The sequence below is a fragment of the Harpia harpyja genome, chromosome 16, assembly GCF_026419915.1.
Source record: "Harpia harpyja isolate bHarHar1 chromosome 16, bHarHar1 primary haplotype, whole genome shotgun sequence".
Taxonomy (NCBI): Eukaryota; Metazoa; Chordata; class Aves; order Accipitriformes; family Accipitridae; genus Harpia; species Harpia harpyja.
In genome coordinates this window covers 20,488,287-20,991,730 of record NC_068955.1, presented here as the reverse complement: position 1 = coordinate 20,991,730, position 503,444 = coordinate 20,488,287, and the positions used below count along the sequence as shown (strand labels likewise).

The following is a 503,444-nucleotide window of genomic DNA, read 5'->3' as shown; positions in this document are numbered from 1 at the left end:
TAGTATTTCTATTTAGTAAGCCAGAGAGTTCAAGTTAGTCCTGTTTAGAATAATTTTAGCCTTTATAATCATATCCTGTTTCCATTTAAATTGATTAAATTGCAATGAGTACAGTAGAAAAGGACTAAGATTTTATGATATTAAAAATTCACTCAGAATAAATTCTCAGCACTTAGGAAAAGCTTTTCATTTGCAAGGAACTACATACACGCATTAAGAATTCTAGTAATCTAGTAACATAGTATTCCGTTTATTAACTCATTCCAGTCTGTACAATTCTAGGCAATTTGCTCCATAACACATCTGTGTTTAGGAAGCGTGCCAGTGTGGCTCGTCAGCGGCAGATGTTGATTGCATATGAAGCATTTCTAGAGTCCTGGCAGCCAGGGAGGCTGTGAGTCAGCCAGGGGTGGTCAAGGCCGTGGTGAGGAGCCTCCGGTGTGCTCAGGGCTGCCCACACCCTTGGCCATCATTCCTAATGCTACTGTGAGATGATACCACAAGCCAGTACATTGGGAAGCTCCGTTTCCTTCAAGCACCTTAAATTGCCAGTAGGTATTTAGACTATGCAGTTCTCCACAGTTGGTGAGCAGCATGGATGTCATCAGTAGCAGTGAGGATGTATATGAGAGAGGGTAGAAGAAGAATAATATGGAGGCTGCAAAAGGAGAAGAGAGACGGCAAGAATATCAGAGGTGGAAAAGGAAGTGATATAGGAAAAGAAGGTGTAAGAAAAGAGGTAGAAATAAAAGGGATGAAGTTGAAGAAGTCTGACTATTATGCAATATGAATGACATCAAATGGCTGTGGTAACATTCATCCAAGGATGAGAGATCAGTAAATAAGATTGACCTCTAGTGATGACCACAGTCTTAATTGCACATTTTTGATTTATTACATATTTATTATAAAAAAGAAAACATACTGTGTTTCTGCTGGCACGGTACAATATTTTTCTTACTTTTCCAACTTTTCAGATCTACCTTTCCCTTGTCCTTTCTAAACTTGAGCAGTTATGTATTCTACCAATTCAATACAATGAATAATAGTTTATCTTCAAATAAAAGACTAAACTGAACCTTTTAAAACTTTCCTGTTAATTTCATAAATGGCAAGTTCAAGATGACAGTTGTCCAATGCCAAACAGATACCCTTAAAATCCATTCTATGCCAAAATTATAAGATTAAAATTTAGGCCAGGTAATTAGGTATATTCTCTCTACTCCCTTCCGCATTTTATATGTAAACATTTTTTCTTTTAGCAAAGTAAAGTATCTGTATGGAGAGTACAGTTACCAGATTTCTGCATAATACAAGGGAAGCAGGTAGATAGATAGAAAAGAAGCATTTTATGCAGGAAAAATGTAAAACCAGTTCGGTTCCTTTATGGAATATATAGCTGAAATAATCAGAACTGTGTTAAAAGCAGAGGCCCCACGCAGGGCAGGTGAAGAATCAGAGCAACACAGCCAAGTGCGTTTCCTTGGGTCTGACTGCAAATAAAGGGGACTGACTGTTGCTTGGTGAATTCTCTGTCTGGTTGAGAGGAAGCATAATAAAGGCATCAAAGAAATACCCAGAGGCAGGCAGGGAAGTGCTTATAGCTGACTGGGAGAAAAACTAACATTAGATACAGAGTTTGTGAGCAGCAGATAAGCTGGAAAGTTTACTTATAAGTACTAAAAGAAACATATAACCCCTTTCTGTTTGATTCCTGCTACACTAAGTGAAGCACAACTTTTGATACTATTTTTTAAATAAATAGGATTTCATAAAAGTACCTTACTGCTTCACCAAATTACTTTTCTATTAGAAATAGCTCTATAGATCATAAGCCTTAGATAGCTGCTTATGTTGAAAGAGTCAACAATCACAAAATTAGGGTTGAAAATTGTGGAGATGTGTATTTCCTACATAGAACAAAGATAAATATTAGAATTTGAGTGAATTAAAATTACATTTTTTTGTTATAAGACTAAATTATTTTAATTTCCTTCTTTTACTTGCATTTTAGATGTTATCTGATTAGCACTCTTACTAGGTGACTCATAGTGTTTGTTCTCTGCAAGTCTTTACAATTCAGTATTGCTGTACAAAATGGGATGAATATGTTTTCTGTTGGGTTATATTGTTTTAAATACTAGTATTTTCTTATTTAACAAAAACAGTTATGATGCTGAGGAAGCGTAAACGTAGGACCCATTCTGACCTGTATGTAAATTGCTAAAGAAATACAGCTATTAAAACAAGTGATGAAATTGGTATTATTCAACTTTATACTCTACCTGTGGGCACATGTATGTGTTTCTTGATGACTGTTGGTGCACCACTGTTTATGTGGAATAATAGGTGGGTGAACTGGGGTGTGTATGTGCTGCAGCTGGGTGTCTGCCTGTGGCATACAAACACATAGGACACATAGCTTTGTCTTAGCTTCTGCATGAGCAGCAGCCCAGATGTATTAGCGTTATCTTTGACTGAGGCTAGCTGTTAGTACAGAGCTGGCCCAGAAATTCATACTCCTGTGGCTTCCAGGCTCTTGGTAGCCAACAGCTAGATTAAAATTAGCTCAGTTAGCCTGACCTGTGGGACAAACACACCTCATGATTGCTGCATGCTAATTTCAGTAGCTGCAACAGCAAGGCAGGGACTGTGTGTGGAAACACGAGAACCATACTGCCAATGCCCCGTCTTTGGCTGAACAAGACTCAGTGTCTTTTCCATGTGTTTTGTGAAGTAACAAAGTGGAAAACGCTTGCCCCTCATTTCACCTTTTGAAGGCACGTGAATGATGCATGCAGGGCGACATCATGTTCTCAGGATAACAAAGAGCTGTGTCAGCTGCACCTCCCTGGGCGCTCCTCATACACCTTGGTTCCTGCTTGCCAGCATTCTGTAGTTCTACTCCTGGCATTCCCTGAGCAGGATTCCTTGCTTCAGAATGTGAAATGAATTTTCATTCATGTTCCTGCTGGGTTGACAAGTGTCCTAGTTTTGGCTGGGATAGAGTTAATTTTTCTTTCTAGTAGCTGGTATAGTGTTATGTTTTGGATTTAGTATGAGAATAATGTTGATAACACACTGATGTTTTCAGTTGTTGCTAAGTAGTGTTTATACTAAGCTAGGGATTTTTCAGCGTCTCATGCCCAGCCAGCAAGAAGGCTGGAGGGGCACAAGAAGTTGGGAGGGGACACAGCCAGGGCAGCTGACCCAAACTGGCCAAAGGGATATTCCATACCATGTGATGTCATGCCCAGTATATAAACTGGGGGGAGTTGGCCTGGGGGGTGCAGATGGCTGCTCGGGAAGCAACTGAGCATCAGTCAGTGAGTGGTGAGCAATTGCATTGTGCATCGCTTGTTTTGTATATTCCAATCCTTTTATTATTATTGTCATTTTAATATTGTTATAATTATTATTTTCTTCCTTTCTGTCCTATTAAACTGTTCTTATCTCAACCCACAACATTTATTTACTTTTTTTTTCTTTCTCAATTCTCTCCCCCATCCCACTGGGTGGGGGGAAGTGAGTGAGTGGCTGCGTGGTGCTTAGTTGCTGGCTGGGTTTAAACCACAACAACAAGATAAAATAATGAATTGCTACAGCTAAATCAAGCTGAAAGTTTATTAAAGTATTTGCATGAAATTGTATCACCAGTACAGCAAGTAATTCCACATAAAAAAGCAAACGTGCTGGTTCAGCTACAATAATGATTTCTACAGAATAATGGCATACCAGCTTTTTCTGGTTCTTATAAAACCACTTACCAGTCTTCCTGTGGTTTCTCTTCCTCTGTACTAGCCTTATTCAGAAATTATTACATCATATTAATTGATAATGTCTTACACAAGCATCTGACACTTCTTTTCTGCAGTCATTGGCTTTAGCCTATTTTGTTGCGGGAAGCAGGCCAAAAACCTGATCCTGTAGTCTGTCCACAGGCAAAAAGGAACTAGTGCTGTGTGCAGTAGAAAATGTGTGTGAATTTCCTTATCACAGATATTTGTAGATCTGGATTTCTGCATTCAGCCAAGCAATTCGACTGGAAACTTGTCTAGGACTGGGTGCATAATGTTCAAGGTGGAAATGAAGAGGTTTCCTTCACAGAACTGCCTTAGGTGAAAACAGGCTATACTTATCAGACCATCCCCATTTAATTTCTAATCCTGATTAACAACTGGCTCTGTGATGCTCATTTATTATGATAGTAAGTGCTATCAGTCATATTATAGCTTTTTCAATTAATTTAATAATTTCCCATAGGAATACACTTACAGCAGCAATTCATTTCTCAAAATGTTGGCAGCTTTTCTAAAATGTTTCAGTTAAACACATTCTGACCCTTTTGATGTTGCCCTGAATTTTAATTATTTTCCATTGCAGAATACTGGTTTAATGATGACCTGAATATATTTCTTAAAAACTAACTATGTGTGTGGTTGCATATAGCAAGGGTGAAAGGTTTGTTCCTTGTGGATTGGTTATTGGCCCACTCATCATGAATGGTTATTTTCTGGAAAAACTTAAACCTTAGAGGCCAGATCAGGAGAAATACTGGGCACTCTCACTGCAGACATTTTGTATCTCACAGAAAAAGCGAACCAGAAGAAAATATGGCATGACATTTGCACATATTCTGATTAGACCATGCATTCTTAAATTGTGAATTGTGAAACACCTTGTAACAGGAAAAAAAATTATCCTATTAACTTTTCCCCTCCGAATCTCAAATGCAATTAATGCAATTTATCTGAAGGTTGCAAGGACTCCTTATGATATGGGAAATATTTAGAAGTTCTAAACTTTTTCACCAGAAGTTTTGCTTTTTTTGGAAAAAGTTATACTGGGTTTTCCTATTTTTCCTTTTTTCTTATCCTTCTTTCTTCTGCAATCTGTTTTACACTCCCATATTACCTGAACACACTTGTCCATCTTCCTTTTCCCATCAGAACTGTTGTTCCACATTTTCTTCCTGAATCATGTGTCTAACCACTATGTCATTTTTTTCCAAATCTTTGTCTGTCTGGTCTGCAGTTCGAAAGATTCCCAAGTTTTCCTCTCTTCCTCCTCTAAGGTAGAAGAAATTTTCAATCAAAGTAGAAACTCTGACCTCTCTCTTCAGATCTTCTGAGACCCTTGAGCAACACCTGGAAATAAAGCAAGGGATCAAACAACCTGCAGTCTTCTGCCTGCCGGCCACCAGCCAGCCGTTCATTGATGACTGTAAATAACTGCTGGTAAGGCTATTTAAATCTGAAAATCATTAATTCTGAAAAGTAAGGTGCATTTAATTTTTAAAATCTTCATTCAGGTTTCCAGTGCAAATTGGGAAAAACTGCAGAAATAAACCTTCAGCTACCTGACCATACCGTTCTCCTGCAGTATTTCTGTACAGCAGGTGCTTTCTGACAGACTCTGAGATCATCCACTTTCTCTCCTGAGCAGGGGCGCTGCCTCTAGCTTCAGCGATTTTTGGTCACTCTATGTTGTGCATCAGTGCTGTGAGAAATGGCCTGTTGTGAGCAGGAGAAAGAGCCTCTACATTTGTATGACTGTGTGATGAGCTACATATTCTTCCCTTCTTATCCCATCACACATGTGTACGCTTACTTTCCAGGTTAATGTCTCTGCAATGATCCTCTTCAGCAATGAAAACAACTACCTCTCAGAGCACAAGCAGGGAATGGCTTTGATCATCCAAGCTGCTACGATTTGTGGGTACATTGGTGATGAGAGCAGATTCAGAAGCAACACTAAAAGCAGCAGAACTTCAAGCTGATGATTTCAAAAGGGTTGGAAGAAGGATGAGTAGACTAGTGCCCCTGTCACTCATAGCACTACCCAGTATGGTGTGTAAGGCCTTGCGTCATATAAAACAGGCTGCTTCTGCCATCAGACCAGAACCATGTTCCCCCCGTGTGACATAACATTGTTTATCAAATTATGTAGGTAAGAGAGAAATGTATTCCCGGAACATAAAACCCTAGGAACACAAAACCCTAGGAACACAGTGTCGTGTGACATAGTGCTACATTGGGACATTCTGAGCCTGAATTTCAGAGAAGCTGAGGTCAGAAGTCAGTCAGCATTTCAGAAAAGCTCTGTCTTTGTAATTCCTCCTTTGCAACGCATGGTTGCCATAACCTGGGTCACATTGCTTAAGGTCATTCTGTTATTTAGGTAATTAATGAGAAGACATGCAAATCCTTCCTATCACTGAAGCAAGTGTTACTTTTAAGCTTTACTGGTCTGTTTTTCAGAACTATGTGCCTGTACTGCTGATTTGCTCCTCCTTTTCCAAGCCAAATGCATTTACCACTTAACACCAAAGGATGATTAAAACTGCACTCAGAGTGCGACAGGGAAGATAATCGCTGCTAATTTAACCATTTGACTCTGCAATACCATTAGGCAATTGGCTGTTGACATACCCTTTCTGCTGGTAACCCAGTTCAGGTAACCAAGTTGTGTGTTGTGTAAAGACCACATTCCAAGAGAGCTGTAGAATGAATGAGGAAGCTGAACTGGTTTCTGTTCAGATCTCAACAAGTTCTCATTTTTTATCTTTCACAGCGTTTACTCTCTGTTTTGTATCTTATTAATTTCCATTATTTTTTATAAACATATTTTCTTCTCTAGCTTCTTTCTTAGCATTAGGGGACAGAGCTAGGACTTCAATTCAGGGCAAATAAGAATAAAAGGAACGTTTCTTTATGATAGTGTAACCTGCTTAGCCTACTTAGAGTAAGAAAGCAAAATGCAGAAAGGAAATGTCAATAGACAGTTAGAATGATCTGACCCCTTGTCTACTTTTTAAGAACCTGGCAGTGAAGGATGACGGAGGTCTTGGTGAGTTCCAGTGGGTGGTTCTACTTGGGCCTTTGTGAGGATAGTGGAAAAAGCAGCTTAAAAACACCTGGTTGCACTCTGCAGCATTAATTTCTGTCATTACTCCCAGCAGATTAGACACTGTCAAAGCTACACACCCCAGTATGCGTTCAATACTGGGAGGTGACCTGAAGCTGGCTGTCCAGACCAATGATCTTTGTGAGTTACCTTCACATGAACCCCAAGCTTTCCACATAAGGCATGTTACAGGCCCATACGGCTGGATACTGCAATGTGGTTACAGCAGGAACAGGGACATGATCCACAAAAAAGGTGACAGAAATGATGGGGTTGAGACTGGATAGAACAAGCCTCAGACACAGGCTGTTTAAATGGGCACTGGAAATCTTGACTTCTCTTTTTTTCTGCCAGTATACCATTCCTAGTGTTACTTTTGAACAACTCTTGTGGCCATACAGTGAGGCAGTTCAGGAACTAGTCCAACAAAGAATAAACCAGCAAAAAGAAACACAAAAAGAGTATTATTCAGTGAGATCAAAGGTTCCTGCTCAGGTTCACTATTCACCCCCTCCCTCTTGAATTTGTGTGCCCAAGAACAACAATCAAAAGACAGAAACTTCTGCCAATACCCCAATATATATCCTAAGCCTCAGTTTAACTGAGCTGAAACTCCAATTCCACATTTGTAGAGGCAGGATCCGTAAAAACGGTCTGAAAAGTATGCAATCGCATCTAAAAAGAAATTAAAATGGGTCTTAAAGATAATGTTTTTATCAGCATAGAATAACTTAGATTTGGGAACTTTTGCCCTCCAGACAGGTATGTCCAGCTACCTCATTGCTATAAATTAGAAGGAATCCCTGAAGGAACATATTCCTGCTTAGAAGGAATATTTGAGTTTTCAGCTGTGTTAGTATAAATTCAGCTGCAAACAGGGTATAAATTTGATCATTACATGTAATCCTAACCTAGTATTAAATATGAATCACGACTAACGGGTGTATCCCAGAATAAAGGCATATACATTCTCTGCATGGAGATTTACAAATGTGATAGTTATCACAAGTAATAAACGCCAGATTATAAATACCTCAACTGCGGATAAGCACTGCATGACTGAAGTCTTGCGCAGCTGTTTTTGAGTCAAGCAAGGACTCTCCTTGCACGTCCGCATACTCACTCTCCTCTTGCGCTGCCTCCCTTTTATCTGTCCGTGATTTGGACTGCTGCTCATGTTGGCCTCCTCCTACAGCGCTGTGCTCCACTATGTGTGGGTTGTGCTGTGCTTCACAGGTGCCCACAGGGAGCTTTGAAGAAATAGACACTGAGCAAGAATAAGGTGCCAGGAAGATTCTCCTGCTTTGGAAATATTTTTACTTCCCTTGCTACCTATCTTAAAGAGCTGACATTGGCTGAACTCTTCAACATATTTTCTGCCTGAGCCTGTTCCCAGAACTCAGACGCTGCAGGGTAGACTAAGAGGTGGGATGAGGTAATCAACAGTGAGGTGGAGTTGTTCAGCCCTCTTCCTGTTACAAACAGTAAGTTACTTATTTCTGCCAGGAGGACACTTGAAATTCCCTGTACTGTGATGAGAACTTCCTCTTTTCCAGTTTTTTTTTAATAAGAGCTTTGTCTTTTTAGGGAAAGTCTTTCTGAGTCTGGGGAAAAAAACCGCAGTAGAATTAGAAGTAAGGCCTCTGAAGGTTGATATGACATCTAAAGAACCTGACGGAGCTTTCATGACCCTTTGTGGGATGGCATAAACTCATTACAGGGTATGTTTCACTCTTAATTTGCAGCAAGACAAAATAACCTTTAATTCCTGTCTTCTTGCATTCAGATAGAGGATATGAGCAGACTAACCAGAAAAGTCTCTTTCCCCACTTCAGGCACACCATTGGCACCTGCGATATAGAAAAAAAAATGTAGCTGGCTATTTAAGGTGATCTATGAACTATTAATCAGGAACAAGAGCTGCATCAGAAGTGAGAATCTGGCTTTTATTTTTACCTTTTGGGATAGAAACATCATAGCTATCCACCTTACTGTGTTTCTAATTAATTAAGCAGTAATAAAAACAGGTACATACTATTAAAAATGTGCATTTTGTACATTTGCACATAAATCTGTACAGTGTGTACCTACAGTACAGTAGGTACATATGTACAGTATGTACACAAAATGTATAACTGTACATAAAATGGACAATAGGAGTTAAAAAACATACCTTCTATAAAAAAATACCAGGAGAGAAACAAATCTGAACATTTATGATTCTGGAGTTCAGATTCAACTCATTTTAATGCTTACAAGTTTTGTTCTCACTTTCTGTTTAATATATTTTTCAGCTTCTGTCCTTGAGCACTGACTTTTATAAATAAAAGCTTTCATTGCCTCTTCTTCTGGCACCAAGATACTTCTAATCCTTCATTCACACAAACAGAGCTATCCAGCTACAAATATGTGGTTATTTTTATTTATCTCACTTGTTGGTGACATTTTTCTGTTCATTTTAATCAGTGCATTCCATCTTAACTTGTCTTCTGTGCAGATGCTTATTCGTGTTACATTCTCAAACTTTATCATAACTAACGAAAATATGAAGTATGAGCTCATCAAAACACACAAACCCCATTCCTTGCAAAGGACATAGTTTTTTTTGGTTTAAATTAGAATTTGGATAGAATGACAATCAAATAAATGTTAGAGGTTTAATGTCTGACAGGTATTGCTTGGTTTACACAGTACTCAAGCATTTTTAATTGTACTCCAGCAAAATCATACTTGCGAGAACTGAGAAGTGGACTCTCTCAAAAATTCTTAACTGTTAAAGCTTGTTTATATATGAACATTGCATCTATACAGCTAAATTAATTTAGATGTGCTTTAATTACATTAATGCCAACTTTTTGGAACAATGTCCATATGCCATACTAATAGTATCTTTAAACAAATTCATTGAAGTTAGTAAACAAACAAAATCGCTAAGTGTACTTCAGATTAGTTTACTAGTTACATTAGTGTAGTTGTATATTTGATTTTGTTGTCTTGATTTTCTTCCCAAGTGATATAAATGAAGCTGGGGAAAGATCTTTAATATAACAATTACACCTGCACAGCTTGGAGAATTACAAGGGTATAACTCCATTGGTTAACACTTACACCCCAGATACAGGTTTCACAGGACTGTAAATCTTTTTTTAAGGCAAAGGTGGAATAAAAAAATGCATCTGCCACAGAAAACAAATTCCTTTGTTGATTAAAAATGGATCTGCTAGCATGATTTTGTTCAAAACTTTTGATAAGGCAATTATAACTCCAGCAGACTCCTAGGTATTGCATGTATGTATTGCTATACTACAGACCTCTTGTAGTTGCCTCAGAATGACTGTATCAGACTCTTCTTTGCCAGCTTCTTTCCACATCGGTGCTCCAAGAGGAAGGCCTCTGGCTACCCTCCTTTCTGAACTGGTTCAAGCAATGTACTTTCTCTTTCTTTGGGATTACTGTTGTGTTTGGGAAGTCACTGTCACCTCAGCATGCAACACCCAGCATCCATGCTGAGAGACAACTTGGCACCATCACTGAGCCATGACAGACTCAAAACCAACCAGAGACAATATGCTGAGCGCTCATAAACTTCAGGCTTTGTCCACCCCAATCCTAACCAGGCCAGGGAGGAAGTACAGGAAGAAAGCACCTATGCAAAGTCCTTTTCAAGAAACGTAAGGAATGATGAGACCAATCATGCTGTCTCTGCACATGTTTCTGCTGGAACAGTGTTCAGGCTCTGCAATGGCTTACGAGCGGGCATGGGGAATAGCAGGCACTCTGAACCTGGAAGGTTGTCCAGCTAAATGTTACAGCTGGGCACTCCATCGCTGTCCTGGGAATGGTCTCAGGCAGGGAGGTGAGTTCTGGTGTCATTGCCTTTTGGGTTGTTACTGTTTCTTTTCGCAAGCTACTGCCTCTCTGAGATGCCAGCAAAGTAGCTCCCTGCTCTGTGTAAAGCAAAATCAGCTGCTTTATTCTAAAGTTTAAACTGTTAGTTGCAACAGAGTAATTTCTTGCCATATTTATACATCATGAAAACGTTAAAACAATGCAGTTTTCTTTGTGGTGGTCAGAAAGAAGATCATAATAAGGGAAAGCAGGAGAAAAGGGTTCTAAATCTGCACTTCTCCTCCTTAAGAAATTAAACCTATGATTTACTTATTGATTAATGCTCCCGTCTTTGATAATTGTCAGCTAGAAGCTCTCTGGAGTAGGATCACTCTCAGTCTCTCTTTCTCCTTCCTCTTGCTGACAATTAGCATGACTCACTCTACAAAGCATTGGCAGTGTCAATGACTCAGCCATGTGACACATGCTCCATCAGTCCATCTAGGCGTGATTTAAAAAAGAAGCAAATACAAGTTTTTTGTGCTGTGGGAAGACATCTTTTTCAATTTGATAAAAATAAAGCGTTCCATCCAACCACCCACAGAAGGAAGTGACTTCACAGAGCTGACCACTTAGCTGCCACCCTAGTAGTTGGCAATATATTTTGTTTCTTTCCAGCAGGTCAAAAAAGGCATTTTTCTTTTTGGTTCACATAGAATTTGAAAGAACTAATATTCTGAGTTTAAGATATATCTATTTTCCAAAAACCAATTCATATAAAGCTTGTGGGTACTTTCCTTATTCGGTCCACAGCCTCCAAGTACAGAGAGTGTTGCTCTCACTGGTAAAGCCACTGAGCAAACTCCAGCTGGAGACCAGAGCACTTCTATCATTCTTTCTCTGCTGAACACAGTATTGTGCAGCATATGTTCTGTGTCACGAGGGGCTGGGAAAGAAGCTCCAAAGACAGAGGAGATTTTATGTTGTTTATGAAGTTATACATTATGTATTGAGGATACTTTATATGTGAAGAGAGTAAATCTATTTTCAGTCCACAGCTATCGTTCTCAGTACACTATGGAGTGAAGCTGTTTCCAGCAGTGCTTATCTCAACCATGTGTCAGAAGTTTCCTTGATCACACACTGAGTTCCAGTTACCAAAACTCTTTCTCTTCTGAACACGTAAGGGATGTGGCTTATGGTGATATTTTTCATTCTTTGCTTTCTTTCCAGTAAATGAATCTAATTTAATGTTTTAAATAGAGGTTCTGAGTTATTTTATTTACAGAGTGAGTCCTAAGGAACATTCCCCAGACATGTCCCTTTTTTTTCCTGAGTGAATGCAAAGGTTCTGCTGATATTTGTCAGGTGTGGACATCTTAGAGGTGACTATTTAAATTGTCAGCAGATACTAAATACCACTGACAGTTTCAATGTTTAGTAAAATAGCCAACACATTCACAACAGCAGTATCCCTCCTAAGGGGAACCAAGAACAGCATAAAACAGACAGTCTGAGAGTCTTCTGATAATCTAGTCTAACAAATATCACTTATGCAGTATATTTCAACTTCAAAGTGATCTAGTTATGAATCCCTAAATTTCACTCTGGCAGCAATTCAGAAAGCTGGAGCTCCGTAACGCTGAGTTGATTAGAGTTATCATCTCTATTTTTAATGAGATATATACTAACACTGGGAGATTACTGAAGAATCAGCATCCTGGGAACCATCTGCAGGCCATGCACTTGTACTAAGTAGAAGGGGAAACATGGAGCAAATTTGTATTGCTGTAATTGTTTGTTGTGTGTCTTACAGTGGTGTCTTGGACAGTGGGAACTGTAGAGAATTTAGCAAGAGTCAGATGTTAGCCCTATCATCTGTGCTGTCAGGTTACCTGCATTTGGGTAACGCAGAGGGGCTACACAGTACAAAGCAGGTTAATTAGAAGTTAGACATCCACTGAGGCAGGCTCTGCCAGACTCCCTGGCTCTGAGTGATTACAGAACAACAAACATGCCAAACTGGGATTCATGCCCCACTGTGCAAACCACTACACCAAAATAAGAGAAAGCCCTTGCAGCATTTAGAATCTACTCTACAGCTTTTAAATTGCGGTATGTATTTTATTTACATCTTTCAGTATGTGCTTTTTCTCCTTGGTTTCAAGATGACTTGGTAAACAATTTTCTGCATAATAATCTGATTTACAATTTTACTTCCAACATTCTTCAGTTTAGTATCTATTTGATGTTTTGTCAGAAGTTATCCAGACAAGAAAGAAGTCTCAGTGTTTGAATCATTTTACCTGGAGTACCAGAAGCAATGGGATAATCAAAGAGAGATGACAAACATGATGTGCATTTACAATAGGGGAAAAAATGCTATCTGCTACGGTGTCAGCAATTCCCATCCTGCTAGTATGTACAATTTTCTAGTGAAAGGGTTTGAAAAAACAAAGGATTCTATCATCTGGCACCAATGCCCAGAGCAACAAGTTCATAGACCTGACTGGCTCCTCAGGGCACTAGCATTACTGAAATACCAATTAAAAACATTAAAATAGTGAATTACATGATTTAATGAAATAATTTTACATAATTTGATTCTAAATGTAAGAAATTCTGAGTAAATTAAGGCTTCATGTGGAATCTGCTCTTGAGTTGAAGCTTTATTTGGAATCTGATCACAATTTATAGTTTGGATTATTTCCTCCCACTGGATTTGGCAGGGGCTGTACTTGTGTAGTAGCATATTAGACTATTTAGATCTTAAATGAATCATAGACCTGCTGTAGACACACTGTAACATGAGTGGTTTTTTGTACAGTGTGGCAATAAAGCAACACTTTTAAGAGGCCTGCTGTGTGCTGAACTGCATCTTCCTCACTGCTTTATAAAGATCTATGATCTCAGGAAATACAATCTGTAAAATTCTACTGCTATATAATTACTTATCTGTTGTATCCTGTACAAGCCATTTTAAAAGACATGTTTACTCATGGTATAAAGTTAGTTGCAGCCAGAGTATTCAGATAAATGAGCCTGAAGTTAAGTCTTAGAACGGTGTCCAGCTCTCTTGTAAGAGCTTCCTTTCTAGAAGACCCTGAAGAAGGACTAGAGATTTATAAGTAGATACAGTTGGAAGAGGGGAGATCGTGTGTCCCCCTACCTCCCTCAGCCAACAAGTCTGCCCAGAAGCTTATGCAATGTGTGTTGTCTGCACAGTTTCAGAGCGTTCTCTGGAGAACGCTTACTGTAACACTTCTCGCTGGTGGGGAGAGTTGAAAGGTTAACAGATGTCCTGCTGCCAAGAGTGCATGAAGAAATAGGTGCTTCGACGTCAGATTCGGCTTGAATGCCAAGGAATCTGTGAACATCGGGACATGACGCTCTAGCTTTGCTGAGGGATTTCAAACCTTCTTACTGACAGAAAGAGACATGAAGAAAATCCCGAGACAGCTAGTGGAGTTTTCTTCCCTCCCGGGAAAGACCAGTCCGGCTCGTTTGAAACAGCGCACTCAAGCTTTCTTCTCGAAAGAGAGGAACAAGCCGGCTCGAAAACCTAAACACCTAACTGTAAAAATCCAATGAGGTTTCCCCTTCCCTCACAGCCCACCGCTGCTCCGGAGACCCAACCGCCCGCAGCGCCCGCCGAGAGGCTCTCGCCGCCCTCTCTCTGAGGGAAGCTCCCGCCCCCGCTCACAGAAGTAAAGCCGCTCTCACGCCGTTACCGAGACAAACCAGGCCCGCAGGCGGGTTTATCCTGCTGCCCGCAGGCACGATCGGCCTTTATGTCCAGCCGAGGCCGAGGAGACCGGGCTGGGGCGCCACCACCCCGCCGCGCTGAGGGGCACCCCGCACCGTATTCACCCCTATTGAGCGCACTCCCAATTACCGTATATACCCATACGGACGGTCCCAGAGAGGAGGCGTTACCGTATTTACCGTCACTAACCCACCGCCGCATTTCACGACGTGAAGCCCGCCACGTGCTCCCGTATATCACGGCGCAGAAGCGCAAGCCCGTAATGCCTCTCGGAAAAGCGGCACGCCGCAGCAGCGCATGCGTTGTGCGGCGGCGGGGGCGGGAGCGCGACCGCGACCCGGTGGGGTGAGGAGGAGCGGCCGGTCCCGCCCCGCCTCCTTCCCGCCGTTCTCGGTGCCGGCGAGGCCTGCCTTGACCTCGATTCGCCGGCCGGCGGGCCCCGGGGTAACGCGGAGTCATGGCGCAGCGGAGGGCGGCGGAGCGCGGGCCTTGCCAAGCGGCGGCGGAGAGCGCCAGGCACCAGCGGCAGCTTCTAGAAGGTGCCGGGGGTTGGGGCGGCGGGAGCGCGAGACCTCTTCCTCAAAACGGTCCACCGGCCGGCGCGGTCGGTTGGGCGGGAGAGCGGCAGCACGGCCGCCTCAGCGGGGCCGGGGCGGGGGGGCGGTGAGGCAGGCTCCCGTCTCGCGGGGCCTGTCAGCCGCTACCCGCGGCAGGGCCGGGGGTCGAAATGGAGCAGCAGCCCGTCCCACACACACGGTAATGAGGAAACGCGCGTGGGTTTCGTGTGTGTGTGTGTTGTTCCACCGGCGGTGCGGCTGTAGTGCAAAAAGGGGCAGTGGCAGAAAGTGCACTTCGCTGTATTTTCCTTTTTCGTCCTCTGAGTTTTTTTTTTTCCGTTGTTGTTTTTGTTTCTTTTTTTTTTTAATTTTCTTTTCCTTTCTGAAGAATATGTTATTAAAATAACCACGGGTGAGTTATTCGTGCTTGTGAGTGCTACGGGGATGCTGCCTTCGGCCTTAGCAGAGCCAGTGCACACCTGTGGGATCACGCTGACCTCAGAGTGAAAAACATTAAAGCGAGTAAAATTGCCAGCTCGTCCAGTCGGCTCTGTTTCATCCGTGGGTTTCATCATCCTTTCGCTGTGTTTCACAACAGTGAGGTGGCAGTGCGACCCGCTTGAATATTGTGCGTTGGCATTGTAGTCATGCCACCAGCACCTACGAATGAAAATACAGCCGTGGCATTTTTTGTGTTCTTCAGGTGACCGAGACTGACGCTCGCCACAAAGTTGTGCTAGCCTAGCAGTGTCTGAGGAGAGAGAGTGTTTTGATATGTGCACGCATACACACTCTAGTGTGGATGCAGAGACTTCTTACTGTTTATTTTTCTGTTTAAAATTCTTTGTGTGTATAGCTGTACTTGTGCTAATCAGTCTATTGCATATATAGTCATATTGGTAAAAATCTAAAGTATAGAAGAGACCTAAAATGTAAGTGTGTCACTTATTATATTCCCATTACATCCTTTACACAAGAATTTAAAGGCTAATAAAAACTTACATGGACGTATACAAGAGAAGTCTTTTTATATGAGTGTAAAATATGTGTAATCCCAAGTCTGAGAACTGTAATCTTCATATCTCAGGCTTGTGTGTGTGTGTTTACATATGTTTTCTCCTGATGAGTGTGTCTCACCTAACTGGCTGGTGGCTGTGCCTGGTGGTCTTTCTTAGGAGAAAAAAGAAAAAAAATCTGTTAATGAGCACGTTTCAAAGTTGCATTGTACATACTGAAGTTTTAACTTTGAGTTGAAACTCTAGTTAACTAGACTGGCGGAAGATTTCTGTCAGAAAGGAAAAAATATGTATGACTTGCTTTGTTTTGCTCTTTTTTCTCTTTACAAATTTATTTATTAATTCAGGCTTAAAATATTACAGATCATAGAAGTTGACTTCTATAGGATGTTTGCCAGCGTAAGAACCTCATATTTGTTTGATAGCTTTCAGGGAATGTGAGCAATGTGTTGTATATGTTATTGAAAGCATTGGTGGGAAGATTATGTTCACAGAGAAATGTTCACTTAACGTTTCCTTAAAGTACAAGTTTGAAATCTGTTATAAGATGTGAGGGTTTTCTTTTTGTTGTTGTTTTGGTTTGGTTATTTAACTTTGTTTTTGTTTAATTTCAGGGAAAGCTCAGGCAGAAGGTGGATCAGCTCGGACGTCACTTCTTATTTTAGTGTCCATCTTCTTATCAGCTGCTTTCCTTATGTTCCTAGTATATAAAAATTTCCCACAACTTAGTGAGTAAGTATGTCAGGAAAGATTAATTTGTTTGCTTTTCATTCAGTATCAAATTGTAGAGGAGCCTATGTGGGGTTAAGTGATTTTTAAACTGACATGAGTTAATTATAGACATAACCTTATTTTTTTAAAAGGGAATTTGAGTTTATAACCTAGAATGTCAGGACACAAAGCTTAATATTGAAATACTAACTGGTAGGATCTGTGTAAACAGAGTTGTACTTGACCTAGGGTTTCTGTTGCACAGTTGAGATACTATGTTTTGAAAAGTTATCCCCTGTCACATTAGCAAGGATAACTCACTGTGTTCTTAACCTTCTTCAGTTGAGTGCCAAAACATGCTTGGTTAGGGCTAGGTTTATTTTAAAATGCCTTGTGCACTGGTATAACTGGAGGCTGTTATCAAAAGGGGCATCCTTCTTCCTTCATATCTAAGCTTCACGTTCCCTTTTCCTCCTTTTTGTTGTATCTAGTACTTGTGTTGGGAAGGTAGATAGTTTGACAAGATGGAAGCCTGCTTGTCTGACAATTTTCTTTTTTTCTTTTAGTAGTTAATTTTCTGTCTGATTAACTTGCTCAACAAGTTCAGTTTGCAACAGTCCAATCACTAAGTCTGATACAGAGGAAGAGAGGACACTCAACTATGCTGCCCAGGGTTGCACCAGATTAAGGTGTGACATGAGATTTTGCTCTTAAAGCTTTGTTTGTTTGTGAGGTAAAGCTCTGCTGCTCTTGTTGCACTTCAAATGTTATGACCCTAGCGTTGAGGCAGTTACAGTTGGTTTTGGCTGAAATGTTGACCGCTGTTCAGTTGCCAAGGTTTGGTTTGAGTAATTATTTCTTTCTGATCGGTACTTGGTAAGAAGAAAAAATAATCCTAGAAATGAAGCAGGTTATTGTAATGAATAAAAAAATATGGTTTGCAAGTACCTAAAATTGAGGATTTTCTAATACAAAACACACTGTAAATATTAAGTGTTCATCTGAGAACATTATCACAACAATAATCATAGTTTGTTTGCTGAGGTTGTAGTCTAGTGGTGTGGTGTATCTAATTATCTATATAGTCAGTAAATAATTTTACTATGCTGTTTGATTATATTTACCACCATTCTGGCTTGCTTTTTTTTTTTTTTTTTCCCCAGAGAAGAAAGAGAATGTATAAAGGTTCCTAGAGATATGGATGATGCAAAGGCCTTGGGAAAAGTCCTGTCCAAATATAAGGACACATTTTATGTTCAAGTATTAGTGGCTTATTTTGCCACATATGTTTTGTATCCTTTTTATGATATAAAAGGCAGTTTAGATGTAGTCATATTTCTCTGAAAAAGAAATGAAAAATACAAACTTACAAATTCTCGATCATGGGTGAAGGAGGCTAACATAACCTAGGTATGTTTATAAATAGACACAAATATTCCAAAATCTTTGAACCTAAAAAAATTTCTTCTGTGTTTCAGTATGCTTTTTCGACTGTAAGAAAGGATTGAGTAGAAGGAAATTGATGTGTGCATGTATAGTAGTAAGTGCTGTTGGGGATTTGCATGCAGCTTCACCTTGACTGTGTCTGTTATGGACCGGATTTTTAGCTTTGGTATTAGACTTGGTCTCATTTTAGTGTTACACTAACTTTTTAAATTGCAAACTGAATTGCCAGTTAGAAATTGCTGTTGATTCTAAAGGAAGACTGAGACTACTGCACTGTTCTTCCTTGAAACATTCAAAAGTGCCATATAAGAGTAATTTACAGGATATTTTACAGCATTTCACAAGGAAAGCATTTTGAGCCTTCTTTCATCTCTGCAGTGCCTACATTCAAAAAACAAATCTCTATTTTCTTTGAGAGCACTAAATTTCTGAAGTACTTTCTGTCTAGGGAGACGCAAAGGCTACCTGTGTTCTGTGTTAACTTTTTTCCTGAGTGCTGAATGTATTAATTAATCATTAAACACACTCTTAACTGGAACACTTAACTAAAGGTTAATAACTTTAAAAAGCTGTATAAGAGGTCTGTTTCATAGTTTAATGCAGGAGGCTTTCATAACTTGGAGAAAAATCAGTGCTGAATGTGCCATTAGTAATTATCCTCTAGCTCATTCTTTTTAAGTGTAGTTCACAAAGAATAGATTTATGAAGACAATTAAAATGTTAGAGTTTATATATTAATAAGTAGTAGAACAGAATTGGCTGTTGATTGAACTACTATATCAGCTGATGTGACGACATTTACTGTGTCAGCAATAGACTGTGATCAGTTGACAAGTATGTTACAGTTAACTCAGAACCTTGACACTTGCTTAGAAAAAAAGCTGTACTGGTTGTAATGGACTTAATATAAAGGAAGATTAGTTGGCTTTTTGATACTTCAGTCAATTCAACTCAGATAAAATAGTGTGCATATTTTTTTTTTGCTTTATAAGATTTCTATCCAAAGTGGGCAATACATCATAGTCTTAAGGATGCCTAGCAAGCCTTAAGCTCAGCAGCATGTTTGCTTACACTGCAGAAACTTAATTTTTGCCCTTTTGAAAAATTCTGACTGAAATTAGTGATTGTGTATCCTGGTTATCTAGTGATTGCACATGCCTATTTGTGAGGAAGTCGTAATTGCCTTCATACCTGTCAGTCTTCCATGAAACTCATAGTAGGTATGGGCTCGGAGAGTTCTGTGAGCTTTTCAGAAAGAATAACTGAAATCTGCATATCTGCAGTCAACAATGTAAAATCAGAAGTATGCATTTCCTGTAATGTCACAATAAATCCCCAGTGTCAATTGTAGCACAGATAACGAGAAAACTGTAGTACAGCTTTTATTTAGTGACTTATTTTTCTATGTGTAATGATGAATCTACCCCTTGTTTCTTTGTGCTTGGGCTTCTTGTGCTACTTTGCAAATGTATTTTGAAGTAAGGATCTTTAGAGAATATGCCTATTTATATTTATGCTTTTACAAATTGTAGTATTTATCCTGACTGCTTATAAAATTCAGAATTGGGTAGCTTTTTAAAAATGTTTCTTTTTCTTAACCGAGATGCATCCAGCTTGCAAACGTTTGCTATTCCTGGGTCTATATTTCTCAGCATCCTGTCAGGGTTTCTTTACCCCTTCCCGCTGGCTTTGTTTCTTGTTTGTCTGGTAAGTATGGAAAATAGGTAGAAATATATGCCCTCACAAACTGTTTGGAATACAGTGAAGCATCTGAACAGCTTCTGGTTTGAAATGATCAGAGTCTGAGTGAAGTAGGGGTATACTTTAGTTTCTGAGGAATGAATGAGTTTTCATTCAGCTCTGTTGTGAGAATGGTATTACCCACAAAATTCACTGTAGCATTTGGTGATGATTCAAAAGACTAAACCGTTTCTCCAAGTTTTCTTAATAAGAGGCACCTGAGTGTGAATCAGCCAGAGTTTCCTTTACTTTAAATTTGGCTAGCATCCACCAGAACCTGATTGTAATTTCAGAACATGATTACTGCATTTTTATTATTGCACTGCAAAACACATCTGTTTTTAAATGCCTTAAATACCCAAGAAGCTTAATTTAAGATATTAAATGTATGTTATTGACAAGCTTCAAAAAATGTCGTGTATAGAAGATGCAGTCATAATGAGCCTTACTACGTAAGAATGAGATAATTGAGTAGGTATGGAGGAGCAAGTCGATGAAATTCAAGTTTGAATGTCTTCAATGCCATTGTGCTCCTTATTTGCAAAGCTTTCACTGTTCAAAATCTTAAAACTGCAGAAGCACTCGATATTAACTGATAAATAATCAACATTGTCTACTTTGAATGTTAAGATTGATCTAAATGCCTTGGAAATAAAGGAACTGTCTTGGGTCAAAAACGTTTTTAGGGAGTGTGTACATACTGCTGAAGGAGAGCCCTTCAGCCTCAGTGGAGGGCCACACAGAAGCAGGCTCTTTCTAGCCAGAGTAGTTAATAGGGATATAAGGCTAAGATGAAGTAGAGTTTCTGCTCATTTGTTTGGGGTTTTTTTTTTTGGTCTTTTTGTTTTTTTTTTCAGTGCTCAGGACTTGGAGCTTCATTCTGCTATATGCTTTCATACCTAGTGGGACGTCCTGTTGTGTACAGATATTTAACAGAAAAAGCAGTAAAATGGTCAGAACAGGTAAGGTTTCTAGAGATGCTGAAATTTATGATAGAAAATGTATAGTGGAATAGCATGGAAAACTAGGGGGTCTTGTGCTCATGTATCTAATTACAAACAAAGGATTCTGACTCCTTTTTGATAATGTGCAATTACTTTCTCTGAGTGTTTTTAAACGGGGGGGGGGGTATTCCTGGTTTTATAGTATTTTTGGGGAGGAAGCTGTTTTTACCTAGGAAGAGTTTGCAACTGATAACCCCCCCTGGTTTAGCCAATGTCAATGGGAAACCTCTCCAGTTTCAATTTAAAGTAATAGCTCTCTACGCATCAAAACTAATGAAGGCTGGGTTTGTGTTTTTTATAGGGGAGGAAAACCCATAGCAGTATGTCTGATTGCAAAACCTTAATCTGAAGATGTTATTGTAGTTGGAGCATTTAGAAACTTTCTCTTACAGTGTCTGGTAACATTAGTTTCAGCAAGTGTTAATTCTCAGATGAAGTTCAAGATTTTTGCAATACAAAATCATAGTGTGATTACTCTTTGACCTCATGTCTCTTGCTTTGATACCCTGAAACATGTTCAAACAGATTTCTTTTTCTGGCAATTATGAAGCACAACTAACTATGTGTTCTGTTCAAGATTTTTGAATCGCAAAAATACTTTAAATTTGTTCCTCATTAGGTAAGATGTGGAGCTGTCCTGCACAATTGACCTTATTAAATAACATAGTAGTATTTTGACTCTTGACCCAAGTAAATCTTAACATTGCAGTATAATCTTGAGGCTATTCTGAGTGGCAAATGGTTACTATTTCCATTAGCAGAACTGGATATGTGGTTTAAAATTATGTAATTACATGTGCAGCTCATATCTCACTGTTTCCAGGTTAATTGGACTGTATCATGCTTGCATTTTGAGGGCTAAGACATTTTATATACAGGATTAATCAATGTTTAAATATTTGTCCTTCGTTAAGATTAAAAAAAACCCACAATGGTATTACTGAACGATAGCAGGACTACTGACTTTAGTGTTGCAGTTGAAGCTAAAGTTGGGGGAAAAAACAGGATCGTGACTGGGGTGAGTTGCTACGTGAGATTTCAGATGGAATTGCAGTCAGACCAGGTTTGGTTTCAACTGGGGCCAGATGACCATGTTTAGGCTTAGGCTTAGTGAAGGTCTGCCAGGATAGGCCAGAAATGGTGGGTGCTTTGCTATGCTTACAGCTTGGTTTGGGGTTACAGTTCTTGTTTGAAAGGGCCGATGTGCTAAAGCCAGGCTGGAAGGAGAAGAGACTTTGCAGTACTAGTGTAAGGAGCTGGGCTAGACTTGAGAATATAATTAGGACTGTAAATAAAGTTGGGGCTATTGTGGTTGCTCCTGGGTAAATGTTGATGCTAGGTGTTCTAATGTATGGGTCGATAGGTTTTGCAACGGTGCTGGCAGCAGCCACCTGATGAGCTTCAGAGCCATGACCTGGGTAAGTTTCCAAGTGAAGAATACAGCTGTGTTTCAAGTTTGATCATGAATTAGGACAGAACGGGTTGAGGAACAAACTTCATTGCTAGTTCCTGCAAAAGCTTTAGGGTGAGGATGATAAGCTGGCAGTGTTGATTGGGCTACAGTTAGACAGGCAGAGGTTGCTGTGCTAAAGTTAGTTAGGCCTGCTGCTGTGCTGAATTGCTTGTTTGCTGTTTAAGTTGGCTGATTCAGACACATCATCACCATGCTCCTACCACAGACTGGTATTTCCAGACTACCTTCAGTACTATTTGACAGGTGATTCACTGATGACTCTTCCTGGAGTCACTCATTGTTTAACTGATTTTTATGTTTGCAACTTGTAAATTTCTGCAAAAGATACACCCTCCACCCCCCCCCAACAAACCTCTAGTAGTAAAATAATTGTGTATTTTCAAGGCAGGGATTTTTTTACTGAATTTTTTTGGTTTTGTTTTGGCAGGTTGAACGACACAGAGAACACCTCATTAACTACATAATATTTTTGAGAATAACACCTTTTCTTCCCAATTGGTTTATCAATATAACATCTCCTGTAATTAATGTGCCATTGAAAGTTTTTTTCATTGGCACTTTTCTAGGTAAGAATTCTGGTTAGTGAACTGCAGTTTGGGGGTAGCCAGAAGGGTTATTATTAGTGTCTCTCTGTATGCGTTGTTCAGCGGAGATCACCACCTACTGGACAGTTGAAAGATTACACAAGAATATTGTATTTTCGATGTGTGGAGCTTATAGCATCAAAAGATTTTAGTAGTCAGGACTATCTGATGTACTGGATGAGCAATAATGAGCCCAGGCTAATTACTTGCTTAAGGAAACGTACATTATATGAACACTTTCTTAGTAACTTTTTGTTCCGCTCCATGACTATAATACTTCTGTGAACTTATATAAGCTCGTATTTTCAGCTCAGCATAATTGTGTGAGGATGTATGTGACTTTGAGCTGAAGGATTGTTTCTCCCCTTCCCACTCCATTTTGTTCATCGTAATATATCTTCCTAGGAGTGAATTCATAATTTAACTAATGTAGTGCTAAACACTTTAGTTTTGTAATGGGCATATTTTTCCAAATACTTTCTAATCTGCTTAGGAAACAACCCATATCTTTCCTTTATAAACTTAAATCTGTTTGTAGAGAGACAACTTGAAATCTGCAGAGCTAAAGAGTAGAGATTAATTTCTTAGTCTTCTGTGTTTGAGTTGGTGTTAAAAATATTTAAAATGGCATATAAACAGTTCTTTTGATAATTTTTTTTGTCTTTGAATTTTATATTTACACCCCTCTTTTAAAAAAAAAAAGTACAAGGCAACAAAGTCTGAAATTTTTGGTGTTAAAAGTTGGATGACTAATCTATGATTTTTTTTTTCCTTTTTTTTCACCCTAACAACCTGGTTTTTCTTCCTTTGCCCTCCTACCCTTCTAATTCTCCACTTCAGGTGTGGCACCACCGTCCTTTGTAGCCATTAAGGCAGGAACAACGCTGTACCAACTTACAACAGCAGGGGAAGCTGTTTCCTGGAACTCTGTTTTTGTTCTCATGATTCTAGCCATCCTCTCCATCCTACCAGCTGTCTTCCAGAAGAAACTGAAACAGAAGTTTGAATAAGCATCAAACCGGACCAGAATTTCCCATACTTCATCTCAGGATCAGCACTTCTGATATTTGTATATTTGCTTTTCTATTGGATCTTAAGCAATTAAAGGGGAGGCTTGTGATTGATAAGAATGTCTTTAAATGAACATGTGGCCTAAAATAGAAGGAACTGTGTTCCGAAATGTACTGCATATAGTTTTGTAACCAAACCATCTCTTTTACTTTGGTAGGTGGGGGGTAGGGGTGGGGGTGGCCCTCAGGATGAGGGAAGTGGAAACACAGATGTAACATTTTGCTCTGATTACATGCAGAGCAAAATAGTAATGTAGACATAAACTACAGATAATGCTTTCAAAAACTTGCAGGAAGAAGCCCTTAATTATTCAGTCCAGTTTTGTAACATTCTCTGTAGGCTTGCATGTGATTCGGTCTGAGTACATTTCTCATCAACAAAATTTCTCTTCTTTTTTTGCCTTTGGGAGTTCCAAAATAATAGCATAATATAATAACGGTGCTCACTCAAACAAAGGTTTTTTGCAGTACTTTAACTACAATGATATTCTTATCCTGATTGTTTACTTCTATTTATTAGTGCTGTGTGGATTTAAATACTTGAACCTACATCTGCTTTACTAACTGGATTAACAAAGGTGAAGTGTCACATCATTCCCTCTTGTCCTCAGTAAAGTTTTATTCTGGGAGAGGATATAAGAAGGGAGAGAGCAGGTTAGAATTTTTATCGTGGCTGGCTGATGATTTCGAAGTTCTAATTTTAATTTTTTAATGTCGATTATTTTGCCAATATTTTGCTTGCATAGATTTATCCTGCCAATTTAAGAAAAAATTTAAGAAAATGATCATATGATTATATAAAACTTTCAGTTCTCAAGTGATTTAGAAATTTTTAACTTTAAGCAATGTAATATTACCATTTCTCAAGCAATATATAAAGAATATAAAATTTTCCATTGCAGCTTGATTAGCTAGAAGAAATGTCAGGTACACAAATTGGTGCAGTTCTTTATTAAAGACCTGATTCCAAGTAATGTTCAAAGCATCACGTAACAGAAGGCTCTTGTGTCAGTGTATATAAAATCGAAAGGATGATTCCATTGTCTGTTAAGTCAGTAACTGGCAATGGGCAATCAGCTATGATTCACCTTTAAGTAGAAATATATATATTCACTCAATAAGGTATATGATACCTCCCCGTGTATGCTTATAACTGTTGTAGTTTGTTGTGTTGTCAGTGGAATCCCATAAAATGAGGCCCTGATCAGCAAGGAACTGGGGTGTGCATTTAATTTTTATCCTACTGAAACCAGTGCTGCTTATATGTTTTAAGTTGGTTCCCCTGAAGTATCTTGCTGAAATGGGAGTTGACACATTTGCGTATGTTCCAATTCAAGGGTTTATTTCTCTGTATCCTCATGTTAACTCATCATATGATAGATCATTGAGATGTAAGAGAACAGTTCCATAAATGTGATAATGTGAAAGGTACTGGTACCTTTAAAGGGTTTTGTTCATTTTGTAACATAATGTTAATTGACTCCTTCATTTCATCACAGTATTACATGTAAATATATAGTAAATATTATTGATCCACTACTTGTCTTTTATTTAAATCCAGGCTGCACAGTAAGTGGTATTTTTTGCTAGGTAGATAAAGGAGTTCATATCACTTCTGTTTGCAAGTTTATTGTAAGATCATTTAACTTCAGCAATTTTGTTGTTTAGAATTTACTATAAAAGTGTACTTTATTGGCATTTAAAACTGAACAGTGATTATTTTTATTGCTGCAGTTCTAATCTCAGAGGCCATCTACCCAGGGGATTTATTCCATAGGAAATTTGAGTGTGAATTTAGCTGTTGTGAGCAAGTGTCCCCTGGACTATTGAGTGTGAAGTTGCTCTAGATTTACAGCCTACTTTTCTGCATAGTTAATTTTTCATGCAGGTGAACTCTCAGAATAAATTACCTACTACTTTTTGTCCAGTGACTTTTCTCAAAATTTGTCTTAATTTCTGGTCAATAACAGATGCTGTTGTAAAATCCCTTCTATGCTGTATAAAGCCAATGTTTTGGTGGAACCTTGACACTAAAGAAGGAACTGAAGTGTGTTTCAATTTAATGTGAATCATGTTATCGATCGACATTTTCACTGAGTTACATTTCACTGTGTAGATGGGATCAGGCTATGTTACTGAAAAACCTGTTGTGTTTCAGCCATAGGCTGGGTTCCCATCACAGTGGCTAAAAGCCTTAAGACCTTAGAAATGTTGAAAATAAGGTTCTTTCCTTTTGCAAAACGCTAGCGGTTTTTTTAACCTGTCCCTTCTGTGTTTATCTTCAGCTGCCAATGGCCTCAGGCGGTTTCCTACCCCATGAGGACTACTTCTGAGGGTTGTGAAGAGCAAGGAAGGCCTTGTGAAAAAGGCAAAAAAGCACTGTGCTGTGGAGTACTGTACTAGCCTATTCTTTCCTTTAGGGAATCCAGCAAGTGATCCAAGAGATAGCCATAACACTTTGACCGGAAAACAGTGGCTGCCATGAAACAAACCAGGAAATCAGGAAGATGTAGCTTTGTTTTTTAATTGCAAGGGATTTTAAGCTGTTAGGTGACCTGTTCAGCTTTTGGAATTTGTGATACCTGCATGATGTCATTACTAAATGTCTCTTGCCATTTGATAATAAAGCTATTATATAAAACATGAAACATTGTATTTTTGAGTACAATGAAGCATGCTGAACTTCCTGCTAAGCTTAATTTTTTTTATTAACCTGTTTAAAAGGGATTAAAAAGTAAACTGAGCTGATTACAGCTGTAGATGAGATTCATTCTGTTTCTACCTTTATTTCAGAATATGTAGGTAAACTTCCTTTTCTGTCTGAAATTAATTTCTCACATACAACAGTAATTTTGAAAAGTTTTTATTTTTTGCAGTGAAAGGCAATTGGGTCTAACTTGTTTTATCTTCTCAAATAGAACCATTTGCATAATTTGCCTTTTTTTTTTTTTTTTGCATGAATTCCTGATGGAAGGCTCATGTGCTAAAGTTGTTATAGCTTCATTCACCTTCCCTTAATATTCTGTTATGTCCAGTTTATGGAATTCTTTTTTTGCCTTGTATAGAAAACTGTTGCTGAAAGGTTAAGACGGAAGAAGTTAAAGTTAAAAAATTAGAAGTCTTTCTTTAAAATGTTAGTGAACTATGCTATTATGCAAAGTCAGAACATGTTTTTTGCTGTTGGGTAACTTTGAAGATTTTTGTGTGTTGCTCCAGAGAATGTTTGTCAGGTATAATTTCTGTCATAACCTAGTTTTTAGGATAGTAACTAAAATGCAGTGTGGATTGCTCTGCTTTGTGTTAGAACTGAAGTATGCTGCCTGCCTCATACCATGCATTTTACTCTGGATTAAGCTGAACAAGCAGCAGAATCGACTCAGCCAGGTAGCTGATCAAGGACTGAAAACACCCAGCAGCTACTGCAGGTACACTTTTACAAATAAAAGAACTAACTGAAATAGAAGCCTTTGTGAGAGCTGTTGCTACAGGAATGAAATTCTTACCTCTAGTGTTTTGCACTAGAAATAAAAAGGAACAAAACAGAAAATGCGTTTTTTTCTGTTTCTTAGTCACATTTTTTCTTTCATTCTTTTAAGCAGTAACAGTGGAGTAATAACTCTGGGAATTGTGGGAGGTAAAGCACTAAGCATCATACCTTCTAGTCAAATTCCTCCATTAAAAATTAAGTTTGGCATAGTGAACAAATCCTGTCCCAGGAGTGCCTCTTGAGTGCCTGTCCATTTGTTAGCACTCACTATAGAGCCAGTGCCAGAATGGGGAAGTCAAACTATCCCTCAAATATATAATGAACTATTTTTCATAATGTGGGACAGTCTCTTTTTCAAGATTACAAAATGGGGGGATTATTTTTTTCCCAGAAGGCTGAAAAGAATACAGGTCAAATTATAGAAAACTTTCCTTCTGTCATAGTGTGAGGTTTAAGAGGGAAATGAAAGTCAAGTTTTGACAGGTGAGCAGGATCCAGAGTGAGCTTTTCAATTTTCCCTTAAAGAGAAGTCAGTTACTCTGATTATTTTTATGACTAATTGATGTCTTGCAATGACACACACTTCTATCTTAACTCTCAGCTGGTGGCTTTGTAGCTCCAGGTCACCCAAACTGAAAGAAGTTACAGCCTTTTAATAATGGCAGTTAATACCAATAAGAGCATAATATGTTTACTAGCATACCATAAGTCCCCTTCCTGTTCTTAAAAATTTTCTACCTAGTGTAATAATTAATGTTTCATTGTTTTATAGTACACAAGGAGGAATCTGGGTCTGGATTATGAGAGCTAAGATCAATGACTGGCATATAACCATGGGAGAGGCCTCAAAAGTGCCTTTCTGTAGATAACCTTCAAAACACAGACAATTCTGATTCTGCACTTGTCTAGGACTTCAGTGATATCTTCATAGCCTTAAAAGGTTAGTAGACAAGAAGGTTAGTAGGCTCTGGAGCGAACTGGGAGTGCAGCAGCAGAAGTAGCTTTTAAAATTCTGCATCAGAATTAAGATCTAATGTTATGGTCATAACTACTGATTTTTCTTTTACAACATAGCCGTTGGGCAGTTGTATCCAATAATCTGGAATTTGCAATGTTTACTGTATTTGGAAGAATTCCATGCCATGAAAAAGTGTTTTGAGCAGATCACTAAATCATTCTTATGTTTGACTACTTGTTCTGTGTTAAAATGATTTCTCACAGGGAATATCCCCAGGGCAGGGGTTGGAAGGGCAGAGCACAGCTTGTCTGTCCCACTGCCTCCAGTGAGGGAGGAGGGCAGGCCAGGTGCAGCCTCAGGCAAGAGTCTCTGTCAGCAAGCAAGTCTGTAGTGATGAGACAGGTCTGAGGTCAAGCCAGAAAAGCAAATCAGCAACACAAGGTCAGGATGTGGCCCAATAAGGGTAACCAGGTTCTGATGCAGCCCAGCAGCCTGACTTAAATGGACCTGTGGTTGGTGGGGTTAAGACCCCAGCTGAGGCTGGTCAGGGCCACTAAGGCCTATTAGTGCCCCCAGGACCTTCTTACAGGGAGCTTCTGTCTTGGTATGCTGACTTTGATGGGACTTATCCTGAGCTGTATCTTCTAATAGCCTCTGATTTTCCTCCAGTCTTAAGGGAGATCCTAAATGCTCAGTCTGAATACTGCAAAATTTGTTAAGCAGATACAGTAAATTGGACATTTTGATACCCAAGCCCCTTTGTGGATCAAGTGTCTCAACTAGGACGCTAGGCCAGCCAGCCATAAGTCTTCAGACTAGACTTCAGACTTAACCAATGTGTGACCTTGCCTATGGCAATATTGTGCAATTTCCTGAAAGCCTGTAGGTCCTTTGTTTGCCTTGGTCTTGCCATCAATGATGAAAATCAGGGTGTTATCTTTTCTCCTCTTCATGCTTGATTCTATGATCAAAGGGAACCTCATGAAAGGATATAAAGCTCAACCTTGTTCTGCTGTGGGGTGCTCTTGCAGGGGTTCCTGGGCTGCCCTTGCAGCCACTGGGTTGAGTCTTGGGCCTCCCACAAGTGGGAAATGTGCAGACCTTCTTGAAACTATGGATGTTTTCAAGAGCCTTCTTGGCTCTCAGTGCCTTGGCCTTTGCCTCCACCTTGGAAGACTCGGTCTGCTTAGGCTGGGGCAGTATCCTCAACAAGTGGAAGTGAAAGGAGCGGAAACAAACCAGGCTCTCACATCCTCACCCTCTGGCCTCATCTTGGATATTGACAAACTCGGACCTCACTGAAAAGCAGCCTGGTGCCACTGCTTATCTGAGGCTCTGGGAGCCTTTGTGGTAGATACACCTGCACAACGCATCTATGACCTGCTCACAAGCTGCACCACCAGGTGTGGGCTCCTGGAGCTGGGAGAAGAGGGACAACGCTGCATGGGAGCTTAAGTAATGTTCAGCACCTTGATGTGACAGTTCTCTGATCTGTGCCCTGATGTGGGAGGATGTGTGTTAGGTGATCTGGTGTGCAGGCTTGTCCTGGTTTCAGCTGGGATAGAGTTAACTGTCTTCCTAGTAGCTGGTACAGTGCTATGTTTTGAGTTCAGAGCGAAGAATGTTGATAACACTGATGTTTTCAGTTGTTGCTTAGTAGTGTTTAGACTAATGTCAAGGATTTTTCAGCTTCTCATGCTCAGCCAGTGAGAAAGCTGGAGGGGCACAAGAAGTTGGCACAGGACACAGCCAGGGCACCTGACCCAAACTGGCCAACGGGGTATTCCATACCATGGGACGTCCCATCCAGTATAGGAATGGGGAAGTGGGGGGCAGGGAATCGCCGCTGGGGACTGGCTGGGTGTCGGTCGGCGGGTGGTGAGCAATTGCACTGCGCATCATTTGTACATTCCAATCCTTTCATTATTGCTGTTGTCATTTTATGAGTGTTATCATTATCATTATTAGTTTCTTCTTTTCTGTTCTATTAAACCGTTCTTATCTCAACCCACGGGTTTTGCTTCTTTTCCCGATTTTCTCCCCCATCCCACTGGGTGGGGGGGAGTGAGTGAGCGGCTGCGTGGTGTTTAGTTGCTGGCTGGGGTTAAACCACGACAAGGCTATATTCCGGAAGTCTGTTGTGTGGATATTGCTTACACCAAACGCATTGTCATTAAGTAATTGCAGCCAGTTTCAAGTATCTAGTTTTGCAGACTGGAGAGGATTGCTTTAATGTTAAGTGCTACTGTTTTTTGGTTTGGTTTTTTTTTAAGAATCCAGAGTAAATATCTTTTATATGGTGTCTTCTAACATCTTCAGTTACCATCAGCACCCTGACAACTGTAGTGATCTGTTTATGATTTGAGCTCTGTTACCTTTCTTAGCTTAGCACCTCTTGGGAAACAGCTGCACAGAAAAAAAGGCAGATACCCTATTTCAGACTTTTTCAGTTCTCTGAGAAGTGTTGAATGAAACTAATTTGCTCTTGGGGTTTCTTACTGCTTATTAAATAAACTCTTCCAATAGTCGTGATTGTGATTGTTGGCAAAATAAGTCTGAATTAACTAGTATGAGGAATAATCAAGATATGTTCACATTAAGTTCTGTCTTCACTATTTTTAAAAGACTTGATTCCCTTTGACTTAAGGCTTGAGCTTGAAAATCCCAGTCTTTGCCATTGAAAACCACAGCTGAATCAACAGTGATAGTCTTGCCAAAGACAATGAATCTTTTAAATCACTTCCTATTTACTAATATATCTTTATGATTCTCTGGCTAAAGAGTCATAGTTTCCACAGATTTCACAATTCCAGAGATTTTCTCAACATCATCAACATCATAAAGAATACTTTCAAGAATTCATAATGTAGTTTAGGGTGTCATTGCCTTACTCAAGGACATCTAAGCAATTTGCAAAGTTTACTGACAAAATTGCCATATTTTGGGTGTTTCCTGTGATGGGAAGATTGCTCAAGAACACTGACAGATTAAAGCTACTGGCCTTTGAATTAGACATCACAGATGTTGCTTGTGGTCACTAGGCAAGAGTATTTCAGAAATGAAATAATGGGGGGGGGAGATACAATGGAAAAGAGAGTCATTGACAAAATGGATCTAGCTGTTTGGGTAATCTACTGGATGCCTAGATTTAAGACAGACTAGGCTGTAAACTGGCTGGGAAAGCAGAGAATTTATCTGACAAAGTATGAATAAGCTTTTTCACAGCAAAAATTGTGGTGACTATTACCTTTCTTGATTAATTAACCTTTTGTTGATTCTGGCTCATGCAGTTCCTCCCTTTTTGTTCCTTTCTTGTAGCACTTCAAAGCAAATCTGAATTTTTTAGTCTGAGACTCTCCTTTTAAAAAAATAGTTCTTGTCCCTTAACCTGTTGCATAGCAAGGCGTGTGTGCATTTAAATATTGCTGCTCAACAGTATTTCTGGCAATCCTCTGCTTACTTACTGGCCCATCTAACTTTATTTGCTAAATCTTCTAAATACATGGTTATTGCTGGAACAGTTAAACTGCAAGTAAGAACAATTTTTTATTTCCCTATTTTACTCTTTATTTGATACACCCCCCCCACCCCACCCCCACCAATATCTGTGCTGTTTCCCTAGATTTTTCTTGCAAGTCCTTCTGAGACCCTCAGGCTATGGTTTTTGTTTATAAGGGTTAAACTACAGTTCAGGCTTACTCAGAAGTTAACCACATACTGAATACATTGTCCTTTGCCACATCGAAAGCAGACTGAGAAGCAAAATGTGCAAAAAATGGCTAGAGAACATAGCAGAATAAGAGCAACTAAATTTAGCTAGTTCTGTTCTCTGTTGCTGTCTTCTGCAAACCACCAGGCAGGCTCAACATAGTCTAAATGTGCTTACTAAATGAGTTAACTTGAGACTCACTCTAATATTTCTCCTAACTATCCTGCTATCTTTATTGAAATCTCTCCCGCAACTTCACTAGTGGTTTAAAATTGAACTGTCAAACTGAAGGAATACTTTCATTCATTGACAATCTGTTCTGTGGCCCATACAGCCATAATCAAGTGAATACTAATAGCACCAGTACAAAATGGCACAGGGCAAAGTGGCATAAGAGCTTAGTTACTGTACTGCAAAGGCTGTAACCATTGACAGTGCAGTCACGCTTGTACTGCTGTCTGTAGTGCCTGCAAAGAACTCAATATATCTTGGCAATGTAAACCCAAATACATGAAGTTTCACGTGCTTGATAGCATGTTAAGTTAGGTTGGTGTCTGATGAATTCACATTATGGCTGCAACCTTAACTACTTGAGCAGTCCTACATAATACTCCTGAAAGACTGAAAAGTTTTAATTTCTCCTCTTACAAGCAGTACAAGATAGGGAAGAATTCTGATGTGAAAGCTGCAAATAGAGAGCTGAGTGAGGAGAGGAAGGGGAGCTGCTTGCAGACCTAATTTTAGTCTAGTGAGGCAATCCCAGGTCCCTCTATGGTTAGGGGAAAGTTGTGCTCTCAACTCAGGGCATGGGTACGTGTTACTAGTCCCTCAGCAGCTTGGTTTGAGTCATTCTCGTTCTTCTTCCCCTCTTCCCCAGTGGTTGTTTTCCTTTCCATGCTGGGCTGTGGGGGGGAGGAGTTCACTCAGCTGCGCAAGCCCAACTGTTAACAGAGTTGTCTGTGATGTTAATTCAAATAGAAAAAAAAACCACCTGGAACCGAGCAATCCCCAAAGCACTTCCCCTGCACCCACCCTCCCTCCCCCATGACCTGGGCTGGTGTCAGGGTGTGGCTGCTCCACAAAGCTGTGGAGTCACACAACCGGCGGGCAGCAGCCTTCGGGGTGCGGGGATGAGCAGCTGTAGGTGACAGGGGATGACCCGAGTCCAGACCAACACTAAACCGTGCTCTGAGCGAGTGGCCCCTGGCAGAGCCTTCTTGTCCTCTCTAACTGCAGAGGGGGGCACAGCCTCTCCCCGGCTGAGGAGAGCTTGGGAGGGGAACCCCTCAGCCAGCGGCCCCCCGAAGCTTAGGCCGGTGCTGTAACCGCGGGCCCCTCGCCGGGAGGCACGGAGCGGAGCTACTGCCCTGCGGTGTTCTGACCGCATCCCCTGATGGCTGCCCGCCCGCCCGCCTCACCGTCGCGCCTCACCGTCCCCTCAGGCAGCGGGCGCGAGGCAGGCGGCCACGGCCTCGCGGCCACCCCAACCCCCACCAACGGCCTCTGCGCGCGCACCGCCCCCCAGCTGGACCAGCAGCATCACGTCATCCCGCGAGCCCAGAGCGCAGGCGCAGCATTGCGGTTCCCCTGCCCGGGCCGCCCCCCTGCAGGAACAGCTGGGGGCTGTACCCACAATGCCGTGCGGCGCTGCCCGCTCCGGTCCATCATGGAGGCGGCCGGCGCAGCTGGCGCAGCTGGCGCAGCCCCGCCGCCCGCCGCCGCCCGGCCCCGCACCCCCTGAGCCCCGCGCACCCCTCGGGCTCCAGCATGAGCGGCGGCGGCGGCTCCTCGGCACCCGGCCGCTTCGCCGACTACTTCGTCATCTGCGGGCTGGACACCGAGACCGGGCTGGAGCCGGACGAGCTCTCCGGTGAGTGGCCGCGGGGTCGGGGGGCGGCGGCCGTTAATGGTGGGCTCTGTGGCGGCGGCGGCGGGACGGCAGCTCTGGAGGCGGGGTCCGGCCTCGCCTCCTCCCCTCCCCTCCCCGCTCCGCCGACCCGTCTCGGGCGGCCCCGGGGCACTGCGGAGGGAGCCGCCGGCGTCCTCCGCCGCCCCCCGCTCCGGGCAGCGGCGCTTGTGCCCCGCGCCGCCGGCACCGGCGCCTCGGGGTCTGTGCAGCTGCCCGGAGAGCTTGGCGTGCAGAAATGCCCGGCTGTGCGCAGACGTGTGGTTCTAAAAGTGTGCCCAACTTCTTGAAAAACCCAAGAAAGTTCCTCTTTTAAACGGCCTTTCCAAAGTGAGGGTTGCGTGGGGGCGGTGGCATTGTTTTAGATCATCTCTGTCTTAACAGCCATCTGCCGCGCTCTTGTTGAAGCTGGGTTACGTTTACCAACTTTTAGTCAGGCTCTTGGGCGTTGGAAACACGCAGGTAATCTTAATGAATCAGATTCTGGAGAGAAAGCGAAGACTTTTTGCTTGTTCTCTATTGAGTTTTGTTGTTGCATAGGATAAGGGTTCTCTTCCAGCAGCAGCTGGAAACAAATCGGGTCAGGAAGTAATTACTCTGTTCGATGAGAATGTTCACACCAAATACACAGCTAAAACCTATCAGTCTGTCCCACAACACTGTGTCAAACCTGTCTTTTTAAGGTTAAAAAAAATCTGTTCTTTGTTTTAGCAGCACCTTGTTTCAGCTTTAGTTTCACTGTACTGGCTTCAGTTAAATTAGATTGTTGCTTAGCATATTTAACTGTCCAGGAAGATATAGGAATGCGGTGGTGAAAACCTGACCTAACATCAGTACTTATTTCGTGTGTTTGAGCTCAGAACTTGACCAATGATATGTTCTCCCCCCCCCCCCCCCCCGCTTTTTTTAAATTAGCTTGCTTTTATAAGATGTCATGAGTGGTTTTTTACATCATTGTGTTTAACCCCTCCCCCCCAAATAAACACTTGTTTCGTGTAGAGTGAAGTTTTTGTTATTAGAACTGAATTCTTACACTGAACTCCCCAGAACTTTGGCTATGATGAAAATTTTCTTTTTTTTTTCTTTTTCTTTTAGTGACTTGAAACAAAATTTCTCTTGGGTTCCTCATGCTGAGCAGTACCTTACCCTAAAAGAATTCATGTTTGATTAACGTTAAAATAACTGTAGACTGCAACTTGAGTCTTGAAGAGTGAATACAGCGTAACAGTCTGCTCTATAATGGCACTTTAAATTACAGCATCAATTTAATTTAAGAAATCAAAGAGAACAAAATGCAATACAATTTCATTGAAGGATATGTGAGGTTCCACAGATTTTTCCTGATTAAATCACAAGTGAACAACGCTTCAAGATTGAAAACAGTTTCTGATGTTAATTTTATTATTCATTTACTATATATCTATTTGTGTAACATAGTGCAAGGCACACTTAGTAATGCTCCCTGATCTCGATAGGAATATGAATAACTCTCCTCACATAATTAAATTTAAAACCAGCAGTGTATTACTTTGAGCTAGCTATCTAATAGTAAACTGGAAGACATCAGTGCCTTTTAAAAAATATTCTGTCTGAGTGCGCAGGTCTGAAAGCTGGAGCGTGGTGTTCTTTCTGTATTTGCTTTCCTGGTCAAGGACTACATCTGTAGTATGTAAAACTGTGGTGTGCAATGTATCTCGGACTCTGCTATTCCACCATCATACTGTAATGGCGTTGCTTGTGACAAGGTGTGGGTTTGGGGGGAGAATAGGTTTTGGAATTCGTGGGGGAGACTGATTTTTGCGTGATTTGAGGAAAGGTTTTGAAAAAAGAGGGGGGGAACAAAGGGGAGGAGGATAAATTTATGATAACGTCACAGTATATGAGCTAGCTGGAATTCCGGTGCATTTTCTTGAGTTTGTTGTGTTATTAATAATGCACGATAGTGTGACTGATAATGCTTTCCAATTCTGTCTTAGGTTATAGCCTTCTCCAGTGCCCGCTGATATAAATGGAAAGGGCCTCTGTTGATTTCAGTGGGTTTTGGATAAAGCTTTGAAACACTTTGTACTTCCTGGAAGGCTTTCTTGTTTGAATGAAAGGGTTATTGTGCACTGTTTCCCCCCCGCCCCCCTTCTTATTTCTGTGCTGAAAATTAGGTTCTGAATCCTTGTACTGTTGAAACAATTTGCTTCCTAAGTGTCCGTTGTTGGAAGGGAGGCGCTGGCACTTCAGCTGGAGGGTGCAGGGCTGGGGGAGCGGGGTGCTTCCCCAGCACCGCGGGTCTCTCCAGGGCTTTCCTGCGTCGGTGCTGCCGGAGCTCAGCCTGGCATGATGTCATCGCTACCCCACCGCCGCAGGGAACTGGCGGTCGCTGCCAGGGCCTCCGGGGATGCTGCTGGCAGACTTTGTTCTCACCAAGCTAATGAAACTGTGTATTTCAGGTATTCAACCTTAATATTGATGATACCCCGTTTTCTGCAGACTTGTAAATGAAGCGTAAGATCATGAATTGATGCTCAGTCTAGTTACTTTGCTTGGAGAAACACCTCTGATAGCATTTTTCCTTTGTTGCAAGCTTACTAAACAGCACAGCTGTAACACTTTTTTCCTGAAAAAGTTGGCTGACTGATGGAATATGCACAGTATATGTATATATGTTTATTTTCTTTTAACATAGCGAGAAATACTGTACTTAGGACCTTGTAGTTAGCATGGGTTAAAGATAGCATGTTCTCTATCGCTAGGGCTTTTTTATCCCCAAATTGAAGTGATCTGGTTATCTGGGCATCCTTTCTTGTTTTGATAATTGTGTTCCCACTGGGTGACCTGTTAAAGCAGATAGAAAATATTTACAAAGTCATAGTAAAACAAAACAAACAAAAAACCCAACACTGGGTGAAGTCTTCATCCAGTGTCAGTTGCCGAGCTGGACAAGAGAGGAGCTGAGGCGCATTTCCACATTTCCAGATGGTATTGATGTGCCAGAAGTGATGACAGAAATCTCTTAAGTATGCTGCAGAGGTCTGTTACGGATGCATTTCCTTCGCAGAGGAAATCACAGAATGGTTGAGGTTGGAAGTGACCTCTGGAGGTTGTCGGTTCCAGCCCCCCTGCTGAAGCAGGGCCACCCAGAGCCAGTTGCCCAGGACTGTGTCCAGATGGCTCTTGAGTATCTCCAAGGATGGAGACTCCACAACCTCTCTGGGCAACCTGTGCCAGTGCTTGGTCACCCTCACGGTGAAAAAGTGAGTCCTGATGTTCAGATGGAACCTCCTGCGTTTTAGTTTGTGCCCATTGCCTCTGGTCCTGTCATGGGGCACCACTGAAAAGAGCCTGGCTCCGTCCTCTTTGCACCCTCTTCAGGTATTTATATACATTGATAGATTCCCCCCTGAGCCTTCTCTTCTGCAGGCTGAACAGTCGCAGTTCTCTCAGCCTTTCCTCATATGGGAGATGCTCCAGTCCCTTAATCAGCTTTGTGGCCATTTGCTGGATGGCCATGCAACTCTCTCCACTATGTCCGTGTCTGTCTTGTACTAAGGAGCACAGGACTGGGCACAGTACTCCAGGTGTGGCCTCACCAGTGCTGGGTAGAGGGAAAGGATCACCTTCCTCAACCTGCAGGCAGTGCTTTGACTAATGCACCCCAGGATAGCATTTGCCTTCTTTGGAGCAAGGACACGTTGCTGGCTCATGGTCAACTTGGTGTCCACCAGGAAATAATGAAATACATCAACTACCAAAAATCTTCTGTGTGTAATATAATCTATCATAATGCTGCAACATTATGATGGGATTTCTTAATTTAGGTTGTATGACTGTGCCCCAGAAAGGTAATGAGAATGAAGTCGTGCCTCATCTCATTTTTCAGCTGGATTCTCTTATCCGTTGAGTTAGTTAGATGTGATCTGAATGATGGTGGCAATACTTGCACTGTGTGGAACTGTTGGAGTTTTTGTTCTGTGTTCTTTTTCACTAAAGATTTTGTTTTCTTTTCCTCCTCTGTGGTGTGTTAGTTTTTAACAATCACTTGTCAATGGAGTTTGTTTATTATGGAGTGGTAAAACAAAGGATCAACTTGCCATTGTGTTACATGTATGTGTAATTGTAGTCTGGGAGTTGCTATTACAAAATATGAAACCAAGACCCAAATATCTGGACAACATATTCTAATCTAAGATTTTCCATTGCACATGCCTTAGTAGTCTTCAATGTCATATCATAAAGATGATAACAGTTATTTCAGAAATAACAGTGTTACAAAGGAGAAATAGTTCAAAAAAAAAAAGAAAATGCTTATAATCTGTGAAGAAAATACCGATGATTTAATAATAGAATTGTTTTTAAAAAAATCTTATTCTGGAAGACTAAGGTCAGTCACCTGTATTTCTTTCTGCCCTTCCTCCCAGTCTGAGCTTGTCTTTTAAGGTTTGGTCCAAAAATTAATCTATTCAGTAGATGGACTTATGTTCCTTTTGCCAAGGTCCTCATCATGGTGCTTTGAGTTGTCCATCTGATCATGAGCTCCATCCTTAAAGGAGGATGAAAATGAGTGTTAGGTGAAGTCAATGTGTCCAGGAAATATCCTTCCCGTAGACACCCTTCATGTGCCTTTTCAGAATCCCTATTAGATCTCCTTTCAGTCTAGTATGTGGTGATGTAATACCATTTTAATTATTCTTCATCTCTTATACCATTTTTGTATTTTGTTTTTAATGATGTTGAGTCAAGATCTCTGTGTGTAGATTATGTAGCATAACAGGACTGGTTATGAGTAAGGCATCTATATGCTGGCACAGTAGCCACTTTATTAGTGCTGGTGTGTGAAATTCTGAAGGAAGATGATACATGGTGTATAGTATTCACCTAGCTCCACTCAGAATGAATCTGACAAACTGATACTAGAGCAAGTGTTTCTCCTGACCAGTGAGGTAGAAATGTTGTCTTGCCTCATCTCTCTGTCTGTAATTGAAGTGTCGTTATTTTTCTGTTTTGTTGGCTTCAGATTTAAAATGACAGCTTATCTTCATACATTTCCTGTTGGTAGGGTTTATTTTAACAGCATTCTGTATCAATATAAACTCTTAAATATGGGTGTGATGAAATGGTTGAAGGCATTTGTCACATCTATAAACCAATAAATTGCTTAGTATTTCAGAATTGGGGTAGTAGTTTCCTTTGTGGTAGTCCATGTAGCAATGCTGTTATCAGCACCTGTGTTAGTTTCCAAGTTCAACAGATTTAAATAGTTGCAGGCTTTTCTTTTGCCTCAGAGATATTTGTAAGGGGTAGCTAAAGGGAAGGAGGAGAAAGAAGAGCAGCTTAGTTTAAATTAGCAGATATAGTTTTCTGACTGATGTTTGACCTGTTTTGTGTTTTCCTCTTTTGGGCATTTTTATCTTGGAATTAAGGCATGGCATTTGGGGTTGGAGCCAGCTGGGATTCTTGCAGTGAAGCTGTTCTGCAGTACTGTTTATTCCTTGGGTAAATAGTGTGTGAGTGAACTCCTTTATCTTTGCTATGGTAGTAGTACCAACAGTTGCTACAGAAGTGAATTGCATTGGTGGGAGCCATTGCTTGATTTTTCCAAAGGCTGAAGTGTTCCGTGATTTGGGGGTTTAGTTTTGGGTGGTTTTTTCCCCTCTTCCTCTCTTTGTCCATAATATGGATGGTATCAGTGCAAGCTTCCCACAGTTCCCTAATGGTGTGCCTCTTCCCTTGGGGATTCATTCTGAGACTGAAAGGGAGGTTTTTCAGTTTCTTTCCTTCTCTGAGGTTGCTAGCCAAGGTGTTAACTCTGTGGGGGGCCTCTCCAGTAGCACCAAAGGCTGAGACCACACACTGTTCTCACATAGGCCACTGTGGACAGGCGGTAGATAGCAACAACTTTTGGCTGGATTTACACTGGCGCATGTGAAACATTTTAATCCAGATAATAGTTTATTCCACTCCTCCCTACCCCCTCTATCTTTTCCCAAGAAGCTCGAGCTGTTTGCTATGTTTGAGTGCCAAAAAGATCTTTTGTCTCTTTGGGAACTGAGGCAGACGTGCTAGGGTAGCTGATATGTAGAATAAAGAATGGGAGAGCTGATGTAAGGGGGAAGCAGCTGTACTTTGCTGAACTACGTTTGAAGCCACAGTTTATTAGGTGATGTTTCTATAATGCCAATCTTGTGATTATCATATTTGTATTTTAGGTTAAACTGAGCTGTGTGCTTTACAGAATCATCCCCTCAAAACCTCCAAAACTCTTCATTCTTCCACCCTTCAGTATTCAGTTACAAATTCAGCTTACTTGGAAGACTCTTAAGTAAGGTGTCGGGGAGGACAAAGGTTACAGGTTCTTGATTTGAGAATAGACTGCAGATGCTAAAACAGTGTCTAAAGAATTAAAGTTTACAAGTTTGACTTTTGAAGCCTTTTAAAAAAGCCATAGGAATTTCACCTTATTAAAGGCAGGCATACAAAGATGGGTTGATTGGCTTTTTGTTCCTTTGTGGTTAGTTTTTTGTGTTGTTTTGTTTTCTTTTGCAAGAGAGAAACTACACAAAGAGAACATCTTAAATGGATTGTATGGGAAATACTGCCATTTGCAAATAATAATAAAATGCCCCCCCCCCCCCTTCAAAATATTGATCCTGTAGTTACAAAACACTACAACTGTTTTTATCTGCTTTTTGGCTTAGTAATGTCCTACTTGAGTGTTCTTGGTAATGACTTCTCATACTTATCTTCTGAATTCCCTCTAACCTGCAGGGCTCATGTAGCAGAAATAATGCACATGAAGTGACAATGTCAGAAGCAATTACTTACTGATGTATGTTGTGCAGTAATTACTCTCTCTGAATTTCTTGACAACCCTTTCAGATTTGTGGTTTGTAGTCAAGTTTGCAGTGAACTGGAATGTTAATCCTGGGAGGCTTGAAATATTATTGCACAGAGAAATTATGAAGCATTCCAGCACAAACTGATGAATGATAAAGAATTTACTTGGAATGCTTCTGCTCAAGGCATGTTTCTTAGTCTTTCCAGGAAAATGCTACTTTGCTTATCGTTTAATGGGCAAGAGACCTTTAGTTTCACACTCTCCTGTAGAAGTGTAGAGTATTGCCATTTTTATTTAGTTTTTTGGGTTTTTACTGGTTGTGTGATCAGCCACAGTCAGGTACAAGGTGTACCTTTGTATTGAGTCATTTACATATTGATACTGAAGCATCTTGAAGAAGAAACTTTACTGTATTTCATGGATAAGTGATCTGCAGACAGATAACATGCCAGTCATAAGCAACCTTTTCATTTTCAGATAGAGCAACATTTCAGTGTTTGAGTGAGGAAAAAAGGTTGGCTTTACAGAAACAGATACTCTTTCAGCAAGACTTCAGGTGAGTTTGGGAAAGTTTTTTTTGCAATTGTAGTTGCTGCTGCTTGTGTCTACAATTGCACTCTGTGTTACAGAAATATGTGGTCAGAGATCTTGAGGTTGCTGCACTTCTGTGCATTGCTTCTGTTCCCTACAAGCATAATTTTTTTATGAGCTATTCTACTATTTGCATATATTACTTATTCCTCCTTAACTCGCTACCTTCAGCAAGCTCCCTTACCAACTGTTGTTTGTGGTTTTGCTCCCCAAGCCCAGCACTGTCCTACTGAGCTGTCATCAGAATTGCAATGGCGAAGAGGTAAGTCCCTTAAGTTAACAAGGTCAGTGCCAGCTCTAAACAGCTTAAGACTGTCATGTCCCTTTCTGGCTCTTTTACATGTGTGGTCTGGGAGCTTGAGGTGTGAAATAACTCATTCAAAAGTTTTGCTGAAGGCTCGTAAAATTTCTATTTATCAGTATCTCAGTCATTTCTGAGAATGAATCTGGCAGAGATTTTGTGGCAGCCCAGGCCAGTCTAACTGTAGGTTGTCATGGTCTCCCTTTCCCCGTCCTTACTGCGGTCATGTGCTCCTGCCTCCCTGCCTTGCATGAGGACTAGCTAGTCCCATTGGCCATGGTTCAGTGTAGCAGGTTCCAGGGGAGCACCTGGCCTTGGTGTGAGGAAGGATGTTGGCAATGCACAGCCGTTGATTCAGTTGGCGTAGGCACCCTGAAGTAGAGCTCCTTTGGGGGCCATATTAAAAAAGTTCTTTAGACTGAAATCCATGTGAATGATCTGCAGAACACTGACCTGACCTCTAAGGGGTTTGTGATCCAGAGTGTGCAAGTTACTTAAGCTTTGTGAAGTTGCTTTAATGCTGCAAGGTCATTGCAGGCAGTGAGCATTGGATAGATGTCCCAGTGTTCATGTCTCCCCTGGGAGTGTGCTTAGGATCCATGAACTAACCTTCCCTACAGAGGTCTGCCCTTGCATGTTTTAGTAGCCTTGAGAATGGCTGCCATTTCACAGGTGAGGCCTTATAAACAGGGCCTAATCTCCACTTGGAAAATGAAGGAATCTGGACATATCCAGTGAATGAGATGAATTGACTGTTCTTTTCATAATTCATTCCACAAATAGTCCTGTGTCTATTATGTGTGGGTGGCAAAGTGTGCTCAGGGAAGTATTCGTGTGGTGTGTGTGGGGTATTTGGGTTCTTTTTTGTGTGTCTTTTTTTTTTTTTTTTCCCTTTCATATAAAGTCTTCCACAGTTAAAACTATATACAACATAATGTTTTGTTTTGCTCAAGCTCGCCCAGGGAAGGGATTTAACTCATAATCTTGGTTCTGTGGAACCATGGGCCATCATCTTTGTTTATGACTTTGAACAAAGGGGTGATATGCAGTTATAAGTGGTTAACTTGGACCTGTGACTTGTGTTTTCAGGACTGAATAACAGTACTGGACTTTGTTCTTCCTGTTCTAATCAGATTTGCATACTGAAAACTTTTTTTATCAAACATGAATCATGCTTTGTGAAGAAGAAAGGTAAGCTTGATATGGTACATGTAAAAGGAAGAAAGCTCAAGAGAAATGGTTGGTGAGATGACAAGGAAGGATATAGTCAGAGCTAAGATAAACTTCAGAGTTTGTCATATCCGTTGACCAAACTGTCAGCACATCTGATTAATTTGCTGGTATTAGAAGTCACTTCTATTTTAAAAATAGAAAAAAACCCCATCAAGCAACTTGATGACTTTCTTACAGGGCATTTTGCGGAGGGGAGGGGTAGTCCTTATTAAGGCAGGTTACTGCAAAACTCTGTTTTCAAACGTTAGATAACAAAGTGAAACACACTGGACAGGATTTGTATACTGAGATGGCTGCATAGCTGAACTTTTTGTATTTTGCTGACCTCTGTATGTCATTGGAACCTGCTTGAAAGGCTTCATGTGTATTTTAAAATATGGCTTTCCTCTTCAATGCAAGACCTCAGTAGTATCCCAGAAGAATAGAAATACTTGGTTAACGGACTGGACAGATGCTTCAATAACATTTGGTCCTTGTGCTTTTACACAGACATGTCTCCATCAGTCCTCAGAGCTGGAGTTGGAGGGCAATTGGGATGCAAAAAGTAGGGACATTTAACTGGATGGGACAAGTCACTGTAAAAGGAGGTCCACAGTGGTTCAGGAGGGTTCCGTGAGATGGTCTGTGCTTCTGTTTGCTCAGGCTTTCCTGAAGTAGCCTCACTGGGTCTGCCAATCTTAGGTGGGCATGAGGAGAACAGCTGATTTCTATATTAATATACTTAAAATATGCTTGTCTCCACTTCTATTTTGTATTTTTGGTACATGTAAAGGAATTGTGTTCTATTCTGAAGATAAGCCACCCTTTCCTTTCTTAGTGTCTTCTGTTGCACATATTTCGGATCTATTGTGTAATGGAAATGGCATGCCCCGTCAACCCCTGTGGCTGAGAACACGCCTGTCATTGTAATTTTGAGTGCTGCTTCTGTTGTTTAGTTGGAAACAGACCTAAATATCTTTCTGTAAGTCTTTTTGCTGTGGCTAAAGCAGAAAAGTGGTTTAGTAAAACAATTCTGTTTTTAAGAACATTTCCTTGAAAATTTCTGCAGGGCAGTCTTGATTAAAATACATTTTGTCCAACTGCCTTCCTATGTTACATGCAAAGTAGTAAAAAAAAAAAAAAAGGTTTAGGATGCTTTTAAAGATGCAAGCTGAGGACGTTTGGGGGGATTTTCTTGCTTGTTTCTTTAAAAAGCTGCCTTAGATTCTTGATGGTTTCTTCTGCCACTTGCCTGTCCCACCTCTTCCTGATTTCCTTGAAACGGTACCAGAAAAATAAAAACAAAAGCTTTTGGTTTCCTGACCTTACAATCACAGAATACAGATGTCCTCAGCTGGTTTTTTGTTGTGCTTTAAATTCATTGTTAGTAGCATTTTAAACTATTCCAGAGTGTGTGTGGCAGTATGTTTTGTTATCAGCCAGATGAATGCTGAAACTTACATGATGAATGAATGTCTGTTAACTCCTAAATTTTCATTTGCCATAGAGGGCTTGGAAGAATTTATGCTATCAAAGCAATGGAGGATCAAGAGATTATTTGTATCCAGTGGAGTTTACACTAAATATCCAGTTAGTGAAATGAACTCTTGTTTTTTACTTCAGTTCACAGTGATGTTCTTCGTATTACAATTCTTGAAACATTACAATTCTTGAAACATTACAATTCTTGAAACATTACAATTCTTGAAACATTACAATTCTTGAATTCTGGAAAGCAGAAGAAAATGGGAAAACAACAGGATCTTTTACAGTTGACAGATGAGGGTTAACTTGTCTCTGTCCTCCCTTTTTTAGTGACTGCAGCAGGAAGAATTGTATTGTCCATTGAACAAATCTATGTTGTATGCTGAAAGGAATGTGTTCTCATGGGGTTGGGATAAGGGATTGTGTTACAAGCAAGTTTGGGTTCCCTAGATGACAAACGGGTAAAAAAAAAAAAAATTAGGGCCTTTCATCACTCTGGCTATTTCCATTCTCTTCTCTCTACTTCCTCTAAAGAAAGTCCTTCAACTTTAACAGATGAAGGATGGCACTCCACCCAATGTACATTTCAGTTGCACTTAAGGTAGATACCTAAGTAGAGGGCAATGTGTCCATAATGCATATTTGCACTGTTCTTTTAGAAAGGGAGACAGCAGACTTCCTTTGCCTTTGAGCTCTTTTGTCAGGGAAACTGGAACAGTAACTTACATAAAGAAGTTTTTAGAGGAGGTCCCAGATGTGAAAATCATAGGTTCTAGATCTGTTACAAATCCACTGGAATGACAGCTGCTAGAGACAGTGATTGAAACCCCTGATTCATTAGAGGCAGTGAATGAAACCCCTCATTCCACTTGCTTAGACAGCAGTGCTGCAGTAAAATGGAAGTGATCCTGAAGATTTTCTCATATGAAAACTGTTAAAGTCCCAATTCCGGTAATGAATTAACTGGTCTAATCACCACTTCAGCTTGCACTATGCCAGGTGGCCTTGCCAACAGGGGGAAGGGGGGATAGAAGTGCAGGACAGAGGGTTTATATGTTTCAGGATAAAAGGGAAGAATTCTTTTTTGTGTATGTCTGAGGAAGAGGTTTGCTGGGGAAGGGAGTCCTCTCTAATGAGAAATACGTGCAGCTCTGCTTAAGGAGGAGGAACTGAAAGGAAGGAAACAAGTCATAAGCTGAAGGCATTTGTCCATTGATGGAGTGACTGTTTGCTTACAGATTTGGCAGCTGCAGCTTTTCTTGAATCATGGTTTTTATTCCAAGAATTCTTATTTAATGAATTTCTTACCTTAGTCTGCCAAACTTTGGATGTTTATTTCCTACATTGTAGAGGGGGTTTTTTGCAGTTATATATGGTTTTATATTTGTTAAAGAAGGAATTGGAGAAACTTGCTGTTTTGTTTTTAAAATAAACTTTGGCTAATTATTAGTATATTAATAGCTCTCCAGGTATGTATTGAAAGGAATTTAATATTAAAATATGGGGTTCTGAAAAATCAGAGTGGTATTGCTCTCCAGAGGGCTAGGTCTGGGGTTTTTGCTTTCATTTGCTCCATACTTTCATCCTTTCTACAGTATGGATTCCAGAAGTATGCACACTGTTTTGCCAGCCAGCTATTTTTATTTAGACTTGGGCCATGAATTTTAGAGCTGGAGTAATTTTATGTTCGGTAAGCATAATTATTTACCTTAATACCTATAGCCTTATTGTGTGTACTGAGAGTGGTTGCTGGCTGAACTGGGAATCCTACGGCTGTTTATGAAAGCTTTGTGCTTTATTATATTTTTTAATTGAAAGGATAGAATTAGGCTGTTCTCTGGATAGAGTTTATAATTCATACACTGTTCAAATCCCCTTGTTGGCTGACTTCTGACTTGCAACCCACACTTCAGAAAACCTCTACTCTTTGGCTGTCATGGTCAGCTCAGTCTCGAGCCTCCACCCTGCACAAGTTGGGATGATTTCCATGATTGCAAGATTCTTTGAACTGTGGTGTAGAAAGTGTGGAGGTAAAGGGTGTGGTTATAGGGTTCTATAGGGTCTTCTGAATCCTAAGTTCAGTTTCTCCAGCATGCTGCATAGTACAGGAAAGCTGCCCTAAGTGTATGGCTCATAGTTTCTGTTGCTGGTACAGACTTTCATTGTTCTTATTCATTTGTTTAATTACAGCAATATGACTGTTTCATGTTGAAGCTGTTTTGTATTTACTTCATTAAGACATTCATTTTAGTGGCAGCAGGAATTGTGTATACAGCCTCTGTATGCTAAAAGATTCCTGTATGAATGTCCTTATGTGGAAAATATAAAGTTAATGTTTTGATTGCATGCTCTAATATTTTTTATTTGAAGATGTCATGTATACAATAAATGTACATCAAGACCAAATGAATTGAATTAAAAACAGGTTGTATCACAGGAATTTAAAGAAAAGCTGCTGGCAGGGTGAAAGCAACAAACCACTTAATCAGAATCAGTACAGCTTTCTGGATGTCTTGGTTTTGTAGTTATTTTGAGCAGATCAGCGGACGCGATGAACAAATGAAGGTGGCAGTATTAATGATTCTTTAAAATCAGTGTTGCATGACCATTTAATTATTTTATTAGGCACTTTTTCTGGTAACTACGGTAGCTTCTTCTGACTTGCTCTTTATTGTCATAGAGGGGAAAATTGAGCTAGACTCTACCTCTGAAATAGCTGCTCAAAGACCTTTTTCTAGCTAGTATGCAGGGAGAAGTCCCTGTACAGTTCTTAGTCTTGCATAATCTTAGAGTTGCAGCACTGCAGTCACTTTCTAAAAACTAAAACCAAATAGTGAATTGACAGCATATACAAAAGGCTGTGATGCAATTTTAAAAAGTTTTGTTTGCAAAGTGTATCCCTGGCATTTTTGTGGATCAAGTTGCCTTTTCTAATTAAGGACAACTTAAGCCACATGGTACTGTTCAGTACAAGGTAGAACTTTATTACATGAATGGAAACTTTTCATGGCAGGGTGTGGGAAGAATGATTGATTGATGTATTGAAGAGAAAAAAAAAATCTAGTGTTAGAAGCATACTTACAAAGAAACAAACTACTCGGCAGGGAAAATTACATTGTTACAATGATGTAAAAGGTTTTTTGGAATTTGCATTAGAAATTTGCAAGCAATCCATCTGGATATGTGTTGCTTCTGTTGCTACAAGCTACCTGAGAGGACGTATATGATTGGCAGGCATAGCTTGAATTTACAGTGTATGTGTTAAGAGGTTTCAGTACAGGTCTAGCTTCTTTCATGACTACACATGAAGCTTTGACAAGGAAATATGTTACTACTTAGCATGGTTACATGTAGCTGATGATAGCAGCTCCCCCATGGTTCAGGTTGTGAACAGAACTTTGCAAATGGCATAGTCAAAAAAGGGAAGGGAATGGAGTGAGAGGTGTGTGTCTGTGGTGGTAGGGTTTTAAGTCTGAATTTCCAACCCTTTAAAAAGGTCTTGTCTTCCTCTTTTGTTGAGAATTCAAAATTTCATCTTTTTCACTTACAGTAAATCCACTTTTCAGTTGAAACTTGTAATTGTTTATATATTAGGGGGGAGGCCATAAGTAATTGAAACTGCAAGTTGTACAACCTAGCCATTTTTTTTTATTACTGTGTTGGGAAGACCCCCCCGCCCCCCCCCCCCTTCCTGAAAAGGAATACGGAAGGCAGTGAATCGTATTTTTCTCTGGGTAAATCAGGAAAGAGCTAAAATTAGACCTTCAGAATTCACTCTTATTCCCCCTCAAAGCTGAGGAAAGCTTGCTAGATAGTGTTTTGCAGGTTACTGAATTGAAGAATGCTTTAGTTCATTCTAGTTTCTGTAACTTTTTTTTCTCTATATAATCTTGTAGAAAAGTGGTATCCATTGATATGGACAGTTTCATGCAGATAACTTCCAAAGCAATGCTGTCCTGCACAGGTTGGAAACTCCATGTAGTATCTCTGAGTTTGTAAGTACTAACTCTCATCAGACCAAGACACAGACACAGCTGTCTTCTGCTCACAGGTTGAGCAGCAAGAAAAGCAATACAGGTAAGAGCAGGGAGGAGCATAAAAAAGAGAGCCAGAAAGGTTGCCACTGTACACTACAAATCTACATTGTGACATGGCTTACGTTCAGTATTAGGTGACTCAGTAAGATATCGCTCAATAAAATGAGATGTAGTTGTTCGTTCAAACGTAGGATACTTGGAGTGTATGCATTAGCTGTTCTAATGTCCTTGTCATTAGGAAGTCCAAATTACAGATGTGTAGCCCAGCATCATTTAAGGTGGTTATCCTGGTTTCAGCTGGGATAGAGTTAACTTTCTTTCTAGTAGCTGGTATAGTGTTATGTTTTGGGTTTAGTATGGGAATAATGCTGATAACACACTGATGTTTTCAGTTATTGCTAAGTAGTGCTTAGACTAAAGTCAAGGATTTTTCAGCGTCTCATGCCCAGCCAGCAAGAAGGCTGGAGGGGCACAAGAAGTTGGGAGGGGACACAGCCAGGGCAGCTCACCCAAACTGGCCAACGGGATATTCCATACCGTGTGGCGTCATGCCCAGTATATAAACTGGGGGGAGTTGGCCTGTGGGGTGCAGATCGCTGCTCAGGAAGTAACTCGGCATCGGTCAGTGAGTGGTGAGCAATTGCATTGTGCATCACTTGTTTTGTATATCCCAATCCTTTTATTATCATTATTGTCATTTTATCATAATAATTATTATCATTATTATTTTCTTCCTTTCTGTCCTATTAAACAGTCTTTATCTCAGCCCATGACTTTTTGTTTTTTTCCGATTCTCTCCCCCGTCCCACTGGGTGGGGGGGGTGTGGAAGTAAGCGAGCAGCTGCATGGTGCCTAGTTGCTGGCTGGGGTTAAACCACGGCAGTGGCATAAATAACGTTAGAACTAGAAGTCCGTCAGGCCTTATGGTTCCATACACTGCAAATTGTATTAGATGGCTGTTAGAGGAGTGGCGTGAGCTTCAACGCAGCTGTGGAAAGGGGCTGGTTTTAACATGTTCCAACTAAATGTGATGTGGTTCAACTCTTTGGTCACCTTGAGCAGGTTTGTAGTTTCCATTATGCATGCAATACAGTCCATCAAGTTCAGTTTACTAAAGAGATGTGGGAGAGGGGGGGTTGGAGAATTACCTGCCTTTTATGTGAGATTTAATCTGGTCAGTACCGAGTGTACCTTGTGAGCTGAGCTCTGCCTGCCGCAGGAAGAGCTGGGCCAAGCCGGCAGTCTTGGTAGCAGCAGCATTTGATGTCCTGCACATCCCTCAGCCAAGGAGACTGCCTCAGAGGTTATGCCTAGCTGGTGACTTCCCTTTTGATAAGCAAGCTTACTTGAAGAACTTAAGTCTTTTATGCATGTCTCTTTAAATTACATGGTAACAAATAAGGAGAGAGCAATATAGGACTGTAATGAGGCTGACTGCCTACATAGTGTAACAGTGGGAATAGCTTGGTTTTGCCACAGTTCAGACGGATGAAATCTTTTCAAGTCACTGATTGCTGTAGCATCTTCACTCCTTTTTCACCTCGTGGTGTTGTCTTAGGGGCTTGGTGAAGTGTGATAGAAGGGAGAGCAAGGAAAGGGCATTACCAAAGGCAGATGGTGGTTGCTGGTGTTGAGAAGACTGTATTACCCGGCCTGGCAGGAGCCGGGAGTTGGGCAAGCTGGCTGCAGGAACAGGAGCGGCTTCAGAAGTTACTCAGTTTCCCATGTAGGTTATTAAATAAAACTCTGCTATAGTCCCATGTTTTCTTCAGTGCAGCAGTTTAAGAACCTCTGTGTCTGGTTTACTCTTCGCTTCCCTCCTGTTTTGGAGGATCCCTATGAGCTAATTAAGCTGTGGACATGGGCTAAACTGGATTAGTGAAACATTAATCTTTGTTAACCCTTCTTCATTCTCTATTTTTAATCCAAATAATTTCACTGATCCTATTTTGAGTGGGGTGCCACAGATAGTGTTTTTTCCAATGGCAAAGAAATTCTGAGATTCTCTGCTTCACTGTTGTTCTTCTGCTAGTTGCAGCATCAGGTCTTATTCTAAACTGGTGTTTGTGGATTTGTACAGTGCCTAGTGAAATGATGTTTCTCTATGTTTTTATGTTATTACTTACATTAAAAAATACAGTAGGATTCTTATTGTTTTGAAGGTTTGATGTTGAGAAGCATGTTGGCCTGAAACTTCCTGAAGTATTCGTGGTTTTTTTTCTGGCATTTTGTATGTTTATGGATTTCATATGTTGTTTGACAGTCCCTGACAAAAAATCTTAGAGTTGTAGCTATTTGGTTACTGTTTCTGCTTTAAATCCAAATTATTTGTAATTTTGTAGTCTGTGGGGTGGTTTGTATCTTCATTTTTGTAGGGCTTTTCCTATGCTGTGACAAACAGCTGAGTGATAATGTGTATGTGGGGATCATCAAATGTGTTTGAAAGGCCTCCTTACTCTTCAGCAGGCAATACTGTGTTCCATTTAAAAAAAAAAAAAAAAAAAAGCCTTTGACATGGAACTTGCACAAAAGAGAGAAATTATTTACAGAGAAATCACGTTTGAAGACCTCTTTATTGTAGCTCAGATCAATAAGGAAAGTACTTTCTAGCTATCACTTCTGCTAGAGGAGAGGCACCTTACGAAAAGCATGATCTGATGGTAGCAGTCCTTTGATAGTTAAGTGTGGGAACTTCTACTTACTCTGAAACTTGTGGGATACATCATAAGTTTATCAGTTTATCTTCTCTTATTTCTTCATTTTCTCAGTTCTAGAATAAAACTTTGTCCATTTGTGCTGATGCGTTTGTCTCCTGTGTTTGTTAAACCTACTCTTGTCTTCAGTGTTTTTATTAAAACTATTTCAGTTAGTACTGAATTGATCAGATGTCTAATTCACAGAGACACAGATCTTGAAACCATGACTTATTTTTGCCTGCTGGAGATGTGCTGCAATTGGTATTTTGCTGGAGCAGGGTGTTTGTGTTTGAGACTTCTAACTGATCATAAAAGTAGAAATTTAGGGTTAATTGCTTTTTGACTCTTGACATGAGCAAATATTGTTTGTGGATTATTTTTTTTTCCCTGTCTGTTGAAGGATATCTAGTGACAAGTACTAGCTACTTAGTGAGAAAAGTGCAGGGGGAGCCTAAGCGATGGACTTGCTGGTGCTCAGGTTCTCTTTAGTTGTAATGGCAAGAAAATAGGGTGGCCGGTGTCCTGGAGTTGCACAGATCACCTTTCTGTTCCTGGGTTGAACTTTCCAGATGTTGTTGGTGAGCTGTCACTTGAGATTCCCTGCCCTATCAGTATCTTTGGAAGTCAGTGTTGCCCAATCTGAAGGTCCAGTGGTTTGCTGTATTATAAGCTTGAAGGTTCTTACAAAAAGAGGTAGCTAAAGATGGAAGACTGTGCTGCTGTGAAAGAGAGAATGAGCACCACACTCGCGCAGAACTCAATGCGACAAATATGACATTGAAGGTGGGTGGCCCTAGAAAAGAAGTGTAATATGGAGGCACTCTGGCAAGAGCAGTGTCTGTGCAACAGCTGAATTGTTTGATGAATTACAGGAAGGCATGTAAGCATTGCCTTATGTTTCTGTCTGGATCAGAACTCGGTGGGTTTCCAGAAATCAATTTCAGTACTTTCATTAAATTATAGACAGACTTAAGGTCTAAAAAAATTTACATGTGTGTTGGACAGAATGCCTCAGATGGAGATGGACAAGGCTTCTTAAAATATAGAAGCATCCATTTGGTGTTGCTCTTTTATCAGAAGGGGAGAGCAGCATCATGTATTTTGCAATATTAATCATCTTAATGAAAAGGTCTTTGAGTCACAGATTTTATTTCAAAAATATGCATGACCTTGCACATAGGTGAACCCAGTGATTGTGGTGTGTGGTTTCCAAGTTCAGGAGAAAATTCGGTCTTCAGATATTTTCTCCCTTATATGTATGTGGAAGAAAAAAAAAACCCAGGAACAAAACAGCTTAGTAAATGTCTCAGGTTTTTCTTTGGTTGTCTAAACGTTACATCATCTGCACGGATGTAAATATAGAAAATAGTAGGTGTGTTAAATCTCCTGACTTATTTTTAAAACCTCTTTTACAGAGGACTCTCTTTACTTGAGTGTATGTTTGTGTCAGTAAATAGACATGTGGCATTATGTCCATTTTTTCTTTTTCTGGGAGATGGGAAGTTTCTTTAAATGCTAATTTTCGTATTTTAAGATTGTTTTTAGCTCTTGCGGAAGTGCTGTTATGTTTTCTGTCATTGACTCTGCTCTTTCCCAAGATGGTTGTATTTCAGTGAATTTGTGTTTCTGTTTTTTCCTAACTATCCCTCTCTATACGTTTCAGATTTTCCCAAATAGGCATTTTTTTTCTCTCTGAACAATGGTATTATTGAACAAAGTAATAAATAATGTAGCTGTGTGGTTTTGTATGAAAATCAGCTGAGCTGTTGATTTTTCAGACAAACAGGAAAAACAATCCCTCCTTTAATTTTAGTGCTAAAACCCAGAGGATTAGCAAAATAGATGGGAATATTTTGGCTATTGTAAGACCTGTCCTAGGTCCTGATTCAGGATAAGTTCCCCGTTTGAGGTAGTATTTAAGACTTAGTTTAAACAAAATCCAGAGTTACATGACTTCTCAGCTGTCAAAGGACTTCTTAAACATTCCATGGAAATGAAGTTTTGTTTGGTGTAATGTGTTTGTTAAGTTCTTTATTGTATATAGGCACTGTTTTAACAATCTCTGCATATGGCTACTTTGTGGAATTAAATGTTGTATGAAATAAAGATTCTAAGTTGGCTTAGAAATTGAACTTTAAATATTACTGTAAAAGTACAGAACAAACCCAACCAATTCTGAAATCAATTTGTATTGCCATGTAATTGCTGCATGTAAGAAAACAAGTGAGGAGTTGAAGTGTGTTTTCTCTTTTGCAGGTGTTGCTGAAATAGTTTGATTTATTTAAAGCATATGATTTCATGCAATTGTGCTTGATTGTTAGTGCAGCTGTCAACAGCTGCACTCTCATTTAGCTAATTGCATTCTAGTAGGATAGCTAAGCTTATTTTAAGATACGCAGTTGTGCGCTTTTTTTTTTTTAAAGCAACTACACATATTCAGAAGATTTACTGCAGAAAGTTCTGTGTTATCACAATGAACAATCATTGCTCTAGAGGAAATTTGAGAGCTTATAAACAAGACTCTTATCAGCCAGTCTAGTGTGTGGATAGCGTCTGTGAAAAGTTGGACCATGCCACCTAGATGCATGTAGTTCTAAAGGCCTTGAAATGGTCTTGTCCTTGGGGTTAATTTCATCATCTGCTCTTTGGAATTATTTTATGGTTTAACATGTAAAACTTTCATTTAACAAGCAACTAATTTGTATTGCTGCATCAGTGTTCTGGTTGTGTATACAGGAACTATGCGCTTCTGTTACATACTGATCATCTCCTTCAAGAAATATGTACCTGAAATGAGAAATTTGTATGAAGTTGCATATGTATAAAAAGCATATTAGGAGAGTAGACTATCTATTATGCATGCTAATTCTGTGTAGAATACTTGCATGTTTTTTTGCTGGTATGTGTTAGCTACATAATTACAGTCAACAGTATGAAATTTATAATGCAGTGTTGTTTTTATTTGTTATATAGCTTTATGCCAGTATATACAGGCCTCTAAAACCCGAGATGGTGCCAGCCGTTTCATTTCAAGTGCAACAGAAGGTAAAGGAAAAAGTGTGGGGAAAAAAGCGCACAATTTTTTTGTTCATCTGATACCCTATCTTCACGGGCATTTATGTGGTTCTTGATCTTTTAACCTTCTAGACTCTCTCTTCACAGCTAACTTCTTGTAATACATGGTTGATACCCTTTTTTCCTAAGTCTTGAAGAAGAAATTAAGTGATGCCGCTTGTATGTCTATCTTAAACTTGCATCATCTTTGCATCTTGTCTATTTGTGCTTTTCAGTAACAAAATTCCACTGAAACTGAAGCTTTAGATGTGATTTAACAAGAATCTGAAATATCTGAAGAGTAGCTTAGAGAATTGCTGTCATGACCACAATCTCAGGATAGTCGCGCTTAAGGAAAAACACAGATACTTAACGACGTAGAAATGTTACAATGCTAATCCTTGCTAATATCTGTGGTCTGATTATTTGCTAACTAACTGTCTTGCATTTTCTGTTTCTCTTAAAAGGAGTGTGCTTAATTCACTTATCCTCGCATCTACCTGCTGATGTCCTGCTTTTTGGCCTTGTTTGAGCTTAAAAAGAGAATGAAATATTTACTTCTGTATTTTTCCTTCACCTGCAGGGGAAAACTTTGAACAGACTCCGTTAAGACGCACATTTAAATCCAAAGTTCTTGCTCGCTATCCTGAGAATGTTGAATGGAACCCTTTTGACCAGGATGCAGTGGGAATGGTCAGTATTGCTTTATGGCTTTTGTTTTTAAGACAAAAACCTACCTACCTTAAAAATTGAAGGCATTCGTCTGTGTTTTATTTGACAAAAAAAGTGTCAAGTCTATTGTAGATTAGAAGTAATCGTTAATTTCTCTAAATTGTGCAGGCTCAAAAGGCCTTTTCGTTTAATTGGGATATTTTTTTAAAGGAAATTAAGTTAAAACATGTAAGTGGTAAGTCCCTAGGAGAGTTTTTTGTCCTTTTACAACTTTTTTGTTACATTCTGGAGAATTGGTAGAAAAATAAATTAGTCTGCAATAGATGAATCTTCTTTGTGCATGATTTTTCTATTTAATGGAATATGGTGTGGTTTCTTAACTTGGATAAAATATAGTACTCTTCTCTGTCAGGTTTCTGGTCTTAGTGACCAAAATACTTTCCTTTATCTGAGTTTGAATTCTGTTATTTTATTCCTGTTGAGGTTGGTAACGAAATGGTTATGAGTTTCAATAGAAACTGCATAAAGGCCTTTAATATGTTCGTTTAGTTTCTCTGATTTAGATGCATATTACTGTATTGTACAGAGATGTAACACTTAATAGAATTTAAAGTGAAATGCGATGGCAGTCTGTGGATTCTAAATCCTATTTTCACCAATGCTTCTGGAGGCAGGGGGAGAGAAAAGTGTGTTTTAATGGATATTATCTCCCCTCCCCCTTTTTTATAGCTGTGTATGCCTAAAGGGCTTGCTTTCAAGACACAAGCAGATTCCAGAGAACCTCAGTTCCACTCTTTTATTATTACTCGTGAAGATGGCTCACGGACATTTGGATTTTCTCTCACGTTTTTTGAGGAAGTTACTAGCAAACAGATCTGCAGTGCGATGCAGACATTGTATCATATGCACAATGCTGAATATGACATTCTTCATACTCCACCCACAAATGACAAAGATAGCTGCAGCAGCACTGGAGACTGCAATGGCACTTCTGTTTCAAAGCTACAGCGTTTTAACTCCTATGACATCAGCAGAGACACACTCTATGTCTCAAAGTGCATTTGTCTGATTACTCCAATGTCTTTCATGAAAGCTTGTAAGAAAGTACTAGAACAACTTCACCAAGCAGTGACTTCACCTCAGCCGCCACCTCTACCTTTAGAAAGCTACATCTACAATATTCTCTATGAGGTTCCTCTTCCCCCAGCAGGAAGGTCATTAAAATTTTCAGGTGTTTATGGACCAATTATCTGCCAGAGGCCAAGCACCAGTGAACTACCATTATTTGATTTTCCAGTTAAAGAAGTTTTTGAATTGCTTGGAGTAGAAAATGTGGTTCAACTGTTTACCTGTGCCCTCTTGGAATTTCAGATACTGCTTTATTCACAGCGTGAGTACTTTGGTTTTTGTTTTCTTATCTTGTTGTACTGGCACAAGGTCTTTTCGTTTCTTGAATTTAAAAAAAAACCCCACACAAACAACAGAATAGCTGCATTAAAGTGGCATTAGCATGCTAATGCAGTCAGGCTGATCTGTGTGCAGGTTTTAATGTAAAGAAAAGAACTGGAGTTGCAAAGAGAGCGTTGCATTGGCTCCTGTTTTTAGACACCTAAACTTAAAACTTTGGGTTTTCATATAATCTCTTGTATTCATGGACTGACTGTCCCCTTTATTGTTGTCTCTGGAAACATTGTGCTGTTGGATAGAGTAGTATGCCTTCTCCCATGTTCCTCTACAGGTGCTTAGTTGAATTCCCCCCTATCTCTGCCAAACTATCCATGCATCTTGAGGAGATACTTTGTTAATTGTATATGGTTCTGAAGAAGAATTAATGATAGAAATATTGTTTTCTCGTTGAGTACCCAAAGTCACATTTCAGTTGTTACTTTGAAATAAAATTACCTGAAAAAAAAATTTATTTGACTGAATTTAAATCCCAGATCTCTCTTAAGGCCTTGAAACAGTTATTGCTGAAGTCACATAAATAAAGCTTGCTTTGAAAAGGATAAGCAGCAGCTCAGCTGAAATAGCATCTGTTTATCAATTAATAAGTAATGTGGTAGTGGTATCCATTTTCTGTGTTGAAATTTGTGAATACTGGGCTTCTTACTCTGCATCCTGTTACTCTAACACAGAGTATGTGGAGTTATGCCAAAAGATAATTTTTCTACTTTTTTTTTTTTTTTTTTTTGGCCCAAGCTGGCTGATATTAGTCCAGACCCACCCATCCATAATGGTGTGCTTTAAAGTAGACAGACTGCATTTTGAACACTGTTTTATAGTAATGGAAAAGAAGCCTAGAAGACCACAAGAAAAATCCAGGGATAGTCCATGGTGTTACCAAAATCTGTTTTTGGTATTTTCTTTCATTGAGCTGTCACTGAAATATGTAGAATACAAATGGTAACTATTTATAAAAATATAACCTGCAGTTAATAGCAACATTCTTTCATTAGCATGAAATACAGATGTTTTGTGTGTTGGGATGTGTGCATAGACTCAGGCCAAAGATGGATTTTGTGTGTATTGTCAAGGTGATTAAAAGTGTGTAATGGCAGCAGGGCATTACATTGCAGCTGTTGCATTGTATAGACACTGCTAACTACCAGAGAAAAACTATACAGTAATTCAAACACAGTCAAAAAACCTTACTGTACTCAATAGTGGTTACTCTCTTGGATTTAAAAAACAAATTGCTTTTCTTTTTATTCATGGAAAATCTAGAAATACTTGCCTAGCAGACAAACTTCTTTTGTGGTTTCTCCAGAAATGGATTAGGCATTTATATGTTTGAGATGTAGGGAGAGTTTGTTTATGTGGGTTTCTGTGTCCCACCAGTGGAAGATTGAAACACCAACTCTTCCATCTGACGAAGAACGCAGTTCAGTTGGCCTGTAGTTGTGCTTGAGAACTCCTGTGGCAGAAGAGCATGTGCCTGGCCAGTTGGAAGCACTGCAAGAAAAGCAATGCGTGCGTTGCCGTATTGAAACAGTGTTCCCTGATCTCTTCTGAGGCCATCGTGTTTTAAGTACTCTCTTCTCCTGGGCTGGAACTCGGCTCGCTTCTGGACTAGTCTTCTGTATTCTGGGTTCTCTTTCCAACTCATATTAATAGGTTCAACTTTTTTTCTTGGACACTTCCCAACTTCCCAAGTGTCTGATCAGTGGCTAATTGAAGAAGCTTAAAATAGCTCTGGAACACTCGAGTTTCTTGTCTGCACACACAGACACAGGGAATTCAGAGGGATCCATGCAGCTGAAGGCCTGTGGGCCTGGCTCTTTATGACAGTTTCTGTCCACTATTTCCCTGCCTTGCCCCAGGCTGTGGCTGAGTTGGGCTGTGTTGCACCTTGTGGACGTGCCTTGTCTCTCTCTATCAAGTTCTCACCTATAGTTTCTGGCTGAAAAGTCATCTTCTATTGGAAGAAGAATTTTAGTTACTTGGTTGCTGACTTTTGGCCCTCAGTTTTGGCAATCTAGCTGTGACAGTGCCTCCTCAGTAACAGTGGCCATAGTTTTTTGAAATGTAGCTTCTCTTAAGTACTTTCTGAGGGGTCTAATCACTGATTATTTTTTTTTTTTTAACCTGCTGTTTTTTCTTAAAAAAAAAACTTTGGTGCAGTTTGCTAACACTCAGAATACTTTTGAAGCTCCTAGTGAGTTAATAACAGAAGTTACTGCATACTGTTGGTGTTGCCAACAGCCAAGTTGAAGACTTTTCTAAAATGCTATTGAAACACATGTACTTTATTTTCATATTACTTGAAATGGAAGCGTGAAGTATTTTGAAATTCTAGAAAGTCAGCTTTTTCTTCCTGTAATTTCTGTTTTTGTCTTTTCTAATGATGGTATTCTGTTTTCTTCTACATGGCAGTGAATTAGAAAACTGTTTTAGTAAATCAATTGCTTGCTTCGCTTAAAAGGATGGTATCAGTAGGAAACTGGAACTTCTGACTGAGCTTCTGATTGTCTATACCTTTACTTAATGGTTCTTTCTTAATTCTGCTCTTTCTTCAGTATGGTTGACTAACATCTGTTTTTTGCTGTTTATAAAGCAGGGAATGTTGAGTGGAGATAGAGATGATGGTGCACTCAGTTCTAAGTGGAATCAGAAATTGCTTGAACTTTTGTAAGGCCTTGCTCATGTTCTTGCATGTGGAGTAGTATGAGGTCTAGGTTGTCCTTCAGAATATAAATCTTAATTTTTTTTAAATGTCCTTTGGTTTTGTTAAATCTCTTGGTGCTCAAACCTGTGACAGTTGAGGTGGTTGGGATCATTTCTCATTCTTCTAGGTCAGATGAGATTACAATACTCATTGGGTGGATTTAGATTTAGAACAGTACATGTCAGAACCAGAGGGTTTGCTTGTAAGATCTACTTTTCTTAAAAAAAAAAACCAAACCAAAAACCAAACCCCAAAACCAAACCCCAAAACTCTTGGAGGACTTTGCTGCCAGATGCAATCCTTTTTGAAACAAATTATTTAGCATCTTAAGTTGCAGTCAGTCCTTGGAATAGGAGTAACTTCACTTGGCAGTGAACGTGTTTTGCTTTAAGATTCCTTTGGCATGTTTCTGACTTTATGCCTCTGGAAATTCTTCTTTTGTCCCACTATATTGGCACAGCCTATATGTTTTGGATCAGTGTAAGCCAAAGGTAGGGGAATGAATACCTTGATTTGATTGTCCTCTTGAGAGGGTTGTCTCCCATTTGGAAAAGTGTCAGAGGAATGCAGGTGCCTATAGACAGTGAAGAATCTGAAGCTGCTCCTAGTGCTGAGCCAGTGCCGAGGAATGCTGGCAAAGAGGCAGTGGTGCTGGAGGCTGTCAGTAGTGCCCTCACCAAATTACTCTGTGGGAGCTGGTTTGCATTCCTGCAATTTGTGTTGCTCTTGTACCTGTGAAATGGACTTATTCCTTATCTCTGTAGAGCACCTAGAGCTCTTCTGAAAAGTGTGCACTGAGTTAAGACAGCTGTGAAATCTGCTTGGAGGCGATTTTCTGAACAGCTAAAAACAATAAAAGGAGAAATGTAATGCACCATTGCCACAGACTACGATCTTGAACAGGTTTTATTTTCTGCGTGTTTGCTGTCCGCTGTGATTTTTAAGTACAAATAAAGGGTTTTTTTTCTACTTTGCTTTGCTTTTGAATTACTCCTCCCCATCTTTGTTTCACTTGCTTAAAATTATGTTCACTCTGGAGACGTAAAGTATTAGTTTTATTTCTTTGCAGTATTAGTCTCGTGTTGCCCAACTCTAATCTCTTACCTAAGACATTTTCTTCTTATGCCTCCAATGATTTAGGAAACCTAGTGCTTGGTGCAGGCATCTTTAATCAGCCTGCCAGACACAAAAGTGAACACAAATAGGAAGTACTTTGACCCACTGCTTCTACTAACCACCATTCTTTCTTACTGCAGTTACAGGTTTTTTGAAGTAAAAGGCCCAATTAAAGAAACGTATGTTTTCTGTAAGGAGTCTGACATACTGAATACCTGTGCTCAGAAAAATTTGTTGACGAATGTTTCTTTTACACCATGCTTTCTACTATGAACAGACATGCCTAAAGCAAGCTCTCCAGGCAAGGCTTTATTCTGGTGGCTCAACTGCATTGCATGCTACCTGTCCATAGGGACTGTGTATATAATTTTTTCCCCTTCTGTTCCCCTTCAGGTTAAAGAGAAGCTTAATCTTGGCAAGTAACCCATCTTTCTGGTTTATCCATATACTGTCTGAATTTATGCAAACTTGTCTGTGGTAATGGTCACCACTGTAGGGGCAACGCTGTGCCTTAAAGCAGCAATATGGGAGTTGCATGTGGAATGGAAATTACTTGACAAATACAACAGTATTTCATTGTGATTCATGAAGTAGGAAGATTAGAAGGAAAACATATTCCAGAATGTGATCATGTAATGGTTTTAAATTTGGCCAAGTCAGAGAATTTCTGTAGGCACTTGAAAGACCTCTCTGGTAGAATGTGAGGATGGAGGGGTGGAATCATGGTTATTACAGCTGCCACCTTTTTCCCATCCTGCTCCTCTCTTTCCAGACCCAAGACCCCTCAATTCTGCTTTTCCCTGGATTTACTTGCTTTTTACAGATAAATACAAATGTCTAGGTATACTAGATATAGATAAATACTAGTGTAAATAACTTCTCATACACGCTTTAATGTATTTTACCTACAGTAATTGGTTAGAAGAACAAATCAGCCTTTTTCTGTGTTCTTAAGTGGCCATGTTAAAAAGTAGTGGATTTTCTTTTCCTTGCACAGTGATCATTTAAGTACTTTCCAAACTAATAGTGCACTAGTGCTATGTCATTTTTTCCCTACCAGTGCTGTTGTACAATGCAAGGCCAAAAGACTCTGTCATTTGCACCAGAATAAGCATATTCTGGTTTCAAAAACAATAGCAAGACCACTACTGAAACACTTCTTCCCTCTTTTAAATTTTTTGTTGTTGTTATTTTTAAATCTTACATAATGCTTAGGTACTAGAAGTGTGCTGCTTGCTTCTGTTTTAAAACCAAAAAATCTCCATACCCTCTCAGGATACGTCTAACTTAAGAAAACATTCAAGTTATTTTGGTTTATGTTTGCAGGCTTCTTGCCTTTGTCCTTGCCTTTTGCTAACGCTCCTGATGAGCATAAAGTCTGCAGAATGTAGTCATTGTTACTTGCAGGCTGTGACCGTGCAGGCCAAATAGTTGGGAACGGCTTAAGCCATGTGGATATCCAGGGTCAAGACAGCTGCGTTTGCAGATAACTACATTGCAGGATGTAGCTGCTGAGTGGATAGAAATTCTGGATTATTGGTGTTACTTTGTAATTAAATTGAAAGGCTAATACTAAAGTTAGCTTAATGACAGAGGGCGAAGTTGTATTTAAATTAGCCAGCAAGATAAGACGGGGGGTTTGTGTAGTAGGAAAACACTGTTTCTATTCTGAGACTTGTTCTTTCAAATAAACAAGCTGAATATGAACCAGCTGGAATGTTTGTATATCTATGGCTACATTTAAAGTTTCTTTTAAAGCTGAAGAAAATAGGGTATGGAATGGATTCTTCTTCCTCCCAAAGCTTATCATTAATTCATCACTTCTTTGCAGTCAGGCTGTGATTAAAGCTGCAAACTAGTAAGTAATTGTGTAGGCAGAAACTGGTGTCCAGGCAGAATAGGGGAGTGCTGCTGGTGATGTTCAGTGATTGTTCTTTAGCGTGTTTCAGTCCAAGTAAGCTTTTGGCAAAAACTTTAAACTGTTTAAGCTATTCTTGCTTGTTTTGATTGAAGGCTCCTTCAGTCACAGTCATCTACCGTGAGGCAGTGACAAGTAGCTCTGCGCAGTAACCTTTTCTCCCAGCAGAGCTTGATCTGAAAAGAAAAATCAAAAGCCTAGATTGCAGAATTATGACTGATATTAGCAAAACCTGTGCAGAATTCCTCTTGGGTTGTGGACTCTTTGCAGACCCCAAACTCTGCAACTTTGTCTTCAAACAAAATTGATCATGAATGCCAGGAACTGAATTTCTTCTGTTATCTGAAGTCTGAGTGGAGGATGGCTAATGGATAGAATTAAAGCCATAACCTTAGAAAGCGCCCAGTGAAGCTTAATTTTTCTCTAGAGCATTTGTTTAGAACAAATGTTATTATTGCAGTTTTCATCTGCACTCTGCAACAGCATGCAACAGCTTCAGAAACCTCAACACCTGAACCTGTGCATTCAAGTGTCTTTTCCAATTTCATAGTATCTGTACTTTTATGAACATGTTAGAAGACATGCATACCCCACACCCCAACACACATACAAAGGATAATGTTTTGGGTTTTTTTTTCCCTTCCTCTTATTCCCCCCCTTTCCTGGCTGGAATTGGATATTGTTGCAGTAACATGAAAAAGGCATCCTATGTTTCCAGTTTATACTATATTTATAGTTTGACTGAAGGTAGGAATTGTCTTAGTCTTGTGAGCTTGCTTTTTCCAGTCTGGCAGCTCAAAAGCAATCTGAATGTTTTAGCAGTTGTATTAGACCAAACACTCTGAGTTCATTTGGTGTTGCCTTCTCCTTTACAGTGCATAGATACCAAAAACCATTAAAGATGATTCTGTAGTATAAAAGAGGAGGGCGAGGTGTTGGCCCAGCATACTGCAATGTTAAGTGCTCTAGCCACCAGCTGCTGAACAAAAAGATCTTTTGGTATGCATGTTGCACAGGTGCATTGAGCACTGCTGTTAAATTCTAGGCGAGATAAGTTGTTTTTACATTGAACTGAGACTTTGGTCATACATGGGAAAGGATAAACGAAGCTGATCCTTTTTATTTTCTACACAGTTATTTCAGTCACACTGTTGGGTTGGCTACTATACAGCATGCTTTATGGACATTTAAACACTTTTTAAAAAATGTTTATCTGAGAGATACCAGATGCCTTGGGTTTCATCCAAGGCTTCCATAGAAAGCCATAAGCACAGAGAAGAGAAATTATTTCCGATGTGTTTTTTAGCCGTTACAATACTGCTTCCATACTCAAACTGGTGTTCCTGGTAACCCTGGTATAGATAGCAGAAGGTGACTTAATGGATGCTAGGACTCAGTTTGCTCATTTCCATATGACTTGTAGAATGACCTACTTTGCATTGAGCTCTCTTTGTTGTTTCAGCAAAATGTGCTTGGGCGTACAAGTCTGGGCTTTCATTAAGATGCCGCTCAGCTAGTACTAGGGTTTGTGGTTTCTGTTTTAGAGCAAGCTCTCATTTCTTTAACTTAATTTCATTTACTTAAGAATGTTTTTGAAAGAATTTTTTTTTTCCTTGATCTTTTTCAGATTATCAGAGACTGATGACTGTGGCAGAGACCATCACAGCACTAATGTTTCCATTTCAGTGGCAGCATGTGTATGTTCCTATCCTTCCAGCATCCCTCCTTCATTTTCTAGATGCTCCTGTCCCTTACCTCATGGGCTTGCACTCTAATGGGCTGGATGACAGGTCTAAGCTGGAACTTCCTCAAGAGGTGAGAGGGGGTCGTCTCGATTCATTAAATATTGTACGTGACTATGAGGGAACTGAGAAATGAGCCAAAACACTAGTGCTAACTGTAACAGCCGTTGTGAAGTTCTTTCTGGCTCTGGTTTGGGATAGCTCTTATTTTATTTTTTGGAGATGCTGGAGAAAACCTGGTGAAATAGATAAATAAGCCCCTGTTTTGGAAATTGTATGCTCTGAAAAAATTAAACTGTAATTTTACAGGTATTGTTGCAGCGGGTTTACAGAAAGAACATTTTTGTGCTGCAAAACTTAGCCCTGTAGTGCTAGGAAATGCAAGAAAGTGCAGTGTGAATTCACCAGCTGTAGCCAAAAGGCCATACAGCTGCTTCTGTGTGGTGCTGAGTGAGCAAAGCGTGGCTGGCTTCAGTGCTGTGCTGGTTCCTGGCTGCACAGGATTAGGCTGGGTTTCCTTGCACTGCGGTTCTGGGTTGGGGTTGGCTAACATGGACCCAGCCTGTCAGGTGTCTGCACCAAAACTATTTCAAGTTTTCTTCTAGCATGCATACTTCAGTCTGCAGCAGAATGTCAGCATATACTTGAGCAAACTGGTGCTAATTGGGATAGTGCTCAGGAAGTCCTCCCTTGTAGTGAGGCTCTATTAACACCAGCCACTGTATAAAGGAGGAGCAAGCGGTCTGTAAAGGTTCTGCAGCTCATACAAGGGGCTGGGACTATGTTCAAACTGCTTAGAGGTTGTTTTTATTTATTTTATCCCACTGTTCACTTCACAAATATTCTTTTTAGGGACACGCCAAGAGAGAGTTTAAGAGCTGGTTGTGAGGGTCAAGGGACCAAGAGTGGTTGAGCACTACCTGAGGTAGCAAAGGAAACGTCGGCAGGAGCCAGTAACCACCCGTGGGAAGTATGTCAGGTGGCTGGCGTCTGGCTGGCTCGTGAGGCAGTTCCCTCCTTGAGCACCATTGAATGGTTTATTTGCTCTTCTATATAGAAAATGCTGAGTGTTACAGTATGGTCTGGCTGGCTGTTGTCAAGAAGCTGGACACCTCTGTCAGGTAGCCCTGTGGGAAGCAAGTGCTTGCAGAGTTATTAGCTGCAGAACACAGCTCTGGCCCCTGCTAGCCTGCTTTCTTGTAGGTGTAACTTTGCGGGGGAGGGACTGGGTAAACCATGGGAAACACCCTACTTACAGGCACTGGTAGCATTCTCTCTCTCTGCCTTTTTCTCCAGTTGTCTGTTTTCTTCTATTATCATTTACATTACTGGGAAAGCAGAAGTGTGGCAGGCAGTGGGTTTTGTGGTGGTGTTTTTTATTTTCATTATCAGGCAGTGCTGCAACATAGCTTGATGCAGAAAAACTTCTTTAAAAAGCTGCGTGAAATTAAAGACAAGATATTTTTGCGAACCTCCAGTCTGGTCACCATGCCAACATTGCTCTTTTTCTCAAATCCATATGTTGATAGTTTTCATTTGTTTCTCCTGGCAAGTTCAAAGGAAAATTTCTCTTCAAACTATGTTATTTTTTCTATGAAAATTAAAGTATTTAATCTCTTGATTTCTTTCTTTTCTCCTTCTCCTCTCTTTTTTTTTTTTTTTTTTCCCCACTGGCATAATTAATAACAGAGTAGTCTATGTTCTTGCCATGAAAACAGTCTATTGCTTTGGTTTACTACATTTTTACAAAATTTTGGATGTACTGGCAGGCCTAATTAATATGGTTAGTATACTTTTTAGAAAGAATAGCTGGTGAAGTAAAATGCCTGTGTGGGTATGCACATTAACATGCATCATGGATGTTTTCACTAATATAACAAGCTTCTAAAAGACTGTCCTCCTTTTGTTAAAAAAAAAAAAAATCCTCATTTTAAAATCACTGTAATACTTCCAACTAAATAAACATATTTTAATTTCAAATAGGTATTTCAATTATTTAAAAGGTAAATGGTTTTGAAGAGCTTTATCAGCTTACTTTGGAGGTTTAAAGTAAGGTAGTTGACCTATTTTTAGATGTTAAAAATGAAATTGAAGTAGTATTAAAAAAAATAATCTGGCACCTCAATTTACATTTTGTTTATGAAGGTGGAGGAGTAGATTTTTGATAGTATTTTACAGAGATCAGAATTGTCTGGGAGGGCAGGGAGGGGAAGACACACAGGACTGAGATATCAGGAGCAATGTGCCCATGTGATGGAATTTGCTGCAGGACTTAAACTTGCCCTTTTGAAGCTTCAGCTTTTCTCTTTCTTATTTGACAAGTGAGCTCTTAAAGCTTTGTACACGATGAGTATGAGTTAGTCTGAGAAATCCCCTTGGTAGTCACTGCTGAGTAAGGTTTCTTGTGAACTGTTCAGTCCTTAGCACTGCAGGCTGAGAACGTAGCTATGGCATAGAAATGGACTTGAACATGTGCTGGAGACTTCAAAGATGACTAAGAAGTTATCATATACCAATAGATTTCCTTATCTGAGAGGCAAAGTAGACTGGGAAGAACAGGAGCTCACTATTGTCGAGACTTTCATTGTAGAGAGTTTAGTTTCAAAAAAAAAAAAAAAAGAACAAAACCCCCCCCCCCAACCCCTCAAACCCTGCTGTTGCAACAAGAAGTAAGTGGACCATTTTAAAATGTAAAGCAGAATTCAAAGTGCATGCTGGTCTCACTAAGTGAAACTATTGGTCAGTGTCAGTATTTCTGATATTAATAATTTAATCAGTCAGCTTTAATATATTTAGAAGTGCAGATTACAGGTTCATCTCAAAATTACTTTGCTTTATGATTAGGCTTTCAGATACCCTTCACTTAAAGAGTGAAAGAAGCTCTACGCTAATTCCTGACATAGAAACTGACAAGGAACATGCATAAAATGTGGTGTTGTAGAATAGAAGAAGGGAGCATATGGATTCTATTATTTGTACTTCAGTAAAGACAAATTTATCATCAGTAACAAAAGGGATATTAATATTTAACATTCCTTATCTCTCAAGTTTGGACTGTGTATGATCCTTTATGAAATTATCGGGGTTATATGAGGAACTTAATTTCCAAATCCTGCCTTCAGGCTCCTGATTCATAGATGTGATAAGTATCAGAGTTTTCCTCACTTATTGCAAAGGGAATATAGAGAGCCGTTCTATGTTCTAATTTATTCTGAGTTCTGAGAAAAAAAAAAAAAAATTTTTTTTTTTTTGGCCTTTGTCTGGAAACTGCATAAACTACATCTCTGTTGCTAATCTATTTACCTGGATGCATGGGACAGCTGCTGTTGAAGAAAGAAGTATCTAATTTAGACAAGGGCTGAAGAAGTGAGCTTTGACAGAAGATCTAGTTAGTGCTTCTCAGTTGAAGGGCATTGTGGAAGAATATAATATTCCTATCTAGCATAGCATGGATGCCTCGGTGTCACTGTAGACTTCTTGATTGTGGTTTTATAATGAAGTTTTAAAAAGACTTAATTTGTCTTGCTCAAAGTGTTTTAGGCTAATATATGTGAAAGTACTATCTGTCCTAACTCGGTCAGGTTTGGTTTAAGTCTTGTACACATATGCCATAACTCTCGTTTTGGTTTGCTTGTGGTGGCAGTCTCCCATATTTTGGTCACATCTGGTGCTTTAAGGGAATGCTTTACCATGGGAGCATGGAAACTCAGCTGTACTCTAGAATTTGGTGCTTTGTCAGATGATGATTAGGATTTTCAGCAAAATAACTGCATTAGTACAAAATTCAAGTTTAGACTATCCCTTGGGTACATCAGAAAACAGTGCCTGATGGAGAACTCAAATGAGTTCACCAATGACTTGAAGACCTGACTGTGGCCCAGTAAAATTATAGAAAAGACTTGAGGCTTACTGTAGGATTGAGTTTCTTGTACATGTCAGTGATAGCGCACTTAAAGTTAAGCTTGTTCTTATATGTATTGCCACTTTGCTGAGGGCTCTTTCTGTATGCATGAGCATCCTTGTGGTTTCACTGATAGCTGCATCAGAGGCTTGTAAGGAACGCAGAAGAGAAACGGGGGGGGGCATGGGAGAAGTGCTAGAACAAGGTGCTGCAGAAATCAAAGGGGAAGGAAAGAACACGTAGCTGTTTCAGATGCTGCTGGCAAAAGTGTGGTTTGTTTATCGGTAGAATTGATCAAAAAAGCGGGTAAACTAGCTTTCTTGCAGACCGTAAACCTAGCAAGTACTAAAGTAAGATTGTTTTTTGATGTGTCTTTGAATTTCCTTTTAAAGAAACTTTTGCAGTGCTATAGCAATGTATTTTTAACAAGCAAGTTAATCTGGGCCGTTTCGTGCTACTGGATTTGCATGTGCATCTCACCACTCTGTAATGCATGAGAATGGTGGAAGTTGAAATTATTTTGAGTGAAAATAAGCAACACTGAGTCTTCCAGCACTGGATAAATCAAACAAAAGCAGTATCTCATTAAAAAAGCTTGGGTTTTAATGAAGTGATCCCAAGGGTCTTGGGCAATAGCTTTTTTCTTTTAGAAAAGTTGAAAGATTTTAAGATAAAATCCAGTTCTCTGCTAATATAAGACAGACATGTATTCTCAGTATTTTTATTTAAACCATTAAAAAGATGTTATTCAATGTTAAATCCTAACAAATTCTGTGGGTTTTTATTTTTGTATGTTGTTTTAGAAGGTAAGAAAGATCTCTTGAAAAGCCTTTTTTCCTCTTGATGCCAACACATTTAGATCAAACTGTCCAAGATAATTGTTTTGAAAGATAATCACTGCTTTGTATGCATTCTCAGGCTATCTGCTGGTGTGATAGATCCTTGATAATACTGCAAATTTATTGACAGACTTCAGTTTCATGTTTTCCTGTACTTCAGTGTTAAGCAGCCACTTGAGGAGTTAAATTCATGTTTCTGAAAGCTGCAGCTGTAAGTTGTTCTCGGTCACAAATTCTGGGTTGGCATGAAGAACAGTAGTGCTGAGAATAAATGCAAAAGGTCACCGTTTGCTTACAGGAATGGCATAAGAACATCCTTTAGAATTTAGGACCACTGTAAACACACTTTCCACAAGCCAGCTGTGTGTGTATAAATTTGCATATCCATGTTTTCTGTGTGTTAAGTGGGTGGTTATTTGCATGGTTGGGACCTAATGCATAAAGGTGATACATGCTGTAGATGAATGGGGTTTAGTTTTTCAATGCTGTATTCAAGCAGAAGCCTTAACTCAGAACTATGTTTCAATCTGACTATCTAGGAGGGGGTGTGAAAACCTGTATGTGACCTATACTTTGAGCACCTGGGCTGCATAGGGAATTACTTAGTGGTGATTGTGCTATCGGAACTGACTGTTCTAAGTTGCTGTAGGCATCTATTTGCATACCATGTAATTATATATTAATGCTTAAAGTAAAGAATATTTTCTCTTTAGGATGTCGGTGGGGTGGGGAGCTTACTCATTATTAGTGAATGTTGGTTCCTCCTTAGACATCCTTTTGGCAGAACCTAAATCATTTCCTTCTATATTTTTGAACAGAGCTGAAAGGAAGGATATGGGCTCGATGCAGGCCTTGCTAGATCTGTGTGGGGGTTTGGCCCTTATTGTATTTGAGGTCAAACTAAAGAATTGCAATTGTCCTCTGGCTTTGGAATTGATGGGTGTAGTCCAGACCCCACTGAGCCAATGGAAGGTTGCGCTGTTGACCTCGGGGGACCAGGCTTTGGCATCAGATACATGGACATTGACTTACTTGCATCCACATTTCTAAGGTTTGTAAGACTTTCAGCTGGACACCCCACTATTTGTGATGAGGAAGGTTTATGGGAAAGACAAGTTTTTAAATTAGGATGTGACACCCTTGATCCTTAGTGTAGTGTCTCAGGAAAACATTTTATTTTGTGATGATGTTATGTGTCCTCTCTTGTAACAATCTGCTATTAAAGTGGTGTGTAACTATTTGAGGTTTTCTTTTGGTCAGAAAACCGGTACCTCAGCAACAGATAAAAGAATATTTGACTGTTCTAGAGACCTGAAATATCGAGCAACTAACTTAAGGATGCTCTTTCAATTATGTCTCTACTTACACATGTTGCTAAGTATCTCGTCTTTATATCATTTTAATTTTGTATGTGTAAAATGATGATCAATATATCCATAGAGGCTTACATACAGAGTTGTCAACTATTCACAGCTCACTCAACTGTCTGCCTCCAGAAACAAAAAACCTAAAACTTTGTGATCAAAGAACTCCTTTATTTTTCTACTTTGTGTACTTGCCCAGTTCCTAGCATGCAAAAAGCTTTGGATGGCCATGATTCCATAAATAAGTAAGTGCCATTTCATTTGTCTTGCTTTTTAAGGGAGGGGACCCCTCTATCCTTACTGGTATTCCGTTGTGTTGGATCTGTAGTGTAGCAGCATTGTGAGACTTACTGTTTTGGTGTCTGTTACTGGTGGTTTATTTACTTGGGATTTCATTTTTACAGAAAAATGTTGTTTTGATACCTCTTGAAGGGCTTGTGAAGTTAGGTGTCTTTGCCATTTCTGTTCCCTGGGGAACATGGCCTTTTCAGAAGCGCTTATGCAGTTCTTGAGGATGACCTTAGTCTCCCTAAGTTAAAAGAGGCTAAAGCCATCTACTGAATCTCCTTTGCTTATGCTGCTGTAGGTAGTCCCCTATCTTACGGGTTATTATTAACCAGGCACTGAATAAGTGTAGAGTGTCCCCAAAAGTATTCTTTACACTCTTTAGAGTGTTGCTGCACACTAACATATTTCTTTTTTTTTAATGCTTCTATAGAGGGCAAATTCTGGGAAATGTAATAGTAAGTTGTGTGATAAACAATCATCATTAGGGGCTTAGAGTGTTTAAACTATGTGTAATGCTCTTAAAGAGAAACTCTGCAAAAGGGATATTTAACTGTTAGAAGAATTAGCCAGGTGAGCCCAGATACTTATAAGTGATTTTAGCAAGCATTAAATTTGGCTTCATTGGCAAGGATTTTATTTTCAGTGTGAAGACTGGAATCTCTAGATTGGTAAGGTTAATGTCTGGTTACTTTTTGACCAAGCACTTTTTAGGTACAACCAAGCTTAACCAAGAGTGATGTTTTCTGCAGAATCTGTGCTAAGGTAAAATAATCCAAAAAAGTAAAGTTGAATGGCATGCATTAAAGAGAGTTTTAAAAGGAAGTAATACAATTAAACTGTTTGAAGAGTTTCTTAATGAGTCTGTCTTGCCATTTTGCAGACTGTTTGTAACAAATTAAATGTTTTTTCTTTTTCCGTCAGCACCGATTGGTAGGCATTGTGCCTAGTTTCAAGGCTTTATTTCTCTCGTGCCTTGAAGTGCTTACAGTGTTCCTGATAAATATTAGCTGACTTCACTTCTAATCATCACAGAACCATGTGTATAGTGGGGGTCTTGAAGTTCCTAAATTCAGGTGTTTACTTGAAACGTGAGAGTTCTTATGTACATACTGTCCCTTTGTGCCGAATGTTTCTTTGAACGGGAAGCAGATGCACTCTGCGTGCATCCTAGCCTACCACTGGAGAAGCCTTGCTAGGAAGCCACGTGCACCCCCTGCTCTGTTTGAGCAATGTTGGTACTGGGGAAATCTGAATAATGACACCTGCCCTATTTAAAAAATAAAACCTTTTTCTAGGGTGCACCAGAAGCTGTTTCAGAATCAAGGTCTTAGTTCTATTTATTGACCTTGGATTGTTTTGCAACACCTAACTCAGTTTGTGATGCAATTTACAGTAAAGGATCTACAAGAGCTACTAAACTGTTTTATATGCATTGCTTTAAGCATAAGAAATCAATTCCAGTATTAAACTGCTAAAACATCAGGAAGTGGAGAACTGGAATTCTTCTACTTACCTTTTTAACTATGGGTAATATTGTAGCAGTATTGGACTTTTTCATGCAAAGTTCCATGCAAATCTAGTGTAAAGTGTCTGGTGGAGTTCTGCTTCAAGAATTACAATGTTTTTTTTTAAATTTTAGTGTTGAAGTTCAAGGAATCAAACACAACAGATATTTGTGTTTTAAGGAGGATTGACATCCTAATTCTGTTCTGTACAAATGCCAAGAGAGCCAAATCTGGCACAAGTATTAAATGTATGTTTTCACAACAGTTTACTTAAATGGAGGGGTCTTGTCAGGCACAGCTTATCTTAGTCTACCTATGATAAGTCCCACAGCAAAATCCTACCGGAACTACTTTGTCCTTACTGATGCTTCAGTGCTTATGTACATTGCTCTGATTTCTGGGATCATCCATCATTCATACAGTGTGAGGTTAATCTTTTCCAATTCTTTCTTTCCTATTAAACTGTGAGAGTGCTTCCATTCTTCTGTACTTACTGAATCATAAAAAATAGCTGGAGGTCTGTTGGCTCTCATGACTTGATATGTATTTTTGCTGCAAAGCTATAGTGAGACCTGAGTTCAGGTGTGCCTCCTAGAACAATGCAATTAAACTAGGTTGAAAGTACCCCATAGTCTGGGTGAAGGGATTTTGTATAGGGTAGGCTAAACAGAAAAGTGACAGCCCATGTTAATTCTGCAGTGAAGAAAAACTGAAATGCTTTTGCAGAAAAGCAAAGTTATTTTTCTGTATGCTTAACTTTCCAAGCAGATTTCGCACATGAATGGGGTTCTTGCTGTGATGTATGTAATTATGTAATGTCATGAAACCATTTGATTCAGATTTTGCAGTGCAGGAGCCAAAAGGGGAAATCCCCCCCCTCACCAAATATAGGGTGAGGTAAATCCTTGAAAGATGCATAAACTGCTTTTGATGTTGCTGTGGAAGCCACACAGGTGTGAGGTTTTGTTTTGTTTTGTTTTGTTTTTTTTCCTTGGTCTTTTTTGGTGGTAAATGAGATAGAGATTGGAACAGGAAAACAGAATTTAAACTAGTTCAATTAATTTTTCCCCTTGGAAACAAACTTCTGAACTCGTTCAAGAGTTGCCTTAGTTCTCAAGTTGCTTACAAAAAAAAGAGAAGATAACTTTATTGCAGCTTCTGCAATATCAGTACACCTTTTAGAATGGAATTTGCCAAATCTCTTAGAGGAGTGGACTGATAATCTGAAAAACAGGCAGTCACCTGCTTACGAATACATGTGTATAAAATAGTATTGCAAATATCCTGTAGTTAAAATCTAGCTGTATGTGTATGAAAAACTTCACACATCTGTACCTAACATATGCTACAATCTCTTTTCTACCTACTAAACAACTTTAAAATGAGTTGTCTTTCTTGTTACCTCCTTGAAAGACCTGGAAATGTAGGCCTTGTGCTGCTTTCTTCAGAGCCAACCAACCAGTTCAGTTATGGTTGGGGCAAGTCTGTTTTACAAAATAACCGAACAAACGCAAATGTATTTGAATATTTCAATAAGCAGAAAACCCAAAGATGAATAAAACATGACCCTTGTGCTCAGTGATGTTGTAACAGTATCCTATGCTAAATTAAATCCCAGGCTAACCTGTGCTTTGTGGATGTAGACAACCATTTCATTGAGCTGCCAGAAGACTTACCCCAGTTCCCAAATAAACTTGAGTTCATTCAGGAAATTTCGGAGATACTAATGGCTTTTGGAATTCCACCTGAGGGAAACCTTCACTGCAGTGAAAGTGCCTCCAAGATCAAGAGCCTCAGAGCATGTGACCTGGTTTCTGATAAAAGAAATGGGAACATAGCAGGATCACCTTTGAATTCCTATGAGCTGCTAAAGGAAAATGAGACTATTGCAAGACTCCAAGCACTTGTAAAAAGAACGGGTGTGAGTCTAGAAAAGGTAAGCTATGAAATTACCTGCACTCTCTCAGGACCTGCAGTAGCAGGTGGTCTGAAGTCAAAGTCCAACGACTCTGTCTTCACTAGAAAGAACTTTATGTTAATGTGTTCACAAACCTTGTTAACATCTGTAGAGACAAGGGCAAACTTGGGGGAGAGAGGGTATGGGGTTTAACCCCACAGCATCTAGGGAAACCTTTGGCTATCCTCCAAGTGTTTCTTTGCCAAGATAATGTGTTTAAAAATACACCTTGCCTTGTTTATTCTTGGTTTTAAGATTTATTCTAAATTTACAACATTTTCTTATGATTTACATGGCTAAAACTGACATCCAGATAATCCTGAAGTTAGAATCTAATCATGGTTTCTGTAAGTGTCTGTCTTTCTCATTGTGTGTAGAATATGTATAATTTTGCTTGTATATAATACGCTTCCCATAGGGATACTGTGATGCTTTTTTCTGGTTGATGTTGTAAAGTGCCTTAGTGTCCGATTCCCAGCAAGTGAATGTGCACAGTTTGTGGTGACTCTGGTTGGATTTTTTTTTTTTTTTTGACAGTCAGAATTGGGAAAAGAAGTTGTGGCCCTTTTTGCATAAAAGTTATTATGTGAAAGACCACTGTGGGCTTTTTGAGCCTTTGTGGAATGGAGTGAAGATTTTCTCAGCAAAGGTTTTATTTCTTGCATGTTTAAATTATCTTGACCAGTTCTTCATGGCTGAGTCTGATTCCTACCCATGTGACTGTAACTTGGGCTACAGGTGGTGCCAAACAGAGGCAGAAATTTTGTGACCTCCAATAGGTTGGGGAGGAGAACTGCTTTGTGGGGAGGAAGCTGCAGGGGGGTTAAAAGAAGCAGCAGCTGGTTAGTAGACAGGATTAGATGCTCAAATCAGCTGTGTTCCTCTCTCAGGTTTTTCTTTTGTGTTGTGTTCTTCTTGTTCAGGGGAAAATTGGTAAGAAGCTTTTGTTCTTTTGCTTGAATGGATTGGGAAGTGATGGGAAGAGTACAGGTCTTTTTAATTTCTTGTAAGTTTTTGCACATTCAGGCCTTACCTACTCTGTACTCTCTTCCATAGTAGTTAAAGTCCCATTTTACTAGCCTTTTTGTGATGATAGGAGTGTATAGGTTATAACTGTCAAAATTTTCTCAAATATGTAAATAAAAACCTGCTTAGTGCGAAATACCCAATTAATGAGGAATGTATAGATGCCAAGTGCTACTTATGAATGCAGTTAGAAGAAGTGGCTGAATAGCAGAGCTCTCTAGCAGAGAGCATGGCTGTAGGATGCTATTTATGTCTGGCCTTGGACTGCTATAACCAAGGTGCTTTAAGAAGCATGGGACAGCTGCAGCAACTGCATCGTTGTGCAGATGTAAGCTCTAGATATTATGTCTAATTATGTGTGGTGGTGCCTCTTACAATAATTAACAAAGGCAGGGGTAGCAAATGTACAAACTAGTGCATGAATGCTTGTGGCTTTGATTTTTTTTCTAGATACTCAATTCCTATCAAAACTAATATGAATTTAATATCTGAATCTCATATTGCTGTCTTCATAAATCTTAGCCCACATGTTAACTGAAAATACATTTTATTTCATTAAAGATTACTCTGGGCTGTGCAGTGATGAATTGTGCAATACGCTGCTAAGGACTTAGGTTACAGGAAACTGGCTACTAGACATGCACAGCTTCTTTTTACTGTGCATTTCTGTATTCATTTGAAAGCTGGTATGTGTTAAACTGTAACAGTACTAAGCTTGGGCTTGTATTACACCAGAGAGAAATATGTATTTGCCTAATATGCAGGGATAGTAAAAGCCCCTAAAAAGCCTATGCAGGTGATTAAAGGGTAAAAGAAAGTAAATTAAGTATATGGCATATATGGGCATGTATATGGTTGTTATCTATCCTTTTTTAATCTAAAGCATATCCAGTGCAACCAGTACTAAAGGAGGTTATAGTTTATTATTGAAATTAGAACTTTTATAGGCAAAGATTTCTTTCTAGATTTTTCTGATGTTGCTGTTTTATTACAGTGCTTGAAACTATAAGTAATTTTTTTTTATTGGAATGTTGACTTGAGAAGTAGCAGCTGAATGGCAGGTTAAGATCTTGTATACCTAGAATACCTGACAAAGCAACAATACAATTTTTTTGTGTGTTCCCTTACTTTTAGTTGGAGGTGCGAGAGGAAACCAGTAGCAAAAAGGATCTTAAAATTCAGTGTGATGAAGAAGAATTCAAGATTTACCAGCTGAACATTCAAATCCGTGAAGTTTTTGCCAATCGCTTTACACAAATGTTTGCAGATTATGAAGTATTTGTCATTCAACCCAGTCAGGACAAGGAATCTTGGTTTACAAACAGGGAACAGATGCAAAACTTTGATAAAGTAAGTTGTGGTAGGAAGATATGTCAATGTAAAAAGTAAAACGGTATTCAAACCTAAGACTTTGTTTATTGGGCCATAAAATGGAAAACAGTACTGTCAAATTTGTAACTTCTTCCTTAAATTTCAGTGTTCCCCAAAAGAGTCACATCTTGTATATTATGTGCAAAAATGTATACATATCCACACTTGGAGAGATGAAGATATTCTTTTAAGGATACTGTAGAAAAATACAGCTTGCTGGAGAAAAATAGCTTAGAAAGCCTCACTTTATGGCTAACATCTACATTAAGGTTAAATATTACTAGTGAAAATGATTTTTTTTTTTTTTTTAAACCAGAGGAATTGCTGAATATGTTAATGAATAAAGCCACGACCCCACATAACACTTGTGTACATGTGTACCAAATGTATTCCTAGCTCTTTTCTAAGGAAACACAAGACCCAGTTCTTAAAATTTTACTACTGTCTTCTTTATTGGAGACCGGATATTTGTCAGCAGGATAGTTCACGTGGGTGAAGATTATGTTGCAGCACTGCCTGCTAAAACGCTAATCTGATTCCCATCAAATCGTATGCAAAGGTTCTCATCAACTTCATAAGCTTTGAGCCCAGCCAGAAGTCCATAATATCGACACCTGTGGTACTGTCGTTGTGGTTTCCTGGGATTCTGTTGAAATTTTTAGAAAATTAAGGAAATGGTAAAATCACAGTTTGATAATTATTGTGCTTTATAGTAGGTGATTGTCATGGAGCTGAAGATTTCATATAGACTGCCTGTTTTGGAGATAGAATTGGTGTGTGTAATAAAACTAGGCTTTAAGTGGCACCAAAGCACTCTCATACATCCTTGATTAGAAAAATTCGTGGGTTTGGTGAATGTATCTCTCTCTGCAGACTCCCAAATGGTCTTATCTCTTCTTGTCTGTTAGGCATCTTTCTTGTCGGACCAGCCTGAACCTTACTTGCCTTTCCTCTCGAGATTCCTGGAGACCCAAATGTTTGCATCTTTTATTGACAATAAGATTATGTGCCATGATGAAGATGATAAAGACCCCGTTTTGAGAGTATTTGATTCTAGAGTGGATAAAATTAGGCTGCTAAATGTTAGGACGCCGACTCTGCGCACATCTATGTATCAAAAGTGTACAACCATTGATGAGGCTGGTAAGAGTAATAAGCCACTTTATTGACACTTAAGAAAATACAGCTAGTCAGTCCTGTTTGTTAGATACATTAGGTTAAAGTAAAGTAATGATTCATGCTTTGAAACCTCAAAAAATACAGATCAAAAAAGCTGAGGTGTAAAGCTTAAGTTGGGAACTAAATGTTATATAGGAAACTGAGATGTGAGATGAAATTCATGTAAAGTTTAATTGCGCTCAACTGTTTTCCTGCATGCTTTGTGTGAAAAATGTTTGAGCTTAAGAAGATAAACATTTTTCTCCTTTTGGTGGCAGTTTTTTGATGTTTAACACACTCTTGTACTAGTGTACCCGTTCGGGTCAATAAGAAACTTCCAACTCCTCTCCTAAATTTGAGATCTGCTTTTAGTTGAGGATGTGTGATTATAGATACATGTATGATTAAGACACCTTTAAAAAAAAAATTAACTTTCTTACTATTTCAGAGAAATCTATTGAATTAAGGCTAGCAAAAATAGATCACACTGCAGTCCACCCACACTTGCTGGACATGAAAATTGGACAAGGGAAATACGAGCTTGGATTTTTTCCCAAGCTTCAGTCTGATGTTTTATCCACTGGACCAGTAAGCAACAAGTGAGTAAGCTAGGACAACAGGTGCTGGATCTTGGCAAGATCTATAGAATGGTACTAAAGCACAGATACTAGAAAGCAAATTCAGTATTTCTTTTTTTTTTTTTTTTTTTTTTTAAGTTAGAACAAATCAGATTATGTGGGTGGGTTGTGTGTGGTGGGTTTTTTTTAACGTCTCTTTCTTTGTTGTTGTTTTTTTTTTTTTTTATTTAAGTCCAGACTTCCAGAAGCAAATTTACTTAAAGCCCTATTATGTTTGAGGTTATAGTTGATGTACTTTGAGTTACATAATTATTGTTGATATAAAAGCAGATGTCCTTATTGGATCTCAGTTAAGAGCTAGCAAATATTTTAGGATATCTTCTTATAAAAACTTTGAAGGAGCAGGAAAAAGGTGTAAATTGTAACTGGGTATCAGAATAGAAAAATACGAAGCAGGTGTATATGATCTAGTTTTCTGAAATCCTTTGGTTGCCCAATGTTGGATTCCTCTGCAGAAATTCTTTGTGTTTATTTGCAGCTGGACTTTGTCTGATGCAATTGATGTCAACATGTTCAATATACAATAAAATAGAAACTTACTTCCCCCCTTGCCACTGCCCTTCACCTAACTCTTGACATTTGCTTAATAATATTCCTCCATCTAGGTGGACAAAGAGAAATGCTCCTGCACAGTGGAGACGGAAGGACAGACAGAAGCAACACACAGAACACCTGCGTCTTGACAATGATCAGAGAGAGGTGAAAATTGTTGAACTATAGAGATCTGGGTTTTTTTTTTTTTCTTATTGTCTGACTAATGCTCTGTAACCTTTTTTGAAATGTCCAGACAGTTACTTGCAGTCCATCTCTGCTCTCCCTTATGTGTATTTAACACAAATGAAGTTCCTGGTCCTTAGCAGACCAAAAATACTTAGTTTGCTTATTCTAAAATTTACGCCATTTTTACGCCCTCTCAGGACAAAATTATTTCATCCCATGTATAGGAGAGTTCCCTGAAAACATCAGCACATGCTTTAAAGGAAAAAAAAAAAGTGGGGGGCTAGGGGGAAGGGGGGAATTAACAGGTTTTAGCCATCTATCTCCTGTCTCTAAATAACTTGGTCACCCTGTGCTTCTTTTGTATATTTGATGGAGGAAAGATAACCACCTCCAGAGAGTGATTAATTTCATCCTAAAATCAGAAGCATTGCCTTCTGGAGTTGCCTGTTTTTCTTCTGTAGACCATAAAAGAAGTCTTAAGGTGGCAAATTGACACACAATCTCATTCTAAGGTGGGAATGTGAACCCCACCCATGCTCTCAGGTATGTGTCTGTCTGTTTTTACACAGCACAGTCTGATGCTGATTTACCCACCTTCTGAACTGATAACTTCTCTCACGAGTGCTTCTACAGCTGACACAGTTATTCTTTGTGGTGAAGGGATTTTGAAAGATCTGGGTGATGTGAACTAATTACAGTGCAGTTTCTGATTCATATGATACAGACTGCAAACTGCTACACCGGGTATTGATTTATGGGTAATTCCAATAATAATCTGGTTTAAAATGTCAGAATTCATTTTTTTTGTTTAGTAACCCCAAAGCTTTACTTTTGTTTATATGTGTGTTGTTCATTGAAGACAATGTTCTCTTGGCTTGTTAAATATCTTCAGAAAAACTTCATTTGGAATTTTAAAGTAGTCTCGTGTCTGTTAGGATAGTGTTGTCAAAATCCACTATCTTTGTCTGTCCAGTTCATTCTTTTATGGTAGTGATGAGTTTAATTGCCTTTCCAGTGTACTCATTTCCAGAATTTTCTCATTGGTTTGTTAAAATTTTGTTGAAGTGTAATGTCATCTGTAGTCATGTAATAGAAGAATGTCTGCATATAAAAAAAAGGAGGAGTAGCTTCTGGCTTTGACATGTCCCATATGCTCAGATAACTCTAAAGTACTTTTTACTTAGAAGTAACAGAAGTGAAGAATAGTTGATTTGTAATCTCATTATTGCTTTTAACAATTATGATGTTTAGCACATGTAAACTTCTGGTAATTACAAAGGCAAAAATCTACCTCTAGTCTCTGGGGTTTTTTGTTTGTTTTGTTTTTTAACTGACTCTTCACAAGTTGATGTGAACTCCTATAGGAGTCATTCTGTCACACGAGGCAAATAATTTCTAAGGAATAAAAATTACAAATACATGCTCAGGTGAGGGTACCAACTGCTAGGTTAATCTCTGCTGGTGTTCCAGGGTTTTATGCTGTACCTTTTTGATTACATACTACTGATTGAACATTCACCCCCTCTCCCAGGTGAACCAGAGACTTTCCTATTAAGTGTGAAAGAATGGGGAGGGAGCCCTTCTGACATGAACACTGGGGATCAGGCTGAGCAGGAGGCAATGGTTTCAGTGCCATGTAGTGAGTTTTGGACATTGAAGCTTTGGGGCAGCCAACAAAAATCTGTGGAATTGAGACTTAGTGGCTTTTAACTTGCAAACATTTGTGCCCAGTGGAGGGCAGAGTTTACACCAATCCAGTGATTGAACACCATCTTTTCTTTTTTTCCTTTCAGATTCATTACTTATAAATTTATTTTTATGTTGAATGCTTGGGAGTTCTGCACTGTATTATGTCTTCACTATTCTCCTTTTCTGTTTTGCATGCTTGCTTTTATTACTTCATATGCGCTTACCACTTTCACTTTACATGGTCTGCTTGGCTTTTTGCTACCAACTTGTCCTGCCAGCACCTGGACTTTTCCATGTCAGAGCTTCAGTTGCAGTTATGTTTAGACTGGGACCAGCATGATTGGCCCTTCATACCTTCTATAAAATCTGTGTCAGACCGTTATCTGGTATGTCCAATGCACAATATGACTGTAATCATAGTTCTGGATAAAGATGCATAATTAAATGTATATATCATGGCTCTTTAGTGCAAGGCTGATGGAGAAGATGTGGTTTTATCTCTGTGCGTATCGTATTTGACATATTTGTCTAATCACTGACTTTTCAGTTGGTCATTATTTCAGTGTAAGCTAGAGAAGTTACCTATTAATCTTGAAATATGTACTAATCCTGAGTATCCTGTCAGTGCCTGTACAGGACTTTATCACTTATTCACAGTTAGCCATGCCCCAAATGATCTGTGATCACCTGGCTTTCAAAACATTTGTCATGTTATTCTTGTCTCTGAGGTGAAAACAATGGCAACTCCTTGATGGCAGAAAAGCTCTTTCAAGTATAGTGAGTTCAGGAAGCGATTTTGCTCAAAAATGCAGATGGTTCACAGCTGAGAGCTGTTAGTAGCATTTTGCAGCTGCTTCCTGAAAGACTGGGAGGGTGAATAAGAAACAGAAGATTTGCAGGAATGCGGGGCATAGCACAGATCTCGGATCCTGTCAAGTTCCAGGCAAAGTTTTCTTGCAGTACCTATGTAGACTAGTCTGCCATTTGAATAGTCTTGGTCTGGGTAATTATTACAAACTTTCATTTTATATGAAAGAATAACAAGGCAGTTCTTAGTGGTGGAGAGAGTAGTTGATTCTCTATGCATCTAAATACCCTTTTGTTTGGCAGTTTGTAATATGTTTTTGTTATTCAGCAGTGTGTGTTCTAATACTAGGTAGACAGCGTAAATGGGGATTTGACCTCCAGTGAAATAGTACCTTAAGTGTCTCAGCCCAATATAATAATGGACATAAAAAGGGGCCTTTTCTGAAAGAGGATGTGATCCCTTCCTCTTCATTGCACAGGGGTGGGTTATAAAGGTGAGATTACCCTTTTCTCTTGGCAAAGTAGTCTCACTTGCACTTTTATCTGTATTTGTCGATTTTCTACCCCAATACAGAAGTATATCCAAGAAGCCAGGAATCTGGGTAGCACTATTCGGCAGCCCAAACTGTCTAACCTCTCTCCATCGGTAATTGCACAAACAAACTGGAAGTTTGTAGAAGGCTTGTTGAAGGAATGCCGAAATAAGGTAATACAGAGAATAATTCTGTTCTCTTGCACCTCATATCCATCCTTTATGGACCATTTTGTGGCCAATATGTTTGAACCCCACTCTTCCGCCATCTGTTTCTGCTTTATCCCTATAAAGATTTTTGCATGGTAGTGAGAAATTCATAAAGAGATAACGTATTTAGAAATTCTGTAAGGAGTGGAAACGTTATCAAGCAGATTTATGATAAAGAATGCAAAATGAAAGAAAGAGGTTGAATATTCTGATGGGTCTTTATCATCCCACAGCCCATGTCTATAATAGCATATTTCAGTTATTGCTAATGAGACTATACTATTTCAACAAGAGTGAATATTCCAAAAGAGGAGGTTGTGGTGAAAATGCAGGAGCTTTTCTCATAACTAAAGGAAGCGGGTTAACAAATTTCTAAAACGTTAAGTTTTCAAGCGCTTAACAAAGAAATTTGGCATTAGTTTGTACACATGCTTCACCGGTATATATTTGACAGTATATTAATCTGAATTAAATGTTAATGTTTACACTAACACAGTAAAGAGAATAATTATCAAATAGACACATTTCTTGCCTTAAGTCAGTGGAGGTAATATAGGAATTGTATACAACTTTTCATAAAACCGTGTTTAATATGTGCATATACTTCTGATTTCACTTTAGTTTTCTGTATATATGAAACTGTCCAAATAATCCCCTTCACTTAATAGAGGCATATGACGGTGAAAATCCTTGAAGATAAACTTGGCTCTTTCTCTGTGGGAATGCAACTCCAGTGAATGTAGTGAGCCTGCTGTTAGCAGAGAGAGAAATTACCAGGGGAGGTGAGGAGGAGAAGAAGCTAGAGACTAACTCGGAGTTCTTCATCTCAGCTAAGACTGTTCATAGGTGCCTAAGGGAGTATTACTCATTTGAGAGCTACTCTAGAATAGCAACAAAGATGAAAAATGTGTAAGAGATGAGCAGAAGTGATTCCCTAGTCATTTTTCCCTCCAGGCAGCTATATGACGAATACATTGTGACTGGGAGACTGTACTTTAAGAGTTGGTGAGAGCTTTGTTGACCATTATGAAACTGTGCACGATTTAGGAGAATGTGGCTCATCAGGAAGCTCAAGAGATGCACTCCAGAATGGGTTCGATTTAAACGAAGATACCCTTCTGACAGAACGGAGTCTCACAGGAATGACGTATTCCCTGCTCCTTGGAAGTGCTTGTGCACGTTCACCTCCTCTGGGAGGAGGTGGACATGGCATGCTGCTCCCAGCCCAGCACTCGCTGGGCTTCAAAAACACCCAAGACCTATGTTGCAGGGCCTTGCTGCTAGGCCTCTAGCTTGTCAGCGTGGGGCCTGCTGTTCCCTTTGTTGGGGTTATTCTGTGGAAGCGTATGTGCCCCTTTGCAAGCCCCTTGTTAGAAAGACGGAAGAGGCTGTAAAGTGATCAACACTGGTGCTACCATGGCTTGAAAAACAGGGATAAAAAAACCGCAGTCCTGCACTAGCTTACAGGGATAAAAGAAACGCAGTCCTGCACTAGCTTCAGAAATACTACATACGCCCGGTTATTCTGCCAAATCTTTGCTATTATGTGCTTCCTTGTTGGTTGTTTAAAAAGTGTAAGGGATCTTGGAAGTTCCTGTGGAAGGAATTAACTCTCTTTTGCCTTGTCCTTTTTGAGACCAAGAGGATGTTGGTTGAAAAAATGGGTCGCGAAGCTGTGGAGCTAGGTCATGGTGAAGTGAATATCACTGGTGTAGAAGAGAATACCCTGATAGCCAGTCTGTGTGACCTCTTAGAAAGGATATGGAGCCATGGTCTGCAAGTCAAACAGGTGAGGAACAAACATTCCTGTATGTTGCAGAGTGCACTTTCCTAAAGTCATGTTGTGCTCTTCCTCTCTCCACTTCCAGAGGATACCTTTTGTGTATATATAGATGTGTTAAAATACTTGTGTGTGTCCCCAGCCTTTTTTATGTCAGTTACTGCCCCCTTGTCTGTCTCCACTCTTTGCTCTGGGGTATGTGCAAGTGCACACGTAGATGTGTTCCACAGATGACTTCTTGGAAGACTTTCTTTCCATTTAACCTGGGGCTTTTTTGTTTGTTTGTTTCATTTGTGGGTTTTGGTGTTTTTTTTAATAGGATGGTAAATAAAAATGTTTCTGTATTCTTAATACTTTCATTAATGAAATTGCATAGGCTATAAGGCAGCATATGTTAAAGGTGCTGTCAATGGGATATGGTATGGGGAATTTGTTTTCATGAAGGATAATTTAGTTTTTAAGAGTAAAACCCTTGCTATTTTGGTTCTTCCTGAATGTTGTAGGGATAGTTAAGTGACATTTACAAGATCACTAGTTAGAGGTGTTGTTTTTTGTATGAAATTAATAATTTTTTTGTCATGCTCTTCTGTTTGGAGTCACTTGGGGGACTAGATGGAGTTTGGAAGGCCTTTGTCCTTTCCTCCTCCTTTGTACAAAGGAATAGCAAGGACAGTAAGGATTATAACTTTTTTTTAAAAGACTGTGCAGAATAAATGTACATAATCCAGACAGCTGTAATTCAGTATCTCTGTTCCCAGCACCCAAGCGCAGGTGTTTAAATCTGCTCTCCTTCAAAATATATAGCAGTTCTCTATGTGAAGATTTATCATGTGATTCTCTCCCTTCCCTCTTGTATATCACTTAGGATAGAAGCTGTACTGCTTTCGTCTTAGAAGACAGAGCATCAGTATACTCTGCTTCAACTCAGATTTGGGCCTTTCAGACCACCAGACGGCCAACCCTACATAAGGTTAATGCTTTGGATTGATTGCAGATGTTGGCAAACAGTGCTGAATGGTGGAATAAATAGAGTGGTGGAATATAATAGAGGCCTGATGGAGAAAGTGCAGTGCATCTTGTATTATACTCCACAGTTTTAAAAAAAAAAAAAAAAAAAAAAAAGCACCACCAATTCTCTGATGTGCTCTGGCCTTTATTAAATATGCAAAAGCCTGCTGTTTCATACAACAATTTTATTTTATTTTTCAATAATAAGCCAAGGAAGACTCTTCTTTCTCAATTGACCATAGTAATGAGGATGGCTTTCCTTCCACCAATTCCTGCTTTTACCTTTTCCCCTGCTGATAAACGCTGATAGTCCTACATTAGCTACCTACAGATTCTTCCACACCTGGTGAATCCACACCTTCCTTTGCCCAGAGCAATGCAGGAGAGTTGTCGGATGTAGGGTCTGATGACTCAAGTAGTCTGAACTTTCAGGTGGCCTTGGTTATTCCCTTGCCTGTTCTCTGTCCCACTACTTTCCTTAGGCTGTCTTCCTTTCCCTTATAGATACAGCTTGCATCATCATTGCTATTTGGTGAAGTTAAAGGAGAGTACCATGATGGTAAAGGAAGTGGGCAGATACATACTGCATGAGTTCTTACATTCATCATGATTGTTGACATCTATTTGCTGCAGGATCCTTTGTTTGCCGCTTTATGTGATCTGTTGCAGTTCTCCTTGCCATGGCAGCTAGTTGCTGAACACTAGACTGTGTGTGCATGTGTGTGTTTATTGAGGGAAATGCCATTTTGGATCTAACTGTTCCCTGGTTGATATTTTTCATGCTTTCTTTTTATGTTTTTGAGACTTGCAATTTTGGCTTTCCATGATGGATCTGTCAGGTACACACATAAGGCATTGAGCTTCTCTGGACTTTTTTTATCTTCACCACTGAGTGCGTATTTTTAATAGATTTCTCTCAACAGATTTTACAGATGCTCTAGGCTTTATCTTCTGGAGGCATGCCACTTCTGCAATAATCCCTCATGGTCGTTAGTTCTTTATGTCAGCTGTAGTGAGCTATAGGATTGAAGTGTTTAGAGATTTTTAAAGATAGTTTTTAAAAAACATATTTCAGAGTTGAACCATAATTACTGTCCCTCTAGGAAGGCACTTGCATGATTTTAGATGACATTGATAGTGCTGAATTGACAACTGTTGCTTTACGGTTATGGTTTCTTTCTGCACAAAGTTGTAAATAAAAATATGGCTTTGTAATATGACTGCTTTTCTGAAATGCAGAATTGCTAAATCTTTACTGGGATTTCAAGTTAATTTAATAATTTAGGAAGATGATAAGTAATACTAATTAATTTCCTCTGTAAGTAATTCCAATTAATGTGCTGGAGAGCCCCTGTTCAATTACTGCTGCCTTTCTGTGGCTTTGCAAGCTTTTGGTTTGTCATGCAGAATATTTTAGGATGAAGCCAAGAATCTTTTTAGTTTGCCAGTGAAAGATTTCTTCACGCTCTGCTTAAGCCACCAGAAGTTTAAGAAAGCAACACAATGAGCAAGGTGCATCTTTTAACATCATTTGATGGATTTATCTTGGCCTAAATACTACATCCCAAATTTTAACTTTTAAGTTGGTTTTATAATGTGTAGAGCTGGAGTATTCTTGCTGATAAGCTTTCATTGTCCTGGTTGTGTTTTGGGTTGTCTTACTGTGTTTGTGATTATCCAAGTCCTCTGCCTGATGAAATTGAGGGGGATCTTTTGCAGTTCTGAAAATTGGCAGCATGTATCTGTAGCCCCGTACCCTGAAGGAAGCAGATGCAGAAGACTTGGTCTGGGTATAAGATGGTTTACTCAGGCTGGCTCTCCATCTCTTGTCATTTCACTGCTGGAGAGGCAAGGAAAGACAGACACATACTACAGGTTACGGCCTCAGAACTCCACTCCCACATAGAGTTTTACAAGCTTCTAAATGTTTTCTTTTCATGTTAATGAACTATGAGGAATGAAGTTCAATTGACTTTTTCCTGTTACCAGAATCATTAGATCCCAGTAGTTTGATCCTTGCTTTTCTTTCTCAACCTCTTTACAGCTCCCAAGCACCTCCAACTTGTGTCTTTTTTTTGTTTTTAACAATGACTTTATAGGGAGAAACATATTAAAGCAAGTTTTTGTTACGGCTGATACTTTCGGTGATGTTTTAAACTTTTTTTTTTTTTATTATTATTCAGCTGATAGTGATTTCTTTAACTAATTTTTTTTTTTTTTTATTTTAGGGAAAATCTGCTTTGTGGTCTCATCTGTTACACTACCTAGAAAACAGACAGAGAAAAACTACATCAGGCAGCTTCAGTACCTCAGGTAAGATTGGCTTCCACTGGAAGATGATGATTAAAAAACTATGAGTAAGAGCTGCCTGCAGATTTGCACCATGCAGAGTTTGTTTCCTTGGAAATATCCTTCACCCAGTATAACTGAATCAAGTATTTTAGCTGCTATAGAATTAATATGGACCTGGTTTATTGTCTCAATATATTTTGTGAAAAATAAACTTGTTTGAATTAAGCCTATTTGTTTGGGTTTGGTATCTGACTACTGCAATAGTCAGATACCAGAAATATCTAATATTTCAAAGATAGGCTTTAAAATGGATTGTTCCAATATACTGTCCTCCATGTGACACATAGTCACTGCATGACTGGCAAAGCATATTATGTTATTAATGGGGGTGGAAAACAAGTACAAGCATATAAAATTGTGCTGTACATCCTGAAGTTTTACATTCTCTCTTGAAAAACAACTGAACAGTAGGCTTATTGTTTAAAAGAAGATGACATTTAAAAAAGATACAAAAACCACTGAAGAAACATATTTTAATTTTTGTTATATCAAGTGTTGCAGTAAAAGTAATATTGCATATAAGATCCACTGATAATCTGTTTCTAAGGTTATTAATGTAATTTGTAAACACTACTTCTGGTGTCAGATGGGGGCATAGGACATAACTTTGGAGAGAGCAATGGGTTTGGGGGAGGTGGGGGTGCCTTTTTTTTTTTTTTTTTTTTTTTTTTTTTTAAGTTGCTGTAGGCAAAGAGCTGAGCATTACTAACATGCACAAGGTCCTGTAAGCAATCAAAAACAAAGGTTTGGAAAGTATTAAGGTCTCCTGAATGTCACTTGCTCCATAGTATTTTTGCATGTCAGACTGAAGTTACAGTCATTTTTATGCTTTCTAATTTGGGATTGAGGGCAGGGACTGTATGTAATATACAACTTGATTCTAGAGTGGAATTTGAAAGATAAGAGAAATAATACTGCTTAAAAAACCCAAAGTGTACTATTTTAAAAAGTAGTGGTGTTACAGGAGTGTGCACTGAGTAAAACATGTCCAACACTGTTTTCTGGTGTCAACAGTGCCAGTCAGTTTTACTACGTAGAAAGAAAATAGTGTAGTCTTTAGAAAATAATACTTGAGTAGTACATGTCTTAAGCCATTTGATGTCATACCAATTTCAGCTGAATCTAAGCTCATTAATGTGTTAATGCTCAGTATGTGCTGATCTGCATAACCATCTGTGTAGCATATTAGATTTTCATGTCATTTGAAGTGGAAATATGCCACAATGTCTTCACAAAGCAGCGATTCACCAATAATACAAGAGTGCAAGTTGGTGTTCATTCGCCTTCTTTTTTAATATTGATTTAAAAATCTTTAGGTGGATTTCTACTAATGAGAAATTCTATTCTGAATCTAGGAATACTTCTTGATTCAGAAAGGAGAAAGTCTGATACCAGTCCAGCCATGTCACCTCTTAGAATCTCTCTCATCCAGGATATGAGGTGAGTTTAAACTATTGCAACTAACACAGAAAACCTGAGATCTGCATACTTGTTTCTGTGTATAATGTGTACTGTACAGAAAAGACTGTGTTTCATATAGCAGGAGGGGGATGCGGAGAAGGAACCTGCTGAACTGTTTTAAAGTACATAGTGCAACTTTTTCATTGACCTTTACAAAAACATGTTTCATACTGAGGAGATTTTACATTGTCACAGCTACTAGCTTATAGAAATACCCTGACACACTTTTCATCTTTTTGAAGTATTCTGTATTGTTTTATTTCCACAGAGATGTGGCTGTAGCGTGTGTGTTTTCCCTGTCATTGCCAAGTTGGTTGCGTAGCTCTGAGCTCATTCTTGCTTCTCAGTGAAGAAAGCAGTTTAAAGAACTTGTTTAATCTAAAGAATGGGTTTATTTAACATTGAGTACTGTAGTGTGAATAAAACTATAACTTCTGCTCAATGCCTTCTTTTCAGTACATCAAAAAACAATATACAGAACTTCTAAGTTAATTTTGAAAGGATTTTTCTTTCCTTTTTCCTTACCAACATCTAATTTTTTCAGTAGGGAGGAGTGAATTGAGGATTTTCAAGGGACATGCTTGTCCTTTTAAAATATACCATTTGTGTCTTGTATGCAAGAAAAGCTACTACTGAGCGTGCAAAGACAGTATTTAATTTTCCAAAGCACTCAGCCATAATTATTGCAGTGATAAGGTCCAGAATGTTTCTTAAATCATGTGAGGCAATGGGCCTGGTTTAGAATTTTGTAAATAGGGCACTGCATTGCAGATATTTCCTTTTCAGGCTCTTATTCTTTTTGAGCTAGATATGCAAGGTATTTAGATAGTGCTGAATATTAAGGTGAACATGTCTCTTTTTCCAGTAATTTGTCTGATATTTTGCATTCTTGGCAAAATTTCTTCTTCAGCCTAGCTTGGTTCAAAAGAACTGTCACACTTTGAAAATACTGGGCAGTGTCTTTTTTATTTTTTTTTTTTTCCCAGGCATATCCAGAACATTAGTGAGATCAAAACAGATGTTGGCAAGGCCAGAGCTTGGGTTCGTCTCTCCATGGAAAAGAAGTTGCTCTCTAGGCATCTAAAACAGCTGCTTTCAGATCATGAACTCACAAAGTAAGATGGCTTATCTTGGGCAAAGCTTTTACAAAATTAAAGCTGTATAGTTGTTTGACTTCAAAAACCCAGAAGTGCCTATTCTTCCATCTGCTTAGCAGTGTGCAAAAGGAGTAGAAAAAACTAGCCTTCCAAATGTGTCTCTGTACCTGTGTGTGAGCCATTTGGGAATTATGATTCAATGCTGGGGTTCTTCAGGTACAGAATCAGTTCTGTGAGTGTAGCCTGTCTGCAACTTTGAGGTGAAATCTTCAAAAATTGTTAGGGATTAAATGAAACAGGGCGCAGGTCCAAACACCACTACTTTGCTGACTCAAGCTTTTTATCCTGCCCCCCTTTCTGTAACTGTGGGATATTTTGTTTTCCTTGGATTGTTTATGTGTTTTTGGAATGCATGGCAAAGTGCAGCTTAGGTCCTGGTTGCAGTTCTGGCACGATATGAAGAGTGTAAAGGCACATCCAGATGTGCTTCTGTGGTTCTGGTTAGTGTGACTCAAAGTGACTGTTCCTTAGCTTCTCACTTCTGTCTCCAAACCTGAGACATTCTTGTAACTCCTTTTAGTGCCATGTAAAATAATGTAGATAAACCACACTAGAAGTTGATTTTAAGAGAGCAGATGAATGGTGTACATGCAGTACCTTGAAGGTGACTAGAAAGGCTGTGATGATCAGTTCTTGCATCTCATTTTGGGGCAATAATCTCAAGATGAGAGCTGGTAATCTTTCGAAATCTTCCATCTAAATCTTTCAGGGCATGATTGTCCACATCTCTAGATCAAACTGAGTGTCTCAGCTTGGTTTGTCCTCTCCTACACCGTAAAGGTTTTGCATTTACAGCCTGCTTAAGAATGTAAGGTGAATTGCTTTCCTAGTAGTCAAATATCTGCTATTATGATCCATTTTTTGTCTTTATTACTTCTCCTAAACATTTCAATATACATGACTTTAAATTCCTTGTATATGAAGTCATAAAAAAATTACGAAAAGACCCACCATTGAGACCCAAAACACTATTTAAAGAGTAATTGTACTATAGGAAGAAAATGGGAGAAGTGTATAAAGTATGAGGGGGATGTGAGTGAAAACTGAAGACTTGAACCTGTAGAGAGTTCCAAATACTGCTCACTTAAACTCTGTCAAAAGTACTCTGTGCTAGTGCTTCTTGTAAGTACGCATCTTGAAGGGCAAAAGGAGAAAGGCTCAGCAGCAGGACTTACTTGGTGATGTCCAGAGCACATGCACGTTATATTATCTTCATAAACATAAATAATTCTTTTGTAAATAGTTGCACAAATCAGAGTACAGGCCATATTTAATATTAATTGTTTTAGGAGTAACAATTTAAGGTTTATTTAGTATAATCTGTGCAGAAAAAAAATGTATTGCTGATAAGATTGGATATAGTGTTTACTGTGTGGAAATTAAAGGTTCTGCTGTATGAGCCCTAGTAATTGTCGTTAGCTTTAGTTGAAGACTTTCTTTCTGGAGACAGCTTAACCTATGCTGGCTACTCTTCCTTTCCTCTCCTCCCACTCACACCACCTTCCAAGAAATGTCTGCCCTCCCCCAAGCCCCCTGAGCCCCAACTGCTAATTATTTGAGATTTGCCTTGTATTGAATTATGTTGGACTTCAATGAAGCTGTGGCCTTCCAACAGCGAGCAAGGAAAAGCTGAAGGACAGAGTGAGGATAGCTAATAAATCTACCTGTATCTCTAAATTAAGGTTAAGCCACTCCAGTGAAGTCAACAGTCCAGCTCAGGTTAAATTTAGCAGTGCTTGTCCTGTGCAGAACACGTGCTTTGAGGACTTTCCACACACCACCACACTCTGCGTGCCCCACCCACTTCACTCCCAAAAAGAAAAAAACCCATCTCTCTTAACATTGGCCAATGCACTGCTCATCTATCAGACAGATTCTGGTTCTCTAAAGCAGAGTGAGTCAGCAGCAAAAATATGTTTAAAATGAAGCAGAGGAGCAACTTGCATAGGAATGACATCAACTCTTTGTAATCCTGTGTGCTTTGTGCTGCGTATTTAGGTATCCTACTTAAAGAAGGGTGTTCTAGGCAGCATGGATTTAAAGTGTGCTCCATTTTGTTTTTAGAGGAAGCAGTGCCAAGATCAGTGAGGTACTAAAAGTAATTGTGCAACTTCCACCATTTTACAGTTAACATGATTGTGTGTTGTTTTTTTTTGAAGCAACTGTTAGATATTTTAATTAACCCATTCTCTTCATTTCGCATTTGCTAAAAAAAAATATATAAGAAAACTGAAACAAGTTTGGCTTCTTTCTAGTCTGCAAAGTGAGTAGAGTTAGGGAACAGAAGGAAATCACATAGCTTCGCTCCACTGAGACCTTTACGTGCACAAGTAAACTGAGAAATCTTACACTTTGAAAAGGCAGGACAGCACATACCTTTGTGGACAGGGTGTCTCAACACGTGGTTCAGATTGTTCAAATGAAACACGGACACAGTCACCCCTGAGACCTTTGTGGGTTTGCTACTCTTGTGGCTACAGGCAGGTTATGTTGATTTGAGGCTCAGAATCTTTATTTCCATTGAGCATTTCCCATCAGTCTCTAGTGTGATGTTTGTTATGTAAGTGACAATATGTGTGTGTGTTAATCATCATTGATCTGTTTTGCAAATTTCTGGCTTGTGAGTTATTGCTGACTTTTTTGTAACTGATATCTGAAATTGAGGGGAGTTGTCAGGATGCCCTCCTGGCAGGAACAACCTATCCATGGCTGTGTCAGCATTTCTAACACCTAATTCATGCATTCATGATATTTTGAATGTTCCTCTAGTGTCAGTTGGATTTTGGTGCATCTCGGCATGCTCTTCTTTTACGGTTATTCACCAACGCTGGTATTACTTATTGGTTGCATAATTAACAAAAATAGCGGTGATTGCTACGTACAAGTGAGTAACTTTAAGAGTATTTTCCAGCCAAAATTTGCACTTGGAAAGGTTGAGGTTATAAATTCTCTTCAAGGTTTCTCAGTCGCAGGTCTTGCGGTGTTAAATTCTCTAATGTGTTTGAGTAATTTAAATAATTATATAAGATTGTTTCCATTTACAGTGCATTATTCTGCATAGGCGTTAGTGTCTCCAGTGGTGAGAGAAGGCTACTGAGCTACATCTTTTGATATTTTCACTTAAAAGAAGTTGCAGTTCTGTGCAGTGTTGCAGTCCTAGTAAAGAGTTTGCAACCCAGTAAAAGGGAACAGTAGGACTTTAGGCCACCTTTGCATGCTTATGGTTTTGGTTATGTCAGGAGCTGTGCACTGTCAACAGTGAAGCTATTCCCTAGCTTAATGTGCGGGTTGTTGTAGGCCCTGGGTTATCCCCTATAACCCAATACAAGCAGACAGCCCCAGTGTTTGCCCTAGTGTCCTTTGAAAACAGTCTTCTAACTGTCTTATGTCATGTGCTGGAGGACTCTCCCACGGCACCATCTGCTCAGAAGTAACTTACGAGGACTCTCTTCAGTTCTGTCATTTTACATGGCCAAAAGAAGTCAGAATTTTTTTCCAAGAAAGTACAAAATTCCTTTTTCCATCTTTTGAGGTGTTCTTGGGTGGGGGAGGACCCTTAGACCACCCCAAACCTTGCTTTCGAGGGGTGGCAAATAGTGTGAAGTATTGGTCTGATGCACGTGGGAGACTTAAGACTTGCAGAGTGTCGATATATGTTGGCACATTAAATACTGTTGGCTCTACCAGTATCACTTGTCATTTGTAATCGCTTGCTCATTCTTCATAGTTTACCTAATAAATATGCACAATAGAAAACATTTCACTGAAAGCATTTTGTTACTATGACAGATTATTTGTTTTGCTTTGTCAGAAAACTCTACAAGCGTTATGCATTCCTCCGCTGTGATGATGAGAAAGAACAATTCTTATATCATCTCCTGTCATTCAATGCTGTTGATTACTTTTGCTTTACCAATGTTTTCACAACAATCTGTAAGTATTTGCTTTCCCTGGAACTCTGACTTCCAGATTTGGTTAAGTCCTTATTCAAAATTCTAAACAGCTCTGAGCAGCATGCCGTAATGTAATTGTTCTGCTTTCTTCCTGGTATCCATCTGTGTATGCTCTATCGCTATTTCTATGATCTTTTCTGGTGTCTCTCTCTGTGTCACTAAAGGTTTTTGTTTCTAACTTGGTAAAATACTCAGCTTTAATCCTTTTAGTTGGGGGAGAGTTCTCAACAGAAAATTTTGTAGTGAGCTTGTTTGCATCATACTAAACAAGAACAGTATGGATTGTTCATTATCAAGGTAAGAATATTAACACACGCTAGGAGTTAAAAAGAAAACAAAAAAACTTTCCTCTTTTCATGCTCAGCCTACTTTGCCGCATGCCTGTCTCTGAGTTTGGGAAAACAATGAAATGCCGTCGAGGGCTGCATCAGAACTCTGCAACACATTGAAGTACTTTTTTTTTTTTTTTTTTTTTTTTTTTTTTAAAGATGTCCTAGAGAAACTTTTAACCTGTTGTTGCTGATGCTTAAATGTGTTACAGAGTTCTCATGTGTTTGTGTGCCTGCTGCCACAGGACCTCACTAGTAAGGTGGAATAAGGAAAGACTTCAGCAAGGCTTATAAAATTGTGTGTGTGTGAAAGGACCCTTTTGGCCCCATAGTAGGAACTACACTTGATGGTGTGTTATGATCCATATTTGTGTGTATGAAAGACAGCGCAAGCGGACACCTGAGCAAAATGGTTTTTGGTCTTGTGGGCAAGTTCTGGACGATGCTAAAATCTGGTCTGCTGGATGCAGTTAAATTATCACTTACTTTAAGACTATCAGCACAGAAAACAAAAAGGGAAACATTTTAATTAATTCTTAAATGCTACAAGGATCAAGCTTTTAAGAAAATCCAACCACCAAATGCTTTCTTGAGGGCACTGACAACTGAGGAGGCATTGAAGGAGAAATGTATTAAATGCCTCAGCTGAAAAGCCCTAACTGTAATCCATTTATGCACTATAAAAGAAGGGCAGATTGCCAAGAAACACAGTGACCATTCAGATAATTGGATTTTGTTATAAAAGTTTGGTTAATAGGGGGCTGTGCATGAGATGCTAGGCAATTGAAGAGCGCGTGCATTTCCTCAGGAGCCTCCTGAGGCAGAGAAGGGGCTGTAACTCAGGTGATGCTATGTTGAATTAGTCACTGGTAAACCAGGGGACCAGAAAGTGTTTGAGCATGTGCGTGGTGCCAGTGAAAGGGGAAAAAAGTTGTTTGTTCTTTTTAAAATCAAGAAGTCCTACAGTTAGCATAACTAAGAGCAACATGATACAGAGAAACTTGCAGCATTAGAATGTATTTTCACCGAATTTGTTCAGCCACAGTAGTGAATGCTGCTGCAAGCAAGCCCTGCAAACAAAGACTTTGGTTAGTAATTGAATGGGAATTGGTGTTAGTTTTGTAGTGTGCACACATGCGCACACACACACACAAAAGCAGGCAGTTAGGAGTTGAGCATTGAGTTGCATGCTGAACTACAATGTAGTCCTGGATACATGAATATTCTGTCTTTACTTCTTTGTCTCTAAGCTGGGGACAAGTAACCATTTTCATGACTTGTTTTGAGGCTGGTAAATGAAAAAGTATTATACCCATATGAAGGCATTATTCCATCCATATTTCTTTTTTCACTTGACAGTGTTTTGCTATCAGCTCTGCTTCTTAATGACTGCTATGTGTACACTTCCTGATTGTCAGTCAGTGCTTAGTGTGCGAGTGTTAGCATGATTAAATAGCGGCTCTGATGTTGTTTTAACATTTCATGGTACTGCAGTATTTTATGACTTATCATTTCCCCCTCTCTTCATTAAAGAGGTTACATCATTATCCTTCTTCATTTTTGAAGCATTATTTCTTCTTGTGTTTGCAGTGATACCATACCATATATTGATTGTTCCTAGCAAGAAACTTGGTGGCTCCATGTTTACAGCAAATCCTTGGATCTGTATCTCGGGAGAACTGGGTGAAACAGGAGTCCTGCAGATTCCCAGGAACATATTAGAAATGACTTTTGAGGTTTGTATTGCTTGTTACAAGAAATGCTTTGGGTGTTCTGTTTGTTCAGTTCTAAATTTTTCCCTTGCTGTACCATCTTGCCATACATTTCATATCTTTAGCCTGTGTGGTTAGTTGCAAATACTTCCTGTGCTTGTACATAGCAAATTTAATCTATATTTAATAACATGCAGAGCAAAATGACCGACAAATCCTTAGTGCAAGGATGGACAAGACTGTCTTTATATTACAACTTTGTGCTGTAATGGTGGGAGGTGTCATATCCGCTTCGATTGGAAAAAAAGAAGTGATTCTGCTCTGATTTTTGTGTGTGCACACATTGGCTAAAATTTACTTGAAAAATCTAGTTCAACTGATGTTCTTTCTGCTGATCAAAATAGTATTTAACAAAGCAAACAAACAAATAAAGCAACCTACGCCTAAAAAGCGCAGAATCAATCATTCAGTCAGGAGAACCACATTTCTGATTGTCTGAGCGTGTTCTCTAATAGTTTACTCTTCCAACATGATGCTCTCTTTCAGTTTACTCTGACAAACTCTTTGTTTAATTTGCAGTGCCAGAACCTGGGAAAACTGACCACAGTGCAAATAGGACATGATAATTCAGGGCTGTATGCCAAATGGCTAGTGGAATATGTTATGGTCAGAAATGAAATAACAGGGCATACTTACAAGTAAGTATCATCCTGATGTTTCATGTTAGGTAAGTAGAATTTCTGCAGGGAGCTGGCACAGTAGGTCTTGTTTGATTAGAAAGGTCTAATCTTCTGGGACTTTGTGTCTACAGTTCCTGCTACCTGAAGGCATAGAAAAAGATCATTTGGCTTCTGGTGTTAAACAAATAGTGATTCTTAAAATTTAAATGGACATTTCAGTTTACAGATGCTCATGTCTAGCCTCAAAACACTGCTGGAGGAGATGAGTTGACTGTTGCACATCTTAAAAATAATCTGCCTTGAGCCCAAGGAAGAAATAGCAAGTTAGAGCTTGCTGCTTACCAAATATGGGTGGTATTTTATGTTAAGGCTGAGTGCTCTAGGTGTTATACAGAGACCTTAGGACACAAGCTGGAACACAAGGGCTTATGAGTGTTAGAAACCTGTGTTTGCATAATGAAAGTAAAGTAATAAGGTTTACAGTAAGAATTAAATTTATTTGTGTTGGTTACAGTGTAGTTTTATGCCCTGTCCTTTGTTTAGAGAAACTGTCAGGCTCATGTTGGTGACAAATTGGTGGATAAGTCCATTCAGTTCTCTGTGCCAGTTTGTTTGTAATTAAATTAAGAGGCAAGATTCTATTTTTGGATGCTGTTCAGTTTTCTGATTAAGCTGATTAAACTGACATTAATGCTGGTTCATAGAAAGTGATAATGAGCAAGTGAGCACATGTGCTTTCTAGTGACTGATTTAATATCCCAATTTAAATAGGTGCTTTGGTGTTTTGGCATTTAAGTATATGTTTGGGGGTTAGGTTTTTTTGTGGCTGGCCTACTATGTAACGTATTCAGTGAAAGCATAGGTGTATTTCACCGCACACCTATAGTGTGTGGTGGGTCTTCCCCTTCTACATCTTTTTCCTCTGCAGCCCTCAAATCATATGCTACATGTAGGATGCAAGACAAAATCTGCCACTGTTTGCAGATCATCTAGTGTGACATTTAGCACAAACTTGGAACTGAAAAGCTGTTTTACTTTTGCTCCCTCTGCTGGCAAAAGCCAAACCCAAGAATTTGTTCCTAGAGTGAAGTATTTCTAATAACTATACTACCAGAATTTGGGTTTTATGAAACTGCTTAAAGTCTCTGGCATGGAACTGAATCTAGGTTGAAGGGCATGAATCACATATCTGCTTTATGTTCTTAGGTTTCCCTGTGGAAGGTGGCTTGGAAAGGGAATGGATGATGGCAGCTTAGAGAGGATCCTGGTGGGAGAGTTGCTGACTTCCCACACTGAGGTTGATGAGCGGCAGTGCCGAACCCCTCCTTTGCAGCAGTCACCAAGCATGATCAGAAGATTTGTCACTATATCGCCAAACAATAAACCAAGTGAGTGGTAGGGGATGTCTTGTACTGTTCATCATTGTCTGACAAGAGCTGCTTGCAAACAGAACTGCAAGTTTTCGTGTATTTTAGAACTGTAGCTTGGAGAGGACCTGTGAAACTCACTTAGCCCAAACCTCTGCTCAAAGTCCAACTAACTTCTGAATTACAATCCTGAGCAACCTGTTCTAACTACTCAAGTTATGAAAGTCTCCAAGGATGGAAGGAAGATGTCTCTAGACTCCTGGTCCAGTGCTTAGCTCCCCTAGTGGTGTTTTCTGTATTGTTGTCCTTCATCTATGGAATGAATGCTATGGAGGAAGGTAGAAATTTGCTGTCCTGTCTCTATCCATTCTTCGTGGATGAAAAAGCTTGCTAGTGGTTTCTATTCATGGACTTTAGTTTTCAATTGAGATCACTGTTCTAGGGTTGTCTTATTCCTGATAAATCATGTGGTTATTTTGCTCCCAAACATGCTTGTGTTTACAGCGAAACTACCACAGGAAGTATTTCCAGGATGTCCAGATTTGGTGGTCCTAATCAAAGCACAGCTCCTTTTCTTAGCTTTGAGCCCTGGTCTGAAAATACACATAATATGTAAAAACCCTTTCTACTTGTTGCTGTGTTGAAACACCACAGTGTAAACCTCGATATAAAACCAAGCCATCTCTGTTTCTATATCCTCCACAGTAAATAAAAGTAGAACTGGATTTCTATTACCCACAGTCCAGCACCTTTTCACTAACAGCGTAAGTTATACTGGTTCATGCTCCTCTTCTTTTTTTGTGGTATGCCTTATCCCTCATGCACAGGTACAATTTCTCAAGTTGTTACAGAGTGACTGGGTATATTTTTGTGTTTTGCAGAGTTAAATACTGGTCAGATACAAGAAGCTATTGGTGAAGCTGTCAATGGTATTGTCAAGCATTTCCACAAGCCAGAGAAGGAGGTGAGGAGTAGTTGTCTGTGTAGTGGCGCTCCTGTCTTAAAACTCTTATTAGTAAGCATTGGAGAATATATAACAGAAATAACTAAACTGAATGAACAGCAATCTGTTTGAAAATTTCTTAAGTGGAGGAAAAATGAGATGCTGAGACTACACTGTTGGAATAGTACATTCTCAAGTACCTCAGTTTTGCTGCTAACTGGAGCATTCTGTTAATTTAAATGTTAACATTCTGGTATTGGAAATTGTGTTGTCAAATTCTGCCAAGGATTCTACCTGTACCACTGTCAAGAGCATTGCCTCCCGTTTAGTTTGTTCTGGATTAACTGACATTTTACGTCTACTTTGAGGACTGAGTAGGTTTTTTTTATGCTTGATTTGCATTATCTTTGCTACTTAAAATGTGAAAACCCATGGGCCGCTTTTAAAAAAAAAAAAAAACAAAAAACAAAAGAAACAAAAAAGACCCACACTCAAAACACCTGCCCCTACCCCCTCCGCAACTGAAGCAGAAGTGCTCTCAAAGACTCTGGGACACTTCTGTGTTATACATGTAATCATCTTAACTGACACAGCAGTTATTTCCTGGAACAAACTTAAGAAGCATTCCTCTGTCAAACCATAACAATCTAGCCCTTGTGAGCCAGAGTGGTGTAGAGCACTGTTTGGGTATCTCTTGAAAGTCATTAATTTTTTACAAATAGGTTCTCCCATTCCTCCTGCACCTATCTTTTCTAAGTTCAGTATAGCATGGCAAATTCATATACAGTATAATTCTGGCTGATGATCACATTTACACAATAATCTCAAGCGGCTGTGCGCTGGTTTTGCAAAATAGAATTTACCATCATGTTCTAAAGAAGAATATGTTTTTTTCTGAAGTTTAAAAATTGCATTAAATATGTTGGGTTTGTTGATAAGCAAACAGTCTAAGGCACCTGCTACAATGGACCTGTGATCTTTATTACTTAGTAAAAGAGGAAAGTATTTTCTTAATTTTCTTTACAGTGGTCATCATTATAGGTAAAACCTGCTCATGATCTTTATCTTGGCCTTTTTGTGGCTTCATTTGATGACAACGAGGCCCTGAGACTGCTTTCTTCAGCCTCGTTCTTAGAGAGGTCAACACATTTTTGAATGCTCAGGACTTGTGAGAACTGGGCCATCCTGTCTGGGGCCACTATTTGACAGTAGACTGTAACTTTGGGCATCTATTTATTTAAAAGCTGGTTTCAGTAATAGATGCATGAGACACTTCTGTGTCCCAGACTTCCAAAGTGAGACAATAAGTGTGTGCGCTTTCTGTGTGTGCTTGGCAGAGAGGCAGTCTGACGCTCTTGCTGTGTGGAGAAAGTGGACTTGTTTCAGCTCTTGAGCAAGTGTTTCAGCATGGGTTTAAATCACCGAGACTCTTCAAAAACGTCTTTATTTGGGATTTTTTAGGTAAGTGGGAGGAGGACGTAGGAGAGCCTGTTTGTGTCTTTGAAATGTATCCATCCGTGTTCTGTACCGTTGCCACTGTGTCCCAGCTGGTGTGAACAGCATACTTCTTGGAGGCATCTTGGCAGCTGAATTGCCCTAAGAGCTCTTACCTCCTCATACTGTTGAGAGAAAGAGCATCTGTCTTCTGCCAAAGTTGACACTGTACTTAGTACAGTAACTGGACTTCTAGCAGTAGTAGTGTAAAACAAACTTTCGTAGTGAGGAAGAATTATTTAAATAAGGTGGTGAGTTGGCATATGGTAACCTTGTTCTTAATTGAGCATAGTGAAAGCAATAAATCACACTTTTAAGAGGTTGAGTTGCCTTATAAAGTACAACAGATGGATCTAGTGCTATTGGTACTTACTGGACATTGTAATAAAGGGGTTATAAGCGTACATTCTTCACACAGTGGTCTAGATCCTTTGACATAGAGTTGAATAAATCAACTGAGTACACAAATACCTTTTAGAAAAGGCATTCTTTTTAACAGTGTTTCTGTGTTTTGAGTAGGTACTTTGACATCACTCTTCTCCTTATATCATCATTTTACTGTAGCATCTCAACATTCAGTAGATATGAGAACCTCTTTAGCACTCTTCAGAGGGAAGGAAGTGGAATCCCAGTTTTACACATGGGGAATACAGGACTGAATCAAACATCAAAAAACAAGGCCTAAATGTACCCTTTCAGGAAATTCATGGATGAGCTTTGAATCTAGGCCTTTCAACTTCCAACTGTCCCCTCCATGACACAGACACTCATGCTGATTTGCCAACAGTCCAATATGAGCATCAGATAGCCTTATGGATTTGTAAGCTTGCTTACAGGGAAAGTGTTATACTGTGGTGGTATTAAATTTAATCATCTAAATTTGACGGTCATAGTGCCTAATTATTTTATTCCAAGCACAGGAGAATGATATTTCAGATATTTTAGAAATGCTATATGCACTGATTAAACTTCATTATCTCCCACCATTCTTTTAAGAAAAAGCACAAACTTACTATGAGACCCTTGAGCAGAATGAGATGGTCCCAGAAGAGAACTGGCAGACAAGGGCCAGGAATTTCTGTCGCTTTATCACTGCTATCAACAACACCCCTAGAAACATTGGGAAGGATGGCAAGTTTCAGATGCTGGTGTGTCTTGGAGCCAGGTATAAACAAACTTCTTTGTTATTACTATTGATATTTTAATAAAATGAAAAGGATGTTGCGTATTAGTAAGATAAAGCCACACAACTGCTGGGTTGTGCAGTTTGACTATTACTTACACAGTTCTCTGATGTAACTGAAGAAGGATTAAGCGAACCATGCCCTGACTGAGTTCTTAGGCACATGAAGCGTGGGAAATCTGACATACAAAACTGAATATCCCAAAGAGCTGAGCCACTGAATCAAGAGAGAAAGGTAGTAGGCTGGTGTGAATAGCCTCCCTCTCGTGTACAGCTACCAAGGTCAGAAGATAGGAACAGAAAACCATCCATTGGTGAGGCCTCTCCAGTTAATGGCTGAGTGAATTCCCCACCCTTCACCAACTCACTGTAGGAGATGGGTAGGAGGGAAGCTGGGACCATCTAGAAGTCTCTTGACACAAAGGCGATGAGGAGGCTAGTGACTTTGGGCCTGCCTGGGACTTCCAGGCCTCCTGGGAACCGTATCTTCTGATGCGAGGGGTGGAAAAGTGTCTCTCATGAATGCTCCCTACTTAAACAAGTTCCACAGACAGTGAGTCCCCCTCCCCTGTCTTATAAAAATATGCAGAGAAGATGGTAGGTCTGTTTAGAAGGCAAAGAATAAAAATCATGTCGGTGAAAATGAGAAATTAACTTGGCTTTATTTTTATTTCCAAATTGCAAATTGCCACTTTGTCAGAGACCACCTTTTGCATCACTGGATCGCCCTGCTTGCAGACTGCCCAATTACAGCACAGATGTACGAAGACATAGCACTGATTAAGGATCATACTCTTGTGAATTCTTTGATTCGAGTGCTGCAGACCTTGCAGGAGTTCAACATTACGCTGGAGGCATCTCTTGTCAAAGGAATCGATATTTGACCTCTTGTCCCACAGGAGAAACTGTCTTAAAAAAAAGGAAAAAAGCAACAAGGAGTGAAGCTTGTTAGTATGCAAAAGTTCTGTCTGCCAGTACATTGTATCGTGAACTTGTTCATGGCCCTAAAATGCAACTTTGACTTTTCTTGAAGGAAACTCCAAAAATAGTACAGGCAAATGGATAGAAGCTGTAAACTCAATGTAAAAAAGAGGATTTTGGTATAAATCTATTTTAGAGTTTATTTGCCGATTTGCTTTTTACACACTTTCATGTGAAAGAGATAGAGATGAGTATTGTGCAGCTTATTTTAAAGCTGCAGTATTTCCTTGCCATAGAAAATGTGCAGTGAGCCTTTCAGCATTCTGTAAACTTGCCTTCAGATATGCTGTATGTCATAGACCCCAATGTATACACTCCATTTCTGCTGAGAAGGTCATTCTATAGTTTTTAAACTAATATTTTATATATTAACATTATTACTGATGTTTGATTTTTAACGTATTGGGTCATGTTTTGCTGCAAGGGAACTACAAATCTGATGTGTGCTTTTTTTTTTTTTAATATCTCCAAAGCACTGATTTGTCAACAAATCATTTTTTCCTTTATTTTTATTGTCAGTATTATTTTTAGTGAAATCCAGGAGACTGAACCATGAAATGTGCAGAGATCAAAGTAATATTTTTCATATTGGTACGTAATTGCACAGAAGAAATTAAGTGTGTTTTTTAACTGATGTTTTTTATTTATTTAACCTATTGTTATGTTTTGTAAGTTTGTCTTTAAAAAAAAACTTCTAATCTTCTATGATACAACTGGCTATATTATGTTGCAATTCAGAATTTACAGTGCAGCCCACTTAAATGAAAAACCTGGAATAATTGTTCACGACACAAAAATGTTTCCACTTGAACCAGCCTTTTGAAGTTTGGTATATGGTTGCTGCTGGTAATTCTCTTAACTGCTAATGAAGAGGGGCATGAGTTCCCCAAATGCCAGATGACTAAATAAAGATGTTTATGCCCTCACAAAATAACAATGGTATACCTTACTAACAAATATAAGGACTTCTTAATTTTTCTGAAAAGGCAGTGAGTGCTAAGGTTTCTTTTTTTCCTTTTGAATGAATATGTCTTGGGTCCGGTTGTCACAAGTCTGCTTCATTTGGGATACTTTTGTTTTTAGCAGAGAAAGCTTTAGTCCACTTCTATAATAAAACACAAACATTTTGAAAGCTTAATTTATGGGACATCTGGAACTTGGCAAATGCCTAAAAGCATCTCCGTTCATTTGAATCCTCTGATTAAAAATATCTTTGAAATGAATATGTGACTTAAGAACAGGCTGATTTATCGGCATCACAAATTACTGTACAGAAGTTCAGGGCTATGTATTTAAGAGGTCTCCACTGTATAAACTTATCTCAGTATTGTCTCTCTTGAGAAGCAGAGTCCAAGTTTTTTGGTTCATACAATGTTGTAGCACCTTTTCTTTACCTACAGCATAGTCACATCCTGTGATAGTTTTATTTCCATAATTTATAAGTATAGCACATGTATTAAATTTTTGACTATTCTTACTTTTGTCCTATTTATTTCATTATTAAACTGAGAAGTTCCTTTGTCACTACTTATCAGAGCAAGATTCTTTTTTGATTGCACAGTAGCATTAGGAAGATGTAAGGGCAATGTCCAAGCCATTCCTCATGCTGGGTGGGTGTGAATTCTTTCACAGCCTGGAGCTTACAGGAGCAGTTCACAGAAGTATTTTGTGTGTGCAAGTTTGCTTTTGTTTTTTTTTTTCCAGCTTTGGAAGGGCAAAAATAAAACAGATGTACTTTATTCTAAGAATTTCATGTATTCAACTTAATATGCTGGGATAATCTGTATATGCTTGTCCCAAATTGCTTGTTTATATATTAATAATAGCAAAAAAAAAAAAATTTTTACAGTGCTTTCAGCTATATTTAAGACAACTTTACTAGGCCTGTGTATTTCACAGGGAATATGTCTATGTAAGAAAGGAGGGTTGCATTAATTATTTTGACCTTAACAGATTAGTTGATCCTGTTGAAACTGTATCTCTCATAGTATTAAGTATGGATTAATTTTATCTTGCATGAGGTAATTAACCCCGAATTAAGGTTGGTTTTTTTCTTTTTTTCTTTTTTTCTTCTTTACACAAGTTCACCTAGTGTGGCATGATTGGTTTAATGGCTTGCTCTGGTGTGGATCTTTTTGGCCTCATTATGACAGTTAGCAATACCTGAACACAGGCTGGGGTTTGCTGGTTCCCAAGAGGTGGGTTCTTTGGCTGGTACATGAGGGTGATGCTGTCCGTCAGAGGCAGCACCCTGTGTGCTAGCTGTCCAGATGCAAAAGGAAGATGCAGAGGTCATCTTCCCAGCTCCTCAGTTACTTTATTTTCAAAGGAAAGACCGCTTTCTGATAGCCCCTTCCTCCTTCTCTCATAGGGGGTCTATGCTTAATCCTATGAGGATTCAAAGCACTTTTTGTTATGGACTTCCAAGTCTGGAAAGATTTGCTCCACTGAAGGACCAGTAGAAGATTCTGAAATGCAGCTGAAAAAATGTTGGTTTTGTTGGATCCAGAGGCCACCAAGGAAGACTGAGATATTAAATATAGCTATGTGGTAGTCTGGGCTAGGGTTTTGGGAGGAGATCTGGCTGGCATATCTAAGAACAGTTCAGGCTGTAGTAGCAGCCATAATCCCTAGCACTCTTCAGTTTTTACCACAAACCGACCTCCTTCTTTCATTGATGTAGCTAGCATCAGTCCCACAGAGTGTAATGTTAGGATCCAGCATTTGCTCCTTCCATGCCATTCTGCTGAACTGGATGACTCTGTATAAGAATAAATGGTGTAGTCAGCATCTCTTACTCTTTAACTAGAGCTCTGTAAAATCCATCTCCCTTTTTAAAACTAGCATTGCAATTTTTGTTCAGAAATGAGCTCTAGAATACTGCAATTGTAACCTTTTTTTTTTTTTTCCTCTGTTACTTTTCTAAAATAAGGGAGCAGGTTTAGTAGGTGCAGGTTAATGTGGCTATGCTATTTTCTCGTTTGGGGTGTTTTTGGTAACAGTTAATGGGAAAAGATAATGGTTTTTTTAACAGCACACGTGCATTCTGTAGAGAGAAATATAATGATAAAAAATAAGTAGTTCATAATGCAGTAAATATATAGTGCTAAATTGGCCAAACACATTTACAGGCTGATACCTGATTTGGGGGGAAAAAAAAACAGGCTATCACCTATCAGTTATTTATGCTTCCTTGATTAATGCTGTCAGAGTTGATACAATGATACTTTATACAAAAAGAAAATGCACATTAATAAAGACTTGATTTAAATGTAGTGAAATACTATGACGATAAGTTTATAAAAAAAAAAAAAGGCTTTACCTGCCGTAAACTTAACCATCTGACATCGTGTAGCTGAAAACATATTCATGAACTGAAGACTATTCCACAACTTTTTCCATTACAAAGAGTGTTTTTCAAATTGTTCAAATGGGATCTACTAGCTGGATGATCCATCTTTTTGATGTGTTTTGAATTCATGAATATGTTAAGATTTCTGCAGTGAAACTATTCGGAGTTAACTTTTTCTGTATATTGTCAAATGATTTTTGTCCGTAGTTCAAGATACTATAGGATACTTGAAAATACGTGAAGATATTGTACACGTACTTCACATCTTTGTAGTTCATTATTTTATACCTAGAGATTGGCTGTTAAACTAAGATAAAGCATCAATACGTTATAAACTATATATTTTACTATGTGGGGAAATCACTGGCTTGGTTTTTTTTAAGGGCGGGCATTGAAGTTTACATTATAATGACAAAACCAGGTACTGTTTTCCTGTTTTATTTTTCCTGTGACATTTCAATCCCTTGGACATTAAATGTGAATTGGATATACAAAAGTTTTACAGGTGTAGCTCATTTGCTGAATTGCAATAAAATTTGTCTTCTAACATGAAAAATAGCATTAATGTGCTATTTTCAAAAGCTACTTATTATAATTTGGCTAATCATCTTCTTTTTGCCTGACTTGCAGGTATGTATGACATTCTAGTGTCTGATTTCAGGAGAGATTTTTGTACAGTTTTCTATCAGATCTGTTCAACTAAATGCCTCCCTCCCTCCCACCGCCAGTGTAGCCTTCTCGCAAGCAATTCTTGTCGGTCAGACTGCCATCAGTGGAAGAGATGCCTACTTGGTAATCGGGGAATGGGGAGAACAGGAAGGCAAAGGGACTAAGCAGATCTTGGAAAGTGTCTGAGTACACACGCACACGTACGTGCTGCCATTTATATTAGCTTTTTTCCTACCTTAGAACAATTTTTGATCCTAATGACCAAATTTGGTGGAGGTCTTCAAATTTTATGTTCTGAAAAATACAGTTAGTCACCTCTATGTACCATGTACTCAACCTTTCTCTTTATGTGAGAGGATCCATATGGAGAAGCAGGAATTGTTGGAAATGTAACTATCTGATCCTTCAAATATAAGGTTAAGTGAGAAAATAGCACTGTCCTCCATCTCTGAGATTCTGACATCTGTGGCACACATGCATGCCCAAGCATTATTGCCTATATTGCCTGTTTCCTACTTTTTTTACTCTATCTTTGCCCAGGGTAAGATCTAACTTGGCAGATAGTCCCAGAGAAGGAATTACTGGGTGGAGTGATTGTACGGGCACAGAGGCAAAAGTATGGTTCCTTCCCTCTCCATTCATTCACTTTTTGAATGATCTGAAGTACATACTGATATAGTGAAGCCCCGTATAATCTTGGTTCATTAGATACTGCTCTGCTTATCTCACCTTGAAACTGGTTCTGCCTGCCTTACTGCATATTAAATGTAGTTTTTTAGATTTGAGTGGAGTAGTAAACAAATGTGAGCGCAACTCATTTGTAGTTATGCTTTTGTAACTTTTCTGCTGCCTATGTCCTGGAATTTTTATATGTCAGTTGTGCGAGAAGCAGGGAGACCAAGTCAGTTTTACTCACTTTCATCTCCTGCTTCATCCAAAATGCACTCCGTGGGACATCCCTGCTTGAGCAGTAGGGTTGGACAAGATGACCTCCAAAGGTCCCTTCCAACCTCAGTCACTCAGTTCCTCCCCATGTACAATGACAGGAACAGGTAAGAAGGCTGAATGCTGCTTTCCCCATGTTGTATGGTTTCTGCCATTCCTTAGTAGCCCAGTGTCTGCAAAAAAGAGTTCATCCTTCAGCTGCACTATTTTTCCTGTGGTTTTAGGGAGCTGCCCTCTCTTTTGTCAGCTATAGCCAGAGAGACTTGCTTATTCTTCTGACCTGCGTGTTAGCAAACTTCTGCTTTGACAAATTTCTGTGTTGAAGCTGACAAATACAGAAGGTAACTTTCTCAGCCTGGGAACAGTGGTTCAAGTTAGGGCTGTTCTGGGGTTGGTGGGGTTCACTCTGTGTCAAACTGTATGAGATCATCATTGGATGTTTTATACCATCAGGAAAAATGCAGAAGGGAAGGAGTTTGATCATTATTTGGAGGTATCTCTGCTTGCCTCACCTCTTTGTTTCTCCCCCCCCACTCCCTGGTCTGTGGTGGAGAGTTTTTTAAGCAAAGCAAATTAAAAAGTGTTAAGATCTCTCTTGCGGGAACCACATCAGTCTTCCTGAGCTGGTGGTGATTCTGCGCTAGTAACAACGGATGGTGTCATCCTGTGGGCTCACTGGGGGAGATGCTGAGAGGGTGAACGCAGCCTGCCCCACGCTCTGATGAGGTGGTGCTTGTGGCCTGAGCCTTGGACAGGTTTGGGGGGGTGCAGTCATGAACTCGGTACCTGCTGCCAGGCATTCCGCTCTTCTGTGAGATGCCAAACCTGCCTCTCTCTCGGAAACTGAGGCTATCTCAATTCCCTAGGCTTATTAGACCGGCCGCTTCTAATTCCTCTGCAGGGCACTGGGGGAATGGCTGTGGGGCAGGCCTGGATGGAGCTGTGAGGTAAGTGCAGCTTCAGAAACACATTCACTTCATCACAGGTGGCTCCAAATCTTTCAGACTAACTGCAAGGGGAAGGAACAAAAAGAACGGGGGCCTTGGTGAGCAAAGTGTGTTGTGCAACTGCTGGGTTCACAGCACTTTTCCAAATGTCAGGTCTGAGGTGGTTTTATAGAAGGTGATGCTTATTAACGTCTGTTGGAGAGGAGAGTTTGAGTGCTAGGCAGTGATTGTTGACTAACTGCTCTAAACACAAGGGTCTAGAAATTTTATGATTTGTTGTAGTGATGACTTGGAAAGTTCTCACAAAGAAATACAAATGTCAAAGAGCTGCACTAAGCAGGTCTTTGCCTAAAAGTTATTTCACATAGCAAAAAGTCTCATTTTTTTCCCCTATGAACTCAAAGATGCATATTCATTAATAGAACATAGCGTATTCAGTCCTGCAATAAACAGGAACTGTTCTTCATTTCAGTGACAGTGGCAATTTAAGATGCAGATTCTGCAACATTTAAAATACCACTGGTGGATCTGATGTTTGTTTCAAGGAGGTTTTTCTATCAGTGGCATAAAAAGACTTAGACAAGGAGTATAAATTACGTGAGAGAGTTAGACTCCTTGTGACCAGAGGAACCCCAGATTTCCTCTCTGTTTGAGATAAGCCACGTGCAGGTTCTGCTTCCAAGGAAAGATGCTGTTAAATTGCAAAAACCGAATGGTGATTACTGAATATGTGTTATTTTATGTAGCACTTGACAACCTGTTTGGTAGCCTGGAAAGCCCTTGGATACTAGGATGGAAAGTGTAAGTGCAAAAGTGTGAGTGATTCATTTCAAAGGAAAACAATTGTTCAAAACCCAGTATACATACGGAGATGAGTAAGACTTGAAACTGCAGCTCTGAGAAATTGTGTGTGTGAAAGGCTTTAGAATAATTAAATATTTGAAAGTATATCCTCACTTGTTTTTCTACCCCTTTCCCTTTTTTGTTCCGGCATCCCCCCCCGCCCCCCGCCCTGTGTTGTTTTCAGCTTCTGGCACAAGCACTCATTATGCCCACTCAGTCATGTTAAATTTTGGCTCAGTATGATGCACTGCTGCTCAGCCCAGCAGACCCGCTGCTTCTCACTACATCGAAGTACAAATGAAATGGCAATCAGGATGTCTTCAGATAAAGTTTGCTTATCATTAAATAACAAAATTTGATGAGGATTATAAGGCATAAAGCAGTTTTTATCCCAAATTTTCAGACAGAAGTATTCAACTCAGGAGATCAGGTGCAGAATTTCTGGAGCAGTTTTTACATCCAGCTGCTCTGGCAGCTTAGCCTCAATCTCTCAATGTGAGGCAACTTCAAGTGATACTTGAAGTGGAGGGCAGAGGGGAATTGGGGGATCTTATCTGTATGGAAGAGTTCCTTTGGAGCAGCAGACAGTGTTCGTAGCAGTGTTGTGCTTCTGGCAGTCCAAAGAGATCCAACAGCATTAGCAGGAAGAAGTTCTAGGTGCTGCAAGATTATAAGGTAGCGCGCGCATTGGTACGATCGGAAAAAGCAGACAAGTTTTCTCATGTGCAGCCTTTCTCCAAACATAAAGCACCTAAACCTCTCTCTCCCCAAAGCGTTTGTGAAACGTAACTGAATGGGACTCTGGTCCATGCAACACTGAGAAAATTTAGTTCAAGACTAAAATGCTGTATAGTAGCTAGATGAGGAAAAACTTTGCTCTTAGTTTTAGGATCAGTATGCGTAATGTATGAAAATGTCCTGTTTGCATACACTTTTTGCAGATACTTACCAGTAGCTATTTTCCTCCCTAAAATTTTTGTGATTTTATTTTATTTTTAATTGCTGAAAAAAAAGCCTAACAGTGGGCTATTTGAGGTCTATTCCTGTTGAACTGCCCCTGGTACGTTTGTTTTTCTTTCATCATACTTAACTTCTTGCTGAAGTTGAGTCTTAAGAATTTTTCTAACTTCTCTCTCCTAGGAAAGATCTTCATACCCAGCATGGTCAGCTGTCACTGTGACTCTGTAGTTGAATAGAAATAGTTAAAAAGGCTACAGAAAGACATCTGAGTTGAGGTCTGAGCTTCTGTCTCTGTTGTGCCTTTCTTTAAAGAGATATTTTAATGGCAATTCTTCATCATAAACAAGTATTATATGTGAAATAATAGCGAGGATCCTTCACAAAGCACTTTGAGATTTATGTATAAGAAATGGTTTCATTAACCAAGACAGATTTAATATTCTTGCTGTTTGTTTTCCAAGCTGCGTTGAGATCTTTTGATCCAACTCAGGCACGCCAGATGTTTATGTGTCACTTTATGTTTTAGTTTACAGAAGTAAATAGGATGCTTTGCTTTTACTGTGTCTCAGAAAGCTTTAGGTGTTTGGGTGTATGGAAGCTTTAGTTGTTTGGGTATATGGCTCTTCAATGTCTCTTACTGTTTTTTCTGCTGCGCTCTTCATATGTAGATTTCATGTCTTTTGTCAAATCTCGTGATGAATTTTAATTAAATTAATATTGGTCAAGTTCCTTGAGGAGCCTTGACTGGAAAGCGCCTGAAATACGTTACAGCTTTTCTGTGAGGTAGCTGTTAGTCACGTGCATTTGGGAGAATTGTTTGTAGAGACACCTTGACTGATATCCCCAGATGAGAGGTGTGTGGATGTGTGAATTCCCATCGTAAGAGTGTTTATTCATGAGATCATGGAAACTGTCAGGAAAGTCTTCATTCATTTATTACTTTCTGTTGGTAAGGGGAGGCTTGGGGTATGGTGCGGGGCTGGAGAATCCTTGGAGTGTTTAATGAGCAGCTTTATGCATTTATAGAAGAGTTTGACTAAGACTGAAGCCGTCCAGGAGACACAATGGGTTGTTTCTCATTGGATTTTGAAAGAGAATAACTTTGATCATTTCAAAAGCAATGAAGCCTGATGCTCCAGCGCGAAAGGAAAGTGGTGATTTATAGCTACCATTAAGGAAACAAAGACGAAGACTGAGGGAAAGTTTCACTCCGAAGATTTACTAATGTGTATAAACCACCCTTACAACTAGAAGTAGCTTGGTATTTCTCGCAGAACAAAACAGAAGAGAAAAGGCAGCGAAATGGCGATGGGAGGGAGGGGTGGAAAAGAATACAGCCCGCTTTCACTTGCACCCTGAAAGGTCAAACAGCATTTAGGAGATTATAATTCCAGCGAATAATGGCTAGGCCGCTTTTACCTGCCAAAGGAAGGACAGCTGTGAGAAATCCCTGGCAGGGAAAGGAGGTGGGATGGGGCTGGTGCTGGTGGTGTGTGATGTGTGCGGGTTCTGGTACGGCCTTCGGACGGGGACTTCACGCGCCGCGGTGGGGTGCAATTACTCGGTGAAATCGGTAGTGCTGTATTTTTGAAGGGACGCAAGCAAGGCTGGCGCGGGTTTGTCTGTACCTGGGCTGTGACGGGATGCAGGCGTAGAGGGTCTTTGCTCGGGCTTGTCTCTGCTGGAAAGAGGCCGTTTCGTGGGCCGCTCCAGAAAGGGGAGCACCGGTTCAAATACACTTGCCGCTGGCAGCCGCCCTCTGCGTGTGAGGTATTTTCTGTACCTTCAGGAAGCACCGGCTCTGCGGGACACCTGTGTTTGGGGTGCCGTGCAGGTGCTGGACCGCCAGTGCCGCGGGTGGGTGCGCTGGTGCGGCCCCTGCAGGGTTTTCACGTGGGATGGGGCGGTTCGCGGGCGGGGGGTTGGGGGGGGGGGTGCGTGTGTGTGTGTGTGTGTGTGTGCGCGCTCGCCGCCTGCGGGTGCCGCCGGGCGGCCCGCGGGGGGCAGCGGGGAGGGCAGGGGAGGCCCGCCCAGCCCCCGCCGCCCCGCGCCCGCCGTCGGTGCGAGGCGGGCCGGCCGCCCGCAGACGCCTCCCTCCTCCGCCGCCGCCGCCTCCTCCCGCCCGGCGGCGGCAGCAGCAGCAGCAGCAGCGCAGCCGCCGCCGCCGCCGCAGCGCCATCGATGGGGTCCGGCGGCCGCCGCGGCGCGGCGGGGGCGCGGGCGCTGCCGCTGCTGCTCCTGCTGCTGCCCGCGCCGGGCGCCCCCGCCGCCCTGCCCCTGCCCCTGGCCCTGCCCGGTGAGTGCCGTGCCGCGCCGCGCCGCCGGCTCGCCTTCAGCCCTGGACAGCGGCTCGTCCCGCGGGGCGCCCGGCCGTGCCGGTGGGGGCGGCTGGTCCCCCCGGGGCCGCCGGGCCGGCACCCGGCGGGGTCGGGGGGTGGCGGAGGGAAGGGGAGCCGCGGGCGAGGCGCAGGGCGTTTGCTGGGGCGAGCGCGGGACCGGAGCGGGGCGGCGGAGGCGGCGCCGGTGACTTCCACGGGCCGGTTTCCAGGCGGTCTCGCCCGGGAGCGGGGCAGGGCGCCCGGCTAACGACTCGCCTTTGCCGAAGGAGCGGGGAAGTAAACTCTGCGTCTGTCGCGGCTTAATCTGCCGTTGGTCGCCGAGGAGTAAACCCGGTGACTCTTCTGCAGCCTCCTTCGCGCCCGCCTTGCTGCCAAGTTTAAGGCTGCGATGTTTGCTCGCAGCCTCCCTCCTCCGGGGTCTCTCTTCAGCTCAGGCTACTGTCGCCACACGAGGAAATCCTGCTCCCTGTGCCTAGTGATTTTTTTTCTAGCCCTCTTTTCCGCGCTTCTGTACGCGTTAATGCTGGGGGTTTTGCTGCCGTTCCGCCCTGCGTGCCGCGGGCCACAGAGGATTGGCGTAAAAATAAAACAGCAGAACGGCCGTTTTGCCGCTGGCACGGGATCTAGTTGACGTCTCTGCGCGCCATAGCCTTGAAAGAAGCCCCCTCCTCGGTGCGCGTCTTCTGGGACCCACCTTGCCGGGGCAGGCGTCCCCCCGCCGCCTCCCTGGCCCGGGCGGGCACGGTCAGAGCTCACCGTGCGGGGGGCGCGCAGCCGGCGCACCCGGCCCACGCTTCTGCCCGCCCGCCGTCTTTGCGTCCCTACCCGTCGCTTCCTCCTGCCCCATCTGCCTGAATCCCACTCGTGGAGGCCCCTCAGCAGTTCCCTGCGCCCCACCTCGCGTGACTTGCTCCCTCAGTTCGCTGCTTCCGCTGTTTTTTAATGGCTTGACTTTTCTGCTTTGAGAGGAAGCAGATTCTGCCGCGCTCCCCGGCCGTTTTCCACCTTCCCCTTGCTTTCTGGAGGTAGTAACTGAGCAGCCCATCGCTGTTACCAGTTCTGGGTGTACCTGAGAGCCGGGAGAGCGCTGCTGCTGTAGCACTGGCTCTTTGCCTTGTTTCCCCACTGCCAGACACCATTAGGAGTTAAAACTACATGAATACTTTCTGAAGCTGGTAACTGCTGCAGTACCTCCAGGCATATTTTGTGATTGGGGGGAAAAAAAAAAAAAGGGAAAAGGAGATGAATGCTATAATTGTAAATGGGAGTGGTGCTGGCTGAAATTCCCCGTTAGGCAGTGATCCCCACTATGAAAAGTGGCTGACTATTTAAGTAGTCACCTTCTGCTGATAGTCCTGCAATTCATCCTGTTATTTTAAGAGTCGCTTCTTGTACCTACGTGGGGTGCTGCTTCTGCAACTCTTCCTTTTAGCCAGTTGCTGGAAATCTTCCCGTTTCTGTGTTTGAATTTTCTTCTGCTGTATGAAAAACTTCTGCTGATGTCTTCTGCTGCCCATAACTTTTCTTCCTCTTCTTCTGTCTACGCTTCGTCTCCAGGACTTCCTCCTGTTGGTGTTTCCCTTTCTCCTCATTTCCTCTGATCTGAAGTTTCCACCTGGATATTTTGCTTCAGTATGCTGTGCTTTGTGATGGCTGGCCAGGTGATTTGGCAATGCTGCTCACCAGATACTATTCTTGTGTTAAAAAAATTGGCATTATTTATAAATTATACATCCGTTCAATGGTAAGTGTGTCTTTGAATGCGTTGGTGGTGACTTTGGAAGTACATTTCTGTAAACTGCCCTTGTTAGTTTAAAAATCATTTGGCCTCCTGAGGGTGATGTCATGAATGTCATCAAGAACTCTTTCAAAAGTTGTTTTTTGTTCAGCAGAAAGATTAACAGCCTCTAATGAACGTCTGTAAAACTGTCAGCTAAATCTCACGGAGCATCTAGCCCATAATGGATTATTTTGGATGTATTTATAAGTGGGTACAGAAGCTTAACACAAGCGTGTCTGAGTTGCATACAAATACATCTATATGCAGGTAGAGCATTATACAAATTTAAGTTCAGATGTGGTCTCTGCATGTTTCTGTCCTGACTCTCAAATACATGTAACATGCACACATGCACCACAAACAGGCATTCAGCCTTACATCATCTCATCAGTGATGTGTACAGAAGACATGCCCTGTTCTCCACCTGCTGACATCCCTTCTGAATCTTGTCTTTTCACAGATGTGGATGAATGCGCCCTGGGGCTCGATGACTGCCACCCAGATGCTATTTGTCAAAACACCCCAAAGCTGTACAAGTGCACGTGCAAAGTGGGTTACACTGGCGAAGGGAAGAAATGTGAAGGTAAAGTGATGGAAGCACTATGCTCTGCCCGTGTCAGCATGAAGTATTTCTAAGAAGACAGTGCCATTAAAAATAATTACTTAAAATATGGAGGATGATTTTAAATCAAAATAGTCATTGTTTCTTCACCTGATTTACTCTTCGTTTACAAAATCAAAGGCAAACAGATTGCATGGCTTTTCACCTACTAATATCACTTGGTTTAATAATTAGTTTGTTGTTTATCCAGCAGCCTTAAAAACTATAAGGTAAAGCTACATGGGAATTTCGGGGCATTTTGTCACCCTTTAGAAACATTCAACAAATAATGTGTTAAGTAGTCAATTTGCAAGACAATGATGATTTCGGACAGCAGTTGCTGGTCACATTTACACAGTCGCATCTCTAACTGTCTATAACACCCAAGCAAGCATCCGTCATATTGACTTTTGCTTTATTCCTTAGACATTGATGAATGTGATAATGACTTCAATGGAGGCTGCGTCCACGAGTGTTTCAACATTCCAGGAAATTACCGCTGCACTTGCTACGACGGCTTTATGTTGGCTCATGATGGCCACAACTGCCTGGGTAAGAAGAGTGTTCATGAACATTGTGAGTGGTGATGCTAACATAACCCTTTAACTGCATCCAGGGGAAATGCATGGCGATCTATTGGGCTGAATCAGCTCAGCTAGAGAAGAATGTTACCTATGGGACTAAGGATTACCAGGTACTGATGCACCATCCCAGTGTGGCTCTTTCCTCCTCTGTAAAGGCGGAGGATGATTGTGCTACATTTCTAAGTTAAGTGCTTTGGGTTCAAATGGGTGAAGTGCCATCTGTTGTTACGCTGAATGAGTTTATGTAAAAGAACGCGTGCTATCCTAGTCTTTTCTGTTCCCAAGTTAGTTTAGGATCAGTTCTCAGGTGTGTTTCCAGGCTTAGAAATCTTTCCTCTCATACATCTATAACGTGTGGGATTCTCACTCTTACTGTGTCTGAGTACTTCCTGACCTGCAAGCTGTTCGGAAAGGACAACTAAGAGTGTGCAGTAGCTGTATATGATAAGAGGCCATTGAAGCACAGAGGGACTAAGCCAAATGCTTGGCGTTTCCCTGGGTGGTTCGTGTGAAGCAAAGTATGCAGCTCTGGAAATGTGTTCAATCCTGGCAACGGTCCCCTGAGCCTGCATCCACACATTCTCTCTCGCCCTCTTTTTCTTTATTTAAGACCTTGGTAGTTTCCTGCTTTTTGTGCGCCAGCAGGTGAAAACCTTTAAAAATGGGTAACGAGACCCTGTGGTTTTACTGGGATAGTATTCTTCAGCACACGGTGCAGCAGTGTACAGAAGTGCATGAGTTGCCAGCCTGTCGGCAGTGTGGTATGCTGCCAGTGTTATTTCCCTGGGACAGAGCGTCACGGTGATGAAGCTGTCCTGCTTCCAGGACCCACGCTGGGTACCCTGGATGGCTCTGCCCTGTGCTGTGGTACCTGTCCCATTTACTTTTTCAGAGATGGCTCAGTTTTTCTCTTCTGCTGCACTGAGTGTGGATGTGCCCGGGCAGGCTTCCATGCCCATGTCAGTTAGAGGGAAACTTGCTCTCACAGCATAATTTTAAGATTGTAGTTAGCTTGGCCAGGGGTATTTCCCACTGGCGTATGGCATATCAGGTGGGGGATCAGACCACCCCTAGTCTGTATCTTCTGCTGGGACAAATCAGAAAAGCTCTGGAGTCTCCCGTGGAATTGTGTTGGGTTTTACTTGGTGGGAGCCTGGTGCCTGCCCACAGATTAACTTTACTACACTGTAAGTGGACGAGAAGATGACGTCGCTAAGTTCCAAGTATTTCACTCAAGAAAGTAGAGAGGGAAGCAAAATATCTGCTGATACTTTAAAATAATAGGAAGGCCATCTTATTTTTCTCTAGTACATTTGTGTAAACACAGCGGAGTTCAGTTGAGGTTACCATGAAGGGCTGAATGTGAACGAACGCATTGCCTCTTACAATGCCACCAAAGGGTGTATTCTCTTTGTATCCAGTAGCCCCTCTAGAGCATACTTCAGCTGACTTGTTTGTGATCGGTAAGACCTAGACATAACTTAGACCAAAATTTACCACTTGCTGTGTTACTGGGAAGCTGCTCAGTATTGCATGACAGACTTTTTAAAATAAAATAAAATGTCATTGACATACAATGAAGTTTTTACCCCGACCTGCCAATTTTGAGATGTGATGTAAATGTTAAATAAATATTTTGGCATGCAGCAAATTGGATCACATCTTCTCTTAATCTGCTTGTTTACTTTGTTCACGCCAGGGTTGCCCTCCTCTCACCCTTGTTTTTGAAGATTTCAGCTGTGTGCCTGGGTTTAAGCCAAATAGACAATTACTTGTTGGAAAGAGATGATTTTTTTGAAAGCTTTCCAAGGTCTGTAAGACAGAAACATCTGCTGGAGTTCAAATCTGTAGTACTAAAGACTCATGGTGGCTGTTTATTCATGATTGTTTGCACATTCACATCACTGTAGAACTCTAAAATACTCAGCTTCTCTGTGATGGAGATATGTCAGCCGCTCTTTTTGCTACAGCAGGTCACATTCTTTTGCATCCAATTGGCTTACTCATTGCCTTCAGTAGAAATTAAATCTGTTGTAATACTGTGTTATGCTTCTTACTAAAAGCCTTTCTCTTTTTCCTTTTTTAGAAGACAGCTGTTTTATGCCAGAAATGCTACAATGTTAAATTAAAAACACTGTACTATTAGCACAGGAACAATGAACAGAACGGGGAGCAAACGTGATGTTCCATATGAATTTGCAAATGAGACCAGTGCTTTGCCTCAGAAACATTTTGTCCTGCTTTTTAAGGGACTGAGCATTTTTACTTCCTGTTCAAATTGGCATTTCTGAAAATTAGGGGAGGAAAATTCTTTGCTGGTAGTGGTTACAAAAACCTGCGCTTATTAAGGGGTAAAATTGCAGAGAATTGGAGGTCAGGATGAGCATCCTGTTGTTCAGAGGCTTAGCTGAAGTTTTTCTACTCTTTGTTTCTCTTGGTTATCTTGCAAGCAGAGCCTTTCTATATTCTCTGGTATTGTTAAAGCTCCGAATATTGCAAAATCAACACTAAAAGTATTTCCAGAAATTCTGCTCTTGTCCTTCACTGCAGTCAGGTGACACAGCAGCAGCCTTGATGGTAAGTGGTGATGACCAGATCAAATGTAATGTGTGAATTCTAGCTAGAGTGAAAGTAAGGAGCAGGGGATAGGTTTTAAGCTACATTTATTTTGAGGTTTGTATTTTTCTTGTTCCACCTTTGCTTCAGAATGGGGAGCTTTCTGGAAAAACACCATTTGTAGCTTGGATGGGTTTGGAGCCAAAGTTGCGTCCCACTGAGCAAGAGAGAGCCATGTATGGATGCTCAACCTAAATGTAAATGTGCTAGGCTGCTGAGTGGTAGTACTCTCCAGCTGCACTGCGAGGCAGAGTACGTTCACGTAGGTGGAGTGTGGAGCCCTGCTTCTGGCTCCACCGAGGCTACTCTGCCTTAGCTGTAGCCAGTAACTCTAGTTAGTTGGCCAGCATTTCTTGGGAGCCCTGTGACTGATTGGGCAAACTGCGAACAGGGTAAGAGCAGCGGCAAAAATACACTTTCCCAAGGGTGACGGCACAATAACAACAACAACAACAGGCTAGCCTGGTGTGTCTAAGCTGCCTGGATGGTTACATGCTGAGTAGATGGATGTCTGTACTGCATATTGAGCGGCTGCTGCCAATATGAGTGTATTGGTGTTAGTACAAAGCTGATATCTCTCTTTCCTCCTCTCTCTCTCTCTCTCTTTCAGATACAGATGAATGCATGTTCAACAATGGTGGTTGCCAGCATGTTTGTGTCAACACTGTGGGGAGCTATGAATGTCGCTGTAAGGAAGGGTTCTTTCTAAGTGATAACCAGCATACGTGCATCCACCGCTCAGAAGGTACTGGCTGCTTCCCTCCAGGCACCAAGCAGGAGTTTTTGACAGAAGCTAACTGCAAAATCTCTAAAGCAGCTTCAAAAGTATTTTTACGTTGAGTTTTTCAAAGCTGTGAAGGGTCTTGAAGTCCTCACTTGTTTTAAAAGGGGCCGTGTGTCAGAATCTTCTAAGTGACTTTGAAGACTCTTTACATCCCTTCTGCCCCTTTGATCCCACCAGTATCTCTGCAGTGTTGTGCTTGTTAAAGGCTGTACTGCTGTACTCCCGGGGTACTTGATGCTCTGTTGTGCAGCTAAGCTGTGTCCTGATCCAGGGAACGGCAACAAATTGAAGGACAGCGAGTTCCGGCTGTTTCCATTGGCTTTAGTTACAAGGCAATACCTGCATTACCTTCAGGTACCTTTTAGATTCCCTGTACAGTGTTTAGGTTTCAGCTAAGAGATTTATTGTTTGTCAGCCCCAAAGGTATTCAAATCACATTCTTTGTTTTGAGTGAAACCTTTATGAAGCGACCTTTGAGAGATCAGAGAGCCTTGGGTGTCCAATTAGACATCGGATTGAACAAAATTATTTTGGGTGCCCTTAGGGAATACTTTAAAGTGGTTGCTCAGATCAGGGAGTTGTCCATTGAACTGTACAATGAATATCTTACTAAGTAGTATTTAAAGCTGCAAAGCTTTCTTTAATCTATGGCTTATCGTTGGCATGACTATAAGAGGAATCTGAGCATGAATAAACAAATCTCACTTTAAAAATCCCCATAGTGAAGAGATCAACATTTATAGACATATGGCCATCCACAGATCAGTGCGCTGAGGTGGCTGTCATCTGATGTAGCTGAATTGATCTTTTGTTTGAATTAAGAATTTGTATTCTCAGCTTCTGTGGTACTGGGCTTGGTCTCATGGGGGTCTGCTGATGCATGGTGATTTCTCAGGCCGTTGCTCAGCTTGCCACTGCAGGAGCTGAGCCGGGTGTGGGGACAAGCGGGAAGGCTGCAGCAGTGGGGCAAGGCATTTCCCTTCATGTTGCCTTGCAGGCAGTGATGTGCGTTTGTGTGTGTGTGTGTGGATGATGAATCTAAGGATGAAAATCAGTTGCTGGAACTCCTTGTCTTGGCCAATGCCAAGAGAGGAAGAACTTCCAAATCTTTTTATTTTTCCTTGCTGCTACTTGAGTACCTTCTACTCTCCTGAACTAACAGCAGCAGCATTTCCTGTCATTAATATTTGTTCCCAAAATTGTACCTTTGGAATTCTACCTCTGTTCTCTTATTTTTTTAAGACACAGTTAGTTTCTTTTAACCTTTTGGCAAAAAAGGCCTTTTTTCCATAATACCAAATTTCCACTTAACGTAGTCTTCTTTTTTTCATTGAAAAAGAAAAGCAAGAGGAAAAAAAGATGCATTCTTTCCTAAAAACTACTAAATAAAAAAGTATTTTTATGGAAACCGGTCTTAAGAAAAAAAACCCCTTACTGGTTTTGCCTGAAATGCTTTTTTTCTTCATACTAAAATACAGAAGTGTTTGTTTTCTTTTCTTTAAAAGACATTTTTTCAGGTTATCATGCTGTGACTCTTTCCCTCCTGCCTCCCCCCATTACTGTGAAGAAGTGCTCCACGGGATTCCCCACTTCTTTTTTTTTTTTTTTTTTTTTTCCCTTGGGTGGGCAGGTCTGTTGTAAGCCAAATCTCATTGCTTTATCTTTCCCCTCACTTTGTTCTCAGCTTTTCTGTTCATCACTAGGTCTTCTATTTTCTGCCTTGTGTATGCATCTCTCAGTGTATACTTTATTAGCTCTCTTTTGAGACCTCGCAGCATTGATTGAAACAGCATTTGGCACCTACTGCCTAGACCATCTATTTGGTTTTGCTGCTTATCTGTAATACAAGGGAGTATTTCTTTCCCTGACTCCCAGCCCAGTTAAGAGAGTGCATACATTAATGCTTGAGAGACCTTCCTAGTGGCCTGCAATACTGGCCTTTACATACACAGAAAAAGAGTGAACTGAAGTTGAGAAAGGAGAAATAGAGAGGCTTGGGGCTGTTGTATTCCTCCTGATGACCAGTGTAACAGGGGAGCCGAAGAGTCATCTGCCCTTCCAAGTTTACTTGCAATTATCCTCTGGGTTCCCTGTCACCTACTGTGACATGGGACTCAAGGTCAGGTAGCTATTAGGGGAGAGTTTGATAATTGAAGTTGATTTTTCATCTGATGTGACTGTGTTGGTCTGAAGCACAGGGGTGCTCCGAGTGGCTTGATGGTTCTGCCTAGCCCCTGCTTAAACTACAGGAACTCAGAGTGTCTTGGGAAGTTGTGCACAATCCAATTCTTTTCCCTGGCTGTCTGCTCTGAATGAGCTCTTCTTCATCTATATGTGGGAGAATGGATTTACTTTGGAAGGCTGTTACAGTAGCTGGCAGGGCAGCTATGCACATGTAGCTTATTTCTGTGTTTAACTTGTTTCATATTAGAGAATACAAAAATTTGAAGGAAAACAGAGTTTTTCATGAGTAAATATGTAGTACGTCTTGCGGTTGCTATTGCTATGGATGACAAATCTTGCTACTCTCCCTTGTGGTGTTTCACAGTCACAGCTATCTACTGGTTGGGCTGAATCAATGGGAGTGAATTGGACCTGCAAGATGAAAGCCACATTTGAAATCACTGTGTGGACTGAGAGCTCGTACACAGGGGACCATCTCAGCTGTTGCTCTTAGAGTCCTTCTGGCTGTGGAGAACAGTGATAACTAGAAAGCTTTTTGGAAAAAGTTGCCTTAACACAAGGATGTAGGAAGCGTGTAAAAAGACTAAAGCGTTCCTGGGACGTCCTGTCCTGTTCTGCTGGTTGTGCTGATGCTCCTCACCATTTGGCTATTAGAGGGTGCCTCTGAGAATCTCTGGTAGTTCTTTGTACAACTGCATCCTCTGCCTCTGTCCTACTGAGCACCCATTTGAATGTGCCTTAAATGGAGCCTTAATGTTCTTAGCAGGATGGTGTTGATGTCCCTCATCTTCTGTGTAAAAAAGACAAAGATTTAAACACAGATCATACATGCAAGAGATTAATTTAACGTGACCTGGTAGGGAAATAGCATGCTGGCTTTTTGCCTGGCATCTTGCCAGTGACAAGAGTGCTCAGATCTCACTGAAGTTTGCTGGGTAACTTCAGGAAGGTCCAGTCATCAGAAAGGACTCATCTGGCTTGGCGTCCACTAGGCCAGGCAGGCACTGGATTCAGCTCTCTTGGCTGTGAGTGTGGCCATCAAGAGACTCATCCATCCCAAGACACTTGCGTGCCAGTAAGGCAGGGTCTCCTGCAAGAGAAATTGCACATCTGGGAAGCATGTGGTGGGATTTGACCAATATTTGTTTGGGCTTTGGTTCTTGACCACAATCTGCCATTGCAACAGCTCTGGAACAACGTGACTTGGGAGACTTTGTGTCCATGAAGGAGTTTGCAGTCACACAGCATTTATGGTTTTACAGACATGTCTTTAATACAACCTTATAAAATGGGGCTGAGTAGAAATCTTCTACCACCTTTGGAAACAAGCAGCAGCCTCACAGTAAATGCTAGAATGTGTGGATGTATATATCTTCTCTGAAATGCTGGCTCTTGGGTCAGCTAGATTTTGGTGGGTTTGGTCATGTACCTTGTTACACAATGGGTACTTTGTTATTAAAATGTGCCCTGGTTTGGGAAGTGCAGTTTTAGCTTACTGTGGAGACCTGATTGAATTCTGCTCTCTTAGAACGGAGCAATCCCAAACTGAGCATTTAAACCATTTGTCTGATGTCAGTGAACTTTACCAAAGTACTTTCTTGAACAGTTTCCCCTTTGGTAGCTCAATAGAGACAAAAGAATAACTTTGTTAAGAAACTAAGCTGCTAATTCTCTTAATGCCTTCTAACACCTCTGAGCTAACAGACCAAATCATATTGCATGCTTAAGAACAGAAAAGTCACAAAACCACAAGAGTTAATGAGGCTAATTTGTGGCCTCATAGGTTGTCTCCTTCCTTGACTGACAGCACAATAATGGATGACAGCTTTCATGGGGGCTCCTTGGGCTGTGTCTGTGTGCTGCTGGATTTGAAGTGTCATTGTCTTGTTAGACTTCTACAGAGTCCTCACTGTGGGAAAGGAATCAAAAAGCCAGTAGAGCAGAATAATCTAGGCTCTGTAATATCCATTCTTTTGTTGCTTAAAGCTCTCTTGATAGAGAAAGGGTACTGTAGCTTGTGCTTCAGATGGCGAGAACAGTCGTGTGCAGAGCAAGGACCTAACTGAAGTATAGTGGAATAATGGTGACGAGCTGACCTCTGCTTGCCAATACAATGTTTTTGTTTCAGTTAGTAATAAGGCTGCAAAAAGGGCTGTGTAAGTTTAAAAAATATATAAGGTGTGGAATTGTTCACACAATCCCTTTCTAGCAGCATGGTCACCCTTTTCATTCTCTGATTGTGCATCTGCTCAACTCAGTAGAAGTTCACTTCAGGTAATGTGGGATAAGACCTTGCAGCCAAAGTATGCTCCACTTGCTCTTCTCAAATGAAGTGTTCTCACCAAGAAGAAAGAGCATTTTGGTGTAACATATCTTAGAAAAGCCAAATGCACCAAGGCAGAGAATTTGATGGCAAAGGTGTGTTCTCTGTATACCTGAGGAGAGCATTCATTTGTCTTCTCTTCCCATTTTGTAGCTCTGTATAAGACTTCAGCAAAAATCTGTGGTGTAATGTTAGAAGAAAGACTATTCTTTTAATTTGGTCTAATCATCCCATTTGATAACTCAGCCAGCTGCTGTGTAGTTTTAAGCCGTGTGTGTACAAATTGCGTCACTGTCTTGCCAATAGCAAAGGCATTGATTTAGCTGAACCGTGGGGCAAGGTGAAAGAAGTTTTTACAATAATTCTAGGAACAATTCCTCCCTGTTTAATTGACTTGAACTTTTTGCAAAGGCCAGACAAGACACTCTGGCAGTCATTGAGTGCTACTGCATGAACATCTTGTAACTGTCAGAGACAAAAATGACAGGATGTTTCTAGGAGGGGCACCAAAAGGAAGAAAGTCACTAGTGTCACATTGCTTTTTCATTTGGTTAAAGCAGGTGTCCTGGTTTCAGCTGGGATAGAGTTAACTGTCTTCCTAGTAACTGGTACAGTGCTATGTTTTGAGTTCAGTATGTGAAGAATGTTGATAACACTGATGTTTGCAGTTGTTGCTCAGTAGTGTTTAGACTAATGTCAAGGATTTTTCAGCTTCTCATGCCCAGCCAGTGAGAAAGCTGGAGGGGCACAAGAAGTTGGCACAGGACACAGCCAGGGCACCTGACCCAAACTGGCCAACGGTGTATTCCATACCATGTGACGTCCCATCCAGTTTAGGAACGGGGAAGTGGGGGGGGGCAGGGAATCGCCGCTCGGGGACTGGCTGGGTGTCGGTCGGCGGGTGGTGAGCAATTGCACTGTGCATCATTTGTACATTCCAATCCTTTCATTATTGCTGTTGTCATTTTATTAGTGTTATCATTATCATTATTAGTTTCTTCTTTTCTGTTCTATTAAACCGTTCTTATCTCAACCCACGGGTTTTGCTTCTTTTCCCGATTTTCTCCCCCATCCCACTGAGTGGGGGGGAGTGAGTGAGCGGCTGCGTGGTGTTTAGTTGCTGGCTGGGGTTAAACCACGACAGCAGGCACTGGCACTAAATTCTGTCCAGCTGGGAAGGTGTGTAGAAATACAGAACTCTGTGATAATCCCCAGTGGGGTTGTTTTGGCAGGTATTTCCTGAAATCAGAAAAAAAAAGAAAACAAAATGGTTAACAAAAAAAGAGAATTGGCATACAGCATACATACAATCTGCATGTCTGCCTGGTCACTACTTGGTCACTGCTGAGGTAGGTTATGACTTTGGGAATAGGCTTTGTAGGCCAGTAATTGAAATAGGAATGACTTTTGTGACTGTCAGCCTAGGCATTCCTGTGTCTGGTGGCTGCTCTTTTAAGCAGAGAAATAAGAACTTAATTTTAGGCTTTGATCTTGCCAGGTATCAGCCACCTTGCAATTTTTGTAAAAGAAATGAGGAGGTTTTATAAACACTGGTATAAAGTGAGAGCACTGGATGAGAATGCACATGCTGTCCAAATCTAGGGACACTGCTTTTTGACCTTGCAGTCAAAGAACATGAGCACAGAAAAGATCATAGATGGAGAAACCTTGGGGCCATTGACTTTGCAGGATTGGACTTTCTGCCTTTCCTGTCTGTAAGCTTATACTTCTTGTCCTAATCCTGTAGAGTCTTCCCAGAAGTAGCAGGCTGTTGTCTCTGCGTGTATTGAACTGACCTTATTTGACTGTTGCCTGCACACAGAGACGCTGAGGATGCTGATGCTCTTGCACTTGTCCTGTTTTGCAGAAGGCATGAGCTGCATGAATAAAGATCATGGCTGTGCCCACATCTGCAGAGAAACGCCCAAAGGAGGAGTTGCCTGTGAATGCCGACCAGGATTTGAACTGTCCAAGAACCAGAGGAGCTGCATTTGTATGCAACATTCTGCATATGCTTATGGTTTCCCAAAGTGAACAAATAGTGTTCTGTTTGCAGTGATATGGGATTTGGTATGTTATAGCTAAACTGGGATGACACGCCTAACTTGTGTGCATTTGAATTAAACTGGAATCAGTGGCTTTGCTGGACACTATCACACCAGTCTGTTGGTTGCTGCAGTATCTGTAGTCTGGGAGTCGTGCCATCATTCATAACGGAAAGTTCAGCTCCACAAGAGAGCTCTGCAGGTTTCAGTCTCACAAAGTTCTTCAGGAAGGGGGTGTGTTAGGAAGGTTGTACTGGATGGTCAAATGGAGTCAAAATTGCACACTGTCTTTCAAAGAGGCTGGAAGTACTTGTGAGATGTAACCAATATTTTCTTCCTAGTAACATGTAATCATGGAAATGGTGGCTGTCAACATACATGTGATGATGCTGATAATGGGCCTATTTGTGGATGTCACCCCAAGTACATCATGCATGTGGATGGGAAAACCTGCCTGGGTCAGTATACAGCGGAGGGAAGTAGTTTTCTGTTGATGACTAGCTCCAGAATGGTGTGGCATTGCTGTGTGTGCATGATTAATGCTCCTCATAATAGTATGGCTAGAAAATGTCAAGGAATGCAAAACTAAGAAACCTGCTAGTGCATGAGTGAGTGGGTTGGGTTCAGGCAACTTAACGCTTCCCTATATAAGTAGCTACCTAATGCTACTGCAGCCTGTAGTTATCACTGGTCCCTCTGAAGCACAAGGCCCGTCACTAACCAAAGAAGATTCCCTGCCCTCTAGGATATTTTAGGTTCAGTTTCTTGTATAGCATGAGCCAGAGTGTAACGTAAAGCAGTATGTCTGTTAAAAACAGACGTAAAGCAGTATGTCTGTTAAAACCAGAACTCTGAATTCAATTAAAGTACAATTTTTGCAAGGCACTTATCCAGTAAAGAAAGCACTTAAGATTTACAAACTCTTCCAGTCTCTGGAAGAGTTTGTTGTCTGTTGATTGAAATCAAATGCTTAGGCATAACTGGCTGGTCCTTGTATTAGTCCATGGTAGATGATAACAGTGTGCTTTTAACAGAACAATTCATGACAGTTCACTTAGTTCTTTTATCTTGTTTCTGATCACTACATCCATAGCACATCTTCTGTTTTGTTAAGAAAACTGAAGCAAACAAAGGAAGCAACAAAAGCAAAGTATTCTCATGGTTTTGACTGAAGGGTCTTCATGATTTTCATTATTACTTTCTTTTAAAAAAAAATTATTTCTGCCTAGTCAGTTCCAACTGTCTCTGATAATTCAGCATGCAATCCAGCTGTTTGCATGTGCGTACATACTGGTGTCCTGGTTTCAGCTGGGATAGAGTTAACTGTCTTCCTAGTAGCTGGTGCAGTGCTATGTTTTGAGTTCGCTATGAGAAGAATGTTGATAACACTGATGTTTTCAGTTGTTGCTCAGTAGTGTTTAGACTAATGTCAAGGATTTTTCAGCTTCTCATGCCCAGCCAGTGAGAAAGCTGGAGGGGCACAAGAAGTTGGCACAGGACACAGCCAGGGCAGCTGACCCAAACTGGCCAACGGGGTATTCCATACCATGTGATGTCCCATCTAGTATAGGAACTGGGGGGAGTGGGGGCAGGGGGGAATCGCCGCTCGGGGACTGGCTGGGTGTCGGTCGGCGGGTGGTGAGCAATTGCACTGCGCATCATTTGTACATTCCAATCCTTTTTATTATTGCTGTTGTCATTTTATTAGTGTTATTATTATCATTATGAGTTGCTTCTTTTCTGTGCTATTAAACCATTCGTATCTCAACCCACAAGTTTTACTTCTTTTCCCATTTTCTCCCCCATCCCACTGTGGGGAGGGGGGGAGTGAGTGAGTGGCTGTGTGGTGCTTAGTTGCTGGCTGGGGTTAAATCATGACAATTGTGTATCAGATGAGGCTTCTGGTCAGGACACCTTTACTCATTTGCTTTTTTCATGTTCCTTACAGAGAGGGAAGAGGCTGCTGTTGAAATTTCTGAGGGAAACACTACAGCAGGAGCTGATGTGGACAAGAGGGTGAAGCGACGGTTGCTTATGGGTAAAAGTGCTTATCCAAAATAATTTTGATGTTTGCTGAAACCTTTTAAATTGAAGAATTTTTTTTCTGTTTTTATTGTAACCATTATAGCTCTGGGCTGAATTCTGCCCGAGATGCTTCACTCCCTTTTAAGAAAATAATATTATTTCATAATGTATAAGAAACTATGTACATTGTTTATGACGGTCAGTAGGAGGTGTCAGGAACTTGCCCTTGAAGTAGCATATGTTTCCATGGTTCGAATTCATCATGGGAATGCAGTACAATCCCTTCTTCGCCAAACGATTGTGGAGGAAGCAGTGTTTTACCTGCTTCTCTTCAATTGAAAGTATACTTCTGCATGGAAGAGAATTGGGCCCAGTGGTGGATTGCATCTAGAAAGACATGTTAGGCTACAAGGCCATCTTACTCTTCCTAGTGGTGTTTGCATCTTGCCCAGAATACCAGCCTCTGGGGGTCTGTTGCTACTGGGAAGGCACTGGCATGAGAAACCGTCACTGTGGTCTCAGGGCAGCTGGGTCAGTGGATGTCCACTTCCCAAAAGCCCTTACTCCAGGTATCACGGTGATTTACTGTGCTTATTAGCATTTGCCACAGAAGTGGCATGGAGCATGGAGGCTGGAAAAGGAACTAGCAAAAGTATAGAGCTAGCTCTGAGCTCCTGAATCCATTTAGACATCTACATGAATAGCCTCATTTTCAAAAAAATGACATTTCTGTAGAAAGAGGAGGAAAGAAGAGGCACTCTGTCTTCATGTGGAGGTTGGACACAGCCTCCCAATATTCAGTGTGAGATGAAAGACTGGGAGGGAATAAACCAGTAAAGGTCTCAAAACTTGAGAAAAAGTAGCATATGCTTGATGCTGCAGAAAACTAGGAGACAGAGCTAGAAAGAGAGGATTTCAAAAAGCAGACAGAAGATGATCTTAGCAGCTCTCTGAATCAATATGTGCTGGATAAAATTGCATTTGTCCAGCCAGTGAAAAGGTTGTTAGGCTGACTGAGGTGGTTAGACTGACTAAAAGACGAATGCCAAAGAGTTATTTCTGTTTAGTTGAATGTGAAGAGCTGTATTTTAGGGGTATTCGCTAGAAAGGTTTGGTGAGATTTAGGCATAATTTGCATAGGAGGGAAGTTAGGGGAACATGAGGTTGAGGTGGCACCTGGGTTACAAGCCTGAAGGAACCCTCAGTGTGGGTGTAATTCACCATGACTGGGAGCACAGTTAGCATGTGAAAGTGTGTTGGGGAGGGATTTAAGAAAACAGGTTTAGAAGTGCTGAGTGTTGTAACCAGGTGTCTGAGCATTCGTGGGAAGTGTCAGAGGATCAGCCAGGATTGAGTGTGGGCATAAGGAAACAGACTGGCAGGAACAGATTCATCATCAAGGAGTGGGGCTTTGTGTTTAAGGACAAGAATATCCAGAGACAATATTTTAGTTTGTAGTCTCCGCAAAAAACCTCCACATAGCTGAGGCAGGGATTTTGCCAACACATGTATTTAATAGTTGAGTAGTTGCTTGTGTATACTAGACTAAATTCAACTATGGTTGAATTAGCAGTGTGCTTGGAACCGTGCCTTGTATCACATGGTGTTTCTTGTTACCATTATAATACCCCTGAGCAAACTTCAGCTTTATCTTGTTGGCTAGAAACGTGTGCGGTTAATAATGGCGGCTGTGATCGTACATGTAAAGATACGTCGACTGGAGTTCACTGCAGCTGTCCTGTTGGATTCACACTCCAGTTTGATGGGAAGACATGTAAAGGTAAATTTTATACTTGTGGACATGTTCATACCAACACCTTACTGTAAGGTATTCATCTCCAAATGAAGGTAATTCAGTGTCCAGAGGAAAGCCAGTATGTGTAATCTGACCTAAGAAAGGACTGCAGCCAGGGGTAGACACAGTTTCCATCGCATCAGGTGCATCACGTGCAGAGAATCTCTGCTTCTCTGCCCTCCCCCTCACCACTTCCACCCCTCCTGCCAAGATGGCTTCATTTTTCACAGATGAGCTTTGGTAGGAGGTAACACAGGTCTGTGGTAGAGCTCAGTACTGCAAGAGGTAGGCATGTAGATTCTTACAGGCATACAGTCCAATAGTCTGCTATTTTACCTGCAGTCAGCTGGGTATTAGAGCAGTTTGTAAGTAAATACCAGTGTGTAAACAGGGATGTGTGAGTAGAATTACTTATACAGGTCCAAGCAGCTCTAATGAGAGTACTGGAAAGGAGCAAAGGGACACTTAGGTTGTATATTAGAATATATTTTCCAGTAATTAGATGCTAAGACTGTTCTACTAGGCAAAAATGATGGAATACCCATGCCTGAGTCAATATTAGATAAAGAACTCATTCTAGTATTGGCATGAAAAGGACAGGGTAGCTCAGGAAGTCTCCTCTGTCTGAGCTTTCTGTAGGGCTTAGGAAGAGGAAATGGAGAGAATGTTTAAAAAGCTAAAACCTTAAGAGAGCGTTTAGTCAAAGTGTTTCCAAACAGAACTTGGAGAAATGGTCTTTTTTGAATACATGTACCCAAATGTAACTGACAGCAATATGTTAAATAACACTGTCATGGGGCTGAATGGGCCAGATCATTCTTAAGAGCTGGATCTGATCTTCCTTAAAATTTCTAGTATTCTTGCTCAATTTTGTTTCTGGGCTTCTCTAACCAATTGGATGTGACTATTTTCTGGATCTGGCAGTGGAAGTATGTTGAATGTACTGTATTTATTTGCTGAAGCACTTTTTTTGTTACAGATATTGATGAATGCCAGTCCAATAACGGAGGCTGTGATCATTTCTGTAAAAACACTGTTGGCAGTTTTGATTGCAGCTGCAGAAAAGGATTTAAATTATTAACAGATGAGAAGTCTTGTCAAGGTATGTGCACTGGAGAGGCAGAGAAGTAGAACAAATCAGCATGGCTTGGACATCTACTACAATGATGAAGTGATAATGGACTCCAGAATAATTTCCATGCCTCAATTTTGTTTTCCTTTCTGAAACAGCTGTTGACTTAATATAGTTGGCTTGATACTATTGGATACTATGTTTAACAGCACAGTGAACTATCATCTGGAAGTGACAGAGATAGCATCATATTGAAAAGCTCTTTGTGAGCATAATGTGTCCCCCCCTTCTGTTAATGATCTTAAAATATTTTACGGGGAAAAATAGACAATATCTCTCTGTCCGTTTTACTGACTAGTTCACCATTGCAGTGAAATTATTTTTTCTTAATGGGACATTTAGGTGCCATGACTTCATTATTTAAAGAAAAAAAGATATAACGTGATCTATGAAATTATAAGCCTGTTGACAGACTGGAATCACTATTCCCTAAAACATCGTAGAGCATTTGATTTTTAGGATGACATGGATTTCTCCTGTGAGACTTACAAAAATTATTTGCTTTTCTCTAATGGTTTGTACATATAGAGTTAGCAATCCTGTTTAAGCTGTTTAAATACATTAAAATGTAAAGATCAAAATGGTCTGTGGTTTTGGAAAAGCTACAGTATGAAACAATGTAAAGCCAATCAGCCAACTGGGGAGGTGAGTAATTCCATTTCCTAGACAACCAGCTGACATTAATAGTGAATTTCAGAAAGCTGAACTGACCAACAGAAAATAATTTTCACTTGGGTTTTTGGTGCATTCTTACCCTTTTTAAGTCAGACAAAGAAGGACAACTATTTATATGGAACAAACTTACTATAAAAACATAACATAAGATTTTCAAGATAGTTTGTGGGTTTTTTAATGGAATCTGTTTATGAATGTATTTTAAAGACTTGTGTCTCCCTTTTGTCCCTGTCACTTCTGTTACTTTACCTAGATTGTTTCAGAAGTTGTATTTTGAAGCATGCCAAAGCCAAAGAAAAAAGAATGATGTAGTGTGTCAGTGATGTTGATGTGAACTTTTTTGTATCTTGCAACATTCTTACATGGCATGCATAATGTACTAGCACAGAAGTTTTAGGTGCTTTTGATGGTATAATAAACATTCAGGGCCTCAGAAAGTGATGGGAATTTTACCGTTTTACCATTCAATTCACTGAGATCATGATTAGGCTATTATACTAACTATGCTTTACAAAGAAGATGTGTGCAAAGTGATTGTAATGCCAAAGACAACTTTCACTGGAGAAAACAGATATCTCAGCAGCCTTTAGAGACAGACATTGAAGTCTAAATATACAGTATCATGGATCCGTGGAAGAATTCACCACATTATTCCAGTCATCTGTCTTCAGGTGTATCTTGAAACATGGTGATTTTCAGCAGACTTAAATCAGGCACTGTATATTCATACAGAGTTAAAAATGTGGCCTTCACTTTCATATAAATGAAAGGGGGGAAAAAACAAAGGCCATATGTTCTTTTGTAAATCTATTTTTGCAGACCGTATGTAGACTTTTCTTAATGAAATAAGAGTTTTGTCAGCTTTTTTTTTCTCCCGTAGAAGAGAAATACTTTATTTTAAACATAAGTTTTAAAAATGTAGCAGCAGTTTTCATGTTTGCCAAGAAAAAGCTTGTTTGGCAAACTAATTGTTCTTTTGAAAGTTGTCATTTCATTATGTTACATTATTTGCTTAAAAGAATTTGCTTAGTTTACATACATCTGCACATCTCTGTGTCCAACTTTGTTAGCTCATCAGTGCTCCCTTGTCAGGCTGAGAGATACTGATGTATCCCTTTAAAACTTGCAGACGTTGATGAATGCTCTTTTGAACGGACATGCGACCACACGTGCATCAATCATCCAGGCACCTTCGAGTGTACTTGTAACAAAGGATATGCTCTCTATGGCTTCACACATTGTGGAGGTGAGTTGTAAAAAGATGCTACAGGCCATGCTCAGAGAGTGCTGTTGCCACAGGTCTAATTAGTGTCTGTGCAAGACACAAGCCTATGTATATGCAGTAGGCACATAGAATAAATTTTACTCTTTGGCGTGATAAGGAGACACAGCAAAAGTAGAAACTTATCCTGCTCATTTCTGTCTTTGCTTAAATGATTTTCCCTTCCCCCCATGCATCCAGAAAGAACCTGTGACTATTAGAACAAACGGATGCATTTTGCACCTGGATATGAAAGCCATAATTTGATAGAGTTTTCACATGCAGAAGTCTCATTTGACTTCAATGAAAAGTCAGTGGAATATGACTTAAAGAAGAGGAAGCTCTGGATGACCTAGAAATACAGTTTTGCAGGTTGCCCTTGTGCATATGCCAGATCCTCATGTGATGTAGATTGTAATTTAGCTGATGTAGTACCACTGATTTACGTTAGCCGAGATTAATGCTCTTAAATCTTTTATGTCTTTTCTATAAGAAAAGTTCAAGGAAGGAGAGAAAGATGTTCACAGAACCTCAATGTGTGTCAAGTGTGAATATTTCTATGACAAATTCCCCAAATTAACATGAGGAAACATGAATAACTGGACACTGATGGAATTAAACCTGGTTTATATAAGCTGTAGGCAAGACCTTACTGACTCCATATGCTTACTTAGTTCTGAGTAAGACCTATTTATTTCTGAGGCAGGATGAGCACACTTCAACTTGGAGATAACAATTCAGAGATCTCTGTGTGCCTGATCTGTTCTAACCTCTGCCTCTAGAAAGTCTGCAAAGATTACAGGGCTACAACATCACTGTGTTTTATCCTGGTGAACAGGGAAACCTGTCTGAATGGGGAGTAACACTGCTCTACTTGCTAAAAGAAGTCTGTTCTCATTAATTCCTCTGCATTAGTTCTATTTCCCTTGGCCACTAATGATGGAAAGGAACTGTAATTTTACTGTTGGCTGCTAATTGGCCTCTTCATATCATACCCCTGTGCAGAAGATGTTAATCCTTGTACCATAGTAAATCCTTCATTTACTGGCAATCACAGACTGTGTCAAAGCTGGTAGGGATACTGAGTATACACCTTCTGACCTATATGGAAGAAGTCAATAAGTGCTGGAGATAATAGGTTGCCATTGCAGCATCCTAACAAAAGGTCAATGAAAACAAAAGATTTGGGCTGATTTTGTGGTATCTTAGGCAGCAGTACCAATTTAAGGTGTTGCCTTCTTTCTCCGTTGTTCCTCTGCTGCTCATGCCTACACCTGCTGTCTCAGTTCTGTTAGTAGCATGTTTTTCCCCTGAAATCAGCTGGGTTTTGTAATCTGTTTCACAGTGTTTTTTACCAAATTGCTACCTGTCTAGAGGAGGAAACAAATGTTTGGGGAGAGTGGTGACACGAACTTGTTATTACCATTGAGAAAAGTACGTAGAAGTGGCTACCCTCAGTTGCACAAACCTTCTGGGACTTGCAAGAGATTTCTTGATGACAGCTTTCTAGGTTTATGTGTAATTGCCATAAAGCTACTGGACACAAGTGAAGCAGTCATTGAGGTGGATCTGAGAAGCAGAGACATAGAACTTTGCATTTCTCTATGTTGAAATTCATGAGATTCCTGTCGGCCCATTTCTCCAGCCAGTCAAGGTCCTTCTGACCTCAGTGGCACAACCATCTGGTGCATCAGCTAATCCTCCCAGTTTTGTATCTTCTGCGAACTTGCTGAGGGTGAACTCTTGTCCCATCATCCAGGTTTAATGAAGAGGATAAGTAGTACTGGCCCCAGTATTGACCCCTGGGATACACCACTGGTGAATGGTATATTCTGCATCCGCATGCAAGTTTGCACCAAAGGCAGTATGTTGTGTTGTCTGTAGTTTCTCCTCCTATTGGCATTTATTGGGTAGGGCAAGGCCCTGCAATTGGATAATTGGCCAAAAGGGACATTGGTGATACAATGGTGTTATTTGCCCACATAGAGTCAAATAGTGTTCCACAGCAGTTTTATCTGTCTGAGCACTTGGAGGATTGATCAGTATGAATCCTGTTCATGTTGTCTGTCTTTATTCCAAATTAGAAATATTAATTAACCAGACACAGTGCAATGCAGACTTGATTTGGTCTCCTTTTCTTTGAGTTAATTCATTATCATATTGCCGAGGCTGGATATTTTTTCAATTATGTGGTTTAAGGACATACCTAACATCTCCCCTCTGACAACATTTGATCAATTTTGACATTTATCAAAGGATTTCCATGAAGACAAAACTATTTCAAGGTGGGTTTCCAGAGAGCATTCCTAAAATCTTTTCCAAACCCTACTAAGCAGTATTTGTTTACATATTTACCTAGTGGAGTTAGAGTACAGAACTTTGGCAAGAGTAACTTTTTAAAAGTATTTTTACCTTTCCCCTGTAGATATTAATGAATGTAGCGTCAACAATGGTGGTTGCCAACAACTGTGTGTGAACACACTGGGAGACTATGAATGCCTGTGTCACTCTAGCTACAAATTACACTGGAATAAAAAGGATTGTGTTGGTAAGGTGCCCAGTAAATACATTTCTACTCCTGATGTGTCTGATGGCCTTGTGATTATAGTCAAATCTGAAAATCTTGATCTGTCCAGTAAAGTGGTATGAGTCATCGTTCCAGGTATTCCGCTTTACTTTTTATTGAGGCATGATGGTACTGATGTTGAAACTGGTAAAAACAAGCAAAAAAAACAACCCCCAAAACAGGAGATACTTTGAGGGATTTTGATGCTTTCTTTCCTGTGCTTTTGTCTAGCTCATTCTTCTGTTTCCTTTTGTTTCTCTGCATGAGAAGTTTTGCTGATGATAGCTTTACCTGAAAGGAAATTACTTAAGTGGTGTGATCTTCCAGTGATTTTATTTTGCTTTGATTTTCTGTCTAAACAGCACATTAATTCCATGGGTGCTCTCAGGTACCAGCTTACAAAAGCAGCTGCATGCTGATTTATTAGTAGGGTGTATGTAGATCTTTTACTTCTGTGAGTATTTGTTTTATCCTATTTAGAGACAAAGGGTCCCTTGCCTGATAATATGTCACCCAAGGTATTGCTGCACTGCAGTAAGAGTGGTGGGAGTGATAGATGCTTCTTAAGCTGCTCTCCAGATGTCCAGGTATTTTTTGGTAAGTCAAAACCAACAAAAACAAGCATGTGATTCTGCGGAGAGTGTAAGAGTAGTAAACCTTCTAACTCTCATGGAAGCCCCAAGAAGTAGACAATCAACAGGAACTTTTCCTTTTTCACTATAGAAAATAAAGGGCTATATCCCTGCCAGTGTCCCAAGAAAGCCCCCCTTTCCTTGTCTTTTATAACCACTCTACCCTCAGATTCCCTTCTCATGACAACTGTCTTTTTGAAGCTGGGGAGGACAGGGCAGAATTCTCTGTGCTCCCTGGGCCATTCCTTAATTGGCCCTGAGAGCCGCTGCTGAATGGGGTGAAGGCATTCCAGCCCTGCGTGGGGTCTGAGATTTTGCCCACACAGCCCCTCCACCCCACAGGACACAGCATGCAGACTCGGCTGGTGCTTACGGGACAGATGCTGCTTTTCTTCCTAAACCCTTTAAATTGCTTAGGAAGAGACAAGCTCTAATGTGGAGTATTTTATGCACAACATTGTTGAAAAAGGTGAAGATGATGATGGCGATCAACAAATTAAAAATGTCTTTTATACTACAGGAGTCTTCAGTCTGTGCACAGTGCCTGTGTCTTTACTGTCTGTCTGTATGGTCTGTCTGTTAGGAACACAAGATGCCTACACCCTCACCTGTGGCAGGTCATCTCAGCTTAAGAAAAAGCAGCAAAATACAAATGCATCCAGCTGGCTGGGTAATCACTAGATTTACTGTTGCATGATTTGACTGACTGATTTCTTTTAATAGATAACTGTGAAATAAGGGTGTTTCTGTTGACTTTCTATTTTCCCTCTCCATTTTACTCCCTCTGTTTTTTCTTCCTCTTCCTCGTGATTGCAGTTTGTGATTACAACAGGAAATTCCCCTTGTACTGCTTCATCAGCATTGGTCAAACTAAGACTTAAAAATAAGGAAAGAGAAAAAGATCAGTAGTGAAATAAACAGCTATGCCAGGAGTGTCATGCCTCTTTTTAGACGTTAAAACTGGACATTGGTGGCAACATACAGTATGTTTAGGTTGAGCTGTTGGACAGTAAAGTTTAGAAATCATTTAAAGCTAAACAGATAAGAGGTGCTATTTTATATAGACATAAACTACTTTCTGAACTGGTTTGCAGTATCTCCTTTGATTTCAGCTGACCTTTGTGTCATTTACCCAATAGCAGATCTAGACTTGATCATCATAATCATCATCATTTTTTTTTTTTTTTTTAAATAAAGTCTATCACACTTTGTTCCAATTCCAGTTGTGAACCAGCTTCACAGCAGGAGGAAGCTGGCATCCCTTTAGGTTGTCTGTGATGACTGCTTTTTCACTTTATATCAGCATATTTTTTGATGTCATCGTTATGCTGTGTCATTAGGGTTATCTAAATTTTCTGTTCCTTTTTTAAAATAACATGTCATTGTTTCTTCCTGAAGATACTTCAGCCATCAAGATAAGCGTAACCTTTAAATTAAATGAAAGAAAATGTAGTTTGAAAAAGACTGAGATGTTTCAAGAAAGTCTGGAACAGATGATGCCAGGTATGAATATAAAAATGCAGGTAAGCAGGTTAGAGCCATAGCTCAGGGGTTAAGTGCTTCCCAGATATGAAGTACATCATAAGCAAAGCATAGAGGACTGCAAACTTTCTGCTCCTCATTGATGTCATGAATCATACTCCTTCCCAGCCATGATTCTTGCCATAGTTATTTCAGATCACAGGACTTCCCTGTGGCAACCTTACAGTCTTGCTAGGAAAGCCCTTCTCCTTTTTTGTTTGTACCACTGCCAATAAATTCTCAGGGAAATCAACCATTCTTTTCATTCTTTTGATTTCTTCCTTTCCCTTCTCTCTATCCCTTCTTTCTGTTCTTTCCTTTCTCACCTGCTCCTTACTGTCTGATGCCTCAGTGAAGAATCTCCTGGCCTTTTATGCTGACTCTGTTGCGAAAGGGTTATTTCTCTTTTCTCTTGTCTTCCTTTTATACTTCAGCAGCCCCAGATGGACACAGTAAGGTTAGCTCTTCCATCTGTTCCAAGGCAGAAAATGAGGAGGAGTACATTTAAAAAAAAAACAAAACAAGCAACCAAAAAAAACCCAAAACAGGAGCTGGGGGAAGAAGTCACTGTGATGAATCAGCATGTCAGTTTGTCCTTAGAAGAGTAACAGTGAGAAGCTACACTAGATGCTCAGTGAAGAGTTATATGCTCCAGAACCAAAGCTTATTCTGGGTGTTTTCTTTAAGTAAATCTTATTTCCTCATTGAAACCTTGAAAATGGTCTCCAAATGTCCTGTGTATGCAGCCACTACTTAATTTAAACATCATTATAAGCTAACATGTTTTTCACATGCTTCATATGAGTGCAAAATTTTTTCCCTGGAGTGGCCCGCCTGATGCAGGCAGTGTCGTGGTTTTAAGATGCTTTGCCTAGTGCAAAGGCAGTTCGTTAGAACCTGCTAGCAAAACCCAGGGAAGTGGGCTGAGCACTGCAGCCAAGCTCTCATCCTCCCAGTGAATCATGCCTCAGACCTGCTGCAGTGCTGGAGTCTCAGCCCAACAGTACATCTGTAGGTGCACTGGAGTCGTGATTCTATGTGAGGGTGTACCAGTTGAGAAATTGGCCGAACTGTTTGTTTACTGGCATGTGGAGTTGATTGTTTGCTCCCTTTTAACTCTTCATGACAACATTAAGTGTTGAGCACTAGTGAATGTTCAATAACATAGCTGGCCAAGCTTTTGCTTCCTTTAATTTTGTTCATACAGAGAGACATAATTCAGTAAAGGAGAGCTTCCACTATGTAAACCTAACATGCAGCTCTGGCAAGAAAGTTCATGGAGCCCTCAGTAGACTGACTGCGGCTAGAGAAATTTTTATCACTGCGGACTTTGAGCTTGAAACAAGCCGAAAGGAGGTGACAGGTTGGTTGGAAAATAATCCAAGGTGCAGTTTGAAGCTTCTTGCCGTTTGCTCCTTAATTTCTGTATTTTTCACTTCTATCTGTATGCAAAATATTAATAAAAAGTATCTCCTGTTTTGAAAATGAATTTTACTGCTTCAAAAAGAGTGAGGGATGGGGATAGTTTCAAAGATCAAAGAACTGCCCATAGATTAAAGTCTTGTGGTCTGATAAATTTTCTTCTAGCCTGGTGCTGTTGTCCCTAAGGATTTCAGACTTGTACACAGAAGTTGCTTTCTCACTGATTTGCATTGGTTGGTCTTTTGAATTGGGTGGATTTTTGTGCATGGTCACTTATAGCAGCTTTCACCCTTGATACTTTTCAGACACATGTGATGTGCGCTGTGCTCGGAAAAAGACTGAAAAGAGGTTCCGTAAAACCATTCGAACCTTACGGAAGACCGTCAGCAGGGACCAGTTCCGCGTTCGTGTCTCTGGCATGGACCATGAAGTGGCCAGAAAGTCTCTCAAGCTATCAGAGCCACAGCAGGCTTGTGGTGTAGGACAGATGTATGTGGGTAACAGATGTGGTAAGTAAATGTAAATTAGGAACAAACCATCACGTGTGTTTTACTGTTTTGCTGAGGCCTGGTGAGCTTGGAGGGATCGTGGGATGCTTGTCCAGGAGAGAGGAGGGCTGCACGTGAAGAAGTAGGGGTTACTGTTTGTGCTACTGAGATGTGATCCTTTATGTATTTATTGTCTGCAATTGCTGTGTTATAGAGTAGAATAAGGGCTCAGTGCGTTGCACGTTGTTATAGTTGATGCACAGCCTGCAGTAAGCTCAAAGGTAGAAAATGTGGGAGTAACATCAGGCACCAATGGCCTTGACATCACCAGTGTTATTTTTGAGACTACATTTAATATCCAGTATAACACTGTGTTTCTGAACTTGTGAACATTTCATCTCTTCCTTTTTCCAAAGAAAAGGCTGAGCAGAATTTGATAGAGTTGTGTTCTCTTTGCTGATTAAGCTCTGAGTCCCAGAGAATCTTCATGACAGAGTTATAAATTCATGGAGAATAGGGGTTTTATAGGCCAGTACTGCAAAAAATCTTAATTATCATGGCACCGGAGGGCACCACCATAATGCAGCCCATAATAAATGCTTCCGAAGCACAAAAGTTAAGGAGAGGGGTCAGATGTTATCTTAACAGGGTCCTAACAACCATGACAGCTAATTCAGGCTGCATAGGGTAGGCAGCATGTAGGTGGTTTTGTGAATCAGCAAGCCTTTAAAATGCTTGTCAGATTGAATTAGTACAGTATTCCAGCAGCAACCCATTTGGCCTCTGTCATGGTTTAACCCCAGCTAGCAACTAAGCACCACACAGCTGCTCAGTCACTCCTCCCCCCTCCCAGTGGGATGGGGAGGAGAATAAAAAAACCCAAACTAGTAAGACTTGTGGGTTGAGATAAAACAGTTTAGTAATTAAAGTAAAATAAAATAATTAATAACAATTTAAAAAGAATAGTAATGAAAAGGAATATGACAAAAAAAGAGAGAGAAATCAAAACCAAGAAAAGACACGTGATGCACAATGCAATTGCTCACCACCTGCTGACCGATGCCCGAGCAGCGATCCGCCCCTCCCGGCCAACTCCCCCAGTTTACATACTGAGCGTGACGTTCTATGGTATGGGATATCCCTTTGGCTAGTTCGGGTCAGCTGTCCCAGCTATGCTCCCTCCCAGCTTCTTGTACACCTGCTTGCTGGCAGAGCATGGGAAACTGAAAAATCCTTAACTTGTGATAAGCGCTACTTAGCAATAGCTAAAACATCAGTGTGTTATCAACGTTATTCTCACACTAAATCCAAAACACACCGTACCAGTTACTAGGAGGAAAATTAACTCTATCCCAGCCGAAACCAGGACACCCTCAGAATAGGTTTTCCAATCTAGTTTTGCTAACTCTGGAAAAACTTGGATTCATAGAATAGAAAAATGAATTGGTGTTGTTTAAAACATCTGTGTAAGCAAGCAGACTAGGGAATTACTCAGGTATTCTGTCGGAAAAGCTGTAAGTTTTCTTTTCTCTCTCTCTCTTTTTTTTTTTTTTTTTTTTTTTTGTAACATTGTAATGGGTCTGAAAAAACTTTGGAAAATTCACCAAGATGAGTTTACATGGATGTTTTCAAGCTGTTGTGTTGGATGCTGGAGGAAGGATTAGAAAAACTCTGTCTCGGTCCATTGTACAGAGCACAGTATGGCTTTCAAGCCATTTGTGATTTCATCTGGAAAAAATAGAGTAAGCTAAAGAGCAGGTAGAGAAGGCAATGTGAGTTACAATTAGGAATTGGAACAACAAAGAAACAAAATTTTTTTTAGGTAGCTGCAGAACCAGTTTAATTCCTCATTACAAATGAGAAGCTTACATGGCACTTCTGTGCTAGTTCAGAGAGAAAGGGGGCTTTTGGAGAATGCCTGGAAAACTCTTTGGTATGGTGAGCACAAATAGCCTGTCCATGGTTAAAACGGAGACACTGAGCATATGAAGACAAGTGTTCTGAAGAACAACTTGTAAAAGTCAAGCCTCTTCTGTGGCTGAATTGGTGCTGCAGTTTGCTCTGGACATCTTAACAAGTACTGCTGTGAGCAGTGGAACTAGTAAGAGATGATTCCCTGTGGGTCTTGCACCTTACAGTTCGATTTGCTCATGCCTAAAAAGGTACAATCACTGAATGACTCTTCCTTTCTTCCGCTGAAGTATTCAGATTGTATCCTTGTGTAGATTTGCTGTGATCGAACAGGAGATGGAACTTGCACCACAGCCTTTTACTTGCCTGGATGCTAAGAAGGTCTCTCTCCTCCACTTGCATGTTCCCCGCTTACTTACATTGAATGCACAGAAACTTCGTATCTTTGAAACCTCGCCGCATCCTTTGTCAGATCACTGGGAGTTGGACAGAAAGTTCACTAGTTGCTGAGGGGACATAAAAGTACACACAGAGGCAGTGTTACGTACGCCTCATTTCCTCAGAACAAGCTGACTGTCCCAGTGTGTATGGTGAAGGCGGCACTGGGCGGTGGCTGCTGCTGTGACTGCCAGTCAGAAGGAGCTAAGAAACAGACTGGGGAGAAGAGAATGGAGTGGGAACAGTGTGGAAGAAGAGGAAGAAACCAGCTCAGGGATGTGCGTGGGAGAGTTGGGGTTTTGTTTGGTTTTGGTCTGAGTGTTTTGCAAGCTGCTGAGAACTTCTGAACAGGATTGGGGCCCTGCTTATCTAGACATGCTCATGATTCTGGGGAGAAAGTGACTCCATAGCAAGAGATACCAGGACAGCAGATGGATTCAGTGCAGGTGGTGGATCTGGTCTGTGGACAGGCAAAGAACTTTACCAAAGGGATTTTGCTCAGTCTGACCAGAGGAGCAGGAAGCAGTGCGGCAACAGAGTCAGCCTAGGGACTTACAAGTCTCCTGTCTTGCAAATAGTGAGTGAAGTGCAGGTTCAGTTCATTGTTTTCAAATACATTTTTTAAAACAAAATACTTGGAGTATGGCTAGGTTAGATACAGTTTTATTGATTCAGACAGTCTTGTACTGGTCCTCTTTCTGTGGTAGGCTTCTGGCACAACAGTGTCTGAAACACAAGCTGTATCTGAGCAGTGTAAAAGGGAAAGTCCAGCTCCTGCTCTGACAGCTTTTGTCTTGCGTAACTTGCCTGCAATTGCAGGAGTAAGCTAAACTTCATTTAGTTTCACGCTTTTGGTGAGATAGTACTTTTTCTGATTTTCCTGTCTTAATTCCTGCTGTCTGCAGCGGGCCACAGCACAGAATAAAAGCTCCAGAAAGGCACCAGGAACAGATTCAATGTGAGAATTCACTGCTGATTCTGAGGGGTAGTGTATTTTATTTCAATTTTGCTGTTTAACATGCAGTTCTGTTTGGGATTTTCTGATGCTTTAGAGGTTCAAGTGTTGCATTTGTCTACCTTGTTATGTGCAAGCTCTGTATCAATAAGTAAGCGTATTTAGCATTGGCTCACATTGATTAATTCCATGAAGTCCTGTGAATGGCTTCCAAGGAGCAACCAGCAGTAGATCTCTACTAATGTATATCACAGGAAACGCATATAGCAAAATGGAACCTTCATCAACCTTCCCAGAGAACTGGATTCTCACAGCAGGAGTGTGATCTTTCCACACTGAAGTAAATCTTACGGTAAAAAACATGCATATTTGAATGACAGTGCTTCAAGACTGGATGAACCATCTGAGGATGCTGGAAGTGCTACATGCTGCTTTGAGAGGAGAAGATTTGTCTTGGGGAGAATGCAGTTTCATTTACTAACCTGGCTACAAGTATTTATTCTCCAGTATGAACTAGACTTTAGGCAGGTTTAACAGCCGAAGACCAACTCTAAATACTAGCAATTTCTTATCAGAAACTGATTTACCAGCAACCTCCGCACTGAAAGAGAAGTAGTTGATATCTGTTGGGACCCTTTTGCCCTCAGGCACTTTCCACTGAGGGAGAAACAACAAACATTTTAGCTGCTTTTCCATTGCTTAAAACTCTGTCATACCTTGATCACATCCCATGGAGTTGAAAGTACACCTTGCCTGTTCCATTTGGTATTTTTTGTGTTGGATGAATGAATACTTTAAGAGGTGGAAGGAGGCAATGAAAAGTACCATTCCCTGAAATTGCTGTGTAAAAGGACATGTGAGTGTGCCCTTGCTGCATGGTAGTTGCAAGTGGATTCATCCAAAGAGCTGTCACTTCAGAGAACAACAAGCATGAGCAGCACTGGTATAGGCACTGCTCTGATGTAAATGCTGAGCAGCTTTATCTTGTGTGGGAAGTGTTGATGCATTTCATTGCTCAGCATTCAGCAGTTTTGTCCCCTTAGTTTAGAGGATGCAAATAAAATATTAACATTTCATACAAACTTATGAACCACATCGCAAAGTTCAGACGTGGTGTGATACTGGCATTATAGAAGTACAAGGGAGCTATTTAAAGAGAAAAGCAAAGTGCTGCCTGCCTTTGCAGTTTTTACAATTAATAGTTGTGTTACACAACAGAGAACTGTATGTTGCTTTTTTTTTTTTTTACAATTTTATAAAAATCTGACAAGAAGAAATTAATTATCAAACGGGAGAAAGGGTGCTATTTTTATGCTAACCTGCTTGCTCTGACAATCGTAGATTTAAGACATAAATCCTTGAGGTGCGTAACCATCTCATGTGACCTAAATGCGTGAACCACTAAACCACAATAACTTAAAGGATGCCGCTTCAGAATCAATTTGCATCCGTTGTTGGTGATTTTCCTTATAAAGTCAAGGCATCATTCTTAAGAAAATGGTGAATTGGTGGATCATGACCTCCTTTATGAGGTTCACCTTCTCAGCTACTGAGATACTACAGCATTTGTCTATAGGAGCAATGCTCAAAGGCTAACGTGTTGAAAAGAGGTGAAGAGCCTTTAAAAGTCTTTGTAACTGTTAATCCCGGTTCCCTGTGGGCCCCTCTCTTCCTCCCCCCCCCCCTTTTCTTCTTGTTTTTGCATCAGAAAAGCTTTCACATATTTTTTTTTTTCTTTAAAACAGCTGCATGAGACTCAAGACCAGGTTTTTAATGGGTATTGAAGACAAACAAAGACAGTGACTGCAGAAATGAAGTCTACTAAAGGCAATTGGTTCTTTTGTTCATTTGGAGAAAAACAATCAGGTTTCTAAAAAAAGAGCAAAGCCAGCCAGTGGAATTCTGATTTAATGTCATTATTTGCAAATCTTCAGATCTTGTTTCAACTGGGTATTTTCCATGTGTCAGGTGGGACCATGCAGTTTCTAGCTTTGTGAAATGAAGCTCATAAACTTTTTTGGTTTCATTTAAACAAATGACAGGAAAAGTTTGAACTCTTAGAGGTGTTTCTTGGGTTTTTTGTTGGTTTTGTTTGGGTTTTTTTGGTTTGTGTTTTGGGTTTTTTTGGGGAGAGTTCAATTGTGTCATCCTAATTTCATACACCATCCTATGGATTTCCATAGGATGATTTCTGTGTTGACATAATGTCCCTATAATTAATGTTACCATAATTGAACCTAACACCAAGTCTGTTTGTTACGCTAAATTTGGCCCTGGTGAGTGCTGTGAGCTTCTAAACAGGCTTTCCTCATTACCCCTGCTCTGTGCTCTAGCGGGGTTAGATGAGTGGTCTGTGTTTGGAACATTTCAGGTGGAAGATGGGGAGGAACTGGGAGCAGTTTACAGGGAATATGTTTGTGGATCAAATTGTCTGGACACTTGTACCACTTTGAAAAGCTTGGTTTGATGCAGTCGTGAAGAAGCTGATATATGTAAGAGCTTGAGGCCTTAAAGCTTGGGCATCACTTGGAGTAATTTTAATATTTGCATTGAATGAATATTTGTTAGACTGTAAATAGCTAAATCTGTATCTGGATGTATTAACCTCTTTTCTCATATGCACATAGGATCTGTTAAGACTTGAAGTGTTTGGTGTGTCTCAGAAATCATAGTGGGGGAAAGATAGGGTTATGCGTTTTTCTAGGCAGTGCAATATTTAAAACTTAATTTTCCCAGTCTCTGTATTTTACATACTTTATAAACTTAATCCAGAGTTGCTTGCTTTTTTCAACTCTCATTGTTTTCAGATTGAGCATGGGTGCTTAACACCCTTGAGAATAAGGCCCATTATTGCACGTAGTAACATCAGGTATGACTACATGTGGAGTACCCTCGTAGGCCTATCCATCTAAGCATAGTCTCTCCAGTTCTAGGAAGCATGCCACGTATGCTGCTTCATAAACCAGGGACGTCTGTTGTAAAAGCAGCTAGTGTTCCCCTCGCCCGCTCTGTCTTGGAAGGCCACTGCACAGGCGGGGGCTCTGGTAGCGATGTGAAGTGATTTCTGAGCAGAGTGGCCAGCTAGGGTGGTGGTGTCCTGTGAACCCAAACCCCATGGGCACACAGAACAAGCCCATTGCTCGTCCAGTTGGACTCCTCTGTCAGCCTGGTTTGTCTCCAGCAAGATGCTGTTGCCCAAACAGATACTTTTAAGCAGTAAAAAAATCTCTCTCCAAGCTAGTTCACAACTGTAACCACCACACTGTACACAGGATTTTTCAGCTGGTTTTGCACACCCTATTACAGTGGTGGTAGCTAGTTGGACTTTTTTTTACAGTTTTCCTTCTCTTGTTGCCACCTTTTAGGAAAATCAAAATGAAATACTTGAACTGACTGGTTCAGATCAAATGGAAAAGTTTTGTTTTGGCCCAGGTTGATTTTACACAGTTCCTGCCTTTCACTGTCTCAGCCCTGTGTTTCTCCTGTGGGCACCGTCACAGGCAGAGCCGACCATCTTGCTGACCTGGCACAGCGCATCCCTGGGGCGGCCAGTGCAAGTGGAAGGAAGACAGGGGGGACCAGGGGCCTGAAGCAGTTGGAGCGTAGCTCCAGTGCAGCTTGGTGGACCTCAGATTAACACTGAGCAAAGCTGAAACAAAATGTCAGCCTTCTTTCAGTACACAGAAACTGCCAGATTGCAGAAGTCCTGACAGTTGATCAGCTCTAATACTTGTGTAAATGTAGTCTTTGTATCACCTTGCACTTTATCTAGTAGTCTAGCTGCTGACCACTTAATTAGGCTTTGAACGCACAGACACAACATGTTAGTGACTTAGTATTTTTTTTCTTGTTGTTAGTTAGCTGAAGTGTGGGAATGTACTACGATGGGGAGTGAGAAAGTTGTGGTTTATGCCCTAATAAAACTTAACAGGATGAGGAAGGACAAATAACTTGTGACTCTTGTCCCCGTCCTCAGAATCCTGGAAACCAAAAATTAGCTGGCGCTCACAGGGTGTCTCAATGTGGAGGCAAGGCACAGAAACAGACCATCTGATGCTTCTGCCCCGTCTTTCTCTTGCTCTCAGAATTAAGTCGTGCAGTGTGTCTAAGAATGCCCCATGTTGAGGATCTCAGTGATGTCTGAGGAGGTCTGTTTAAGTTTACCTCCTCAATGCAAATTTTCAAAAATTAAGCACTTTGCTAAACTTTGCTGGAAGATTTAGATTAACTCAGTTTTATTCCACAGGGAGCTCTACAATTTTACAACATGTGGTTTTAAGGCAGGTAAGGTGCAGATGATAAAGTTGTCAAGAGAGATCTGATGGGATAAGGTCTCAAATGTAACATTTCCACGTAAGTGGTGGGTTTGATTCCTGCCTGGGACAGGTTTCCTTTGAGCTCTGTTAGCTGACCTACTGTTATGCTGGACTCTGAGCAAGTTCAGGAAACCTGAAGTACAGATTTAAGGTTGAATTTGTATGGTTTTACATATGTCAATGTAAAGTAGCATTCTGTTCAAAAAAAACCAAAAACAAAACAAAGACACATACCCCCCCCCCCCCCCAATGCAAAAAAACCCACAAACCACCCCAAACTTGGCATGTGATTAAAATGAAGGGAGCAAGACAGGTTAAGGGGAGATAGCAGAGAGCAGATAGTCTCTAGTGAGGCCACTCGGAGCATTCATTTCTCATAGAGCCATAGAGTTTTTTGAGGGAAGGAGATTTGCACTGGTCTTTCCATTACTTCTGGGTTTCTGAAGTCAGTACCCACTTCTCAAAATCACCTTTACTAACCTTGATTGTCTTTCCTTGTCACGGAATTGTAAATAGTGCGCTTTCCTTACCTTATTAGGAGTGCTGCAATGAAAGCTGTAATTCGTTCATGTTTGTCGAGTTGCACAAAGAGTACAGAGATGAGTGTTCTGTAGGAATGTTTATAAAATGAAGAAAGGCTTGAAAAGCGTGGGAGCAAATGAACGTGTGTCCTTATGAGCGCAGAAGTGATGTGTGGTGGAAAAAGCTAGAACCAAGAGCTAAGACTGCCTCACTAGCTTTCATTGATAAGCTACAGAGCATTGCTTAACCTGCTGTATTTTATTTTTAAGCTAAGGAGGAACACTCACTATTCCACTCAGTGTATCAGCCATAAACAAAACTCTTCATCATTGATCATGACCGGTAGTTAATGCCCTGCTTGTTGTTAGTCATATATCCTGAAATGAAGCCAAGGCCAATTTAACTTCCTAACAAAACAGCTATTCACTGAGTGATTTATTGGAGCTATAAACTAAAACTAACAGTTTATTATCGTAACAGGTCTTTAAAAGGACAGAATTTTTCAGCGCAGCTGAACAACTGCAACAGTGTTTTGTGCCTTTCCAGAGCAGGATAATTATTAAATACTGGCACTGAAGCCAGTTCTTTTGTGAAAAGACAGAAAAGCAGAATTTTTCAAAGATACCCAGAAATATTGCTGGGCTTGTTAGATAATATTGAGGTGTGTGTTTAAGTAAGATCAGTCGGATTGAGTTAGTGCTATCTGTGCACCATACAGAACACAGTGATCCAGTGCACAGATAATGATTATCCAAGATCCAGCATCAGAGGAATGGCAAGAATATTTCTGCTTTAAAAGTGTGAGGCACACATAATGTTTAGTTTAGTGAATTTGCACAATTACTTGTTGCACTTGAGGTTTTCACACAATTCAGTAACACCACTGGTTATGAAGTATGAATATTCAATAATATTAAGATTAAAATACTTACAGAAATCTGGAAGTACATTTTTGGCAGCTTAGGTTCAGTACTAAATTATTTCATTTGGGAGGAATCCGAGAGTTCTTTAGCTAGAAAGAGGAGATAATCACTACGTAATCGCACTGTGCAGATTAACAGAGAGTATTGGACAGGCCTAGTGTCCAGTGTAGCCTTGCAACAAAGTGTGAAATCCATTCCAGGTCACAGCAGAGCTCCCTAGCACCAGAGGTTATCAGTGTCTGTTCCAGTTTTACAGGGTACATTGCATGTATTAAGTACTATCTGTTGCTAGCATTCAGTTCTGAAACCCTGGCTCCCACTTGCCAAATAAAGAGGAGAGCAGTTTCACCATTGGGGTGTCAAGTCCCGTGCAGGCTCGCTAACATACCTTTACCTGTAATGTACAGGTTGAAGCAAGTGTGTTCTTCCTCTTCTAGATCAGTGCTCGCCAGGTGAATATTCTCCTGACGGCTTCAAACCCTGTCTGCCATGTCCCCTTGGAACATACCAGCCTGAAGCTGGGAGAGTATCCTGCTTTCCCTGCGGAGGAGGTCTAACCACGAGACATAGCAGTGCATCCTTGTTTCAGGACTGTGAGACCAAAGGTAAAGTCAAGATTTATTTGATGAACTGCATTGCTTCGAGGCAAAAGTAACTGCTGCTGCTACAAGTGGGGCATTCAAAGAAGGGTCATTCTGCTTTCAAGGATCTCTCCTTCCAGGGTTCTCATAGTTGGCTGGCCTGGCCTGGCTGCAAGGAAACTCAATAAAGCCTCAATTCTTTTTATAACTGATTTCCCACAAGACTTGAGAAGGGGTTGGGAGATACATGAAAGTTGGTCAGTGAAGTTGTTGATCTGTGAAGAGTCGTATAAAGGAACAGGAGGGAGAAAAAGAGCCTCGGGAAAAAAATCAAGACCAGTATGCCTTATTGACATTTTGGGTTTTAGCACAGCAGCAACATGAAAATGTGAAGGAGGGAATTGCAGTCCTGGAGGGGATAAGTAAGAAAATGGTTTCTTCATGCTCGTAATGAGAAACCGGCTTGGGTGCCTTGGGATATACCTAAAAAGCTAGCATTCAGCTTAACCCTGCAGTACCTCAGACAGCCCTCTAAATTTGATCACAGTGGAGCTGACATGCAATCAGCTCCCAAGGTTTTTCTCACAGGAGTGAAAATCGGGTGGGGATCATATCTTTAACAATGAAGGAATTTCTTTAGCATCTTAGTTATCTAAAATGTAAAAAGCTGAAAGACAGCTATGAAGTTGTCTTTGAAAATGCTGATAAAAATGTGACCATGGAGAGAGATGAAATGCTAATCAGTATAATGGTTTGCTCAATGTCTTAAAGCATGGGTAAAAGAACATCACTTATATCCAAATCGCCTGAAGAAAAATTGTTAATAGAAAATCTACTGCCATAGAGTAGAAATAAGGGTTAGAAATAAGGTCCTGATGCAAACATTTGGTAGTGGTTTGGATTAAGAGATCTTTCTAGTGTCAGTTAAGATATGTTTACTATTGAGAATTGCAACATAATAGAAGAATTTTGCAGTATGGTTGAAGAATTAATATTACTGGTAATACTGTGATAGCTAATAGATTTCTTCAGTGAAGAATCACTGAATCCACAAATGCTGTTGTTTCATACTTAATTTCGCAAAGTTAAAGCACTAAAAACCCACGTTAAAAACCTTGGATCAAGATAAGAGGAACTGATTTCTGTTTTATTTAACATAAACAAAAACAGGTCTATAAACGAGGTTCGGTTTTCAAATTAGAGTAGAGATTAAAGGAATTTTTTGTGTTGACTGGAATGAAGAGCTCAGGGATTTGCGTGTGGAAGAGGCCACACGAGACATGGAATCACAGATGCAAGAACTATTTGGAACTTGTATCTGAAGCATTTGGATTGGGGGGTGGAGCATGTAGGGAAGGACTCCAGGCTGAGCTAACTTACAAAGTTCAACAAGACTGAAGTTATTTGGGAGTAAGCAGAACTTAAAAGGTATAGAAAAAAGGGACGGTGCAGCACAGAAAACTGCATTTGAAAGGCAAGGAAGTAAATTATTTTGATGTTGAGCTGAGAGAGGTAAACTTGCCAAATGAGGTGTAAGGAATAGAAAAAGATTTTACTTTAATTTTTTTTTAGTTCCACAAAGAAAAAGGGCAAGTTAAAAAAAGCAAGGTGGTGATGCGTTAAGAGCAAAGATAATATATGGCTGATGCTCTAGACTGCTTTCTGTCAGGTTTCAGTACAGATGCTGATGGGTATAGATGCAGAATAGCTAAGCAAAATCAAATTAAAAGAAGCATGTTAGAGATGTAAGCAAAGGTGTTTGGGGTCCTGTATTCTCAGATTGCAATGAGAGAAGAAAATCTTCGTGTCTGCATGCAGGGAACTAGAAAAAACTTGCAAGTCTGCTAGAAAGGATTTTTCCCCTATGTCTGGCTATCTTATGTCTAAAACTTCCATAAAATCTGTTATGTTTATGAAAGAGTTTGTATGTCAGAATGGGGTCTTGCTTTGGTGATGCATGGAGGTAATCTCAGCGAGCCCTGTGAGGGCTATAGCTTATGTGTCTAGCTAACATGATGATTTGCATGATGTGATGAAATAAAGTAGCAGCGGATCTGGTGGAGGTGGCTGTACCCTGAGTCATTGCCTGTTGTTGCAGAGCAATGTGTGATCATGAGAGAAGGCAGTATACCAGTTTAGTCACTAATATTGATGCAATGTGCCACCTGTGGAGGGCCAAAGTCTTTCCCTTCTGCTTGTGGTGAGCTGATCACAGAGGTATACCTAGGATGCAGCAGCAGTGCTCATGCTGCTTGGCATGAGCTGGCAAGAAAGGAAGGTTTAGTTAGTATTTCCACATACAGTTAATCTTCTAAGTCAAATCTCAGTGGCTAGACCATCTGTAACACACTGTTCTACTTGGTATCCTGCTTACAAAATTGTGGTGCTTATACTCATTCCCTCCTATCTTTTATTACTGCTTCCACACAGAACTGCTCTATAGTGTTGCGTTTGGGACTTTTGAACTTGCACAAAGTGACCTGATAAACTAAAATCTGTTCAATTACCTCTGCTTTATTATCCTCATAGTTTATGAATATGGCATTTCAGTTATTGAAACTATACTAGGTCTTATAAAAATGCATAAATGCATAAAATCACATTCTAATGTGCTACTGCCACTTTTTTAACAATACTGCTTATTTAATTACTCTCTAGTTCAGTGTTCACCTGGCCATTTTTATAATACCACAACTCATCGGTGTATTCGCTGCACAGTTGGGACATACCAGCCTGAGTTTGGACAAAATTACTGCATTTCATGCCCTGGAAACACCACTACTGATTTTGATGGGTCAACAAATATAACACAGTGCAAAAGTAAGTATAGCAGGATAGTTTTGATGATATCTTACAAATAAAAAGACGGGGTCATTAATATTCAGAGTGGCCCTAAGGGCAAAATTTAGCTTTGCTCCAGGAAGCCTGGGGATAAGGCAGTGGTGTTGCTTCTCTTTTGCTGCCTGCGTGCGTCTCATCCCATATGGCTTACTGAGGTGCATGAGAGACCATTTCTGCAGACTGGTTCCCTCATTCTTGTTAAGGTAAGTGATGATTGTGTCTTGCCAGTTGGTGCTGGGTCACTCTGGGTCTTGCTATTAAATCTTTTCTCCCATGATATAGCAGACAGAGTTTGTGTTCTCGGCACTCTGATTTCTTTCCCTTCTATTAAAAGGAACGGAAGTTGGCTCACAAAACTGAATAGCTCTAGTAACCATTTCTTCTTAATAACAACCTTTTAAAGAGGCAATAACAAAAGGAGCCACTGTTCTAGATTATGGTAGCTGTAGTGTGGGAGGCTGAGGGTAAATTAAAGAGGGAAAACAGAGGGCAGAGAGGCGACTCCTCAGAAGAACTTCTGGAGACACTTCTGTACACACAGACATACATACACATACATACATAGAAATATGTTTCTGGGAACTTGTGGCCCCACAGAGTTGGGGAGCATTGGCAAAGCATCCTTCACTGGGGTTTGCCCTCTCTTACTGCCAGCAGTGCTAATCTGTGCAGAGAAAGGGCCTGCTATACTCCCTATTTTGTGCTGCTGCAGGCACAGTGCCTGAGCAGAGCACCTCAGACTCCAGTTAGACTTCAGCTGATACTTCTATAAAAATGTTCTGTCTGGTACAAGCAAGTGGAGCATCCTTGCTTTACCATTTCTATATCCTCTTACAACTGCCTTGCTGCTTGGCTGTGGCTTGGTCAATAGCACCTGCTGTGTTAACAGGGACTAGTCTGTATTTTTATGTCTCAACATTGATTAAAACACAAAGGCAGAAACAGGCAGCAGTGTGAAGTGAAGCTGGCAAAGAGAGCTTGTAGCTACATCAGATGCAAACAGAAACGTTTGTGTGTCTGTCACCCATGTACTATTTCTGACAGTGACTGTAGAGAGAGCTGTAGGATGACCTCACTAGTCTTGCACACTCTATTGCTTTTTCAGATAGGCAGTGTGGAGGTGAACTGGGAGATTACACTGGATATATTGAATCACCAAACTATCCTGGGGACTATCCTGCAAATACTGAGTGCACTTGGAATATTAACCCACCGCCAAAGCGCCGTATTCTCATTGTGGTTCCAGAAATATTTCTACCAATAGAAGATGAGTGTGGAGACTACCTGGTGATGCGAAAAAGCTGTAAGTTTTTAAGTATCTACTGAGGCATATGGTATCTATCTCAGTGTGCAACACAGGCTTCTCATATGCATTGCTGTTTACATAAACTACATGTAGCCTGGCTGGCCTCTACTTAAGAGTAGAAATTTCTTTAAATGACAAATTGAGAAATCCTATTTGGTAACGCTGCTCCATAGGTTCAGGTGAAACAAGTGTGCAAGGCTATGATGTGTCAGTGAACTCTGAGAGAAATATTGTTAAGAAGGGCTGGATGGTTCAAACTAACTAGTCATGAATTATGCTAAGCAATTCTAGCCTGTGTTAGGAAAGAGGAGATGGTTGCTAGTCCCTACAGGTGCCTGACGTGTGAATAAACAGCTTCAGTTTCTAGTATAGGTACATCCTTCAGAGGAGACTGTTTTTTAGGAAAAGCAAAAAAATTCCTTGAACAAGAAGTCACTCAATGATGGCCTGCCATCCACTGATGGCCTGCCACATTTTGAGGAGTTTTCTTAACACCAGCAAGCATTTCTTGTCATGGTAGTTTAGCCTATTTTCTAATTGTTCATTAGTATAAAGCATTGTCAGATAACTGCCTACTGTGTGTTTCTTTGAAAGCTTCTTCCAACTCAGTGACCACCTATGAAACCTGTCAAACCTACGAACGCCCTATAGCTTTCACTTCTAGGTCTAAGAAGTTGTGGATCCAGTTCAAGACAAATGAAGGGAACAGTGCCAAAGGATTCCAAGTTCCTTATGTAACGTATGATGGTAAGCGGATGTGAGCCGCTGAGCCTATGTGGACTAGTGCAGCTGCAGCAGTGCCGAACTCCTTGTGGGCTCCTTGACCCTGCTCAGCAGCTGGGTAACCCAGCGCTCTCAGCAGTATCATTATGAGACTACTTCCAGTAGCTGTTTTCATTTAAAGCTAGTTTAAGGAATTCTGCATTGCACTGCATTCTTAAGTGCCACCGTATTTCCAGTCTTCCACAAACCTAAACAAAGAGCTGGAATTCTGGGCTCTGACCTGCAAAATGCAGACCTAAGAGCCAGAATCTGGGTTTTATTCATTTTTATGCCTTCCCAGTTCTGGGTTGCTTCAGGTGGCAGCAGAGTGCCCCCTGTTAGGAACTGGGCAGAGCCTAAGTGCCTCTGATTTATCATGTTGCTGCTACCATCTGTAATCTAGTACCAGATAGCAAAAAAATCTATATTGAAAAGTAGCTTGAGGAGCAAGAGTTTCACCTTCTCCTTGTCAGTCACCAGGAGTGAAACTGGACCTGAGGCTTTGCTCTTCAGCATAAGTGATGTGAAAATAACGTGGCACGTTTCTGTTCATTGTGAAGGAGTCATCCTCACTGTGGTCTGCAGAGTTTCATCAGCAGTGGATAATTAATTTTTCAGGGGAGACTCTCCTTATGACACATTTCAAGTTTTGATTGACTGGGGGTTTGCCTTTTAAGAAGGCTTCCTCTTACCTCTTTTTTGTCCTCCTTACTGTAGAAAGAAGTCAGTAACATGTTGTGGGTATTTACAGATAAATTTCTGCAGTGCAGTTGGTTTGGAGCAGGCTACTTGGTTACAGTATGCACTATGATCCTAGATGCATTATCATTTCTTTTGCTTTTGACAAATTGATGCTGAGCAGCTCAGCAGAGTACACTGTTTTCATAATAAACAGTATTCGTGGTTTCTTTACAGAAGAGAATTTGGAATATTTTCTGACTGCTAATATGAGGGCCAGGTACCACTGGTTCTTTTGGGGGTAGGGTGTACATGTGTAACCAAGGGAGGTATTGAGTATGTAAGGGAAGTGAACCTGCAAATTACTCTCTTGTGCATTCCCCATAGAGGATTACCAAGAACTAATAGAAGACATTGTTCGGGATGGTAGACTTTATGCATCTGAAAATCATCAAGAAATACTTAAGGTATATTCTTTCCACTGAACGTGTTGGGTTTGATTGAAAATGACACTATTTTGTGCCAGTGAGGTTGCTTCCTGCTTTGCATCAGATCTGTTCCTTGGTGTACTAGACACATGCTACTTCAGGGAAGTGGGATGAATCAGCACATCCTGATTGTGCGGAGCAATGGATATGAGACCCTTTGCCCAGGGGATTAAAGGTGGATCAGACCTACTAGGGAAATCTATGGTGAAGATAGCTCCTCAAGCCTCATGTAGGCTGTGCTGGAAGGAATCAGTGGAGCAAACTGAGGGACATGGGATTTAATTTACTTGTAGCCTGTAGATTAGCAAGGCCTTTTCCTCCTTAGGCAAAAAAAAATCTCTTTGTGGATTTCACTTCTCTGACCTTGGTTAGGGGACAATTGCATGGGCAAGTTAAGTGGATGTCATCCCAAGTAAACCTTTCTTTTGCTGGATATCAGATCCAGTGTTTGTTTTTTTTGTGTTTTGTTTTGGTGGGTTTTTTCATTTGCTGTTCTTGGAAGTATGAGGAGGGGAGAAATCATGGTGCCGCTAATGATAAATGTGAAAGTCCAGTGACTTCCCTGGGGCCTGAATGTCAGCCTTGCTCCACCAGTTTCTGAGCCCCTGAAACATTAGTACTTGAAAAGTAAAATGCCCATAATTTTTTATGAGTTAATCAGTCATTAAGCTTTGGTAATACTGACCCTAACTCCTCTTTGGAATTACTGTAGAATCTGCTTTCCTTTTTCTAGGACAAGAAACTGATAAAAGCATTGTTCGACGTGTTGGCGCATCCACAGAACTACTTCAAGTACACAGCCCAAGAGTCAAGAGAGATGTTCCCAAGGTCCTTCATTCGGCTGCTGCGCTCTAAAGTTTCCAGATTTTTGAGGCCTTACAAATAGTTGGCACTATACTTAAAAAACTAACCAGCCCTGGGCATGCACAGAGGGGTTGTGGTAGGTGGGGCTGCTTTCTGTGTTTTACACACTGGCAGAGAAACTCCAGGGAAGCTCGCCAGCTCTGTTCTTGGCAGAGTTTGGCTTTCTCAGCTAATATAAATATTTTGGTGAACAGAATTGTGATTCCTTTCCAGATAATACCTTTTGGGTACCAAGGATGCTTCATAGGTCTCTGAATTAGAGACTGCCCATAATTTCTGTAACTGAATGGTGCCGAGCAGAAGTTTGTAGAGCTCTGCCCTGTTGCTTCATCAGTAACTCTGAAAACTAATGAGGACAGACAGGCTAAGTAGCGTGGTTTGGGATGAACTCTGGGCTGCCATTAATGCATGTTACCTCAACAAAGCTGGGTTCATGTTTGGTCTCGCTGAAAATGAGAACAAGATTGATGTCTCTCTTAACTTTTGCTATGCAGGAGGTTCAGAGCTAAGATTTAAATAGTTTTAGTCCAAACCAGTGAGTCCAAGAATTGCACAAGGTCTAATTTTTCTCTGAACTGTATGTTGTGTGAGGCATATGGAGGAATAAGCAAAGGGTTGAATATTAGCTTGAATGCTCTGGGTCTGGATCACACTGTGTTCATGCTGATGACCTATTGGTTTAAATGGAGTGATACCAGGGCACCACAGTAATGGAAAACAGACTCTGACCCACTGGACACTTCTGTTTTGGGCTGGCTGCAAATGTTACAACAGGACAGATTCTTTGCTAAATCCCAGTGTGCTCTCTGTGCATAGGCCTGGGACAGCATGAGGCATTGGCTTCTCCAAGCAGTGTAAAATTCTGTCCTCTGAGCACCTGCACTTGAACACACAAGTCCTGTTTTAAATGCAGGCTTTGCATAGATTATGCTCTTGTACATCACTGTTTAAACCTGTATAAGGTTCTTATATGAGCCTGAATCCTTATATTCCTTATCTTGTCTGAGCACCTTGCAGTGCCCTTGTTGAGCAGAGAAGGGCTGCTTTCCCTGTCTTGCTGGAGAGAAGTAGATGTACAAAGATATTTCTCAACCAGACTGTGCCTGCAAAAGTCGTCTATGGCAAAATGCTGTTCAAGATGCTGAAACTCTGTGTCCTTTTCCTCTGGTTGTGTTTCTTATGTGAGAGGGGGCTATTCTGAAAGGGCCTGTAGGGAGAACTACATTGATCAAGATGTTGTCTCAGTGCTTTTCTGTCCACACTTACATTACATCACTGTCCTCTGGCCACGCAAACCGTTTCCTCAGCGTAATGTACTTTCTGGGCCTTCTGTCTTGGAAGGGAGATGGCCGCAGTCCCGCTCCTTTGGAGATGGACTTAGGACCTCTATCTTTCGGTCACTGGCAGTGCCGAGCGGTGCAGTGGGTGCCAAACTTCCTCTGTATCCCCCCTTAGGAAAGGTACTGAAATTTCGCAGTGTAGCCAGGACAGATGCTCCCTTTCCTAGGGCGTGGAGTCAGATCTCCCCGGGTTTCATTGCACTGGTATGTGGTATTTACCTGTTGTATGTGAATAATACCATGTCCACAGTGTGACAGAGGAAACCCTCCTCATCAAGAGCCAGGGTCTGAATCTCTTCCCTACACTGTTAGGAGCAAATAAACACTACCAAACGCAGCCTTGCTGAAGTGTCGTGCCACGGCAGCCCCGCTCTGCGGCATGGGAGGCAGTGCAGCCTGTCGTGTGGTAAGGACGCGTCTTGGTCATGGTGTGACGGAAGGGCTGGTGGCCTTCGGCCGCAGCTGGGGAGCAGAGCCTCTCAGGATGGGGCGATGTGACGCTGTGTTCCTCTCGCTACTGCCCTGAAAGAATTGCCGCGGTCTGGGCAGAGGAGGGAAATGGCTTGTGTTGCTGCCAAGAGGGAGAACTGTGTCCTAGCTGGCTGCACTGGGGCTCCTGCTCCAGCTCCAGAGCTGCTCCTGGGTTTCTGTGGCAGGGTGGTGAGCACCCATTCCCGGAACGGGGCTGCCGGGCCTGCGGCAAAGGGGAGCACACAGGCATGGGGGAGAGGGGGGGAGGCAGGGGGTGAATTAGCAGAGCAGAGGGGCAGGAACCCAGGAGATTGTGCATTCCTGGCTGGTGTGCTTCATCCCGAACAGGGTCCCTGCTGCCTTTGTGGGGAGGGAGGACAGGGGTTATCTGGAAGAAGGTATGAGGCAGTGTGATCGGTGAGAGGAATGGCTAAGGGATGCCCAAGCAAGAGGAAGGGTGGTGAGAAAGGCTTGCTACGTCTGTGGTGAAGTGCACTGTTGTGGTGAGATCCCAGGAAGGTATTTCAAGATAGTTTCCCTCCGGCTGCACGTCCCAAGCCTCTCTACTGTTCATGGCTTCCCATGCCAGATGCAGTGTGTCAGTGAGTCGCAATGACCCACCAACCATCTGTGTGGGGCAGTGGAGCACTTTGAAATGGGGGAGATGCTGCAGTTCTGCTCCGAGTGCAGGGGTGAGTGAGAGGCCAGCTGGTGGGGCACTGGGAGAGGAGAGGACCGTGCTGTGCCAGCTTCTGGGCTAAGCCCGGCAGAGTGGCTTTGCTGTGGTCTGTGTGCTCTCTGCCAAGGGAAGCAAGCCAGTTCTTGCTGTACTCCCTCCCAAGAAGGCTACGGATCTGAACGTTTCTGTTTCACATTGCTGAGTGACACACAAATCAGAGTGATTGGTTTCAACAAGGGTTCAAGAAGACAAAAGTTGTGAAACATCCAAATATTTTTAACTGGTGAAATGGGGCTTTCTTGCTCTGTGCATGAGTTACTGACTTGAGCTCTGGGTTCGTCGCTCTGCACCTCATGTTGTAGGCATGCTGTTCTAGCTCTGCACGGCTGCTCTGGGACCAGCATCTCGCCTTCGGTCCGTACAGTGGATCTCAACTTTGCTTCCCCCACGTGCACAGGCCCTTTTCATTGTTGTCTCTGGAAGGAGAGGAGTGTTATCAGTGTGGTGTATGGTCCGAGGCTGAAGAGAAAAATCTGCCCTTCCTTGAAGAAGAATCCTTTTTGCTCCACAGCCCTGTTTGTTTTCTACATAAAAAGTAAATGACTCTGAAGCACTTCTGTTACCCTTGATCTAACATTATGAATCAAAATTTCCTCTTTTACTGTAGATCCTGTGTGTGCAGTAAAAAGTGAAGAGGGGATTTTTGCCATCTTAAATACTGGGAGAAGTGATAACTGTTGCAGAATGTTGTACACTTGGCATTGTATCTTCATAGTGATGGTAGTGGCTCTGTAGAAATTTTAATTTCTACTTTCTATGTGGTTGTAGACTGATGTTATTTTTTGGCAACAAATGATTCAAAGAATGTTTAACCTTATAAAGCAGGATTTAACTTTTGAAATAATGATTAGCGTTAACTGGATGACTTAATGTCACCTACATGAGATAAGCATAAGGATCTTTTTCATGATTGTAAATTAATGTAAAATGTTTCAGACTGTTACTCTTAATAAGAGAAATAAACCAATGAACTTTTAGTTGCATGAAAATCTTGGGTAATGTTTTTAGTTGTCTTTGCTGTGCTAAATAATAGTTTTTTGACAAAATTAATGGTTGTGTAGCGAATTATCGCACATCAGATAGACTTTATCCTGGGAACATCTGCTTACCATAGCATTCTGTTTCATGTAATAAATTATTGGCCTGCATCTATACCCATAAAGGTATACCCACAATTCTTCATATATTTAGTGGTGCACATATTTCTGGCTAGTATAATACCAGAATTATCCTGGTATCAATTCTAATAATTATACTAAAAATGTCTCCTATATGACCAGCTGGAGTCAATTGGCCTGTTGTAACCAGCTGTATGAAGACAGAATAAACTATTTTAAGTACTTTAACTCCATCGTATTTTATTGCTTTGTAGATTAATCTTAATTTTTTCTAAAAAAAATTTTAAAAGCCCCAAATCCCCTTGTTTAAACTTAAAAATAGTAATAAAAAAACCCCAAACAAAACAAGGTGAAAAGCTGTGTTAAGACACAAGTCCCCAGAATATTTTTAAAATTACACCGGTTTCATCAGAGCTTTTCATCCACTGACTTAATTTCTTAGAAATAAAAAACAGATTTGTATTAAACTGAATGTAGCCATCCAGGTTCGTTTGGTGCAGTTTTAGAAGATACAACTGTTTAAGTCAGCTGTTAGCTGTAGAAAGCTGACATTGGTTTATATGGAAAAGACAGCAAAGTAAATGACATACAGGAATATAGAGGTCATGGAAAAGTATGATGACTACAGGCTAATCACAACAGAAAACTGTTATTCAGATATTCTTCCTGATATTGTGAATGCTGCCACCTGCTAGATTGCAGTGATGGACGCAGGAGCGCTCAGATACCCTCCAGGACAGGGAATGTCAATATGAACTATCTTGTGAAATCCCAGAACAGTGGGAGCTGAAATTCTGCCTGAGACCTTTGGGTGTTTATGTAACAGAAATAAGTAATAGCAGAATATAGAGTGCAAGACTTGAAGCTTATTTAAATCCAAGGAATCAGAAGAGGTCTGATGTGGGTAAGCAGGAAGGAACGGTATTACGATAATCCTTGGAAACAGAATGCAAGGATAGCGGTCCACAAATATTTCTGAATTAAAAAACTTAAATGCAAATGCTTATTCTGTTATGTGTATAGATGACATCCTGTAAATGCAATAGATGCTGAATGTAAAACCTGTCCCAACTAAAATGTACACATACTCCCTGTCTTCCTTTTAATGCTGCTCCTTTCAAACTGTGTTTGTGCAAGGCTGCTGCTGGAGGAGACAAACAAGTAATTCTTAAAGAACTTGAGCCACATGCAGGGCTGGTACAAGTAGGTTTGTTTCTAGGCATCCCTGGAACCAACCTGTCCTACAAGACATCTTGCTACTGCCCGTTTAGTTTGAACAATTCTTTTGCTCATAGGCTGATTTTCACTCTCTGTTGTGGAGCTCTGCTTTCCACACTGTGTATTCTGCTGTCACTGTAGAACACACGTGAGCAGTGATGCAAATATAGCACCTGTGGGGAAAACATAAGGAGTTAGAGTATTCAAGGGACAGATTCCACTCTCGGAAGGTAAGTTCATCTAGTTTCGCTCCAAGTCAGTGCAAATTATGTATGACTTTCTGTACGTTGCTCTTTTAAACTACCTTATTAAACCACTTTAAGTGTTAAAAAAAGAAAAAAAAGAATCTTTCTCTGTTTAAATATATGCTATTGCTCTGATTAAACAAATTTTGAAGAGTAATAAAGTTTTTCAAAGTCCATGAAGTAAAGCCTGTTTAGTACACAATGAAAAAAATGTCAGAAAAGATGACCTTGAAATTTTTTTCCTTATTGAACATGTCTATAAATATAGAATTCATTAAGGAAACTCCCTCATGCTTGCTAGCTGCTAGCTTGCTAAACTTGATCTAAGGCAACTGAAGCCTGATTTTTTTCACTGGAAAGTTTATTCAATAGGCAGCGTAGACTTACAAACCTGAATATTAATCATGTGCCATGAAATTTCCTGTGATGATTCTAGGGATCAGGAAATAAGGGGTTCATAGTTTTAAGGAGAGAAAAAGTTGCATTGGAAGCTGAAATATTCTGAAGTGGTCACTTGAGACGCAGTTTGTTGTTTAGTAGTTCTTAGTTCAAGTGTTTCATGTTATACCAAGAACACTACAAACATCCGTGAAAACACTTAACGTACAGAGCAAGTTTATGCTCGACTAGGTTTAGAGGAAGCTTCATCTTCTGTGCCTGAATCTAATATAGCAGTGGTAGCCCAAATGTGTTTTTTGTGCATTCTTTCCCGCTTGCTGTGCTAGAAGAAATGGAACAAAACACTAAGCATGGACAGGAGCCTTGATGTGAGTTGGATGGAGAACCTCTATCTGGAAATAAGTTCAGGAGATGGAGGGGGTGGGCGCAGGAGGCTCTACATGCGGGTGCCTGCTGGGGCGCAGCACTTGCTGGAGGCACTGCCTCTGGTTCCTTCTGGGCCTGCCCAGGCCTCCCCTCACCCTTTTCGGGGGCAGCCACCTGCAGCACAACGGCGAGGGGCTTTGCTTCCTGCAGCCCTCCTGGGCCTCCGATGCTCTGCCCTGGCAGCGGGCTGCTGCCTCGGGGTGACCCGGGGGCCCTGCATGAGCATGGGCAGGGCTGGCTGGCCTGGAGGGGCTCCGCAGGGGCCCTGAGCTCGGTGCAGGGTATGTATGCCAGCTGCGGGCATAGCCAAATGTGTGCCTGGGCAAAGATGAGAAAAGGAAGTCTCCGAAGCTGCAAGCCTTAGAGGCGTGTAAAAGGGTGGGTAGGGCAGGGAACAGACAGCATAGGGCTAGGACAACATGGGGCACTTGATGCTGGCCAGCATTACAGGTCAGAAAAGATGCTGGCTCGTTGTTGGTGTGCTGGCAGCCCTCAGGGGCTGCTGTAGGACCTGCAAGGCTGGGCGTATGTGATTGCAGTTTTCTGTGTTCATCTACGTGCCCCCAAAACAGTAGGAAAGAGTTGGGGTTAAGGAAAAGAGCAAATGAGGCTTCAAACACACTTCACGTTTGCATTTGGAGGTACCAAAAGTCCTTTAGTTGTGCACTGTTTGCTGTCCGCATGGTGCAGCAGGGAGCCACAGAGTTTGCTCTGGATTTAGAGGCAGAGGTTAGGAGTTGCTTGTCACTGCATTAGCACTAGCATCTGCCTCAGACCCTCTTTGTGACCAGGCTCTGTAGCTACACAGGTCCTGCTATCAGTTGGAAGACTTGTTGCAAAATGCCAGTTCAGCTGGCTTGTGGAGGTGCTGCCTGGAGTAAAACCCAGCCATGGACAGCAGCTTAGGGTAAGAGAGATCATGATTATTCTGGGGTTTAATGTGAAATTTAAGAAAGCACTCCAGAAAACTGGGAATTCAGCATCTCTGTGTCCAGCAGACAAGCCTGTCTGTGACACAACCCTGCTCATGAATTTGGGTGGCCCCCAGTTTGCTGTAAGTGATGTAGTGCTGGTGTGAGGGGCTGTGTGGAGAAGCTGAGAGGTACCAGTTATTAAAAGCAGGACAGGCAGAAAAGTGCTCAGGGGGCCTGTCTGGCTTACATAGCATAACTATTGCTCCCAGGCTCCTGTAGGTGCTAATTCTCTCAGCAAACTTACAAAAATAAAACCCTGAAAAGGCTCATCCATGCTGAGAACAGCAACTTCATTCAGTGGAAGAAGGAAGCTTAGCTCTAGGAACTGAACGCTTAACACTGCAGGCATTGCTGTCTTCCTCGGCTAGTCCAGAAAGCCCCTCAGCCAGTGCCTGTGGCGTGAGATGGATGCAGCAGTGCTGAAATAAGCACATTACAAATACCTGTCCCAGCTCTGAACAGGACACACGTCCAACTTGACGTTTGCTCTTGGAGTGGATAACAAAGGCCCATAGCTCTCTGTCCCAGCAGGATGTGTTTCCACATGCAGTAATGGAGAAGTAAAATGGGATGCAGAAGCTGGTCTGGCTTAGGGATGCTGTGGACATGTGCCCTGGCACACCTTCATATATGAGATGCTAGAGACTCAACCCTTCCTCAGACCCTTCTCAGGGACCATTCTTGCCTGGCATACTGGGGAGGGGCTCAAGGAGATTTTTGAGGATTTGGGGAGCTGTGATAATAAGGCATAGGTTGTGGTGGCCTGCACGAAGCTGCTGGTCCTGGGGGTGTTGGCAGACCGCAGCTGCCCGTGTTACCTGCCCTGTTTGCGCTGGCTGTGCCACGGGGCTCAGGGCTGTGCCAAGGCAGCAGGGTACCAGCCGGAGGGCTCCCCACGAGAGGGCAGCATGTGGCCCTAAGAAAGGAAAAAAAGCTGTTAAAACCCATGCTGACAAAGAGCGATAGGTTTTGCGTTAGGTCTTCTGTAGCAGGCGGCCTAAAACAGTCTGCTGAAACTTGGAGGCTTTGTTAACATGACAGCTCACGGTGTGCTTCTGTCTTCCTGCACAGATGTGCGAATGTACCGAGAAAAATCATCTTGCTGTCTTGGGCTGGCTTCAGCAGCTTTGGTGGATTGTGAAGGAGTATTTCCCGGTCCACTGACAACTCTCTGCAGGACACGTGCACCAAAGAGTGAAATGTTCTTCTGGGTAGCTCCAACAGGAGCTCCAGGCAGGTTTTCTGAGGGCATTGGCACAGTTGGCCAAAATACACAGTTTGGATTTTCATTGTTTAGCAGCTCTTGGTCCCAACCACTGCCTCCGATCAATCTTTTTGAAGAAGAGGGAGTGATTTTGTAAATCCCCTTATATTTTTGCATTACTCTGCATTTACAAAATGCAAATATGGGGCCTAGAAAGACCCATGCTGCTGGGCAAGATATTCGTACCTCTTCAGTGTGATGGGATGAGACCCTCTTCTGAACCGAACTCTGACCATTGGTCAAGCCATTCCCCCTTCTTTTCCAAATTCCTAGCGAGGAAATTTGTGGGTTGCAAGTTGTGGATTTCCAGGCAGAGTAAACCTCAAAGGAAGCTGGAGGAAATGGGCCGTGAATGCGTAACTTCAGTTGCTGTTATTTACTTCTGAGAACAGTGAGTGATTCTAGCACTCTGCCTGACCCCATCCCTCTTGTGACTAAGTTCTTACAGATGTCAGTAATGGACTTTGAACATTTGTCTTTGGAAATAAAATTGTGTGTATAATCAGCTACTGATTTCCTCCATCATTTCAGGGGAGGTTGCTCAGCTCAGTCACAGCTTGACTCCTATCAGTGGTTGGAGAGATGATCTTGAGGTAAATTATGCCCAAGGTAGGGCAGAAACTCCTCAAAGCACAGGTAATCAATAGCACCTTGTGTCTCATCATTCATAGCCACAGTGCACATGTTCCCACTCTCCTGGGGCAGCTGGCTTCCTTTTCAGACATAGTGCGAGCTAAAGTATCTTTCAGTTGACTAGACTTGAAGGTGGAGATATTTAACCAAACCACAACATGGCAAACACAACCTCTGTGTTAGGAGAGTTACATTGAAGTACTGTTGACGATTCTGTGCATTAGCAAATATTAGCACTGAGTATCCAGTAACGTATCCCACTAAATCTTAGCCGTTATGAGTTGCTGCAGTTTTGCATGTGGCGTGTGGAGGGGGATACAATGGTAGCTCACTTATACTTGCAGCACTTGAGAGTGTTGGAGTCTTGGCTTCGTAAAATAAACATAAGAGCTCCACAGAGGTGAGAGATCCTGTATTTGACTAACACTGTGGTGACCTCTTCTCTAATGTTGATGTAAATCATATTTTTATCTTAAATGGATACTGTAAAATATCTTGGGTTCAGATTTTGGTTTATCTTATATTTAGATACATTCCATGAACTCTGAACTCAGGATTTGAATGCTTTAAGTTCCATGTTTTGTTTTGTTTTTTTTTTTAACTTCAAGCATTCAAATCCTGAGTTCATTGAATATTGGTCTGTTGGGAAACCAGAGCAATTCCAGACTTGATAAAGAACCTATACAAAACAACCTACCCCCTCTTCCTCTCCTCTGAAGGAGGGGTGTAAAGCCGTCTTAGATCCGAGCTCCATAAGAAGGTGGAAATGTTTGTCGAATGAAATCCCTCTATGAATACTCCTTTAACTGGTAGAGGCAGAAGAGGTTCACAGTCAGTCTTTTAAAAAGTATAGTAAGAATGTTGTTCCTTGGTGAATCCCACATTGGCACGAGTTGAAGTAAGCACCTGTTCTCAGGGCTTTTGCAGAAGAGCTGGGAAATTCCAATTCTGTTCAACTCACTTGCGTACTTCATCACTAGAGATACTCTGTCATTTTTGTCACCATCACCTGGTAAACTGGGTATGCTATACAGAAACTTCTCAAAGGCAATAGTGTTTCAGAGTTGACCTGTACTAGTCCTGCTCCAGAAACAAAGTGATCTTTTTTTTTTTGCTTGGCCTTAAATTATATTCTGAGATTTATGTTCTCTGGGAGGTAAATTTCACAGAGCTTGCCTGCGGAGTTCCCCCTCCCTCACCCTAAGTACTGCTATTCAGGAATCATACCACTCCAAAGCATCTGGAATGAGAAATGCCTTTGCAGTGGATTATACTTGGGCAGAGGCAAGTTCTCTACCTAGAAAGTGAGAAAAAGCAGAAAGCTTTTAAAAGGTTTGCATAACTCCTTGTAGGACTAAGAGTTCCCCCGTGTGGCAGGGAGCTTTCAAATACCTGTGCTTCACTGTGCCTGGACACTTCAGTGCCAGCTCTAACCTTGTCACCCAGAGACAAGAGATTTAAAAGATCCCTTCTGCTGTATCAGCTGCCATACTTTTCTTACCTTGTTCCTGCTTAGGCCTTCTTTGTTTACTGTCATCCCCAGTTTAAGTTTCAGCAATGACTTCAGTCCTGTCATTGTGTGGTGACGGCAGAGTACTGAGGCTGTGGCCTCATACACTTCCATAGTGCAACATCTTTTATCCTGGAGCCAGTGTGCATTTCACACTGATGAAGACACAGGGTTATGGGGAAGATAACCCTGGACATAACCACCTGGGCTAACAGGAAGCAAGGCACTTTTTAGATCCCAGTGGAAAATGAATGTGATGTGGTCTTCTGACCCATTGTGGGCACCTACCCATTGTGCCAGTTGTTTCTGAGAATAATTTATTAGTTTGCAAAGAATGTAGGAGGGAGAAAATGACAACCTATTGTTCCCTGTTTGCAGCAATTGATGGGTAAATATTTAAAATTTCTTGCTGCCAAGTTAGGATCAGGTTAGTACACCACTTCCCTGACTGTAGCTAGGCATGGATGTCATTCTGGGTGTCATGTATCCCCACTGCATCTCCACTAATGTTCAAGGTGTTGACTCAAGGTAGAGTTTTGCCAGCTGCCTTATGATTAATTAGCCACACAGATCTAAAAGCAAACACAGATCTCCTAAGTTTCCCAGGGTAATATATACATTAAGCACTGAAAAAGCTTCCCTTCAGTACTGTTGCTCTAACAAATATCCCATGCAATTTTGTGTGCATACTGATATTTTGTGTCCTAAAGAGTGACTTTTCACCATGCTGGGAAGGAGGAATTTTGTCCAGAGAGCCATCTGCTTGTATTCCCCATTCAGCAAAGCATTTAAGCAGGTACTGAAGTTCGTTGGTGGATAGAAATGGATTGCTGTTTTGGAGTATTTAGACGAAGAATGGACTCCTTTGTGTCCACAAAACACTGAAAGATTGCTAGCTGCTATCATAAGTGAGGCTTTGTAATGGGTGCTGTGCAGAGCCTTTGTCCCTTAGGCTGAAGAAAGTGAGAAAATTGCTGAGGGGGCAAGGAAAATATGTGGGGGGTGAAAACAATGGCGTATCTCTGTTGGAGCAAATTCGGTGCTGTTCTTGCTCTTGCAATGGCTGTTTATCGATGTCTTAGATACTCTGCTTTTTAGGTGTCATTAGTCCAATGGCTAATGACAGTGAAAGCATCTCGCATCTCCCTTGATGTGGGGAGTCCCCATAACTCCTTTGTTAGGGATGGCTGTGAACTCTTTCAAGAAGTCAACAGGAGCAGACTCAGCAAAATTACACAGCAGCCTTGTGGGGAGGTTGCTGTTCAGCCCAGCATGCCCCTTATGTACCATCTGAAGCTCTGTTTTTTACAGTTTGTTGTCAAGCTCTGCTTTGTCCAGGTGCTCTGAGCTTGGTCTGTGAAGAGACTCTGAATCTAGCTATTGCACAACATCTTCTATTGACTCTGGGATGAGCCAGGGCACCCCAACCACACTGCCTGATTGTAAACGTGAGCTTTTTCGTTGCAGAACCCAGCTGCGAGCCTTTGTCTCCTGGGTCTCCCTGCCGTCTTCTACCCCTCAGAGCCAGCCCCATGCCTTTCAGGGAGCAACAACAGGCTCCCTGTTATTTCTTAGCAGTTCCTGCTGGACTGACATAGGACCCGATGTGAAGAAGAGCAGCGCCCTCTTCCTCCTGCCTTTCAGAGCTCAGAAATCTTGAGCAGCAGCAGCATTCCTGCTGCTCCTTGGTCTCTGGGTGTCAGGCTTCTGGAAAGTTAGAAAAGGAGTGAGAAAATTGTGTTTGTGTAGTGTGAAGTGATTCGTGCTGGTTTAGCCTTAACAAGATCCCTCCTATATCTTTAATGACCTGAATCTAAAATTTACGGCGTGGAATGCCCCAGCAGCAGAGGAAGCCTTCAGCACACAAGCTGCCTTTTGCAGGACAGCAAGGGAGGTGTGATCCCTCGAGGTTTGGGAAGTCTGAATGATGTAGTTATGGTTGGCACTTTGAATATATGTGTAGCTTACCTCAAAATCAATATTTGCAGTTCTACCCTAGCATACATGTGGGAGGGTGAGAACTAGCATGTATTAATGTTTCTTAAAATTAATAATTTTGAAAATTTTATTCTGGAATAATCTCATTATTGCACAAAATAAACAGAGGTTAGTGTGGATACATACCGTGGAGAAACATCACCTGCCCTCTATGTACACCATTTCCTACCCACCTGCCCAGTTGAGTTCCTGAAGAAAGCCATGCAAAGGACATTTCGGGAGAGAAAGGGATATGAATTTGTCTTTTTGCTTGAGAGGAAAGTTCCCTGGTGTCTTCAGCTCCATGGAAAGCTCTGAAAGACCCAGTGGCCATGTCTGCGCTTGTGTGTGCAGCTGGTTTCATAGCAGCAACACCTTCTGAGTTGCACTCAGATCTTGTCTTGGAGGAAATCAGCTAGTGATGCCAGGGGCATGATCAGCCCCTTTTTCCCCCACCTGTGAGCAGGAGTGGTGCACAGCAGCCACCGTTACCTCCGTTAAGGGCTGTGGTTGTTCCTGCTGCTTCTATGATGTTGGAGGTCAGGGGAGGCCAGGCTTTCTGTCCCCCACACCAGCCCCCATGCGTATTGTCCTTTTATTCCCTTCCCAGTGCTTGGCAAGTCACCTGCCAGCTTCTCCCCTTCCCCTTGGCACCCTGTCCCAAATCCCCCTCCTGCCCCTTTGCCGGCACATGGAACCTGCAGCTTCTTCCCTAGCTCATGTGGGAACTGGAAGGGGCTCAGCCCGTTTTCCCAGTGCAGCACAGTTACCAGCACGGCTTTGCAAGCTCCAGAGGCAGGACCTGTTCTTATGCTCCATCAGCCACAAATAGCTCCCAGCCAGGAGCTGGCTGTCACTGAGGTACGTGGTAGAAGACGCTAGGAAGTGTACCATTTGTTTCCCTGACCTGTGCTTTTATTTTTTTTAGAAGTGTGTTTCAGCCTCTTTCAAACAGGAAAAATAAAGGTAAGGGAACTCTTGCAAGACTTGCCATTTTAATCTCTTGGTTTGAAACGTACAGTTTTTGTGTCCTGAAACTATGGCCCACCTGTTGTCTCTGTATATGAAGAGAACTAGACAGATAAATTCAGTTCAGTCTCCTATGAGAAGCTGCACAATGTCCGATTCCTCTCCTAGCGTCACCAGTGCCCCTGCTCCGTGCCTGCTGCCACCAGCTCATGCACCGGACAGAACACGCACAGGGGAAAGGAGGTTGGAGTTGCACCCAGGTTAAAAAGGGAGAGCTGCCCTGGGAATAGTTGTCTCTGTGAAGTGCTCGTGCTTGCGATGGGGCCTGTATCCCAGCCCGGTCCTTTCTCTTGGTCAGCACTGGAAACATTGACAGTGAGTGTGGAGTTACTGTACGAAATGGGCCACGTCTCTCTGGAATCTCAATCTGATTCTACCTTTGTATGTTATAGGATTTCTCCAGCGCTATCTGTAGTCTTTGTCTTGCTACAAATGATGATTAAGAAGCTCGCTAAATCCTTCTGGATTTTTGTATCCAACCTTTTTAGAAAAAGACTGTTTTCTAGTCTCCAAATTATTCCAGTTATTTGCCCGAGTATGCTAGAGCTGAACCTTATATCCTACGCTGATGGACAGAATAACTTATTTTTCTACATCAATGATTGTGGTTTTGTTTTCTTGAGATCTTAACAGTCTTCCCTCTGGAAATTCTTTCTCTAAAGTTTTCTCTTTGCGCTGGGGTAAATTATTCTTTGTGGGACTCTTGCCTGCTGCTGCTTCTCTTTCTGTCAAATTATACCACTCTGTCCTTTCTTCTGAGTTTTCTGGGGCGTCTCTGAATCTCTTCAGGATATGGCAACCACTAACAAATCACTTCTTTTTAAGGAAAGATGAGAAATCAAAGAAAAGAAAAAAATAAAAAGGACCGACCCACTTCCTGCTTTGCCTGCCGCTGCTTTCCTTTTCATCGAGAGAAGGTGAAATCGGGGTGTGAACAAAACTCCGCAGCTCTTCTTTCCTTACACTGATTAAGCTGCAAGTGTGACTGGGTAATAAGCCAGTACAAATCAGCTGTAAATGGGGGTATAAAATGGCTGGGATTCAGCTCAGTTTACACCACGTGTAAAGCAAATTGTGTTTGCAGGCAGGACCTGTGTTGCTTCGTCTTCCATGTAGTGTGGCTAACGAGCTTCTGAGCGCTGCGTGTCCTCTTCCCTCCCTCCAAGGGCGTCTGTGATGCTGTTCGGCGCTGCCTTCCCCTGGCCCCAGCTGTGATGGCAAAGGGCACGTTGGCAAGGCCGGGGAGAGCACCGTTTCCCTCTGTTTTCTCTTTGCAGTGGCTTTGGAAACTGAGGAGAAAAGCACCCCTGTCCTCGGCTTTGCTGGACCAACAGATGCCCTGGGCGCAGGGCAGAGCCCACGTCAAACGCGCGCGGTGGCTTTGCTTGTAGCCGCCAGGGCCATCTGCCTCCGGTCTCCAGCACGTGCTGTCTGCCGTCTGTCCGTGCTGCCAGCAACGGGCATCTCAGCTTTCTAGCAGAGCCAGCCTGTCCTGGAGGGCAGGGCCAGTTCTCCCAGGCCGGAGGGGTTTTCTCGACCGCAAGCCTTGTGAAGCCTCTTTTCGACATCGGCCTTGATGTTATACTGTGCAGAGAAACACGTGTGCCGCTCTGGAGTCAGGAAGGAGCAAGAAAGGTGGTTTTGTCACTCAGGGCTTTTCTCGAGTGAGGGGCAATGGTCATGCACAGACCTGTCCCCAGTGAGCGGATGGGAATTTTTCTGAAATGTGCCCCTATTTAGACACACCACAGGGGGCAGGGGAGCAATACCCCTGGCTAATCTGTTGCAAACAAATGACCAACTCAGAAGTTAACCACTGGGTTCAAAGTATCCAAACTGAGCCCCTATTTCAGTGTGGATCCTGAGTAATTTGAGCAGATGATTTACTGCTCCTCCCACTTTCCTCTTTCCCAGGATTAAAAAATCAAGAGGGGAATTAGGACCTTTTTCTCATTTGTAATTCTTGAGCACTGGGCAGATTTTCTTCCGATCTGTTGGCACAAGGAGCACTTATAACTTAGAGCAGAAGTGAAATTGTAGGGCTCAGACAAAATGCTTGTTTGCTGAATTAAAACACAGGCTGCAGTCTTGGAGCTGTAGCGTGAGGGGGGCTTTTCATGCTCCACCTGCTCTTGCAGCTTTGCTCTTCTTGCTGTAAGCCAGAGCTGACCAGGCATTTACTAGTATGCCAGGCAGAGTGCCGCTCCTCCACAGAGCTTTTATATTAAAGATTGTCTCCTGGTTTCAGTGGCAGTCCTTCTGCTTTCTTCTGTGCCTCCTTGCCTTTGGGAGAATGTGGACGTAGTCGTATGTCTTTATTTAATCAGCTGGGTAAGTGCCAAATAGCTCCCAAGGTGAAAAATAAGGTGCTTTTATCCTCTTGGGCATGTTTGCCTGTAGCGGAACAATGGTCCTGTCGTGTAATGAGCCGAGTCAGTGTGGGGAGAAAAAATTATATGCCCCTTCAGACTGTCAGCCCTGTTATCCTTCTGCACACCAACACGTTCACCGAGTTTGGGCTCGCTCACGTGTAATGGCCTTTATGTGAGGCTGTGAAATAATGGGTTTGGGTTTTATTGTATTTTGCACTCTCATCTGATTTTTTGTTTTTTTCCCCTCTCTCCCAGGTCAGATGGGGAGGGTCTGAACATATACAGTCTGGCCGTGGCTGCAGAGCTCAGATGTATAAGTTTACCCACAGAGCGTTGCCGCTTTGGCATCACCGCAGCAGCTGGCATCAGCCCTGCTCAGCGTCAGCACCACTCCCCATGCGAGGAGCCGGGTCTGCGGGGTGCTGGTGGTGCGGGCACTGCTGTCAGCGACCCTCCTGAAAAGGGGCTGCTGTCAGCCTTCAGAGCCCTCATGTCAGCGAAGCTTTACGTTTAAAAAGTGCCAAGATAAAGAAATAGATGGTTGGTTCTGCGCTGTTGGGGCTGGCCTCATTGTGTGGGTCAAGGTGAGAGGACAGGGCTGGCTGCAGCTCACAGCTGCTGGGGGACGGATCCTGCCTGGCCTCTTCCCTGCTCAGGGCTTCGCAGCAGCCCGCAGGAGAGGGAGGAAGGAGAAACTGTGGTGCTGTGGTTTAAAGCGACTCTGCCTGCTTGGCGCTTTCATTTATTTTTTCACTGTATCTCAGTTGCTGCAAGAGGAATGTCTTTCCTTGACTGCTTTCAGGGGAACCCCTCTTTTTCCTCTCTCTCCTCCACATTACTTTGGGTCTCTTTCCGAAGTATTTTTCCCTTGCCTTCCCCGTCCCTTTCCTGTCAGAGACAGCAGTATTTCCCTGAAAGTGGCCAAAGGCTGATGGTGTCTTGGTGGGTGGAAAATGTGAGTCCAGGTTGCGTTAGTGGGGAAGAACAAAGTGGGGTCAGGACCCCAGCTCCTCCCGAAGGTTAGGAGTGCCCTGGAAGTCAGGCTTGGCGTAAATCCTGGGCTAAGCTCTGCTTTTCTTGTGCTTTATCTAGCGCATCAAAGGTCTCTGTTAGTTTAACAAGAACCAAACCCATGTAGGGTGTTTCCAGAGTCGTACTGTCTCTCTAAGGCAGAATTGTTTTCTCCTGTGCCTATTCCTTGCAACAAATTTCTTGGAAAGCGGAAGGTTCAGGCGAGTGCCTGCTGCCCCGGCTGTGCTGCTGGAAGTGTGTGGGTCCCTCTGGGGGGGGGGGGGGGGGGAAGTGTTTCTTTCTGGTGAGAGATGATATATCACTTAAAAACTCACTGTTGTAATGAAAGGAACGCACATGCGCTGTGAGTCCTGTTAAGAAAATCCCTTTCCCTATTATTTCAATCAGTCTTTATAGTATGGAAGTGTGTTAAGTTTGTTAATATGTATTAGTTCACATTATACACTGTAATGAGAAAGTGGAATTCTACGGGATGCTTTGGTATTGTTCATGCTTAAGTAAAACAAGCTAAAGTACAGCCCAGCCCCAGAAATAAGGACTTTGCTTCTTGGAAGCCTAGAGCTGCCCATGGAGTATAAAGGATACCCCTGGGCAACCAAGATAATGTCAGCATCCTCACCCTCTAACATGTCTTTGAAACCCTCCCAGCATCATCGGGCATCAGAGATAAGTAACTGTAGCAAGACTATCTCCAGTGATGTCTGGATCAATGGACAAGGAGCAAGAATGCTGCAAAACTATAGCTGCTTTGCAAAGTTTTACTCCACTTAGTAATCAGTTGTGTAGATGCTAGTGATTAGTCAAATTGTGCTGTACCTGAACGTTTGACCCTGTGTAAAACCACATTTAGGGTGCCCCAATTTGGCTGGGACAATTTTTGTGACAGTCCTTACCCTTCCTGGGGACTTCAGTAGGCAGCGATGATGCAGATCGGTGCCTGCAATGCTTCAGTGAGGCCAGAGGTATCCAGAGCCTGCCCTAACCCTGCTGGCCCCAGGCATAATGTGGCAAACCTCAAGGCGGCCAGCTGCATGGTCCCTGCAGGGCTGCATCACCCCAGCCCTGTGGGGCAGTGGCATCCAGGACCACAGGGGTGCTGAGCAGCCGTCACCTGCCGTGACACTTCGGACTCCCTATCCAGGCCAAAAAAGCTGTGCCTGCAGAGGTTGGCTGGGAGGTACGCTGGCTCCTGGGGCTGTTCGCAGCTCTCGAAGCCCCCCAGCAGCCTCACGGGCAGAAAAGAGAGCGCCGGAGCACCATGCTCCAGCGCTCTCTTTTCTGCCGGTGAGGCTGCTGGGGGGCTTTGAGAGCTGTCGGATGCCTGCAGCTAATCTCGCTTTCAGGAGAGGCAGCGAGGAGGAACGGTGCCGATTTTAATCCCTTAGACCGAGCCCGAGCTCACTCGCTGTTGTTTGTGCAACGTATTGCAATGTGCCCAACCCCTCCTTTACTCGTCGGTGCTGGCTGGAGTACCTGCTGGTCTCCAAACGTCACCAGGCTCCGGTTATAAAGCGCAGGCGATAGAGCATTTCTCTGGCTCCATCCCTCTGAGAGGCACATCTTTGAGAAGCGAGCCGTACGTGGTTGGAAAGATGTTTTATTCAGGTATCCTGACAGAGCCGAGTCGAAAAGAAGTGGAGATAAGGGAAGCTGCATCTCTCCACCAGCAGAGGAGGATGAAGCAGGCGGTTCAGTTTATTCACAAGGATTCTGCAGATCTCCTCCCTCTGGACGGGCTGAAGAAGCTGGGGACTTCAAAAGATACTGTAAGGCTTTATTGTGTTTACTGGAAGGAGACTTAAGAAGCTGGTAGGGCACTGTCTATTGTTTTTCTTCGTGACGTTTTTCTGTTAGGAGAAGTTGGTTGCTTGTGGAAATTGATTTAAAAAATGAGGCTTTTGTATGTAAAAGGAAGGGAGTAGAAATATGATGCTAGTTATCACCAGGGTTGCTTTCTGCTAGTAGGTGCTTTCAGATGCCTGGCACTCAGATCTAAAAGCTTTTAATTTTTTTTTACATTTGCATGAAAAGGGGATATTGTTTTCAGTACAAAAATCCTCTCTGAATCAGAATAAATCAAAATGGCTTCATATAATACAGACATATATACACACATATGTTTGTCTGTGATGCATACATGCGCACTAGATATAATCATAAAAGATTCGGTAAAGTGCAGTCACTAGTACTTCAAAATATAAAACTGCCAAGATTACAGTTTGATAAAGGCTTATGCATTTTTTTTTTTTTAAAATGAAGATATATAATTCTAGGTCTTAAATATTTACATATGCAATGATCCATGTGATCCTGTAGCTGACATACACTTATTCTTCATCATTTCCAGGGGCTGGAGGGCATTTCTAAATACTAATGTGCACAAATGTTTGAGCTTTCTCTAATGGGAAATGATACTTAAATGTAATACCAAAAGTTCTGATGTAAGGAGCAAAATCTAGAAAATATATCCTACTGAGGAAATCTCCTTTACTTTTTTTTTGCCCAATTGTTGCAAAATTCATGCACCTTGTAACACAATATTTGCTTTTTTCAGTCTTTGATATAGGTACATTGAAAAGTGAATCTTTTTATTTTTAGTGGGGTAGTTTTGTTTTGTTACAGCCTTCCTGCTCAGCTGGGTTAGGCTTGGCTCTGCCTGGCTGAGATAAGTGGAATGAGTTGGCTGTTCTCTGCAGTGCACATGGAGGTGATTTTTTTTGTCATCCCAAATGTTTTGCGATTGTAGGGAGTAAAGCTCCTGCCCAGGGAAAGGCTCGGAAGGAGCTTTCCTGGTGACCATTGAATGGCAGCTCTCCATCAGGGAGCTACAACGTGCCTTTCAGAGCGTGATGGTGGTGTTATTGCTATTATCTGCAGAGTCTAAATAACATGTCATGGCTCAGCGACCCACAGTTTGTGGGACTGAGACCCTGATGACAGGGGTTTCTGCTCTGCCCAGATGAGAGAGGCAACAGGTAGCAGGAGCCGGGGGCACTGAGCACTGAAGTCCTCGTCGCCGCAGCAGCGAGGACCAGGTTTGGCCCCAGCGCCAGGAGCAGAGCATGGGGCTTCTTGCCACAGCCCTTGTCACAGAAACATCACCCGAGGTTTTCTCCCTGCTCCTGTGCCTGCGCCGGCTGAGCCGTGGCTGCAGCATCACCCCTGCTGCACCCACAGCCCCTGAGAGGAGGGTCTGCGTGCGGGGGCTCTCCCCAGGGAAGTGCCGAAGCCCTGGGGAGGGCCACAGCTCCTGATCCTCTCCAAGCACAAAAAGGAGGTGCGGCACGGCAGAGGCGCGCTGCCCGCCCCAGCTACCCTGGCTGTGGTGGGTCTCTGGCCGGGGACGGGGTGAGAACCGAGCTGGTATGGGTCACCCCACTGCAAAGCCACCTTGTGCCCACACCACAGCGAGGGGTGATGGGACAGTGGGCATATGTGGCCAGGGCTCACCTTGGCCACAGCCTCCTGCCCCATGGGACGTATGGGGAGTCCCCAAAGCGACAGCACTGGCACATGCCCAGGCTCGTTCCCACAGCCTCAACGAAGACGCTGTGAATTTCAGAGTTGTTGCGGTGGGTCGTGTTGCAGCGAAGCAATGCTGTCAGCACAGCCACACTCACACCGCACACGGCCGGGACTGCAGTGAGCATCGCTTCAAGAGGACCCACCGTGTCTCCCCGGTGCTGTGGCTGCCTGGATGTCACGGGAATTGTCCCCAGGAGGAGCGGGGGATCATGCGTCTCTGAGTCTAGAGAAGCACCAAGAGGCTCCAAAATGTGGGACTCCACTTTGTCATGGCCCCAAACTGAAAGGTCCAGGTCCAGAGGGGTTGAGCTGCACGGTCAGGAGGCCCAGGGCATCAGGGGTCTTTGCCCAGGGCATTTGCATGCCTTTCTTGTGAATAACTGCACACCTCCTAACAATGCAGCACATTTTTGTGCCTAAAGCTGCGCAACAGCTGTGGTGACGTGGGTGGAAGGGCTTTTGACGTGACTGGCATTATTAATGCAGGGTTTCCCACGGGGGTTTTCCAGCGGCCTTGGCAGGAGAAGAGAGGAGGTAACAGCTCCCCAGAGATGGGGACAGGTGGTGAGGAGAGACCCTGTCTGTCAGGGTGACAGCTGGTAGCGACCACTCCAATTCTGGGGAGAAATCCCCTTCCTTTTGGCCGCAGTGCAGGGGGTGGTACGCACAGCGAGGCAGCAGCAGGTCACCGGGGCGGGTGTGCTGGCATCCCCCAGCTTGTGTGCCATCACTCGGCTCCTGAAGCATCTCTCCTGGTGATGCCCCTTATAGGCAGGTTTGATAACTACTTGTTGTAATTACCTATGTTAAGCCTCCAGTATTTTTCGGTGTATTATTCTGGGTTGGACCGAACTCTTCCAGCTCCTCGCTCCCTTTACGTAATCCACTTTGTTTGCCTAGTGTAAGACCAAACTATAGCATAGCATACATTTGATTTGGCAAACGTAGGACTGGATATACAGAGCAGAAATGGTTTTGGTTTGATGCCTCACTATTAGCCTCCTCTCCGTAGCCCAGAAAATTGGCACGAGATGGTCGTTAGCTGGGATTTGGTCACACCGTAACAGTGACCCCCTGCCTGACTTGGGCAGGGTGTGCTGGCTGTTGGCAGCTCCTCCTCATGCTCTGACACCTTGCCCTCGCCCCAAGAGCCAACAGACCAGTTTGGAGGGACTTTGCCTGAAACAGTCCCACATCACTTTATAAGGTGGGAAACAAAGTTATAAAGAGTAACAAACAACAACAACAAAAAAGCATTTCCCTCTCCCAAAATGCCCTCAGAGCCTCCGCTGGGTGCCTGGGTCCTCAGCGCAGCTCTGGGTGCCCCCATGGCCCTGTCCCCTGCTACCGTAGCTGGTACAACATTGCAGTTAATTTCAGTGCTTTCAGTTTCCCCTGCTTTCCCACTGCGCACTCCCTAGAGTTTGTCGTCTTGGTTAAAATGCAAAAAACTTTGATGTTACGTGTACTGTCTTGGTCAGAGACCTGGCCGCTGCCTGGGCACCCAGGGGGCACAGGAGAGCAGGGGGCATCTCTTGTCCCACCTCATCCCCCTGCGAGAGGGGCTGACAGCACGTGAGCACAGGCTGCTGGTAGAAGAGGTGGATTTGGATGAAAAATGGGAAGAAGAGAGAGAAATTGGTTATTTCTTGGGACAAGCTCCATTGGTGTGTTAAAACTCCTCTCTTCTACTGTCTGGGTACAGAAGAGAGGGCAAACCTCCTGAGGTTTGGGGGAGGAGCTGGCGTCTTCCCTGACTTTCATCTCCACTTGAGTGAAACTGTTGTTGGTGGGTCTTGTTATCCCTAGATCTAGAAGGCAAAACTGTGGGAAACCTGCCAGAGAGATGGATACTGCAAGCTGCAGCGATGCACTTGCTTATAAATTAGAGAGGAGCAAAACTGGACAGAATTATTTGTGGGTTTGACAGACAGTGGTAAATAGGTTCAGCAATAGCTGGCGTCTCCACTCACTTCTTTTAGGTTTCTACTGTGGATTTTTTAGGGGATTATAGGTTTTTGCAAAGTCTCAGGGATAGAAAGGGAGATATCTTATGAAAAAAATCCTGGTTTGTGTTTATATTGTGCTGAATGATACTAGGAAGTAACTTATTTTTTTTGCACTTACACAGCGGTATGTAACATTTTATTTTTTTATAAAACTTTCAACAGTTTTGTGTGATGCATAGAAAGACAGTACCAAATAATCTGAGTTACTTCAAACACCGGTCCTGGCTGTGTGGCCAGGCTGTGCTGGAGGGAGAACGGGGCTGCCTTCCCCATCACTGTCACGGGGAGGTTTTCCTCCTCTCCCTCCCAGACACGGTCTCCTTGCAGTTTTCCAGCAAAATGTGCATTTGCAAATGTCCCCTGGCACATTAGCTGTTTACCAAGTACGTATCCATCACTTGAGTCGTCTCCATGACTAACATCCCTCACTCTGTTGCACACGAGAGTCAAGGGCCATACAAGTTAAAGCAAACTAATTAATACCCTGGGACAGGATGGTGCTGCAGGGAACATTTTCAGCCCCCTCTTGCTAGATTATTTCTGTATGGGAGCACAACATAAGCAATATTTGTCCCCTCGAAGGCAGGATTCGCTGCAGCTTTCAGAAGAGCAAGCGTCAACAGGACAGTCCTGTTTGTGGTGGTAACTCATGTTGGCTGAGTGCTGGATTTTTTTCCTTCTGGTGATGGAACCCATATAGGATTCATAAAACCAGGGCCTGAGAAAACCCATATATGTAACTGGTTAACGATCCACAGGAGAACTAGTAGTTAAAAGAAATTTAGGTTTAAATCAAAGGTAGACGACAGTTAAAATAGCAGTGTTGAGTGTGCTGGTGACTTGTTCTTCTCCAGCCTATTCTTTCAAAAGTATTTGGCAACATGATTGAGGCTGGGCAGATCAGAAGAGCACCCAGACTGTCCTGGATGACGCCATTCAGAAATTTCTCTCGGTCCTAGCTGAGCGGGGCTGGGCATGAGGAGGTGACCACTGTGTGACAGGCTGTATTCTGGCCAGCTGGGAACTTCACCCATCCTCTTCTCCAGCCCCCTATCCCCTCGTTTGGTTTTTTTTGTGATGTGAAGAATTAGTTCTCCAGATGAGTTGCAGGCAAACATAAAGGGTAAGAAGGACGTGCCATCCACTGTCAGCAAACCCTGGCTTGCATTTTTGCTCAGATGAGGAGCCTCAGAGGTGATCACGGTGCTGACTGTGCACCTATGGCTTCTGCCTCATGTAAGGCAGCCCTCGCTTCCAAACTGATTTGCTCGTGTCTCAGCACAGGGTCCATTACTAGTGGAGCCAGTCTGCCCGCCTTTAATCTAGGTAAGTAATACTGGTTTCTGCTGTTCAGTCTCACTGGGAAGACAGTGGTCACCACAGCAGTGCTGGACCTTTGTTATGTTTTGTGTGTGAAGGAGACAGCACAATGTCAGATCTGATTTCTCCCGGTCACTGGAAGCGTGGCTACGTTATCGCCTTTACACAGGACATGCTCTCTAGCGTGCTGGTCAGACATAGCACCTGCAACCAAAAATGGTCATGGAATTTTATCTCCTTTCAAGTCGCAGGTTGTATGTAGAAGTAAGAACAGTAAAGAGTGGGGAAAAAGGAGATTACATGTCCCGATGACCACCTGATCTCATCAGTCAGGTCCAGTTTAACTGCCTGCGCTATGCCTACAGCAGGATCTGAAGCACTAACATGGTTGCAGTTATTTTAGGATGATGCCAAGTTGCATTAGCCTTTTGCAAGTGCTGTTATTTAACATGCCACACAGATTATTTTAAAGACGAGGAGCTGCGCACGAGGGTGCGCACTGGCCAACTCAGGGAACCACGGCCTGAGGTTTTCGAAGTTATACTGATCCCATTGAAATTCCCTCGGGATGAGGAGATTTACTGGTTTATATGGCTCTGCAGACACACAAGCATATTTAATATGAATGCAAAAATTCAGGAATAAGCCAGTAAGAAGGTCTCACTGTGGACAAATTAAAATCAGAAGGAAAGGGCAGTAATGGGGGGGAGATTAGCTGGGCAGAGAAATGAGCAGATAATCAAGCAGAGTCATTTCACCTCCAGCAGAGTATGTGCATCCATCCATGACGAACATTAAACATAAAAAGGCTTTGGGGAAAGCAGTTGGAGATTTTGAGAGGCAACATGCTTCTCTCCAAATGGAAATGACAGAGAAAGAGAGAAGCCGCCATACGAAGCATTGGGTGTTCCTGGGAGAATACCCACCTACCTCAGATGATCTTACCTCTTCCCCTCCTCTCCTTTCCCTTCCACAGCATGGCACCCAGGATTGGTCCCATTTACTCACCCTTAGCAGCTAAATACAAATGTGGAGGGAAGAGAGATGCAGGGCAATTTTAGAACAAATTCTGGTCTAAAGGCCAGCCCAGGTCTGACAATAGACACCATTTATAGCTCTCTTCTTGCAGTTGTGCCTTGTTCACTCACACCTGTAAAAGCCAATGCACAGACACCCAAATCAGCTGCTTAAATTCTGGGTTGATTCACACAAAGAGCATCACCACAGGTGGAGGGTGGACATGGGTATTTCCTATGCAGCAATGCCAGTGCTCAATGAAAGCATCTGTGTTCATTCGGTAAGCCCATACACCTTTTTCTTACTTAGGTGGTGTGTGTAATTGAAAAGGTAATTTGTTACCTCTTAACTTTTCACATCACTGCAGCATTCCTGATATCCTTATCAATAGATGAAGGCAATGATGGCTGAAACACCAACTTGGAAAAGGCCGACTTGTTTTGATTCCTATATGAGATCAAATCTTGAACTTGAGTTTGGAAAAAGAAAGGTATCCCCTCCAAATTCTGGTTAGTATTTTGAAAAGATTTTTCTCTTGCCAATACAAAGTAGTGCTCTTTAGTCAAAGCCAGGTAAGGCAGAGCTGGCAGAAGAGCAAATAGATGTAGGCTAGGAAGAGTGCATGTAGTCTGGGAATCAGGGAGAGCGAGACTTTAGGGCATCACTCCCATGAGAGAAGTGCTGGCCCACGGGCACCACAAGCAGGCTGGCATTGCAGGTCACTTCGTGGCTTTCCTCTGACTTCACCCTGCTCTTCTGTGTGTGTTTTTTCTTAAAGCAACCACATAATATCCTGCAGAAGCGCCTGATGGAGACAAATTTATCAAAACTACGAAGCAGCCGAGGCAGCTGGACTCTGAAGAGTGATATCTCAGCGCAGACCAACAAGCTGACTCAAACAAAACTGGGCAGCTCAGGGAAAACAGAGGACGAGGAGCTCATAGTGGTGAGCTGCCAGGTAATAGTCCCTCCCCAGCCTTCTGAGGTTTTTTCCCCCAAATTTTACTTCTGACAGCCTCAAGCTGTGGTCTTGTTCTCCACGTTTCCCGATAAGGATTGCACTCCACCAGGGCTGTCACAGCTGTGGGGATGCTCTCCCTCTGCAGCTCAGGGCTGCTGTGGCATGGACCCCTACCTGGGTATCACAGAGAAAACTGGTCTGGTGGATGTCTTCTCTTGGACATCAGGGCAGAGGGAGCAGCCAGGCTGGGGCAGCATGCTGAAACACTGGGGAGTAATTATCCATGGTGAATCCCTGTGCTCACAGCCCTTCCCCAAATGCCGGAATGTGTCCAGAGAAGGGCAGCCAAGTTGGTGAGGGGCCTGGAGCACAAGTCTTATGAGAAGCGGCTGAGGGAGCTGGGGCTGTTTAGTCTGGAGAAGAGGAGGCTGAGGGGAGACCTTATCGCTCTCTGTAACTGCCTGAAGGGGGTTGTAGTGAGGTGGGTGCTGGTCTCTTCTGTCGGGTGGCTGGAGATAGGACTAGAGGAAATGGCCTCAAGTTGCAGCAAGGGAGATTTAGGTTAGATATGAGGAAAAATTTCTTTACTGAGAGGGTTGTCAGACATTGGAATAGGCTGCCCAGGGAAGTGGTGGAGTCACCATCCCTGGAGGTATTCAAAAAGCGAGTAGATGGGGTACTCCAGAACATGGTTTAGTGGGCATGGATGATGGTTGGACTCGATGATCTTGAAGGTCTTTTCCAACCTAAATGATTCTGTGATTCTAAATGCCATCCCTCTTTTCTTTCCCCAAGAGTAATTTCACATTTCTCCTCCTTACCCCCACACTTTTTTATATTTCCAGCTCTCCGTAATATCCTGGCTGCCTGGGGCTGCCCCTTCGGCTTTCTGCATGGGCAAATGCTGCTGGGAAGGGCTCAGGACCCAACATCATGTTGTTTAGTAGCACCACCTTATTCAAACAGCAGCTCAAGAGCCAACTCTTGGGTGCCTGGGGTGGATGAGGTGATACCCTGCGGGCACTGACTGTATGGTGGAGTGGGGATGGGCTGGCACGAGGAGGTGTTGGTATTTTGGCAGGGACCGGTGTGTGCAGAGCAGAGACCCTGGACACCCTGTGCTCGTTCTGCATCCCACACATCGTCTCCTGTCTCTGCTTGCTCTTGCAGTGTGCGGGGAAGGAGCTGAAGGCCGTGGTGGACACTGGCTCGCAGCACAACCTCATGTCGTCTGCCTGCTTGGACAGGCTAGGGTAAATATCCAGCCAGATTTCTGTTTTGTGGGAACTTGTGGCACCTGGCAGCACAGGCAGTGTTCCTGGGGCTGGGGCTTCACTGGTGCCAGAGATGGCCGTTCTGGAAGGGAGTGCTCTGGGCTGTGCCTGGGCAAGCCCCTGACCCTCCTGTTACAACCAAATCCTGGCTTATTCTTAAATGTCCTTGCAGGGAGCTGAAATAGAAAGCCACTTATACCAACCTACTCACCTCTGAGTAAATCCCTTCGGAGGGTTGGATACATTTGTATTTTTTCAGTGCTTGCCTGTTGTCATTCAGTGCCTCGTGAAACAGCTGAAGCCCCTCCCTGGCCTTCTGCATCCCCGGGGCAGGCGTGGGGCTGGGTCAGCCCAGCCCAGCCCAGCCCTGCAGGTCCCCGCTGTGGGGCAGGGACCTGCCTGCGGGGCATGATCCCGCTGGCGGCTGCAGCACTGCTGGCCCCAGCACCGGGTGTAAAGCAGCTGTGCGGTTGTGTACATGCATGTGCTCGAAATTTGGTGTCTGATGCTACTTCCAATAACAAATTTCTCCCAGTTGAAGGGAAAGGAAATGTATTTATGTAGCGTTAGAGAGCTGACTGCCAGCCATTTGCAGCAAAACTCCCGCTGATCTCCGAGGAGCAAGATCAGGCATCAGCTCACAGCGTACCAAGGAGATTTTGGCACTTTATTCCCACGGAGGCATTGCTTTTTAACACCAACTTGCAGTGATTGCGCAAAAACCAATTGCAGTTGCTCCCTGAGTGTTACTGCGTGGCCCTGAATGAATGGTGCCTGTTTTCTGACCAGAGAGTAATGACTTCTTTGCGCAACAGTGTTTAGTGCCTGGAAGGTGGCTGCGCTTACTACAAACTTGTCACCAACTGTGGAGCTGCTCAGCCTAGCTTACGGATGATAACAGTGCGTTTGGAGGGGTCTCATCTTGCAAGACGCTGTATTGGCCGCTCAACACATCTGAGTTGCACAGCGATGCTCTGTGACAGTTCACCTGCTCCCTGTGTTACTCATGCGTGTCCCGTGCAGTTTTTGCAGAACCAGTCTGCTTCAGGACTCCCGCCCTTCAAAGCGCGCTTAAGAAATAGGTTAGAGCCAGTTTCTGCTCTCAGGTTATGGGGATTCCCTCCTGATTTGAGCAAGACCACTTTTGTAGCCATCAGCCGGACAGCTGCAGTTACAAGGCCCATGTCCTTCCCCGGCGTTATGCATCAGCAATGAGCGAGCTTTGGTTCCTGCGAGGTGGGAGCCCACGGGCACCGGGGTGCGCAAGAGCCACATTGCGTGCGCAGGCAGACAGCGTGGCCGGAGTGACAGCCCGTCCCGCACGTGCTGCCAGCTGAGGTCTGCAGCAGGCAGGACTGCCTTGCAGGCAGCTTCCTGCAGCTCCTTTGCTGTTTGTGTTTGCGGGGACAGAAGCTAAAGCCAGATTAACAAAGCGGGTTAAAACCAGGGCTTTGATGTCTGGCTCGCTCTGCCGTCGCTGTGGTAGGTCCTTTGTGACAAGAGGCACCGCTCCAGGATGTTTTACTTCAAAGCAGTCCCGCACGCGTGCCAACGAAAAAACACGAGTTTTGTTTAAATCCAGCTCTGGAAAGCAGCAGGGAAGAGGCGTGCTAGGCGATTTTGCTCTTGTTCCTGCCAGGGCAGGAGGGGCCGTGCAGTGTGCTTTGCCGGGTGCTGCTGCCTGCAGTTGAGGCTCAGCGGCTCTGGGGACGGGCCCTGCTGCTGAGGTCTCAGCGCCTAAAAGCAGCGTGTGTGTGCCTGAGGCACAGGCTCAATTCCTCCCTTCTTTTTTAAAAATCTTTTTGCATCTTGTCATGGTGCCGTTCGAGCTCTTCCCCTCACCTCTGAGCAAAGCGGTAGGGTTAGCTCGCAGGTTGCCACAGCATAAGAAATCCCCTGCGGAGGGGTAGGTGCAGCTGTCACGTGAGCAGCTCTGGTCACTGCACGCTGCTGGGGACTTTCCACTTTCAAACCCAGCTCCAAGACGTGTCACTGCATCGTGCATCAGTGGTTCTCGCCACGCTGCAGTTTCCTGGCCGGCTCTCAGCCCACGGGCTATCTGTCCATCCTTGGGTCAGTCTCAGCTGTGACGAAGCTCTTCCTTGAAGGTGGCTTGGCTCTGTCCCTCCCCCGCAGTCTCTCTGCAGCCCTGGTCACACCTGGGAAAACCATCTGGGTCAGCAGATGCTGGAGCGAGGAGCCATCTCCAGCTGTATCTCGGCTCTGTTCAGGTCCTGGCTCCAGCGCCGCAGCCTGTGCCCTGCGTTGGGATCAAATGGGGGGAAACAAAGACCACAGGTCTTCCCTTGAGTGGATAGAGAAGCCATTGGAGCTAACTGCACCCAAAAAAGCCACTCCAACCTGTCTTGGACCAGAGTAAAGCCAGCTCCAGGGCAAGGAGGGCATAAACTTCTTCTTGATATGTTCCCACTGCTTTTTAAGGCTGGTCCCTAAGGGAATAGGCAGAGGGGATCCAGCTCCTTCTCTCTGCTACCTCTCCTGGTCATTGTACCTGTGCTAAATGGCATGGGCAATCCCCACCTCAGTCCCAGGGCCTCTGCCTTTGAGGGGGGCTGCTCCCCCCCGGATGGATGGACAGACACACACACGCACTGCTGCAATGCAGCTCAGCAGAAAGGTACCTCAAATAGCCTAAAAGTAATACAGCTTTTATCCGAGGGAGGGATCACCACCTCAAACTGCCTTGCCATTAGGTTCTTGTTCAGTTTAAAAGAGAAACTGAAGCTAAATAATTAATCAGTGTTGTCAGACTTGTTCATGGGGCATAGATAGAAGAAACAACTGTACCTGAGATATCCCTGACATCCTTTTTTCCTTTTCTCGGGCTGAATGTGATTGATCTGTCCCCATTTCCTCTGAATAAACCCAGCAGCAGCACCTGCTAACAACCATGGGTCGGGCGCGCTGTCCCAGCTGTGAGGCATGGGCACGCAGTGTCGGTGGCTCTGCTAGTGGAAGCTGGAGTAGAGTATCCCTTCCTTACACCCACACTGCATTAGAAGCAATTTTAGATCAGCAGCTTCCCCAAGTCTTGAAGAAATGTAGGAACGAAGATTCCTCAGCTAAAAAGCAAAATCCAGTAAGGAGCTCTGCTTGGGGCAAGGGCTGACGTGGCCCCAGGACTGTGTCGTGGGTCATGCTATGGTCTGACATGGTTGTAGGCTGCTGGCTGTATGCAGAGCATCACAGAAAACCTGCCGAGAAAGTAGCTTTCCAATAACGGTGTGGTAATATGAGCAAGCGAAGAGCACTTCAGGTGTAAGTACCCTCTGAACGCCATTTGCTCCTTGCCAGAGCAGCTGAACCGTGGCTGTTTCATGTCAGAAGTGTTTTCAATGTGCAGGTTAAAGGAGCATCTCAAAGCACTCCCTGTCGAAGAGGAGATGGTTTCATTGCCATACAAGGTGAAGGCAATCGGCCAGGTTGAGTGCCTCACCCTCACAGTGGGAGCAGTCCCCGTGGAGTGTGCTGCCCTCGTCGTGGGTGAGTGTGTGTGTGTGTGAGTGTGTGTGTGTGTGTGTGTGTGTAAAAATGAAGCCTCAGAAACATGTTAAAATTAAAATAGAAATACTGCTTTTCTGCAGCAAAAGTCTCTTTTTGGCCCTTTGGAGGGAGGGAGGGAGGAGGATGTGTTCAGCAGGGCTGCGCTGGCGGCCCCAGGCTCATGCTCTACCGTGCGATGGAGCAACCACCGTGTCTCCCTGCAGGCGCGTCCGCCTGCCCTCGTCTGATCATGTTTCCCTCCGGAGTAACTCAGTCCCTTTGTAAACAGGGTTTTATTTAGCAGAGCAGCCATGAAGGAAGGATGGTGTTACTGACAAAAAGCACGGGAGAGCATTTCGAATGTATAAATCTGAACGTTCCTATTTTTCAGAAGACAATGAGAAACCCTTCTCCTTTGGGCTGCAGACGCTGAAATCTCTGAAGGTAGGGAGGGTTTCCAACAGGGCTTTTACCTCTGCTGGGGGAGCTGGGACCACTATGAATTGCAGTTTTCCCTCTTACCTAAAGGCATTTATTCTCTACAGTGTGTCATAAACATGGAGAAGCACCATCTCGTTCTGGGGAAGACGGAGAGGGAAGAAATCCCGTTTGTGGGCAGTGGCAGCGCTGCGGTGGGCGAGCAGTAAGCTGGCTGGGGAGGTGAGCTGCATGTGCACCGCTGAGCCTGATGGCAGTGCCCCCCGGCACGGTCACGGTCACGTAGGAGCCCCCAGACTCTCGCTGCAGGTGAACGAGAGCTCACCAGCACTGGTAGAAATTGTTTTCATTAGCCCATTGAGTTTTGAAACAGAGTCCCTGGCTTTTTCAGCAGCATTTTTCAGCTTTTGCTGCTTTTTTTCCAGTAAGCGTTGTACGGCAAAGGGGGTGTCTGAAAAGACACGCACAGGGAAACACCTCAGGAAATGTACTTTCTGGAGGTCACTAGGAAGACTCCTTGAGTGCTGCTTTGAGAGTGTTCCCAAACAAATCTTTTTCTGGAAAATATTTACGAAGCAAGGCAAATAAACCCACATGAATGTTTTGCAAAGCGCACGAGAGAGAGATCCTGCCTGGAGATAAGTCTTGCCACTTCTCCCTGCATTGCCCCAGCTGCCCTCCTGCCAGCTGCTCCTGATGTCCCAGACTTTTTCAGCCTTATCGTCCTATAGAAAGAGAAATCTGTGCTGTCTGCTCTGGTACCTCCTAAACGTGTGTGGCTTGTGATGGCTGGCTCTGCAGGCAGGCAGGCAGCAGGCAGGGCAATCCCCCTCCTTCCAGACACTGCATGGGGCTCTTCCTCGCTGAGCACTGCGAAAAAGAGTTGTATCACTGGCTCCTGCCTCTGGCTTATGAAACCGGCAGGCACCAGGTGCCTGAGAGAGGGATTTGCACTTATGTGCCTCTCCGGCTTCGCAGGCAGCGCTTGTGGTTGCTCAGCGATGAGCGCTGTGGACGCAGCCATCTAAAAAATGTTTGGTCACTGCGTAAGAAAGCGTCTTTGGCGAATGATGTAGGGCAGCACCTTCTTTAGCTGTCTGTCATGACGAGCCACAGTCATTTTGGACGTCCTGCAGCCCCTGTGCAGCTTGAGCAGGCTGTGCTGGGTACCACTGAGCTCGAGGAGCCTGGGCGGCAGCGGAGAAGGAACAGACCTTCCTCAGCTAGTTGTATTCATGCTCCTTGGGGAGTACATGAGGGATGTACGCGCTAGTGCGGCGAATCAGGACGAGAGTGTGTGTGCACCCGCCGTATGCCGGACAGCAGCCGGCCATGGGTGCTGCCCATGTGCGAGCCCAGGGACCACCTGGTACAGCCCCACGGGGAGAGCATGCTGCAGCGCAAGGCACAGGGTGGTTTTCCCTGTCTCCTTTGAAATAGGGATGCGAGAGGCATAACATAGTTCTGTTGCCCCTGCAGTGATGAATTATTTCTTGGTACTGCATTCAAGGCCAAATTTTGCTGCTTGCTTTTTTTTTTCATGAGAGACGCCCATTTTATTGAATGTCTTTTCCTTCCTGTTTCAGCAGTTTGGCGGCATAAAGAGAAATTGAAACACCGTCCCCACACAAGAGCTTGACATCAAAGAAATCCTGTGCAGCTGTTCCAGATGAAACAGCAGCTCGCTGCTTTGAAAACATTTATACTAGGCTACAGCTTGAGTAGAGCTAAATGAAATCCTGTTCAGTAGCCAGTAATTTAGAGATATTGTCATGTTTATCTATGGGTTTTGAGAAACAAACGTGTGCTTATTTTCTGGACTTTTCTATATAGTGTCCTCTTTATTACAAACAGTTGGGAAAACCTTATGAACTTCTTCTGATGAGAAAAATACTTTTTATAGTGGCCTCGTATGAGTAATTGTATTTAGCTGTGACTAGAGGCTATCAGAACGAAAATTTTATTAATGATTTTTCCAGGGGCTAAGCATTTATATTCACTTAACTGATATTGCCGCATACAAATGGCCATTACCAGGAAGTTACTCCAAGTAAAATAACAATGGTAATACCACCTAGGAATTATAGCTCATCCTGTTAGCATAGTATTGTTGCCATGTAATTAGGGATACAACTGCTGGCTTGATGAGAAAAAGCAATTACAGAATTATTAATGGGTTATAGGCTTCTCTGCAGTGGTGTGGCAGAGGCACAGAAATAGGGTTTGGGAGGGCTTCTGGGGTGATCTCCTGCAGCTCCCAGCTCGCCGTGGGGTTGGTGCCAGCACAGGGGCAGCCCATTGCGGCGCTGCCTTGCTGGGGCACGAAACCCCCCGAGGAGGGATCCTCCGGGCAGGTCTCAGCTGCCTTCCTGGTGGGAGTAGTCAGGAAAATTAATCATTGTATTGAGCCAAAAAGCAACAAACAAGCACAAAAGGATGTTGTTCGGAAAGCAGCAGATACAGACCCTCATTGGTATATCAGGAACCACACGGCCCCACCGTGCCCTTGGTTCTCCCCTGCTGCCAGGACTGGTGCCTCCGCCTGCCCGCCCAGCACCCAGCCCGAAGCACCAGCAGCAACTGGGCTACGTGCTGGTGCGAGTTACCGACTTCAGTTGGACTTTAGTATTGCTGCCAGAAATGCCATATTTTTTATATCTATTTACAAATTGCTTGGGATCTTAAGTATGACACTAACCTTGATCGCACTCAGGGCAGGTGGGAGTTTTTGCCAGGACAGACATTTCATTCAGCGTTACTGTCCCATAGCAGCAGGGTTGCTACTTCACGTGCTGTTTGCTTGCAGACGCGAACAAATGTACGGTATTGCTTGGGGGAGCCTGGCCTCATACAAAAGCAGCTTTCTAGATTTTTAAAAGCTAATGGGAATTAATTCCTGTCATCTGCTGAAGAGGCATCTTTAAAATTCAGAATAATATCTTTGTGATGTTGTGCATCTGCCGATGGCCAGTCCTGCTGCAGCCGGATCCGCGAGGGCTAGCTGTGTGCCGCAGGAGCGGGAGCGCTGCTCCGGCAGCTCTTCCTTAGCAAAAGCCCTTTGGCCGCAGGCAGGCGCAGGCTGCAGTGTGGCTCAGCTGGGCTGCGGGGTCTCCTACGGGATCCAAGCAGCCGCTCATGCACTTAAGCCTCCCCGCAGACATTAATGCACCGCTCGCCCAGGCATCCCGTGGTGTGTAGCATCAGCCGCAAGCACCGACATCGTCGCTGGCATTTCCACTTAGGAAATGTGTTGATAGTCCTGGGCGAGGACCAGTAACTCTTGTTATCTCGTGGCCATCGGCTCAGGTCTGGACCCTGTCCCGTGAGCCAGGCTCCTGCCAGCTTTGGCCAGTCTGTGCACAGTAACGCTATCTCATGCCGTGGCATCTAAGCTGGAGCTTTATCTCCTGCAGTGGGTTTGAACCACTTTTCAATATTGGGTATGACTAGCAAATCTGAACTATCCGTATTTTGAGCTGTTTTCTATTTTGGTGATAAGTTTCAGTGTTTTCTCTACATACAGTATTTTATATAACACAGCTCGCTCTCTATATATATTTACAGGGTTAGACTGCCCAGGGCAGTCCCACTGCTATGTTGTAGAAATATTTCACTAAATGTGAAATATATTTGATTATTTTATATGCTATGAGTTTGGTATTTTGGTACTTCTTTCTTTCTGTGCTTATTACTGTGCTAAATGTCAAATTAAATCTAAATAAAGTTACATTGTTATTGCTGTTTATTTGCTTGTATTCTGGATGTGCTGTTTATTTGTTTTCAGTGCAATTCTCTGTTGAGAATAGGAGTTCATTTCACTCTTTACCCTGGTGGGGCTCCACAGTGCTTTTGTGCTTCGGTTGGGAATTGCTATCGGACTGTACAGAGAGTGGCAGTGGAGACGCGCTAACCGGGCAGGCTAAATGGCACGCAGCACTTGTGGTAAAATGTGAGCATTTGAAATGCCAGCCTTTTGTTGCCATGTATCTCTCTCCCAAAGGAGGTGTGAGATCCTTCTTGTGCTGCTTCGAGTTTTACCCTTTGGAAAGCTGCGTTTGTTTCTGCTGTGTTTGGCTAGCTCGCTGGGGCAATGCCAGCCAGTGTAAGGGAATATGAAGGCGATTTTGTAAACTTTATGAAGCTAGGAAAAGAAAGTGGTCAGAGCGAAAGACAGGTAAGGCATGCATGCAATAGCTATGTGACCGCAAACAGAAGAGCAGAAGCCTGAGATCAGGGCCTTCCCCAAAGCTTTGAATGTGGATTTAGGGGCTTGCTGTCTCTGCCCAGGTAGGCTTTAGGCCTAAAGCATCTCTATCTTACCGATGAGAAATTATCCTTTACCCACTCAAAGTCCCACAGCAAAAACCTTTGGTGGAGCAGCAATATTCCAAGCCCAGTAAAAGTGGCTCTCCTCAGCGCCTGGCTGCCTTTCTCTGAGTGTCGAAAGAAACCAGACTCCAGCAGTAAAGTGGAGAAAAAAATGAGGAGGATAAACGTACAGGCAAAAATAACGTCTTGTGCTTCCTGGAGCTGCTACGAGTTTCTAGACTTACTCAGACTATTCCTGACGCTAGAGAGCAGAGTCCTAGCACATGCAAATGAAAAATCAATGGGGAAAATTTCATCCCTTCTGCACAGAGCGGGTCTAGCCCTGGTGCTGGTGGCCCTTCAGAGGTGGCTCCTGTGAGCAAGATGCTCTATAAAACAGGACAGCTGCTATAGGAGACAGGTGCTCGCCTCAGTCCAGAGGGATTATAGACTATGGGAAGTAACGTCAGATCTCTGTATCTACACAAGCACTTGCATGGCCACAGAAGTAAATAGTAAAGCAGCCGAGTATTGCAGACCAGCTCAGCAAGTCCTGGGTGCCTGCTCCTGCTTACCTCCAGCACAGTCGTGTGCCTATGCACCTTTGGCAACCTCTCCCTGACATGGGTTTGCAGGAAGCCCGGGCATGGCCCTGCAAGCAGGGGACCTGCTGCCTCTTGGCAGGTGGCTGGGGGCAGAGGGCAATGCCTGAAATGATCTGGGACAAGAGGGACTTGGGAGATAAAAAGGCAGCTGCGAGCGAATGTTATGAGAAGCCCCTGGGGTGGCAGAGGGTTTTGTTGAATGATTTATGCCCCAGCTGGTGAATGCTGTCGTGCTGCAAACAAGCATCTCACAGGTGAGGACAAGCACAACCCCCCCAAGCAGCCTAAGGGAAAGTGAGCCAGCTGGTCCTTGGCCAAAGGGCTCCCCAGCACTACCGCTTGTGCTCATGTAGTCAGCAAAGCGTGGTGGGACAAAACACCTTCACCCCCTCCAATGTCTCATCTTCGTTTTGGTCACGCTAAAAGCTAAGACGAAGCACGCAAAGAAGATGTTAACAGGAGCCTTAGCTGGTCCATTGCAGTACTTCAAAAGGTGGTGGAATGTGCAGGATCTTGATGCCTGGGCTCCTGCAATTAAGATGGCCCATGTGATTAAGACATTGACGCTTGCTGAAAACTTTAGAGATCTGGACAGCTGGTGGAGAGTGGCTATCAGGCTCCCAATTCATGTCTATATTTCATTGTAAGTGATGCACCCGAGGCCACGCAGGCAGGCAGTAGCAGAGGAGGAGCACCCCAGGCCTATGGCGTGGGGCTCTCCTCGTGACCCCACCACCTTCCTCTCCACATCAGTCCAAGTAGCTATGGAGCCGTCCGTCCAGTTTAACTCTTTCTGGGCTGGCCACTCTGCAGCAGCACTTGCTGCTGATCTGAGTGGAAAGTCAGAGGACATTGCCAGGAGTAGCCCTACAGCAGCATTATTCACACACATTTTGTATCCTGCTGAGAGCCACCAACGTTTTTTTCATCGCCTCTGCCAGCAGAGCAGCTGATTAGACAAGACCTGCTGGGGCATCCCTCCACAGCTTTCTGCAGGGTAATCTGTTATCTAATAGTTCTCTAGGGAGGTCCTTTTTATGGGCTTTTCTATTGCTGTTTTGCTGATGATAACGTGATGCTCAACATGTTGTGAAAACAAATCTGATTTGTATGTCTCAGAAGCAAATAACTAGATGACTTATTTCGATATAAACATATGTTTTAGGGCTGTACATTGCTTGGTTTGTTTTATGGGGCAAACATCAGTTGAGGTCTGTATTGCTTTATCACCTGCTCGCTTACTAGATGGAGGTGAGGTATTGGGTTTCCATCAATTGAAAGTCTGCTCCTTTTCATAAGCTGAGTTTTCTCTTTTTTCTCTTTTTCATGGGCTGTGCACTGCTGGGGCTAGCTCAGCCATGTGCTGGTCATCTCCTCCTCCTCCTCTGTTAACAACCACATCACTGACGAAAGGCTACAGACTCTGGAGATGACGCTGTAGGTATTGGTGACATTTCACTGAAGCTGGCATTGCTGAAAAGGCAATTGATTTAATGATTTCGATACTACACTTCCCCATGATGCGACTTCATCACTCTCAAAGTGGGTGTGAAGACAGTCAACAACCTAAAAATACTGGGAGTTCAGGAATAACAGGAAGCCATGGCAGCGGGAGAACTAGCTGGGGGGACGCTGCAGGGACTTTCTCTCTTTCATTTTTTGAATGCAGCAGGATCGATGCCTGGAGCTGATGAGAGAGCGATCGGCACAGTGGCTGCCCCCACTGTGAGATGTGGTTGGACTCTCCAGAAAAGCATCTCAGCTCGCACAAGGGGAAGAGGTGCAAAGCTACGTGCTTATTAAATGTAAAACCGCCCAGTATCCTAGAAACAGGTGGTGTATCTGCAGAAGGTGGGGAGCTCTTAATGCCACTTCAGCCCTGCGTGTCTCGCCTCTGCTGTCCACGTGTCCCCCCCCGGGCAGCGGCAGGGCCAGCACCGATTTACTGCTCACCTCCTTTCACCTCTTTCTCCAAGACCAGGAAAAACAACCTCCTCCCTGCAGCGGACATGCAGATACTGCTACTGCAGGTGAGGAAACCGCTCCCACCCCGAGGTGCCTTGCAGGGGTTCACTGCCGGGTGTCCGGCAGCGCTGCACTGCTGTTTGTGCCTGGCTTGGCTGGGCTGGCCCGTGCTGCAGCCGCAAGGACCGCGCTGGGGCACAGCGGGCTGCAGCTGCAGTGTCCCCATGCTCTTGCTGGGCAGCAGCCCCACGGGTGACGTGGGGGGTGCGGAAACCCGGTGCCCTAGCTTGGTGGCGGAAGAAAGGCAGCGGGTGCTCCTCCCAAGGGATGAAGCACTAAGAGAGGGCTGCCAGCAAGACTGGGGCAAGAGACCTGGAGCCAGCCAGCTAAAAACTCTCTCTGCTGTAAGGAAATGGCAGGTAGGTCTAAGTACTGCTGTTACCTGCAATCCTGTGGTGCACAGCTGGCCACCGCGTTTTCCAGATGTTGCCAGCTGGGGAGAATCTCAATGTCAGTGCAGGCAAAGGCAGCGTTGAAAAATACTGCTTAAGGGAAAGAGCAATATTGAGCCCTATGTTCTCAATGAGAAAAGCAATATATTTTAAAGTGTTGCTATAAATCCCAGTCCTCTGTTCCTCCACAAACAGATCAGATGAACCAAGGTGAGTGATCAGGCACTCGATAGCTGCAAAACACACTGAGTCATGGAGAACAAGGGCAAACAGGCTCCATCTGAGAAACTGCAACACCAGACAGTGCTGGCTATTAATTTGGAAAGAAAAATGTAATTGGGGGTTAATCATTGGTCTTCCCTGGAGTACAAATCCAAAAAACACTTTGAAATCCCTGAGTAGAGGACAAAGCCCAGCATGAGTGCATTGCATCCCAGTGACTTGGTTTTATCCAGGCCAGTAGAGACCAGGACACACGAAAAATGATCAAGATTTTGCCACTAGCCTTTTTGGGTGCTGGCAGAGAAGGAGAAAACCCATAATTGGGCAAAACGTGACTTGGAGCTGGCGTAACAGGGGAACTGGGTCTCAACAGTGCAGATGTCTGAGAACCCAGTGAAGTGGGTTTGCTGTGAGTGGTGCCCTGGGAAGGGCTGCTTGGCTTTCTGGCTTGGCAGGTTTAGGGAGGACATCTATGGATTTTAAGCTCCTTCTACTTACAGAGAGCTCCTCTACTGAAAGCATGATGATGCTTCTTGGTTTAGGTTTCAATGACATTTTTCAGCTTGACTTTTCAGGCTAACAGAAGGGGAAAATGGGCTTTTGTTCCTCCAGAAGGAGACGACAGTGTATTTTTAAAAACAAATTATGTATGAGGGCTAATTAACTTGGCATTTACAGCTTAGCATTCTCCTAGATAAATTTGCTCCAACTGAGACCACATTTTATTGTAAGAAAGCTTCTGCCTAGCATCTCTTTCCTCCTGCTGCTTCGTATGCTGTGATATTAAGGTCACGAGCTATCTTCCAATGTCCTGTTCAGTGCCTTCCAATTAAGTAATGAGTAAAGTGAAGATCCCAGGTATGGTTTAGCTGTGAAGGCTGACACATCTCTCCGTGGGACTCCTTATGGTCCTGGTCAATGTTTTAACAGCTAGAAAGAGCATAGTGGGACAGGATCCTAGAGAAGCTTACTACAGAGCAATGATTTAACCAGTGGAGACACTTGTTTTTGCTCACCATAGAGATGAGCTCTGAAAAGGTCATACTAATGAGGGGAAGGAGACTATGTAGGTGAGGAATTTATCTCCTCATCCGGTGCTAAGGCCTTGCCAAATAATTTGCTCTCTAAGCATGCTGTGGTTATGGTTAGCAGGCTGGTGGGACGGACAGCCCAGATGCATGGGCAGGATGGGGCAGGCAAAAAACCTCTTGTCCTTGCTGCTGCAGGCCCCGCCAGGCCCCTGCCATGGTGTGCAGGACATCCTCATCAGCAACCTGTCCCACCACAGGAGCTCCACAATCCTGTTTGCTTGTGTTGTGCGTGTCCTTCAGGGCTACATGGCACATCAGGGCAGCGCTCGCTCCACTCAGTAGGGAGGTGCAGCTGAAGAGAGAAAGCTCAAGCTTGTTTCGACAAGGGGTGGTGACTTTATGTTGACATTATTTGGGTGTTTTTTAACTCTCAGCAAAGTCCTCCCTCTCCTGCCAAGACTATTTTCCATCCCAGGGAGCATACCCTGCCCTCAGGAGAGCATCCAACAGTGCGTTACTGGGAATTCATGCATTACCTAAGTAGTTACCGTAAAGAAAGGAAAACGAGTTCACCTGTACCTATCCAGAGAGCAACTGAGCACAGTGGCAGCTGAAAAAAAACTACCTGGAGAAACTGCTAACGTAATGAATCACCACAGTCTGTATGCAGGGGGAGTTAATAGGACGTTCTCATTCAAAAATTGTATTAGAAGATGCTGATGGCAATGAGCCCACATCAGTTGCTCTCCCTGCACTTCCACTCTCTGCCATCCCAAATTGAGTTAAGATCATCCAGATGCACCTCTTATTGCTTTAGGAGAAAAATATGGCATATTTTTTCCTGAGGGTCACGGGTAACTAACAGGCCAGGCACAGCAAAGGTAAAGGCCCATCCTCAGCGATGCGAACTGCCATGGTTGCAGTGAGATCAGTGGGCTATCCCCAGGGCCCAGCTTTGGGACAGAAAGTCTCAGGACTGCTTGACAGGATGAAGGGATAAAATGCACCAGCCATAAGACCAGTTTGTGGGAGGGCTGCAGGTCTGCACAACTACATGCTCATGTGCAAACGGAAACCGTGAACTTCTTTCACTCTTAGATTTTCTTCTCTTAATTTTTAAGCCTGAATTGACACATCTTCAAATAACAAGGTCAGTTATTCACTTTCCCCACTATTCCCACAATACCAAACTATAAACATAAGTGGTGGTGGTTGGTAAGCAAACAAATGAACCCAAAGACACATACACAAAACCCGAACAAAACATTCAGTTGTTGTAAAGCCCAGAAGCTCTAATCAGGGCTCCAGTATATTAAACACGATACAAACAGAATGGACTCAGCATCCAGCTTTTGAGGCTGGTGAGTTAAAATTAGGGCAACTTGGCTAGTGAAGAAGACAGGCAGGATAGCAAAAGGAAGGACATGAGGTTTTATTAGGAATAATTGTGTGCTAAAATAATCCATAAGAGACTGGTGTTAATAACCAACTGTCCCCACAGCCTTCCCGCATGGAATGTGCTGCCTACCTGAAAACTTACCACAGTTGCATTTAGGTGGATATAGAAGAAGCATCCCAGGGAGCACTGCTCAGAGTGGACTGCCTCCAGGTAAGTCCCACTCTACAGGAAGAAAAATAAGGCTATGTATTTAGTAGAATCACCTGCATGTGTTTATTGACCTCCCCAGAGAGCATGGCTGCTTGGCACCACTAAACCACAGGCTGTCTTTCAAAAAAAGCCACCCTCCTCTGTTTGAAAAAGGCTCCAAGTTTTGATCTTTTTCTTAATGCAGCGAAGCTCCTTTCTGCCCTTGGGCTGAGAGAAGCAGGTGCTTTCATCAGGCAGAGGACAACCAGAAGCACATGAGGTACTGGGCTCTCTGGAGACTGCTAATGATGTTTGATTAATTTTCATTATCAGTGTGAGCAATCTTTGGGCTCTCTCTGCATTTGTCTTATTTAGAGTTGTCTTTTCTTTCTTCTTAGTTAAATGGCAGCTTCTACAGACAGTGATCTAATTGTTTCTCAGCACCTGCTTGAAGCCCTCCAAGTTAAGGATGGACATTGTGTAATTTGCAGTACACGTGATTTGGTCTTTAAGGCTCAGATCAAATCAAATGGAATAGCAGATTAGCCAGTAATTGAAGGAAGTGGAAGGTAATATGCAAGCTGATGCTGGGGTCACAGAAATGCTTGGGCTGGACAACACTGAATAATAGACCAAATGAAAATATGCATGTTGAGGTCACCACACGGCAGGACGAACAGCCTTTCAGCAGATACCCTGAGCTCATAATGTACAAATCACTTTCTGTCTACCAGGGCAATGAGCTTTTGCAGTGGATTTTATACCGAGTCTTTGCAGTGCTATAAAACTCAGATGCAGCAGCCAGGTCACAATGGGTTCAGTTGCTGCTGGTGGGGCAAATGCCCGGGATGGGTTATGTGCTGTCACCTATGGCCCTGCCACCATCCTCTCATGTGGTGCGGGGAGCACCTCGTGCTGAGCCCTGTGAGGGTGGACCCGGCTCCTGAGTCAGGGTCATGCAAGCCTTTCGAGTCACACACAGAGGCGGGAGGCGAGGGATGCTCAGAGGACTGCGGTCGAAGGAAGGGTGCATAGGGTCTGGCTCACTGACGCAGCCACGATGCCCTCTTACAGGCACTCGCCGCTCCAGGACATCAGAGGTGGTAAGTCAGCCCGTTGCTCACGCCTCAGAAAACCTGTCTTTGGTGTGGCCGTGGCCGTGCCAGGACAAAGCACTTGCCAGCCCCCAGGGTTGTTCACATGCCGGGAAGGCGATAACCTTGTCAGCATTCAGCTGCAAGTTCCTCTCAGTCGGGCAGGCTTGGAGAAGCCCCTTTGTGGGCTCCAGCCCTTCAGTGGGTCCCAGTAAAGATCCCAGCCCTTTCTTGGTTATCAAGCCTAATTTTGATTCCCTCCTATCCGGATGACAACATGCACTCGTTGAGGCAAATACTGACCACCTGGAGTGGTACAGCCAAAGCCACAGACTGAGCTCTTGGTCTATACATAAAAAGCAAAACAAACTTAGAATCTGTACTGGAAAAATGTTTCAAAATATTTTTAACTTAAAAAAAAAAGAATACCATCCTCCAACTCACTATAGCACTGCACTGGACTGGCAGGCAGGAAAACTTAGCTCACTTTCCTCCACCGCCACCCAGCTTCAATGCCCTGAACTCATCTTTATGCTCCACATTTCTCATTTATACAGCCAAAAGCATCAGCTCCAAAGACTTCTGCCTGGGGAGCTGCTGGCTTCAGCAATCTGTATTTGGCCCTCATGAAGGCCTCGCTCTTGGGGCACTCCCAGGAGGCACACAGCTTTTGGAGGATAGGCAGGACGAGGCTCGCCCCCATCAAGAGCAGATCTTCTTCTTCACAATAATTAGTCTGAGCAACTCCTTGCCTTCTACTACATGAAATCAGGAGTTACTTGAAGTGCTGTTGTATTTTAATGCACTTCAGCACACATGGAGAATCAGGCGCACTGTACCCAGCACCAATGCAAATGAATACAGTCCCTGGAGCAAAACCACAAGTCATTCCTGATTACATTACCAAGCAGCAGTGAGCAGTGTAAAATGGCAAACCAAACTCAGCCATCCTCCCAGTGTTTGGGTGGTGGAGAGCTTAATAGTCTCTGCTCTGACAATCAAAACATCGCTATTTCAAATAGACCTTTTTTTCCTTGTAAAACACTTTTTGTTAATTGAAGGAAGAGGCGTTGTCTGGGGTTGAAAGTTGCAGCCTGGGCACGGCTGCCAGATATGATGAGGCAGTCAGAGGGAAGCTCGCAGGGAGCTGCTTTGCAGGGTGTTGTCATGGGAACAGAGCAAGTAGGGCATCCACCGACTCGCGTCTTCCACACAAACTCTGGCAATGCGGTGGCATAAAATCAATGCCATTCAGCAGCACTAGGAGAGCCAGCTATTAGGTTGTCTCTAGTAGAAATTTAATCTAAATGAAAAGCAAAGGCCAGAACCTCCCTTTGTGTGAAAGTGATGTCACTCCTGATCTGAATGGAGCAAGACTTTACGCCAGCCGAGTTAGCATCTAGGCACAGATGTCAGAGCAAAAGGACTGACATTAAAAATATCTGGTGGAACCACAATTTCTTCTAAGAACCCTCCGAAACAAGGTGATGTTAGAAAGCAGTTACTGAGAGCCTTGTTTACTTAGGTGACTTTTTGCTTGATTTTCACTGTTTGTGCACATTTTAACAGCCTATGAATTTGGCATCCATAATGATTAATGGCAGAAGACAAAGGGTTGAGCCCAGTGTGTATGTCACCATGGGGTACAAGCTAAGAATACAAAATACTGCCATAGTGTCAATACTTGTGGTCATCTGAAGTATCTGACTCCCTTTGCACATTGCTGTCTTTGAATGCAACTTACCTCCTCTGTGCAAATCTACGGATGTGGAATTATTAGAATTTTCTTTATGTTTGTAAGAAATACCTTGTGTGATATTGTGTTTGCTAAGAATAAGCAATGGATAAGAATGGTTTCCTGGATAAAGAATACAGAGATTCCTGCTCTTGCAGTTATAAGGGATGATGTATCTAAAAAAAAAAAAGAATATTGTTAATGTTACACCGCAGAGACCAGTGAAAGTAGAATCAAATGCAATAGGTGAGCCAAGATCTGAGAAAGGTTGAAAATGCTAACTGAAAAAAAGGCTAAAAGAACAAAACTCAATTCATTGCCTCCAAGCTTTCATTTTGTCTTGCCCAGGTCTGCTGACAAAGTAAAGAGCTCCTAATTAAAACAGGCATCTGCAGTGTAACCACATTGCTGCCGCTGACCCAGGCCAGCAAGATGCTGAGTGTATGCTCCTCATTTCCTATTGACGCTGAAGTGTGAATGAGGGGCCCACATCCATCCAGGGCTCGCTTGATGTATGCTTTGGAAAGCGACCAAAATAGCAGACAGGGGAAGAAAACGGAGCCAACACATGGAGGGGTTCCCGGTTTGCTTGTTGAGGTTATTGATTAAAGCCCCTCTGCTTAGCAACAAGTTTGAGAAAAGTAATGACAAAAAGGCCCGTAGTTGTATCGTAATCATAGTCTTGCCTTGCCTTTAACATAGCTCTCACTGGCTGTGATGTTTCTATGCAGGTTGCAGCAAAGATTGGAATGAAATGGCTGGCACTGGGTAGAGCATGTTCTGGATTCATAGTCACTTTACACTTAGTGCTGATCCCTTTGAATATAGAAGAGGGAGCACAGATTTACTAGAGTAATCCCAGTGGATTACCCTGTATGGGGAAGAAACTGTGGTTCCTTTTTGGGCATGGTTGCCTCCATGCAAACATGCCTCTAGGAAAAGCTCTCCTGGGGAGAAGAAGAGGGGGTACAAGACAAAGCATGTGGAGCAGCACCAACCTTGTCTCTCCCATGGGCAATGCACGCAGGATGCCCAAGGTCCTGCTGGCTCAGGCCTGGTGGAGCCTATTAATAAATTTTGGATTAAATAAACAAATGCAGAAGCTGTTCTTCATGCTGCAAGGGCTGAAGTCAGAGTTGTGGACTTACAGATCATGGTTAACCGGCTGAAGTCCCCTTCTTATCTACAAGCTGCTGTTCCTTGTATTTTCAGCCTGTCTCCTTTGCTGAAGGAAGGGACAGGCACCAGGAATTACATTGATAAGCGTATGACGTATGTCACTAATTGAAACCATACGCAGAACACGGCATGTTCCCCATGTATGTGATATGGGGAGTCAGCTGGTACTAACAAAATGCTCCAGCGTGCGAGAGTACCGACTGACCTTGCATTAGCAGAGAGGGACCTTGAACTCTTATGCCAGCAGAAAAGTCGAGAGTGGATTCACTGAGACAGAAAGATAAAATAAATGCAGAGCTTTTTCAGCACTTCCCTCCATTTGCTTCATATCATAAATATCAATACAAATATAGAAATACAGAGGTAAACAGTTTGTCTAGCTTGTCCTTTCCATATGCATATATTTCTGTTGTGGAACGCTTTACGTAACTTCTAACAGCAGATTGCAAAATAATGCCTCGGTTATGGAAGGAAGCCACCAGCCACTACATTGCATTACTGTAATGTAATGGGTCTCTGAGATTAACTATATTTAGAAAGCTTGCTTTTATTGTAAACTTTATACCCCATCCACTCCGCTGGCATCGATTTCTCTTTGTATTCTCCAAAGACCACGAGGCCAGAATACCAGCTAGACCTGAACAGAGCTACTGGGATTTTGGCCCAAAATAGAAACTCATGAGACAAAACTGCACTGTTTATTTTAAGGGATACAGCACCAGTGACAGAACGTATTCAAACAGATGCTGATGACCAATCTGCTGAAAGGTGAATTTCTCATTAGCCTAGAGAAATTGACATTGTAATTAATTGCTTCCCACACTTCTTTGCTAAGTAAATGTTGCTATAATAACAAGTGCTGCCATCATTTTAATTTTTTACCTGAACATAGGGAATAGACAAAAGAGAATCTGTATTTACTTTGTTTTTCTTTTTGTGCAAATGTCACATTGCTTTCATGATGGCAATGACTGCAGAAGTGCTGATTCAATCACTTATTTACATAATCCCTTCAGATTTTTCTTTTATATCGTTGATAATGAAAAGATTTTTCTCAGCTGAGAAAGGAAGGGAAGCAGGCAAGTTCTGAATGTGAATAGACTGAACTGACATAAAAAGATGGTAATTTGCATTAGTAAGAAATAACCATAACGCAGATGATTAAAATTATGGTAAATACTGTCTGCCCTACCTGCCCTGAGGCACTTCCACCCCGTGACAGTGAATGCCCATCCAGCTGCAGAGTGCAAAGCAACCCTACAGAAATTGTTTGACACAGCACAGTAGAGTCCAATGTTATTACCACTTAGTGCATAAAGTTATTTTGCAGGGAAAAGGCTTTAAAATACTCTTATTTGCATGTGAATCAGTACAGCACAGTAAGGAGGAGCAGAGACATGGCTTAGTGCACTGTTGCCTACAGAGATGATGCGACTTTGGGAAGGCTCCTGCAACAAGACAGGAGAAGCAGAAGCCCACTCTGCACGTACAGTGCCTGGAAATATGAAGCTCTTTATAAGCTATTTTTATAAGATGACTGAGCAGAAAAGATACACCCCTGGAGTGGCTCCCCCCCCCCCCCCGCAACACCTAGGGATGCACCACTTGTGCTGTGCCTTCATTGCACAGTCTTGCCTTTTGCTCCCAAAAGCTCTGCTCAGGCTGTGCTGCAATGGCCCAGGGGGATTTGCTGTGCCCCACGGCTCACCCCGTCTGTGCCCAGCGTGGGACCAGGATTTGACCCTCCCCAGAACCTCAGAAACAGAGCCTTTGAATGATCAAAGGGACTGCCAGCAGCCCTCGGGGGGACTAGCTGTGTGAGTATTGATGATGGAGACAAATATGACAGCAGCTACAGAATTGTAAAAAGCTCACTTCTAATTCAACACTGTGCACGGAGAGCAAAGTGCAAGGTTTAGGTTAGAGAGGCCAACGCACAGCTGCAACTTTTGAAGCAAATCTTGATATTAAAGCACATTCTATGTTATTTTAAAAAAGCAAAATAGATGTGAGAGCTTAGCTCCATTAACCTGAAGAGGGTTGGTCCAGTAAGGACTGAGTTAGCAGTGCAGGGAGCAGCCTGCATGCCACTAAAGCTCAGACTCCACAGATAAACCTTCGAGAGCTCTCTTGAAGATGAAACTCACCTTCAGCCCTTCTGGAAGATTAGATAGCTGAAGAGCAGTTTTGGTCAGGGCAATCGTTTAATCAACTTTTTTCTTAAAATCACCTTTTCTTTACATTTTTAAACTTTTTTTTTTTAAACTGTAGTTTAACAGTATTGCTTCTGATACTCGTGTGCTGACGAACAAATTTAAAAAAACCCTGAAAAAATCTAAATGTTAAGATAAAAACTTCCAGTACTTTTTTCTTAATAATTCATCCAGCAGTTTTGCTTACTAAATAGCTGCTTAACTGTTTTCTAGGGGAAGAACGGACTCATCTTCTAGAGGAAGTAATCTTTACCACTTGCAGCACGAAAAGCCTGTGGCTTACAGGCTCCCGTTTCCTTTTTTTGGTGTCCCCGGATTTGAAGAAGCTCCAACACGGGGCTTGAAGGTCCCGAAGACCGTTCCAGTCATCTAAAAAAAAAAGTGCACTTACTACCTGTGTATTAGAACTCTTTGAGTGTGTTAGAAAAATTAGTCTCTCAGATTATCTATTAGCAATCTTTTCCTACACTGAGGTGTTCCAAATGCAGTGATGCCTCTGAAACTGCACATTATTTACTTCAGCTCAAAACTCAATCCATGTTTTTCTAACGATTCAGCATGTTTTTCAACTCAGCAGTTGATTCGCCCATTGCAGACTATGAGCGTGGGTGGTGAGGAAGACACAGAGCCACCTTCACGCTTCAAACCACTTTCATTGCAGATACAGTCATTAAACAGACAAATTGTTTGGCTAAGGCTGAAACCCGATGTACGCTCATTATACTCCGCTGGCGATTTTCCCTGAATTTTAAATAAAGGTGTTTTGTGTTTCCATAGTAACTCAAGCTCCTTTACGGAGGTGCCTAGTGCACCGTTAGTATTGCACAACTCACTGTATTAAAACAAAGGGTAAGAGCACGACCGAAAAGTATACTATATCTAAAGGATTATTTTAGTTCCTATTGAATTACAGCTACTTACTGGGGGCTGGGGAAGGAGAGAGGGAACAGAGCAGAGCTTTTGACAACGCACAGTGTCGCTACTTAGCAGTTCGGGCTAGAAAAGGGATACAAGGAAGCCACAAGGTATAAAAAAGAGGAGTGGGAATAAACGGGCTGGGTCCCGCAGCCCGCTGTTCCTCCGTGAAGCGTGTCAGAGAAGCTGAAACGAGCCCGAGCGGTTTCCCCGGCTGGGGTCGAGCCCTTGCTCGGCACCGGCTGCCGGGCCAGGGCCAGGCTGGACCCAGCCCTGGCAGCACCAGCGGGGCCTGGGGGCTCCTACCGGACCCGGCGGAGCTTGGGAACCGCTCCCTCTGCCAGGCCGGCAGGGACCGCGGCTGGACACGCTGCCTCCCACCAGCCCGGATCGCCCTCCGAAGGGAGGCGAACGCTGCGCTTGGGTGGGCGGCGTTAACCACCCCGCTACGCGCAGGGAACGGTGCTGCATTTCAGCGGCGTTCTCTCAGGGACACCCCGTCCGTCCCTCTAGCTGTCTGTGAGATGTACCAAGAGTTACCTAACTTGCCGCCGTAGGCTCAGTTATGGAAAAACTGGACTGCCTGCAACGCGGCCGTCTCATTTCGAGCGCTGCTTGCCGCCACTTTTACTCCATTTCAGTACTTCCGCGTTTTTCCGCGGAAAACCCGCCCCCAGTGAGCGAGCGCTCGCTGGAGGAAAAGGCTCCGCTATTCGGCGGCCTACGCAGGCCGCCTCCTCCGCTTTCTCCCGAGCGCTCCCCGTCACGTTACGGCTCAGGGGGCCGCCGGCACCCGCCGGAGGAGCCGTTCGAGCCGTGGGGGCAGGCGGGTAACGCGCCCACCGGGCCCGCCCGCGCCCCGCCCCGCCCCGCGGGGGTCGGGCCCAAGTGCCGGTGCGGCGGCAGCGCAGGCCTGCCGCCGGCCGCCCGCCGCGGCCCTGCCCGCCGAGCCTGGCGGCGGAGCGGATCCCGCGGGGGCGCCGATCCCGCAGAGGGCGCCGGCCCCGGCCCGCCCGCACGGCCACGCCCTCTCGGCCCGGAACCGCTCGGCGGCGCCGCGGTTCCCGCGGGGGACACCGTCGCGGCCGGACGGGCGCCTCACGTGAGGCCGGCGGAAGGCGGAAGTGATGGCGGCGGGCGCTGGGGGGCCGGCGGCGCGGCGGCGATAGGCGGTCGGGGCCCGACATGGCGGCCCGCCGCGGGGGCTGGGCGCGCCTCTGCTCGCTGCTGGCGCTGGCCGCTTTGGCGGGGCTGGGCGCCGAGGCCAAGGTGAGCGGGGCGGGCGGGAACGGGTCACGGCGGCGCTCCCCCGCCCCTTCCCGGCAGCGGGGCCCTCGCCTCCTCCGCCCCGCCGGCCGCTCGGTGCCCCTCGCCGCCCCGGCCTGCTTTAGGGGGAGGCCGCGGCCGGTGGTTTCGGCCGGGTACTGCCCCGGGGTCTCCGGGAGCGGGCGGCGGCTCCCGTGGGGCAGCCGGCAAGAGCGGGGGGGGCACTTGGGCCCGGCGTCGCCGGAGTCTGCGGCGGCCCCCCCGTTCGGAGCAGTTTACGTGGTTTCGACGTGGTGCCCGGGGACGCTGTCAGGCGAGAGTGGACGCGACAGTCCCGTGTTCGCTGCGAAGGCCTTGCTGGAGGGAAGCCGCCGTTGTGGTGGGTGGGTGGGTGCGCTGGGGTCGGGGTCTTCGGCGCGGTGCTCCGCTTTCTGAGCAAGCTCTTCTCGGTGGTCCTGCGGGGCTCTGCCGGCTCCCGCTGCCGGCCTGACCGGGGCCGAGTGCTCGCAGGCACTCTGCTGTCGCTCCGTCCCGGTTAATGTTTGGGACTGTAACCTTAGCGTCTCTGTGACTGGCTGAGAACATCGTGTCTCCTGGTAGTAAAAGTCTTTTCTGTTGTCAAAGTGTCTGATTCGTCTCCTTTTTAATGATAATCAGCTATTTGACTTTTCTAGGGCGAGACCAGAAGTGACTTGGTATATTGTGCAGTCAAGATTTTCCAGCTGACCTATAGCCACTTAGCATTACTCTGACCTGATTGCTCAGTGTAGAAGTTCATTACCAATACTTCTTAAGATGTTCTTTTGTAATTTTACAATTTAGAAATAGCCTCTAACTTTAGATAAGCCATGTTTATCCTCTTGTCTCTTATTATTTGCTCAAATAAGTTACTCTGATTTGGGTTTGAGAATGCTTCCACCTGTAACCTTGCTGACCATCTCTGTTCTCTCCATAGGCTTTTCAGTTTTTGTGCAACTTGGGAAAGGAAGGAATTACCCTATTTTAATATACTACACAAAGTGATCTTTTTCTGAAAATCCATTTTCCCCAGTAGTGGTCTAAGTGTTAATTTTTGGTGCTGCTTCTTTCTCACTGTCCATAACAGTTCGTTTTCCTCACTTCTATCTGCAGTGCCTCTTGTTGGTTATGCAAATTTTAACTTGTTTCTCTAAAACTGGCTTTTACAAGTTTCCGTCATTTTTCACATTTACTTTGCCTTTGTTTGGAATTCCAGTTTTGTACTTTTTTTGGTACCTTTTTTCTCTACCTTACAATACCCTGCTGCTGTTTAAGAGAAGAGGATCGTAGGTTGTACTAGTCCCTGTAATAGTTTTCCTTACAGAATCATTTCTGTTGTGGTCAGGGAGGACAGAATTACCCACAGAGGTTTCTTTGCCAGCTTCCATTTGGGGTTAATAATTTTTCATCATTTTAAGCTCACCACTATGTGTTATACAGTTGTCCTCAAATTGAATAGTTGAGTATACCAACATCAATAACTTCTGAATGTGTGTTATTTCTTAAAAAGAAAAGTGAGCTTAAACTCCAGATTTTTTTCGTGAAGAATGTGCTTGCTATCTAAAATAATAGTGTTATTTGACAAATTGCTCTGCTTGCTTATTAATTTTGAAAGGTTGTTCTTAAACTTGAAGGAAGTGCTGAGTAAGACTATTCAAAGATACTTGGAAGTAGTTTGTGTTAAATATTTCATGTATTACGTGAAGAGTGTTTTCTGTATCCGGCTATGGTTACTGAGGATAATTTGTCCTAAGCATGTTGTTTACTTTACAGAATTCTGAGGATGTCCGATGTAAATGCATCTGCCCTCCTTACAAAGACCATTCGGGCCATATTTACAACAAAAATGTTTCACAGAAAGACTGGTGAGTGTGTGGCGTAACAAATTATAATGAGTCTTACTAGTTAAAGACTCGTTCCACAGTGATTATATGTGAGTCTCCTATGGTGATGCCAGGAGAAATTACATCTCTTGCATAACTTACTGGAACTTTTCTTTTAAAAGTACTCCAGAATTCAGCTCTAGCAAGGGACAAGGCTTGAAATTCATAGTTTTTGCTCTGTCTTCTGTTTTGGTTTGCTTGCTTGCATGTTTATTTATTTATTTAGACTTGGAAGTAGTAGAAGGGAAGAGGGTGTTGTAATTTGAATTCAGTGATTTGAAATGACGTAAAGGCAAGGGAGCACAGCCATGGAACTAGGACTCGGGACTATTGTCTCCTCTTTCTCTACTCTTGAAACCCATAATATCATTTAGAGACTATTGTTTCTGGAGATATCTGTTCCTCAGAACTGCAGCCAGAGAGGGAGGAAAAAAATGGATTTTTTTTTTTTTTTTTTTTCAGTGGGTACTGCTTAGCCTGTGCCTTACTAGCAGACAAGACCCTGTTTCCCTTTAAATCAATATTGGTACTGATTGAAGGAAAAATTATCTTTAAAAGCTTGACTAATTTTATGGTGACAGATACTGATGCATACAGAATCTCAAAAATCTATTTTCCTATCTTGAATCTCATTTTGTTGAGAACGTTTCTTAAGTGACCATCTGGGAACATTTTATGACTCTGATCTTCTGTTTGAGGTGTCTTCTTGCAACTTCTAAAAGACTTGATTGCTGGTTTATGTACAATAAAATAGACAAGTTTAGTGCCATACTTTGGCTTCTGCATCAGTGCAAGTGGCTTGTTATTGAATAGAACTGAGTGATGTACACCATCCTTTAGGTATTTAGATCAGTTACTCATGAGACAAGAGCCAGATCAATTTTTAGTGTCTTTATGAATTATGTACAGTATAATGACCACTTACTGCAGGCTTGTCCAGACATAAAATGAAAATTTAATTTTTAATGTTGAACCTGTACGGTGTGTCATGATACTCTTATTTAGATGTTTCAGTTCTTTGTCCTGGGTTTGGCTGGGATGGAGTTAATTTTCACAAGAAGCTGGGAGGGTGCACAGCCAGGACAGTTGACCTGAACTAGCCAAGGAGATAATCGATACCATATGACCTCATGCTCAGTGTATAACTGGGGGAGTTGGCCAGTGGGGAGGAGGGATCACAGCTTGGGAATGGGCTGAGCATTGGGTTCCAGATGGTGAGCAATTACATTGTGCATCACCCGCTTTATACATTCTTTTATTAGTACTATTGTTATTATGACGACTTCTCTCCTTGTGTTGTCCTGTTAAACTGTCCTTATCTCAGCCCACGAGGTTTCACCTTTTTCTTCCGATTCTCCTTGCCATCCCACCTGGGGGGGGAGGAGTGAGCAAGTGGCTTTGTGGTGCTTAGTTGCCAGCTGGGCTTAAACCGTGGCATCTTTCACTTGTAGTGGTCTGTTCTCCGGCTTCAGACTGGCAAACGGCACGCTATGCTAACGTGAATATGGGCTGGGGTGCTTTGACACCAATTAAAGCATTCACCCTTCTGGACTCAGGTCAGGAACTATTGCAGGCAATCCCATCCTGATGGACAATGCGCTAGGCAAGCATAGTGATGCCTGAGCCGAAGCACCTACAGGGTTAAATAACCCACTTGGAAAGTGTTGGTATTTTGTACTTTGAAAGTATTGGTGTACAGAGGCCGACTGCAGTGGTAGTCATGGATGTGGAGGGAGGGAGGGAGGGAGGGAGGGAGGGAGGGAGGACACCCTGTCTGCAAGCTGAATGAACTGGAAATCTGTGCAGAAGCTGCCCTTCTGACTAGCCTAGCTTGCCTTGGAAGAACTGCTTCCTTGGTGCTGTTGCTGTGGGCACAAGGGAGAAGGTGGTAATGTAGAGGCAGTTGAGTGGGAAAATTGTTTAGAAAAGGATCAGCCTTTTCTACGTTTTCCTCTAAAGTTCCGCAGTCCAAGGAGACAAATCATCAGAATTCTAAGGTTCTGATAGATTTTACACTTCCTAGCAACTTGAAACACTGAACTGGAGAGAAAAAAAGAGTGCTGATATTAATATTTGATATATTCATAGTAACAGACTAACTACTGTACTTAAGCTACATACAAGCTTTCTACTATACTTGTCCAGCATATTGATGCAAGCTTTCAATCATATGAACAGAAATTGTGTAGATTATAACTTGCATGTATTTTTTATTTTATAGCTTGAATGCTGCACTCCTCTACAGAGGAGAATGTAATTCTACTTTCAAATAAATGAAACAAATAAGCCTTCCACTCCCTTCCAGAGGATGTGACTTGACACTCAATAGTTTTAGTTACGAAGAAGAAATACAAAGAAAACAGAAGAGATGAGTTGGTGTCTGGCCATGTGTTTGCAGTGTTGTAGTCTAGCCCAGTAGAGTGTTGAATCCTAGGCTGCTGCTGTCACTTCAGGCGTTTTGTTTCATTACCTGCTTCTGACTGTGCTAACATTGAGTTAACCTGGATAAAGGCAAAACATGATTTTTGTTGTGTCTGTGCTCTGTAGGGACCCTGGGGTATGAATTCTGAACATCCCACCTGAGTCAGCAAAAAGACCAAAATTACATAAGTTATTGGTGGAAGCAGTTGTCTCATGGTAGCTGGATTTTAGTGCTGTGGTATAGAGTGCCCCTAAGATTGTCAACCACGCTTTTTGGCATGGGACTGACTTATATTTTGTGATCCTTTTAAGTCAAATTATGCTTTTGCATCTGAGTCCAGTGCTGCAAACTGAATGCTGTTTGTTCGCTATCTTGTTGCCTAGAGAAACAACCCATCTGACTTCTGTTTTTTTCTTTAATGCCTGTAACTTGTGATGGCAAGAAAAAAGAACTTCTGTTCATGAACACCAAAGAGAGGTTAATCTCCTGTCAGATAGTGGAAGGATAGAAAAAGGCTCTTTTGAGTACGACGAAAAAAGAAGTGTATAGCTAGAGTTTACTTTTGTCCATAATGTCAGTGTCAGATGATGCATTTGTGTTGGGATTCAAGTCCTTGGACTTGTTATGCTAACAGCTTTAAAACTTTCACTGAAAAATTAAAACATTCTATTGAGTTAGAAAGGTCTTAAGATTTGTTTAGCAGCTTGTCAATAGCTGAATTTCTTGTTTAAGGAAAATAATTGTGGAGTATTGATTTATGTTGTTATTACTTATTTTTTTTTAAATCTTGGATACCAATAATTTAGAACAGCTGAACTTAAGCAAAGGTGGTTTCTCAGCTCATGCAGCTGGGGTCTGCATGCATAGTGGAACATGTAAGCTAAAACCAGCTCAGAACTGACTGAGCAGTTTCTGTTTTTCTTCAGTGATTGTCTTCATGTGGTTGAGCCTATGCCTGTCCCTGGACCTGATGTAGAAGCATACTGTTTACGTTGTGAATGCAAATATGAAGAGAGAAGCTCTGTCACAATTAAGGTATACAATGTAATTCTGTTGGCATATATTAAATACTTCAACTGATTAGTAAGTATGTCTGTTTTCTTTTAGGGCAATACTCTTTTTAAAGGGAAAATTTTTCTAAAGCAGCCTAAGATTTAACTTTTTTCATGATAGGTGTTCACAGTTTATCTTGAGTAGTAACAATAAGATCAACCAATAGCTGAAGAAGAGGGCTTGAGATCCTTTATTGAAGATCTCCACTTTTGACATTAAGCTGTACACCTTGTTGAAATTCTGAGCGTTCTAGGGCATTTTGTCAAGCTTCGGACTTTACGTTTTTGTTATTATTTTAGAGGGCCTCTCATTATTCAGCTGTCTTACTTGCTTACTAAAAATTTTCTTTGCATGTTGGCAAGCTAAAAAGAGCAAAATTGTCCATGTTTGCTCTAAAAGATGATTTCTGTATTCTTCACATTCTTACCCTGTTGGAGCCATTGAGCCCTAGGCTGGGATGAATAGATTGTGCAATGCATCTTTTCTTCTTTTATAACACAGACTCCTTTTTTTGGTCTTCTGGAAGTTTGGTATTTCTTTTTGCCGTCCCATTTTTCTTAGTGACTGTTTGAATACAAATCTCTGCTAGAGAATGGAGACCATGCAGGAACCCCCAAATTTTGTCATTCCAGTTTAACGGCCAAACTGAACAGTTGTCTTGGTTGAGTGAGATTTGTAACACCAAGTTGTTTTAAGAGGGATAGCATAAGATTTTTAGCAAAGCCTCACTAAGAGAAACTGTTTCAAGCTAACATCTGTCTGGCCCAAACCCTTTTAATACTAGGTTGTGGTTTGATGTTTTTAATCTGTTTGTGGGTTTTAAGTCAGCTGGTGACTCTACCAAAGATTGACAGGCTCATCACAAACTTTGCATGTACTCTTCTTCTGGTCCTTGCTGCCTGCCAAGAGATTGTGGGTAGTAATGTCACAATTCTGGCATAAACTCTGCTTGCATTGTGTAGGTTACAATCATCATATACCTGTCTATTTTGGGCCTACTTCTTCTGTACATGGTGTACCTTACACTGGTGGAACCTATACTGAAGAGACGTCTCTTTGGACATTCACAGCTCATACAAAGTGATGAAGACATTGGGGTGAGTTCACCAGAGTGCTTGTGTACTTCAGTTAACCTAAAGATTGGGATGGTTGGTTGTTCAATAACTATTTGGGATGAGCAGCTTTTTTTGCCAGGCAGTGTGAATGCTTTTCTTGAAGGGAGAGGAAAGTAAAGCTGTGAATGACTTCTGCGAAGCCACTCTTTCATTTTTTGCTGGGCTACAAAGTAGTAGGATGAGGACTCTCCTAGTTATCTCCATCCAGTTATTCCAGCTCTAGACACAGTTTATTTTCTCAGAGAAGAAACAAAGTAGGAATGGAGGTACACATATATAGGAGGTACAGCTTCTTAAGTGTTAATGGTCCATACAGTCTTACTAGTGACCACATTTATGCAGATTGTTTACTGCTTAGATTTCTGTCTGCAAAAAGGAAGTAGAGGGGTTGCATCTTCTGTTGCTGCTAAAAGTTCAAGAAGAAATTATAATTAAGTAAAATAGTGATTGATGCTGAAATAATTTCTGAGTATTACAGCTAGAAACCAGAATGTGATAGTATATTCCAACGGATCAGAACCGCCTTTTTTGGGAGGAAAAGGGGAGTAGTCCATTAGTGACTTGGTTTCCTGTCATTACTGGCTTCCCAATCTCCAACAGTGTTTTTGACTTCTAATAAAAAGTGTCTTCAGTACCATTACAGGAAGGGAATGTAAGACCTTATAAAACCTTGTATTGGAAAGAGTGAGACACTTTAGTACCTGATGAGTGTGGATAAGGAGTACTGGTTGGTGGGAGTAAGTCATCTGTGTATTGAAGGAGGACTTAGAATAGTATAAAAATACGGACTATGGCTCTGCATCTGATGAATCTGTGTGCATCTGAACTGATGAATCTGCATGCCTGGGAGAAGCATCACCACAAAGTAATGTGAGGAAAGTTTGCTAAAGTAGCAGCTGGATTAGTGGTAAAGTGTCAGTGTTGAACCACACAAACTGATAAAACAATTCTGAAGTCTCAGCATCAATGTGCTTTCTATATTGAGCCCTCAAGCAGTGCTGCTTTTACCGATAAAGTATGCTTCAGGTGTGGCATAACCTTAGAAAGAATTTCTGAAACCAAACCCAGAGTATGAAACAGGAGGATTGCCATCTGCTTAACCTAAGCATTTCAGCAGACATGAGCACTTTATTACTGTTGAAGTAAATGAGAGCTAGTCAAAAAGATTTACAACATGAATGTCTTACAATAGAATCGTTAAGAATATATTCACCATTCCTTCAAATAAATAGGAGGTTAATAGGAAGAAATAAAGAAGTTTGTTCTTGGTGAAACAAAATTATGATGGCAACACTTAAAATCTGTTTAAAAGCCCTGTAGTTCTGACTGCCTGTTGCTTCCGTGGCTTCATAGATCTGAAGGTATCAAAAGTGGTAAATGCTATGCTCTGTTATGCTCTGTGTCTGCAGATTTTAATGTGACTTATACTCAGTTTCTCCAGGTTTTTTTTGGTGTGACAACTGTCATTGCTAGTAAACTGAGGAAAAGCATATTCTTTAGTTCTACTGGTTTTTTTCATCAATAGTGGCCACATCAGCCACCTTGACTTAAAAAGGTGTTTCTGTTCTGCAGGGGGGTATATTAAGTATTCAAAATCAAGCATTTTCTTAGATAATACTTTTTGAGTTGTGCATTCTTTATTTACCTTGACTTCACAACAAAAATATGTGATCATTACCCAAGCTTGAGTTAACATTGTCTGGAATGAAGGTTCTTCAGACAGAGGTATACTATTGCTATTGTGTCCCACTGTTTCTGCACTTCCTTGTGTATTACACTGAGTCATATTCCAGATGTCTTTGTATTGACATCTTAAGACTTTGCCAGTCAGTTCCAGGAGGCTATTGGTGAGTGGTTTTTTTGTTTTGTTTTGTTTTTGAAAGGAGGGATTTGAATGACCCTTGTTCTGTCTACATGCTTATAGCAAATGGGGCAGTTTCCTACTTGAATTAAATGAACTTGTGCTGTATGCTATACCTCGGACAAATTATATTTATTTTATACCTTATATAAATTATGTAAACTCAAATCTGGGTTAGAATCTTCTGATTGTAGGTGGAAGAAGTGAAATAAGTCCCATGGCAGAGCTCAAGTTAACTGTGGAATGAATTTACCTTAAATTCTGGATCCATCTTAACCAATTTCATGTTTTGCTGTAACTGTTACTGTGACCCTTACTTGTGCTTGTGGAGTCACTAGTGCTTGTATCTGCAGTAGTGCTTGGAACAAAATGCATTTTAGGTCATTGCTTAGTTCATGTTGCTCCTTTCCCATTTATGTTCCTTCTGTGACAGTGAACATGAGATTATTTAAGGTCTCTCATGGCTTATCCCCATCCTTGCCTTCCCTCTTGCAAGTTCTTGAGGTATTGATCCTTGTTGCAGTTTGGAAATACCGTATGCATTGATTTTGTTGCTGAATTTCAAGCCAGTATGTTTGTTCTTTCTCGTTGCCCATTGGTGGCAGTGACAAGTCATGAATGTAAGCTGCTTCTATAGACCCCTTTCCTCTTAAATTCTTTTTTCCCATGTTGTCTGCATAGAAATTGGCAGTAGCTGACCTTTGAGCTGAGATTGTTGTTTATCAGGAAAGCCAGTACCATCTAGCTTGTCCTGCGCTGTCCCTTCCAGCATATATTTTATGGTAGAAATGTGTTGCTGGTGTGATTTTGTTTCCCTCTGAATTAAGTGATTTGTCACCTGTTAACTTTCCATTCTAGGTATATCCAACTGCATAATTCTTTTATAGTGAGATTATAGCTGTTTGGGTCAGAGATTGTCTCTTGTTCGCTATTAGCATATTTCTTAGCCCAATGAGGCTCACGTGTGGCTTTGGGACTTGTAGGCATCCCTACACTGGGTATCATTAATGATAATCTCTGTACTACTAAGAATTATGGTTGAGCTACTCTACACAGTCATGTCACAAATAAGGTATCCATTAATATAAATGTCTTCAAAAGTGTTCTGGGGGCAACAGAAAGGGAACATGAAGTGTAGACATGCAAAAATATAGTTATTTAATACAGGACATAATTATGGTTTTTTTCATTATGCATTGTACACATGATGCTTTCTGCCATAGCTCTAGCAACATGACTTTGTCCAAAACAGTTTGATAGCCAAATAGGGAGTTCAGTTCCAACTCTTACTGTTTATAATTTGGTTATATTTACTAGACAAAAATAAAGCTTTGCAGGTACTGTTAGAAAACAGAGTGAATATTAAACAAGCACTCAGTTATTGTTAAGCTCTGTCACTTAAACAGCTGTATTGACACTTTGCTTTTAGACAGCTCAGTACAATAGGTTTAGTTTGGTAAACATCAGAGTATGTTGGTTTTGTATAGAAGCTGGGTGTGAACATCCTGAACTGCCTGATGGTAAATGGCCATGAGCTGGCAGACAACTGGCTCTTTAATTCAGTTTTAAAGTGAAGTGCATTCATGACAATAACAGGAGGCTCCCAGTGCCTGGTTCTGTTCTAGGCTTCTGTCCCATCAGCTGCTAATGGATGCTAGACTGTGGTTCTGATCTTACAGCTCACCATGATGTCTCTGGGCAGCAGATAATTGTTTGATGGTACAATGAAGTTTGGTCTATTTGGGAAAGCTGTGGAAGTTACTTTGAATGAGAAACTGAAGTACAGTTCTAACTATTCAAAAACTTGCTTGGTCATAATTCTGACCAGCTTGTCGAAACAGCTTGTTTACCTTAAAAACCAACCTGCCCCCTCCCCCCCCCCCAAACCCCCACATCCTTTGGAATGTAACAACAAAAAAGACTACTGTAATTGCTTGGTGGAGTTGAGATCTAACTAATGATTTTTGGTGTTCCAGGATCACCAGCCTTTTGCAAATGCACACGATGTGCTGGCTCGTTCTCGGAGCCGCGCCAATGTATTGAACAAAGTGGAGTATGCGCAGCAGCGTTGGAAGTTACAGGTCCAAGAGCAACGCAAATCTGTCTTTGACCGTCATGTTGTGCTGAGTTAATTGTGTCTCAGTAAAATAACTCCAGGGAAGTAAAGTGGACTAATTGAAAGAGCTGACTTGCGTCTTCCTGACCCTGCCAATTCAGAAGGGTTTTCTTGAATGGTTTGTTATTGATTTAAAAAAAATAAAGAAAAAATTATTTGAACTTTGAAGGAATGTACTGGAGTGGAAGCAACTTAAAAAGATTAGTTAACCAAAAGCTAAAATCTTTACATTTTCAAATGGCTTTTACTAACAAAACTGAAAAGAAAACAAACTCTAAGATATCTTGGGTTGCCACTGTGGTACCTTATTTACAGTTGTGACTTTATGGTGGTTTTTAACTATATATTTCTCTCTACTCTTTGTGGTTAAAAAGTACCTGGGAACACAGTAATTACAACTCACTAATCACTTTATGTAAAGACCTTTTGTAAATATACTTGGATTTTCTGCTGACTAATGCTAGGTACTGGAAATCTAAATCATGCAGTGTAGTTTCATGTTGGGGAATGAAATCCTGATTGACTGTATTCATCATTTGGTTTCTTGCACTCGTACTTCCAAGATGCTTGTATGTCAAGTGATGTTTGCAGATTTAAGGCAAAGCTTAAATGGACACTGACTCTTTGAGCTGCATACTTAAAGTACTGTGATGTAGATAACTCAAATGCAGTGCATATCAAGACGGTGTTGGCATTTTGTTCTATTTTGCTTTAATAGCTTAATATATTGTATGTGTATGATATCTCTTAAAAAAAAAATCTTTTTCCCTTTCTCTTCATGGGTAAAGTCTCAGGAGTTAGTATATGATGAAATATTTATTATAAAAATCTTTCTGCATTTGTCTGGATTGATGGTGTAAGGCACATACTTTCTCTAGCACCTGTCATCTTGGGAGTTAGGTGTATTTTTTTATCTGTGATTCTGTACTCATCTCTCTTAAGAGATATACAGTTGCTAGATGACTAACTTTCATATATTGCCTTTGGAATGTAACAATTAAAGATAAAACTGATTTTTGAAATGTGGATTTGCATTATCTGTATATCATCATTTTTCTCCCTCATTACCCTGCATTGTGAATTCCATCTATAAAAGCACTTCTCTGAAAATGCTTCAGAGTAGAAATATGCACTTGTTCAGTGCTTAGAGAAAGGAAAGAAAGGCTAACCAAATTGCTAATTGAAAAAAGTTTTTAATCCCTGACTCAAATTTAGCTATGCATATGTAGTTACATTATTGTCTTACACAGTTTTCATTTCCAACATGGAAGGAAATGGTACATGGAACAGTGCTGTATGTCGCTGGGTGCAGTTTTGGTTTGCTTAGTCCACAGCCTGGAGGACAGAGTAGTGTGGGAAATAAACTGTGCCTGGATGCATAGCTCTGCCACATCAGGAGTGTAAACATAGTTGCCCCATAACATTTGCACTGACTGCAGCTCTTCTGCAGATACGGAGCAGTCAGTCCTGTAGTCTTCCAAAAACTGAGTTAATCTGGAGGGAACTATAATGGGTGGCTAATTGGTGGAGGCACAGGATTCTTTCTTTAAATTAACAAACAAACAAAAAAAATCAGACTTGGCTTCAGTTATGGTGTTCAACATCCCACCCTGATGAGTCAATAACTGGTTATGACAGTGATGTACCTAGGGTCCCCTAAAGAAAAATACTGTAACTTTTTTGTTGAATACATGCTTGTCTACCAGTTCTAGTAGATCTTCTACCTCTTGACTGCCTTTCTGATGAGGCCTGAAGCTTGCATGGGAAGGAGGATGCAGAAAACAGCATCGTTGTGGCCCCACGCAAGGGCAGCAGAAGCAGAATGCTTTCTTTGATGGCTGACAGTCCCAGGAAGACAAGACCGGGTGTACGTAGCTCTCTTGGTAGTAGATCAAGTGTTTGTAATCTTACAGTATCTTCAGAAAGTTTTAAGCTGAACTGGTTTGGTTTTGGATTTTTTTGTGTGGTTTTACTTTGATCAATAGAAAGGCCAAATAGTGAGATAATCTAAGGTGTCAATGTAATGGTAGAATGTGGGAGTTTTGAAGTTAGGTGTCGTATTTCCTTGCACCTGTACAATTGGACAGCTATATATTGATATATGTAGCATCTATATACCTATATATATTTGATTATTCAGACTGATTGCGCCATACTGTTGTTTCTAAGTTTAAGCAAAACTGCAAAACATTTGTCTTGCTACTGATTGCTCACTGTTTTGAAATCTTGTCTACCTCCATAAATGCTTTATTAGAAACCTTTTATATGGTGTTATACTTCTTAACACTAAGGGAATTTCCCCAAATTGCAAGTATAATGAAGATTATATTTGAGGGTATTAAGCTAACTAATGTGTGTCCTCGCCTCTAATCTGGAGACAAATCCATCACAAGTTTCTTCTAAATAAATGCTGAATTTCTGTGTTTAAAATGAAGCTATGAAAATTAGTTTGCTTCTGCCTTGATGGTAAATATTTAACTAAATTCTAGCTAATTGTTATATTTAGACATTAAAGTATGAAATGCCAATAAATGAAAATACTGCTTTAGTAAACTGTAACAGAATACATACAGGAAGTAAACCAAGTACATTCCTGATTACTTTTTCAGGCAATCTGGTTGTGTTCAATACAGTTTTAAAATTTCTAGCCCTTAATGCCAAGTTTTGTTGCCATCATAGCTGTGGTGTGGGTGGAAAAGCCAAACCAGAAATGAGCAGATCTAACTGTAAGCTACTTTGCATGTTGTCAGTTAACTATAAATTGCAGCAGTCATTGACTCAGCGGAACAAGCTACATAATTCAGGTAAGAGACTTGCATATTGCTGTATCTAGCAACAGATCTTCACTGAATATTAGTGGTTTTGTAAATCCCTTCTACCAGCTATTCATTAACAGTGCTTCTGGAGCTTTTTAATGAATTGTATTTAATATGATCTCTTACGAAAAAAGGTTTAAGAAAAATGGAACATTAACTTCTTTTTTCAATATCATTCAGATATTTTCAGGTATTATTCATCAGTCTTAAAATAGCACGTCTTGTTTCCTTGGATTTTACTTTCATCTGAAGATTGGTGAGTCTAGTCTAAAAGGAAAACTATCCTAACACTTCCATTTTGAACTTCGTGCAGGTAGTAACACAGCAGATAACTGTTTTATGTAATGCTGTTATGCAGCAGAAGTGTCAGTACTAAGCAACAAATATGGCAAGTATTTCTTTTTGAGGGGTTGTGTTGGTTTTGGTTTCTTGCTCTATAGTGATGTTTCGCTATAAAGTTTCTTTGCTATATAACAGACTTTGTTCCTCAGACAATGTTTTAAAGTTGTTAGTAGTAGAAAGTTTTTAGACAATAACCTAACCCGTTTAAGTAGAAAAGGGAAAGATGACTGTCTACTAGTTTAATTTTATGAGTGTATATATTCACCTCTGATTTTTCTGCGTGTATGTTAATGTAAAATGGATGTGTGTTCATGCTTTCAGCCTACCTACAGAAGTACCTGTTCAAGATGCATGTGACTTTCTCTGTTGTCTAACAGTGTGCTCTAAAAGAATTCTTAACTTGTAGGATTTCTGTTGTGAGATCTATGTGCATTAGAAAAAGAGACGATGCTGAATACAGAGGCATTTTGATAGAATATGTTGTGAGGATAGGTCCATACTGAGTAAATATTCTTTCCGTATTAAACGTGGCAGGTATGAATTCATTAGAAAACATCAAAATATCCCCATATCCTTGTGAAGGATTAATGGGATCCCCTTTATGTTATGGAACCGTGGTCAGAACATTGGAAGCTTTGCGAGGTTTTCGCAAGTATGGAATCTAGATGTTTATAGTAACCTAGTTTAATGTTCAGGTGTGTTTTCCTTTTTAGAGGGTGCAATAACCTAAGTGTTTTAGACAGCAATATATAGATGTGGAAGTGGATGGTGAGTAAGAACGTTTTTTGATAGATTCTGTGTAGGCAAATATTGCTTGCAATCTGTGAGGGTGGATCACAGTAGTTCTTTAGAAATTAACTAGTTATTTAAAATTTATTTTTGAGTAGCTATTAGATAACAATCATTACAGTTATGCTGATATTTAGCTGTTTGAATAATGATACTGGGAAGGTGCTATAATGTGGCTTCCTATAAAACACTGCAAGATTATCTTTCTAGTAAATATGTAGAGGTGATTTGAGTAGTTATGCCTGCTGTAATGCTGCCCTGAAGAGAGGGTATGTGGTTTTAGTAGGCCAGTCTGAGTTACAGGTTTCTAGCAGTGCCCCAAAGGCTGTGTGCAGTCCCTTCTTAGTAAAATACGTTAAATATTATTAGGACATGCATTTTTTCCTTTACTAAATTGATTATTTCATAATCCTCTATCGGTAGGTCGGTATTTAGTATTTCATATCTGTGTTTAATCTGCAGGTGAGTGCAGAAGGAGCATGAGGACCCAAGGAGATGTTAGGTTTAGCAGAAATTCATCCTTTAAATTTCTTGTAAACCTTTTTATGTAGAATGGATGTAATACCTGACAGACTGAGATCCATTCCCTGCACAGGTTTTGAGATCCATTCCCTGCACAGGTTTTGAGATCCATTCCCTGCACAGGTTTTGAGATCCATTCCCTGCACAGGTTTTCCATCTAATTAAGATACTATAGCAGATGAGACATCAAATGAATAGAGAAAAAATAATTCATCTTGGAAGGCTTTTTGGTATGGATAGGGAATCTGCTACAGGAATTGTAGTTTTTGGGTTTTTTTTTTTTCCCCAGGGAGGGGAAGGGGTGGAGAGAATGCCGCAGATGTTGGCCTGCCTTGTTTATTCTCTGTAGAGATGTAAGTTTTGGTGGATTTGGAGCAAGCTAGACCTATGTGGAGTACATAAAGGTAGATTATCTTCATTTCTAAAGCTGAGGTGAAAGGAAACTGCTGTTTCCTTTAGGAAGCTTTAGTGGCTTTATTTTCTTAAAATCTGTTGTGAATTATTTTAATCAGTGTTGCTGACTTGCACTTTCTTGTATTTTCAAATGGGACATTGTCTGCTCTATGCAATGATCTTCTAACACCATTTTGAAATGTCACAAATGCATTAAATATCTCTTTTGGAAAATGCTAGTAGTGCCAAGCGTTGGTAAGTCTGGGTGAGTTTTTTTTTTTCTACTGTTCAGTACAAGTTTAAACTGTTATGTAATTATGCATTTCCAGGTTAAATGCAGAACCTGATGGATAGCAAAAGCTACTGTAACCTCATGGACAAGTTATCCATCTGTACTGAGACTCAGCGCATACAGCTGGCTAAGCCTTTCTGTGCTGACCCAGTGGTCATGTTTCATGTGTACCCAGAAACACCAAACCAGATCACTTGCTCTGAAGATTTGTCATCCCTTCCTTTCATGTCTGAGCAACTCATTGCAGAGAACTTCTACAGTGAGCCCTGCACGTTTCCCTACCAAATGCCCCATTCCAATTACTGCAGAAGCGAGTACTCCTATGGACCAGCTTTCATCAGAAAGAGGAATGAGAGGGAAAGACAGAGGGTTAAATGTGTCAATGAAGGCTATGCTAAACTGAGGCATCACCTACCTAAGGAATACTTGGAGAAACGCCTCAGCAAAGTAGAGACACTCCGTGCTGCAATAAAATACATTAGCTACCTACAGTCTGTTCTGTACAATGATTCTGTGGTGGCAGAAAAAAATGTCATGGAGCTAGGCCAAACACCTAAAGCAATTAACAAACAAAACCAGTTTTTGAAGACGATCTAAACTGTTTCAAACCAAGCAAAAAGTATCCCATCTGGGAACCTAGTAGCCACTATATTATTAATGATGTGCATGTTCCTGGCACATCTTAGGAGCAGATCATAGCACGCGTCACTATCAGCCCACAGAAAAGAATTCTAATTTTGCAGATAGTAACTACACTTAGATATGAAAAAGACAACTGGGGAAATATCATCTAAGTGGCTTTAGTTAATTCATGGAAATCAGAAAACAAAAAAATGTAATACCTATACATGTAAAGTAATTGTATGTATCATCACAACCTGCATGCTTTAAAATAAATTCTTTCCACTGATGGGACTGAGATTCCTCTCATTTTCTGTAATGTTACTGGTTTACTCTCACATGCACTTTCTTAAAAGATTTTTGGTCTAATTGCCAGTATTTCTCTTAAAAGGCCTTTTAAAAGTTTCCCAGGAATGTTGTTAGATGCCAACAGAAAGGATAACTTGGTTTAAAAGGGGGAAAATAAAAAGAGGAGGCTAGCAGCTCTCTGAAGCATGGTTGCTGAACATAGGAAAAGCATATGTCTTGCAAGTGCTGTTCCATCCTTTTCTGATTAATGAATATTTTAATCCCTTTAAAAACTGTTGACTTAGCCTAATTTCTGTTGAAAATTGGATTCATCTTCAGCTGTTGGTGCCCTTAAAAATTACTAGGACTGCTCACACAACACACAGTATAAAGAGAGTTGGCAAGGTCATAGTCTTGGGGAAAAAAAAAGGAATCCTGCGACAGATATTTTTCAGGACTTTCACTGGTAATGGTTGAGGTGTGGTGTGGTCTTCCCTGACCTCCCAGTCTGTTCCTCTGTACTGTTGATGGTTTCAGCGAAGTGGTATAGAATAGATTTATGTGAAGGTGGTGAAGAGAGCTTAGCTCATAACTGGCAGGGTGTTCTTGACATTTGCTGTATGTAAGGGAATTGTATTTTTTATATGAAACAACAGTTCTGCTGACAGCATGAGAGTGGTAGTCTGTGGGTGCAGCAGAATGGACAGAAAATGGTTACAGACTTCCAAAGTGCTGTATCTTTGTCCCTACTTGCAATCATCCCCTCTTGTTACCTTGTTTTTATAGCAGTGAATTGAAAAATGCCTACAAAATGCAGTTAAGTATTCCTGCCCCCCCCCCCCCCCCAAAAAAAAAAGAGAGTTAACATTTGTTAAGGAGAAAATGAAGATTAGGAATCACAGCAGAGATTACCAGGCAGATTTCTGCATTGTATTCTGGCATGTTTTTGATATGCACTTTGCAAGAAGAGGATACAATTCATTATTTTTCTCTTTTACTGTGAAAAGGGAAAGTTTGTAAAGTGATTCGATCTCAGTTTGTCTCGGCTTCAGCATTTCTCTCCGCATTTCAAACTGATCTATGTGTCACACCCTGTAGTGGTGGGCTTTTTTTTCTAAATGTGAACTGTAGCTTTGTATGATGCTATTTTTTGTCCTGCAATAGTAGGCAGAAAGCCTAGAGGACACTGTGCCCTCTTATAATTCCTTCTCTGCCCCTGCAGTCCTTCAGTGCAATATCTAGATCAATGGGGAGTTAAAAATTGAGTGGATGCGTGGCAGACAAATGCTCCTCTCTAGTCACATTCCACTGGTTTTTAACCGGTAAGGTCAGGATGTCCTATCCTGGTGGTAACAACTGTGGCAACCTCCGTAGCAACTAGGAAACACTGGCAGCAAATGGCTTCCCATGTCAAACAGCCAAAAGGGCAAGATTTCTGCATTGGGACTAAATCCAAATCGACCAGAGGTACTGTTATCAATAGCTGGTAAGTTTGAAACCCTGCTGTGTCAAAGTACTTGGGAGTTATCCAGGAAAAAAACCCCTATCTGTGTTGCACAATTGCCTTTGTCAGTGCCCCATTTTATACCAAAATAGGGGACCTGGCTCTCAGCAGTAACAGCGCTGAATGGGATTAAAATGTGCTTTAATGTAGAATTGATGCATTTCTTTGCAAAGTACTACTGATTCTGTCTGGGTTTGGTTTATAATAGGGGAGTTTATGTAGTTGTGAAACAAGTGAATACGTTGTGTTGGTTTGCTGACTTAAAGATGCGTTTTGCAGCAGTTAATCCACTCTTCTTACTGGGTTTGGTGTGCTAGTTTTCTGAAATTATGTATGTCTGGGAGTCCTCGTAAAAAGTACTCCCAGATCGTATCTCTCAGATAAGAGACAAAATAACATTTAAACATAATATGAGCACTTGAACTGTATTTTGTAAAGTAAATTAGGCACTGAAAATTTATATGTTGTTGAATTCCCATGCAAATTTTACCCTAAGCATGCTAAACACTTCTAACCAATATTTTAAAAAAGGGGGCATGGAAGCTTGTCTACTACATCTTGTTGGACTACCAGAGATAGTATCACATCATCGATCTTACGTGACAGCCTCTGAATAGTTATCACTTGTCAAATCTGAGCATTTCATTCCTTCTCATGGCAAGCCATAATCCTGCTGTTATAAAACATGACAGGACAGCTGAAAGATCAAAATATGTCTTCTTAATACATCACTATAAATAAAACAAGTAACAGGCAACTGTAGTCTAACATCACGTTCAAAAACTGTCACGTTTACTCAGCTTGTCAACTTCAGCTGTAGTTTCTGTCTCAGCTTGTAGAATAGAGATGGTTTGGCTGGGACTGTGCACAAGAAAGATTTAAAAGAGAGTGTAGGTATAAGAAAAGGGGGCTGGATGTTACCGAGGGAAACAAAAGTTGGAGGGAGATGAAAGCTATTGCTTTCCTGGGGATTTTCACAGCATTTCTAGTTTCCTTGGGTGTTTCTGTCCCTCTACCAGGTTGGGCTTTGGGTGACTGAAGATCACATAAGTCAGTGATGTGGGTTCATCTGACCAAATGCCAGTCTGGATATTTTGAGTTCATTCTTTTTAAATAAAAATAAACAACTAATAAAAGCTACTGAGTTCTTGATGTACACTGGAAAGCAGTTGCTTGTGTTGGAAAATACCAGTACATTGTCTCTTTTCTACCAGCAGATCACGACTGAGTCCCGCAGTTAGCTCCTTTTGCAAGAATGGCTTGTTTGGGAGGGTTCCTGCCTACAGGTCACAGGTATTGCAGTGCGATGCCAGCTCTGGACAAGTTCTCGTGCTGCAGTGTCGTACCTACTGTCAACCCCTGCTGCAGGAGCTCTTTTGTAGTGCATCCCACCCACATTGCTGAGCCCCTCACCCCCCAGAGGTAAAATCAAGTTCTTGTTTGTGTCTGTGATTTGTTCTTTTTCATGATGCCTAATAGGATAAAACAGGCTGGTGTGTCAGATTAATAAATTAGCAGCTTGAACATCATTTGAGCTTTCTTCTCCCCTGCACTGGCAGTTTTTTAGATTGTATTAACTAAAGTGATTTGCTACCCTGGAGATTATGAAAAGCAAAGCCTGAGTAAACCTCCCATCAAAGAAACATTCCTCTAATATTATTTGGATAAATAAAAGCATCTTGCGTTAGCAGCCATCTTCTGTGAAATGTTTCTAATGCGTTGTGACAGGGCATTATTTTTCCTGTTTTGAACTTGAACCTGTCATCAACCAGCAGCTTTGTTGTTTACTTTTCTACTTTTCTTTTCCCTGAATGCCCCAGTGTAAACCGTCAGCTACAGTGCTCTTGAGCGCACTTGCGCTGTGCTCTGTGCTGGAGGTGGATCCGTTCTCCTGATCTGAAGGTTGTGGTGGTTTGCCATGTAAACACCAATGGGGCTAGTGTGGCTAGTGCTGGCCCAGGATTCCAGCGTACTCCTGCCTTACTTCCTCTAAACCCCAAACCAAGAAATCTGGGTAAAAGCAGGCACTGATGTGTTTGGGGTTTTTTTTTTGTTTTTTGTATTTTTGGGTTTTTTTCCCCAAGAGCAAGGAATTGTCCCTGCACAGGCAAGTTTTCTGTTTCTTCCCACATGCTTTGGCCTGTGGGAGTGCTACAAAATGAGGTGGAGTGATCCAGTTCTTAAATCTTACAGGATTTTTTTTTTCCATGACCTACAGAAGCTGTTTCTCCCAGTGCTGACCCATTTTCTTTTTTTCAAGGTGCCAATGGATTAGCTACTGCCTCCCCTCCCCTGTCCCAGCATGGAAGAAGCTGAGCACATTGGGGAGATCAGTGAGCTTAGACAGCAATGTCCCTGTGCTGGTGAGAGGGGAAAAAGATGGATTTTATTACCGTGGTACAGTAAAAGAGGAGATAGAGGTGAGTGACAGTTGCTGTGTGGTAGTCATGGGTATGGGTAATAGGATGGGTGTCCAGTCCACCAGCAGTCCTCATGCACCATCTGAGTTTAGTGTAGCAGTTTTGATTTCAGCTGGTGCATGAATTGGAGATCACCAGGACAGCTGACGCTCGTGGTTATGTCGATTCATAAAGCTCCCGATGTGCCTGATTCCAGGCTGTCCTCACCTCCTGCTGCCTGGCATACTGGGTGAGCCTCTTGCATGCAGCACAGCCTCAGGCACCAATAAACTAATAACGATCAGATCCTTGCTCTGCTCAGCCTCCTTTACTGAGTCCATTTTTAGGAGTGAGCACATGTGTTTCGGGGATCCTCATCTTGTGCAGAAGATGGGTGCCCCCCAAACTCCCAGTTCCTGGCGAGAGCAGTGGTGTTGTGCACCTTGCAACAGCAGGCCCTCTGCTTCTGCTGGCGCTGGGCATTGAGCCAGGCTCAGGCAGCGTGAGTGCTGCTGTGAGCAGTGTACCGGCTACTGTTGTGTGTAGACACATAAGCATCAATAGCACAGGAAAAGCATTAGTGTTTTATGTACACACTTCCAGCTTGAGTCAGCTACAGACCAGTGGCTCGGTGTCTTTCCAGAAATGTTAGTGAAAGCTTTAATTCATTAGTTTGTTAGCACTTCAAACTTAGCAGAAAAAAGAGCCTATTCTTTCTCAAGAACAGGGAAGTACCTTATTTCGTTGTTGATGAAAAGCCTCTTGACAGGCCTTAATTTAAAAGAAAACAAAAATTCCTAACAACCCCCCCAAGAAGCAGTGTTAGTGTGGTATGTAATGAGGAAGGACTTGGGCATGACTGAAGAACAGGTCTGAATGGCTTCAGTGTTGTGACGGAAAAGGACTTAACTGCAAGGTTCAAGCAAACGACTTATCTGAACTTCACTTACAGAATTAACTGCAAGGTTCCAGCAAACAACTTATTTGAACTTCACTTACAGACTTAACACGCCACTATTGCAGGTTTTACAGATACAATGGAGGAATGCACTATTGCAATTTTTTAAGGCAAGAGTAGTACATTATTACAACCACAAGCGATTCACAGACAACCACAAACGCATTTACAAACTTAAAGCATAAACAATATTCACTTACCCCTCCAGGTAAGGGCTCTCAATCCCAGGGAAGTTACCTCAACCGGCGTCCCAATCAAGGGGGGGGTGTGTGTGTGTGTTTCCTTCGCAAGACAACTGTATAGTTGGAGAATTGACTCCCCCCTTTCCAACATGAATCTTAGAGTTTTTATCCCCTGACTTGTGGAATGGTGTGTATGACTCTGAGTGGATTATGATATATGCCTAAATAGATTATGTATATCTGAGTGGAATTTCCCCTTATCTTTCCTTTGTTGGTCTGTGGTTGTTTGAATACACAAGGTTGTCATTTGAAACCGAAGCTGAAGCCCTCTGGTTTGGGTTTTTTTTTTTTACCTTGCTTCCTCAGCAACTGGATAGTGGTTGGATTGAGACTCAGGGCATACTATTTGTTAAGGGATTTCAAGGCTCAGTTCGGGTTTTGGTTCTTTGAATGGTGCAGCCACTGCCCTGTTTACTTTAGGGTTTATCAGACAACCCAGGGGCTAAGCTGTCTACACAGCTCCCCGTGAGTCGTCTCTGCAGAGAGACAGGGCCTCGAGGCAGCCCAAGGCTGGGTCACTTTTGTAACACCCCATGAGTCGCCTGTGTGCACTAGACATGGTGAAACTCGTTTGTGAACTATGAGCCGGACAATCCACACAGTGTCCCTTGTTATCTGGTGCACATGGCATGGTTTGTGAAATCCCGTTGCAGTCTATCTATAGCTTTTTCTCTTGGGGAAGAAAATACAGGTCCTAGCAGCAGTGAATCTGTACATATGGTTCACTCAGCCTGCTTTCTGGTGAGCCTCATGGAGGTTTTGCTGGCTGTCTCAATGCCAGACTGACACCACACACTATTTAGTTACTGTTCAGGCTTGCGTGGAGTTTTGACCTAGCCACATAGCCACAGAATGGCCTCCTGGTGAAGGTTATATGACCCGACACATTATGGACTGCTTTTCAGAGGAACTATTATTTTGTTCCTGGTAACAGAGTGAAAGAGGCACGTTCCTGGTAGAGTTTGCCAGACCACATGTGTCACGTGGAAGGCATCCAGTGTGTGTGCAAAGAACAGCAAAGGATGACATCCTGGAATACGTGAACAGAATGAAGCACTCCTTACTCCCTGGAGACAAAGTGCTGGCACCCTGGGAGCCAGATATGGCCAGATATGGCCCAGGAACTGTCCTCACGGGCATTGAGATGAGAGACCCCTTAAGAGGTAAGAAAGATGCTGCCGCCTTCTTCCTCACCTTGCTCTGGAACATGAATGAGACTGTCAGGATAAACGCTTGTTGCGGTGCTACTGCCAGAGAAACACCAGTGCACAGACTATAGTTTAGCATTGCTTAAATCTTGCAGGAGCTGATGGGACTTGCTGATTGTCGTGGTTTAACCCCAGCCAGCAGCTACACACCACGCAGCCGCTTGCTCGCTCACTCCCCCACTCCCAGTGGGATGGGGGAGAGAATTGGGAAAAAAGTAAAACTTGTGGGTTGAGATAAGAACGGTTTAATAGAACAGAAAGGAAGAAAATAATAGTGATAACAATAATAAAAATAATAAAAGAATTGGAATATACAAAACAAGTGATGCACAATGCAGTTGCTTACCACACGCTGACCGATGCCCAGTTAGTCCCTGAGCAGTGATCCACCCCCCTAGCCAACTCCCCCCAGTTTATATACTGGGCATGACGTCACATGATATGGAATATCCCTTTGGCCAGTTTGGGTCAGCTGTCCTGGCTGTGTCGCCTCCCAGCTTCTTGTGCCCTTCCAGCCTTCTTGCTGGCTGGGCATGAGAAGCTGAAAATTCCTTGACTTAGTCTAAACGCTACTTAGCAACAACTGCAAACATCAGTGTGTTATCAACGTTATTCTCATACTAAATCCAAACTATAACATTATAGCAGCTACTAGAAAGAAAATTAACTTTATCCCAGCCGAAACCAGGACACTGATGGATATCTGCGTGTAACCTCACCAGTCTGACCCGAAGGAAGTTGTGACCCATAAAAATGTCATGTTCAGTGTCTGTGGCTATGCTATTTCCTGTCTGCTCGGACAAGGCTGTGTCTGCCACGTGAAAGATGTATCCTTCATGAAAAGGCCACCAAGTGAGGCAGCTCTCAGGAAGCACCCATCTGTGCTTGAATGCTCACATTTGTACCGAATGGTACATCTGGGGGTGATTTTATCACCCAAACATAGGAGATTTCAACAGCTCATTCATTTTTCCCATGTCTGACAGTCAAGCTCCACTGACTTATCAAAATACTATTCTGAGACCATACTGCTAACTTTGGCAGTAACAACAAAAGTTACTCAGTCAACGTTTTCTTGTTCATCTGATGACAAATTGGGAGGAAAGATGCTTCCAGGCCTGTTGTCACACTGATGGTGCCCTAGCTGCCCACTCCACGCTCCATGACATGAAGGTGAGGTGTTACAGAGAGGGCTGATTGTTGATCCTACCGCTTGACAGGAGTAGAAAGTCCATAAAGCTGCAAAGTGTGATCTGTGTATGTGCACTGCCCAGGCAGGCCAGCTGCTTATGGCTGCTTACCTTTTCTCTCAACAGCCTCAGAAGATGAAGAAATTATGGTCCATTTCTGGAATGACAAGAAAGTGAAACTCCCGCGAGGTGTGGCTCTGTGGATCCCTCCTAGCCTGTGGGAGAGGATTGTAGAGATGATCCACATGCCCTTCACCACCAGGGTGAAGCCCAAACAAAGTCCGGATGCTAACTCTTGTATTTTTTCCTGCAGTCCCAAAACAGCCCTGGTTCCTGTTTGTGCTGTATGTAGCCTTGCCAAGCACTGTTTGCTCTGCTCACCCTCCTGGCCACATTTCCACTATCACTGTGATGGTATATGCTGTTCTTCAGCATATGTAAGGTGCATCTGCTGCTGCCATCCCCATGTTGATGCCTGGTGGCCTCTTCCATCCAGGTCTCTGGTCTTTCAGAATGAAACTGAAAAGGCAGAGTCCAGCAGCGAGACCTTTCCATGCCTTCTAGCACTGAAAGGCCCCAAACAAGAAGCAGCAGCTGTGGCAGTGTCTTCCCCCTGTTCTGATGCAGAGTGGGACCTGGAGGCGTTCCCCACTGAGAGTACTGTGGTGGACGGTGCTGTTAACACAGACTCCAGCTGTCTTAAGAAGCCCAGGCTAAAGGACTGTACAAGACCTGAGTGGAAATACTGGAAAAGAAGCCACCACAAGTCCCATCCCAGTAATTCAGGTACCTTTTAACACCCTCAAAGGGAAGCAGCAGCCAGAGGGAAAAAAATATGTTCTGGGCCCCCCTTCATCTGGGCAGTCACCTCTCCTGTAGTTTATTGATATAAATACTATAAATTTGCATATCAGTCTCTGATACAATACTTCCCCCTCCCCAACGTTTCTGCTGCTTCATCTTTCAAGCTAGCTCTTCTTTTGGCAGCTCCATCCAATGCAAAACTACCAGAACAAGGAATTTCATTTGGAAACGTAGATATCCCTCTCTGAGATTGTTCCCCATCATTTTCCTACGCTTTTTATGATGCTAGCATCTTCATTAACCTTCGTAGCTACTCCATGCAGAACAACCTGAAAGAATTCCTTTCAGGCTTAAAGTGCATTTTCCTCTCTTCTGAAATGAATATTTTTCCATTTCAGTTCTGGTTTCACTCTTAGATACAATTTTACTTCTTCCCAGGACTCGGCAGTGACAGCAGCACATGTACGAAGGGCAAGATGGAATCCAAAGCCATCTCCGTTGGGAACATGTCCCATGTTGCCCCAACTAATCAGAGTGCAATGTTTGAAACCATCAACCAGTCTCCCAGAGGGCAACTCACAATGAAAGAAATCTTAAGAGACCAATATTTCAAGCTGTCGTTTGGGGTAAGGTAATCTGTATAAATACTGTATTTATGTAAGCATGGGGTTTGTTTGAATGGAAGAAATATTCTTGTTAATGGTCTGGAAGTTGGCTAGAAAAATACATCGTTTCTAACTTAAGTGCTTGCTAAGGCCATCCACCAGTTTTGTGATAGGCAGGAAACTTCTCCACTAATTCAAACAAAACAAAAATCCCAAAATCCTAAGGAAGGGCTGAAGCTACTTAGTAAAGTGGAAAAGATTATTCCAGTAACTGTGTGAGCATTCAGTAATGCAGATTTCAATTCAGAAACTCGACAAATGCCCATTGACATCAACGCAATGAAGTCCTGTGGAGGTAGGGACCTACATGAGTGGCCCTGGAAGTGGACAGATGTGACTGTCAGCAGCAATGAAACACAAGAAAAGATTCAATCTGGAAAGGTGCTGGGCTCTGCCAGTCAAACTCTGATAGTCATAATCTCTATCTCTGAAAGATACAAGCAGATTTTTTAGTAAACAGTCTTTACTGAGTATCTTCTCTTACTCCCTCACAAGAAGCAAGCAGTTTAAACAGCAGATCCCTACCCTTAAGCTAGGGGATACAGAGTAAGCAAACTGTGTCACAGCTAGGAACAAAGACAACACCCTGATTTTTAGGCCTGGTTTCTGTCGGCCATGGTCTCCTCCTGCTTTAGAAAAACTTGGGGGGGGGGGGGGGGGGGGGGGGAGGAAAAATCCAAACATGAATGCCAAAAAAAGCAAGCACAGTATATTGGGTTTGCGTGGCAAGGTTTTGGTAGTAGGGGGACTACAGGGGTGGCTTCTGTGAGAAGCTGCTAGAAGCTTCCCCTGTGTCCGACAAAGCCAATGCCAGCTGGCTCCAAGATGGACCTGCTGCTGGCCAAGGCCAAGCCCATCAGCGACGGTGGTAGTGCCTCTGGGAGAATGTATTTAAGAAAGGGGGGGAAGAACTGCAGCTGGAGAGAGGAGTGAGAACATGTAAGAGAAACAACCCTGCAGACCCCCAGGTCAGTGAAGAAGGAGGGGAGGAGGTGCTTCAGGTGCTGGAGCAGAGATTCCCCTGCGGCCCGTGGGGGAAGACCACGGTGAGGCAGGCTGTCCCCCTGCAGCCCAGGGAGGTCCATGGTGGAGCAGATATCCACCTGCAGCCTGGGGAGGACCCCATGCCGGAGCAGGGGGATGCCCGAAGGAGGCTGTGACCCCGTGGGAAGCCCGCGCTGGAGCAGGCTCTTGGCAGGACCCATGGAGAGAGGAGTCCAGGCTGGAGCAGGTTTTCTGGCAGGACTTGTGACCCCACGGGGGACCCACACTGGAGCAGGCTGTGCCTGAAGGACTGCAGCCTGTGGAAGGGACCCACGCTGGAGCAGTTTGTGAACAACTGCAGCCCGTGGGAAGGACCCACGTTGGAGAAGTTTGTGGAGGACTGTCTCCTGTGGGAGGGACCCCACGCTGGAGCAGGGGAAGAGTGTGAGGAGTCCTGCCCCTCAGGGGAAAGGAGTGGCAGAGACAACGTGTGATGAACTGACCCCAACCCCCATTCCCCATCCCCCGGTGCCACTGAGGGGAAGGGGGTAGAGAATTTGGGGGTAAAGTTAAGCCTGGGAAGAAGGGAGGAGTCCAGGGAAAGCATTTTAAAATTTGGTTTTACTTCTCATTGTCCTACTCTGATTTGACTGGTAATAAATTAATTTCCCCAAGTCAAGTCTGTTTTGCCCGTGACGGTAATTGGTTGAGTGATCTCTCCCTGTCCTTATCTTGACCCACGAGCTTTTAATTGTATTTTCTCTCTGCTGTCCAGCTGAGGAGGGGAATGATAGAGCGGCTTTGGTGGGCACCTGGTGTTCAGCCAGGGTCAACTCACCACACACAGAAAAGAGGAAGAAAAAAGCCTGCAGGAAGAAGGGGAACATGAAAGAGAATGGCAGGATGAACAGAAACACTGCTCTGCACAAGAGTGTCAGGGGTACAATAAATAAATTATATATTGGAAATCAAATATTAGCTCCTTTGTACCTTCATGCTCTTGCTACTGTGAGCTTACTGCAGGGTAAACCTTTGAATGTGCTAAACTTGCATGATTTTCTTTAGAAGATGAATCTGTTAATGACGTCTTGGTGAACAGAGAATATACTGGAATGTATCTTGTACTCTCACAATTATATGCATTAATTTTAAGCAGATGCCTAGTGACTTATTAACTATATGGTTCCTACTTTATTATTTAAATAATCATAACTACACACCTTTGTAATTGCCTTCCTAGGAATTTTTAGGCCAGTATGGAGCTCCAAGCAGACGTGCGCTATGTTAGCAAGTGTCACAGCTATGCACTGAAGTGACATGCTTTGCCTTTTGGTAAAACTAAAAAAAAACCCAAAAACCCAGAGTGGTTTCATTCTAGCCCTAAACTGGCATCATGAATCACAGTAGTGGATGCAATGTGTTTGTTACTCTTATTCCTGTGAAATGGCCCTTGGTGTTTTTAAACCCAGAATATACATTGCCACGCCTTGAGACTGCAGAGAAGCAGTTTTATCATGTAATGCAGACTGCATCAGAAATAACTTGAAACAAACAAGTGAAGCTGGAGAGCAGGCTTCCCAGAGGTACTCTCTGTGGAGCTAATGTTCTCCCACTGTAGTCACCAAAAATTCTCCTAGCTTCTAAAAAAGCCAAGTTTTTGGTCAAAGCCTAACAGCTTCTGAAAATCCTTTGGTCTTGTACACTTCTGTGTTTCAGCAGTAAAGTTTGTACTAGCACAGAAATGATACCATTATTAAAGCTACGTGAGGCAGAGGTACCTATCTTACAGCCAGGAAAGCAGCAGTTACAAAGACACTGATGCTTTTTTTAGGCTAGACTTCCAAGGGATTTGTTTTCTGTCCTCCAGGAAGAAGGTTTTGCAGCATCAGAAAAACAAAGATATAAAACAGCAAGGAAGAAGACAGAGTCAGATGATAACTGTAAAGTGACTTGCACAGAAGGCAACAAACTTGACGATACAGACCATGTCAGAAGAGGCCAGACAAAAAAAACAATGAAGAGCTCACTTGCAACAAAGGAGAGAGAGAGAGAGACACGATCAACACAGAATTCAATAAATGGACAACTCATGAAGTTCAGGAGCTGAAATTTCAGGTAAACTGCTTAGACTGTATCAGTGTTACATTTATTAAGCAAATCAAATTCTGATTTAGGTACTGTCTCTGTAGAATATCTTTATGGATAACTGTATGATTTTAATAACTGAGAAACACTACTTCTACCCACATTGAATTTCAGCATCCTCATTCTTTACTCCAAGGTGTTGTATCAAATTCCTAATTATTTGGACTTGACTTTACAATTCTGGAGAGATCGGGTAATCTAGTATGAGCACTAAAAGCCTGAACAGATGCACAGCAAGGCTCTACAAACCTCCGGTTTGTCTACAGTTCTCTAGAGTCAGCCAGAGGAATTTAGCATAGCAATTTCTTTTTGTAGAAAGCCAGAAGGAATGGAGAGACAATACAAGCTGACAGCTGAAAATATTGTTTTTCAGGATTAAAGCAGAAGAGAAAGTAGCCAGAGGGTAAGGGACCTGCTCCTGTAGATACAAACAACAAAATGCTTAGAGATCCAGCATTCAACTCACTGAATTTTGTATTCCCATGGAAATTAACTGAAACCTTAATCCCATCAGCTACAAAAAGATTATAGATATATAGGTCATGTCACTAATTCTAACTGTGGATGGAATCTGATCCTTTGGGAGAGTTAAGCATCCAGGGAGTCTCCTTAATAGGACTGCTCATGTTTGGAGTGTATGAACTTGGCCAAAAGCTGCAGTGTGCAGTTGCTCAGCAGTACTCTTCCCCTGCAGGAAATAGCAAACAATTCAGGGTACCCTACTGCCTATGGAAGAAGGCAGCTAACTGGTGTTTAGCCTAGGTAAGAGCCCGCAAAGAGACAGTACTTGAAGTATCAATAGTTTATGTGCCTATACTGAACATCTGACACATACTCAAGCACCTTCCTGAGTTGGGGTCCTAGATAGATAGTGAATTTCATTTGCATTTTATTTCTTTATCAGAATAACAGAAGTACAGATGGGAGAGATGCATTGTGAGCCAAATGCTTTAAAATCAGTGCCAGCCCACAGAAGCTAACGTACATCCATATTCATACCACATGGATCATGCTGTCTGTGCTCAAGAATGTAACCTGGACACTCTGTCTGAGGATAATAAAAAACAAGCTGTCATCACAAAGACTAAATTATGTATTTTATTCCACTGATTGTATCTTAATTGTTTAAAGCATAAGAACCTGGAATTGGAGTCACATAATTGGATTTAAGGCACACAATGTACAAATATTTATAAAATCAGTGTACAAAGTGGGCTGCATATAACTGCATTAAGTAGAAAACAAATATACAGGCCATAAAAATGGAGTCCCAAAGAGGATACTATTAAAGTGCTAACAAGAAAAAGATATACATAGTTCATGACATGCATTAAAACAGCCTTGTATTTTATTCCTGTGATTGCCAAGAAATAACAAACATCATAGAACAAAAGTTAAATCATAACTTTGTCCTGCGTTGACATCCACCACATGGGTTTGTTGCACCATGTCCTCTGAGGTTGCTGTGACAGAATAGGTGCCAGGAGAAACTTCAATGTAGATGTCTTCGGAAGCTTGTCTGGTCTTTAGGGGGGGGAGTTTCATTACTGTTTAGTCATCTTAGATTTCCCACAAAAATAAAAACTTTGAATTTGGGTAAAAACCCCTACACTTCAGCTACTATATAAACATACTAAGATTTTTCAAAATATACAGGCAGCATGGACAAAACTGTAAAATGTTTCTGTCAGTACAAAAATTAGCAAGTGCCGTACTCGAAGTATTTCATCTAATGTTTCAATCAATGGAAATAATCAACATGCTGTAATTTCTGCTTCACAAAACTGAAAGTTACCAACCTAAATGGTTTTGAACTTAGACCTGGAAAACATCCATACAACAAGGGTGCTCCCACTGACTTGTACTGTGGTATAGATTCCATGTTTCTCATCTTTTGTGGCTTAGAAGTTCCCGAAATTGATTTGGTGAGGTGCTAGGCTTTGAAAAATAAAGTTTCCTTCTCCTTGAGGAACAGAAGTCTTCAGAGAGACTGTATGAGGGCCAAACATAACTGGCTAAGCAACTGCTGAGTGCCTTGCTGCCTGCCTTTCCTCAGCACGGGGAATGCGTCAGGAGCACAAATGAGGTGAGACTGGAGAAGTGCTGCATTATTGTTGCTGATGCAATTCACAAGAGCCTAAAGATTAATCACAGTGTTTGACATTCTGTATCAGTCCAAAATATAAAGTAGACTCTTAACTGGTTATATGCCAGAATGCCACAATCTGGTTTGCAATTAATTGTGCAAGTCGCTGTATGCTCATTCTACTGCCTACCTATATGTACATTAGGACTGTGAATGCACCATTGGTTAATCTTCTGTGCCATCATGAAGTCCACATCTGATCACCAATTTTAACCAGCTTGATGATAAAGAAATGCTATACCTCGATCTAAAAACAAAGTATTCTATAAACTTACATGTTGCTGGCAAGTTTGAGCTTGACTGAGTGCTACAGAGGCTTCCGTCCTCTGGAAAGAAAAAGATATGTTTTGTAATGATACAACACAAAAGGCAAATTCAGCCCCTGAGAGAGGGGATGCTTTATGTCCATGAAATTTTCCCCTGCACAAAAGGACTGATGTGACACTGATTGGTGCCACCAGGAGCTATTCTGCCTCCTCCCCTGCCGCCCAACAGAAGGCTCAGATCAGTCCAGGTGTTCATATGCCCATGATGTTAAACCACATACATTACTGTAAGCGTCACAGACACTAGATAGATAACAAGTGTCCCGTGGCAAGGGAAGGAATAACCTTTAATCAAAACCAAAACCACCTACTTACCTCTTCTTGGGAGGACTCTAGCTCTCTTTGCCCTGCTTGCCTGCCATGGTATCTGCAGATGTGTTTGATTTCATGCTCTTTGCATCTACAGGCTGCCATGAAGCTATAGTACTTCTGGACAACAATAGAAACAGAGAATATTATGTGGAGAAGCATCGAAGCCATGGTCACAACTACTGCAGATTTACAATTAAAAGTGAAACTTAATTGGCTGGTGTGTTCTCATGTGAGGATGAAAACAATGCCTGGATGTCCACAGGACATCTGCCTTCTGGTATAAAACTGTTAGCCCTGATTGTAGATGCCTGTCTCCCGACACAATACATAGAGACTCCCTGACACCTCAGAACTGAATTAATGAAAATATCAGAAGGAACACTCTGGAAATATCTACCTGATCAGGCTCTTCGAGAAAAGCTCTGGTAGAAAAAGGCATAGTTTATGGGTCCTGAACAGGATGTATATGCAAGCCAGGTGCTTTGCAACCTAGCCAGTGAAGACTGGTTCTGCAGGGCACGTGCAGGAGCAATGCTCTAAAAGCAGAACACGTTAATACTGAAAAATGAGTTGGTGAAGAAGCTAAAGTGTCTTCAAGGCTGGTATGAATAGCATAGTGGTTTCGGGAATTGTATTTAAGTCTGCAGCAGCCCTTTTCTGGCTCCACAGTAAAGGTACCTGAATCTTCCCCACTGCAAATTAAATATTTGAGTATAGCTCTGCTGCCATCTGTTGTCACCTCCCAGGGTTACCTTTTTGATCACAGGGACCAAAAAGTTCCAAAATACGTATTTTATTTCACTTCCATTTTCCTTGTCTCTGACTGTCAAGACTAAACTTAACAAAAATAAGGCCAGTAGCAATTCTTATTTCCAAATCTACTGCTGTGTTTTATTCCTTGAGGTTATGCACACATCAACAGATTTGGTTGCTTGTATTGTGGTTTACTGTGGAGCTACGTCCCCAAATACATCAAATACTCTGACTTTATTGCATAACGCTTCACAAGAGCATTTCTGTATCACAGGAGGTGAACTGGATTCTTTTACGTGATGTCACAGAGCAAAGAAATGAAAACAAACTTTTGGGGTAAGAAATGTGGGTAAACTTTGGTCCCTTAGTAACTCTAAACAACTCATCCTAAATCACAGTTTTAATCGTTTGCACTCAAGTGCCTAAATGGTTATGTTGGGCTGTGGATTTTTATTTGCACTTTGTAAACTTTATTCATGAACTTGTGGGTCTGAGAATTCCCCCCACCCCACCCTTTTATGACTCTTCTTGTCTACAGAAGATGACTGAAGCAGTACTGTCTTGGCTGATGCATAAATATGGAAGTCATCCACTGCTTGCTCCAACTCTTGATACTCCTAATAGGGAATAGGATGAGTCTCTATACACTGTTATATTTTTGTTTCATCTTGTGTAAAACTATTCTGAGTTGTTTTAGGATTAACTGGTTACTGTGTATGTAGTGCTTTGAAATGATAAAGGAGTTGCTTAAGAACTAATCATCTGGTCTGTGTTGAACTACTGTTTTCTCTAATTTAATTGGAGACTTAGCCTCTGTTATTAACTCTGCGGACAATAAGCTCCCTGCTGCATTATGCTAACAGATCCCGAAGGGCATAGACGATGTAAAATCTGATGGAGTTTTCAAAGACTTTAATGCAGTAGTTGGGCTGCAGGGCTGCATTCACAAGGATGAGCTGGCAGAGACAGGCTCCTGGTCTGTCTACCCAGAAAAGTAATGACACGCAGCAGTCAGAGCCAACATGAAAGCAGTGGAGCTGTGCATCTGTATGCCATACCTCTCAATTTCTGCTTATCACAAATAAAGATACAGTGCTGCTCAGAACTGAGCCCACACTCCTTATCCAGTAGCAACATCCCAAATCAAGTTTGCTTAAATGATACTGGGGAGCTTAACTCTACATTCAGAGCGAACGTGTGACACAAAGCAATCTCTTTGCTCAAGATTCAAACTTTCCCTTACTTCCGCCACCCAGAACACACTGACTCCATCAGCTAGCATGAGTGGTTCGTGCTGGCATGATGAAAACAAAGGGTTACTCTGTTGAAAAGCCACTCCGAAGAAGTGCAGAAGTAACCTGGCAGCACCGGAAACAATTCTGTACGTTGTGACGCGCCACAAGCCTGCGCAGCAGCTGACACAATGTAATTTGTGATGTGGTCCGACATTTCTATCTCTCTGACCACACTGCCCTTCTACCAAGAAGCAGAGAAACCCTCTGCTAAAATGTGTAGCGGTCTAGTAGTACTGTCTAGGAAAAATGCTGATGGATAGTGGTGTTTATCAACTAAGGTGGTACCAGCTGGTCAGGAAAACACTGGTGAAACCTACCCTGTAACCTACCACATGATGGCAAATGCCCCAAATTTCTTAATCTAGGCCAGCACCACAGGCTCGCTGGCTAAGCTCTTGCCATGCAGTGAGCAAAACTGAAGTCTAATTTTTGCAGTTTTAGCAAAAGTAGTGCAAACAGGCCTCTGCCAGGCACATCATAAACGTTCCCCTTTGCACGGGTCTGGGGGTGAAACCTCACCTCGCATTCCTTCGTGGCTTGATTCATCAGGTTCACAATTGAAGCGAATGCTGCACTGAGACGTTCTGAATCTTCTTCCTGCAATTAACGACATTTTTTGTAAGTCATAATGTGGTGCTCGATGCTTAGGGGTAGAAAGTGTCAGGTGATTGAATAGCAAAACACTCGCTAGTACTGGAGGCCGTCTCTGGGGTCAAACAGTCGTGTGTGGCCCGCCGCCGTGGTGCTTAAGTTTTAACGCAGCGTGCACGCCGGCCTTCCAACGCCCCGAACGCGCACCGGGCAGCACCGAGGCACTCGCTTCCCCCAAGGGGTCACCGGATGGAGCGACTGCCTCCCTCCGCCGTCCTGCAAAGCACCGGCCATTTCTTTGTAGGGGCCCTCGACCCTTTCCCACTGGCTTTGACTAGGCAAAAGGCAGGGGGAAGCCACCAAGTGTGAAACGGTTCCACGGCTTTTAAAACGCCTCTAGCTCATCAAAGCACGCCTAAGGCGCACTCCCACGCACACACACACACTAGGCCCCTGCAGGACGCGAGCTGTCCTGCCACCGTTTACGGACGCAGCTCCTCGGCGCTTCTTATTTATCTCGCCGCCTTCCCGCCGGCGCGGCCGCCCCCGCCCCGCCGCCGCCGCCGCCGCCGCCGCCGCCCGCAGCACTGACCGGGGCCGAGGCCGGGAGCCGTCCCGCCGGCCGCCGCCTCCGTCGCCGCGCCCGCTCCAGCACGTCGCGCGCCAGCCCCGCCGTCCGCCCCGCGCGCGCCCCCTCCATCCCGCCACTGCCACCGCCTCCGCCGCGCGCCGTCACAGTGCGCACGCACCCCCGCCCCGCCCACTCCCCCCTCACCCTCCCGCTGCCGTCAGGGGGCGCCACCGCCCCGCCGGTGCTGCGCTGCCCCGCCCCGCCCCGCCCCGCCCCGCCCCGCCGCGGGTGAGTCCCGCCCCTGCCCCGCCCCCTCCCGGTGGCGGCGGGGCAGATCTCGCCGGGCGCCCGGTGCCGCCGGCAGGTCGGGGATCTCTGTTTTCCCCTCAGGCCACCAGCCCTGCCGGGCCCGCGCCATGCCCTGCCCTGCCCTGCCCTGCCCTGAGGTAAAGGCGCCGCCCCGGGCGGGGGAGGGGCGTCCGGACAGGCTTCCCGGGAGCTTCCCTCCGCGCCGCCGCTCCTGGTGGCGGCGAGTCTGTGAGGCGACCGGGTGGTGCCCCGCGGCTGTCCCCGCCGGGCCACAGCGGACAAGAGCCGAGAGAGGCTGGAGGGTGCCGAGCCGCGGCTCGGCGGGCCGGTGCTGGCGCGCCCGGGGGGCTTCACCTCATGGTCTCTCTGGTGGAAAGTGGTACTCCCTGGTTTGTTTGGGTTTTTTAAACTTGTGAGGTACAAAATAATAATTACAGTAGGTACTGATGGTTGGCTGAGTGAAACAGGTATTGGTAAGAGCGCAGAGTGCCTGCAAACTGCCGCTGCATCTGCTCTCCAAAAGAAAGCCCTTTCACTTTGGTTGGTAAAAAGAAAGCACAAAGTGGTTTGGCCCACTGTGAGGAAGATTTGCCGAACGAGCAAATCTGCTCCCTGGAAGCTGCTTCTGGCCCAGGAGGGTTTTCCAGCAGGGCAGCGCATACGCATGAGGCCTTTGTCAGCCCCGCAGCGTGTGAGGAGGCCTTTGTCAGCCCCGCAGCGTGTGAGGCTGCAGTCGCCACTCGGAGCTACCAAACGGGCTTGGAAAGAGACTGTGGCTACATGTAAATTAGAGCCACTCTGTGGCTTTGCTAACCTCGCTTGCACTGAGGTGACAGTAGGAAGGGCAAAATAAGCACAGAAACTTTCTTTAAGTGCAGTATGGCCAAGGTTAACAAGTAGGCCCTGATTTTTCAAGTCCTTCATTCTTGTTTGTGGAGCTTTGCTAGCTGTAATCTGTTTGGCAAACAAGAAAAATAGTCCTCTCCTAGTTTACATTTTATTATCATCTTCCAGTTGCTTAACCAGAGCGGCAGCCAACTCCTGTAATAAACAAGCCCTTCACAGGCTGCTTGTTCATTAAAACACATTGAAGGCCCCAATTTACTGTTCAAATATAACTTAACTTTAGGTTGGATCTCTTGTACTCAAAGGAAAATTTAGGCAGTTGCTGGCGTGCTTGAGGTCTGGGGGACTGAATGCAACCTAAGTGGGGGAGAGAAATAGTGTTTGATAAAAAAGCAGTGTTAGCATGTTTCAGATGTTTGTTTGATGTCCTGGAGAAGCAGCCAGAATAGACTGCTTCCTGCTTAACTTGAGCATCTATCTTTGAGCATCATTCCTTCTTATCATTGGTCTCCTGGAGAGGTGGATGTGTTTGCTATCTTGCTGCACTTGTGAAATATACTTGAAAAGGCCCTCCTATGTCATTTTCATAACAGGAAAAGAAAATTGTATTCATTTGATATTTCTGCCAGGTACTTGTAGCAGTAGCTTGTTGTTCAGGAGGTAAAGTATTCCTTGTGTGTTGAAATTTAAACTGCCACCATTTTTTGATGTTCGGTGACACAGCGCTCCTTTTGCAGCTGAGTAAATACATCTGTCCCAAGAAGGCTGACAGCTGAAATAGCTTTTGCTTTGAAACGCACATTCATATCAGAATCCAGATGAGAGTTACCCTTATTTCCTGTACATTCACTCTTTTCAAATATAATGGAGGTTTGTGAGATGGCTGGACATTTACACCAGATTTCCTTGTCATGTGGGATAATGGATCAGGGTGTCTCAAGACAATATATCTTATTTTGTTGATGAGGTGGTGAAAGCCAAGAATAGTTTATCCTGAGTACTCGGCTCTGGGTTCAGAGAAGTATCCTTGTGTAGGAAAGCTCATAAGCAGTTGCCTAAAGCTGAGCACCATTTCGGTTCCATTTCAGTCAATGAAAAGAAAGTAAGCACGTGCTTAAAGTTCAAGAAATGCGTAGTGCTGGAATTCGTATTTCCATTTGCAGAATACACGTGTCGCTCTTCTCGCTATTTTTCTTCTGTTTCTATTATCATTTGGTTAATATATTGTGAAGTGACTTGTTTTATAAATGCTTACATAATACTTCAAGATTTAGGTGCAGTCTTTGTATTTTGCAGTACTCATGGTTCTGCTAAGAGCTAGTATCCTGCCTCTTTTGTATGGTTTTTATATCAAACGACTTGTGTGGGTTCCTCATCGGTTACGCCGGCAGAAGCACGGGGACAGGCGCGCCGGGGATCTGGCCCCTGCGATGCTGTTCGTGGCCTGCGTGGAGTATGCCTGCTTTGTCGCTTGCGCCACGCAGAGACCTTCCTCGCCCTCTGGTACCCGCGTCGCCCTGCGCCCTGGCGTGCGGAGGGACCCTGGCCGCGGCGTGCCTCCGAGCGGGGCACCGGGGGCTCCACTCCCCCGGGAGCAGAGCGTGACAAAATTGCTGTCGGTAGCTGGTCCCAGTAGGCTGGATTTGAACCGAGGGAGCCGGAATGAAGTTCGGAGGCATGCCGCTGCCTCCCTCTCCCCCACTCTTTCGCCACAGGTACTGTTACTTTCCGAAGCTACCCCGGGGAGCTTGGAAAGCGCGGCCGCCCCGCGTCCCGCCGCCCCGGGCGCTCGCCCATCCCCGGCGCTCTGATTGAAACCATCTGCTCGGCGCCCGAGCGCAGGAAGCGCGCCGCTCGCTCTCCTCCTTCCTTCCTTTCTTCCCCGCAAGCGGCTCCGCGCGGAGAGGAGCCCAGCCCTCGTAGTTTTTTTTAAATAAAAAAAATCAGCGGTGTCGCTCCTCCGAGGTAGAGGGAGGAGGAAGATTGTCAGACGGGGGGCTCAGTTCTCCCCTCCTCCTCCTCTGCCCATCGCATCTCCCCGCGGACCGGCCGGTCCTGCCCGGCCCCAGCAGGCTGCTTCCCTCTCTTCCTCCCTCCTTCCCTCCCGCCTGGCCAGGACCCGGGTCTGGGGCCGTTTGGGGGGGCGGCGCCCACCCCTCCGCGGGGCCGGGGCCGAGCGCTGCCGGCGGGAGCGGTGGCTCGGCCGCCCGGGGCTGCCCGGCCGCGGCGGGGCTGCAGCCCGGGCCGGGCTGCGCTGGGGGAGCAGGTTTCTTTGTTGGCTGCCGGGTGACTGGTTCCCATTAATCTCCCGCACTGGCCGTGGCCGTCTCCACTTCCTGCCTTTGCATACTTCTCTCTCCCTCGATCTCAGTCCCTTCCCTCCCCCTTCCCTCCCCCCTTTCTTTCTCTCCCTCTTCCCAGCTTCTCCAAAAAAGCTACAACCGCCCGGGCTGCGGGACGGGGGCTGCAGGCGTCCGGCGGAGGGAGCGCATCCCTGCGCGGCTCGGTAAGGGCCGGGGAGCCGAGCTGCCGGGTCGGTGGTCGCCTCTGGGGACCCGGGCAGGGGAGCGGGGGGGAGAAACGATCGATCGTGCCCCGGCTCGCCACCCCTGCGAGCCGGCCGCCTCCCGGGAGTGGGGCGGGCCGGGGATGCGGGGGCTCCCCGGGCCCTGAGGCTCCCCGGACCGCGGAGCCCCCGCGGCAACGGAGCCGGCGGTGGCCGTGCCGGTGCGGGCCGGCCCCGCGATCCTTGCGGGGGTCCCTGCCCTGCCCGGGGGGAGCGCGGATGGGCGCGGGGTCCTTGCGCACGGGCGGAGCGGGGAGTCGGTGCTCCCGCGCTGGTGCGCCCCGTGCCACCGCCGTGCCTCGCGGGACGTTTCTTCTCGCGTGGGTGGCGAGGGCAGAGGCACCCCGGAGGGACAGAGCCCAGGAGACCACCTCGGTTAACTATAACCGGGCTGCAGAGCCATCCCGCCGTGTGTGGGGCTCTGATCTGGAGAGGGATGGGGAGCTGTGGCACTTCTTTTCCCTTCCACTGCCCACTCGCGTCGTCTATCCAGCCAGCTGTAATGTTTGCATGCGTGTTGAAAAGAGTAGAGGAGCCACCTGGACTCCGGCGGAAGACTTTAGGATCCCAAGACGCATTTAGCTGAAGAGCTAAGGGAGCTGCTTCAGCAGTTCACTTGGTGGGAAAATCAGATGTACTGCTCTTGGCTTGGTACCAAGCGTTTGCTTTACTAAGGAGCAGCGGGTCACCACAATCAAAGAGTAGCGGCTACATATGAGAGAGCCTTCTTATGTTTACTTCAGTTTTATCACTGAAATGTACTTTGAATTTTAATAGTCAAGCTAAATGAAGCCGGATGCATAGTATTACTGCATGGAGTATGTCAATAGTAGTGTTTTCTACACCCTTGCTTTACTGTTGCACTGGCTTTGGGGAATAGGTTTTCTTTAATTTTTTGTTCTGAGTAGTAAGTCTTTAACTTCAGCCAGATATTGAATAATCCAGTAAAAACCACCTGTAGTGATCAAAACTTGTGGAAGATAAAGGATGAAACTGTTCATTGTAGTCTGATTTCTGGTGATGCAGGGTAGGATGAATTGAAGTGAGGATGACTTGCCTTTAAGACTTGATAATGTTTTGTTTATACATGATTAATAGATAATCAGTAGATGAAAATATTCCATATAGTGGAAGGGTAAGTTAACAGAGCAAAGGTAGGAGTAGCTTGAATTTAAGGTGAGATTTGAGAAAATCACACATGTTTTAGGAACCTCAAAATTTAACTTTCATTTTGATGATCAGGTTATGCAGGTGGAATAGTGGAAATCTGTTACCATGTTGATGGGTGAGTAAGATTTATGGCTTTGACCATTCGTTTCCCTCTTGCTTCAACATTAGTTATTTAAAGGAAAACTGCAACACATTTAAGCAATTATGATTACTTTATCAAGTTACCTAAGAATATAGCCGAGCACCTTTTAAAGCTAGCTACAGTCTATACATTGTTAAGAGCAACTAGACTGACAGGGAACTGCCATCTTGCTTCCGGGGTGGAACCACTTTCCTCTGAGAGTATGGAGGGGTGAGGAGTGGGGCTCCTTGGGAAGGGGTGATAGGGTGGGTGGTGCTGGGCCTCACTGGGGCACGGAGAGCATCCTGCTCCTAAAAGTATATAGCATGTGTTCTTTCGTGTGCAGAAATAAGAGAGTCCTGGCTGGCCTGGCTTTCTTTTGCTCCCTTCAGGGTGCTAAACTCCACCAGTCAGCTTGCTCAGTGTAGTCACTGCCCTTCCTGGTGCTGGGGAGGAGAGGCACCTTCTGTCCTCTCCTACCCTTACAGTGCATTCATGCTGTGGCTGCCAGAATTTGCTCCAAGGAGCTCAGGACCAAGCATTGCCGTTTCCCTTTAAGCAAGTGACTTTTAACATATACTGTAGCTCTTTAAGGAGTGTGTGACCCCTTATTATTGGTGACCCTGTAAACCATTGTGTAATCTGTTGACTGTAATGTACCGTGCCAATTTATTCTTGGTTGGGAAGTCTTGCCAAGGACTTGATGGAATAGCATGATTTTATCCACTTTATTGTTTTCATTGTGTTTCATAAACATCTAAGACCCTCTGGGAAGAATCACTGGGGTGGCTGGGCCTCCTTTTTTTAATTGCTGGTTAAATAAATGTTGCCAGCTTAAAAAAAATAAAGTGGTATGCAAGATCTCAGAATGCCTGGAACTGCTAGGCACTCATGTTTAGGAAGCAGGACTATTTTTAGTGTAGGGGCATTTAAAGAAATTATACTAGCCCCTTGTGAAGAGGTCACTGTGAAGTGCGCTGAAGAGCCTGCTTTTAACTGGAGAGCAAACCCAAGTTTCCCACAGTTGAGTAAAGCTAAAGAACCAGATTTGTACTTTTCCCACTTAACTAAATACGGAGAGGATGGACTTTTTGTTAGTTTATAGTAGTGGGAGTGAGGAGGCCCAAATTCTTATCATACAAAAAAAAAAAAAAAAATCCTGGTCTTGGTGAGATGCTTGCCTTTCTGATTCCCTCCAGTGAGTGTCTACAATGGAGACGTAGGACTGAAAGGCATGTAACACTTTCTGAGAAGAGCTGGGAACTGGCAGCTGAGAATACAGTGTATCCCTTGGCATCTGTGTGCGGGGGAGGTCACAGCTCTCTTGAATGGATCCCTGACTGCCATCCTTACCTATAGCTAAAAAAACTGGCATAAAACTTAAAAAAACCCCAAAGCCATGGGTGTTGAGAACTCAAGGTGATTTGGGATCCTAAATCAATTCTGAATATGGGACTGAGGTTGCTAAATAAATTACTTTGCATCCAGAGAAGACTTTTTTCAACTCATCTGCCCGGAAGATAGAAGTACTTGCTTTTAATGGCTTAAGAGAATGTGGTTTAGGTCAAAGTTACCACTGGTGCTAGATCCATCATGTTGTCTATGGGGTCTTGAGTAATCTAGATATGGTTAATGTAACCTAGACTCTTGGAGGGCAGAGGACCAACATTTGGACTGATCACACTTTCAAAATATACCAAACGATAGCTGAGTCAAGTTGAGTTTTGGTGTAAACTTCACTGATGTCTTGTTTAACATAAATTCAGTTTAGATTACAAATTACTCCCCCCCCCCCCCCCAAGCTGAGTGCCATGTGTGTTAGTTTTGTCTCTATGCTGTAAAGTGTGTGCAACTGTTGCTTTTCAGACTTTTTGGTCTGCAGTGGGGATTTAGTTGGCAGTACAGATAGAGGCAAGTTTGGGGAACCAAATCCAAATATTTACATTCTCAATTTGGCCTACTCCTTGTGCTTGTAAACACTCATAGTCATATTGAACTTTGGTGAGGTTATATGTGGCTTTGCCAACCCTTGGAGAGTCACACCCTACAAGATCTGAAATTCCCCTTTTTGGTAATAGTTTTGGATATGTTTCTCAGGTGTATGTTCACCAGCTGAGAGTTAGTACTGGTCACTCTTACCCCTAATCCAACTGCAAAATCTTTTCCTGTATCTTGCTTCTTTTTCATGTAGAAATGCCTTATGCTGGTGAGATGTGTCAAGTTAAATGTCACGGAAGAGAAGTCCTGCCCACCTATGAGGTGCTGCACAGACTCTGGAAATCCTGGTCTCCTGTGCTGCTCTAGAGCTCTGCCTTGGTAGAAAGCGGCCATGGTGAAGATCCTCCTCCCTTTGTAGCTACCATTTTCCTGGTCCTTGCTGTTTGGGTGTGCAGAAATAAAGTTTGAGGACTGATTTGAACAATGGGGATGCTTGCTCATGGAGTTTCAGATTTAAGTCCTCTTTTCATTCATACAGGCTTTGAACAGCTGTCAGATTTTGTTAAAAACTTTTTATTCACTCGGGACTGAGCCTGAAAGATTTATTCTGCATTAGCAGTTGAACTTTCTGAAGTCTACCTTACTACAAACTGTAGCAATAGGGACCAGCTAGTACATTAACAATTTATGGCCAAACCACCCTTCTGTTTGGGTATGCCTTTCTATTTGGGTCTGTTGCTGTTAACCAGAGTTTGAAATTAGATATGATAGTTTAGTTGCAGAGAACTGGAGACGATAGATAGAGGTGATTGAGTTAAAATGAGTTACAATAAGAGTTCCTACTCATTAGTTGAGGTCTGTAACTTTGTATTCTTAGCCAACCTAGTCTGGAAGAAGACTGCATTAGCTTAATCCACAGTGAACATGTTTAGAGTAACCTAATTTGTTCTCTATCTGGAGCGTATACCCAGATAGAACTGTTTAGGTAAACAAATGCTACAATTCATATAGCCAGTGCTTTTGATATGTTCTGCTGTAAGCTTCTGAACTTGGAGATGTGTTTGTTAGGTTGAGAAACATATGACAAGAGTAGGTGTTCATTTTTAATGCCACCTTTCACCATTCTTTGAAGATAAGTTTGTTTGTGCTGTATCTGTATGATGAAAACCTGTCAGCTGCTGCAGTGTAGCTGAGACTTCAGTGAATTTGTGCAAATGGAGAAGTCCTTAAGGACACACTGAAAGCACAGTAAGTTTCTGTCGGAAATGCAGCCTGTGTGTGTTCACACACAGAGGAATGGGATGTTATAACAGTTTAAGTGTATATGTCTCCTAATTTCTCTTTAAAATGAAGATGTAAAAATGATTTATGAACATTTAGTGTTAGCGCTGGTGCCAACGCAGGAAACCAGGTCTTTGAGTTGAAACATTTAACATTGTTCCCTAACTCCCACGTTATTAAAAACAGTAGTTGTGTGAAGTTTTAGTACTATTATTCATTTCATCATTTTGACAGGGTTGTCACACTGAATTACTGGTTTGCATTTTTTCCCCTTAAGAAAAAGATTAGTTGTCTTCATGGGACATCCAGTCACAATCACAGGGGACAGATGCTAACTGGCTAGCATTGTGCAAAGCACCCTGCTCAGCCTGCTATTCCAAGTACTAGGGCAGAGATCAAAGTACTTTAGGAGAGCTGCCCCGGAAGATCTTGCAACCCTTCTTCAGGGAGGAGCAGATGTTCCAGACACGGACTCTGTTCATTGTTCTGAGAAGTCCTTCAAGTCAGGAGATGGATCTGTCTCTTGACATTTTTGCTTTCAACGTTGTTAACTTCTTTGAGGGAGTGCAAATAGTTTTTGCAAGACAGGGTGGAATGAATGAGGAGCTCTAATGATTTTGATCATTTGTCCTGGTGGAAACTCTTATCACTCAAGGTCACTGGAAAGGGCCTGAAGTCATGTTTCTTTCTGCATGGGCACAGTGTGCTAAAGAAAAATGGGGCATATTGACTTGCTGTGTGTGAAAGTGCTTCTCATTTTTGCTACAGGATTATAATGATTAGAGTTTCCAGTTTGCCTCATCTCTTAATCCCAGCTCTAGGCTGACAAGATTCTATTAGCCAGTGTTGTTCAAATGAGGTTTATTAACCAGGAATATTGTTTTGAAGATATGGCAGATCAGCAAAGTGCAAAAGCTTACCAAATCTCCTGTGTGATGGCAGACTCTTATTATTTCCACTGTTAAGTTGCAAATTGGGCAGCAGTTCCACACCACAGCTTGTGTTTTACTGCCTGCTATATCCCTGCTATATTGTTAACTTCAGTCTTTTAGCAGAACATCCCCCATGCCACTCAAACTGTGTAAGAAATGGCTGACTTGAAAGAGAGGTGGGATCGGAGTAGGAAAGAACAGAAAGGGATCAGAAAGAAAAGGCCTAAAATCATCTGAACCTCCCTATAGGCCTTTTGTAAATTTACTTAACAATCTCCAAAATTGTTAAAATAGCATTCAGTACTTGTCAGTACAATTCATGCACCTTTAGGTTTGTATGCATATTTCTCTGTTGGTGTTTTATGGATGTATCCATCACCATTTCTTCTGTGGAAACAAGTAAATATCCTGAATTATTCAATTGTAATGCAAGGAAAACCAAGGGCAAGCACTAGGAGCTCATGCTGTCTCCTTCTTGGCACCTGTCTTATCTGAAAGCCCATGTGACACTCGTGGGTGTTCCTGACCTTTAATGGCACAACCTTGATTGTCTGTTTTTGGTATTAACAAACCTCAGGATATCTTCTAAGCCTCCTTCCCTGCTTTCACAGGAGTTGTGCTTCAGCTCTGCCCTCACCAGTGCCAGGGGTTGGTACTGAGGGTTTTCCTGCTGATTGGCTCAGTGCTTTATTATCTTCTGAACCAACATCTTGAACAGGACTCTCGGAGGCTTTTGCTGTTGTAGTTGCAGAGCAGCCAGCAGAGGAATGGGTCTTTCTCTCCAGAGATGTCCTTGGGCCTGGGAAGGAAAGGGGGATAGTGCCAGGTGGCAGAGCTATCTTCTCATCCTTCCAAGGTGAGTTGGGGATAATATTCATTGGCCTGCCCTGCTTTTCCTGTGGCTACGTAACTTGGACAACACAGGTAACTCCCTAGAAAAATTAAATTCAAAAGAATCAAGGGCCCTCAGACTCTTGCCATTTTACATGCAAGTAAAGCTTCAACTAAACCCCTGTGCTTTGGGGAAACTCGCCTGTTAGCTCCCAGGAGAACATTTGTCATTCTTTTCTCTTTGGCTTTTCTTAGTGTGTTTCTTTTCTTTCTCCTTTTAGCCCTTGAGCCTCCCTCAAAGCACTCTGAGCCCAGCAGCTGGGCTTTAATGAACTGTATGTGTCATACCCTATAGTTGTGCTGCCACTGCGTCCAGGCTGTATATGGATGTGAGACTGTCGTGGTTTGACCCCAGCTGGCAACTAAGCACCACACAGCTGCTCGCTCACTCCCTGCTGGTGGGATGGGGTAGAGAATCGGAAGGGTAAAAGTCAGAAAACTCGTGGGTTGAGATAAAGACAGTTTAATAGGTAAAGCAAAAGCTGTGCACGCAAGCAAAGCAAGGAATTCATTCACTACTTCCCATCGGCAGGCAGGTGTTCAGCCACCTCCAGGAAAGCAGGGCTCCATCATGAATAACGGTTACCTGGGAAGACAAAATGCCTTCACTCCGAATGCCCACCTGCCCTCTTCCTCCTTCTTCCCCCAGCTTTATATGCTGAGCATGATGTTATATGGTCTAGGATATCCCCTTGGTCAGTTGGGGTCAGCTGTCCTGGCTGTGTCCCCTCCCAACTTCTTGTGCACCCCCAGCCTACTTGCTGGTGGGGTGAGAAGCAGAAAAGGCCTCGGCTCTGTGTAAGCACTGCTCAGCAGTAAGGAAAACATCTCTGTTATCAACACTGTTTTCAGCACAAATCCAAAACATAACCCCATACCAGCTACTATGAAGAAAATTAACTCTATCCCAGCCAAAACCAGAACAGAGACCTAGATTTTGTGTGTACCACTTAGCTGTGGCTTGGGGTTCATTAGGCCCTAGAAAGGGGATAAATGGTGATGGAGAGATCTTCATTTGCCTGTGAGTATCGAGGCTTCTTATCTGTCTTTGACAGTCCATGATAGCAGCTATCATCTGAGCTGCAAGAAGTCAGCTGGTGACATATTCCTCTGCTTTGCCATTTCTTCTGATGTTCAGATTTGTATTTAGTGGAACACCAAGAGAGGTGTCAGATTGTGCTTTGCACTCTAAAACCAGTATCATATAAGATTTGTTTGAGATTTAGCTTTAATTCTGGCTTTGTTTGCCCTTGAGTTCCCTCCCTGCAAGACAGTTATCTCTCAGTTGGAGAAACTAATGGAGAAGTTGATGAATGTGCAGCTAAGATGATGTCTCCCAAATGAAACAGTGAGAGAGCCATCAAGTTTTCAGTGGCAAACACATGTTTCAGAGAGAGAGTAACAGTGGAGGGTAAAAAGTTATGAGAAATATACACTGTTTGTTTATCCATCTACCTCCATGAGATTGTACCTGGAGGGGATGCTCCAGGATACACGGCTGAAGGGAAATGATTGTCTTATCTTTTCAGTTGAGTGGATTGTTGTATATTGTGATATTTCTGGCAACTGAAAAACTGAAGAGGTTAATACCTAGCATAAAAGCACAGCCTTTAAGAAAGATGAGAGAATTTACTTTCTGCGCTGGGTGAAGCCAACTTCTCTTTTGAAGATTAATGGTTCAATCCGTTATAATTATTTTTAGTGGAGAGCATAGTTATGCACAGAGAGTATAAGATGAACCAACTGTAATTTTTGACATAGTAGTATCAATCCAGAGCTACTGTGGATAGACTGATGTGATAAAGGAAAGAATCTGGCCTATTCTTAAGTTTGGAGAGATAATAGAACTTTTTGCCCTGTAGAAGTGTATCTGAGCTACCAGGCTGGAGGTATGCTCTGGAAACAGAATAATTAAGTTCACTGGCATATTCATGTAAGAAATTAAAATATGTAATGAATTTTGAGGGACATGCATATTCGTGAGCCCATGGATAACGGATAAAGCAGCAGGAATCCAGTCCTGGATAGCTTAGTACTTTGTCTTGGACTGAAACTTCCTTTTCCCTTTCCCCTATGCTTTGCAGCAGAACAGATTGGCAACCGCATCTGCTTGTCCAGCCCAGGCAAACATGTAGTCAGAAGGTTAGCTGGGGTGGAGACCACACAAAACAGCATCATTTGGACCAGGTGAACTATCCCAGCATATAGGCAATGTCTACTCAGCTCTTCCTCACCTGGCACTTTTTTTCTGGCTGTGACTTTTCAAATTGTTTCTGAATCCAGCTCTTTGCCCCTGCCCCCCTGCCCCAGTTAGGCAAAGAGTAAAAGGCAAGTACATGTCAGCTGTTTTGAAAGAAAGTTTTTTGTGGAGGCTTAGCATGGCCCTGAATGTTGGATACTCAGAGAGAGAGTCAGACAGTCAGAGTCAGAGAGACTTTTTGATTCAAGACTCATTGACATAAATTAGATATATGGGTTTTTTTTTTGTTGTTTGTTTGTTTGTGTTCCTTCAGTATACAACAAAAGGACTTACCTCCATAACTTCTAAAAACTGGATGCAGGAATCCTATACCTGGGGCTAATGGAGATAATGTTATTTTAATCTCTAGGCTTTATCATGTGGATTTAAAAAATCAGAATGATGAGAGCTTCTGAATCAAATTAGGATTAGTGGTTTCTGGAGTAGGGCAAATGACAATAAAAACCAGGAGCTGAATTCAGACAATGGCAGAAAGATGATGAGATGTTGCAACAGTGTAGCATCTTTCATTTGTAAGTCTAAAAACACTTAACAAAATGTGAATGAATGAAACACTGCATATAACTTTGGTAGACGAAGGAAGCATCAATACTGATGAGAAGGTTCAAGAAGGTAATCCTGGGAACAGATAAAACCTTTTCTCTCCATTTTCAGTTTAAGTCTTAGGAAAATCAGAAATATAATTTTGAGGCAAAATGTTTTCTTTCATCTTGAACTGTAAATAAATACCCAGAGTAGTGCATTTGAGATGACAATACTGCTGCTGCCCTTCAGTGTTTCAAAAGGCTTTTTTTCAACTAGAAGGTGATTTCAAGTGAAGTTACTTAATTTCAAAATTTGTGTGATTAGGTGGTGAGACTAGCAGGATAGTTTAGGCTTTTAATACCATGTTTCTTAACTACTTAATCTCAAATATTTATTAATGGACTAATGTATATAGAGAGATACGATGTTAATCCGGTTTTTTTTTCCTTGAAAAGCATGAGTTCTTCTGTATCTACTGTTTGATTTTTGAGACTTAGCCATAACCATTATTTCTGGTTACAAGGTGGCAGTTATTTTGTATCTACTACCCCCCTCCCCCCAATTATAAATCTATGCCAAGAGGCGAAGATACACTCTTGTACATCAATGTGCAGCCCAGTTTTACATCTTATGTAGAGTATATTTAAATTACCATCTTTTGAATAGTGATGATATCCATACCATTTCACAAATAATTCCAAGCAGCATTTTCTGTATGCTGATTAAATTGGCTGTAACACCCTTTTTATTGATGTAAACAGAGGTTAGCTTTGATACACAAGTTAGCACAGCAGATGTTTCAGTTATCCCTAAACATTTTGACCAGGGAGTGGAGGAGACAAAGACCCTTTCTGCCTTCACAATTTCCTATCTTTATTTATGGGTTCTCAGCTCTCTACAAAGCCTTAACCAGGCTAGATTCAAATAGAATAAAAAATGCTCTGGCCTTTTGTACAACTATGCTGAATGTCACTTATGAGAGTTAGATGCTCATTTTCCATTAAAATCAGTTTGAACCAGATACAAAAATCCTCAGTGTGGCTTTGGCCTAATTGTTTAACAATAAAACATCCACATGTTCTTCTTAGAAGGAACTCGGGAACTTCACAGTAGGAATGTGATTAAGTATTGCAAGCAAAAGTCAGCAACTTACTGTTTCAGTGTTTTCCTTGTATTAAAGATACTTATACATGTCTGTATATATCTCTACTGAAACAGAAAAGTACCTCTTAAAACAATTTTACCCCCAAATATCTGCTTTACTTTTGTTTTCAAACTCAGAAGAAAACAGCTTTGCTCTGTAACATCAGTGGTTTTGTACTCTTATCCCTTTGATTTTTATCCACTCTGGGAATAATTGCCCATAAAGAAAAGCAGGGTGTTCTTTATCCAAAAGAGAATAATTTCTTTTTCAGAAGCAACTACTGCTAAGTACAATGTCTATAGAAAGATGTAAACACAGGTAAAGAGATACTAGCTTGCAAATCTCTTGTCCTGTTCCCTGCTTTGTTGTTCACTCCCTCAGAGGTCCTCTAAGTCATTCCGTTACCTGCAACCTCACTTTCTCTGTGCCTCTGTAAAGGGGTAACTAGTATCTCTCCATGTATTCCTGAGATCTGCACGTTAAAGAAGCAAAAGTTATTACTAGATGTTTGTATTAAGCTATTTGTTACGACATGTACCTTTGCAGTTTGTTGCATTTCTTTCCTAACCTGGAAAAGATGTGATGGGCTGAACTTGCACTCTGAAGAGTGATGCCAGTTTTACTGTAAAGTTTCAGTGAGCAGAAGACTGAGCCTGAGAATTGTATGTGACTTGGGGAGCTCTGAACTTAGGAAGGCAGTACCTTGTGTTTGTTCTGCACTGGCACCTCTAGCCAAGCAAAGAAAAGGTGTTGACATTGGAAGGAGCTGCAGCTATGCTCCTTTGCCAAATATGAGGTGAAGCCCTGAAGGGAAGTAATAGCAATGATGAATGACCCAGTAAACAGTATTCAAGACTACTCCCTTGAAGTAGCTGGACCCTCCAAGGCACCTGAAAATTCACCAGCTCTCAGCTGGGCACTCTTGTTAGAGGCTCAGAGCATATAGGTTTTATAGGCCTGTTAAAGCAGGACTGTGCAAGGGCACTGTTATGTTATTTTTTGTGATGCAGCAGCAGTTCTGACTTTCCTTTTTCTCATTACATTTCCCATTGTCCAGTAATTGTAGCATCTATCAGGTTACACTTTCATTTAAGCAGAATAGTACAAATATATTTACAGTTAAACATGCTACATAAATACCTTATTTTTCTGCTTTATTAACTGTGTAACAAATCTGTTTGGCCACCTAATAGGAAACGGTGTATAGGTCTCTCTTGCACATTTACTGGGCTCTAAAGTTTTCAGGTTCAGGTTAAATTGGGTTTTAGATAACACTTTCTCTGAAAAACTTGTCAAATAACCTTATTTCTTTCTCAGTCCCTTGGATTCTGTAGGAACTCTGTTAGTTTTTTATACCTGTTGCCTGTTTGAATTGCTAGAGCAACCTGAGTGCCCTGAAGTAAACCTTGCTGCAACTTTTCCAAAATACTTTTTTGTACAGGGTAAATGGATTGCACTTGGGTCTTTTTTTTTTTTTTTTTTTTTTTTAAGCTATGTGGACAAAATACAGAAGGGGGAGAATAAGCAGGTAACAGAAGCCTTATTTACATCCTCAACTGTACTTTGGTTTCCGCAGTGTTTTTTTACTTATGCTTGGTACCACAGCTGCAAGTTTTTCTCCTGTTCCCTCTGTTGTGGAGGGAATGGAGGCTGGCTAAGTGAGCTGCTCTCTTTTCCTCCCCTGGTAATTCTTCTGGTCCTTTTCTACATTCATGTAGATGTTTCCACAGAGCTTGGATGATGAGCTGAGTTGGATGATCTTTCATGACAGCACTTTATTGTATTTACCAAAAGTTTCAGTACCATAATAGATTTGTTGCTACTCTGGAAACTCTATCCTTTCCTTGTAAGCTGGTTGTGGGAGATGGAAGGAGATACCAGGCTGGGTGGCAATTTCTGCCTCGGGGGACAAAGGAACACTAAGGGACAGAAAGTGGTTTCAACTCACGTATGGTGAGACCGAATAGCGGTGATTTTAGTATACTTGCCACTTGTTTTCCTCAGAGCTGCTCTCTGGCCTGAGGGAATCACTCCTGTAAAGTCTCCTTGGTTTAGGCAGTTTGTGACCTGCCCCCTGGCCCCACAGCTGCTCCGTCCTCAGGCAGTTTGGGCATGTATTTACACCGGGCCAAATGCCAATTGCATATTTGGGACTGAAACGCCATCTGTTTTTTTTGAGCCAGAAAAAAAATTCCTGAAAATGTGTCTGTCTCTTTTGTAAAGGATGTTGTTGAAAGTAGGGGAAATAGAAGTTTAAACCTTGGACCATATAAATACTTGAGTTATCTCAGCAAAATGCAAGTGTATTAAAGTGCATGCAAACAGCATGATACTGTGTTTCTTAGAAGAGGATAGTGAAGTAATGGAAAAAAACTCCCAACAAGGTGAAAATAAAGTTAGATCTTCCCAGTGGTTTTGTTTCCCATTTGGAAACCTGATCCATTGATTGTTTTCTGTACTGCGCTTAGTAGCAACAGCAAGTGAATTGAAAAGCAGGGACAAACATACATTCTTCCATGGCTGATCCTTAGCAAGATGAGGGTTATATATCCTTCTCTAAGGCTGAGTGATGCCCAGTTGTTGTCCACCTGGGAGTGCAGTTGTAAGAAAACCAACGCCTTTAATACATTGGTTTTCTGCTCCATTTGTCTAGAAAGCAGCTCCTGGGGGATCACTCCACTGAGGAGCATGCTCCTGGTTGGAATTTGCAACGACCACCTACAATGTTCTTCCTTACTGTCAGGCTGAATCTCAGTCTTTTTTGCAATGACGTTTGAAAGACTGATTAAGAAAAGTAGCCTGCATCTCACTCCCCTGCTTTTCAGAGTATTTCTTACTCCACTTAATGCAAAAGGGTGAAAAGAATCCCAGTATGATAATGTTTTACCCTTGCTTAAAGAAGAATGTAAATTTTTCAGCAGGATTGGAAGCAGCGTGGAATCTGCCTTTGAATTAGGACTAGTGGGTTTGGCAAAGCAAGGCGTGTGATGCGAAACTAGTTTTTGCAAGGTCCTCTAAGACTTTCCGACTAAACAGTTTCTCATGAGCTAAACAGTACTGGGAAAGGCTCAGTATGCGGGTAGGAGACCTCCCAAGAGCATGTTTGCTTCTGTGATTCAGTGTATGGCATCTGTCCCCTGAGCAGAGAAGACATGTATCAGTGGTCCAGCAAGGAGCTGACGGCACATGTTTTCAAATGAGATGTGGATCAGGTGCTGGACTTAAAGTGACTTAACACTTGTGCTTGTCTGCCTGAGGAGTTATTACATCTCTTAGATTTAAACCATTGTTCTACGAACTCTGAGCTCACAAGAATGTAATAGTGATTGCCCTGCAACATTAAAGTGTCATCTAAAGATAACAAAAGGTCAGCCCACCAACACTATTAAACAATCATAAACAGTACAGATTAAGTTAGCCAGTAAATCAAACCAGGAAAAAACCTCCCTTCTACCCTTACCAACCCCTACAGAGACTTGTTTTTGACTCCTCCTTGAAAAATTACCAATTTTAGAAATATGGGATATTTCTGACCAATTTGGCATCAAGCACAGGGTGCTATTTAAATTCTGGTTTGGTTAACTGCACTTTTGCCTTCACAAACTTCCCCTCTTGCTCTAAATGGATACAATAATATTTTTTCCTTTGTGCCTTCTATACTTCTGTGGCTTTGTACTGTTAAATGAACAGCTGTATTTCAGCAGTAGATGAAGCAATTTGTGTGAGTGCCCACTTTTCACTATTTATTTTTCAAAGGTGTTGGAAGGTTGTTAAATGCTTTGAAATTCTTCCTTGAGGAATATCATATGACTTGGAGCAGTGTCTGAGTCGATGGAGGCATAAAAATGTTTCTTGTATGTAGTTTGAAGTTTTCAGGTCATATTTGTGCAAGTGATAATACCTAGCTCCAATGCAGTGCTTTTCATTGCAATTCTCCAAATTGCTTTGCAAAGCTAATTAGAGCCATTACTAAAGCTAATTGAAAGTTTTTGATTAAATGAAGCATGATTAAAATACATTATTTTGATGGTGCTGAACACTTTGTGGAATTAAGCTGATGCTAGGAGAGCTTCCTAAGGAGCCAGAGTGGGCTAGAGGCCTAACTGAAGTGGAAACAAACCCAGCAACTGCTTTTTATGGGAAAATGGAAGTATTGGCACAACTAGCTTATTGTGCAACACAAGGTTTTTTTGGTTTCATTCAAACAGTAGATAAAAGCAAAGAATGAAACTGTGAATATTGTAATGTCCTTGAATGACTTTATCCAGTATCTCAATTTTGTAGATTAAGAAATCAAAGCAGAGGGAACTAAAATTACTTGCGTGACTGGAGTTGCCTAATAAGCCAAAGATGGAACTGGGATTTTGAGTCCTCTGGCCACAGAGTTGCATCTCTGATACTTCACCATAGTTTAACAAGGTACTTGCTTTACCACTTTTGCATAAGAACTATTATTTTCTTCCAGAAATTAAACTTACAGTTCCAAGCAAAGTGAAGTGTGTAGATAAATAATAACAGTGAATTTCTCCTGTTCAAAGAAAAAGGAAGATAGGTCCACCTTTAGCTTTAAATGCTTACACTGTAAATGAGAACAAAACATTAACTGTTTCACTGCTGATATATTGCGACACTTCTGACTTTCTTGGATTATAATAGGAGTTTAGGAGCAGAGGTGGAACCGGAATTAATTTCCTCAGATTATAAAAAAATAAAATGGATACCTGCTATTTCTCAGTATCTCTAAAAATGTACCTGTTATGACACTACAGAATAGATATCAGGAAAATACTAAAATATACCTGTGGCAGGATGGATTTCATGTTGAAGTTTTTGAAAGTAACTGATCCAGTCAAGATCTCTATCTTCTTTTAGGTCATTCTAAAAGACAACTCTTACTCTGCATCGCTTTGCTGTTTATGAAGTGAAAACAAGGTACTGCTTTCAAGTCAGAAAAGGCCTTCCTCTAACAAATGGCAGAAATTCAATGCCCCATTTATTGTCTTGATGTTTTGTTTTATTGTTCCAGTTTGCAGAGCGGTGTCTGGAGGTTTCTAAAGTATTCATGAATAAGAGAGAGAAATGCACTCCTATTTTCTTCTGGGAGCATTGGGGATGTTAGCATGGAGACAGGCCTGGCTGTCTATCTAAACCCATGTGTCTCATTCCTATTGGCATTGGCAGGAATCCAGGTTGTATAGTACTCTCCTACCTCATCGTCTACCATCATCTTTTCCTTGCAGTACCCTTCTACCATCATCTTTTCCTTGCAGTTTGTCTCTATACCTATGTTCATCATCCATGCCACGCTGTTTGCTAACAAGTTTGGTCTCCTCACATGGATTTTCCATTGGCTGACTTATTACCTTTATTCATATTCCAGTGTTGTCTACAAGCACCAGTTAGTGATTGAAGTCAGTTTTCTTGGTCTTTCTACATGCATAAACTGTGTGTAAGCAATAACAAAAGTCCCTTTTTGATTGGAAAAAGGCAGATATATGAAGTGGACAGGAAGAGGAGAAATACATGTTAACCTTCGTCCATTTATTGGTAGTGTACTAAAAAGTGGTAAAATATGTCACCCTCTAAAATTTCTCAAAGGTTGTGGGCTGACTGGGCTCTAAGCAGGTTTATGCAGTGTTGGTCTTGAAAAATTATGTATGGGAATCTTCATTGCCTATGGGAGAGAAGTTATGTTTATATCCCAGAATATAAATGAGATGCTAACTTGAATAGCTTTGTAGCATGGAATGTCTCTCTTTCCTTCATAGCTTTACATAGTTCAGTGCTTCCCTTTCTTCATGTCCTCATGCCCGAAGAATGCAGACAAATAGCTGAAAAAGGTTTGTCTCTAGTGCTGTTAGGTCATTAAGGTTCTTGGCCAAAAAATATCCCTGACCTCCCTGGTCAGAGGAAACTGCATCAACAGCAATAGATTTAATGAGATTATAGCTAGCATGTCTCAAATGTTGTGTATGAGGCCTAAGGGTGCCTAAGGGGATAGAGCAACCCACTGTAACTCTTGTTCTCATCCTTAAGCATGTGTCTAGTGAAAACCTTCATGCTTCATTTCACGCAAGGATAATGCCTGCAGAAGATAGACAGAGGCATTCTTCCTGTGTCCGCGTTTTTGTAAAACTTCAGGACATTGCCCATCAAAATCCTGAGAACAGAGGGTTCGTTGGCCTCTCCAGCTGAAGAAGTTCAGCTCTTTGAAGGAGCTAGGTATCAGTTATGGAAGTGTGTAATTGACACTGAATTGATTGTACCACAAGTTTTTGCCTTTCAAATTTCAGGGCAAACTACTTCCAACGAATCCATCACGTGGACATGAAGCATTTTCATTTTTCTGTCCGGGAGCAATCAGCACAGCTTTCTGCTGTACAGCTAATGCCTCCAGCAAATTTTCTCTGAACTGGAGCCGCCCTGTGGCCTTGCAGCACGAATGAATCTTTGACAGGTGTGATCTGAGAGAGACTGTTTACTGCAGACACTGGAAATGTTGTCAGGCTGTCATCAGGGGAGCACCTGAAAAGCTAATACTTGATCAAGGAGAAGCATCAAGAGCCAAATCCCAGGATCTTGAGTTCCAGCCAGCAAATCGGAATTCTGCAGGAAGCAATAGAAAAATTTTGTGGAATATTCTGTATTCTGCCTGAATTACAGCAGGCTGTTTCTATATTTCTGAATATAATCAAATACCCTAAATCACGTAAGTTTTTTGCGAAGAGGTTGATAAGAAAACAGTGGTGGCATATGCCTTATCTCTCAGTCTTCCTTGTAGTGGATGCTCCTGGTCCTTCACAATTCTCACTGATCTTTTGGAGTTGTCTCTGCAATTATAACTCACTGTGGTCTGTGCCCAGTCATGTTTTAACCTTGGGACCCAAAGCTTCTGACATTGGATTTGATAGCAAGAGAGCTCTGGGGGAACAACTTTTGGGTTCTTAAAAATTCTTCTGTTTCTGTTTTCTTGTTTGTAACACTCCCCTTTGTATACAGACCTCTTCCAAACTGCTCCAGTTTGATTATTATTTTAATTTTTTTCTCCCTTGTGTTTTCTGTCATCTTTCTTTTTGCCTTTGGCTTCACACTCCTCTGAAAAATATTTTTATTCTGTCTCCACATCCTCCCATTTCAATTGCCTCATGCACCTCCACTAGCTTTTCTTGTGTTATTTGTGCTGTGAGTTGTTGGATTTATTTTTTAAAAAAATTGTATCAAGAAAGTACTTGAATCTTACTGCTTCATTAGAAAAGCTCACAGTAAAACACTTGATCCTGTTTCCATATGGAAGGTGGAATACACTGACAGTGTGTAAACTGAGCCCTCATTAGAGAGAATCCTCTTCCACTGTCCCTCTGAGGAACCTGAGAAGAGTAACTGAAGAACAAGTATGTTAAATCTAAATCAATGTGCAACTTCCATTTGTTATTTGAGAGTATAGTGCTTCAACCTTTTCTGATAAAGAACCCCATATATGGGGAGCTGACATAATCTTCCTCAAATGGTTAATGATTAGTTTCAAGTAAAGTTTATTTTCTTACAGTTGTTGTTGTTCCTAGTCCCAACCTTTTCTGTGTTGTGAACCTTGTGGAAAGGTTTGCTGGTGTGATAGGGCCATGCTAATTTCACCACATCTGAAAACCTAGTGATTTAAACTTCTGAATTCAGTTCCAAATGGCCTAAGTTCCCATAAGGCTTATGTTCATTGCTGAACATTGTTTTACTTATTTTCTTTATTACGTTAAAGACCTTTTGAATGTGCTCACCATTATGTACAAGTATCTGCAGAACTGACTATCCTTTGGCAAAACCGAGTTTCGGTTCTTTGAGCAAGTGTGTAGTGTTGAAATGGAGCAATGCAGACTGATGTTAGAGCCCTAAAGGTGTCCTCATTGAGAGAACATACAGGATCCCCTCCTGGAAACCTGGACTACCTGTGAGATTCCAAGGGCACCCATGCTAGCCCACTTTCGCCCTTTATTATTGTCTCTTATATTGTCTTCACACAGAACGTGAGCGTGTCTTTTGTAGGCATGTGGACCAGAATGGCCACCAAAGGCTCGAGAGGCCAGTGTTGGTGAGCAAAGCCCCCTCTATATCTTCTGGGGAGAAAAAAAAACCACTACAATCTCCCCTTTCCAAAAAAAACCCCAAAACTGCCCCCCAAAACAGGATATGTAGGCAGTGACACTGCAAGAGCTTTTGCATGGCTATTTACAGAGACAACACTTCTCTGAAAGAAAAAAAAAAAAAAATCCATGGTATACTTTTAGCAAGAGAATATAAATTGTCCAGATTTACCAAGGAACAGTAAGACTCCCTGGTTTCTCATGAAACCATTGTATGTAATGACATGTAATACCTAAACACAGCATTTGAGCTGAAGTCTGTTGAAATAAGGGACTGTCATTGTAATGGTTTGAGTAAGTAGACTTTGGGTAAAGCTCTTGGGAAACAGCAATGTTGCCTGAGACTTGGAGTATAGTTTGTTTTCTTTTAATGAACAAGGCTTTCTCCATGGCTTTTCTTTTTGAAAAGCAGTGTTTGCTATGCAGGATATGAATCACTGCAGATGGACTGGTTCATTGATTTTAAAGGTGTTGCCTCTTTACTTGACTAAAAGTAAAACTTTGCTAGTAGCCAGGTGATGGCTGAGATTGTCACAGGCCTAACATATTTAATGACATAAATCTATGTTTTTTAGTGGAGGGATATTCTAATTAAAAGGTAGAGTTTAGATTCTGCACGTGCACACTACTGCCAAGCATAGGAAAAGTAGTGAGGTTAGCAGTCATGTGCTTTGCTAAGAGGTATGGACTTCACTGACTTTTGTGGACATCCCTATCTGAACTGGAAAAGAGGAAGGAAGATTCACTTTGAGATAAGTTTTGTTGTTTGTTTTTTGTTTTTTTTTTTTTTTTTAATTTCTTCTTGAAATACAACCTGAATCAAATGAAAAGTATTTTTAAAAATTTTGAAATTAAACTCCAGCTAAACTTCAAAGTACAATTTTTGTTTTGAAATGAAATCTCAATACACTTCATTTTAGAAAATGTTGCAGAAAAAACATGTCCTTAATTATTTACAGGCAAAATATTTCAGCATGGATTTTGTACCACCAAATCTTACTTTTTTGATAAGCAAAATGTTTAAAGCAATTCAATTTGCTTGAATATTCTTGTCCATTTTAGCAGTCATGGAGACATCCAGATCATTTACTCCCAATCTCTTCTAGATCCTGGTGGCATAGTGATTTTTAAGGCAATCTCTGCTTTCTGAAAATTGAAACAAAAAAACAGTGCAGGTAGCTTATTTAGAAAGCAGAGAGCTGTATATAAAATGGTACTTCCCCCCCCCCCCCCCCCAAATTATCTATATCCAGAAACTGTATCTTGGTTTTCTGGTGGCATATAGTATAGGAAACCACTATAAAGGTGCCTATGCAGTTTATACCATTTAAAAAAAAACAGATTTGAAACTCGCATGTGTAATTTCTCTGTTGACCATATGCCCCATTTCTGGCTCGTATTAGTTTTGCACAACACTGTGCCACTCTGCAGAACCTGCAATAACTTCTGAAAGTTCATACAGTGCACCTGATTATTGGTGTCTTTCTTTAGCAGAAATCAGCTCTCTGGATTTCTCTGTCTTTACCTATGAACAGGAAAGAAATAAAAAGATTTTTTTGTTTTGTTTGAAAGGATGGCGTGTAAAGAGGATTGAATCTCCAAAACCAAAATTAAAATGGCTCCAGAACCGGACTCCACTTTTCTGCCAGTGCCTCCAGCCTGTGCTCCCAACAGGCAAAGTAATGCAAGGCCAGAGCGTTCACAAGGATTGCTGTGTATCCTGAGGAAAGCTCTCTGTAGTAGTTCTAGCTGTGCTGTGGGTCTTCAAAGAAGCTCCCTGCCACACTGCATTTGGTGAAAATGGCAGAAGTTTTTGGTAATTTGCTCCCCTGGGGACAGCAAACTTAAAATAAGTTTTTGTTTTTACCCTCAGGTTAGCTAGGAAAGTCTGCATAGCTGAGAACCTTGCTAAATGTGAATAATTGAATTTACCCATCAGCCCTTTATGTGAGCAGGAAATTGTATGTTTCTGTGATGCAGTATTTCTGTTCGAAGGAAAGATGCTAGCTTGCAGAAGTGCCTTTCCTGTTCACTAGATCTGATTGTGTAAGCAGGGATGTTTTGAACTCTGGCTGAATCAGATAGGTATCTTACCCTGGAATTAACCACCAGGAAAACTAGTGACCCAGCTCCCCAAAGCTGCTCTGATACAGCATAGCTGCTGCTTTTTAGCTCCTCCATGGGTCAAAAGCAAGGTGCTGAATGCCTCCTGAAAAGATGTTCTGATACCTCTCCTTCCTCTAAAATTCACCTTTAATGCTAGCCCCCCTGGCTATCCTGTGATGCTTGTCCTAATCATGCTTCAGGGTCTATTAAGTCAGGGAAGATGACCAGCAAATGGAAACAGAGCGTGGTGTGTATGGTACTGTCAGAGAGCAGAGAGCAAGAGCTGTCCCATGAGGAAGGATGAGCCAGAAGCTGAGGGTGACCACAGCACAGGCAGGACAGTGCTCTCACCGACCATGGCACAGTCTCGCAGCACCTGAGTGGCACCAGGTTGGTGACAGTGACAGGTTTCACTGGCAGCCCAGTGATCACTGGGCAGATGCAAAGGGAAGAGCCAGGACCAAGTTCAATCCAGGCAGCAAGTCAGGCCCAGCAAGGACAGGGCTGGGGGTGGGCGAATCTGCAGCATGGCTTAGCCCAAGCTTGAACCAGGCTTCTTGTCCCTTGGGCAGTGGCTGTGTGGGTGCAGGTCCCACGTCAGGCTGGTCAGGGCATTTAAGGGCTGTGGGTGCACTCTGAGCCCTGACAGCTGCTCTGATGTGGCCCAGATGCTGATGTGCTGACGGCATGTGTTATTTACTATGTAAGGAGTCCTTCTGGGCTCTGTGAGACAGCACAGTGAATAAAGTGCTACTGAGTATGAGTAAGGAACAGTAGGGCTTCCTTTCTGGAGGCCAAATTGTGAGTTATGAGTGTACCCCAAACCAAAGCAAGGGAGAGTTCAACGTTTCACTTGCGGGGGGGCAGACTGAAAAATCAGTTGAGTCTTGATGGGCTGGAGCTGCTGTCTCCTGACTGTTGCTGTCCTCTGCAGTCCCAGGGTAAAGTTCTCTGCAGCTGGGGTGGGTGATCCACTCCCTTCCTCCCTCCTACGGTGTTCCAGGACTGCCAGCGCTCTCCACTGTCTCTTCTCATTTGAGTGGGAAAAGATATGCTGAGTTAGCAGAAGCCAGTGTCTCCTCTGTGCATCTTGTACAGGCACAGGGGGCAGGGAAGGGCATTGTGCATCTTTACCTGAGCAGCTGTTCCAGCTAGTCCTTGTGATAACGCTTCACACGTGCTTAAGGTTGAACTGTAAACTCCTCTGCCGGCATATTGTTGCCTGCTGAGGAATGGGGACCGCTCCTCTCTGGAGATGCTTACCTAGTGCAGGATAGGCGTATTCTGCCCTGCAACATCTTTCATTTAAAGCTCTCCAGCCATTGCTTTTGTCTGGCAAGATAAAAGAAAGCTTTCCATTAAGGCAGCCTCCCTCTGTCCTGCCTTCTGTCCTGCCCTGTTTTGGAGTATGTGTGGGATGATTCTCAAAGGTCCCACAAGACTGTCCTTGGGTGATGGCACTGGTGAACTTTATTTGTTGAACCAAATACAGTGAAGTGAAAAGCACAGTGTTGTATTTGTATTTTTATGGTATCCTGCTCTCTTACCCTTTGTGCGCTAATAACATTTATGTATGCCAAAGAGAAGGACATTTTTGTGTTAATGAAGGGTTTGGGTGAATATAAATTTTGGAAAAGGGGAGAAAAAGAGTGTTTTCCCTGAATCTGTTTCTTTAGGACCAGTTGACATTCTGCCTACACACTAAAGGAGCATAAAAATAAATGGGGTTCAGTGTATGGTTTGGTTTTGAATTTTTAATAGAGCTGCTGAAAAGCCCAGGTGCAGAATCCATGTGGATGAGAAAGCTGGGGAGGGAGAAGTGTAATCTACTGAGCCAAGCATCACCCCTTAGGCGGCCTTTCCACTCTCCGATACCAGCTTCAACCCTGGCTTCGTTGGCATGTGGCGAATTCCCAGGGACTGGTATTTCCAAGCAACACGAGCTCAGAAAACAGTACCTCTCCTCCAGTTTTCTCTTGTTGGGTGTTGGATATGCAGTGCTCGTGAGCTGTCCTGGCTTAGGGTGTGGTGAAATCAGGTTTCTGCTGTGGGGAAGTTACCTGCCTGCCCCACAGCAGTGCAGTGGTGCCTCAGGTGTCAACAGCCCTAGAAAGGTCCTCTTGAGCAGTCAGAGCCAATGCCTTGCTATTGGGAGGTGGGCATATCCCTTTTAAGTGATGCAGCAAGTACCATTTTGACCCTGTAGTTCTGATCGTTGGAAAGCTATTTCAGTACTTTGCTAGTCCAGTGGTTAGAAACGTTTTTCTAATTTCCAGCATAGAATTATTTCTGGCCAGTTTCTGTCTAATTTGTCCTCAAGTAAATGAGAAGAAAATGAACGCTGAGTGCAGTGAATGAGGTCTGCCTTGAGAGCTTGTGGAAAAAGCTGGCTGAGCAGGTCACTCTCCTGGTCTTGCAACAGTAGCCTGGTGACTCTACACTTGCCTGAAAATATTCAGTGCAGTTCTGATGTCCTTTAAAATGAAGGAATGAGGCTCTGGTCCCAGGCTTGGAGAAGCCTGTGGAAAGGCCTGCGTTGACTTCAGTGGTCTTGAGAATTAAGCCTCACAAGGTTTGCATAGAGCCAGTGCCAGATGCATCTCCCACCCACAGTTCAGGCAATGAACATGTGTGCACAAGGCTGGTGCAATTATGAGAGAGTTCAAAGGGAGCTATGCATCCAACGAGAAATATCTATAGGCTGATCTGTGCCTCAGCAATATACTTCCACACAGCTGCCATCTGTAGCGTGGGGCCTCTCCAGAGAAGGGAACATCAGATGCACTCTGGTCCCCCAGGATTATGAGTTGTACACACATGTTCCCTGGTGACTGGGATGAAGTTACTGCATGTGGGGTTCCTGGTGTTTATTTTGTGAAAGTCCTGATCAGGTTGTTTAGGCCAGGAGTATACAGCACCTTGCCTGCCTGCAGTTTGATCTGGAAGAAAAGGTCTTTGGTAGCATGTGTTTTTGCAGTCAACATGGATATTTTTGGGAGTGAAGCTGAAGTGTAGGCAGCACATTATGATTCGTGTGGAAACAGTAATTGCAGGAATGGCTACAAAGAGGGTTACAGGCAGAGCTAGTGAATGGGAAGATGATGTTCTCAAACACCATAACCTGTTGAGAAAAGCCTGATGTGCAGATGAATATGCTGATACTTGCTCCAACAAGATACCAGAAAGTTTTGATGATGTGAAACCTTGTGCCCTGGGTTGGTGGATCCCATCTAAGTTGTTCTTGTTTTTCATCTCCAGAAGTGCCATTTTGGGGATATGAATTCCTCTGATTTCTCAAACACAGCAGGTGTGGGGCAGGGAAGAGTTGACCTTCTATAGGTAGGACGTGGTGTCAGAACATGGGTTTGTCACACCCTGAATCTCTGTCTCCCCAGGGAGACTACAGCTGTGTCACCCCCCACCCCCCCCCCCCCCAGTGTAGTAGCAGCATCCTGTAAGAAGTAGTTGTCAGCTTTCACACAGGGAGGGAAAGCTATCATTGAAACTACAAATCGTCATCAAATGTGTCTCATTTGTGTCATTAAATGTAGCATTGCAGACATTTGGGTCAGGGTGTGCTGGTCTGGCCTTCCAGTATTCAAATTCTAGTCTGGTTGATTTCTTTCCGCTCTTTATGCATCCTGTAAGGGCTGCCATGGTGTGGTCCACATGCTGCTGTGTTTTGCTGGCAAGTGAAGCAGTTCTTGTTTGCTCTGTATACAATCACAGTGACTAAGGACATTTAAAGTGAGAGCTAGAAGTGTTTTGTCACAGTGTGATTATGTGGGAGATGGTGGGTCATAAATGCAAAGAAAAAACCAACAAACTTTTCTTTCTTACTCTTGTCAACTCTACCAATTTTAATGTGGTTTTTTTTTTTTTAATATTAGTTTGGTTTTTTCTTCTTTTAAGGCCCAGGTTCCTGGAGTTCAGTGATTATAAGAAATCTTGACCCTCACTGGCTTTTATAAGTACATGGGGAAAGCTTGGAAACATGAGTCCCAAAGGCTTGAAATCTGTAAAGCTAATAGGAGTTCAACGTTTATTTATACCTAAAACTTTGTGATTTGTTTAGGTCATCCCACAGCATCTCAGGGACTTGTTTCAAGGCATTGAAGTACTTAAACCCAGTAGTATGGGTTTCTTTTTATTCTCACTGTCCACTTGCTGGTACAGTGTCAGAGGGAGAGCAGGAGATGAAACTGTGACTCAGCCTCTCTCCCAGCAAGCTGATAGGCATGACAGGAGAAAATTGCATCTACCTGGAGTGGTGAAGCAATTGCATTCACTGAATGGAAAGGAACTGGCACCTTGTCTTGGGGCAGGGGTGAAGTGTTATCTTTCATTATCCTTAACATGGATGAGTATCTACAAGGGATGGTCAAACCCACACCTTTGTGTAACTGTTATTATTTACAGCACAGTTACTTTCCTACTGATGTCACTGGAAATGTATTTAATATTGCTACCACCTCTTAGCATGGCCAAAGATCTTGCCAGAAGAGAACCTGGTAGTCCAGAATTCCAGCCCTGTGTAAATAAACAAATATTTCAGTAAATCCCTGAGAATGGAAGCTGGGAGCCTTAGCATGACAAGCAAACCCATCAAACATGGATTTTTTTTTTGTTTGTTTTGCATTTGATTTTAATAACAGTCAAAAATTTCTAAGCAGGAGGATTTCACATACGGTATGCAATTTGTTTAAAGAATACTTTCTCTAGAAGGAGAGGAAAAAAAAAACCCAGGAGAAAAGGAATAACTTTTCAGAGAGAATCTCCTACTGCTTTTGTCTGCCATTTAAAATGAGGTGCTAACTCATAAGCTGGAAGCTTTCTCCTGCATCAGGACAATACAGCTTTATGACCATGCTCTCCACTTTGCTCCTGTTCCAGTGACTGCACTGAGGTCTGCAATGAAGGTGAGCAGGGGTGTTTGACCAGGGCTGTTTGCTACCCAGGCACTCCCCTGCTCTAATGCCTGCTTTTCAGAGCAGAGCTTTGCAGGAAATCAGATGTGATTGTACATTGAGTCTTTTTTTCCTGCCCACCACCCAGATGAGGCTAGTCTAATTTGCTTCCAAGGTTTTTAATTGGGAACAAAGTGTTTTGAGGTTTCATCTTAAGACCCTTGAAGGTTTGATTGGTCCTTGGCACCTTTCAATGCCTATCCAGTTTTATTTGGTAGAATGCAAACAGGTTGAAAGCATTGAACTGTTTAAAAAAAAAAAAAAGGTTAAAAAAATAATCCCCCCCCACCCCCTGCCCCAAAAAACCCTTCCAGGATTTGAAGTTTCATAGAAACTTGCCTGTTGATTCAGACAGTAAAGTGTGCAGGAAGAAGGTCTTTGCATCAATGATAACCAAGTGAGTGGGGTGTAGCTAGTCACTCTGCTGTGTGGTTTTCGGGCAGCCTGTTACTTCACTGCATTGTTACAGCTTTAAAACTGGGCAGATTACCAGGGTGCTGTCTATTATTTAAATGGCTGTATGCTCTGGGTCAGCTTTGGAGCCCAGCGGCTGGTATGGTGTTTGCGTTTTTGTGGACACATTAATGACAGGAACAATCTTTTGCCTCTAAGTGTCTGTGGATAGAGTTTCTTATCAGTCATTTCAGCACCTGATTAGCAGGTGCAAACGGGTACTTGGGTATCTAAAAACTTGGCTAATTGTAGGCATGAACTGTGACTTCAAAACTAGATACTATGTACTTAACGAAGCAACCTCTATTTGGTAGGTGCTGTACCTTTGTAGAGAGCTAGCATGGTTTACCTTGCATTACCTTAAGGTTACAAGGTTAACCTTGTATTGCCTAATATGTGTTTGTTTTATTTAAAAAAACTTTTACAGGGCATTAGTTGTTTCATCAATGGTCACAGTCTGCAGGTAGTAGTCACAGCTTTATGGGCAACAGAAGAGCATTAGTCAACTACAAACTGTAACAATCTGGTTTATTAATAACTACACCTTTATGATAACCCATGAATTAGGCAAGCAAGTGTTGTAATCCTGCACTGAGGCACTGAGATTTTGATGTAACTTTGGGTAGGTCGGTGGTATCATGTTAAAATTGAAACTTAGGGTTTGGAAGGTCTTATTCTGCCCACGCTCTCACCAGCAGGCAATAATAGACTGCACCTGTACTGATGTGATGTGCAGTTGTGGGTAGGCAGTGCAAGTTGGGTGAGAATGGGGATGGCAATGCCTGGCTCCCAGCTCTGAGCTTGCCTCCAGGTGACCTTTCTTTCTAACTGAGGATTGCAGAATCTTTTTCTTCTGATATCTACCACTCAATGATTTTGAGGAAAAGGGGCAGCAGATCAGAGCAGTTAAAATAAGATAAATATAACATTGCTGGGAATCAGAATGGCTTTACTTTGCCAGAGAAGAGTCATGCTTCACATGTGAATGATCTTCCTTTGACCTAAAGTTAAACCATGAGTTCAGGGAACAACCATTTATAGAATTGGTTAGGTCTGTAATTCGCTGTCTGAATAACAGGATGGTCTGAAAGAGAAAACAAAGATCCTTACTTCTCAGCAAAGATGCAGAATAAAGACTATCAAATTCTCTTGGGTTTTCTTGTTGTTACTGGTGTTTTTTGGTTTTGGTTTTTTTTTTCTTTCTTTCTTTTTGATTTTTTTCTTGTGGAGCAGAATTTGTGGGGTTTCAGAAATACTTTTAGTCAGTGTAAACCATTTCCTATTGTGGCTGGCAGCTGTTCTCTCAGTGTTTGCAGATGAGGGGCACAGCAACACTCCTTAAGAAACAATTGCTTGTGAAGAACAGATGAGTCTGAGGTTCTGGTTAAGAGAGAATGCACCCCCATAAATTACTGCATTATTATATATCAAGAATACTTTTGTAGTCTGTCATTGGAGCAACCATTGAGTGGGATTCTGCATCCCACACTTGAAAATGGTCCCAGCTCAGCCAAATACTTGAGCATGTGCTAGAAAGCCAAGCATTGACTTCAGCAGCTTGCCTAAGGGCTGACTCAGGTTTCATGCTGGTCTGGAAGGCTGCTGTAGTTCTCACAACTGTTCACATACAGTGTTTCCTCCAGTGAGAGTGGACAGTGATATTTGCATGCTTCCTGTGCTTGTGAAATACAGTGATCATTCCTCCTCCCTAGCAGTGCTAAACTCTCTCTTTTGCAATGCGAAGAAAAAACTTATTACATGGCTGGGTCACTGGGGAGGTGTGTGTGTGGGTGGGTGACATCCACTGATGCGGCGGTGTTGATCTGGAATGAGTTGGCCCAGATTCACGTTTGCTCTAAGTTCACCAATTGTGAGTTACAGTGTTGTTGTGTGCATGGTGCAGGGGTAAAGTTGACATGGAGCAAGAAAGTTATGCTCACTAGCGTAGCTGCCTCCCGTTAAGCAAGGAGAGCCAAATCAAAAGATAGAAGATGATTATTCAGGATTGAATAACGGTCTTGATTTTCCATGCCACCATCTGAGGCTTGTAACATGTGACTAGTCCAAAGCCTGCTAGGCAGTCTGCTGCAGGGCTGATATGCCTTAGTCACGATGTCTCACCCTGAATGGGCTGGGATGTGGTGTTACTGTGCTGGGTATGGATATTGCCATAATCCACCCCACCCCACCCCGCCATATTGTTTTATAGTCTTTTTTTAAGAGGAAAAGCACTAAATCAGCCTCAACATGTCTGACCAATTGACATCCCAGAAAGTTAGTTGCTGTGAAGGGTAGGAAGCTGGTAATGGTTGGGGTCCATGCAGCTGTAGGGTAGGAGACTGACTGCAACCTATTGAGCATAGCTATGCTGACTCAGGTTTTCGTACAGATTGCTGGGAGATCAGAATCACCACGCGTGTTTGTTCCTTCTGTATTGATTCAGCGTGCTGAAGTGGAGACAGTTCAATACAGAGGTAAGAAAGAGAAAAAACAAGGGCTGACAAACATTTTGTCACTTTTGGCAAAAATAAATATACAGTATAAACAAGTTCGCAGGGCTGTACAGTCCTGCCTTTGTGTTTTGCAAGTGCACATGATTTACTGCAGAAATCAGTTTGGCGTAGCATAGCTGTGCAGATTCAGCAGGACCTACCATTATCTTGTCATGTTTTTTACCAAATTAACTTTTACAAGGCAGCAATTCAAAAACATGAAAGAGAAATGTGCTGAACAACCCACCCTTTCTTGTGCCCCCCCATCCAGTGTGTGCTGGCAAATCTGCCACAGCTGCACCCACGGACGTGGTGGTGCTCGGCTCCCTCACTTGTAGGCTTTGGGCATTCTGCGTGTGTGAGCTGGTGTGGGTCTTGATTTTATTATTGTGCTCTCAAACTCTCAAATTGCTGACTTTTCAGCTAAGTATGGCAGTTCAGACGTGGCTTTCTGTCATGTTTCACTTTACAGACTTAATAGGATTTCATTGGTAGAGCAAGAGTAACAAATGCACTGTTAGCAAAATTTTGCAAATCTTACTCCTTTTTAGCTTTGCTCACCCACAGCCTGCAGTCTCAGACAGACAAAGAAAAATGGCCAGAAAGCAGCTAGGTTCCTGGGCTTGCCCTGACTAGCATTGCCCTTCACTGCCTCTGAAGGCAGAGTATTGAGCTACAGGCACTGCTGGTCTGACCCAGAAGGGCCTTTTCTGTGTTTTTAAAGTATGTCTCTATTCCAGTGTCAGCACTGAAGTAGCCATGGATACAGTATTTCTGCATTCTCAGATGTTTGGCAAATGTGCCTGGATTTTTGTTTATTTTTAAGGGGTTAATTTAAAATGTGTAAAACTTTCCTACCTTCTGGGAATTCAGGACATTCAGCCCATGTATGCCTCAGCAAATGGCTTCTATTTAATAACATCTTTGTACATTACCATTGAGAGATGGCTATCTCGGAGAGCTAAGCTGTGGATGTGCCCAAGGGTGAAAAAAGAACAAAAAAGTAAGACTGAGGGGAGATGGGAGAAGGAAAATTCTTTCTTCGTGCAGGTTTTTTTCAGTGGATAATGTGTGTGAAAGGTAGGGGAGGAGATGCTCTGAGGAGTATTCTAAGATTACAAAATAACTTGCTTAGCTAAACAGGGTGGATTGAAATGACAGCCCTACCCATCCTTCTCTCTCCCTCTTCAGCGAACTAACCAGCGCTCAAGCAGCAGTGTTCATGTGTGGAGCAGAGCTGTGCACAGCTCCTTTTCCTCTTCCTTTGGGTTTTGAGATGAAACTGCAGGGCTACTGGCGTTTTCCCTCCAGCTCCTGAGATTAGCAATTTTTGTGCAAAGGAAGTTAATTGGCCAATACCACTGCCCACTGCTTGCAGTTTGACAGGTTCTCTGTCACCAGCGTGTGCCTGTGTGTCACCACACTCCATGAACCTGCTCCGCAAACCCTGTCTCAAGCCACCACAGTCATTTTCTTGAAGATGTGACTATTTCCTCAACAGAACTTTCCTCTGTAGAAAGTACTTGTTTCCTTCCCTTTCCCTTTCCCTTTCCCCTGCAGAAACTATCTGACACTCAAAAGACCCATCTGTTTTTGAAGATTAGCCAGGGAGACCAGAGATGGCAGTGGGGGAGACCCATCCTGATGCAGCAGGTTTCAGATCCCCCTGCAGCCTGTCCCTTGTGTACAATTTACTTCCTGTCACAAGTAATGTCTCAAAATCTTTTGAATGGCTCACCCAGTAGAAAAACTCTACTCTGTATTAATGGTTAATGGGTCTTTCTAGCAGATGTAAAAATCCAGTGAAACTTATACAGTTTCTTTGGTTTTAACAGGAACAGATGATTTAATAAGCAGCTATAAATCTCTTGGGAATGTACAGACATAGTCAAACACCACACTTCTGCCAGATTTTTCACTGACTAGACTTATAGCCTATGAGTCATAGTGGTCTGCTCCACTCTCCACCTCAAATGCTTGTTGTTGTTTTGGCTTTTAGAGGTGCTCCGTGCTGCATATGGGGGTTTTTATCACCTTCTCCTGTTAATGGGCTTGCTCTTTTATCCAGGATACAGCGTTCAAGCAGTTGACTCTCATTCTCTGTGTGTGCATGACAGTGCATGGCATTTCCTTGCCATTCCCTAGCCCAGCTTGTGATTTTAAAATTATATAGTGAAAATGTTTCTGAGGATTATATTAATACAGCCTCCTAAATGGGCTTAGTAGTGGGAATCTGCTTAAATTAAAAGGGGTATAGTCAGCCACTTTCTTAATACAGTAATGCGTTCCTTCCAGCAGTCTGTGGCTAACTTATGAAGTTTAATAAATTTATTCTAACAGTATTTCTTATAGATTCAGTTATTATCAGCTCTTTAGAGATAAGGAAACCAAGGCAGAAAGCTGTTCCAATTACCTTGGCTCATGCTGAATTGCAGGGGAGGGTTGTATTTCCTAAAGTATCGAAGTGCCATTCCAAATGGATGTAAAATGGCACTGTGTTTTCCAAATGTCTTCTTTTATATTGTGCTGGTCTGCTGGCTTTCCATAAGTGTCTTAGGTGTCGAGGAGCTGGGGTTGCAAGCTCCTGATTTATTTTACAGTTGTTTCGCAAGCCACGTGAATTACACTTGGGAGCCGTTCTAGAGAAGGTGAGGTATTAAAATTGCTAAGATTTGCTCCAGGTCACACCCTGGTAAACCAGAGATGAATCTAGTGATAAAACACGAGACTTTGTATGGAATTTTTAACCATTGTGGAGGTTCTTGCAAGACAGGTGCAGTGCAGTTTATTTTGAAAGCAGCTGGATGGAGGGGATTTAAAAAATGGCCCACAACATAGTTGTGTCTGGTTTTTTTGTTTTTTTTTAATCTTGCAGTGCAAGTGTCTAATATTTTAGAGTGTGACAAGATACAAAATGTCTAAGAAAAATTGTGCGAAGTTCTGACATTGTCATACACAGGCAAGAAAAATCAGGCTGTAATCTTTCACTGCCTCAGGACTGCATTTGTGTTTGTTGTACTCTGGGCCTGTGTGAATTGTGAGGAAGTTTCTTATTCCAGTGGTAGGAATGACGAAGAAACCCTGTTCATGTTTGGCTTTTTTTTTCAGGCTGGAGGGAGTATAAAAAATGCATAGATGCAAAGCAGGTTAAGAAACTGGAAACAGCCTTGGAGGTTGATTAATGTACAGAATTGTATAACGTGATCAAAGATACATATTATTTGAAGTTTATGGTGAGATTGCAATTTACTGCATCATTCCAATAGTTTGCTTCTGATTTCTCAGAGCTTCAGAAAGCCAAACAGGTATTGTGTTACTAGGTGAAGAAAGGTCATATAACTGGATGGTGTCAAAATCAAGAACAACATTTTATTCTTCTGACTCCTTGTTAGGTCCCTCCACACTGTGCAGGAAGCAGAGTAGAGGGTTTCAATCTTAGACATATGCATAAAAAAAAAAAGAAGCCCTTTCAGCTTTTTCTGGCAAACTGAGTGTTGCTTTATGCTTTCAGTAAGCACGGAGCTCTCAAGTTTACTGATGGGACTTTCACACGTCAGGAAATCAGAAAACTGGAGTCGTAATCAGCATGTCTGTTCTTGAATGGGGAATTTTCCCCAAAGCAAGTTGTGATGCATGCTCCTAATGATTTGAATCTTATGGTTCAGACTTTCCATAAGTTGCTTCCAGCATTGTAGGCGCTAACTTGTGTTTGCACTGAACATACACACACCCAACTGCAAGGGTAGCAGCCGTAAGTTACATGTCTAAATCTTGGTGTAACTCTGTGTGATTAACTGGGAATGGCCAGTGCCTTTAGAAGTCTGGTCCTACTGTGGCATTTAGATGGAGATGTTGGTGCAGCATTCAGTGCTCATGCTGTTGCAGGCCAGGTTAGGGGTTAGTGAGAAATCAAGACTTTTAGCAGAGCTTTTGCTAGCACTTTTTCACTGGCAGCAAGGTCTTTTGCAAACATTCTAGTGTGTGGTCTTTGTGCACTAAATGGCTAACAATCAGCCTGTGTTGTGGGATTTCACCATTTTCATAGTATGAACAGCAAGCAGCAGCAGCAGTTCCAGAGAGAGAGTTGTCCATCCCCTTAAAGCAATGTACATAGCAATGGGGAACATCATGTGACTACATGGACCTTATCCAGTGTTTTAAAGAAAAAATATCTATAACAGTGTCCTGGCCTATATAAGCTGTATAGTTTTCCCAGACTTGGAAGAAGAGCACTGGTACTTTCCCAAGTTCCACCCTTTTCAGTTTGATGTAAAAAAAAATGTCGATTCTTGCTTTTCTTTTGTCTCTAAAATGGGAAATACTTTAATTAAAAGAAGAAATAATGCTTTTTCATGGCAAGAGGCAAAATCTTATCTCTGAGCCATCTGTTTTGATGAGAGTAAAGCAGAATGTGTACTTTTTTTTTTTCTTCTTAAATAATAGCCTCTACTGTTAGCAGTGAAGAGGAGACAGGTAGGTGTGTGATTCCCCAGCAGCCTAAAAGGGGGCGTTCGGAGAGTCCTTCCTTGGATGTGGGGCTGTTTTCAGAGGCTTCCCCAAGCTCTGTTTGGAAGAGCGCACAGAATCGAAGGAGGAGGAATGACCTTGCTTTTAAGGCATTCATCTGGAGCTCAGGCGCTGGGAGCTGAATTCTCAGCGCTGAGACTGGCTTCCTCTGTGGTCTGCAGTATGTTGCTCAGGGGATGTCTGTGCAGCACAATGGAGCTTCGCACAGATTGCCCTGGAGCTGACTCCAGGAGGTCTGCATGGCCCTACAGAGCAGTGGGGCACTGTGTGGAGGCATGACCCCCTTCCCCCCCAAAATACAGCTGCACTAGTTCGAGCACTGGCTTTGTCCTGTTGGGGCTGTGCGACTTCCAGTTCTGGAGTTATGATGGTTGCGGCTGATTTGGGCATCTTTGTACCACACTCCACTGCTAAACCCAGGAAGCACTGAGGTACTGAAAAACTAACACAAATTTCACGAAGTGTTTTTGAACTGTCTGCATGGTCTGGTTTTGAATTTCTTTTGTTTTGCACAAGCTTGTCCTAGTCAGTCCACTGTCACTGACTTTCATTTCCTCCACGGCACCAGAAGGAAAGCTTAATTTCAGCTGTTTCCCATACCCAGATTGTTTTCCAGGAAGAAAAAAAGTTCTGTTATCCCTTGGAGTTCAGCTGACCCCAACAGCCTTCCAGGTCCTAACTATGATCTCAGGGGAGGCAGCAGAGCCTGGTGCTCAGAACCTGGTCAGTCACACAGTGTTTCTGAGGGGCCACTGTGCAGCCTCATGCACAAAGCCACTTAACTCCTCTTTTCCAAGCAGCCACACAGAAGTGATATTTACTCAGCTTTGTAAAGCACACTGAGGACCATGAATGAAAGAATGAAAGGAGGTGTGCATATTCAAAACAATACTTTGTTTATCTGCTCTATCCAAAATAGAGAAGAAAATGGCTTTATTGTCTGTGGCTTGAAAAATCTGCCTGCTGTGATGATTATGACAATATGAAAGACAAACTTGTTATATGCCTAAGAAAACACATGCTGTTGCTGGCTTTGATTTCAATGGGGTGTAGGTGATGGGACTAGTGCTGGGCTGGTGCTTGCAGTACCCTTCCTCCCCAGAGATGCTAAGCAGGGCTCACAGGCATCCCCCCAGCGTGTTAGCAGGAGTTCATAGGGTCTCCAGGCCAACTTGGAGGTTCAAGTCATGACTAAAATAAAGGAAGCCAACTGCAGAAGTCAGCACACAGATAAGTCATTGCTTTTTGTCCAAAGGAACATCAGGCTGACACTTCCTTCTTAGAGTCTCTTGGCTAATAGTCTTTGGAAGATAAGATCTATCCAGTCGGAGGGGGTTGCATAAACTTCCTGTGAACTTTCATAGTTGAGGATCAAAAGGAATCACAAAACATGTTGTCATTATTAATCTATTTATTTATTTATTTAGAAGTTCAAAGAGTGCACAGTGCTATTGGTTGTGATTTTTCTCATGTAAACAAGGTGATATTGTACTGGATGCTCAGCCTTAGGCTCCATCCATACTCTGCTTCAGAAACCAGCACTGCATTATTGAATATATCTGTCCTCGTGTCCATTGCTTTGCTGAGACCCTCTTCCCTTTATTGGCTCTGTAGAGCCAATGTAACAATAGAGATGGTTCCCAACAGCATCTTCTTTGTCCCTCTACCTGAATGCGAGTACAGGAAGGGCTACCTTAACAACAATATGAAAAGTGCCTCTTCAGGTGGGGATTTGGCTTAAAGTATCTGTATTCCCATCATTTATGTGCTCTGAGAAGTGTTCTGCCCCTCTGTTCCCATTAAGTCGAAGCTTTGCAGCACTTGCTCAGATGCACACAAGATTTAGTCCTCTCAGAGTTATATTCTTGTGAGTCCTGCTTGCATTGCAGTTGCAGGTGTGAGGGGATCTGTTTTTTAAATTGCCTTCTAGTCCCATGTGTAGCATCTTGTGTCGCAGGATGTGTACTGTGAATGAGGGCAACAGAAACTTGTCCTTTGGCTTTTACTTAAAAAACCCCAGTAGTGAACTAAGACAAATTGAGATATCTCACATTCATGTAGGGTCAAATCAGAATTCCTGTGGAATTTCAAACAACTCATTGACATCTCTCCTGATATGGCTAGTTCCCAGAGGAAGCCTGCTTGTCTCGCCCCACTGCTTGGGACATAAATCCACTCTTGATGGGGATATATGCAGTAAAAAAAGGTATAGGAAGAGACTAACACCCATAAAGGGCAAAATTTTCTTGTTTTGTCCAGACAGGACAAATAGTCCCCCCTCGGGGGCTTCCCCCCTCCATCAATTTTGGTCCTACAACTTCCTCTCTTTGCTTTTCAGGCATGCCTGGGATACAGCACAGCCACCCACAGGAAGGGTGTTGGCTGGGGTGCAGATGGGTTGCAGACAGGGCTGGCTCCGGAGAGTTAAGGAGCAGAAGGACTTATTTACATGAGGTTCCCACCTTTTGGTTATCCCTATGGCTTGGCTTGTGCCTTGGCCTGGTGCCATCTGACACAGTTTGCAGCACTGGGATGTTGAGGGCTGGCTGAATTGGCTGCCTGGGCCCAGAGCCAGTTTGTATGGCTTGTGTGGCTTTGCACCGCTTTCCTAGCAGCCTGAGCTGTAATATGTGTCTCCTGTCATGAATCAGACTATAGGTATGGATAATTTTCAAAGTAGGCATTTACATGAGTTAATTCCACACTGTTCAGGTTTAAAGTTGTTTTATTAAGGAATTATTCAGCTTATTGCTCAGCAGATTTTCAACCTCAGTAGTAGGTTTAGCATGGGGAGCATGTCCTGGTTATATCACCAAACAGTGTCTTAAAGCTTTAATTGCCAAATAAAACCTCTGTCTGTCTCTCTTTTCTGAAATATACAACATTACTAAAGCACCACTTTGGTAAAATATTGTAGCACATTTGGCATATTTTAAAGTTCTTTTGAAGTCAATGTTTAAGTGCTTTGCTGAATCAGGGCCTAAACCAATAATAGCCACAAAGTTAAGCCACTTTATTTCTAAATGAGTGTTTGCACAGTATTTGAATGTGTGTCAGCTTCTTGTCATGACTGCCCAGGTACAGATACCCTCTTCATTTCTCTGAATCACTTAGCAGCTTTTGCAAATTGCTGTCTTGCACCCAGTTGAGACACCAGGGTCAGACCCAAGTATGGCAGGCTTTCATTTGCAGAATGAGATCAAACTGAAATGGGATATAGAGCTGTAAAGGGATTGGCAACATCTCAAAGAGTGCACAGCTATGATTAGTCATTTCCTATACACATACAGTATGTGTGTGTGTGTATATATATATATATATACACACACATACTTTTTTTTTTCTGGGTTAGTTAAATCAGTACAGTGCTTCAAACATGATCCTTGTTGGGCCATTAAAGAGGTCATGGAAATTTTTAATTCTCCTAGAAAAGAGAGTTGTGGAAATACTGTGGGTAATGGAGCTGATGCTGAAATGGGGGAGGAAAACAAGATCATAGCTTACTGATCTTAGACCTACATCTGTGCAGTCCCATTGCAACCGAGGGTCTCATATGTTGGGTCAACTACTTTGCTATTGTTTGCAGGGCTACGGTATACTTTTGCACTACTTACTATGATACAACAATCCTAGCAAAACATGATGCAGTGGGGCAAAAGTGAAATTAATGTGCCACTGAAGTCAGTGAAGGTTTTATTCACTTCAGTAGAATGATGCTTTTGCGGTCAGAGGTGTTATCTTGTGGCACTTGCTTTATTGCTGTGCTCTTATGCCGTTGTGTTGGAGTGTTAACAATAAAGGCCAGTGGTGTGGACTATTAATTCAAAGAACTCAATGGTGTCGTGGGACTGCTTCAAAGAGTATGGTGGCTGCTGTCCTGGATGTCATCGTCTTGTCCCACCTGGTAGTCACAGAATTCCCTATGCAAAAGTATTGAGTGCTGGGCCTCTAAATAAAGTGCAAAGAGCACAGTTTTTGTAGTGCATGCACGCTTTATATTATGAGCTGGTTGGGACCTTTTCCCTTATTTCCATACCTCTGCAAGTCACTGCCTGGTGATGAGGAAGTACTGCTGCCTAGCTCTCTGCCTCTCCCAGTGAGGTCAGCAGGAGCTGCAGGCACTTGCCTTCCTGTGGTACTGGGTTAAAAACATACTGGGACAGGGTACTCAGGCTTCACTTTTTGCTGTTGAGTCTTAATTTTATCGAAGTTCAAACAGGTACATATCCATTGACATCACTGGAAAGATGGTCAGTAACTGTGCTGTAGAGATGACATGAGAGGAAGAGAAATAAGGTGGTCATCTTCTATGGGAAAGGGGCAGAAGCCCTTCTGCAGGGCAGAAAGTTATTTGAGGAGGGGGAAAAATCATAAATCATTTTACAAGACTATTTTTATGTGGAACTTCATTTTATTTAAAAAATGCAAAGGAAAATGTCACTGAAGTTGGTGCAGTAATTAATCTCTGTTTACACCTACCAGAGATTTGTGCTGTTGTTGTGGGCAGCTTCGTCTGTAGCTCATCTCTTGTTTTGTCTTTTTAAATCTCAAAGTTGATGTTGTGTTTTCACCTACTGAAAATGATAAAATTTCATGAGTCATTTAGGAGCTGATCTGATTTTTGTTTCCTCTGCTGTTGCTGAGGATGGCCGCTTAACTTGGAAAGCATTCAGTAAAGAATCTCAGACCGCGCAGCTTGTGGAGAGAGTGGCTCAGATTTCCCTTTCCAGTCTCAAGGGCAGAGATGCCAGGTATGCCCCAGTGACGACTCTCACACTGCACGCTCATCTTTTTCAGTGCATGTCCGCTCCTGCGTGCGTCACGTGGCTTCTGCCTCCTGCGCTTGTGACAGCAGGGCATAGGAAGGAGTGTGTTCAATCAGTCAGAAATGGGAAGTGTATCAGAAATAAGAAACTAAACATCAGCCATGTGTGAGTAATGGATTGTCTGTCTCCTGCAGGGGATGAGGATACATATTTTAATGCTTTTTGATTGCAGTGTAGCCATGACACTGTAATTAATGTAATGTCAGCTGTTCATCATGTCTTCTGTTTATGATCCCAAACTCTGTCCTGATCCTAAATTTTGTTCTGAGGTGTTGATGTGCTCATAGAAAAGCCAAGTGAGAAAACAGTAAAAGGTGGGAATGGTTCTTGTTTCACTGGGGCCTATTGGAGCAAAATATTCACTTTTTGGCAAGGAATTGATTAGGACTGTATTCATGAGGCTTAGAATAGAATGTGCTTGTCTTGGGTCTTCTGTGGTAGTCACCTGCCCAAGACGAAAGCGTGGGCTGTAGTTTTACTACTGTGCTTTGTACTTACATATTTGGGCATGCATAATATATTTTAATGACTTAGTATGTTTTGTTTGGAACTTTAAACTGTAACTGAGTGTATATGTAATGCAATGAGCATTTTCAATTGTTTATAAATGCTAGCTTGCATGTTCCCCTGACATCCTTGCCATATATGCAGATGTGGTCACCTAATGAAGTGCTACAGAGCCTTGTGATAAACTCGAGTGGGATGTGGTGCAGACGGTTGGTATATACTCCCATGCTACAGTAATGGGGTCTATAGAAAATTTGAGACTGATCAGCCATTTCACCTCTCCACTGGTCAATTCCTAGGTTGTTGGGGGTTGGTTTGTTTGTTTGTTTGTTTGTTTGTTTGTTTTTTATTACTTCCATGTCTTTTGAGCATTCCCTTTGCAGTGATGTGGGTAAAACATTCCTTTCTTGGGAGGAGGTACCCGTCTCCCTCTTTCGCCAGTTACACTGCTGAAATTGTGCCCACTTGCAGCATGCGATCAGTTTTACTCAGTCATATGCCAAAAGGAAATTTTCAAGACAAAAACATGTCATAATTTTTTGTATTTAGCTCCTATGGTTCTGCTGGGCCTCACTGGTGCATTTTTAGGGGAACTTAGTGTGAACTTGCAAGCTTAGCATGTGGTGCTTTAATGTCTAGAAAAACTATTTCATGTGATGTCATTTCAGCATCTTCTGGATTCTTAAGAGCTGAAGTACCTGTCTTTATATTCATGTACCTGTGTATAGTCTGCATGTAGTTTTTGGTAACTGTAAAATATGCCTCATGTATATGCCTTTGGGTAGTGTTTTTGATAGAAAGAGAGGTTGTTTAAGTGTACAATCTGCTGGGAGCTCTGTCACTCACAAAATATAGAGTTTTCAGACATAAAGTCAATAATATGCTGCAGTGTAATTTATATTTTGTAATAGCTATATGGAGGGACAGGTGTTCCCATAAGACATCTCCCTGTCTAGGTTTTTTTTAATCCCACCTTCGCTATCATGTTACAAACACAACCAGAAGAGCAATACGTTGGAACTCTTTTATATCTCCTCGTGTATAAACCTAGCTGTGTTGATTATGTAATGTCCATACACATTTTCTTGTGTTCAGCTCCCTAAATAACATATAAAGATGCAGATGTTAATTTTATTTTTTTAATGCAGGGGTGGAATATCATAACAGCATAATGAAGTGGTTGATAAAGAAACAAGAAATTGATTTCTTACTTAGTATGGCATAGTCAGCTTTGCAATTTTACGCCCACTAGAGGGACTGTTGCTTATAGTACTCATTGCAGAAAGCAGAGTCATGCAGTCCCTTTAGTATCTTTTACGAAGTTTTAAAACTTTGAATGACTGACTACGTTAAATCCTCTAAAGAGTAAGTCTCAAGCTATTTCTCAAAGTGTAAAAACTTTGGGCACAGTGCGGTTCTTCTGAGTCCAAATACTTTTTACTGAATTTCCTTCCTAAATGTTCTTTTTCTTTCTTTTTTTAAAAGTATTTTCTGTTCTCTTGATTTATCAGTCCAGGCTTTCCTATATGACATTGCTGGGGATTAATTTAGAATTTTTTTGTCAAGGAAAAGATGTTGTGTGTCTTTATTTATGTTTGGGATAAGTTTGTTTTGCAACCATGGTGCCAGCGAAGATGGTAAATTAATCAGTTCTTGTATTTGCAGACGTCATTGAAATGGGTTTCTCCTTTAACTGGGAGATAGTGAGTTCTGGGCAAGAGGCACATAAACTTATAGTCAGTATGAGAAAATTTCCAAATGTATGTTTTTTCTTGTTTAGCTGGGGGATTTTTTCTGTTTGTTTGAGTTGCATGTTCCTGACCTGCACATTTTTCTTCTTAATTACAGAAACATGAAAGAATACAGGAAGTCCTGCATGACCACAATGAATATCTGTGCTAATTAAGTCACTGGCTGGGTACTGGGAGAACAGCAAGGTAAGCAGTCAGGCCATGCCAGCAGCATTTCTTGTAATCTGCATGATTGTATTTCAACAAAGCCTTAGTGCTTTCAGATATCAAATTCATAACAAGTCAGGTGAAGACTAATAGCCCGCAGGTTTGAATGCAATAGATTTACTTGTAGTTCAAAGCTTTGGCAAGCAAACACCTCTGTTTTCCTTCCTGGGGGAAAAAACAATGCAAGATCTGTGGTGATTTTCTTTTTTTAAAAGGCAGTATCTCTAATTTCAACAATCGATTCATGACCAAAGCTCAGCTTCCTGGGCTGACTCTAGGGAGGGCTTGGAGGAGGGGTGGAATGCTTCGAAAACTTAGCTGATGAAAAGGCATGCTGTTTTGTGGATGCCTCCCAGAATTGTTTAAATCTGTGTGTGTGTGTATGCGCGCGCGTGCGTATGAAAAGAGAGAGAGAGAAATCTCCATGACAACTGGCCTGGCCAGTCTGTGTTCTCTGCAATCATTTTAGCTGGAATCAGTGCTGCGAAAGGTCATATGAAGGAGTTGTGGGAAGCACAGCAGGTATTAGACGCTAAACGACTGGTTTTCTGATTGCCTCAGATAATAAGACAGAGTTTTGTCTGAGAAATACAAATCTGAGAATGGAGTGGAAAGGGAGATGCTCCAAATTTCAGGTAACAAAAATCGCCTTTTTAATGTTATTTCCTCCCATTTTAAAGTTTGGTGGGTTTTTTTTCCCCGTGGTGTTTACTCCCAGCCGAGCGTCTGAGCGAGCTTGGATTCCCTAGCTCTGGGGAATGATGTCATGCGGCAACAGTTGGATTCTATTAGCCAGGGAAAGAGGAAACATCTTTTGAAAAAAAAAGATACTTTGGCTTTTTGTTGAATCTTGTGCAAAGGCTGCAAGAAGTGTTTAAAAAAAAAGTTTCTAACAAATTAATTCCCAGAAAATGTCATTTAGGACCTAGACAGCACCAAACTTTAAAACCACTGCAACAATTAGTCCTATATGCAAGAAAATAATTATGTAAGTGTTACAGAATTCAGAAGACATTTCTTTCTTCTTGGATGCTCCTATATTCATCTTTAATGAGAAAATTAATTGCACCATAATTAAGCAGAGGATTTGGAACCTCCACGCACTTGGGATCCTTTAGCAATTGTTTAGAGAATGTGCTGCTAAAGAGTTTCTTCTGGTTTGGGCTCTGTCTCAAACTGCTGCTTATGAATAGATGATACTGGCAGCATTGTTCTTAATAAGGTTTTCAGTCCTGGACTGTGTTTTTCATAGCTTTAAACGAGCCTTTTTGGGAGAGGGTAGCGAGGGAAGAAAGGAGAAAACAAGTAATTTCAGCAATCTGAAAGGGTCTTCTTTTCCCCCTTTCCTCAGAGACATTTGCTAATTGCTGTATTCAACACTCAACATTAGGGTAGCATGCATAGCATTTTAAGCAGAAAAATACCTAATGATTAATGTACAACTGCTGTGTCCTAATGAAAATTCTTAGAAAATGGATATAATCCTACTTCCTCGAACATCACAAAAATACACTGTACTGATAACCATGATGAAAAGATTAGGTCACCCCTACGCTGTTTAAACGCCCTCTAGCAGATGCTTGTTTCTACTTTTATGCTCCTTTGCTCCCTTCTGTGCGTTTCAGGCATGATCCAAAGCTTGCTGGAGTCCATGGGAGGTTTCCCGTCAACTTCAAAGGGCTTCGGATCAGCCTCTGCCTGAGAACTTCTCAGTCTCTGTTTCAGTCTTTTGACTGCAGGATCAGGCCACAGGCTCTCACTTTCTTTCTTGAACTTTCCAAACAGAAGGTCTTTTATGTTCCTCCAAACAATGCCAGGCGCTGCTGACTGGCTTCAGCATGGCTGCTAACACACACTGGAGATAATGGTAATGCTTATTTCTGCTTTCTCCTAAAATCGTCCTAGAGGGGGAAAGTGCAGTGAATGGAAATCGGATCCTTCTATCCCACCTCCCCGCCTCACAAATGGCTGTTGTTTATGAGTGTGTGTGTGTGTGCGCAAATTGTTCCTTGATTAAAGGGCAGTATTGGCTGTGATTCAGGGAGGAGTTCCAGGAGGAGTTTAGGGGGAAAACACTGTTATCACTGTGATCCACCAGCAGAACGCTCATGAGGGAGAAGCAGGCTGTCCTGCAGCAGGCAATCTTTCTACAACATGCATACAGAACTGACAGCTGTCATCTGTGAACTGAGGGCTGATCAGCACAGTCTAACACTTTGTGTCCCCCTCTTGCCTACCAACTTTGACCAGCTTGATTCTATAAATAAATTACTGCTGTTACTGAATATCAATTAATAACCTGGTTAAGAAATCTTTGTGCCATTCTTGACTAGAAATGAAATATCTGTGGAGCTGGCATGCTCATTTGAACCATCCCCCTCCTTAAGAAGGAACATTGTGATGATTACCCAAGTTTAAGGCTCATTTGCGGGAAAATGCTATTAGTCCCTGAAATTTCTGAGACAAAGATAATGATTTTCAAAATCAGAACCACTGCTTTTAAGTGCTTACATTTTACAGCTAGTCAGCTTGAGACTCCTGAGAGATCTCTGCAAGGTGTTGCAAATTGGGCATTCCAAAGGCAACAGTTGCTTTTTGGCATTTATCTGTGGTGCCCTGTGATGCAGTGGGAAGCCTGGTGAGTTCTCTCTCGGTGTTTCTGAGTGGCATTTCCCTTAATGGTCTGTGTTGTAGTATTTACATGTTACTTTGAAAAGTGATACAAGGCATCATTCCCATAGTCCTTTAATATAACTTCCATATGTCCTAGCATTCTGAATGGTTCCAAATGAAGTTTGCATATGTTATATACTACATATACCTTACCAGTAGGAAATAAATAATAATAATTAAAAATCAATAAATCATAATATATTTATAACTACACTCAAAATACCTTATAGCTGACCTACTATGGTTGGGCATAAATGTAAGCAGCAGCACATAGGCATTGGCACATTGTTTTTTTCATCCATTAAGGGAGTAAGCAATTCAAGAAGGCTGCTGCTATACCCAGTAATGCATGTGAAGTTCTTGCAGCAGCCTGTGCAGGAGTAGCGGCCCTGTGCTCAACACAGCTCCAGTGGACAGGTCTGTAGCCCAGCATTTGCAGCCTGCTGTAGTTGTCGCTTTATAAGTGGATTCATTTCTGTATCTTGAAGGCAGTTGCTTTATGTTGTTGTCCTGATAAATCTCCTCATTGGTCCCATGCATCCACCATGTTTCTGCCAGTGGCTGTATGTCCACGTTCTGTCTGTGGATAGTCAGTTAGTCTGAGTTTTCCAGAGAGATTAATGTGGTTTTTTTGATAGGATTAGTTGTGTCCTTTTTCATTGCACTTAGAAGGAAAGTGAAAGGACATGGTAGAAATATTTTTTTTTTGTTCTCTCTCCTTGACTATCTAATAAGTAATTTTTATATTCTGAGTTACGATGTTTTAATTGCTTGTTTTATCTTGCATGAGATCATCTTTTGTGTAACTGCTCATACTCCCTCTATCCATAGGTTGACAGTGTTTGTTTCCCTGTTGTCTGTTGCAGTGAGTTCCAGGTTAATTGCTATGTTGACATATTTGTCTTTATTACTTGGAAATACACCACTTTGTGGATGAGCTGAGGCTATCTAGAAGCCTAGGACTGACTTTGTCTGTATCATTCAATACTTGTTTCTGTTCTTACTCCCTTCTCTAAATAACTCCAGTCCCTTTGATTTTTCTTCTTAGGGAAAGTCTGTGAGACACTGGAAAAACAGTGTAGTTGTCTCAGTTTCTGCTGTTTTCTTTGAAGATCAGGTGATCTTCAAGAGCACCTGGTGTTACAGTTGTGGACAGATGGACCATTAAATTCTTGAACACGAGATCAGTATTCTCCATCTGTAACTTTACGCTCAAAATAGATGGAATTAATTGATTGGAAACAACAGTGCTGCATATTTAGAAGAGCTGCTCATGGGGATGCTCAAATCTTTCCTCATTTTCTCTAAGTTAATTTCAATTCCAGCAGTATGAACAACTAGTTCTCACAGTCATTTCCTCTCATGTGCTGTTTTCTGGTCATGGTGACTGAGTGACTTTCTAAGGTGTAAAATGTGACATGCAAAAGGATTTGTTCTGAGCAATTCACACTGGATATGAGTGTGGCTACCTTTAATTACAGCAAGAACCTTGAAATGATTGCACTGTCATTCTGCTCTGCAGTGCAGGCTATCATTAGTGCTAATCAGTTATCTCTGTTCTGCCTTTGCATCTTTGACCTACTTATTTTGCTGAACTTAACACAGTTGCTAGTGTGACACAAAGCAGACTCTTGGCACAGCCCTGATCACAGAGCAGGGAGAGATCTGGCAACTTTCACACAAATCCGTTATAATTAAGGCTTCCGGTCTGGGATTTAAACTTCTTCTTTCGTCTTAAAAGCCTGAGAGGCTTTTAAAAATATTTTTCAGGCTGAAAATGAACCTACTGCTGGTAGAGGCAAAGTCCCCTGATGGTACTAGCTGCAGGCAGACCTGGAAGAGGCGGGTGCTGCTCTTGTTCCTTCATCAGGATTTGCAAATGTGCTTCCACTCTGAGTGCTTTTTGAACAGAGCCTCCCAGTTGTTCCTCAGTTTCATGTGACAACAACAGAGTCCCCCAGGCATTTAGAGGAGTGTTGCACAGTTGGCTTTCCTCCAGTGCCAGCTCTTAGTCTGAGTTCAAGCCCCATGTATTAATCCTCTCTGTCCACTTGGAGCCAAGCTGTTGTATGCAAGGGGCTGTTCAAAGGAGTCCCATTTCCCCATCCTGTCAGAGGCAGTGCTCCCCCCTTCAACCTTTTTTTTCCCAACCTATTGCAGTTTGATGACAAGGAGATGAATCGGAAGCTAAAACTTCTGTCAATGGCAAGAACGCAATTTGGCATCCCTTGTGCAGCTGGCATCCAAAGGATACAAGCCATCAAATTATCTGTTCTCCTGATCCAGCTGAGCCTGTTTGTTTATGACCAGAACATCCCTCCCCTCTTTAAAGCATGCTTGAAAGTTAAAAGGCATCACTAAGCATTTACCACATTATGGACATGGTGAGGACAGTTGGACAACTTTGACAAAGACCTGCTTCCTGCAATGCTATTTCATGCCTTCTTGGTAAAGAGCAAAAAGCAATTTGATTGCTGCAGCAGTATGGAAACATTTGTAGCTGCACAATTCACGTTCCCATGTTTCAGTCTCTCACAGGCCCATGCAGACCTTCTAGTATTAGTTTTAAAAGGAGAATAGCTGACAAATGATTAATTTGAACGTCGTATTCCAGAGAGTGCTGTTTTATGACTGAGTTGTCAAAAGTGGCAAGCCAAGAAAGTATTGACTAAAGTTACAAAGAAAAATCTCTGATGCAGAGCACAATCCTGTTTATCCAAAAGATTTGTAGGGGACAAAACTGTCTTCATACCACTCTACTGTCAACATGTTCAAACCCGTGCTGGGGGAGGTGAGAAGCTGAACAGCTCAGCCTGTTGCGTTCATCCCCTAGCAGTTCTTGGGAGAGTTCCCTGGGGGTTTCCTGGCACATTGTCGCAGGGAAGGGGACATACCGCAACTCAGTCTTCAGAAACCTGCCTAAAAAATAATTTCAAGTGACTCATTCTGGTGTTGGTTTTTGGAGAAGAGTCAAGCTGGTTTCAGAGAGAAGAGTGAAAAAAACCCACTTTTGAACAATGGATGTGCTTTGTGTCATCAGCTGATGCTCTGGATTAGAGCTGCTCCGCTGTGCATCAGACTGGGTTTCACTGTTGTACTGACCCTGCTACACTCCTGCTCAGGGCAGCAGATTGGCTTTAGGGAATGTATGAACACCTAAGAGCAAACATTGGTTTTTCAGTGCTCTGTTATTAGCAGCAACACATGACAGTAGTTTGCAGGTTGAGTGGTATCACCCTGGGACACGCACAGGCAGCTGTCTGGCCACCCCTTTTGTTTCCTGTGGAAAGCGGTGCCCTTGTGTGCCACCTGTAAGCAAGACCCTGCTCCCAGCCTGAGCAGCTGAAGCACAACACTCTTTTCCTGATCTGAGGCTTTAGTGGAGGAGACCCAGTCCTGTCCCTGGAGCTGCGTAAGATGGTCCATTTAGGTCTTCTGTCTCCTACAGCAATGAGCCTCTGCCATGATGCTGTAATGACACCTGCTTTCATGGGATTGTTCCCTCTGCCCCGGCTTGGGATGCTCTGGGGGGTGGGAGTCCCAAAAGGTGAGAGCAAAGAGTGGCATGAGGCAAGAAGGCTAAACTGCCCCCCAGTCACTGTGGGCAGGATTGACTGCGTGTTTTTCAGCGCAGAGAGCTTGTGTCCTTGAGGGTGATTGGGTGGTCAGCTGGGCAGGTACACTGTTCCCTTGAGCTAGGCCAGAGCTGCTGTCAAGGCATGGAGGAGGTGGTCCCAAAACACATGCAGAGCTGAAGTCCTTACAGACCCTGCCTGTTGCCATGTGCTGCCTCCACCCTCCTCCTCCTCCTCACTTTAGGGCCCATGGAGACAGGGGAAAGGGTAGCAATGAGAGTGAGGTTTTTTCACTTTCTATCCAGCAGTTGAAGCCAGGTTATGTTTTCAACAGAAGTCTCCCTGGAAATGAGTTTTGTTCAATGTAAAGGTCGGGTGAAGGCAGAAGTTGAACCTTATTGCATTTAGAAATGCTCATATCCACATGTTTGGAGCTCTTTGTGAGTGGTGAGGGGGCCACTATACAAGCTGGTTGTACAGGGGACCCTATCAGCAGGTTATAATCTCTTTTGTGCCAAACTCAGTGGATAGTATAATATACTATCAAATCTGGCATTTGCATCAAGATCTGCTTTCCTCTCCTATGGAGACATTATCCAGTTTTCTGCTGAGACACATCAAGAGCTAAGGTCCCTGCTGTGTTTTATTTACTATTGGCTGACATGCATGGACAGTAGAAAACAAATGTAAATATGGCTCAGTGCTGTGTACTACAATAGCATAGAATGCTTCCTGGGGATTTATGACCATCTGGAAGAACAGGACATCCAAAAGGCAGCCTGAGGTCATCAGCTGCAGCACCTTGTCAGCAGATCCCAGAGCAGTTCCAGTGCCTGTGGCACTGACGGGTCTGATATCATGGGTGTACCTAGCTGTTCTAAATGGCCAGATCCTCAGGAAGAGGAAGATGAAGCTAGTGGAATTATGCTAAAAGTTTCTATGATTTCTCTGGAAAATCTATGCTGTTCGTGTTCTGGATAGGGCAGACTGATTGCAAAGTGGCCATTTATCTGGAGATTTCAGGTATTGGTCAATGGCTGCTCTGGTCAGGCTGTGTGATGTCCTGAAATTCGGAACAAATCACCACATTCCTCTTTCTCCACCTCAATAAAATTTCCATGTGCAAAATCAGGCTGCATTAGGTGAAGCTCTCTTGTGCCTCAGCCTCTTGCAGAGTTGTATCAGGTGTGCAATGTCATTTTGGCAGTTGCATTGTTGGTGAGATGTATGACCTTGCCTACAGTAGCAATGCACGTGGGCTTATTGTATTCTGAGATCTGGCATCACATGTGCCCCTCTCAGTGACAGGAGGGACGCCAAAGTGAACTGCCACTGGTTCTGAGAAGGATGAGCTCCTGCTGTATGTATTGGTGCCAAATGGTATGCTGGCTTATGGAAGTATTAAAATGTTTACTATTAAAAAATAATTTGTCATGAGAAAAGGAGAAACCTGTTGCTTGCAGTGAGGTAACAGTTGGCTACTCCTGAGTCTGAGTAGAAAAGGGAGATGCCAGGAATAGGTTGGAGGAAGAGTGCAGAAAAAAGCCAGCTGATTATCTGTGAAAGAGGAAAGAAAACCTTGTTAAAAGGTAATTATTCTTCTGGATGAGTCGTTGGCTTCCCGCAAGGTGGGCAGAAGAGGAGCAAAGTCAAAACCCAGACTTCTGGCTCAGCATAACACTTATCATTTCAACATTTGCTTACAATCTGATTTAAAAGCAAACCAACCAACCAACCCATCATTGTAGACTGGGAATTGTGTAAAATATTTTTTTGGTAACATGGACACATGGTGTTCCCAAACCAAAACAGTCCAGGACACTTGCGGCAGCAGGGGTGATGTTGAGAGCCTGCTAGGCTGTTTCACTGCTGCCCACTACTGAACAGGAGCAGCGAATCTGTTGGCTTGGACAGATTGCCCTTGTGACAGTAGCTCATTAATGGTTGTCACATCAGTTATGTTTCCATGACAGCCTCAGGTCTGACAAATGTGACAAAGCTGTGTTTTATCAGCAAATCCCCTGCTGGCCCTAGTCAGGAAAGCATATGGATAAGAAGAGAAAATTATTCTTCCTGCTCTTTGTTACTGACCAATTCTGCTCTTTGGATTTGAACCAGCCAGCTAAGACTAGTTGCATTCCTCTGTAATTTGCAGTACCTCCTGTATGGGGCTGAACCAGTGATGAATTAATACCTTTTTCCATTCGTTAAGTTTTATTCATTGTCTCAGCAACCAAGGAAACTCTGAAAGTCAGACTGAAGTTTTGGGGAACGGAGCAGAGGCACTGGTGTTCTGACTAGTAAAGGGCAGGCTTAAGCACCCTTGAATCAAACTGGCTTTTCTGCAGAAGAGTTACGGAGATTCAGATAGGTGTGTTGGCCAGGGTTGAACCTGTGGGATAAGCAGTCAGACTTGTTCTGTTGCAGCTGTTTAAACCCCCCCCCCCCCCCCCCAACAAAACCAAAAAATGAGCAGGAGCATTTTATTTATGTTCAACTAATATCTCCCTTTGAAATTCCTCATTGAACACTACAAGGTGAAGCAATCTGCAACAGTTTGTTATCTGTAGGTTATCTACTAATATGTTGTATGCCAAATCATAATCATACATAAAATGAGGAAAAAAAGGATAAAATTATAGATGTGCAGAGGTCTCTTTCTATCATGAATGTATCAATCTTGAAATCTAGCAGGATCTGTAATGTAAGTATTTGCCCCTCTTATGCAGGGAATGTAAAAGAAGGGAAATGCTAGTTGGATAAATTAGATAATATGACATAAATAAGAAAATGAGGAGGGCTCCAGAGCTTTGTGAAGTATAACATGATTGCCCTTTCCTGAATAGGATCAGATCTGCTTACAAGCATTCAGTCCACCTCTGCAGGGAATTGCAAACAGGATGCAGCTTTGCTAATATTGGCAGGAATGGGAGGGTTTTTTTTAACTGAAGTGGTAGACCCTGGATCTCTGTATCAGAAGGTCATGAGGTTGAATGCTGGTGCCACACACTGCTCTTGTGCAGTTTAGCTGATAGCTCTGTGTGTACGTGTATAACGTATGTATGTATGAATTACTGCTCGCCTCAGCTATCTCTATTAGCAGACTCCAAGTAGTAAAACTCTCACCAGGAACATTTTATCTCCAAACCAGGTAAAAGCTTTTGTTTGGGAGACCCTAACTTTGCCCAAGAGAGGTTTCCAAGAGGGTAAAGGCAAACCTGCTTAGTTCAAGACTATGTTCTGGGACTTACCATCTCATTTGACTGCACCAAGCCTGTGCACAGGCAATACTGAGTAACTCCCTGGCTTGGGATTTCCAGTATTATCTCTGAGATAGAGAATGGTGATGCTTCAGCTGCTCATTAGTGCACTGTTGTTTATAGTGCCACAGTTGTGTCATTCCAAACTTGAAGGTGATGACTTTGACTGAAGCACACATAGGTGAATATATTTATTTTAAAACAATGAGTAATAAATCTAATTATTATTTATGCAGTTACTGCTATAAATTAAGTCAATGCTTTTTCAAGCATTGTTGGATATTCTAGACAAAGCCGCCAAGTGAAACGTTAATCCTATTTTATAGCTGGTGTCTGCTAGGCGCAGAGGGGGAAGCTGAATAAAAAGAAATCAGGATATACCTCAGAAAGACAAAATTTGTTATGTACTAATGGCAAATATCTAATCTCCTGATCTCCTTGGGATCAATGGCAGAGAGAGGGAACAGATCATCTTTATGACTGCTCAAGCATAGTCAGCAGGAGAATGAAAGACAAGGGATGGAAATGTGTTTGTTCTCAAAGAATGCCATGTACCTCAGCATTGGTGGGTATTTTGTGAGGGAATACCTTTTGGTTTACATTTTTAAGCAAAAGTAAATCTCTATTTTGAGAAAGAGGGAAAAGACTTACAAAGAAGGGGAAGGCGATGCTTAATGAATGAAGTACTTCTCTGCAAGATTTTCGATTCTATTGTGTCTGTAGCACTGAAAGTGGAAGAGGCATCATTTGAGGACAGCTGATCAAAAGGAGGTGACAGCCATTTTGTACTGTGTGAATTTTGCTGGTAGCCTGACTGAAACATGACTGTTCCCATAACTTTAGTCAGACTTCAGGGGGGAGCCAGTCACCAGAGCAAGGACAGACCCAGCTATAGTGAGCCTTTCAAGGGGAAACTTTGCTGTGAGCTGAAGGGCAGCTGGTGGCAGGGTGCAGCATTACCAATGGTATTGTGTATCCTTTTTCAAAACTACAGCAAAATGAAATGTTACTTGACTCATGAAGTTTACTGCAAAGTTTTCTTCCTCTCCTAGTAAAAACTGGTCCCAGCAAGTTACCTCTTCCATTGCACCTTTCTGAGATGCAGTGATGGTGTAAGAAACTGTGTGAAAACATCATAGCAAACTCAGGTTGCCATAATGTTTGAGAAGAAACTACTTAAGTGAGACCAAAATTTTGGTTTTTGTTTGTATAGTGTTCAGTATGCTAAGTCCTAATCTGTGGCTAAGTTTCTCAGGTAATGGGTGTAATAATAACAACTGGGTTAATAAAAATCAGGCCTGATAAGCATCACTGTTGAATTGAGTAGAATACTGCCTTTTTCTAGCTGTAGCTCTCCAGAAGATACACATATTTTGATTTTGAAGAGCCATTAATTATCTTTTGGTTAAAAGGAAGGGAGAATGAGTCAATGCATATCCATTTGCTCATTACTTTCTCCCAATCTCATCACAAATCTATGGCTAAGAATGCAGTACTTCTTACAAAATCTCTCCATCCTGTATCTCAATGGGAAGTCTGCATTTCTGTAGTGTTTCTGTAGCCAGCACATTCCTGCAGGCAGTGCAGATGGGAAAGTGGAAAACCAGCTTCTTAAAACTGTGAAAAAGTGCTTTGACTCTTAGCTATCTGCATCCTAGTTTGGAATTTTTATTCTGCCTTTAAAATCTTCCCCCAGAAAAATGAGTTCGAAGCCCAGGCAGTATTCCCATATAAATGACTGAGTCATCTTCCTTGGGAATTGAAGGATCACTGTCGCCTGGAGTTATGGTCTTAAAGACTGAGATGAACAGATACTTAGGAATTTGTTGTAAATTTATATTATACCGTTCATTATTGTTTCTTTTGAGTGTAGTCATACAGGGAGAAAACAGATATCATTATTCTGAGACAGGTTTTCTTTGTATTCATGTAGTAGCAGCCAAAACAAAAAATGGTGGGACTCACAAGGAGTAAGATGGAGAATTAATATTCAGGCTGTTGTAATGCTACATCTCTTGGTCCCTGTAGTAACATATTCTACAGTAGCCAGAGAACAGCCTAAATGTGATGACCCAGCTTGGAGGCAAAATCATTCTTCAAATTCACAGGTGCCCTCTAAAGACACACAAGATCATTTTTCTGATGTATTTGAGCACTCGGTTGTACAAGGAAATTTTAAATTTGTAAGAAGCAGTTTAAAGTTCTATTGAAATAAAAATTAATTTAGTTTGTTGATGGATGTGGCCATTCCACTAAACAGATACCCGGAAATCTCCTCTAACTGTGCTTTTGGGGTCTGAGGACAATGTTCTCAAAAGCCCTGAGGTCCCACTGACTTCCAGAAATGTTGCAGTCCTGAGTGCTCTGAAAGCAGAACTCAAATCCTGTAAGCACATTTGCAAGGTGTTCCTGTATGCATGCTCTCTATCTTCAAACTGTTTCTAAAGTCATTGGTCAAAAAGAAATTTTATTTACTTTTTTCAGATAGAAAAGTTTATTTTCTGGTTGGCAACTATGTAGCCATTTCACTACTCCGAGCAATTTAAACAGTTTGCATTTTCAATGGAAAGAGAAATTGAAACCAAGTTGTCCTTCCGAGCTGAGCAGAAGCTGGGTCAGCAAAGGCAAAGTAGATCCATTTGGGAGTCATGGGGCTTTGAGCAGCATTGCTTCACAGTCATGAAACTGAAGACCAATGAGAAGAAAACAGTAAGAGATGGAACAAAAAAAAGTGAAGAAAGCAAAAGGGTAAGGGGGGGAGCATATGCACCATACAAATTAAGAGGGTTGTTCAGTAGAATGACAGCTGAGAGAGATTTTTTTCTCTTTCTCCATCATCAAAACCTTCCAATTAATACACTTTTTGAAGCAGTTCATGTTTTACAGTTAAATTTTAAGTTTCCCCTACTTAAATATAGCTAGGTGGATCATATATTTGCAGTTTCATATCTGAGGCTGTATTAATAATCCTAGATATTCAGGTAAAGGTAAATGTGACGAATATCTTTGTGAGGGAGTTAACTTACCCCTAGATTAGGGGCAATAGGTCTGCAATATACTCAAACAGCAGATCAGGTCTCGGAAAACTGTGTCTATGAGTGACTATATAGATTTTTCTTCTTCCTTTCTCCCTAGATAAAAAGGAGTATATCCAAAGGGGCTGTGCAGGATATTGTATTCAGTTCTCTTCTTGATCTGAAAGCTCTTAATGGGTGGGAAAGAAATCGCCTGCACTTCCAATTGTGGGAAAGACATGAGGACAAATGCCCTGAAGGATAAGAGGTGTGTAAGGCTGTGAAGAAATAAGGAAAGGAAAGGCTTTAAAAATAATTGAATAATTAGATCTCATTCAAGTGATGATTCATAGAATTTGGTCTTGGCTGTCTTTGGACAGAAACTTTGGAAGAAGCAGTAGCCAACAGGTGAATGAAAATGCACCACAGTTCTTTTGGCATATTGCCTTCCAAAATAGATGGTGAAGCTTCTTCTGATGGAGCTATAGCTGCTATGCTAAAAATATTTCTTACCTTAGTCACAGACAAAGCCTCTTAGAGCTGAGTTTAAAAAAGATACTCTACAGCAACTGTAGTCAAAGCAGGATTCATTTTAAATTGTCATCCATCCTGTAAAACAATTGCCCAGTGTCAGTCAAAGAGTTTGAAGACTTGAAGACCAAGTAAGTAAAATGTAAGAATGCTATGCGAAGGAGACATGATGGTGGTTTTACACTGGGCAAAACACATCCTTTAACTTATCAAATGGAAACCTTTTTTACTGGCATGTGAAAGTTTAGTTAATAGTTAACAAGTTAATAAATTTTACTGTAGAAGAATTCTGTACCTGATGGCTGTCATAGTTTCCTTTGACATTCATGTGGAGTCTAGTTTCTACTTTTCCATGTACTGTGGAAATCTGATTTGTGGTGTGGTATGAGCATATCCTGATCAAGTTAGAGATTTCTAGTGCAATAAACATTGTGAGAAAAATGAATATTTAGAAATGACATGCTAAATCACAGATTGGATTGCTGGATTTCATCCTTGGGCTGAAGGACCATGTTACCAATATTAAAAGGTTTGTGCTCTTTCCTTTCCTTTCCTTTCCTTTCCTTTCCTTTCCTTTCCTTTCCTTTCCTTTCCTTTCCTCTTCCTTTCCTTTCCTTTCCTTTCCTTTCCTTTTCCTTTCCTTTCCTTTCCTTTCCTTTCCTTTCCTTTCCTTTCCTTTCCTTTCCTTTCCTTTCCTTTCCTTTCCTTTCCTTTCCTTTCCTTTCCTTTCCTTTCCTTTCCTTTCCTTTCCTTTCCTTTCCTTTCCTTTCCTTTCCTTTTTCCTTTCCTTTCCTTTCCTTTCCTTTCCTTTCCTTTCCTTTCCTTTTCCTTTCCTTTCCTTTCCTTTCCTTTCCTTTCCTTTCCTTTCCTTTCCTTTCCTTTCCTTTTTCCTTTCCTTTCCTTTCCTTTCCTTTTCTTTTCTTTTCTTTTCTTTTCTTTTCTTTTCTTTTCTTTTCTTTTCCCCTCCCACAGGTGGAAGTTGTGCTAGCCCAGGAGTTGATGGGGGTTTTGTTGTAGTTATTTAAATGACTTTTAGTTTGTGGTATCCTGGCATCAGATGCTTCTCTCATCTTGCTGTATGCAGTGAGCCATTGATGAAAATTTTGTCAGCTCTGTTGCAATTTTTGGTGTGGTCTTTTTACCAGAGAAATATTTTAAGACACTGTGGAAAACTGGAGACAAATGCTGCAAAAAGCAGTGAGCCTATAGATTGAAATTGGTCATACTGACCAGTGTTGTTGGATCCCAATTTCCCTTTAATTTGAATATCAGGGGGTAGTGACCTCCTAGAGAGCCTAGGGAGGCTCCTGAGACAGCTCTGCAAATTTAACTGGTGTAAATAACCCTGTACCTTTGTGGTACAACTCAGCTGCAGAATATGCAATGAATGGGAAGCACTGGTTATTTATTTTGGAGTTTTGAAGCTGTCAGGGAGCATTAACGTGGTATTACATAGTAGTAATACAGCTAGCCAGCTGTATAGACAGTCTGCTGGTGAGTTAGAGGCAGAGCTGAAGTAAGTACATTTGAGATCCCTCTTATGCTATTACTAACCAAAGGACGTTTCTGATGCCTTTCCAGATTAAATAGTTGAAGCTGTGTGTATGCAGTAGGTCTCCTTTTCTTTTAGTCGTGTGGTGCATAACTGGACTTGCTTCTTTGTGTCTCTGGGCAGTTGGATTCTGATGCATTTCCCTTTATGGATGATCCTGGTTGAGAAGTCTGCTAATCTCCATTGGACTTGACAGGGAAGAATATTAGGGACATGGTTTTGAAACTGAAAAGTGCAGCACTATAATAAATGGTGGCTCTCTGGTTGAACATGAGGATAAAATTCATTCCAGACCCTGTGTTCGAATGGAACAGTTTATGAATGGAAGCACAGCCCCTGGATTGTATTTGAGCATTAGTCTCTCGTTTGGAATTGTGCTATTTCCAACATAGACAAGGATAGGTATTTTATAAATTTTTATTCTTCCACTGTTCAGATTGTTCAAATATAAAATCTCTTGTGCTGGAGATGGCTGTGGAGTATATGCCATAGGAGAAGCATTTTGGTTTTGAAAAGAAACAGGTTAGTAACTGTTGTCTGCAGTTTATATATTGAAAATAGCTTTATATTTGGTGGAAGGAGAACTAGATAATGCTCAGAGGTATTACAACTGTATTTCTGCTTTACCTGCATTTCTCACTATCCATGTCTTGTTTTATGGTCATCGCCTCTGTCTCAGCTATGTCACCTGTCAAACGGGGAATAACTCTGCTAGATGGCATCACAGCCATGTGTGTTGCTTACTATCATCTGATACAATCAGATGGTTGGATGAAAGCCACTAGCTGCAGTAAATGTGAATTAGTATTGGTTATATTCATATGGACAAGCTGAAAGACAATAATGTTGTAGTTACCAAAGAAACAAACAAATTAAAAGAAAACATGCTTAAGCAGCATGTATCAGGAAATTAGGAGTCCTGGACTGAAGTCTATAAACTTTCTAGCTCCTGCTGCAGAGAAACAGCAGCTGAGAAATAGATGCTTAAAGATGAAGAAGGAGCCAAAACCTCCTGTCATTTAACATACTGTGGTTTCACCCACTGCTTAAAACCGCTTAGTTTTAAACCTCTCAGATGGATTATGTTATAAAGTTGACAGAAACAAAAATGAGATGCAAAAAGAAAAGCTTAGGCAAAAAGTTTGAGGTGTAGTTTTACATCTGTTAACCAGCAACTTAAAATTTTTTATTTATTCTTTCTCCCTGTGATATTTGAAGATGCTGAGCTCCTATAACTTTGGCTGAGAAAAGGTAAATTCTGTTTTAAGGTTATATTTATGTCTTTCTTCATTCTTGCTGGTTTTGCTAGGTCATAGTTTTAGAGCACAGAAATGTCAGATTTTGTCTTTGGGCTAATAAAAAAATATTTTCTAAGTAACAGTGTGCAGAGCTTGGAATGAAAGCTGAGGCATGGGCAAGATTTTTAAAAGCAGCTGAGTTGCACCGGAGAGAAGTAGAAGGATATGGGTAATACAAGCAGCTCATTTTGACCAGTTTGCTAATGGTGTCTTTGTGCATATTGGGCAAGGAGAGGTAAATGATCGCTTGCATATTGGACTCTGTTGAAGCATGCTGGCCTACCTCTGCAGAGAATTTCCTGTTTCCCTGTTGTTCTCAAAGGGGTGGTGTTGCCCATCCCAGCAGAAGTCTAGGAGTGAATTGTTTCATCCTGTCTCACCAACTGAATTCAATCTACCTATACTGAAATCAGCTGAGTTAGTCTGCATTTAGTCCAGGCAGCTGGAAATAGACACTGCCTCTTTGATTTTCAGTTAATACTAAAATTATGAGCACAGATTATGGTATTGTTGAGAAAGATTCTTCAGAAAATGGTAATTTATGGTGGTCCATGCATCATCTTTGCAGCAAAATAGGAGAAAAAGACTACTAATAACACAGGGCCCACGTGTTTATTGATGTCTAGGAATTTCTTCGTCTCTTAACTAACAAGAGAGTGTTTTGGTTTTGCTTTGGTTTTACTAATTAATAAGGAGATGTAGGAGCTTTGGTCAAATAGAACGCTCAAGCCATCTTTTAAAACATTAATTACTCTTATTTTTAAAATAAATGGGAAGAATTAAAAATGGCTCTGTAACAAGGTTTCTTATTTCAAAGAACAAACTGTGGTAGAGCTATAGCAACTAGTTAGTAGCATGAGCTGGGCTGAATTGGATGGGTACCTAAATACAAAGTAGGCCTGGAATTTCCTGAAGTTAGGGACTCTAGAGCCAATCGGTGTCTCAGGAAGGGAGTCCCAGGGAATAGCCATGAAGAAATAGGAAAAGTCTGCAATGGAAGGAGAGAAAAACTCATGGGGAAATAAAGGTGCATTTTTGAGGTCAAGCAGCATAAATACAAAGTGAGGACTGCCAGAGGTGAAGTTGGATTAGACGCTGCTAAGGATATTAAAACAAAACAATGTATTTTTTTCCCTCCAAATTTATGAAAACAGAAGTAGGAAAGAGGCATGGGATAGGTGGGATAATTAGCATGAGAAAAATGGTTTAGTGACTAGCGACTGTACAGAATATGCAGAAACTAAACCTATGCTCTGCCTTCATTCCCAAGGGAGTGAAAGGGGATGATGAATGAATATTGTTGACCTGACGGGTAAGGTTAGCTGTGGAGGCAAAGAAGAAATACTAGAAGAAAAAGGCACATGAAAACAGCTGGTCCAGCAACAAACCTTTAATGGCAAGACTTCTACCATGTGCTTGGAAATTGCAAATATAGTATCTGTGTTGCAGAAGAGGAAAAATGCAGGTCAGTGATTCTGATCGTGATAAACCAACTTGGAAGGAAAGGATATGTGGAGTGTTTTGGAGTTTAAAAGTAAAGATAGATTGTGCTGACTAATCTGATAGCTCCCTCTGATAGCTCTGTTGCAGAGGCAGAAAAGTGGCAGGTCTGTTCTCTTTGGACTTCTGCTTGATAGCAGAACCACAGTGGAAACCACTAAGTGAAAGAAATTTGGAATCAGTAGAGCAACTGGGAACTGACTTGGTAAGGATGAAGAGACAAGGCTAGTGTTGAGAGAACAATATCATGTAGGGACATTATTAATAAACTGCCACATGAGCATCTTGAGACTGGTTTCGTCCACTATCTCCATTAAAATGTTCATTAAAAGGAATATGCAGTTAAATTTGCTCCTACACAGCTGAGTTGGTGATTTTTCAGACTGAAGTAACTGAAGATGAGGACAAAAACCTGGGTGTGCTAATTAATGACAAAATGTGGTGAAAATGGCAAACCTAATCTAATATGCATATTTTTGGTGAAGATAAGGAAGGCACAGAGGATGCTCCCTCTGGCATGCTGTGGGTGATTCTGGTCATCCGCATTCAAATGGGTGATATTTGACCTGCAGCAAGCACAGAGAATAGCTGTCAGGATGCTCAACATCACGGAGGACCAAAAAATGGACAGAGGAGTGGAGCTTTGCAAAAACAAAGGAAATGAAGGCTGGGAGGAGCTTTGATATCTCTCTATAAATGAATTGGGGAAAAGAGGGACAACAATCAGAGGACAAGCAAACAGCAATTTAGACTGAAAACAATGTTGTCACAAGAACTAGGGACTATCTGAAGTGGCAGAGGAAGCTAAGATTACTGCACCGGCAGATCCTTTGGGTCCCTTATTTTCTATGTAGAAGGGTTACTTACACCTTGCCTTTCAACTGATAATTATGATTTTAAATTTTGCTTGTTTTCAGCTTTAGTTCAGCTTCTCTTAATAGCCTTCACTGGTAAGGAGGTGTTCAGGCAGCAAAGTGGGAAAGGATGTTGCAAGTCTTTTACTGAAGCTTTGAAAATTGTTACACAATTGAGATAAATTCGGAGAACCAACATGCTTGTGAATTGTTCTCAAGAATGCTCTCTTAAAACAGAGGGTAGGAATCTGGGTCAAATCCGTTTGTTAAGTGGTGTTTTAAAATTCTTTTATTGCCGAAGCATTAGTTTAAATAGTTATTTGTCCATACATTTCTATTTTTGGTTTCTTAATGGAAGTACCAACGTAATTTTTTTTAAATGGTTTTCTGTCCATAATCTATAACTTGACTATTTTCCAACAGAATTTTTAATCATGGTTTCTTCTGAAACTAGTTCTTGAGGGGTCCACTCACTGTCTGAGAGAGGTGGTGTGGGTTTTTTTATTGTTTATAGTGCCCAAAGAGAACTTTAGTTTTTACCCCTAACAAACCCCAAACCCCATGTTTTGCCCGTGTTCTAAGGGATTACTGGGGACTTTGGTGAGAAGAACAATGGGAAGCAGCTGAGACTAAAGGTGCTGATGAGCTATCAGAGATCTGTACAGAAAGCAGGAGCTTGTTTTACATTCAGTCAGTGTAAAATTGTCTCTGTCATCCTTTGGACAATAAACCCGATGAACTGTCTGTCTGCTGTGTCTGTACAAAGCAGGCATGCTGGTGTTTCTACAGCCATGCCTATCTTCATTCATAACATATCCTTAGGAAGACCCTGCCTCACCTCCCCTCCTCCTCGTGTCTATGCAGAACCTTTCATCTCACCACAGCCCTGAACGAAGGCACATAATAAAACAGCACTTGCCAGCTAAGAAAAAGACTCAAATTACTTGGCTGGTCCGAATAGGGCCTTTGGATCCCTTTGTTCAAAGTCAACATTTCTTCTCCCCTCCCCAGTTCCTGGGGTTGTTTTTTTGAGCTTGTAGAACTCACTGGTGCTATTTAATGTAAGCCTTAGAAATAAGATTCAAACTAAAATACAGTGGCCCTTGGCCTTAAGTCCAGACGCCTGAACTCCCTTTGATGCCTAGTGGAAGCAACAGGGGCCCTTAATCATTCAGGCAAAACTGTTGATTTCAGGAATAAGTGTACTTCAGGTTTCAATGTGTTGGCACAAAGACTATGTTTTGTGAGAACATTACTGTCAAATAGACAGGTGTTGAAACAGTGCACCTTTCCTACTTGCGAACTACTATTGTTCACAGAAAAAACTAATAGAAATGCTGCATCTCATTTTGAGTTTACTGAGCAAGCAAACTAAAATGCTTATTTTCTGAGTAAGCTGACTTCACTGAACTTTTGGGCTGACAGCTTTATTGGTAGGGACAATTCTGTAAATTAAAAATCAGGTGGCTCCTGACTCTCTGGGCATGGTGTTTTTCTATAATCCTGGTCATGTGCTTTCCCCATCTTCATGTCACTGTAACTGTTGATTTCTGAAACATGAACCTGCAATCTTAAGCTCAATAACTGATTACAGAAGCAAGGTGACTTCTATACAGCCCATTTCTAGACAAGAGTATTTCTAATTTAGTCTTTGTTTCTCCTTAGATGGTTGAGTTTCCAGGTGGCTGGACAAATCAGGCAGTAGTAATAACAGAACATGGAGGTAGTGCTAGATAAAATAAAATAACAATCAAAGGTTGATAAACTTCTTGGGTTTATGTGAAACAAGCAAAGCTCTTGACTCAATTAGAACTGGGTAAATGCTTTTTACCTTGGTTTACCCTTGACCTTACCACTGAAATTTTGAGACAGATTACGGTGTTAAATCTTCGGTATGATCCATTGACATCAAAACAATCTTGTTGTCTAACAGCACAATGAATAATGGGGCTTGACTGAAGCAGGATAGCTTTGAAAGAAAAGATTTAGCTGGCAAATAGCTTTTATTTCTGCCATTAGAAAAAGAAAATTTTTTATTTATATAGATGTGCTGCTTCTTAGCATGGGTAAAGTACCTTGCTGACAGTGTTTTGAAAGATTTCTGTAATACTTTTAGAGAGATTACTAAGGTGTTTCCTCGTGGGGAATTTTGGCTCTGTGTTTTCTGTCTATTTTCATTGGGCATTCCCTTGTGGAGTTACTCTGAAAAGATGCTGTATTGAAAAGGTGCTGTATTGAATGACATACACTTGAAGTCCCCCTCTTGTTTCTTCTAAGAAGTGTGATTCCTTCTTGATACCTGAAAGCCTCATTCTTTGCAGTGGGAGTGAAAAATATCTTTTGAGAAACATGAAGCTCAGCAGATGTTCCCTCGAAGGTGCCTATGCACGTATACCCTAGGCTGACTGCCTAGCTTAATACTTTTGCATTGAATGAATTGCCTGCTTAAAGCAGATAACATCCAGTTCATATCAGCTGTGTTGAGGGTGATTCACCTTTTCAAAAGCACCTAAATGATTTACACAGTTGCATGCTATTGACTTTCAATGATATTTCAGCTCCCGAGTACACAAACCATTGCTGGGCATGGGAATAAGACTTCTTTAAGTGTTTCTGAGAATTGTATGAAGGTAGTGTTCGGTAGTTGCCTGGAGCAGTGGTGTCTGGTGGAAGTCTGTTTTCTTTCAGCAGGAGAACAGATGCTATGCACCAAGTCAAATGAGTGGGAAGGAGATAAAAACAGGAGCAGTGAGGGGTTGGAAGAAGTAGAAGCCTGGCTCTGCTTCACCTGTAGGCAGATACATGCGCATATGTGTTCCCTTGATGCTGAGCTGCTGTACTTACCTCTGGGATGTTCAGCCCATGCTGTAGTTCCTGCACAGAAGGTCCATTTGGTGCTTTACAAAACTGCCTTTGAATAGTCCCACATGGAGACTGTACTGTTTGTGTCAGCAAGTCAAGGACTTCCAAGCAGTGTGTCTTTACTTTCAGGGACCATCTCTTTCCTTTCGGGGAGCATCTCTACATAGGCACAGGTGTATTGTACCTCTCACGTAGCAGTGAAAACAAATGTTGATTCTAGGACTTGTATATCACCATTAAGTACACAAAATGCAGAAGAAACTACTCTCTTTTCCCTAAAAATTATGTGTAGGGAAAGGATGGACTGATTAATCTCAGCATAGTAAAACAGAAAATGCTGGATACATCATTGTGCATTAATTCTTCTTTAGTTATAGATTTAAGTGTTGTACTGTCATGTAAGAGTGTAGCCAGAGTTAGCATCTGAAAGAACTCGCTGTCAACAGTCTGTTCAGTTTCAGCTATGTTATTCATAAGATTCATTCCTCCCTCCAGCTGTTTCCACAAATTGAAGGACTTTGTTTCAGTTTATAAATGCTATTTCCCCATTGTTCATGCCCACAGCTATTTTCCATGCCCAAATATCCATCCCCCCAAGAAAAGAAATCCCGACCCTATAAAAGAAGCCATGTGGAATGATCCTTTGAGGAGAAAGACCAAAATGGCACAATATTGGAGTTGCCATTTGCAAAGCTTCAACAGCTGATATTTCTCTGTTTTGTATCTGTGGCTGGGTGGGGATATTGGGCACAGAGCAGGATATGAGTGGGGTGTGGCTGCATTACCAAAGGGTTCTCATTTTTTGTGTTGGGGCTTCAGTTTTCTCATTAAAACTGGAAGGGCCAAAACTTGCTTCCGTGAGAACTGAATGGAGCAGTTGCTTGATGTTTTGGTGGTACAGCTACTGTATGAGGTGAATTTGTCACTCACAGAAACTCCAACTGTATTGGCTTTTTAATAGGAAGACTGGTCAAATGGTTAAGAGAATGCAGACATAATACCTTGAAACTGTGCCATAAAATTAAACTGCGGTTTGAAAAAAAGCCCTCAAACTTCAAACCATCTTCACGCATGTATTTTCTTTAAAGCCCCACCTGGAGTATAGCTGCTGTGAAAATTCAGCTAAAGCAAATTTCATGTTTTTCACACCCTTAGACTTCCTAGGATCAGAAAAAGGATCCTTAGCACGACTCCTGCATCTAGAACATAGGATAAAGAAAACCTGTTGTATATGGATGTCCCACTGTGCATTCTTCCTTCAGGTTAAACAGGAAAAGATTGTTCTGGGGAAAATGAGGTAAGAGTTCAGATTATCACAGATATTGGGCACACACCAGAAAAGAGATGCAGTTATTCCATCAGGAAACCACAGGAATTTGTGCTCTGTAGGAACCTGTGAATCCTGGTGCATTTATAATACCTACAAATTTCAAGGAAAATTATCAGTTAAAGTACCTCAGCCCCAAATCATCAGATGAGTAGATAGTCACAAAAGATACTTGAAGTGTATTCATAATCTCATAAATCATTACCTTTTGGAGTTGCAAAAGGCATTTTGTTCTAGCAGGATGAAATCTGCTGTTAGTCAGCTTTTGCCCACTGTGTGCTAGGCACAGGTATGATTCTATCTGTCTCTCTAATACAAATCACCATCCTGGCATCATAAAAAGTTTCACAGGTATTTACCTACCTTTTGGAGGACTAGGGCTGAGTTTTGAATGAACTGTGGCCAAGTTTCTGGTATCAGCTGGAAACCACATGGAATTTGGTAATGCAGACTTCATGCCAGACAAAACTGATTCATTTCTGTCTTGAATGTTTCGATTTGTTCGTTAATCAAACCCAGGAAAAAATATATTCACAAGAAGCTGCAACTGAAGAGTTTTCGCTTAATAGATTTTATAAGCCTCAAAGGCCGTATTTGTTTTATGATGATGGAATTTTTAGTAGGAAAGCATTATTTATACTCTGTGTGTATACTTTATTCTAGCTAATTTACTTACTGGAAGACAAGTTTTGTTTGTGAAGTTTATTAACAAATTGTGTGTACAGTATTGTGCATATATAATTGTGCATAACTGCACCTGTGTATCTGTAATAATTTGTCTGTAGATGCACATTTTCAATTCTCTGCTTATTGGTACAGGAAAGATCAGTGTGCACACAAGTGAACTGAATGAGGAACAGTGAAGGTGTAGGAGGCAGGAGAAAAGTCTGGGATACCATTTCATTTCTGGTATTATCCTCTATGAACGCTAGCAAAGGAGTGTCTGAAACTAGAGTTTAGCCGACAACTGCATAAGCAGAAACTATGAAAGCAGAGTAGAATTCAGGTTTGCTCTTTTGCTAGGTGAACTATATGTTATGTTGACCATAACAAAATCTGTTTTGACATTTTTGTTTGTTGATGAGTTGTGTTGGGAGTAGACAGGTGTAATTCTGAAGGTCAGGTTGATGTAGAGTTACTTCTCTATAGTAATCACACTTCAAAAGAGACAGTAAAAATATTCTTGTATAGGGAGCAGATCCAAATTAGACCTCTGCTGCATTCAGCTTAAATCCATAAGAAAGAAGAAAAGGAAGATGATTGCCAGCTTTAGTGCCGGGGTGTACAACGCTACCATTCAAAAGTTTGTTCAAATGTGGACTTCCATGAGATGGGGAAAGTTTGAGTCAAACTTTGCTGTAGGCTCATTCACTTTTGGAGTGAGAGAGCATATGTGTTCAGATAATAGATTTTACACCCTGGCCTTGTCTTGAAGAAGGTATTTCCATATGGGTGCTGTACTGAATTTACCCTACTGCATGTGGAATGCTCTCTGCTTGGCAAGAGGCCAAAACATTCCCTGCGAGGGAGAAGGGGCTGAAATTGTATCTGATCTGAGTGTTAATCTACGTCCCTCAGGCTTATCCTGTGGCCATTTCTGTGTTGCAAGGGCAATGCTGGATATGCCTTTTCAATGACATCATTGCAAAATCAAATTGCTATTAAATTATATTTCACTTACAGTCTTGAACTGAGTTAAAGTAGGAACATGAGTGCTAAAACTTTGGGTAGAAATGCTGGTGCCAGAGTGACACTCTAAATGCTGTCTGGATAAAATTAATCATTTCACACAAATATTTCAAGTTCTTTTTACATGTTTTAATATTGTTAAACATAAGTGATAGCACATTATGGCACTGTAGCCAATCTGAAAACAAGAAAGGGGACCCTATTCCTGAACGCACTGGCTACTTGTTCTTCCTGGACACATCCAGCTGAATGGAAGGGCATGGGATCATGCTTTCTTCTTGACATATTTTTGAAGCTGTGTACTCTTGTGCCCTTTCTGGCATTACACCTGTTAAGACTTGCAACGCGAGCAGAGGAGTGGGATTTGGGAAGAATGAATCACCCATGCAAGATGCAACCTGGGAGCAGTCTGCACGAGGCTGTGTGACAGGGTCTCAGTTGCAGGGCTCACGGGCAGCAGTGCTTGTTTGACTGTTCCTGTAGGTCTTGGTCCTCTCCAATGAAAGAATGAAACGGTTAAGTCTGTAACACTGCTCTGCATCAGGTTTACTCCTGCTCTGTGGACTGTGAAGAAAGATTGTTCCCTCAGCAGAACTCACCAGTACAGTGGGTCTATTCAAGCCTGCATCTGGGAAGATAGTTAGTGCCTTCGTTTATGAAATTCCTATCATAGAAGTGTAAGTTCTTTGGAACAGCGGCTGGTCTCTTGAGAGGTCTCTAACATGTCATGTACACAGCGGTATGTAAATCATTTTCATAAAAGGAAAGAGGAGAAGCTCTTTCAAATCATCAAATACCATCTCACAGTCTGGAAAGTTTTAGAAGATATGTGATATCATTCACGGTTTGTTTGTGGGTTTGTTTTTGTTTTGCCTCTGTCTAAAACCCCCTTGCCCCCTTCTGCCACTCTGAAGGCAGTGTACATGGGAACAGAGCTAGCGTGTCTGCAGCTGCTGCCCAGCTTCCTTGCTCTGCTGGGAATGGCTGTTGCTCCAGGAAGCCTCAGCAGAAACACTCTGTTGGCAGGAGCCACAGTCCATAGCGGTTAGGTGGCTGCAATTGGCTCCGGTGGGTGGGTGGGTGGGTGTTTCGCTGCCTCCTACTACAAGGAATGTTAAAACAGGTTTAAGTGTTTCCAGTTGTTTCACTGTCTAGTGGTTGGAGGCCTGATGAAAGGAGATTTATAACACTTATGCTTGTGGTAGCTTGTCAAAACTTTCATGCAGATGACAAAGGTCAGTGCTGTGGGAGCTGAACTCTTGAGAAAAGAGCCTCTTCTTCTGATGGCTGTGTACACCTGTGACTGAGCAATAGCTGGGAGGATGCTCTCTACAAATTCACAAACCAGCTTGTAGTAGTAAGGGAAGAAAGCTTATTTACACAGTAGTTATAAAGCCAGTGGATGTAACCGAGGATCATGGTACCATTTCCTTTGCAACAGATTCAGTTCTTCATCATTTTAGCTTATAAAAAAATCCCTTCTAGGAAGAAACTGGTCCTTCTCTATGGGATCTTATTGGTGTTTTTTACATTTGTGAAGGGCAAGTCTTGAAATTCCTTATGTTTCTTCTAATGGCTTTTCAGTGTTGATTCACACTTTCCTTTTTTGTTTTAGTGTGGAAGGGTGAAATTCCAGCAAGCCTGACTTAGTGAAAACTGAATTAGTGTTGATGGCTGGAGAGAAACGTAACTTGATCTTCTGTCTCCAGCGCTTGAATCAGGAACTGAAATAATTGTTCTAAGACCCTGGTCAAGTTGCCAGAAAATGGAGCAGTGCTTCTGCCAGATAGTCACCGCAGAAGTGCCAGACATTCCTCCCCTCTTTGAGCTTGCGAGTGTGCGTATTTGAGAAGGAAAATACACACAGGCAGCAGGGGACTGAAATGCTTTTCCCTCCGTGATGCTTGCTGAGTGTGCGCTGCAGTGCCGTGCTGTGGGCAACGCCCGTAGGGGTGTCAAGTGTGTGACAGCTGGCAAGCGGTATATGCACAAGGACTCGAGCCCAGGAGTTTTTTCCCTGATTTTCTCTGTTGAGCAGTGGCATTAGTCACTCTATCACAGGGCTTGACAGAGGATATGAGGTAAAGCCACCAGTTACGGGACTGAAGGGCACATCACAGAGCAAGAGAAGCTAGTTCAGTTCCTTAAGAAGTCATGGCTCACTGGAAGAGAGGATGCTGTCTGCCAACTACTAAGCCCAGCTGCACTGGTTAATGATTCGTGCTTTTAATTGAAACCATTGTGCACTACTATAGCCCTGCCTTGTGGGAGCTGCTGGTGCAATAAATCTTGATTTTTCCATATTAGAAATCTGTGTTCTTTGGGGATTTTAAAAAGTCTTGGGCTTTTTTGCCCCCCCCCCCTTTTCTGTTGCTATAGCTACTATAATTTTTGTTAACAAAGGCAATAAGAAGTAGTTTGCTGTGCTTAGTTTATGTTATTGTGATTCTAGTATAGCTGCCAATGTTCTCTCCGTCCTTTCTCCTCTCCACTCTTTTTTCCCCCTAGAGTCAATTCTCCAAAGAAACTGCAGGAGTCTGGGAACTGCTAGTTTCCTGCAGTCACTACAGGGCTGTATGTGCGTGGGGGGTGAGGATTCTGCCCACGATTTTGGGACTCAAAAACTTGATTTTGGATTTGAGTTTGGGCTTATGTATTGAATGAGGAGCTACCCAGAGTTTGGACACTTCCCGCCCTCATGGAGTGGCACCGGCTTTGCAGGACAGCAGGCTTTTCTGTCTCTTTCAGTGAAGTGTCATGTCAGGTTACCACAATATCACAGATCCATTTTTCTTGAAGTATCTTTGGGAAAATTCAGAGTATATTCCATGAGGAAAATTTTTGCCATGGAATGAAAACATCCCTGAGCGTGAGGAAAGATAGGCTGTTTTCTCTGGGGGACACAGAGTGCATTCCCACCATGGAGGAGAAGAAGGGGAGCACATTTCTCTTCCCTCCTGGTGTTTCTTATTGCCTTTTTTCCTTCTAAAAATCTCTTAACTTCCTTGTTTCCCACCTGTGGTTTTCTGACACAGTATGTTAGCTATCCTTCACTTCACCCTTGTTCTACCAGTCTTCAACTCTTCTGATGTTTGTCTGGTCCTCACCCCTCCTCCCTGTTTCTTCTTTAGTGTGCTTCCTCTGTTTCAGTGGCATGGCTAGGAGGAAGGTTGAGGTTCACTCATTTTGCTGGTACCATACTTCTCTCCCGTGTTTCCTTTCTGTCTGTTTAATCGTCTGAGATGGGAGATGGAGCTTAGGCAGGCAGGGCATGGACTGCACCCTCTCAGTCAGTCTGCTCACACCCCGCTGTGGTTTATCATCCCGGGAGCACAGAGGGCTTGGTTTTATTTTTTTGGCTTAACGTGTAGATTTTGAAGGAGACGGAGGCAGTAGCCAAGAGGATCATAAACACGAAGGGAATCTAAATCAGAAAACCACTGTGCACAAAACAGGTGCTCATTGCCCCAAGAGATGCCAGTTTGCAGGAAGGCAGCTGCAGCAGACGGGAGAGGGTGGTTTTGGTGACCGCAGAAGCTGGTGACAATGGCTTGTCTCTATTACTGATGTGTTTACCATTGGTGATAGCCACATGTCTGGGCCTTACCATGTTTCTGGAGAACTTGAACTTACTAAAGAACATGTCCTCACTGCTTGTGTGTGAGCAAAGTCATAAAGTTACTCTTGGCTCATTGGTAGAGCAGTGATATGTGGAGAGATCAAACTATAGATTTCTGAAGTAGAGTAGGAAAAACACGAGCAGCTCTGGGAAAATGGTCCACTTAACCAAATGCCAGAATGTGGGTGATAGGGTTTACCCTCTGGCACTGAATTTGAGGATCTTATCTCTAAGCAGCTTTCCGAAGACTACAAAAGAAATCCATGTCAGAGCTCAAACACAGCTCAGAGCTCATGCATCCTGCAGATGTTGCTTTAAGTGCAAGAACATAATTTCTAAATGTAAACAGATACCTCTCCTGAACTGTTCTTGCACAAATCCCTAATACAAACAATGGACTTGCTTGCCATCCCATTTGCTGCTGCTAATGCCTGTGTCGAGGATCACTTCTGGATGTACTTTGGATACAGGGGAGTTAAGATCTTCTCTGTGCCTTTCTACAGATTCCCTGGGTAACTGCCAAGAGCAAAAGAGACAAGCCCAAGGTTGTTCTCATCTCTTTGTACAAGCCAAGACAGTTTTGGCTAATATTTTCTATTTACATCCATGAAGTCTCTAGCCAGTTCCTCATCCTCCCAGGATGCTTTTATATCATCATATTGAGACAGTCCATCCAAATGAATAGTTGCTTCACTAGAACTGTTAGCATTGGCAGCTTAGGTATCATGGACAGGACTTGCTTCTTGGAGATACTGACTCAGAACAGTAACACAATTACTAGGACATAGTGATCTAAACAGAAGGAGATTCATAGTAACACAATATATCAGTTCTTGACCTTACTGAGGCACTGGTATCAAAGATCTTCCACTGCTGCTTCAAACTTAAAACAACACTTTGTGACGATGTCAGCTTGCCTTCTGCTTACACTGATTAATTTAGTTTTCTTTTACTGCGTCATATTAGAAGTCAAAGGACTTTGCGCAGGACAGCATCAGTAGTTGCCATCAGTTACTTCTGCTGAAGACCTCTATTTTTCAGTCCTCCTGACACTCATGAAGCATCCATTCCACATCCTTCTCCAGATGCTCCTTGCCACCTTCCTCTGAAGTTAGTTTTCCTGGTGACATCTGCATTGGCCAGGAGAGTTGGTTATCCTCAGACTGTCCTTTGCTGAATGCTCCTTGCAGCCTTCTCTGGGCGCAAAACACTCTTTGGATCTCTGTACAAGCTTGGTCCTTAAGTGGTCTCAGATTTTCTTCTACTCCTGTTAGCCTTCTTGCCTGTTCCCTTCTGCTTAGCACTGGGGAAAGGCAGTTACATACACTGGATGCTGATCCAGGGCTTTTGCTTTATTGCTCTGACTTAAACAATGCAACCACATTGTTTCTCTATTTACAGCCAGGGCCAGCATACTGAAGGTCACCTCATCTCCTAGCAAAGCATGCCTGAACCTGAATACTCAGTGTGGCAAATGACCTAACCTGCCTCACTGGATTTGAGAGTAACATTTTCATCAGTCCTTGTTTTATTTCTCATTTTGCTGCTTTGTTTGCTTTTCCACTCAGACCATTTCCCTTTTTTGCTGCTTACTCTGTCAGGAGAGGAAAGCCAGGATGAGGTCCCTGTTTGTCCCTCTTCCCTCCCTGCGATCACTGACCATTTGCCTGTGTGTGCGTTGGAAGCAAAGTGTCTCCCTGGCCATCCTGGTCTTTCCTCGTCTCTGCTCTCAGGAAGGGCTCTGCAGAAGGAGTCTGAGGCAAACATGCTAAAAGAAGTCTCGTGGCCTTCTGAAAATAGATCAAAATAGTGCAACTGACTGCAGTGGCCAAGATGACCATTTAAACCCTTCGATCTCCATGCTTTTCTCAGTGGCATTGTTTCCCACATTGTCACAAATAGTCAGTTGCAAAACGAAAGGCCACTTCAAGGGTTTTCAAGCTTTGTGTCGACTTCATTGCTGTCTCTCAGAATATGGGAGAAGAAGCTTAAGAGTCTGTACAGGCAGTGGGAATCCAAGTTATTAATTTATAGCTCACTGCCTGCTCTGAGATAATTCACTGGTTATATTCTTACTCCTAAGCATGCTCTTATACAAGGTAATTTGGAAAGTGTGTTACCCACCCTAAACATGTACTAAGAACATCTGCATGGAGGGTTCATGTGGAGTATTTAGAATGCTGTAAATTCTTCTCTGTGTACAGGCAAGTTCTGACTTGTTTCTGCTTTATAGAGTACGAATTGAGAAATGAAAATTAAAGTAATTTGTCTATGCTGAAAAGTTAATTCAGGTTTAAAGTACAATATAATAGAGATCTTGTTAAACCATCCTCTGTATGGGTGAGTTTACTTCAGACATTCCTGGGTAGCACAGCTTGCTTCTAGAAAAGATGTCCATACACAGAAGTAGTCAGGAAATAGCTCAACTAGCATAACTCAAGCCATTTACTCAGTGACTCATAAGAAATGTATGGCAAAATGAAGACTGAATCCCTCTCTCAAGTCTATATGCAGCTGCATTAAGATTCCCCTTCCTCCCATCACGTATTATTAAAACCTTGTACGAGGCATATAGCTGCTATTAATTTTGCAGTTTGCACTCTAGTGGTGCTCTGAGTGGGAGCCACGTGTGTCTGGCAGGAAGGAAGGGAGGTGGGCTAACAACACTGTGGACAGCAGCTTGCTCTGTATTATAGCTGTGACGCATGTTTTGCCTCGTATGATGCTCTAATGAATCAGAACCTACAGTAGTTGCAAAGTCAGGGTGCTTCTCAGCTGTCTGGCAGACTTTGTCAGTCAGCCTTGGGGTGAGGAAGGTTCAGTCATCAGTGTCAGCTCGACAAGGAAGTTCCTTTTAAGACTTACTAAGACTTTCAGCTTGGTTTGTTCACTTTGTGTCCCCCCTGCAGCCTGTGCTCCCAGGCAGTCTGTACTAGGCAGTGAACAGTGCTTTGAATTGTATTGTGATGTTTTTAGGGACTGGTGACACCCTGTGGGAAATACCAAAGGACAGTCTATTTTTTCATTTCTCATATTCTTTGTGATGCAAAAAATATTAATGAAAATGAATCTTTGTTCCTTAAAGCTAATCTACTCTCATTCCTTAGCAAAATTATAATCTGGTTTTTGTGTCACAAGAAACAATTCATTATTGTGCAAATGACATTGATGTTGCAATTAGAGGACTATGACTTCACTGAGGAATAAGCAACAGGAGCAGGTGAGCTCCCGAGATGTGAAGAGGTATTTTCATGCAAATATCCCGAGGATGAAGGACAAGGGCAAAGGAAGAATAATACCGAGGAACTGTGGTATGTTAGGTGCAATTTGTAAGTAGGCTGTTTTCATAGCTATGTCTGGTCATCATGGAAATGTTTGTGTTGCAAAGGCCAAAATATATATGCCTCTGATTATTTTGTACTAAGCCTTTATTGCAAAATGTGATTACTGAGGGCTTTCAACAAATCAGTGTTCATTAAGTCTATTACAGGGCTTGTTGAGGGGACTTACCAGGTTGTGACTGACACCCAAGTACAGCAGAAGGAGACTTGAAGTCACTTTTCTGTAGTAAAGCCTGATCCAGATCTGAGGTGCATACATATTTTGCTTGCTGAAGCCACGTGAGAGTAATGTGGATACTTTGCATCTAAACACAAATTTTAGTGTATGAAATCTAAGAGGTTTTGTTACATCAAATGCGTGAGTTTCTGCTGCATTCACGTCAGAGAGAAGGCAACCAAGTCCACTACCACTGTTGGTTATACTAGGAAGTTTGTGCTGGAAGTAAACTTGTCATCTAGCTGTGAAAGCCTAGGAGAGAGACCGTTCATTGACTTGATTGGAAACAGGCTGTCTGTGGATTGTAGGGAGGGAAACTTTGGATGGGATTGTGGTGTTAATACCAGTTAAAATCTGTGCCTTTTGTAGTGTCATAAAGATGAGAAGTTTGACAAACCCTCTTACTTTGGCTCTGTTATCCACAAACATTGTCAATTGTTCTCAATCTGGAATTTGCATATACGTAGCTGTGTGAATGGCTTGATCCTGTTTTCTCACTTAGAGATTACGCTACAGTGTAATAAGGCTCAGGCATGTACACACTGCTGATAGCACAAGGTCTGTTTCTCCAGTCTTTAGGACTAGCCTTGAAGGCAGTTAATTCTTGTGCCTTGCAAGAAGCCTGTTCATGTGATCACAGTTAGGCTATCTGTGTGCTGTAAAGACTAAACTTGGGATGAGATAGTTGAATTAATACTTTCTGAATATCTCCATGCCAAGTCCTTGCTGAGCAGGTCCTTTAGCTCTTTATGTTAGTTTGTATGGTATTGCATGGCTAAAGTTACAGTGGCCCAGCTTAGAGAATAGGTATACCTGATAAAAGCATGTAGTTCTTATAAAAATGTTCTTTGGAGTCTCTACAGAAGCCCTCTCAAGGCAGAAATCTTTAAAGATTTTATTGGACTTTCCAGTTCATCAGAACTGACGTTGCTCTGGGAGGATGTAATTATCTGTTTTACTGGAGGGGAATAGGCAAATTGCCACAAAGCTAAGCTGTGACTCTTAAACAAAAGTTTAGCTATACAACACCTCTTGAAATGTGGGCAAGATTTCCCTAAAGCACTCAGAAAAGCATATTAATGCTTTAAACTAACTTCTCAATGCCTAGTGACATTCTGTTGCAGCTACTGTTAAGAGAAAAAATAAGTAGACCAAATCAGTTATTATTAATAATGTATTTCTGAGATTTTTTCTTTATTACAAGGTACTTTTTCAAAAGCATGAGTTTGTCGTAGCAGCCTGTAGTTCTTCACTGTAATGCCTTCCTGTTATGTCTCCAGGTCTCTGCCCTGTGGGGCAGATGAAAGCAGTAATATTTCCCCATATTTTCCAGATCCCAGATCAGTGGAATTTCAAGAGGAAAATCATCTACCTTAAAAGGCTTCAGAACATATGCAGATCTCAAGAATCCAAATTATACCTTATAAATGATATTGATTGCAGTACAGATTGGTTTGGTCTAGTACAGTTAAGTGTAGGTTAATCTTTGCAACATGTAAGACAACAATGACTTTACATGCAGTGAACTGTCACCGACAAACCTCTCTCAAAAATAACCGCAGAAGTCCAGAGCAGAGAAGTCTTATGAACATACTTGTCGTCCTTGCTGGATGTACACATTTTCTTTGTAGAAAGGCTCTCTTCTCAAGTCATTAGAAACCCTGCATGTATTCTTCTTTGCCACCTTCCTAACTTCATCTGCTCTGTGCTGCAGCCTGGGTCCCAGCGAACGCCTGGGTGAGAGGGCTGGAGCCACGTACGCATTGTCTTCTGCTTGTGTGAATTCAGCATTCATTAGTAAGCAGCGGAATCTGGATTCTTCTTAATTAAGCTGCCAGATAAACAGTGCTAGTGTTCCTGATGCTCAGAAACCAACTTTGAAGCATTGCAACATACTCTAAGGACTTTTTATTGGAACTGTATATTTAATGGAAAATATACTTTAGAAATGAGTGCAGAAAACGGAGGGCAATGAATCTGTTTCAAGACTAAGTAGGGAAAAGGACCATATGTGTAAGAAGAGATATTGAGCACAGTATTAAAAACAACAAAAAACCCCAACAAACAAACAAAAACCCATGCATGTCTGTTGAACTGAAGAAATTTCAATTGAAAAGTCCTCTTCTGCTCCCATTATATTAACAGAATGGAAGATGTCATGATTCAAATTATGAAAATGTTTTCTCTGAAACAACTGTTGATCTAAGACATGTATAAGACATCTAAGCCTAGACGTGAATAACTAGGCTCAGTGTTATTCACCCTCCACAGGAGAGGAGGAAATCGGTTCTTGCAACGCGGTAACTGTTGGATACATTGTGTGTAAGAAAGCAGAAGGTTTTCTTGAGACCTTAGAAGGCTCTCGGATAGTACAAATAAAGCACTCTCAATTGCCTTGACTTTTCAGGTGCTTGCTCCAAGCGTAGCTCTAGCCCTGAACCACTTGTGAATGGGAATGGGCTGAGGAAAGACTTGCACTGTAGTGGGACTGAGAGTGTGTGCTTCCAAAGTGTTGGGATGCTTTAGGAAATAAAGAATAATTTTAAACAGCATTGGGAGGAGCATAGGATTTATACCTCCCCTGCTAACACCTGTTAATGGAATTAAAGATTCAGTGATGCCATAAGGTTCACTAGCACAAAGTGGGATGGTTTTCAGTGCCCCATCTGTCCATAAAAAAGTTCCAGACCACACTTTAATTTTGGAATTGGAAGGAAACCTTTAAGAGCAGGGGAGATCTTCCATAAGGAATATTCTGTCACTGGGCTTTCCTGCAATGATAAAAATCTGTTAGGAAATATCTGCGTTGCAGCAGCCATTTTCAGTCAGGATGATGAACCTTGCCTGATACTAGCAGCAGATCCCATGTTGCTATCACGCCATTTTTCATATTTGTCTGTTGTCTTTACTCTTTGATCCTGCCAAATGGTTTGTGGAGGTTTTATAAAAAATGGATGTAATAATGAAGAAGGTCTAGATTCTACCATCCGGGCTCATTAAATTGCTAATTTGAGAGTTGTCCTAGTGAAATTAGTGAGACCACACCTGGAGTAAAGCACAAATTATGGCTAAATAAGGGTTTCAGAGTAATTCTTTACATTTACAAATAAAACAGAATTCTGCATTTTTAGGCAAAGTAAAGTTAGATGGTTAACTAGGGAATGTAGAATCTGTGTGACATGACTATTTTTGGATTTGTTCTTAACAGCATGTCACAATACCTGAGAGATATTGGTTTTCATTGCTTTGTGAAGAATAATTTGTAAATACTGTGATGGAGAATGCTCTCACACAAGCCCAAGGGATGTGATTCTTACCATACAATGATTCATATAAACTTACAGGGCTGTCAGACTCGTTCAAAGGCAATGAAATAACTTGCTACATGACCATAAAATTTAGGATTTTTTTTTTCTCTGTCTCTGTTTTTGTTTTGGGGCTGGGGCTTTTTTTTAGCATTAAGCCCTTGCTTCCAGGCACCTCTGTAAATTGTTGATTGACTATTTTCCTGCCATATTCAAGTTATCTAGATTTTCTCTGCATATGCTGAAATGAAACCAGCATCACCTGCAGTAAAATATTGAAGCAAAATAAGCGTTAAAGAAAAATTGCACAGAAAAGTCAGTTGTTATCACCATATATACCAGAGTCTCAACCGCATGGGAAGAAACACACTTATGTCACTAAATTTTATATATCTTGTGAAAATGTCTTTTAGAACTCAGTTCCTCTTTTGCTGAAAACAAAGCAGTTTGGCCTATTTGACATTTAAGGTAGCTTTGAAATGTGAGGTTTAAATAATCACGTTTAAAAATATTGATCACAATGATTTTTATCAAGCTTTGATGTACAAGTATGTGTACTTTTTTTACATCAGATTTTTGGTATGGGAAACATGGACTTTCAGAAAACAAAAACATAAAAGCACACTATCTTTTTTTATGTGCCCTGTCAGTATCCTATCTTTTTGAGGGTCCCTTCAGCTTATTTTGGTCTTGAACAGAAAAGCAAATCTTGGAAAATTAATATAATGCATGCTAACAGTTATTATTTACCTTATGCCACATCTATATCTCCCATTTTTCTCACCTTAATTGCTAATAAGCGATTTAGACAGATTTAACACAGTAGAAGTATTGAACTGGTGAGTGGAAAACATTAAAAAAGCTGCTGGCTCCCTGTGGAATGTACGGTCCTAGAAAGCTTGGCCAGCCATCAGTGGGTTTTCATTCTTGTCCCAGGCAAGCCCTTTCCAATTGGAACAGGCAGTTCATTAACAGTCCCGTTATCCTGATAACATAACACTAACAATAACAACGAGACACTGAAGGAATTTGGGGAGCTTCAGTGTAGAAAAAATGTTACCAACTGGGAAAAAAATCTCTACTTAATCTGGGAAAATTGATACACACAAAACAATTGGAGGACAAGTAGACCTGGAGTCTGTGGTCAGCATGATTGACACTGCTTCTGGAGCTGCAATCTGCAGGAGATTTTCTGGCCTCATTTGTGTTTGGAATAAAGTGGTTTAGAGAATGTCCCCTTCACCACGATGGGTCTGTTAAAACAAGGGGTTTGTGTGTTGTAAGTACCCAGCTAGCTTTTCAGTATCACATTACAGTTGGCTTCTCAAGCTGTATGGACTTATTGTGGGTTTGAGTAAACAAGAAGTTTTGTAATACTCCTTATTTTTGCATTAGCTATGCCATTAATGGTCATAAAAATTGGTAGTTCTGGTCAGACCCCGGGTAGCAGTGCTGAAAACCATGGTAGATATTTTAGCCTATAAACTAAGGAGCATCTCAGAAACCACCCAGAACGCATGCCAGCAGAACCACAGAATCCTTGATAAATAACTCATGTAGAATCAGGTGGAATAAGTACTGTTCCATTTCTTTCACAAGGGACTCTGCTGGCATTTTAGAAATCTTATCATGACATGAAAATACATATCTCCCTCATTTTGCAAAATATTTCTCAAATTATTACAATGACAGAGGAAATTGCCACTAAGAGCCGCGCTCTACACCAGAAAAACATGGGATATAGTCAACAGAGGGGCATGATGTTAGAGGTTACCACTTTTGCGTCCTTGGGATTACATCCTGGCCTATATCCATATCATTCTATTCTCCCTTCAGTCACAGCATGACATTCTTTTTAAGATAATGGGATGAAGGCAAAATAAATTGTGGTACTGGGCTGTTTCTTTGCCGGTATGCAGCAATGTTACAGAAGTAAGGCCCATCTTTTGGGCACATAACTGGATATACAGGTTTTTTACCATGGCTGAAATTAAATTTACAGCTTTTGGGTTGTTACCAAATTACTAGGAAATAACTAGGAATTAGTAATGATTCTTTATATTACCTGAGGTCTTAAAAGTGTCCTAAAATAGTTTTACTTAAAGAATCTTGGGGCCAATAGAGAAAATCATTTGTAGATATTTTCATATCACAAGCAGTTGAAAATTATATTAAACAGATTTGCTATTAAATATATTTCACTATTAGAAAATATTTCCATAATAGAGGTGCCCTTTAAAATTGAGAAAAGTTTATTCATTCCTTGGAATAGCTTTTGTGTGGCTGAAATGCCAGTCATAGCTATGGTATTTGCAAGTATCGCCCAGTGCTGTTACTGGGTTTTCCATGTATACTGATGGATGGAAGAACCACACCAAACCTGTGATATTTTGTGAACTCTGTATCAAGCTCTGTTCATCAGACATGTCAGAACCTGAAGCATACACCTAATTCCCATAAGATATCTCCCTTTATAGCACTGGGCTCTGACAAACTTGGCTGTGGATGTGAAAGGGCAGCAGTAGAGAGGTAAGGTTTAGTTTTCAGGATCATAACTAGACTGATTGCATTTTATAGAATGAAAAGCAGCCTGGAGTTCTGCCTTTACAAAGCATAGTACTTCTAGCAGTCTTGAAGGTTAAAAGTCATTTGGGCTTGTTGAAGCTTAATTAACTTTTCTTCTCACAGATATCCACATTTCTAGCAAGCAGAAATGACCATGACTGCCAACAAGAATGCCACTGTCAACAGCAGAGCTGGAGGGAGTAAAGTGCCTCAGGACACTTTGGATAGGTAAGTGGTGAACTGCAGGCTTTGTAGATTCTGAGAAAGGTTTGTGTTTGGAACAAAATCTCTGTTCAAAGGTAAGCGACCTCTATTCTGACACAGAGAGAGCTTTGCTGGGCTGAGAAGTTTTTTGTAGGGACTGGAGGAACTGAGGTATGAGAAAAAAATCTGCTTCTGGCATATTTCTGTTGAGATACTTCTGCTCGCCAGCAGGTTATGCTGAAAGTGATTGCAAGGAAGGACCTGTGTGGAAGGCACCGTGTAGGCCTCAGGAGGTTTGGGCTAAATTTCTTGGCCATATGACTACATGCCAGTTTTCCTCCATTGCCAATCTCCGGTTTGTGTTTTGTATTGGTTTCTGTCACATTTTCTTTGCTGTATCTGCCTTGACAGACAGTGGGCAGAGACTGCCTCCTTTTGCAGGTCAGGCAGCTAGTGTGAAAAGGCTGAATGTAAAGTACAGGGCTCATCTCTGTTGCTTTGCTTATTTGTCCTCCTTTCTGTAGCATTAAAGTAATTTACAAAGTAGATCAACTTTATCATTCACAGCTAGGGGAGAACTGTAGCCAAGGACACCTTAAGCCTGGCAATTCTAAGGGAATCAGTCTGTTTAGACTAGACCAGAAAACAAAGTGCACTTGCAAATTTGTGCATGTTTACTTGTGGCTAAGAAACACTGTCCTAATAAAGTTCCAGTCCATCAGAAAGCTGTGACATGACTGCATGCAGTGGTGCAGGTGCCTGTGAATAATAAATACCTTTGACTGATTAATTAGTACAGTGAAATGGCAAGAAGAGTAGAGTCAGTTATTGCTTCCTTGTCCTTCAGTTTACAGTGATCAAAGGCAGTGTTTTGAGGACAAGAAGTTTTCTTTGGGCAACTCTGCTTTGGAATATTGCTTTGATATGCAAGTAAACAACTCACCTGCAGCTAACAAGTTCACGTGTCCATGTCAGAAGGAGTCTTGCTCTCAGCCACAGCCTTTACAAAGTAATGCTGACTGATTCAGCCTGTGGCCTTCAAACAGCACAAGCCCACCAGCTCCTCTCATTCTGGGACTGACAGTTGCAAAACCCTCACTTAATCTGCACTCCCACTAGGGCAGCCTCGGTATGCTTTGACTGGGAAAGTTTAGACAGCCACGGGGTTAAAAAACCTTTATGAATTAACCGTTTGAACACAGGAGCAAAGCTCTAGACTTTGGATGTCATCTTAGTGAGGTGAGAAGAAAGCCACACAAACCGTGCAGGGTCTTTCTTCAAATGCATGAAGAGTCTGTTGACATATCTCTCTGTCCTTGCTGTAGTATTTTGTCCAGCTCTCCAGGGGATTCTTGCATGGGTATATTGTCCTATTCTGTTTTGAGGGGCTGTTCTACACTACCTGACGCGATAACATGCCATGTCTTCATTTTTCCTCTGTTTTGGCTCAAAACAAGACTTTAACCCCATTATAAACAGCACAGAGGAGGAACGTGCAAGTAACTTGCACTGACCTTATAGAGTCTCTGTACTGCATTAACAACTTTATGCTTGGTATTGGACATAGAAACAAGGAGGATGCTCTTTGCCTTACAAGTTCAACAAGTAACTGTAAGGCATTAAGTAGGCTGCAGTAAAATGGGTCTGTGCCCAGAAATTACTGTTGTAGCAGAAAAAAAGCAGTGGACGTCCTATTTATTTGTTGGACACTTTGGGAGAGGACTGTGGGTTGTACCAATGTCAATGAAATGCACCAATCACTTTGGCCAGGCCAGGCGGCATCTGTTCTAGCCATACCTGACTGAGGGTACCACACCTGATAAACTGTACCAGGGTTACTCTTAGCTGACAGCAGTACAGTATGTGCATAGAAGGGTTATATTGGGAGAACTTTGCTGTTTCAAATACGTTAGTAAAGACTGTGATTCAGGTGAGTAGATCACAGAATTACTGTTTGATTTTATCCACTTGAAAATGAAATGTCAGAGGCAAAAAGTCCCTGTATTGGCAGCTGCCAGGTAGAATAGCTGGCATAGATGGAGAAGTTCAGACAGATGAATTGAGGAGATTTGGCTTTGATCCTAGCAGGGAGCTGTAGGTCAACTTGAAAGTGATGTTGAATACTGGCTTGGTTTGGTATACCTGCCATTGTATTCTGAATGCTTCCAAGCACAAACAATGGAAAAGCGAAAATATAAATTAAATTCTGAGATTTTCAGGAGGGAAGCAATGGAAGACATTCTTTTTAACAGTTATTTCTCTTCTGTTTTTATTTAAAGGAAAACCTCTTTTTAATGACACATCTCTGTTTTGCATTTAAACACTATGGTTTTATTCTCAGTTTTGGTTGTCTTTCCATATTTCATGCACATATGGCTGCCTCTGCATTGCCTTCTGTATCTAATAACTTATTTCTCTCTTTCAGTTCTCTGCCACACCTACCCACTTATCTACACATATTATTGAATCACAATAATCCCATACAATTTTCCTGAGTTGGATGAAATGGCTTCATCCTGATTACGAAGGGATAGGTTGGCCTACAAGTAGTGGTGAATTAATAATCAAGAGCCTTAGGTAGAACCCTGACCCTAGTCCTGTCTCTGCTAGTGACTTCCTTTGTGGCATTGTCACACTCTTCCCATGTCTAAATCTTTCCTTAGGTTGACTTGCCTTTCTTCTTCCTGGTGCTGTTCTCCTTTCACTCTTTAAATTGTGCAATTGACTGAAGACATAGATAACTAGCATCCACTCTAGTGTCTTTTATTAGGCGTATTATGCTGTGTTAAACTCAGCAGAAATGGACTCAATATCCTTGTATGCTTCCCAGTTTGTTAGTTTGTGTGTTTGGCATCTCTTAGTACAAAACAGTAAAACCATAAAATAAAGCGGGGCGGGGGGGGTGGGGGGGGAGGGCAGCTAGAGGAATTTCTAGAGAGATATTCATATGTAGATATTAAAACCAGATCCCTAATGATATCTGGCATTGTCAAGTTGTTTGTCATCCTTCCATCAGTGCAGAGAGATCGGTGCTGGGAACTTGGGTCTAGACTTTAGCAAACTTTGGACCTACTCTTTTGTTTTAAAGTCTTCCATTCTGAATAGCTTAGAAAGTACTGTGGGATACTAAGTTATTGGATAATAACTGTCAAATAAACTGTCTTTCCTTATCACCACCATCTGTTTTGATTAGAAGTTGTCAGGAAAAGATTTTGTAAGTACAAGTATGGACCTGAAGCTAAGGAAAACCTTTGAGTTGCACTTGCGTGACAAGTGAGGAGATGAATAGGTTGTCATGCACCAGTTCTCCATCCATTATTTTGCCTTATGTAATCTTCTTCACCTGCCTTTGTGAAACCCTGTAAGAGGATGTTACTTGAGTCAGCCATGAGGATTCTTCATCTTAGTGAGACTGTAAATCAGCAGAGTAAGTGCTGGCATAATAAAAGTTTAAGGGTTGCAGGATTTATTGCAAACATCTTCAAAGATTCACTTAAACTGAACAGTCATTGTCTCTGTTTAGTATGGGATTTGACTGCAGATTTGGAAATCTGCAAATGTGCTTTCTCTATAATTTGTGGGAGTAGAGTTTCAGTAAGTGCTGATACTGGCATAACACAGATATATTAGTCTCCTGGTGGCTAAGACATCTTTTTAGTGTTACTTTCTTGTCAGTCCTAGTTTTGGTGGGGTTTATAGTTGCAAGACTGTTTGGTTGGACTCAATGATCTCAAAAGTCTTTTCCAACCTAAATTATTCTATGATTCTAAGACGCAAGGTGTGTTTCAGTGATATAGTGTCACCATCTGGTTCAACCTTTTGTGATTCCTTATAGGTGAGAAACAAAGGTCAGTAAACTCTATAGGAGTCTTTCTAATTACTTTGGCTGTGAATCAGACCCTTGTAGATCATGGATTTAAATTTTAATAATAAAAATTTTCAGTGGAAAGGAGGTGCCTACAAGTAAACATCTGTACAACTGCATGCTTTGCAAGCATCAAGATTCTTGTAGTAATTCAGATTCCCTTAGTCCCCACCAGAGTGTGGATCCACTGGCATGAGGCACCACTGCCATTTTTCCACCGGAGTTGTGCTAATGGCAGTTTAGGAAATGAAGGAGAGACAGCGAGCGGAGTGAGGACATTATTTGGGAGGATAACCATGAGTCTCACCTGAGAAACTGCTTGTGGGATTCACAGGTTTCTGCTGTGAGCACAGGAGGGAAAAACCTTTGGATCTGAAGAAAGTGAAGCAATTTAAATAAACATCCACACTAATGCATTCTTTCTGAAGTTATCTGAAGTTCATTCACCACTTGTTACAAATGGAGATTTTTGTGTGTCTTAGGTGAGGCAAAACTGACTGTGCTCTGAATAGGAAAAGTGTAAAAAGATCGACTGGGACTCTTCATCCTGGAAAGGAAAGTACTGGAGGGGAAAAAGGGGTAATAGAAGCATCTAAAATAATACATGGAACAGAGACCGTAAATAGGTGTTTTGGGTTTGTGTGGTGGAGTTTTGGTAGCAGGGGAGGAGGTACAGGGGTGGCTCCTGTGAGAAGGTGCTAGAAGCTTCCCTGGCTTCAAGTCGGACCTGCTGCTGGCCAAGGCTGGCCCAATCAGTGACGGTGGTAGTGCCTCTGGGATAATTTATTTAAGAGGGGAAACCTGCAGCAGAGAGGGGAGTGGGATGTGAGAGGAACGCCTGTGCAGACACCAAAGTCAGTGAAGAAGGAGGGGGAGGAGGTGTGCTGGAGGAGGTGATTCCCCTGCAGCCCATGGTGAGATGGCAGACTGTCCCCCTGCAGCCCATGGAGGTCCATGGTGGAGCAGATATCCACCTGCAGCCTGGGGAGGTCCCCATGCTGGAGCAGGTGGATGCCCCCGAAGATGGCTGTGGCTCCATGGAAAAGCCCGCGCTGAAGCAGTCTGTTCCTGAAGGACTGCAGCCCATGGAAAGGACCCACGCTGGAGCAGTTCGTGAAGAACTGCAGCCCGTGGGAAGGGCTTACACCGGAGAAGTTCATGGAGAACCATCTCTCGTGGGAGGGACCCCACACTGGAGCAGGGGAAGAGTGTGAGGAGTCCTGCCCCTGAGGAGGAGGAAGGAGTGGCAGAGACAATGTGTGATGAACTGACTGCAACCTCCATTCCCTGTCCCCCTGTGCCACTGAAGGGGAGGAGATAGAGAATTTGGGGGTAAAGTTGAGCCTGGGAGGGAGGGGGGGGGTGGGGGGAAGGTGTTTTAAGATTTGGTTCTACTTCCCATTATCCTTGTTTTTATTTGATTGGTAGCAAATTAAATTGATTTTGTTTTTTCCCCAAGTTGACTCTGTTTTTTGCCCATGACCATAAACAGTGAGTGATCCCTCCCTGTCCTTGTGTTGACCTATGAGCTTTTCTTTATATTTTCTCCTCCCCATCCCATGGTGGGGGGAAGGAGTAAGGGAGTGGCCTCGTGGTGCTTTGTTGCTGGCTGGGCTTAAACCACGACAATAGGGAAAAAAACTCTTGCCATTTAAGAACTAATATGAATTAAATGAAACTAGAAGACAACAGCTTGAAATTCAGCTGAAAAGAAGGTACTTCTCTGCAGCATGTTTTTAAACTATGGAACTTAGCTGCTACAGGATATTGCAATCAGACAAATTCATGGAAGAAAAATCTACCAAATGCTTTTAGCCACAGAAGCAAAATCTGTGAGTCAACAGACTGTTAACTAGCTGGTTAACTAGCACTGCCTGCTCATCTTGTTCTTACTCTCTTCTCTAGGCACCTGCTGTCACAGTCAGTGAGAGAGCCTGAACTAGGAATGCTCTTTGGTCCAAGCCAGTGGGGACATTCTAATGTTGTGTGGAGTAAGAGTCAATTATAGGAAGTGAATGTTAGAGAGTTTGCAAAAGGATTGTTATACTTATGACAGGAGACTCTCTGGCTTTCGGTGAGCTTCAAGGACACAACTTTAATCCTTCCTTGTGAGTCACTGAGGTGAACGCCAAGGAACAGGAGGTTAGGAAAGCACCTTACGTGTAGCTGAAAGCAACTTCTTAGCAGTTCTGGCAGGAAGGAGCTCTGTGAAATCTTATTAACTCTTCAACAGGAGACAAAGAAGCCCATAGTATGGTTGCAGCTAGCGTGTGACCCTTTTGCATCAAATGGCTACCTGGTTTGATTGCACCATACTTAAGAGGATCAGTGTAACTGAGGAAACCTTAAGAGAACAGAAGTCAAAGAAAAGACATAGCGGTGTTTGTAGCGCTCTCCCCACAATGTGGCTTGCTTTGCCTTAGCAAATGATGTAATATTTTTCTGGAGTCTTTGTGTTTTATGCAGAAACTTTATTTGAATTAATGAATTAATTTATAAAGTATTTCTCCTAACCTTGTGTTTGCTCCAGTGCAAAGATAAATGTAGAAATGGCACTACCAGCTCTGACTTAAAAATCACCTCAACACTTTACTGTATTAAAATGGGCCTATAGTTATGTCTATGAGATCATGCTCTACTTAACAAAATATAGGTTTTGAACCTGTAGTCTTAGTCTAACAGAGAAAAGGAGAAAAAAATTCTGAACAAAATAATTATATATTAATGTATCATTATATCTTAAAATTGCAACTTAGTTTGAGATGCTAGGTGTGACAAGCACCAGTCCAGAGCTGAAAAATGTTTAAAGCATGTGTGCCTACATAACTTCTGTAAATCATTTCTAACGTCTTCAGCTCTGGCTAATATGTTGTCTCTTAACTTGGGATCTCAAGGCATTTTATACACTTAACTTGAGCCTTCTCACCTGCTGCAGTATACTACTGGAGTACAGGAAGTGTTTGTTTTTAGAGGACCCCATTGATTTACAGATTTTTATCTGAGGGTATTGCATGAAGCATAAGTAATTTCAGAATTTGGAGATACAGACTTCTTCCAATGTATTTGTAAGTAAGTGATAGAATTTCCCTTTACCTCCAACATTTTCTGTGGTGCAGGCTGTGACTTATGAGCCCCACCTTGCAAGCTGGATGCAGAGCTGGAAATAGTAGAGCTGTGCTCCTGCCAGGTGGTGTTGCCCTGATACAGGCAGTTTTGGAATGAGAAACAGAATAAATATTATAAGACACATTTTTACTATAGGATAGGATTTAAAAATAAACTATCTAATTAAAAAATTTTTTAAAATATGAGCACTATCCTTCTGCTGTAAGCACAGAATATATCCCTGCAAGCAGGATTACTTAGACATTGATTTGATGTACTTTCTCGATTAATAGCTTTTAGCTAAATTTCTGTTAATCTGGAAAAAAATTATACACATTAATACCTATTTTTGTAAATGGAATACTTAATGTAGACAAAACTAGGAAGATATTTTGATTAATTAAGCAATATATGCACTTTACAAGACATCTCAGAATAATGTCATTACAGTTATTCTCAATTTCTTGAAAAGCAAGTAATGGTGATTGTCCTCTAATTTCTTACGGAACAGTACAAAGTCTATCCCGTGTAAAGCATGTTCAAAATGTGTGCATACAAGTTTCACAAATCAAGACTTAGGAGTGAGCTTTTGAAAGCTCAAGTGCATTTGTATACCATTTACAGTGAACAAAAATCAAGTTTGTTGCAAAAGTTTTACTAGCATGGTGACTTTAGTAGTATATATAGAGGGACTGCCATGATGAGCTAGAACAAACATCTTTTTAGTTTAATGTCTCTGGGCTTGATCTGGGAAGATAGCCAAAGCAGAAACTGATCCTGGTTCCAGTTGTGCAAAAGGGCTACGCATCTGAGGAAAACTATTCTCAGAGGATATGCGTCTGCGGAAAACTACATTCACCAGAATCATGTGAGTTTCAGCGCGGATTGGATTTTGTGATGTGGGCTGTCGTCTTTCCACCCAATCTGCACAGGAAAGGTGTCATCCTCAGTGAGTTGGAGCATGTTCTCCAGCTGAGCAATCATGATTTAATGACACGATAAACTGAGGATGCTGATGTCAGTGGGTTGTATAGCAAGGCATTAGAAATTTGTGCTAGCAAAGGATTACATCTGCAAATTGTTGTGAGCACAAAGTTGCAAGTTGTTAAGTTCCTAGCCTAATAACATGCATAAAGCTTCTTTCTAAATACTTTTAGTTGAATCTTTGAATCAAATATACTCTTGCTTGATTAAAATTGAAATCTGACCTCTGGGTTTCATCTTTCTCCTTGCCTGGGAAGAATTGAGCTGGGTACCCACAAACCTCTAAATACAGGCTTTGGTTTTTATCTCCCAGCAGTGTGTGAGGACATTCCTGCTGTCACCGACAATTTGTCAGCCCCATTAGTCTAACATGCACTGATATGTTTGCACTGGCTTTGTGGCTCAGACCTTCTTCAGAATTTAAGTTAACTGGACAGAATTTTAATTGGCAGGAGCTAGCTTACCTCCAGTGAAGGCAATGGAGATGCACCACATAAACCAAATGACTGTCTGGACTAACATAATTCTAGAGGTACCTAAGCAGTGTTTCAGCTGAATTGTTTATAATTCTTTAAATATCAAATAAAATAATGACTTATATTTCCTAATCAAGCAAGCCCATGGGGTAGTGTTTTGTCCAGCTTTATCATGAGTCTGGGATTATTCGCTGTTGTTATTCGTAGGTAAAACACTATTGGAAATTCAGAGGGAAGGCTCCTCAGGCTGATGCATTCACTTGCTGCTAGCTAAACCAGAGGCAAGATCTGGACCTGCTTCTGCAGGGCCTCAGCTTCTGTGTAGCCATCATCAGTCACGCAGAGGGGAGGCCAGATGCTCCCCTTTTGGAACAACAGGTCTTTGTACATGCTCTGTGCTTGCTTCTTGCCTTTTGGGGTTAGAGATGACGACAGGAGGTGCGAGACTGTGGAGGACTGATTCACAGTATTAGCAGAGCCAGCAGAGTCCTGGGGAAGTATTCTTGTATTTGACTTCCAGTATCCACCCTGATTCTTTTGTTTGGGAACCTGGTAAATAATCACTGTATTTGCGTAAGCAAACAAAACCTCTCTTGTCTGTTTTAATAGCAGCCGTCTTGATGTTTGAGCATGACAGAACACAGCAGAGCTAGGCTGTGTAGGAGAAGTATTGCTTGGGTTGGTTATTAGGAGAAGTATTGTTTTGGGTTGTTTACCTGTCCCCATCATGCACATGTCCATGCTCAGCTACTTCACGTGCACATCAAGGTCCTGTGTTTTATTACTCTGTTTCTCTGATGAAGGCAGAAACAGTAAGAGGTTTAAGAAAAATCTTAGTTAAAGGAAGACTTCATGTCTGTATTTCAGCCTTAAAAAACTGAGATGTACAATCACTTCCAAAATCAGTCCTAGTCAAGCCAAATTCAGTCAGTTTTACAGCAAATATATGTATTTATTTATTTTTAAGTGAAATTAATTCTTGGTCCGCATTAATAAACCCAACTGAAATACTTTGTTTCCTTTGAAGAAAGGATTATGTGGTTGTGGCCTGGGCAGAGGACTAGAAATATTTTGCCTTAGGAATTGAGACCTCCAGAATTCTTAAATAAAAGAATGCGCAGGTATGTCCAGTGTTGGGGTTAAGCAGTGCCAGTGGCAGTTGTTTGTTCTGCTGGCTTGTCATGGGAGTGCTCTATTCTCTTTCCCTCTCCACAGTAAATTTTTCATTTCAAAGGTGGTCTCATGTCTGCAGAAAAACCTGTCTGTATAGGGAGAAATGTCTTCAGAGAGGCAATGCCTGTGCAGTACTTTCCAGTCATTTAGAGAGACCAGTTCATGGATACAACTGTAATGCCTTTTGCTTGCTGTTACCTGATGTGTAACAATATGATTTAAACTTAATTCACATAATTTCAATCCTTCTGCTATTGTAACTCCCCACCCCTAAAAAAAAAGAAAAAACCCAAACCAAACCAGTACCCTTCAGCTCTCTGTTAAAGTGTAGACACTGTGCAAATTTATTGTCAGGTCAATCATCCAGATGCAGTCCATTCTGCCTGCACTGACAAATGAATTATCTCGCGACTAACGCAAAAAACCTGTGTTCACATCTGGGGCTGGATGCCTTGCAGGGCAGATAAGGCAGGATGACGCAGAACAGCTCCCTCGCCATTACTGCAACAGAGCGTGGTGAGGGAAATAACTCTGCATCCACCACGATGGACCCCTGATCCTACTGTAAGAAAAATAGTAAGATAAACACAATGTATTTTTTTGTATTTACGTATTTAATGTAAATATAAAGACTATGATATTTATTACATATCCTGAGTTTTCTGAATGGAGAGCATCGTGAAGAAAGCAATAACTTGGAAATCAAAGGATGCATCTTCAGCTCCCTTTGTTGCTCTAAACCAATGAGGTTTTAGTCTTATTTGAAACTCTAATGTGTACAATTTCCCCACTAATTACGTGTGATTGTCATTGTCTTAGCACAATTATGATAAGGTATTCTTTCATCTCTTGCTCTCTTTGCTAAGTATGTGGACAGTGTTGCTGCAAGTGATAGAAAAGCTGCTTCTTTCCCTTGTGGATGGCTGCATTTCAATTACCGGTGAAAGGCACTCTGCCTGGGCTCTACAGTTAGTTGCATGGTTTAAAGGAGTCTCCATAAAACATTGGTTATAGATAACTGTACTATTCTTCACACTTGGATAAAATTTTCTGTGTCGATGATGTTCCCATCCATGCTTAACAGAAAGTTTAGTGGGATGTTTGGATGCCAATTCAATTTGTGTCATAATGATACGCCATGGGAAAAAAATGCTGGTGTGTTTGCTGCTGCCTCAGCTGTGCGCTGAAATGCGTACCAAAACAACCAACCAAGAGTGGTGTGTCTCAGTGAACGCCTTTCTCTGGAGGAGACATGCAGGTGTAGATGCAGAAAACAGCGGGTATAGAAGTGGTTGATGGTTTTGCACAACTTCAGGAAGATTTGTGCATGGTTTGGCAGGTTAACGGTTGCTGTTTCATGCATATTTGGGTGTACAAGTTCTTGTCTTCAAGGGACTCTGGCGGGGGAGGAGTGAGACCAGCTTGGAAAAGAGAGTGAGCTATGTATGCCTAAAGCAGGGAGCCAAGTCTTCATTTTATATGTTTTAAAATAAAAACTTATTTTGCTCCATCAGTTGTGGGGTCGCCTGGGCTAAAGCAGCTCCCCGTTTTCCCAGTCAGTGCAGCCCTCGGGGACTTTGTTAGAGCACCAAGAGGCCAGTGGTGTGAGTTCAGCTAATGTGCTCTTGACGTGTCCCTGCCTCTCTGTACTGCCTTTGCCAGGCAGCAGTTGAGGCAGGGCCAGGACTGCTCGCCTCTGCTGTGGGAGAGCTCCTGGCACCTGAGCGTGGCTTAAGGTGACGAGGCACTCCGCACTGAACTGCTGAGATGTATTTTCCTGCCAAAAGTGGTTGCCTACTGCTCAGAAATACTAGTGAGAACCTTTCAAGCTCTTTATGAATTTGTGAAACAAACCCCGTAGAAAATGTTTGTTACTTTAAAAAGAACCAAGTTTTAATATTTTGACAGGGAGCTTGAGAATAGGAAGAATAGTGGTTCAATAAAATTCTGCTAAGAGTAAGCAATATGCTAAGTTATTGGAGCCAAGATGAGACACTGCCTTTTTTTTTTTTTTTAACCATTGAGGTTTAGAAAACAATACAAATAAACTTTAGGCAAACAACTTTGAAATCCAAATAACTGATGTGAAATCTATTAGCAAGTATTGTACTCCTTTAAAAGCAGAAATAGCTCTTGAACTATGCAGCTGACAAATTTTCAGCAGGTCAGTTTTCAGCAGTGCAAAGTTACATTTGGTTCAGAAAGGAATAAAAGCTGTTATTTACCCTGTGAGGTTGGAGGTGTGTTTGGAACACAGAGCTCTGGCAGCTCTGAACTGGGCCATGGGAGGTGGGAGGGCAGGCACCTACTGTCATCAGGAGCAGAAACACCAACAGTGGGAACAAGTCAAAGTGCTGATTCAAATGACCCTGAAACTGGGAAGAGCTTGAATATAGGCTTTAACATTATTGCTGTCCTTCATCTGGGTAAGTGGCATCGGTGGGGTGCTGATTTCTGATGGTCTGAGGCATAGTGTTCCCCTCCCTTGCCCTGCTCAGCAGTGACCTCAGGGTGGTGGATCAGAGGGCATACTGAAATATCTTGAAATCTCTTTAGCAGGGTTGCAGAAATATTCTTGTAAGCACAGTGGTCTAGAGACATAAGAGAAGAATGGTTTGTAAGATGAGGTAACAGCTTCTAATTAGATCAAGAGACAGAATTGAAGAAATGGACCTAATTTTGGATACATCCTTTGGGCTTCCTCAAACAGTTGATGCTGGGGGGTGGGGAATTTTGCTAGTCCATTTCTTTGTTGGCTATTTTGTATTGCTTTAGTTTTAGATGTCCATTCAGGAAGAAGCATTACTTACTTTACATGCACTTGTCAGTCAGGCAAATCTCTTTTTCTTAGATGGAAGTTGTGTTAATATATCCCTCCCATTTGCACAGGTTTTTAAGGAAAAAAACCCCCAAAAACTAACTAAAATCTGGTTGCATTTTGCTTCACGCAGCTTCGGATCAAGTTTGCTTTATTATTACTTGGAGGCTGCAGGAATGTACCGTGGCAAATTACTTCCCATTGCAATTTAATTCTCATGGCACTTTGAATGCTTTATGCTTTTATATGCAGCAAATCATACATCATCATTAAAATTACCTCTTCTATTAAGGTTTATATTTGCTAAAAACACTGGAAACTAACTAAAAAATGAAAAGTAACAAGTCTTTTAAAAAGCAGAGAGTTATAGTTGAGAGGTTAGACTAAAAGTGACATTTTTAATGCAACTGTTTTCTGTTCCAGTACGAAGATTACTTAGACTAACACTGCAATCTTTATTTGTTTAATCACTATATTTACATTAGTGTATTCAGTAATACTAAGACCTGAACTAAGCTGTTATATATTTTTGCAGAAAATTAGTACAACAGCATGGTTTTGGAAATGTTTCTGATGTCTTTCTAGTGTTTTTACTGCACTGAAATGTAGTGAATAAAAGCAACGAGGAAGATACTTGCTAAAACACATACAAGAGTCCCCATCAATGCAGTATCAGAAAATCAGAGCAGGAGTCTTATGTGAATTTGTTTTTTGTGTGGTGATAAGAAGTGAGACAGAAGTCCACAGGGGAGATAGCATAGTAGTCATGTGCAAAATATTTTTACATCATAATTCCAATATTTCAATTTTTCTGGAGAAAGTCATTCTTAGGAATGAAAAATCTATTGCCTTCTGGACCAGGAAGATGCTGGCAATCTCACTGAAAAGACCAACAAAGATACAAGTCATGAGCATTACTAATGATGTTTCACGTTCTGTGAGTATCTGTCCATTAGGAGCTGGTCTAAGACCCTCATCTCTTTACACTTGAGCTGTTGAAAAGCCATCAGTATGGGAGAACAATTTCCGTTCTGTGCCCTAATCAGTCCAGATTTGAATCACTGGTTTAGAAATGAAAGAGTCTGTGTTCTCTTACCGGTTTCCTGCACTGTTTATTTATCCTAAAAAGATATTTTCCACTTGAGCAGAACAGAAAATTAAAAGAAGACATAGCAGAATTTGTAAAGAGTAAGACTGAAAGGAAGATCTGAACATAATGAAATAAAGATAAGTGAAAATTATTGTGCGTTTCTTCTGTGATTGGAAAAAAAAGCTTGTCCAGAAAGCGAAAGCAAGTGCATTGACATAGCATCCTTACAGACTTTATCCTCTAAATAGCATAATAACTATTCACCAGGTAATATTGTGTACAGAAACTGGGAATTAGCTGAGTGCTTGATTCAGTCTCCACACTGAGCATCACCCTTATATTCGTACTTGAGGAACATTAACAGCAAATGGCCTTTAAAAGCAAATGAAACTGTAAGCATTTTCCTGCAAGCAGGAAAATAGGAGCTAATGGAAATACACAGGTGCCATCTATATTATTACAATATGTACATGCAAAAATGCCCATAGTCCCTAGGAGACTTTGAGCAAGAGATGTGTCAGTGAGAGCCCTCTAGGAGAGCAACAGGTCTTTATTCTAGTGTCGCTGTCAGCACAGAGCCAAAGACTTGCAGAAGTGTGCCTGTAGACTTCAGGTATGCATAGGGCTTTCGGGTCATCCATCTTCATCTTTTGCATTAGATGTGGCTTTTTCAAAACTTTTGTCATGATTCACATCATGCACTCTGAGATTATTTCCATTTTGGCCAGCTCCTGTGTATAGAACTGGCCCTAAAATAAGGTCTTAAAATAGGGGTGTGCTACAAGGGATTGTAATAAACATCTACCCGCTGGAGCTGTTCAACAACAGGCAGCAAGGTGCAGGCATCTCGTAGGATGAACTTCAGTGTTGAAAGCACAAATAAATATAACAATTGTAAAAGATATGATGTTCCTAATAGTCAAGTATCACTCTTTAAAAAAAAATAATTGTTTATTTATTGAGCCAATTCGTAAAATTCTATTACAGTCAATGGGAATGTCAGTTCCTGTGACAACCTGACTGCTTTTTTGGGGAGCCTAAATATCTTGCAAGTTTATTATTATCTAGATATGGGAATTTTGTCCAGGGTGCACAAATGTTGCTCTTGAAGCACTCTGTTAAAGCAATATAGAAAAGAGTTAAGTAGAGGGGGGAAAAAAAGGAAATATTTTATGATTGCCATATTAACAATGAGCTTTAATGCATACGTGTGTTAATATTTTATTATAAGGGAGCTGTGGGAAAATCCTGGAGTAAATCAAAAGGATTAATTTGTTTTCTTCTCTCCTTAGCTATAGAAAGAAAATGTTAGGATTGCAGAGGAAGGTAACTTCTTCAGCATAGGCCGTCCACAATACTGTACAGCAAGTACACCTTTATGACAAACAATTAACAGCAGCTAATAGAATTGGTATTTTGCATTTTGGATTCATAGGACAAGCCCATTTTGCATCAGAATTTCTCAGAAGTAATCTTTTTCCAAGTAACAATGTGACTATTTGAACTGTGAAAACAGAATTCATTGCAGTGGCAGTAGCATAGAAATACTTTGTGTTTCAAATTCTGCTAGCAAAACCTCAGGTCTTTTTTCAGCTACTGCTGGCAGGTAGGTGGACTGCTTGTACAGGGGTTGTCTGTGGATTGGCATGGGGTGGTATTGATGATGTTCAGGTATGGGTAGTGTTGGTTAATCCTCCTGTTATCACAGTGTAGGTAACTCCAGCTGACTCACCTTTTTTTCTGTGCAGCAGGACACTTAGCCAGGGAAGCAGCTATATGGCTGCGCGGCAGCTGAGGCCATAAGAGGACTTGTCAGTGCAGACAGTTGAACAAATGCCAGTAATCAGACTGCTCTCACATGAAACCTCTATCCCCTTGATTTGCTGCTGATTTGGAAAACCACTTTATGTCAACATAGGCAGACAGGGTAGATGGCAGATAGCCTGTGTCTGTTTGAAACTGTTGGCAGAGACCTGAAAGCATTTTAATGTGGATTTTTAACCTCTCCCTTTCCTTTCAAACAGTACTGTCACCCATGTGGGCTTCAAGATACATATTGAGTCTGGCAGGCTTGTTCACTGTGTCTGTGTGAGTGTGGTTCAGTACCTGATACAGCTTCTATGATTTCTTTAGCAACAGGCAGCTGGATTGCCTCAGTTCAGAGGTTCAGGAATGGATTGTAAACTGTTGCTCCCTGCAACTTTAAAATAAAAACCCGAACAAAACAAGATTTTTTCCAAGCAATGGGCAACCAGGAGAAAACTTCTGCCTTGCCAGATTTCTCGCACACCTGTCTTTTCAAAGCCAGCATGTCAGATTGCAGACAAAGGCTTTGCTACTGTTAGTTTTGTTAAACATTAATGCCAGTTTCCTCCCTTTAAGCATACAAAGGGACAGAGGTTTGACAAACACACTTGGACCGTGTGTCATTTATTGCTTGACAAGTGAAGCAGGCAGCATTCGGGAAGTGCGGAGGCTGCAGCAGGGCATGAGGGATCGAGAGCAGAATTCCTCTGTCTCCATTCTGCATCTTTCCAGGAGGGAAGAGTTTCTGAGTAAGTCTGGGATTCGTAGGCTGGAGCGATTGTAGTGATGGATAGTTGTGTGCTTGTCAGAGGCATGAAAGGAGGAAACTAGATGAAACAGAAGTGAAGAGCATGAAGTGTCATAGTACTGAACTCTTTAATGTCCTTTCCTATAACCAGTTTTGCAGTAGATGGGCTTTCTACTCATAGGCAGGAACTTGACACCAGCCTTCTGCTTACTGAAGGTAGTGGTAGGAATAGCTTTAATTTCCAGAGTTTGCAGCTCTGGTATAGGACAAGGGACTTTGTGGGACTGAAACTCATTTTTACAGACCCTCTCTTCCCCTCCTCCCCCTACCTCTCTTGCTCTCAGACAGAAACTAATTTCTCTGCATGGCTAAATGCATGTTCCTTGTCTAGTCTGGTGAGATTCCCTTTTTTCCTCTTTAATTCTTAAAGGTGATTTTTAAGTTATGCAACAGTATTCATACCCAGGCATTCTGCCACTGCTCTCTCCACCCCCCACCCCCCCCCCCCCCCCCCCCCGATATGCCCCTGGATGACAGTGTGTATGAGGAATGACACCCTTTTTTCTGGCATACTTAGGGTGCATACTTTGGACATACTAAGCTAAATTTAGTTTTATCGTACAGGAAGTGTTAGTCCATTAGAGAGAGGCAATACTTACTTATACCTAGGCTGAATATGGCTTACAATGACTGCTTTTCCAAATGCTGGCCAATTGCTGAGATGGAAACCCGGCCTTAAATGCAGTGCTGCTGGCACACTTTTGTGTGTTGTGTTGGTTTTGATGCCTGGTTTCTTTTTTTTTTTTTTTTTTTTAATATGTTTTCCAGAAACTTACTTTCTGGGTATGAGACAGCTTGAGGGTTTTTTTTGCACTGAATAAATAGCAGAAGTCTTATGGGTTTGTGCTTTTCAAGAAAAAAAATCAGTACTGCAGGCCAAACTCTGCGAGGCTTTGAGTGATGTAACTTAGAGTCAGAATCTGGACTTCAATATGTTGCTTTAAATATTCATTAGTTGAGACCCCACAGGTGAGTGCAAGGCGTTTGTTGTTAGCTTTTGTAGTCTTTAGAGAGCAAATATTTTCACAGCTGATGAGCTTATAAACGTTGCTAGTTGCTTTTTCTTGCTGCCTTATACACAGATGTTGGTATTGCCTCATTTACTCCATAACATTTTTATTTTCTTGATGCTTTGCCTCATGCTATCTATGTATCTTCCTGTAGGGACACGAGGTTTTATTTTTAGCTCTATCCTGAAAGGAAAGGATGGGTGATAGAAGAAGTATCTACTTGCTTTCAGTTGCTCTAAGTTAAAGTTTAGTTGCCCTAAATTAAGTAAAACTTGCAGTTCCTCATTACTGTGCAGCATTCCTGTAGCATGTCAGTGTAGTAAAATGTTTTCATCCTCAGGTTTATAATACATGCAAATTCTCTCATAAGATATGAAAAGTAAAAATGTATTGTCCAGCTCCTTATAAAACCTAATAGGCCAACAGAAAAGTGTAAAACTAATTCCACAGTTTTATAAGAAGCCAAGGACTTGTGAGAATGAAATGTTTATAAAGGATATATAAATCCCCCAGATATTATCCTGATTCCAAATTTAGGCTTGAGATCCCACAGCTCTTGTAGGTGTGGTGATGAAATGTGGTCTGGGAGGCCCATTTCATCTGGTTGAGTAATGTACACGTTTATGTTACCCTTGATCACAGTGAAGAAAGTGATGGGGAGTGTCTTTGCCTGACCTAACTCTGCTCCTGTTGACAGTTATGGTCAGTAAAAAGCAGAGAGAAGCCAATGTCTGAATCTTTTGGAAAGTTTCCTTTAGACCATGTTTTTGAATATTGGTGTGTGCAGTGCTTGAGCACTGGCTGATGGCTCTTTTGTTAATATTCAGTGAAACTGAATTAGGGCCAGATGTAGCCTTTGGTCAAGTTAAATTTGGCCTTGTCTGGACTCTTAGGTAAATAAGTATAATAGCAACAAGCATTGCAAGTCATAGCTTGGCTTTTTTTTTCCCTTTTCTTTTTTTTCCCTTTTTTTTTTTTTCAGTTTATGCGTGTCTGCCAACAGATTGGGGAATAAATAGATCAAAGATTTTTTCAAAGCTGTGTTCAACTAAAAAAAAAAACCCAACAACTCTTGCCTGGCAAAGTCTTTCATATGACACAGTTGTGGGTATGCCCAACACATTTCCTCATTTTCCTGGCTTGTTTAGCTAAACAAAGTAGAATGAAGCATACAGTAACCAGTCAGATATAGTAACCTAATATAATTTTCAGTGCAAATGTTATTTAGACTGAAACTTTGTTTTTCATAAGTGTGCATTTGCACCAGGTCAATGCTTTAAATCTTCCTATAACAACAGGTTTTGCATCAGTTTGTATCTTTAGCAACTTCTCTGTAGTAACTCTTGATTTGGGCTGACATAAGCCATAAGAAAATCAAACCCTGATTCACAGATATTTAAAGAAAGTGAATGAAAAAGGGCCATCAGTGAAACTGAAAGCAAATTCCCTCTTAAATTCAAGCAAAGTATTCAATTTCTTCTTAAACTATACAAATCTATGCATACTGTAATGTATACCAAGGATCACGTTTGTCTGTCATAGCTGGAATTTATTTTGAATTCTGTAAGGTCAGAGCCACTAAAGAAAATTACAATGATAAGAGAGGCCAGGGTTGTAAACCTTCAAAACTTTCCTGCTTCAGAGGCAGGGTGCAGCCTCCAAAGATGAGACACGTCATATACTCAATTAACACGTACAGGGTAGACTCTTAATGTGTATTTTATGTTATTTCAGCCGTAGTTATGTTCCTTTGGTCCTCTCACCATAGTGTCCATAAAACATAGAGTGTATTGGTGAATGTCAGGCAGTGCAGCTGCGGTCTGTTGTATAGGTTTGGATGGGTTGTATGTGATGATATGAGGGATGTCAGCTCACAACTTACAGGTCAGTATAAGTCATGGCAGGCAGTGGCACTTTCTGAAATGCTGTTTGTACCCTCCATCTGTCCTGATACCAAAACTGTGCTGCAAGTCTGTACTAGCTGTTTCTTCTGAACATACAAAGCATGTATTTCTGGTATGTGACAAAGCAGCAAGTATCCATGTGTTTCCTTCCCTCTCCCTTGCTTGGGCTCCATGAGCCATGTTTCACTTATCAACTGGTTCTTCTCTTTTCTGCTTTTTCAGGTGCTGAAAAAAATCCTGCATCTAATTTTGTTCTTGCAGTTGTTCACATAAAAGTCATGTGTTATAAGAGAGAGTACTAGTGCTCCCCTCTACAAAGCCTGTTATGAATGTTGGACTTATTCTAAAAAAAAAAAGTTTAACTTTTGTTAGGAATACTGTTTTGCCCATCTTCAAGGGTTGCAATGAATGTCAACATATGGGTGAGAGACAGACAACTGTCAGGGTGCAATTGCATAACTAAGTGACTGGGAAGTTCACAGAGGAAGGTAATACCCTTTATCATGTTGGAAAAATAGTCCAAGTTTTAGGCACAGACATCTTTGAAGATCTAGGCAGGTGGGAATCCACTCTTCTAAGGAACAAAAGACAGAGGATAAAACTTATGAAATGAAGCTAAATATGAAGAACAAGGGCATATTTCTCTGGTCTTATTATTATAAGAGTAATACAGTAACAAAAAAAAAGTTGTCAGACTGCTTCATCCATATTATAGAAACATGTACAAAAAGTGCCCTTCAGAGGAAAAATAAACTTTCTTAGTGTCATGTAACTCAGAGCGTGCTGATTGTATGCTATTGTTTCAGCTTTTTTCTTGCAGGGGAGAAGTTTGCAGAAAGTTGAACTGAGTTGCTGCAGTTGACTTGATGACAGGATGGCACCCAGTTACTGGTCAGAGATGAGACCCCGCAGAGGCCTCAGCACTCTTTACACAGAGTTTAAAATCAGAATTACTCCTTCTTTTCCCCTGCCTCAGATAGTCTGTATTACTTGTGAACTACTTTCACAATACATGAGCTTCAAATGCATAGCAGTAAGACAGGGTTGGGTTGGATAGGCTGTATTCAGACAGGGCTGATGTTGAGGTGGTTGTTGATTCACAGAGATAATGCAGAAGCTTCTATTCTGCTGGGATTTTAATTTTTTTTTTTTTTTAGTTTAGTTTAATGTTTATTTGATTTTATTTCCTATGCAGTGCGGTAACTCCAGAAGCAGCACAGACGTTTTCAGATCTTCTCAATCACTTTGGTGTTATCCTGTTGTGACACACTGTATTTTCTCCAGATGTCTCAGGCCTCAAACTTGCTGGATTGTGTTAATAGTAGTTGAAATGATGACAGAAATTAAGAATGCCTGCTTCATAGCAGACAGATGGATAACGGCTTTCAGCTTTATGACCTGCTCTTCTAGGATGCTTTCTCACTGTGTTTACATAAACTACTTTACAAACCCAGAAAACTGGAAAAAGCAAATCTCTACAGAAAGACCTCACTGGACATTGGCAACACATTGGGGACCAGAGCTAAGCTGGTGGGTCTGGAAGGAAAATGTGGATACTTGTAGGAGAAGCAAAGAATAGATTTTGGCTTGGCTGTATTCTGGATCAGTGTGCAGCCAGGAATCATGACTTTTGGCTTCCAGTTCAGTTCTTTTCCCTTTGGGTATAGAGTATTTCAGTAAAGTATACAGTGACCTCATAAGGTTTTCTGACATTTCAGAGCACAAAAGGGATGAACCTATTTTACAACAGCTTTTCCAAACCAGAATTCCAGACTTGGAGGTTGCCAAACCCAGAATGGCCTCAGATATGTTAAAAACAAAGCATCACAATTTATAGAAATAATTTTTAACCCTTCCCAAATTGTGTGCATGTAAGTGTAGAAAACTTGCAAAGCTGTAGCAGAATTAGTTGCACAGAAGTTATTGCTTTGAGATTCCAGGGCAGATAAACAAGCATGTTGAAAAATCACCTGTGCTTTGAAAAAGCAAAGCTGAGAGCTTCCATGTGCGCCGGGATTTTGAACAGTCATGTTTAGACATGCTGGTAAAGAACAAGTTTCAAGGACTAGCAGTTCTTAAATAGACAAATAAGAGCTTATGCATTCTGCCTGATTTAAGAAATTGCTATCATTTGCTGTGTTGCCACCCTCTTTCCAACAAACGCCCAAGATCTTAAGAAAGCAGGTGAGACTTAAACATGCTGAACTGCTTCCAGAACATAATAAAAATAAGTAACAGTGGAAATATCTATTGCATAAATTATTATTCAGAACATGTTATGGGAAAAGAGTAACTGTGAGGGAGGCTTCCATTTGTCAACTTTGAATCATATGATTTTTTTGAGGAGAAAATAAGAGATGGTCCTATGAAACCAGTGCACTGTACTTCAGTGGAAAAGAGAGAATGACTCTCTCTGATATTTCAGTTCTTGCTTTTGATTTTTTTCCGTGTGCAGTCAGCTTCTGATCACTGTGACAGAAGGTACAGCACAGGCTAGTCAATCTTCTGTGCTTTGCATAGTCATTTGTATTTGGGCAGAGGGGGTGAAAAAGGCTTAAACGTGGTGTTGTTTAAAAACCATCCTGCACTTGCTTTGTAACAGAGGAAAAGACTGCCATGAATCTAGAGCAGCAGGGAATCTAGCCCTCTCAGTCTAGATAATTTCACAATTTCCTGTTATCTTCTTCACCCTTAGAAATTTCTTGGCAAAGGCATGTACCTAGTGCACGTTGATTGATCACATTTTATTTTACAGTCATTTGCCATTGTCAGATTTTCTTGCTCTCTTTACAGATCCAGTCTAATTCAAGTATTTAGGATCTGACTCATCAGCTCTGATTTATTTGCCCCTTTTTTTGTACAGTCACAGAGCATAGTTGCCCCTTTGCTTAATTTACTTTAGCAGAATGACTCCTGAATTTCACTGGTATAAATCAGACATTTTGCTTCTAAGCTGTAAAGACACAGTTCAGCTGCAGTCAGCTGCATTTCTGTGTACTTCTCTTCATGAGCGGACTGTAAAGACCCAGAGCTCTGGAGGGGTTTTATATGCAGGAATTCACCACAGCGCTCTCGGGAACATGTCCCGCAGTTGTTATTAACTCAGTACTTCTTGAAATCTTTTTTTGTTTCACAGTCCTAGTGGCCTATCATTTTGTAACTAGTTCTGATATGGTCTCAATATTTATTTAAAGGGAAAGTATCAAAATTCCTTGGGGAAAAAAAGTTCAAAAGTACAAACAGAAAATAGAAAAGAATTGGTGTTTCCATTTTTGTTCTATCTTTAAACATTTCGTGATATTCATCCACTTTGATTTTATTGCCTCATTCTCTCTAAATGTTGGGACTTTTCCATCACTAGCACATGTTCACAAGAGTGAGCCTATTTCAAACAGTCCTATAATGCAAATTCACTTTTCAGTTTGGAAAGTATTTTCTGTCTTGTTTTTGTCACAATCCCAAAGTCAACAATAAAGGGAGGAGGTTATCTGGAATGCAAATTTTCAGGGATTTTGAGCCATACTCCTGGTGAGAGCTCAAAAATCATAAAGGGTCTGGTGGAAGAGGGGTTGTTCTGTTGCCACTTACCTCACTTTCCTTTCCAAGCGAGAGGCAAGACATGACAAGTTGTTCTACTTGCTTCACTACTGAGTTGAATCAGCTAAAAAACCACCTTACTACTGTGTGCCCAGCACTGAGTGCAAAAAGTTCACCTCCTTTACTCGCCATAAGCTCTTATTTAGATATAAGATAATTAAATATCTTCTGTAGTTATCTACTTGAGTTGTGTAGAAAATTACAATACTGTATGCTATGCCAGAGTGCAGAATATATCGTAATAGAAAGGTTTACTGCCAAACAAAATTGGATTTAAATTCAGTAGTGCAGGAGGTCCCTTTTGTCTAGTCTTAATGTTCCCATAATCCCTAGTTAACGAGTGACAATAACATTGATTTTAATTAAAGTCCTTTTCTGCTCCTGGTACAAGTAATACAATGAAAGAATCAATTAATCTTCTTCGATGTAGTATACAAGGCAGTTATCCAAGCCTAGATGCTCATTTATATTTGAAAAGAAAATGTCAAAACTCAAAGTATCATCAATACATGGGATCCTCTTGGGCCATCTCAGCTAAGCAACAAAGCCATTTCAGACCTTGTATTTTGGTGATGCTTCTATGTTTGACCCTTATGCTAACCACCTAGCAACCCAGTTAGACCAGTCTGACTACCTGCATTTGTCCTCTGAGCATTCCCTGTTACTGCCTCACAGTAATGCCTTGCTGAGTGCTTTGCAGCGATCACTGTTCGTGCCTTTCTGTCCCCACTGGTAAGGACGTAGCTAGGGGTGAGGAAATGAAAGGAAATGGCAGTGTCACAAGCAAATTATGCTGAATCTTTGCTTCTCTGTCCAATGGTTTGTTTCATAACTCATCTCAAAATGCAACCAAACCACTAACTGGTAGTGTTTGATAGCTAAAAGTGGACTTCTCATAGCTCTTTGAAGGAAAGCGTAGAGGAAATTATTCCTAGTTCTTGTATAGAGAGAGGAAGAGGGAATTTTTTGGGAAGAGTCCCTCAACATTGCTTCAATCAAAATCATTAAGGTTTTTTGGCCTTCTTCAAATTACTCTGCTTTTTTGCACCTGAAGAGGCATGACTGGAAGATTACTGTATTGCAGTAGTGTGCTCAGTTTTTATTTGTGCAAAAGTATCGATTCGTACCAGGAGCTTTCACAGGCATGTGTCAGACAGAGGCAGAAGAGTGCTTCTCTGTTTGTTTGCTGGGTGATTTCCTGGCAGCAATGCCCTTAAGGTGGAGTGAAACTGTACTAGTTACAAGGAGCTGTCAGTACTGAGCCTTTTCAAAAGTGCTTGTTTTGTCCAGGTCACAGAAGTAATGACATAGAAACACTGGTTCTAATTTGAGCTTCTGTTGGTCTCTACACATTTTCTCTCCTCTGCCTACTATGTCAAATCAAGTGGAAGTTCAATGGAAACGAATACCATAGAAAGCCATTACATCTGTTCTCAGTAGTAGTGCATCAAAACATGCATGGTGCGCTTGGTTCCAGTTGACACGTGAGCAGGGTGTGCTTCCTTCTCACTTTGCCTTGCTCTGGGAAGGATGGATTCCAATGTTCACACTCATGGTGGCTGGCATGAAGTAGGAGCTGCACCTTACTCAAGTGAACTTTCTGTGCCGCTGAACCACTCACACTGTTACAGTCTGACCGTACAAGGCTCTGCTTTTGGGTGGACATCATCTTGCCTCTTGCTCAGTTAAAAGAATGTGCATCCTCATTTTTGTTTCTGCATCCTGAATTATGGGTAGAAGTCAGGTCTGAACCCATAATATGATCCATTTTTAGTCTGAATACAAAAATGCAAGTACAGCTTTTTTATGTGGTGAGAAGTTACACTTGCATGGGAGAAAATACCGTTTTGAAAATCTGAGAATCCAGTAAGTTATATCCTGTTCTCCGAGTTGCTTATTTCGCTTGCTTTTCAACTATTTGGAGGCTTATACTGGTTGAAGATCTGGACCTAGATAAGCTCATCTGGGCACACAATAAAATCCCCAGGATTTAGGGGTTTTTCAACATTCAGTTATAAAGATAATTTCACTTTTTCATCCTGAAGTCTGAACACATCCATTTTGTTTCCTCAGTAGCCAAAAAGACTAACAAGATGCCACAAAGGTGTGGTCTTTACCATTCTTTCCAATGAAGTGTTAGCAATGGATATCTGAATTAGTGCTTCAGATGATCATTTTTGTGCAATCTTTTGCTTGAGAGAGGTTCTTTATTTAAAGAAATGAAGACAATCATTAATCATAAAATATTATTAATTTGTAGTGTTGTATGAAATAATTTGGAAGTTGGTAGATGAGCATTTCCTAGCATTCTCTCTTACAAATTTCTGGAGAATTTTGGAGTTACATCCTCAATTACCTGAACTCAGGGCAGCTTTAGTGTCTGTATTAAAAATGAGTTTTGCTGCTCTTGCAAGGAGAAATTTCTGTTTGTTTTTTTTTCAGATCTCTTTAAATATTGGCTAGAGCAACAAGAAGTCTCCAGTCTTGTGTGGCAGGCCAAATCTGCTCAATATACAAACTAACATGCTTATCGTCACAGCCGATTCTGATGATGTTATTGTTATTCTGAAACAGGGTAGGTTGTCCTGATGAAATGGCACAATGCCCTGAGAAAAATCAGGGGTAAGCAGAAAACCTGAATAAAATGCTAAGAAAGCAATATTTTCGTAGCAGAAGTGGACAGAAAGTCCTGAGGAATAAAAACAGCGCTGTGTGACTTCGTGTGAGCTCACCAAACATCAGTGTTACTGTGAAATGATGGGATCTCATCAACAGGAGCCTGGAAAGACCCAGTACCTTTTTGTCAAAACATTTCTTGCTCTTTTTTCAGTAAATGAGCTTCTGAGCATGAGCATGTTGAAATGGGAAATTCCCTGGATCAGAGAGCCAAAAACTGTCTTATTATTCTGTAAGTGTTGGTTTAAGCAGGGCAGACAGGATTTGCAAAACTGAAAGATTGCTGAGCAGCTTCTGCCAACTTGTCTTTCCTCAGCACAGGATGATCTGTGGAGTCACTCCTGACACTTCAGGAGAGCTAAAACAGCTCTGTGGAGTCTGAGCTGCTTAGCTCAGAGGTCAGAGCAGGGCAGTGGGAGTTAGGAGTCCTGTAACTCTTTCAAGGCAAGTCACTTAGCCACCCTCCAGTCACCTTTAGTCCCTGGTCTGAAATGCAATTTAATATTGTTATTAGTGTTTATAAAAAGCATGTGGATCATGGATGCAAACTCCCCAATAAAGGCACATTCTTCTTACTCACCGTACTTTGATTTCCAAAAGATGTATAAAGCCATCTCTTTGGCCACCATTCTGGCTGCCTCCTGTTGTTGAAAGCTATCTCATGAAGTTGTAGGAGATGCCTGCACTCATTTCTCCTCTTTTCTGGAGATGATGTTTGGCAATGGAAGCAGGCAGGAGCTTGTACTGATTTTGTATTGCCCTTCTCCAGAGTGGTCTCCAGGAATAAAATTCTTCCTCTTCTACACACAGCCAAGTGGTAGCACCCATGTTTTGCAGGTAGGAGAAGATTTGTGTCTTGTCCAAAATCAGAGACTTTCTGACTTTTGGGTCAGATACTGGGTGAGGGCTCAGGCATTTATGGCACCAAGAACCAGCCCTTCTCCACCACCATAGATTTTTAGTACAAGTCAGCCTTGCTAGAGGCCTCACAAAGAGGGCAGGAATTCAGTTTTTTCATCTTTTGCTTTGTGATGAGTAGGGTGCAAATTGTCTCAAAGCAATGATGTGGCAAGTGATTCTGTTCTCTTCTTGGTGCAGATGAGATACAGCTCCACTGTCATCCACAGGTGTTCATTGAAACTGGTGAAAGGAGATGCATGGTGATAGTAGCCTTTACTAGAGAAAACAATATGAATACATACATTGGTCCATGGAAATCATATCTTTATTTGAGCGCAGGCCTGGAGAATTCCAGTTTTTGTAAATTAAAAGTTTTTTCTATGTTTGGGTGAGAAAAAGAGAAACTGGAGAGAAGAGACTGAATCAGAAGTTAAAGATCAATTGTATCTCGAGTTAAAAATCCTACAGAGTGTGACTGGTATTATCAGTTTTCTCCTACTGCGGGTAATTCTGCTGATTTCTCAGGGAACAAATCACAGCAGCAAAGCTAAGCATGGTCTGGAGGGCTGGAAACCACTTCTCAGATTCTGTCTGCTCCCCTCACTGTGCAGCAATGAGTCCCACCAGGAAGGTAGTTTCAGGGTCTGTGACCTGTTTACAAGACATTGTGGGCTGCTTGGCAGGTGATTTGCCTTTGAGACTGCAATTCACTGCTGACTTGCCAGTGGTTTGAGAGCTGTGCATCTAAGGCTGCATGTTGGAAGAATACCCTTATCAGATAGGGAATCGGAGCAACTTATTCCAATGTTTTGTGAAATGCTGATATTTGCAAAGAAATGTCATTGCCCAGAAAGAAGGTGCTCTTCAAGTGAACTTGTTAAGAAACCTAAACTTGATTCCATAATCTTTATTTATGCTGTTTATGCATAATATTTTGAAAGTGTATGTAATGATATGCTTTGTAAGGTGCTACATGTATCATTGTGTATGTAGAAAACATCAATAAAAACATTTTGCTTTACAATCTTTGTATGGAAGATTGCAAGTTAATTAATTATTCGTATCTGTCCAATAATACTGGTTTTAAAGTCTGTGGAACTATTGCGCCTTCAAGAAATATTCTTCTAATGGAAGTAGGTTTCTTGGGGAGGGACCATTTTATTATCCACTGATCAGCTTTTGGCCCTTTTTTTTTTTTTTTTTCATTCTGTCATTTGTTGCTGTCCTTTAGAGAACATATGCCTGAAGCCACATGGACAAAGCTTTGTTTCTCTTTCTTGTTGAATTAGTCCTATAGTTTCTCTCTGGATTACTTGAATTGACAGTACAATGCAATGTAAAACAGAATATTTTTCTTAATGGTGGTACACCAAGTACTTAACAGCATACACCTCCAAAGGGCCTGTTGCTTTGCAGCCCCAGTCTTGCACAGTGGAAGTGAGTGGGAGTTTTGTAACTGAATTCAGGGGTTTCAAGATCAAGCCTTGAGTGCAGTTACCTTACCGAGGACCCGGGATTTTAAAGAATGGCTCATATCTCTATGAAGAAATGTTTTGCAACTTCTGCAGGTTATGCAAACCATGCTTTTCCCCTTTTCCTCCTCTCCTGATGAGTCAACAAACCTTTTCCTGGCAGTGGAAGCAACTGAAAAGATGTATCTTAGCATGTAAGGAGACGAGGGACTACGTCTACGGTATTTTCTGTATAGCGAATCAAAGGCAGAGAGATGATTGTCAGCATGTCCTTCACCTCTGCTGTCCCATTACTGACTTTACCCCAGTCATTTTGTATTTTATTCTTGCTGTTGTCAAAACAGATTATCATTTAGCATCTAATAAGTAAGATTTAACATGTAAAGCATTCTGCATGGCCTCCTTGCAGGGTCTGTCCCTATCCCCTAGGTGAATCCTGACAGTGGATTTAGCCAACATGCAACTTCAAAGGCTGCAGTGGAAGCTGTAGTCTTTATATGTAAAATACACTTCCACCGGGTGATACCTGTTTCATTGAGATAAATGTCAGTGCAGCTCTGGAGCAGGCCTGCATGACATACAGGAATTAGGAGAACACGGTCTCAAGTCTAAGCTAAAAAAGTCTTAAGAATGATATAAAATTTTGACCTTGTGGTATTAAACTGAAGAGATTGAGGTGAGACAGACAGAAATAATGAAGAATCAGGGCACCTCACCAAGTCTGAGGAGGCTGATTTAGGTTGCATCTTCAGGCACTGTAAAGCTATGTAGGCCCAGGTAATTCTAGGTAATTCACTACAAACTCTATCCTGCAACAACCAGCCAAACCCACTCACCATCTGTCACCTGCTTTTGATCTGAGATCTCTTAAGACACCTGTCTGGAGCTGTATAGAATAGCAGGAAATGTAACTCCTAGGATGAAAAGAGTGTATTCTGACATGCATCCTTTCTGTCCTGAACTGAGGAAGCTTTAAGCAGTTGTTGCAGTATTTGCCATTATCTTTGGCATGAGGTCTCTCTTTTCCTATGGGCACATTTATTTTTCAAAACAATGAAGAAACAGAAGTCACCAAGCAGTGCAACTTCTGTGCTAAAAAGGCTTCATTATCACAGGACTCTGAAAAAGAGATAAATTCCTTTTTGTGATAATTTGATCATTGTCCTTTTCTGACCGGAACTTTTCTCTTTTGTGATACTTCTGAGTTTTTCTTGCAAAGTATCCACTGTAGGAAACCGGGATGAAATCTAATAATTTGATTTGGGGATGTGTTTGAAGGAGAAGAAAATATCTCCTGTGTCAAAGTAAATTTTTCAGAAATTGCCCCAGTGCTCTGGATTTTTTGATTAATACACAGAACTTGACACCTGTGCCTGTAGGTATTGGCTGGCTGTTGGGGAGAAAACTGTATAGCAGCAGGGTTCTTCTGAATCTTTTCTCCCCTTGCTGTAGCAGAGACATCTGCTCCCATGATTTCTTTTGGTCAAATAGTTCTTTTGTTTGGATTTTGTGTGTACAGGACAGTTTATAAAAAAACAACTTGTTGTCCACAATCTTCACAACACAGAAACTTAACTGCATGTGCAAGGCATTACTTTTGGGTCTTTCCTCTTCTTTCCATACTGTTTGGAACAGAAAGGTTGCTAGGGCAAAACGTTAAAGGAGTCATGATTATTTCTGCTACGGTTTGTATGTATGTATTGTGGCAGTGCAGTAAACCCCCTTTTATGACATGGTTTTTGGCTTAATTTTGTTATTGCTGTCTCATAGGTGATAAGCCACCTGATTAATGTGTTGTTTAATTTCCTTTTGTCTTTTTGTTCTTAGAAGTCTTTGCAACAATGTACAAAACCCCAGTAACAATAGCTGATGTTGCAAACCATGGCAAAAATTTGTTCTGGGTTTTTTTTCCAGGGTAATACTGAGACATTAATGTGTTTTTTCAGTCTGTAATATTCTTTTGATAAGAAATTACTTCTGTTTGATAAGGAGAATTTAATCTGTTGGCCACAACATCAGACCAAAGATAAAACAGGTCTTCCTTTTGCTGTTTTATTTAATTTACTCTATACATTGGGGATTTGAAATGCTCTGGCTAAAATACTGCAGCGTCTGACCACGGCGCTACTTTGCTTCAGATGTTATGAATTAAAAACTGGCATCTTTTTAAACTAGTTTGCAACCAGTGAGTAAACTGTGCTCCTTGTTGGTCAGTCTTTCCCATTTTTGTTGCAGTGGGCATCTTCTCTCTGGCAGTTCCCTTTTCCTGCAGAGGAACTCCTTAATCTGGGAGGCCAGGGAACTATTCTGGTGGAGGTGGTAGGTGCATTGAAGGCAGTGGTTTGCTATGAGAATCTCAGCTGTCTTTAAACTCGGGAAACTTGGAAAAGCTGGGGGTCAAACAGAGGTGAGAAAACTGGCTTTGGACGTGCTGAACGCCCTGCTCATCAGCTCATCACTGACATCAGTTAATTGCTGCCACCGCCCCACCCCCTGACTCTGTGGCTGAATGGTATTTGGTGTCTTAGTGATGCTTTGGGGTAGTTTTGCAGTGTGCAGACATCCTCTGCTTTACCGGCAGCCAGAAGAAATTTGGCAAATAAGTCTAGTTTCCCCAAGGCTTGATTTTTTATTTCTTTCTGCTTCTAGGTGTCAGTCAGTCTCTCCACCGCCTCTTTTGTCCCCGCGAAGAAGCCCAGCCTACCCCCTCAGCGATAGTGAGGACTCTTGCCGCTCTACTCGGCTCACCAAAGTCTCCAACTCCAGGCTGCGCCTCAAGGACTGGAGCAGCCGCACGTCTACGCTGCGAAGCACCTCCACGAGCCCGTCAGACACCGACTCCCCGAGCCACCCTCTCAAAGCCATCAGTGTGGGAGCTTTGGATAAAAGGCTGTCCGTGTTCAAGGCTGACGACCAAAAGGAGAGTCCAAAGGAGTCTCAAGATGGGAACGCAATAGGGAGCCATCCGCTTGCCCGGAGCACTCTGTCCTTGGGCACTGCCACCAATTTGCGGAACCTGTCCCTCAGCCGGGCAAGCGTCCGCTCCCAGGCTCTGGACATCAGGCAGAAGATCACAGAATGGGAGTGTCGCCGGGAGCCGTTCCCCAGGATGAGTGCATGTGTGGACAAGAGGGATGCTGGGGAGAGGTCAGGCAGTGAGAGCTGCCCCAGCGTGCTGACCTCTCCCTGCAGTGACAAGACGTTTGATTTCAAAGGGCTCAGAAGAATGAGCCGAACATTTTCTGAGTGCTCTTACCCAGAAACGGAGGAGGAGGAACTGCTGGACAGGGATTCCTGCCATCGGTTCGAAAAGAGATCAGGCAGGAGCGACCCTCCTTCTGCCACTTTCCTCAAGGGTCACATGAGGAAAGAGTCCTCTGCTGTGCTCAACAGAATACAGAAGATAGAGCAGGCACTGAAAGAGCAGCCTGGCAGAGGCCTCCCTCAGTTACCAAGTAGCTGTTACAGTGTTGACAAAGGGAGGAAAAAGTCTGTGACGCTGAGTACTGTGGAGGGACTGGGTGAAGACCTAAGTGATTGCAAAGGAGGGAGTGTTATTTTGGGGAGTGAACCAGAAACACCTACTGAGGCTGAGAAAAGCAGTAAGACAAAACAGGGGGTTACTGCAAACTCGGCTGGCCCTAAACTGCCCCTCGAAAGCCCAGCTAACACTGCGGTGAATCCTGTCCCCAAGCCCAAACGCACCTTTGAATATGAAGCAGACAAAACCCACAAAAGTAAACCAAGCAATGGCCTACCTCCATCTCCTACACCTGCTGCTCCTCCTCCTCTCCCATCCACTCCTGCACCTCCTGTGACCAGAAGGCAGAAGAAAGAGTCGCGCTTTCATAGAAAATCCCAGAATAGGTAAAATTCAGGGAAATGTCTTGTGCTTGATCTTCAAATAAATAAATGTGCTGTATTTTTTTAGTAACAATATTTTAAATTCTCCCTCTAATGCAATCCTTTTGACCTGAGAAATGCTAGGAATTGTGTGCAAGACAAGTATTTTTCTGCTGGACTGTGCTGATGGGGTGCACTGGTACAATACCTTTACATGGCTACAGTTTTGGAATCCTCTAACCTGCATTCCTCAATCCCTGGAAGAGGCTCTAGGTCACATGTGCTAAAGGTTATCTCATTCATTTTGGCACAAATGCCCTTACTTGAGATTTTTAATGGAGCATGATTTCGTTATCCTCCTGTAGCGGGACCATAGCTGATCTGTCATAGTCCGGTCTGCCTGTTCACTGCAAAACATACCTGCAGAGGCTTTGTGTTTCCAAAGCTTGTTACCACAGCAGTTCTGTCAGTTTTATGCAATGTTGGTGATTTTATTTAATTTGGTGCTTAGAAATGTTTTCCTAAGTTACTACCAATGGCTGTAGAGTATTAATGCTGAGAAAACTATGTTTTAGCACAGAAAGGCCTTTATATCCTTCCTGAGCTAATGATGAGCAGCGTATATGGCTACGTTTCCCCAGCAGTCTGGAGTTTGCCTTGTTTTAGCTACATGATTCCCCTTGACTTTTTGGAAATGGTAAAACTCATTCTGCTCACCACTTAGAAAATTGTAGGCATAGTTGTTGATAAGCATTCAAAGTACGGCATTTTTAACAAGTTCACCTATCTGTGCACATGTACGATACACACACACTTTTGGTATTTAGTGATGAGCTTTTCAAGTAACTGCTAAACAGCATCTCAAATGCACACTATCATTTCAGTATCTGGTGCTTGATGTTGGCTCAATCAATTAAAAGTTTATGTCAGCACAACCTGACCTGAAGTACACTGAGGCAGGAAAAGGAGAAGAGGAGCCTTCAGATTCCGCTGTTTACTTTCAAGAGACACCTGCTTCTGAAATGGATCAAATAGCTCTGCTGATGTGCACTGTTCCTCTGAGAGAGGCGGCGGGGTGGGGGTGTGTGTGTGAAATGTGGAAAGCAGTGATTACCAGTGCTTATCTTTGAGTTCTGGGAATAATCTCAGAGGAAGTAAATCTAGATTTTAACAAGAATTTGTGAAATAAAGCTGACTTCATTTTGTTCAGCACAGCATTTCCAATGTACAGAAGACAATAATTTTTAAATGTTCTGCTATAAATGATAGCCTTTATTGGAAAATTAAGGGGCAAGTGGTAAAATGGTCTGTGGGGTGGGTGGCAGAGAGGAATGAATAACAGGAGATAATTCTTGCACAGAATCACTGGGTGACCTGTGGCTAAGTGATCAAAGTCAGTCTCTGAGCACACACTCACACTGAGTTTGAGACCATACAAGTCCTCTAAGAACTGCAGTATTTTGTTACAATGAGTTTGTGAGATAAAGTTTTGAAACTTCTTTCAAGAAGAGATACAATTCATGCTTGCACCTGCTGTTCTGCGGGTTCAGTCTCCTGTCACAGAGGAGTTAGACAACAGCACAGTTCAGCAATGGAGCCTCAGTCCTGGGTGGAGCTAGTAGGTATGAGCCCGAAAGAAAAGCAATATTTATCAATTGTGATAATCAATTATTTGTGATTAGTAGACTATGAGTTGTAGGATTTAGAGTGTTATCATGTGTACCTGATGATTCTTGCAAATCAGTTTGACATTGTACAGGGTAGGTTTCCATTTGCCTGGAACAGTTTTAACCTGCTGTAATTTAATGATTTCTCTGGACTTACCTCTGATTAATGATGATCTAAGTAAGTTTAAATCAACCTCCTAAAATCACAGGTTTGCTGGCTGACTTCAAGGCTGGGTGGAAATCCTTTATGAAATCTTAACTTTATTGTCTTTGTTACTGTCCTTCCTTTAGTTACAGTAAGGAGAATTCCAGCCTTTGCAAAGCCCTTGAGACCATACCAGTCATCTAAGAATGACAGCGGTTTTTTAATATTAGTAATTGAAATCTCAGTCTCTCAACTCTTCTCTTTTTGAGGACAGACATAATTCATTAACTCTACAGCTTGTAGCTGTGTGTTTCAGATTGAACATACGTGTGGTTTGCACTCACTGGAATGTCATGAGAATGGACTGTGAATATTTATTCTTCTAATATTTTGGTTGAAACCACTGGTTTTCTTTGTGGTGGCTAATTCAACATTATAATAAAATGGAGAAAGTCTCTCGTATTTGCCTGCTAGCATAGAGCCAGTCTGTATTCAGAGGGCCTGGTGCCTATGGTAGCTTCTACACTTTAGATTGATATGAGCTGGATGTTCCCTGGTGGTTGGAGATCCTCTGGCACAGACACAGCACAGTACAGGAGTGTCACAGGATAGGCTCAGGACACATGGACCACAGCTGAGTGCCAGTCCACAAAACCATTCCCATCGTCCTATGCAGTGTCACTGCATTGTAGCGTTTCCTTGAAATCTATGGGAGTTGGGTATTTAACTACTTTAGAAAGTCTCGTTTCATACACAGGTATGTCTTCAGTGCCTAAGCATCTTTTATAACTGCCAGTAGGTATGGAGGAGCAGATGTCTGGATCTGAAATGCACATCTTGTTTCTGCCACTATCCCGATGTGTGTAACAAGGACCCGACTTTTCTTAAGATTACAGAAAGGAGAGAGAGGGGGCTCCTAAGCCTGCCCCAGACCCATTAGTCTGCTCCAGCAGACAAATAGGAAATGCTCTTGTCAAATGCAGTGTCTGTATGATAGTCGCCGTATTGCCTGTAGGCATACTCTTGAGCCAATTAACAGGCTGAAGTATGTCTCATGAGACTCTGCCACTGCCATACGGATATGCTGTCAACATATATTTCACTCCAGCTGGGGAGAAGAGGAAAGGGTGTTGATGGCAGGGTGATTTACTGTTAATCTAGTTTGGGTATCAATGAGTGAAGTACCGGCATCAGCACAGCCTCTGCAAGCCTTACAACACCCCAGGATTTACACTTCTGAGCCCAATTTTCATACCATTTCATCCTCAGCCCTCAATCAATCAAACAAATGCTAGCCTTCATACAGCTGGCAATGCAATCCATGCACCTCCCAGCTTCAGTGTAGATGTTACCTCAGGCAACAAGCGCTGGGCAAACTGGAGAATGGGGAGGACTTGGGCTCCTCTTCACCCAGAGCTGCTCGGCAGCACTGGGACAGGTGTGCGTGAGAGGCGGTGAATTGCCTCTCCTTCGAGTACCTGGGTAGGAGACAAGTTATATAGGTTCATCTGACCCACTTGCCCCTCACCTTTCTGCCAGAAAGCCTGAACCTTCAGGCCCCCAGCCATCAGCCTGAGCTGCTCATCTATCCCAGGGAGCCTTAACTTCCTCCATGCTTTGTCCTTTGCTGCCAGTGCTTGACGCAGGGTGTGCAAGGGAAATGGCTGACTTTCACACGAGTCTGCCTTTGGCATTTGTACACTGACCTTTATGTGGGAACATATCTGGAGGTTCAAGACATGTAAGTGTTTTCAAACTAAGGGCTATGTCTCCCAGAGCAACCGGTGGAGGAATGCTTTCCAGAGAAACGTCATTTTCTTGAGGAGAGATGACCACATATTTCTGGGGCCCCTGGCAAGAGCAGAGCAATTTCTAATCTGAGGACTCTGCTGCTAACTTACTCTGTAACCTTTGAAAAATAGCACATACTTTCTTGGTATTTTCTCCCTGTCTGCATAATGGGGATAACAATACTTCCAGCCTCATAAAAGTATCATGGATTGCTGTACTAAAGACTGCTGTGAGCACAGGACTTGAGGTCCTCTGAATGTTAGTCCTTAAAGCATGATGTGTAATTTTTTTTTTGTCATTTTACATATATTTCTTAGCAAACAATGCTCAGCTAAGCTTTTGAGTCATTTTGCATTCTAGTTACTAATTACTTATTGTTTTAAACTTCAGAAAATCCTTTGAGTTTGAGGATGCGTCAAGTCTGCAATCCCTGTACCCTCCCTCCCCAACTGAAAATGGGACTGAGAGCCAGCATAAATTTGGATCCAAGAGCACTTTAGAAGAAAATGCCTATGAAGACATTGTAGGTAAGAACCTGTTGCAGTACATGGGCTCACAGCGGGATGTTGAGCAGTTGTGGTCAGACCATGTATTGTTCAACACATGCCCTGTGGAAGAACATTCAGTGCTGTCAGTAAAGAGAGATTAAACGGAGGGTAAATGGGTTTGATGCATCAGTGCAAACATAACTATCAGTCTGCATGCAAGAGGTCTTGATTCCTTTGGAGTTCATCGGGTGGTATTGGAAACAGACTGTTTGGTCAGCTTTTTGCCATGCTTTTCAAGAAACGAATCATTCTTTTTATCAAGGCCTTGGCTTGAAGCCTTGAGTGGTGTAAAAATGTAAAGACCTGAACTCAAGATAGTGTTTACAGAACTATCCAATAGCAAGATTAACCTCACAGGCCTTGTGTGGTCAGCCTGGGATTTTCAGGACTCCTGTGTGAACTGCCCCAAAGCAGTTGTTCGTAGCACCATTCCTGGTCTCCCCTCAGTCCCAGTTGCTGGTTAAAGAAAAAATTAATTTCCTTTAGCTATACAGCCATCAGGAATGTGCGACAGAAATGCTGTTTTGATTAAGCTTCACAAGAAAAACATGTTTCTTTTGGTCTTACAAGGAAATGTATGGCCTAGGCATACATTCTTTTAACATCAAAAAAGTTGTTATAATTACCGAAAATTGGGCAGCCCTTCAGAGCACAGATTTTCCACACAAGTGATGAATATCTGCATTGTTTTTAACTCTTTCAGTGTGTATTGTTACAACAGATACAAAGGCTGCTTCATTTTACTTTGGACAATGAATCTTTATGTACTGAAAACTGGAGGGCTACCAAGATAGTCAGGGGCCCTAGAGCATATGTCCTCTGAAGAGACACTGAGAAGCTGGACTTGTTTAGTCTGGTAAAAACAGGACCAGAGGCACTCTAATAATGCTTACAAATGTTTGAAGGGCAAACAAAGATGATAGAACAAAACTATTCTTGGTCATATCCGTTGATACAGCAAGGAGCAGTGGCCACAAATTGTAGCTTGGGGCTTTTTGTCCTTATACACAAATTCTGTCTCTGGCTTGTCAGCCTCAGTGAAAACAGAAATTTACTCTTTCCATTTTCAGCTATACTCTCCCTTTATACCATTCAGAAAAATGCTTTCAGAACACACAAAAATGCTGCTGTTCAGTGTCTGTTAATAAAAGCAAGAGCTTATGTACATACTAGAAAGTTTTTTCTGTGGCGAGCATCCTTATATGATCATCAGCCTTTGCCATGAACAGTCAGACCACCGTTCAATTCACACTTCAAAAAGTATTGTGCATTAATTACAGTTCTTATCTTTGCTCAGGACCTGTCAACATGCTGCCAGATGTTAGGTGGTAATGCTTCTTTTCCTTGCTTTGGTTTGTTAAATATCAAAATAAAATGTGCAGGACTGGTAAGAAGCTTTCTTCAAATGAGAAGAAATCTTGGGTTCAGTAAAACAAAATCATAATGGGCTCTTCCAACTCAGGGGAACTATAAACCAGCTCTCTGCAGATTATAATTTGGGCATTTTGGCAGGGCAGTGGGAAGAGAATGCAAAATTTCAGACCTGTGGACAAACACAAAACTTCATTGTTTTGTACTGCTTTTTAACAACCTCTTTCTAAAACACTTCATTCAATACAGGCAGTGCAGGGGGAATACCAAAGCAGTATAATTCTTATAAACTGTCAAGCATGATTAAAGACAAGCCAAAGTAGTTTGATCTCTGGCTTTAAAGAAACTATTGTAGTTTTGTGTATCACATCTGTATAATTTATACCAGTAGTGCTAGACCCCAATCTCTAAGTGGCACTTTTGTACTCATGCAGACCAGGTGTCTGTAAGACTGAGTTTATTTTATAGATTTACATCTGCTTCAAAGCTATAAAGGACTCTGTCACTGCTGCTTTGGGTTTTCTTTGCAAACATTTTTCCTAAAAGGTGGTAGTGGGTTTTTTGTCTATACTTGGTTGAACGTCCTGCCTCCCTAAAAGTTTGTAGGTAGTTAAAACATTGTCACTGTAGTAATAAACTCAATAAAGTCCCCTCCCACCCTACCCCCTGTAGAATTAAAACTGTTAATGCAAGTAAGTGTTAAAACACAAGACAAAAGGCTGTAAATCTTGAGCAATGCTCTAAGCACTCTACTGTGAGACAGAATCATAAAAAAAATTCAGGTTGGAAGGGAGTCCAGAGTCAGCTGGTCCAACCTCTGCTCAGAGCAGGGCTAGTTTCAAAGTTAGATCAGGTTGCTCAGGGCTACGTCTCGTTGAGTTTTCAAAATATCTTAGGAGGGTGGTTCCACTGCCTCTCTGTGCAGCCTGGTCCACTGCTTAACCTCCCCTGTGAAGAATTTTTTCTTGATATCACTGTGAAGGAATTTTTCTTTCTATCCAGTCAGAATTCTCCTTGTTGCTATTTGTGACCATTGTCTTTCATCCTTTCACCATGCACCTCCAAGAAGCGTCTGGCTCCATCTTTTCCATAACCCCTTCTAGGTAGTGGAAGACAGCAGTTACGTCCCCCCCCCGCCAGACTTCTCTAGGCTAAACAGTCCGAGTTTTCTCAGCCTTTTCTCATTTATGTTGTGTGCTCCAGCCCCCAACCATCTTAGTAGCCTTGCTCTAGACTATCTCCAGTCTGTTGATGTCTCTCTGATACTGTGATTACTCCAGATGCAGCCTTGGAAGGGCCAAATAGAGGGAAATCACCACTCCCCATGGCTTACTGGCCACACTCTTGCTCATGCAGGCCAAGGTGTGGTTGACCTTCCTTGCCACAGGCACACACTGCTGCCTTATGTTCGGTTCGTTGCCTGCTGGGACCCCAAGCCCGTTTTTTTGCAGAGTTCCTCCCTAGCCAGTCAGCCCTGGCATGTACTGTTGCAGGGTTGTTCTGACCCACGTGTGGGGCTGTATTTGTTGTTCCTAAACTTCCCAAAGTTCCTGTCAGCCGTTACTTCAGCTTGCTGTGGTCCCCCAAGACAGCAGCCCAGCTCTCCTCTCTGTCACTGCATCCCCCAGCCTGGTGCTCCTCAGCAGGACATTTCTCCCTCACTGGAAAGCAGAGGAGAGCTGTGGATAAGTTGTGAATTATCTATCAGAGAGTATCTTCTAAAAAGCATATTTAATGTTAGATATCTACAAAATACTGTGTTGGGGTACTGAGTGCTCTCAGTCAGACTAGTACAATGATCAAAATACAGCTTCTAAGCACCTAAATGCTAGGACTAGAGTCATTGGTTTTGAGGCTACTACATGACATCATCTGATGCGCATGCACACTAAACCTTTGTCTTTCTCCTGGTGCCCTTACACTGTTTCCTTCTTTAATGACCAGGACACTGATGAACTGCTATGGCTAGTTCATGTTATTTTGAAAGCTCACTTTAAAAAAAAAAAAAATGCTTTAAGGTACATTAAACCCCAAAATTGTTGTGCTTTGTTGTGCTTTGAAATCCAGTGACATCATGAACCAGACGCTTTGTTTATTTTTGTAATATTTTTGTACACTTTAATAGATGAAATATCTGCATGTTAAGTTTGAGACAGATCTTGGATTGGAACATAACGATCCATTCTGCATCAGTCAAGAAGCAGTTGTATAAAGGGGTGCACATTCCTAATATTAATCAGAGCTGTATTCCATGTGCAAGGGACCATGTGGACTTCATTCGTCTCCTGTACTAGCACTCACAGGAATGTGGCAGTCATAGTAAACTTAACATTGTTTTGCTTCTTGTGGTTTTGAATGAGTCTTTAATCAGACCAAAATTGATGTGGCTTTATGAATCCAGTTGGGGAAACCATGCTCGGCTTTGTGCGAATTCAAGAAACTATCATAGTATTAAGAGATGTCTGAGACGGTTGCTTCTGCTATGTTTGTGGACAACAGTATTTCCTGTCATATGTACCATATGGTTTCAGTTTTCCAGTCTGTTCCCCTAAATGAGATATTTGAATATTGTTGTTTACCCTCTGGTGTCTCTGAGGCATTTTTCACCTGACATCTAGAAGAAAGCACTTGTTATCATCACCAAAAGCTGAATACATAAAGCGAAGGCAAGGTTAAGGGCACAATATTAAGCTTACCTTGAGAAAATCTAGTAAAACCATGTAAATTATAGTTTGTGTTTGTAAGAGAAATTGCATTCACGGTTCAGAAATTAAATATAGTGGAAGAAATCTTTGACAAGGAAAGCCTTCTTACTCTGTTTGTAACTTCTTAGAGTGCTGGACACGGTAGAACAGGTGGAGAGTTCCTCTCAGAGGACACTACGTAAATGTGCAGGAGACACATTGCTCAGTTCGGTTGTGCATGTTGCATCATAGTTTGAGAATGTTTAATTTGATGTCACACAACTCCATCTGCCCTGTCCAAGCAAGAACCATTTGCTTTTATAGCTGCCTGGCCTTCATTTAAAACATTTTTTTCCCCAAGAAGAATGAAAGTGATTAAAATGCTTTTCCTCCCTGATGATCTGTGACTAATGGGGTTTCTTGCTTTTCTGCTGTTTTTGACGTCATAGGTGGACTATTCAGCACATAGCCCAGGTGTATGAGTATCAGATTATTCATCTTCTGATGGGTTTAGTATCTTACTGCTGGTGCAATAAGAAGAGCAGTTTGTATAAGAATGGGTTTATTTATTTCAGCTACATATATTAGTGCAGAGAGGTCTTGCCCCAGTAAGGTTCCCATTCTGTCTGACTGGCTCACATGCAAGACTGGTGCCTGCTCACTAAATTGCAATGGTCCAAAGCACTCTTAGAACTCTGTTAATTAACATGAAAGAAAACACTAATGAATTACCCTCTTTTAGAATCCCCTGCTGGTATTAGGCTGTGCTTTTCTTTGGGACAAGACTGGCTTGACTTTGTGGCCGGAGCTCTTTTGAGTGCTCATCGTGCTGGGTTGCAGCAGACAAACCCATGCTCTGTCCGGCTTGGCCACATCCCAAAATTGGCCTGGCAGTTTGGAGTGACACTAGCCCTTCCTCTGTGTCAGTTGACAGGCATCCTGCTGTGCCTTTTCCCAGTTCATAGTTCTGCTGGAATTGCTCCAGGGCTGAAATAGATCTTTTAGTTTAGTCCTTTCCATCAAATTCCTGTAAGGAGGAACATAAGTGTCTGCTACTGCCCTGGTGAAGTTTTGGTGTTTCACTGGCAGCAGAGTCCCTAGGAGCACAAAGTCTGGGGGCACCAACATATGCCAGTTACGTACAGCCAGGCCTGGTCTATGTCAGAAGTTAGATGGCATGCCAGACGCACAATAGGTATCAGTGCCAAAACTTGTGTTAGAGCTACTTGGTGGCAGGTCCTGGTGCTGTGTAGATCACTAGGCCATGTGTCTCTCCTTTAACCTTGCGGTTGATAGAGTCAGCAGTATGGGGCTCCTTCATTAAATGCAGGTATTTTTTCAACTGACATTTTAGGATATACTGTGGAACGTGGAGCCCATCAAATACCCACTGGCTGAGGAAGTGGTCTTCTCAAGGAGACTCCAGCAGCTGGAATGAGAACCTGGGCAGATGGGTTAGCTGTTAAAGAGGGACAGACAACCTGGGCAAGAGGAAGGATAGTCAAAAGTGTATGGTTCAGGCAAGTGGTACAAATTCCTGTGAAAAAATCTTTTCTCCAGGCAATGCCACAGTTATTATGCAAAGTTAAAAGTTGAAATCTTTTTATTTTAAAGCTGGGATTCAGCAGTTGAGTTCCGGTTCTAAAAGAGCACAGTCCTTTGGATCTGGGGTTTTCCTAGTGTCCATGGTTGTAGAGGCCTGTGGCTGTAGAGGCTGGCTTGAAAGCTTGCTTTGGAACTCAGTTCCGTCTTCTCCTTTCTCCCTATCCCCACATCACAGTTTCCCTGTGGTCCCTTGAGGAGACCAGAGTCAGTCACACGTTCTTGATGGGGATACAGACTTCTTCGCAGCTCAGAAATAAATGTTCAGAGGCAGAGCTTGGGTTCAGGCCCATCTCTGGTTGTATTTAAGTTTGTTGAGAAGTAATTGATGAAGCCAGTCAGAATGCTTTTCTGGAGCCTGTGAAGCTGTCAGTCAGCAGAGTCAGATCATTTCAGATTGGCTTTAAATAAAAGGTGTTAGTTAAATTGTGTGGGAAATCCATGCGGGGTGGGAAAAGCAAGAAAAGGAGGCAAACAGCAGAACTGAGACAGTTGAAGGAGAAGCAGCTGCTGACAGCTACTGTGTCTGCTTGGACAGCTAGAGCTGAAGCAGTCTAGCAAGTAAAGCAATGCTCCAACAAATATTGCTGTGTGCTGTCTAAAACCAGGATGAATTTCTGAATGGGATCTTGCTGGTAGACTCCCATTGGGAGCATCCTACAATCCATGGTCCCAGGGGCAGCTGGCCCTCCTGGGGAGGGTTTCTTATGCACCCTTCTGCTCTCTGGACCTGTTCAGTGTCACGTTTAGGAGTTTTTGAGCCCTTTCAATAGCTGGATACTTCTCTTGACAAATATTTTTTGCACCTTGAGAGGAGTTAGACTGATGATAGCAACTTAATCACTGTGCTTCTGGAGGTATGTAGTTCAACCTTGTTACAGTTGACACCCAAGTGAAGCAGTGTAGTTATACACAATTGTTTAGCTGTTTTCCTCTGTCAATTTGAGTATCTCACTTCATTTTGGGGAGAATCAGCTTCTTGTTCACTTTTGCACTGTAACAGGACAACTAGTTCTGGGTTTGCATGGGCTTTCTTCACAGTCAGAGAGAGTCAAGTAAAAAATAAATCATTATAAAGCCCCAAACCTGTCAGATTGGTACCAGGCCTAGAAAAGTTCCTTTTTTTGGGGGGAGTAAAATCATATCAACATAAGTCTTGTATACAGCTTTCAGGTAATCACTCAGGAAGCAAAATGTCTGTCTTTTGGTGTAGCCATCTCTCCTTGAAATTTTGAGGGCCAGGTCGTGGTTGTACTTGGGTGAATACAGTCTTTTCCAGAGAGATGAGAATAGATGAATCTGGGTCTCTGAGCTATTTCCCAATATGTCAGAACTCATAAGAGAGGAGATGGAGCAATATGTCTCAAATCAGCATTATTAAGAAGTGGAGTGTCAGGGCAGCCTAACCCAGGTGGGTGCCTGAGCAGTTAAAATAGGCAGGTGTGGACCTACAACTAAGATCCTGAGTGTGGAGGGAATGTCGATGGCTTAACCTTCCCTGTGGAGTCCAGAACAGCATGTTACTCCTTTTATCCCTCCTGCTAAGTCAACTCATCTCTCTTAAACCGATTAGTTGTTTTGAATTCTCATGTAAATTGGACACAGTGCATGTCATGTAACAAATGGGATGATTTAGCTGTTTTACTGAATCCACCATTGTGTGTGCCAAAAGCTGCAGAAATGATGACTGAGGTCCTGTTGGAAGATGTTCCAGCTTGACATTGCTTTCAAATGAGAACACTTGCAAAGTTCTTCCAGTAAACGTGGAAAAAGGTTAAAAAGCCAGCAAGCTGATCTTTCCAGTAAAATCCGATCATCACATGCCACATTATTGCCTGTCATGCTTTCGTATCACATTATTGTCTGTCATATTATCATCTCGCATCAAAAGGGTTGTACAAATCTGGGAGAAACTGGAATTGCTGGGCTGCTGTGAAGCTGAAGCAAACTTGGAGAGATTGCACCTTTGCCACCAGTGCTGTGCTAGTTGCTTCTCTGAAAACATTTTGAGTTTTAGCCAGACCCTTACCAGGATGTCTCTGGATAGTTGTCACGCAGACAGAGCTAGGATTGATACAAAATGATGGTGCAGGCAGTAATCAGGGAAATGTATGTTCCTGTCTTCTTCCACGCCCCCAGTCTGCCTCTCACAGTCTAAAAAGCATGTGAGTTTTTGGAAAGTGTAACAGTGGCAATTTTAATAATAGACACTATAGGGTAATGGCAGCCAGAGCACATTAAATCAAACAGTATCCATATGGACCTGTCAAAGAAAGGCCAAATACTCTAGCTGTCTGATCCTATTGATGATCAGCCTGCTGCTTTGTTGCTACATTGGGATATGTGGATTTCAGTTATTTTTAATAACCATGGTTTATTTAGATCCCTATTTTTCTCTGTGGAGTCTGTCTCACAGCTATACCATCCACTACAGCTTCTTTCGACAATCTCTGTCAGCTTTATTGCCTGGTTTTCTAGTCAATGCTGCAGGTTAGTAAAACAGAGACAAAACCAACCACGAGGCTGCTCTCCCAAATCCCAGTTTAAATTCAGAGAGTGTATTGAAGTCAGCAGGGTTAAACCTCTGTGAAGTGCAAGCAGTTTAGGCATGCTGATGCTGTACTGTGCTAACAGTTGCTCATCAGATGTTTTCATGCACATGATTTTGGGTTGAGGGTTAAATGGATGATTTTGGGGGGCAAAATTTCTTATTCATTTATCAGCCATGCTAATTCTTCTCTACCTGGTGCTTCATTATGATTACAACTCTAAGCTCTTGCAGTCCTTGCAGAGATAGCAGAGAGCTGAAAGTATCTGCAGTGTTTCTTCTGCTTATTGCAAGGCAAAGCAAAACTGGACAAGTTCAGTAAGCACAGGCTGTTGCCTACAAACTCCATGGATCAGGGCTCAAAAGGCTGATGGCATTTTAGACTTCTCACTCTGCATGTTGCAGGTGTTCTACTACTTTTCTGAGAACATGGTACTGAGCTGATACACTGGGTGGTAGCATTATAAGCAAGTAATGGTCTGTAACTTAGTACTGTTCAGCAACAGCTTTTCAATGCAGCTATAATGTGTCTTAGCTGTAATGTGATATTGAAATAGTTCCTCTTTCTACAGATTCCTGGGGTAAATTCCTCAGCTGAGAAGCACAGTTGCAGCTTCTCTGATGTTGAAAGAGCTCATCTATGTACTGAAGATCTAAACTCAGATACTTTATGAGAGTGTGGAGATTTTGTGGTTTTCATCCATTTGATCTGAACATGCTCGTAAACATCCCAGTGGCTGAGTTTTCCTCCAGCACTGGCAGTGTGAATATGCGTTTGTGTAATTTTATGAATAAAATGAATGAGTAATGCATATGCAGAATGCACCTGGATTCTCACCATTGAGCAGTTCTTTGGACTGAGACGCTGGGGAGCTGTAAGTCTGCACAGCGCATGAATCCTGTGCTGTTCCCTCCTGCAGTGCTTGCACTCAGAGGTTCATTCCTGTTGCTTCCTCTTCAATGGCAGCAAAAGCAGAATTCCCCAACCACCCTTCTCTGCCTGCTTTTTCCTTGCCCAGTTGTATTTTATCTTAATCTTCTGCAAGGGCTTGTGTGCACCAAATGTGTGTGAGCTGGATGAATTGGGCTATATCTACAGCTGAACAGAGGTCATGGGCAGAGGGCAAAAAAGGTGATTCAAGGATCTGTAGATGCCACCAGAGGGATTATGTGTGGAAAGGAGTTGATGTTGCACCTTGTGTCTGTTACAGAAACACTGCAAAAGTTTGAGGGGATAGGTGCCACAAGCATCAGAGGTTCTTACAGGCTGCTCACTTGGGTATTTCTACTTGTCTGTTATTCAGTCCTGATTCTGCCTATCTGGGTGTCTTTTCCTGCCCATTTATTGCCACTATTTCAGCTCTTTGCCTCTGGAGGTATGTGCTGCTTTTTCCCAAGTCTGTCCTGGGACGGCAGCTGAAGCTTTCATCTTCCAGTTCATTATAATGTAAAATATATTAATTGCCCTATATTTTGTGCACATGCTCTAGTATGCAGGAAATACACACTTTGTCATTTGTGAGGTGCTAACTCTGTCTAACTCAGCCACACAGCTTGGGGTCTGGGCTTTCTATGTAATCAGCAGGGAAGGTGGTAGGCTCCTAGCTTGGGCACTCAGCATCACCCTCTGGAGACAGTATCTCCCCTGCAAACATTGGCTCCTAATTTAGGCACCCAAGTTAACACAAATTGATGAGCCCTTTCCCTTACTGTATACCTGCTGTTCTTCTTGCTTCCTGGCAGTGCAAAAGGCAGGAGTTATAATCAGCATTCAGTGAATCACTTCATTCCTCTGGTAATTATTTCTCCCATCTAGAAAGAAATGATGCATTTCCCTGCTTTCTGCCATTTATAGAGAAGTGTCTGCCTGCATTTTTTTTTCCCCTCAGCCTTACTTTTCACTCCTTTCTCAGCATGAGACAAGCTTGCTGAGTCTGCCTCTGCTTCCCATTTGCCACGTGTGAGAGGCTGAGCAGAGGAACATTGTGTGCCGCCTCAGGACTCGGTGGGGCTGACTCGCATAGCATCACGGAGTGAGGAATTGCAACTGCTGGAGGAAACTCATCAATGCTTAAGCTCAAAGCACTGCATTCCTCAGGACTTTTCTAAAGATCACTGGTTATTTTATCTTTTTTTTTTATCTCCCTTTCCCCTGTGGACCAATCATTAAGTTGCCTCTGGGATCTTCTGGACATAAATGTCGTGTAGATAAGTGTCCCGTGTTAACTCAGCAGTTCGGTACGTAGAATTCAAGAGAATGGGAAACTTGAAAAAAAATGCTTATAAAGGGAACTGATCTGGAAGCAGGGATGGTGATTAGAGACAGTATTTGCCAAAGGCTTGCTATTTTGTGTGACCATATCCATTCTGGGGGTCTGATTCAGCTTGCTTTGAAGCCAGTGATAGTCTGCTGTTGTCTTGTGCGGCAGTTGGATCAGCCTCATTAACACAAGCCTGGCCTCTATACTGCATAATGTTTCTCCTCTTGGCTTCCAATAGAGACATCCATATGGAAGGAACAAGGATGTTTCCTTGCTCTTTCATTGTAAATGTGTTTTTCTTTTGCAGCAAATCCAAATGAATGCAAAAGCACTGCAGCTTGCAGATTGTGAACATTCCTTGCCTGGATCTTGGGACTAGAGAATTGATGGTATTGAGGAGAAATGCAGAGATCAAAGCTGCAAACCTCAGAGCCAGCCCAGCTATATGGAAGCTTTCCTCAGTTTTGTGATGTAGGAACAGTAGCAATCACCACTGCAGCCCTTCCCCAGAGCCTCACTCCAGTGTGGGACCTACATCTGCTGGTGGCCATAAGTTCCCAGGTCTTTCTCCCATGGAAGGGAGTCACAGTGCAGAGCAATAGGGTTAAATGCTGCTCTAAGGCAGTTCAGGGTACCGTCACACAACTTTTTAGCTTGCTGGCCATCTTGGGTTTCTTGTCACTTGTCCTTCCTACTCTTGGCACCCAGTAACCAGTTTGTCTGGGCTGCCTAGTGCTCTTTTTGCATATCTGGTCTTTTGGTCTCATCCACCAGAGAGAGCTTATGTACTAAAAAATGGTGGTCGTCTAAGGTTTGAAAATTACTGAAGAGCTAGACAAATAAATTCTTTTAGTTCACTGGCTGAACCAAATACTGGGTTCAAATGCCAAATCAGCAAAACCAGATGGTTTTGGATTGATCAGACTATTTCATTATCATAGATTTGGTGGGGAAGTTTATTCTTTACCAAAAAAAAAAAAAAAAAAAAAAAAAAAGAGGTATATTTGGTCTCAAGGCATTATTTAAAAATGAAAAAAACCCCAAACCCTGAAATAATTTGATTTTTAGGCAAATGAAAAAAATAAAAGAAACAAGTGTTCTTGAACAGCAAGCCAATCATCTGAAGAAACTCTCACAGCTGTAAGGAAAGGGTTAAAATCCCTGTGGTGTCTCCACTGACCTCCGCATTACACTGAAGAGGAATTTGGCCCAAGCTTTCTTTTGGTAGAGAATCTGTGTCAGAAAAGCAGCCTCTGCTCATGGTTCCTTGCTCCTCCCTCTCCTCTCATCCAAGACTTTTCTGGGCCTGTTTCTATACTTAATATTTTAGGTCAACATTAGTAATGTTGAGTTTAACCGGGTTCAGGCAATTCTGCTTTACATTGTGTCTTGGAAAGAGAATCGCCCTAAAACTTTTAAATGCTTTACATTTTAAAAAAGCTTTCTTTTCAACTGATGGGCTTGTTTCTTCTCAGGAGTTTGGATACTATGCAGACTAATGTAGTAATATTTGTTTTCACAAGGAAGCATATGTTTAAGGACTGCCTAATGTAGCCGGGTATTTTGAAATCTGTTAATCCATTCTAAAATGCTTGCTTGACCTATACTTGACTTGGGCTTACAAGAAATGTTATTATGCTAGTACAGTCCAATTAGCTGTAAGCAACAGCATTTTGCAAAATTGACCATTTATTGTTGTTATGATTATCATATCTAGAGCTCTAGAGTTTACAAGTAACAGAATTAGTGTGCAATACCTATTTATTTTTCTTCCTGCAGAAGGAATCAATCAATTCCATAGTCCGCCCAGAACATTTGTAGCTTTAAATTTTTGTAGGAATATTTGTTGCTTAAGATTTATCCTGTTCATTGCATTAATCAAAAAGTCTTTCTTCTAAGTACCCCATGCACCTGAAGGTGTTCTTTCCATGTGGCATGTGGAATGACTATGATGATAGTGCAGCCTCTAGAATCAGATTCCCTCTGGATGAAATAATAAGCTGTGATTGCCAATTCAAACATTCTTCAAGAGCAGCAGTTATTCAGGCTTTTAATTAAAACAAAGCTAAAACATTCACTCTTGTGCTTATATTTAACTAGAAATCTTAGTATGATGCACTACCAAAGCAAAACTGTATTTTTACTTGTATTGTGAATACTTGAATTTGCTAAGCAAGAGCTCTTATTGCTATAATTGGTGAATCAAGGAGTCTCACGCTTCCAGGCTTAACAATGAAGTAGAAAGCACAAACTACTTTTGGGGTTTTTTTGTGCAATGAGGAAATGTAGTATTCTGTCTAGAACAAAAAAACCTAGTAGCCAAACGAACTGAGTATTAATCCAGGCCTTGCTCTCATTGAAAACACCTATGCCTTAACTGTCATTTCTGTAAAAGCAGTGAATATTTTCTGTAACAGAGTGAATAATAAATTGTGCTATAGCTTTCTGTCCTCAATTCTTAATTGATACAGTATGTAGTAAAATCTGAATTTCTTCTATTTAATAGCTTGTATTGCAATATATATTGTACTAAAACCATGAGTTTTAGAGTAAAGTTTAGATATAAAACCAAAAGCATGTTGGTTCAAAAGCTTTGAACCTGCATGTTTCAAGTTTCTGCAAATTCAAGTCTCAAATTTGAGTAGATCACTTTTTTGGTGATGATTTTCTGTGTAAGATGGTTGGAAAACTGGAAGGACCCTGTGTTCGAAAAACTTGAAGTTCTAAACCAGTTGCTGATTATGAACTGTCTGAAGAAATGGATACAAAATGTTCATTTACTAATGGCAGTCATTCATCTTCATGCTGCTTAGTTCAGTGGGAGGTTTAGGGAGTTCAGGAGTTTTCAGAAGATGGTGGGTTATTCCACTGGTCCTTAGGCTGCCGAAGGGTATTTGATCTCACTTAAATCTGGACTATAAATTTTGGTTCTGGTTTTCACATGCGAAAAATTCAAAGATTGCTGTCTGCTTTTTGATGTATTTTTCATTTATGTCATATTTAGCGATTAACTGTTCAAGCTTCTATATATTACTGGCAGGATGAGTTTCCTTCTGGGAGATATTAATTTTACACAAATTGAAATGAATAGCTGCTTAATTAGAAGGCATGATGTGTTTTAAAGAACACTTTGAGGATGCAGTATTGTCGGGGCAGAAATTCTTCCCTCATCTCATGCATTTTCCAATCTTCTCTCTTGGCACTGCTGAACTGAAGTGTTTATTCTTTCTTTGTCTTCTCTCAGGGAAAGAGAAAAGTGAAGGTAGCATCAAATAAAAGTTGTCTTATTGTGTGTAAAGGTGGTATGTTGAGAACAGTTATTTATTGCTATTCATTTCACCCTGTGAGTAGCTGCTATAGATCTATAAAATCTACTGATACACTTTAAAGTAGTTATGTGCCTTAGCTTTCATATATCAATAAATTTTCCACAGCTGCGGATGCTCAGAAGCACGTCTTGTGAAATCTTTGCATTTTATTAAAAAAAAAAAAAGCAGTAAAAAAAACCCCAAAGAAACTTGTCGACCTTGTAGCCAAGTTCTCCTCCAAATACTTCCAGCTGCAGCTAGAGGGATGAGTCATGCTGAAAGCTGAGGAGCTTTTCTAAAAGCCTTTCACTTGGTTCACATGATTTTTATTTTTTTTAACTTTACATTCCTGTCTGTTTTTCTTTTCTTAACCCCCCCCCAAAACCAAAACAAAACCAAAAATGTGAAGGCGAGTCACCCAAGGAAAACCCGTACGAGGATGTGGAGCTGAAAGGCCGTCACGCGGGCCGAAAATCCCATCAGCTCTCGGAGAATTCCCTAGATTCTTTGCACAGGATGTGGACGCCGCAGGACAGGAAATACACATCACCTCCCCAGGTAACGGCGTCGGTCTTTCTGTGCTTGAAGCTTATTTAAAACTTTTGCAAGAAAATCAGTCATGGCACAGGAAGAAGAGCAGCTATACCAAATGAGAAAGGGTATCTGGAAAAAGAGTGCTATCAAATGCATAAATTGTTGCAGGGAATGCTCTTGGCAGCTGTAGCTCAGCTTCTTAGTGCTGTGCTGCAGAAGCTGATGGCTCTTTGTGCTGGCTATGGCCTGATGAGTTTAAGCAGAATCCTTCCATCGGTTGTTTGTGAGCTGAATCTGGCCCTAAATTATTTGTATGGCTGCACCTCTTTGTGAATTGCCTCTGTGTTTGCTGCTGGGCTTTTAGTAGGGACAGGAGGGAAGAAGTCAGCTGCTTCATCTTGCCCATGTATTGTTACATGAGGCCTATTGAGACTTTGCTAATGTGAAGTATGTAGTGTGGCGTGTTTTATTGAAAAATGGAGAATGCCAAGTATGCCACCCCCAATAAATAAATTAATAATAAAATAATCAGAAAAACCTGACTGTCTGCATTTAACAAGGCTGTATAAGTTGTGTTTACAGCATAAAGTAAAAGACTAGGAACTTTGCAGACTTTCCATTTTGTGGTAAATTTTCCAAAGCAGTCTGTTTTTTGTGAATGCTATGAAATGCCATGTTGCTTTGTTGTTTATGGGATCATTGTGTTCATAAGGAAAAATATAAATTTCATCACATACTTAATTTTGAGATTCAAAACGCGTTTTAAAGGAACTTTGTTTTGCACTGAATCAACAGAAAATTTGCAGTTGAACAAAAGATCACAACAATTTAAGTTTTTGTCTTGTAAGGAGACCTAGAACAAAACTGAATATATTTTCTTTTGCTTGTTTTGTGTGCATGTAAGCATCACAGTCCAAGAGACAAAAGAACAGTCCAAGAGACAAAAGAAGTATCACCAGGATTCTTAGTGTGCACCTAACATATAATTTGTAAAACAGGAGTGTTTTCAGCAAAGCTACTGAAAAGGGAACAAGTGGAAAGTAGTAATTAGGCAGACCAAGGAGAAACAGAAACTGCAGCCATGAAGATAACCTCTTAGTGAGATACATACTATGCATAACAGGCTGTGTGTGTGTTAGCAGGAATTGTGCAGCATCTAGACACTCCAACAGGGTGTACCATTAGGGTAGGAACCATATAGGTCCATAGTAAGATACTGTCCATTGTTCTCTGTTTTACACAGGGTGACCAAAGAATATACAGATTAAAATACTTCTGTAAAGTTGCTCAGTAAATAAGTACTCTCTGGTATCTTTGCAACAGGGCTATCTTTATTCTAGTAGCTTCTTTTTGAAATGCTGCCAGGAGTTTCCTGCCAGGAGTCAGTCCTGCCTTAATTGCACTGTCATCGTGCTGATATATAAAGCAAAGAGACACTAAGAGCAGGTCAACTATGGGCCTGGGTAATTCTCCAATGACCAGAAATAGAAAAGTCTCAATTTCCTGAAGAATGGCAGCTTCGGCGATGATTTATCACCCAGTTTTTCCAGCATAGCAACATAGCTGGATTAGCAGCATGACTTTTTAGTCATGGATGATGATAAACAAGATGTCAGAGATCAGAAGGTCAGCAGGCTTTCAACAATCATCTCCAAAAAGAATTCCTTTCATAAAAGTATAGACTGGTGCATATTTTCCTGGTATGCTAACCTGTGGTAAGCAGAGACCTCAGAAACACTGGCTTGTGGTCATCTTGAATTCCACTGTGTCTTCTCCTTTCCCATTCATTACTTTCAGTTTTTGAAGTCATCAGATATAAAAAGAATGTTTTAATGATGACATTGTATTTGTGATGCAAAACCCCCACACACAGACACACCTATGCTTAATCCCAGATAGCATGGCACTGTAATAGGTAAGCCCTCCAAGTAGAACAAATGGGACATTTATTACTGCAGGTTTACAGCTTGTAATACTGCTAATAGAATATTAGCAAATGCCAACTGACAGCTGTTTGACGTAATAGTACTTTTTTCTAGACATGCTGGTTAAGCTTCTTACATTGTTTGTGTTTGGGAGGAGAAGGCAGGGACCCGGCCTTCCCAGCCTGCCAATTAACCTTCCCGAGAGCTGGGCAGAGCTGCTCGAAGGACTGCTCCAAAACCGCCTCAGTTTTTTAAAGATAGCTGTTACTTGGTGCTTAATCCTGTCAGTGAGATGTTCGCTTCCCCTGCAGTGATAACAGTTTCATGTTTTAAAGGGAATTCTTTGTGAATGCAGGACAAAGCTGTAACTGCCGTCTGCACATTGGCAGATCTTAAAACATCTTAACATCATGGAAATATAGCAAGCTTGATTTTCTGTGTTCTTTCTCTAGGCTAAAATAGCAGCTTCGATGTAATTGCTCTTGATTTTCACCACTGTAACTGAAAGAGACTGATCAGGCCCATTGGGTCAGTGTTCTGATGTCAGCCAAGCCTTTAAGTTAGGTTTGAAGGCTCATAAAGTTGATGTGATGTGGGTGCATGGAAATGCACTAAAGCCAAAAGTACTATTGTTTTCTTTGAACTTTAAAGTCTTAGATATTGACCCCTGTCTCTTCGTTTTGACCTTAAACCCTCTCTTCGCACATATCCCGCAGAGCAATGGCTCACCTGGTATGATGTCCTTGTGTAGCCACCACTCACTCACAAAGAGCTGCTTCTGCACTAAGTGTTGCTGAGGAGGGGAAGAGCTCAAGCTGTTCTTGTTCCCGCAGCTACCTTCGAAGCCCAGCAGCCAGTCCCTGCGCATCGGGAACTGGTCAGAAAGGAAGAGCCACCGCTTACCACGGCTGCCCAAGCGGCACAGCCACGATGACATGCTGCTGCTGGCTCAGCTTGGCATTCCCTCCTCCCCTTCCAGCCTCAATGAGGACAGCCTGAGTACAACAAGTGAGCTGCTGTCTACACGGCGGGCCAGGAGGATCCCAAAGGTACTGGCAGGGTGATCAGGCTTACACAGAGGATAGGTCACCTGTCTGCAAGAGCTTGCAAATTTCTATCCAGCCTTTAGCGATCACTGAAAGATTTTTGTATCCTAAAGGAAAATTGAGATCAAAACAGAAACAGTAACTCTAAGGAGCCAAGACATACTCCTTTCTTACATCCAGCTGTACTGTGAAAATCCCTTCCCTGAAGTGGTTAACTCTGACTCTGCCCTGGTCCAAGAGCAGCAAACATCTGATTGCCATCTTTGCAGAGTTGATTTTAAGCCAGTTCTGTTTTCCACACTTTTCTTTAAGCTCTGTGGGCCAGAGCATTGTTGTGTACCTAACTTTATGATTTTGAATGGGTGATGGTCAAGCAATTTTTATTTATAACATGCAGCAGCATCTGAAGTGGTATTTTTTTTCCTATCACTTGTTTACTGGTCTCTGGAAAATAACTATTATTGGCCTAATAGGTTTGCCTTCATTTACTCACAACATACCCCATCCTGATAACCCTGCTGTCTTGATGGATTTGAAGTAAAAGTTAATTTTCCATTTTTCAAGAGGTTTTCCAATTCAAAATGGGATGTGAAAAAAATACAAGCCACCAACAACAATGAAAAAACCCAACAAACCTTTTCTAGTACAATAGCAACAGAGGAGGGGAGAACTGCCAATATATTTATTTTTGGCTTGTGAACAAAGTTGATTTTTACTGTGTATTCAGCTCTTTCCTGTTCTTATTAGAGAGCATATTTTAAAGTACATGGCTGTAAATACTGTGAGTAGAGGGAGATTTTTATGTTCCTGTCAATTAGTCTGAAATTCTGTCTAAGATGGAAACAAGCAAAAAGGAGGAAATTAGTCCTATGTCCTTAATATTTACTATATTTTTACTTTCTTGGAATATACTATTTTACTCCACAAATGAGCATACATCTGTGAAGGAAGTTACAGAGTAACTTACAGAGTAGCTTACTACTTGGTTTTGAGTAAAACTTGAAAAGTTTGGCTGTTAGTTTTGTACCCAACTTTTTTTTTTTTTTTTTTTTTTTTGGATTTAAGGGACAGACATTCTCCTTTTCAGCATATGAATGTTCATAGTTTTATGATAAATTTTGTGCTAATTTCTGGTTTTGACCACTCTAGCTCCCAGCATCACATATTACTGGAGAATCTTAGGTTTTTATTTATTGAGAAAATGTTAGTTATTAGAGGGGAAAACTCGAACCTGAGAAACTCCTGTTCTGTACCACCCCCAGTGATGCTTTGTGAAGCATTATCCAAATGCTTTAAATATCTGGGCTTTCCTCACCACAGTGCAGGTATTTTACCCCTGGTAAAGCAGCTGAAGCAGACAAAGTGCCAAGCAGCACAGCAAGGGGAGTGAAAAATCCCAGCAAGGCCCCTCACTCCTGGTTCCTGATGCCTTGTTTAGTGCTTACGTGTAGGAATTTTTGGGCCAGCGCATGCGCTGGAGCCAGGCAGGATTTCATCCTGCTGCCTCTGCCGTGGTGCTGTGCAGATTCCCAGTGGGCAGAGCCAGGCACACAGCTGCAAGCAGAGAAGTTCAGCTGAGCCTTGCGGGTGGGTTGCACATGGCTCAGTCAGCATGTAGAGGCAAAATCCCCAATACTGCTTCAAGTGGGAGAACAAGCGACGATTTTAACACTTCAAACTATTTGTTCTGGGCCAGACCCTCTTCCTTTGCTGAAGAGGTTGCATGAGTTTTTGTTCCAGTCTGTGCTCTGTTACTGACTTTCTACTGTGTCTATGGCGAATTGGTTCTCTCACTGAGTTTATTTCTTTCTGCAAGCTGAGGTAAAACAGCTTTGTAAACTGTATTATAGTTCTATGAGTAAAGCTGCTATGGAATGAAATACACTATTCCTGACTCATAAAATCATTATGAAGATTAATTGCTACATATTTATGACTCTCCAGAAGTTACAATATTCTATTTAATTATGAATTCTCTAAACACAAGTTATCTCATTAATATTTTCCATCATCTCAGATTTTTTTGGATAGAGAGTTATTATCTGCATTAGCCCTACCAAAGGAAGTCATAAAGATGATTACCAGGAGTTAAAATTCTGGCTAGAGCTGGTTAAAGCCAGCGTTAGTAGCTAACTTCAAAATACTTTTGTAGAAAAGGATAAGATTAGAGAAAGTAGATACAGAACCTCTGAAGTAAGGTAAGTACGGCATGAGTTGGAAGGGTGAGGGAGGAGAACTCCATATGGGCCAGATCCTCAGCTGATACGATATAGCTTCAGAGCAGCTGGTTCACTCTGTACCTGAAAAGGCTCTCCTTCTGTGCTTATTTGAACACACTAAAATCTCAGTTCAGAGAGGTGCTAACACACAACACACATGTTACTCATTCAAAATAAGAATATGTTCTTAAGGCCCATGAGAGTTTGGCAAAGTTGGATATTGCTAATGGATCACTGTTACTTAGACAATGCAAGTGAAGAGAGGAAAAATAGTATAGAGACAGAGAAATGAAGTGGTAGAGGATAACAGCTACCTCTGAATCCTCAGGCTCATTGTGCTTTTATTGCAAGTGTCTATGAGATTTCTGAAAACGGGATTTAGGTTTCTGAGTGATTTAATTGTTTTTTAAAATATGTCCATAGGTAAAGGAGTGAGATTCAAACAAATGGGGCTCAAAATACGAGAGATTAAGAAATGCACTTTGAAATAGTAAAGGCTTTGGGGGGTTCAGCTGGGCTTTCATCTGCGGTCAAATTCTTTGTTTGGATAGATTATTTAAAAGTCTCCTGGCAGAAAAGTGTTTGGTCTTACTGATTCCTCATTTTCTTATTTTGCAGCTTGTCCAAAGAATCAATTCCATCTACAGTGCAAAAAGAGGGAAAAAACGACTGAAGAAACTTTCTATGTCCAATATTGAGACAGCATCCCTACGAGGTATTGCCCAAGCATCACAGTTCAGTGAATCCATTTGGATGTTACAGGATTAACAGATTCCCTTCTTTCCTTCACATCTACCCCAGGCTCTACTTTGTTTAGAACTTTCTTCTACAAACGATGATAACTTTCTGTCTGTAAGAGAAAATGGGGATGAGCTCAAAATAAACAAGATTCTCAGCATTGTCTATCCGATTAATCCCATGATCAGCTAGACTTAGGCAGCTTCTTCTTTAGTTCACTTTTTGAGTAATTTGCATCTGTAAGTTTTGTCCAAAATTCACAGTTTTGACCTTGTAATTCATTCATGCTTTTTCCTGGCATGTGAATGCTACTCATACTGTGCTTCAGGCTGCTTCTGGAAAAGCAGAGGCCAAAAAGAAATTCAGGCCATGTCTGTAGTAAGAGTATGATAGAGCTTTAATGTGAGTACACCTCAGAAATACGTCTTGTCATAAGGTTACTTCTGCATGTTACTCTCACTCAGTTTGGTGAGTTCTGGTAATTGAACATGTTGCCCACACAGACAAAGCTCATAAGGCTTACTTTGACTTTTCAAGTGCTGCATAACTTTTTTTCAAAAAAATTAAAATCTGAAAAAGAAGTAGAAGGGTCAAAATCCATTTTCCAAATGGCACATTCACCTCTGTAGCCTAGCATGGATGGGGGTTCAGTGCAACCAGTTGCTGTAATGGAGAATGAATTTTCACCTTCATCAAAATGAAGCTCTTATTCTCAAGCAAAATTGAAACTTAATCCAAGGAAAACACAATCTAAGGAGTCATTCAAACTGTTTATCTGAAGATATTTTAAAACTGAGGAGAAAGCATGCGTGAATCACAAAGCTCAGTGTGAGATATGATTTTTCCCAGTTTCACCAGTAAACCAAGTTTATGTTTGCTTTGGTTTTGCATTAACTGATCCCTTTATCCCTTCTGCAGATGAGAACAGTGAGAGTGAGAGTGACTCAGATGACAGGTTTAAAGGTAAGGGATCAGCCTTCAATAACTTCTAGTCAGCCACTGTCACAGACCTTATCAACATACATTCTGCTGCTGCTGCACGTTGTTCCTGTCCATGGCCTGTATTTTCCTTCCTGAACTATGCTAACTCCATTACTGCAGAGCTCACAAAGTTTCCAACACAGGAGCATGAATGTGGAAAGCAAGGACAAAATGAGCTGTGAGGATCTAACAAGGATTTGGCAACTGTGTCGTATAATGAAGAACAGGACCTTTGATAGATTTGCTTTGTCAGCCACTTCACAGATGCTGATGTTTTCCAGACTGACTACTGGGTGCAAACTTAGAGGGATGAGATTGGATAAATATGCTCTCTTCTTATTCATACACTGCTTTAAGTGTTTACTGCTAGCTGCTGTTGGAGGCAAGATTATGGGTCTTATCCAGCGTAGTGGTTCTTATACTCTTTTATAGGTCTGCAGTCTCCAAATTGTAGAAATTCCTTTATCAGCACCTGCACAAACTCTGCTTGAGCCAGGCCAGTAAATTAGTCCCTCATTTTCAAGAGTCCTGATACACAGAGAGAACTATAAAAAAGTTGAAGGCAGCAACAACAGATTTTATTACTAAAAACCTATCACGTTGTTAGTAAGTGAGGGGAAAAAAACCTAAGAGTGCAGAGCTGTGGTTATAAGATAAGGGGCAAGCGTTTGTGTCTACCTGCTGCAGATGTCACCTGCTTACTGTTCATGCAGGAAAACTTGATGGAAAAAATTGTCTTAGGGAAAAAGATTTGTTCCAGATAGGTGGTGATAAGACCACCCAAAACAGGCTGTATGCAACATTGCACAGTCATGTGTGGAAAAAGACTCGTTGCTCCTTTGTAGACAGGTACCAACGCAAAAGCACTTTCAGTTCTGTTTCTCTTTGTGTCGAAAAATGTGGGGGTTGCTTTTGCTCATAGCCCATGAAAGAAGACAGAAAGGGCCTGGCCTCTCTCTTGTTATTGGGAGGATATTCTGATTTCGCTCAGAGGATCTTCATTCTGATGGCTCCCTAACTTTCTGCTCCTGTATGACCTTATATTTACATTGGTGCTCTCAGGACATCCTGAGCCTAAGATCCAGTTGTCATGTGTAGCATGATAGGATTCAGTGGGTTCCCATCTGTGGGGGTGGGCTCTTTGGTTTCTCCTCTTGCAAATATGAAGCACTGGCCAGCAGTGTGGGGCTATCTCAATGCAGGACAAGGCAGGTTATTTCTTGGGATTTATCTTCCCTAGTTGTGCGGTGACACCATGCCCCAAGTGCTTTATCAAAATAATTTTTAATTTTTCTGTTGTTGAACCAGTTGTATGATGGCTGGTCATCAAGGGGTTTCCCTTTCTTTCTGTCAATTAATTACTGCTGTGATAAAGTGCTTGTGGCATCTTATTTCCCTACCACAAGGGACAGTCTGTCTTTTGCAAACTGTGGGCGGTGTCAGTGCATATAGCCTTAAGGGATTGACATGTGCTGCTAATAATTCATTTGCCATTGCACAGAGATCCTGGTGTGAAGAGGTGGGGAAGACCATGCAGGAAGCTGATTTTACTTAGCTGTTTTCACTTATTGGTCTACTAAAACTGGTAATGATATTGCTGACTAGTTCGCCATAGACATCTAGCGACAAGTCACTGAATCAAGGCGTATCTTTGAATCAGGACTGGATGTGGCCATGAAGCTAAGATTGCCCCTCAATCCAACTGGCACAAGCAAAGCAATCCCACAGGAGGCAATTTGCACTTCTCCTTTCCTTCTCCCTTCCCTGGAGATCATTCCATGGCTTGTATGGACTATGCCTGTGCTGTAGAGAAGGAGAAAATACACCTTACTGATGGTTCTTAGCATAAAGCTGTGCTATGTAGGCACAGGTCACAGAACTGTTTTTTGCCAATGTAAACCAGGTCCAAGTCAGGCCTGAGATGTGTCACCCTGGAGGCCCTAGTGCATCTGCACACCCACATAAAGGCTTACGATCTAGTCTTATGTGAGAAGAAAAAGCAGACCTTTGGCAGAGTAGCACTTATGAACTGCAAATTATTTCAGTGACTTAGTGTTGCATCACAAGTACTTGGAGAGAGTTTTGATTTATGGGTGCAATTAGTGAGGGAGACTACAGTATGAAGGTTTGCTTTTGAAAGGAGAACATGCTTGGAATAATACGCTGGCAAATTGAAACTCCTTTGTGAATGGCTGTGGTTTATGTGTACACATTACGGTCCCAGGTAATGATCTGTCTCTTTCTTTTTGTTCTTTTGGGTCTTTGTTTGTTTTTTTTTAATGTTAGCTCATACCCAGCGTCTAGTACACATCCAGTCCATGCTGAAGAGGGCACCAAGTTATCGAACCCTGGAACTGGAGCTGATTGAATGGCAGGAACGGGAGTTATTTGAGTATTTTGTGGTAGTGTCACTGAAAAAGAAGCCCTCTAAAAACACTTACCTCCCAGAAGTGACCTATCAGTTTCCCAAGGTAAAAGAAAAATTCTTATGTACTGTTCATTCTAAGATCAATAAAGTGAATAAGTGAGAAAATTGATAGAAATCTATTTTTTAAATGGAGTTAATCATTCAGCTTTCATAATTGTTCCAAAGTGATCTGTTACAAAGCGAAGGGCATAGAGAAGGTGACTGAAAGCTTTCCCTGTTTACAAATTTATCTTTTCCAGTGCTGGAAAGTTTGGCCTGATGGTAGGTGCTTTGAAGACTGTGTTTAAATTCAGTTTCTAAATATTTCATTTTTAACTCATTTTGGCTATATTAGGATTTGTTCCAAAACTCACTGAAGTCAATGGAAAAACTTTTGCTGATCTATGGCATTTCTCTTGTGCTCTTGCAGCAGAAAGGAATTTGAGTTAGGACTGTGTTTTAAGTGGCCATTGTGCAACAAGGGAGTTTCGGACAATTAAAAAAACCCAGCAGTGATTATTTCTATTGTACTAGCATCAATAAGCCTGTCCTTGGGTCATGCCTCACTCTGCAAAGCACAAATAAAGAACAAGCTGATGAGCCCTTGCTCTTCAGAACTCATTAGTAACCCCCCCTCCTGAGAGGTGCTGTGAAGCTGGCACTAACAGTAACTGACTGAACCTCATTTTTCTCCCCTGCAGCTAGAAAGACCAACCAAGCAAATGCGGGAAGCGGAGGAGCGTCTCAAGGCTATCCCTCAGTTCTGCTTTCCTGATGCCAAGGACTGGCTCCCTGTCTCTGAATACAACAGGTAAACCCTCTGGTGCTCCTCTGCTGCACAATGCTGATGGAGTGCATCTGGAGCAGCCACAGGCTTGCTGATGCCCAATTAAGGAAGTAGCAGTTTGAGTCTTGGCCACTTCAGGCTCAAGCAGCTGTATTTAATTTTTTCTTTTAAGTTCTGTTTGATTTTTCTTCCCTATTCTGCCTGCCTCACAGGCCTGTGTGGCTGAGGGGAAGAGGTTTGAAGGTTCCTCTCAGTGCTAAACCCGAAAGCATAAATGGAAGTATTTAAAATAAATTTTAAAAAGGACAGGGCCCTGCCCTAGTCATTTACCCCAGAATGCTTGTCTAACATTGCAGGACTCCTCTTCATTTGGCTCAAAGCAATGTTGTTCTGAGAACTTTTTTGGAGCCGAGCTCTATGCCGGCAGAGGAGCCCTATTTTCCTTCTCTCGGAGATGAATGACTACAGGAGAAGGGCAAGGGAAGGGAGAGCCAAGCTTGCATTTTCTTTTTCATTCAAAAGAAACCTCAAAAAATGTATCTTTTTTTTCCCCTGCATTGACGTGTCAGAACCTGTTGATCTGAAGGTGTAGAAGTAGTAGAATAGGCAGACAGGATAGAATCATAGAATGGTTTGGTTTGGAAGGGACTTCTAAAGGTCATCTAGTCCAACCCCTCTGCAATGAGCGGGGACATTTTTGACTAGATCAGGTTGCTCAGAGCCCTGTCCGACCTGACCTGGAATGTTTCCAGGGATGGGGCACCTACAGCCTCTCTGGGCAACCTGTTCCAGTGTTTCACCACCTTCATCATAAAACGTTTCTTCCTTATATCTAGTCTGAATCTACCCTCTTTCAGTTTAAAACCATTACCCCCTGTCCTATCACCACAGGCCCTACTGAAAAGTCTGTCCCCATCTTTCTTAGAAGCTGCCTTTAAATATTGGAAGGCCGCAATAAGGTCTCCCCAGAGCCTTCTCTTCTCCAGGCTGAACAACCCCAACTATCTCAGCCTGTCCTCATAGGTGTTCCAGCCCTCTGATCTTTTTTGTGGCCCTCCTCTGGACCCACTCCCACAGGTCCATGTCTTTCTTTTGCTGAGGACTCCAGAGCTGGATGCAATACTCCAGGTGGAGTCTCCCCATATTCCCCTGGGATGTGAGATGGCTTTTTAAGATGCATGGTCTGAGATGTGTGTAAATGAACTAAGACCTGTTCAGAGTGTGTCTAGAGGGACTTTCAACGATGACAAGGAACTAGCATTCACCTGCAGGAATTACTGTAGGCAAGAATACGTATAGAAATTTTTATTGGCTTACGTATGGCATATGCAACATAAACATGTTATATTCTGTGTTGCTTGGCTGTATTATTCACTGTGTGGAAGCACCGAAATAGTGAGTTATTGAAAACACTGAAGGAGAAGCAGACAACTGTGTGGGCAACATTGGTATGAGAATCACACAGCCCTGCCCACACAGCATTTTACCTCTTCTGCTGCCGCTCGCCTGGACAGACCTTTCATAAGCTCATGTTTGTGAAATAAGATATCCCTCCCATATACAGCTATAATTATATAAACCCTGGCATTCCAGCACAAAGAAAAAGTGTTTTATATAATGCCATTTAAAACTTGCAAAGTGGTCAGGAATGTTTCTCTGTCCAGGCACAAATTCACAGACCCATCCCTTTACCTGTGCTGTAATTATAGCCTTAAACTGTTGGTTTACTTCTCTGTCACAAATGGTACTTACTCTAGACAGGGATATAAAATGAGCTGGATTTTGGAAATCTGTGTTGTTTCTGGATTAGAAAATAATTTCTCTACTCTTAGGGAATATCTAAGGTTCTCCCTTTAAGAACAAAGCACAGTCCAAAGACAGGATCAAACTAAAATGTGAGGGAGATACAGCATTTGAATACTGCCCTCAAAATCTGATTCATGTTTTCCTTCTGCAATACAAAGGGACTGCCATGTCACTGAAATTCGGCACCCATCTCTTCTTATAATAAGATAGCTAGGTTGTCCACAACTGTGCAGGTATTTTTGTTCTACTGTTTATGGAATTTGTCCACATAGTATGTCCAGATGATGAGCAGAGGGAGAAAAGACCCTCCAGTAGGTAGAATCTCTCACTGGATAAGGCAGTATCCCTTTCTAAATGACCTACCTCTTAGCTATGCTGTAGTTCTGATAGTAAGATCTGGGCAATTTATTTTCTTCTAGTGAGACCTTCTCTTTTATGCTGACTGGGGAAGATGGGAGCCGGCGGTTTGGTTATTGCAGGAGGCTGTTGGTAAGTACATCACCTTCACCTCAAAATGCAGAATTCTGTTAAACAATATCTCAAAACTATAGTCTGAATTTTGAGGGTGTCTTTCATAGTTTTAAAAGAAAGCTGAGTTACTCTGAAATTTTGGAAATGTAAGGAGCTCAAGTAAAGTAAGAATTTTTAATGGCTGTCTCAAATACATCACAAGTCTTGTAGGAAATTCATAAGAATGTGGAAAGTTTCTTCTGTGAGCACTTTTAAAATTCTTTGATTCACATGCTTTCAAGCAGAATCAGAAATACTACAGCATTTCAAACAAAGGCAAATGTGGTATTTCTAAACATTTGTGAGTAGTATTTATCTCTTGGACAGCTGCTTACATCTCCAAAGTATTCTGCCAGCACTGCCTAATCAGTCTGCAGCAGCTCCGTGATGTAGGTAAATAAGCCACCCTGTCAAGTAGGAGGGCAACAATGGTGGAGAGCACACCACCATCACCATTTGCTCAGGACCATGCAATAAGCTGATGCCACTGCTGGGAAGTCTAGGTTCTCAGGCTCCTTTTCAGTCCTCGTGACCAGGGGTGGTCAACTGATGGTGCAGGGACCTGACAGCCTACCAAACAGTTTTGTCTCATCACCTGGAAAATCACTGGTCACCTGATAAATTGAGACCTTGGCAGTGTGTGTGTGTGTGTCAGGGGGCGGGGAGCAGGGGGGAGGAAACTGCACAAAGGCTTCTGACGTGTATTAAGGCAGGTGAAGCACAGTGCAAACAGGGATTTTGCTGTCCATCCTGCAGACCTGACTGGATGGCAGCAAAGCATAAAGCAGTTGGTTGCTCCTGCACTAGCTTGTGACTAGGTTCAGAGCCATGGCTCCTGTGCTGTTCACATGACAGTTGTTTACACTTGGTTGGAGAGTTTATATGGATATTGGATGCTGCAGGAGCCTTCTGCGTACTCTCTGTTCAAAATGAATATCTGCAGCAGCATTGCAAACTTGTAAATAGGTACCCCCTATCTAAGAGAAAGGGACACTGGCACTTTCCCCTTCCTTCCCTCTCTGGCATGATTTCCCATCTTTCCAAGCAGGGAGAACCTGCCTTCAGTAGCTTTCAGTGGCTTCCAGTAAGCAGACAGAGCAACTCGATGTCATTAGAGCAGCACACTCCATCCTGCATGCTGCCTGTACCTGACCCTGCTCTTACCCAGCTCTTTTTCTATGGCAAAGCTCCTTGTCGTGCAGACAGCAGATGCTCTGCCTGGGACGTATTGCTGTGTGTGGTTCCTCTATTTGTAAGAAGTTTCGTTTAAACTAACATAACAGAAAACTTGTTTATCAATTCTGTGGGCGGTATTTGCCATAGGTAGCATCACAGAGACTTGCTTACTCTGTATAACACAGTGTGTAAGTGTGGGCCACAACAAGTTTTATATGTGGAAAGGAAATGTCAATGAAGGCTTGTGTTGCAGTAGATGTAGGGCTGGTCAGGGGGTGATTCAGAGATAAACAAGCGGAGCACCTGGAAGGTATCCTTTCTGGTGTAAACAACCATAATAAGATGTAGGGCAGCAGTAAAATTCAATTACTTTTTTATATGTTGTCATTTAAAAGGATAATAATATATTTGGAAAAAAATAACAAAACCTCAGAAAATGTTGGCTAGAATTAAATTATGGAATGTTTTCACTCTACCAGGTAAAGGTGGTTTAAGACTTTTATGTTTCTGGGAATGTTAGCAAATTTGGAATCATGCACAGACCTTACATTTGTGAAATGCAAAACAGTTGATCCTGGACCAGGCTGAGACTGAAATTATCAGCCACAGTAAAAAAGATGTACGCGCAGGAATGTCGAATTAATTTGTCAATGGAGGATTAACATAGGCTTTTTTTACTCACTTAAGGTTCAGTGAAATCCACCTTACATTAAAGGCAGCATAAAAATAGAACACTGACTTTCAGCTGGTGCAGAAGATAGGTTAGCATAGTAGGAAATACCAGGAACAGAATTAAATCAATACTACACACTTTTATATAAATGGTCTTTTGATACAGCATTGGAGATTGTTTTTATCCTCCATTGACTATGGCAAAAATCAATCAACCAGATAGCAAAAAATAATTTAAAAAAGGGGAAGGTACTGTCTTGCTAAATCTATCTAATAATTATAAAGCCAGTTATAAAGCTGATCTGCTGCTGCCCTGGGAGATCACAATTCAGGATGTTTCATCTGGTTCCAAAACCTCACATGCAGAAGCTGACATGTCTCATTTCACTGGTACAGCCTACCCAGCAGAGGAAAGTGGAGTGATACCAACATAGCTTGTCCTTTTCTGGGGCAAATTCTGCCGTGCCTTCTGAGAGCAAAACTGGTACGGTCTGGGGCTTAGAAAGAAAGAGGATTTTGGAAGCTGCAGAGAAACATCTCGGCATTTTTCTGTCTGGGGAAATGCAAAAGTAGCAGAGATCTACTGTTTCTTGAATCCTTCAACCTCTTTCTGTCCTGCTGGGAGAAATGGTGGAATTGGGGTTGTTACCTGAAGTTCCTTCTCCATAGGGTTCAGCTGTGCTCACAAAGTGTAACAATTTCTTGTAGCCTGCAAATATCCGTGCATGGGTGGAACAGCCTGACTGATGTGTACCTCAGTGTGGTATTTCTATTTACAGGCATGTGCATACTTTCTTATTTTATATATGCAAATACAGAGTTTGTACAGGCAACAAGGAGCACGTAAATTCTGCAGGCACTGTTTATATGCCAGAGGCTTGGGGTCTAAAGCAGATTTTTATATTTGAGTGTCCAATTTCCTGAGCAGTTTCTGAAAGCTTCAATTAGGGTGGCTCTGATGTCCAGGAGCGCACAGCATCTCCTCTGATTAGTCCCATTCCCGACCTACAAGTTCTGTCAAATGTAGCAACCATAACTTGGGACCTACCTGCCGGTTTTGGCAAACATTACATAAGAGAAGGGTGGGGCCATACTGTGTGATATAGAACCATAAGAAAACCCTAAAATCATTATAAACTGCTCTGCTTCAAGACAAGCCAACTGCTGTGAGGCTAATTCCTTAGAAAAGATTCCCCAGCTGTCCTGGCAAGGGATGCTCTTGTAATACCCAGTGAGAGGTGTCTCACGCCTTCTAGAGCATTTGGCAGTCCTCGGCAGCAGGCTCCGTGGCTGGATGGGCCAACCAGCCTGATCCTGTGAGGATGGCTGGCTGTCTCTTCTGCAGAGGCTGGTGTTCCAATTCATTTGTTTATGAAACAATTATTTTTTGTCAGCCTTGTTCTCCTTTGGCATGTTGTGATATGAACAAACTGCTTCACTTTTTCTTTTCTGCCTTCGGATTCTTCCAGGCCCTTTTTTGGGGGTGTGTGTGCTAAAACCCTGCCAAAACTACCTCACGAGATACAGTGACAATTACGTTCTGTTTGTACTACAAGTCCTGTACAGTATCCCTTTTAAATGTATTTATATTGTTTTGTTTCCTTTTGGAACAGGATTAGAATGGAATGTAACCTATTGTACCACAGCAAACAATCTGCACTTCCATAGATAGCATGAAGTTTTCCAGTTACATCTTGATACCTCCAAGGCAATCGTGTAACAGCTTTCCTAGTGACTTGATGTGAGAAGTATGCATCTTCGTATAAAAGGAAATGGGCCAATATATAGTAGAGATATTAACTCTCACTACTATGACATTTTACTGCAAATAAGACATTTTTTATTTAATAACAGATTAACTTTCTTTTCCATGCTAATTAATCCATCAACTTGCTAGGCTCTTTTCTAGAGCTGTTCTTGGGCTGTGGCTCTGTGATATGCACATGTCAGCAGCAAAGATGATTTGAGAAGTTCCTGCTGACGGCTTAGCCTCACCTGACTGGTCATGTCCCTCTCCATTACAACGCCCCTGGTGCTGTGGGGCAGCAACCTGGGTAGTGGCAGAAGGGAGAGCAGGAGCACAGGAACAGTGGGAGCACACGGTAGGGAAGGAACAGGGGTGAAGCTGCTATAACATGAATCTGAGTGTACCTTGTAAAATACAGATTTTTAATTTGGTTTAGTGTAAAACTTCGTTTTACTAATTGCCTTGATTTAATATGTTAAAAAATTGCTTTCTAAAGGGTATGACTGAAATCTTAGCTCTTCTTTATCTGTCCAAGTCCATAGGCTTGTGCCCAGTAAGAGCACAGTGTATATACAAGGATCACAGTGGTGAAAGCAGGGACCTTCTCAGTGAGTTTCTGCTGACAGAGCCTCAGCTGCAAGACCCACCAGTACGTGAAAATCTGCAAAACTTTCCTTACTGGGAGGCCATGAATGGTCTCTGCAGCCCAGAAAAAGGGTGTAGACAGCCAGAGAGACACCAGGCCTGTATCCTTTAGGAGATGCTTGGATCCAGTGCAGCTCCTCGGCAGCCTGGGTTGTCAGCGGCCTTGTGGCTGGGATCCACAGCCATGCCAGCCCCTGTCCCCAGGGACAGTCATAGCATGTAAGCTGCTGTTTTATGGGATCTTCACAAGCATCTTGGGCTTTACTGCCATGGGTGTTGCTGCGGATGCTGACGGGTGCTACTTCTAGCTAGTGGTGCCATACTGGAGTATAACATACTCCATCCTCAAAACAATGAAAGTCCTGCAGTTTGTTGTCACAGCTGGCAGCTGGTTCATGGGAATGGTAGGAGACATAGGGCAGACATCTGAGAAGAGCCAGTTCTCAGAGCAGAAGGCCTGACAATGTCAGGATTTCTTGGCTGGTAACTTTGTACTGGCAGAAATAAGATGAAAATTTGCAGGGTCTGTTTCACCCTATCCTACCTCTTTCTTCCCTCTCACTTAAGAAATGGTCCTCCAGCACTTTTCTGGGCTAAGATGAGCCAGCCCCAGGAGTCAGTGGAGGAGTGGCTGCCTGAACATGAAGTGTGTACATTAAAACATGAAAAGCAGTCGTTAGGTGGGACTAGTCCATCCTGCATTTGCTGGGGCAGGAGAAGGGAATTTGTTACACTGTGAAAGCAACTTTTGTGGGATGCAGACTAATGTTTATGGAACTGAAAAAAGCTCACTAGAATACCTTTTCTTCTTGCCTTCTTCCCTCCATCTTGCCCTCCCCCAAGCACCTTCGATAGCCCAGTACACATTGGGTGCCCTGGAATTGAAAGTTCATGTTTCACATATAACAAGAAGACTTTAAGACAAGCTTTTGGATTTAAAACACCAACAGTTTTCTCATGGTCTGAATTTGGATTGGCCCTAACAAGGAATCAAGAGCTGCCACAGAAGCTGGCTTGTGACTGATGTATTCATTTTAGACTCCCAACATTGGAAGTGTTCTGATTCCTGGTACCATTAAGGAACATCTCTATTTCTGGATATGTTGGCTTGCTGGTGAGGCTAGGGCTTGTGTGGCCATGAGGATGTGATTGCATTAGGCTTAAGAGAGTAGTGATCTAATCTGATCTGACACAATAACCTGATTTCTGCAAACCTACTTTTCAGTCTCTGTATTTGTAGGTTTGTCATTGTTTAAATTAAGCCAGCAACAGAATAGCAGACTTCCCAAGAAGGAGCCTTTCTGGGTTTTCAGTATGTCTCTCTCTTTCTGAAACTGCCAAGCCTTATCTAGTATATGCAGAAAAATGTTAATGGGAGGCATTTCCTCTGTCTTCTTGATGTCATCCATTCAAGCTATGCACCCCATCAGCTTGTGTGTGGCTCTAATAAAACTGAGCAGGAGAAATGTGCTGGGAGGTTATTCAGGAATACCCTGTTTCCCTGTTTAAGCTTTGGATTGAATCTGTATCTTTCATTGTTCCAAGATCAAGACAGTCCTAGACCCAGGTAGGATTAAAATAGTGTTCTCTTCACTCTCCTGCAGAAGGGATAAACATTACACAATATGTGTGTCAAAATGGCATTTGCATTGTCATTTAAATATTTTTACGTACTATCTCTGTTATATGATCATTGCTTTAATGACAGCTAATTGCAATTGAAGCATCTACAGTTCTGGTCTCAAAGGGAGCCCAGGGTGTTAGAGGCTTATGCATAGCTAATGCATGTGCTTTGCAAAGGCTGCTTCCTTCAGGCAACTCAGCTGCTGCTGTGCGTTTGTGATGGTCCTTTTTCACCTGGCCTTGGCGCAGCCCTTACTGCTTCCTCCGGTTTTCCTAATAATGCTCTCTGGGAATTATTTAGAAGATCTCAGGCAAGATGTCCTGTTTCATTTTGGGGAGGAAGGAACACACCCCTTCTGGAGTCTTCAGGTTGATGCTAGTCTGTTTCTTGCTGCACTCTTGCTTCTTTCAGATGGAAGGTAGGACTATGGTGCTCGTTTCTCTTTCTTGCTGTTTAGTAGGTGTGTTTTTGCTGCCTTTCCTCTCCACACAGTGTATCTTCAGGTAGATGGGTGAGGGTGGGAGGAGAAGTGCAGGAGGAAAAATGTTTTGTTTGGTCCTCACTACTTTGATTCCTCTGATGTCAACATGCTGGGACTAGCATTCCCCAGGTATTTCTGGGCTGCGAAACTGGGAGTTTTCCTGACACTCCACAGCCTCCCCGGTATCTTAAGAAGCCCAAACCACTGAGTTATGTGTCTGAATGGCTGGCGAGTATGCACACTGCAGGGACAGCCTGCCTTGTTTTGAAAGCAGGCGCGTGCAGTGTGTGAGACTCTCAGTGCTATGCCAGTCTGGGAGGAGATATCAGAAGGCTCCCCTAGATTTCGAGCACATGGGCAGGGAGGCGTGATTTGAAAGAGAAAAATGGCAGGGTTATTTTTTGGAGCAAAAGCCTCCTGTTTCTCCTGCCAAAGCAGGTTTTGGAGTGGGCTTTACTCAGTAAACTTCAGATTAAACTCACTATAAAAAAAGACTGTCCTGAGCCACTTGCAGACCAGCCCTGATGCAGATCTCAGCTCCTCCATCTCGTAGCCAAGTTCTTGTCAGTTTGTGTTCATCCTCTTGGGAAACTGTCTCGTTATCAACAAAACTCATTAGCATTTTCATTCGTGATACTGGACTAAGGCTGAAAATATCCTGGGCTCCATGAAAACAAATCAACCCCAAAACATCATCCCCTCCATCCCTCTTCCGGGAAGAGTGCAGTGGATCAAGGCAGAGTCACTCAGATGCCTCTCAGCTGTGCTCCTTTACCATACAGCTTCCCTGAACTGGACCTATTCCTTGTGTGGAAGTGTGAGACTTGAAGGACATGACTTGGACATGACTCCAAGGCTTTGTAGTTACCTTGTAGACCACAGCCTGCAACTTGGAAGCACTATCTTCTGGGAAGAGAGTAGGTTAAACCAGTACTGTTGGCCAGACCCAGTGCCCAAGTCTCCCCTAGTGAAGAGAGAGGAGTCCAGGCAGAGAAGGGAGGAGTGTCATGTCCCATACGATGTTTTTCTCGGAAAGAAGCAAACTGAAGCACAATGAGCAGGGGTTTTAGATCCATCTTTGAGGTGTAAACTAATGGCCGAGAGGGGAGGTTATGTGACAAATTGCCAGTGTTAAATATTTGAGACATCCTGCCCCTCAGAATGGCTCTGCCTGAGGCTTTTGCTTGCTGCCGCTTACAGATGATATGTATCCATCTGGGAGCCTGTGCTGTTTGCAGGAAAAAGTCTCTGAAATAACAGAAAAGGACGTTCTATACGATGAGTGCAAGGAGGGAAGAATCCCAGCTCTCAGAGACGTGTAGCCTTCAAGATGTTTGAAAGCAATGATATTTCATAAAGGAGAATCTTTGAGTAAGCGCTAAGCAGTTATTGTTTCTGGTCTTATAGATGACCCAGGAATGTGATGTTTTTACTGGCACTCAGTGAGACAGCTCTTGGTTGGGAGCTATCCAAGACTCCTGGCATGGCTTCGGCATTCCTGCAGATTTGACACAATGATTTTAACTAAAATCCCACATGCTTGATATAATCACTCAGTGCCTTTAGAAAGGGTTTTATACCTAATATGGACAAAAAAGGGCTCTGCTTTTTCAGAGATGTGACGTGTAGTGAGCAGGTTTGGATCCAGAAATAGACTCATCTGTATTCACTTAGCTTTGGTATTTTTTTGTGGTCTTTATTATAACAGGCAGGCACCTGCTGACTGTCCAAGTCTAGATTGCAATATTCAGATTTAAAAAGCACAGCTACTCCTCAGTTTCTCTTCATTGACATCTGTGACATGTAAATGTGAAACACACCGTGGGGAAGTTAATCACTGTATTAGCAAAGTCTAATGATGAGACAAACATAAAAATACACTGACCTTCTATGTGGATACAGAGGAGATGACCAGCCACTTTGGCTAAACGTACAAGTGGGCAGAAGCTGATGGAAACAGTGACTGAGCTCCTTTATCACAGGGTCATTATTAATGGGGATGATTCTGTCACTGCTGCATATCAATAATGTACAGCTGCGCAAAGAGGCTAAGTGATGCCGAGTGGTTCTTCTACAGCCACTTTTCACTCCATGCAGCACAAGCACAGCTGACTCCACGAGACGGAAGGAAGTAGGCAGCCTTGCTTATTGTCTCAGATCCCACTTTCAGCTTTTTGCTGCTGGGGTACTGGGGTTTGCTAGCGTATCTGCAGCTGTTTTGTGCCATGATGGACGTAGCTCCTGGACGAGGCAGCGCCATGACTTCCTTGCATTGTATCTTGGGACTATGTGTGACTGCATCTGAAGTCAACAAGCTGCCTTGCTCAGCATTGGTCTAATTCTACTTCTTTTCCAGTAAATAACCTGCATCTAGCCAGTGATTGTACCCTTCTTTCACACACAGTGCTGACGGGCCTTTCCCTGCAGTGGTATAGGGAGGGTTGCAGAGTCCAGTATGCTGAGGGAATACATGTCAGTTATGCCAATTTAAACCATTTGCTTCTCTAGGAAATATCTTCAACAGGATGGTTGTAGAGGACAGTCTTTATAGGTTTTCGGTTTGGTTTTTTTGGGGGGGGGGGTGTGCATCATTGATTCATACTTGCCACTAAGTTATTTAAGAGTTTCATGTTTCTCACGCATTAATCTGAGGAATTTAATGATTTAGCTCATGCAGCTTGCCTTTGTTTAGGTCTATGAGCTTGCTTTCTGTAAGTTGAGCTCTCTTTGAACATCATGGAGGGAGTGGGAAATTAAAGCCGTCGTAACCTCCCTTAGCACTGTAGTTCTCATCTTCCAGCACATGGTCCCAGGGTGGCCCCACTCCTCATGCTGCAGCAGGAGCAGAGGACAATGATAGCACAAGCATGAGTTACAGTTGTAGTTAAATGTGCTTTTATGCCTGCAAGCTGGAGAGATATTAGAATACAGCTCCAATGTGCTGTGATTTCCAAAGTGGATAAGCACTATTTACGCTTTTTAGTTTACTGTCTTATGGAAGAAATATGATGCTTTCCCAACAGTAGCTATTTTGATGGAGAAACGGATAGTGAAATATGTCACATGATGGCCAACTGTGTGATCAGAGGAGTGTATTTCCTTATGACTCCAAATTAATATGTAATTTCAATCTCCTTTTTACTGTTATCAGCCAAGTGGAAAAGGCCCACGCCTACCTGAAGTTTATTGTGTCATCAGCCGGCTGGGGTGCTTTGACTTATTTTCCAAGGTAAGAAGATTTTTTTTTTCAATATTGCTTTTTAATTTGATTGTTTACTGAGACACATCCGCAGTGATGAACCAGATGAGAAGAATTTCTTCCTTTGATGGGAGACAACTGTATTTTACAGTTGCTGTTTTGGATATTCCATCCCTATTACTGGGTTCATCAAAGAATGTCTTATTACTTCTGTGACTGAGGCAGAACTTGATTCAAAAAACATCTGGGTGTCTGTATGATCTGGCTGACTGAAGTTTTTTCCATTGTTTTCTAAAGCCATTCTGTGCTGAGCTGTAATTCTTGGCATCCACAGTTTGAATGATGGGCCAGTACCACTTTTACTCCAATAACCTGTGGAATGATGAGGTTAAGAAAAAAGATTATTTGATAAGTGAATTCTATATGCTTAATTCTACTGACATGTTTTTTTTATCCTAGTAGGGTGGGAAAGCATGGATAATCTTTTAACTGGCCTCCACATTAATGAATCCAAAGCTGCATTGTATGCTGATGTGGTTTATCTAGGTAATACAATTCTTGACACAAGAGTTTCAAGACAATAAGCAGGGCATTGCAGCTAAACTGAGGGATTGAATAGCCATAGAAACAGTTAACTGCCAGTCAGCTCCAGAGCCACAAGCATTCTTCTTTTGTAAGACAAAGGATTATTAAAATTAACTATTAATAACATTTCTGATTGATTAACATCTGAAATATCTCTCTAGCTGCCAGTTTAGGGCCTCCTAGTCCTCTGAAATTGTGCCCTGAAAAATCCAGTGATCACCTCAGAGTATCATGTAGGATTTGCTGGTGATCTGTGGAGAACAATGATATGTCTAATGTCAAATGGCTGCCTTCCCCTTTTCCAATTTTGATACAGTGTTCATAGAAATGTTGTTTTAATTTGCCAGAGATTTTCACTTCAGATATGGGAAATCTCACAGAACTTGCAGATTTTTCTTGTTCATTTGTATAGGAATAAAGTTGAAAAGAACATGTAAATCATTGAAGTTAATAAAAATCATAGCATTTGTATTGTTCATATGATCTAATAATCATACAGAATGTTATCTTCAAAGCAGGTTTCAAGCTTTTCTAGATAAAACTTTGTTTAACACAAATCTTGTGTGAAGAAATACAATTGGGTTGCAATAGTTAATTGCAATTCTGCTTCTGACGTCTTTCATAAAGGTCTGAAATCAAGGGTTTATAACAGTCTCTCTTAGACATAATATGTATCTAAATACAGATATCTGTGAGAGAAATGGAATGCATTGTTCTGGGAGGATAACACAGCTCACCAAACTTGTGGTATGGAGAGATGTCCTGAGGGTCTTTGTTTGCTTTTATGTTTTTATCTGATTTTCAAAGGAAACCTTGGGAGAGGGGAAAAAAAGGCAAAACATTAAAAAAAAAAAAAGTAAGTATCCTCCTTACAACCAAGTATCACTGCAGCTGAGCTATAAAGTCAGGCAAGGAAGGTCATTGCAGCAAAACTGCAAATAATCTTTTTTCTCAGTTCAATCTGTAACTTGAAAAAAAAGTGTCTGATCATCTAGCCAAAGTGAACCCAAGGCTGATGGGTGAATGTAATTTCCCTGGCTTCAGCACGGGCTGTTCCCAGGCATTGTGGCAGGCAGGTCATGGCCACATGGGCCTCAAATTCTTGGTCTGTGCAGGAAGGCAGGCTCCCACTCAATTGCATATTGGGCCCTGAATGGGGCTGTAACACACCTGTGCTCTTTTTCAACTATTGGGCTCATGGAGGGGCTGGGCTGCAAAAGGAACCCATCCGCACTGGAGTCTGGCCACAGCAGTACTGTCCTACAGAGGGCTGGTCACCTCCTGAGGGTACCGGCGCCAGGGTGGGAGCAGGGTGTTTGGCAGCACACAGGGTGTTTGGCAGCATGCGGGGTTGACTCCAGCCCTGGGCTGGATTTAGCACAGCTCTTTAGCACACACTCCAAGCACTGCATTTGGAAAGGGTTTGGACGAAACAGCTGTTAAATGAAGGAGGAAGAGTTTGAACCTTAGCATCCCTGTTGGTTTTGAAGACAGATGTGGTGTGGATGGAGACAAAAGTTCTTGAAAAGTGAGACGGTCTCTTTTTCCAGCCTAGTAAGAGGAACCTGGGTTGTCCTAATCGATAAATCCAGTGAAAGAAAGGAAAATGATCATGATGGTGCACTTTGCCAAAATAGTCAAAACAAGGAACAGTTGCCTTTACAGAAAAATGTGAGTGATGAAGGACCACAAGATATTAAACCTTGGATATTGTTTATCAGAAAAGTAAAAGGAGTCCTCTGTTTTAAAATGTTTATCATCCTGTTTCTGATAGCCTGCATTATTTTCATCTTATTCAAAGCCTTTTATGCTCACAGTTCTAATACCTACTGCTGAGGCAGACTTGAGAACCACAGATGTCTTTACTGCCAGCCAGTTCATTTGGTCATGGTTTCAACAGATGTTTTTGACTATTTTATCTCCCGAGATCTCTGTTCAACTTTTATTCGGTTTAAATGCTCCTTTTAATTTGTGTTGTGAAGGTTGTTGGGACAGGGATATGCCACACACATGGCCCCCAACTCCAGCAACATAAAGCATTGAATAGTGACTGCAGAAAAGGAGATATGTGTTGGGCACGTTACAACTGTGTGCTGGCAGTGTGCAGGAGCACTAAGGGACCCGGGGCATAGCCTTGGTTCATTACTACTTCCCATTTGGGCAGCTGGTTTTGTTTGGTGAGGATAGTTGTTGTGCTGCAAATTACATCAAGAATGAAATTAGTGTCTTCATTTATGGTTATCTGCCACTTCCATGGACTGGAATGCAAGCTATGTATATAGTGTCAGCTTTGCTTTAGTTAGGTCTTTGCTATGTTGCAAGGAGGAAGGGGGAACTATGCACCAGTGAATGCCTCTGTTGGCATTTGGTGTCACTAAATAGCTTACAGCTATCATTGTAAGTCACCAGCTTGTGCTTAAGTATCTTTTAATGTTCTGTTTCAGTGAAAAGCATTTCCAAGAGAAACAAGGGAAAATGCCTGGCTCAGACCCATTAACTCTTGTATGGCTTTTTGCTCTTGAGTGGTGGTTAAAAGATCACCATTTCAGGTCAAACCACTAATTGCTTTGAAGGTTGCTTTCTCATCTTCTTTAGGTTTATCATCTATATGGTCTGTCTAATGTGGGAAAACTTAGCTGTGATCTAATTTATGTTGGCCCATGTGACCAAAGAGAGAAGAAAATAATAGTCCTCTCTATCTGTAAGAAGTTCCATCTGTTTATTTCAAAACTAGATTGCCTGCTCTGCGTCATGTCAAACAGAAAATGACCTTAATGCAGGCACCCAGTGTAAACAGCTGGGCATGCTTCACGAGGCTGCTCGCGGCTGGCTCCAGCTCAGCACAGACTGTGATGTGACTGCTGCTGCCACGGCCAGGACTCCTCCAGGAGCTCTTTCCTGGTGGACCTCTGCTGGTATCATAGTGTGGCAGGGTTGCTTTTCTTGCTGGTCTGGCTTTTTCCTGCCCTCTCAGTTGAAATGGAAGAGATGCCCAGGGTAAAAGAAAGTGTTTCTCCTTAATACAAACTTCAAGATGTACCACTGAGATGTGATGCTGACCTGGCCTGTGATCGTGGGATTTATCTTGATCCTTCTCTCCTTCAGCTCACCCTGTTGTTCAGGCAAAACCCCAACAATATAGATCACTTTTGCCATGCTGACTCTTCTTTCTCCTTTCCAGATTTGTTATTTCTTAGTTGTCTCTGTGTTAACTGCATGCACAAACAAGCTCCATTTTGTAACTGGAAAACTTACTTTTGGAGTATGATCGAATCCCATGGGTTTAACAGTAGTGAAGAAATGCATGGCAGAGGAGAATTAAACTTAGATCTGCCACCATGTGTTTAGGCATATGTGGGTCCAAAGATGCTTCAAAATTGTATGTGGTGCTGACATGTTCTGTCTCTTTCTCTCTTATGTCTTACTAATGGATCAGATCCTGGATGAGGTTGAAAGGAGAAGGGGAATATCTGCTGCCTTGGTTTATCCATTTATGAGGAGTCTGATGGAATCTCCTTTTCCTGCACCTGGAAAGACAATCAAAGTCAAAACCTTTCTGCCTGGAGCTGGAAACGAGGTAAAAAGCAACTGCAAACATTAAAAGGCAAAGCATCCCCCCTCACCACTCCAATATCAAACAGCAAAAGAAAAACAAGACGAGACATATGGATACTGCAAGGCATGTGAGGTGGCACACCCTCAAAATGAGCAGTGCAGGAGCTGCACCAGTGTTGATATGCTAATGCTAGTTCCCATTGATGATTATAAACCAATTTATTTTTATGTATTTGTTATTTTATGTTTATTAATAAGTTGTGTTTAAAAAAACCCCACAAACAACACAAATGTCCTAGTATGCCTGGCCTAGTGTAGTTAACAGACTACAGTGTTGCTGAGCCTTATCACAGTGATAACAAGCAAGTGTTAAGTTTCCCATGCTGACTGTACTTGAACAGTTCAGCAGCTGGTTGTTATTGCAAACTTCATTCCTGCTGGTCCTGGCCTTGGTAGGAGGAGTGACCAGCAGTATTTAAATGGCTCTTTTTGGCAATAAATACCCTTTAACTGGCCCTCAAAGAAATAGTCTATGTTTGGAAAAGCATGTCATATAAAAGTTTTTGTGCATATGTGCACACACATATAATAGATTTCATTTCCTTTTATTACTGACTCAAGTAGCTGGAAGCCTAGCATTATACAACATACACCTTCCTAGAAAATGGCAATATTGGTGCCTTGCTTAAAAAGTTTTTTGTAACTTGAGGCTTGCTAGCCACTCGCTGTGTCAAATTCTGCTCTCTGTATGTCATTATGTAGGTTTACAGTAGCTCCACTCAAATGGGCAAGCATATAGAGGAAATACATTACTGCAGATAGGAATAGAATTTGGCCCAGTTAGTGAAAGCAGGAAAAAAATTCCCCTCTAGGGTTATTTTACTCTCATTAGGGTTAGTTTTACAGTGCTAATACTATTTTTACATTAAATCATATTTTCTCCAAGTGTAATGCCACTGACTTCAGTGGAGTGGGCCTGTAATGTCACTTGGTATGAAATGTAAAGAGTTCCTTGTATAAGTGACTTGCAAGGCATGTTTAAATCACAAGTGTTTTCTTCTGGAGAAGCAAAGGAAAACTGGTGTAACAGTGGTAAGATCTGTTAATGCTTTTTTGATGCGAATATATCTGGGAACCATGGATCTGCAACTTCTCTATCCTCTGCTCAAGCTTCTGAACTCTCCCAGAGAAAAACATTGAGGCAATTCCAAACAAACAAACAACTCTCTTCTGGCTGAGCTTTGCTCTCTGTTATGCTAGTACAAACTTGTTATTTAAATGGAATGCACTGGCTTAATTAGGAACAGAATCTTGTCCTTCCATTGTGGCTCCTCTGGCCTAAACAAAGATGATGATTAATTGGGAAGTAGACAGTATATTTCTTTGTGATGAGTAGACTGAAGCAGAAGGCTTTGCCAGGCAACAGAAAACATCCATGGCATTTGTAAAAGCTGCTGTAACTTGCATTGCATCCTACCCCGCAGCAAGATTTTAGTTGGAAGTTTTGCAGTAAAACCAGCTCCTCGTGATTTGGCACATAAACATGATCTGAGCTTGCAATCCCAATGCTAAGGAATGGAAGTGGACACCTTTACTGAATATGAGAAAGAGGAAGGCAGGCAGCATTTCCCGAGGAGGTATTCATGGTACACCATCGCTCCACTATTTGATTCTTACTGCTCTTTGGGGCAACAGCTGAGTGATGGGTATCTAATGCTCTGGCACCATAATGTTTCTGTATTTCAGGCTTAAAAAAAAAAGCAAATCTGTACACAAATACTGTTCTAACAGTGACATTCTTTTTACAGTCCTGTGTTACTGATCACAAACAATATTACAGCTAAACTGGTATGAACTGGTTTTGTTTCCAGTATCCTGTGATCTTGATCATATCCTTAAACTGTGTTTGTGAGGAATTTTGTAAGGGCTACTCCAGTTTAAACCCAATACAGTATGCTCGTGGAATGTGGTGTCATGTGCATGAAAACATAAAAGTGGTCTAAAGCAATAAAGTGATGGGTGATTTTTGGACATATGGAAAGAAGAAGATATAGATGTGTTCCTGTTAATATATCTTCAGAAATTTCAACACAGCTTCAAGTTGGCCAACTTTTCCCCTTTCCCTTCTGTTTCCTCAAATTCCTCAGTAGTTCATCATTTGCTGTCTTACACTTCATATTTTTCTCCCTCTGTTACTCTCTTCTTCATGTTATTTTTCCCTCTTCTTTTTTCTGTCCTCTGCCTTCAAGTTCCACATCTGAACATGTCAGTTGCAGAGTAGAAGGAAGATGTAATAAAGGAATCAAGCAAAAGGCATTTGAGAAAAAGAAGGAGAGGGCCTGAGGTCATGGATGAAGTATGAAAATTAGACTTTAAAGGGATGTCACAAGTCACCGTCTAAGACCTTGTCCTGACTCCCCAGTTAAGTATATATATGTACATATCTTTATGACAAAAAAGGTTTTAAACATTATCTAGTGAATTATGCATCATAGAAGAGTGAAAATGAAGTAAATTGGGTTTAAATTTTGCCCGGCCTTGAAGTTCAGTCCCTGGCTCCTATCTAGATGTGAATTTGAATTGCTAGCCAAGTTTATAACAAAATTTACCTTGTGTTTATGGCCGTTTTAACCCCGTAAGCTTCCGGCTCCAGTGTTTCCAGTTTGTTACTTGCTTCATACTGTTGCCTCAGCCAAGCTTTAAATTTCTGACAGGGCATTTAGAAGGCAGAATTATGCTTCCCTCGGAAATGACAGCAGATTTAATGCGCATAACTGTATTCTGGGAAGAAGAATGACTTGATAGTGAATTGTGTAATACGCCATTTCGCTGCAGTGCTGTGCCTCCAGCCTCAGTTTGCAAAAGAGGATGGGGGTCGTTCTCTGTGTCCCCTCAACAGGAAAGCATGGAGCAGAGCTGGAGGGCCTGGGCTGGGGTGCCAGGTGCCCCTGGCGCCATCAGTCCTGACCAGTGATGCTGACTGATGTTTGTTGGATGTGTTCAGGTCATTGAGCTGCGGCGGCCCATGGACTCGCGCCTGGAACACGTGGACTTTGAATGCCTTTTCAAGTGCCTCAGTGTTCGTCAGATCATCAGGATCTTTGCTTCTCTCCTCTTGGAGCGTCGTGTGATTTTTGTAGCAGATAAGCTCAGGTAAGTGGCAAAGGGACCTGAACCACACGTTCAGGACAGTACTATATCTGGATACAAAAAGCTTTATGAAATGTCCAGAATGGATGTCAGATGTGAGGATCCTCTCACTGTAGGATCTAAATAATTTTTACATCAATGGAAGTTATTTGCATCAGGTGGGGCACACATTCGCTAGTGGTCACTAACTACAAGCCACTTGTTCTGTCTTACTTTCCCATCTGTAAAATGGCGATACAAATACTCACCTGCTTCATAGTCAGCAAATGTTTGCACAGCGTTTTGAAGCAATAGAGTCCTAGCAATATTTCATTTCAGGTTTTGGAACACAGAACTCATAAACAGTAGCAGAGATCATCACTGAGGTGCTTCACCTCCCGGCCATGCAGTGCAGCCAGACAGGGAAGTTGGGTGCTGAGAGTTCATCTGGTTTGCTCCATGCAGTACAGAGAGTTTTTAATGGGGCTGTTTCAAATCCTGCACTACCAAACCCATCCAGTGGGAGTGTTAAGAATGCTATTGTGGTCCATCCCAACTAGTCATAATGTTTTTCCTGGTGCTCACGTGAACCTGAAAACATTTCCTTTCCAAAGCTCCATCTTGGGCTCCTTGCTACATCCTTTCAACATACCTCTTACTTCCCTGCCCTCTGATGGCAATCTCCCCTTCTCCCCTCCTTGGCTCCTCTGAGGCATGAACTGACCCCAAGGTATAAGGAGTGAAAGCGACAGGTCACAACTCCATATGGCCTTTACCAAGGAAATGGGAGCTCTGTGTAGGCTGCACCCCTGCCCCACAGCAAAGAATCATCACTTTTTTAGATGTTTGTGTAATCCATATAGAAAAGCATGGACATTGTAAAGAAGATGTTCTTTGCTGTGGCATGATAAATAATAAAAGATGGCAAATAAAAATAAAGACCATAATTTATTAGACTCAGGAACATCCAGCATCTTTTAAAAGGACAGAAAAGACTGTATGGGTGGTTAAAAACACAGATGGATCTACCCAAACAAACTCTGTTAAACATTTTATCAGCGCCGACCTTCTCTGAATGACCGCCAGAAATAATAGCTGCACTTAGTGGCCGCCAGTGTATATAATAGCAAAAATACTTTGCATAGTAAAAGCTTTACAACCTTTAGGGGAGAATTTCTTAAAGCTGCAGACCCTTCTCAGGTTATAAAATTACTTCCTTAGCAGTCTTTTTTGTTGTCTAGAACAACAGGAACATTTTATTTCATCCCTTCCCTTGTCAGTAACCCTTAGTTTGAATGAGCATTTGGGATGACTTAATTTCACATAAACTCCTGGTGAGAATTGTGTAGCTAGTCCAGGGTTTCTGCAGTACTTCAGTAGATATGTGAGTGACACCACGAATATTGGGACACATGGCTTTTGAAAATACCGTTGGTGCGTTCCTTCTGACTCTTTTTCTACAGCATGCTTAATTACATCGTTCTGTTTCTATTTTACCATTCGTTTAGCGGAATTAGTGGCACCCACAAGTCTGACTGTAACTCAGAATGACACAGGTCTGCGTTCCTTCAAATGGCACAATGATTTGAGTGGAAAATCACAGAAATGGTACAGAGAAAATGAGAGCTGTGCCGTGCGGCTGCCAACTACTGCTCTGCTTTGGAATTCCCAGTTACTCCTTTGTAGTATTGTCCTGGCTTGGCAAAGCACCCTGAGCCTTGATCTGTGGACCACGGGCACAGTACTGCAGGGATGACTTGCTGCAGGAGAGATCCTCAGCCAGGAGGGCTGGGACAGAAAGCAACCATTCCCTGGAGCGTTTCTCTGGGACAGCTGGCCTTGCCAATGTCATATAATGCTTCTGGGCACTGTTCAGAGAAAAGCAGCAACAATTAAACCTACTTTGACAGGCTTAAGGCAGCTTGGCTTGGAAAACAGTCATGTTGCCGATGCTGAGGCTCATGGTAACTGAGGATTTCATCAGGCAACCAGGGTTTTATACACATTGCAAGCCTGACTGGAAGCTAGTAGCTCAGGCTTGCCCGTGCAATTACCTTTCTCCTGATAGCTGCCTAGTCTTACAGGCCTCAGAGTAGAGGATAAGAGAGTCCTGCTTACAGGCAAAGTGCTGCTGCTCTCCCTTTTGGCACACACAAATAGGACACCAGGACCAACAGGAACCACAAATGATAAAGATCCCTTTCAGTAAACACATATCCAAACATTGCGCTTTCCTGCAAAAACTGTTCTCCAGTGAACTGTTGTTTCTGTTGTGAGAGCAAGCCATGGGATTAGGGGCCATTAGCACGCACTTTGAGAAAGGAGAGGGTACAGATGGATCCAAGAGGCTTATGAGGTTTTGTGGTTGCTCTTGTAAAAAGGGACAGAACCTTTCTTACAAAACCTTTCATATACTGACAAAACCTTTCATATACTTTAGTATACCCGTATGTACCCTTTATTATATACATATACTTTGTTTTGTTTAAAAAGAATATGACAAAATCTGATGTGGTAGATAAGGCCCTGGATTAAGACTCATGAATCTTGAGCTCTCCTTCTGAACCCTCCGACCTGCTGTGTGACACATGCTGGAAATGTAACTCCTCTTTCTTATCTTTCTTCTGGTCTGGGAACCGAAACACTCCAGGACAGAGACTGCTTGTTGCTCTGTGTGTGCACGCAGCTCTACCTGATACAGTGTGGCCCCTCTCAGCATGGGGATCTAGGAGGTACTGTAAAATAGAAACTAATAATGAGTCCTTTGACAAAGGCCTGGAGAAAGTGACAGTGGATTTAAATTCAATACTTACTGAGGTTTTCATGGTTTAAATGGGGATGAAGTCTAAAATGAAACACTCTGGCTTTGAGCTAATAACTGTCTGTCTTGGAACCTTTGCCTTGTCTGACGTGAATTTTGTTTATGGGCATCACAGCTGAAACTGAAGGAGTTTACCAGTAATGTGGAAAAAAAAAAGAAGTGAAATATCTTGCAGGTCCAGTCTGTGGGCCCAAAGAACGAGAGCAGGAAATTAAAAAGGTTTTACAAGGGTTTGATTTCTGCATGTACCCAAAAAATAGCTTAGAAATAAATGATGTTGAGGTTTAGGCTTCAAACAATGAGATGCAATGGACTTTTGTGGCTGCCTGTTTAACAGGTCTCCAAGCAATAAATGATTTCACACATTATACAGGTTTGGGAAAGTCATGCCTAGTGAAGTGAGATTCATTCAATAAATGGTTAGTTATGGTTCTTATAGTGCCCAGAATGTGAAAATTTATAGTCCTTGATCTTTGCACAGAAGAGGTTGCCATTTTTCAACACAGAAAGCGATGTTACCAGCGATGAGGAAACAATAGTAAAGTTTTGAATGACAGGACTGTGAGGTTGCCTTGGTTAGATATGTGCAGTTAGGTTTGGGGGGTCGCCAGTAAGTTGCTTATATATTTTTTCTGCTTGAAATTGGGTGAATAAATCCCTGCGGCTATTTGCTCACCTTCAAAAATGAATTTGAATCTGCCAGTGACCTTTCAGTATTTTGCTTTCCATGAACAGTCAAGAAGACAACAGAGAAATAGAGATAACAATAGAGAAATTTGGAAGAATAATAACAACTCATAAAGAGGTAACTTAAAGCTCCAGTTCCTTAAACATCTGCTGAAAGCACAACTGAGATGGTATGTCCCATTCCAGTTCCAATCCCTGTCCCAGCTGGGAGCCCCTATTTATGTTCCCAGCATTCTGCCTGTTCACCCCAACTCTGAAGCAATCCCATGACTGCCAGCTGCAAAGGGAGAGCTGCTCTAGTGTAGTCCTCTGAGGTTTGAAAGGCTAGGCAGCAGATGCAAAATCAGTGGGTTCTGGGGCTCGGGGAACATTGGTGTTGCTGCAGGCACAAAGGTAGCAACAGAAAATAAATAGAAAGCAAACAGTGGAAGAAAAATATTTGTCTGCTTGTTTTAGTTTTATGCTGGGGAAACAAATCTGTGGACAAGTTTGCTGAGGAGGAGATGTGTCCATGCATGTGAGAACAGTCTCTTTGCCTTTTCCCCTGAATGTTTGGGGGGGGGGGGGGGGGTGAGGAAGGCCTTGGGCATCTCAATGTCCCTTTGTTATAATCCCATTTTTTATAAATAAAACCCACTCTTGCTATAATCCACTATATTGTGAAGGACTCTGAGCATATTTTGCTTACATTTCACATGTGGGTCCAGTCCAATGCCAGTCAGAGTCAGTGCAAGTGTTTGGATGAGGCTTGTCTTCTGTTGTGAATCTAAATCCTAGAATGTTTTCAGTGGCCTTTCTGAAGCTTTAGAGGCTGTGAAAGGCTTCTACAGAGTCCCTGCTCTTATAAAAGACAAAATAACTTTTCATTGTTGTGAATTTTGTTTTTATATGAGATATTTCAGCTACATCTTAGTGAAGCAGGAGCATGGGCCTCAAGAAAAAAAATCTCTGTTGACAGCAATGGGGTTTATGTTCCTAAACCATACAGGTGAACTTGGAAATGTACCCCAAGGTGAAGGTGGGCCAGGCATTTCTCTAAGTGGCAGTGCCAGCTCATGAAGTCCTGTCTCCCGCTCCCCTTGTTTGCTCCTGCCCTGCGCTACGCTCTCCCTCACCCAGGAGGCTGTGCCAGCTCAGCCGCAGTAGGAATCACTCATTTTGAAGAGTTTCTTCAAACCAGATGAGCCCCTCGTCCAGGTCACACCAGGAGCTCCTGTGCTGGGAGAAGGGCAGAGCAGGGTGCTGGGACTGGTGGTGGGCAGGAGCGTTGGGATGGGCACACTTCAGGATGGTGTTGCCACTGAAAGGTGTCTATCATGCACCATCCTTAGGTGTGAGCCAGCTGAATTTACAATATCTCGTGAGACATTGTAAATTTGTGAATAAACCCACAAGTTTTTACCTGTGTGCAAGGGAGATCTGAGGGAATGAGGCTGAGGCAATGTTGGACGACAGCGAACTTCAGTGCAGCTAAAGCCCCTGCAATATCAGTGTCTTCCTCCCTTAGGGATGGTCACAGGTGACTTTGTCATCCCAAGGAGAGTTTTTTCCCTCCGTGTTTCTGTGCCTCTCTGCCAGCACACATCCCCTGGCCCAACACAGACCAGCAGTCTGCCACCTGGTGTGCTGCAGCCCCTGAAACCCTCCTCTGCGGCGCTCGCCCCGTGAAGTCAGGAGGTGCTTTTGCACGCACAAGCTAGGCACCTATGAGGTGGGAAGACTTTATCCTATTAAGGATAAAAAACTTTTATCCTGTTAAGGACAAAAACATCCCTACCCCTCCCCAAAGTATTTTGGACTGCCAGGAGGGATCTGTCTTCCAACACAACTGTAGAAAGTCCAGGCAGATCCCAGACCTGACCAAAGGTTATGGGCTCCAGACAGAAACACTGACTAATACAGGACAGAAGCATAAATATGTAAATACTGGGGGAAGTCATCCCGCAGGCATGTCCCTGTTAACTTTGTGGAGCAAAAGGGGAGCAGAGTGTACTTGCATTCAAGGGCAAAGGCTTTCAGAACAAACAACGGCATTTCCCTAATCTCACAGACAGAGACAGTTTAGGGCTGTCTGTGTTACGCCCGGGAGGTTCGGGGAGCGTTGACACTTGTCCTCATATTTCAATCTGTTGTTTTGGGAGTCGTGAGGCCATGCTAGAAAGCAGCACAGTTAGCAGTTGAGAGGCAACCTGGTCCCCATCTCTCAGTGCCTACCTAGAAAAACAGTATTAGGGATCCTTTAATCTAGCAGACAAAATCATAGCATGATCTTGTAGCTCAAGTTAAAATAAGCCAGTTTAAATAGGAGATAAATGGCAATGTTTTAGTAGTACGAGTAAACTATTGCTCTTCAGCCCTGCAGCAAGGTCAAGTGGAAAAGCAAGAGTAGCTAAACTTTTGAGCAGATTACTAAAGTGAAAGCTCATTCCCTATTTCCTTATTTTTTATTAACAAAAGTTATATTCTTACAAACTAATGTAATTCTTATAATTCTTACAAACTAATCACGGCAGTGATAGGCCTGACCAGGCTCACCTGCTGCCTGGGAATGCTCCTCTCCAGTAGTCTGTCATATCGTAACACTTGTAAAATCTGCCAACCTGCAGGTTAAAAGGTGAAAATGCGTGTGTTAGGACAAAGAGAGAGAGTGTGCTCAGTAAACAGACAGTGAGCTTTGGCCAGTAATAAAGATTTCCTTTACTTTCCCCTGTCACAAAAACCTCCCACAAAAAAAAGGTGAGAGAAATTTGACAACAAACACATGCCAGAAACCAGCTTGTGAAGGAGAATTTACTGTTGCCAGTCTCTAACTGGTCTGTACCATTTCTGAGCACAGGCTACAGCAACACAACTACACAACTATGTCTTCTCTTGGTCACGTCTGGCACAGCCCTATATTGAGCTAGAATTCCAGTTCTTTCTCTCAGGGAAAACTTTTTTTAGTTATCAGCTGTGCATTGAAGAAGGAGATATTTAGAGATGCAAGCTACTGTACCTGTGGAATGTGTAATAGCTCCCAGATCTTATGTCTAAACCCAGGAGAAGTATGGATGGCCGACATTTCTTCTGGTACTTTTTTATCCAAAGATCTTGAAGTGCTTTCTTAATACTGTCAGGATTATTGTGCTTGTCTTGTCTGACATGCTGAACATAAGCTAGAGAATTTCTTCCACTAGTTTCTGCAGTGGAAGGAATGACCCCTTGTATAATAATCCAATATGTAATCATGCCTAGTAGACAGAATTTATTCTACAGCAAAAACACCTATTTCTCATGTAAGTAACTAGATTTTCCATTTCCTCCAGTGAGAGCCAGATCAGCCCTTACTGAAGAGTGATTCAGAACCCGCAGACCACCCCTGCTTTACCTAAGGGACAACAGCTTGCAGCTCCCTTCATCTTTTATAAAAGAAGCATCCTCTAGAGTCTGTCTGAGTCTCTGTTACTTACCCTGCAATCGCTTTCCTTTTGTGAGACTTTGGTTTTTCTCAGTCTGCTTGCACTAGGAAGCATCGCAAAGTAGAAACATATATACTTAAAAAAAACTTAAACCTTCTGTAACGTATGTGATTATTTGGCCTGATGTTGCTGCAATTTCTTGATATTCCGCTTCTTTCTTTCCTACCAAATATAGCTAGTAATTTTCTTTGAGTAGGATGTTTGTATGCAGCCCAGTCCTGCAAGATGCTGAGTGCCTTGTCTTACAGTCTAAATGCTAGAATTGAAAGTGTTCAATGTGATGTGAAATTGGTGGCTTAAGGTAACTAGCAGAGCTGTCTCCAAGATTTTTGAGAGAAATTTTGCACTTTATTCCCCCCTCTCAAGAGATACTTACATTTTGTACCACTTGAATTACATTTCTCTGGCACTCAGGTTGTGTGATGACTGATGCCAACAGAAATGCTGTATGTGGACAGTAAGAAAATGTGTGTCAGGCAGAAGAGACAGCCTAAGAAACAAAATGACCTTTCTAAGTCTCTGGCTTGTTTCAGATTCTGCAGTCTGAGAGAAAAGCAAATAGTGACATCTTTAATATGTAGTAAACTTTGATGGCATTTTTAATATGCCATGTCACAAGAAGGGTAGAGTTTGTATGATTTTCCTTTTCCTCTTTTCCTCCTGCCCTTTGGCTTTGGCCAACACTCTACAGTGGGAAAACTTCATCATTTTGACACTTAGGATTTGTGCAACAAAATTCTCTCTCCCTTCCCCTTCACCATGAAAGGGAATGGGATAAGAAGACGACCATGTTCTTTGGTAATTCTCATTTGGATTGCTTATTGGCACAATAACCATATGGCAGTAAGTTGCAACATTTTCCCAACTAGGCCTCCAGCTCCTCCACAAGGGGATTTAGACAGATTCCCTCTTTTCAGCTTCTGAATGAGAAGGATTAGGGGGCTGGGATTGGTCTTCTCCTCCTTTGTTACTACCTAGAAAAATTCTTCATCCTACCATCCAGCTGTCATGTTGTTAATAGTGCAATGATTGCCTGCAAATCTGAAACCACCAGTGTGAACATTAACAAGGACTGGTGGGAGCAAAGGTCCCAGTGTGGAAAGAACAAGTAGTTAACACTCTCTGGAGCGCCTGGGCCAGAAGCACTTTTGTTATGGATTTATGCTGAGAAACTGTCCTGCAGGAAGGGACTGAATAACTCTGTGGGCACTAAGGATAATTTTCTACTTTGAAATGTTGGGTTTTTTTCTTGTAACCACCTGACAAAGCTTGGGCAGGTGGCTGATGTGTCAAAGCAATGAGTTTTTGCCAAAAATCCTATTTGCTTGAGCTTTTTGGAAAGTATGGTTGAATGCGAGTTGCTTGAAAAGCCAAATCCTCGTTCTGAAGGGCACTTTGCATGTCTCTTTCTCCGGGGGCTTTCATGTGCCTCTCTTACGCACAAGTATTATGGGAGCAAAAAAATAATGTCTTCATTAAAACCACGTTCCCCTTTAATCAACTTTTCTCTGCTTTCTTTTAAATTAAGTACTTCAAAGCTATGCTCTGAGAGAGAGATCTCCATACATTGCATTCTCTGGTCTGCAGCTCTCAGCTCCATGTGATGCAACCTTGACCTGTGCCCTGAGCCAGGGTTGTCCTTTGCAGGTTAACTGAGGGACCTTAGACTGTCTGCCACTCGGGTTTTTCAGGAAGGTGGGAGCTGCATTCTGAAAACACAGCTCTTAATGAAGTAAAATAATTTACTAATTTCTGTAAAGTTATGATAACTTTTGGAAATTTTGCGTAAAATATCTGTCTTCCAATATTTGGGTGAAAAACAAAAGGAAGACCTCCTGTATAGTCAAAACGAAACGTTCACTTACTTCTTTGATAATATCCCCTAATGAGTTGTGTAATTATAAAGCATTGAAAATCTGAATTACTTTGACTGACAAATCCAGAGGCTTTAAAATAGGAATCCCTGAGAGCACATCATATTTCAGTCCATCTGTGTTTAGCTAGGAGACATCATCCCAGCAGGGTAGACAGCTACCGTGTGCTGACTGCTCCTGACTTCGCCTCCTGGCTGCACCACGGCATTGTAATGTAGCTGCTCATTCCTTAAGCTGTTGACTGTAACCACTGTGTTTATCATAAAAAAATTTCTACCTGGAATCATCAGAAGCACAGAGGAACTGGTGCCTGAGCTGTCTGTAACTCTTCTTCAGTAGTCACTGGAGTGTGTCCCAAAAGTAACTGCGTCACTGGGTGCCCCACTGATAAGGAATTGCAGCACTGCTTTTGCCAGACAGGTGAGGCCGTACTGTGATTCCTTTGTGAGCATTTTATAAGCTTGGCTCTTCTCAGACTGCATTGTGGAAAGCACCAGATAAAACCTGAAGTGTGACTCATTTCTTGCAAAACAAGGTTTAGGTTTGGCTTGATTTCACAGGGCGGGGGGGGGGGGGGGGGGGGGGGGATAACACCATTTTAGCGGTGTGAGGGTTAAGTAGCTACACTCTTTGGGTTGTAAGCATAGTTAAGAAGATTTTGCAAAGGATGATAACTGATAATTGGGCTGATGTGATGTGGAAAATATGCATTTCCTCATCAGTCTGTGCCCCCTTCTCCCTGCCAGTGTTATCGCTGAGGCCTTGCTTGCACTCCGTGAGGTATCACAAAGGTCACTTGCAGCAAACGTGTCAGCATTCAGATTAGGGGAGCCACTGTGACCTTCCACCCCTGGCAAAAGCACAGTTAGGTTCTCACTTTTGCATCAGGCTGCTGCTTGCCACGTGGGGGCAAGCCTGGCTCCGGAGGCGAGGAAGCAGTGGATGGATCCTGGGAGGCTGACGGGCACAGTGCAATAGCAGTGCTCCTGGTTTGCTACATCAGTCACCCACCCTGGGAAACGTTCATGTCTTGAATAATATTTTTCCTTTGTCAAGCTCCTGTGCACAGTGAGGGATTTTCATCAGCTTCTGGACTGAGTCGTTAGCTCACTGCTAAGACTGTGTAATATATGTTATAGTCCATAACAGACAGGGGAGATCTCTCACTTGTGCTTTAGAGAGCTCTTTACCCAGTTGCAGAGATTGACTGTAGTAGTATTTGTTGTAGTGTGTGTAATCATTATGTAATGTTCAGAACTGGCTGCTGCATTAGCGTGGCCCGAACGGACTTGGCTCACCATGATCTTCACATGAATTATAGGTGTTCCCCTCATGATCACATTTACACTAGGGAATTCCCTATTTTATTTAGACACTAGGAGCAGAGCTTTCTATTGGCAGGTCTCCCCTGACATCAAGAGAAAAAGTAACCTAAAATATGCACACACAGATTTGTCTATATTTCCTGAAAAGAAGGATGTGGGGTATTGATCAGAGATACAGTATTAGCTGCATACTTTAGGCCAACTACTAAGTACCTCATGCCGTGATTCTTAGTTTACCTCTTACTTATGTGTTTGCTTTAAAAGATAAATCACAATGCAAAATATTACTCTGGCTTTTACAGCCTAAACTCACTCAATTTTCCATGTAATATGCACCCACTACTTTGATTTTAAACATCTCACTTATTATTCTAGAGAAAGGTCAAATTTAGTAACAGGAAATTCAAAGTTCAGAACCCTCTTTCAAGTCACGTATGCAACCACTCCATCCTGAACTTCCTGCAGCTACCCGGATTTTCACAGATTTACCTGAAGGTCAGGTGAGGAGAGGTACCTTGGCAGCAGCAGGCGAGTCCTCCTCTCTGTGTACCCCTACACAGAGGTAGGCCCTTTACAGAAGGATTCTGCCACAGGGAATTCTCAATCCAGGAGGTTGAATCTAATTATTTAATTAAAAATTAAATTACATTATTAAAACTTAATAAATATATTAATAATATATTAAAATTAAATTAAAATTATTTAATAGCTTCAAAAATTACAGTCTCTACTTCAAAACCACCTTATAATGCTTGAAGCATTCTCTGTAGTTTGCTTTACCCCGAAGGGCTTCTAGAAAGGTAAAAAATTATTCAAATTTCAGAAGCTGAAACATGCCTTGCTGATGAGAGAGGCTGACTTTACAGCCATTCAGACGGCACTCTTTTCCACAGCAGTCAGGGTACTCGAGGTTCAAAAGGGGCTATCATGTCTTGTGTGTGTACTTGAGGGCTGATCTGATTAAAATAGAAGTGGAAAAAGAAAAGGTCTTTGAGGCTTCATTTCAGCAAAGTATTTCAGCACAATGAAAGTAAATTAAGGCTGAAACTTGTGCTGAAATACTTTGCTGAATTAAAGCCTAAACCAGTATTTTGCCTGTCCCCTCGTGCTTTGTTTTAATTGCTGAAGCCAGGCATGAACTGACTATAATTCCCACTGCTCTGTAATTATTAGAAATAATTTTTGTATCAGTGTCCAGATAAATTACTTTATTATTTATTACAAATTCTGGTGTTTGTTTTGATCATAATCTTCTGTCTCTTGCATACAGGTAAATATAACCGTTGTGGAGGAAACTTGTCTTTTCAGTTTGAAAATTATTCCTGGTAGAAACTGTGCTTTTGTGTGTGTGTGCTTATCAGCAGGCTGTGCATAGTGGGGCAAGGGGGAAGCCGTACAGAAGTGGCTGAAGTGTATGAGCACTGTTATATTTGATTTGCTTCTGTACCACGAGCAGGCTTTGAGCCTCTGTCACACACCTTCAGCTATGCTGGTGTCTGACCTTCCATCCTGCAGCTGCAGTCCCTCTCAGCATCTCTGGTACCAAATGAGGATGGGTAATTGGCATCAGACAGTCTCCCAGTCCTTCCACCTGACTATAGCAGCAGGGAGGAACAAGTTTCACAGGCACCTAATAATTTGGCCACATGTGCATGACAGAGCTTTATCCATGTTCATATTAAATTGTTTTCCCTGGTCCTTGTGTTGTTAGCCCAGCCAGTCACTGTCTTGTCCCTTAGTTTTGCATCCCAGCCTCTTTGCCCTCAGTTCATCTTTCCTTTTCACCTGCTTGCCAGGCTCATTTTGTCTCCCCCCCCCCCCCCCCCCCCCCCCAGTTCAGCCTCCCAGGTCTTATTTTTACCCCTTTGTATTTAATTCAGCCTCCTCCCTTCCCTTCCTTTCTTTCCTTCTCTTCCGTTCCCTAGGGCTCCCTGCAGGATAAAGGTGATCTTCCTCTCCCAGACGAGCCTCCCATTTCTCTGTGTAGCCCAGGGCTACAGTGGAAAGGAAGGTGCTGCTTAGTGCAAACAATTTATTCTTGCTGAAAAGCTAGAAAAACATATCATTTCTTTGGTTTGAGTCAAAAGAGAGGAACTGAAGATTTTTTTGCTTTTAAACATCCCAGGGTGGTAACAGAGAAACAATCAGCAGTACTTTTGCATAGGAAGAAACACTGTCGTGTCTGACACTTTTACACTGGCTAGAAAACTGGAGAGGTCCTGCACCATTGTATCAAAGACTTTCTTGAATTCTCATTTTATTCCTCCCTGCCCTGTTTGGTGAGTAGTTGGTGGTATCTGGGTTAATGAAACACATGTCCTCACAGCACAGCAGCCCCGGGAGTGAAACACAAGCCATTGATCTGGGGGGCTCTGGGGGCACACAGCCTCAGAAGAAGAGTGCCTGGCGGTCAGGGGGGGTACTGGGGGTCAGGGGGGTACTGGAGCTGAGCACCCACATTGTGGAGCAGGGAGAAAGCGGTAACATCTCCCCGTTGTCAGCCAGATCCTCCAACAAGCCAGGGATCCCCAAGGGCTTGCTTTAAAAGCTGACCTCCTGCAGGAATGCTGCAGGAGCCAATTACAAGACAGCTGGAGTATGGACACCGTCACTTACGATACCGATACATTTTCATTTATATCTTGTCGCTGATGCTATTACTTAGTCTTATCCACCTGAATAAAAGTACTGCTATTATTTATTCGTATGCACCCAGAGAAACCTTTGTTTTTTCAGAGCTTAGGTGTGTATTGTATCTGGCACAGCACAGTTCTGCTCCAAATTACTGCCTGCACAGTAACAGCAATGCTACATGCACTCCATCTCCCACCCAAACTGTAGCAGTCTGCTGCTATTTTTACTTCCATTTTCTCTTTACTTGATGCTTTTCAAGCTTTCTGCTTTGTCCTTCCCCTCCGCCTCTGCAGTCTGTGTGTTTTGGAGGGGAGATGGGCTGAATCCTTGGCCCTGTAGCCTTTCCCCAGAGACTTTTACAGAGTGCTCTGCAAACCTCTCAGACCATTTTATCTTGCAGAGTTGTCGCAGACTTCTCTCTCTCCCTGTCAGAGACTGGAGTTAATCCAGGATCTGGGGAGGCATGAAGGGCGTAGGAGGGAAGTGTCAGGCGTCTGTTTTTGCTACGCTGTTCATCAATGGCACAAGGGTAGGAGCTATGACAGAAAAGCACGGTCGTGGCCTGTGATGAGGCATGTGGGTGTGTAATACCCACCTAAGTCGAGGTACTACACCTGAGAGGGATGGAGCTTCCAGACTCCAGCCTCAAGTGGAGCAGATGAGAGGATGTGGGTCAGGGAGGTAACTTGGTCACAGAGAGTTGTGGGCTGGAGCATGTATGCTTTAACACAGCAGATGAAAGAGTTCAGCAAATGTGGACAGAGTAAGATAATTAAATCAGCAGGGAGAAATGAGAAACATGAAAAGGTTGTGGAAATGTAAACATGGGCAGTGGAAACACTTCTTTGTGAATTTACATTTTTTGGCTACATTTCTCCATCTGAGGAAGCAGAGGGACCAGATTCTGACAATCGGTCCCAGCCCTGTGCGTGGTCTAGAGCATCGGCATAGCACAGAGCTGGCACCAGCCCTGGGGTGACGGAGCTGCTGTGAGGCTTGGCCCCGCACGTAAGGCATAGTCCTCCCTCCTCTCCTGGCTAAGTAAGCTTGTCTGACCCTTGGGAGAGGAGGAGGAAGGGGAAGGGATATTCTCACCTTCCCCTCCTTCAATGCAAACGCCAAAATGACTGTAGATGTGCACAGGAGTAGCAAGGTAGGACCTGGGAGCCCTGCCAGCAAGTGGTTGTCTGTGCTAGAGGCTTCGTCCTAGACTTAGGAGATGCTCAGTGTGTGAGGCTCGCTTGGGTCTGTGAGAAATTGTAGGTGGTAGAGGAGGAAGTGAGAAGGAATATGACTTTTGGCTATTGTTATAAAGACAGTTATCAAGTGTATCTGTGGGATATTTCCAATGTAAGTAGTATGTGTAACTGAATATGACTTTAATATTTCATGAGAGTTGGTGACTTCCAGTATGCAATGAGCCATGGTCCTCTGAAACAGACACATCCAGCACTAGCATCTGCATCGGCAGTGCTCTCCGCAGCCAGGGCAGTGTCCATTCACTCTTCAACAGTGGACAATGTCTGTTCCTCAGAATATGGTAATTGTGCTGTGATTAGATATTAATATAGCCTAGACTTGGGGTTATTTGTTGGTTGACCGACCCAGAAATTGATAGCAGATGTCCTCCTATCTAAAGGACCATAAATGTCTTGTTAAGTCACATGAATTTGCTTTTGACATGGGCCTAAACAATGTTCACAAGCAGTCTCCACAATTCAGCTGTGTCACGGCAATGTCTGAAATTCCTGTACCTCGACTCAGTCTGAGCTTTGTGTCTCCACAGCCAAGTACACAACAAGGAAAACTTTCTATGTGTTATCATGAGAAAATGATTTGGAAAACAAAATAGCCCAGAGGAATATAAATGAACTTTGAGTGGCAAAGAAGCATTGTCATCTTTTGTCTGTAACATGATAAAAGATCTCTTCTTCAAGAGAAATTTGTGATTAAGAATGTCTCAATAAGACTATATAATCTCATATTAATACTTTCATGGGGAGAAGATCAAACACTGAAAATTTTTTTAATCTAGTGAGTAAAAGGCATAGGAAGAACCAAAACCTGGGCAAATTCCAAATGATTTTTAACAAGATGATAACCATGGAAAAAAAACTGGAAGGACAAGTGGTGGACTCCCTGTGTTTTGAAATCAATTGAAACTGGGTGTTTTTCTAGAAATTGTTCACTAATTTTGCTTTAGCAGAGTGCAAATTATTGGGATGAGTACAGGTTAATGCGATGAGTTCAGTGGCGTAGGCTGTTCAGCATGGCTATGTAATAGCCTTACATATCTGTAAGAAAATTCCCTTATCCCATAAAACTTGCAAACACAGTCACTTTTTCACAGTCAGTTACTGTTAGTAGACTTATTATGCGTGTACAGTTACATGTGCCTGCAGGACAGCCTGTAGCTGACAGAGCAGAGAGATGTGCTGGATTTAAGCCTGGGTTTAAGGCTGCCTCTTCCTCGCAGCAGCTCCGCAGAGACAGAGCATCACAGGCCAGCATCTCCTGGGTGGGATGAGAGCTTGGCGTTAGTGCTGCCAGCATGGGGCAGCGGCACTACCTGTGTGGTGGAGGGAAGAAGGGAGGCACACGCCAGTGCGGTGCTGGGACCCTGGGCACAGCTGGCCCCATGCCGTAGGGGGGTGACCGGAGCCCTGGGATCATCATAGCGTGTCTCCCACTTGTGCATGACTCTGGCAGCGCTTCCCCTCTGAAGTATGTGATGGTTTATGCTCCTCGTTAATGTGTGACTCATGCAATGGTTTGGTTTCTTGTGCCCATGTATAAAATTACCTGCATATGGGTAATATAAGAAGTGTTTTCCAGTAGAATGACAGCTAGAACATTGTGCAGCGTTCCTGTAAAACTGCACAGACCAAATGAAAAAACCCACTCTCAAAAACAGCTCTCTGGATTACCAAAACTGCCCTAGACTATTAAAAGTGAAAATATTTTGAAAATCTCATTTCTTTGAGCATTTTGTTGCTTTACTTTGTGTGCTTCACACACCTTAAAGAAAATAAATCATCTGACCTTACTTCTTATTTCTCATAAACAAGAACAGTGGGACAATGTGTGGGTTGCACATCTTGAAAGGAAAAACTGGAGCGGACTTGGTTTCCCAGGGTAGGGCTTTCTTTTTTTAATTTACCAGACATGCTTCTTATGAATTATACCCTTTTAAAAGGATCTGAACTGTGTTTTAGAGAGTTAAACTGGGGGTTCCCTTACAGCCATCATCTCTGAATTTTACCTTACGGAATGTAAAAACCTTACACTGAAGTGAAAGATGTGTATCCTTTCTAAATATGAATCTTTCCAGCTATGGAAGAGACATGGGCACTTTGTACAAGCAGGAGTTTGGTAACAGCATGTGGCACTCCCGCTGCCCTCTGCGTGAGCAGTGTCCGGGAGGGAGGGCAGCAGGTGATTGTGGGGACTGAAAGTTCGGAACGAGTGTTTCATGGGGGTCAGCCTGAGACGTCTCACAGGGAAAGAATTTCAGAGGCTGAGTTTTGAAAAACTGTGTGCAGAGCCTTAAAATGCACAGGCCGAGGTACTGACAAGGGCGATGGTGTGACCCGCAGGACACTGGCAGAGCAGAGCAGAGCAGGATGCTGCAGCAAGACACCCCCCACCATGGCCGCTAGCTGCATTCAGCTACTGCTTTGCCCCAGCCAGCTCCCAGGAAATCTCTGGAAGAGAAACCAGTGTCCTGGGCCGGAGCCCGAAGCCTCCCCTAGCGTGGGAATAGCACACATGAGAGGATGCAGGGGCTGATTTACGTCACAGCACTGCGTGTAAAACAACAAGTTACTAAAGGGCATTCTATAGAAAGGAAAAAAATACTAACTGAATATCAGAAGAATGTTTGTCTTCCTGCTTTTAGCTTAATGTGGCTCTTTTTTTAGTTGCTCAGCTAAGATAACTGAATTTGTAGTAGTTGAAAATGCCACAGAGTCATTAAAGTGAGCTTGAGAAAGTGCTGGCAGTCTGTACCATGCTCCACAGCTCTTCTGAAACATGCCACTATGCTTGCTATGGCAGACACTTGAGACCAAAATATGAGGCAATGGCAGCACCGTGGCCTGCTATAAAAGAAAATAAATTAGAGAAACGCAAGAAACCTGTGTCAGGCAACATATGTTACAAAAATGTGCTGTGATTGATAGATCTTAAAGGAAATGTCAAGTAAAACCAACCCAATGGACTACTTGCAGTAAAAGACAAGCATTTGCTCTTCCCTGACCTTTTCTCTCTTTGTCCCCTAATTCTCGCTTTTCCCATTCAGCAAACTTAAATGTTAATCACTGACAGGAACGAACAGGTGAAACCTTTCTCCTGGCCTTGGAATAATCCACAACTAAAAATGCTTGCGAGGGTTATTCTGGTGGAGGTCTGATGCCACCTAAAGTCTCCAACAAGGCTTGCAGTAGAAGAAATCAGCATTTCTCCCAGCATTCTCAAGCAGTAACGGCTCTGAAGTTATTAGTTATTTATAGATCTTTGTGGTGACATTAAGCACAGCAAAAGTCTGCACTGTGAGAAAAATCAGCTCAGTCATGCTAGGCTGGGTAAAAATCCAAATTTCTGTCATCCTCAGCCTGTGAGAAGCAGATGTCGTAACTCAGTTCAAAATCAAAGCTCTGAAATGGAGAGCCTGTCTTTATTTCCCTGATGCTAAAACTAGCTTGGTAATGATGTTCCTTTATTTTTAACATTTGGAAACCATGTGACTGTAAAAGGGTATCAGATTCAGTAGATGGAAGCACAATGCAAGACATTTTCCACAAATGATATCAAGCCTTAATGTTTAGGGGATACCACTGTGTATTTTAGAGTAGGGTAATGAGCAGGGTTAATACCTTTATCACTAGAGTTGGTCAATAAGCCCGTTAAAATGTATTATAATAAAAATACACTGTTGTCACAAAAACATACAAACTTTGAAAAATGTGGTGCTTTTACTAGATTTCCTTTGGAGTAAGTATTGATTGTTGGGATTTTTTACATCTGATTTAGTAGAGTTTTTCTCTAGGAATTTTTTTTAAATTTTATTTTATTTTTCATACTAATTTTCCCTTGTTTGTGCATTAGTGCTTGACATAAGAACATCAGTATTATGTGTTTTTACTACTGACATGGTCATAACTGCTAAGAACTGAAGTTGCTTTTGGATTTTAAGCATCATTCCAAGTGGCTGCTATTGAGTGCTGTTGGGAACATTAAATCTCGTCTTCTAGATCAAAGTGTCCTCTGACTGCTATAACGAAACAAATAGTTTCTAGGTTTTTACCTTTAGTTTCAGGTCACCTAGAGGCGAGCATGGGAGGAACTACCACACTGCACAGTACAGAAGTGGAAGGGACTGTAAGGGGACCTAGGCCATCTGAAGTCAGAAGTGATAGAAGGGCAGCCCCTTGGGCACTTGCATTTTAACACGCTGAGTTTATCAGCAGGTGATAGGTGCTCTGGAAAAAGAAGAACCTCTGCTAACGTGGTTGTTCCTCTCTCTCCAGCACCCTCTCCAGCTGCTCGCACGCTGTGGTGGCCCTGCTGTACCCCTTCTCCTGGCAGCACACCTTCATTCCTGTTCTGCCCTCATCCATGATTGACATCGTGTGCTGCCCTACTCCCTTCCTGGTGGGACTGCTCTCCAGCTCGCTGCCCAAACTGAAGGAGCTGCCTGTAGAGGAGGTAGGAGCTGGCACCAGAATTCTTTGCCTGGAGTAAAGCTGGCCTTACCCTGGAGAGGGCCGGCCATTCGCACATAAATCCTCACATGTTTAATTTTTAATCTGCCTCTTTGTTTCTTCTCTGCCTAGTTCTCATGGGCAACTGCCTCTTGGTAAAACTGCAGTAGTAGGTTTAGTCTTCTCTTTGTTCCGCCCCTCTTCCCATAGCTGGCACCCTGACAAAGAGAAGTGAATGTTAATCTGGTCAACAAGTAAGTACAGTGTAAATATGCTGATTTGTTCTGATTTTGTTGTACCCGGAACAAGAAGAGGAAGATGTGAAGTGCCATCTGCTGTGACACCTATTAATGCTAATGGAAGTTGTACATGAGGCCATAGCCAGCACAGAAAATAAAACCTTTAAAGCTTTTTTTTTACTTCTAAGACTTTGTTAATACTATATTGGAAATCAAATGAGGGTTGCACTTCATCAGACTTTCCAGTAAAATACCAAAATACTCAAGGGCACACTCTTCTCTCTCACTCCTATTAGCTTCCTGTTATTTTTCTATGATATTTTCTTTTCTCGTGCTCGCTTTCAGGGCTCTCTGTGCCTCTGGCTCATGTAAATCTCTGCTCTGTTCTCCTCCCCCTTTCCTAACATTGCTCTCCCACATCTTCCCAGCTCCGTCTCTTAGCTTTGCTGCTTCATTATCATTATTATTTCACACCCTTGCCTTTCAGAAGCCCTGCTGCCTCAAATGACACCATTTTCTTTAAACCCCTCTGAAATATTTTTCATCTGCACATTAACAAAAATGATTAGCAATAACTTGGTTAGGTTTAAGAAAAAAAGACCTGCCTAACCCTTTTAGCTTTTGTTTACATATTAACCTAGTATGAGATCTGTTGTATCTAACTATGTTAAATTAGACTTAAAGCTCTAAAGAAAAACTTCATCTTCTTGTTTTATAAAGCACACAACCTGTTGTTTCAGAGTAGGAATTTGATTCATGTTGAGGCTTGGGACCATTCAGATGATCTTTTGCTATTAAAAGGCAGAGGCAGACACAAATGAATGTTTTCTGTCTCTTCAGATATATTTCACTATATTGTTTTCTTCTCTTTAGGCTTTGATGGTTAACCTGGGATCTGATCGATTCATCAGACAGGTAAAGTACGGCTCGAAATGTTGCCATGCAGTCTAGCAAGCTGTTTACTCCTGTAGTATCATTAGGTTTCTTTGATTAGAGATATTTGGCAGGAATTGTGCAGTGGGAAAGAGATCAGAAAAAAAAAAAAAGTGCTCATTTTCTCTTTCACCTGCAAATAAGTACTACTCCTCAGGTATGCAAAGGGGATTGAGGGTGTGACTGTCAAAAGAAATAAAGAACTGTATTCACAGTGCAAAGAAAACATCCAAAGATAATAACACTATGTTAGCAAGAGAACTTACACTGTTGGAGGTGAAAAGGACAAAAATTGCAAAGAAAAGTTTCTAAGTGAGAAAGGAAAGTTGAAGAACAGTTTAATGTGGTAGGAAAAGCAGGAGCCTTGTAAACAGGGAGGTGAAGGATCACCATCTCCTGATAGCAATGTGGCACTAAGTAATTTCAAAAATAACAATCTGCAGGTTAGATGAGTAAACTTTCTTGTATGATTCCCTGGAAGATATGGCTGGTGAATGGTGATTGCAGAGCTAAGATTCTTGTGTCTACCTGCTTTTGCTGAACAAGCATTAAATAAGATGAAGAGAGCAACACGGGGAAAACCCGGAAAACACGTTATACTAGAATATAAGTAAAAACAACTGTCAAGAACCAAAGAAGCTGCCTAGAACCAACTAGAGCAGCTGTGTGTACATGTAGCTAGGCTTTGCATGATGTGTATTTAGTTAAAAACAACTATTTGGACTCTTTGTCATGTAAAGAGCTGATTCCAAGTTTCTGTATGTTTACCTTGCTCTTTGGATTATCATTCCTGACTTTAATCTCATTAAGAGTGACAAGAAGTTTTTTTTAGAAATGTATGATAGTTGCACATAGATTTTCATTATTTTGTTTATGGAGGCGTGACAGTAGCAGATACTACTTTTCAGCTTTTCTTCTAAATTTTAAACCTTGCAAAAGTATTTGCTGTAGTTGCTGCATAGATTAATGTGATCTAAAGATTTTTTTTTCCTCTGTCAGATGGATGATGAAGACACACTATTACCTAGAAAATTGCAAGCTGCTCTGGAGCAGGCTCTAGAGAGAAAGAATGAACTGATAAATCAGGATTCAGATAGTGATTCAGATGATGGTAAGTTCATTTGGAAACAGGGACTTGTATAAACAAGCATGTAGGTAGTATTGTGACTTTCCATCCAGGAGAAGGAAAGATGGGACTTTAGTACTCAAATGCCTTTTGCAACATCAAAGATAGTCTCTGAACACACAGGGAATGGGACTGATAGTATCAACCCACAGTAATACATTGTCAGCGATCTACTTTTTAATTTCTTTGTAAATGACATGCACTCCCATGAGTACCTCTAGACCTTTACTCAAACAGAGGCTTGCGGTTAACTTGGCCCTAATTCAATCCAGATAACTATACATGCTTAGGGGTGTGTCTGAGTTCGGAGTTGCTCTTGGCGCTTGGTGTATTCAGGGGAGAGAAGCAGGTACCTCCACAAAATAGTTTCAGTGCAAGAGGGGCTGAGTTGCCTCTGAAGGTTCATATTTCTCTCCAGCAATTATAAAAACAGCCCAGGGTGAATTTAAATGCCTGTGGTTAAAAGGTATGAAACAGGCCCCTTTTCAGTTTTTGAAATTTATTTCTACTCATCTGTGTTACATTTGTAAAACTATTTTAACATCTCAAAAATTATGAAAACCCAAATTCTACAACATACCCTTTTTGATCAGTTCTTGGTAAAGTCTTATTATCCCCAGAGCAAACATTTTAATTCTGAGTCATTCAGAAGCTTCTCAAGAAAACTTACTCGAGTTAAAATATGAGGTATAATTTTGATGATGCACCCACAAAATTTTTAATTTTCTGAGCTGTTTCCTGATGATTTGTATTTCTCATTGACTCCTGGTTATGAAACACCAATTATGTAGACTGGCTCTCTTGATTATAAAGCTCTTACCCTATCTGATGTATATCCAGGTCTGCAAGGAGCCAGTACAACTCCTTTCAGTTATTAGCATGGCAGCAGTAAACTGCTAGATGACAGTACCTGGCCCTGTGTGAATGACAATGCTGACAGCTCCAGTAGCAGCTGATTTTGGTGTCTTATTGCTGCCTTATTTTGCAGAATGTAACACCCTGAATGGATTAGTGTCTGAGGTTTTTATCCGATTCTTTGTGGAGACAGTTGGCCATTATTCCCTGTTCCTAACCCAGAATGAAAAAGGAGAGCGTGTCTTCCAAAGGGAGGCTTTCCGTAAATCTGTGGCCTCCAAGAGTATCCGCCGCTTCTTGGAAGTTTTCATGGAATCCCAAATGTTTGCTGGCTTCATCCAGGACAGAGAGCTGAGAAAATGCAGGGCAAAAGGTAAGGGTGGTTTTCTCTCCTGGAGCGCGGGTCACTTGTGTTTTGCACGGGTCCCGTGGTTAGCATCTATCTACTGTCAGGGCTGAGCAAGTTCTGCACGGCTTACGCAGCTCCCAAAACGCACCGCCCGCCTCTTGTGGGCTTAGATTGTAGCCACGGTGGTGACAATACAAAGGCTCCAAGCAGAAGAATATTCCCATCTGAGCGCCTTAAATCACTCAAGGGCGAACTGGGAACGATCCTGCGGAGGGCGCAGCCCAGCCCCGACGGGAAACCACCCCGGAGGCTGTCTGCCAGCGCTGGCGGGGGAAAAACGTGACAGCGTTCGTGAGATAAAGCCCAGCCACGCAGAAGGCCGACTTCCACGTCGGTTGCTGGAGGCAGCCCGCAAAGCCCGCCGGCGCGCTCCCGCCACGGGGCGGGGCGGGGCGGGGCGGCCGCGCCTTGCACTGCAGCGCCCCCTGCGGGAGCTGCGCGGGCGCCGCCGGGCGTCGGGCCCGGCCCCGGCCCCCCGGTGCCCGGGAGGCGCCCGGTGGAGCGGGACGGTACGGAACGGCGCTTTGCAGCCGGGACCGCGCCTGGCGCGGGGCAGGGAGCGGGAGGCGCAGCGTGCGCGGCCCGGGGCGCTCCGGCCGTGCTGGGGCGGCGGCGGCGGGCCCGCTTCCCGGGCTGCGGGCGCTGAGCCGAGCGGCGCACTTGGTGCCGGCGGTGCCGCTCGACTGCGGCGCGCACGGCGGCCCGGAGCCGGCACGTCCTGGAGCGGAGAGCGCGGCTGACGTGAGGGCGGGCGGGGCGGGCAGCCGGGCCGGGCGAGGCCCTGCCCGCAGGGGTGCGGCGGGGCCGGCGGGGAGCGCGGGCCGCCCCCGACCCCCTTAGCCCGCTCGCCGTGCCTGTGCCGATGCCGCGTGAGACGGACTAGCCCCTTACCGGCAGTAACATTTGCCAGTGTTTGAGAGGGAAAGGACTGTAAAAGTAAAAAGTTGGGGGTGCGCAACGGGCCCGGGGGAAACGGATCGAGCCTGACACAGCTCACCCCAGCTCCCTTTTCTCCCCTCTTCCACAGGTCTCTTCGAGCAGAGGGTTGAACAGTATTTAGAAGAGCTTCCAGACACGGAACAAAGCGGAGTAAACAAGTTTCTGCGAGGCCTTGGTGAGGAAAATCTTTAGAAGTACTTCTGAAATGAATTTCCATGTCTCTTTTTTTTTTTTAAATTTTAAAAAGCCTTACCTGAGGGGAAATCTGATAGTCAAGCAGTTTCGATGTGATAGGAAATATGAAAACAATGAAAGCATACTTAAAGCTGACAAAACCAGATTTAATTATGACTCTTGTTAACACTTTAATTTTCACTTGGGGGTGGGGGAACCAAACTGTAATGGAGGAGGAGAAAAGGAAGGCACCTGACCAGTCAGGATTCTGTTAGTTGGCTGTCCCTGCTGGTATGAAGTAGAAGGGTTAGTCTACAGCATTACATTACAAATTGGACCCATTTGCGAAGTAACTTTTGATTGCCCTTGGCTTTTCAGTATATGCTAGACTGATGGTGTGCTTTCTTTAGGAAACAAAATGAAGTTCCTTCACAAGAAGAACTAACTCCTTTCTGCTGAAATACCAACCCAAAGACTATTTATGACACTGCGCGTGAGACACCTGCGGCTTTTCAGAGTTTGATGCGGGAGGACAGCAGAGCAAGCTGACCGCAGCTTTAAGTGATGACCGATGCTGTTGGGCAGTGTGCCGGATGATGGCTCCTTTATGTATTTGGGTAGAATTTGTACATAATGTGCTGTAAGCTTTTGTAACTGATTTTGTAATGAGCAAGGAAAACTGTGGTAAATATTTGTATATTCCTGAGAATAACAGGTGCTTTTTTTTCTTTAGTATGAATTGAGTTATGCTTGGTGCAAAAATGAGTAGCTGATTATGTGCAGCTGACTGTCTCAGCAGAACCACTGACTTCACAGGATGTTTGTGAGAGCTACACTGATGCCTGAATATTGCGGGGATGAATGAACTCGGGTACGTGGGAGAGGTTGTACACACGGGGGCTGCTTTCATGTGGCGGAGTTGGGTTGTGGGGGTTTTTTTTTCCTTCTAATTAATTTTAAAAGAAAGAAATAACAAAGTAACTTGATAATAAGGTACTTGGTTCACAATACAAAACTTCCACTTGGTTTGAACTCTGGTCAGTAAACTACTTGTAATCCATTCTGCACTAAGACTGCTAAACCTGAGGAGATCTCAGTTCTTTGACATGCAAGCTGCAACAAGTAGGTACAGTACATCCTTTCCTGATGTATGTATGTATGGTTTCTAATAAACTCTGTAAATACCCCTGTTTGTTTATATTCATTGCAAACCTCTGCAGTTTCTGATGTTGAGTAGGTACAAAACCAGTAACTTTCCTGTGATTTTTTTTAATGAGTTTGTAATTAAAATATAAAATGGTTATCACGAACATGTCTTTTAGTAGGTTTGCTATTTCATGACATGTAGTTTGGTTTTTCTTCAATATTTTTCACTAGGGCTGAGACAAGGCATTTTATATCCCTGTTCTGTTAATTTTATCTTAACAGAAGCATCTCCTAAAACCTTTTTTTTTTCTTTGCATGGGTTAGCAGCAAATTACATTTTGTCATTGTATCATAGATACTGCTCCTGAACTGTGGTATTTTCAGGTTGGTTTTGTGCTACCTTGGTTAGATGATCGGAGTAGAATACAAGCAGCTTGTAGCAGACAGCCTTTGCCTAAATTTCTGATGAACTGATCACCTACATTTCATGAAAGTCTGCTTTTCTTTTGCATTAATTGCCGTCTGTTTAGGTGGTGTTTCCACTTCAGTGGAGGCTCTTCAGCAGGACAGGAATGGTTAGCTTGCCATGGCCTTCTGCACAGCTGTGAATGTTGCCCACAGGTACCACGTTCATCTTTGTCATCAACGTAACTCCTGTTGAAATTCTGTAAGGTTTCCCTTAGCCCAAAGAAGAAAATATAAAATACTTGGATATATTTGCAAGTCTGACAGCTAATGAAAATTATCTAAAGCTTCTTACCTTTAAAAAAAACCCAAACAAACTGTATTTTTCTTCATTGGCAGTGTGATTTCTTTAGTTAGATTGGCTTTGAGGCTCGCGCAGTTCCTAACCTGACAGTGGTTCTGGTTTGCTATCAGCCTCATAGAGCAAAATCGAGGGTCATTCACTAAAAAGGTGAAGTCGTTTCCTTTTTTTCTTACCTCCCTCACACTGGTGTATATACAAAAGCTTGTTAAGTGTACGTGAAATGTCTGTAAAATATCAAGTGCTTTTGATTCAATGGAAATGTAATCACAAATGTTAATTTCCGTTAGTTTTACTCTATAATATACTGTAAGTTCCAGAATGACTTCTAGACGTAGTTCTTCAGAGTGGAAGGAGTAACTTCACTTGTACAGGTGGATTCTGGTCATTTTATAAACAACAGCTGCTAGTAAATATATATTCCTCTTAAGAAAACGATGGATAAAACATCATTCTTGACTGAAGGAAGTGCTGCAGAGAAGAGTTGCTGCAAAGGCAAGAAAAAGCCATGGAATGCAGTGGTGTAAAACCCATCTCCCACACCAAAGCCATTTTCCTCCATCTGCACTTTAAACATGTATGTAGAAAGCTTTCAAACATTGCATTACCCATCAACATGTCATTCTAGTTTTTGTAACTTGAGTCAGAGGAGAGTACCGGACAAGATGAGATCATGTTTCAAAAAAATTTGTAGCTGCCACGTTCATCCTCAAACTATGGCTATATAAAACAATCCTAGTGTCGTGATTTAACCCCATCCAGTAACTAAGCACCACGCAGCCACTCACTCACTTCCCCCCCCCCAGTGGGATGGGGGAGAAAATCGGGAAAAGAAGTAAAACTCGTGGGTTGAGATAAGAACGGTTTAATAGAACAGAAAAGAAGAAACTAATAATGATAATGATAACACTAATAAAATGACAACAGCAACAATAAAAGGATTGGAATGTACAAATGATGCGCAGTGCAATTGCTCACCACCCGGCGACTGACACCCAGTTAATCCCCGAGCAGCGATCCCCCTGCCCCCACTCCCCCCAGTTCCTATACTAGATGGGACGTCCCATGGTATGGAATACACCGTTGGCCAGTTTGGGTCAGCTGCCCTGGCTGTGTCCTGTGCCAACTTCTTGTGCCCCTCCAGCTTTCTCGCTGGCTGGGCATGAGAAGCTGAAAAATCCTTGACTTTAGTCTAAACACTGCTGAGCAACAACTGCAAACATCAGTGTTATCAACATTCTTCTCATACTGAACTCAAAACATAGCACTGTACCAGCTACTAGGAAGACAGTTAACTCTATCCCAGCTGAAACCAGGACACCTAATGTTGTCTGAAGGCTTGTGTTTGAGAGGATCAGGTGCATGAAAAACAGGGGGTGTATTATTTTCCCTTCTCTATTAGTTGTTAAAACTAAGTGTTCCTGAGTATGGACCATTACTAGTGCACCGTTTAACTGAGAAGGAAGTCCTGAAGAAAAACAAATCCAGTACTGAGACCATGCTTTAAATTGGTAAAGGCTTGTTTAAGGTCTTAGGGTATAAAATACATAAAAAACAAGCTTGAGAAACAGTAATACTCTCCAGGAATTGTTACACTTGTGTGGCAGATGCGTTTAAGTAGACAGTATTTATTTTCCCATTGTCGTCGATGTTTAATAAAGCGACCAAGCTTGCCGCTTTTCCTAAATTCTGCTCGAAACCCTACTTTTGCTACCGGCGGCAGAGGGAAGAGAAAGCAAGCTGTGCCCGTCACTCAGGCGGAGCAGACCTTAACGCTGCCTGCCTGCTCAATTCAACCCGCCGGTACGGGCGGCCGCTGCCCGGGACCGGTGTCTTCCCTCCGGAAAGCGCGGCTGACCGCCGAGCCGTGCCGGCGCACGGCGGGAGCGGTCGCGGAGCGGGGCGCTTCGGAAGCCGCCCGAAAGGCCGCCGAAGAGCAAGCCGCCTGGTCCCCACCGGCCGCCGGCGCCAGCCCGCTCCTCTTCAAGATGGCGCCGCCTCCCCTTCACCCCCTCCCTTCCCCGCCGCTACCTCCGCCCCGGCGGACCTCGCGAGACTCAGCCCCCGCTCCGGGCGCCTCAGCGAAGCCTCGCGAGAGCTGGGCCCCGCCCGGCCCCGCCGCGCCTTTCCCCGCTCTCGCGAGCGGCGCGTTCTTTCTCTTCCCTCGCGCACGCCGACAAGATGGTGGGTGCCGCCGCCGGGGCTGCGCCGGGCGGGGGGGGGGGGGGGGGACGGGACCCGCGGCCGCCGCCGCTCGCTCCCGCGGCGGGACGTGGGTGGGGAGTAGCGGGGGGTGGTGGGCGGGCGCTTCTCCGAGCCCGGGGCCTGCTCTGGGCGCGGCGGGGGAGAGCGGTGCGGCGAGGCGAGGCCGACTGGGCCTTCCCTCGGCGGGCCCGGGCCGCCGCGGCGCCTGGCTGGGCGGCCGCCGCGGGGACCGCGGCCTCGGGAGCAGCGCCGGCCGCGGGGGAGGGCGGTCGGTCGTCCTGCCTCTTGCTGCCCGTTTTGCTGACAGCTGCTCTCCCGCTTTCCCGCAGCCCTCCAGACTAAGGAAGACCCGGAAGCTGAGAGGACACGTTAGCCACGGCCACGGCCGCGTTGGTGAGTGGAGAGGCGGCCGCTGGTGGGCCGAGGCGCCTCAGTGAGCGCGTGCCCGTCGGTACCTGCCCGGTGCTGCGGGGATGCTGCCGTTCTTCACGGGCCGCACGAAGACGCGACGGTGGGCGCAGGGTCCCGCGCACGCGGTGGGTAGCGGTGGGCGGTACTGGAGGCTGCTACGCACCCACAGGCGTGCGGGTGATGCTCGCGCTGTGGGGGCAGATGCCACGGTGATGGGCTGATCGGAGGTCTTGCACGTTCTTTTAGATTTCACTGGATTTGTAACTTAACCTCAGCAGTGCTTGTGCAATAGGTACTGGCTGTGTGTGTGAGATCTTAAGCTTACGGGGCAGCGCTGTGTCCCTTCTAACTCTTTGGCCGTTCCTACCTTTTCTTGTCACCCCACTTGTGCTAGCACAGGTGTCTTGTACTCTGTAAGCTAACCAGAGGTGTGCTATGGTTGTTTTTTTTTTCTCCTGTAGGGTTAGTTTTTAGTTGCCTCATCTCACTGAATTGAGGTGAATGCAGAAGAGGGGATAGAGTCAGAATAATTAGCTTGAATTGACACTGAACATACCTCTAAGCTCAGGTATTATGTATAATATTCTTAGCGTAACAAACTTAAATTTTTCTTTTTAGGCAAACACAGGAAACATCCTGGAGGGCGTGGTAATGCTGGTGGTATGCACCATCACAGGATTAACTTTGATAAATAGTAAGCTAACATTTTAAATATATACTGGCAAAATGTATGTTCCTGAAGTAGAAACAACTAACTTGTGTATGTGAATAAAAATTCCTTGCAATCCTTTGTGGTTTTGCATCTAACATGAAGTGTGGCATTATAGCTCCAGTCAACTCGTGTCCCCTTTTACCCCCAAGCCAAAGGCCTTTTCACTTAAACCAGGTGTCTTTAAGAGTTCAGTGCAGCATTGAGTGGACTTGACCAAACTTGCCTGTTACAACATGGTCCCTGCTTAATGATGCACGCACAAAATGTGATGTAAATTCAAAATGTTATGCTAAATCCAAACTGCATCCTCTTTAGGTGCGTACTATAAAGGTAAGGGATGTTGTCTTTACTTATTGCCGAGACTAGAGTCACATCTGGACACTGCCTGTTGTCCTGGTGTGCTAGAGTACTCGGACAGTAACCACTAATCTATATTCACTGGCTGTGGCCGTTCTTGACTCAGTCAGTCACCAGGTTAGTGACAGGAGCACTGAAACTCCTCAGGCAGTGCAGCCCTCCCTGGATTCATGGAGTTGGGGTTGTCCTGGAAATACAGGGCTGGACCAGACTCACCAAGGGGCATTGAGTTGTGAGTTCAAGGGAGAACAAACACTTCAAGAGAAAATAATTTTCCCTTGGTTTGGATACTAATGATTATTACACTTAAATACTACATGTGTTAATATGAATAAAAGTATAATTTGACATTTCAATTACTTTGATCAAGAAAGATGCTTGTTGCGGTGTTAATTTGTAGTCCTACTTTTTCAGGGTGAATTAAAAATGTGATCTAATGAGGAATGTGTTTCTTTCACAGTCACCCTGGTTACTTTGGAAAAGTAGGCATGAGACACTATCACTTGAAGAGAAACCAAAAGTTCTGTCCTACTGTCAATTTGGATAAACTATGGACACTTGTCAGTGAACAGACAAGGCTCAACTATGCAAAAAACGAGGCTGGACTGGCCCCGGTCATTGATGTTGTGCGCTCGGTAAGTTTGTGCTCATATTCAAACCTGCAATTCCTGGTCACTTCATGTGTAACTTGGCTTTGTGTATCCAAGTAGGAAAATGGCGAACTGCAAATAAGCTACAGTGCTTGAATATTTGCGAACTTCTTAGGACAAATATCTTTGCTTATAAGTAGTTACACAGGTACTTACGCTGTTATGTTTTTTCTTGTAAGAACTTTTTCTCATGCTTGTGCGTGATTGTGGACAGGGATTTCCCTTATTTTGGAAGGTGGTGAAAGATTACTTGTTTAAAATGTTACTGAAAGCATGTATAAAAACATGGCAGAACTAGTATCATTTATATAAAGTCACTTCTCTAATATCGAGACTAGAGTCACATCTTAACATGCGTGATTGTCTTGGTGTGCTGTAGTTCTCGGACATAAATGTCTGATCCCTATTCACTGGCTATGATGTCTCGTATCTCAGCCAGCCACCGAATCAGTGACACTAACTAGTCTGCCAAGTGGGTGTGTTCTGTGTCCCAAATTAAGATACCAGTCTTGGCTTGTTAGGCCACTTCTTCTAACAAGCGATGACTTCCAATGGCTGTAGTATTAATGGACCTTGTGCCGTGATTGTCCTTTACATTAAAAGGACAGGAATGAAATGAGAGGATTCCAGTGGTAGAGAGCAGCTGTTGCTGCAAAAGCTTCAGTTATACACATAAGATGTGCAGAAGAGTCCTCTGCTCTGTTCAGAAGTACTAGGATGTCCTACAGGTAAAGAGCACTGACCAGAAGTCATTGGGTAGTAGATAGTCTTGGAAGTGCAGCCAACTGCTCTCTCCTTTGGAAAAGCGGGGAAAGATTGGTGACCTCTTTACCAGATGTCACCGTATTTTCTGTATGGAGTATGGGGAAAAAACAGCTTCTAAATTACAGGAAAAGTTCAGTTTACAGTTTCCGCTTTTTCTCTGAACGAATGCAACTCTACTAGGTCATGCAGGGTCTTTCATTCGTGCCAATTTTATATTGGAGACAGACACTGAATGAGGTCATGGTGAGCATGGTTTTAACTGGTGCATGCCAAAAGACAGGTCTGAATGTAGGAGCGTGCAAGCTGATCACAAACATTTAATGGGGTTTTTAATCTTTCTAGGGCTACTACAAAGTCCTGGGCAAGGGGAAGCTGCCCAAGCAGCCTGTAATTGTGAAAGCAAAGTTCTTCAGTAGAAGAGCAGAGGAGAAGATCAAAGAAGTTGGTGGTGCCTGTGTGCTTGTGGCATAAAAGCCTTTGGTTTATTCAGATTTTTTGAATAAAGACAATGTGTAAAATGTGCTAATTTACAGAATTTTCTCTTTTTTTTTTTTTCCTGACTTGTCCAGACGCTGTTCACACTTAAGTCTTGTCTGCTTAGTTATTTCTGGCAGTTTTTGATTAGTGGTTTGACTGTTTCTCACTATCTTTTGAAATTGCCTGGCTACAATGTCCAGCATTTGGCATGTACAAATAGCTCGTCTTTTTGTCTTTATGGGGTAGCAAAATAGATAGGTTCTTCCTGTATTTGTGCTGCACTTTCAATGGGTGATCCTCTTTACAGCTGTCTGTGAAAAGGTGACTTCATGTTCTATTGATGGGGATTTTTGTGCCTTAAAACGCCATCTAGGTGAAATCTGTGGGGATACTGCCTTGGCCTTTGGGAATGAGACAGCAAGAGTGTGGACAAAGAAATGCAATGGAACAATGCAAAGTGGGTAGTAGTATACCAAAAATTTCTGTGTGAAAGAGACTTAGTGTGGGGAATTGCTATCAATAAGCTTTGTTATCAGTAGGCTTTTTTGGGGGATAGCGAAACAATTCTAGTCCCATTTCCACTAAGGTGGGGTATGGGAGGGAAGGAACAGGAAATCGCTGGGAATAATGTGGGACAGTAGGAAAGAGCTGAAATAGGTGGGAACAAACAATTCAAGGTTTCTACCTCGTTATTGCCAGACTTGTGTCATGAGAAGCACATCAAGTAGGTTTCTGCAGACACTGAAGTCCGCCTAGTAGGCAGCTTTCTCACAAGTAATGCCAGCTTCTGAGCAGAATCGTGCTGCGTGGTGTGCCTTGTTGCAGCTAACAGCAACTTGCCTCCAACAGAAAAAGTGATCGGGTTTTTTTTCTATCAGCATTATGCATAGAAATAAGATGTATTTTGAATTTAGTTCCAACAGTGTGGTTAAATTCTTTGCTTTTTTGTGATGCTGTTAATGAAAGGTCTTTCTAAATTATGACTCTTGCGTTTGTCCCTCCAGTGCTTTGAAGGCTGCTAAATGGATGACAGCTGCCTAGCTTCTGATCACAGTCAACATAAAAAGTGCAGACCATTTTAATCCATGTGCTTTTTAGAAACTATTGGTGTAGTACTCGGAGTACTGAGGTGTTTGCATCCTGTATTCATCAGCACATGAGGCTCATAGTCATCTATAGTTAAGTTGCCTCTTCGTTGATAGTATAATGCTATGTTTTTCCAATCTCTTAGCTAGACCACAGCTTGTGAACACATTGGATTTATCATAGAATCACAGAATGGTTTGGGCTGGAAGGGACCTTTAAAGATCACCTAGTTCCAACCCCCCTGCCATGAGCAGGGACACCTTCCACTAGACCAGGTTGCTCAAAGCCCCATCCAACCTGGCCTTGAACACTTCCAGGGATGGGGCATCCACAACTTCTCTGGGCAACCTGTTCCAGTGCCTCACCACTCTCACAGTGAAGGCCTTCCTTACGTCTACTCTAAATCTACTCTCTTTCAGTTTAAAGCCATTAGCCCTTGTCCTATCACTGCATTTCTTTGAGATTAGGCTGACTTCTTCCACCACCCACCACAGGACAAAATTGCTTCTGCATGTACCAATTCTGAATTTCACTAATTTGTAGCAATTGTAGCAGCAGCATGGTGTCCTTTTGGTAATTGTGGCAGACTAGCTGGACAGATTGTGTTAGGCTAAAAACTTTTAAAGCTTCTTGTCAGTGTTAGTGGACTGACAGATGGCAATTCCAAGTTGGTGTTTTTTTAAGGGTTAGTAACAGCAGTAATGTACTGAAACTGTTGCTTAATGACTGAACTAACAGTAACTGTTAATTAACTTTTGCAGTTGATACCCTCAAGTAGGATTCACAATTCCTGAAGTTACCGTGTATGGGACAGAAATAGTGCCAGCTAGCTTCAGCCTTCCTTACAGCTAATACAAAACCATGGCACAGCTCTAGAACTGCACGATACGAGTTTCTGATGTATTTCGCTTAAAATGACTACATAAAATATTGCTTGCTTAGTTGAAACATCAAAATAGGACTTCAGTTGCCAATGCAAGGCTTGATCCTGCATGCCAAAGCAGTTACCTTTATCTGATGGTAAAAATCAAACAATTACTTAAAGCTAGTGAGCTAGTTCTTGTTTTAAGTGCCAGACCAAAAGCATATAGACAGTCACCTATTTTTTTTTTTTTTTTTATGCTCACTGGTACAAGTCTTGAATTATTGCTCATAGTTGCAAATTACCTTCTAGTACGTGATATGATTTGTGATATGATCCTAGTTAATTAACTCCTAACCTAGTGTTTGGCAATAATTAAATTTAGAGGGCTTTTAGGGTAAAGCTGAATGCATCGCTTTGATAAAATAGCTCATCTTTGCCTGTGATACTGCTAGGTGTGAAGAACTGTAACTTAAACGAACAGTTTGTAAAATACTGAGGTAAGAGAATGTGAACTTTATCTCAGTGACCGCTGGGACCAGTGTTTCCTAATATGTGATGCTATTTATCCACTGCCAAAGCTAAATCGTTTCAATCCTCAAAGGTAAGTTGTGCAGTACTGCAAAATAAGGAACGTTGTTACTCCCTCGTGTCAGTAACCTGATCAGTGACCAGATCATGAAGGCAGTGAAAGGCTTTATTTATGCTGAAGTTCCCTGTGCACACATGACCACAGGCAAGTGACGCTAGCTCACTAACATACCTAGTAGACACCACTCTCAATTCTTTGGTATTTAATGTCTTAATATATTATGTCTTAAGTAATTCTTCCATATTTTGTAGTCTTACTTCCGAGTACAAAAAGTTCCTTGTGAGAAGCGTGCAGGCTCCACCGACTGACCTGCTCCCCTGAAGGCCAGCCTGGGTGTTCTGTGTGGGGTTTGGGTTTTTTTGCAGAGCTGAGCCTGGTCCCTGAAGTACCCACCCTGAGGCTGGGACAGGACTTCTCCTTCCTCGGCGCCTTGTGCCGACTCCTGAAATGACCGTCTGGAGGAGTAAATCAAACTTCGGTTTTGAGGTTGAGCAGTTTACTACCGAGTTACGGCTCCACGCCGCCATTTTCCCGGCTGACTGCCGGGGCCGCCCCTGCGGCGCGATCCAGCTGCCGGGCACCGCTGGCGCAGCCCTGTCGGGCCTCCGTCGGGCTCCCCAGCAAGCAGGGGCGCCGTGCCGGGGACGGAGGCGCCGGGAGCAGCCGGCCCTGCCGAGCGCGGCGGGGAACGGCGCTGGGCCGGGCCGCCATCGCCATGGCAACGGCGTCCGGCGCCCGGCGGCACCTGGCGGAGGCCGCTTCCGCTGACGTGGCGCGGTCCCGCTCCGAGCCCGCCCGGCGGGTCCCGCCCCCCGCCCCCCCCCGGCTGCCGCCCGTGGCCGCGCGCGGCGGCCGTTGGGCGCGCGGGGGCGCTCGCCGCCGAGGCGGGAGCCGTGGCGGCCGTTGGGCGCGCGCCCTCCCCTCAGGACCGCCACCGCCCCGCGGTCGTGCCGCCTCGGGGCTCTTCGCGGCGGGGGCGTTTCGAGGGTCTCGGGCAGGCTCTGCTGCCCGCCGGCCATCCCGCCGTTTCCTGGGGTAACATACCGGCGGGGAGCGTTTCCGAGGTGTGAGAGGGCTGAGGGGTCCCACACAAACTGCGCTTACCGGCTTAACAAGAAGCTCCTGTGAGGGCTGATAGGAAACTCCGAGGACGGCTGGCTGTCCACGATGTCCAAATAAAGGATTTTCCTATATAAAAACAGGAGAAATGAGGAAGCTAAATGAAGACCAACTAACCTCTAATATGTAAAACGTCTTCCTTTTTATTTGCTTGGTGGTTTTTTGTTTTTTTTTTAAACTGATGAACATTATGCTTTGGTAGGCGGGGATATTTTTATTTTTATTCGATGTTTTCCAAATTCTTGGCAACTTGCATTACTGCTAATGAAGCAGTTATGGACAAAACTGGTAAAGTTGATGTTATATCATTTTAAAATGCTGTAACGAGCCTCATGTAGCAATATCCACATTTAATGGAGGGAAGAAGATACCACAGAAATCATCTGATTAAATCTGAGAAAAAGGAGCACAGGAAATTGAAAGACTTGCATAGAGAGTTTATCCCTAAAATACAGAAATGATAAAGTTATGAGAGTGTATCATTACAAACTTCTCTTGTATGAAATGAACTTCCAGTAAAGCATTAATACCAGTCCCGTGATATCTGGATGCTTCTCTTCAATTTGTGTTGGGGTGGCCATTGCCTTCCCGAGGCCACCACTGATCTCTTGGTCCTGAGGCAGCCCCCCCTGCACAATGCTTTTCCTTTGCCCTCATCTGGGCTGACACACCAAAAACCCAGCACTTCTCTTCCCCTTCCAGGTGTGACTCGGCCTGCCAGCTGCCTCCCCAGCTCTCCCCATCTTCATTTCTGTCCTGCGTCCTGCCTCATTACCCTTACCGCACATCTCCAAATGCAATTAAGTTTATTTATTTTCTTTGTAATCACTACTGCTGCATTTGGTGTTTCCCACCAGTGTAGCCAAGTCACTGGTAATGTAGCTGCCTGACTGCTGATTTGCATACCTATCTCAGCAGGAAATTCTAAACACTTTTTGTCACCCTCATCCTTCCCCCTCCTACCAAAAAACTTGTACGTAGTTTCATATGTTATGCAAAAAGCATAAATTAAAATGTATGGTAACCTGCTTCTCATTCAGGCACAGATTTGGCCTTTATGGTGATACAGCATTTCCCAGTATTAGGCTTTGTTTGCACTGATTCTGTGTGCAAGGATGCTTTGGTCCTGGGCTGTGGTTTCTCTGTCTAAACAATGTGGTAGTCTAAGACCTCAACTTCCTACTGCAGAAATTATGTGTTTTTGTAGGTGCTGGTTTGTCTTCTTAACAACAGTAGTTGCAAGAAACAATAGAGATGGGTTGAGCTGAGAAGCTGTGCTACTCTAATGACATTTGCCTCTGAAATGGTTAATGAAGATGCACTGTAAAAAGTGAGCGCATATAATAAGCACTGATACAATATTTATTAGTTAAGCCACAGGTGCCATTACCACAGCTCTTTTCTAAAGGGACCTCTAGTTTTGAAATTACAATCGTAAGTTTTAGTGGTGGGTTTGAATTTGTCTAAGTGAATTCAGTAAAGTTGGTGGATAGCTACCTATTTTCATTTGTTCCTAAAATGGGTCTTGGGTATGAAATATGATGCAGACTTTAACATATGGTCCATTTTTTCTATAATATTTTAAATAGCAATGACTTCAGGATGCAACACTTAAAAAATTCCTGGTTGTGAATTTCTGAGACATTGATAATTCTTTTGCGTGGTAGGAAAAAAAAGACGACCTGCTTACTAACCATTTCCACTGGAATCTGCCCCGAGACAGAATCCCTCAAGAGAATACATAGCCCTAAGATTAGAACTGCTGCTCTTCTGTGCAGAGGAAATCTGAAGATCGTAGGTGCAATTTATGTACTGCTGGTAGCAAGGCCACCAAGCCAAGGCAATGGGCAACTACATGGGGGTCTGGCTCCAGGAGGTTAGGTCAGCTGGAAGAGTGATTCCAGGGGAGACAAGACTGTATTTGTATTTGCTTTGTCATCTCTGATGCAACTTGCAAAAGTTTCCCTTTGCAGGCCGTATCTGATCAACATCTCTCAAAATCTCGGAATCAAGGATGGAACATGAACTGCAAAACTCTCATTTACCTCGGGGAGCTTATGTTGGCAGGAGGAACACTGTCCTGCTTGTGGGAAGCTCAGGTTTGGTCTATAATTTGATCTGTGGTCATCTTGACAGTTGAAATTTGATTACTGCAAAGTGCATTTTATTAAATTTCTATGAAGAAGATTGGCAGAAGATGCTGTACATTTATCAAGGCAGCTTTCTAACATGCATTGCTGAAATGATGGACGTATGATCAGTTATGCTTATTATTTGCTTTACCTGAAAACTATAAAATATTGAGGTGAAATTGTAAAAGCAGTCAGAGAATATCATCATTTTTTATTGCACAGTTTCAGTGCTTCTAGCAGGAAATGTACAGCGTGTGACAATTCAGCCTGGTAACAGCTTTGTAAGTAGATCAATAGAACAGATTATTTCAGTTTTTACAGAACTTGCAAGTACTATAGAGAGATAGTGGGATCATGGTTTGCAAACCTTAAACCACACTTTCCTGCACAACAATCTGCAAAGATATTCTTTTTTGTAAAGCAGGTACGTGATTTTCAGCTGCAAGGAACTTCCTCTTTCTTCACAAGGACTAAATAAATGTTGTTTCTGAGAATATGCATCCTGCTGTTGCCTTCTAGTTTGCACTTGAGTGATCGAGTGTTTTGTTAAGTGAAGGGGTTGTCATGAGCCATTTTGTGACTCGTCATGTTTTCGATGTCAAACTTCAGCCGACAGAAATGGATACCCTGGATCTGTTGAGGAATTGTTTGGTGTGCAAATGGGACCTGCGGAAGAGAGAGCCCAGAATGCTACCTTGCCTTCATTCCTTCTGTAAGGACTGTCTTCCGGATTTGATTCAAGGATATAGCTGTATTCCCACTGAGTATGAAGTTCTATACGAAGGTAATATTTAAGAATCTCTGGCTTGTGCTCTTTGTATTACAGTATTATAAAAATAGATGGATTGAGAAGTACTTTTTGTAGCCTATTCCTTTACAGCACTATTTTAAAAGAATAAACTAGGAGACTCAAGATTTGTATGAGCAGAGGGTGGATTGGGAACAAGCCTCCTTCATTATGTTTTTCATCCAACAGCAATGTTTTGAAGAGAAATGACACAGGCAACATTAAACATTTTCCAGAATGGGCTAAGTTTCAGTTACCAAGTGTGACATTACGAATATTTTATTCACTTAAGCTTAATAATTGAATAAATGCTCCAAGGTAGTTTCTAGGCTACATCTATATCCAATATTTTGGACATGTTGGACCTTTCTGTGGTACTGGTTGTGGCAATAGTTTTATTCTTCCTTCTGTCCCCCTTCCATGCGCCCCCCCTGCCCAACACCAACACAAAAACATCCTGTTCTTTGTTCCTATCAGAGGTCATAATGTTATTAGAATATGTGTATTGTGGTGCACTGAAACTCTTCCTTTTATCTCATTGTAAATGTGGTTTCTCTCTATCTGAACCCTTCTGACTGTAGGATATACTGTAACTCACCCTAACAAGCTGAGTAAACTAGTGAGGATAAGAAGCATTTTGTGACTGTGCCTTTTGAAATCCTGAAGTTATTTGTACAGTTTTTGGTAGTGATGTTAATAGAAAATACATAACTTTTTTGGAATAAGACAGGATTTAGAGGACAGAATACAGTCATTTTAACTGAATGAGTCTTAATTGCCATGGGGAAGCATTCCAGACTCATTACTAATTTATAAGAAGAGCAAAGGCATGTAGATTACTTGTATTTTCACAGGCTTTGAACTTTAGATGAATAAGAGGCATCATTTATTATCTCTTCCATAGCAGATTTTAGAAACACGTAGGAAGGGAAGATACCTTCCCTGAGGTGATGGTAATCTGAATTGATGAGATTACATAAACTAGACAGGTTCAGGTTTGAGAACAAATGGAAACAATGATAGGAGATCTAGGCTAGCAAAACACAAAAGATAAGGGAAAAGGGAATAACTTAATGGCATAGGAGAAAGGCTATTCATGCGCAGAGTACAGACAGAAAAAGATATAAAGGTAGGAGAAGAAGACAAAGAGAGCAAAGCAGTCATTTCAAGTAAATGTGTTCTCAAAATTTTTAATGCCCAGAGTGGGCTTAAAGTCTGAGGGACCAACTTTATAATAAAATGCTGTTGAAAGCAACCACCCCATTACTTTTTATGTATCCTCATTTGACATCTAAGCCATTCCTCTCCTCCTTGTTTCTGTTTGCCAAGTGGAAGAGTGAATCTATACTACTTGGTGATCTTGGATGAAGTGCAGCTAGAAGTTTTCAGGAGCTGTTAAAATATTGGATGTTTCTTCAAGCTCCTGAGTGGATTGGGAATTATTTGTCTATAGCAAATTGGAACAAATACTAATTTATTTCTGTATTCTTGAAGTTGCTCTGTTTACTTCCTCATTGTTTTGTAGATAGGGAACTTCTGTGGGAAAGAGCAAGATTAGAGAAAAGAAATAATGAACAGTGATGACCCAGTAAATGAAGTGAGACACCAGGTGCAGAGACTCAGTTAATGTATGAGCAAGGAGAGCAGCAAACCCAAAACATCTGTGTCTCTTATTTAAGTCAATGACTGAAACTGCAACCACCATAGGTCAGCCAGGATAAATTTGTGAAATCTGGTGGCATGACGCTAAACATTGCTTGTCTTATCTGTACTGATTGCTCAGTTATGGGCAGTACAATACCAACTCAATTTTCAGTGTTATCTTTAAGTATGATCATATATAAGTGGCAATGATAAACTGTAAATGCAAGTGCTAAACCATTTTAGCTGAGTAAACATGAAATATTGCCTGTAAGAAAAATATGTTCCTTACTTACTATGAATTCTTTAAGCAAAATATAAGAATGGAAAAAGTGAATATATTTCCAAGTGAAGTCAATCTGACACTTGCTATAAAAGCATGCTTGAATTTGTGGCTCTTGGTATGCTTTACTATAAATAGTACTATACTAACATAAAGCTCTTTTCTAGTTTATTGTTGTTGCATTAAGATTGCTGAGAAGATGGAGGTAAGTGGTCCTGATATTTGATGGAGGTTGATGTTGGAAACTTACTTTTATACCTGTATGTGTTTAAGATGACTCAAGAATGAAAGCTCTGAGATAGCCAGAGCTCTTATGGAAAAGCTGCATACACATCAGAATTTATTCAAAGCTGTGAGAACCGAGAGTTTGGAAGTAATTTGAGTGGAAAAAGAAAATTATCTTTGTGAGTTTGGCTCCTACATATGCTTCTTATATGAAGGGGACTTTAAGATTCTCAGTCTTTCTTTTCTTTTTCTGCAGGCCAGTGTCACTTTCCTTTTTTAATTCCTTCTCCTCATGTAACAGAGAATCCACATTCTTCTCTTCTGCAGATCTGCATGTTGTGTGCTTCCAGTCTGTTTAGTGCTTGGGAAGGAATAATTTTAAAGAGAGGGATTGGGTAAGAAAAAGAGAGAGAAAATTCCCCCATCTCCTGAGATGGAACTTTCTCAGATGAGGACTTTCCCAGGCTCCTACCTGTGTGAATTGCCACTCACAGTACAATGTGAAAACATACCAAATTGGTTCTTGCATGCTGCCTTGGCTTGGTGTGTCTGTCTCTTTCATACTGAGTTCTGAATAAATTCAAAACTAGATTTGTCCAGGTTCCTGTGCTTATCCCTCCTTTCTGAATTGCAGGTGGGTGCCAAATTACCCTTTATCTGCACATCTTCCCCTCCATAAGATGTTAAATGGTTTCTATTGTTTTAATGCTTTAAATATCACCAACATATTAATTTCAAAAGTAGCTAAATGAGGACCAGTGGAGGTGCATTGTTGTGAGAAGTTAATGTTTTTGCAAGACTGTCTCAGCTCCAGGGTTGGGGGTTCTTTTTGCCCTTAAAAAAAAAAATCACAGGTAATCACTGCTCAATCACAGTTTAGACCCCTGAGAACAAGGCAGATCAGGAAAGATGTACTGGAACACCTTGCAGATTTCTGCTAACTGATATCAAGCCCTGGTATTATTTACATTTTGTGTGTAATTTGTCTAACCTGTAAGTTACACTTAATGTTAGTAAAATGTGATTAGTAGTTGTCCAGCTTTGTAAATTGCTTTGGGAAGTGGTAGATTTAATTGTACCATGTTTTTGTACTGAAATTGTGTGTTGAGCTATTTTTCTGAAATTCTATTTTTAAAATGTGCTTTGCCTTTTTGTGCTTTTCTAGGTTGGATAACAAAAATCATGGAAAATGACTGCATAATTTCTATCCACATTCTGTGCATAAGTCAAAAACTGTCCACGCTTGCATTATGGTAGCTTCCCACATGCAAGGGAGGGTCTGAGGTCACCACTTAAATGCCAGGAAATGTAACAAGGTTATGTATTAGAGAAATACAAACTGATTGGATAAAAAACTGAGAGAAAACAGACTATTAAAGACTATCATATGACTTTAACTGTTGACAGGTGTCCACTTGCTGGGCAATTTTATTATTTCCAGCTGAAAATATACAGTTTTCTTTAGCTTGTAAGGTAGGTGCTATATATAACCATGGATCCCTAACTGTGAATTCTTGTTAGCGAGGCACATCCAAAACTCAGCCAAACATTGGTCACACTTGCATTTAACGTGTTCAGCGATATCTTCAGGGGAGTTTATTTCAAGAAAAAGATTGAGATCTAGCACTCCTTTCGCTCTAGGCTCATTTTCAGTATGATGTTTTGGCATAAAAAGTGTGGTGTACTGGCTTAAGGAGACTCCAGGTGTCAACACGGTGCCTTATCTTGTACTAAGTGTGTATGTAAAAAAAAAAAAACCAAAACCAAAACCAAACCAAACACCCCCCCACACACATCTACAGAGTTCTTTAAACCATATTTAGGCTTACAGTGGAGTACAGCTTGGCTGCCTTGTCTTACAGCTGTTATATCTCCAGGGCGCAAATAACCTTGTTTTGATACAGTCATGTAAGGCAAGTGATGCAATGCATCACATCTATTAATTCTGAAGGAGAATACCCATTTGCTTTAATTAGATCCACTTAACATCAAACACATGTTTTATTTCTAAAAAGGGAAGTAGAAAGGTAATTCTAAAGAGGGAAACTGTTCATAATGTATAAATTTAGTCATCTTAAAATGGATTTAAAGTTAGTCAGCCCTTCTCACTCTGCTGTTCAGCTGCCAGATCCAAAAGGCAAGTGAAACAATGGAGGATTTAGTTATATAAATATGAAGCTGTAGAGTGGGAGGCTGTCTTCAGAACTGTTTCCTATAACCTATAATTGGGTCTCCAAGGAAGTGTAAATTATGCCTGCAGCTTGAGCTGTAGCTAATGCTCTCTGAGAATAATTATTCTGATGGTCGTTGGAGGAAAAAGAGCGGAGGAATAGGTGCAACATGTGGACAGCAAGTATAAATGTGGTGTGTATGATAGCTCCACTGTTTGTTTCTTTATGCTAATCAATTCTTATTATAATAATAGGTTAATTATCTGCATTGATTTATTTCTGAGACAACCAGCTTGAGGGTTCTTTCTATTTAAACCTGACCAGACTGGAAGACCTTGAAACAAAACTGTGAACTGTGGCTTTTGATGTTCAAAAGGTCTTTGTACTAAGTTTCCATACATGGTGGAGAGCTTACAGTTTAGACTTTCAGAGATGATTGCTGCAAATTATCTTCAGCTCTGTCACTTACAAATTAGATCGCTAAAACATAGGTGGAGTAAAAACTTGAGAGTACTCAGAAATTTTAGTTCTTTCTTTATTTCTGCTTCTACAAAGGAACACTCTGTATGAGGGTCACTACCTTGATGTCTGCTTACTATTCCCTGGGTCCAATGCAGTGTGGCAATTTTCATTAACTTCTCACTGGGATGCAAGAGATCTGACCTGTGGGGAACTAGGGCTTGAACAGTATATGGCAGAATCTTGTTGTTTTCCTGAAAGCTGATTTTGGATATCCCAGGTGTGGAGTTGGTGTATCCAGACTGGGTATCTGTGACTACTGGATCTACTGCCTTTGAATTTCCATTTTCCCCAACCCACTGTCTAGTTACTATTGCTGATGGGAGTGTCAGAGTGGAAATAAACACGTGGCTTATGAAAAAAGGCTGCAAACCAATTCAGCAAAGTAAACATCTGCTGCTGAATCTTTTCAGGGCTCAGGGATGTGTGTGTATAAATGTAACACACACACACACACACACACACACACACAGAGCTGTCTGTACGCGTGTCGTTTCTAGTGCTGTTGGCTTTTGTGGCGGTGTTCAGGTGTATTAGCCTACTATGGATGGTAGTTAAAGGAGTAGTGGAGCACTGGAAGGATGTGGTTGTAGGACTATTCTTCCACATCCCTCACATGTTGAAACTTCGTGGGAGTCTGTACAATACAATGTGGTCTTCAGTGATTGTTCAGTACTAGCTGATAACTCAAATACACTGAGAATAGCTTTTATGTGGTTTATCCTGCATATCATTCTGAAATAGGGTTTTGTTCTGCATTTCATGATGAAATGGGGCTTAAATCCAGCATTAGTATCTTTGCTAGCCTTTCTAAACTTGTGGTCATCTCTTTAGCAGTGAAATGTGATGTCATAAATAATGATTTCAAATGATAAACAGCAGGAGGTAATGAACTTCTAAAAAATAATTTATGCAAATGTTCCTACCTCTTTCCTACCAATATAATTTCCATAGAAAAATAGAGCATGTCAACAGCTCTCTTAGCTTTTTGCTAGTTCTAGAGGTTTTGATAACAATAATGGACTTCATTTGGGCATCAGGATTGCACCATAGCTGAATTTGGCTCCTGATCTCTTAATATGTAAACTGTTGTTTGAAACCTGTAATTCCATGTTGAATTGCTATTTAGATCCAGAAATTGCATCATTCTCATTCGTACAAACAGTGAGTCTCTAGGGCTTCTGACTACTCTTCCCTTCACCCACAGTGCTGTAATAATGATATATTTAAATGAGCTGTCTGCAAAGTACAGGTTCTTAAAACAAATTAACAATGTTGTTTACAGGCAGTGGTAAGGTAGGAAGGCAAGAAAAATATTTAGGGAATGGTCTGCAAAACGTACTGTGGGAGTGAATGACGTTCTAAGACCTGCTGCTACCTGGATCTGGGAAAGCTCTTCTCTTTCCTTCTGCACACTTGCTCCAGGTTATTTTGAGGACTGATCCAGGCAAGAAGGGAAGTAGGATTCGTTCTTACTATGGGATTTTTATTCCACCACTTCAGGAAAAATACAACCAAGGCAAGTTAACAGAGGCCTGAATGATTCTGAGAGGCAAGGGCAAGAAAGGAGGCAAGAGGGGGGGAAAAAAAATGCACCTTGTAGTGACCCAGTACATCTTTCTGCCCTGCTGATTTGTCAGCATTTCTGGCTGAAGAAGAGGGAGCAGCCTCAGATGATCTGTGAAAGGTGTAGCGACTTCAATTTGCAGTACAGCAAAGCCTGATTCTGGGGAGCACATGGTGTGTGCCATTCTGCTTAATAACCACCCATTCCCCAACACAAGTGACTTTTGTGTAGCTCTCTAAGTGACTGTTTATCCAAGGGACAGGTAAGGGGTTTCTAGGAAATTGTACCTTACTGGTAGTTTGCACTCTGAGCACGAGCATAGCATAGTGTGCTCGATTTGTATTGTTGAAGTAGCTGCTGCTTGTGGCTATTTGTAAATATGTATGTAAGGTTTGCTTAATTTCAGGGTAATTGCTTCACAAACTATTCTGTAGTGTATTTATTATGCCAAGCTATCATGAGATTCTTTTGGGAATTTATATTGAAAAAGGTTGGCCATTTCCAGGAAGCACAGTTTTTTATTAAATGGAAAAGGAATCAAATAAGAAGGCCAAATAGTTGAACAAGTATGATCTCCGAAGCTATCACATTCAGGGAATCCCTCTTTTAGCAAGATGCAAATCCATCTCCTGTGCTTTTAATAAAGTCTTAAATATAGAATTCAGTATCAGGACAGGCAAGAAGGTGCTTACTGATTAGTCCTCCTACGAGTAGGAGACTACTTCCAATACAATATTGCCATGGTGTCCCCATTATTTTTCCTGTTAACTGTTACGCTCTTTGTTATGATTTTTTTATTAAGCTGAGGGCTATACATGTTTTATGTTCATCTCAAGGGAGTTTTAGATTTGAAATCATTATAATTCACAGTTACTTGGATATTTAAGACACACTTTGACATTTACACAATCAAATCTGTACTTGATGGTCTGTAGTAGTGAGTCTAATACAAAGTTCTGACCTGTGTGTGTGCGACTCACTCCGTGTGTATCTCTGGAACAACACGGATTTCAGTAGCATAACTTGGATCTAAAACCTGGGAAAAAAACTGTCCCATGGCATCTGGGGCATCACTTTTAGATATCCCCTAATTAATCAGCAGTAATGTCATCTACCTCCAAAATCATAGCTGTTCCGTATTTCTTAATACCACTGCATTTCTCAATATATATACAAGGAGGCTTTTGTGCAGAACTGAAATCCATGCGTGATATGTTTTCTTAGAGTAAAAATTATTGAAGTTTTCTTTCAACACATTTAAAAACATTAAAAAGATGGTCTTGCCAATTGTCAAATTAATGCATTCTTTATACAATGTATTTTATACTTCACTGGTTTGTAACAAATTAGCAGAATTTAAGGTTCACATGAAGGCCCCTGAAGGCATGAGCATTCCATTAAATATCATTCAATTGGTATAATTTGATTTAACATTCTGCACTAACTGAATACTGCTGGAATGTAATAAAATAGTAACTTCAGTATTAACTTTTTTTACTTTACGTGGTGTGTAGACGGAAGTTGTCCTTGCTACGGCAAAGTCCTGAACACTGCTTTTGTTTCCCAGTAAGCAGCTGTTCCCAGAAATGTTTTGTGTAAGAAGCTGCACTCATCCATATGGAATGTAGATGAAGGAATAACTGTGAGAGTCGTGGATTTCTTACTTCAGAAAGTAACCTGTTTATAATTTCCCCTTTGGTCAATTTGCAGCATATTATCTAGTCTTAGTATGGAGGTTTTTTCTCTGTATTAGCCAGATCAAGAACTGGCACTGCTTGGGTAATGCTGTTACGGGAGTAAGAAACTGGTTCGAAGTCTCAAAAGGCTAGAGGCGATTCCCTGTAAAGTCAGTAGATGGTTTCCTATTGACTGCACTGAGAATTAGAGCATGTCCCATGAGACTTACTTGAGAAGCTGCTTGCAAAGTAGGTATTTTGCTTCCTAGCTTATCAATCAAAATGTATCTGTGTTTTTATTTCTGCTGCTGTTTTAACTGTGTTGCTTTTTAAGGTGCTCACAGGGAAACTTGAAAACTGTTTCACCACCTAGGAATCAGCACTACAATTCACTGGTTCTTGTAGTATGCACCATTTACAAGGAGTAGGAGGGCACTGTCTGTATAACACATCTTGTCTTAGGTACTGCAGTGCTCCTGCTGTTTTTACTTTTCTCTAGAGAACCAAGCTGTTAACAGATATCTAAAAGGCACACACAACCATAATTTGGGAAAGCATGGAGAGGTTTCTCTGTGACTAATATAAAAGCATTCTGTTGTCCTAGGGTGTAACATATGAAGGTGATTAGCTACAAATATTGTAGGTAAATAAGATACCTTTTCAGCTGCACTCCTTATATTAAGGATGCAAAGTAGAGGAAGAGTTTAAAAGAATTCTCCAGCTTTCTGCCATCATGGGCATCTTTGTCAGGTGAATTTTTACCCTCTTTGTAACTCCTGTCACCAGAACACACTTAAACAAGACTCAAGTTACATGCCCAGAAGATGAGCAAAGTGTTGGCAATTGCTTGCGTTGGCCTTTCCCCTGGGGTGACTTGTAGCTGAGTAGTGCAGGCACCTGTGGATAATGGCTGTTCCTTCTCACGTCTACATGAACACTCAGTGCTGTGTGAAATGCACAGTTAAACAAGTGTGAGGTAGACCATAGTCTGCCACTTGGGCACCCAAATCACAGTTCTGTTTTAAATGCAACCTCAGAAAATAATAAACAATATACTTTTGCTTTTATAACAAGATTTGGGCTAAAAAAGACCTAAACCTCATGGAAGCCGTTCTTAGTAAGGTGTCCTCTTCAAAGGAGATGTAACAGAACTCAAAGTTTCTTCAAAACATTTATGAATGAAAGTGCACCTTTTCAGGCATCTGACTGCATAGTGCTTTTGTCAGAAGTGATAATGTAGGAAAGGATTGGGGTTTGTGTATCTCTGTCAATGTGAAGTGCTGCTGCTAAAATAACAGTAGTCCAGTTCTGCAAATGGGAGACACTCAGGGTTAGAATTGTGCACCTGGCCAGGGACTGCAGGAGCCATGTCCCAAGGGCAGGTAATACTAAGCACCTGGAAAACATGAGTGTCTCTGATAACTGTCTAATGCAAAGAGTAACAGACTTCTTAAGATTTAATTAATGTACAGGCCACTCTCCTTATTAAAAATACTGTTAGTTAAGGAAAAGAGCACATTGAACACTGTCAGTCCAGTAGAAAGTTGTCATTGATCTTGCTTTTAAAATCTTGCTTTGAGTGAGTTTGCATCATTTAGTCATGGAAAATACTGCTGTTAGTTATCATAAACAGATCACTTGGCAACGTGAGCATAGCACTGAAATTCTGTTCTCAACAGAATGGAAAAACTTAGATAAAAAAAGACTTGATAAGATAGGGTAAAAATAGACTGACATACCACCACCATCTCTAAAGGACTGGATTCACAGTTTACAGAAATATGGTCGGAAACTTGCACACTCCTTTTCAAACAAACAAACAAACAAAAAGCATGACCTTCTAGAAAAATGTAAATCCTAGGCCAAGAAGTCTAAGGATGGAATAGCAGAGGTGCCAAAATGCAGGTATATGGTTATGGACACCTTGAACTGTTAGTTCTCAGCCCAGGCAAATACTAAGATTCATCCCAGTTGCACTCAGTAGTTAAAGAAGGCGGAGCCAGATTTTGCTGCTCACACTGCTCACTTTGCTTTGCTTTGCTTTGCTTTAGGGATGATCATGTTTTTCCACCTGTGGATTTGTTGTAATAGATGGTTTGCAATTCTGAGTTCTATTTATGAAACTTTTTTTATCCTTTACCTTTATTCTGACTTGTTGCTTCTGCTAGCAGCATGTTACTCCTCTTTCACTTCACTTGCATAGCATGCTGCACTGTAAAACTAGTATTAGGCAATGTGTATTTTATGCTTTGATATACCTCTGGTAATGTAAAGGTGGTCTAGAAGAACTGTAGCAAGTACCAGAAAGCACAAGTAGATCTGTAACAAGGGAATACAGTTTAAAGTGCAGCTCCGTTTTTATCAGAGCTGTAAACCATAATGAATTCAAGGGAATTTGGACATGCAGATAGAATTGATAAATGCTGAAATAAGTCAAGTGAACTGTAGTGTATTTCTAGGGATTTCGTGCTTTGTTTTTCTTTCTTATGTATTGAACTATATCTAGGCACAAGTAACTTATGGCTTGAAGAATGCCTTTGTTTCCAGGAACTAAGTGTGCCCGTGTGATGTAAAAAGGCCAGCAATACTGAAGTGTGGTTTATATAATTTCCTGGTTCACATGGCTGGTGTGCATTGTTTTATTTGTGGTGGTTTTGTTTTGTTTTGTTTTAAATTCAGGTATCCTTTCCTGCCCTGTGTGCAAACAGACCTGCTTTGCAAGGGATGTAGTTGAAAATTTCTTTCTTAAGGACTTTGCCACTGGTAATTCAGCTATGGCAAAGGTAAGTGAAAACCACTGAGTTGGGTGCCTTGTGAGTTGTTGAAACACAACCACATGAACACAGTTTGAAAACAGAGCAAACTTCATATGGAAAAAAAGACTTTCTTACAGTTTGCTTATGCAGCACTGTAATTACTTCACTCCTAGAGATGGACATACTGCCTTTATAGTACTTTTTAAACTTTATTTGAAGAAGGAGTTTGACTCTATATACTTAAAACAGAGTCAATTAAAAAATATTGATACTAGTGGTGTGGGACTGCATCTGTGACAATCAATATATTAGGAAGGTACTGAATGTCTTGGATTCCTCATTGTCCCTTTTCTGCTCTCAACACAAAGTAAACAGAAGCAGAGTATTGGCTGAATGGTTACACCAAGATTGCCTATTAGATCCTGTGGGCAATTACCATTTGCTGATTGTCTGTTTTAATGATAAAAAAAGGTCATGTCATATTTCAGTTTCCCATTGGGGAATGAATGCAAAGGGTAATTGGAAGCCATAGGATTACTACCTTGGCCTTGTATTGATACTGTACATAGATGGATTTCACTTCTGTTAAATACCCAGTTAACAGGCAGGACTATTCTCACAGTTTTTTAGTTGTTAGTACTTTGGGTCACAAGGAGGGACAGAGAAAGGTGTGTATTTCTGCCTCCTCTGTTACAAAACAGTACTCTATTGTTTACATTAATAAGATTGATTTCAAAATGTGGTAGTATTACCTGTAGTTGGGAGTTAAAACAGGTGAAAACTCATCAAAACTATTCTGTAATCTGCTGACTGCTTTATCCAAAGTGTGATCCAAAGCAAGGGAAGAGTGACAAAGAAGCAGGGATACTGGACTTCACCTTCTGAACCAGCTCCTGGACCTCAGTCTGTCCCTTTTGCACTTTTGGTTCCTAAGTAAACTGGATAGCCACATTGGATATTCAGTTTCAGGCCCTTTGGGTAGAGGAGAACACTTTTTCCATAATGTAGGACAGAAGATATATCTTTCCACTGCTCTTAGCTCCTGTAGGGTCAGCAACAATTTGTAGGTCAGTTCTGTCCCATGCAGAAGGCTTGAGATGGCTTTAAATTGTGCAAGTGACTTGCCCAGTGACATCGTTGCAAAAAAGTATAAAGGGGATGTATTTCTTCCCTGTCAGCCATTTCTGTGTTTCATTTTCTCCATTGTTGAAAAGAATGTGTAACCTAATTCATGGAGTGTTCCGGGGAAATTAAAAAATTAATGCGAGAAAAGTGTGTTGACATCTTCAGGTGTAAGGTGTTTGAAGAGTGCAACATAACTAACTTTATCTAAATCAGGAAGAGGTCTCTTCACATGCACTCTTCAAAGCGAAGAAAATTCATAAGATATTGCTGAATGTTTAGAATGCCCTTATTATACTGGGATTTCTTAATTACCATGACTCACATCATTTACCTTTCAATGAGATTTCATGTAGAAAGGAAATCAAATGAGAATATCTAATGTCTTCAAAAGCACTAGATTATTTTTTCAAAGCTTCTTTAAAAGAAGGTTTTTCTTTTCTGTAATCCCTTAGGAGTCCTAAGAGCAGTCCAGTAAAGCAGATTTCTCACTGGAGCATAGGAGTACCGTAGAGGGACTCGCGAACCTTCCTCATAGTTTTTGGCTTGCTTCCTTTTTATTAACAGTCAAGTCATGTATCAGTGAAGCTTGTTTACTGGCTTTTAACCACCAGCTCCCCCAAAATAAAGCCATAGTTTCACCATCAGTGATATCAAAAGGAGAAGCACCAGCTCATCCAACTGAGACACTGCTGAACTGCCATAATTGTCTTAATTTACCTAATATGTTCAAATGGGAATCTGTCAAGGCTTGTAACAAAGTGTTTGGAAGCAAGATGTTTCTCAGTGTGTGAGATAGTGAAGCATAAATGATAGAATGTGCTACATACCAGCAGCAGGAGTTTCAAAAATATGCAATTCAGAATCTCTTGCCCAGAAGCCCATTTCTACATCATAAATAATGTAACTCTGGGAGCACTCTGTGCTCTGCAACTTAGAAGTAATGTTAACACAGTACAGTATCAATATAAGTTCTAGTCAGACTGACAGCTCAACAACTGCAGGTAAACTTGTGATTAAGCAGTTTTGGTTATTGCAGAGAAGGCAGAGCATCCCTCAACTTTTGACCTGTTCCCTCATCTGGCCCTTCATGGTACATTTTAAATCAGACATTTCTTTTTATATAACAAGCTTTGCTTCCCAGAATAAATACCCTTGCATTTTGGTTATAGAAGTTATATTAGGCTTTTTGGTTTAAATTATTACATATACCTTTTGGAAAACATTGTTGATAAGCAAATGGCTAAAATAGCAGAATGCTTACACAAATACTTCCCTGCCTAGACAATCAAATACATTTAAAACTTTGCTTTGTTGTCTTATTGTCAAGAATTGCACAATCTCTTTGAAAAAGATTGGGAATACTTAGAAACTCTTGAACAATGAGTTGATAAGAGACCTGTTGTGAAATTCCAGCCTCACTGAAGGGAATGGTAAAATTTACATTAATTTCAGCAGAACAAATTTTTTTTTTTTTCTGAAGTGAATCAGAACTTGAGTCACTTGCTTCTCAGAATTTAGGTGGATATAGATGTTCCACTTACTGTTAAAGCCATGATTTAAAACTAAGACGACTAGCAAAGAACAGTGATTGTTCTTCCTTCAGGCTTTCTATTCCCTGAGATACTGCAAAGAGAAACTCTTCTATTAAATTCACCAGGGCTTGCATTAGGGCTTATGTGCTGAGTGTATGCTGCTATATCCTTCTTTTCATGTTTCCCATCAGAATAGTTGGGAAGCAATCGTAACTAAACTGAATTGAAGATAAGCTGATGCCCAATAGAAAGGACACAATAGGAAGTAATTTTGCCATCTATTATTAGTTGCTTGAGTAGCCCTGAGTAGTAGCAATATTCAGGAACTATGCATAAGTACAGTAGATATATTGTAAACTTGTAGGAAATGTTTGAGTTTGATAAACTGGTGGCAAAGCTTTTATGCTTTGATGATGGTAAAATTACAACGCTATGTTCACTCTGTCCATTTGTATGTATTTGTGGCTACTGTAAGTCAAAACCATTAATATTAGGAGTTTTCAAACAAGGTAGTTTATGCCTAGTGCAAATCCTTTTTAAAAGAAATATCATTATAGCTATCTTGAAATAACTCTTGAGTTCATTCTGGATACCAAAGATCAAATTAGACACATCATTTATGTGCTGCTTTATTCATTTCCTCTTTAGTGACACTTCCAGACAGCATGGCCTATACAACAAAGGGCATTTCCTAAATTGTAGAAATGATAGTTAATTAAGGTTTCCAGTTCTTCTCATGTTCCCGTGTCTTATGTTTCCAGTTCACCATATGTGATACCAATATATAAATTGAGCTCATTTCTGGTCAGCTCTTTAGAGAATAGGAACTAAGTTTTTCATTAATAGTATGTAGGTGTCCCCATATTGTTTTCTAAATTGCCTTACCATTGGCATGTTTTATGTATTTTTCTGGCAGTTACACTGTATCAGAGTGGTTCATACAATGCTAAAGCAAATAGAGTAAGCTCTAATTTTAAATAAAGCAATGTAGATTTAGAGTAGCTCTGCTGAAGTAGCTCTGATTTACATTCATACACATGAAAGCAGAAATGGATTCTAGCCTAAGGATTTTTTATTTATTAATAAATAATTAGTAATGGACAGAAATTAATGAATGACACTGAAAGGATATGGTAAAATGCTTCTGCATAATGTTGTGATTAGAAAGGAAATGGTAGTTAGACTAAAAAACTTTTTGATGGGCTGTGTTTGACTCTAACACTTCACATATTTACTTGCCAACCTAGACTATCTTTTCTGAGGTAGAAAATACCTATATCTAGCTATGTAAATATATATATATATATAAAGTAAGGTGTACACTCATTTGATGTGTTAAAACCATCAGTAAGTACTACAACACTAACAAAAAGGGATTATAAAGCACACCACTCATTTTCAAAAGTAACTTTTAATCTAACCCTCCTTAACTGAAATCAGACAAGTCTTATTTCATAGTTTCATAGCTTTTTCAGTTCACAAGAAACAAGTTGTTACGATTATTTCTTGTGACTTCATGCATAACATGGACCCTAGAATTTTGCTGAATAATTCTTGCAGCATGTCATAATTATGCTTGATTTTGCTAGAGCACAGAAAGACAATCAATTTGATTTAAGAGCTTCGAATCTTTATTTTATTCTATTCTCTTTTACACAATAACCAGACTCTTAAAATCAGTTGAATTGCATTAGTCTGAGGAAGAAAAATATTAAGTTTACCAATCTGAATCATAGTCTGTTAAAGTTAACAGTTTGTATGGCTAATTTTTTATCCTTGTATGTAACTGCACTTTTTGTTCTTAGTGCTGCTCCACATGTAAAGAGAAGAGACCTGCTCACAGTCTCTGTACAAGCTGCAATAAGTGGTTATGCAGCTCATGTACAGAGGAACACAGGCATGGCAAGGAAACTGGAGACCGCTTCCTCTCTGTATCCCTGAAGGGCTGCACAGGTACTGAAGATGCACTTTGAAATTTTGTTTCTTCTCATATAGGTTATTCAGTTGAAAAAGGAGCAGTTGCAGGCTCTGTGCCACAGACGTGGTCTGTGTGATTCAGAAGGCTGTGTGTGTGTGACTCAGAAGCCTGTGTATGTGTCAATGAGAGATTATGTGATTTTTCCGTAACTTTAGGGCCATTGCCACAATCAGCATTCCACAGTATTTGAAAAATTTTGGATATTTGTGTTTCACAGAGACTATCTTTTCCACATGCCTTTTCAGTCTGCGGAATGATGGACTAGGGTTTGGTAGGCTACAACAGCAACAGGCCTTGCCCTCTCAGTATTTCTGTCCTCTTTTGGGTAATTTCTTTCAGGAAACTACCATCAAGCAATTCCTGTGCTTATGGACAAAGTGCAGGAGGGAGAGTCACAGAGAGCAAAAGGCTGTGATCACTGTAGGATGTTCCTTTTCTAAGCCTGGACTGAAAAACATGGTTCCTGAGTGTGACCACTATATTGCCATGAGCAAGCACAAATGAAGCCCACTGGCACATATGTCTCATCCCTATAAAATGATGATCCATAGAAAGGATTATCATCTCCTATTACTGCTCATTATTTTCTTTCCTTATATGCCAGAAATCTGCTGAGGAATATGCTAACCTAAATTTACTAAGCAATTTGTAACCTAAAATAAGAGTTTTGCAATTTTATACAATGATTTAAGCTTACACTTTGCTCACATATGAAGTTATTTGTGCTAGAGTTTGTGCTGCACTACCATTCTTCTTCATAAAGAAGATGAAGGACAGAACAAGGAATAAATATAGGTGTAGCCCACTGATTATACTTTTTTTTTTTTTGGCTTTAGGATTTTTCTTGTAGAAGCCTATACTTTAGGCTTGCCATAGGTGGAGTTCTTTTAAGTCCTGGGTGTTCATATCAAACAGAGTTTGAGGCCCTTGAGACATGATATGCCGTTGCCAAATAGTGTAAACAAACAAAAAAACCTCTGTAAGAATAGTAATAATAAAAAAGCACAGAAGACATTTAAATGTTTTCTGGCTCTTTTCTAGAGATTAATATAAACTGAAGTCTCCCCAGTCCCCCCTCAAATGCCCTGATTGGATGGACAATATGTTTTTCTTCTTGAGTTGATGGCAAGATAAGGACTGTGGTTTTGAGGCTCCAACTGTTTATAATTTCATTCCACTTTGAGTAAGATTACCAGCTCATGTTGTTGACAAATAATGTTAAGAAAATATACCTGTGGCTTAGTTGTGGTTTTGTGTGTGCTGTATAAATAAAATGATGCAAACACATAAACTAAAATCCTTTCTCATCTTTTTAGTCCTAAATTCTGTGAGCTGAAAAAAAAATTAACAAGGAGGTTGGTAGTGTATCTATAGGCTAGTTAATCTAAAAAATGATTGGGAATGTAATCTGTGCTTTTAAAATTATTATTATTTATGTATATATTATTTATTTAGGACATAGATATCCCCTCAGGATATTTCAAGGAAAGCAAATACTAGGATATACTAGAACTCAGGCTGATATTTTATTTTTTATTTTCTGGAAAAAAAGCATCCTCTGCTTTCAGATTCAGTAGCCACCTTCAGTCTGTGTATGGTGCTTCTGAGCAACTGTCAACTTCTTTGTAGGCCTTTGTAACCATTAAGAGACTCTCTATCCCATTTATCTTGCACCCTTAAACTGTTCTGTCTTTTGCCATTTGCTTTACAAGGGCCAGACTTTCTTTTGTCATCTAAAAACCGTAAGATTCCCTGGGTCTGAAATGAAGTAAAGTAGAAAAAACCCCCAACCACCAACCACATTAAATCCTGCCTATTCCTATTCATTTTGATAAACAATTTCTTCCTTGAGTGGCAGAACTAAAGGAGCCTGGCTTCCCTGGGAAACCTTTCTTTCTGCTTCTTCATTCATAACACCCGTGCTCCGTGTAACACATCTGATCACCCCTTGCCACACAGAACCTGCAGCTCTCTGTCACGGTTACCTGTGACATTCACTTACCCTGCACATCCTCCTGCTTCCTTCCTGGGCCATTGACTGCCTGCTGGGTGAGACCCAGCTCACACAGCTGAACAGCTGAGCTGGCTGCCAGGCAGCACCCTTAGCCTGGTGACTCCTTAGGTCATGCTGCAGAACAGTGTGCCAAATTAATGTGATTTTTGAGAACTTTACCCTTCATTCAAATTTGTATTTAGAAGTTAAGGGCGTGGGGAAGAGCAGGACTAGGCTGGGACAGAAAAATTCCATATTGTATAAGAAGAAAACAATTTTAAAGTAGCCAGACTTCTTTTTCCTACTGACTCATCCTTTGTAAGTCTGAAGTAAAGGCCCACAAAATGAATGCTGCTGGTAGGGGATTCCCTGTGAGGCCACCTTGGTCTTGGAAAGGGCTCCATTCTTGTTTGGAAACAGCTTTATTTTGTTCACTTCCATAGCATTCTGTAACATCTGGTAGCTTGAGGGGGGCAGTTGTGCTAGTTAGATTTCATTGTTGTGTACATGCTTATTCAGAACTGGAATGGGGAGTGGTCTGTGTCACAACTGTTCAGCTGAAAACTGTTACTGAACTCCTACATTGAAAAACAGACCTTATTGTTTAAGCATAAACCCAGATAAATAGCATGCACTGGACATCACTTTGATTCCTCCCCCTGCAAATTTCCCACTAACATTTATATGTTGTATGGTTGCTCCAGTGTATTCTTGTTAGCTGAACCACTTCTAGAGGTACTATAAAAAATTCCAGTTCTCTTGTGAGTGCCAGATTATTACTGCTGGTTATGAATATGAAGAGATGCTGAGATGTGGTTCACAGATGGGTTAAACTGCACTACTTGCAGTATTTCAAAGATAATGATTTTTCCTGACAGTTTAAAAAAAAAAAAAAAAAAGCAACCCAAAAGAACCCCAAAAACTCTGGATCTGTGACTGCAAGATCAAGATGTGAAAATGTTGAAATCTGCTTCTGGAATGAATTTGCTGAGCACTGGAGAACTAGGTGCTTGGAACATGGGCCAAAGCTTTACGACAGATTAAGCAGCAATCTTGGAGGAATAATCTCTGAAGGACAAACCTTTCACTGCAGGGGTCTGCATTAGCACTAGGAATAAGTGAACTTTGTTAAGTTCGAAGTTCTGCAGAGCTCTTGAACTGCTTAAAGTCATAAAACCAGAACTTCTTCCTCCTTAGTCCCAACTTTCTTAAAAGTACATGCAGTATTAGTACAGACTCTTTCCTTCTTAAGTGGAAATCTGTGCTTTGCAACTGAGTAGAAACAATCCTTTTACCAAAACTATGTTAGAAGTAAATGATCTGGTACTGACACACCAATTATTTATAGGCTAGTGCACAAACGGAATAATTTTCTCTTTGCTATACTGTTCTTTCCTTTCAGTCTCTCAAGGTTGAATATGAACCTATAAAATCAAAGTTTGAGTCACTGTGAATTACGCAAGTTGAGGGAGAACTCTATTAGCCAAGATGAGATTGCTTTTCCAAAGTTGACATCAGCTGGCCAGAGGAACAGAGATTTAAAACTTTCTGTTAATTATTCAAGAGATCCATCTGAGGTAAAGAAAATACAGGCTGTAGAAAATGGTGACTCAACTGATGTTAATTCAGGATTTAGGGCAACTGGACTTTCCCTGTCTGGTCCCAGAAAAAACAGAGTTGTGTCCTTGTTTAGCATCTGATTTGTAAGAATTCAACTTATTTTAAAACTGAAGAGTGTAGCTCTGAGCTGAGTATATAGTAAGTTGAAAATACCATGGCTCAGTGGCAGCCCTCACTGATATGTCAATTGAATCAGGGAATTACTAGTGGCAGAGGCTGTGGATCTGTGTTGTAATTAGGTAACAGTGGTTTTTATCCTTAGTTTGCATTTGAAATCTGCTTGTCTCTTAAATCTGACACAGTACTAAAAACCCCACTGATTTCTCTGGGATGATTACAATCACCCAAAGGCTAAAGGACCCTTCAGAGAGACAAAAATGGAGAAATCATTATGTAAGATTGTGACTAGTTTTCATTATACTTGGACCTTAAAGACCGCATCTCATTATAAGTTGGAGTTTAATATGAATAATTTGATCCTGAGTTTTCAGAATAACAGCTTGCATGCTCTGCAGGTGCTGAACACTTAGAGGGGCTTTTCCGACTCATGAAAATTGAGATAGTTATTATGGGCTTTTTGTTTTTCTTTTAAGATATAATATCTGACTCCATAGGGGAGGAAAAGATGATCTTTGACATCCACCTTGGTTATATATTGGTTATCCAACCTGCTTGGTTACATATTATTTGCATTGTCAGCTGCAGGTTTTAATGCAAAAGTACATATTTGCAGTACAATGAGAAAAGATTTGCTGTCAAGGTGACTTCAGTTTGTACCTTGATAGAAAAAAAAAAATTGGAGTGGGCTAAAAGCACCCTCTGATCCAATTTCCTCTTTTAATAATGCTATCTATTATCATTTGATTCAATAATAATATAAACCAATAAACTTTCCTGAAGAATAAAGCATGATACTGTAGTAAATAATTCATAACAATGTAAACTATGTAATGCTGTTACATAAAAATCTTGGCCTAATTTATCTCAAATTATCTTCTTGCACACTATGTTAAGACGGCGGAGGGGAAAGCCAATTGAACTGGAGTAAGTAAATCAACCACCTCAGAAATGTTTAGAGTAGATAGCAATCTAAAAAGTAGGAAATTTGGCATATTTTCTTTAGAGCATGGCATGGATTTTCTCTGTGTTTTCATTCTTTTTGTCACCCATCAGGTTTTCTTAGCCTTTCTACTTCTATATTGTGCATTTTCCAATTTGAAAATAAAGCGACTAAATTAATATAGCTTGCTGTACACTGTGTGTCTGTGTTACTGCAACAGTATCACTTCAGATGCTTGATTCTATAAAGGGCTTTCTTTTGTTACAGGATGAGAGCCTGGTCCCTGCCACAAGTTGGTTTTTTTAAATGTTTAGATAAGTAAATTAGGTTTGGTGGGGGAAAATTGAAACATTTTTCTCATTTTATGTGAACAAATAATGATCTAGAAATAAGCAATGTTTGTATTTCATTTAAAGTTTGTATCAATAAGTGTTATCTAACAGTGATTGTTTTGTTTAATTTCTCGTGTGTTGGTAAAGAATAATGGGATAGTGTCTTTGTAGGAATACTTTGAGGACGCAGCCATGTGCTTTTCTTGTTGTCCCCGTATATGTCCCTATGTGCTAATAATGTTGATGGTTCTGTGGACAAGGATTTGAACGCTGACCTGCATAAATCTGTCACTGTACTTTAGCATTGCTTGTGCTTTTTGACCATTTTGAGAGAATAGTTGTTTTCACCAGTAATAATGATGGGTGGTCCTTACACTGGTTAATAAAATAAGGCTCTGGAGTCTGTGTTTTGGGGGATCCAAGAGCTTCCCCCTCCCTGCCTTAACTATTAATGTAGATGTACTTGTGAATGTGTAACTTCAGTGGAAGGGGTTTTGTTTTGGTGTGGTTTAGCAGGTTTTTTTTGCATTCTTTCATTGCAAATGTTCCTTCTTTCTAAAACAGTTCTGCTGTACGCAGGAAAGAAGGCAAGAATAGATTGTACAGGGGCAACACTTCCACTTTAGATATCCACTGTCCATTCTTACTCTTCATCACATTACTCTTTAGAAAATACTTTTAAGAACAGGTTTGAGTGCCTGATATCAATATCCCCTAGCTGCTGAAGCTTATGTACTGCATTTACAACAAATACAAGTTTGAAAAACAATTCCCCATGTGACTTTTTAAGAACAAAGGATTTCCTTGCTTCTGCTGTGACTTCAGGTTTATTTAATATATTTGCTTTTCTATGTTTTACAATACAGATTTGTTGACCGGTTTGCTGGACCAGGGTATTCAAAGTCATGAGGCAGGTGCCCAAAATCGTGAGAGATATTTAAAACACATGAGAGTTTAGAGGACAATATGAATTTGGTTTGATGACTTGTTTCTGAACCTCTTTGATGTGCTCAGTTTGTAGGATGTATAAGGCCAGGAAAAAATATAAACCCTGCTTCATATAATCAGATGGTTCCAGGGTCTGGGTATTTTAAAAATAACATCAAGACTTTCAATAAAATTGTGAGAGTTTGGCAACTCTTTTTCTGAACTATAATAGTAATCCTTGTCAATGACACCATTGCTTTGTATTCCTCAGCAACTGAAGATGAAGGAAGCGAGTTTTCCTTATTTTGTCTAGTGCACACTCAAGAGCCCCTCAAGCTGTTTTGTGAGACCTGTGATACTCTTACATGCCACAGCTGCCTTCTGACAGAGCATAAGGAACACAGGTACCACACATTGATTCCTTAATCATAATCTTGTCTAAAACTGTAGCTAATTTAGATTTAAGACTGTTCATCTGCATTTCCTGTCAGCTGAAGTTGCAGTCTAGTCCAAACTTAAAAGCCACAGCAAACTCAGTTCAGTTGTCTTACACTCATGCAGTGTAACATATGGGTTACTGCCCTCACAGAATCACTCACTGCTCTCCACAGTGTGTACCTTCCCATGTCTGCCCAGATACTATGTGTGCATGCATATAGTTCCTCGTGATTGTGCTCAAAGGCACAAGTTGAACTCAATACTTAGCATGGTTCAAATACTTCTGTTTGTCTTTATCAAAGACATCATGACTGTACAAGACAAGAGTTACCAACGCTTAAGCGTGCTGCTTGCCTGTGGAAATGTGTGAGCCATGTAAGGAATTGTCTATACACAGTGACACTTTTTGTGAGATAAGCCTGCCTATATGAGGGGCGATAAAGTTTAGCTGTCACAGAGAACATTTGTAGTAGGAAACAAGTAGGGGACCATGTCCAGACAGGTATTAAGGCAGCTGGTCCCCTAAACTTATCAACTGATAAGTTGATTACTTATCAACAGAAAAAAACATGGTGTGAGAATTTCCCCTTCCTTCACAGGTTCAGACATCTTGATGAAGCTTTGCAAAATCAGAGACTTATCCTGGAAAATGTCATAACTAAAGTGGAAGAGAAAAAAAATGGGATTCAGGTTTCAGCTAAACAGATTGAAGACAGGTAATTGCTATGCATTTGTTTTTCATGAAAGTGGGTGATCAGTAAAAATATTATTTTCATTAATGAAGATTAACAGAAGTAAATGCAGATGCTATATTTTCTTTTTTTCCTTGGAGGGTAGGAAATAATAGGAAGACTAAAAATATCAAATTCATGTTTAAGTGGTACTGACAAGTCATGGCATTGTAATACATGATTCCATAGTCCTTATGGCATGTGACAGCTGACTTCAGAGTTAAGATTTCTTTGTACAATCTGTTTCTGAACTAGAATTTGAAAATACTAGAAATAAAGATTATTTTAAAAATACCATATTTCTTCAAGAAACCTCAAAACAAGCTGCAATTCCAGTCAAGACCAGTATAAAAATGAAAATATTTCATTATATGAACTGGATTTTGGCTACTGATTATGTATTTGTCAGCTGTTGGATCTCTCTTCTGCATGAATAAAACAATTTCAAACACCCTGAAAGAGTACAAATCTATTTATACTACTTATACTCTAGTATAAAGTGAAATTATTTTTATATGGCTTCTGCATGTGTTTGTTGACAAAGAACTTTAGACTGTTCTTGGCATGAAGTTTGAGAGAGTCAATCAGCATTAGCATGTCACATCCAGAGGATAGTGATCAACAGCTCAATGTCCAGATGGAGACCAGTGACACGTGGTGTCCCCCAGGGGTCCATATTGGGACCAGTACTGTTTAATGTCCTCATCAACAACATAGACAGTGGGATCGAGTGCACCCTCAGCAAGTTTGCAGATGACTCCAAGCTGGGTGGTGCGGTTGACATGCCTGAGGGATGGGATGCCATTCAGAGGGACCTGGACAAACTCAAGAAGTGGGCCCATGTGAACCTCATGAAGTTCAACAAGGCCAAGTACGAGGTCCTGCACCTGGGTCGGGGCAACCCCCCTGTATCAAGATAGTCTGGGGGATGAAAGGATTGAGAGCTGCCCTGCAGAGAAGGCCTTGGGGGTGCTGGTGGATGAAAAGCTGGATGTGAGCCAGCAATGGACTCTCGCAGCCCAGAAAGCCAACTGTGTCCTGGGCTGCATCAAAAGAAGCGTGGCTAGCAGGTTGAGAGAGGTAATTCTGCCCCTCTACTTCACGCTGGTGAGACCCCGCCTGCAGTACTGCATCCAGCTCTGGAGCCCTCAGCAAAAGAAAGACGTGGACCTGTGGGAGTGGGTCCAGAGGAGGGCCATAAAAATGGTCAGAGGGCTGGAACACATATGAGGACAGGCTGAGATAGTTGGGGTTGTTCAGCCTGGAGAAGGGAAGGCTCTGGGGAGACCTTATTGCAGCCTTCCAATATTTAAAGGCAGCTTCTAAGAAAGATGGGGACAGACTTTTCAGTAGGGCCTGTAGTGATAGGACAGGGGGTAATGGTTTTAAACTGAAAGAGGGTAGATTCAGACTAGATATAAGGAAGAAATGTTTTACGATGAGGGTGGTGAAACACTGGAACAGGTTGCCCAGAGAGGCTGTAGGTGCCCCATCCCTGGAAACATTCCAGGTCAGGTTGGACAGGGCTCTGAGCAACCTGATCTAGTTGAATATGTCCCTGCTCATTACAGGGGGGTTGGACTAGTTGACCTTCAAAGGTCCCTTCCAACCCAAACCATGCTATGATTCTATGTCTGAAGAGAAGTGTGGGAGAACTTATGGGAAATGGTACAACTTCCATTGGACTTCTCTGTCAATAGTTAGATCGGTCCTTGTAACAAATAACTACTAAGCTCTGAATAAATGACATACCAGTTGGCTCATCCAAGGTTGTGTATCTCTTACCCATAGGTTGCTTGAAGTAAAACATTTATACAAAAAGGTAGAAAATCAAATAAAAATGGCCAAGATGGTTTTGATGAATGAAATCAATAAACGAACAAACATCCTTCTTGAACAACTTGAAGTAAGTAAGGCTAGTTTCTTTGATACCTTGGGAAATTAAACTAAATTAAATTTAATCCCAGTGCCAATGGAAAGAATATAGACTGTAAGAGATATTGTCCCTTTGCTTCTGTTTTAAAATATTTCTTTTTTTTTTCCTGCAGTATTTTATGTGGAATCAATGGTTGACAAAGATTCGGGATGATGTGGCAAAATGTTTGCTTATCATGAGTTAACCACATTTTCTAATACAGTTACAGAGAATATGTGTGCACCTTTTGAGTACTTTCAAAACAAACCAGCTTCTGGTTTTAATATTTAATTTGTAGAAGACCATGAGCAGCACATTTAATATCCTGTTTTGAAAATGATCCTGTGGTCTACTTTCTATAACAGAACCTGCAGCTGTGACTCTTCAGTTTTTCGATGTCCAGTTGAAGTATATATGATTCTATTTTCAAATGTGCTGAGCACAAAACCTGCTATCAGATCTTATTAGAATTTCCACTTCTCAGTTATTCTTGGGTAATTTTAGCAGGTATTGGAAAGACAAGGCACTTGGCACTTACTGGCTACGTTTGAACTTACATATTTGACTCAAATATGGTTACTCAGCTAAGTAGCTTTACAAAAAAGAGAAACATATGTTCTCATTTTGGTATTATTAAACATTAAGTAAATTCAGTGTTCATGTGTTTTGACAACATTTCAGTGTTATAGTGTTTCAGTGAGTTATCTGTAACCATAACTGAACTGTACATATGCTTGAAGTACATGCACAGTGTTCTGTTGAAGTGCATGTAAGGGGCATCAAATGAAATCAGGAGGTGCCACATTCAAATCAAACAAGGGCAGATAGTTCTTCACATAAATGGTAAATAAGCGTGGAACTCCTTGCTGCAAGATATTGTGCGTGGGTTCAAAAGTAGTTAGACAAATTCATAGAAAAATACACTGAGGGTGATAATGTAGCCTCTGTCTTTGTGGTCCCTAAATCACGAATTGCTGGAGACTGGAAGACCATTCTGAGGAAATGCTGCACGCTTCCCCTCTTTTTATATTCTTTGTTGGGTCTCTTCTCTTGCATATTGTAAGAGACAAGAAAGTGATCCAGGTGCAAATTTGATTCAACTTATACAGCTTCCTTGGGTTACATTATTCTGTTAAACCAAAACCAGAATGATGTAGGTCGTTCGCTCCTGGAGAAGTCATTGTTCTTCCTGAATTCAGACATATCTGTTGACTAGGATTTGCTTTCTTTTTATGATTGGTGGTTTAAAGAGATTCTAAATAACAGTGTCACTGCAAATAATGCATAATGTAGTGCCAATGATTGTATGCATTATGTATGTCTGAAGAATGACATCTTCTACTGATTACTATTAACAGAAAATCACCAGTGAAAGGAAGCAGAAATTGGAGCAACAGCTGCAAGGTGTTGTGGTTTTAAGCAGACAGGTAGAACATGTGCAGAACTTCATCAGCTGGGCAGTGTGCAGTAAAAACAGCATCCCATTTCTCTTCAGTAAAGAACTGGTAAGAGCAATACTTATTTTCTCAGTAAATTGAAATTGTGCAGTAAGCATGAGAACTTTTTTAAGGATTTAATGTTTCTCAGATAAACATTTTTCATGATCTTATAATTGTGAATAAAATCATCATCCTTTGATCTCTTACCAGATTGTATTTCAGATCCAGCGCTTGTTAGAGACAAACTGTAACACAGACATAGGCCCTCCTCTGAACATCAGATTTACTTGGGATCCCTCCTACTGGACTAAACAACTGTCCAATCTGGGTAAGGAAAATATATTGTTGTTTATTAAGCAAGTGCCCAAAGCTAGACAAGACAGATATAGACAATACAGTACTTTCCCTAAAGTGCTATCCTTTTTTGTTTTGACTACCAGTTTTGTACCTCTTGTCATGTACTGAAGAAAAGCTAGTGTGGCTGAATTTTTCTGTTTTTTCCCTCTGGTTATATCAATTCACCTATTAAGACATCATTATATATTAGTATTACCTTATAAACATTACCTAGAAATACACTCTATAAATATCATGTTTGATGGTCTTACATAATCACGATGTAAGAACACAACTACTAGTTTAGTGGAAACACTGTGCAGGACTAAACAAATAACTTTTAACTGAAATTACTTAAAATGTAGTGTCACTGGCTATCAAATAGCCTTGACTTTGTCCAATGTATTTGAAATTCAGTTCTGTCCCAGCAAGCAATAGCTCTGTAACTACACCACTGTGACTGTGGCAGTCCTGTAAGGAGTACCTTGGGTGAAATGGAGTATCTGCAGTGGGCCTTGTGCTATTATTTCCTTTGCCTTACCCAGGGGCAGATGGGCTCAGTCATGCCTGGGCTTCTCAGATCCTTCAGTATCTTAGTGGCCGAGGGACCTGAGCAGTGCTTGAGACACTTAAAATTAACGGGCACAAAGATGGCTTTATGACATTGGCTGTATAATAATTACAGTGTTATTTATATAATGAATGTGCATACTGTGCTTACTGTGACTTTGTTTCCCACCAGCTATAAATTTCACAACTGCAGTGAGTTTTTACAGTAAATTCAGTTTGGTGGGCCGATCAATGGTCTAAAAGATTGGTTCTCTTCCCATTTTAAGATATTTAAAATTAGATGGGGTAAAACACTATCAAAAGTATTACAGGCAATAATCTTCTCTTGACTAAAAGCATGGACAAGATCAGTTCATAGGTCACTTCTGTTTCTAGCTTTTATGATTCTCACCTACATAACATCAATCTCTTTTATTTTTGTCACTTCCACCCTGGAAGCAGTCTTTTGTACCTGTGCTTATGGATGAGAAGCTATGCTCATACTTTAGTAAAAAATGGAAATATAAACCATATCCATCAGTTAAAATAAAATAAGTTGAGATCAATTTTTCAAAGCATTTGCTGGTAATTCAACCATGAGTTCCCCTGACATCAGTGGGAGTTTGGTGTGATTTTACATCACTGAAAAATCTTGAAAAATTTGTCTTGAAGGTATGTTGAAGGACTGTTTGGATAGGACATTTGAATATCTTTTATATTTGAAATGAAGACATGGAAATGGCCATCATTCACAGTTTTTATTGTGTAAATTTGTCAAGATCATAGGAGGGAGTAAATTTGCTGGTTTTTTCAGGTGGTTTCACTATGGAAGGTGGACAGGTTTCTCACTCAGATGTGCTACTCTGCGGAAATGTGCAAGGATTACAGACCTCCTCGTATCATGGGCACCGTTCACCAGCATCACAGCTGGAGCCTGTGAATAGCCAGCCACATCAGTTTCCACCTGCAGTTCAGTGTCCTACGCCTGTGTGTTGCTCACGCTGCCTCAGCACACCTCACGCAAACAAAGCTCAGCCTTCTTACCAAGACATAAACCACCATCAAAATTTTCGACAACCTCCTGAACTGCATCAGCAGCACTTTCCTCTGCAGTACGGCATGCAGCAACGTGACAAAGAGCAAAGGGGTGCCCCCCAGCCTGTGAAGCTAACACAGTCTGGGCTGGAACAGCAGTCATGGTCAGAGCCAGAGTATGAGTCTGGGAGGATGGGAAAGCACTTACCATCCCAGCAGCTGCAGCAGACTGCATCCCTGGGTTATGCTGTTGTATCACATGAGGCTCAGCAAGTTCACACAAGCCATCCACAGCCATTCCGCACACAGGCTTCTTTGCAGACATCAACTGTGCAAGTGCAACTTGGTCATCTCCAGAAGATAAAATCTAACCACTTGCAGCAGCCACCACAGCAGCAGCAGCTGCCACCAGCATCGCCACCATCAGGTCAGAATGAGAACACTCACAAACAAGTCATCCAGCAGAGCCTGGACATAATGCACCACCAGTTTGAACTGGAGGAGATGAAAAAGGATCTTGAGCTTCTTCTGCAGGCCCAAGGACAGTCCGGCTTGCAGCTGAACCAAGCTAAGACACCTCAGCATGTTCAACAGACCATAGTTGGTCAAATCAACTACATAGTGAGGCAGCCAGCCCCAGTTCAGCAACAAATCCAAGATGAAGCACAAGTAAGTTCTCTAAAAGTTCTTTCCTATTGTGTTTAGTCAATGTAAGCTCAGAAATGGGAGACACCTTTGAGATTTCATGTATTGGTTGAGCTTTCTGTTGTTGTCTATGTTTGTATTCTGCAGAGGCTTCATGCCTCATGCAGATTGGGCCAAAATTTTCTGTAAAGTGCTGCATAAACAACCTGGATCTCAAAGATCTGAATCTCTAAATAGACGAGGTGAGTAGCAGGTGGGAGAATAAAAGCATCATTGTTCCTCCTTTGTGAATAGGTAACTAGAGGACTGCAGTAGTTTCACTCTCCATTTCAACTCCTTTTTACTGGAAACTTTAAGCCCTGGGTCCTTGGAAAAGATTTCCTTTTGATTCTGAATGATTAGTGAAAAGAGAGTGAAGAACACCTTCTTTTGGTCTGAGAGTTATTTCCCATTCTACTAGTAACTGCTCTTGCTACTGCATCATGTCCTTTAAGATTTTCATCAGTATGCATACATGCTGTTCTGTTACAGTTTTGTCAGCAGCACTAATTTCTCCCCTTTTTTCTCTGTTGGTAAGAATCCCGCTTTTGAAAAAGAGACAGTGCTTGGTGGTAAGCATCCAAACTACAAGGCAGATAAGGTGCAGAATAAGGTGGCTTTGAAACCCATTCAAAACAGTGGGGATTGCAGCGGAAAAGTGGCTGGGACTTCCCATTGTGTAAATTCTGTGGAGTTCCCACCTTGAATAGCTCTCAAAATGGCTTACTTGTAGGGGCAGACTGCAGGCTTTTGGAATAGCTGTACATTTCAGCAGCTTTATTGATTTTTTTTTTTTAATTCATTAATGTTTGAGAGAAATCTTTCTCTCTTCATTTATCTCTCTACTTAGGGTTACTTTGAACAACTTTGTTGTTTTAGTCTTTCCAGTCTCGTCATATTGTGTATGCCGTGAGTTGATGTGAATTTGTTACCATTTTTCTTCCTGAGATTTTGAAAACACACATCCTTAATTGTGATTTGTAGGTCTGTGAGAGTTCCACTGAACCTGATGCCCAGAAACCTGTAATTCCTCTTGACAAAAGTGATAGTCCCTCCCTGGCACAGTCACTAGATGAAGAAGCCAGTGTGAGCGGTCACTCCGCTGAGAGCACATTGCAACAATCAGCTTTCCACCCAGTAAGGAAGGTATAAAGAACTTTTTTTAAAAAAGTATTTTAAAGGGAAAACGTGATTTGATAATATTGAATATAATATGGCATTGGAATCTGCAATCAGGTTGAAAAAATTAAAATACAGTAAAAGTTGACAAAATGGCTGTCAGTCTTGGAAGACAGTCATAGCCTAACCTAGTGCGCATCTCCCAGTAAGATGCCTACACACTGTGCTGTACCCAGGATCAGCAACTGCTCTATAAGCTCGTAGTGTTTAGATCTGGCTGGCATGATTGTTAAGGATGAACTGGTGAATGAATAGAAGACCTATTTCTTCACTGAGTAAATTCTGTCCAGTCCCTATCTCTAGGGATTTAACTGTCAAGACTTGCTAATTACCATACTAGCAGCAGTTAATTTGAGAAAAAAAGTCAGAGATTCTGATGAAATCAGGCCTGAGAATCATCCTTCAAAATAGTTGCCCTGGAAATAACAACACTAATTATTACTGAAGATGTGGTGTCTGAAAAGGGTATAATTCTGTTATACTCCTCCTTGCTCATGTATAAGCAGAAAAATAATAGATTTCTGTATCTCTAGAATATTTCAGCACATAATAGATTCATGCTTTGATCCTTGCACCTACTGGGAGGCCCTAACTATTGAAGAAGCAGCATAAACAAAACCAGGAAGGCTCATCTATATCAGTAGATCCTTGCTGGCTCTGGATATCACCTGTGCATTTGAGGCAGAGAAGCTGCCTTTTACTTCTCTGTACAGTTTGTTTAAAGCACTCCAAACAACACTTCATATTCTGGTTGCTCAAATCTGTTTGGTACTTTTGTGCATGACTCATGTTCTGTACCATGTAGAAGTGTTTCATGGATATTTTTTCTTGGAATTTGTGTGCAGAATATTGTGGAAAAACTTGTCTTTCCTTACTAGCCCCAAAAGGAAGTTATTTTATCCTTCTTTATTTAGTATGTAGCTTTGTTGACCCAACATATTTATGATGCAATACCCATTCAGAAAGTTGTTGGAGATCCTTTTGGGAATTGTAGAGACACAGAAAGGTAATGATTACTGAGGATCTGGAAGCAGCATGCAAGTCAGATTTGGAAGCCACGAAGAAATCTGCAATTGCTAACTTAATCCTGTAGATGTTATGGAATTTCTGGATCAGGCTGATGGTATCACAACATTCTGAGATGATGCTCTTTGGCTCTGAACTTTCACATGTGGAAGCAGATCTCCCTCAACCTCTGATGATAGAGCACAGGACTGAGGAAAGCTGTGCAAATTTTCTAGGATAGGGCTACCTTTACTTTAGGATATGACTGTAAAAATTGAAGATGTGTATTTAAGCTCTGAGCAAGACCATGAACCTAAGCACATACTTTTCTTGTAATGCAGACACACCCTCAAAGTTATTTGTGAAAATGAATGATGATGCTAACCAACCAGGTTTCAGAGGCTTTTTCTACATGCATGTTGAAGAAGCTGTCCTTTTTCTTCTGGACCTGTAAAGGAAGGTTACTCCCAACAGCTTAAACAAGAAAAGTCAGAAAGAGGGTAGAAAATGGAAGCAGATGTGCAAGAGAGAGCCTGGTGTAGTCTGATGGGAAAAGGAGGAGAAAAAAAGGAAGAAGGGCTGATTCATTGCTGTACAAGTTGAGAAGGCAGCAAGAGGAGGATACTCCTAGAAAAAAAAAAATGGAAATTTTTCTAATGGTGCTGAGAAGTGTATGCTCTTGTGCAGAAAGCACAGGTGTCTCTGTTTTTTTACTAGTTTCCTGGTACCTCTGCAAGAAATGAGGACATTCAACAGCTACAGTATCCCACATCTTTGATTGTATTTATCTCTTGTAATGAGCTGTTTGGGATGAAGCCATAATGTACTGACAGCTCTGGCAGTGGCTAATTAGAAATGATGAAGGGAAGCAGGACAATAAGGAAACCCTTGAAATAAATTCTTCATGAATGCTGTTTAAAGATGTCTGCTTTTGCTGACAATTAGGTTAAATCTACATTTAAATGGGAGATTGGTTCCTATTTAAGAACAAGGGGATGTGTCTATTGATTCTCATCTCTGTTTCACCTGATTAAATATTTTCACGGTCATGTCCAGACAAAAATTTCTGTAGAGGTGTTTGTCTATTTATTTTCATATGGGCTGTATTCAGAACATTTAATCTCTCTCAAGTTCTTGGAGGACATGGAAAAAGTGAATGTGGTGAAGTCTAAAATACTGCACTTGGAAAATACGGTGGAGAAAATGGCTAGAGAAACCTTTTGCTACCTGGAGAAGAGATGTATTCTGCCTTTTGGAGAATAATTGGTATTGGACTTCTTGGCCTTGTGTTGCAGTTCCGTTGAACTCTGACCGGGTTCGTTGTGCACAGCATTCCTAGTGGAGTAGGTAATTCTCTGGCTACTGAGATTCTTTCATTAAAGAGAAAGCAGTGTGAACCATGATGTAGAAAAACTCAGAATTAACTCTTTAGTGGTATGTTTGCCAAGATCTGTCAAAAAATAAAAGCTTCCATTAGCCCAGTGGTTTCCTTTATTTTGGAGGGGAGCAAGACTTGATTGCTCATGTAATTAAACATCTGTGCATTAATTTTGAAACATGTTTATGGTATGCATTTGATACTATTGGCTGATAACTAGATGAATTGTCTGTATATGGGATCATATTTATGTGTGAAGCAATATAGAGCAGATGCTATTAATAGTTTGGGATCAAAACATTACTCATAAACGGGGAAACCACAAGTACGTTATTCAGATCATCCCAGACAAGTGCTGGTGCAGCCGTTACACCACGGTGTGAGGCACACGTATGCCATGTGAGTGCTTTTGAGTTCAAAGAACGCCTGTTCAAGTTACTCTGATGAGTACTGTTTTCTGTCCCTCACATTTAAAGCTGGTTATTGATAAGGAGAAGTAGAGAAGCAAGGATGAAACATTTTGTGCGCTTGTAAAATGTCCTTGTGTGTTAGATTTCACCATCTATCAGGACAAAAATTAAATCTAGCTTCAATGAGCAGACAGAATTTTGGCTTTCCAGTCATATAAAGTAAGGTTTTCTAGCTGGTGTTGATCAGAAACATTGGCATCAAGGCTATTGCTGTCTTAAAGTTCAGAGTAATTCCTGTCTGTGCCTATCTGCTCTCTATGTATGTGTATAGTATAGTCTCTAAACATGTAACTTCAGCTATGTGTGGGCTTATTTTCATTCGTTTCACTGTTTTTGGAACATTAATGGCGATATTTTGTCAGCCTTTCTGTCTTCCTGTGTATTCCTCTAACTATTCTTTCTCTGTGAATTGAATTTTTTGCGCAGAATAAATGTTTCTATACTTAGACCATTGATTGTTTGACATAAGTCAAGTACTGCACTTAGCATAACTTTGGGCTTGATTAGCACCTTTTAAGAATGCAACACTAGAAATGAAAGTTTCCTGTCTATGTACAAAATGGATACAATTTTCTCTTCAGGCTCCCCTGTCAGTATACTTCACTCATGTAGCTGGGACCTCTGTTTTGGATCATGGAGTTATTCTGTCTCCATGCCTGTCAAATACCCAACCTCTCCAGCAAGACAGAGGACAAATCTCAGAATAACTTTTGTGATACCTGCACTTTTGTTCTGGGGAATCGTGCCAAGCTCTGGTAAACAGATTTTATACAAGCTATTGAATTGCTAAGTTGCAGTGTGAAGGAATGAGTACTCAATTAGATTAACGATTTTGTGGAAAGGGTTACCAACCTTCTGCAATGATACGGTCCTCCTGTTGCTTTTACATAGTATGATATTGAGTTATTAATTTGCGCACAGGACTAGAGAGGTCATCTATTCTGGAGCAGAGGTGAAAATAATAAGATATTTTTGGCCTAATTGTGTTTTCAAGTGTAATAAAGGGCATAAAATTCCTGTTTTGCTTACATGTACCTAATTGTCATTTGTGGCTGTGATGAGCAAGAGGTCTAAAGGCTGTACCTAGCATTTGAAGAAATGTCATAATTACTGTACATCTATAGCACAAATTTGTAGTTTGAGCCTCAGGTGCTGCTGCAACAGACATTGGCGTTGTTGCAGGGCCAGCTGGACATCTCTCCTCCTCAGATCCATAAGTGTACCCCTTTCTCTAGTTAGAAGCAGGGCCTTTCTTCTGCGAGGGAGGATTCCTTGCCTTGTCCAGCTGTTTGATTGGGTCCTGGGCAGTAGACTACTCTGTACCATACCCACTCATCCGAAAAACCTAACTGGCTTGGGCACTTGTGGTTCTGCTTTCTGGGGCACTGATCAGTTGTGAGTAGATTGGACAGCGTTTGTCAAACCCACGTTTGGTTATGTTCCTTAGAAAACTTTGAGGGTTTCTTCCCTTGAGCTATTATTTCACCTTCTGCTTAAAATAAATCTCTGAATACGTCATGCACTGTATTAGTAAATTATTACTGAACAGCTGTATCTGTTCATGTATAGCTGTAGCTAATAGCAGATGCTTAGGAAAGGGTATAATAAACAGACGAATATAAACTGATCCTTTGATGATACACTATCCCAGCTTCTGAAAAACAGCATGTTAGGGACTTTCCGATACGAAGGTTGTACCCAGACAACTGTGTTTTGCAGCTCTTCATGGACCCCTCCTCTATGAATTTGTCTAATCCATTTTTGGAGTCTATTTTAATACTATTGGTCTCCTCAGCATTCAGCAGCAACTGAGTTTTGCATAGCATGAGAAGTTCCTCTGTTTCCTTACTTTAAGTCTGTTGCCTGATAATTCAGTAGGTTGCCTTCTAGTTCTTGTGTTAGGAAACCCAGTGAATAATCACTCTATATTCACCACCTTCATAATATCCATATTTTATAGGTCTATATTGAATTTCTTCTCAAACATTTGTTTTTAAAGCTGAAAAGTGATTGCTGGTCTCTCTAGTGTAATTTTTTTCATGGAAGCCATTCTATACTTTGGCCCTTTATGTCTTTGGCCATTTTTCTATATTATGTGAGTTTGATAAATCTTTTTGAGACAGGGTGACCAGAAATAGTAATCAAGGTGTAAGACGTGGAAATTTTGTATAGTGCTATAACGCTGATTTTTGTATTGTTCTTTCTGATTTGCAGTAAGTCCCAGCTTCTAAGTTCAAGAGCTCTGTCTGTCTCAAGCACCATAAAGTAGCTGAAATGGGGAAATTCTAGAAAATATTCCATGCCATCCAAGGAGCACTCTTGAGAGCACTCTGAGAGAGGCTTCTGTTTTATTCCAATTATATGCAATGGTGGCATTTCATGCAAGACTAACATAGTGACAGTTCATGGTGGAACCTCTCAACCTCTCCTGGGACTTCATGCATGTGAACTTCTAGGCTCTGACATGCCAGTGCTGCTGTTACTACAGGATTATCAGAGAGAAGAGTTGATCTCAGTCTGCTGTAGGTGGCATTCTTGGGTATTTTGCCCCAACACATTTGTCCTAAGCTTTATTATTGACAACTCTTCCATCTTGGTGGCAAGTGTTTAACTAATGATTTTTTTTTTTTTCTTTAAAAGCATGTGAAATTTGTGGGAGAGGGGTTGTGGGGCACAGTGCAGGTTTTATTTTTATTAGTATTGCACTGAGCATGTTGTGACTACTTAGTGACTGAAAGTAATAATAATTTAATACCCTACCCTAGGACTTAAAATGTGAACTTGGGACCCGGGTGAGTTTGTTGTTGCTGTTTTTTTTCTAATTACTATTAATTTTAGGGGGATTAGAGGTGAAGGAGGTAACGATAACAGCCTGGACTTTAGGGTCCTGCAAATTCCTAAAGTATCAGACTATTTTTTGACTTTAAAGAATTGAGCTGCTTACAGCACAAATGCATTCATGCTTAATGCAATTAGATACATTTCCCAGAATGTTAATTTAACAAAACCTTTTCCTTTGACCTGGAAAAAAGGATAAATAAAACACGATGCTGCTTGCTCCATACGATCTCTTCCTCCTTCCGCTTTAAGCAAGCTCCAGTTTATTCAGACAAAATGTTAAGGAAGATTTGGATTCTTTTTCTCATAAAAACGGAAAGGAAATCCTTTAGATTCTATTCTAAAATTGGGAAATATGAATAGGAAGCATGTGTAGACGGTGCTATCAGTGCTGCTGTGTGCGGTGAGTTAAACAACTGGATTGGAGTAGTACATTTGTTTAACCTCCTAGCATAATGAGCTGCCAGGGGGATTGCTCCACTTAATAGCAGCCGTTCATTACTCTGCAACCATTTGCAGCGTGTTATTTCTCTTATAGCAAAGAGAATTGGCGGTTCCTAGTTTTAGCTTTCCTTATCTGTGACACTTAATGTCAACAGCCTTGAGACTTGCCAAAACAATCCTAACAAATCCTAATCCCAGTGTTTCAAGGTAAGTATTTGCTTCTCAGAATTCTTCTGTATTAGTGCTGCATGTTTACACTGCACCTTTTTAAATGCAACAGTGATCAAAGAAATATTTGAACTGAACAATATGTTTATTTTTTGTTCTCTGAAGGCACTTTGCATGTTCTTTCTTCTTACCTTTCACTACCATAGCTATGAAATTTGTGGTAGAAGGCATTTTGGGGTTGTGATGCTGCTGCCATTATATTATAAGGATCATCAGACCAAAATTAATTATGAGACAATGAGAATTCCATTTATAATGACACAGATGTAGTTTGATGTGCCAGGCTGTACATTAAAATGTCAAAAGTTTCAAAATTAACCTACAGCTGAAGTCACCCTCTACCCAAGAGCATAATTAATGCTTGTTGTTGTTCAAAGGGTGCAATGTAAAAGTAATAGAGCTTTTATAAAACAGAGATCAATTCTTTAAAGGCATCCCATTTGCAAAAACTAGCTGAACTGTCAAGGGAAAAGAGAAATTTTTGCTAATGGCAAAAGAAATGATTATTTTAGGGAGTGAATTAATAGGCTATTAATGAGCCTTGTTCCCAGTGCATTGTTCACTTCACACTTGACAGCAGTTCCATGGATCAGAATGGAATGTGTCTGTTCTTAACTGTGAGTTTTAATATTTTGCACTGAAAGATCATAATGTTGCTTCATCATTAAAATAACCACAAAATTAACTTTTGCCCCAAGGGAAAGACAGATGGCAGTTTGATGGCCTCATTATTCTTTTTTCTTTTTAACAAGAGTAAGGTTTTATATTGGCTTATATAATCTAAAAAGATCTCTGAAGAAACTGATGCTAGCTAGAAGAGTAAAAAAGATATAGCCATATAATGCAATTGAATTTCACCTTTCTAAAAATTTTAGTTGTGCCAGTCTTATGCATGTGTCTATTTCTTTTTTTCTGCAGTAGGAGTTGTCGCAGCGACTACTCCCAGTAAGTAAACTTGTCTCACTGAAGCCAGGAGTAATCCTACCATAGTCTTAGTAGGGCTAACATTTTGCCTGCAGTGTATACAGTTACATACCGTCGGGTCTTCACAGGGTCAGATCTCAATACGTAATAGATGATGGCACGCTCTGGTAACATAAGTAAAGGAAGATGCGTGTAGTGACTAGAAGTGAATAGCCACAAGGTCTCCAGTTAACTTGCTATGCAGCTTTGGGTGGTGTGGCGACCACATGTGTGCCTCAGCATGCCCATTTCCAATGGAGCACAGCATTATGTAGTTCCTATTGACTCAGACAGGAATTTGTGGATGCTTTGTGCTTTTGAGAATCTGGCTAAATAAATATCTAACTACCTCACAGGGACTTAATTAATGCCCACAATGGACTTTGAAATAAGGGGAAAAGGCAAGGCTGATTACAGTCCATCTGTTCAGTTCAAGCACGAATTCTGCTTATTCGTTATATTTTCTGTAAGTGATATGAGAACAATTCACATGCTTATTTTGTCATCTGAAAAAGGCTTGTGATAAAGAGAGTGATGGAATGAAAAGGGAAATGTGTACTTGATAGGCCACATTTGTCACTGCATATGCAGGAACCCATCGGAAGCAAATTATGACAGCAAATGAACATTTTTGATCTTTGTGGACTTCTTTAGGATGTGTGACCATGAAAGCTGGATTCCTTTCTGACCTACATATATTCCTTTGGTTTGAAACCTAAGCATTCTTAGGAATGCTCTATCAGACAGAGTATATGGAAGATTGTGCCTCCAACAATGCATTTCCTCATTTGCTGTGTTGTAGTTTTCAGCTCAAATGTAAGGTAGGAAGAACGTGTTTGACTAGTTCCAGCTGGTTCCAAGAAGCTATTATAGCTCAGACAGCTTAGATTCAGGGACATTCATTTTCCTCAAGAGGAGAAAAATGGCCAATACCGTGGCTGCAGAGACCCAGTACATTCCGGGGTGCCTTCTACATGGAAGGACTGTTTAAAACAGACTTACTAGAGCACTGTGTGGTAGAATGGCACAAACCTTCCCTAGTGCTGCAGAAGAGCTGACCTCTTTCTGTCTCAAATACAGGCTATTTTGTCTCATCAAATGTAAGTGGTCACTGTTCAGGCAAAGCTCCTACTGTAGCGTCTATTGCAAATTGAGGAAAAAGAAATTAAATTCCATCCTTAGGTGGGAATTAATGTCTGCGGGCAGAGTGTTCTCTTAGCGCACAGGTGGTATGCATTGCAAGCAGAGGAATTCAAGACTGACTTCTTTGGCATTATGTATGATTTACACAGGCACAACTGACAGCTCAATCTAGGCTACTGTCTTTACCACTGTTGGATTAAGATGGACAAAGGTATCAAAATCCAAAATGGAGTAACAGTTGAGAAAAATACTAATTAAATCTAGGAAATGGGTTCTGTCTCAGACTCACTTCTAAGTCACAGGCCCCTAGCAGAAAAATAAGTACAACAATGAAATTAAACTCTAATTCAGATGCAATCAACACATTTCTTTTGTCTTCATTTATATTATGAGTGCTACTTACTGTATTGTAGTCAAATGAAAAGGATTTATTCAGTCAGTTATCAAGGGTGAAACACCAATGAACTGTGATGAAATAAATGGAAAATTACATATTCAAATGACACAGGTCTGCATACTTCTTAAGACTGCTTATATTTGCTTCATATGGATGCTAGAAGAGTCCTGATTTCAGTACAGTCACACATTCCTGGAGTAAGGCAGCTTAAGGAAGTCACCTAGATGGGTGGATTTGCTTTGTTTTGCATGACAGTATTTCTGTGGTTTTGACAATGACAAATCATGAGACAGTAGAAAATGCATGTTGCTAAAACTATTTCAGAGACTTTGGTAAATACTATTTTTCTTTGGAAACTAGACATGTACATCCTTTCCTCGTTAGTACATGTAAGATGTTTCTGGATTTACACTATGATAGTTAAAGGGCAAATGCCTTAGGTTTTAATGGCACAGACTCGCTAACTAGCATAAAGTTTTCAGCATCATTAACAGTAACAATAGGTTCATCCACTTGTGTCAGATCTGAATAGTATTTCTTCTGAATCTTTCTGAATAAAGTGATCTGATGATTTTTGAATAAAATGATAAAATTTCTGATCTGAATCTTATTTCTTCTGCAATAACTTAACAGAAGCTAGTAGGGTTTATATCAAGGATTGATTTAGTACAATATTCTACATGCTTAGATTTCCCATTCTTCGTAGGGAGTTAAAAATCAGGATCCCTTGGTCTGATCAAAGGAAGACATTTTTTGTAAATCACAGAAGAGTCTCCTTTTCCAGTTTTCAGTTTTAATGGTAGAAACTCTAAAGCTTTTGGAAATGGTGTAAGATTATAGTAGATACTTTCAAGACCGCGTGACACAACTGGTTGATTATGTATAGCTGAAACAGAGTATCTCATCCAGTATAGAAAGAACAGTAGCATTTTGCTCCTGAAAATCTTATTAACTTATTGGGGTTTTTTTCTTTTTTTTTCTTTTCCCAGCATTCAGCATCCTTAAACATTGTGGGCTTTTCAGACGGTTTAGAAATGGAATTACCTTCCACAAGGTTATCTAGCTTGGCCGATCCACAGACGCAAGGTGCAGCCACTGTAACACTTGGCCCATCCCCAAATGTGCTTTGTGACTGTGATACTCCACCAGAGTCGGTGTCCAGCTATAGCTTGGCGTTGGGCAGAACTCCAAGTGACCTGAACCCTGGGGCTGCCACTGGCCTTGCACCAGGTGATGCACTCCAGGGCAGCACAAAGTGCAAGGTAGGAATCACTAAAACTCCTCTACTGAAAGGGAGTCCGCTTTCATTGATAGTACATATTATTAGTCAGTCAGTCAAAGGCAGCTATTTCAGTAAGTAAAGTTTTCCTTATCTGGTATTTGAAGACTCATTACAAATTATTTTCTTAAGATGGAAAGAAAGAAAACTATTAATAAAATTTGATTTTTTTTTTTCCCTCCCCTGAAGCTGGAAAATGAAGACTTCAATACTGTAGATCATCCTCTAGAAAACAGCTTGGCTACTGCTGGGCAAGATGTAGTTAATGAATTAACTCTTTCTATGCAAAAAGTGCTGGAAGAACCTATTAATCTTTCAATCAAAAAATCTCAACATTGCACTTCTCCTTCTGAGCTGCTCAGCAACACTTCTTTCCTGCCTGGGAATGCCAGAATGAGACAATTTAGAAGCAAAGAAGGTACCAGGCTTTTCATTATTTCATTTAGGTTTTTGGTCTGTCTGTCTTAACACTGTGCATTGCAAGCATTGCAAAGCAGTATGCTTATTAATGTACTTACATATAAATGTGCTTTTCCAGCAAGCTTCAAATATTATCAGAGTATTTAATCCAATGGAAAATCATGTTTGTTCTCATTTGTGGAGAAAAAACATGGAAATGATATGCCTTGAATTTGTAACATCCTTCATCTATGAACCAGAAATGAGCGTGTCTGTGTGAAGTACCTGGAGTATTAGTTCTCTTAGAAGCAGTCCTGTTAATGAGACCTGCAGTTATGACTATTGAAGAGCTGGTTTGAAGAGTCCAAATTCAATTAAAAAAAAAATTACTTCCGAAATGTAATGTGCCTTCTGCTAAGTCCTTCACATCAGTAGCATAGCAAATTTTTGTTAGGTTAATATATTGCACAGTGTGTGCTTTTGCTTGGCTCTGTCTACTGTGGAACACTCCCTTCAGCCAAGGCCTATTTCTTCAGCCTTAATGGAGAATTAGACCTTACTTAACTCTTTTCATGGGCAAATTGCCAGCATCCTTGTGTTACACTGTAAAGCCTCATTCCTGCAAACTCTAAAAGTCAATGGGACTATTCATGCAAGCAAGGGATTGCAGGATCAAGCTGTTATCCTGTGACTTATGCCAATATTTGGCTGCTTTTCTCTGTAAAAGATGAATTAATATTTCTATCTCTATGCTGTATTCAGAGATTTCTAATTAGTACAAAGGAGGCCTAGCTCAGTGAGCCAAGGAAATGTATTTGTCTTCTCTTAAATGTACTATGCCAAATTGTGACAATTATGCCACAATCATTTGTGTGAGTTGTAAGAATCAGGCACACCCCTAAAAAGCTGTGCCTCAGTCAGGCTTAAGTGTCTCTGAGAGGAGCAGCTTTGTAGTATCTGGTTTGGGCTGTGTGGCACTACACACAGAAAGCAGCCCCAACATACAAAATCTCACTATAACAGATGCTACAAATTTGCTCTGTGCAAACCACAGGTCCTGTTGTGCAAGAGGATGGAAAGACTAGAGCGTTGAATTCAATGCTGCTCCCTTTTCATAAGGAAGGATCAGGAGTGAGCAATTCCCATCCTGCTCTCGCTGTTTAAAGGTGTACTGTGAGGGGACACCTGAGGAGATACAGGCACCATATGCAGTGTGCACCAGTGGCAGAGATTAACTCTGTTGCAAAGGCAACCTTGTCTTTGCTAGTGGTCTCAGTAGGACTTAACTGGCTTCAGCAGTTGCTGTGCTGCCAAACCCCACTGCTTCTGGTATATATCTCCAATGATGCATCCTTTTCTAAAAGAAAATCTAAACATTTCAGCTTAATTTACAACAAAATACTTCTTATCCTAGCCGCAAGGGATGTGCTAAAAATTGTACATTATTTCATCATTTTCCCTCTTACAGACACTTTTCTTCTTATCATGGCTTGTGTAAACACCCCCCCCCCCCCGTTCTCTTTCCTAGACTAAACAAACCTGATGGTTTCAGACTCTCTTCATGGGTCAGGGTTGTGATTTCTTAAACCCACCTCCTTCCTGCTGCACTATTCTGGGTTCTCTGCAATTAAGGATTGCTGCCCACAGCCAAAGGCAGTGCTGTAGCTGAGGCCTCTGGGGTGCCATGCAGAGCCAGGGTATCAACTTCTTTTGTTTTACATTCCTCACTGCTGGTAATACACTGCAGGGCGGCCTTCACCTTTTGACTGGCATGTAGTGAATGGTCCACATTAACCCTTAGTTTCTTCTACAGAACAGTTCCCTAGTCAGTTATTTTCCTTTGTGATTACATTCATCTGATCCTTCATAAGCATAATACTTACAGTTACCTCAATTCAGTCTTACTGATTCAGGAGATTCTTTTTCTCTGATGTATTAAGATCACTTTGTAATTATAAACCTTCTCCACGGTGTTTGCAACCCCTCTAGTGGTGTTTTCCACAAATTTTATAGGTACTATTATTTCTTGAGCCAAGTTGCTGATGGAAGTGTTGATTAATATTAGGAACCCAGCACCACTAGAACATCCTCTGGTTTGACAGCATGCAATGAGAGCTGCTCCTTCAGCTCAGTGTGCAGTCACCCTTTAGTAATTCTGTCCAGAGCCATGACTATCACCCTTCACCTGAGCAACAATCACAAGCGAATAACACTTTAGGAGTGATATGAGATGCACTTTTCCTTGTCAGTCTTGATTGTATTGTGTTTCCTGTGGGCTGGGAACAATAGAGTATCTTAGAGGCACATTGCTTTCAAGCTATGGGTTACGTACCATTGACCTGAGCTAGATTTTCTTTAAAAAAATGTATTTTCCAGGCACTCATTTATCTCCAGATAGCCATGATATTTCGTTTGTTTTCTTGTTAGTATTGTGTCAAACTAATTCCTAACAAAAGGAGTTACTATGAAATTTGAAAGTGGATTGGTATTTATGAGGGCATCTACTGGGGCATTCATCTCTACCCCATCCCATTTCTCCAAAGTTGTTTCGTTACTCTTGTGTCTATTATCAGTCAAGAGCTACAGTTACTTGCATAACAGATAGTTTTGAATTCATATGTTTATATGTTACATAACATATCTTGGAGGATAGAAAGGCATCATATACAGTGTAGCTTTCATCCCCCAGTGGCAGATGGGAGACACAGCTTCCTTCCTGTTTTCAAGTAACCAGAATTATCCAAAGGCTGCTTAGCATAGAGCAGGAGACTGCAGAGACTTCATGAGCCTCAGGGGTTCAGACCTTAGTAGGTCTGTTTTTTTCAAGTGAAGGCTGTATAGCAAAGAGGATTACTTACGTTGTTCCATGTATATGGATGAAAGTGGCTTGGCTGTGTACATAAATAATTCCCCGGGAATGTAACCATTTTGACAAAATATTTTGGAAAGGCTCCTCATATTCAGTATAGAAGCTGTGGTTAAAAGCAAAGAGAAAGGAAAAGACTGTATCCCAGAATAGAAAATAGCATACACATTTTCTATACATATAGATTAAATGATTCCATAATTCACTTATTATATCATATTAAACACCAGTCAGAAGTACATGAATATCGAAGTACTTTCTACCCTAATCTGACTCTGATATTATAAATATTTTATTCATTTTCTTATCTTCTGTTCCAGATTCCAATAACTGTGAAAAGGAACATTTTGAAATGGATATGAAAAGCAATCAGGATGTCAGGTAACAGAGTCTTTTTTTATACAAAAGTACTGGCCATGAAATTTTATGCATGTATTTAGAAAATTTGTCATACTTAATGATAACGGAAAACTTAAGAAGAATGCAAGATTCCTTATCAATAATAACTATGAAAGTTGTGAAGTATTCTCTTAAACTAGAAAACAACAATTTAAAAGAAGTGGTGAGTTCATGTATTTCTGTTATTCTGTGTAATTTTCCAGAATGAATAAATATTTGCAAACTTATCTCACTTGAACAATTAGAAACTGTTTAGCCCCAATTAAACCTAAAAAATGTAATGGGAACAGGATTAACATTATCTCAACAACCTTATAAAGTTTTGTTTTCAGCTACTGCTGTGATAATATTTTGAAGTAAAGTTGATGAGGTGCTGTGTTTCTGCTTGAAGCCAGCTACACTGAAAAGTATCAAGCATGACTTAAACTGGAATAATTAAAACAAAAATATACAGAGCAGGGCAAAGTTTTAGCACAGAAGTTAGTAATGCATTTACACGTATGATTAATTTAAAGTGATTGCACTCACATTTCTTAAAGAATTGGCATGTGAAAAAACATCCAGATTTTCAGCGTTTAGCCAGCAGAGTCACAGTTACAAAGGGAAAGGAGCACAAACAATAGTGTGTGAAAAATGTTGAAACTCAGTAGGGAGGAGAATTTTGTGGAATATGACTGAATTTAAGCATCTGTCATTTTGATTGTAGAGCTGGCCCTAAGGAGCAGAAGATCCCCTACGTGCGACTGGAACGTCTGAAAATATGTACAGCAGAAGCGGGGGAGCTCCCAGTGTTTAAGCTCCAGCCACAGGACAATGAGCAGGAGGGCAATTTCCTCCTGATAACTGAATGTGGGACCCAGTCTTCAAGTATGTCTATAAAGGTGAGTGGAATTTCCGTGAGGCTTTACCTGCTTTCTCCCCTTTATTCCACTGGCTTGTACCCACAGTTTCTGAAAGTTATTATACACTAAACAAGTCTGTTGATTTATTTCACCCTTGGAAACTTCTGTGATGGGTTGAAGTAATAGAGAATGCAGCTTTTAGTTTGCTGTGTAGCTCCCTGATACTTCAATTTCTGAGAAGTCTGTCTCTGGGATTGGATAGCTGTAGTGTTTTTGTAATCTAGCAAACAACCTGGCTCATCTGTCTAGTTACAAATATAGTATAAATAGCTTAAAACTGACCTGAATGCATATTTGAGTGATAGGAACCAATTCCAGAAATCACAGTGTAAAAGATTTTTAAAAGCTTTGTATTCTGTTGCTTCACTGGAGTCTTGAGTGTGAACTTTCCACAGAAGGAAATGGGAATTTCTGTGGGAACAAAAACTGCACTTTTTTTTGTTTGTTTGTTTTGAGCTGTTCACTGTAAAATTTGCAAATAAGATTGTAAAGTATCCTGTTTCTATCATCCGTGATATGAAATCTGTACAGCTCTCTCACAGTGCTATTACACTGTGGTATGTGGAGGAAATGACTTGACCAAGGTGACCTGGCCAGCCAGTGGCAGGTGTCGAGCTGAGCATGGGCCTGCTGAACTCCAGTGCCCTCTCCAGTAGAGTTCACTGCAGAGAAACCATTTTGCCTGCAGATGACTACTGCTGCTGTATGCTTATATATGAAAATGATGGTTGTGTGATCCCAGATTTTTCTTCCTTCAAGATAAATAAAGATGGTCCACCTGAAGGACTGAAATCCAAAGAGAATAACTCAGAGGACAGAAATTTTCTCATATCCCAGGCTGCAGGACGGACACAATCTCCTCCTGTAGATAATCTGTCTCTTGATCAGAAGCTCAGCAATGGCATCTCCACCATGAAAAAACCTCCAGTTACTCAGGAAGTCAATCCAATTGAAAATGAGGATTTCTGTGCTGTGTGTCTTAATGGAGGAGAACTGTTGTGCTGTGATCACTGCCCCAAGGTCTTCCATCTCTCCTGCCATGTTCCAGCCCTGCTCAGCTTTCCAGTGTATGTATGACATTTTGCTAATATGCTCAGTTTTTGCTCACTGCCTTGGGGCAGAATATATCCTCGGGGTTGTATGTGTCAACCTTACACAAGGGCAAGGACTGCATCTCTCACTTGCCTTTTTTCTTACTTTTCTTGCAAAGGGGAGAATTGTCTTACACACTAGGAACTAGATGAATTATTAACAAGAACTGTTTCCAGTCATTTATGTCCTTTCTGCAGTTAGCTGGCCAGTACAACAAAGGAGGTGGCAGACCTGAGCTTTAAAAACATTCTTACGACACTGGAGAAAAATAAAATCCTAACTCTCATGTAACAACTGTGGTGTAGACGTCAGCTCTTCTCTGCAAGAACAGTGACTAGCACAAAGAAAGGGCAATCAGTGAGTTCCTATTCAGTGTTCTACCCAGTTTTATGGGAAATTTAGGATTATTGGGGCTTTTGTGGAAATGTTTAGGACATTGGTTTCCCTAAGACATATCTTCTCTAGCAACTTGTCACAGATGAATTGTACATGACAAAGAGCCAGAATTAGGTGTGTGTCCACATACCAAACTTCAAAACTGAGGCTGAATGACGTGCGTTACTGGTGGTGTGTAATCTAAATTCTGTTACAAATCGTTATCAGGTGGGACCAGAGGCTACTTCATTTGTGCCAAGCCCAAATAACTGTCTCAGCTGAGAAAAATACATTGTCAGATATTAGTTTAGAGATTCTGGTTTGTTCTTTCTGTTCAAAAAGCAGGAATTTCCGTCTCTTGGCTTTTTACTCTTTTCTCTAATACTTAAGTCATTATTAAACATCTAGTTTCAAAACAATGTGAAAACCAGGTTTTCCTTTTAAAATAAACTTCCTAGGCAAAGTTAAATTATAATGAAGTAAATTTATTTCCTTAGATAAAGTTCTGTAATCATAGTTCTTTAATATACCTTAATCTATAATTATTCAGGCCCTGATGTTGCAGAAGTTGCATCACTGCCTTTATGAAATTCTTCAAGAGGTTTCTGAAAATGGATCTACTGGGAAGGAAACTTATGCTCATGCAGAATTATGTCTTTTTTGTTTGGGGACCTGTGTACTAGCACGCATTATGACCTTTTCTGATAATGCTGATTTCTTAGATAAATATGTCAATTATCATACCAATTGATAATAAATATATCAATTATCAAACAGATCTGGTTTTGTCTTATGATCCAACTGTTGGCTATTTTTCCTTAATTTTTTTTTTAAAAACAGCACTTGAACCAATGCAGGTGCACACACTGCTGGTACATGATTTCAAACACTTACTATTTTGTCTTTTTCTTTTTTTCTGTGACAGAAAAAGTGCAATGAGTAGAATCTGAAATTATTACACTTCTAAACAGATTCAAATCTCTTGAAGAACATCTAGTACAATGGGCTTCAGATTGCCTGCTATTGTAATACTAGTTAAGGATGAGACTTGTTTCCAAATACAGTGATTTGTGAGAATTATTATTTGACAAGGTTGCTGTCAAGTTTCTGGTTTCTTGTTTGGCAGGGGAGAGTGGGTGTGCACGCTTTGCCGTAATCCAGTGAAGCCGGAGGTAGAATATGACTGTGAAAACACACGCTACAGCCAGGGCTATAATGCGCAATATGGCCTTGATGACTTTGACCAGAAGGTGGGAATAACTATATATTGTACTATTTAGAAAAGGACATATCTCAGCATGAGGCTTTGCCTTTTCATTGGAAAGATGACTGTTTTGACTTGGTTGCCACTTGAATGTGGCACTATTCAGAGAATAGTAAATACAACAAAAGCATTGCTAGTATTCAGTTACATCATTCCCTTCTATGTAGACATCGCTGTTCAATTTTAAAATGAATGACATTATTATAGAAAGATGAAACAGACAGATCTGGAATTCCTTTCTCCTTTGAACAGGGAAGTCACACTCAGCAGCAGAACAAGCTTCCCTGAGTCAACTTTGCCTGGCTTTCTGCCACTGAATCTTTTTCCTTTAAGACTTGGCACCTTCTCAGGCATCTACTTAGGCCAGTTGCAACAACATTTTTGTGATGCAGACACTTTTTGACTTTTGGTTGGTTTGAAATCATTATACGGTCTTCTTAAGCTTATCTCTTTACATCCCCATTATCAGTTTCCTCTACCAAATCTCTCATGAAAATATGCCTTTTCTTAAAGTCCACTTGGTACTCAGAAGCCATGAGTTCCAAATAAATGTCCTGTGTATGTTGGTGACAGCTGGACAGGGAGGCTAAGTCTGCACAGCTGAGTGCACGTGCAGAGTGGGTCTTGCACAAATGAAGCCTAGAATAAGGCACTGGTCTAGTCTGGGCACCATACATAAAGACAACAGCAATGGTTCTTAGATCACTGGGGCCCCTTGGCAAGGCCTATGAGCATAGCAACAGCACTGCTCAAATTCATCCATGCTGTTTCCAGACCTGAGCTACTCTGTCCATAAAGAGCTGGACATAACTTCTTGACATTGATGTGATCCCTGTTTCTACTGGATTGGGTACAACGGGCCAGAAATAGTTGGGATCTTGATTAGTGAGGGTCTATTTAGAAAATTGATTTGATTAGAAATTCCATTGCTTGTGAGCAAACATGGCTTATAATGTTTTTGTAGTGCATTTTTTTGCATCAGTGAAAAAAAGCAAAGACGAGTATAAGTATTTTACAAGTTAATGATGATTAAATGGAACTGTTTTCATACAGTACTACCAACTACATAACTTACATCCATTTGTATGAATGGGTAGGAACAGTGTGAAACATTTTCCATTTAACTGTTTCCACACTGTTGCTGCTGTTCTTTTAGTCAAGAGCCAAGGAATAGATCTGGAGTGCAGAAAGGAAATAGTAATAGCAATGAATCCCCAAGAGTTTCCAGGAAAGCTACATGCATACACAAACTTTTACCTAAAGTTTCTTTTCTTGCATTTCTTGACTATTGTCACTTTCAAAACTATAAAAATGTTATGAGGCAAAAAGTCCCCCAGATTAGAGTGAAGTGTGCCATTTTGCATCAGAAATGCACAGACTATGTGAAAACTCCCCTTGTTGTTAGTTTGATTGATTAACTAAGGGCAAGAATGAAACTCACTTGCTTTGAATTTAAATGTATTTCAAATTTGGCTTCTACAGAAGTGTGAAAAGCTGGTGCTTTCCCTGTTCTGCAGTAGCATGAGCCTCCCATTCCATGAACCCGTCAGCCCCCTGGTAAGTACTGCACATGCATGGGTCAGAGGGAATCCAAAGAATACTCTGGCACACCTCACAAGTTTCTCCTTTGTCTTCTTGAAAGATATTCATTAGCTTTTTTTTCTGAACAGTATTGCTTTGTGGGGAAGGGTGGGTGTTTCCCTATTGCCAAGTGCTTTGAAGGTGCCAGGTCAGAGGCAGGTAAATGCTGGCCAACGTTCTCAGGCCAGGTTTGGGTGCCAATTTAAGATGCTGGTAGGATACTCAAGGTTTATGAGGGGTTCCAGTGATTAAGAAGGTTGACTTGCTGCATACATGGAGGATGTTGCACTGCTGTAAGAGAGGTCTGCTTTAGACATAAAACTGAACTCCCTCTTTTCTGGTGTTTTACACGAAGGTGGTAATGTGACTGTGTTCAGGGGAAGATGTGGAGACTGCTGTTTCATCCATGTACTCAACATTTTCAATATTAACTGGCTATTTTAAGAAAGATGTAGTTTCATGCCATAGTAACGGTAGAACACAATGTGAAATAAGTTGGAGGAGGAAAACGAGAGGAAAAAAAAAAGGTTTTATGTGAAGGAATAGTCCAAACAATAACATAAAAAATATTCCACCTAATAAAGCTTGCGATGAACTTATGGAACACATTACCTAACAAGTAGGTTTTGACCCAGAAAGATTTAAGGAATGGGATATCCTCATAGCTGGTGCCCTTTGAAAAAGGCTTTTGTTGAACTTTAAAAAGTGTACATAGTAGCATATTTTTAGTCACTTTTGGCAGACTACTTCCCACAGTATTAGCTGCCAGTATCTCAGCACATTGTTTTTATAACTGCTTGGGGGAAATGTTAGCTAATTGTCAATGTTACATATATTATTGATTATGGTTAAATGACGACATTTATATCTGGGGATCAACTTTAGAAAGTGCAAATAGCAAAGTAGTCACTGAAGTGTGCTATATTCAAGATTATTCTTGCAAGCAAATATGTTTTTAATCAAACCAAAAAGCACCCAGGAAGATGACGTGCAAGTGTAGGCACCACAAGACTAGAGCTCTCTTCCTTGATGCAAGGAATCCTCTGCAGTGACTTCTGTCCAAACTTGGATAGAAGTCAATGGAGAGGAATTGTTCTAGTTAAAAAGGTTACATACCTGTGTTTTATTCTTATTGCAGGCTCGGCATTATTATCAGATCATCAAAAGGCCAATGGATTTGTCAATCATACGAAACAAGCTGCAAAAAAAGGACAAGTCCCACTATTCTGCACCTGAGGAACTTGTGACTGACGTGCGTCTCATGTTTTGGAACTGTGCAAAGTTCAATTATGTAGGTTTCTAATATGCATGGGTGGGGGGATGCAAACCAGAGGGTTGCTCCTTCAAGCTGTCACATTGGTGTAACTATTGGTTCCATTGACATCAGATATGGGATTGGGATAAATAGAAGTATTAATCTGTTTTACTCTTTGGAAATGATATATATATTTTTTTAAATGGCAGAAATGGAGATATATATGGATCTGAGAACTTGAGATACGTAAGGTTCTAAAATTAAAGAGGGATATCTTAGGGAGGCAACTTTTTGGAATGATGCTGAGTTTGCTGTGAGAAGCCAGTCAAAGCCAGCAAAATAGCTAGGGAAAATTCAGGTGCATAGAAATTCCTAAGCAATGATGACTGCTATTCTTTCTAGTTCACTGCACATCTCTTTCTTAGAGGTGCAGAAATGTGTTCCTTAATAGCAGCATCTGCTTTTTACATACATTGTAAATGCAGAGGGACTAATGGGCTGTAGAAAGTGTGCAGGAGACTAATAGAGATGCAGCAGACAGAACCAAGGTGAGACATTAGGGTAGGGTAGTCCTTTGGTTTTGATCCTTGATGATGTCTGTGTGTGGTAACACTGAATGGTTATGTATTCTCTTACAGCCAGATTCAGAGGTTGCTGAGGCTGGACGATGCCTAGATATATTCTTTGAGGGCAAACTGAAGGAGATTTATCCAGATAGGCATTTTCCTTCAATGCAACAAGACGACTCTGATTCTGAAGAAGTGGAGAGTCAGAATAGCAAAATGCCCCCCCAAGATTTTCAGTGGCCATCATACAGACAGGACTGCATTCAGCCTAAAAGGAGACGGCGCCATGCTGTAAGATTGCAAAAGCAAAAGCATTTGGTTGCTAAGTGGCCACCCTGCTAATTCTGTTTACAGCTACTGATGGGAAGTTTTGACAGGGCTGTGTGGGAATACTGTCAAGCTTCTATCGCAGAGATGTGATCAGTTCTACAATTTTATGTCAAGATCCTCTGAGTGGAATAAAATGTCAGTTGTGTATAAATGTGTGAGCATGAACAAATGAAGTCTCTCAGGCCACACAGTTACCTTCCTAGCAGAAAACTCTGTCAAGATTTTTAAAAAGACTAAGCCCTCTAGCTATTCACTGTTTGTTTCCTTTGTACACAGTGAAGTGAAAAAACTAAAAAAATGTTTCAGCCAGCTAACAGCCTTCCTCAGGTATGACCTCCTCAAGATACGAGATTTGCTATGAGGAATCCAGCAGCATAACTGACAGAGTTAAGGTGTGTGGGAGGAAAGCAAAGCACTTGGGCTGTTTATTTAAACTCTCCTAATCTGCTGACCATATGCCTTATTTCTAGATCTTGTGGATAGATAACAGATCCAAAGTGTTTGAATCTGTCAATATTCAATCTGTTAAATCATGTATATGTTTTGCAGTGTTTACACTGAAGTACTAATATTTTGGTGATAGGTAACGATGATTAATAATAAAAGTAACATGCTAATAATATCTAATACTGCAGTACTGTTTTATAATCTGTTCAACATGACATCTCTATTTTATAGAGCACAGGTAACCATGTAATAATCTTGCAACCTCAGTGTGAATGTTGGCCACGCTTTGTGGTAAATTCAATGTGTAGTCATAAAAGCCATAATCCTGTTGTCTTATTCAATGATTTTTCTGGGAGTTTGACTGCGCAAGGCCTATGAGATACAGTCTAATGTGATTATCTGATTAGCTGTTTCTTTTGAAGCAAAGCATTTTCATTAAATCACAAAAGAACACGTGTTAATAGTGCTAATACTAGGGCTCTGTGTGAGCTGTTCCTGAGTGCATACTGGATGCTCTGTTTGCAAGGAATGATTCTTCTGGTATCTAATTCATTCTTTGTAAAGCAGTGTGGGATTTCTTGGGTCTCAAAGGTAGCATTTTTATACAACCCAAGCCAGTTGTTTTTCTTTAAAGCAGATATTGGAATTCAGTAAATTAACTATGAAAGGAATTACATGGTTATAGAAGTGCCTATAAAATAACGTCATATATTCCTAATTTTCTCTTTACTTATTTCTTGTAGTTGTGATTACCAACAGTACTAGAAGATGATGATAATGTGCATATGTAGAGACTCAAACAGAATGAAAGGATGTTTAAGCTTTTTTTTTTTTCTAAATTCCACAATGTATTGGCAGAACACCACCGAGGGCCAGAAGAACAATTTTAGAGTTCACTTGAACAAAGGGTAGCATGTAATTGTAAAGCCTGAAGGGTGGGATACATAACAAGACATGACACCTGATCAGAGAGTGATGGTTTGCAAGCTGCTTCCCACCTCTTCCAGAAGCAGGTGAGCCAGATCTTTGGATGGCCAATGCTTTCTTTGTGTGTGTGAGGGACATCTTGCTCCTTAGAGCTATGCCCGGCAGTGTAAAGCTGGGCTGTGGTCTGGCTTTGAGAGAAGGGCTGTTGTAGATCTCAAATGCAGTTACAGATCCCAAACACAGTTACAGTTCATTTTAATTGGGTTCCTGTAAATAAAGATGATATTTTCAGCATAGTTTATATGGGCTATTTGGTCTGGTAACCATGTATGTTATTTTAGATGACACTTTAAAGTAAAGGTTTATATATGAAATAATAAGATGTGAATGTTATATTCTACTGTCTATGTGACTTACTGTTTGCCATTAACTTGGTAGTGAACTAATGTTTTCTTTTCTTTGAAGAAATGAAAATCTGGATATTATAAGCTGACTGGAAAACTGTGAGATGAAGGGACAGCCTTTACATTTTCTATATGTGAATTCCTATGTGTGTGTTTTCTGTCAAACTCCTGTTCTCAAAACAGTTAAGTGTCTTGGCACAGGGAAAGGAGTGCAGGTTTGTAACTGAATTAATCACCCTTATTTCTGCTACAGTTATCACCTTTTCTCAGTTGGTAATTCCTCCACCAAAGACCTGTCTTTTACCATTAATAGCACAAAAATGATATGCTGTATAGCCTTCACCTAGGGGCAAAGGTAGAAATGGGAGAGACTATTGACAACTTCCTCTTTTCCTGGAAGGGCAGAGTCAACAAGAGCCTGCTTCTATTTGTTAAAGGCTGTAAGTTTGTTAATGGTACCATTAGCTTTGGAGAACACCTGTTTTAATAAAATTTATCCAGGGTATATTACACCTTTATTAAAAGTAGGAGTGTACTAGTTTGTCATCATATATAAGATACCCTTTGGATGTGTGCTGGCAGGACTCTATGACCTGAGCACTCTTAAGGCTAACTTCGTTTTGGATTACTTCTCTAAGACATAGTAACAGTTAAAAAAATACTTGTAAACATCATGTTATGTTGGTAAGCAGAACAAAAACTGAACTCGTACGTATGACTTTGCATACTTTCAAACACAAATCTGTGGGTCAGCAACTTCACAATACATTGCATGTTCTAAGAACATTATCCATCTCAGACATTGCCTTAAAATTGCTGGCTTGTGATGTTTCTGCTGCTGGATGCCACACCACCAGGGCCCGTAAATTCCTGGGGCATTTACTCTGTTGAGTCCAATTGCACACTGGTAATGGCACTGACAGGTATGAAATGAAGGTGCTCTCTTCTGAAACCTAACAGCCCACATGACCCAAAAGAGAAGTGATAGGTTATGTAGTTACTTTTTCTTCTATCACACAGCCCATTTCACAATCCAGAATGTGTAGGAAAAGAAGCAAGGAGGAACTCCTGAAGTTTTCCAGTGGAAGTAAGTATAGCAGAAACAAATGCCAGAAACACTGTGGAAACCCCAATGAATGCACTAGGCTCCTGCAAATGCAACCAAGGGCACAATTTTCCTTTTGTTTTTAGTAATAGGTTACATGTAGAATGGGAAAATCCTCTTCATGCTTAAGCAGTTGGAAAAGAGATTAATTACACTTCAGTAACAGGTCTGTTGAAGAGGAAATGACAGCTACAAATTTGACTTTCATTCCCCTCCAGACAATTTCAAAGACATGCTTCCAGTATCATTATAGCAGAATGGCGTTAGAGTTATTACAAACAGGTATTTAAAAATTCAGATTATCAAATGACTGCATGTTTATATGTGTAATGTGCTTTGCTGAACAATAAAATATGTGAAATGTATTTTTGCACATCAATCTGAAATTTTTGATCCAAGTACATCTGCTTTCAATTAGTATATGGATTATATAATATCATTTAACACTTAGTAGCTAAGTTGTTGATAACTACCGATGGCAAAGTAGAATGGTTACAAAAGCAGGTATGCTAACACAGGAGATCAGCTTTCTATTTGTACTCGAATTTTCAATACCAAGTAGATATTTTGCCTTTTCATTTTTCAATTAGTGTAAGTTAGTGAGACCCAAACATGCCATGAACAAGTAACAAAAAGTGTAGTTTAAATGTATGTATACATTAAAATGCCAAGGAACATACCACTTACTAGTGAGATGAAAAAACTATTGTAGTGTATATAATCAGAAGGAATCAGAAAAGCTATTCTAAAATTGAAAATGCTAGAAATTGAAGAATTATGGAATAATTTAAAAAAAAATAGAACAAAAATGTGCTGTTGGCCAAAAGTCAAACAAACACTGCAAGTGTTTTTCTATTGTTATTGGGTCCTCTCAGTTTGGTTTACAGGACTATAAAACTATCAGCAGCGACTTTCTGACCCAGAGGCCTACTGGCTTGAGGGCTAAGGAATCCATCTTTCAGGGTTACAGCTGTGCTGCTCTTCAGACATAATTAACAGAGAATTTGTAGATAGAGGTAACTTTTCTATTGTATAAACAGGAAAATGTAGAAAAAACTTCTGGGCATACAATTTCTTCAAGTGTGAAGTACAGGCAATAGACTTCAAAGGTAAATACCAGCTGAGTTTCTCTGACTTTAATTAGATATCAAAGAGATAATCTGAGAGAAAATAAAGATAGGCAGTGGCCGTGGGCTAAGGAGGTTGCACATCTTTTGAAGCTGTCTTTGTAGATCAGGAGCAAGAAGTCAGAGATGGAGTGATTATTTGTTGAGAAATGTTACCCCACTGTCTGTTCCTGTCCTCTAGTAAATGTTTATGAAAGTCCATTTTAGTGCGTAGTTATGTGTGTTTTCATGAGAGCTCTTAGTAAGTTGGTAGTATTTGGTCTACTAAGTAGACTTTTGTAGAAGTTTATATTAGGCTATGTAACAGTAGGAATATGGTATTTGGGTGGCTTTGTTGTGAAAAGTGTTCACTGTGGTGGGAATACTTACTGTGGAGATGAGAAATTGCAATGTTCAAATCTGTTGTCAAATGTCTAGCTCCACTTGCTCCATTTTCATTCCAAATGTCTGAAAAAAGGCTCTTGAAAGATACTTTTCAGATAACTTCTTCCTGCATAGGATGTAATTTGTAACAGATTCCCTGTAAATTCTATCTCACAGTATATTTTCGCTGTAGAAAAGTCCTTTTTAGGTTAAGGAGATAAGACATGCAAGTGTTTTTCCCAGAGCAAATAGGGTAGTGTCTGAAGGTCAGGGAGTATTTTACTGCTTTTAGAGAGTGTTTGAGATGGTTACCAGTTTTATGGAAGTAGCAACACTGATTTATGGTTGTGCTGTGGATGTTAGTTTGTAAGTTACTATTCTTGATCTTGATTGTAGTGCATAGGACAATTATGTCAGTATGGAAGTGTTCCAGAGGCAGTCTGACACTGAGGCAATGCTTATTAAATTTGTTGTGAAAGTCAGTGAGGGAATCCAGGTTTCCCGCATGGATGATAGGGATGTCCCTTAGTTATTTTAGGCATAACATAGATGCTATGTTCCTAGATGGTCTGTGCTGAGATGATATGTCTGTCCTTTATTCCAACATTCCTCCCTTACCTGATGCACCTGATTGCTTGCCACACTAGAATGACTTTTTGACAATGTTTCTCATTAACAGTCCTAAGTTCACTTTAGATGGGGAAAAAAAAAGTATTTTTATACACTAACATTTGGGCAGGAAATGAAACATACTTTAATATTTTTCCTTGTTTGCTTATTAGCCTGCTCTTGCTTCTGATGAAGTTAGTAAGAGCAGGAGTGGTTCTTACACCTCTTTATAAATTCAGTACTTACTCATTATTCCATGATATCCTGCTCAAGGAAAATGTGTTGGTGCTATTTCATTTTTTACAGTAGAATTCCTAAAGTTCCTTGATGTAGTTGCAGGTATGGGACAAACAGGGAAGTCATGAGATGCCTGGGAAATTACAGTGAAAACATTGTAAAATATTCAAATCGGAGCTAATGTTTGAATTGCACCTCTGAAACAGTGAGATTTGCTCCTGTGGATAGACGTTATAGACTTAGCTGGTTGCCAGGTCTTGTGCTGACTGCCTGCACTGGGCTGAACTTCTCTCCTGGCTGAATGAACAAACACAGCACCTTAATTGTGTTTCAAATGTTGAATTATACTCGTAGAAACTCAGAGAACTTAATCTGGTTTTATATTTGGCCCAGCAAATGTCAGCATAGAGCGATCATGAAAAAGCAGCAGAACAGTGCTATTTTCAGACATTGAAAGTAAAACAGATAAACTGTGTTGTAGTAGGAAAGTTAGGGTGTTGGAGTGGTGGGATATTTTATGTAGTCATTTCTGGATTGTACGGTAATTTATAAGTCAGTGTGTTCAATCTATAAATAATCGCATTTTTGCCATTTACTACACATTTAATGTTTCTTGCAACTGCATTAAAACAGACCTAAATTTAAGTCAGGGAAACAGTTTATGCACATGTCTATACTATATTGCGTAGTCTGCGGTGCATAGTGCAGCGCTTCTGAATTTACAGATCACTGGGCCAAGCTAAGCAGTTCTCTCCTGCAGCCAAAGAGCAAATGGAAAACATCCTTAATCTCCAATAATGAAAATATTAATAAAATGGGATGATAGCTATATAACTATGCAAAAGTTCTGTAAATCAGAGAAATTAAACAAAAACCTTATAGGATATTTTATTCTATGGTATAAATAAAGAAACAATATAGGCCTTAGATAAAGTGAAAATCAATTCAAAATTCATCCTTATGTCCCACCCCAAACCCTGTGCTGCATCTTACACATAATTGTAAATACCTCAGGCATCTGCAGTGCAGTATATTAACACATATGCGTGGGCTTCAGTTTATGAGAAATAACATTAAAAAAATTCAGTTTTAAGCAAACACTGGACACTCCTCTGTTTCTTTTTCCCTGTGGTCTCTGAGGGCTTTAGAAGCATTGGTAAACTGGCTCTCATCCATGTTTGTGATGTACTTATAAATATTCCCCATTTATAACTGAAAAACAGCATGATAAGCTAACGGAACAAGTGAGCAGCAGAGATGGAAATTGAATATAGCCCTTGGACCTGGTTGCAGGATTATCATCTAGCAGCGTTAAATGAAAGTATTGTGAGACATTTCAGGTTTGGGACGCACAGCTAAAACCATTCATTATGGAGGAGGGGATTTGGCTCTGGCAGCGTGCTGCAAACGGTGCTTGAGGTTAGAATCCCCAGTCCTGGAGCCGTACTGAGAATCACACAAACCTTTTCTTACCTACAGGGAAGTTTTATCCCATGAAGGGGAATGGGGCAATGCTAAATCCACTCCTGCAAACATACGACTGCCTTACAGCACAGGAGCAGTTGCAGTGGCCTGGGCAATGTGGATACTATAATGATAATCTTTGTCTGAGTGAGGTTATCTCAGGGATATTACAAACAGGATGGATTTTCTCCAGGGAATGAACCTCATAAAGGCTCCCCAGAAGTAATATTCCATACCATTCAAGAAAAATGAAAGTCTTACTCTTTATTTTGTGATCTTTTAAATACCACAAAAATCTCCGCAGTGCCAGCAGTATTGATTGGCATGAGTCTGCAGGACAAGGAAATCACAGCAATGATCTTTTGAGGTGACAGTCTCACTGCTTGGCTGTAGCTCTTGCATCATGTAAAAAGCTCTTCCCAGACTGCTAGCACTGAGCTATGCTGTGTTTGTGTTGCATCATGCCAGCCTGAGCTCTGTGCGATGGGGCCTGTAATCCCCGCGGGCAGGGGAGAGGCAGCCTGCTATGGACACTGCTGGAGAGATGGGAGCACGGTGGAGACATTCAGCCCCTGAGCTGGGAAAAGTGTTGCTCCAGCACACCCTTCATCTGCTATCTAGATGACTCATAGAGCAGAAAGATATTTAATGGAAGGAGAATATATAATTTCCCTCCTTTCACTGGTCCTAATTAGGAAATACTGTAAATATCTGAGTATATTTATAGCCACAAAACCTGGCCTTCTACTCCTCTGCTTAGAGAAGGGAAGATGCCTGCAAAATTAGTCTGATTCTGCATTTATTGGATTTTACTGCTTCCAAATACTGTATTTTCACTTTAAAAATAGATTTACATTGGTTGCCTCACCTCTTCCCAGCTGTCAGTCCTGTAATGCCCTTCTCATTTTGAGTTAAGTTCTCCTGCATTATTAATTCAGTAGTTTGTAATTAAATGATTAGCTAATCAAATTGTTCCCTCAAGATTACCTGTGTAAATGCATTGAAGACTGATTGATTTAACTGAGGTCACTTGGAGGTAGTTTAGCCTTCAAACTCACCGTTATGAAAGGATGAGAAAATGAGGAACAGATCTCATGAGGAAAAGGCTCTCTGAAGCTGGGGGCAGGTAGACTGTGTCTTTTAACCTTGTATGTGTTTTCTTGTAATTCCTGGGGGGGGGGGGAAGGGGCTCTGGAACTAGATGTCTGAAATCACATGGACATTTGTGTTCACATTACTTTATCTGACAAAACTGCAGTTCTGATTTTAAAATGCATCATGATAATTAGCTGCTTTCTCCTTTGTTTTACACTGTCTCATCATATGGAACATAAAGGAGAATTCCTTTAAAGGAATTAAAGCTGAATAAACACCAAAGGGTGATACTATGGGGGTGGCATTGCAGTATTGTTATTGCTGTTTTTGTCAGAGAAGTTCTGTATATAACTCTCCCCACTGAATTGATCAAAACTGCTTCTGCAGCGTGTATGAAAAGATAAAATGCTTACACAGTTGTAAAGGGGTGGGAGGACATGAAGATAACTTTTTTTTATTTCTCCCTTGGATAGCCTTTGCAACCAAATGGGTGTTTTCTCAGGTACCATTTAGGTACTAGTCACTTCCAGAGGTGGTGGCACAGCCTGGATGGGTCAGTAAACTTTAATGATACAGCAAAGCTCGGGTTTTCCCAATATTCCCTTTAGACCAACTGGCACAGCGAGGCAACCGACTCCTCTCCGGTAACGGGAGATTGACCACCCTGTGGTAAAGCAATGCGAAGACTTGCAGGCAGGCTGCTACGCTGACTGTAGGGTAGTAAGCAGAGTTGGTACTTCTAAAATAAGGCAGTTGGCTCCCTCTGCTGACTTGCAGCGTGATTTTAGTTGTTTTAAGCAACGAGCACTCTCCTCCTTTTAGGTCCCGGAGGTTCCAGTGTCATTGTGCCTTCTGGTTTTAATGCGGTTTCTTTCCCTGTGAGGTAGCTACAAAGCGGTATGTTCCCCTTCAGCTCAAAATCTGTACAGACTTTTACAAAGATTAATATATGTAATTATAACAGAGAATCAAACTGTAATGTGGCAGCTGAGTATAAGCATTTTAGGTAAGACCTCCATAAAACCATAATTACACCCATCTGTTTCCCTTAAGTATCCAGTAGAAAACAGTTAGCGCTTATGTATCTCTTGATAGCTCTCTCTCGATCTAGTACTATGGGGAAAGAGGGGAATTAGTTTACCCCTTTATTTTCTTTCTAGAAAAAGGTAGTGCTTAAATTCAAATATATGAGAAAATGAAGCTGAAAGTGTTTGTCAAAGGAGCTTTATTTGTATACGGATAGCGTCAAAACAGCAGAGTTTTCCGAAAGTCTCTCTAACCCTTACGTGCCAATTATGGAAAAGACAGAACAGCCACATTTCTAATAAAGCTGTGGCCAGATAAATAGATATTAACAATAAACAAACACGTACTATTTCTTAAAAATATGTACAGTTGCATCAAAGCTGTTGGATAAAGAAAGAGCTTTGTAAATAGCTGTAAACTGATTTCTCGTTGTGAAGATACACAGATAAGCCTTACTGTTTGTGGCCTGGCTGTTATGTGATTATTTGACCAGATTCGCACCTGGGGTGAATTGGTGAACACTTCAGCAGAGGGCTGTGAAATGAAAGGCCAGTTTTGACTATGGCAGGACTGATGCACTGACTCTGAAATTGATATGTTTCTATAGTCGAAAAAGGAACAGATTTGAGACGCTATCAAAAAAAAAAAAAGACAAGTTCTCTTACTCCAATATTTTTTTCTGATTGTGGGATTTTTACCACTTATCGGTAACCATTTTAGGGACATTAGTGTTAGGATATTTGATATTGCACACTTCAAAAAAGGGTTACACCTGCAGGAATTTGACGACCTGGGGTCAACCAAGTTACCTAAACCTAAGCTCCTCTTGCCTTTTGAAATGTCGTCAAGTACCGTATCGCTTGGAAGTCGCTGTGGAGCCTCGGTGATTTCTGAGCTCCTTTGGAGGCACTCGGCACTTTCCGCAGCCAAACGAAGACGACGCGCGCTGCTTCTCCTGTCGATACCTGCGGGACTCTCTCACGAACGAACCTTCCCTGCGTGCGCGCCCCTCCCGCGGCACAGGCCGCTGAGGCTGCCTGGCCGGGCGCTCCAGCAGCCGGCGGGCGGGAGGCGGTGAGCCGGCGGTACTGGCGCTGCCTGGGGGCTCTTCTGGGCTCGCAGCAGCCTCCCGGGGAGGATCACGATGAACCCGCGGCTGCCGCGCCGCCGCCCCGCTCCGCGGGTGTCTGTCCGCCCCCCCGCCGCTGCAGGGCAGCGCTGCCAGCAGATGGCGCCGCAGGACCCCGTGACGCACGGAGGGCGGCGTCGCCGTCCCGGGTGCGGGGCAAGATCCTGCCGTTTCCCGGCGCTGCTCGTCGGTGCCCTGCGCCGGGGCATTTTTTCCCCTCTGAACGAACCCGCATTGAGAAATTAATACAAGTGGAGCGCTTTACAAGATTTGAGAAGTCGGGCTGTCTACAAAAAAATTTAGATAAGCGTTTACTGCTGTGTGTCTCTGTCCAAATAATGCTTCCCGAATTTCGCCCTTTGTCAGTGACGCCGCCGCTCTTAAGGTCACGTTGTCACTGTCACGGCAATCAGTTAAAGGTACTGGCACGTGACAAGCTTATTATGATCTGTACTGTGAAGGAGGTAAAAATTTGTGTGCGTCTGCGTAGGGGCTCTTACTAGAATCACGCTGCTGTATCGTAAAAGACGTCATTTTACGTCTCTGGTAGCTGCTTCCTCTGGTGTTGCTAATGATGGGGGTGGTGTGTGGCTGGTGGCACTTTATCGGCTGTGTATTTAATGCCATACCTATCTCAGACAAAAATAACTTTGTGCTGGCCCTAAGGAGAGAAGCAGGTATACTCACACATCACAAGATAAATATTTAGATAAATAGCAAGGATATCTAAAGCCATATCTGAAGCTTTTCCCATGGACTTTCTGTTAGTACACACTTATGCTGGATTCTGTTCAAAGCACAGCTAAGCAGCACAGAGGAGTGAGAGCTTTCTAAAATTCCCCTTTCAGATAAAGAAGTTTAGATGTCACATGTCAAACATAATGTGGCCTCAGGGGTTTCAACCTAGTCTTTAACAGGCATTTCTCACCCTTGAAAAAACGTCTGGCTTTTGAAACAATGCCTGCTTTCAAGAACTTCGGCTTAATATTATGGCATGAAGGTCAAGATTGTCTTGTACTGACCGAGAGGAGCACAGCAGCTTTCGCAGTGGTTCCTTTCTTCATATGTGGCTCTTACTTGTACTTAACATTTTGAACTAAAAAATGAAATGCAACATGAGAAAGTATAATTTTCTGTGTGAGGCTTTGATGCGTTTTGTCTTTTAGCCTCACTATTGTTGTCGTATTGTCGTAATACTGAATGCTTATTCTCTTATTAACTGATGCCCTTTATTTGACAGGACTATTTACTTCTGTTGGTCTTAAGTTTCCTGGCAAGGTACACAGACAGTTTCAGCTTGAATCTTTCAGTGGAAGGAACACAGAGACAATTCAGTGTGTCTCCTCTGTACAGGCTACCAGTGGAACAAGCAAATGATGGACCTGTACGAGACTGTGAACGAGCCAGGTCAGCTCAACCCAGACACAATGAAGGTAAATTACAGCACAGGCAGGCTGGAAACAACCACCAGAAGGACTGGAAAAGGTTATATTAAAATCTCTCCGATCTGAATAGAGGGATTACTTCTGGTTATACAAAGAGTCTGCACATTGCATGTGTGCAATTACTTCAGAAAAGCAATCCTTCCCTAATTGACTCAAAAAGGCAGTTAGCCACTCAGAGAGCTGGCCAGGGACAATGGGGCAAACCCCCCTGAAAACAGCCCTGCATTAGATTAGATTACATATTTTTGTTATCACCCACCATGTATGAAGACCCCTCGGTCTTGCCCCAGGTGACTGTTGGGTGGCTGTGTGAGCTGGCCCTTGGCCTGCTTTCCTGGGGGCGGGCAAACATGCCAGAAATAATGCACGCACTTGGCAACTGTGGATCAGAACATGAATCTGCAATGTAGGTATCTTAGAGGAGTCTGAGTTGCTCTTGATTCACAAGCCACAGTGGTCAAACAAGCAATTTTTCTTCTGTAGCCGGCATGTTATGTATGACCTCTTCTACTGGAAGTGGCCTTTCTCAGACGTACCTAAGTCACTCACTGTCGCCTCGGGCTCCGCTTGCTGCGATGTATTTTTTTCTCAGGCTGAAACTGAAGTGATCTGGAAAGGATGTCTGAAAGGACAAGAGAGAGAGACAGCTTAAGTAACAGGGCTCTTCCCAAACTCTTAGGGATAGCAAATACTGAGAATTTAAATATACTTATAATACATTCCTTTTTTAAATTTTTCTTTTTTTAAGATGCCTTTTTGTCTGGAATGCCTTGTTTTTTATTAGAGCTTTGAGAAAGCTCTCTTAGCATTGGTACTCCTGGTCACAACTAGCAGTGCCAGTAGGAACAGAACTGGAGATGCTGTGCCCAAGTTAAATCAAGATTGTAACTGGGGACTGCACCCCGAGGCTCACTCCATGCAAGGAAAAATTCAACACCCCTAAAGAAAGGACAGCACAAGTGCTCAAATTTAGTGGGAATGCCATGAAATTTTACTCAAAGCAGGGAGAACCCCAGTTTGCCCCTGAATTGTGACAGGAGCCATTTTCACTTGCTTTCAGATTATTCCAGGGCTGACAAATACATACCCACATCTTTATGTCTAGGAAATTAATAATCTTTCTTCAGGAAAAAAATAGTGACAACTACACTGGCATGCAAGGAATGCATAATAATTTACCTGGAGTAACTGATTCATCTATTACCTTAGTCCTTAAAACCTCAGTTACTAAATGGGCAGATATCCGAGATCTAATATTAAACTTTGGCAATGTGGCTTACCTATTTGAACAACATGGATTTCAAAGGCTTGTTTAATATGGTGATACCAAGAGTTGTGGAGAATGTTTTTAAGCCTGGCTTTTTAAATTTCTCATCTTTAGGACCAATACTTACTGCAGTAAATCTGGGGAGTCAATAGTGGGTTTGGTAGGAGATGCCAGACTTAAAAATATACCAGAAGTCCAGGCAAAGGAAAAAACCCAGACATCTTAAAGATCCTCATTGACTCCATTAGGTTTGACTTGCATTTAGATACCTTTTGAGATTACACACCTGCTTAAGTCCAATAAGTTAATAGAGTAGTTTTCCTTTTTTGCCCTAGCTATTCAGCATTCTCTTTGCTTTGCCGCTTTAGTTTTTCCTGTTGAGCTAAGACAGTCAAGCTTTAGAGCAGTGTACTGCCTGCGCTGAGAGAACCTCACCGAAACCATTGTCATGCACTGCTTGGCAATGCAGAAATTCATTTTTTTCCTCCAGCAGCCTTGTAATACCATGTTTGTTTTTCTGCCCTCTGAAATGTGAGCAGGCGTGCATGCCAACTCCCTGGGTTGACCCGGATCCTCCTCACGTACCACAAAGGGAGAGACCACTGATGTGAGCCACTTCCACTCAGCACGAGCTGGAACTGAGTACCCTGTGGTACTTGAGGGCGACTGCAGCAACTTCAGATTCATATTTCATAAAGTATAATGAGCAGAATAAAAGCACTTTTAAAAATAGAACCTTTTTCCTTTGTTTTTTACTGGAAAGTCAAATACATTTCAATCGGGTACTTCAGACATTTGTATCTATGAAAGTGAAATGACAATATTTTTGGCATGGAAAAAATATTGGAAAATTCAGAAAAGAAAATGTATAGTTACTGCTTGAACATAGCTTTTAAAGTTCTAATCCCCAGAGGTGCTGTCTCTTGAGCTGGGAGTTGGCTGCAGGCATAAGCATTGCTATGACGTTGTGTACCTGCTGGCTTTACTGTCTCTCCAATGGTGAGTAACTTTGGGGAAAGGAGTATAATTAGTTGAAGTACACTTATATGTGATGTTCTTAATAAATGTTATCATTTAAGAATGGTACTTATATATATTAGAAATACCAATATTTAAGAATATTGGGTTTTTTACTAAGATAAACCTATCTGGGTCTGAGTTAATCTGATGCCAAGGAGTAAGTTCTTTGTTACGGGCAGGCCAGGCAGTAACTCTTACTGTTCAACTTCTCCTACAGAATTTTATGAACAGACCAGAATTTATGAATACACGGTGCTGAGCCTGGATTCACCTGCAGGATATAGCCCACGGCTACCAAAGAACAACCCCAGATTGCAGTGATAAACGGGACATGCTGGCGGGTCAGAGCAGGTGAGTGTGCTTGTTCACAGCACATCTGAGAGGCAGGCGGGACAGGTCCAGCACTGGGCTGGAAACCGGGACAGCCATGGTTCAGCTACTGCCCGGGCTGGGGTGATGGGGTGTAGCTGGGCAGTAGCAGACCTCTCTGTGGGAGCCTTCAGGGGAGTGCTCTGAATTTCAGCGGTAGGGAGGGGGCAAGCAGCAACTCCATAGGTTTGAAGAAAACTGCAATAACAGATGTAGGAACAAGTTAAACTTAAAAAAACCCCAAACCCACAACTGAGTTAAGGGCACCACAAGGTGTGGCACGTGCAAAGAGCCATGGTGGGTGTGGGTCGCTGGATGTGGGTCTGACCGTTGCCTGTGCAATAGCAATTTCAATGAGCACAACATGGTGCTTTTGCTAATTCTTGAGCAATTACTGGGCCCACCCCAGGCAGCGCATGCACATGGTGCTCATGGGTGCTGCTGGAGCTCTGACAAAAGCCCAGGGCGCAGAGGGTCCCGCAGGGCGGCGTCGGGTGGGGGTGGCCGCTCTTGGGCCGGGTGGGAGAGGGTTTGGTAAGGCGTCTTCTTAGGCACGGGGTGCAGGAGGGCTGAGCCAGAGCTTAGGGTCCATCTTTGAGGACGGTACGTGCCCAGGGAAATGACCGGGGTTAAAAAGCACTGCAAGACTTAGGATTTTTATTCCCTGTTGTCCCCCCCCTCCCCCACCCCCGGAATTAACTGCATCATCCCTTAAATAATTCAAGGAAGAGACCGTTTTAGTCCTTCTTGTCCAGGTGAGACCTTCTTCATGTCGCCCTCGCACGTGCTCATCTGCTGGCCATTAAGTTATTTCATGTTCAGTAGGGCTTAGAAAATGCTCAGGGTGTTTAAAGTATTAGGTGGTTTAAAAAGAACTAGGTAAAAGAAAGTATAACTATTAGGTATAGACAGAATTACAGTAAAAAGTTGTTGAGTGCTTTCCAGGAGGACACACAAGCTCAGATTTGCCTTGATCTATTTCCACCCATGTCTCTTCACAGTCTTTTTTTCTGATTCATTTGGGAAGCTTCCTTATCTGTGCATTGCTCAGTAAGGGGTATGCCATCTGCATATTATTGTAAATTAGAGGATTCATCCATCTACTATCTTAGATGAATATGGCTTTCCTGCAGGAATTTGTTAAATTGTATTAATTCTCATATCCCTTCTGGAATATTGAACAAAACTCATTTTATGACTGCAGGGTTTGAAAGCAGAAGGGGCAATAAACTAATATAATTAATCATTGTGTCATTGCTACAGAATAATGGACTAATTC

The 503,444-nt window shown here is 41.8% G+C and overlaps 11 protein-coding genes, 1 long non-coding RNA gene and 2 other non-coding genes across 29 annotated transcripts; 13 read left to right on the top strand and 1 right to left on the bottom strand.

Moving 5' to 3' along the window:
- Positions 1 to 14,830: 14,830 nt before the first annotated feature.
- On the top strand, positions 14,831 to 26,750 carry TMEM41B (transmembrane protein 41B). Of its 2 annotated transcripts, none has more exons than XM_052811292.1 (7): positions 14,831 to 15,039; positions 16,688 to 16,805; positions 17,948 to 18,076; positions 19,844 to 19,937; positions 20,828 to 20,932; positions 22,876 to 23,014; positions 23,873 to 26,750. In XM_052811292.1, the coding sequence occupies exons 1-7, from the start codon at positions 14,958 to 14,960 to the stop codon at positions 24,040 to 24,042; spliced, it is 837 nt and encodes a 278-aa protein (XP_052667252.1). In that variant the 5' UTR covers positions 14,831 to 14,957; the 3' UTR covers positions 24,043 to 26,750. The 2 variants fall into 2 exon arrangements, with proteins under 2 accessions (XP_052667252.1, XP_052667253.1); XM_052811293.1 differs by lacking the exon at positions 14,831 to 15,039 and adding an exon at positions 15,446 to 15,760.
- A 7,118-nt stretch (positions 26,751 to 33,868) lies between these two features.
- Positions 33,869 to 106,290, top strand: DENND5A (DENN domain containing 5A). Of its 7 annotated transcripts, XM_052810751.1 has the most exons (25): positions 33,870 to 34,126; positions 54,284 to 54,355; positions 54,948 to 55,057; positions 55,766 to 56,426; positions 63,863 to 64,050; positions 73,493 to 73,810; positions 75,992 to 76,207; positions 77,137 to 77,371; positions 77,835 to 77,985; positions 78,630 to 78,723; positions 80,712 to 80,819; positions 81,815 to 81,946; positions 83,619 to 83,771; positions 84,628 to 84,732; positions 86,999 to 87,083; positions 88,478 to 88,562; positions 89,570 to 89,698; positions 93,552 to 93,673; positions 95,613 to 95,758; positions 96,314 to 96,432; positions 97,621 to 97,802; positions 98,663 to 98,745; positions 100,062 to 100,185; positions 101,215 to 101,383; positions 102,102 to 106,290. In XM_052810751.1, exons 1-25 carry the CDS (start codon positions 34,024 to 34,026, stop codon positions 102,283 to 102,285), a joined length of 4,074 nt encoding a protein of 1,357 aa, XP_052666711.1. In that variant the 5' UTR covers positions 33,870 to 34,023; the 3' UTR covers positions 102,286 to 106,290. The 7 variants fall into 7 exon arrangements, with proteins under 7 accessions (XP_052666715.1, XP_052666711.1, XP_052666712.1 ...); XM_052810755.1 differs by lacking the exon at positions 89,570 to 89,698 and having other exon boundaries at positions 33,869 to 34,126; XM_052810752.1 differs by lacking the exon at positions 54,284 to 54,355.
- A 5,974-nt stretch (positions 106,291 to 112,264) lies between these two features.
- On the top strand, positions 112,265 to 159,352 carry SCUBE2 (signal peptide, CUB domain and EGF like domain containing 2). 3 transcript variants are annotated; one of them, XM_052811548.1, is made up of 22 exons: positions 112,265 to 112,394; positions 114,678 to 114,800; positions 115,245 to 115,370; positions 118,629 to 118,763; positions 125,177 to 125,302; positions 125,696 to 125,812; positions 127,303 to 127,392; positions 129,043 to 129,159; positions 130,154 to 130,276; positions 132,111 to 132,227; positions 134,668 to 134,790; positions 135,289 to 135,405; positions 136,024 to 136,110; positions 136,839 to 136,943; positions 138,169 to 138,324; positions 138,689 to 138,892; positions 148,374 to 148,541; positions 151,176 to 151,337; positions 152,464 to 152,661; positions 153,259 to 153,411; positions 154,492 to 154,571; positions 155,326 to 159,352. In XM_052811548.1, exons 1-22 carry the CDS (start codon positions 112,280 to 112,282, stop codon positions 155,476 to 155,478), a joined length of 2,895 nt encoding a protein of 964 aa, XP_052667508.1. In that variant the 5' UTR covers positions 112,265 to 112,279; the 3' UTR covers positions 155,479 to 159,352. The 3 variants fall into 3 exon arrangements, with proteins under 3 accessions (XP_052667508.1, XP_052667509.1, XP_052667507.1); XM_052811547.1 differs by lacking the exon at positions 112,265 to 112,394 and adding an exon at positions 114,008 to 114,181; XM_052811549.1 differs by lacking the exons at positions 135,289 to 135,405; positions 136,024 to 136,110; positions 136,839 to 136,943; positions 138,169 to 138,324 and having other exon boundaries at positions 112,278 to 112,394.
- Positions 159,353 to 173,506: 14,154 nt separating this feature from the next.
- NRIP3 (nuclear receptor interacting protein 3) lies at positions 173,507 to 189,996 on the top strand. 2 transcript variants are annotated; one of them, XM_052811669.1, is made up of 7 exons: positions 173,507 to 173,969; positions 180,853 to 181,032; positions 182,206 to 182,288; positions 185,674 to 185,813; positions 186,205 to 186,257; positions 186,359 to 186,473; positions 187,841 to 189,996. In XM_052811669.1, exons 1-6 carry the CDS (start codon positions 173,796 to 173,798, stop codon positions 186,458 to 186,460), a joined length of 732 nt encoding a protein of 243 aa, XP_052667629.1. In that variant the 5' UTR covers positions 173,507 to 173,795; the 3' UTR covers positions 186,461 to 186,473; positions 187,841 to 189,996. The 2 variants fall into 2 exon arrangements, with proteins under 2 accessions (XP_052667629.1, XP_052667628.1); XM_052811668.1 differs by having other exon boundaries at positions 187,838 to 189,996.
- Positions 189,997 to 204,649: 14,653 nt separating this feature from the next.
- On the top strand, positions 204,650 to 216,320 carry TMEM9B (TMEM9 domain family member B). The gene is made up of 5 exons (XM_052810671.1): positions 204,650 to 204,827; positions 206,616 to 206,707; positions 210,074 to 210,182; positions 211,163 to 211,297; positions 215,153 to 216,320. Exons 1-5 carry the CDS (start codon positions 204,744 to 204,746, stop codon positions 215,306 to 215,308), a joined length of 576 nt encoding a protein of 191 aa, XP_052666631.1. The 5' UTR covers positions 204,650 to 204,743; the 3' UTR covers positions 215,309 to 216,320.
- A 130-nt stretch (positions 216,321 to 216,450) lies between these two features.
- On the top strand, positions 216,451 to 221,269 carry ASCL3 (achaete-scute family bHLH transcription factor 3). 2 transcript variants are annotated; one of them, XM_052810672.1, is made up of 3 exons: positions 216,451 to 218,096; positions 218,289 to 218,364; positions 220,484 to 221,269. In XM_052810672.1, exon 3 carries the CDS (start codon positions 220,489 to 220,491, stop codon positions 221,041 to 221,043), a length of 555 nt encoding a protein of 184 aa, XP_052666632.1. In that variant the 5' UTR covers positions 216,451 to 218,096; positions 218,289 to 218,364; positions 220,484 to 220,488; the 3' UTR covers positions 221,044 to 221,269. The 2 variants fall into 2 exon arrangements, with proteins under 2 accessions (XP_052666632.1, XP_052666633.1); XM_052810673.1 differs by lacking the exons at positions 216,451 to 218,096; positions 218,289 to 218,364 and adding an exon at positions 219,894 to 220,165.
- A 973-nt stretch (positions 221,270 to 222,242) lies between these two features.
- On the top strand, positions 222,243 to 233,416 carry C16H11orf16 (chromosome 16 C11orf16 homolog). Its single transcript, XM_052810670.1, is given in 7 exon segments — positions 222,243 to 224,281; positions 225,120 to 225,279; positions 227,393 to 227,621; positions 228,983 to 229,642; positions 230,099 to 230,286; positions 233,177 to 233,350; positions 233,352 to 233,416. Coding segments are annotated over 7 exon segments (1,614 nt in total). The 5' UTR covers positions 222,243 to 224,114; the 3' UTR covers positions 233,388 to 233,416.
- Positions 233,417 to 234,529: 1,113 nt separating this feature from the next.
- Positions 234,530 to 239,586, bottom strand: AKIP1 (A-kinase interacting protein 1). Its single transcript, XM_052810674.1, has 5 exons — positions 239,470 to 239,586; positions 238,806 to 238,883; positions 236,242 to 236,355; positions 235,876 to 235,926; positions 234,530 to 234,978 (listed from the first exon to the last, which is right to left on the bottom strand). Exons 1-5 carry the CDS (start codon positions 239,575 to 239,577, stop codon positions 234,835 to 234,837), a joined length of 495 nt encoding a protein of 164 aa, XP_052666634.1. The 5' UTR covers positions 239,578 to 239,586; the 3' UTR covers positions 234,530 to 234,834.
- On the top strand, positions 234,976 to 237,749 carry LOC128152446 (uncharacterized). The gene is made up of 2 exons (XR_008238654.1): positions 234,976 to 235,540; positions 236,333 to 237,749. It is a non-coding gene; the product is annotated as an uncharacterized LOC128152446 (long non-coding RNA).
- A 2,609-nt stretch (positions 239,587 to 242,195) lies between the features above and the next one.
- On the top strand, positions 242,196 to 424,489 carry DENND2B (DENN domain containing 2B). Of its 5 annotated transcripts, none has more exons than XM_052810928.1 (21): positions 242,196 to 242,318; positions 283,290 to 283,378; positions 320,705 to 320,809; positions 351,119 to 352,336; positions 356,306 to 356,442; positions 370,647 to 370,795; positions 373,530 to 373,745; positions 376,580 to 376,676; positions 377,618 to 377,662; positions 379,967 to 380,151; positions 380,789 to 380,898; positions 383,100 to 383,169; positions 392,687 to 392,764; positions 396,756 to 396,896; positions 399,879 to 400,027; positions 418,331 to 418,508; positions 419,617 to 419,658; positions 420,676 to 420,787; positions 421,791 to 422,030; positions 423,094 to 423,180; positions 423,590 to 424,489. In XM_052810928.1, the coding sequence occupies exons 3-21, from the start codon at positions 320,730 to 320,732 to the stop codon at positions 423,622 to 423,624; spliced, it is 3,369 nt and encodes a 1,122-aa protein (XP_052666888.1). In that variant the 5' UTR covers positions 242,196 to 242,318; positions 283,290 to 283,378; positions 320,705 to 320,729; the 3' UTR covers positions 423,625 to 424,489. The 5 variants fall into 5 exon arrangements, with proteins under 5 accessions (XP_052666888.1, XP_052666887.1, XP_052666891.1 ...); XM_052810927.1 differs by lacking the exon at positions 242,196 to 242,318 and adding an exon at positions 242,696 to 243,109; XM_052810931.1 differs by lacking the exons at positions 242,196 to 242,318; positions 351,119 to 352,336 and adding an exon at positions 242,708 to 243,109.
- A 2,508-nt stretch (positions 424,490 to 426,997) lies between these two features.
- Positions 426,998 to 430,717, top strand: RPL27A (ribosomal protein L27a). The gene is made up of 5 exons (XM_052810926.1): positions 426,998 to 427,275; positions 427,626 to 427,689; positions 428,326 to 428,401; positions 429,237 to 429,411; positions 430,534 to 430,717. The coding sequence occupies exons 1-5, from the start codon at positions 427,273 to 427,275 to the stop codon at positions 430,660 to 430,662; spliced, it is 447 nt and encodes a 148-aa protein (XP_052666886.1). The 5' UTR covers positions 426,998 to 427,272; the 3' UTR covers positions 430,663 to 430,717.
- On the top strand, positions 428,775 to 428,906 carry LOC128153157 (small nucleolar RNA SNORA3/SNORA45 family). The gene has a single exon (XR_008238854.1). It is a non-coding gene; the product is annotated as a small nucleolar RNA SNORA3/SNORA45 family (small nucleolar RNA).
- Positions 429,754 to 429,885, top strand: LOC128153158 (small nucleolar RNA SNORA3/SNORA45 family). The gene has a single exon (XR_008238855.1). It is a non-coding gene; the product is annotated as a small nucleolar RNA SNORA3/SNORA45 family (small nucleolar RNA).
- Positions 430,718 to 436,893: 6,176 nt separating the features above from the next.
- Positions 436,894 to 491,353, top strand: TRIM66 (tripartite motif containing 66). The gene is given in 20 exon segments (XM_052811873.1): positions 436,894 to 437,243; positions 448,008 to 448,111; positions 452,547 to 452,694; positions 458,923 to 459,055; positions 459,689 to 459,805; positions 461,612 to 461,726; positions 463,094 to 463,240; positions 463,385 to 463,502; positions 464,874 to 465,763; positions 466,763 to 466,924; positions 476,813 to 477,085; positions 477,292 to 477,520; positions 480,688 to 480,748; positions 481,473 to 481,647; positions 482,428 to 482,735; positions 484,262 to 484,385; positions 485,882 to 485,956; positions 487,119 to 487,271; positions 487,874 to 488,092; positions 488,408 to 491,353. Coding segments are annotated over 20 exon segments (3,828 nt in total). The 5' UTR covers positions 436,894 to 437,023; the 3' UTR covers positions 488,465 to 491,353.
- The last annotated feature ends 12,091 nt before the right edge of the window (positions 491,354 to 503,444 follow it).

Coding starts and splice junctions, on each gene's coding strand:
- RPL27A (XM_052810926.1), top strand. Junction 427,690..428,325: donor CCACGGCCACGGCCGCGTTG/GTGAGTGGAGAG, acceptor TTTTCTTTTTAG/GCAAACACAGGAAACATCCT. Junction 428,402..429,236: donor AGGATTAACTTTGATAAATA/GTAAGCTAACAT, acceptor TTTCTTTCACAG/TCACCCTGGTTACTTTGGAA.
- ASCL3 (XM_052810672.1), top strand. CDS start 220,489: ATGCAGAACCTGATGGATAGCAAAAGCTACTGTAACCTCATGGACAAG.
- TMEM9B (XM_052810671.1), top strand. CDS start 204,744: ATGGCGGCCCGCCGCGGGGGCTGGGCGCGCCTCTGCTCGCTGCTGGCG. Junction 204,828..206,615: donor GGCTGGGCGCCGAGGCCAAG/GTGAGCGGGGCG, acceptor TTTACTTTACAG/AATTCTGAGGATGTCCGATG. Junction 210,183..211,162: donor GAAGCTCTGTCACAATTAAG/GTATACAATGTA, acceptor TGCATTGTGTAG/GTTACAATCATCATATACCT.
- DENND2B (XM_052810928.1), top strand. CDS start 320,730: ATGACCATGACTGCCAACAAGAATGCCACTGTCAACAGCAGAGCTGGA. Junction 373,746..376,579: donor GGGCCAGGAGGATCCCAAAG/GTACTGGCAGGG, acceptor CTTATTTTGCAG/CTTGTCCAAAGAATCAATTC. Junction 419,659..420,675: donor CTGATCGATTCATCAGACAG/GTAAAGTACGGC, acceptor TTCCTCTGTCAG/ATGGATGATGAAGACACACT.
- NRIP3 (XM_052811669.1), top strand. CDS start 173,796: ATGTTTTATTCAGGTATCCTGACAGAGCCGAGTCGAAAAGAAGTGGAG. Junction 185,814..186,204: donor GTGTGCTGCCCTCGTCGTGG/GTGAGTGTGTGT, acceptor CCTATTTTTCAG/AAGACAATGAGAAACCCTTC. Junction 186,258..186,358: donor AGACGCTGAAATCTCTGAAG/GTAGGGAGGGTT, acceptor TATTCTCTACAG/TGTGTCATAAACATGGAGAA.
- TMEM41B (XM_052811292.1), top strand. CDS start 14,958: ATGGCGCAGCGGAGGGCGGCGGAGCGCGGGCCTTGCCAAGCGGCGGCG. Junction 15,040..16,687: donor CCAGCGGCAGCTTCTAGAAG/GTGCCGGGGGTT, acceptor GTTTAATTTCAG/GGAAAGCTCAGGCAGAAGGT. Junction 23,015..23,872: donor TTTCATTGGCACTTTTCTAG/GTAAGAATTCTG, acceptor TCTCCACTTCAG/GTGTGGCACCACCGTCCTTT.
- AKIP1 (XM_052810674.1), bottom strand. CDS start 239,577: ATGGAGGGGGCGCGCGCGGGGCGGACGGCGGGGCTGGCGCGCGACGTG. Junction 235,927..236,241: donor TAGAGTCCTCCCAAGAAGAG/GTAAGTAGGTGG, acceptor TTTTCTTTCCAG/AGGACGGAAGCCTCTGTAGC. Junction 234,979..235,875: donor CTCAAACTTGCCAGCAACAT/GTAAGTTTATAG, acceptor CCCCCCCTAAAG/ACCAGACAAGCTTCCGAAGA.
- DENND5A (XM_052810751.1), top strand. CDS start 34,024: ATGAGCGGCGGCGGCGGCTCCTCGGCACCCGGCCGCTTCGCCGACTAC. Junction 56,427..63,862: donor GATACTGCTTTATTCACAGC/GTGAGTACTTTG, acceptor GATCTTTTTCAG/ATTATCAGAGACTGATGACT. Junction 87,084..88,477: donor AGGCAGCTTCAGTACCTCAG/GTAAGATTGGCT, acceptor TTCTGAATCTAG/GAATACTTCTTGATTCAGAA.
- SCUBE2 (XM_052811548.1), top strand. CDS start 112,280: ATGGGGTCCGGCGGCCGCCGCGGCGCGGCGGGGGCGCGGGCGCTGCCG. Junction 115,371..118,628: donor TGATGGCCACAACTGCCTGG/GTAAGAAGAGTG, acceptor TCTCTCTTTCAG/ATACAGATGAATGCATGTTC. Junction 151,338..152,463: donor AAATATAACACAGTGCAAAA/GTAAGTATAGCA, acceptor TTGCTTTTTCAG/ATAGGCAGTGTGGAGGTGAA.